The following is a 517,442-nucleotide window of genomic DNA, read 5'->3' on the forward strand; positions in this document are numbered from 1 at the left end:
GGTGACAACCCTATACGTGTGCGTGAAGCCTTCCCTGTCCTGTAATTTGCAGAGGAGGATGAAACCCTTTCCCCCTTTACAGTTGCTTCGTTGCCGCTTAACGAGGGGGCTGGATCCATCCCTTTTCCTTCATTTTGTGTGGGCAGTGTCTTCGTATTACTTAACAGGAGGTCTCGCTCTTTTCCGCCCCCCCCCGCTGCCCCCGAAACAAGGGTGGGAATTAAACTTCGTAGTTTGGGGTGTGGTGGGAAGCGGACTTATTCTCTCCTCATTCTGGTTTCCCTTCAATATTCTCCCCTTTTAACGCTTACCCTTTCCGTTGTGTTTCAGAGAGCCTTTGGATCAGAGTGAGAAATTACTCCTCTGCCAGGGCGAAGGAAGAAGCCAGGAAAAGATGGGTGTGTGAACAAGTAGAGTTGTTGGAAGGTAAGCGTAATATAATGCGGGTGGCTCTGTGGTTTAACCCACAGCGCCTTGCCAATCATAAGGTCGGCGGTTCGAATCTCCGCAATGACGGGGTGAGCTCCCGTTGCTCTGTCCCTGCTCCTGCCAACCTAGCAGTTCGAAAGCACATCAAAGTGCAAGTAGATAAATAGGTACCGCTCTGGCGGGAAGGAAAACGGCGTTTCCGTGCGCTGCTCTGGTTCGCCAGAAGCAGCTTCGTCATGCTGGCCACATGACCCGGAAGCTGTACGCCGGCTCCCTCGGCTGATAAAGCGAGATGAGCGCCGCAACCCCAGAGTCGGTCACGACTGGACCTAATGGTCAGGGGTCCCTTTACCTTTATCTAAGCATAATATTATTGTTATTTTTTAAACCCTTCCTATTTAACCAGTTCTATTGAGAAATGTTAAATTATTATTATTATTAATTTATTCATACCCCACCTTTCCCCCCAGAGAAGGTCTCAAAGCAGCTTACAGAGAACAACTAAAGAAAACCCTTTACATTTGTGTGGCTCAGCAAACACTCTTAGGAGATGCACCTCTGATCTCTCTCTCTCTCTCTCTCTCTCTCTCTCTCTCTCTCTCTCGTGAAAGCATTGGGTTCTTTTGCTTAGCAAATGAGCAACACCCTATGCACTAAATTCTCTAAAACAAAAATTGGCTCTCAAGAGTTTCCCGATCCTAACTGGAACGTTGGAAGCGGCAATATCCCAATTGCTTATTTGGAAAAGGGCTGGCATTCTTTTATAATCCAGAGGTACCACTGTATCTGTCTGGAAACTCTAGAAACGGCTCCCTTTCCTTTCCCAAGGAAGCTTCAGAATTGTGGGCTGAACCCCATAAAAACAGGATTATTTCCCTTTGCAAAGTAAGCTCAACAACTGTGAGCTGATCCTCCAAAAACCGGGGCTTTCCACCTTTCCTCCTCTAAAAACTTTCGTTAGTCATTTAGTCGTGTCCGCCTCTTCGTGACCCCCTGGACCAGAGCACGCCAGGCCCTCCTGTCTTCCACTGCCTCCTGCAGTTTGGTCAAACTCATGCTGGTAGCTTCGAGAACACTGTCCCACCATCTCGTCCTCTGTCGTCCCCTTCTCCTTGTGCCCTCCATCTTTCCCAACATCAGGGTCTTTTCCAGGGAGTCTTCTCTTCTCATGAGGTGGCCAAAGTCTTGGAGCCTCAGCTTCAGGATCTGTCCTTCCAGTGAGCACTCAGGGCTGATTTCCTTCAGAATGGAGAGGTTTGATCTTCTTGCAGTCCATGGGACTCTCAAGAGTCTCCTCCAGCACCATAATTCAAAAGCATCCATTCTTCGGCGATCAGCCTTCTTTATGGTCCAGCTCTCACTTCCATACATCACTACTGGGAAAACCCTCTAAAATCTAGGTGCGTCTTATTTACGGATGCCTTCTTTAACTCAGCCCGCCGCATTCCCCAGCGATTCGATTCTTCCTTTCCTTTCCTCCCCTGCAGTGCTGGAGGCAAGAGTGCAGCAGCTGAAGGCTGAAAATGTATCGGAGGTGGCGGTCGGCGAGGTCCAACGCTCCCGCCTGCGCAAGTTCGTCTCCCTCCCGCCCGCCCCGCGGAAAACGGCCGCTGCCAGCCCGGCTCGGACCGAGAGCGCCCCGAAACGCGAGGAAAAGCCCCAGCCTAGCCGCTGGACCGAGAAGCTGAAGAAGGAGAAGTCGATGAAGAACAAACGCCTTCTGAAACTGGAGGCCAAGCTCTTGGCCGCCGTCCCGGGCGACGTGGCTGAGCCCGCCCTGGAGTGGATTGGGCCCGGCGCGAAGGACGAAGATTTCTCCCTGCGCTCTCCCGCTAAAGAGACCCGGGCAAAGCTCAAGGCGCGAGCGTCTAAGTCGCAGAAGTCCAGCAAAGCCGGCGATGGCCAGCCAAACAAGACTGCCAAAGTCTCGATCGGGACGCAGTCTCGGGATCCTTCCGGGAGCTGCGAGGAACCGGGGGAGCCCATTCGGGTCTGGGACGCCGCCGAGGGGACGCTCCCCCTGGACGAGGAAGATGGGAACCGCCACATGAACGTCAAGCTGAACATTTTGTCCTATCTGGACGCCTGCCTTTTTCTCGGTCAGCCCGAAAGAGCCCAGCAGTGCTTAATGTTTTATCATCGCTCTCATGCCCGCAGGAAGCGCCTTGACGTCCGAATGTACAATCTCGTTATGCAAGGGTACGCCAAGAAGGTAAGGAGATTTGCATCCCTTCTTGCAGTGGTAGTGCCAGGGTGGATAAAAATCAAATCTTTTTTTTAAAATAAAAAAATCTGATCTTTTTGATTTACAGTGGTGCCTCGCAAGACGAAAAGAATCCGTTCTGTGATTCTCTTCGTCTAGCGGTTTTTTCGTCTTGCGAAGCAAGCCCATTGACGGATTACCGCTATTAGCGCTATTAGCGGCTTATCGGCTTATCGGATCAGCTGATAAGCGGCTTAGCGGGTTAGAAAAGGGGGGGGGGAGGAAAAAAACCAGCAGGAACTCGCAAGACATTGTCGTCTTGCGAAGCAAGCCCATAGGAGATTCGTTTTGCGAAGCACCTCCAAAACGGAAAACTCTTTCGTCTAGTGAGTTTTCCGTCTTGCGGGGCACCACTGTAAATCAGACTTTTTCTTTTAAATCGGATTATTTTTTTTAAATCAGATTTTTAAAATAAAATGCTTTTGGAGGAAAAATCCTTCTAAAGGTTTTCTATTTAAGTTTCATTACAGTCCAATCCCACCAAGGGACGTGGGTGGTGCTGTGGGTTAAACCACAGAGCCTAGGACTTGCCAATCAGCGGTGAAGCATTTGCCTCAAATGCAGATAAGCAACAAGTCCTGGTTTGAGTCTCCTGTCCTTTCTTTCTCCCCCCAGGGCCTCCTGACACAGGTTGGCAGACTCTTCCACCTCCTCGAGGAAGCTGGCTTGAGGCCCAACCCGGACTCTTACGCCGCTGCGCTCGCTTGCATGGGGCAGTGTGGGGCATCTCGCAACATCATCTTCAGGTGCTACTCTTGACATTGGTCCCTTACTCAGCGACAGCGGTGGTGCAGTGGTTAGAGCATTGGGGCTGTGTCCTGGGTTCGAATCCCCACTCTGCCATGAAGCTCAGTGGGTGACCTTCGGCCAGTCGACACTCTCAGCCTAACCCACCTCCCGGATTGAGGACTAGGACTCGGGAGACCAGGGTTTGACTCCCCCACAAATGGGCATGAAGCTTTCAGGGATGGGAGGGGGGCATTGGGGGCCAGTCACCGCCTCTCCACCTAATCTACCTGACAGGTGTGTGGTTGACTGAGGAGGGCCACGTACACCATATTGAGCTCCTTTGGAGAAAACGTGATATACAGTGGTGCCTCGCAAGACGAAATTAATTCGTTCCGCAAGTTTTTCCTTCTTGCGAGTTTTTCGTCTTGCGAAGCACGGTTTCCCATAGGAATGCATTGAAAATCAATCAATGCGTTCCTATGGAGACCGTCCAGGGACAGAGGGGAAGCGCCGCGCGCCTTCCCCTCTGTCCCCTCTTTTGAAGCAAGGGGCGGAGGGGAGAAGATCGCTTCTCCCTGTTGCCACCTCTTGGTTCAAAAGGGGTCCGGGGAGAGAGGGGAAGGCGCACGTGCCTTCCCCTCTGTCCCTGGAGATTGCGGGGCTGGCAACGGGGAGAAGCGATCTTCTCCCCGCCGCCCCTTGCTTCAAAAGAGGTCCGGGGATAGCAGGGAAGACACGCTGCGCTTCCCCGCTATCCCCGGAGCTTGCGGGGCAAGCTTCGTTTTACGAAGCAAGCCCATAGGGAAATTCGTCTTGCGAAGCAACTCGAAAACGAAAAAACCTTTCGTCTTGCGAGTTTTTCGTCTCGCGAGGCGTTCGTCTTGCGGGGCACCACTGTACAGATATCTTTCTATATAAATAGAAAAACAGAGTATCGTCACGCTGTGCATTCCAATGGGAGCAGCAAGCTTCTCTGTCCTCCCTCCTCCTGTAGAAGGTGGGGAGGTTAGTGCTTGTGCCAGGAGATATGTGGGGAACTTGAATAATAACATTCACTTCTCCATTTCCCATAAACCAACTCCCCCCCCCCCCCCGATATCACAAGTTCATTTTCCTTACTGTGCATAATGTCCAGAAGGGTTTTCCAATCATTCATAAATCGCCAGCGGTGATTATAAGCACGTCGAATTTGCCGTCTCAGCCAAAGCCATTCATTTCGACAGGCGTTTTTTGATAGGCGGTAATGACGATTCTCCGCGAGAGGAATGGGAGGGGGCCGCTTTTTCGGACACTGCTGACCCAAGCCTCTTTATCTGCCGTTCCTTCCTATCCGCACCACCCCCACCCCCACCCCCACAGATGCCTCCAGCAGCTCAAAGAAGATGGCTTTCAAGTGAAGGACCTCTTCCGGGACTCTGGGTTCGAGGAAGACTGGAGGAAGATGGTGCTGAAAGCCGTCCGGAGGGTTGTGGAAGACTTCCAGCCCCCGCCTCCTCGCCCTGCCGAAATCTGCACGGTTCCCCTACTCCAGGACTTCTACGCAAAGGTTATTATTATTATTATTATTATTATTATTATTATTATTAATTAATTTATACCCTGCCCATCTGGCTGGGTTTCCCCAGACACTCTGGGCGGCTACCAACAGGATATTAAAAACACGATTCAACATCCAACATTAAAAACTTCCCTAAACAGGGCTGCCTTCAGATGTCTTCTAAAAGTCAGTTGTTTATTTCCTTGACATTTGATGGGAGGGAGTTCCACAGGGCGGGTGCCACCACCGAGAAGGCCCTCTGCCTGGTTCCCTGTATCTTTGCTGCTCGCAGGGAGGGAACCACCAGAAGGCCCTCGGAGCTGGACCTCAGTTTCCGGGCTGGATGATGGGGGTGGAGACGCTCCTTCAGGGATACTGGACTGAGGCTATTTAGGGCTTTCAAGGTCAGCCCCAACACTTTGAATTGTGCTCGGAAATGTCCTGGGAGCCAATGCAGATCTCTCAGGACCGGTGTTATGTGGTCTCAGCGGCCGCTCCCAGTCACCAGTCCAGCTGCCGCATTCTGGATTAGTTGTAGTTTCAGGGTCACCTTCAAAGGTAGCCCCACGGAGAGCGCATTGCAGTAGTCCAAGTGGGAGATAACCAGAGCTTGCACCACTTTGGCGAGACAGTCCGCAGGCAGGGAGGGTCTCATCCTGCGTACCAGGTGGAGTTGATACACAGCTGCCCTGGACACAGAATTGACCTGCGCCTCCATGGACAGCTGTGAGTCCAAAATGACCCCCAGGCTATGCACCTGGTCCTTCGGGGGCACAGTCACCCCATTCAGGACCAGGGAGTCCCCCATACCTGCCCGCCCCCTGTCCCCCTAAAACAGTGGACCCTCCAGGCCCAAGAAGAGTCTAGCTGAGGTTAGTAAATGCTGGGGATAAGGAACACAGGAGAGGTCTCTACCGCCTTAATGCCCTTTGCCTGCTGAGTGGCACTAGGTAAAGGGACCCCTGACCATTAGATCCATTCGTGACCGACTCTGGGGTTGCGGTGCGCATCTCTCTTTATTGGCCGAGGGAGCCGGCGTACAGCTTCCAGGTCATGTGGCCAGCAGGACTAAGCCGCTTCTGGCGAACCAGAGCAGCGCACGGAAATGCCGTTTACCTTCCCACCGGAGCGGTACCTATTTATCTACTTGCGCTGGCCTGCTTTCGAACTGCTAGGTTGGCAGGAGCAGGGACTGTGCAACGGGAGCTCACCCCGTCATTGCGGGGATTCGAACCGCCGACCTTCTGATCGGCAAGCCCTGGGCTCTGTGGTTTAACCCCATGGTGCCCTTCCCACCCCCGCCCACTTTTCTTTCTCGCCCCAGGGGAAGCCCGTCTCCTACCCCAAGCTCGATTTCACGGCGCAAGAACTGCGGGACCAGTTCCGGAAGCAGCTGGCGATGGAGGCATCAGACACAGTCACCATCGACTCCGTGGAGGCGGCCAAGCCCTTGACGGAGGAAGCCAGCAGAGCGGTAAAAGGATGAGAGAGAGAAAAGAATTTGAACCGTTAAAACGGAAAGGGGTCCAACAATTTTGGGAGTTTGGATAGTTGCCATGGAATCCGGGTGGATTTGATTTAAATCAAATCGATTTAAATCGCGGTTTAGATCACTAGTCAGTAAGACTTGATTTAAAATCCCTAGTCACTAAGACTTGATTTAAAATCACTATTCAGTAAGACTTTATTTAAAATCACTAGACAGTAAGACTTGATTTAAATCACTTTTTTTACAGAAAGACTCATTCTTGCTGGTATAATCCTAATACTTACAACCATATGAAGGTTTCGTTTTTGGAATAATAACTTTCCAGAGTAGTTTTTACAATTTATATCAAAAATTACTCATTTGGTTATCCTATTAGAAATACATTGATAATTATGAAATTATTGCAAGGTTTAATAATTTAACTGTTTATATTTGGACATCTTTTCTGCTGTACTTTACTGGAAGGAGAAAAGTAATCATTTCCTTAATAACCATTTAAACAATTTATTTAACAATGACATTATAGCACATGCATCAGTGTTTGTTAACTGATGTGGTTAAACTTAAAAAAAAAAAACTAAGAGTGAGTTTTAGCACACATGAAAAACTTAAATCGTATTTAAATTGATTTGATTTACATCAGATCCACCCTGGCATGATGCCAGCTACCGGTGGAGATTAGCCGGGAGGGGAAAAACCATGAGATTTAGCACCTTGTTGTGCCAAAGCCCATTCCTTCCTGCTCTCCGTCTTTAAACATTTGTCTTGGGCAGGGATTGGTGTGAGTTGTAGTTTCTGCATAGCTGTCAACTTACAGATTTGAAAATAAGGGACCAGCAACCTCGAAAATAAGGGATCAGCAGCCAGAATAAGGGATTTTAGTCAACCAGCTGAAATACGAAGTTAAAAGGGACCAGATAATTTGGGAGAGCAGCGCCGGTTTTTAGCCCTTCGTTTCCAGAGGTTGCTGCTCCAGACACCAGCCGATGAAACACTGCAATTAAATAACTACAAGCAGCAACCACTTTTCGCGCAAAACTAAGTCCGAGCTACGAAGATGCTGCTGCAGTTCTGTATCTTTTCTCTCGTGCTCCATCTGCAGCTCTCAGTTCCATCAGGCGGGGCGGGAGGAAGATGGGGGGGGGAATAGCGCCCGAAGTAAACCCGCAGATCAGACCATCTATGCTAGTCTACCACTACAAATCTATGGGAGAAGCGCTTGCGGTCCTTCCTCCGCTTTCCCCCTCTATGGTTAGCCCTTGGAACACCTGCCCGCGCCTCCACCTCCTCCTCTCTCTGAACTGCTTTCTCTATGGTTGCCCTCGCTCTCCTCTCAAGGCTCCTCAGTCCCGGCGGGGAGGGGCTCCGGGGGGCCGAGGCTGGTGAGAGGAGGCCGTGGGGGGGGGCGGGCGGGGCAGCCAAGCAACACAGTTGGAGCCTCCCTCTTCCCTGGCCAGCAGGGAGGGAGGGAGAGGAGCTGCTTCCTTTGAAACCCGGGAAATTTAAGGGACATTATCAATAAGGGACAGCAGCAGGACACGGCGCTGGGATAAGGGACTGTCCTGCCAAATAAGGGACGCTTGACAGCTATGAGTTTGCGGCTGGCTTGCTGCTGCGGTGCCCTGAAGCGGCAGTCCGCCTATCCTCCTCTCTCTGCAGACCTGGGAATACGCTGCGGCCACTTACCGTATTTTTCGCTCCGTAAGACGCACTTTTTTCCTCCTAAAAAGTAAGGGGAAATGTCTGTGCGTCTTATGGAGCAAATGCGTGGTCCCTGGAGCCAAATTGCCCAGGGGTGAAAAGCAGATCGTGCTTCCCCCCCCCCTTTTTTACAAAGAGGAAAGGGGGTGTTGAAACGAAGCCGCTAAGCAGCTGATCGTCAAGCGGTCGGGAGGGAGATAAGGGACGCTAGCGATAAAGGAGGCTGCCTGGGAGGGGGGAGGGAAAAGCACATGGATCCTCAGGATTTTTGTATTGGGTCACCCCAAATTCACCATCAGATCACTTAGCATGTCCATGGCTATAGCCTGCACCAAAAAAAAATCACATATCCCCTGTTTTGTGGTTACAAAGCATGGATCCACATGGATTCTCAGGATTTTTGCATTGGGCTACCCCAAACTTACTGTCAAATCACATATCGTGTCTGTGGCCACAGCATGAACCACAACAATCATACATTCACTGTTTCGTTCAGAATTTTTTTTTCTAGTTTTCCTCCTCTAAAAACTAGGTGCGTCTTATGCTCAGGTGCGTCTTATGGAGCGAAAAATACGGTAATGCCCCATTGTGATGATGATGATGATGTAACTTTCTTTACGGTTTTGCTCATGTGCAGCGGAGCCTACTGTCCGTTCTCCGCAGCCGCTGGCGCACATCTCTCTTGCAAAGCCTGCAAGAATTCAAGCTGCGCATGGCGCAACGGAATTCGGGTCAGCTAAACCTCTACCCTTTCCTCTGCGTTCTGAAAGACGAAGAATACGTTGACGTCCTCATGCGGGTAAGAGGGTTTCTCCCCCCCCCCCTTTATAATTTTTTTAAAAATTTCCGCCTTACGTGTTAGAATATTCATTTAAACAACCTTAAAATATCAATTCATCATGCGAAAGGCTGGGCTGGATGAATCCCTAGCCAGAATTAAGATTGCCAGAAGAAATATCAACAACCTCAGATATGCAGATGACACAACCTTGATGGCAGAAAGTGAGGAGGAATTAAAGAACCTTTTGATGAGAGTGAAAGAGGAGAGCGCAAAATACGGTCTGAAGCTCAACATCAAAAAAACGAAGATCGTGGCCACTGGTCCCATCACCACCTGGCAAATAGAAGGGGAAGAAATGGAGGCAGTGAGAGATTTTACTTTCTTGGGCTCCATGATCACTGCAGATGGTGACAGCAGCCACGAAATTAAAAGACGCCTGCTTCTTGGGAGAAAAGCAATGACAGCATCTTAAAAAGCAGAGACATCACCTTGCCAACAAAGGTCCGTATAGTCAAAGCTCTGGTTTTCCCAGTAGTGATGTATGGAAGTGAGAGCTGGACCATCAAGAAGGCTGATCGCCAAAGAATGGATGCTTTTGAATTCTGGTGCTGGAGGAGACTCTTGAGAGTCCCATGGACTGCAAGAAGATCAAACCTCTCCATTCGGAAGGAAATCAGCCCTGAGTGCTCCCTGGAAGGACAGATCCAGAAGCTGAGGCTCCAAGACTTTGGCCACCTCATGAGAAGAGAAGACTCCCTGGAAAAGACCCTGATGTTCCTTTTTAACCAGGCCTTTGGTTGATCTGATTTACATCCTATGCCCTTTTAAAATGTGTTGGTTTTTGTGTGTGGGGTGGGGTATTGGATTGTCGTTTTTATTTTTATAATGCATTTTGTGGTTTTATATCTTGGGTTTTATTCTGTGAACTGCCCTGAGACCCCCGGGTATAGGGCGGTATGTAAATTCAGTAACTATATTAATAACCTCCTTTCTCCCCCAGAGCCTCAACAACCTGTCGCCGCAAGGGGAGTCTCTCCTCGTCCTGGCGAGGGAACTGGGCTCCAAAGTCTACAGCAAGTTCATGCTGCAGAAGAAATCCAGGAGCCGCTTGGTGGAGAAGATCCAGCGGCTGTACGACAAATACGTGCAGCTGCTCGCAAAGGACACTCAGGTAATGGTCCAAGGCCTGGAAACGATGCCTTATGAGGAACGGCTAAGGGAGCTGGGCATGTTTAGCCTGGAGAAGAGGAGGTTAAGGGGTGATATGATAGCCATGTTCAAATATATAAAAGGATGTCACATAGAGGAGGGAGAAAGGTTGTTTTCTGCTGCTCCAGAGAAGCGGACACGGAGCAATGGATCCAAACTACAAGAAAGAAGATTCCACCTAAACATTAGGAAGAACTTCCTGACAGTAAGAGCTGTTTGACAGTGGAATTTGCTGCCAAGGAGTGTGGTGGAGTCTCCTCCTTTGGAGGTCTTTAAGCAGAGGCTTGACAACCATATGTCAGGAGTGCTCTGGTGGTGTTTCCTGCTTGGCAGGGGGTTGGACTCGATGGCCCTTGTGGTCTATTCCAACTCTAGGATTCTATGATTCTATGATTCTAAGCGCCGTCGCCTTCACGCCGCCGGTCTTGCTCAGCCAAGTCTCCCGAATTCCTTTCTTCCTTTCCGTGACATTTGTATCTTGCCTTCCCTCCCGAGACGCATGGTTCTCCCCTTCCCCTTTTCGCCCTCGCGACAACCCTGGAAGGTAGGTTGAGCTGACAGCGAGCGACTGGCCAAAGGTCCCCCGGCGAAGGGGGAATTCGAACCCAAGTCTCTCCCAGTTTTAATCCAGCCTTCTATCACATCCAGCCCTAGTAAAATTGGCTCTCAGTGTTCATCTTACCGTTCTATTTTGCAGTGTTACGGGTTACGTTTAATGGAATGTTTTCGACTGCTGGAATAATTTCCAATACAGTGGTACCTCGCGTTACATACACTTCAGGTTACATACGCTTCAGGTTACACACTCCGCTAACCCAGAAATAGTACCTCGGGTTAAGAACTTTGCTTCAGGATGAGAACAGAAATCGCGCGGCGGCAGCAGGAGGCCCCATTAGCTAAAGTGGCACTTCAGGTTAAGAACAGTTTCAGGTTAAGGACGGACCTCCGGAACAAATAAAGTACTTAACCCAAGGTACCACTGTAATAATAATAATAATTTATTATTTATACCCTGCCCATCTGGCCAGGCCTCCCCAGCCACTCTGGGCGGCTCCCAACAGAATATTAAAAACACGATAAAACATCAAACATGAAAAACTTCCCCAGAAGGGCTGCCTTCTGATGTCTTCTAAAAGTCGGATAGTTGTTTATTTCCTTGACATCTGATGGGAGGATGTTCCACAGGGCGGACGCCACCACCGAGAAGGCCCTCTGCCTGGTTCCCTGTAGCTTTGCTTCTCCCAGTGAGAGAACCACCAGAAGGCCCTTGGCGCTGGACCTCAGTGTCCGGGCTGGATGATGGGGTGGATACTCTCCATCAGGGATACTGGGCCATTTAGGGCTTTAATGGTCAGCACAAATACTTTGAATTGTGCTCGGTAACATACTGGGACCCTATGTAGCTCTTTCAGGAACAGTGCTATATGGTCTCGGCGGCCTCTCCCAGTCACCAGTCCAGCTGCTGCATTCTGGATTAGTTGTGGTTTCCAGGTCACCTTCAAAGGCAGCCCCACAGAGAGTGCATGGCAGTAGTCCAAGCGGGAGATAACCAGAGCATGCACCACTAAGGAGAGGCAGTCCGCAGGCAGATAGGGTCTCAGCCTGCATGGAGCTGGTAAACAGCTGCCCTGGACACAGATTTGACCTGCACCTCCATGGACAGCTGTGAGTCCAAAATGACTCCCAGGCTGCGCACCTGGTCCTTCAGGGGCACAGTTGCCCCATTCAGGACCAGGGAATCCTCCACACCTGCCCGCCTCCTGTCCCCCCCAAACAGTCCTTCTGTCTTGTCAGGATTCAACCTCAATCTGTTAGCCGCCATCCATCCTCACACAGGACCTTCACCGCCTTCACTGGTTCTGATTTGAAAGAGAGGTAGAGCTGGGTATCATCCGCTTACTGATGGACACCCAGCCCAAACCTCCTGATGATCTCTCCCAGCGGCTGCATGCAGATGTTGAAAAGCATGGGGGAGAGGACAGAACCACAAGAACCGGGGACAGCAGTCGCCTCTAATTTTGAACCCTTCCTTTCCCCGCAGCCGGACAGCTACCTTCCTCGCGAATACTGGGAGAAGCTGGCGGACGAGGACGGCTGCAGCCCCTCGCTGGTTTGCAAGGAGCATCCCTGGCCCCACGCGCTTCTCGTTCAGCTGGGCTTGCACCTGGTAGAGCTGCTGGTGCAAGTGCTCAAGATGGAGAGCAACCTCTTGAACCCGGGACTGGAGCAGAAGCTCATCCCCGTCCTCTACCACGTCTACTCCTTCCGCAGCGGCCGCCAGGTAGGGGGACGGGGCAAGGACCCGCTGGTTGCAAATTAGTAACGGCTGGGAGGAAAGCTTTGCTTACAATGGACAGGAAACTGGGGCGGGGCCTATGTGGTCGTGGTGGGCGGGGCCAGGGCAAAAGTGGGCGGGGCAACGGAGGTGTGCAGGGGGCTGCATTGCGAACTTTATTTTTTTTTAATAAAAGTTTTATTGGTTTTTCACAGTTTTTATAAACACAAACAATACAAAATACAAACAAACACACAAACGAACATATATAATTTCATATCCCTTGTTCTTAAACCTTACTTCACCGACTTCCCCATACCTCCCCTTTCTACATCCCAATTTCCAAAATTATTTCAGCAAATCCTAAAACTTGGTTTTATAAAATTTTCCCCTTATTCTTTTCTTTTACTTAATCTTTTACAGCTGTAAACCCCTTTTTCCCCTGAAATCTCGACATTTTAGCCCTCATCAATTTTACAATATTTCTTAAGATAAGCTTTGAATTTCTTCCAATCTTCATCCGCCGTCTCTTTCCCCTGGTCACGGATTCTGCCGGTCATTTCAGCCAGTCCCATATAGTCTATCACCTTCATCTGCCATTCTTCCAGAGTGGGTAGATCTTGAGTCTTCCAATGCTTTGCGATAAGTACTCTTGCTGCTGTGGTGGCATACATAAAAAAGATTCTATCTTTCTTTGACACCAATTGGCCGACAATGCCCAAGAGAAAGGACTCTGGTTTCTTAAGGAAGGTACACTTAAGTACCTTTTTCATTTCATTATATATCATTTCCCAGAAATGCATTGCGAACTTTAAAGCCCTATACGGCCTAGGACCCTCGTACCTACGGGACCGCCTCTCCTGGTATGTCCCACAGAGGAACATATGATCGTCAAACAAAAACATCTTGGCGGTCCCGGGCCACAGGGAGGTTAGGCTGGCCTCGGCCAGAGCCAGGGCCTTTTCGGCTGTGGCCCCGATCTGGTGGAACGCTCTGTCACAAGAGACTAGGGCCCCGTGGGACTTGGCATCTTTCTGCAGGGCCTGCAAGACAGAGCTGTTCCACCAGGCCTTTGGCCAGGGCACAGCCTGACTCCCTCCTTTGGCAATCCTCACAGAACTTCTAGCCCAATGGTTGCCATTAATTTGACTGGAATTAATTTTATAATGAAATGATTTTAGTATGTTGTATTATTTTATTGTTGTTAGCCGCCCTGAGCCCGGCTTTGGCTGGGGAGGGTGGGATATAAATAAATAAAATTATTATTATTATTATTTATTACAGGGCTTGGGTACCGCTCATTCACCCTTGGACCCCCTCCCTCTCTCGTCGCCCCCTCTTTCCCATCCCCCGTCTCTCTGTCAGCCTCCTTAACCCCTTCTCTCTCTGCCTACTACTTTTTATTATTGTTACTATCAAAATAAATTTAATAGTTTTCAATTTAAAAAATCCAATATATGCCACATGGTATCAATACCAGATTCCCCCACACATTTCTCGTTAACATTAACAAATAATCAACAAGAAGACATTTTTACCACCCCACCCCCCAAATCCCCGAACCACCGACCTTCTGATCGGCAAGCCCTAGGCTCTGTGGTTTAGACCACAGCGCCACCCACGTCCCATTTAGGAACAGTTAAAAGGTAAAGGGACCCCTGACCATTAGGTCCAGTTGCGGAGGACTCTGGGGTTGCGGCGCTCACCTTGCTTTATTGGCCGAGGGAGCCGGCGTACAGCTTCCGGGTCATGTGGCCAGCAGGACTAAGCCGCTTCTGGCGAACCAGAGCAGCGCACGGAAACGCCGTTTACCTTTCCGCCAGAGTGGTACCTATTTATCTACTTGCACAGGCGTGCTTTCGAACTGCTAGGTTGGCAGGAGCAGGGACCGAGCAACGGGAGCTCACCCCGTCCATCACGGGGATTCGAACCGCTGATCTTCGGATCGGCAAGCCCCAGGCTCTGTGGTTTAACCCTAGGGATCACCTTAAACACAGGGGAAATAATGCCAGTGGTAAGTTCTCCCTCCTTTTCCCCCTGCAGGTGGGCTTCATCAGGCCGCACCCCCTGTTCGCCCGCCTTCTCATGGAGGCCGCTGAGACCACCCTGACCTTCGACTCCTTCGTCATCCCCATGCTCTGTCCGCCCATCCCCTGGGTGTCCACGCAGTTCGGCGCCTACGTCTTCGCCCCCACCAAGCTCATGCGCTACGTGGAAGGGGCCGTTCAGCACCAGCTGTTGCTGGACCGCGCCCCGCGCAGCAGCCTCTACCCCGTCATGGATGCCCTCAACCAACTGGGCAACTGCCCCTGGAAGGTCAACCAAACCATCTTGGACGTGGTCATCTCCGTCTTCAACGACAAGGGCAACGAGAAACTGGACGTCCCCCCGCCGCCCTCGGAAGCCCCCCAGCCCGCTGCACACTTCCCCGACGGGGCTGCCCCAAGCAAGGTGGCGCTCCGGCGGGAGGCGGCGCGGTGCCGCAAGAAGGCCACGGAAATGTACAGCCTTCGGATGGACGCGCTCTACAAGCTATCCATCGCCAAGCACATGAGTGGAAGAGTCTTCTGGTTCCCGCACAACGTGGACTTCCGGGGGAGGACCTATCCTTGCCCTCCGCACTTCAACCACCTGGGCAGCGACCTCACGAGAGCCATCTTGCTCTTCGCGGAGGGGCGGCCCCTGGGCCCCCACGGCCTGGACTGGCTGAAGGTCCACCTCGTCAACCTCACGGGGCTGAAGAAGAAGGAGAGCTTGCGGAGCAGACTGGCCTACGCCAACGAAATCATGGAGGACATCTTGGATTCGGCGGATCGCCCCCTGACGGTGGGTCAGTGGGGAGGGGGGCAAGTGCCAGCTCTTGTGTTTTCCATTTTTTGGCTAGTAAAATCCGTGCAGCAGTTGTAGCATACAAAAATACTTTTACATCTTTTTGGGGCAATTCAGAACCTGTTATTCCAAGGAGAAAGGCCTCTGGTTTCTTCATAAATGGAATTTTCTTAAGTTTCTAGTCCTGGGTACGTCTCCCAGTCGGTTTAAGCCTTTCCTCGCCTTACCCTTGGCAGGGCCGGAAGTGGTGGATGAACACGGACGAGCCGTGGCAGGCTTTGGCCTGTTGCATGGAGATCGCCAAGGCCTCCAGAGCCCCGAACCCCGCTGAGTACGTCTCCCATTTCCCTGTCCATCAGGTATGTATTTGGGGAGGGGGGCCGCCTCTCCCCTCAAACGTGCTCTTTACCCCTTTCTGTTCATGGGTTGGAAGTTCACGGACTGTCTCACCAGAGTGGTGCATGCTCTGGCTATCTCCTGCTTGGACTACTGCAATGCGCTCTATGTGAGGCTACCTTTGAAGGTGACCCAGAAACTGCAATTAATCCAGAATGTGGCAGCTAGACTGGGGACTGAGGGCGGCTGCCGAGACCGCATAACCCCGGTCCTGAAAGACCTACATTGGCTCCCAGTACGTTTCCGAGCACAATTCAAAGTGCTGGTGCTGACCTTTAAAGCCCTAAACGGCCCAGTATACCTGAAGGAGCGTCTCCACCCCCATCGTTCTACCCGGACACTGAGGTCCAGCGCTGAGGGCCTTCTGGCGGTTCCCTCCCTGCAAGAAGCCAAGTTACAGGGAACCAGGCAGAGGGCCTTCTCGGTGGTGGCACCCGCCCTGTGGAACGCCCTCCCACCAGATGTCAAAGAGAACAACAACTACCAGACTTTTAGAAGACATCTGTAGGCAGGCCTGTTTAGGGAAGCTTTTAATGTTTGATGCATTACAGTATTTTAATATTTTTTTGGAAGCCGCCCAGAGTGGCTGGGAAAGCCCAGCCAGATGGGCGGGGTATAAAAAATTATTATTATTATTACTATTATAAGTACAGGCGTACCTTGGGATCCCGAACGCCTTGCGAGTCAAGCGTTTCGGCTCCCGAACGACGCAAATCCGGAAGTGAGCGTTCCGGTTTGCGAACGTTCTTTAGAACCCGAACGTCCGACGCGGCTTCCGATTGGAGCTTCCTGCAGCCAATCGGAAGCCGCGCCTTGGTTTCCGAACGTTTTGGAAGCCGAGCGGGCTTTCGGAACGGATTCCGTTCGACTTCCGAGGTGTGACTGTAAAGGGGAGTTGCAGTGGCGACACTTTCATTACACAGCTTTTGGCAAATGTCGGCACTGCAGCTCTTTACCTTGCCGTCACGCCTGGATTAAGACCTTTAGTAGCCCTAAGCACTTAAAAGGACTAGATATATGTCCAATTCAAAACATAAACAACAATTAAATTGTAGATGAAAGAAAACCTACAGTGAGATGGAAAATAACGTTTGTTTTTTTTGCATTCTTCCACTTTATATTTGAAAGGTTTCTTTTTATTTCTAATTGCAAAGCCTTTGATCAGATCCTGAAAGCTAACACATATGCATCTGTACTTATCAGATTTTTGAGAAAGGGGTGTCGCCGAAGCACGTTCATCAATTTAGTTTTTAATTGGATTTGGAATAAATGCGCCATTGATTGTCACACTTCCCGATTTCGTTGCCTTGGTGGGTTGTGCAAACCGTTGTTCTGAATAACGCCTGCAGGGTAGGGATCCGTATCAAACAATGGGGTAATACAGAGAGTAGAACGTCACCCAAGCACAACTCTGTCTGCAAAATAAGAGCATATTGTGAACGTTCTTTGGAACCCGAACATCCCACGCGGCTTATGCAGCTTCCGATTGGCTGCAAGAGCTCCCTGCAGCCAATCGGAAGCCGTGCCTTGGTTTCCGAACGTTTTGGAAGTTGAGCGGACTTGCGGAACGGATTCCGTCCGACTTACGAGGTACGACTGTATCTCAGTGTGACGCCCAAATAACGCAAGCCCAAAGAATATTCATGCCGTCTCAAATCAGTCTTGGAGAGAGAGATATCTAGCAGGGCCCCTCTTGTTGACGTATGTTTTACGTTAGAAAAATAGAACCTCCAGAGCCAGGGGCAGTCTACCTGCGATTCCTAAACGCTGAGGAGCAGGAGCATGCAAAAGCTGTTGCCTGAAGCCTGAGCTTCCCACACATGAATGAGTTTGATCCAGCTGGGTTCCTATCCATCCATTTTATTTTAATCACCACCACCACCATCTGATTTCCTTTGCGCCTTTTCCCTCCTCCGCAGGACGGTTCCTGCAACGGGCTTCAGCACTACGCGGCCCTCGGGCGGGACATCGTGGGCGCCACCTCGGTGAACCTTTCCCCTTGCGACTTGCCACAAGATGTCTACAGTGGGGTGGCTCAGCAGGTAATAGCTTGGCTCCGGGGCGCCCCCACTGTGGAAAAGCCTTCCGAGTTGTCCCTTCCTCCCCGAATGCGTGTCCTTCCAGTGAGAACTCAGGGCTGATTTCCTTCAGAATGGAGAGGTTTGATCTTCTTGCAGTCCATGGGACTCCCAAGAGTCTCCTCCAGCACCAGAATTCAAAAGCATCCATTCTTCGGCGATCAGCCTTCTTTATCGTCCAGCTCTCACTTCCATACATCACTACTGGGAAAACCAGAGCTTTAACTATACAGACCTTTGTTGGCAAGGTGAGGTCTCTGCTTCGGTAGCCGGCCATTTCTTAGGAAATGAATGGAGTGTTCATTCCTTTATTGTAAATGGAACCTTGCACCTTGGAAGTGAGAGCTGGACCATCAAGAAGGCTGATCGCCGGAGAATGGATGCTTTTGAATTCTGGTGCTGGAGGAGACTCTTGAGAGCCCCATGGACTGCAAGAAGATAATCGCAATATTGAGCTAAATATTCTTTCAATTTTTTCCAATCCTCTTGTATCTCCTCTTCTTTCTGGTCGTGGATTCTTCCAGTCAGGTCGTTGTTGTTTAGTCGCTTAGTCGTGTCCGCCTCTTCGTGACCCCCTGGACCAGAGCACGTCAGGCACTCCTGTCTTCCACTGCCTCCCGCAGTTTGGTCAAACTCATGCTGGTAGCTTCGAGAACACTGTCCCACCATCTCGTCCTCTGTCGGCCCCTTCTCCTTGTGCCCTCCATCTTTCCCAACATCAGGGTCTTTTCCAGGGAGTCTTCTCTTCTCATGAGGTGGCCAAAGTCTTGGAGCCTCAGCTTCAGGATCTGTCCTTCCAGTGAGCACTCAGGGCTGATTTCCTTCAGAATGGATAGGTTGGATCTTCTTGCAGTCCATGGGACTCTCAAGAGTCTCCTTCAGCACCAGAATTCAAAAGCATCCATTCTTCGGCGATCAGCCTTCTTTATGGTCCAGCTCTCACAATGCCTTTGTCTTTTACCCCTTCCCCTCCTCGCTTGCAGGTGGAAGTGTACCGGAAGCGGGACGCTGAGCAGGGCATCAAAATTGCCCAAGTCCTGGACGGGTTCATCGGCCGCAAGGTGGTGAAACAGACGGTGATGACGGTCGTGTACGGAGTCACCCGCTACGGAGGGCGCCTCCAAATCGAGAAGCGCCTCAAGGAGATCGACGAGTTCCCGCAGGTCCTCTCTCTCTTTCTTTCTTTCTTTCATTCGTTCTCTCTCTCTCTCTCTCCTTCTGTCTAGCCCAGTGATTCCCAAAGGCTGCGTCAGGAGAGGATGGCAAATGCATTGGGAAGACTTGAGGACAATCAATGTGATATTATAGTATTACTCTACAAGGTGTGACTGGAAAGTTTGGCGAATGGTCACAGAAACCGGACAGTGAGAAATATTTGAACATGCATGCCTTAAAGGTAAGGTAAAGGGACCCCTGACCATTAGGTCCTGTTGTGGCCGACTCTGGGGTTGCAGCGCTCATCTCGCTTTACTGGCCGAGGGAGCCACCTTCCATTTCCAGGTCATGTGGTCAGCAGGACTAAGCCGCTTCTGGCAAACCAGAGCAGCGCACGGAAACGCCGTTTTCCTTCCCGCCTGCAGTACCTATTTATCTACTTGCACCTTTGACGTGCTTTCGAACTGCTAGGTTGGCAGGAGCAGGGACCGAGCAACGGGAGCTCACCCCGTCACGGGGATTCGAACCACCGACCTTCCGATCGGCAAGTCCTAGGCTCTGTGGCAGGTCCTAGGCTCCACCCACATCCCTGTGCATGCCTTACTGTCCTTCAAAGTAGGCCCCCTCTGATACAACGCACCGTTGACAACGTTCGTAGAACTATTGGAAACTCCTAGAGAAGTCCTCTTTCCGTACTGCTTCCAGTTCCCTCGTCGCAGCGGCTTGGGCGTGTGAAATGTTGGAAAAATCTGTTCCATTTCAGTTTTGGAATAAGGAAGAAATCCGGTGACGCCAGATCGGGAGAATATGGAGGGTGGGACAACTTAGTAACCTCAGGAACGATTTTGCACAGAATATGCAATTCTTCCGCCATCATTTGGATGGACAAACGCCGATCACGCATCAATAACTCTGTCAACATTTGCTGCCGTTCTGCTCGCTGCCGGTCTGCCAGACAGAGGGTCATCTTCGACGGTTTGCCGCCCTTCACGGAAATGCTTAAACCACTCATGTACACTGTTTTTCGAGTTGCAATTGTGCACAAATTTGTACATTTTGCATTTTGTGGGTCTCCGACACCGATTGTATGTTCTGATATTTCTCATTGTCCGATTTCTGTGACCACGCACCGAACGTCCCGGTCACACCTTGTATTATATCAACATTTATATTTTGGGATTGATTAATGTTCTTACAAAGGACGCAGGTGGCGCTGTGGGTTAAACCACAGAGCCTAGGGTTTGCTGATCAGAAGGTTGGCGGTTCAAATCCCCGCAACAGGGTTAGCTCCCGTTGCTTGGTCCCTGCTCCTGCCAACCTAGCAGTTCGAAAGCACGTCAAAGTGCAAGTAGATAAATAGGTACCGCTCTGGCGGGAAGGTAAACAGCGTTTCCGTGTGCTGCTCTGGTTCACCAGAAGCGGCTTAGTCCTGCTGGCCACATGACCCAGAAGCTGTACGCCGGCTCCCTTGGCCAGTAAAGCGTGATGTGCGCTGCAACCCCAGAGTCGGCCACGACTGGACCTAATGGTCAGGGGTCCCTTTACCTTTACCGTTAATGTTCTCACACGGCTGCATCATTTCATGCTTTCTGCATGTTCCCATGGACTTGTGACAAAGCCCCTGCATTCTGTATTACAAACCAAGCACTGCTGGGAGTTGATTCTTTCTGTTCTCCAATCTTTCTATTTAAAAAATCAGAGGCATTTTTTTTTCTCGTTCCAAAAGTGCGGTGCAGAGAAGGAAGTTTGTGAACCGGGCGTCCGCACTGTCCTTGCAAAAGGGGCGAGGGGAGAAAGCGTTGTGAGGTTCCCCCATTTCTGCCTCTTAACTTTACCCATTTTGCGTTCCCTCCGCCCAGGAATATGTTTGGGAAGCATCTCATTACCTCGTGCAACAGGTCTTCAACAGCCTCAAGGAGATGTTCTCAGGAACTCGAGAAATCCAGGTAACGGTTCAGGGAGTGTGTTTAATGTTCTTTTGGGAGCCGCCCAGAGTGGCTGGGGATACCCAGCCAGATGGGCAGGGTAGAAATATTATTATTAGTCCAGGGCAGCTGTTTATCAGCTCCATCTGGTACACAGGCTGAGACCCTACCTGTCCACAGACTGTCTCGCCAGAGTGGTGCATGCTCTGGTTATCTCCCGCTTGGACTACTGCAATGCACTCTACGTGGGGCTGCCTTTGAAGGTGACCCGGAAACTGCAACTAATCCAGAATGCGGCAGCTATAACACCGGTCTTGAAAGACCTACACTGGCTCCCAGTACGTTTCCGAGCACAATTCAAAGTGTTGGTGCTGACCTTTAAAGCCCTAAACGGCCTTGGGTCCTGTATATCTGAAGGAGCTTCTCCACCCCCATCGTTCTTCCCGGACATTGAGGTCCAGCACCAAGGGCCTTCGGGCGGTTCCCTCACTGCGAGAAGCCAAGTTACAGGGAACCAGGCAGAGGGCCTTCTCGGTGGTGGCGCCCGCCCTGTGGAACGCCCTCCCGTCAGATGTCAAAGAGAAAAATAACTACCAAACATTTAGAAGACAGCCAAAGGCAGACCTGTTTAGGGAAGCTTTCAATGTTTAATAGGTTATTGTACTTTAGTGTCTATTGGAAGCCGCCCAGAGTGGCTGGGGAAACCCAGCCAGATGGGTGGGGTATAAATAATAAATTATTATTATTATTATTATTTATTTCTGTACACAATGTGTTGAGTCGATTGCGCATATGTGCGGGGATCCTGTATGTCTTAGGGCAGGGGTCAGCCACCTAAGGCCCACGGGCCACAAGCAGCCCATGGGGGGTCATTTAACCGGCCCACAAGCCACCCCCGAACCGAGCCACCCACTCAGTGAGTCCCTGCGCACTGCGCTAAACCAGCGCGGCACAGTGTGGGAACTCCCTTCTGCGGTGCTGAAAATTGCGTCTGTTCATGCTCAGACCATAGCTGTCAACTGTCCCTTATTTGGCGGGAAACTCCCTTATCCCAGCACCGTGTCCCGCTGCTGTCCCTTATTGATGATGTCCCTTAAATTTCCCGGGTTTATAAATCATTCGTCCACCCGTAGTTCAAATTTTTACTACATGTTTTCTGTCAATCCTACCAATGTATGTAACTCTTTACAATAGCTTTTCAACTAAATGATAAACTTTCCCCATTCTTTATGAAAGAGGTCCTCTTCCTGGTTTCTAATTCTGCCTGTAAGCTTTGCCATCTCGGTGTCGTTCATCAGTTTTGTCTGCCACTTTTCTTTGGTGGGAGTTGTAGACCCTTAGGATCATCTAGTCCAAACCCCTGCAAAACACAGTCAGTGGCAGCAAAAGCAGCATGGCTCCGGGAGCGGCGGATTTCTGTATAAGCTAAGCAAGTTCCCTTATTTGGGCTGCTGATCCCTTATTTTCAAGGCTGCTGGTCCCTTATTTTCAAATCTGTAATTTGACAGCCCCCTTCATGGATCACTGCCTTGCCGTGGCAAAGGGGCTTGAATAACCCAGAGAAGCTATGAGCTATGCCATGCAGGGCCACCCAAGATGGACCGGTCATAGTGGAGAGTTTTGACCAAACGTGATCCACCTGCAGCAGGAACCGGCAAGCCACTCCAGTATCCCTGCCAAGAAAACTCCATGGACAAAGGCAACAGGCATATTTTTGACCAAACTGCGGGAGGCAGTGGAAGACAGGAGTGCCTGGCGTGCTCTGGTCCAGGGAGTCACGAAGAGCTGGACATGACTAAACGACTAAACAACAACAACAAGTTGACAGCTATGGCTCAGACGCTGAAAATCGTGTCTGCGCAGACACAGGCACTAGAAATCTTCTCTGCACAGACACCAACACTGGAAATCATGTGCTTGCACAACCTGGCCCACAAAGGGATCTCCGCAGGAGTGAACCAGCCCAGGCGAGGTTAGCCTTGCTGACCCCTGCCTTAGGGCTACACAGCAATGGGTGCAAGGAGGTTTCAGGAGGAAGAGAAGGGTGGGGAAATGTGGGGATGGACAGCGAGGTAAACAGAGCACAGAGATGCTCCCAGGCAGGGTTGTGGCGGGCGGGAACCAGTGGCCTTCCAGCTTGCCTGTACCTTTCTGGAACTGGGGTGCCCACCCCATGGGAACCGCATTGCTCACTGCCTTTCTCCCCCCGCAGGGCTGGCTGACCGAAAGCGCCCGGTGCATTGCCAAGTCGGGCCGGACGGTAGAGTGGATGACTCCGCTGGGGCTACCCATCGTCCAGCCCTACCATCGCTCGAAGACCACGCTGGTAAGCCAAGCCGTAAACAGCCGGGCGCACGGGACGCGGGTGGCGCTGTGGTCTAAACCACTGAGCCTCTTGTTATTCCAAACTGAGCCTCTCACCTATTCCAAAGGCATGGGTGGCGCTGTGGTCTAAAGCACTGAGCCTCTTGGGCTTGCCGATCAGGAGGTCAGCGGTTTGAATCCCCGTGACGGGGTGAGCTCCCGTTGCTCGGTCCCAGCTCTTGCCAACCTAGCAGTCCGAAAGCATGCCAGGGCAAGTAGATAAATAGGTACCACTGCGGCAGGAAGCTAAACGGCATTTTCGTGCGCTCTGGTTTCCGTCACGGTGTCCTGTTGCACCAGAAGCGGTTTAGTCCCGCTTGCCACATGACCCAGAAAGCTGTCTGCGGACAAACGCCGGCTCCCTCGGCTTGAAAGCGAGATGAGCGCCGCAACCCTGTAGTCGCCGTTGGCTGGACTTAACCGTTCAGGGGTCCTTTGCCTTCTTACCTTTTTACCCAGTGCTTTTTTTCTGGGGGGGACACAGGGATACGCATACCCCTAAACATTTTGAGAATCTAACAGTTTCTCTCGCTGTGTGTTAGAGAGCGTTTGTGTCTACAGTGGTATACCTCGGGCTACATACACTTCAGGTTACAGACTCTTCAGGTTACAGGCTCCGCTAACCCAGAAATAGTGCTTCAGGTTAAGAACTTTGCTTCAGGATGAGAACAGAAATCGTGCTCTGGCGGCGCGGCAGCAGCAGGAGGCCCCATTAGCTAAAGTGGTGCTTTAGGTTAAGAACAGTTTCAGGTTAAGAACAGACCTCCGGAACGAATTAAGTACTTAACCCGAGGTACCACTGTACTTGGGTGTGTTTGAGGGAGCTTTTCCTGCCAAACGGACGCACGAGCGCTCTCGCACACAGATAAGTGAGTGTGTGCCTTTGTGTGTGAGGCAGAGAGGGTGCATTCACACGCAAATAGACACATACACAAGAGACACACACAAATAGTGCGTGTGTGCCTGTTTGTCTGCGTGTGAGCATGTGTACTTGCGTGTTTGAGCGAAAAAGGCAAGTTGGCTCCCACTTCCAAAGAGACCCTCTTTCCTATGCGCAAGCACATGCCCTCTCTCACACACACATGGGCAAGCGCTGCCTGCCTCGCACAAGCACGTCGCACTGTTTTTCTCTCACAAATGCAAATGAACACGCACTAAAACACGTCCTCCCTCCCAGAACAGGGAAGTGTGTTTGTGTGTGTTGTTAAAGCTTGTGTGGCAGGATTTGAATTGTGCGATTGGAGAGTGGGGAGCAGAAGAGAGATGCTGCTGGGGGCGATGGAGCCCTGCCCATGCGCAGAAGCAGAAGAATTATTATTATTTATAAATTTATTGGATTTATACACCGCCTTACGCCCGGAGGTCTCAGGGCAGTGCGCAGAATAAAATCAGAATATAAAACCACTGAGTCTGGAATAACCTTGTGAAGTGAAAGGATATGAAAGAAGGATTTATATCGAGATGTTAGGATAGAGAGGATAAAGAAAACAGGAAGACACAATGAGAGATAAAGGAGGTGCTGTGGGAATGGTGGAAGTCAATGTCTTGTTGTTGTTTTAGTGTTTGTAATATTAACTTATAAGATATGGATTCGTTGGGTTTTTTTGTTTTGTTTTTGTTGGTTTTTTTAGTTTTTGAATGTTGATTTTTGTGTGTTGTGTGTTGTTATTTTTTGATACCTTTTGTGGTGTTATTGTTGTGTGGAAAATACCAATAAAATTCATTTATTTTATATGTGTGTGTGTGTGTGTGTGTGTGTATATATGTATGTGTGTATATATATATATATATATGTATATATGTATATATGTATATATATATATGTATATGTATATATGTATATAAAACCACCAAAACATATAATCCGAATAAAAACAACAAGCCGATAACATACACACACACGTGGGGGGAAAAAACCCCCACATTTTAAAAGGGCTGCTCTGCGAATCAAAGTCACCTGAGGACAGGCAGGGCAGTGACTCAGCTTTTTGCAGTGGCAAAGCATGACTCAGCAGGCAGAGGGGTGTGAGTCAGCCGAAAGGGGGTGTGCATGGAAGATTCAAGGTGACATTTGCCAGGAATAACCAGCCGATCGCCGCCCTCACCGATGGGTCTGCCTGGGGAAGGCAGAGCGCGCCGAACCCCCCTTTTTCCTCTCCCCCCCCCGAAAAAGTATAACTAAATAAATGTGGTTTTAATCATCCCTCCTCCAAGGGATAAAATATCTGCTGCTAATTTTAAGAGGCCCTCTAAGAAGCCGCCTCGTTGAAATGCGTGTCGTGTCTGAGCAGCTTCGGTGGTTCTACTCTTGAGTAGGACATGACACCGGACACAGAAGCTTTTCATTTTAAATAATAATACAGTAATAATGAGCAAGAAAGCTTCATTCATTAGTTGCAGCCCTGACTGACGGACCTCAGGGTTGTGGGAGCCATGGATCTCTGCGACACATGTTATCTGGATGACGTCCCTGCAGGGTAGGCTAGCCTGAGGGAAAATATAATATATATAATATAATATAATATAATATAATATAATATAATATAATATAATATAATATAATATAGTGGTGCCCCGCAAGACGAATGTCTCGCAAGACGGAAAACTCGCTAGACGAAAGAGTTTTCCATTTTGGAGGTGCTTCGCAAAACGAATTTCCTATGGGCTTGCTTCGCAAGACGACAATGTCTTGCGAGTTCCTGCTGGTTCCCCCCCCCCTTTTCTAAGCCGCTAAGCCGCTTATCAGCTGATCCAATCAGCAGATAAGCCGCTAATAGCGCTAATCCGCTAATCCGTCAATGGGCTTGCTTCGCAAGACGAAAAAACCGCTAGACGAAGAGAATCACAGAACGGATTATTCTCGTCTTGCGAGGCACCACTGTATAATATAATATTTATACTCCCCCATCTGTCTAATAATAATAATAATAATAATAATAATAATTTATTACTTACACCCTGTTCATCTGACCAGGACACCCCAGCCACTCTGGGCAGCTCCCAACAGAATATTAAAAACAGAATAAAACACCAAACATTAAAAACTTCCCTAAACAGGGCTGCCTTCAGATGTCTTCTAAATGTCAGATTTATTTCCTTGACATCTGACAGGAGGGCATTCCACAGGCCCTCTGCCTGGTACCCTGGTTCCCTGTAACCTCACTTCTCGCAGGGAGGGAACCGCGAGAAGGCCCTCGGAGCTGGACCTCAGTGTCTGGGCTGAACGATGGGGGTGGAGACACTCCTTTAGGTCTAGTGGGCCGTTTAAGGCTTTCAAGGTCAGCACCAACACCCAAATTGTGCCTGGAAACGTCCTGGGAGCCAATGTAGGTCTTTCAGGACCGGTGTTATGTGGTCTCAGCAACCGCTCCCCGTCACCAGTCCGGCTGCCGCATTCTGGATTAGCAGAGACAGTGGCGGCCCCAGATTTGCCCAGTGGACTTTGCGGTAAGGTTACCAGATTTTTTTTCAATGAATCCGGGGACACTTTTCACTTTTGTCAGGGGTAAAATATAAAGGTAAAGGGACCCCTGACCATTAGGTCCAGTCGTGGCCGACTCTGGGGTTGCAGCGCTCATCTCGCTTTATTGGCTGAGGGAGCCGGCGTACAGCTTCCGGGTCATGTGGCCAGCAGGACTAAGCCGCTTCTGGCGAACCAGAGCAGCGCACGGAAACGCTGTTTACCTTCCCGCCGGAGTGGTACCTATTTATCTACTTGCACTTTGACGTGCTTTCGAAGTGCTAGGTTGGCAGGAGCTGGGACCGAGCAACAGGAGCTCACCCCGTCATTGCGGGGATTTGAACCGCTGACTGATTTGTAAATCTGGGGACCGTCTCTGGGAAATGGGGACGTCTGGTAACCTTCCTTCACAGGGTTTTGAACCACTCTGAACCCCTGCTGTCCCTCTAAATGTGTAAGGAGACCGAAGGCTGCTTAGTTTCCTTCCTCTCCTTGCGAAGCCGATGCGTCAACCTGTACTTATTTCTCCATTCCCCGCCCTCCTTTCCCCAAGGTGAACAGCACCATTCAGTCGGTCCATCTCAAGTCGCGACACGACGTCACCCAGTGAGTATCTCATCATTGTGGTTTGGGAGAGGGGCTCCAACTTTTACCTGCCTGGCTCAAAAAGAACTTTGCTGATATTTTTATATATTCTTATTAATTTTAACATACACATTATAAAACGTACCACACAAAATATTACAAATACACTTTTTTTTTGGACTTCCATCAGCACCTCCGATGATCTTCCGTCTTATCCTCTTTTTATGCATTACTTAATTTTATATTGTCTTTACCCTCTTAACTTATCCTCCCACCTTTTACATTTTTTCAATATTTCCCACAATACCCCTCACAGAACTTCTTGCAGACCTACAAACGTCGTCTGACCATCACAAATACTTTTCATATACCGTATTTGTTGCTCTATAAGACACACCAGACCACAAGACGCACCTAGTTTTTGGAGGAGGAAAACAAGAAAAGAAATATTCTGAATCTCGGAAGCCAGAACAGCAAGAGGGATCTCTGCGCAGTGAAAGCAGCAATCCCTCTTGCTGTTCTGGCTTCTGGGATAGCTGTGCAGCCTGCATTCGCTCCATAAGACGCACACACATTTCTCCTTACTTTTTAGGAGGGAAAAGGTGAGTCTTATCGAGCAAAAAATACGGTAGTTCGTAAATTTACTCCAGTCTTCGGTAAATTTCTGGTCCCGCCGGTTTCGGATCCTTCCTGTTAATTTGTCCAATTCTGCGTAGAGCTTTGCTGATCTGATGAAACAGGTGCAAACCGATTGACAGCAGGGCTAAAATGTTGCCGGTGGCCAGAGCAGAAATTTTGAAGGGGAAAGCGCATGCTTTCTCCCTTCTTCGGGTGCTGCCTTCGTGCAAGTAGCGCCCCTTATGGGTGTGAGAGCGAGCGGAGAATGCCCGTTCCGGGATGGCTCCTCCCGGTGTTGCGGGATGTGATATGCGTGTGTCCGAGCAAGTAACATCTCGGAAGAGGGTCCCTCGACTCGGGAGGGGAACCCAGAAGTCATTCAGCCCAACCCCTCTGCAGTGCAGGAATCTCAGGAGCTGGGAGCAGAATACTTCTAGAGAGATTGCTTGCTAGGATGCACACATGAATAATAACAATAATCACCATCATCATCCGTCCTTTTTTATGGGGGGACGACGCAGGGGTATGCATACCCCCTAATTTTTGGCGAATCTAAGTTTGGCCTCATAGAGGGGCAGTATTTCAATATGGGTAGGAAAATGGAAGTACCCCTAGACATTTTTTAAGAAAAAAAGAGCACTGATAATAATAATAATAATAATAGTTACTATTTATTTATACTCTGCCCATCTTTCAGTTGTAGAAACTTTTTTGGATCCAGCGCAGGTGGGATAAAAATCCTCCCTCAAAAGGCATGTTGTTATAATTAGAATTATTTATAGCCCGCCCATCTGGCTGGGTTTCCCCAGCCACTCTGGGCGGCTCCCACCAGAATATTAATAATAATAATATTTAAAAGCGACAAAACATCAAAAACTTCTCTAAACAGGGCTGCATTCTAAACGTCAGATAGTTGTTTATTTCCTTGACATCTGAAGGGAGGGTGCCACCACTGAGAAGGCCCTCTGCCTGGTTCCCTGTAACCTCACATCTCGCAGGGAAGGAACTGCCAAAAGCCCTTGGAGCTGGACCTCAGTGTCCAGGCAGAACGATGGGGGTGGAGACGCTCTTTCAGGTATACTGGGCTGTTTAGGGCTTTCAAGGTCAGCACCAACACTTTGAATTGTGCTTGGAAACATCCTGGGAGCCAACGTAGGTCTTTCAGGACCAGTGTTATATGGTCTCGGCGGCCGCTCCCAGTCACCAGTCTAGCTGCCACATTCTGGATTAATTGTAGTTTCTGGGTCACCTTCAAAGGTAGCCCCACATAGAGCGCATGGCAGTAGTCCAAGTGGGAGATAACCAGAGCATGCACCACTCTGGCCAGACAGTCCGTGGGCAGGGAGGGTCTCATCCTGCGTACCAGATGGAGCTGGGAGACAGCTGACCACCGTGCAGTGCCGGAAATCGCCCAGGGCGTCCGCAAGTGGGAACTGAGCACGATAGCGACTCTGCCCTCTTCCTAAAACATCCTCTCTTGCCTCGACTTCCCCGCAGGAAGCCCGACACAGTGAAACAGAAGAACGCTTTCCCTCCGAACTTCATCCATTCCTTGGACTCCACACACATGATGCTAACAGCTTTGCACTGTCACAGGTAAGGGGTTCCTTTTTGTGTTCAGAGACGCTTTTGGGGCGCCCCTTCCCCCAGGCGGCTAAAAACGGGGCGCAGGGCTCCCTTTCCCCAAACGGCGTTAACGGGGAAATCAGCCAACAGAGTGACAGCAACTTTCCGCAACGCCAAAGTTGTGTTAGTTATTCTGACGAATTCATTGTCGTAGTTTGCTTAACATGCTACAGGCACCTCCCAATTTATTACTTATTTAGTCATTTCTACCGTATTTTTTGCTCTATAAGACGCACCAGACCACAAGACACACCTAGTTTTTGGAGGAGGAAAACAAGAAAAATAATATTCTGAATCTCAGAAGCCAGAACAGCAAGAGGGATCTCTGCGCAGTGAAAGCAGCAATCCCTCTTGCTGTTCTGGCTTCTGGGATAGCTGCGCAGCCTGCATTCGCTCCATAAGACGCCCACACATTTCCCCTTCCTTTTTAGGAGGGAAAAAGTGAGTCTTCTAGAGCAAAAAGTACGGTATTTGATTTTAGAAAATATAAAGTTATAACCAAGTCAATTAAAAATCGAAATCAAGAGATTACTTTGAATCTCAAGACTTCCCCCCTCTATGGGTCCTAATGTCACTATTATATCAGTCCGTTATCCACATTTTTTATCCATCGAAGCTGTCCATAGTTTTTGTTGCAAGTGTGGTTAAAATCCTGCTCATGTTTTCATCTGCTTACGATGGTCTCCTAAATAAAAGTTTCCCGTTTTTTAAAAAAAGTTCTTGTCCTCTTGGTTCCTTGAGCTTCCCAGTTACCGTAATTTTGCGATTTCAGCATTAAGGTTGGAAGGGACCCAAGCGTTATCTATCCCAACCCCGTGCGATACAGGAATCTTTTGCCAAACGTAGGATTCGAACTCACAACCCAGATGTTGAGTGTCTCATTCTGTTCCCGATGGAGCTGTCCCTTGTTTCCTGCTGCTTTGGAGGGCAGGACCCGAGCTGCTGGATTCGAAGCACGAGAAAGGCGCTTGGCCCTGATGCAGCCCAGGGGCTTGTGGCCGTATTGGGGCGTCCCGTGGGCTGTAAATAATCCAACTTGCAAAGCCATACAGTGGTGCCTCGCAAGACGAACCGCCTCGCAAAACGAAAAACTCGCAAGACGAAAGAGTTTTCCGTTTTTGAGTCGTTCCGCAAGACGAATTTCCCTATGGGCTTGCTGCGCAAGAAGAAAGCCCATAGGGAAATCTCCGGGGACCTCTTTTAAAATGCTGGCGGTTGGGAGCAAAGACTTTCGCCCACCGCCGGCCTTCAGAAGAGGTTCTGGACCTCTTCTGAAGGCCGGCGGGGGGCAAAAGTCTTTGCTCCCCCCCCCCCCGCCTGCCTTCCTGGGGCAGCGGAGGATTCTCTGCTGTCCCGGGAGATCTTAAAATGCTGGCGGTCGGCAGCAAAGCCCTCCTGTCCCCGGAGCTTGCTGGGCGGGAGGTGGGGAGAAGGGCTTTTCTTCCCACCGCCAGCCTTCAGAACAGCCTTCTGAAGGCTGGCGGTGGGAAGAAAAGCCCTTGTCCCCCCCCCCCAGCCTTCAGAAGAGGTCGGGGGACAGACTGTCCCCGGACCTGGTCTGAAGGCGGTTTCCATAGGAACGCATTGATTGATTTTCCCATGCATTCCTATGGGAAACCGTGCTTCGCAAGACGAAAAACTCGCAAGAAGAAAAAACTTGCGGAACGAATTAATTTCGTCTTGCGAGGCACCACTGTACATACGTCGGCATACACTGGGCATGGCCTTTAGGGAAGTAGCTAGCTCAGAGCCGCTCCTTTTCTTGCTCTTTGCTCTAACGCCACTGGGTGGTGCTCCCAGCCCGGGGATTTTAGATCAGAAGGGATCCCTTGACCACAGGGAGGGGTCGGCCCTCCTTTACTCTCCTCCTGATCCGTTTTTATTTTGGAGAACAGTTTTTCCTTTTACGAGGCTGACTGCAGCCCCTGGTCACAATCGAGGGACGTCAGAAGCTGCCTTATGCAGTGTTAAGCCACTTAGACGAAGGGATGCGGGTGGCGCTGTGGGTTAAACCACAGAGCCTAGGACTTGCCGATCAAAAAAGGTCAGCGGTTCGAATCCCCGCGACGGGGTGAGCTCCCGTTACTCGGTCCCTGCTCCTGCCAACCTAGCAGTTTGAAAGCACGTCAAAACACAAGTAGATAAATAGGTACCGCTCCGGCGGGAAGGTAGACGGTGTTTCCGTGCGCTGCTCTTCTGGTTCGCCAGAAGCGGCTTAGTCCTGCTGGCCACATGACCCAGAAGCTGTATGCCGGCTCCCTCGGCCAATAAAGCGAGATGAGCGCCGCAACCCCAGAGTCGGCCACGACTGGACCTAATGGTCAGGGGTCCCTTTACCCTTTTACCCATTTAGACCACCACTGCCTGCACTGGTTGGCAGCATCTCTGCAGGCACGGACTCTCTCCAAACCTAGAGATTCTGGAGGTCCAGGTTCTGGGAGACTGTGGCTCAGGAGACGGTCAGGGAGCAGACGGGTTTTCACTTGCCTGACTGCCTCTTCCTCTTTATCTGTCTTTCTTAAAAAATTATTTATATTTAAATACAGTGGCAGCTCTGGTTACAGACGCTTCAGGTTACAGACTCCGCTAACCCAGAAATAGTACCATGGGTTAAGAACTTTGCTTCAGGGTGAGAACAGAAATCGTGCTCTGGCGGCGCGGTGGCAGCAGGAGACCCGATTAGCTAAAGTGGTGCTTCAGGTTAAGAACAGTTTCGGGTTAAGAACGGACCTCCAGAACGAATTAATTACTTAACCCGAGGTACCACTGTAATTACCGTATTTTTCACTCTATAAGACGCACCAGACCACAAGACGCACCTAGTTTTTGGAGGAGGAAAACAAGAAAAAAAATATTCTGAATCTCAGAAGCCAGAACATCAAGAGGGATCGCTGCGCAGTGAAAGCAGCGATCCCTCTTGCTGTTCTGGCTTCTGGGATAGCTGCGCAGCCTGCATTCGCTCCATAAGACGCACACACATTTCCCCTTACTTTTTAGGAGGGAAAAAGTGAGTCTTATAGAGCAAAAAATACGGTAAATAATCCTGGAGGCGGCCGGATTTTCCCTTCCCAAGCTTAACGACTTAACATTCATTGCTCCGCCTATTTTGACCTCTGGCCCCACCCCACCGGTATTATGTGGCCCCTTGGAACTTGCCCCAAAGTGAATGCGGCCCTCGGGCAGGGGAAGGCTCCCTGCCCCCCCGAGACTTTATTTGCCAGAGTGGCGCACGCTCTGGTTATCTCCCGCTTGGACTACTGCCATGCGCTCTCCACGGGGCTACCTTTGAAGGTGACCCGGAAACAGTATACAAAAACATACCCGTATTTTTCGCTCTATAAAACGCACCAGACCACAAGACGCACCTAGTTTTTGGAGGAGGAAAACAAGGGAAAAAATATTCTGAATCTCAGAAGCCAGAACAGCAAGAGGGATCGCGGCGCAGCGAAAGCAGCAATCCCTCTTGCTGTTCCGGCTTCTGGGATAGCTGCGCAGCCTGCATTCGCTCTATAAGACGCGCACACATTTCCCCTTACTTTTTAGGAGGGAAAAAGTGAGTCTTATAAAGCAAAAAATACGGTATATATTTCACATTGGTCTATCTCAGCACCTGGGTGGGCAATATCTGAACAGGAAAGCCTTGACCTCAGCCGTTGTGCATCTTGACTTTTTTCTGTCTCCTAGGGAGGGGCTGACCTTTGTTTCCGTGCACGACTGCTACTGGACTCACGCGCTCACAGTCGACGTCATGAATCGGGTAAGCTGGTCTCCCCCACCTCCAAAACGGAAAACTCGTTTCGTCTAGCGAGTTTTCCGTCTTGCGAGGCATTCATCTTGCGGGGCACCACTGTACCGTTCTTCGGTCAAGAGTTTACTAGTCAATTGAGCTGTCTTCACACTCTTGCGTTTCAGGTCTGCCGCGAACAATTTGTGCAGCTCCACAAGCACCCCATCCTGGAGGAACTCTCCGAGTTCATGCTGCAGAAATATTGTTCCCACGTCCCGTAAGTGTGTGCCGCTTTCTTCACCCGCCCCTCTTCAAATATTCTATTTCAATCAGTCAACCTTTATTACGGTCCAGAGACCCAACAAATCGTTACAAAGCAATACAGTGGTGCCTCGCAAGACGAAATTAATCCGTTCCGCGAGCCTCTTCATCTAACGGTTTTTTCGTCTTGCGAAGCAACCCTATTAGCGGATTAGCGCTATTAGCGGTTTAGCGGCTATTAAAGGCTTAGCGGCTATTAAAGGTTTAGCGGATTGGCGGCTAAAAGGCTATTAGCGGTTATTAAAGGCTTAGCGGATTAGCGGCTAAAAGGCTATTAGCTGCTATTAAAGGCTTAGCGGATTAGCGGCTAAAAGGCTATTAGCGGCTATTAAAGGCTTAGCGGATTAGCGGCTATTAAAGGCTTAGCGGATTAGCGGCTAAAAGGCTATTAGCGGCTTAGCAGCTTAGAAAAAGGGGGGAAGCGGAAAAAAATTGGAACACTTGCAAGACGTTTTCGTCTTGCAAAGCAAGCCCATAGGGAAAATCGTCTTGCGAAGCAGCTCAACAACGGAAAACCCTTTCGCCTAGCGGGTTTTCCGTCTTGCGAGGCATTTGTCTTGCGGGGCACCACTGTACACAGTTCAGACAGCCTACCTCCAGGCCAAACAAGCATTTCGTTCAGAATACAGGGATCATTGGTTCTTGCGACCACCGATAAAAACTTTGCCACTGCTAATGTTCTAGCGTTTGTCCGGTCTTTCCAATAGGAACCTGACATAGCGAGCCTCTGATTTTCCTGGGAAAGGTACCAGCAAGGGTAGTATCAGTTCAGCCCTGGCTTGCTCATATTTTGCACAGTGCAACAAAATACGTTTTATGGAATCGATGTCTTGAGCACACGAGCCAAGTCTGTCCTGGTAGGGAACTCCTCTCAACACTGCAGAAGGAAAGACGTTTAGTCTGGCTTTGGTGAAAAGCCTTCGATAGTTTGGTATTGTCAGGTTTTTAATATAAGATGTTAACTTAAAGACATGCCCATATTGTACTCCTGCTGCCAGCGGACTACAGACTGCGTGTGATCGAGAGCACAAGTCACTGTGTGCATTATCCAATATTCTATTTAAACATCGGATCGGGTTCTGTTTGTTGAACTGCTTTGTGAAAGATCCGCTGCAGCCATTTGAGAGTTAAAAATAAAATAAAACAGAGATAAGAGCAGCGGAATTATTTTGTATGCAGTTGCAACAAACCAACCCCCCTCCCCACAAAAAAATTAGCGCTTTCAGTTGTAGAAACGTATTTCAGATCCAATGCAAGCTAGGATAATGATCTTCCCTTTAAAGGCACAATAATAATTAATAATAATAATAATAATAATAATAATAATAATAATAATAATTACATACATACATACCCCACTTTTGGTGTTCATCTTACAGTACATCTTACAGTTTTGTTTTGTAGTGTTACGGGTTGCATTTAATGGAATATTTTCGTCTGCTGGAATAATTTCCAGTAATAATAATAATAGTAATTTATTATGTATACCCCGCCCATCTGGCTGGGTTTCCCCAGCCGCTCTGTGCAGCCCCCAACAGACTATTAAAAACACGATAAAACATCAAACATTAAAAACTTCCCTAAACAGGGCTGCCTTCAGGTGTCTTCTAAAAGTCAGGTAGCTGTTTATTTCTTTGACATCTGATGGGAGGGCGTTCCACAGTGCGGGTGCCACCACCGAGAAGGCCCTCTGCCTGGTTCCCTGTAACCTCGCTTCTCGCAGGGAGGGAACTGCCAGAAGGCCCTCAGAGCTGGACCTCAGTGTCGGGGCTGGATGATGGGGGTGGACACGCTCCTTCAGGGATACTGGTCCAAGGCCATTGAGGGCTTTCAAGGTCAGCACCAACACTTTGAATTGTGCTCGGACACGTACTGGGAGCCAATGTAGGTCTTTCAGGACCGGGGTTATGTGGTCTCAGTGGCCGCTCTCAGTCACCAGTCTAGCTGCTGCATTCTGGATTAGTTATAGTTTCCGGGTCACCTTCAAAGGCAGCCCCACGGAGAGCGCATTGCAGTAGTCCAAGCAAGAGATAACCAGAGCGTGCACCACTCTGGCGAGACAGTCTGTGGGCAGGGAGAGTCTTATCCTGCGTACCAGATGGAGCTGGGAGACAGCTGCCCTGGACACAGAATTGACCTGTGCCTCCACGAGGCCAGAGGATGCCGAAAAGAAAATACGGATAGCGCCTGCCTGATTTGCAGTGGCAGGTAGTTCCCAGGGTGCATACACTATTGGAGACAGCCTCCTGGAGTCTTGTAGGATTGTGTTCATAAGCCTTAAGTCAGGGATGGCTCCTGGGGAAAGCAAAGGAGATTTCCATGTTGTTGTTGTTTTTTCCTGCAAAGGTGTTTAATTATTATTTGGGTGACGCCTTTATTACAGAAAATAATATTTTCCTTCTCCAGGGTTGAGTGGAAGGATAAGAAGGCGAATGAGTACCAGAGGCTGTTTCAGCTTCTGTCTAGCATCCCTAAAAAAGGTACGAGAACATAGCATCTTTATTTTGGGGGCCGGGGGGCTGGGAGTGCTTACCGTCAGCAGACAATCTACGCCAGGGCCAATCCCATCGTATATTCCTTAGATTTCTTCCCTGGACGTGCCTCCGAAGGAACCCAGACCGTACAAATACCTATAAATACTAATACCACTGAAATTTCTTAACTTTAAAACAACTCGGTCATTTAGCGTGGCAGAGCCTTTGGAACTCCTTGCCGGTTGAGATAAAGAGAGGCGCCTGGTTGTTGTTGTTATTTAGTCATTTAGTCGTGTCTGACTCTTCGTGACCCCCTGGACCAGAGCACGCCAGGCACTCCTGTCTTCCACTGCCTCCCGCAGTTTGGTCAGACTCATGCTGGTAGCTTCGAGAACACTGTCCCACCATCTCATCCTCTGTCGTCCCCTTCTCCTTGTGCCCTCCATCTTTCCCAACATCAGGGTCTTTTCCAGGGAGTCTTCTCTTCTCATGAGGTGGCCAAAGTCTTGGAGCCTCAGCTTCAGGATCTGTCCTTCCAGTGAGCACTCAGGGCTGATTTCCTTCAGAATGGAGAGGTTGGATCTTCTTGCAGTCCATGGGACTCTCCAGAGTCTCCTCCAGCACCAGAATTCAAAAGCATCCATTCTTCGGCCATCAGCCTTCTTGATGGTCCAGCTCTCACTTCCATACATCACTACTGGGAAAACCATAGTTTAACTAAACGGACCTTTGTTGGCAAGGTGATGTCTCTACTTTTTAAGATGCTGTCTAGATTTGTCATTGCTTTTCTCCCAAGAAGCAGGTTTGGTGTTGAAGTGGCTGTAAGAAGAGGAGTTTTCAGGGGGAGCAAAAATGTCAAGTGCAGCATTTTCGTAGCACCCGGTTCCTGGCTGATGTGAATCGTGGGCCCTGGGGCATACGGGTATCTGAAAAGCATCCCATTTCTGCGGATGCAGCAATTGGGCAGGGGAAAAACATTTCCAGGGAAATAATAATAATAATAATAATAATAATAATAATAATAATAATAATAATTTATTTATACCCCACCCATCTGGCTGGGTTTCCCCAGCCACTCTGGACAGCCTCCAACCAAACATCAAAATACAGTAATACATCAAACGATAAAAGCTTCCCTAAACAAGGCTGCCTTCAGATGTCTTCTAAAAGTCTGGTAGTTGTTGTTCTCTTTGACATCTGACGGGAGGGCGTTCCACAGGGCGGGCGCCACCACCGAGAAGGCCCTCTGCCTGGTTCCCTGTAACCTCACTTCTCGCAGGGAGGGAACCGCCAGAAGGCCCTCGGAGCTGGACCTCAATGTCCAGGTAGAACGATGGAGGTGGAGACGCTCCTTCAGGTCTACTGGGCTGAGGCCATTTAGGGCTTTCAAGGTCAGCACCAACACTTTGAATTGTGCTTAGAAACGTACTGGGAGCCAATGCAGGTCTTTCAAGACCGGTGTTATGTGGTCTCAGCGGCCGCTCCCAGTCAACACTGCCCCATGCGTTGCCTAATTCTTCACCCCCATCCTTCATCGCCTCACTTCCCAGCCATGCTGAACTCTTCATAATCTTATCTTTTAAGCCTCTTCATTTCGGCTCCCGACTCTCTGTTTGGCTCATCTGTTTGTTGGTAACAAGAGAGAATCCAGGCAAAGCCCGATTAGCGTAAAAAAAACGCAGTTGGCATTCTGCTGCGTGTGCCAATCTCAATAATAATAATAATAATAATAATAATAATAATAATAATAATAATAATATATTTATACCCCGCCCATCTGGCTGAGTTTCCCCAGCCACTCTGGGCGGCTTCCAATCAAGTGTTAAAAACAAGACAGCGTTAAATATTAAAAACGTCCCTAAACAGGGCTGCCTTCAGGTGTCTTCTAAAGAGAAGATAGCTGCTTATTTCCTTCACATCTGATGGGAGGGCGTTCCACAGCGCGGGCGCCACTACCGAGAAGGCCCTCTGCCTGGTACCCTGTAACCTCACTTCTCGCAATGAGGGAACCGCCAGAGGGCCCTTGGCGCTATATCTCAGTGTCCAGGTTGGACGATGGGGGTGGAGACGCTCCTTCAGGGATACTGGGCCATTTAGGGCTTTCAAGGTCAGCACCAACACTTTGAATTGTGCTCGGAAACGTACTGGGAGCCAATGCGGATCTCTCAGGACCGGTGTTATGTGGTCCTGGCGGCCGCATTCTGGATTAATTGCAGTATTTGGGTCCTCTTCAAAGGTAGCCCCACGTAGAGCGCATTGCAGTAGTCCAAATGGTAGCCATCCTTGGCGTTTTATGGGACGGTTTCGTCAGCTCCACATCCCAGCCAATATCGCAATTCCTGATTTCTCTGATTTCGCAGCTCGGGCCGAGATTCGAACGGGGGGCGCCTGGCCTTTCTCACCCCCTATGTGGGCTCCCTCGTGGAATTGGCCTTTTAGCTCCAAACTGCAGGGGACCAGTGACTGGCTTCAAATGAAGCCAGGTTCCTAGTCCTCACCGTGGGTTGCGTGTCTCCCTGTCGGACCCAACGAGGAGAGGTTGCTGTTTGGGAACTTTCATGTTTAGACAAAAGGCAAGCGAGGGAGTTTGTAGAAAGTTACATGTGCCACCCTGACACTGGATCCGAACCTGGAGATTGGAAGATCCAGGACAGGCCCGTTTAGCTGCGGAACTCCCTGCCACCCGGTCGGCCACTGTGAGAACAGGTAAGGTAAAGGTAAAGGGACCCCTGACCATTAGGTCCAGTCGTGGCCGACTCTGGGGTTGCGGCGCTCATCTCGCTTTACTGGCCGAGGGAGCCAGTGTGCAGCTTCTGGGTCATGTGGCCAGCAGGACTAAGCCGCTTCTGGCGAACCAGAGCAGCGCACGGAAACGCCGTTGACCTTCCCGCCGGAGCGGTACCCATTTATCTACTTGCACTTTGACATGCTTTCAAACTGTTAGGTGGGCAGGAGCAGGGACCGAGCAACGGGAGCTCACTCCGTCATTGCAGGGATTCGAACCGCCGACCTTCTGATCGGCAAGTCCTAGGCTCTGTGGTTTAACCCACAGCGCCACCCGCGGACGTGGGACTAAATGGGCCCGATCCCGCATGGCGTCTTCCGGGACCTTCCTTCCTTCAAAGTGTAAAATCCACAGGTTTGCTCCCAATGCAGCCCTGGTTTAGACCAACCGTTCTGGTCCCGCCTTCTTCTTGTTTTTTTGCAGAAGGGGCGCAAGTATCTGCGCCCCCCCTGCCCAAAGAAACCTCACCTGAATCTTAGCCAAAGACTCCCATCACCATCTGCTGTTCTGGAGGCGGGAAGCCGCTGTGTAAAGCTTTCTTTCAAAGGCATTTTCCACCTCCTTCCAGCCTCCTCCCTGGTGTGTTCTGTTGCTGCTCTCAGTTCATCTCTGTAGTCGTACACAAACCCTCTTCAGGGGATTTGTGGCTGGCTGCCCAGTTTCTACAGAGTCTTGTCTCTTCTCTTCTCTTCTCTTCTCTTCTCTTCTCTTCTCTTCTCTTCTCTTCTCTTCTCTTCTCTCTGCTCCCATCCTCAAATTTCCTTTCTTTATAAATAATTTTTTCATTAGTTTTTTTAACATATCATTTCCAACAATAATTAAACATACTTTTGCATCTTATTCAAATTTTTGACTTCCATCAATCCTGTCTGAAAATTTTCCACTCTAATCTCTTAGTATGCATTTTTTATCTTCCCTATTACATTTCAAACTCATAACCAATATCTCTATCTTTTTCTACTTTGCGACACTTCGTATATTTCTCCTTACAAAACTTATTGTACTACTACGAGCGTAATTTGTTGATGACAGTTGCTCTTCAAATAATTCATATACTTCTTCCAATCTTCTGTAAATCTCTGGTCCCGCAGGTTTCGAATCCTTCCTGTAATTTTGTCCAATTCTGCATAGTCCATTAATTTCGTCCTCAAATTTCCAATTTGCTTTTGAAGCTGAGAAGATACTTCCCTGCTTCCAGGCCTAAATAACAACAACATCAATTATTATTATTTCTAATGAAATTTATTACAGTCAGAGACCAGCTTGTAAAACACAAATGGAACTACAATCCCAATAGAACTATTATTCTTATCATTTATTGCTTATACCCTGCCCATCTGGCTGGGTTTCCCCAGCCACTCTGGGCGTCTCCCAACAGAATATTAAAAGCACAATAAAACATTAAAAACTTCCCAAAACAGTTCTGCCTTCAGATGTCTTCTAAAAGTCAGGTAGTTGTTTATTCCTTTGACACCTGATGGGAGGGCATTCCACAGGGAGGGCGCCACCACCGAGAAGGCCCTCTGCCTGGTTCCCTGTAACCTCACTTCTCACAGGGAGGGAACCTCTCGTGCTCAGGTCAGTTTTCCACGGGCAGCTGATTGTCCGCAATGGGAGGGCAGGATCAGGGCAGGATTTTGGTTTGATGAGACCCTAAGCTACTGAAGGTAACGGGACCCTTTATATGTCCAGCTGTCCTTTGTCAACAACAGATTGCTGCTGGTTTTGTGTTGAACATATGCTACATGGTAATTGATGGACCTAATAGGTAACTTAAGCCATTTGCACATATTGCCATGCAAGCAGTCCATGCAGAATGTAAGATAAAGGTAAAGGGACCCCTGACCATTAGGTCCAGTCGTGGCCGACTCTGGGGCTGCGGCGCTCATCTCATTTTATTGGCCAAGGGAGCCGGCGTACAGCTTCCGGGTCATGTGGCCAGCATGACTAAACCGCTTCTGGCGAACCAGAGCAGCGCACGGAAACGCCGTCTACCTTCCCGCCAGAGCGGTACCTATTTATCTACTTGCACTTTGATGTGCTTTCGAACTGCTAGGTGGGCAGGAGCAGGGACCGAGCAACGGGAACTAGGCACCCTATATATAGAAAGGAGCAAAGCAGGGATCTTTTAGGGAGCAGGTAAGCAGGCGGGGCCCATGACTTACATCCTAGGAGCCTACCCAACACAAAACACTGTTGCTGTATGTCGGTTTTATTTTATTTGTCTTTTATCTTATATTTTGGAAATGTACATCCAGGTGTGTTTTTTCCTTTAATTTTTTTAGTGGACCCCAAGAGAGTGGGGCCCTAATCTATAGCTTGTTTAGCTTATACGTAAATCCGGGCTCTCCTTGCATTCTGAACATTACACACTTTCTTTCCCTTCCAGGTGACTTCGACCTGGAGAAGGTGAAAGAGTCCACCTACTTTTTCAGCTGACCCCGGAAGGCATGTCGGAAGCTGTTCCAGAGACCCTGCCCTGCTTCGCCCCGTAATCCGGCTCAGAACGGGCTCTGCTACCTCCAGAGTGAAAAAACGGTGGGGAGGAATTTCTCGCACCGTGCAAAACGTCTTCGGTCTCTCTGCCCCGAGCCTCCATCAGGTTTCCTTTTCCTCCTTTCCATCCCAGAACTCTGATCAGCCCCAGCTGCCTCTATGCAACCACTGTTTTCGTTTGTTTTTCAAATGCCCAAACGGTGAAGAATCGACGGAAGAAAGCCGTCCTCCCGGCTTGGTGCTGCTTAGCTCATTTGGTGCCATCCCAAAGGGCACTTGGCTTGCCACCCCGAACCTCTGCCAGCCCTCTGGAGGAAGGGCACCTTTGCCCTTAACCAGGAGAGTTTTGTGGCGGCAGGAGATGGTAGCGTTGACCCACAGGCTTCCTTCCCCTCCCTTCACAGGACGGCACAAGTTGGCGCCGACTCTGAAGGCTGGTATCGCCGCCGTGTTGGGCTCCAGCTCCCGTCAAGCCCCCGAACCTTTGGGGGCTGGTTGGAGCAGGACTCCGCAGCTTCTGGGGGATTCGTTCTTGCAACGGCAGAGCATAGGAACCACATGGGAAGAGAAATACGGGTGAAATTCCCTTGCCTGGCGCTGTCTGCTTTGGTTCTGCCCGCATCGTCCCACTTGCCACTTTTTGGGTACCACGGCATGGGGCTCCCCCTCAAACTGCCTGTGGGGTACAGAATCGAGTCCCGAGCTTCCCCCACAGGGGATGTTATCCCATAGCTGTCAACTTTCCCCCTTTCTTGCCAGGAATCCTATTCGGGATAAGGGAAGTTCCTTTAAAAAAAGGGGAAAGTTGACAGCTGTGTGTTATCCTCTCCGTCAGGGAACGGTTAAGTTTGTTCCGGCAGAGTGGCCTGGGGAGGGCTGTTTTGATGTACCAGGAGAGATGTGTTTCTCGCCCCCCCTTGGCCAATGCCTGTGAATTAAAAGCCTACAAGAAATCTCTGCCTCGCCTCTGGAATTTCTGATCCGTCGACTCCGGGGAACGAATTCGGCCAATGCTCTTGCCTTGAGAAGCGAGGAGGCAGCCCGCAGTGTCTCTGCACTGAGTCTCTGTCCGTGGGCTTCTTTCAAGCTCCGCTGGCGGTCAGGGGATAAGGAGAGAGTTCAACAACACTGAGAAGATTACCTGTTTGCAGTTCTGGTCGCCTCAGCTCAGAACGGATATGGCAGAGTTGGGAAAGGTTCAGAAAAGGGAAAGGCCAAACGGTTAAGGGGGGTGGGGCAACTCCCCATTGGGGAAAGCTCGCAGCATTCTTGTTCTTTTTTCGTTTAGAGAAAAGGTGAATAGGAGCAGACATGATGGGAATTGTATAAGGTAAGGGGCGCGGGTGGCGCTGTGGGTTAAGTCACAGAGCCTAGGACTTGCCGATCAGAAGGTCGGCGGTTCGAATCCCCGCAATGACGGGGTGAGCTCCCATTGCTCGGTCCCTGCTCCTGCCAACCTAGCTGTTCGAAAGCACACCAGTGCAAGTAGATAAATAGGTACCGCTCCAGCGGGAAGGCAAAGGGCATTTCCGTGCGCTGCTCTGGTTCGCCAGAAGCGGCTTAGTCCTGCTGGCCACATGACCCGGAAGCTGTACGCCGGCTCCCTCGGCCAGTAAAGCGAGATGAGCGCCGCAACCCCAGAGTCGGCCACGACTGGACCTAATGGTCAGGGGTCCCTTTACCTTTACGTTTATGGAGAAAGTAGCTGGAGAGCAGAAAACGTTATCCCTTCTAATACTCGAACGCTTGAGGAAACTCAATGAAGCTGAGCGTTGAAAGATTTGAGGCAGGCAAAAGGGACCGCACGACCTGCGGAACTCCTTGCCACCGGAGGCAGGCTGCCGACGTTGTTAATACGGCGCCCTGAGCACAAAATGTTCAGCTGGAGAACACCCCCGTCCCGGGACCCCCCCCCCCCAATATGGAAGAAGGCTCGGAGCCTGGGGATTTGTGGTGGGGGCAACGATGGGTGGTCAGAAGAAGACTGGGAAGAGGTAGCAGAAGAGACAACAGGGTTTAGTGAGCAGGAAGAGGCCGTGGCAGAGAGCAGTGCAGAATCGGGAGACGGGAGAGGAAGGGGAAACAGGAGATGATATGAGGCACGAGTGTCTCCCCCTCCTGCCGCAACAGACTCCAGGGAGTCTCCTCCTCTTGGTGCGACCAGTTCCCCTCTGCCCCCTGGTTTCCCAGAACCAGCAGAGATATGAAGAGGGCGGAGTAAAGAGAGACGATGGAGCCGTAGGCTGCTGGAGAAGGTACCTGTGGAGGAGCCTTAGAGAGTGGTGGGAAGGCAGGGACTCTCGGTCCTCGCAGCCGTTCCTTTGGGGCAAGACCTACTGGGAAAGGGCTTCTGCAACCACTAGGCCTGTGCCTGTTTTTTGTTTCTTTGAATAAAGAGTCATCTTCACCGACATTGGTACTTTCTTGACTCCTGCTCCTGAACAGCTAGCTCTAAAGGGGGGATTGGAGCAACTATTCATTATAATTATTTTTGTTAGTTTTACATAAAGTTATGCACCATAAACACAACATCTTTGCACATTAAAAAAAAAAAGTTATTTCAAACCTTGAGACCTCCTTCCTTTCCTCCGTGGTTTCCAGTTCTAAATTTTATCCCTGCATCTTTTACGGTGATCCGTATCTGTTATACAATCACAGTATCCAAAATCCCTGTTACATCCCTGTCATTGTTCTTCCTGTCAATGGTTTCAACTGTTTACACAACATACGTTTGGAGCAGTTTTATACATCTTTGCTAATTTTGTGGGTGCTAATGTAGGTACCTAGACAGCATCTTAAAAAGCAGAGACATCACCTTGCCCACAAAGGTCCGTATAGTTCAAGCTCTGGTTTTCCCAGTAGTGATGTATGGAAGTGAGAGCTGGACCATCAAGAAGGCTGATCGCCAAAGAATGGATGCTTTTGAATTCTGGTGCTGGAGGAGACTCTTGAGAGTCCCATGGACTGCAAGAAGATCAAACCTCTCCATCCTGAAGGAAATCAGCGCTGAGTGCTCACTGGAAGGACAGATCCTGAAGCTGAGGCTCCAAGACTTTGGCCACCTCAGGAGTAGAGAAGACTCCCTGGAAAAGACCCTGATGTTGGGAAAGGGGAAGGGGAGAAGGGGACGACGGAGGACGAGATGGTGGGACAGTGTTCTCGAAGCGACCAGCATGAGTTTGACCAAACTTTGGGAGGCAGTGGAAGACAGGAGTGCCTGGCGTGCTCTGGTCCAGAGGGTCACGAAGAGTCGGACACAACTAAACAACAAATGTAGGTATTCTGTGCTGGTTTTCAAGGTGGAGAGAACCAGCTTGTAGGATTCGCATGGGGGCAGCCGGCTGGCCACTGTGAGGACACGATGATGGGCTAGATTCGAAGCCAAGGCCCCCTCCTGCCTCCTTGAGTCATTCCCACGACACAAGACGTTTCCCCTACCTGTTCCGAGATAAGGATGCTTCACTCGCAAGAGGCTGTGGCGTCTTAACGCTTCACTTGCGGCTAAAATTAGAATCACAGCCTGCCTATTAGTTATCTGGAATGTTACCAAGGGAGTGTGTTGTTTGCGCTATAATTAGTAGGTTTTTAATACAATTTTGTGCCTTGTTTCTTATTGCGGCTGCAGACTTCCGAATCTCTCTCATTCTTGACAAGGGCCTTAAAGCCCGTGGGCAAGTTTTCAGCTGAATGTTGCGATGCGATTTGGCTCCCTAATATCTACATTATATGCCCGAGTCCCTTGCTTAAATTTGGTCGCAGGGCAACGTGAGCAAGTAGCAGAAAACTGGGCAGGTTTATTATTATTATTATTATTATTGTTATTATTATTACCCATTTATGCATTTAAATGTTTAGATTTCTTGCCCAAAAAGGAAAACCCTTGAAGGAAGCTGGCAAACAACGTAATAACTACCGTATTTTTTGCTCTATGACTCACTTTTTCCCTCCTAAAAAGTAAGGGGAAATGTGCGTGCGTCTTATGGCATGAATGCAGGCTGCGCAGCTATCCCAGAAACCAGAACAGCAAGAGGGATTGCTGCTTTCGCAGCGCAGCGATCCCTCTTGCTGTTCTGGCTTCTGGGATTCAGAATATTTTTTTTCTTGTTTTCCTCCAAAAAACTAGGTGCGTCTTGTGGTCTGGTGCGTCTTATAGAGCGAAAAATACAGTAATAAGCTGCCCACTGAGGTCCAGCTCCAAGGGCCTTCTGGCGGTTCCCTCCCTGTGAGAAGTGAGGTTGCAGGGAACCAGGCAGAGGGCCTTCTCGGTGGTGGCCCTGTGGAACTCCCTCCCACCAGATGTCAGGGAGATAAACAACTATCTGACTTTTAGAAGACATCTGAAGGCAGCCCTGTTTAGGGAAGTTTTTAACGTTTGATGTTTTATCGCTTTTTTATTAGTGTTCTTAATATTCTGTTGGGAGCCTCCCAGAGTGGCTGGGGAAAGCCAAACAGATGGGCAGGGTTTAAATAATCTATTATTACAGTGGGAGCTCGGGTTAAGTACTTAATTCGTTCCGGAGGCCCGTTCTTAACCTGAAACTGTTCTTAACCTGAAGCACCGCTTTAGCTAATGGGGCCTCCTGCTGCTGCTGCGCCACCGGAGCACGATTTCTGTTCTCATCCTGAAGCAAAGTTCTTAACCTGAGGTAATATTTCTGGGTTAGCGGAGTCTGTAACTTGAAGCGTATGTAACCTGAAGCATATGTAACCTGAGGTACCACTGTATTATTATTATTATTATTATTATTATTATTATTATTATTATTGAATTCGGTGCTGCTGGGGTAGCTCAGTTGATAAGAGCATAGTGCTCTTAATTTCAGGGTCGTGAGCTGGAGCCCCATGTTGAGAAAAGACCCTGCAACTCGGGGCTGGTCTAGATGACACTCAGGGTCCCTTCCAAACTCTGCCATTCTGTGAAAAGCCTAAGGAGCACTGGGAATGCAGAAAGGTGATTAATACTGAATCAGACCATTGGCCTATGATTCAGCTCTTCCTCTCTTTTCCCCTAAAGGCAAAGTAAGGTGCTAGTCCACATGGCTCTGAATTTTTAAAAAATGGAATTAAGTAGGAAAGACGGAAGCTGCCTTATACTGAGCTACAGCATTGGCCCACCCAGCTCAGTGACCCAGCAGCAGCTCTCCGCGATTTCAGGCGGGACTCCGTGAGCAGCCCTGCCTGGAGATCAATCCCATAGGCCAGTTTTTCCCAAACGGTGCATCGCATTCTAAATCCGGCCCGCAGACAGTCCGGGAATCAGCGTGTTTTTACATGAGTAGAATGTGTCCTTTGTCCATGGAGTTTTCTTGGCCAGGATACTGGAGTGGCTTGCCGGTTCCTGCTCCAATCACTGCAGATGGTGACAGCAGTCACGAAATTAAAAGGCGCCTGCTTCTTGGGAGAAAAGCAATGACAAACCTGGACAGCATCCTAAAAAGCAGAGACATCACCTTGCCAACCAAGGTCCGCATAGTTAAAGCTATGGTTTTCCCAGTAGTGATGTATGGAATAGTGAGAGTTGGACCGTCAAGAAGGCTGATCGCCGGAGAATGGATGCTTTTGAATTCTGGTGCTGGAGGAGACTCTTGAGAGTCCCATGGACTGCAAGAAGATCCAACCTCTCCATTCGGAAGGAAATCAGCCCTGAGTGCTCACTGGAAGGACAGATCCTGAAGCTGAGGTTCCAAGACTTTGACCACCTCATGAGAAGAGAAGACTCCCTGGAAAAGACCCTGATGTTGGGGAAGATGGAGGGCGCAAGGAGAAGGGGGTGGCAGAGGACGAGATGGTGGGACAGTGTTCTCGAAGCGGCCAACATGAGTTTGACCAAACTGCGGGAGGCAGTGGAAGACAGGAGTGCCTGGCGTGCTCTGGTCCAGGGGGTCACGAAGAGGCGGACACGACTATACGATTAAACAACAAGAACAAGAATGTGTGCTTTTGTTTCAAATGCGTATCTGGGTTATTTGTGGGGCATAGGAATTCATTCATCCCCCCAAAAAAGAAATATAGTCTGGCCCCCCACAAGGTCTGAGGGACAGTGGACCGGCCCCCTGCTGAAAAGGTTTGCTGACCCCTGGTCTTGAGAATTTGCCAAAAGTTGTACATTGAAGGCACCAGACTCACCTCTGTGAAGATAGCACCACTGCTTAGGGCCTGCCCCACAGAACTCCTTCCCCAACCCATGCTGCCAACCCCTGAGCGTTTGAGGGCAGAGGAACTACCAAGAGGGCCTAACCTCCTGCCGATCTCGGTGCCCGATGCCTGTTGACGCGAGCAAGCCTTAGAAATTGCGTTGGCACCATCGCTCCCGAACTGCTAGTGCGGCGAGGTACGCTGCTCTTGCAAATGGAGGTTTTGCTGCGCAAACTTTGCTGAGCGCCGCAGAGATGAAATCGGGAGCGAGAGTTAGGACATGGGATGCATTTGGGTTAAAGAGACGAACAGACAAACCCAAAAGGATGCATCTCTTACATTTTAAAATGACAATTTTGCTGCTCTCCCTGTGGCTGGAATCGGAACGGTTTAGTGTCGGGTCCCCTGGCCGAGCGGTTGGCTTTTTCAGAACCGGAAGGGGGAATGTTTTTTTCAACAGAGGCTCCTGTGGCCTCTCCTATCAGCTTCCTCGACTCTTTCCCTCTGCGTTTGAGGATTATCGCAAGGAGTGCAGCCCGCAACCAAATTCTGCAGCATGGATAGCGAGCCGTGAACAGCCTAGATAGCAAGTCTTCCTGCAGGATACTGTTAATTTTGGGGTTTCTTAAATATTTATATTTTATTAAAAGCTTCACAGTGAATTAAAACGAAGGGGGAAGAAAAGAAATACAGAGAAACGAAAAACAAAACAGGAAAACAAGAACATTGAAATGACAGTAAAATGTAAACGACGTCGTATATATGTAAGCTTCTTATTTCCCTCAAGTGTAAATAAGTTCATGAATCACTTACAGGATACTGCTAAGTTGTGAGGAGACCCCTTGTTTCCCAGTCTTATTTTTGAAGTGATGGACATATATATTATTATATCATTATCATTACTTTATTATTCTTTCTTACCCTTGGAAAAGGATGTGGTGATTACTAAGACCCAGCATGGGTTTCTCAAAAATAAGTCATGGCAGACTAATCTCCTTTTCTTTTCTTTTCTTTTTTTTAAATGGAATTACAAACTTGGTTAGGGACGCGGGTGGTGCTGTGGGTTAAACCGCAGAGCCTAGGACTTGCCGATCAGAAGGTCGGCGGTTCGAATCCCCGCAATGACGGGGTGAGCTCCCGTTGCTCGGTCCCTGCTCCTGCCATCCTAGCAGTTCGAAAGCAGGTCAAAGTGCAAGTAAATTTCAACAGGGACAAATGTCAGGTTCTGGGAGAACCAGATGCACAAATATAGGATGGGAGGGAACACCTGGCTTAATAGCAGGACATGTGGAAAGGATCTAGGGGTCTTGGCGGACCGCAAGCTGAACACGAGCCCACCGTGTGATGCAGCATCAAAAAGGCTAATGCTATTCTAGGCTTCATCAAACAGAAGTCTAGTGTCCAGATCAAGGGAAGTAATAGGACAGCTCTATTCTGCCTGGGTCAGACAGACCACACCTGGAAAACTGTGTCCAATTCTGGGCACTACAATTTAAGACAGACATGAACAAGGTGGGAGGTGGGCAAAGATGGGCGACTGAGATGATCCAGTGTCTGGAAACCAACCTTACGAGGAGCGATTGGAGGAGCTAGGTAGGTTTAGCTTGGAAAAGGCGGTTCCAATTCCATCTTCGATTATCTCAAGGGCTGTCAAATGGAAGAGGGAACAAGCTTGTTTTCTCCTGCTCTGGAGGTCAGGACTCGAACCCATGGCTTCAAGTTACAAGGAAGGAGATTCCAACTCAGGATTCTGACAGTAGGAGCAGTTCAGCAGTGGAAGAGACTCCCACCCGAGGTTATGGGCTCTCCTTCCTTGGAGGTTTTTAAGCAGAGGTTGGATCATAGCTGTCAGCTTACAGATTTGGAAATAAGGGACCAGCAGCCTCGGAAATAAGGGATCAGCAGCCAGAATAAAGGATTTTCCAGGCACAGGTATGTTCAGCTTCTGAGCCCCTCCGAGCCAAAGGCAGAAAGCCCAGCCAGCAGCCCAACGAAGCCTCAAGCGGTGGTTCCCACAGTGCAGCAACCCGGCAAAGGAGACGCAGCAAGGGAAACCACCGTCACCTCTCCGCTGGGAAGCGCTGAGCAAAGGCGAGTCCCCAGGCAACGCGGCCGATTTGATTGGCACAAGGCATGCAAGCTCCACCCCCCAGTCGTCCTTAAGACTCCTTATTGGGTGAGCAACGCAGCCAAGCAACACAGCTGGAGCCTCCCTCCTCCCTGGCCGGCAGGGAGGGAGGGAGAGGAGCTGCTTCCTTTGAAACCCAGGAAATTTAAGGGACATCATCAATAAGGGACAGCAGCAGGACATGGCGCTGGGATCAGGGACTTTCCCGCCAAATAAGGGATGGTTGACAGCTATGGGTTGGACTAGATGACCGTTGGGTCCCTTCCAACTGGTTTTGGGGGTTCAGTTCCCCCAAACGACGAACCGTGGCCCTTACCAAATCTTAATATTTGTTTACTGCCCGCTCGTCACAATGGCGCTGCTTCAGGTTTGGTTGTAAACGCCTCTGGCTAGGAATCGCAGGTGGGAAAGGCCGCGTTGAACCCGCGTCCAGCTAGCGAGCTTCCCTGTGGCCCAATCCGGCACTGTTTTCTTCCAGCTCAGCAGCAGAGTGCCGGCAAAAGAGATGAGCGTTTCGTGGTTGAGGGTGGCGGCGTCAGAGTATTCTTAAGTGAGTCCCTGGTGCATCTTCTCGTGAGTTTCTCACACCTTGCTGCTAAGCAAGATCTCCAAGAGAACCGGTTCCTTTATTAAACAAGTAATAAACAAGGCTGCCCTCTGAGGCCACGGAAAATATGAGCATCAGTCCAACTCCTAATTCACAGAAGGAGCAATAGGGGGCTGGCAATCTCCTTTAAGGGACGTGGGTGGCGCTGTGGGTTAAACCACAGAGCCTAGGACTTGCCGATCAGAAGGTCGGCGGTTCGAATCCCCGCGACGGGGTGAGCTCCCGTTGCTCGGTCCCTGCTCCTGCCAACCTAGCAGTTCGAAAGCACATCAAAGTGCAAGTAGATAAATAGGTACCACTCCAGTGGAAAGGTAAACGGCGTTTCCGTGCGCTGCTCTGGTTCGCCAGAAGCGGCTTAGTCATGCTGGCCACATGACCCGGAAGTTGTCTGCGGACAAACACTGGCTCCCTCGGCCAATAAAGCGAGATGAGCACTGCAACCCCGGAGTCGGTCACGAATGGACCTAATGGTCAGGGGTCCCTTTACCTTTACCTAAAGCATTAAAAAAGAGAGCTAAAAAACAACAACAAAAACCACTTAATTTTTTTAAAAAAACCAATGAGGACTGGAATCTTACTTGATCTTCAGCAGAAGGCCCTCAGCTCAAGGGCAGAACATCTGCTTTGCATGCCAAAGCCCTTTATTCAATCCTTGATGTGTTTTTCTGAGTAGGGCCAGGACAGACTCATCCTCCATGAATTGGTCTAATCCTTTTTTAAAGCCATCCAGTCACTCGCTGTATCTTGTGACACTCTTACTGAGTCAACACTTGTTCTCTCTCTCTCTCTCTCTTTCCTAGTCGGAAGGCATGCAAAAACTCCTGTGTTTAGGCATGGAAGCAGTTTTTATGCATGGGCACAAAAAAACAGCTCCTCTTCCGGCATCAAGAGTGGGAGGAGATAACTCTGTCTGTCTGTCTGCCGGTCGCTCTCTCAGACACACACACATAAACACACCTTCCAAAATGTCATCACTGCCTTGCCTATGCCTCTCGGCTCATTGCCATACAGGACTCAGCCAAACAGCCGCTCCCAGGGGCCAGACAGCCCCAGAAAAAGGCAGACAGAAGGACGTGAGAGGAAAGGCCAAACAGGTGCAGCTCTCGAACGCTTTGCAGAATGGTGCATCGTGTTTTGAAAGGATCCCACCCGGCAGAAAAGTGAGGAGAGAGAGGGAATGGCGAAAGTCGTTCTGAGGTTCTGAACAGCATCGTAAGGACAGAAGACGAGCCCTGATGGATCAGCGCCCCATCTGGCCCAACATACTGTTCTTAAAGTGGCTGGTTTCCACCAAGATTTAAGCACCCAAGGGCACATTCCCCTGCTGTGGTTTCTGGAAGCGCCGCTGCTGTGGACACGGGGCAAAGCCATCGTGGCTTAGCCATCAACAGCCCTTGAATTTGTATGTTGGTATCTATCAGGGTGGCGCTGTGGGTTAAACCACAGAGCCTAGGGCTTGCAGATCTGAAGGTCGGCGGTTCGAATCCCCGCAATAACGGAGTGAGCTCCCGTTGCTCGGTCCCTGCTCCTGCCAACCTAGCAGTTCAAAAGCTTGTCAAAGTGAAAGTAGATACGTACCGCTCCGGAGGGAAGGTAAACAGTGTTTCCGTGCGCTGCTTTGGTTGGCCAGAAGCAGCTTAGTCCTGCTGGCCACATGACCCGGAAGCTGTACGCCGGCTCCCTCGGCCAATAAAGCGAGATGAGCGCCGCAACCCCAGAGTCAGCCACGACTGGACCAAACGGTCAGGGGTCCCTTTACCTTTATCTATCTGCCTTGAGAGGCAATGGGGTTCACCTCCAGGGGTGAAGTCAAACCGCTGTGCTAGCAGCACCCAAGCGACCTCCCCTGGGCAGCGCGTCTGGAGGTCCTGCGCTGCCCAGACGACAGGACCACCCCCCCTCAGCCTCAAAGATGGGGGTCCGAAGGAAAGCAGAGTGAAACGTTTGGCACCGGCTTGGCTGCAGCAGTTGCCAGAAGGAGGCGTACAAGGCGACAACCAACCACTCCAGATTTGTGTAGGGTTTACAACTGTTAACGGAGAAATCTGAGGGCTCCCTTGGACAAAAAAAACAAGGACACCAGCCAGGAATACCAGAGCAAAACAGCAGCCAGTAGGCTTGGTCTTTATTGAAGACTGTCGTGACAGGACTCCTACCTGCCACCAGGTGGAACAAGATGGAAGCCCCAAACAAAAGAGAACCCCAACTTTTATTAGCTGCTAATCCCCATGTTACACCCCCCCCAAACTACATCACTCATACATCACGGTTACATCATGAAAGGGGAGGTCTGGTGGCAGTAATCTGGCTTGGATCTTTTGCTAAAGCTTCTGGCAGCCTCACAGTTTAGGGGAGTTAGAACAATAAAACAATGAGATAAAACAATACCCTGGTACCTCGGGTTACAGACGCTTCAGGTTAAAGACGCCGCTAACCCAGAAATAGTGCTTCAGGTTAAGAACTTTGCTTCAGGATGAGAATAGAAATTGTTCTCCGGCGGCAGCAGGAGGCCCCATTAGCTAAAGTGGTGCTACAGGTTAAGAACAGTTTCAGGTTAAGAACGGACATCCGGAAAGAATTAAGTACTTAACGCGAGGTGCCACTGTAAATTAAAACAACAAAACAAAGCACTAAAAGGCGTTAAGAAATAAAATGGGAAAGAGGATATAAACAAATGATAAGGGTTGGTTATAGAGCAGAAACTTGCCTGAGAGCTCAGAACCCTGCTTCAAACATTCCTCTAGCTTGGTAGCTGTGGTCTAAACCACAGAGCCTAGGTCTTGCCGATCGGAAGGTCGGCGGTTCGAATCCCCGCTACGGGGTGAGCTCCCGTTGCTCAGTCCCTGCTCCTGCCAACCTAGCAGTTCGAAAGCACACCAGCGCAAGTAGATAAATAGGTACCGCTCCGGCGGGAAGGTAAACGGCGTTTCCGTGCGCTGCTCTGGTTCGCCAGAAGCGGCTTAGTCATGCTGGCCACATGACCCGGAAAAACTGTCTGCGGACAAACTCCGGCTCCCTCAGCCAGTAAAGCGAGATGAGCGCCGCCACCCCAGAGTCATTCGCAGCTGGACTTAACTGTCAGGGGTCCTTTACCTTCTTTTTTTTTAAGCTTGGTAGCTGTCCCTGCAGGAGTGAGTTCCGTAGTTTATGCACCGCATGAAGATCTACATTATTTTTTGTATCCCTTCCGAACACTTAAAGGAGATCTGCATGGTTGTGTCCACCCCGTCGCATCATTTAAGTGCCACAATAACCCTGCAAAGTAGAAATAAAAAAATTCCTTCCAGTCGCACCTAAAGACCAACTAAGTTAGTTCTTGGTATGAGCTTTCGTGTGCATGCACACTTCTTCAGATACACATGTATCTGAAGAAGTGTGCATGCACACGAAAGCTCATACCAAGAACTAACTTAGTTGGTCTTAGGTGCTACTGGAAGGAATTTTTTTATTTTGACTATGGCAGACCAACACGGTTACCTATCTGTAACCTGCAAAGTAGGTCAGGCTGAGAGGATGTGAGCAGCTAGCCTAGTTCTTTACTCCAGATGTTTTCAGACAGCAGCTGCCACCACCCACAGCTTGAACTCAAAACATCTGGACATTGTTCAGTCAGGGAAGGTGGATTTAACCACTACACCTCCCCGATTTCAGAACACGAACTCCCGTTCTGTGAAAGATGTAAACTGGAGAGCAAGGTCAACATTGCTCCTCCGGCACAAGCCACTTCCCCTCAGTTTTGCTGTCTGGAAAATGGGTACCCAAGCCCGAGAATAGCCTGCCCCATGGGGCTGCTTTAAGGGCCAATGCAAGGCTGAAATGCTCTCTGCATCTAAAGCAAAATATACACAACCAATTCCCTGCTTCCCATCCAGCCACCATTTCCACTTAATTTTTTATTTTTAAAAAACGAACGCCTTCATGCATTTGCATATGAAATTAGGCTGCTCTGCATCCCGGGACCTGAGTATTATGGGCTGTGACACTAATACTATTTCGCCCTCTTTCTTGAGGATGGGCAGCCTAAATTAGAAGCCTCTCCGGCGGCAGAATGTGGCCCTGGGGAGGCGGGTGGCTCAGTATGGAAATTCTGGGTCGCATCAGGCCGCAATCTTATCCCACCAAGACAGACCAAGCATTTGGGCAGAAATCTCCTCCATAATCTATCCGAAGAGGCCTGCAGCTCGATGAGGCTGAATGTCCATCTTAGTCCAGCCCTCTGTTCTCATAGTGGCCAAACAGTTGCCCCAGCCAGCGTTGCAGATAATCTAATCACCAAATGGCACCTTAAACCTGGGGTAAAGGTAAAGGGACCCCTGACCATTAGGTCCAGTCGTGACCGACTCTGGGGTTGCGGCGCTTCCGGGTGAGGTGGCCAGCAGGACTAAGCCGCTTCTAGCAAACCAGAGCAGCGCATGGAAACGCCATTTACCTTCCCGCCAGAGTGGTACCTATTTTTCTACTTGCACTTTGAGGTGCTTTCGAACTGCTAGGTTGGCAGGAGCAGGGACCGAGCAACGGGAGCTCACCCCGTCATTGCGGGGATTCGAACCACCGACCTTCTGATTGGCAAGTCCTAGGCTCTGTGGTTTAACCCACAGCGCCACGCAAACTTGGGTTACGGTCACCATAATGGAAAGTCGGGGCGCCATTTCTTCCATCCCCCTGCACTTTGGGCCTTCATTCCCACCTTCTCTGGCATTCTGCTTTCTTCCCATTTATTCTTCCTTTCTCTCCTTCCTTCTGCTAAACCTTCTTCCGTCCCTCTCTCCTTCCTCTCCCTCTCCCTTGACCTTCTCCCCCAGTTCTTTTCCTTCTCCCCCTTAGCCAAAGCACTCCCTCTTTGACCTTCCTTCCTCTCTTGACCTTCTTCCCCATCTCCCTTTTCCCCTTCTCTCTGACCTCCCACCCTTTCCTCCTCCCTCCTCCTCTCTCTTGACCTTCGTCCCCATCATTCCTACCATTGCACTCCCCTCGGTCCCCCCCTCTCTGTCTGACCTCCCTCCCCTCCCTCTCCCTTTACCTCTCCCCTCCTTCCCTCTCTTTTGACCTACCCTCCTCTCCATCTTTTGCCCTTGTCCCCCTCTGTTTGACCTCCCTCTCCCCTCTCTTGACCCTACCCCTCCTTCTCCCCCCATCCTTTGCCCTTGTCCCCCCCTCTCTGCTTGACCTTCCTCTTCCCCATCCCTTGACCTTCCCCTCCCTCCTCTTCTCCCCCCTCTATCCTTTGCCCTTCTCTCCCTGCTTGACCTTCCCCTTCTCTCCATCCTTTTGCCCTTGTCTCCCGTCCCGGTTGACTTTTCTCTTCCTCCCCCCTTGACCTCCCCCTCCCTCCCCCCTTCTCTCCCCTCCGCCCTGTTTGAGCTTCCTCCCCTCCCCCTCTCTCTTGACCTCCCCCTCCCTCCCTCTCCATCCTTTGCCCTTGTCCCCAATCTCTCTCTTTGACCTTCTCTTTCTTGAACTCCCCTCCCTGCCCTTCTCTCCCCTCCCTCCCCTGTTTGACCTTCCCTCCCCCTCTCTCTTGACCTCCCCCTCCCTTCTCTCCCCTCCCTCTCCATCCTTTGCCCATCTCTCCCCCTCTCTCTGCTTGACCTTCCTCTCCCTCCCCGCCCCCTCTCTGACCTTCCTCCCCTCCCCCTCCCCTTCTCTCCCCTCCCCCTCTGTTTGACCTTCCTCCCCCCTTCTCTCCCCTCCCCCTTTTGACCTTCCTCCCCTCCCCCTCTCTTGATCTCTCCTCCTTCCTCTCCCTCCCCCTCTGTTTGACCTTCCTCCCCTCCCCCTCTCTCTTGACCTCCCCCTCCCTTCTCTCCCCTCCCTCTCCATCCTTTGCCCTTGTCCCCCCTCTCTTTGACCTTCCCCTTCCTTCCTCCCTCCCTCCCTCTCTCTTGACCTTCCCCTCCCTCTCCTTCTCTCCCCTCCCCCTCTCTCTTGACCTTCCCCTCCCTCTCCTTCTCTCCCCCTCCCCCTCTCTCTTGACCTTCCCCTCCCTCTCCTTCTCTCCCCCTCCCTTCTCTCCCCCTCCCTTCTCTCCCCTCCCTCTCCATCCTTTGCCCTTGTCCCCCCCTCTCTCTTTGACCTTCCCCTTCCTCTTCCTCCCTCCCTCCCTCCCCCCTCCCCTGCCAGCCAGCCCCTCCCCGGGGCTCCTCGACGCTCCTCCCCCTCCCCTCCCCGTCTCTGCCTCTCCTCCCCGGTCTCCTCCGCCGTCGCCGCCGCCGCTGCAGCAGCAGCAGCAGCCGCCGAGGGGCTGGTGGTTCTGGCTTGCGCGGCGGCGAGTCCATCATGCGGACGGGCGGCGGCGGCGGCGGCGCGGCCACTGCAGCATCCGCAGCATCCTCGGGGCGCGCCTCTCCGGCCGCGTCTCCCCCGGCGGCGGCGGCGTCTCCGGCCTCGAAGGGGCGGCTGCTGTCCCTGCGCGGAGGCGGCATGGGCAGCCGCGCCGGCAAGGGGGGCTCCCCCAACGGGGAGTGCCGCCGAGGGGGCGGCGAGGAGGGAGTCGGCGGCGGCGGCCCCGATCCGGCGCCCTCTTCCCAGCCCAAGGTCTCCTTCTCCTGCAGCGCCGACGGCTCCCCCAAGGCGGCCGAGGAAGGGGCATCCTCGGGGGCGGCGGGCGCCCCGTCGGAGGGCGAGCCGGGGGGCAGCCAGGCCAGCTTCATGCAGCGCCAGTTCAGCGCCATGCTCCAGCCGGGCGTCAACAAGTTCTCGCTGCGGATGTTCGGCTCGCAGAAGGCCGTCGAGCGGGAGCAGGAGCGGGTCAAGTCCGCCGGAGCCTGGATCATCCATCCTTACAGCGATTTCAGGCGAGTGGGCCTTTTCCCCTTGACCCCTAGCCGGCGAGTGGACTCACCTGTGTGGGTGGGAGTGGACTCACCTGGGGTGACTCACCTGCGATTTGGGGAAACGGAAGGGGGGTCTTGCCATGGGGGTTCATGTCTGCAGTGATTTCAGGCGAGTGGGCCTTTTCCCCTTGACCCCTAGCCGGCGAGTGGACTCACCTGTGTGGGTGGACTCACCTGGGGTGACTCACCTGCGATTTGGGGAAACGGAAGGGGGGTCTTGCCATGGGGGTTCATGTCTGCAGTGATTTCAGGCGAGTGGGCCTTTCCCCCTTGACCCCTAGCCGGCGAGTGGACTCACCTGTGTGGGTGGGAAGTGGACTCACCTGGGGTGACTCACCTGCGATTTGGGGAAACAGGGAAGCGGGGGTCTGGGTTAGATACATGTCTGCAGTGATTTCAGGCGAGTGGGCCTTTTCCCCTTGACCCCTAGCCGGGGAGTGGACTCACCTGTGTGGGTGGACTCACCTGGGGTGACTCACCTGCGATTTGGGGAAACAGGGAAGGGGGGGTCATGCCATGGGGTGCATGTCTGCAGTGATTTCAGGCGAGTGGGCCTTTCCCCCTTGACCCCTAGCCGGGGAGTGGACTCACCTGTGTGGGTGGACTCACCTGGGGTGACTCACCTGCGATTTGGGGAAACAGGGAAGGGGGGGGTCTGGGTTAGATACATACCTGCAGTGATTTCAGGCCATTGGGCCTTTTCCCCTTGACCCCTGGCCCTCACCTGTGTGGGGAACTCACCTGGGGGGTGGGTACTACCTGCAGAGAGGCGGAGCAGCTGAGGGGAACTGTCCTTGCCAGGAGGGGTTAGAAACCGACAGGGATTTTAGGCAAGTGACTCACCTGCGATTTGGAGAAACAGGGAAGGGGGGGGGAATCGGAGGTAACTCACTCCTGGGGTAACTTGCCTCTGGGATGACTCACCTGTGATTTGGAGGAACAGGAACAGTGGTCTGGGTTACCTTGCCTTGGGGATAACTATCTGCAGTGATTTCAGGCAAGTGGGGTAGATTGGGGGTAACTCACTCCTGGGGTAACTCACCCCTGGGGTAACTCACCTGGGGGATGCTACCTTCAGCGATTTGGGGGAATGGGGTGGTGGTCTGGGGTAACTAGCCCTAGTGTTAACTACCTGCAATTATTTCAGGCAAGTGGGGGAGATCAGGGGTAACTCACCCCGGGGGAACTCCTCTCACGGGGGAACTACCTGCAGAGATATCGGGGGTAACTCACCCTGGGGTAACTCCTCTCACGGGGGAACTACCTGCAGAGATTTGGGGGTGGTGGCGGAGTTGGGGCACAGACTCTGGGGGGAATCTCCTTGGGAGGGGGGTAAGCAACTGCAGCGAATTTCAGGCAATTTGGCTAACTCACCTTGGGGGTAACTACCTTGCGGTTTGGGGGAAGAGGCGGTTTTTGTAGTAACACATATTGGGGGGGTAGGGCATTAACTATCTGCCACTTTCATGGGGTATGGAGCAGAGGGAGACCTGGGGTATCTAAACTTGGGGGGAACATACTTAGGGGGGGGGTAACTGCTACAGGGTAGTTACCTCTGGTTTGTACTGACAGGGAGCCCTAAGGCAATTTTAGGCAAGGTCAAGGATTCTCTGCCCCCCCCCCCTCCAGCAAGGGAGGAAAGAATTCAGGGGTCACTACTTTGTCTAGGGACAGAAAACCCTATATGTACTTGAATATATCTGTCACACAGCAAATTCAGGCCTAGCAAGGGGTTTTCCCCACTCCTTGCCCCCCCCCGAATTGAGGGAGGAGCAACTGGGGTAACTAACCCAAGGTAACTACCTCAGTTAGGGACGGAGGGGGATATTCAGCGTGGCCGAGGCGTCGTGGAGAAATCTGGGCTGGATCCCACCGCCGCAAGGTCTCTCGGGGGTGGGAGAGAGGTAGAAATCCTTTGGGGGGGGGGGTTAGTGACAGAGGATCACTTTTCCTGCTGGAAGGTCCTGTTGTGATTTGGGGAAAATCAAAAAACCCATGGAAAACCTGGCAACCCCTGGGTAACTACCTCGGGGTTCGAGATGGTCCAGGGCTGAGTGCCAATCGAACGGCGCAAGGAGATTTCCGGCGAATCAAAATTTAGGCGGTTAAATTGGGTGGAGGATCTGGTGGGGGGCAGCAAAAAAGGAAGGGTGGTTATTTGAGGGCAACTACCTTGGTGGCAGTAACCTGGGGTAACTACCTCTGGAGGTGGGTTGAGCGGTGGAAAAGATGGAATTTTGACTCCCTAAGGGGTGGAGAATGTTTTGTACCGCCAGTCACCCCTGTGGGTGATTTAAGGCAGGGAACGGGGGGGGGGGGGCAGAGCTGGCCGGGTGAGGTTAACTACCCTGGAGGGGTAGTATCGAGGGGTAAGGCTCATAAGGATCGATGCCATAAGCCGGCCATGATGGGGATTTATTCGGCCGTTTCATTTCTTATTACGGTTCCTCCGGGGATCTACTCTGGGGACTCTTTAGGGTGGGGGGCTCAAAGGCAGTTCCCATCAGGGTAAGGGGGGGGCTTTTTCTAGGGAGCAGAGAAAGGCCAATATGGAGGCAACAGGGCAACGGAGACAGAATCGAACATTCACATCTCTCTTTAGTGATTTAAAGCTTCTGTTTTATTCAGGGGTGGGGTGTGGAGACAGAGTTGGCAGTTCAAGGCAGTGATTTTTTTGGGGGGTGTGTGATCCAATGCGCGTTGACTTGAAAGCAACCCCCTCTCCCCTACCCTTGCGTAGGCGAGTCTGTTTGAGGATCGCTCCCCTCCAAAGTTAATAATCAGCCAGTATAATCTGGCCGCTGCTTGTGGTCTGTAAGGCAGGGGTGTGTGTGTGTGTGAGAGAGAGAGAGCCTATGGCCCACTGGGTGCCACTGAACTAAAACTCCCATCAGCGCCCAGCGGCGATGGGAGTTGTAGTTCAGAACATCTTTGGGAGGGGGGAGGGCAGATGTTCCCCAGAGCCTAGACTAGATGAGTCTTGGAGTTCCCTCCCAACTTAATGGTTCTAGGTTCTTCAACCGTCTAGTGGTTTGAGGGTAGGGGGACGTTGTTTAGGGTTCTAGGGAAGTGCAAGGTGCCTTTCTATGGGGTGGGGTGGTCAGGATCCTCACTGCTCAGTGACTTCGGATAACGTTGGAGGGTCGCTGTCATTCCCCCCCACACACAGTTCAAAGGTGGTGAGTGTGGAAATATTCGTGAGATGTTAAAGGTTGAAACCCCTTAACCTGATTGAGTTCAGCTCCACAGAACAACCTTCTGTGCAGAACGTGGGATTTGCACTGAAAATGACTTTGCAAAAATCTTGATTTAACTCCAAGATGCTCTGCTGGGGGGGGGGGCGGCGTTGGCAGGTGTGGGGTCACCTGTTAAGTAAGCCTCTCTGTGGGAGGTGGGCCTCTAGAGAAGTAAGGTAGGGGTCCTCTGGGGTATGGAGCCGCCAATCACCTTTCCAGAGGCAGAAAACTCATCCTGGGGTAAGCCTGGGGTAACAGAGCCCAGGAGCCATGTCTGGTTACCCCCACCCCACCCCAAGGTAGCTGGTTCACTCTCTTAAACCATTAAAAGAGGAAAATCGACTTTTGCCCACCAACCCGGTGTCCGATTCCACCTCTGGGATTTGTGGAGGGTCAGTTTGAAGCTCTCTGGAGTTGGGCAACTATTTAAAGGTAAAGGGACCGCTGATCATTAGGTCCAGTCGTGGCCGATTCTGGGGTTGCGGCGCTCATCTCGCTTTAGTGGCCGAGGGAGCCGGCATACAGCTTCCAGGTCATGTGGCCAGCAGGACTAAGCCGCTTCTGGTGAACCAGAGCAGTGCCCGGAAACGCCGTTTACCTTCCCGCTGGAGCGGTACCTATTTATCTACTTGCACTGGTGTGCTTTCGAACTGCTAGGTTGGCAGGAGCAGGGACTGAGCAACGGGAGCTCACCCCATCGTTGTGGGGATTCGAACCGCCAACCTTCTGATCGGCAAGCCCTAGGCTCTGTGGTTTAACCCACAGCGCCACCTGGGCAACTATTTAGGGAGACCCAGAAATGTCAGGTTGGGGAGAGGGGAGGGGAAGCAGCTAGCCACGAGGTTTGGGGGGAGACGGCGACTTGGTGGTCTTAACCGCACCTTCGATGTCCTTCTAAATGGGTGGGGTGCAATCGGTTGTAACGCTGGAAGGGGACCCCAAAAAGTGTTGTTTGCCAGCAGAGATTTGCCAAGAGCACACCGGCTGAAATTAGGGGCCCCCTAATTAGAACCGGTCTGCTCTGAGCAGGGCCTGATGTCGGAGACAGCTCCAGGAATCCGTCCCCGATTTAATTTATTTATTCTATATCCACCTCCTCCGCGCCCCCCGCTAAAGATCTTTTAATCTCCACAACAACCTTGTGAGGTAGACTAGGCCGAGAGAAACGGCGAGTGCCCCCCCCCCAGGTCACACACAGAGAGGTTCATGGCCGGGTGAAGGGGGGACGGATTCGAACCCCGGTTTCCCAAGTCATTTCCAGTTACCCCCATATATATTTTTATTTGGGGGGGGTCTGTAAAGCAGCGATTTTGGGGTGCTGACCCAACCCAAACCATCAACTTCAGATATCTGGTCCTTGCAAGTGTATGTGTGGCGGGAAAAGATCTCTCACCCCTTTCTTCATAGTTTTGAAGTTTTAGGACGTGGTGGGGGGCAATATCTAGGTTTTTGTGTGTCGGTTTTGCTTGCGATCTCCCCCCTTTTTCACAGCAGCTCCAAGTGGAGGAATGCTCCTGTATCAATAACCTGTGCGTGTTCATCCCTGCCAGAGAGGTGGCTTATTATTAATGTTATTATTATTATTTATTATCGTTATTTTGTTGGGTTGGGGGGGGCATGATATGTTAGGGCAAGGGAAAAGCGACTTTCCTGAGCTCCTTCTGTTGTTATGGGAAGTTGGGGTGCCCACCGGGCAATGACTTTGGGGGCAGACCCCCCCCGGGGCGCCCTCGTGGGGAGGGGGGGCGCCTTCCCAAATGTGCCCCCCCTCCCAAGGACCAGCTGGCTGGGGATGAGGATAGATGGAGAGCTTTGAAATCAAGCTCTGCATTCCATAACCGGCAAGGAGAGTAGAGTATGGAGAAATTGGGGGGGGGGCTGTTTGAGGAAGAAGCTGGATTGACCCTTGAGTAACACCAAAGGAAGGAAATGACTTGGTGTGTGAATTATTATTTTTTTTTGGGGGGGACGCTTTACCGGGTCTGGGAAGGGGGCCACCCACCGCGAGTCGAATTAGCCAGCAGGGGAAAAAAATGTGCATTTCATTTTTTGTATTTTTAAAGGCTTGAACTAGGAGAAAAGGTTATCTCTCTTTCTCTCCCCCCACCCCATCTCCCCAGGACCTATGCGTCTTCCTTCTCCCACCCCCCTTGGTTTTTGGTACCCTTCTGCGCCCCCACCCCTCCCCCAAATTTGGAGAGACTGGGATGCTTGAAAGGGCACCTTGAGACGTTCAGAGAGAAGATGCTGTCTGAGATCATGGATTTGGGGGTGGCAGAATCGAGCTGCTGTTTCTCTCCCCCCCCTTCCTGTATCTGCACCACTGTAGATATGTGTCTGATAACTAATCTCACCCCCCCCCCCAATTTTTCTAGATCTCTGGCAATCCTCACAATTTGGGAAACGCAACAGCCCCTTTATAGAATAAGCAGTTGCCCGGGGGACTGGGGGGCGGGAGAGAATCCATTTTGAACAAGGATGTTCATTGCCCCCCCCCCTTGTATTTTTTTTCTGTGCGTGAGGTTGTATGTTGTTGTGGGGGGGGGGGCAGGCGCAGGATCATAATATAACTCATCCTTTTGCAAAAAAAAAAACCATGGTCAGGCGACGGATAGATTTGGGTGGTTGTGCTGTGTGTGTGTGTGTGTGTGTGTGGTTTTTTTGGGAGGGGGGGTTGCATCTAGAGGCATTGCAGGAATGCTGACATTCCCCCTCTCATCTCAAAACCGCCCCCCTCCCGCATTGCATGCTCTTAAACCGCTAATCCCTGCCAAACTACATGTGTCCTTTTTTTTTTTTGGACAGGATTGCAAAAAAGATTTATGACGCCGATTTCCTCCTAATTTCTGTGCAAAATGCCTGGGCGCTGAACTCTCAATTTGCCGGCTTTTTCTGCGGTGCGTCGCCCCCCCTTCCCTCTCTGCTCCCAGCCCCCTCCCTCCCTCCCTCCCTTCTCAGGTGTGTTTATAAACTGGATCTGGCGTGCCTTGAATTTTGGGAGGGAGACGGTGGAGCGTCACTGCTGCGTTTTGCAGCCGATGGCGATTCTGTCCGCCTCTTCTGAATGCTCGGGAATGTATCTGGAAATTCAGCTTGGGAGGGGGCTTTTCCGAGACACGGGGCAGCGCCGTGCAGTGGTTAGAGCAGGTTTCAGCTGGAGATTTTGGACTGGACTTCTGGAGGCTAGAGGATGTGCTACAGACAAGGGAGAGAGAGAGGCAGGGCCACACTCCTCCTCGATCGCATGACTCGCTAGGCGACTTTGGCCTGGCCTACCTTGCAGAGCTGTTGTGAGGATAAAAAGTACCCTGTTTCCCATGGAATTGTTTTCTTTCAAGGTAGGCAGGGAACCGTTAGTGATTCTTTTGAAAGGTCCCCATTGCTGCATCTGATTCCTGGAACCAGAGGCTCGTTCTCGAAAAACTGGGTGCAAAGGCACTCTGCGCATGCACAAGGAACTTAGTGGCCAAAGTTTAGATCAATTTCATCATCATCATCATCATCATAATTTATTATTTATACCCTGCCCATCTGACTGGGTTTCCCCAGCCACTCTGGGCGGCTTCCAACAGAACACTAAGATACAATAACCTATTAAACATTAAAAGCTTCCCTAAACAGGGCTGCCTTCAGATGTCTTCTAAAAGTTTGGTAGTTGTTGTTCTCTTTGACATCTGGTGGGAGGGCGTTCCACAGGGAGGGCGCCACCACCGAGAAGGCCCTCTGCCTGGTTCCCTGTAACTTGGCTTCTCGCAGGGAGGGAACCGTTTGAAATTGGAGCTCAATGGAGGTGACCGGTCTCCCACCACCCAGACCTCACCCTGTTTATCTTCCAAAAAGTGGGGGCACCCCCCTGAAGAAGACCATGCCTCTGGGAGCACATTTATACCAGCAAGAGATTGTTGGTACTGACCTTTAAAGCCCTAAATGGCCTCAGTCCAGTATACCTGAAGGAGCATCTCCACCCCCATCGTTCTACCCGGATACTGAGGTCCCGCACCGAGGGCCTTCTGACAGTTCCCTCATTGCGAGAAGCCAAGTTACAGGGAACCAGGCAGAGGGCCTTCTTGGTGGTGGCGCCCTCCCTGTGGAACGCCCTCCCACCAGATGTCAAAGAGAACAACAACTACCAAACTTTTAGAAGACATCTGAAGGCAGCCCTGTTTAGGGAAGCTTTTAATGTTTAATAGGTTATTGTATTTTAGTGTTTTGTTGGAAGCTGCACAGAGTGGCTGGGGAAACCCAGCCAGATGGGCAGGGTATAAATAATAACAACAACTTCTTCTTCTTCTTCTTCTTCTTCTTCTTCTTCTTCTTCTTCTTCTTCTTCTTCTTCTTCTTCTTCTTCTTCTTGAAACAGTGTGGCAGGTGCTGTATTGATGTCAGAAAGTGACTTTGCCCAGGCAGAGAGCTTCCAGGTTTAAGCCTTAGTTTAGGGGCAGGGAAACCTCAGGCCTGCGAGCTGAATGCGGCCCTCCACACTTCACCACCCGGCCCTCGAGAACTCTCTCAAAGTCACACCCCTCCCGGGTGCTGTTGCTTCACATCCACGTGTCTGGATGGGATGTGTACTCAACCTCTGCCTCTCGCTTGCCTTGGCCTTTCCCTCGAGGGCCACCTCCCTTTCTGGGCAGCGTCCCGGGGGCCGCACGGCAGTGATGGGTGGGGCCAGGTGAAGCCACAGGTGCCAAAACTACCTTTACCCAGGAAACATCTGAGTTCAAGGGCAACACCCCAGGCTGGCGGAAAGACTCATGGAGGGTGTGAGGAAGGCGTGGCCTAGGGGAGGGGCCTAGGGGAGAGGCGCAAGGGCCGGGTGAAGGTACAGAGGGCCGCATTCGAAACCACCCCGGATTTCGCGACTCCCTGTTTCTGAAATCCATGTCTGTCAAAAGTTAGAATCTGATCTGATCAGAGGCTGAAATAAATGTTAGGGGGATTTTTTGGTGAAGATTTTCTGTTTTGATTTTATAACGGCTATAAAACAGGGAGAACAGCTATGCAGGCTTCAGTGTTGATTGTTCGATAAAGTTCTATTTTCGGAGGGAGGGAGGGAGGGAGGGAGGGAGGAAGGGAAGGAAGGAAGGAAGGAAGGAAGGAAGGAAGGAAGGAAGGAAATAAGGAAGGAAGGAAGGAAAGGAAGGAAAGGAAGGAAGGAAGGAAGGAAGGAAGGAAGGGAAGGAAGGAAGGAAGGGAAGGAAGGAAGGAAGGGAAGGAAGGAAAAAGAAAGAAAGAAAGAAAACAGGAACCCGCGCTCCTGTGTTCGAATTCTGCTGGCAGGTTCCCCACAAAAACCTGCTTGGCCACTTGCAACTCATTACCAAACTTAAAACCATGGAGAGACCTGGTCTGAACAGAGACACTGGATTCTTATCCCATTATACATGACTAAGCCATTTCTCACCTTCTCACCCCTTGCCTTTTCCTGTAAGACCTATTGCAGTCGTTAAGAGTCGTCAACAGGCTCATCTCAGCTATCTGCCAATCTCCCATTCCCACCACCCTTCTGAGTAATACCCCTCCCCACCTTCCCACTATATAGAAGGGTCTGGCAACTTCTGTTTCAGTGTATCTGAAGAAGTGTGCATGCACACGAAAGCTCATACCAAGAACTAACTTAGTTGGTCTTTAAGGTGCTACTGGAAGGAATTTTTTTATTTTGACTATGGCAGACCAACACGGCTACCTATCTGTAACTGCTTGGCCACTGTGAAAGAAGGATGCTAGATTGGCCAGGAGGTTCTTATTGCGTTGTTCCCTCTTTGCAGCCTCAAATTCCCTTAACTCCGCAAAGAATTCCTGCTTTTGTCTGCCACGGATTTCTCCTTGGGCGGCCCAGGGTTCCACAGCCTTACGAGAGAGGGAGAGAAGTGTTACTTTGCCTTCCGTCTCCAAAGTGTGCATTGTTTTGTCCACAGTTATCATGTCTTCCTCTTCTATATTCTCTACTTAAAAAAGCCCTAGATCAGGCTTCAACAACCTCGGCCCTCCAGATGTTTTGAGACTACAATCCCTATCATCCTTGACCGCTGGTCCTGCTAGCTAGGGATGATGGGAGTTGTAGGCCAAAAACATCTGGAGGGCCAAGGTTGTGGAAGCCTGAGCTATAGCAACAGATGAAAATTAAAGGAATAATAATAATAATAATAATAATAATAATAATAATAATAATAATAAATTTATTATTTGTACCCTGCCCATCTGGCTGGGTTTCCCCAGCCACTCTGGGCGGCTTCCACAAAGACAAAAAATACACTAAGATGTCACACATTAAAAACTTCCCTGAACAGGGCTGCCTCAAGATTTCTTCTGAATGTCAGGTAGTTGTTTATCGCTTTGACATCTGACGGGAGGGCGTTCCACAGGACTGGCACCACCACTGAGAAGGCCCTCTGCCTGGTTCCCTGTAGCTTTGCTTCTCGCAATGAGGGAACCGCCAGAAGGCCCTCGGAGCTGGACCTCAGTGTCCAGGCTGGACGATGGGGGTGGAGATGCTCCTTCAGGTATACTGGACCGAGGCCTTTTAGGGCTTTAAAGGTCAACACCAACACTTTGAATTGTGCTCGAAAACATACTGGGAGCCAGTGCAGATCTCTCAGGACCAGTGTTATGTGGTCTCGGCGGCCTCTCCCAGTCACCAGTCTAGCTGCCGCATTCTGGATTAGTTGTAGTTTCCGGGTCACCTTCAAAGGTAGCCCCACGTAGAGCGCATGGCAGTAGTCCAAGCGAGAGATAACCAGAGCATGCACCACTCTGACGAGACAGTCCGCGGGCAGATAGGGTCTCATCCTGCGTACCAGGTGGAGTTGGTAGACAGCTGCCCTGGATACAGAATTGGCCTGCGCCTCCATGGACAGCTGTGAGTCCAAAATGACTCCCAGGCTGCACACCTGGTCCTTCAGGGGCACAGTGACCCCATTCAGGACGAGAAAGTCCTCCACACCAGCCCGCCCCCTGTCCCCCCAAAACAGTACTTCTGTCCTGTCAGGATTCAACCTCAGTTAGAAACAGTGATGGCTTTGGGTCTTGTAATGGGCAACCTCCCATGTTATGGATTCACACGTGTGTGTGTGTGTGTGTGTGTGTGTGTGTGTGTGTGTGTTACTTTATTAATCTTCCCCCAGCGCTCTGTTTTGGCAGGTGTTCTTGCAAACCACAGCTGGACATTTCATGAGAAACATTTTCCTTTTTTTTTGTTAGATCATTAATTTTCATTAATTTTCCAATAAAAGACATCCAATTAACATATCAAATCATAATCATGATCACCATTTCCAAGAGGTCCTGCCGTTCCCCCTTGGGGGGGTGGTGATTCTCCCAGTTTTGTAGCCCTACAGTGGTACCTCGGGTTAAGAACTTAATTCGTTCCAGAGGTCTGTTCTTAACCTGAAACTGTTCTTAACCTGAAGCACCACTTTAGCTAATGGGGCCTACCGCTGCTGCCGCACGATTTCTGTTCTTATCCTGAAGCAAAGTTCTTAACCCGAAGTACTATTTCTGGGTTAGCGGAGACTGTAACCTGAAGCGTATGCAACCTGAAGCGGATGTAACCTGAGGTACCACTGTACTTTACAGGACTGTTGCGAGGCTCTTCAAAATCGTGTCTGGGAAAGTTCTGTACAGTTGCAAAGAATTACGAGTATTACCCTGCGGACATGAAGCATTGATATCTAGCTCCCTGCCCAACGCTTTTTAAAATCTGATCAACGTAATAGAATCTGCTCTTAAGATGGCTTAATTTTTTTTTATTTTTTTGAAACACATCTGTCTCTCTGCAAAGTGAAACGGACCAATGGACTGGCATCTTTCTTGCGCCGTCATTATTCACAGTTCAACAGCAGGGAGGAGGGAAGCGAATGCCAGCCTCTGGCATCCGATAAAACGTTAAATATTATTTAAAAGTACTGTCTGATTAGGAAGCAGCTCGGATAAGCGGTTGTAGCTTCTTAGAAGCCGCAAATCCAATTGAAAGCGGTGGGTGTTTTGTGTCTTATTGCAGATTGCTGCGTCGATTTTAAGGCAAGACCTGAACAGGAAAGTCTGGGGTGTGCATTTGATTTAAAACGGTGGCAATATAGGTAAAGATGGACGTAATTTCTTCAGAGCCTTAGAAGCTCTGAATACGCCCCCTTAGAACTTTCTGATGTGACCCTTCAGTCTCTCCCCCCACACCAAACCCTCTTCTGAGCCGCGCCTCTCACCAGTCCTAATTTGCAGCCTTCCCTGTGAGCAAAAGCCGCAGGGTTTTTCAATCGATCGATCGATCGATCGATCAATCAATCAATCAATGTTTATTACGGCACACAGCCAGCATACTCAAGTCAGAATTTCTGCATTTTTGGACTTTTTTTTAGTTTAGAGAAAAGGGGATTAAACGGGAGGCATGTGCTGTGGGTTAAACCACAGAGCCTAGGACTTGCCGATCAGAAGGTCGGCAGTTCGAATCCCTGTGACGGGGTGAGCTCCCGTTGCTCGGTCCCTGCTCCTGCCAACCTAGCAGTTCGAAAGCACGTCAAAGTGCAAGTAGATAAATAGGTACCGCTCTGGCAGGAAGGTAAACGGCATTTCCGTGCGCTGCTCTGGTTCGCCAGAAGCGGCTTAGTCATGCTGTACACCGGCTCCCTCGGCCAGTAAAGCGAGAGGAGCGGAGCAACCAACCCTGGAGTCGGCCGCGACTGGACCTAATGGTCAGGGGTCCCTTTACCTTTACCTATGATAGTTTATAAAAATGATACATGGCCCACAGAAAGAGGATAGAGAAAAGTTTCTCTCTTTCATGACACTAAAACTCTGGGACCTCCAATGAAGCTGAAAGTTGTGAGACCCAGGACGAATAAAAGAAAGCACTTATTCACTCTGTGAACTATGGAACTCACTGCTGCAGGGGGCGGCTTTGAAAAAGGATTAGGCAATTTCATAAGGTTATTGATGGTTATATTCTGCCTCCACAAGTTGGTTGGGGGTTTCTCTTTGGGGTCCCTGGTTGGCCACTGTGGGAGCAGGCTGCTGGGTGGTCCCGATCCGGTTGGGCGGTCTTTATTATAAGAAAGAAAATTCCTGTTATTTGATTGTCAAGTATAGTTCAGGATTTTCCAGGCTTGTCTTGAAAACGACGTTTCTATTGCTTATGTATAATAAAGGAGTGCTAAATCATATAAAAATTGCATGGAGGTTCTGGTCCTCTCCAAAATCTCAAATTATATGTAATTTTCTCTGTTTTAGCTATATTAGGCAAGCGTCCAGATTTTGAGCTGTTTCCCAATTTGATGCAATTGCTTCTTTCGCTGCCAATATAATATAGAAGGCCAAATCTTTTGAATTGTACGATCGTAAGTCGTACCTTGGAAGTCGAACAGAATCCATTTCCTGGAGCTCTGAAAAATCCATCATCTTCACCTGCCATTCTTCTATCGTTGGTAATTCTTGGAATTTCCACTTTTTAGCTAACAAAATACGAGCCGCAGCTTAATTAAACTGCAGCTTCATATTGTTTCTCAACTCAATTTCTCTCCGTCGTCAATCGAATGCTAGCATAGATAGCGAACCTTTACTATATTTTTGAACATAAATCTTATATCTATCCCATTTTCCCATAATTTTTTTGTTTTGAATGGCCTCTCAGCCTATTTGTCAACTGCACTGCTTGAGTTTCCTGGCTGACTCTTGTTGTTGTTTAGTCATTTAGTCATGTCCGCCTCTTCATGACTCCCTGGACCAGAGCACGCCAGGCACTCCTGTCCTCCACTGCCTCCCGCAGTTTGGTCAAACTCATGTTCGCAGCTTCCAGAACACTGTCCAACCATCTCGTCCTCTGTCGTCCCCTTCTCCTTGTGCCCTCCATCTTTCCCAACACCAGGGTCTTTTCCAGGGAGTCTTCTCTTCTCATGAGGTGGCCAAAGTCTTGGAGCCTCAGCTTCAGGATCTGTCCTTCCAGTGAGCACTCAGGGCTGATTTCCTTCAGAATGGAGAGGTCTGATCTTCTTGCAGTCCATGGGACTCTCAAGAGTCTCCTCCAGCACCAGAATTCAAAAGCATCCATTCTTCGGCCATCAGCCTTCTTGATGGTCCAGCTCTCACTTCCATGCATCACTGCTGGGAAAACCAGAGCTTTAACTATACGGACCTTTGTTGGCAAGGTGATGTCTCTGCTTTTTAAGATGCTGTCAAGTTTGTCATTGTCATTGCTTTTCTGCTTTTCTGACTCTAGTCTCCCTCAAAGCCACTGGGATGGAGGAGGCAGTGAGTCAGGCAGGAACTCTGAAGACGATGATGCAGCGCTTAGTTAGTTGCATGCAAAGCTTTCTGGAGAAAATGCGTGCAGGGTAGAAAGTGCAGGGAAACACCTGTGCAGCGCTGCGCCAACAGCTTCCACAGGCGCTATCAGTCCTTGTTGCTCCAGTGCTGAAGCAACAGCTCTCTCATAGCTCCAAACTCTGTCTCGTGTGCAGGCTGAGACCCTGCCTGTCTGCGAACTGCCTCGCCAGAGTGGTGCATGCTCTGGTTATCTCCCGCTTGGACTACTGCAATGCGCTCTACGTGGGGCTACCTTTGAAGGTGACCTGGAAACTGCAACCAATCCAGAATACGGCAGCTAGACTGGGAGCAGCCGCCGGGACCAGATAACACCGGTCCTGAAAGACCTACGTTGGCTCCCAGGACGTTTCCGAGTGTTGGTGCTGAACTTTCAAGCCTTAAGTGGACAGGGGGCGGGCAGGTGTGGAAGACTCCCTGGTCCTGAATAGGGTCACTGCGCCCCTGAAGGACCAAGTGTTCAGCCTGGGGGTCATTTTGGACTCCCAGATGTCCATGGAGGCGCAGGCCAATTCTGGGTCTAGGGCAGCTGCCTACCAGCTCCATCTGGTACGCAGGATGAGACCCTACCTGCCTGCGGACTGTCTTGCCAGAGTGGTGCATGCTCTAGTTATCTCCTGCTTGGACTACTGCCATGCGCTCTCCGTGGGGCTGCCTTTGAAGGTGACCCGGAAACTACAACTAATCCAGAATGCGGCAGCTAGACTGGGGACTGGGAGCGGCCACCAAGACCACATAACACCGGTTCTGAGAGATCTGCATTGGCTCCCAGTACGTTTCCGAGCACAATTCAAAGTGCTGGTGTTGACCTTTAAAGCCCTAAATGGCCTCGGCCCAGTATACCTGAAGGAGCATCTCCACCTCCATCATTCTACCCGGACTCTGAGGTCCAGCTCCGAGGGCCTTCTGGTGGTTCCCTCACTGCGGGAAGTGAAGCTACAGGGAACCAGACAGAGGGCCTTCTCGGTGGTGGTGCCCTCCCTGTGGAACGCCCTCCCATCAGATGTCAAAGAGATAAACAACTACCTGACATTCAGAAGACATCTTAAGGCAGCCCTGTTCAGGGAAGTTTTTAATATGTAACGCCGTACTGTTTTTAACACTTGATTGGGAGCCGTCCAGAGTGGCTGGGGAAACTCAGCCAGATGGGTGGGGAATAAATTATTATTATTATTATTAATCATTTCATGCTGCAGCCGTAGCTTCTATCCACCACCCAACCCCCGTGCAATATGATCCGCTTCCCTGTTGTTGAAACATTAGGAGGATTTATCGATTTTATGTTTTTTATGAATTTTGCATGGTTTATTAGTTGAGGCCGTGTTGCAGTTGTCCTGCCGCCGTTCTTCCTTAGGTGTTGAGCTGAGATACTCCTGGAGCATCTCTCTGAGTAGCCAGGGATTCGCTTAAAGGAAAGTGCACCATTAATTCAGACTTGCGAAAGTTAATGGGCATCTTTGGGTCCATTAATTTCAATGGGTAGAGCTCAGTTGGGCCCAACCCTGCCACTGGGTACATTGTCATGCTGCATTAGCTTATGGGAACATAAGAGAACACATTGTCAGCTGCATCAGTGCTTGTCCACTCTGAGAAGCTTGCAGGAAAAGCATCTCTCCCTACTTTCCTATTCCGAGATATGCCTTCTCCGCGCAGAAAAGCTACAAAATAATTATTGTGGCACATAGCCATGGTGTCTTGAGAAAGCTGGCAGTAAATTGCCCGATGTAAATGGAGTTCCCGTATTTTTCGCTCTATGGGATGCACTTCCCCCCTCCAGAAATTAAGGGGAAATGTGTGTGTGTCCTATGGAGCGAATGCAGGCTCCTTGGCTTCAGCGATAGCAACGCGAAGCCTTCGAAGCGCAGAGGGAGCTCACCGACCCCTCTCGCTCTCCAGGCTTGAGGGATAGCCGCCTGAAGCCTTTGGAGCACAGCGGGAACTCAAAGGCTTCGGGTTCCTTTTGCTGAAGCCGGGAGAGCAAGACTCTCCCGGCTTCAGAAGAGAGGGAGAGCTGCGCAGCGCCTCTTCAATAAAGCGAGATGAGCGCCGCAACCCCAGAGTCGGTCATGACTGGACCTAATGGTCAGGGGTCCCTTTACCTTTACCTTTACCTTTTAATCGATGAAAGTAACAGCAAACCACAATGCATAAAATGCCACAAAACATACAAAACCACGTAAAAGGGTCAAATTGCGAAACGAAGAAGCAGAACTTATAAAACTATTTTTTATAAATATATATCCCTGAACTGTTTTCCCTGCTGCTGCTGTTCTCAAAGTCAGAGGTGGAAATGCCATTGCCTCGTGAAAAACAGAAAATCTCTCTCTTCCCCTCTTGTGATTACTTGCTTTCTGGAGTTTTGTTAATAAGCCTGCACCTTTTTTGAACGGGGAATAATCTCTTGCCCTCTTATCTAACGGTCGGGTTTTCAACAGCGACAAAAAAATGTGGCACGAGATCATCTTGCCTCCTCCGCTCTTAATAGCGCCGCGATAACCTGATAAGGAGGTTCCCGGCATTACCCTTGTCAGAAACCGATAGGGGATTAAGTTTTGAAGCAGCCAGGGATATGACGGATGGGTACAGCAGGGGAAAAATCATTCACCCTAGTGAAGAAATTATATTAAGATCAGGCCGGATTTCGGTTTGATGAGGCCCTCAGCTACTGAAGGTAACGGGGCACTACGTGGGGCTACCTTTGAAAGTGACCCGGAAACTACAACTAATCCAGAATGCGGCAGCTAGACTGGTGACTGGGAGCGGCCGCAGAGACCACATAACACCGGTCTTGAAAGACCTACATTGGCTCCCAGGACGTTTCCGAGCACAATTCAAAGTGTTGGTGCTGACCTTTAAAGCCCTAAACGGCCTTGGTCCAGTATATCTGAAGGAGTGACTCCATCCCCATCGTTCTGCCTGGACACTGAGGTCCAGCACCGAGGGCCTTCTGGCGGTTCCCTCACTGCGAGAAGCCAAGTTACAGGGAACCAGGCAAAGGGCCTTCTCGGTGGTGGCGCCTTCCCTGTAGAACACCCTCCCACCAGATGTCAAAGAGAACAACAACTACCAGGCTTTTAGAAGACATCTGAAGGCAGCCCTGTTTCGGGAAGCTTTTAATGTTTGATGTATTATAGTATTTTAATATTCTTTTGGAAGCCGCCCAGAGTGGCGGGGGAAGCCCAGCCAGATGGGCGGGGTATAAATAATAAATTATTATTATTATATTATTATTTATATGTCCAGCTGTCCTTTGCCAACAACAAATTGTCACTTTTTTGTGTTGAATATGTGCTGTATGGTAATTGATGGACCTAATAGGAATCTCTAGCCATTTGCACATCACAAAATGTGAATTTTATCAAAGCCATTGTTGAACTGAAATACAGTGGTACCTCAGGTTAAGTACTTAATTCGTTCTGCAGGTCTGTTCTTAACCTGAAACCGTTCTTAACCTGAAGCACCACTTTAGCTAATGGGGGCTCCTGCTGCTGTCGCGCTGCCGGAGCCCGATTTCTGTTCTCATCCTGAAGCAAAGTTCTTAACCTGAAGCACTATTTCTGGGTTAGCGGAGTCTGTAACCTGAAGCGTATGTAACCCGAGGTACCACTGTACCCTGACTGCCATGGGGTTTAACTTCCTGAGAACCTTGGTTTAATTTTTTTATTATTATTAAATCTTGTTTCTAGTCCTCATGATTGCAGCAGTGATCGCTGACATCTTGAACACCAGCGTTAGAGGGGGTGGACTTTTCACTTTTGTTCAGGAAGTGTAAACCTACAGTCTGTTGCCCTGTAAGAAGGATGACTTTATGCCCCTTTTACAGAGGGGGATACTGAGGCTGAGAGAGTAATTGTGGGAGCCCAGATATAATGAGTTCCTGCTGGAAAGACTGAAACTGGGGTTTTCAAATCCCAAGTGAAACATCCAGGGGTTTAAAAACTTCCATCCCTGGACTTGGGTAGGCAGGCTGCGCTGATGGTAAGGAACTCTGCGCGTGCTCAGAGGCGGATTTGTATGTTGCTGAGTTACAGCAGGGAAAACACCTTCCATCCAGTCTGGGTTTGTTGGTTTATTTTGTTTTAGGACTAGAGTTTTTAATTCCAATCTAAAGCACTTAAATGTTGCTAAGGGCTGTGCAGAAATAGCCTCTGGTTTTTTTAATATCAGGCTAACATAAAGGACAATAAAATGAGGGGAAGTGCATTGTATGCTGTCCATTCATTATGGCTGCGATTTGAAATACACTTGTTGTTTAGTCGTGTCCGCCTCTTTGTGACCCCCAGGACCAGAGCACGCCCGGCCCTCCTGTCTTCCACTGCCTCCCGCAGTTTGGTCAGACTCATGTTAGTAGCTTCGAGAACACTGTCCCACCATCTCGTCCTCTGTCATCCCCTTCTTCTTGTGCCCTCCATCTTTCCCAACATCAGGGTCTTTTCCAGGGAGTCTTCTCTTCTCATGAGGTGGCCAAAGTCTTGGAGCCTCAGCTTCAGGATCTGTCCTTCCAGTGAGCACTCAGGGCTGATTTCCTTCAGAATGGAGAGGTTTGATCTTCTTGCAGTCCATGGGACTCTCAAGAGTCTCCTCCAGCACCAGAATTCAAAAGCATCAATACGCTTACAAGTGTGTATGTCCCATTGAGTTTAGTGGGACTTGACATCTGAGTAAACCGGATTGCGCTATGCTTGCAATCGATCGCCAAATGGTGAAAAGCACCCTGGATTTTTTTGTGGGGGCATGGACTGTCCCCCCCCCCAAAATGGTGGAAAACAAGGGAGCTAGTTTGGGACATTGCAAGGGAGCAGTTATCAGCCATCAGAAATCCTTATTCTCAGGCTGCTCTCCGTGGTGCTGAAAATGAACTTCAGCTACAGTGGTGCCTCGCAAGACGAAAAGAATCCGTTCTGTGATTCTCTTCGTCTAGCGGTTTTTTGTCTTGCGAAGCAAGCCCATTGAAGGATTAGCGGATTAGCGCTATTAGCGGCTTTTAGCGGCTTATCGGCTTATCGGATCAGCTGATAAGCGGCTTAGCGGCTTAGAAAAAGGGGGGGGAAGGGAAAAAAACCCGCAGGAACTCGCAAAACATTTTCGTCTTGCGAAGCAAGCCCATAGGAGATTCGTTTTGCGAAGCACCTCCAAAACGGAAAACTCTTTCGTCTAGCGAGTTTTCCGTCTTGCGAGGCATTCGTCTTGCGGGGCACCACTGTACCTGGTTCTCAAACTCATTGGTACTCAAAACAACTTGGAACCCAAACACTGCAGACCCAGAAGGAAGTGTTCCACTTTGCAAACTTTTTTCGGAAGCTGAACACGCTCCATTTTGAGTGCCACGCTTCCGTTTTGAGTGTTACGCTGAGGTCTGTCTGTTTTCGCTATTTATTTTGCGTTTTTGCTGCTCTTTTTTGTTTTGTTTTTGTGGCTGTGTGGGAACTCAGTCCAGCTACTGATGGATTGATTGTGTGGCTACAGTCCCTTGTTTATTGCTTTCATTTTATGGACCAATGGTCTCGTTAGATAGCAAAATTCATGTTACACTGCTGTTTTAGGGGTTGTTTTTAAAAGTCTGGAACGGATTGATCCGTTCCGCATTGCTTTCTATGGGAAAGCACGCCTTGGTTTTGGAACGCTTTGGTTTTGGAACGGACTTCCGGAACGGATTAAGTTTGAGAACCAAGGGACCACTGTACATATATTTTTATTCGGTATCAGACTCCTATTTATTTGTTATTTCGTTTACAAGGCTGCTCACTGAGCCCCAGGGCTGAGTGGGAGGATTCGAATCCGGCGCTACACAGCCGTAGTCCAACCGGTATGTAGGGGAAGAAGACCCCTCTTTAGCGGAGATGTTCCCATTTCCTGCGCATTGTGCACCAGCCCCTCCCACCTTTTTCCCTTGTGTGATTTGCAAATGAATGGAGTGTTCTCTCTCTGTCTCACACACCCCATTTGGGCTGTCCCTCCCATTTGAACAGATTACAAACGACTTTGGAGAGAGAAGTGTTCAGCTCTGAATCATTTATAAAGTGTGGAGCATTAAGACCATTTCAGGATCACTTTCTGGATCGTACCACGGTAACTCCTAAGCAGAGACCTTGGACGTAAATCGGCACGGCGGGGGGAATTTTACTCATGACCCTGGACCCTGTAGTACTTTTAAATGGATATCAATGTTGTTGGACCACAGATCCCAACATCCCAGAGTCCATTTGGCAGAGTCTGATGAGAACTGATGTCAAACAACTTTTGGAGGGCAGTGTGATAAGCTAAAAACATAGGTAAAGGGTAAAGGGACCCCTGACCATTAGGTCCAGTCGTGACCGACTCTGGGGTTGCGGCGCTCATCTCGCTTTACTGGCCGAGGGAGCCGGCGTACAGCTTCCGGGTCATGTGGCCAGAAGGACTAAGCAGCTTCTGGCGAACCAGAGCAGCACACGGAAATGCCGTTTACCTTCCCACCAGAGTGGTACCTATTGATCTACTTGCACTTTGACGTGCTTTCGAAATGCTAGGTTGGCAGGAGCAGGGACCGAGCAACGGGAGCTCACCCCGTCATGGGGATTTGAACCGCCCACCTTCTGATCGGCAAGTCCTAGGCTCTGTGGTTTAACCCACAGCGCCGCCCGTGTCCCTTCCAATACATATATAAAAACGCAATAAAATATTTTTTAAAAAGGGAAAATACAGGGTTGCCTTTGGATGGCTCACATCTCTGTCTTTTTAACAAAAAAAGTTATCTTGAACATCTTCTTCAGTTCATTATAAATCATTTCCCAATGATTTCTGATTACTTTACAACTCCGCCACAAAACAGGAATATTCTTGTTCTTATTCCTTCCCGTTCTTAAATATCAGCTGCTATAGCTCTCTCTCGCATCCCTTCCCCTGTCTCAAAGCACACAGGTCATCAATTTCCCTTCCAGGAAGCTTTCACCACTATTGCTATTTTTAAGTCGTTAAGCCTCATTTACTAAGCGGCATTCTCAGTTTTTCTTTTTACACTGTCTGCGGTTATCACCGTGTGGGATATGGAATTGTTTTAACGATGTGGGTGACAGGACAATAGCCGTCCGTGGTATTCACCTTAGATGCACTGCAAAAAGTCCCTGGTCAAAACGTCAGCTGCGCTGTGAAATTCCCGCGAGGCTTCCAAGGGTTGCCCCAGGAGCAGTGCGCTGGGGTAGCCCAGCTTCAATTATTTGCACAGGTTTTCTGCGATCCATAAAACGAAGCCCTGTACCGCCGACATTTTTCTTCTTACAACATCGCTCGCGTCCCTCTGTTTTGTGGCGCTGTGCACCACTCGGAACCCTTTGAAAACATTAGCATCTTTAGAAAATACTTTTAAATGGATATCAATGTTGTTGGACCACAAATCCCATCATCCCAGAGTCCATTTGGCGGAGTCTGATGGGAACTGATGTCAAATAATTTCTGGAGGGCAGTGTGATAAGCTAAAAACATAGGTAAAGGTAAAGGGACCCCTGACCATTAGGTCCAGTCGTGACCGACTCTGGGGTTGCAGCGCTCATCTTGCTTTATTGGCCGAGGGAGCCGGTGTACAGCATGACTAAGCCGCTTCTGGCGAACCAGAGCAGCACACGGAAACGGCGTTTCCCTTCCCGCCAGAGCGGTACCTATTTATCTACTTGCACTTTGACCTGCTTTCGAACTGCTAGGTTGGCAGGAACAGGGACCGAGCAACGGGAGCTCACCCCGTTGTGGGGATTCGAACCACTGACCTTCTGATTGGCAAGCCCTAGGCTCTGTGGTTTAACCCACAGCGCCACATGGGGAAAATCCGGTAGTTCTCCTTCAAGGAATGATAAGATGCTTTTAATGGGCTCCCCCCACCAGCCTCTCAAACCAGCCTGCTGCTGAAACTCTCCGCTGGCAAATCTCTCTCTTCCTCTCTCTGTGCATGTTCCTGTCCTATCCTCCATCCATCTCCGGCCCTCCTTTTTCTCTGCCCCCCCCCTCCAATCTCTGCAGCTCTGCATCGAAATAGCCACAAGGAAATTTTGCAGCAGATGAGAATCAGGGTCAGTTTACAAACTGGGGAGGTGGGGGAGAGGGAGGAAAGCTGGCCGGCTGGCCGGCTGCAGCCAGCTAGCCAAGGACAAAACATAGCAATTACGGGTCACCCCCTGAAAGATGCCGCCTGCTATTTTTTGCCTCGCGCTGGTGCAGTGGGACGCTGTCTTAAATAACAAAACGTCCCTGTGGATTGGCCAGCCTGTCTTTTGTTGAGAGAGAGAGAGAGAGAGAGAGGTACCGATGTCTGTGGGCATAAGAAATTAAAATAGGGGTGTTTGGAGAACCGAAAGAGGCCACAATCTCCATGGACGTCTGGTTCTGGGCGTAACCTCTCAGTGCTGGCGCTGCCTCGGTTTTCCCCATCTGTTAAATGGGCTTTCAAGCCTGTGGCCAGAAATCTGCTTGTAGTTAATGCAGGAAGCAGGGCTGGGACGCTTCTTAAAAATTCCATTTATCCTTTGGCCCTGAATTTGGGGGCAAGTCTGGGGTCTCCAGTGCTCAACTTTGGGGCTGTTTGGATTTGTTGTAGGAGCATGTTAGGTTTTTGGTTTTTGGTTTTTTTAATGCTTTGGTCTTCCGTTGCCAATTGCTTTTGCTTACGAATCAATGAATGAATAGAGGAAATCAATTCTCACGGTTTCCTAACAACTCACAGCACCCTGAAAAAACTACATTTCCCATGGCTTTTCCTCACCAGGGAAACTGCTGCTGTTAATCTTTGGCTTTTCCTAGCCTTGAAACTTTTCCATTCCAGCTGGTTATTGGGAGAAATCTTAACACCTAAGAACCAGGGTCTTGAGTTTGCTTTTTTCCTCCTCCCTCCTCCCGCCTCTTTCCTTCTGTGTCGTGTGTTTTAGGCCCTTACGTTACTCTGTGATGCTTAAAAAACAAAATACATAAATGCCCTTCAGTTTGCTTCATAACACGGCTAGCCAGCTCCCCTCTGTTCTCTCTCTCTCTCTCTTGTGATTTTTTTGGTTCTGGCTTTGCTGCAGTCGCTAGGGAGAGTTGAAGGGTACCCAGGAGTCAGCACGGCATCCCTGAAGTCAAAATTGCGCGGCCGTGACATCACAGGCAGTTGCCGTGGCAACCCTCGGCTCCCAAACGCTGTCATTGGATTAAGGTCAGGAGTCAAACATGGCTCCCTCTCTCCTTTCCCCCCCAGTTTACTGTCTCCAAGTTGATGGGTCGGCAAACCCTGGAGAGAACTGTCTCCCCAATCGCTGTTTCTTAAGATTCTGCCCCGGCTTTCAAAAATAACTTGGGTTTCATCCCGCTGACGCCCTGTCTGCACTGTGCATTTAAAGCAGTATTGCACCATTTTAAGCGATCGTGGTTTTCCCTACTCCCCAAAATCCTGGAAACTGTAGTTTGACGTGGGCGCTGTTCAGAGAACCCCTAATTCCCCTCCTAAGAGCTACGATTTTCTTCCATATATATAATTTTTATTAGTTTTTTTACCTATCATTTTCAACAGTAATTAAACATACTTTTACATTTTACTCAATTTTTTTGACTTCCATCAGTCCTGTCTGAAAATTTTCCAATCTAGTATGCATTTCTTATTTTCCCTATTACATTTCAAACTCATAACCAATCTATCTTTTTCTACTTTGCAACACTTCGTCTATTTCTCCTTCCAAAACTTCTTGTAGTCCTACTAGCGTCATTTGTTGATTGCAGTTGCTCTTCAAATACAGTGGTACCTCGGGTTAAGTACTTAATTCGTTCCGGAGGTCTGTTCTTAACCAGAAACTGTTCTTAACCTGAAGCACCACTTTAGCTAATGGGGCCTCCTGCTGCCGCCACGCCACCAGAGCACGATTTCTGTTCTCATCCTGAAGCAAAGTTCTTAACCTGAAGCACTATTTCTGGGTTACCGGAGTCTGTAACCTGAAGCGTATGTAACCTGAATCATATGTAACCCGAGGTACCACTGTAGAGAGGTACGATTCTCAAATAACCCCTCTTCGTGGGGAACTTTGGGAAACATAGCTCGGTGAGGGAGATGGATTGGGGGGGTGTTCTAACAATCCGTGGCGCCCTTAGAAAACTACAGTTCCCGGAAGCCCTTGCTGTTTAAAAGTGGTGCGATAAGAGCTTTATCCTGGAAGGGGGAGCCTAAGCGTGGAGTACAGAGTTAAATTCACTTAGCAGCATAACTCGGGGGAAATGTTGTTATGCAAGAGACTTGGCTGGGAGGTTGGTTCTGCAACAAGTTTCCCTGCAGTTGCTGCGTTGCGTTTTCAATAATGATGATGATGATGATGATGATGATGATGATGATGATTTATACCCTGCCCATCTGGATGGGCTTCCCCAGCCACTCTGGGCAGCTTCCAAAAGAATATTAAAATACTGTAATACATCAAACATTAAAAGCTTCCCTAAACAGGGCTACCTTCAGATGTCCTCTAAAAGTCTGGTAGTTGTTGTTCTCTTTGACATCTGATGGGAGGGCGTTCCACAGAGAAGGCCCTCTGCCTGGTTCCCTGTAACTTGGCTTCTCGCAGTGAGGGAACCGCCAGAAGGCCCTCAGAGCTGGACCTCAGTGTCCGGGTAGAACGATGGGGGTGGAGACGCTCCTTCAGGTATACTGGACCCAATGTAGGTCTTTCAAGACCGGTGCTATGTGGTCTTGGTAGGTGGAGGGAAGCTTTAATACCATCCAAGAAATAAATTTTAAGTTTGGGGTTCACCCAAGCATGCTGATCTCTCCCGTTTCTGCCCATCTTGCCAGCACCGAGCCATCGTGTTCGCTGCTGGAGGGACAGCTGACAATATATTGCCATCGATGTGTGAGGTTTCTGGGGCACAAGAGGTCCATTCTCAAGGCGCTTTCAGCCTAAAGCAGGACTTGGGGGAAACTGGAGAGAAGGCAGTTTCCAGGCGTACATGCATATCTCCCTGTATGCCCCACGGAGGACCTTAAGGTCCATAAATAGCAACACCCTAGAGGTCCCGGGCCCTAAGGAAGTCAGATTAGCCTCAACCAGAGCCAGGGCCTTTTCAGCACTGGCCCCAACTTGGTGGAACGCTCTGTCTCATGAGACCAGGGCCCGGCAGGATCTGATTTCTTTCTGCAGGGCCTGTAAGAGTTGGGTCTTTGGCTTGGAATCAACTTGATCCCCTCCCCCTCTTTCTTTTTTCCTTTCTCCTCCTGTGTTGGAACTCCTATTTGGGGACTTCCCTGGCTTTTTTCTGGCCCACGTAGGACCAGTCTGGATAGTTAGCCTTGGTGAAGACTTGACGTTTTCATCCCCCAAAAAAGTTTTTGATTAGAGTTTCCACTAAAATGAGGCTGCATTTTAATGTTGCATTTTAATGTCTTGGCTGGGGAGGGCGGGCTATAAATAAATTTATTATTATTATTATTTTAATGCTGTATTTTAACCTTGTTTTTCAAGCTGTATTTCAATCAATTGTTTTTATATTTGGTGTTCGCTGCCCTGAGCCCAGTCTTGGCTGGGGAGGGTGGGGTATAAATAAAATTTATTATTATTATTATTATTATTATTATTATTATTATTAGTTGTTTAGTCGTTTAATCGTGTCCGACTCTTCGTGACCCCCTGGACCAGAGCACGCCAGGCCCTCCTGTCTTCCACTGCCTCCCGCAGTTTGGTCAAACTCATGCTGGTAGCTTCGAGAACACTGTCCCACCATCTCGTCCTCTGTCGTCCCCTTCTCCTTGTGCCCTCCATCTTTCCCAACATCAGGGTCTTTTCCAGGGAGTCTTCTCTTCTCCTGAGGTGGCCAAAGTCTTGGAGCCTCAGCTTCAGGATCTGTCCTTCCAGTGAGCACTCAGGGCTGATTTCCTTCAGAATGGAGAGGTTTGATCTTCTTGCAGTCCATGGGACTCTCAAGAGTCTCCTCCAGCACCAGAATTCAAAAGCATCCATTCTTCGGTGATCAGCCTTCTTGATGGTCCAGCTCTCACTTCCATGCATCACTGCTGGGAAAACCAGAGCTTTAACTATACGGACCTTTGTTGGCAAGGTGATGTCTCTACTTTTTAAGATTATTATTATTATTATTGCTTTTGGCACTCTTGGCAGCTGGGTTAGGATGCAGACTTCCCCATCATTCTTGTCCCTGCCCCCCGATAGACACTCTTGTGAGAACCCCTCCCTGTATTCGAGTGTGTTTGTGGAAAGGGGTTGCAGCGTTTAATCTTGACTGACAATGCACAGCGATCTCCAAATTGCTGCATGCTGCCTCGTTCGACCTTGCAGGCTCTCCAAGAAGGTCGTTGACAGTTCGAGTTGCATGGCTTGTGGGGATCAGGGAGGAAGGGTGCGTGGACGAGCTTTGGGGGGCAGGAGCCAACTCCCTTCTCCACCCCCTGAAAGATGTGCCTTATTTTTTACCCTGCAGATCTTTTTACATATCTCCAGGGTTACATCATTGTCATCAGGAGTGCCCAGTGACGTGGGTGCCACGCAGAGTGCAAAGCCCTGGCACCGAAATTTGTGGGTGCCTGGCCTCTTCATGGGGAATTTTGTGGGTGCTCCCAGGTTCCCAGGGAGTTGGCACCTAAGATGACGATCAGGGTGTTCAAAGTTCGGATCTGTCTTCTTTCCAGAACTGAATGGGTAGCGCTTTAATTGCTGCAGTTTGCAAACTGTAAGAGTTTGTTGTTGTTGTTGTTTAGTTGTGTCTGCCTCTTCGTGACCCCCTGGACCAGAGCACGCCAGGCACTCCTGTCTTCCACTGCCTCCCGCAGTTTGGTCAAACTCATGTTAGCAGCTTCGAGAACACTGTCCCACCATCTCGTCCTCTGTCGTCCCCTTCTCCTTGTGCCCTCCATCTTTCCCAGCATCAGAGTCTTTTCCAGGGAATCTTCTCTTCTCATGAGGTGGCCAAAGTATTGGAGCCTCAGCTTCAGGATCTGTCCTTCCAGTGAGCACTCAGGGCTGATTTCCTTCAGAATGGAGAGGTTGGATCTTCTTGCAGTCCATGGGACTCTCAAGAGTCTCCTCCAGCACCAGAATTCAAAAGCATCCATTCTCCGGCGATCAGCTTTCTTTATGATCCAGCTCTCACTCTCACTGTAAGTGTAGGGCGTGTCATTTTAAGGAAGTGGAACTTCCTTAGGGAGGTGGCTTAAAAACAGGGGGTGGGTGGGTGTGAGGGGTTCAAATTTGGTATTATTTTTGTGTAACTGGACAATGTTTAGCTTGGCAAGTACAGTGGTACCTCTAGTTATGAACTTAATTCGTTCTGGAGGTCCGCTGCTGCTGTGCCGCCAATTTCTGTTCTCATCCTGAAGCAAAGTTCTTAACCTGAAGCACTATTTCTGAGTTAGCGGAGTCTGTAACCTGAAGCGTATGTAACCAGAGGTACCACTGTACACACATTTTACTTAAAAAACGAGAACACCCATCCCCTGGCTCTGAACCTTCTTCCGCTGAGGATTCCCCAGTTGGTTTCTGCCATTGCATCCAATCTGTTTATGACACTCGCTGTTTGGTTGGTTCCTGTGTTCCTAAGACGTCTTTTCTCCTTCCCTCTCTAGGTTCTACTGGGACTTCACCATGCTTCTGTTCATGGTGGGGAACCTCATCATCATCCCCGTTGGTATCACCTTCTTCAAGGATGAGACCACGGCCCCCTGGATCGTATTCAACGTCGTGTCGGACACCTTCTTCCTCATGGACCTGGTGATGAACTTCCGGACGGGGATCGTCATTGAGGACAACACAGAGATCATCTTGGACCCTGAGCGCATCAAGAAGAAGTATCTAAAGACGTGGTTCGTGGTGGACTTGGTCTCCTCCATCCCTGTGGATTATATTTTCCTCATCGTGGAGAAGGGCATCGACTCGGAGGTCTACAAGACTGCCCGGGCTCTGCGCATTGTCCGCTTCACTAAGATCCTCAGCCTTTTGCGGCTGCTTCGCCTTTCGAGACTTATCCGTTACATTCACCAATGGGAGGAGGTAGGATTGTTTATTCATTTGCAGCCTTCCTTAACCCACTGGTTTCCCCCAGATTTTGCTGGACTACAGCTCCCTTCAGCAGCAGCCGGCGAGGCCAGTGGTCAAGGATGATAGGAGTTGTGGTCCTGTAGTCTTTCAGCACCATGGAGAGCTCTGAGCTTGGGGTAGTTGTTTCCCTGAAGCGCAGAGAGCTTCCAATAGGTGGGGAGCTCAGGCAAGTCATGCAGTACCACGGAGAGCTCTGAAGTGGCTGTTCAGTGTTATAAAGGAATTTGAGATTGTGTTTCAATACCATGGAGAGCTCCAATAGCTCATTCAGTGCAATGAAATTTCAGGTGGTCTTTCAGTACCATGGAGAGCACCAAGTGGTCGTTCAGGACCATGGAGAGCTCCGCAATTGTCTTTCCGTGCTGTTGCTCCCCATTTGTGGAATCCTTTCCCCAGGAAGGCTCGCCCGGCGCCTTCATTAACATATCATTAACATTAGGCTCCAGGCATAAATGTTTCTCTATAACCAGGCCTTTGAAATGTGTTTGTGGTAGGGGGTTGTTGGTCTGGTGTTTTTTTGTTCTGGGACCCAAAATTTGGATTGAGCCCAGAACAAACCAGGGGCTGGCTTTTGGGCTGAGGTTTTCCCCAGAGTTACAAATCCAGATGGGATTAAACTGGCCCCCGGCAACCTCTGCCTGTTCCCTCTTCCATGACCTAAGCTACCTTGAAGGGTGGGAGGCTATGACGATGGGGGAGAACCTTGAGATCCTTGGAGGAAAATGGAATTGTACATGAAAAACACAGGAAACATACATTTTTAATAGATAGTGGTTAAAGACATATGGTTGAATAAATGGAGACAGCCTGGCCTTCCCACTTTTCAGGAAGAAATGTCAGATGTGGAGGATTGACGGTCCTCAGAAGGATATTGCAGAGCTGGAGAGGGTTCAGAAATGGGCGATCCAAATTATCAGGAAATAACCCACACGCCTCCCTCTGATGAGGAAGGGGTACAACATCTGGGACTTTTTAGTATAGGGGGGAAATCAGCAAGGGGGAATGTGATGGAGGTGTGGAAAATAAATGCATGCCATGCAGAAAGGATAGGGACATGGGTGGTGCTGTGGGTTAAACCACAGAGCCTAGGACTTGCTGGTCAGAAGGTCGGCGGTTCGAATCCCCGTGACAACGGGGTGACCTCCCGTTGCTCGATCCCTGCTCCTGCCAACCTAGCAGTTCCAAAGCACACCAGGGCAAGTAGATAAATAGGTACCGCTCCGGCGGAAATGTAAACAGCGCTTCCGTGCGCTGCTCTGGTTTGCCAGAAGCGGCTTAGTCCTGCTGGCCACATGACCCGGAAGCTGTACGCCGGCTCCCTCGGCCAATAAAGCGAGATGAGCGCCGCAACCCCAAAGTCGGTCACAACTGGACCTAACAGTCAGGGGTCCCTTTACCTTTACCTTTACCTATGCAGAAAGGAAAGCGGGAGAGTTTTTTCTCCTCTCGCAGTTTAGGGAAGTTTTAAATGTTTGATGTTTTGTTGTGTTTTTAATACTCTGTTGGGGGGCGCCCAGAGTGGCTTGGGGAAACCTGGCCAGATGGGCAGGGTAATTGTGTGTGTGTGTGTGTGTGTGTGTGTGTGTGTGTATAAATAAATAAAATCATCATCATCACCACAACAACACTAGAACTTGGAGCCATACAAGTAGTGTTAGAAACTCAGATAATATAAGCTAGGAGCCAAATGGCTTCTTAGTCCAAGCTTGCAGCCACAAAAACAGAATGCCTTGTTGCCATTTTGGGGCAAGACAGCTCTAAAGCCCTTTTTATTGATTGATTGATTGATTGATTGATTGATGGGCTGTGGTTGATTCTCAGTGAAATATCTGGCTAGTCCAGGTGACAACCTTGAGCCCACTTAAGAGCTTTGAGAACTTAAAGAAGAAAAGTCCCTTGATCCAGGGACAAGTCCACATAATTATTAACCTGTCCCTACCTCATTTTCTTAATGGTGACACGGATCATTCATAACTTAAAAATATTCTACACCACCATCTTCCATTGTCTTCCGTGTACAATGGATGTTGTGTGGGAATATGTTGTTGTTGTTGTTGTTTAGTCGTTTAGTCGTGTCCGCCTCTTCATGACTCCCTGGACCAGAGCATGTCAGTCCCTCCTGTCTTCCACTGCCTCCCGCAGTTTGGTCAAACTCACGCTGGTAGCTTCGAGAACACTGTCCCACCATCTCGTCCTCTGTCGTCCCCTTCTCCTTGTCCATCTTTACCAACATCAGGGTCTTTTCCAGGGAGTCTTCTCTTTGCATGAGGTGGCCAAAGTCTTGGAGCCTCAGCTTCAGGATCTGTCCTTCCAGTGAGCTCTCAGGGCTGATTTCTTTCAGAATGGAGAGGTTTGAACTTCTTGCAGTCCATGGGACTCTCAAGAGTCTCCTCCAGCACCAGAATTCAAAAGCATCAATTCTTCGGCGATCAGCCTTCTTTATGGTCCAGCTCTTACTTCCATACATCACTACTGGGAAAACCATAGCTTGAACTATACGGACCTTTGTTGGCAAGGTGATGTCTCTGCTTTTTAAGATGCTGTCTAGATTTGTCATCGCTTTTCTCCCAAGAAGCAGGCGCCTTTTAATTTCATGGCTGCTGTCACCATCTGCAGTGATCATGGAGCCCAAGAAAGTAAAATCTCTCACTGCCTCCATTTCTGTGTGGGAATATACTTGCCATGAAAGGCTTTTGTGATTTGTGGGACGGGAAGGGGAAAAAACCCCAATCTCTCTCTGACCTGGAGGCAAATTTAGTTCTCTGTCCATGGTGCTGAAGCCACACTCCTAAGTGGTTTCTGCAAGTCTACGATTTTCTCCCTCGATTTGACACTTCGTCGCTCATTAACAGGGAGAAATCCTCAGTTTTGCCACATTAAACGACAACGAGCGACAAGGAGGAACAAGACATGGGCAGCTAAGTTCCTAACTGTGTCCCCTGAGCAAATTCTGCAGTAGGAAGCCGAGACCGGTATAAACAAGGAGAAAAAGAAAGGGCTTCAGTTTGGCATATGCAGCTACTTACTTGAAAGTAAATAATGCTGAACAGAGTGTGATGTACTTGGAATCTTATAATTTTAGGGTTTGAAGGAATCTTGAGGGACACCTCCGCCCCTGCAAGGCAGGAATATCGACTAAACTTCTTAGACAACATGTTATTAGCAGCGTGAGTGTGGATAGCAGCCCAGGATACAGTCATACCTCGCGTTACAGACGCTTCAGGTTGTGTTTTTTTCGGGTTACAGACTGCTGAAAGCTGGAAGTACCGGAATGGGTTACTTCCGGGTTTCGGCGGTCGCGCATGCGCAGAAGCCGCCCGGGACGTTCAGCTTCCGAAAATACCATGCTTTTCAGTGTATAAGACTATTCTTTTTTACTCTAAAATAAACAACGGAGCCTCTTGGGCTTGCCGACCAAAAGGTCGGCGGTTCAAATCCCCATGACAGGGTGGACTCCCGTTGCTCGGTCCCTGCTCCTGCCAATCTAGCAGTTCGAAAGCATGTCAAAGTGCAAGTAGATAAATAGGTACCACTCTGGCGGGAAGGTAAATGGCGTTTCCATGCGCTGCTCTGGTTTGCCAGAAGCGGCTTAGTCCTGCTGGCCACATGACCTGGAAAAACTGCGGACAAACGCCGGCTCCCTCGGCCAGTAAAGCGAGATGAGCACCACAACCCCAGAGTCGTCCGCGACTGGACCTTTACCTTTTTAATGTTCAAAATCTGGGCTCGTCTTATACATGCATAGTAAAGTGGTACCTCAGGTTACAGACGCTTCAGGTTACAGACTCCGCTAACCCAGAAATAGTACCTCGGGTTAAGAACTTTGCTTCAGGATGAGAACAGAAATCGCGCAGTAGCAGCAGTGGGAGGCCCCATTAGCTAAAGCGGTACCTCAGGTTAAGAACAGTTTCAGGTTAAGAACGGACCTCTGGAATGAATTAAGTTCTTAATCCGAGGTACCACTGTATCTCTCCCCCCCCCCATTTTCTTAAATCGGAGTCCTCCAAAATAGAAGGCGTCTTATGCATGGGGGCGTCTTATAGACGGAAGGTACGGTAGTTTGCGAACAAAGGTCCGTCTAGTTCAAGCTATGGTTTCCCCAGTAGTGATGTATGGAAGTCAGAGCTGGACCATCAAGAAGGCTGATCACCGAAGAGTGGATGCTTTTGAATTCTGGTGCTGGAGGAGACTCTTGAGAGTCCCATGGATTGCAAGAAGATCAAACCTCTCCATTCGGAAGGAAATCAGCCCTGAGTGCTCACTGGAAGGACAGATCCTGAAGCCGAGGCTCCAAGACTTTGGCCACCTCATGAGAAGAGAAGACTCCCTGGAAAAGACCCTGATGTTGGGAAAGATGGAGGGCGCAAGGAGAAGGGGATGACGGAGGACGAGATGGTGGGACAGTGTTCTCGAAGCTACCAGCATGAGTTTGACCAAACTGCGGGAGGCAGTGGAAGACAGGAGTGCCTGGCGTGCTCTGGTCCAGGGGGTCACGAAGAGGCGGACACGACTAAACGACTAAACAACAACAACACGGTAGTTTGCAAACTGGAACAGTCACTTCCGGGTTTCGATCGTTCGGGAGCGGATTTGTTCGGGAGCCAAGGCATTTGAGATCCAAGATAGATGCTTATGTAGGGTAGGGGGCACGGCGGATGAGTTTATGGAGCTGGGGGGTGAGTTATGGAGCCAGTGGCCTGGAGCGGGACAAGGCAGGACCCCAAAGGCGGACGCTGCCTTGTGTCAACGCTTTTGCCCTGTCCTTCTGTGTCTCCCGGAGAAATTGCAGCCTGCTCTCCATTCCCGTGTCGTAATTTCTGCCGGGAGGGGAGCATCTGTGCATCGGCTGCGAGCTTCCACATGCCGGCTCCCCCCCCCCGACGCAGGCCATGCGCCACCGCAGAGAGGCCCTTGTGTCTCCCCTGACCCCAGCTGTAATTACCCACTAGATTGAATGTTGGAACAATTAATACGTCCTCGTCAAACGATGAGCCTTTTGTGATTGTGTTTCCTCCGCGCAGAGAGAGAGAGAGCGCTATTTCCACGCTGCCTCGAGCCTGCGATCAAAACGGTAGCGTTGGTGGTCCGCAGGGCAGGTGGGGGAGAGCCCCATCCCCCCCGCTGCAAATGATTGCGGTCGCAGGTTCGAATCCTGCCTTAACTACTTCCGGGAAGCGGGAGCTGTTTTACTAGGCCGCACCTGTGACGTCTGCAAAACCCTGGGTTCAATTTCTGGCACGTCTACAGTGGTACCTCTGGTTACGTACTTAACTCGTTCCGGAGGTCCGTTCTTAACCTGAAACTGTTCTTAACCGGAAGCACCACTTTAGCTAATGGGGCCTCCTGCTGCTGTCGCACCACCGGAACACGATTTCTGTTCTCATCCTGAAGCAAAGTTCTTAACCCAAGGTACTATTTCTGGGTTAGCGGAGTCTGTAACCTGAAGCGTATGTAACCCGAAGCGTATGTAACCCGAGGTACCACTGTAAGAGTTGGAATACCAGAGGGCCTCCTCTCTCGATCAACCTTCCTGCTCAGTCGCTTAGCGATATTTCCAACCTGTCTTTAAACACCAACTGTTTAGCGCTTCCATTACTTCCGGGTTTCAGCGGGTCTGTACATCTTCCAAATATTTGAAGACAGCAATCCGGTCCCCTCTCAGCCTTTTATATGTACAGTGGTACCTCGGGTTACAGACGCTTCAGGTTACAGACTCCGCTAACCCAGAAATATTACCTCGAGTTAAGAACTTTGCTCCAGGTTGATAACAGAAATCGTGCTCCGGCGGCAGCGGGAGGCCCCATTAGCTAAAGTGGTGCTTCAGGTTAAGAACAGTTTCAGGTTAAGAACGGACCTCTGGAACGAATTAAGCACTTAACCTGAGGTACCACTGTATTTAGCTTTCTGTGGTTTTTTGGTGTTGTTTTAATTTGCGTAAGCTGCTTCAAGCCCCAGTCTGGGGGGGCAGGATATATATATATAATGATAACTTGAATAATTGTTCCTTTTGCTCTTGGGAGTGCGGCATCGAGAGGAGTCTGCAGACCCCTTTTCTGTTTTAAATGTAAAGTAAAATAAAGAAGGAAACGGAAAATCAATGGCCTGGCCAGCTTGTTCTATTTTATAGATGCAGGAGAGTCTTTGTAGTGGCTCTTAAGACCATTTTTGTCTGGTGAGCTTTTCAAAGAAACAGAACAAAGCTTTAACAGCAATGGCACCCCCCTGTTTTCAATCTATATCTCTCACCCAGTTTAGTGTTATTTCTCTAGAATTCGCCTTTAATCTGTCTCGATTGAGATTTTTGTCTTCCAAACTGGCTTATCACAGAAATGTGGGGTGTAGATCATAGAATCGTAGAATCTTAGAGTTGGAAGGGACCCAGCGGTCATCTAGTCCAACCCCCTGCGATACAGGAATCTCGGCTAAAGCATCCCTGACAGATGGTCACCCAACCTCCGCTTAAAATCCTCCATGGAAGGAGAGTTCGCCACATCTTGTGGGAGTCTGTTCCACTGCTGAACAGCTCTTACTGTCAGAAAGTTTTTCCCATTGTTTAGCTGGAATCTCCTTTCTTGTCACTCGAAGCCACGGGTTCAAGTCCTACCCTCCAGAGCAGGAGAAAACAAGCGTGCTCCCTCTTCCATGTGGCAGCCTTTCAGATATTTGAGGATGGCTCTCATATCTCCTCTTTTCCAAGATAAACATACCCAGCTCCTTCGACCATTCCTCATCAGGCTCGGTATCCAGACCCTTAATCATCTTGGTTGCCCTCCTCTGCACACCTTCCAGCTTGTCAACATCCTTCTTAAATTGTGGCGCCCAGAACTGGACACAGGTGTGGTCTGAGCTGGGCAGAATAGAGCGGGACTATGGACTATGACTTCCCTTTTAGGGACACAGGTGGCGCTGTGGGTTAAACCACAGAGCCTAGGACTTGCAGTTCAGAAGGTCGGTGGTTCGAATCCCCACAACAGGGTGAGCTCCCGTTGCTCGGTCCCTGCTCCTGCCAACCTAGCAGTTCAAAATCACGTCAAAGTGCAAGTAGATAAATAGGTACTGCTCCGGCAGGAAGGTAAACGGCGTTTCCGTGCGCTGCTCTGCTTTGCCAGAAGCGGCTTTGTCATGCTGGCCACATGACCCGGAAGCTGTACGCCGGCTCCCTCGGCCAATAAAGCGAGATGAGCGCCGCAACCCCAGAGTCGGCCACGACTGGACCTAATGGTCAGGGGTCCCTTTACCTTTACTTTATGACTTCCCTTGATCTGGACACTAGATTCCTGTTTGATGCAGCCTGCAATAGCATTAGCCTTTTTTGCTGCTGCATCACACGGTGGGCTCATGTTCAGCTTCTGGTCCACCAAGACCCCTAGATCCTTTTCACACGTACCGCTAGCAAGCCAGGTGACCCCATCCTGGGTCTTCCTGCCTAAGTGCAGAACCTTACGTTTGTCCCTGTTGAAATTCATTTTCCGAGCCTGGGCCCAGTTCTCCGGTCCGTTACAGTCCTGAAATAATATATGCGTTTCCCTTTCAGATCTTCCACATGACCTACGACCTGGCCAGCGCCGTCATGAGGATCATCAACCTCATTGGAATGATGCTTCTTCTGTGTCACTGGGATGGCTGCCTCCAGTTCCTGGTTCCCATGCTCCAAGATTTCCCCAGCGACTGCTGGGTCTCCATCAACGGGATGGTGGTGAGTCCGGTTGCCTCGACATCTCCCCCCCTCTTGGCTCTTGCTACCGGGAGCCGGCCTCCATAATAATGATAATGATGATGATAATGATAATGATAATGATAGTGATAATGATGATAATGATAGTGATAATGATAATGATAATGATAATGATAATGATAATGATAATGATAATGATAATGATAATAATTTATTTATACCCCGCCCATCTGGCTGAGTTTCCCCAGCCACTCTGGGCAGCTTCCAATCAAGTGTTAAAAACAATACAGCGTTAAATATTAAAAACTTCCCTAAACAGGGCTGCCTTCAGATGTCTTTTAAAGAGAAGATAGCTGCTTATTTCCTTGACATCTGAAGGGAGGGTGCCACCACCGAGAAGGCCCTCTGCCTGGTTCCCTGTAACCTCATTTCTTGCAGGGAGGGAACCGCCAGAAGGCCCTTGGAGCTGGACCTCAGTGTCTGGGCTGAACGATGGGGGTGGAGACACTCTTTCAGGTATACTGGGCCATTTAGGGCTTTCCAGGTCAGCACCAACACTTTGAATCATGCTCGGAAACGTCCAGGGAGCCAATGCAGATCTCTCAGGACCGGTGTTATGTGGTCCTTGTCCGTTACTTCCGGGTTGCCACGGAGCGCAACTCAAACATGCTCATCCTGAAGCACATTCAACCCGAGATATGACTGTACATAAATTTGGCACTGGTTGAGTTAGTACAGTGGACATGCTCAGGTTGCGAACGTGATCCGTGTGGGATGCACATTTGCCACCCGCATCCGTGCACGCGCGAGTTGCGATTCGACGCTTCTGTGCAAAGCCCGATTTAGCGCTTCTGCGCATGTGCGACTGCTGAAACCCGGAAGTAACCCGTTCCGGTACTTCCAGGTTTCGGCAGTGCGCAACCCGAAAAACCGCATACCTGTAACCCGAGGTATGACTGTAATAGCGAAAACACAGAGCTGTCAGACAAGAGGACTGGCTTTTGTTGTTCCCACGCTGCCTGCTTCCTCCTGTGTCTCAGTCTCAGTCAGTTTTATTGCTCATAGCCAAAGGCTGCCGCAATGTACACAGAATTATTTGGCAATTAAAGGAAAATATACTGAATTGATAAAAAAGACTTAAAACATTTATATTATCAAAACATTACGTACTCTAAACAGAGCTATGAAAGTACCCCAATGTACAAATCAAGACATTAAACAATAAAATTCGTAAGCTAAAATCATCACATGGCCACTAATGTTAAAAGCAATGTCAATTAATACAGTGTGCAATTTATACTCAGAGTTTGGTGACAAAGATAGAGCATAGCCTGAGGTAGATAGATAGGATCAAATAAATTCATCTCCTTTTCAGTTAATGGCTACCTTGGCTGTATAATTTGCTCTAATTTTCCTAGCAGCACTTGCAAAAAGTGCTACACGCCAGGTCACATACTTATCTGTGTCTTCGAGGAGATATAAAATCGTGTCCGAGGGGTTCTGGCCAGGGGACCTTGTCATTATAGGTACTAAAAATATTTTTCTTGCATCATTATATAAGGGACAGTGCAAGATATAATGCGTAAGGTCCTCTACTTCAGGACATCCCCTGATGCGAACACGTTCGTTTTTTGGTCTGCCTCTGTGTCTCCCATCTCTATAAGCAGAGCTTATTGTATTTAGTCGTAGCTCTGTAAAAGCTTTCTGAAGTTGTGCAAAAGTCAGTTCATTAAAATAAGTGTACATTCAGGATCCCGTTGGGCCAGAGCTTCTCCGAGATTTTGGTGTTCAATATTAAGGACTATCAAAAAAACCGGCAGAGAGGAATTGAGAGAGAATTAAGAGCCTCAGATGTTAGATCTCCAGGCTGATAGTAGATTAAGACTGATAGACATTTATTGGGGACTGAAACCAGGAAAGGGGTGGGTGGAGTTTGGGAATCTAAAGGGTACATAATTATAATTTGTTTTGTTTTTATTTTGTTTCGTTATTTGTATGAAAATTGGGAAATTCGTGGAAGGGAATTTGGATCGACTTTAGAAAAAAATGTTTTAAGAATGAGTATTGATGTATAAGTATTGATGTTTAAGTTTGGATAAGGTAATATTGGTTTTTTTAAAATGAACTAAATTAAATGAAAATAAGGTTAGCAAAAATAAATTGAGGAAATGGATGAAAGAGAAAAAGTAAAATAATAATATGTTAAATTAAATTATTAAGTTAAAGTTGAGAAATAAGTAATGAGGATTTGCTGAGCTAATGATTTGAATTGGAATACAAGAAGGGGAAGGTGTGAGGAGGTCTGAGAAATAAGTTAAAAGAAATAAGCAATTGAAACTTTATGTGTTTTTAATTGTTTTTAAGTTTTACATTTTTGTATGTTTGTTATATATATTTTTTGTGGTTGTTTATTTTTGTTTCATTATAGAAAATGCTAATGAATATATATTAAATAAAAATAATAAGTGTACATTCTCGGACTTTTGGCTAAGATCAAGTGTAGCTTCCTCCTGTGACCTGCCCCTCTCTCTCTGTTCCAGAACGATTCCTGGAGCGAACTGTACTCTTTTGCTCTCTTCAAGTCAATGAGCCACATGCTGTGCATTGGGTACGGCCGCCAAGCGCCGGAGAGCATGACCGACATCTGGCTGACAATGCTGAGCATGATCGTGGGAGCCACATGTTACGCCATGTTCATTGGCCACGCCACAGCCCTCATTCAGTCTCTCGATTCCTCCCGGCGCCAGTATCAAGAGAAGGTATTTGTCGGACAGGGAAGGCGAGGTTGCGCAAAAACGCCTGGTCCGTTGGGTGGCGTTTCCGCGGCTGAGACAGGGCAACCAGCGGCTCGGATCCCATTTAATAATAATAATTTATTATTTATACCCTGCCCATCTGGCTGGGTTTCCCCAGCCACTCTGGGCGGCTTCCAACAAACCACTAAAATACAATAACCTATTAAACACTAAAAGCTTCCCTAAACAGGGCTGCCTTCAGATGTCTTCTAAAAGTTTGGTAGTTCTCTTTCTCTTTGACATCTGGCGGGAGGGCGTTTCACAGGGTGGGTGCCACCACCGAGAAGGCCCTCTGCCTGGTTCCCTGTAACTTGGCTTCTCGCAGGGAGGGAACCGCCAGAAGGCCCTCTGCGCTGGACCTCAGTGTCCAGGCAGAACGATGGAGGTGGAGACGCTCCTTCAGCGTCTTGTCCCAGCGTTTCCTTGTCCCAGGGAGAGCACGAGTGTGACAAACCTCATACGTTCCTGCTCTTTTGCATTTATTCCTACGGCGGTAGATTGCTCCTGAATGTGGAAGCTCCATCTAGCTGGGAAAAAGGAAAGCTGAAACAGAGCTCTGCGGTCATTTCCATTACAACCTCTCCTTTCTCCCACTGCCCTGAGACACAGTAGATACGATTTTATTTAATCTATCAATATGTATGTCAATATATAGGGAGCAATAAGGTCTCCTATTTACCGTATTTTTCGCTCTATAAGACACACCAGACCACAAGACGCACCTAGTTTTTGGAGGAGGAAAACAAGAAAAAAGATATTCTGAATCTCAGAAGCCAGAACAGCAAGAGGGATCTCTGTGCAGTGAAAGCAGCAATCCCTCTTGCTGTTCTGGCTTCTGGGATAGCTGCGCAGCCTGCATTCGCCCCATAAGACGCACACACACATTTCCCCTTACTTTTTAGGAGGGAAAAAGTGAGTCTTATAGAGCAAAAAGTACGGTAATTTTTCCTTCAGAACTAAGAGTCTTTTAAGATCTCAATCTTCTTTTCTTTTGATCAGATTTTTTTTGTTGAGATTTTCCCATAATAACAGTAAAATTGCAGCTGTGGGGGGGGGAGGAAAGAAGGAAAGAAAGGAACAATAGAAATAAAGAGAAGAAAGAGAGAGAAATGGAAAAATAAATGCAGCAATAAATGAAAAAATATTTCCACCTGGTGTTTACGTGAAAGAACACAGGATTGCAGTATTAAAAACCTCCGACCCATGCAAACATCCGTCTTCTCTGCTTTCTGTTAAAGAATATTTATTTTAAATTGGGGAATCATTCCTTTCCCCGTGAAAATCTTTAAGGGATAGACGACAGCTTGGTTTTAGAGCCGGCGGCTGGAGGCTGTTTTGACCAGCCCTCTTCCTGTCTCCTGAAGCAAAAGGCTCTTTTTTTTGACAACCTCGTTGGGTCCTCAGAGGCACCCCCACCACCAAAAAAACCCCACTTCGACTGAGCGATCTCCGGATGTGAATGCCACTCGTCTTCTGACAGCTGCGGCCTCATGGGGCTGGCGATTGGCGCAAGATGCAGAAAGGAAAGAGAGTTCTCTGTCGCCAACGCCTTGGCATTCCTGCCAGGCAAATCTGTAGGGCAAATCTCACCTCCCTAGGCTTTTTAGGTCAAGTGGTTTTTCAGGCCGTGGTGAAGATCTCTGGCTTTCTATCTTTCACAAGAGGAGGCGGCTTATTAAGGAGGTTGCCGTCTCAAAGAAAGGACTGTTTTGCCTGTTTTCTTTCCATCTATATGGGCTTTCCTGGCGTCCAATGATGCTTTGCGGTCGACTAAATGTTCTGAAAATAGAAGGGAAGAAATGGAGGCGGTGAGAGATTTTACTTTCTTGGGCTCCATGATCACTGCAGATGGTGACAGAAGCCACGAAATTAAAAGACGCCTGCTTCTTGGGAGAAAAGCAATGACAAACCTAGACAGCATCTTGAGTCGTTTAGTGGTGTCCGCCTCTTCGTGACCCCCTGGACCAGAGCACGCCAGGCACTCCTGTCTTCCACTGCCTCCCGCAGTTTGGTCAAACTCATGCTGGTAGTTTCGAGAACACTGTCCCACCATCTCGTCCTCCGTCGTCCCCTTCTCCTTGTGCCCTCCATCTTTCCCAACATCAGGGTCTTTTCCAGGGAGTCTTCTCTTCTCATGAGGTGGCCAAAGTCTTGGAGCCTCAGCTTCAGGATCTGTCCTTTCAGTGAGCACTCAGGGCTGATTTCCTTCAGAATGGAGAAGTTTGATCTTCTTGCAGTCCATGGGACTCTCAAGAGTCTCCTCCAGCACCAGAATTCAAAAGCATCCATTCTTTGGCGATCAGCCTTCCTTATGGTCCAGCTCTCACTTCCGTACATCACTATTGGGGAAACCATAGCTTTAACTATACGATATATCTGCTTAGCTTAGCTTTGTGAAATCAGTCTACACATATCAATAAATGAAGGGTTCGAAATGCCTCCGCGCTCACTGCAGTTTCTCTCTCTTCTCCCCGCAGTACAAGCAAGTGGAGCAGTATATGTCTTTCCACAAGCTTCCTGCCGACTTCCGACAGAAAATCCACGATTACTACGAGCACCGATACCAAGGCAAGATGTTCGATGAGGACAGTATCCTTGAAGAACTGAACGAACCTCTGAGAGAGGTAAGAGTTGTCCTTGGACCCCGGGGAAAAAGAGGCCAGCTTGTGAAATGGGTTACGGTTTAAAGGGTGGCTTTTAAAACTGGGGTGGTGCTGTGGGTTAAACCACAGAGCCTAGGAATAGCTGATCAAAAGGTCGGCGGTTCGAATCGCCGCAATGACGGGGTGAGCTCCCGTTGTTCGGTCCCTGCTCCTGCCCACCTAGCAGTTCGAAAGCACAAAATGCAAGTAGATAAATAGGTACCACTGCAGCAGTGGTAAACGGTGTTTCCGTGCGCTGCTCTGGTTCGCCAGAAGCGGCTTAGTCCTGCTAGCCACATGACCCGGAAGCTATACACCGGCTCCCTCGGCCAATAAAGCGAGATGAGCACCGCAACCCCAGAGTCGGTCACGACTGGACCTAACGGTCAGGGGTCCCTTTACCTTTACTAATAATTATAAATAGCAGAATGTAGGCATCCTATATATAGAAAGGAGCAAACCAGGGATATTTTAGGGAGCAGGCTAGCAGGCGGGCCCCATGACTTACATCACAGGAGCCTCCACAAAGCAATGTTGCTGGATGTAGGATTTATTTATTTATTTATTTATCTTATATCTTGGAAATGTACATCTTGTTTTTTCCTTTAATTTTTTTGGGGGCCCCCAAGAGAGTGGGGCCCAAAGCTATAGCTTGTTTAGCTTATAAATAGCAGAATGTAGGCAACCTATGAAAAGGGACGCGGGTGGCGCTGTGGGTTAAACCACAGAGCATAGGGCTTGCTGAACAGAAGGACGGTGGTTCGAATCCCCGCGACGGGGTGAGCTCCCGTTGCTCAGACCCTGCTCACCACCCCCTGTTCCTTTTCCTGCCCTTCTCTCCAGGAGATTGTCAACTTCAACTGCCGCAAACTGGTGGCCTCCATGCCTCTCTTCGCCAACGCTGACCCCAACTTCGTCACCGCCATGTTGACGAAGCTCAAGTTTGAGGTCTTCCAGCCGGGCGACTACATCATCCGGGAGGGCACCATTGGCAAGAAGATGTATTTTATCCAGCACGGCGTGGTCAGTGTCCTCACCAAGGGCAACAAGGAAATGAAACTTTCAGATGGCTCCTATTTCGGAGGTGAGGCTCAGGGTCTAAAATATATGGCGGGGGGGTTGTCATTTCCCTTTCCTAAATGTTGTTTAGTCGTTTAGTCGTGTCCGACTCTTCGTGACTCCTTGGACCAGAGCACGCCAGGCACTCCTGTCTTCCACTGCCTCCCGCAGTTTGGTCAAACTTGCATGCCTTGTGCCAATCAAATCGGCCGCGTTGCCTGGGGACTCGCCTTTGCTCAGCGCTTCCCAGCGGAGAGCTGACGGTGGTTTTCCTTGCTGCATCCCCTTTGCCGGGTTGCTGCGCTGTGGGAACCACCGCTTGAGGCTTCGTTTGGCTGCTGGCTGGGCTTTCTGCCTTTGGCTCGGAGGGGCTCAGAAGTCGAACATACCTGTGCCCTGAAAATCCCTTATTTTGGCTGCTGATCCCTTATTTTCAAGGCTGCTGATCCCTTATTTTCAAGGCTGCTGGTCCCTTATTTTCAAATCTGTAAGTTGACAGCTATGTACGGTGTGGTGGGGTTTTATTCCCTTGGCGGGGGTTGCGACCGAAATCCGTGTTGCCTCTGTGTGTGTTTGTGTGCTGGAAAAAAAAAAGCTTTTTCCCTGTCTTGCCTTGCAGAAATCTGCTTGCTGACCAGAGGCCGGCGTACCGCCAGCGTCCGAGCAGACACGTACTGCCGCCTCTACTCCCTCTCGGTGGACAACTTCAACGAAGTCTTGGAGGAATATCCCATGATGAGACGAGCTTTCGAAACAGTCGCCATCGACCGCCTGGACCGCATAGGTATTTTGTGGGGTCCCCCACCCCATGGGGGAAATTCTGCCCCATTCCTCGACTTCAGAAGGGGTAGAAGAGCCTTGGCAGACTACTAATAATTATAAATAGCAGAATGTAGGCACCCTGTATATAGAAAGGAACAAACCGGTGATATTTTAGGGAGCAGGCGGGACCCATGACTTACATCCTAGGAGCCTGCACAACCATAGCTGTTAACTTTTCCCTTTTCTTGCGAGGAATCCTATTCGGAATAAGGGAATTTCCCTTTTAAAAAGGGAAACGTTGACAGCTATGTACACAACACAAAACACTGTTGCTGGATGTAGGTTTTATTTTATTTGTTTTTTATCTTATATTTTGGAAATGTACCGTATTTTTTGCTCTGTAAGACTCACTTTATCCCTCCTAAAAAGTAAGGGGAAATGTGTGTGCGTCTTATGGAGCGAATGCAGGCTGCACAGCTATCCCAGAAGCCAGAACAGCAAGATGGATTGCTGCTTTCACTGCGCAGCGATCCCTCTTGCTCTTCTGGCTTCTGAGATTCAGAATATCTTTTTTCTTGTTTTCCTCCTCCAAAAACTAGGTGTGTCTTGTGGTCTGGTGCGCCTTATAGAGCGAAAAATACGGTACATCCAGAGTTTTTTCCAAAGGGGCACCTCTATTCTAGCATCTTGCCCTTGATCAGAATCAGAATTGTAGAGCCGGAAGGAACCCCGTGAGGCATCTAGTCTAGCCCCCTGCAATGCAGGAATCTTTCACCCAACCTGGGGCTCGAACCCACAACCTTGAGATTAAGGGTCGTGCTCTGCCAACTGAGCTCTCCCAGATTCACAGAGACTGAGCTGAGGGAACATCGGAAGAGCCTTGGTGGGTCAGTCCAGTGGCCGGCCACCCTTGTCCAGCAGCCTGACCAACCAGATCAGGGAAAGTCTCCACGGGATTCGAACACAAGACTCTCCCCGCTTGCGGTCTCCGGCAGTACCACTGAGAGTGATGATGATGATCATCATCATCTTCATCTTCTTTGGTGATCACTGGTAGCCGAGTAAGATTGTCTTCCCTGAACACGGTCTTAACAGTGAGTCCGTAAGCGACTGGGGAGGCCAGTCAGTTTGGCAAGCTCCCTATAGTCCATCATTTTCATCTGCCATTCTTTGATAGTTGGTAAATCTTGTTTCTTCCAATTCTTCACTGGTAATATTCTCGCAGCTGTTGTGTCATACAGAAAAAAAAGTAACATCCTTTTTGGGGATTTCATCCCCCACTATACCAAGTAAAAAGGCTTGTGGTTTCTTAATAAATGTGTTTTTCAACACTTTTTTCATTTCATTATAAATCCTTTCCCAGAAGTCTTTTATCTCGGGGCACATCCGCCACATGTGGTATAAGGTTCCTTCCTTTTCCTTACATTTCCAGCATTTATTATCATGAGTAAGGTAAAGGTAAAGGGACTCCTGACCGTTAGGTCCACTTGTGACCAACTCTGGGGTTGCTGCGCTCATCTCGCTTTATTGGCCAAGGGAGCTGGCATACAGCTTCCGGGTCGTGTGGCCAGCAGGACTAAGCCGCTTCTGGCGAACCAGAGCAGCGCACGGAAACGCCGTTTACCTTCCCGCCGGAGCGGTACCTGTTTATCTACATGCACTTTGATGTGCTTTTGAACTGCTAGGTTGGCAGGAGCAGGGACCGAGCAACGGGAGCTCACCCCGTCGCGGGGATTCAAACCACCGACCTTCTGATTGGCAAGTCCTAGGCTCTGTGGTTTAACCCACAGCGCCACCCGCGTCCCTATTATCATGAGTATGATGCTACAATGTTGACCCTCTCTCCTTTTTCCCCTCTCCCTGCCAGGCAAGAAGAACTCCATCCTGCTGCACAAAGTCCAGCACGACCTCAACTCGGGCGTCTTCAACAACCAGGAGAACGAGATCATACAGGAGATCGTCCGCTACGACCGCGAGATGGTCCAACAGGCAGAACTCCATCATCACGCGGCCATGTTTGCCCCTGCGCCTCAGCCCCAGGTGACGTCGGCTATCGCCACGCTCCAGCAGGCCGTGGCCATGAGCTTCTGCCCGCAGATGGCCAGCCCGTTGGTGGGGCCCCTGGGACTGGGGTCCCCGCGCATGGTGCGCCGGCTGCAGTACCAAGGCGCCGTCCCGGGGCCCTTTGCCATCTCGCCGGCGCTGCTGCAACAACACCAGCAGCTCAACCTGCAACAACAACAACAACAACAGCAACAACAGCAGCAGCAGCAACAACAACACGGCGCGCCGCAGCCGCCGCAGCGCCCACCGCCGCAGCAGCCTCCTGCCCCCTTCTCCGCCGTGGCGCCCAGGCCTCCTGTCCAAACCCCCCTGGCCAGCCGGACGTTCCCCTACGGCGGCGCCAAAGGCCAGTCGGGCTCCCAGCTCTCGCTGACTCAGCAGAAGGCGCCCGGCTCGCCGCAGCGGCTAGCAGCGCACAAAAGCACGCAGGCGCTCCCCACCAGCAGCCTGAGCCAGGAGACGCGCCCACTGTCGGCCTCGCAGCCGTCGTTGCCGCACGGCGTCTCTCAGACCATGGGCCAAAGCCCGCCGCCGTCCGCTGGCGAGTCCTCTTCCTCCATCGCTGCGGGGCAAGGCCAAGGGGCGTCCCCGGCCTCCTCTTCCCCCTCGCCAGCCCCCTCCGCCCAGAGCCCCGGAGGTACGCCCCGGGGGGCTGCGCCTCCGCCCCGCGGGGGCCCGCCCCACCCGGTGCCCGTGGGCTCCCCTACGCCGCCGCCGCCGGACTCGGGCGGCGCCCGCAAGGACCCTGCCATTAGCACGCCCGACACGGACCCAGCGAAATCCAGGCTTCCTTCCAACTTGTGACCTTTGACCTGAGCGGCTGGCGGCACCGTGGTGGCCGTGGAGTGAGGGCGGCACCACCAACCCGGCTGGTGGCAGAGCGGCACCGCAATGCCCATCGCGGCGGCGCCTTTTCTCTCTTGCGGACCGTTCCTTTTGCTGCACAAAACTGACGGCGGGGAGGGAAAGGGGGGCAGGCCAGATCTTCGGGGGGGGGGCAGGTGTCGTGCCCCGGTGCCCGCCGCAACGCCCGGTGCCCGCTGGGCAGTTTACGAGGCCTGCTTGCGGGGAAAGCGGGGCAGGAACCCCCATGGCTCGTACAGAAGCTGGGGAAAGTTTAGGGGGGAGCCCTGTTAGAGGGGTGTTGGTATTTGAGTGTGTGTTGAGAGAGAGAGAGATTGAGAGAGCCAGCTGCCCCCCCCCCGTCACCCGTCGCTCCTGACCAAAGTTTGGCTCCCGGTGACCCAATATCCTCTCCATCCCACCTCGCCCTGCTGTGACTGCACCACCGAAAGCCATATCTAGACTTACCGCGCAACTTTAACCCAATATGTGTAAGATATATACATGCATAAATACATATATATCTCAAAACAGTTAATATCAATTATAGATATCTATACGATAACAGACCACATGCGCAGAGCCTTATGCAACCTGCTCCACGGAGAACCCCAGAAGGAAGGGGATTGGGGGGGGGCACTTAGGAAAAAGTGGTGTCGTTGGAAAGAGGGATTTGCGGCGGCGGCCCCACACTTTGCCAGCAGTCAAACCCTCCGCCTCCTGTGAAAACCTGGTTTTCCTGTCTTTGCATGGCTGCTAAAGGCTTTATTTTTTTGCAGGGGGGTCGTATTAAATACCGGGTGCGACATTTGGGGAAATGGCGGGCCGGTTCTCTGGACGTCCCCAATCCGTGGAGAAGGATTTGCGTGTTTTTGCCTGTCTGCTATTCCGCCCCCCACCCAAACTTTCAGCTCTAGTGCCTTCCTGTTGAAAGCCTGTCGTTAGCAGCTTATGGAACTCACTGCCACAAGGTTTCGGGCAGTTCTAGCGACAACCTTTCCCCCCCTGTTTGTTTCCTCGCGTGTGCGTTGGCAGGATTTGCGGGTTTCGCGGCCCTTTGGAGCGTCGCAAAAAAAATCATCGCTGAAGGCAGTATATCACTGGCTGCTTCCTACTGGTGTTGGGAGTCGGGATACTGGTCTTGATGGTCTGGTGATCTGTTTCCAGCTGGGCTAATTTAGCTTCTTAGCGTTCCTTCCATGTGGCTTATTTTACTTTGCTTTCTTAACTGCAAAAGTTAAAACAGAGCGTCCACATTCAGAGGCAGTTTACCTGACGGTGGTGATCGGTGGAAACGCAATTGCATGGGGTGTTTGTGTGTGGAGGGGGGGAATTTGGAGGCCCTCTGTGTGTGCCCCTTCAGAGACCCCAATTCCCGTCAGCCCCCCCACCCAAACAGCCAGCATAACCAATGGTTTAAAACAAATGCGTTTCACAGAATATATACAGTGGGACTTTGGTTCTCAAACTTAATCCGTTCCGGAAGTCCGTTCCAAAACCAAAGCGTTCCAAAACCAAGGCGCGCTTTCCCATAGAAATGAATGCGAAACGGATTAATCCGTTCCAGACTCTTAAAAACAACCCCTAGAACGGCAGTGTAACATGGATTTTACTATCGAACGAGACCATGGATCCATAAAACGAAAGCAATAAGCAATGTACGGCTGTCACATAATCAAAAAATCCATAGCTGAACTGGGTTCCACGCAGTCACAAAAAAGAGCCGCAAAAAATAAATAGCAAAAGCAGACAGACCGCAGCGTAACACTCAAATCGGAAGCGTAACACTCAAAACGGAGCATGTTCGGCTTCCGAAAAAAAGTTCACAAACTGGAACACTTCCTTCCGGGTTTGCGGTGTTTGAGTTCCAAGATGTTTGAGTACCAAGGCGTTTGAGAACCAAGGTACCGCTGTACGCCTTTAGGTGCCAGGCGAAAAGGTTCCTCTTCAACCGGGCCTTGGGGCGATTGACGTCCTATGCCCTTTAAAATCTGTTGTGGAAGAAGGGGTTGTTGCTTTCCTTCTTGTTGTTTTCGTCATCTATTTTGCATTTTTCATATTGCAATTTTACGTTGTCGGCTGCCTTGAGATCTATGGCTATCGGGCAGTATGCAGATTTTAATAGTAATAATAATAATAATAGTCCCCGCCAGTCTCCTCCAAGATACCGCAATGTACCAAATATTTGTCCTCCTTGAAGCATTGAAATAAATGTGACTCACAGGCATTCATATCTCTCTCTCTATATATATATATTAATTACCGTATTTTTCGCTCTATAAGACGCACCAGACCACAAGACGCACCTAGTTTTTGGAGGAGGAAAACAAGAAAAAATATATTCTGAATCCCAGAAGCCAGAACAGCAAGAGGGATCGCTGCGCAGTGAAAGCAGCAATCCCTCTTGCTGTTCTGGCTTCTGGGATAGCTGCGCAGCCTGCATTCGCTCCATAAGACGCACACACATTTCCCCTTACTTTTTAGGAGGGGAAAAGTGAGTCTTATAGAGCAAAAAATACGATATTCAGGGCCTCCTTCGCTGCTGGTGACTGGCTGCTCTGTGGGTGGTGAAATGAATTCTCCAGCGGAAATAAGTTGGCATCTTCAAGAGAGCGAGGTTTGGAGTCTCTATTCCCATCCCCACTCTGTTCCTCTTTTGAAAAAAAAAGCAAAAATCAAGCTGTAAAGTCTTTTCCATCCTTTCTCTGAATGCAATATGGTCCTTTCACATTCACCCACAAACATATGTGCTTCCGCCTTTAAAAAATGGCAATAAATCTATCCAGCGAAACGGGCCACAGATGGAAATGAGAAAATCCTTGGGAGGGACCGGTAGGGAAGCGGCTGTGTTTCACTCCCTAGGAATCTCTTCGGCAAACTTCCGGGGGATGTCACCAGTCCTTATTCTGCATAGATGGAGAGCAAGAGGATTTGTGGAAAGATTTGCTGATCAGAAGGTCGGCGGTTCGAATCCCTGTGACGGGGTGAGCTCCCGTTGCTCGGTCCCTGCTCCTGCCAACCTAGCAGTTCGAAAGCACAACAGCACAAGTAGATAAATAGGTACCACTCTGGCGGGAAGGTAAACGGTGTTTCCGTGCGCTGCTCTGGTTCGCCAGAAGCGGCTTAGTCCTGCTGGCCACATGACCCGGAAGCTGTACGCCGGCTCCCTCGGCCAGTAAAGCGAGATGAGCATCGCAACCCCAGAGTCGTCTGCGACTGGACCTAATGGTCAGGGGTCCCTTTACCTTTACCTTAATGGCTGGCAGTACCTGCTCAGCACCTCTGGATCAGGGGCTGTTGAGCAGTAATAATAATATTAATAATAATTTATTATTTGCACCCCGCCCATCTGGCCGGGTTTCCCAAGCCACTCTGGGCGGCTCCCAACAGAACATTAAAAACACGATAAAAGAGCAAAGATTAAAAACTTCCCTAAACAGAGCTCCCTTCATATGTCTTCTAAAAGTCAGATAGTGGTTTATTTCCTTGACATCTGATGGGAGGGCACCACCACCAAGAAGGCCCTCTGCCTGGTTCCCTGTAACCTTACTTCTTCCAGGGAGGGAACTGCCAGAAGGCCCTCAGAGCTGGACCTCAGCGTCCGGGCAGAACGATGGGAGTGGAGACGCTCCTTCAGGTATACTGGGCCGTTTAGGGCTTTCAAGGTCAGCGCCGACACTTTGAATTGTGCTCGGAAATGCAATGGGAGCCAAGGTAGGTCTTTCAGGACCGGTGTTATACAGTCTCGGCAGCCACTCCCAGTCACCAGTCTAGCTGCCGCATTCTGGATTAGTATATTAGTATATTACACTTTGAATTGTGCTTGGAAACGTCCTGGGAGCCAATGTAGGTCATTCAGGACCGTTGTTATATGATTGATGGCCGGTGTCTGGATGATTGGCAGCAGACTGGCAGGGGTTTTGGCCGAGTGCCAATTTGCTTAATGGTTCCCCTTCCGATAATAAAAATAAAAATAACATTAGCACCCTTCGTCAGTAGTAGCTTTGCACTTTTAAAGGGGTCCCTCCCCCCCCCTGTTTACTATAATAGACTGCTTGCTATTAAACAGAAATAAAAGGGTTTGCAATTTTAAAAAATCTCAAAACTCTGAAACATCTGTTAAAACAAGATTGACCCAAAGAATAATGGGAACTGTAGTTTTTTTCTATGGAAGCTGAAAGCCTAGTTTAGAGATTCCCATATTCGTCTCGCAGAGAGCTACAATTCACCGAGTTCCCTGGGAAGAGAAATTTATGGTGAAACCACTCTACAGATTGTAGCTCTATGAAGGGAATAGTAAGAACTCTCGGCATCCTTAAGAAACTACAGCTCCCAGAATCCTTTGGGGGAAGCCATGGCTGTTTTAAAGTGGTGTGATACCGCTTTAAAATGTGCAGTGCAGACAGGTGTGCCCAAATTACAAGGAAGTTGGTGAACAAGGCTGGTGGGATCTGTTGCTCTTGAAATGCTGAGACTCCGGCAAGTGAAAACGCTACCTGGATTAAGGTAAATTCAGCAGTGTAACACACAATAGAGAAATATAATTGAGTGGAGAGGGGAAACTAAATTCAATGATTTTTGTTTGTTTGTTTGTTTTGCTCTTAGAACATGCAGAAATTATGGGGAAATTTAAAGAACCGCGGAAGGGGAAGGAGGGAAGTCAATGAATGTACGACTGCAAGGGTGGATATTTAATGATGGAAATGTAAATTTGATTTTTTAAAATCAAAATCAGTTTTATATAAGCAATGGTCAGGGATAAATGGAGTCCAGCAGCAGGCTGATTATATATATATATATCAATCACCTGAAGGAACTTTACAGCATGGCTCTTGAGGTTGCTACAAGAAGCAAGAGTTCCCCTGCTCCTTAATAATATTGGCCTCTGCACCTGTAGCCTCTTAAATTCAGGATTCGCACCGGGGTGCTCTGTTGGGGAAGGAACAGGTCAGTGAGAAGTTTTTTGGCAATTAAATCTTAATAGCTCCTTTGCCAGCTTGTGAAATGGGTTACGGTTTAAAGGCTGGCTTTTTAAACTCTTCTAATGCCGGCAAATGAAACCAGCCAGCCCTTTTTCGAGAGACAATGGACTCATGAGTAGGCCCATTGCAACCGGTGGGTTGCACTGCAGCTGAATTGTAACGGAAGCAATGCATTAGTTGTGCGCGCGCGTGCCTTTGTTTCGACGGGTCTTCTCGTGAGTAAGGCTAATGTCGGCTTGCAGCCCGGTGAGTAGGATTTAGCCAGATAGGATATCCCGATTTGTGGAAGGCTCAGTCAATAATAGAATCCTTGATGGGTTTTTCGGTAATGTGAAAAGTCAATTTATGGAGCCGTGAAACACATTTTTATTCTCCCCCGCCCCCCGGATTGTGATAGAAATTTGATTTATTCTTGTTGGGATTTGATCCCCCCCCTCCCTCAGTTGCTTTGTTTTCGTTACATCAGGGCCAGATTTCGGTTTGATGAGGCCCTCAGCTCCTGAAGGTATTGGGGCCCTTTATATGTCCAGCTGCCCTTTGTCAACAACAAACTGCTGCTGTTTTTTGTGTTGAATATATGCTATAGGGTCATTTATGGACCTCATAGGTATCTCAAGCCATTTGCACATGTTTCCCTGCAACCAGTCCATGCAGAATGTCGGCACCCTCTATACAGAAAGGAGCAAAGCAGTGATATTTTAGGGTGCAGGCTAGCAGGACTAGTAAGTCCCAGGACTTTACACCCTAGGAGCCTACACAACACAAAACACTGTTGCTGTATGTAAAGGTAAAGGTAAAGGGACCCCTGAACATTAGGTATAGTTGCGGACGATTCTGGGGTTGTGGCGCTCATCTCGCTTTATTGGCCGAGGGAGCCGGCGTTTGTTCGCAGACAGTTTTTGGGTCATGTGGCCAGCAGGACTAAGCCGCTTCTGGCGAACCAAAGCAGTGCACGGAAACGCCGTTCACCTTCCCGCCGGAGCGGTACCTATTTATCTACAGTGGTGCCCCGCAAGACGAAATTAATTCGTTCTGCAATTTTTGCCGTCTAGCGAATTTTTCGTCTTGCGAAGCACGGTTTAAACGGTTTAACAAAGTCGCAAGACGTTTTCGTCTTGCGAAGCAAGCCCATAGGGGAATTCGTCTTGCGAGGCAAATCGCGAACGAAAAAACCTTTCGTCTATCGAGTTTTTTGTCTTGCGAGGCATTCGTCTTGCGGGGCACCACTGTACATGCACTTTGACGTGCTTTCGAACTGCTAGGCTGGCAGGAGCAGGGACTGAGCAATGGGAGCTCACCCCGTCATTGCGGGGATTCGAACCGCCAACCTTATGATCGGCAAGCCCTAGGCTCTGTGGTTTAAGCCACAGCGCCACCTGCACCCCTATGCAGAATGTAGGCACCCTATATAGAGAATGGAGCAAAGCAGTGATATTTTAGGGAGCAGGCTAGCAGGTGGAGCCCACGACTTACATCCTAGGAGCCTACACAACACAAAACACTGTTGCTGGATGTAGGTTTTATTTTATTTGTTTTGTATCCTACATTTTGGTAATGTACATCCTGGTTGTTGTTTTTTTGTCCTTTAATTTTTTTGGAGGCCCCCAAGAGAGCGGGGCCCTAAGCTGTGGCTTGTTTAGCTTATACGTAAATCTGGCACCGCATTACATTATAGACATTCTTATGATGCCTGGGGTCGGTAGAGTGGGCTACACAAGAGCTAAATCAATCAATCAATCAATCAATCAATCAATCAATCAATCAGAGGGTTGCAAAAAGATTCGGTGCATGTATGCATTGGGAATCTGGGCATGAATTGAGGATTGTTTGAGCACTGCGTCAGATTTTGCATGGGGTTAGGAGGTCCAACGGCACCTTCTCCCATCCCTCCTTCCTGCCTGAAGTATGTGGGGAGGATAACAGATCTCCAAAACAGACTCACAAGGCTGCCTGCCACCTTCCACGGCTAGCCGGGCCCCCTTCCTTGCTCTCGTGTCGTAACAAACCTCAGGTTTTGCGCCTCTCCCTCTGCCAGCCTCTTGTGAGAGGTGCTGTGGTGCGCATGTCTGTACGTCAACCTGTCGTTTCGTCCCTTGTCTTCGGAATTGTGTGTTTGCGCCTGCGCATGTTTGAATTCCTGCTGGAGCCACAGCCGCGAGGAGGCAGCGTCGCTTAGTGCTTAGAGCAGGCATGTCCAGAGTCTGTTTCGGGGGCCTAATCCGGCCCGGCGGTCGATTTAATCCGGGGGCGACGTGGCAGCATGTGTCCTGGGGCGAAATCCTAAAATCCCCCCCAAAAAAACATAAAGAAAGCTCAACTTCAATCCTAAAAAAAGGTAAATAACTTTGGCCGGCCCTCACGCATGTTCACTTCATCAAATCTGGCCCCCTTGGAAAAAGTTTGGGCACCCCTGGCTTAGAACTTCTGCATTTCATACAAAATGTCCCACATTCGATCCACAGCTGTGCTTTTTAAACATCTGGAGGGCACTAGGTTGGGGAAGTCTCATCCCATCATCCTCATTTGACCTCCATCTAACAAGATGGCAGCTCAGCCCTATAGATTCTGAAATCAATTGGTCAGTTAAGTATTTTTATTTATTTATATGATTTTTTGGGGGGGAACAGCCCCCGGCTACGCCCATGGGTAATCTGTGTTTCCCGGGAATCTGCTGGCTTGACTGGGGGGGGGTGAGGGGGAGTGCGGCCCAGTGGTCAGAGCAGAAAGTCCCTGGTTTTGTTCCCTGACACTTCCAGATTAAAATGATCAGGTGGGGAGACCTTCAGAGCTGCTGCGAGCCAGAGCAGGCTATCCTGGCTCCAAGGGGTATATTATTAAGCCTTCAGCAGTCTCTGCGCCCCGGGTTCGGGTTCTGTGCGAGCCGTGAGACATAATTGCCAATGAAGGAAATAAAAGTTAACGTGCACAGCAATTTCCGGCCAGAATGACACCGTGCCCCTTGTAAACATACGTAGGAATGCTTTTTCCAGAAGGCTGCAATTGCCGATGCATTGAGTCTTGGGTGGGAACGATGTGTTAATGTGGATCTACCTCCGGAAACTGCCCTGAGTGAAAAGCAGGATAAAAGTAAAGGTAAAGGGACCCTTGACCATTAGGTTCAGTCGTGGCCGACTCTGGGGTTGCGGCGCTCATCTCACTTTACTGGCCGAGGGAGCCGGCGTACAGCTTCCGGGTCATGTGGCCAGCAGGACTAAGCCGCTTCTGGCGAACCAGAGCAGCGCACGGAAATGCCGTTTACCTTCTCGCCAGAGCGGTACCTATTTATCTACTTGCACTTTGAGGTGCTTTCGAACTGCTAGGTGGGCAGGAGCTGGGACTGAGCAACGGGAACTCACCCCGTCGTTGCGGGGATTCAAACCGCCGACCTTCTGATTGGCAAACCCTAGGCTCTGTGGTTTAACCCACAGCGCCACCCGTGTCCCGAAAAGCAGGATAGGACAGAGAAAATATGGGATGGCGAAGAGGGTTAAGTCTAAGGCGGCGGACAGGGTCAAGCTCCGCCTCTCCCTTGCAGCTTCTCTGCTTAAAACTGTCGCTTTGAAATTAGAGCCGTATCGTAAATGTTGGCAGATAGTACGCGCTTTCAGCTTGCCATCCTTGATTTTCAGAGACCTGGAAGGGGGAGAGCTGGGGGGAAAAAATCTAAAAGTCACCCTCAATATCGTCTCCAAAAGGCAGCGTGGCTTTGGAAAATACGGGGAACCTGGAGCCCATGGTTTTAGTAAGATTTTGTGAATCTATAGAATCAGCAAGACTTACAGCAGTGGTAAGAGGCCAAAAACCGAAAACTGGTTTTAGGAGACTTTATCTACACTGTTGTAGACGGCACCTTACTTACTTACGCAGGAAACCTGGACGGGTCTCTATCCTCAAGGAGCTTGCAATCGGAGGACAGTGTGCAAACGTTGTCCCGCAAGTCAGTTACTGTTGAGAACGAGCTCCCCCCCCTTTTTCTAAAGGGGTGTGGATATAAGTTTCTTAAAATGCAATCGGAGCATGTGTGTGTGTGTGTTTGCAAGGTCCTAAGTCCCCTCGGAAAGGTGGAAGGCCGCTTGAAACATCTGCGGCTATTCCTTGCGAGTAATCCAAGTTTAGGATTGGATTTCTCCAAGGACTAGCCTTGGAACCTCACGGGGGGGAGATCGCTTTCCGCTCTCCCCTCCCCGCGAACCTCAGTTTCCGACCCTTGAAATCTTCGCTTTCCCACAAATACCTTTCCCATCCCGTCCACGGTCTCGGCGTCCGGCTTTTTCGACCCGTGGAGAAGTCAGCCACCTTGACCATCTCCTCTGTGGGGCCGCTTCTGAATCGCGAGGCGGTCCGGCTCACCTACCGTTCCGCGGCGAGCAAACCGGCCGCTCGTCTTCCGGCATCCTTTTTCGCAAGGGGAGAGTCTGTGCCTCTCCGCAACAGCGTCTCTCACCAAAAACCACGCGCCTTTTGATGTTGAATGTACAACTGGTTTCAAACTGATCATGGCTTTGCTGACCAAATGTCCGATTGACGGAGGCAAGTGGGGTTTCTCTCGTTATTTTGCTGATTCAGAAGTGGCTGCTTTCTGTCCCGTGGACAAAACAAAAAAGTCTTACCTGTTCATCCGAACCCATCCTGTGTAATAAAAAATGGCAGAACCAAAGTGCTCCTTTGCCGTCCACCGGCGTTGTTCTTCTGTCCTTCACCTCTTCCAAATTCACTTTTATTGAATTTATTGAAGTGTATATGATGGTGGGGAGACGGGAGCGGGGTCTTCCTCTGGTGGAGAGGGGTCCGTGTGTCGAATTTCGGGACTGGGCCAATCCAGATTTTGAGGAGAATTGGCTGCCTATACGTTTCGGATTTGCACCACTTTGCTTCTCCGGCGAAACAACAGTTTTATTCGATCACTGTATTTTTTTGCTCTATAAGACGCACCAGACCATAAGACGCACCTAGTTTTCGGAGGAGGAAAACAAGAAAAACAATATTCTGAATCTCAGAAGCCAGAACAGCAAGGGGGATCGCTGCGCGGCGAAAGCAGCGATCCCTCTTGCTGTTCTGGCTTCTGGGATAGCAGCGCAGCCTGCATTCGCTCCATAAGACGCACACACATTTTACTTTTTAGGAGGGGAAAAGTGAGTCTTATAGAGCAAAAAATACAGTACTTCTGGAATTTCAACGCCGCCTGTTCCCCCGAGGTGGGGGCTCTTTGACGCTGCATTTTGTCCTCACAACGAACCTGTGAAGGTGGGTCAGGGCTGAGAGAGATGGTGACAGCACCCCCCCCCCAACAAGCCCCCCCAAATCCCTTTCAGTGACTGAGTGGGGATTTGAACCCCGATCTCCCAGGCGCTGGTCCAGCACACTAGCCATTATACCACACGGGCTCTCATTTCATGGGGAAATCTGGGTGGTATATAAAAGACCCCTGCCCGGCCCCCCTATGACCACTGAGAAGCTTACACAGCTTCTGAGAAAAAGGGTATAGTTGTAAACAGAAATCTGCCCTTTTCCCTTATGGGGTACCCAAGAGCCCATATAGAGTCCTTACGTAGGTTCCCTATTGGTAGGAGAAAATAACAGAGGCCAACCAGAGAATATTGAGAAGCAAAGCAGCTAGTAAGCCTGATCTTTATTGATCTGTTGCAACGGGGTCCTCACTCACCACACAAAGGAGGGAGGAGGAATCCAGAACAAAAGTGTGCCTGCCCGTATACTGACATTTTAAATTCCCTCCCCGGAGTTCAAGACCACCCCCAGGTTCATCATACCTACATTACAGAAAGGGCGGTCTACAGCAGAAATCTGAGTGCTTTGTTTACCTCTTGTCTGCCAGGTTACCTGTTTAATGCTAACTTGATTGGATTTCCTGGGGAGCCTGGCCCAGTCTTTTGTAATGATAAATACTTAGTTCCTGAGCCAGGTCACAAGCTCACACCCTATTCATATCTTAAATGTGCCCTTAAGACAGGATTTGTGAAGGAAAAGACGATGGGGAGGCTTTTCCATTTTCCTTTGACCTTGCATGGAAAACATTAGGTCAGTTTGGGAATCAAAAAGGGTCTTAGATCGGTCTTCCTGTGCTGATCTATGTACGTGCTTGGTTGGTACACATACGAACATTTAACATATATCTAAGACCTCAAAATTCCTATCACGATATTCTGTCTACACCTTTTCCACCATAAGGCCTAGAAATTGGGTGGTGATCTTTTAAACGACAGGGTTCTCAGGAATTCTGCATCTGGGATGCTAGCATAAAGGGAGCCTGCAGGATCAGGCCAGTGGCCCATCTGACAGTCGCCAACCAGATGGCTGTGAACTGCAGGATTTGAACACAAGACCGCTCTGCTCCTGCGGTTCTCAGCAGCTGGTATTCGGAAGTGTTGCTGTGAAGGTAGAGTACAGCCATTCTGGCTAGTAGGCACCAATAGCCCTCACCTCCTTGAATTTGCCCTGTCCTTTTTTAAAGCCGTCCCAGCAGTCGCTGACTCCTGTGGCGGGTAGTTCCACAGTTTAAACTCCGCCCCGTGCGAAGAATTCCTTTTATCTACTCCGAATCACCCAAACTTTGGCTCGCTTGGGCGCCCACGAATTCTAGCCGTACGAGAGAGCCCTCGGTCCGAAAGGTAAGCCGCCTGGAATCTTAAGTCAAATTGAGTTGAGTGTTCTAATTATTTCTTCTAGGGGGAAGAGAAGGATTAATAATAATAATAATAATAATAATAATAATAATAATAATAATAATAATAATTTATTATTTATTCCCCAGCCACTCTGGGCGGCTTCCAAAAAAATATTAAAATACTGTAATACATCAAACATTAAAAGCTTCCCTAAACAGGGCTGCCTTCAGATGTCTTCTAAAAGTCTGGTAGTTGTTGTTCTCTTTGACATCTGGTGGGAGGGCGTTCCACAGGGCGGGTGCCACCACCAAGAAGGCCCTCTGCCTGGTTCCCTGTAACTTGGCTTCTCGCAGTGAGGGAACCGCCAAAAGGCCCTCGGAGCTGGACCTCAGTGTCTGGGTAGAATGATGGGGGTGGAGACGCTCCTTAAGGTATCCTGGACTGAGGCCGTTTAGGGCTTTCAAGGTCAGCACCAAGACTTTGAATTGTGCTCGGAAACATACTGGGAGCCAGTGTAGGTCTTTCAAGACCGGTGTTATGTGGTCTCGGTGGCCGCCCCCAGTCACCAATCTAGCTGCCGCATTCTGGATTAATTGTAGTTTCCGGGTCACCTTCAAAGGTAGTCCCACGTAGAGCACATTGCAGTAGTCCAAGCGGGAGATAACCAAAGCATGCACCACTCTGGCGAGGCAGTCTGTGGGCAGGTAGGGTCTCATCCTGTGTACCAGATGGAGTTGCCCTGGACACAGAGTTAACCTGCGCCTCCATGGACAGCTGTGAGTCCAAAATGACTCCCAGGCTGCGCACCTGGTCCTTCAGGGGCACAGTGACCCCATTCAGGACCAGGGAGTCTTCCACACCTGCCCGCCCTCTGTCCCCCCAAAACAGTCCTTCTGTCTTGTCAGGATTCAACCTCAATCTGTTAGCCACCATCCATCCTCCAACCGCCTCCAGACACTCACACAGGACCTTCACCGCCTTCACTGGTTCTGATTTAAAAGAGAGGATGATGATGATGATTTTTTTTTTAAGGCAAGAGGAAAATTACGGGATGGGAAGGTGAGGAAGACAGCAGCTCCTCAGTGTAGATCATTATCACAGGAACTGATTCTTAACAGATTTCCAGGCTAATTAATCATAGCAACCCCGGCCAAACTCCCCTTCTTTCCCTCCTTGGTTTGTAAGCTGCTCTGTCTAGAGAGCATCACTCTCTGATCTGAGGAATTCATTAACTTGCCAATCATTTTGTTGTAAACCAAAACTGCTCCCTTTCCCTTATGGCGTACACAAGAGCCCTTATAGCATGGGCAGGCAAACTAAGGCCTGGGGGCTGGATCCGGCCCAATCGCCTTCTCAATCCAGCCTGCGGATGGCCCGGGAATCAGCGTGTTTTTACATGAGTAGAATGTGTCCTTTTATTTAAAATGCATCTCTGGGTTATTTGTGGGGCATAGGAATTCGCCCATTTTTTTCTTCTTCAAAATATAGTCCGGCCCCTCACAAGGTCTGAGGGACAGTGGACCGGCCCCCTGCTGAAAAAGTTTGCTGACCCCTGCCTTAAAGGTAAAGGTAAAGGGACCCCTGACCATTAGGTCCAGTTGTGGCCGACTGTGGGGTTGCGGCGCTCATCTCGCTTTATTGGCCGAGGGAGCCGGCGTACAGCGTCCGGGTCATGTGGCCAGCAGGACTAAGCCGCTTGTGGCGAACCAGAGCAGCGCACGGAAACGCTGTTTACCTTCCCGCCAGAGTGGTACCTATTTATCTACTTGCACTTTGACGTGCTTTCGAACAGCTAGGTTGGCAGGAGCAGGGACCGAGCAACGGGAGCTCACCCCGTCATTGCAGGGATTCGAACCGCCAACCTCCTAATTGGCAAGCCCTAGGCTCTGTGGTTTAACCCACAGCACCACCCGCGTCCCCACGTACTTGATTGGATTTCCTGGGGAGCCTGGCCCAGTCTTTTGTAATGATAAATGCTTAGTTCCTGGGCCAGATCACAGGCTCACACCCTATTCATATCTTAAATGTGCCCTTAAGACAGGATTTGCGAGGAAAGAGACAATGGGGAGGTTTCCCACATTGGCCTTGCAGAGAAAACATTTGCTCAGTTTAGGAATCAAAATGGTTACAGGTCGGTCTTCCTGTGCTGATCTATGTACGTGCTTGGTTGGTACGCTTATGAACATTACCATATGTCTAAGACCATAAAATTCCTATCACAATTCTGAGAGCTGAGTCCGGGAGCTAAGATTTGATTTTCTGTTTGGCGCCCTCCTCTCGAGGAAGCTAGAATTGAGAGCTTGCCTGGTGGTGGTGATGGGGTAGCAGAGAGAAGAAAAAAATAGGTGGGGGAAGGATATTGCCTATAAATAGACGAGGCCTGTTGTTTCTTTGGGGATCGTTAGAAGTCGTGTATGGCCAGAAGCTCGCTAATTGCTGCTAACGAGCTGAGTCTCCTCCCTGCCTGGGGTCTGACACACAGGCAGGCAGCCATTAAATTAAATAAACCGGGTTTCTTTGCTTTTTTTCAGGGCCAAGGGGGTAGGGCGCAGGGCTATCAAGAAGTGCTTTCTCTGGTTAATTGAGAAACACAGACGCTGTTTTAATTATCAGCCGGGTTTTGACAGATGCAGAGCTGGAAGATGGCGGGGGACGCCGAAGTCAGCGTCACCTGCACGGGCTGGCAGCAGCTTTATTGAGGACGGTTCTCTGTTTCAGAGTTTGAGAACCGTTTTGGGGGCAAAAAGGCTGCATTCCTTTCTGGGCAACTTTCCAGGAGGCGAAAGTGGGAGGGGCAATGGACACAAATTTCCCAAAAATCCCTTAAGACAGGATTTGCGAGGAAAGAGACAATGGGGAGGTTCCCCACTTTGGCCTTGCAGAGAAAACATTTGCTCAGTTTAGGAGTCAAAATGGTTCCAGGTCGGTCTTCCTGTGCTCATCTATGTATGTGCTTTGTTGGTACGCTTATGAACATTACCATAGACCTAAGACCTCAGAATTCCTATCACAATGCGCAGCCATGCGCTTCGGCGCCCACTCACCCCAGGAATGAGTCAACAGCTGCTCATGTAGGCTGTGTCTTGCTCTGAGTCATGGCTGAGTGATGTCTCTGGCAGAGAGGCAGCAGCAAAGGCAAGCAGCTGGCAAGGCCTCTGGGTCCTCAGATTTGGGGGTCTCCTCTGGCCGGTTTGACGACGCCAGCCCTCCTTTCAATGGGGCACCCCTCCCCATTTGCTTGGCTGGTCAGCTCCCACGACCTGGCCCAGATCAGGGTTCGAATCCAGCCTCACCCATCCCTTCCAGTTGCCCATGAATCTCTCTTTGCTGGCTTCTCTCATCCCAACCAACCTCAGAAGGTTGTTTTGGGAATTACTGTATTTTCCGCTCTATAAGACGCACCAGACCACAAGATGCACCTAGGTTTTTGGAGGAGGAAAACAAGAAAAAAAAATATTCTGAATCTCAGAAGCCAGAACAGCAAGAGGGATCGCTGCGCAGCGAAAGCAGCAATCCCTCTTGCTGTTCTGGCTTCTGGGATAGCTGCGCAGCCTGCATTCGTTCCATAAGACGCACACACATTTTCCCTTACTTTTTAGGAGGGAAAAAGTGAGTCTTAGAGAGCAAAAAACACGGTATTTTTTTTGGGGGGTGCGCGCCCTGTGCCCACTGCCTTGTGCTCCCGTTGAGAAAAAGAGGCGATGAAACGGAACCCTCGGACCAAAGAAAGCGACTGGCAAAGGGAGTTTTCGCAGTGAAAAATTGCAAAATGTCAGGGTGGGGGGTCTCAGGCCAAATGTGGCCCTCTAATTCTCCCTACCTGGCCCTCAGAATCCTCCCCCAGGCTGTTCCTCCCTCTTTGAGTGATTTTTTTACTTTTACTAGCTATCTTAATGCTTCTGGTTTCCCTGATGGGGGAGAATTTAAAACTGTTTCCCTGTCCACCCTCTGGCATGCGGCTCCCAGAAGGTTGCGCTGAAGAGAATGTGGCCCTCCAGCTGAAAATGGTTCCTTCCTCCGCCACTGTGCTTCCTTTTATGAAGACCCAATAAAACAGTAAGTTTCAAAAAGACACATGCATGAAGAAAAGGGCTGCAAGGGGTTAAAATGCAAGTTAGGAACAGGCTGCGGCAGGGAAAGGGCGCCCTCGTGTGGCATTTCTCGGTAGAAACTGGTTATTTTGACAAAATCTGCACCTTGGTTGATAAATAACGCCACCTCTTATTTTCTGCGCCCCTTCAACCAGGTTAAGCAAGGGCACATCACAGCCAGACTTGATGGGCATTAGGGGGTGTGGCCTGAGGGGTTTCGGGGGCCTGGCAGAGAGGACTGGAGGGCCACTCTGTGAGCTGCAAGCCAGAGGATTCCCCATTCCAGGGCTAGAGTATTTGGGCTGTTTTCAGAAAATGGAAACATGAAAATGGAAAATGGAAAGGGATGCGGGTGGCGCTGTGGGTTAAACCACAGAGCCTAGGACTTGCCGATCAGAAGGTTGGTGGTTCGAATCCCTGCGACGGGGTTGCTCGGTCCCTGTTCTTGCCAACCTAGCAGTTCGAAAGCACTTCAAATGCAAGTAGATAAATAGGTACCACTCTGGCAGGAAGGTAAACGGCATTTCTGTGCGCTGCTCTGGTTCGCCAGAAGCGGCTTAGTCCTGCTGGCCACATGACCTGTACCAACCTGGTACATTTGCAAATTGTCTCTTTTTTTAAGCTACCCACCCCTTTTAATAGGGCAGCCACTATTTCAAATTTTTGAATCTCCCCAAGTCCATTGGCAGGATACAGCTTGTTCATACTGGAGCAACCAAGACGCACTGTCGTTTTACAGACCCAAACAGGGCAGCAAATGTGTATTGTCACAAGCTTATATTTAAAATCTACCAGTTGGAAAGCACACCAGTGCAAGTAGATCAGGGGTAGGCAACCTTAGGCCCCCGGGGGCTGGATACGGCGCAATCGCCTTCTCAATCTGGCCCGCAGACGGTCCAGGAATCAGCGTATTTTTCCATGAGTAGAATGTGCCCTTTTATTTAAAATGCAATTCTGGGTTATTTGTGGGGCCTGGCTGGTGTTTTTATGAGAGTAGAATGTGTGCTTTGATTTAAAATGCATCTCTGGGTTATTTGTGGGGCATAGGAATTCAGTTTTTTTTTTCTTTTCCAAAATATCGTCCGGCCCACCACATGGTCTGAAGGACAGTGGGGCCAGCCCATGGCTGAAAAAGGTTGTTGACCCCTTCAGTAGATAAATGGGTACCGCTGCAGCGGGAAGGTAAACGGCGTTTCTGTGCGCTCTGGTTTCTGTCACGGTGTCCTGTTGCGCCAGAAGCGGTTTAGTCCTGCTGGCCACATGACCTGGAAAGCTGTCTGCGGACAAACGCCGGCTCCCTCGGCCTCAAAGTGAGATGAGCACCGCAACCCCATACAGTGGTACCTCGGGTTAAGAACTTAATTGATTCTGGGGGTCCGTTCTTAACCTGATACTGTTCTTAACCTGAAGCACCACTTTAGCTAATGGGGCCTCCCACTGCAACGGCACGATCTCTGTTCTTGTCCTGAAGCAAAGTTCTTAACCCTAGGTACTATTTCTGGGTTAGCAGAGTCTGTAACCTGAAGCGTCTGTAACCCGAGGTACCACTGGAGTCGCCTTTGACTGGACTTATCTTTCCAGGGGTCTTTTACCTTTATATTTAAAACAAAAGTGGTAATGGGGAAACTGAAAGCACGCTATGCCTGTTTTAGGATTCCAAATCCTATGTGTGTTTTTTTTAAGGAAGCCAAGTTTCTAGTTTTCATTTCTGCTTAGTGCAAGGAGCAGGGAAATCTCTGTTATGCAAGACGTCTAGCCTGGAGTCTTGTATTTGCTTCTTCCCTAGCAGGGCATGAAACTACTGGGGACAGGGAAGCAAGTTTCACAGATCTACTTAAGAATTTTCTCCTTCAGGTGCCTCCTTTTCTCACAGATGAAATTAGGCTAAGGCCCCAGGCTCCCTTCCCTCCAACCCTCAGTGACTGCACCTTAAAAAAGGGAAATCTCAGGTTTGCACTGCCCCTTACTTTGATGTTTCTGTGCACCGGAAGAAAGGGATAGGTTATTGCCAATGCACATTTGCACGTGCCTTTCTACAGAAGGGAATGCACCCCTGCACAGGATATATGCTCCCCACAACCTGCCTTCACATATGGGCTGGAGCTGTCCCGATTCTAAATTAACAGGTGGCGTCAAAGCTTTCTACAAAAGCCATGCTTTTATATACACAGAGAGCATGCAGAGTTCATCGGGGACAGAGCTGGACGCTGTCCTATCTGGGGAACGAGAGCTCGTAAACATGCAGCTTGCATCATGCGCCTCGGGAGGGACGATGGGAACGGGAGATAAGGTTATTGTCAAAATCTTGTGCCAGAGGGAAGGCTTGAAAGGTCATGCGGCCGATGGGTTGCTGTGCTCCCGCAGGCAGTCCCAACTCTCTCTTGCTGTGCATTTTAAACGCAAATACCACCTCTGGTTTTGTGATCAGGGTAATGGGTCCTGGAGATGTTCCTGGTGATTGTTCTGAAGCTTCCTTTTGGGGGGAGCTCCCCCCCAAAAACCCAGGGCTAAAATCCTTTGAATGGCCCACTTGCAGTCTGCCTCTGAACGGCAGCCAAATATCTTATTTCTCAGCACTCGAAATCTCCACCTGTTTTGTCTGCTGCGTTTGTGAGATAGTAAACAGTTCCTCCTACGACTGGCTACCTTCCTCTCCTCTACTTTCCTCTTGCACCCTGCTCCTCTTTTGCGGGTTTTTCCTTTTGAACGATTTAAGCCTCGCGTCCGATTCCAGGGTTCTAGTTCTCATTTTAACAGCTCCGCCTTCCTCAAGCTCCTTTAGCGTCAGTCTCCCCTGCTGCTACCCCAAGGTGTGCTGATTTCTCATAGGTACAGTGGACGCTAGGGTTGTGAACGTGATCCGTGCGGGATGCACGTTCGCAACCTGTGTCTGCGCATGATTGGGTTGTGATTCGACGCTTTTGCTCATGCACGGCCGCCAAAACCCGGAAGTAACCTGTTCCGGTACTTCAGGGTTTCGGCGGTCTGCAACCTGAAAAAATACAACCTGAAGCGTCTGCAACCTGAGGTATGACTGTACTTTCCTCTGCCCTAGCTAGGCACCTTCTGTTCCTCTCTACGCCATTGCCCCACCCTGTCTGCCCCCATCTTCACCATCCACTCAGGATAAAGCCTCACCTGGTGTGCCCTTTGGCGACAAATTCCATTCTAAGGTCAGGGAGGCAAGCTCCACGCTGCTTTTACCCCTTTCATCTGCCTTGCACTCAGGCACAGTTCCTGGGATTTCACCGCCCCCGGAAAGGCTGCGAGAGAGGACACCCCCCCCCCAAATCAGAACAGGCAACAGAGCTAGACAAGCCAATGGGCTGCCTCAGCCTAGGGTAAGGTTAACAAGTTTTTTTCAATGAGTCCGGGGACACTTTTCAACTTCAGTGGATTTTGTATGGGGACTGATTTGTAAATCCGGGGACTGTCCCTGGGAAACGGGGGCGCCTGGTAACCTCAGCCTAGGGCAGCTTCCAATTTAAATCGGCTCCTTTCCCCCAGCACCACGAGGACTAGGCTCTTACCGTGTTTTTATGGGGAGGTGAGCCGGAGAAATGCGCAAATCCACAGAGGGGCGGCAGGGGGTGAAGAGACCAAAAGGGGGGGGCGTGGGCGGAAAAAGGAAATCTGCTTTATTTGGACGAAAATCAGCTTGTTCTTAAAAGAGGTGAGCTGTTTCCAGCAAGTGGAAGAGGATGGGTGACAGGACAGTGTGACTCTCTTTTCAGACGCTGCAGGGTTGCAGACTTAGGTTGTGGCTGGGTGGGGCTGCAGACCTTGCAAATAGCCCTCTTAGCCCCCCAAGCAACAGCTTAAGAGGACAGAAAGGGAGAAACTTCCAAGCAGTGACATGCCCTCAGCCCCAAGGTTTGACAGAACATGAGATTGGTTCACCCCCATGCACTCTCCCCCCCTTTAAAAAAGCAGTCATGGAACACAATATTTGTTTCTGGTTTTTTTTTTTTTTTTGTAGTGTTGAAACGGGTCACTGCAGAGAAAGCTACAAGGGTCCAAAAAAGGGGGCCAAAAGAAAAAGGATGTGGTGTTTAGAGAAGCCACGGTGCTGGGAAAAGGAAGGATCGTTGTGGCAGTGGTACCCATTGCTGGTGGCCGTGTGGGGCAGAGGGTAGAGAAGCTATAGGAGACCACGCGTGGTTTCAGCAGTTGCACGTTTCTTGCGAGGCTTCCCTATGGGTCTTAGAAAAGGCAGTGAGGGCTCAAGCTGGCTATTTTCTGACCTAACAGAAGCCGCTGAGGTGGAAAAGGAGGCGAAACCTTTTGCCTTTTTGCATTCTCCGGCCAAACCAGCAGCTGGTCGTCTGGTGTCCTCCCCAAAGCTGAGGGTCATTTTAGGAAGGGGGAGAAGGGAGAGATGCCCTGCTCTACTGTATCGTGAAGCGTGGCTTTGATCGGCTTCCCGTGTGGTTTGCTGCCAGGAAAATAAGTCTCCAACTTGGGGCTGGGGGGGGAGGCAGGCAGATCTCTGCTCACCCATCAAATTCTTCCCTTCCCAAAAAACGCCTCCTGTCTTGTCCCCCGCAATGCCCGAGGCTCAAATTTTGAGAACTACATTGAAGGAATAAAAATTAAAAAGGGATGTGCTAATGTATAGGTAAAAAAAAAAAAGGCTGGGGTTTTTTCCTTAAAAAAAAAAAGAAAAGAAGAGGAAGATTTTACTCTACGATTTTGTTTCTCTTAAAAGGTGTAGTGAATTGATCTTTGCGAGGGGGCGCTATGATATTCTTGGTGCTATGGCATGGGACGATTGGAAGGAACACCCTAAGCACTCAGCTCAGCTGACATGTCACCTGAAAGAGAGAAAGACGACGTAGAATTAGGGTAAGTTCATCACTGTGTATGACTCTTCAGCATGCTACAGGCATAGCTTAATACTGTTTTAAGGGAATTTTCATTTACTGTATTTTTCGCTCCATAACAGGCACCTAGTTTTTAGAAGGGGAAAGCAAGAGGGGGAAAAAATTCTGCGCAGAGCATGTAAGCGGCTCTCGCTTTTTCTTGCTTTAAAGCAAGCAAAGCGAGAGCAACTTACATGGCTTCTTGCCCGCTTTTGCGCAGCTCTCACTTTGCTTGACCATCCCTCGCTGTAAAAGAGGAGGAGACACCGGGACAGGTGCTTTGCAGCGAGGTGGGAGCAGGGATGGGCAAGCAAAATGAGAGCTGTGCAAAGCAGGAGAGAAGGCATGTAAGCGGCTCTCGCTTTGCTTGCTCCCGTCCGTCCCTCATCCCGATTCGCTGAAATGCCAGCAGAGAGTGATAGCTACGCAGTGGCTCTTGCTCTGCTGGCTTCACAGCGAGCGAAGGACGGGAGCCATGGCTCCGGCTGCGGAGGCATCCCTCAGCTTGCGACTGCAGCAGTAGCCGAGGGATCCCTCTGCCGCCCAGTGCATTCGCTCCACAAGACGCACAGACATTACCCCTTACTTTTTAGGAGGGAAAAAGTGCGTCTTCTGGAGCGAAAAAATGGTATTTCGTGAAATTTGTACGCCGCTTGATTGTAAAAGCAAACTCATAATTTTATTCTTTTTCTAAACTGCTTTGAGTTTCACCACAAACCTGGTGGTGGCGGCAGTGGCGGAGGAAGAACAAGTAGCCAGAAAGGGCTATTTTCGGGCTGCTCGTTCCTCCTTCGCCGCCGCTGACGGGCGGAGGTGGCAGGACGAGGGGCCCTTTCTCACTGCTGGTCCCTCCGCCACCACCCGCCTCTCTCAACTGTGGCTCCTGTGCCTGCCCTTGGGAGCAGCAGAGGCAGCGGTGGAGGGACGAGCGGCCCAAAAGGGCTCCTTTCTCGCTGCTTGTCCCTCCACCTCTTGCAAGAGCAGGCACAGGAGCCGCGATTGGGAGAGGCGGGTGGTGGCGGAGGGACCAGCGGTGAGAAAGGGCTCCTTTCGGGCCGCTCGTCCCGCCGCTGCCACCTCACTTGAGTATAAGCCGACGGGGGCTTTTTCAGCATAAAAAATGTGCTGAAAGCTGGCTTATACTCAAGTACCGTATTTTTCGCTCTATAGGACGCACTTTTCCCCCTCCAAAAATGAAGGGGAAATGTGTGTGCATTCTATGGAGCGAATGCGGGGGGGGAGGCAGGGAGGAAAAGCCCCCAAAAGCCGCACACAAGCTCAGTGCAGCTCTTGTGGGCTTTTCCTCAGGAGGGAGAAGGGACTGACGCGGCCAGTCAGTCCCTTCTTGCTCCTCGTAGAAAAGCCCACAGGAGCCGCGCGCTCCTTAAAGGGTGCGCACAGCTCCTGTGGGCTTTTGCAGGCGGTGGTGGTGGTGGGGGGGGTTGTTGCCATAGCCGCGCGCAGCCTCTCCCTGTTGGAGAGATTGTGCAGGGCTATGGCAGAAGCCAAGACAGCGAGCGGGATGCGTCCTGCTCGCTGTTTTGGCTTCTTTGCTCTTTGGGTCTGGGGGGAGACTTCCCCCCACCAGCCCCAAAGGAACCCGAAGCCTCCGGAGCACAGGGGGAACTCCCACAGCGCTCCAGAGGCTTCGGGTGGTCTTCACTGAATCCTGGAGAGCGAGAGGGGTCGGTGCACACCGACCCCTCTCACTCTCCAGGCTTCCAAGGTACCGTATTTTTCGCTCCATGGGGCGCACCTAGTTTTCAGAGGGGGAAATCAAGGAAAAAAATATGACACCCCCCCCAAAGCTCTGGGAATTCACCCATCTCCCACAAAAGCCCACAGGAGCCGCGCACGGCTACTGCGGGCTTTTCGACCAGGAGGGAGAAGGGACTGACACGGCCAGTCAGTCCCTTCTCCCTCCTTGGGGAAAGCCTCAAAGAGGTCGGGGAGAAGCGCAAAGGTGGCGAGCCGCCTTCCCACTGCCCCCCGAGCTTGTGGGGCTGGTGGTGGGGGAAAGCGCACGAGTTCCCGCTGCACTCCAAAGGCTTGAGGCTTCCGAGACAGGCGTTGTAGCCCCCGGAGGGCAGCGGGGTGCCTTCACCCCGCGGCTTTGCGCAGCCATCCCCAAGCTAGAACAGCGAGATGGAGCGCTCTGCCTCCCTGTTCTGGCTTTGGGATTAGCCGTGCAGCCTGCATTCGCTCTATAGGACGCACACACATTTCCCCTTAATTTTTGGAGGGGAAAAAGTACGTCCTATAGAGCGAAACATACGGTAGCTGCTTGAAGGCGACTGAACGCACCTTGTTTTAGAGGGGGAGAACAAGGGGGGGAAATTCTCCCCCTCTCTGCGCAGCGCCTCCTGCCGCTTCACTGAAGGGGCGCTGGGCAGAGAGGGGGAGAATTTCTTCTTCTTCTTCTCCCCCTCTAAACAAGGTGCATCCTGTGGTTGGGTGCGTCCTATAGAGCGAAAAATACAGTATATACAGTAACTAAGAATGTTATTACAGTTATACCTTGGATCTCAAACACCTTCATACTCGGATTTTTTGGAACCTGAACGTCCGACGGGTGTTCCGATTGGCTGCCGGAGCTTCCTGCCGCCAATCGGAAGCCACGCTTCAGTTTCCGAATGTTTTGGAAATCAAACGCATTTCTGGAACAGATTCTGTTCGACTTCCAAGGTATGGCTGTATAATACTTCCCCACCCTGCCAATAGAGCTCAACACACAAGTTCCCCATCTGTGAATTGGGAATGACAGACAGGCTTGAGGGGGGCCCACGATACCACCGACAATATATGAAGTGTTAGATCACCTTCCCTCTTGCCCTAAGCAATTATTAATCCATGTAACTGATCAACCGCCTTTCTACCTCGGCCCTTCTCAGGGTGATGTATGGGGGCAGTAATCTTGCTCTGCCCCTTGCAACACCCCTGACCTGGTGTGCCAGGCCCCAAAACACCCTATGAGGTATGTGTGCATGTGATGTCCAAGTGAAGATTCAAACCCAGTCCCCCCCCCACAGCACCACCACAAAGGCCCCTGCTTAGGCAATTTGCAAGAGCCATTTCCTAAGCCAGAACCAGAGAGAGCAAGCAAGCAGAGCTTTTATCTCTGGGAAAGGCTAGGTACCTTTTTGGAAGTTCTTGCCCCCAGCCCTGCCACCCAGATTGCACCCCTACCTTGCCGCCTGCTTAATTTGCGTTCCTCTGGCGCACATTCTTGTCCTTATAATTTGTGGCATTGCTCTTCCTGGAGGGGAGAGGAACGGAGAAGAAACAGGACATGTGAGACCCAGAGGGAATCTCTGAACGTGGTGACGGGCCACAAAAAGGCATCAAGGCAGGAAAATCCAAGTGCCCCCTCCTACCCAACTTAATATAAGGCGCCCACATTCTTTCCTGCAGGAACCCTCCCCCAATACTAGAACTTGGGGCTAGCTTGGTTGGACGATTCAGACAAGGGGAGTGCAACCGCTGCAGAAGTGCAGAGTTGGAAAGGGTCCTAAGGATCATCTTGTCCCATCCCCTGCAATGCGGGAATATGCGGCTGTCCCATATGGGGATCAAAGCTGCAATCTTGGCACCATGCTCTAAGCCGGGGGACAGCAAACTTTTTCAGCAGGGGGCCGGTCCACTGTCCCTTAGACCTTGTGGAGGGCCGGACTATATTTTGAAGGGGGGAAAATATGAAGGAATTCCTACGCCCCACAAATAACCCAGAGATGCATTTTAAATCAAAGGACACAGTCTACTCATGTAAAAACACATAGATTCCTGGACTGTCTGCAGGCCAGATTTAGAAGGCGACTGGGCCAGATCCGGACCCTAGTTTGCCTACCCATGCTCTAAGCAACTGAGGTAGGCAGAGGTTCCCATGGAAAGTGCAGGGAACAAATACTGTATGTGGGCTGGTGGGTCTGACTCCTATTTAGAGATCGCTGATTAAACCTGGCAGCAGCCCATGAAGGGATTGGCTCTTCTCTCCCCAAAATCTGCCCTAGACTGGCCATCCCAGCTATCAGCTTTCACGCCAAGCATACAGTTGACACTTCCGGCCTTGCTAGATGATCTTTGGAGAGATAAAGCTCTTTGTATCTCTGTTTAGTACAGCTCCTCTCTCCACCCCCCTGCTTTTCCCAACCCCACTAAGCAGTTTAGAAATAAAAATGGAGAGAGAGAGAAGAACCAACCAATAGAACTGTGTGCTTTGCCAGGAACTATGCAGCCCCTCCAAGAGGGTTAAAGAGGTTCAGCCCCTTTCAATACCCTTTCCCACCAATGAGAGAGAGAGGGTGGGTTTGGGCAGGAGGAAGGGGCACGTGTCTGTGCCTTGATACTCACAGTGGTGCAGACCCTCCATCGTCATCTTCAGGGAGATGGAAGCAAGACGGGGGGAAAGAGGGAAAAACAAGATTAGAAAGCTGGTTCTGGATGATTGGCGTACGCATTCCCAACTCACCACCCCCTGCCTGCCTAAAGACACCTACAGTCTGAAATTTGCCATGCGCAATTTGCACCTGGTTATCGGCCACTTGCGACCAAGGGAAGATACCGGAGTACCAGGATGGCACCTGACATCTCTACCGTATGGGGATCTGGGCATATTTTCGCACACTAATAAACAATCAGAATGGATTTCTGGAACCTAATGTCTTTTTTGTGCAGCCTGAGCAGTAGTAGTACTACAAGCAGTAATTTATTTATACCTCATCCATCTGGCTTGGTTTCCCCAGCCACTCTGGGTGGCTCCCAACAGAATATTAAAAACACAATAAAACATCTAACATTAAAAACTTTCCTAAACAGGACTGGCTTCAGATAGTTGTTTATTTCCTTGACATCTGATGGGAGGGTGTTCCACAGGGCGGGCGCCACTACCAAAATGAGAATAGGCCAAATATGTATGTGGACTGTTCCTGGATCAAGGGACTTTTCTTCTAAGTTCTCAAAGCTCTTGACCTAGCTCAAGATTGTCACCTGGACTAGCCAGATGTTTAACTGAGAATCAAAGCCTTTAGAGCCGCCTTGTCCCCAAATGGCAACTAGGCATTTGGTTTTGCAACTGCAACCTTGGTGTAAGGAGCCCATAGCTTATATATATCTGAGTTTCTAACACTGCTTGCACACTAACGTTCACCAAGCTGGTGCCCTCCTGTTTTGAACTACAACTCCCACCCACCCCCTGGCAGCGGGGTGTACCCCACAACGCGACTGCCTGGCCTGTGTGCTTCTGCGCATGTGATGAAGGGTTCCCTGAAACCGTCCACATGCTCTCAAGAGTGACACAGGATTCCACTGATCTGACATCCCCCACACATATCATCTCTGCTGGAGAGGGCCTCAACACTGCAGTTCCCCTTTAACTAGCCTGTAACGTTAAAACCGTACGAAACTCTGTGGGTATCTCCCTCCGTCCCCTTAGGACAAAAACCCCTCTCTCAAGTTCACCTCCATTTTACTGCTGATATAACAAGGGCTGGCCATTCTGGGCTTTGTAAGGTTTAGAGAGAAAGGGAGACCTGGGAAATCTTGAGTTCCCAGGCTCCCCAACTCAGCTGGTGTGGCAGACTGCAGACTCCACACCAGGGAAGCACATTCAAGCGAGCGAGCAAGCAAAGAGGCTGTTTGAAGGCTGAAGCACAACAAAAAGGGTCTCCACATTTCTGGACCGAACCACCACAAGAGCACAACAAAACAGCACTACGAGCTAGAGGAAAATGGCTGCTGGCGGCGTTGCGGGAGCACACACAGACCCTTTCAGGTGGACACCATGCTGCCATCTGCCGCCATCTGATGGGCAGAGAAGCCCCACATGCCTATCAGCCAAGACGTCTCCCTATTTTTCACAACAGGGGCAGGGACGCTGTCACCCTCCCAATATCACTAGACTCTCAAGTTAAGGGATGATCATGCGAGTTAAGAGTTGTGGAGTTCAGGAACATCTGGGAGGGACACAGCTTCTGCCACTGCTCCTGGTTTTAAATCCTGCCACCGGAAATTAGCACAGGGCTGCTAGATGTCTCGCTCTCTTTCACACACACAGAGCAGGTAAGACCATCACCAACACATGGGGAAGAGGGCGATGCTTGGAGCTGGCTCTTCCACTTACCACAAGCAGATAACATGCAGCCGAAGAAGAGGAAGGAAGAGTGCAAAGATAATGCCAGGAAGGACACACCACACCAGAGATAAGGTTTTGGTAAACCTCCTTTACCCCACTGGGGGTTTGTACTGTCTTGCCCGCTCCATGATCAGACAATTGGCCCAATGTCACCTGGTGAACTTTTGTGGCTGAATGTAGCCCTAAGAAGCTTTTTGCTTTGTGTTCTCAACAAAGGATTTTAGGAGCAAGAGATTCATTACATAAATCCGTACTGTAAAGTGTGGACGGCGAGCTTGTGGCCCCCAGGTGCTGGCACTATACTACAACTCCCATTACCCTTTGCTACCGGCCATACTGGGACTGGTGAGAGATGGAGTCCAGTGGGCCTCCTCTGCGTGGCAGGTATTTCAAAGCAGAGCTTTCAGGAGCCGAAACCCCTGAAGATGGCGACTGCATATTGGGGGGGGGGGGGCAGATGCAAAACACAGAGGTAAGTTTAGAAAAACAGCCAAGTGTATTCTTAGCCCTACACTACAGAGGAAGGGGGTGCTGGCATGCAGCTGAAAAGGGCATATCTGCATCGGAGAAAAAAGGCATAGCAGATCTGCAGAAACAGACACCCAATAATAGGATGCACAGAGCTGTTTTATAGGGACTACAGATACTTCCATAGCAGTGACAAAAAATAAAAATTAAAGGCTCCAGTCTGTTGTATTGCACGGCTCTGTGCCTGTTTCAGGAGACCTCGGAGAAAGGGGAATTGGTGAAACCTCAAGTAGCAATATTTCTGGTGGCTGTTAACGCTTCCTGTCCCCCATCCAGGACTCTTTTTCCTCCCTCACAGAACCACCCCTTCTCTAGGCAGCTCTTTCTGAATGGGGCGGGGGGAGTAAGATTGTGGCCCACTTTGGTCTGTTCTCCATCCCCCTGCGTCTTCTCCAACCTGCACACTCACAACAAAGCCTGCCAATGCCCCCCCTACTGTTTTCGGACAGCGTAAGAGCAACAGCACTCACAGCCTGGACACTGGAATCGGAAGGGGTGGTTTGGTAGGCCACAGGGAATCTGTTCCGCAAAAGCGGGACCGCTCCATGCCCATCTGCCATGCTGCTCAAGAAAAACTATCTTTTGGGCATTTCCTTTCACGATGGTCATTCTGAAGGAAGGCTAACTGAAACAAGGGTGCATGAATGTGGAAAAGGGGCAAGAATGTTGGGCCTTTAAGGGCTTATCCTGAGGGCGGGGAGCTTTCACGTTGCCAGACTATAGTGTTTTTATTGAACCCAGGGACAGGTGGTATAAAGCTTGGATTTTGGGGTTGTTGTTGTTGTTTTATATAAAAAGGTCCTCTCTGGAAAAAGGCAGCGATCCTCTCTGGATCTTTCATTTGAAAAAATCCACCTAACCATTCAGGGTAGAGCCAGACCATAACGTTAAAGGAAGCCCTTATGCCTGCCCTAACCCAGTTCTTAAAAGTAAAGAAGCCCACTGAAGAGGAAGCCATGTGTTTCCTGTGCCCCAAAGCAGGCTCACTGACCCCTCCCCAGGCAACTTACCGTCAGGGACCTGGTTGGGCTGCCTCCTCTTCTCGTAGATGAAGATGATCGTGACGAGGACCAGCACTTCAGCCACGATCCCCAGGAACGGCCACAGAGCTGCCAGGCGGCTGCGCACCCGCAAGCTAATCACAGCGTTCCCATCGCCCTTCTCGTTGGTGCCGTTGCACATGTAGTCGCCCGGGTCCTTCTCGAGCTGCAGGGAGAGGATCCGCAGCTCTGTCTTGTTACCATCAGACTTGATGAAGAAGCGGTCCTCAGAGCCGTTGACGATAGGCTGGGGGAGGAGGAGGAAAGGAAAAGGGTTCGGTGTCGTCTGCTAGGGCAGTGCTTTGAATCGAGGGGCCGGCAATGCAAGTTTCTTCAAAATCCACAATCCAGGGTGAATTCAGAGTTGCACTGGGTCTCATGGTGGCCATAAGAAACAATAACCCAAAAGTTATGGAAGTGCAAGAGTTACATATGTCGGCTAACAGGCCCCTTACACCATAGTAAACAGTCCTGACTGGGTCTGTCTCTAACAGATGTTTGCTGCAGCTGAAATGTCTAGCAATACCCAAGTCCAGAAGGGCAGATTTGTTGCCAGACTTCAACATTTTACCTTTGAAGATCAAGAGAGGGCAGGTTTGCCAAAGTTCCCCTTCAAGGATTAAGTTCTACCTTCGCAACCACTTAAGCATGCAAAATGTGCATTGTTTGACTGTAGATTTTATCAAGGGGCTGGTTAGAGGATAAATACCTGATCCCCTTAAGCAGCGGTTTCCCAAATCTTTAAGCATCTTTGAATACCTTCCTTGAGGGGTCTTAAATAAAGCTATTGTGGAACAAGGCAGCATTATAATCGAAGGTTGTAGTGTCTCTTAGACCTGCTGTCATGGTTAGTTCCTTGTTTATCACCTCATTTATTTTTTTAAAAAACAACCACACTGTGGCTTATAAGGTTTTCCACATTACTATAATCGTACGGTCTTGAGTCCCGTTCCCCCAGGTCCCCTCTCTCTGATCATACGCCCTCATACGCCCTTTAAAAAAATTACCTACAATATTTTCATCTCTGACATTTGGTTGTTTAACAGAATTTTCTCAAGGGGTGCTAGCTGCAAATTCCTGTGCTTGGGGTGGTCTGGCTTTGGAATGTCGAAGGGTTGTTTATTGGATGCTTACAGCCTGCTGCCCAACTCCACAGAGGGACTAGGTTATCCCGTTCCATCCATGCCCATTAACAGATTTCCTAGCCTCCTCCCTGTTGCCGGTATCTAACTTTTGCAATCAGGTATGTTTTTTGCTACATTTGGGAGGTTAAAGCCACCCTTGGTCACTGGGAGCTGGAGTTTAGCACATGCCAGCCCCCCAGAAAAACAAAATCAAAATAGCTGGCCGATTTGCAAGAAAGTAGTTTTGCGTGATGGTGAGTGGGAGATCCCTAAGGACACACGGGCACAACATTCACTTAATTATGCTTATTTAATTACATTTATAGTCAGTTCTGCCCAAGTCCATATTTATTTTTGCAAGTGATTCTTCCACATTTTCATGCCTTGGTCAATTTGCCTAGCTATGGGGAAACCTAAGGATGGAAAGTTATCAATCTTTAAGGGCCAGTCTGTGTGGCGGCTGCCTACTAGTCCCTGCTGTTTGGTCATTGCTTCTATTGGTCAATTTTATACCAGGTGGCTCAAATTGCCTAATGGACAATCATAATTTAGGGCTGGAGTACTGTGGGTCTGTTTAAAAAGAGCAGGGTGGCATCTGCTAATAGAGCCACCTTGTATTCCCGTTCGGCCACTGCAACACCCTTAATTTTAGTGGGCTGGTTAATGAAGCATGCTAGTGACTAGGTCAAAAGGCATGGCTGATATGGTGGCAGCTCCTGCCTCACTCCTGGCATCAGCTGTATTAGTTCCGAGTACAGGCCACAATTTATTGCTTGGGTACACTTGAGGAAATGGGGTGGGGAAGATGGTTTGTGCGTGGTGGGGGTCACAGAAAGCCCCACTGCACACGATCAAAGGCTTCCTCGGCATCAAAAGAAACCTGTGCAGACAGAGGCTGCCTTGAATTTGCCGCCATGTTAATTAGAAGGCGGGGGTGGTCTGCTCCCCGTCGCTGCACAGAACCACTGAACTACTTAGCAGAGGGGAGGAAAACAGAAGCCGTGGAGCATGGGGAATGGGGAAATGTTTGCTTTGGCCAAGAGACTCACCTGGGACACATCTCCAACCACCCTGAACCAACTCCACTGGGTAACAGGAGGGTACGAGGAGCTCTTGCAGACCAGAATGCCTGTGTCCCCCTCGTTCCCATGCTCTGTCTTCTTGTAGGCATACACGTGTGGCTTCACTGCAAATGAAGAAAGGGGTGCAAGCAAGATGAGGGACAGCTGGCAATGAGGTACCCGAGGAGAACAGGTGAGCAGCAAGGGCCAAGGATAGCTGGCTGCTTATGAAAGCGAGTTAAAAATTGGCATGAGCGATGAGGGAGGGGATTTTCAGCAAACTGGTCCTTCTCTCTCCCTGCCCCATGACAAGCTATTGAGGTCACGAGTGACGTGTATTGGTGAAAACGTAGGCAGATGGGCTAGTAAAACCGATGCAAGCTAACTTTCACAGGTGCATTTGTAAGACTGCAGGAGCATCTGAAGCTGCCTCATCATACAGTCTGACTGCTGGTTTTTCTGATTTAGTGCTGCTTACATGGGCTGGCCAGTGGCTTTGCCGTGGATTCAGATGGGGGGTGGTTGGGCTCCCCAGGCCACACGTAGTATAATAATAATAATTTATTATTTATAACCTAACACATCTGGCTGGGTTTACCCAGCCACTCTAGGCGGCTTGCAACAAAAGATTAAAAATACATTGAAACACCAGTCATTAAATGCCATGGACTGAACCTGGGATCTTCTGTGTGCAAAGTAGGCAATCTACCATTTCCCCCACTTTCCTCCTTCCACCCACTCTTTCCTTCCATGTCTGCTTCCAGATAGCCCAGTCGACAGAGCATGACGCTGTTAATCTCAGGGTTGTGGGTTCGAGCCCGTCGGGTGAAAGATTCCTGCATTGCAGGGGGCTGGACCAGGTGACCCTTGTCGTCCCTTCCAACTCTACAATTCACCAAGCGATGATCTTTAAGTAGTGATGTACGGAAGTGAGAGCTGGACCATCAAGAAGGCTGATGGCCGAAGAATGGATGCTTTTGAATTGTGGTGCTGGAGGAGACTCTTGAGAGTCCCATGGACTGCAAGAAGATCCAACCTCTCCATTCGGAAGGAAACCAGCCCTGAGTGCTGACTGGAAGGACAGATCCTGAAGCTGAGGCTCCAAGACTTTGGCCACCTCATGAGAAGAGAAGACTCCCTGGAAAAGACCCTGGTGTTGGGAAAGATGGAGGGCACAAGGAGAAGGGGACGACAGAGAACGAGATGGTGGGACAGTGTTCTGGAAGCTACCAGCATGAGTTTGACCAAACTGTGGGAGGCAGGAGGGCCTGGCGTGCTCTGGTCCAGGGGGTCACGAAGAGGCGGACACCACTAAATGACTCAACAACAACATGATTTTAAGACTGCAATCCTGAGGGCAAGAACCGCCTTTACTACCACTGACCTTTGCAAGTTGCTCTGGGAGCGAGCGGGGTAGAACAGCTTCAGGCAAAAAGGGATTGCGTCCAACAAGCTCATGTTCAGAGCAGACCCACTGAAATGAAAGGGCCTGAGGAAGCTGCTTTATAGTGAATCACCCCACCGGTCTACCTAGTTCAGTAATGTCTACACTGATCGGCAGTGGTCCCTCCAGGGTTTCAGGCAGAGATTCTCTCCCAGCCCTACTTGAAAATGCCCTTGGGGACTGAACATGGTGCCTTTGGCATGCAAACCACTGAGCTAGTGTCCTTTCCTTAAGAGTAAAGGTAAAGGGACCCCTGACCGTTAGGTCCAGTCGCGGATGACTCTGGGGTTGCGGCGCTCATCTCGCTTTACTGGCTGAGGGAGCCGGCGTGCAGCTTCCGGGTCATGTGGCCAGCAGGACTAAGCCGCTTCTGGCGAACCAGAGCAGCGCACAGAAACGCCGTTTACCTTCCCGCCGCAGTGGTACCTATTTATCTACTTGCACTTGACATGCTTTCGAACTGCTAGGTTGGCAGGAGCTGGGACCGAGCAATGGGAGATCACCCCATGGCGGGGATTCGAACCGCTGACCTTCTGATCGGCAAGTCCTAGGCTCTGTGGTTTAACCCACAGCGCCACCCGCGTCCCTTCCCTAAGAGTAGCCGTGCCCATGAATCCCAGTGGGTCTACTCTGAGCAGAGGGAATGTTGGACACAACCCTCGGGCACCTCTATCAGTGCCCAAAGAACAAGGGCAAGCAGGTATGCTTCTTGACATGGACAGAAAGCTGAGAGGAGCAGGAGCAGGTCAACCACCAGCAAAAGTGCCCATGTAAAAGAAAAAAATCCTTTGGCCCACGTTTAGCAATGATACAACAGCAGCTGGAGAAGGCAGAAGCAGGACGAGTGTTCGGGTTCCCCCGCAGAGCTCACCTTTCACGTACACAGTTGCTTTGGAAAGGGGAACGGTTTCGAAGATGCAGTGGTACTCCCCTGAGGTGTCGTGGTCCACTTTTGGGATTCTGGAACGAATGAAACAAAGCAGGTCAGCAGCAAGACGAGCAGAGCACACCCCAGTTATCGCTGCATGAGAACACAACCACAAACTTGACATGAGCCAACAGTGTGACGCAGCAGCTAAAAAAGCCAATGCAATTCTGGGCTGCATCAATAGGAGTATAGCATCTAGACCAAGGGAAGTAATAGTGCCACTGTATTCTGCTCTGGTCAGACCTCACCTGGAGTACTGTGTCCAGTTCTGGGCACCACAGTTCAAGAAGGACACTGACAAACTGGAACGTGTCCAGAGGAGGGCAACCAAAATGGTCAAAGGCCTGGAAACGATGCCTTATGAGGAACGGCTAAGGGAGCTGGGCATGTTTAGCCTGGAGAAGAGGAGGTTAAGGGGTGATATGATAGCCATGTTCAAATGTATAAAAGGATGTCACATAGAGGAGGGAGAAAGGTTGTTTTCTGCTGCTCCAGAGAAGCGGACACGGAGCAATGGATCCAAACTACAAGAAAGAAGATTCCACTTAAACATTAGGAAGAACTTCCTGACAGTAAGAGCTGTTGGACAGTGGAATTTGCTGCCAAGGAGTGTGGTGGAGTCTCCTCCTTTGGAGGTCTTCAAGCAGAGGCTTGACAACCATATGTCAGGAGTGCTCTGATGGTGTTTCCTGCTTGGCAGGGGGTTGGACTCGATGGCCCTTGTGGTCTCTTCCAACTCTAGGATTCTATGATTCAACCACCCTTATTTTTTCTGGGCCAAGACTGGGGTGGGATGTGGGGCTCGTCTGTGACCCTCAAGCCATCTTCTGCTGTTTATGGGGTTTGCTACCACAAGATGTGGTCATGGCAGTTAGCTGAGATGTCTAGAAAGAATAAATAAAATGCCTACTAGCTGCTACTGGCTATAGCAGCTGAAAGGAACCTCCAGGTTTATTTGATTTATTAATTAGATTTATATACTGCCCTCCATCAAAAGATCTCAGGGCAATTCACAACATAAAAGCACATATAGTTAAAACAGAAACAGCAAAACAGTACCTCCACCACCACATGCAAAAGACTGCATAATATCAATCAGCCAAAGGCCTGTTTGAAGAGGAATGTTTTTGCCGGCGCCTAAAGATATATAAGGTAGTGCCAGGCAGAGGTTATGGGGCAGTTTACCTCGGAATGCCAAGCTGCCCGAAGCAGCAGAAGGCTACTGACTTTTTATGCCCCAATGGGGGGCTTCTCAAAGGCACCCAGCAGTCCACGGTGGGAGAACAGGATGGTGAATTAGGACGGGGCTGTTTTGCCCGATCCAGCAGGGCTCCTTTTGGGGTGGTTAAAAGCATCTTGCATCTTCAGAGGCAGTCTACCCCTGAGTAGCAGATGCTGGGGCCAGTCGACAGGTGAGGGCAACAGGTGAGTGCCCTACTTCTGATCTCCCAAAGACATCTGGTTGGACACCACAAGGAAGAGGAGGCTGAAGTTGTCTTCTGTGAGCAGCAGACACAGCTGAAGGAGAACTGTGTGTGGGAAACTCCACCCTCAGATGCGGGCGGGCAGTGGCTGCAGATGCAGCCTGGCAAAGGGTGCTCTCCGTGCCTGCCCCTAACCTGCACCTGGAACCTTCATTATATAACTTCTGGAGAATGCTGAAGATGCATCTCTTCACTTTGGCTTTTGTCACTTGGGGGGCTTATTTTCTTGGACCCACTTTGATTTTGCAGTTTTAAGTTGTTTTAAACTGTTTTTAATTAATTTTGTGTTTTGATGTTGCAACCAGCCTGGGACAATACGGTGGAGGGCAGGCAATAGACGACAACGACAACAACAGTGGTGTTTGCCCTGCATATAAAAATATTCCTTCCAGTGCCCTGCATATATATATATATACACACACACACACATACAAAATAAAAATATTCCTTCCAGTAGCACCTTAAAGACCAACTAAGTTAGTTCTTGGTATGAGCTTTCGTGTGCATGCACACTTCTTCAGATACACGTATGTATCGTGTGTATCTGAAGAAGTGTGCATGCACACGAAAGCTCATACCAAGAACTAACTTAGTTGGTCTTTAAGGTGCTACTGGAAGGAATATTTTTATTTTGACTATGGCAGACCAACACGGCTACCTATCTATAACTATATATATATAGAGAGAGAGAGAGAGTATGGGCAAGTCACAACTGTAGATTTATATCCCACATTTTTCTCAGGGTGATGTACATGGGTTCTTTCCCCCCTCCTCATTTAATTCTCACAACTAAGGTAGGTAGGCAGGCAGTGAGACTTGCCACCAAGGTCAGCCAGTGAGCTTTATGGCTGGGGGGTGCGATTTGAACTCTGGTCTCCCAGGTCTTAGTCTGACACTCTAAACACTATAACACAATGTAAATCCATTTAGCAGCAGGCTGTAGGTAGCAAACAGCAACCCTGTCATCTTGCCCAAGTACAACCCTGTGTCTGTGATCACCTCCCCAAGTGAAAAGGCAGGTCAAAGAGGGGGAAAGGCCTAATATATTTACTCCTGAGTAATCTCCCAGAAGAGGCTACAAGAGGAGCTGAGTGCAATGTGAGGAGGGCAGGAGGCGAATTCCATTCAGAATCCACCCCCTCCGCCACCAAGAGATTGAGATTCCCACACACAAAAAAGGAGCTTTAAAAAAATCAGCGACACAGGAAGGGAAATCACTTGGCGAAGTGGGAAGAAAATATTTATCCACCTTGAGCCCAGAAAGGCAATGGCATCCCAGTTAGGAAGCTTGTTCAGACCGGATTTCATGGATTAGCCAGACCTCACAAACACACATACACCATATCAATTATTTTGGAGAGGGTTGCTGTGCTGTACAAAAGGGAGGCAGAACATTCTGGGGGCGAGGTGGGGGAGAGATGACGACAACACAGGGGGAAGGCCCCATTTTGTTAAGATCTCCAGCAGGTCAGGAGCTCTTTCCTCTTCCCCCTGATTTCAACACATGCAGACAGAGAGCCCAGTCAGAGAATTGAGGGCACGAGAGAGGGTTGCTGGGGGCGGGGGAAAGATAAATACTTTTAATCCTCACTCAGCTCCCTGTTGCTATGGGGAGAGAGGCACGTCTGCTCGGCTGCTGCGTGGAAAAGGACGTGACTCCTCTCCCGCCAGATGGACTTCTGCCAGCGGGATGGGTGGGCAAGAGGGAGACTGAGGGGGGTGGACAGTCCACTCTGCCATTGCAGCCAGGGCTGGCATTTCAGTTCACAGGAACCCAGACGTCCAGGGCAATGAAGCTGTCATGGGGATGCTTCGAAGGCGGGAGGAAATGTGACATTGGACCTACAAGTGAAGGTTCATTTTCCGCGGGGATCCTCTCCCCGAGATTCAGAATGCAAGGTGTACAATCTCTCACACACTCTTGCACGGCAAATCAGTCCGCACAAAGAGCATTCGGCACTCTGCCCTTCAGCGTGAGAGGAAAAACGTAGGAAGTGGTGTGTCGAAATGTAAGCACAGAATTTGACCGAGTCAAGCTGTTCACAGAATTGGAAGGAACCACAAACGGTTGTCTTAAAGACCCCAGAGGAAGGAGAGTCCACAACCTCCTGAGGGAGTCCATCCCACTGTCTCACAGCCCTTACTGTCAGATAGTTCTTCCTGCTCTTTAGTCTGAATCTCATTTCTTGTAAAGGGGGAGGCCGATAGAAGGGAATGCTACCTGCCGTGGGTCTCACAAAGAAGCTGAATAACTGAGGTCACTTTCTCCCGGCCTCTGTGTCTTGTTTACCAGGAAAAGGCATTGTGTTGGGGTTGTGTTTTTTTTTTTAAGTTGGCGCGGTGCACAAAGGCTCCACAGGGGGCCCAGCAGCAGCAAGCATTCCTACACTCTCCCCAATGGGTTTATTCCTTTGTTTCAAGGAGGCTGCCTGACGGAACCTTTCATTGTCCAGCCAGTTATCAAACACCAGCAACGCACAACCAGAATGCAGAGTTGTACACGCAGGTTAGGAGCAGGACTTGCGAGGAACAGCATGTGCCGCCTTCTCCTCTAGAGGAAGAGTTTATGATCTTCTCAAATATGGGGTCTCGCCCTACTCTCCCTTCCCCAGCAGTCCTGGCAAAATACTGCTAAACCCCGTTACACTGCAATTAGAATTACCGTATTTTTCGCTCTATAACACTCACCCGACCATAACACGCACGTAGTTTTTAGAGGAGGAAAATCCGTAGGCATGCCACCCGTAGGCATTCCCTCCATAACACGCACAGACATTTCCCCTTACTTTTTAGGAGGAAAAAAGTGAGTGTTATGGTGCAAAAAATACGGTAGATAGAAGCCTTTTAAGGCTCAGGAAAAGGGGGCTGAATCTCCCTAGAGAATCTCCCAAGCTACACCCATCACCCAGCCTGATTCATAACCTCTTCCAGTGTTTCTGACTGGCCGGAAAAGTGTCCTTAACTCTGAGTACAGTGGTACCTCAGGTTAAGTACTTAATTCGTTCCGGAGGTCCGTACTTAACCTGAAACTGTTCTTAACCTGAAGCACCACTTTAGCTAATGGGGCCTCCTGCTGCCGCCGTGCCGCAAGAGCCCGATTTCTGTTCTTATCCTGAAGCAAAGTTCTTAACCTGAAGCACTATTTCTAGGTTAGCGGACTGTGTAACCTGAAGCGTATGTAACCTGAGGTACCACTGTACGACTTTCCCTTGCCTGGATGGAGGACACAGAAAGGTGGTGCGCATAGAAACTAGTGTACTGTACACAGGTGTGCTACTCTGCCCACTTTTGACTCTCCCGCACAGCACCACTGGCTCGTGGCTGACAAAAAGGTTCCCTGCCCCTCCTTTAGGGGACCTAAGGGGACCCAAATGATCTTCAGGACAAGTGCAATAATAAAGCAAGGCAAACAGGGAACCCGCAGTTCTACTTGTTGACATTGCCACAGGGTGTGTTTTACTGCTCTCAGGCAGAAAAGAACAACACCCAGCCTCTCTCACACGCTTTGCATTGAGCTTCAGAAGGGAAATAATACCTTCTATCCCCACCAGCTCAAGCAGATAGGGAGAGGCTGGGACTGGGGGGACATCCCAAGAGGCTCCATTGGACGGCACCAAAACAAGAAGCTGTTCCCTTCCAGAGCTCCAATGGTTTGGCATTGATGAGGACAGCAGGGACTCCCCATGGCAAAGTCAAGGTCAAGCTGCAATCCTGTGCACTCACCGGAGAATATGCAATACTGAAAACAATGGGGCTTGCCTTCCAATGAAATTTATGGGCTGTGGCTCAAAAGCAGAGCACAGAAGGTGCTGGGTTCAAATCCTGACAGCATACCCAGGTGGGGCTGAGAGACAGACTGATCCTGGAGAGTTTCTGGCTGTCAGTGCAGACAATAGGGAGCTAGGTGCACCAATGACCTGATTTGGCAGGTCCCTATGAGCATGAGGGGACGTGGGTGGCGCTGTGGGTTAAACCACAGAGCCTAGGGCTTGCAGATCAGGTCAGCGGTTCGAATCCCCATGACAGGGTGAGCTCCCGTTGCTCGGTCCCTGCTCCTGCCAACCTAGCAGTTCGAAAGCACGTCAAAGTGCAAGTAGATAAATAGGTACCACTCTGGCAGGAAGGTAAACGGCGTTTCTGTGCGCTGCTCTGGTTCACCAGAAGCAGCTTAGTTCTGCTGGCCACATGACCCGGAAGCTGTACGCCGGCTCCCTCGGCCAATAAAGCAAGATGAGCGCCGCAACCCCAGAGTCGGCCACGACTGGACCTAATGGTCAGGGGTCCCTTTACCTTTTATGAGCATGAGATGGCGTTGGGGGGAAAGAAAAACAAGGAGGTGACCCTGAATTTTTGGTTTGCCTCAAGGAGCATTACTCAGAGCCAGCTCTCCATTTCTGTGTGTTCAAGACATGCATATCACCGCAAACCTGGAAGTGGCACTTAAAGGAGCAAAAATGCCCCCCCCCACCCAAGAGTGTGAAAATGGCAAACTGGTGCAAAAACAGCGTCTAGCAATCCTACAAGCCTTTGCAAGTGCAATCCGAGGAGCGCTGCTGGTTTTTTCAAGGGTTTCCAGAGGGTCTCTGCAGGCTTTGTTAAAGGTGTTCCCAAAATATGCAATTTAATTTAAACGTGCAGTGACTTGGAATGTAACCTCCACATAAACGGGGAGTTGCCTGTATTGATTCAAGGGTTGGACTGACCTGAAAGACCCAGTTTCGAATCCCCACTCAGTTATGAAGCTCACTGGCTGACTTTGGACCAGTCAGCCTCTCAGCGGATTCCTTCTGGCAGCACCAATACATTCAAGCCCTTTCTTGTTTTTTAAAAAAAGTTTGACGTTGCCCTTGGGTCCTGCCTGCAGGCTTCCCATAATAGACATCTGGTTGGCTCCTGTGAGAACAGGAAGCTGGACTAGATGGGTCATTGGCCTGATTCAGCCAGGCTTTGCTTACGTTCATAATAAACTTATCTGCTCTGTTCTGAATTTAGAAAGAATTGTTCACCCGGAGAGCTTGTTGGCATGGAAGAGAACATGCTAAACAGCGCCCCCCCCCCGGCAAAAATATATATATTAAAAGATACCTACAGGTATGAGGTAAATTCTGGTGAAGTCTCATTCGTATCAAGCCTCGTTCCCCCCTTCTCCCAGTAGTGGCCTTTGACGGCGGTTGGCGGTTCGGTGATGTTGCAGGAAATGATCACGTTCGAGCCGGCAGTCACCTCGGGAGTGGCTGAGATTTTGGCCCCTGCGTTGTCGATATTTTGGGGGAAAGAAGGAAGGCAAGAGAGGAAGTTAGGAAGACTTAGCCAAGGCGGTCTGCTTTCAGAAGAGAAAGGGGTGGTGGGAGAGGACACCGTTGCAGCGTGGAGTTCAGTCACCTGTAAGCAAAGTGGCCTAGTTGTCACATAATGGCCTGTTTCTAGGCCTGCCCTTCCCCAAACTGCCTTCCAGAGGCATTGGACTACGACTCCCAGTGTGCTGGCTGGAGCTTACATGGGAGTTGTAGTCCAAAACATCTTGAGGGCAATGGCATGGGAAAGGACCTGGCCTAGGCTTTGCAAAGCACCTTAAAGCCTCACGTATGTGCTTGTTGGTCATATGACTGTGAAAACGTGAGGTGAGCCCCAAATGGGTTCCAGAACAAGCCTCCAGAGAGCTTAGGAGGCAGAGGCAGTTTCCCGTGCTCACGGCTATTCCAGTCCAGTCCGATGCCAATGATTGCTACCAAGATTGAGAAGTCAAGCAGCTTTACATGCACATCTGGCCAGTTTGCATCATTTCTTCTGGGTACCAAGTTTGTGGGTTTATGGGGGGGGTGTTAAAGAGGAATTAGGCATTTGGTACACACACTCCACCCACATCCAAACATCTTGGATTCTATCAAGCAACTCTCATGAAGTGAAATTGCCCCACCACGTGCTCTGCATGTGTAAAATAGTTTACAAAATGGCCAGGTAGCAACGACAGCAGCAGTCTGCTGAGATTCTTGAAGCTGGAGGTATGGCGAGGAGGCCGGCAACTATGGTAGTAGCAGAACTGCCAGCTGCCATGCTCTGGGTCCCAGAGCAAATTCCTACTCAGTACCTTTTGAAGTGCAGTGAAATGCTGGCAAGGAGGGCAACTTACAGCAACTGGTCTGCGCCCAAGGACCACTTGTTCTCAATGCCTGCTGGGTCTCATGTGACAGTTTTTACATTTGCTCTTTTCATGGGGGAATTTGCTGCAGCCAGCGAGTAAACGGTCATGCCCTATACTGACCTGAGGAGTCATTTCATATGAAACCACCTGGACACAGGGACCGAAACCTTTGAAGAGGTAACAGTTAAAACAGGCAGCTTTGCCCCCACCTAAAACGAATCTCTGGAGCACCCAGATAAGCATATCCAGGCCAGTTATTGTGGCCAAAAAGAGTTTCAGTTTCAAGGCAAATGTTGCAGACATACCCCCACCCTCAATAACCAAACAGATACTTGACAAATCCCCCACCCAGCCCTTTCTCCTCAGAGACAGGGGACTCTACAGGGCTGAAAGACACTCTTGAGATTTGCCTCCGAAAAGGATATTTCCATTTACCAAGAAACATTATTATTATTTATTTTTCCAGCCATCAATAAAGCAGTGGTTTTCAAAGTTTGACATTTAGAAAGTTGTTTCTTGCACTGAGCTCCAGACACCTGGCAGGGAACTGGTGGGTGAGAAAGATAAATATGGAGCTACCGATAAAACCTCTGTGGGACTTGCAGTAAATCGGCAAAGCGATTCCTGACTCCCAGTTGCAAACTGAATTCTTCCCTGCCCTAAACCATGCTACTGATAGGAAGGAAACTCAGGGTAAAGACTGCTGCGTGGAAGGACTCTGAGCTCAGTTTGGTTCTGAATTTCAGATCCCTGGACTCCAAAATTCTTACATTTAAATGCTGTATCCAACTCTGTCATACTCGGAGTGAACCCACTGAAATTAATGGCCCTAAGTCGGGTATGTCCCTTAACTGGAGTTGGATGCAACCCTAAACATATGGCCCCATGTTCTCTTGGTTGGTGAATCTTGGGAGTGCCAATAAAAATTAAAAGCAGATCCCACAAGCCTGATGCCTGCGTACAGTTCATAAGTGGCCCTTGGCCAGCTCTGCTGGGTGACACCGTCATCCCATAAGAGTTGAGTGTGCATTTTAAACCCATTCCTGAGCATCACAGGGAAAGAAAGCTTTAATATCTGTCTTTATGGATCTTCTCATTAAGGAACCCCCAATAAGCTTCCAAGGAACACAGGAAGCTTCTTTCTACTGAGTCAGGTTCTCCATGGTTTCAGGCAGGGGGGACATTCCCTACCTGGAGATGTTGCCACTGGGGAATGAACCTGGGATTTTTCCCTGCATGCAAAGCAGATGTACTCCCAAATGGAATTTGAAAACCACTGACAAGAGGGCAACGAGCAAGGGAGGACGCTTCCTTTTGTAAAAGAATCCAAACTGAGGCACGTCCAATTCAATTTGCTTGCTCAGCGTTTCGGCCACAAAAGACAAGCCGTTTCTCTTGTCGCTGGACAATCTGGACTTTCAGCTCAGCACAGGGTGGGGGGAAGGGGGAGGAGAGAAAGGGGGAGGAGGCAAATAAGCTAAAACTGGTTGTTCCACAGCACAAACAACTAGACGCGTCCCCCCACCCCACCCAGTGCTGCGCAGAGACAGTGCTACGGCCATTTCAAAAACGGTTGCAATTACACCACAAGCAAAACAAGACCGTTTCAATCCAGCTCGCGACAACCAGTAACCTCTAGCAAGGTTGGAAAGCATATCAAAAGCAGGGGTGGGGGGAAAGCAAGACGGTGTGTGTGTATAGAAAGAGAGATACACAGGAAAACGAGATGGAAAGAGGTTGGTTGGCTGGCGGCCGCCAAAAGCAGAGCCATTTTCAATTTTGCATTTCGGAAAAGGAACACCAAGGAGGACAACGTTGGCATTCAGGGTCCAGAAGCCAGAGGGATCGGTCAGGACGGTGTGGTTCTGATGGGGAAGTTACAACCCTTTTTGAGTAGGGCCACTCGCCAGGAGTGAAGGGGAGGATGCGGGTGGGGAGGTCTCTTGGATTTCTACACAGTTAGGTCGGGAAGGTGCAGCAGGGTTCTCGGGAAGCCATGGGTGAAAGGGGTGGCGGGGGCGTGGCAAAGCTAAGAGACACGGCTGTGTCCAAGCAAATGCCACCGCCAAGGGGGATTGGGGCAACGGCCACTCACGCTCAATGACAATCACGTTCGCCTGGGAACGGATCCACTTGACTTTGGGGCTCTTCGACAAGTGGTTGCGGTCGGGGTCGTTGCTGGCCCGGCACTCGTAGGTGCCCGAGTCGTTGAGCGTGAGGTTGGTGACGTAGATGGCGCTGGTGGAGTGCTGCTTGTAGGTGGCGTTGATTTTGACCCGGTCCTGCCAGGCCCCGTCCCACAGCTGGACGGCTGTCTCGTTGGGCTCGGCCCCCTCGAACCACCACTGGATCTCGGGGATGGGGCTACCGACAGCCTCGCAGTGCAGCTCCACACTGTCCTCCGTCAGCTTCTTTTGAGACAGCGGCGACTTTATGAAGCCAGCTGCGAGGCGGGGTGGGGGGAGAGGCGTTAGTGCAAAGTATTATTAGTGCGAGAGAGAAAGACAGCGAAGAGAAAGAGATCAGCAGCCTTTAAAAAATATATTAAAGAAGAACCAGCATGGTAACTCACATCGGCACACTCACTCCACAAACGGCCACTTCTATTACATGTAGCTGGAAATACTGAGTAAGAAGAATCTTTGTCCTCCCCTCAAAAGACAGGGGTGGGCGAGTGGCTCTTGCACTCTCCGTTAGTAAGTCCCATTCTTCTTTTTCAAGCTTTGCCTGCAAAAGAACTTGGGGCATACAAGGAACTGGTGGAAAACTAGACAGGAAGCACCACAACACTGGTTTTACACTCCTTGCTGTTTAACTTGCATCCCACCGAGACTACTGCAGCAAGTCCTGGGTACATTGGGTCACTGTGTCCTTATCAGAAGGCTTGACAAGCTTCAGAGGCAATTACAGGGCCTTCAACAGAAAGGCCACATGCAGCACTTTGGACGTGCTCAGAAGAAGGTGAACAAGGCAACAGCATCGCGGCTCCAGATGCTTTACTTATGCAGCAACACAGCAATCAGAGGCTCTCAATCCATACCCATCCCAAACAAAAAATGCTGGAAAATGGACTGTATTGTTATATATTTGCTCTTCATATCCCACCTTTCCTCCAAGGAGCTCAACGTACATGGCTTTCCCCCTCTCCATATTATTGTTGCAACACCCTGTAGGTTAGGCTGAAGGGCAGTGACTGGCCCCAGGTCACCCGGCAAGCTTCATGGCTGAGTGTAGATTTGAACGCCAACAGTATTAGAAACTGAGATATGAAAGCTAGGAGCTAAATTGCACTTTAAACCTAGGTTGTGGGCGCAACAACGGAATGTCTAGGGACTTTTTTATAAGAAGAACACAAAGCTGAAAATGAACGAACAGCAGCTAAAATATCGTCTTCATTTTTTCACACAGTCTAGTCCTTCCCCTGCCCACCCCCCTAATATTCTTAAGAGGGTCTCTTCTCCGGTCTTCAGAGAGTAGCTAGAAGTGGGGAGGCAGAAAAAGGTTCTCCTTTCCTTCCACTCTGCAGTTTTAATCTGAAATCTTAGGCGCAGTAATGCACCCAGAGTTCAGAAACTGCTTTCGCAAAATGCACCTAGGAGTTTCAAACGCTGAATGCCAGTCCCTCATCTCCAAGTCCACCACCTTTAACCACTGCACCACATTAGCTATATAATGAAAGCACAGACAGCTTTATCTCAACCAAGACATTCTTGTCTTTCTCGTGTGATAGATGAAGGAGGGGAGTAATTCCTCTTCAGAACTAGCATGAAAGTTGGCACACTATTGTGCAAATCATGGGCCCTAGGCAAGACTGCTGAGAATGGGAAAAGGTGATATACTGCACCCACAATGTACTGTGGAAGTCACAGGGCACAGGTTAGGGTCTTGGTAGATTCTTTGATAACCCCAACCCTGGGCTCTATCATCAGAAGATAAACTAAAAAGTACAGGGTTAAGTACGGAGATTTCCACAGGGCACCTAAACATGCAGATCACAAGTTTGTGAGCCTTTACTATGAACAGTAGCCAAAACTTGCCCAAGTTTTGCATTTAGCCAAGAAAGCTAGCATGTCGCACACTCATGGTGCTTAGTTGTCTTTGCAGATTTTATTTTTGGACTGATTTTCACGGAACAAGGCAACTTACAGCAAAAGGGTTTACAGAGAAGCCCTTAGCTTAGACATCCTCACTCCAGTCCTATGCTCAACTAAACTCAGAATCACGCAAAGCACCCATGTAAGCAATGGCTCCCCAATTTTCTTCCATTTTGGGGGCAGTGGGATGAGCAGTTTAAGTGGGGATGCTCAGGCAGGTGTATTTTCTTAATAATAGTAATAATAATATTAATAGGCAGTTTGCTTAAGCCCTCACTTGCGAAAGACTTCCCACTTGCTTTCCAGTTCTGGCCACTGGTCTTCATTCCCTTCTGCAGAGAAGAGGGAAACAGGGGGACAAGTCATTAAGAAGGAAGCTATTGGCGGGGGACATTTGAGGCACCGTGCACGTCAACTGCCACACAGTTTAGCAATTGTCGCAGGAGTGTTTGCCCTTGCAGCAAACCCAGATGGTTCCTTCCAGGCATGCCAAGGGACAAAGACAAGCCCTGCTACGCAATTATCAGAAAGCGGAGCACCCCTCCGACAGGGAGCACGTCCTCACATGCCCCACGCTGAGGTGAACAAGCATGCCTTTGCCTCCTCCGCCAACGGTCAGTTGACCCAAATTGGGTAACTCTTGGCCCGCAGCCTGGCCATAGTGACTGGGTGCCATTGTGTGGGGTTCCGATTCCCTCTGCAGCAAGCCAGCTCCCTCTGCGCTACTAGCCAACCTGCCGTGCTGCGTCAGACCACAGTGTGCTCGCTCACTCGGCTGCGCAATCGGATACAATATGCCCTCGCAAAATCTTAGCGTAAGCCAAAAATTAAAAAAACCGAGCAAAAAATCAAAGTTCAGAGAATCTTTTCTTTAACCAAGGCTGGATAAAGCTTGCCCAAAGCAAATAGCATTAAGAGCCAGAACAATGCCGAGGTTACCCAGGGGAAAGACAGAGTGAACAGAACATTGAAGCATCAAGAGGGGCTAGATTTAGAATGCATGTAGGGACCATAGCTGTCAACTTACAGATTTGAAAATAAGGGACCAGCAGCCAAAGTAAGGGATCAACAATTACTTTGATAAAATACATATTTTGTTGCGTGCAAATGGCTTTAGATACCTATTAGGTCCTATAAATTACCATATAGCATATATTCAACACAAAAAAGCAACAATTTGTTGTTGACAAAGCACAGCTGGACAAAGATAGGGCCCCATTACCTTCAGTAGCTTATTTAAGGGACATCATCAATAAGGGACAGCAGCGGGACATGGCCCTGGGATAAGGGACTGTCCCGCCAAATAAGGGACGCTTGACAGCTATGGTAGGGACATGAGAAGCTGCCTTATACAGTGTCAGACCTTTGGCGTACCCAGTTCAACATTGTATCAAATCAGCAGAACTGACGCTGCAGGGGTTCAGGCGGGGACAATACTTCCTGTAGATGCTATCAGGGATTGAACATGGGACCTTCTGCCTAAGAATGTAAAAAGAGGCAATGCCCATTTAGTTCAGCATCCTGCTCTCACAGTGGCCTACCAGATGCCTGTGGGAACACCACAAGCAGGATCCGACCATAAAAGCACTCTCCCCTCCTGCAGTTTCCAGCAAGTCTAGTATAAACTCTATAGTTACTTGTCAAGACAATATGCCTTTTAATTGTTTTAGCAACCAGACAGAGTGGGCAAGCCTGTTCAGGGAAACTGTTGCAAAACGGGAAACCTTATTCATGGCTAGGGTTTTAAAGGTCTGCTTTCTTCTGAAACAAGACACTTTCAGGGCCAGAAGCCCTGCTTGCACATCCATAGCATGCCTCTTTAGAGAAGGCAGGGAAACCTCAAGACAGGGGTCAAATGTGGGCCTCCAGGCGCCTCTGTTTGGCCCTGGGAACTTTTCCTAGGTCTCACTGGTCCTCCTTGACACACTCCTTAACTGTTTTTGCTTAGCTCGAATATGTCCTTGAACTTGTGTGTCTGTATGGAGGACAGAGTGTGTGTGTGTGTGTATTGAAAACAGCCTACTGTACCAAAGGTTCACCGTATTTTTCGCTCTATAACACGCACCCAACCATAACACGCACGTAGTTTTTAGAGGAGGAAAATCCGTAGGCATGCCACCCGTAGGCATTTCCTCCATAACACGCACAGACATTTCCCCTTACTTTCTAGGAGGAAAAAAGTGAGTGTTATGGTGCAAAAAATACGGTAAATCTGCACACCTCTGGCTTAACGTACCATGGGCATGTCCTATGTGACCTCAACCAAAGAATCTAAGGTTAAACTCTTCCCAGTACATCATATGCAAGAAAACTGAGTCATCACATCCAAGAGAACTTTAACTGGCTTTAGTCACGGGAACAACTGGTGGTTTGCATCACATCCTGTACAGTCAGGTCTGGCTATGTTGCCTGGTTTGCTACCCAGAAAAACCCATGTGAGGGGCGAGGAACCTGTTGCCCTTGAGACATCGCTCGACTCCAAGCCCCATCACCCCCAGCCACAATGGTCAGGAACAATGGGAGTTCAGCAAGATTCGGTTGGTCACTGGCTCCCTACCCCATGTCCTGCCCTGCAAGCTTCCCAGAGATGTAGGCAGAGAAGCTCCTTCAGACAACAGGAATGGGGAAGTCCAGGTCTGAGGAGGAGAAATTGGTCCTCCAGGCCTCTCCTCGTTTATTTGTTGAATCTGTCTGCAACCTATGGAATTCTTTCTTACCTGCCTGAATGGAGGATAGAGATGTACGTCTATCCCTGTATCTCTCAGGCTTTTTCCCCACCCAGCTTGGATGGGGAGACAAATGTGGCCACCAGCCTGGAAATGCCCCCCCTACACAGAGCTTAAAAAACGCAGCGGTAAACAAATTAGTGGGAAATTATACACACAAGAATCCACACATTTTTAAAAAATGTCCTCCAAACTGGAACAAGCAAATGAAGCGCTGCAGGCAACCCTGCAGGGCTGAACTCAGTTCATTGGGCTTTGAGTCTTGTTCACCCATCAAAACACTTTAAAAAGGGAAAAGGAAAAAAGGGCACTAACTGCTGGCTGAGGCACTCGGGAAGGAGTTTGTGCCAACAGCCAAGGAACTGCCATGCTCTGGGGGCAGAAGAGGAGAGAGATGGTCATGACAGGATTTTTTCTGTTCCTTGCATAATACGATAACTCACGAAGTTGTGTGGTGGTAAATTCAGGGCAGGAACAATAAGAACCTACTTTACACAATACACAATTTATGGCTTTTACTGGTTTTGGTTCTGTGCTTTTCAGAGAAGCAACTGCAAAGTGTATATATATGTTAAAATAAAGTGGGGTAGAAATCAAGGAAACAAATAGATGACTTAAAAAGGTAAAGGGACCCCTGACCATTAGGTCCAGTCGTGACTGACTCTGGGGTTGCGGCGCTCATCTCGCTTTATTGGCCGAGGGAGCCGGCATACAGCTTCCAGGTCATGTGGCCAGCATGACTAAGCCGCTTCTGGCGAACCAGAGCAGTGCACGGAAACGCCATTTACCTTCCTGCTGGAGCGGTACCTATTTATCTACTTGCACTCTGACGTGCTTTCGAACTGCTAGGACTTAGGACAGCAAATATTTCCTTCAGTCAAAGGTATATATTCAAGAAAATTTATTGGGGGGGGGGTATTTTGTGAAGTACATTGGGCTGTATCCAACATTAGGCATGCTCTGAGTAGACCCACTGAAATTTAGAGGACAAAGCTTGAATTCGATATACGCTAGCCATGCCATGCACTTTATTTTCAATGAGTCTACTCTGAACAGAATTTTGCTAGATCCACCCCATTACAAACAATTCCAGCTAGGTTTTAAGCCTTAACTGGTGTTCAGCTTTCAAAACCGAAGAGCCTTTGGTCACAGTAAAATCAAAGCACTATGTCACTCCAGGTTTACGAAGCTTATTGAGTTGGCTTTATTCTTATAAACCACACCGGCAACAGCTCTGTGGCTGAAGGGCAGCGGAGAAGTGTGTTTGATAAATAAAAGCAGTTAAAAGGTTAGAAGGGCCAGCCCTCTTGCAAAGGTCGGGCTGGCTAGACAACCCAGCTGGTGTCTACTCCCAGTAAACCCCAGAATTCACATGGGAGGTGGGTTCTAAAATAGCGCACGCTGCTCTGGGCTACAAAACATATTAAAAACAAGGTACGGCAAAATGGATCGCTAGCCAACAAGGAAAGGTGCAGAGAGATTAGGCATGTGGGCTGGTTAGCTGATGATGGACAGACTAGCACAGCCCAATAAGGACTAGCTTGCTTTGCCTTATGCAATTGGAACAAGTCACTTTTCCAGTGAGAAGGAGGGTAAGAGGGAGAATGACGGCCAGTCTCAACCACAATGAGTCTCACTCTGGGACCTTCTGCATGCAAACAGGTGTTCTACTGCTGATCTGCCACACTTTGAGCTATGACCCTTTTTAACCTTAGTGGGAGCATTCGCAGGCACCCTATCCCACGGGAGCTGAACCACACAATTTTCCTCACCAATAAAAAATGTGGCATCCTGCTCCTGGCTCCTACACAGGATTTACTGCTTGTCGGAGCAAGCTTGTTTGACTGTGGAGGTGCACAGCTTGCAGGCCAAGGGAATAGGGAAAACTTGCCAGGTTCTCAGGGAAGCAAGTCCTCGATGAGGGTGGAGGAAACAGGCTGGCTCAAGAGAGGGGCAGAACGATGTCCCAAGAGAGAGAAGGATACCGCCTAGCCTCCTGTCCCGCTCAGCTGTTTATGCCCAGCTCTTATATACCCTGCCCCAAGGAAAAACACATGATCTGCTCATTCGCTTCAAAGTAAAGTCACCTTCAACTAAAAACAGACACTCCCCACTCTGAGCTGAGGGGAGGAGCTGGAGAACCGCAGGGGATCTCTGGCACAAATGTAGCCATCCAGCCACTGGCTATGGCCAAGTGCCAGGTCCTTTCACAGATATAAAGCATGGGTTTTGACCCCTTTTCCCGGACCCCCCCCCCCAGTTACAGCTACTAGGCTTCTTTGGACAAAGCAGAGCACATCCTAAGCCTCCATGCAATTTTCTGCACGCCTGGGACTGGATGCTCATCTCATCTTTTAGGGTAGTGGTTGGGGAACTGTTTCCAGCATTAGGGGCCGCATTCTCTTCTGGGCAATCTTTCAAGGGCCACATGTCAGTAGTGGGCAGTGCAAAAAGTGTGGAGCAGTGATTGGCAATTTTCTCATTTGGACCATAGGCTTGTTTCCACACACACACACACACACACACACTTTCTTGCTTTCCCAATTCTGAAGAGCAAGAGCCAGTTTCAGAGTTCAAGGACACATTCCAGTCAGGCAAATGCAGTCAAGGAGTGTGGGAAACAGGGCTGGTGAAGTTTGCAACCTAGGGAGAGTTCTCAGGGCCAGACAAGATTGCTTGGAGGGCTGCACTTGGCCCCCAGGCTCCCCATCTCTAATTTTAGGCCATGATGCATCCGGACTAAACTACACTCTTTGGCACTCTTAGAACTGAGACAACATCAAAAACAGATTAAGTTGAAGAAACCTGGCAGGTGACTTTTTAACCTCATTTCTAAATACGCCCAACCTCATACAAAGAGATGGTTTGGGGAAGAATTCATTTTTTCAACAGGGCGGAGGCTTCATGTTGCAACTAACCCAAGGCTGCAAATCTAAAACGGCAGCTCTCCAACAAATGTAAGCAGCAATTTTTTTAACAAGCTGTTGTTTTGCCATTCAAAACCTGCCCTCTGAACCAGCTGCTTGCCCCACAAGGAGACCATGCTAAGACAGCATGAAGATTCAGGGGCAAAAGGTACAGATCTGTCCAGAGATGGGGATAATTGTGAAACAAGTGAAAAACTTGCGCTTTCTGCAAGCAGTGCACAATGGCATTTGGAAGTATAAACTGTCTGAAAGGGACCTGAGAGATCGTGAGTGGACAAATCCAAGGCATAGTATCCCATAGCTGCACTTTGAAAGTGCCTAGATAGCAAGCAGTAGGACAGCTGGACCAGCTCAGATAAGCTCTTACCCGGATAAAACCCACACAAACCTACCCCAAGATATGCATTTAAGAAACTAACCATAAACATCAACTCCCCCCTCCCTCCGATGTGCCCACACAATTGAACTCTGGAAGTCACTCCCACAAGTAGTGACGGTTACCAACTTGAAAAAGAGGATTACACAGATTCATGCAGTATAAGGCTATTAACAGCTACCGGCCACAATGGCTACATTCTCCCCTCCACTGTCTGCGGAAAGCCAGTTGCAGGAAATTGCAAGTGGGAAAAGCACTACTGCACTCAGGTCGTTTGCAGGCTTGGCAAGGTTGGCCACTGTGAGGGCAGGATTCTGGAACGGGTGTGCTTTGGCCTGATCCAGCAACCAGGCTCCTCTGATGTTCTTAGATGTATCTGGCCGATACCTCTGCAAAGCAAATCTAGACAGGAGAAGAGAGGGCACTCCCTTGTTTCCCAGCCTGCTTTCACCTCCCACGGAGAATTCCTTGAGCTTCAAAGGGTGTTTCTAAGTTAAGATAGGACACAACAGGCTCTCAAACGTATCTAATAACAAAAACTCTCTTGCGTACTTCGCAGCTTAAAGCAGGATAAGGAACCCCAGAAGTTGTTGTGACTCCCAGCTCCCATTATTCCTGACTGGTTAGGGTGGCAGGAGTGGGCTCTCACCAACTTGGACAGCTTTCAAAAAGGATTAGACAAATCCACGGAGGAGAAGGCTACAGTATCTGTCATGTTCTTCCACCATCAAAGGCAGTAAGTGCCTCTGAATACCAGTTACTGGGGATCAGGCTAGCCATCCCTGGGTGAGGGTCTGCTTCCAGATGCATTCGATGGTACTGGGGTGGATGAAACGATATAGCCCAACAGTTGCGGCATCTCTGAAGCATTTACAAGCAAAGAGTACCGGGAATTACACAGATGAAGAGAGCCGCTAAAGGGTTCGGTGTTTCACAAGGCGGTTGCTCTCAGCCTCCCATTTTGTAGCTCAAGCCTGCTAGAGGTTTTTTCCCCCACTAAAAGCCGGAAGGGTAACTATAAAGCTGCACCACATGATCGCTCTCAGAGCTGCTAAGCTAATGATCTGCTCAAAGATTGGTCTGATCAAACAATAATCTGTGGGCTTTTACACAAAGGTCAGCAACTGCAGCAAGAGTTATCCCACTAAATGATTATAGTCTCAATGTTTTTCAGCCGCCTTCACCAAACTGGTGCCCCCAAGATGTCTTAGCCTGCAGTGTTGGCTGAGGCTGATTTAGAAGGCACCAGGGTTTGGTGAAGGCTCCTGTAGAATAAGATAGCAGTGCAATTCAAGGAACCCGCTTGTCTGGGCCTTGAATGTGGGTAGACAAAATCATGCCTGGCTGAGGGAGGAAATCCAGCTTCAACTGCCCATTTGCAAAATGGAAGAACAATTACCTCCCTTACAGAGTTGTTGCATGAATGATGTCCAAGTGCTCTTTAACTAAGCAGGGCTGCGGTTTCCACTGCTCTGAAAAATAAGCAAGGAATCCAGTCACCTATGCCCTAAGTTTGCAAGGTCTTCTGCAACCTCACCCCACTAAGACCATACATTTGAGCCTATTTCATGCTATGGGTTGTGTGAGTGCACACCGTGTCTGGAATCCTGTTTCCCATAGAAACCACGTAGATACCTCTGGGGAGCCTGTTCTCATGGCAAAAAAGGAAAGACTGCCTCCAAATCCAGAGGATTCCTATAGCCACTGTGGCAAAGAGCCACTCATACAACCATGAATATGTCAAAGACTTTTCAGAAGCTACTGAAACCAGAGGTCACCATCCATCCCATCACCCCTAATGTACAGTGTTCTAAGCCCTTCCAAGCCTATGGAACAGGGCAGCAAAGATATTTAAATCCACACAAATGGCTGATCTGTTTACCACCCTGTTGTTGAAAGATGACTAGGTGAACTCCAGAGCCCAGAATGTCTTCACGGGCTTAGAAATGCCAGCCAGACTCACAGGGATATTCTGGGAAACTACTTGCAACAAAAGCAGCATTACTAAGGGGGCCAGGAGAAGGAGACGTAACAAGGCCGGCTTGCCAGCGTGAGGCAGGTTCTAAGCCTCTCACGGGAAAGGTCTTTAAGCGGAGAGCTAATTAAATACCAGGCTACATTTGCAAACACTTAATCTTGAGGAGCTTCATTGGGTATTAATGCTAAGCTTTGATAGGCCCTAATAAAAATTAACAAGCAACGGAATTAAGACCATACAAACAAAACCCTGTGGGGTGGTGGTCTGAATGCCAGCTGAAGAACCCAAATCTGTTTTTTTTAAAAAAGAAGTTTCAAGGATGGTACAGCCTGAGGACAGGATGGAGACACAGATCTAGACCACCACCCTTTCCCCACTCCTGCAGAGCCTTGAAGTACAATGCCTTCTGTCCCCACCTGCTGCTTTCAGGCCAAAAGAATCAACAACATTGCAGGAGGCTGCGGCGTATTTGTACTGCAGGAGCCCCCGCCCCCCACCGCCAACTGTTTCAAAGGAAGATGAAAACAAATAAAGATGCCATGAAATACGAGAACACGTTTTGTTCAGGGTAAAAAACAAGTGGCAGTTTCCAATTCAAAACCATGCCAGTTTAGATTTGATGTAGCAGCATTAGGTCAAAGTCAGGAGCAGGGAACGTCAGGCCAGGGGCTGATCATGGCCCTCCAGACCTGTCTTCCTGGCCCTTGGAACTCTCCTAGGTCACACACACCCCATGGCTCTGCTTTGCAGCTGGCTGGATCCTTGAACTCTCATGCCTTTCACCTGCCCAGATGGAAGATAGAGGTGTGTGTGTGTAGAAACTAACCTAACCTTAACCCACTTCTGCCTCTGGTCCTGCCTGCTGCTGTGTTAACCACAAAGGTTGTCCAGAAGAAAAAGTGGCCCTGGGCTGAAAAAGGTTTCTTGCTCCTGGACTAGGTGTTTAGATGAAATGGTGGATGCATTTACAGTTCCAGAGAGAAAAACCAGATGCAAACATTCTTTCACTCGAACATGTGGCCCTCCAGATATTCTTGAACTATATTCCCATAATTCCTGGTCACTGGCCATGTAGTCCAATGACTGAGCCAACCCTCCACTAGAAGATAAAACAATTTTACGTCTTGTTTTAAAGACTGAGGGTCAGTTTCCCCTTTACAACTGGTCAAGATGATGAAAACCTTCCTGTCTAGCACGTACGCTGTTAGCAATTTGTTTTATTTTACTATTTGGAAATAAGAAGAGGGGAAAATCCTGAACAAGCTGGGAGGAGGAAGAAAGAGGAACAGGCTCAACTGCGCGTTTGCATTAAAAATAGAAAACCTTAATTATAGAGCTTTAAAAGGGGTGTTTCCATCAATGAACAATCTCACAGCCCCAGAAAAGAAGGGCAGGGGTGAGAAACCAGTTAATCTGCAAAGCAGCAAAGAGTTTCACTAAAGAAAATGATACTGCTCTCAAACCTTCCTCCAGATTTGTATTTTGGGAGGGTGGGGAAACAAAAAAATAATTGTCAATGAACAAAGGGCATGATCCTAGGAATGTTCCTTTTCTCAATCTCAGTAGGATTAAGACACCCACACATAGCTATGCTTGGGCATAACTCGACCAAACCTTAGAAGTGATAAGGGTTTTTAAGTCAATGTACCATATAGCCTCTTTCCTACCCTGCCCCAGCTTTTTCATCCCCCTCACAGCTGAAGCACAATAAAACCACAATAAAATCCAATCTCCGTCTTCAGGGCAATGAGGAGCAGTAGGCCAAGGATCCCATTTGCCATCTCCATCCTCCTTAATATGGGAACCATTTCCTCTCACCCCTCCTTGTGAAGAGAAACTCAGTCGTCCCACAACCCAGCAGGCATGTCCTGGTAACCCCCCACTGTAGAAAGGACACCGAATACATGCTTGGCAGGGGGTTGGACTCGATGGCCCTTGTGGTCTTTTCCAACTCTATGATTCTACATGCAAGCTATTGAAAGAAAATGGGCCCTCACAAAAAGAGTGCCTTACTCCCAGTGATGTGGGAGGAAGTATTTCATTCTAGCCATAAAGAATTCTCCTTTGTAATGGATTCCAACTGCAAATACAAAGGTGTTTCTTTTTAAACTTTGTTTACTGAATAGGAATCAAATGAACACAATGAATTAGATTGCTCTCTAGGGCCGGGGCTGCCATTGTGGCACCTGTGGGACAGGCAGGCTTCCCTACCCCTTTTGCTTTATTTTTACACTGCTGCCCCCACCCTGGGACCTTCTGGTGAGCATTAAAACTAGTAATAGTAATATGGCTAGCAGCCCCTGCTTTGGGGCGCCAGAAAATTTCCCAATAAGTTACTTGCTTCTACCTGTTCCCACGCTTACAAGCAGCGAAGTAGGATGGGCAGACCAAAAAGTCACCTTATATGGGCATCTTACTGCACTGCATGAAGACTGAGTTGGGGGAACATTTGGCAATTCCATACACACATACTCTGTACTCCTTCCAACAGAGAAGCCCACTCCCATCTCTCTTCTGCAAGGGGAAGGTCAGCCCCAATTAAGAAATGAATTGTATATTGTTCAGCCATTGCTCATTACAGGGATGATAATGGAAGCTTCTCCAAGAATGCCTGGTTCTCTTGCAGATGTCCCTGTGTTTTCCCCCTCTCTGGGCATAGGCTCCCAGAGTTAGCCATACTCAGGGCAGACCCACTGAAATTAATGGACCTACCTAACTTAGTGATACATAAGGAACAGGGAATAAGAGTAGAGGTCTGAGATGGCTTTTCCTGCTAACAACGGACTGATAGCTTTGGCTTTCTTTAAAAGATTTATCCTCTCCAAAGGCACCTGTAACAAGGGTTTAGAATTATACACATTTTCTTCTTAGTTTGGTTAAAGACAGGAGATCCAATTGCAAATGCTGAAGCCAGTTCACAACTTTACCATAACTGAGTCATTGGAGAGAGAGAGAGAGAGAGAGAGAGATAAAAGAGAGGCATCTGAACATTAATGGCATAGTTTAAAAACAACATGTACATCCCTTCAGGCATACCTAGAATACAACTTTGTGCCACACTTAGAGGGAACCTCAGGTTCAGCTGCTGAATGTGGCTTCAGGTGTCTCTTATCTGCTCGTTTGGGATTCTCCACAGAACATGCCTCTAGGCCATCAATTGCCCTGCTCAATGCCTCCTTTTCATAGGAAGGAGCATTTCATCCCTGTTGCTTTTAGTAATAAACTGCATTTTTTTATTACTGTAAAATCAATTCGAGCCTGCAGCATGAAAGGGCAGCCTTCCCCAACCTTGCATCTCTCAACAACTCTCATGAGCCCTGACCACTGGGCATGCTGGCAGAAGATGACTGGGGGTGGGGGAAAGAGCAGAGCATTTGTAGCAATCACCTAAGATTCGGACAGGCCAATCTAGACGTGGGTTTCACCATTTCGGTGAGATCTAGGCCTGTGATGCAGCTGTTAAATTGCACTCTCAACAACTAGTGGCTTCCAGAAGGAGAGAGCAAGCAAAGTTGAGGTCCCACCCCAACAGGACCCAAGGGCACCCATATATACTCTGTTTCAGGTAAGTGAACAGCTGCATTTGCTATCATGGAAAAAGTAGTGTGGGGGCACAGAAGACAGAGCAACATCAGCTTTGCCACCTGTGCACCCCGTCTTCAGGTTGGGCTGCATCTCCTTCACCGAACAAGGATTACACCCCTGTACACAAATACTGTACACTACCACTCCAATATAAAAGGCTACCCTCCACACATGATAGTAACATGCCGTCAACTCGTTAAGAATATTGGCTCGTCGCCAATGAATCCATCCTGCCTGTGCAAAGACATAGTGTAACATAACCCAGATGTAGATTGTAGACAGCTCAGGGCAGAGAGCTGAACTGCTTTCAGAGGTGAGACAGGTGGTGGGGAGAACAGGAACAGGACTTTTTCATAAAATTCATACTTTGTTCGGACCACTTTCTGCCTCTGGCCCTGCCTACCCCTGGCGTGTGGCCCTTGGAAGGAATGCAGCCCTTGGGCTGAAACAGTTGCCCCAATTTACTTGAAACACAGGCAAAATGCTTTTTTTTTCCAACTTCTGTAGATGTTTGCTGGTTTCCAGCATTAACATTTTCTTCTCATTTCTCCCCGCTGCAAATTTCTGCGTGGTTGGCAGCAGAAAGACACAAAAACGAGGATACAAAAATGCGCAACAAACCAGAAACAAACCAGTTTCCCTAGCCAATAATAATAATAATAATAATAATAATAATAATAGGTGCCCCCCCAACCCACCCAGAGAGATAGAGACTGGGGGGAGGGGGAGAAAGAGGTCACGCACCTGACTCCCAAATTGAAAGGGGGGGCTGCCCGAGCTTTTCTAATCCCCACCAGCTGAGTTGAATGGGAAAAGCACCAAGGGGGCTACTCTGAGGAGGGCCGGATTCGGATTACAGCCTCACACACACATGTATGTGTTTCCCACGTGTCCCCCATCGGGTTTGCACCCCCTTCCCCTCATAGAGGCCTAAGCGTTACTCGAGAGTAAGACCCCGTCGCCGTCGAGAGTGACTCTACTCTGAGGAGGGCTAGATTCGGATTACAGCTTCACACACACACACGTGTGTGCGTTTCCCACGTGACCCCCATCGGGTTTGCACCCCCCTCCCCTCATAGAGGCCTAAGCGTTACTCGAGAGTAAGACCCCGTCGCCGTCGAGAGTGGCGGCACCCGCCGCCAGCGGGTCTACTCTGAGGAGGGCTGGATTCGGATTACCGCTTCACACAGACACGTGTATGTGTTTCTCACGTGACCCCATCGGGTCTGCACCCCCCCGTCCCCCTCAGACAGGCCTACGCGTTACTCGAGAGTAAGACCCCCGTCGCCGTCGAGAGTGACTCTACTCTGAGGAGGGCTGGATTCGGATTACCGCTTCACACAGACACGTGTATGTGTTTCTCACGTGACCCCCATCGGGTGTGCACCCCCTCCCCCTCATAGAGGCCCTAAGCGTTACTCGAGAGTAAGGCCCCTCTGAGGAGAGACCCTTCCCCCGCTCCCCTCAGGCGACGCTCGACGCCTTTTCCCGGCCCCGCTTCCTCACCTGCCCCGAAGGCGCCCCCGACGGCACACAGCAGCGCGCCCGACACCAGCACCGCAGCAACCCAGGCGCCCATGGCCGCTTCTCCTCTCTTGGCGGCGCCGCTGCTTCCCGCCCCGCTTTATGCCCTCGGTCTCCTCCTCAGCTCGCCTGAGGGGAGCGAGAGGCCGGCGGGAGTGGGCGGGAGAGAGCGCCGGCCGCAGCCAACCACAGCAAGCGCGCGGGGTCTGCGAGGCCGCCGATTGGGCGGAGGGAAGCAGGGAGGCCCAATGAGAGCCGCCGGGGTGGAGCCCAGAGCGGCGGTTGGAAGGCTCGAGGGGGGGGGAGGTCGTCGTCGGTTGGCGTTGAAGGACGTGCGCGGCCAGCCAATGAGTGGGAAGGCGGGGCTCGGGGGAGAGGAATCGTTCGCCAAGAAGAACGGGGCGGTTCGATGGACTGGTGCGGCAGCCAATAGGAATAGCCTTGAGGTGAAAGGGGCCGGGCGACTCCTCTCGACTGAGGAGCGCCGGGGTTGTCACGTACGCAGAGCAAAGGGGAGCAACAGCTTCGACCAATCGGGGCCCCACTCTTACGGGGCGCCGTCCAATGAGAACGCGAAGTCTCCAAACGGACGCGTGTGCCGACCAATCACAGTCCAAGTTGGCCCGTTGTCTCCGCTCCAACGCCCGTACGTCTGACGTCACAGTCAACAACAACGGGTGCCGGGGAAGGACAATAGGCTGAAATAGGCGGTGCTCTTACAATTCGGGGCTGCTGCTTGGAAATTTGCTTTTTTTCACCGAAGGTTTTGAAACCCATTAAAAAAATAAAAGTGTGTCGCATTTCCAAATGCAAAATCCCGAGGGAATAAAGGGGTGTGTATGTGTTTCAATAAAAAATGACCAGAGATCAGCCTGAAAAGGGCTTTAAAATTAGTTTGCCCTTTTAATGGACTTGATGGTCCAATAAAACCTCCATGTCTAGGGGCAGTCTACCTCTGCACGCGAATGACAAAGGGACACTACCACCTCCTAAAGCAGATTCCCTCCCAATTGCCTGCCCATCCAGATGTTACTGGGATGTGGGTGGCGCTTTGGGTTAAACCACAGAGCTTAGGGCTTGCCGATCAGAAGGTTGGCGGTTCGAATCCCCGCAATGACGGGATGAGCTCCCGTTGCTCGGTCCGTATAGTTCAAAGTATGGTTTTCCCAGTAGTGATGTATGGAAGTGAGAGCTGGACCATAAAGGAGGCTGATCACCGAAGAATGGATGCTTTTGAATTCCGGTTCTGGAGGAGACTCTTGAGAGTCCCATGGACTGCAAGAAGATCAAACCTCTCCATTCTGAAGGAAATCAGCCCTGAGTGCTCACTGGAAGGACAGATCCTGAAGCTGAGGCTCCAAGACTTTGGCCACCTCAGGAGAAGAGAAGACTCCCTGGAAAAGACCCTGATGTTGGGAAAGATGGGGGGCACAAGGAGAAGGGGACGACAGAGGACGAGATGGTGGGACAGTGTTCTCGAAGCTACCAGCATGAGTTTGACCAAACTGCGGGAGGCAGTGGAAGACAGGAGGGCCTGGCGTGCTCTGGTCCAGGGGGTCACGAAGAGGCGGACACAACTAAACAACAACAACAAGAAGAGAGGACCAGGCAAATTCATGGAGGAACACTCAATGCAGGCAATCCAGAGCACGTGGCCTGTCCGGCTTCTGCCTGAGGAGCCCTCTAGGTCAGCGCTGGGGAACCAGTGCCCCTCAAGATAATATTGGACTACAACACTTATTGCTCCTGCAGGCACAGAACATACCTAAGATTTCCTCTGTTACCCGCATGCTGTTGGTAGGGGGCTTACCCACCTGTAATGGCCTTTTCGTTAGGGAACCCTGAAAGCTATAAATCAGGCCAAGTTCTCAGCAAACCAGAGGGAGGACAGGCATGGGCAAGCAGTGACAAGAGAATGAGACTAGGGCCGGGGAGACCCCAAAATCAAATCCCCTCTGCTATGCAGGCGATGAAGCTCGCCAGGTAACCTCAGACCAAGTCTCTTAATCTCAGGGTGGCGGGTTCAAGCCCCACGTTGGGTGAAAGGTTCCTGCATTCCAGGGGGTTGGACTACATGATCCCTACTGGTCCCTTCCAGCTCTACAAGACGACGATTCTAAGTCACTGTGTCTGGGTGCAATCCACTGTAGGAGTGCACATATCCAGAGTGTGGGGTCAGGTGGGATTACTATGAGGAATTATAAAAGATGCATCAAGCCGTTGTGTCCACGATTAATGCATTGTGTTGACTGGGTTTAATTCGTTGACAATAATTTCTGACCAAATCCCACAACCCTCTGTATCTCTGGCCATTTCCTCAACTGCACATTTCTCTTGCTTGACAAGTCATGTACACGGCCCAGTGGCTTCGCCAGGCATGGATCCTGGGCCATAAAGATAGTGGGCAAGTTTGATGTAGCTTTTCTGATATGTTAATCTTAGGACGTTCTGAAGAAGTGTGCATGCACACGAAAGCTCATACCAAGAACTAACTTAGTTGGTCTTTAAGGTGCTACTGGAAGGAATATTTTTATTTAGGATGTTAATGTTAGGGCCAGGAAACAGATCTCACCTGAAGGGTAATAATGATCACTGTCTTCCTGGCCACCCTACTTATCATGTATATTGCTTCTTTAATCACCTCTGGGGTTGCCAAATGCACTCCTTTGTAGTTCTGCTGTTTGTTTACCCCAGAAATATGTGTGCTTAATTAATTTTGGTAGCTTAACTTTGTCCCAGCGTGGGGTTTGTTGAATGCTCAGAAGAAATCGGATTGGTTCTTGCGAACACTCTGTAAAAGTTCTTTTGTGAATAAAACGACCTGGGCCGAGGGGTGGAGATACGCAGAGATGATTATATGCACCCTTCCCAGAGTCTTGCTGGTTCACACCTCTGTGTGTATTCTTATTAATCAGAGTTCAATCCTACCTTTACTTTGTGAACGCCGCAATCCACCCCTGCAGGGCTGTTGTTGAGGATCAAAAGGAGCCCCCCAGGTGAAAATGGGCAGACTAATAAATAACAAAAATAAACAGAGATAGACGAGTGGGTGATTGCTCCACCTACAATTGCGCCCCTTCTTTACACCAGAGTAAAAGACACAAAAGCCAGGCTGCGCTGTGGCCACGCTGCCGTCCAACACCACGCTTCCTTTCAAAGTCCATTTTATTAAATAGTTTCAAAAAACTAGGAGGAAAAACAAACTAAAAAAGAAATCGCCCACACCTTGATGCTTAAAAAAAGACGCCCCGCCCCGCTTTCCCTGATTCCACAAAACCGTCATTTTCAAAATTTCATTTTTGCTTTTTTTTGCAGAAGGACTGCTACCCCTTTCCAGAACGTCCCTCTGTAGGTTTTCGAAACTGCACAGCCAACAAGCAAACTCCTAGAGAGGCCGGGTTGGGGGGGGGGTGAGCACGCAGGTGGATGGGAAAACATCACCTAGTGGGGGGTGGTGGGAAAGGGGGTGTCAAATGCTACAGGAAGCAGACGGTGTACAAGCGCCACCCAGTGGCGCCAGGTGACACTGCAGGGCCAATCTAAGAGAGGAGACTTTTCGATCCGGACTTAACGCGGCCGATGAGATTGCAAAAATATTATCCTTGCCCCCCCACAACCCATGCAACTAGAGAGCCCTTACTAAGAATCCCCTCCCCACAAATTAACATGGCCTAATAAAATAAAAGAAACAGGCCCTTCCTCCAAACCCCCACCCACCCTCAATTCTCCGCAAAGGACTTGTCACAAGGTCCTCTCCCCCTCTTTTTTGTTGCAGTCTTTCTTAACCGGGAGCCGAAGACGCCGCTGGATTAGGCCAGGGCTCGGTGGGGAACGAACACACCATCCCCTCTCCTGTCCCTCCCAGCTTCTCCTTTTCTTAAAAAACAAACAAACCGACAACACGCACAAAAAAAAACCACACACAGCATTTTAAGCCAAATTGTAGATTTGCCAACCCTCCCTGCACACAGGCAACCCCCCCCCACCCCACCCCCAGTCCCAGCAGAAGCAGTGTCTCCCTTTTGAGGTAGAGTTTTTTCTTTCTTTCTTTCTGTTTCGCGTCTCAGGGCCAGAGAGGGGGGTTTTTTTTGCTTTGTTTCCGAGTCTCAGCCGGGTGGCGTCCTGGGTTCAAGTAAAAGTGTCACAGATAGTTTATTGCTACTAACGGGAGCAGCAGCAGCAGGAGGCAGCGGTGGAGGGAAGGGGGGCAGAGAGGGGGCGCGGAGAAAAAGAGGGGGCTGACGAGAGGGGCGGGGAGGGGGGAGGTGTCCCTCGTCAAGACTCCTCGTTGCCGGAATCGTCTTCGTCGCCGTAGCAGCTGTTGACCTCGTCGTCCATCTCGTCGTCCTCATAGTAGTCGTCGTAGAAGAGGTCCGAGCCCTCGTCCGGCGCGGGAGTCTTGGTCTTGACGCAATACTCTGCCAGCGTCGTCGGGACCTTGACTTGGTCGCGCTCCGCATCCACCTTGGTTCCGAGGACCTGCTTCCTAGTTGGGCGATAAAAGACATTCGTTTGCAACAGGGATTCAGACGGCAGAAGAGCGTTAAGGGGGGGATCAGCTGCTGGAGCTGTGGGATGTATTGTCACTGAAGCAGTCAAATGCAACGTTTCCTGTTGCCTAGAGTGGACGGGATGCGGGTGGCGCTGTGGATTAAACCACAGAGCCTAGGACTTGCCGATTGGGAGGTCGGCGGTTCAAATCCCTGCAATGGGGTGAGCTCCCGTTGCTTGGTTTTCCCAGTAGTGATGTATGGAAGTGAGAGCTGGACCATAAAGAAGGCTGATCGCCGAAGAATGGATGCTTTTGAATTCTGGTGCCGGAGGAGACTCTTGAGAGTCCCATGGACTGCAAGAAGATCAAACCTCTCCATTCTGAAGGAAATCAGCCCTGAGTGCTCACTGGAAGGACAGATCCTGAAGCTGAGGCTCCAAGACTTTGGCCACCTCATGAGAAGAGAAAACTCCCTGGAAAAGACCCTGATGTTGGGAAAGATGGAGGGCACAAAGAGAAGGGGACGACAGAGGGCGAGATGGTTGGACAGTGTTCTCGAAGCTACCAGCATGAGTTTGACCAAACTGTGGGAGGCAGTGGAAGACAGGAGTGCCTGGCGTGCTCTGGTCCAGGGGGTCACGAAGAGGCGGACACGAATAAACGACTAAACCGCAACAACCCGTTGCTTGGTCCCTGCTCCTGCCAACCTAGCAGTTTGAAAGCACGTCAAAGTGCAAGGGAAGGTAAACGGCGTTTCCGTGCGCTGCTCTGGTTCGCCAGAAGGGGCTTAGTCCTGCTGGCTACATGACCTGGAAGCTGTACGCCGGCTCCCTTGGCCAATAAAGCGAGATGAGCGCCGCAACCTCAGAGTCGGCCACGACTGGACCTAATGGTCAGGGGTCCCTTTATCTTTAGAGTGGACATACAGGGGAATGTTGCTCCAAAGAGGGAGGACTTCCTGCCATACCTGCTCTGGAGCCTCTTCCCCCTGCTGACCAGGCTGGAGCTTGGAGACCGGAATCATTCTGGGCGTTTTTCAGTAGGTTACTGAGAAAACTGGAGCCTGCCCTCACAAGGAGGGTGACCAGGATAATGAGGGGCCTAGGATGCAGGTGGGGGGCCTCACCCTGGCTCTTACAACATAGGAAGAACCATCTGGATGCGGCCATCTAGTTCAGCATCCTCCTTTCACAGTGGCTAACCAGATACCTGTGGCCAGTGTTAGAAAGTGAGATATGAAAGTGAGGAGCTCAACAGCACCTTAAACCTAGGTTGTGGGTGCAACAACGGAATTTCTAGGGGCTTTTCCCACCAACCTGATGATGTCCGTGTATTCCTGATCCTTGCCTTTGCTCTCCTTCCACTTCCTGTACATCACAGAAGCGTCAACGTTGGCCGGAGAGAATGTGTTGGGTTCGTTGAGCAGCGAGATCACACTGAGGAGAATCGTCCTGGGGGTAGGGGGAGGAAAAGCAAATGACAAGGTGAGGGAGGAAGAGGCGGCAGGAACTCACCGGTGTCGCTGCTGCTGAAAACGAGTTATAGGTAAGAAGGAGACCTCAGTGGTGGATTGCGCCCATCTGATCAGACGCTGTGAGAAGCAGGATGTGACTGCTTCACTTTGCCCGTGATGGGAGGGCTGGGAAATCTTACGATGACAGACTAGGGACAGCATAACTGCTGCTCAGGCCTCACCTCACGTTCTGCGTGGGATTCCATCTTTCCGAAGGCAGCTCTCCACTCTGCGGGTCATCCACCGGAGGGTGTAGAATGGAAATGCAGACGTCCCCGGTCTGAAAGATGGATATACCATTATTTTTTCCATGTACGAGAAGACCCCTATCTTCTTGAACGCCGAATTAAGAAATTGATATTGTTTGCAGAGGTTGTCCAAAGTTAAAAGGGTAAAGGGACCCCTGACCATTAGGTTTTCCAGATAGTTTGGGCTACACAACTCTCCCATCTGGCAAGTAGTAACATCTGGTAAACACCGTTAGGTGCACCGCGAACGACTCTGGGGTTGCGGCGCTCATCTGGCTTCATTGACCGACGGAGCCGGCGTACAGCTTCCGGGTCATGTGGCCAGCAGGACTAAGCCGCTTCTGGCGAACCAGAGCAGTGCATGGAAACGCCATTTACCTTCCCGCCTGAGCGGTACCTATTTATCTACTTGCACTTTGACGTGCTTTTGAACTGCTAGGTTGGCAGGAGCAGGGACCGAGCAATGGGAGCTCACCCCATCACAGGGATTCGAACCGCGACCTTCTGATCGGCAAGTTCTAGGCTCTGTGGTTTAACCCACAGTGCCACCCATGTCCCTTACGTTCAAAGTTAGGGCTGCCATATTTCAAGAGCCTGAGAACCAACCCCCGTTCATCACCATTCATATACAGTGGTGCTTCTAGCTGTGGAGTTCATGCCATTTGCACCCTGAATAGTCTGCAACTAGAGCGCCTCTTCCGCGCATGTGCGCAGCGCGATCAAGCACGTGTGCAAAAATCGCTTCTGTGCAGGCGGCGAACCCGGAAGTAAACACGTCTGGGCTTGCTGCGGTCATAACCCGAAAGTCCATAAGAGCGGAATGCAACATAATAATAGTAATAATAATTTATTATTTATACCCCGCCCATCTGGCTGGGTCTCCCCAGCCACTCTGGGAGGCTTCCAACTGAATATTAAAAACAGTACAGCATCAAACATTAAAAACTTCCCTAAAGAGGGCTGCCTTCAGTTGTCTTTTAAAAGTAAAATAGTTGTTTATTGCTTTGACATCTGCTGGGAGGGCGTTCCACAGGGCGGGTGCCACTACCGAGAAGGCCCTCTGCCTGGTTCCCTGTAACCTTACTTCTCGCAATGAGGTATGACTGCATAAGATGACCCCCATAAGATGAAAAAAATAAATAAATCGTATTATATGTGGAAAAATAAGTGTGTCCGTTGGGGGTGGGCAGACGGAGTCTGTTGCCCACATTCCAGGGCATCCCAGCAAGTCACCCCAGCTCGACGCCCATGTCCCAGTGTGCCACCATACCTCGTATATGTTTGGATGCCACATTTTGGTCAGGAAACGGAAGGTGGGTGGTGAATAAGGGTAGTCGATAGGGAATCGGAGACGAGCCTGCGGAGAACAGAGAACCGGAGAGGTGTCAGGGGTTGGGGAAGCAGCAATGAACAAGTAGGTTAGAATTGCAAGTGGCCTGCCCTGCGCCCAACTGCACTGGTTGCCAATGGGTTTCTGAGCCCAATTCAAAGCGCTGGCACACATTCTACTCATGTAAAAACACCAGGCAGGCCCCACAAATAACCCAGAGATGCATTTTATATACTGTATTTTTTGCTCCATAAGACTCACTTTCCCCCTCCTAAGAAGTAAGGGGGAATGTGTGTGCGTCTTTTGGAGCGAATGCAGGCTGCGCAGCTATCCCAGAAGCCAGAACAGCAAGAGGGATGGCTGCTTTCACTGCGCAGCGATCCCTCTTGCTGTTCTAGTTTCTGAGATTCAGAATATTTTTTTTCTTGTTTTCCTCCTCCAAAAACTAGGTGCGTCTTGTGGTCTGGTGCGTCTTATAGAGCGAAAAATACATTAAAAGGACACTCTGATTAAAAGACGCTGATTCCCGGGTCGTCCGCACGCTGGATTTAGAAGGCGATTTGGCCGGATCCGGCCCCTGGGCCTTAGTTTGTCTACCCATGCTCTACGCCGTCACAACTGGATCTGCCCCAGTAGCAAAACTAGCCTGGCGAATTTTTAGACGCCGCAACCAAGTGCAAACAAATGTGAAATTCAGCACATAATCGTGTCAAAGCTTTCCAGGTTCTTGCCTGAGAGTCTCCAGGAACAACCCAGTTTCCCCAGATGAGTAACGTTCCGTGACATCACAGCAACTCAGCCAATGGCTGGGGAAGGCTCCTGGACATGTGGCACCTCCCAGACCCAAGACCCGTCCCTCCCTCTCATAGGCAGTCCCGTTTGTGTTGTGCGCACAGCTGAGTCACGCACGGCAACCATCGGCACGGGCACTCCCTGCCTCGACTTCCTCCGAAGCCGCCCCGGCATTTGGAGGTTTTGAGCCTTGCCCAGGTTTGCCTCGGCCGGGACAGAGCATGCAACCTGCCCGGGCTCGTCGGGAACTCTTTCCCTGCGCCAAACGAGAGCCGCCTCTGGGCAACCAATCTTTTGCTGATTTGCAGAAAGAGACAAGAGAAAGCTCATGCTGGGGGTTCCCCCACTCATGCCATAAAAGCGCTGAGCTGCAGAATGTTGCCAGACACAAATAGGAGAAGTCAGAGGGCCCGGGAGGCCCTGGTTCAAATCTCCACTCGGCCACAAAGCTCTTGGGCCAATCGTGGCCTCCCAGCTCAGCCAACCTCACAGGGTTGTTGTGAGGCTAAAAATTGAGGCGAGCCATGTATAGCTCCTTGGAACATGGGAAGGCAAACTAAGGCCCGGGGGCCGGATCTGGCCCAATTGGCTTCTAAATCTGGCCGCGGATGGACCGGGAATCTGCGTATTTTTACATGAGTAGAATGTGTCCTTTTATTTAAAAGGCACCTCTGGGTTATTTAATAATATTAATATTAATAATATTTATACCCTGCCCATCTGGCTGGGCTTCCCCAGCCACTCTGGGCGGCTTCCAACAAAATATTAAAATACAATAGTCCATCAAATATTTAAAGCTTCTCTAAACAGGGCTGCTTTCAGATGTCTCCTAAAAGTCTGGTAGTTGTTTTTCTCTTTTACATCTAACAGGAGGGCATTCCACAGGGCAGGTGCCACCACCGAGAAGGCCTTAATTCGACTGTACATGAAAAAATATGTTAAGTCCTTCCTTTGATCTGTCCTAGATTCCCCAGCATTCAGCATTCATAACACTTTCTAGTGTTATGGCGAGGGATAACTTTCTCTTCCAGCTTTCCCCAATGTCATGCATCGCTTTAGAAACGTCTTTCTCGCTTTTCAAAAGTCCCAATTGCTGCAACTTTTCCCATAGAGAAGGCATGTTTCGTCATCAGACCTGGAGCATTCCCTCTGCGGGAAGGGAGGCCAATAGAACAGCCTCCATCTGAAAAACCGGTGCGAGAACAAAAGGTGTTATTCCGCTAACCTTCTCCTCTGTTTGATTTTTGTCTGTGCGGCTTTCCCCCGCATTGTTCTGGGCAGGGGGTCATGCGACATAGCAAGCGACCAATGGGCTTCCACCTGAACTACAAAGCTGAGCATCTTTTATTTATCTCATTCCAGCAATGGTGGAACTGCCTTCAAAGTACAGATGGGTGAACCTGCCCATTTTTGCTTAAGTCAGCAATGTCTAGGCAACACGATGATCATAAGGGTAAAGGTAAAGGGGACCCCTGACCATTAGGTCCAGTCGTGGCCGACTCTGGGGTTGCGGCGCTCATCCCGCTTTATTGGCCGAGGGAGCCGGCGTACAGCTTCCAGGTCATGTGGCCAGCAGGACTAAGCTGCTTCTGGCGAACCAGAGCAGCGCACGGAAACGCCGTTTACCTTCCCACCGGAGTGGTACCTATTTATCTACTTGCGCTTCAACGTGCTTTCGAACTGCTAGGTTGGCAGGAGCAGGGACCGAGCAACGGGAGCTCACCCCGTCACGGGGATTCGAGCCACCGACCTTCTGATCAGCAAGTCCTAGGCTCTGTGGTTTAACCCACACCGCCACCCGCGTCCCTATGTCGTAAGGTAGCTAGCCAATATCATGTAAATAACTTTGCTAGGAACTCTTAAACAATGGCATGCGTGGATTCCTGGAAGGAAGCCATGCAAAACTCCAACAGGCTTGCTTCTGAGCTGGCAGGCATAGGACTGAAACTCATGTTATAGCTAGTGTTGCTTGATATTATCATCTACGCGACGAAACAAGAGACGTCATCCCCATCTGCTGGTGTGGCGAGCCCTAGGGCTTGGGTTTTAGGAGATCTGCCAAGATACAACAAACTCCAACCACCTGATCTCAGCCAACTCCCGATCTGACTCAGGCAGGTTTGTCGGGGAAGAGGCAAGAAAGGGCAGATGGGCAGGAACCTCAAAGTTGCAAAACAGGCTCATAAACCGACCCGAAGTAGCTTCCCGGGCCAAAACTGGCTCAGGGGAAGCAGCTCGTTTGTTTATTTCCTGTGGATCCCGATGACCTACTAAACGTACACCCAGGAAGAAGAAAAAACAAGCCTCTGCCCAGATTTCGGCAAGGGGTGAATTAAAGGTAAAGGGACCCCTGACCATTAGGTCCAGTCATGGCCGACTCTGGAGTTGCGGTGCTCATCTCGCTTTATTGGCCGAGGGAGCCGGCGTACAGCTTCCGGGTCATGTGGCCAGCAGGACTAAGCCGCTTCTGGCGAACCAGAGCAGCGCACGGAAACGCCGTTTACCTTCCTTGGTAGGAGTTTCCTAGTAAGTTTTTATGCGAAAGACGTTGATGAGGGAATGGAGAAAATCAGGGTTTTATATGTGGCTTTGCAGATCGTTTCTAAAACGAGTTCTAAGCAGTGTTTATTAATTCTTGTCTTCTCTTTTTTTTCCTGTAGAAAAGGCCCCTGAGTAAGGCCTTTAGGGGGTGAATCATGCTGGGACACTAATAAAAAGCAATGACTCTTCAGGAACCGTGAAACGGATCTCCATTTTTGGCATTGCCATGGGGTGCTTCCTGTTATATACCTATTATTTAGGTCACTTTGGAAGGCGAGAAAACCAGGCTTCGCAACACATCCTTGAGTACCCAAGGGACTGCTTATTATTAGAATTTGAAATACTTAGAACAGGAATTCACAGAAACATACTTGGCAGGGATCCATGCCCTGGATTGGAAGCCCCAAAGTTTGTTTACCTCTATACTGGCACACTTTATAGTTCCTACACTAAATATATTTTTCCCATCTGGATATTCACTTCACAGCGCGTGGCCATTTACAACACTGTTCATATTTAGACATGTCTATATTTACCTTTACTTTTTTATATTTACCTTTCCCGCCCTGACCTGGCCACAGTGATCCATGCGACGGTCACCTCCAGGCTTGACTACTGTAATTTGCTCTACGCGGGGCTGCCCTTGAAGCTGTCCCAGAAACTCCAGCGGGTGCAGAATGCTGCAGCGAGGCTCCTCATGGGGTCTCTGCCATGGGAGCATATTCACCCAGTGCTTTACCAGTGGTACTGGCTCCCGGTGGAACACAGGGTCAGATTTAAGGTGCTGGTTTTGACTTTTAAAGCCCTTCACGGCTTAGGACCCTCGTACCTACGGGACCACCTCTCCCAGTATGCCCCACGGAGGACCTTAAGGTCCATATATAGCAACACCCTAGAGGTCCCGGGCCCTAAGGAAGTTAGATTAGCCTCAACCAGAGCCAGGGCCTTCTCAACAGTGGCTCTGGCCTGGTGGAACGCTCTGTCTCATGAGACCAGGGCCCTGAGGGATCTGATCTCTTTCCGCAGGGCCTGTAAGACAGAGTTGTTCCGCCTGGCCTTTGGCTCGGAATCAGTTTGATTCCCTCCCCCTCTTTCTTTTTCCTTTCTCCTCCTATGAAGAGATTGTTCCCTAATTATTTAATGCTGTATCTTAAATCTTTTAAATTGTATTTTAATCAACTTGTTTTTATTATTGGTTGTTAGCCGCCCTGAGCCCGGTCTTGGCTGGGGAGGGCGGGGGAAAAATAAATTATTATTATTATTATTATTATTATTATTATTATTATTACTACTACTACTACTACTACTGTTTACCATTCTACTTACATATTTCAATGGGCCTTCAATACTGGTTAAGCAACTAGGAAAGCAGGCAGAAGACTGCAAGCTTAGCACTTAAGATGTTTTAAAATTAACCTCTGTCAACATTGGAACACTGGGTTTTCTCAAGTTCAAGATTTTGCTACTAACTCATCAGGCCCTATGGGACACGGGAGGCGCTGTGGGTTAGACCACAGAGCCTAGGGCTTGCCGATCAGAAGGTCGGCGGTTCGAATCCCCGCAATGACGGGGTGAGCTCCCGTTGCTCGGTCCCTGCTCCTGCCAGAAGCGGCTTAGTCATGCTGGCCACATGACCCGGAAGCTGTACGCCGGCTCCCTCGGCCAGTGAAGCGAGATGAGCGCCGCAACCCCAGAGTCGTCTGCAACTGGACCTAATGGTCAGGGGTAGGCCCTGTGCAGCTCACGACCAGGTTACTTGAGAAACCACACTATTATGTGAAAACAGCAGCCCTACTGAGATATGAGAAGAGCCCATTATCTGAGTTCTGTCTCGCAAGAAGTGGCGCATGCTCTGGTTATCTCCCGCTTTGACCACTGCAATGAGCTCTACGTGGAGCTACCTTTGAAGGTGACCCGGAAACTGCAACTAATCCAGAATGTGGCTGCTGGACCAGTGGCTGTGAGCGACCGCCAGGACCATATAACACCAGCCCTAAAAGATCTACCGTATTTTTCGCTCTATAACACGCACCCAACCATAACACGCACGTAGTTTTTAGAGGAGGAAAATCCGTAGGCATGCCACCCGTAGGCATTCCCTCCATAACACGCACAGACATTTCCCCTTACTTTCTAGGAGGAAAAAAGTGAGTGTTATGGTGCAAAAAATACGGTACGTTGGTTCCCAGTCTGTTTCTGAGTGCAATTCAAAGTGCTGGGGCAAACCTTTAAGGTCCTAAATGGCCTCGATCCTGTAGTCTCCACCCCAACAATAAAATATTTGCAGGGGACGGGCCCCCACAAAATTGATGGTTTCCCATTCAAATAGTTTGTGTGCGCACCGTGTCATGTGATTGATTATGCAGGGCGGAGATTACCTGGGGCCCCACAATTTTTTATTCAAGTTAGCACCCCTGACTCCCATTGTTCTGCTTGGATCCAGGGTTTGAAAGTAACATGGGGCCAGGCGCATTTTGCACCTAAATATCCTCCGTTTGTGAGCACCTCCAAAAATCTGGGCGCCATTTTTTTTTTGCCTGGCTAATGCTCAAGGATTGCTGAAATGTATGTGCTTTGAAGCCTTGAAGTATATGTTAAGAAGCTAGAATTTTGCTGGTCAAAAATTGGAAATTACAAGAAGTACCGACAGTGGAAGAATGGCAGATGAAGATGATGGACTTTTTGGAGATAGCCAACCGGAAGAGTCCGCGACCAGGAGGAGGAGGAGTATCAAGAAGAATGGAAGAAATTTAAAGACTATTGAATTAAATAGCTTAAGATAACTTAAATAGAAATACTTTTGAGTAACAGATTGGCCTAAGAATTAAATATGTGAAATTGTAGAATACCATGGATAGAGGTCAAAATGAAAAGAAAGAAGTTAATTGAACAAGTAAATTTTATATGAAAATAGTGCTGGAAAACTGCTACAATGAGTTATAGGGAAACTCAGCCAGGGGGATTTGAGGAAGTTACCCAACAATGATCATAAATATTGGATTATAATAGTTGAGATAAATGTTTTTCTGTTTTTTATATATATTGTAATGTTTTTTTTTCTTTTTTCTTTGTCTGTTGTTACATTTGTTATAATATTGGAAAATCAATTAAAAAAATGGGGGGGGGGGGTTGCTGACCTCCCCACCCCTGCCCCAAATGGTGACTAGATATTCTGTTTTGGTGTCCAAAATCCAGGTCCTAGGAGCCATTTGGCTCCTAGCTTTTCTAACACTGCTTGGACACTGAGGACCACCCCTCCAGGGTCTTCTGGTGGTTTCCACACTGCGAGATTGCAAAGGAACCAGGCGCAGGGCCTTCTCAGTGGTGGCGCCAGCCCTATGGAATGCCCTTCCATCAGATGTCAAACAGATAAGCAACTATATAACATTTAGAAGATACAGTGGTGCCTCGCAAGACGAAAAGAATCCGTTCTGTGATTCTCTTCATCTAGCGGTTTTTTCGTCTTGCGAAGCAAACCCATTGAAGGATTAGCGGATTAGCGCTATTAGCGGCTTATCTGCTGATCGGATCAGCTGATAAGCGGCTTAGAAAAGGGGGGGGGGAGGAAAAAAACCAGCAGGAACTCCCAAGACATTTTCGTCTTGCGAAGCAAGCCCATAGGAGATTCGTTTTGCGAAGCACCTCCAAAACGGAAAACTCTTTCGTCTAGCGAGTTTTCCGTCTTGCGAGGCATTTGTCTTGCGGGGCACCACTGTATCTGAAAGCAGCCCTGGATAGGGAAGTTTTTAACGTTTGCTGTTTTATTATGTTTTTAAATTGTGTTGAAGCTGCCCAGAATGGCTGGGGCCACCCAGGCAGATGAATCAAGGCGGGTGGGTAAGTAATTATTACTACCTGCACTTTCCGGAAACAATTAAATACCTTTTTGTTTTGGCAGGCTTTTCCAGCTGGGTGAAAAGGCCTCTGACTTAGGTGCCCTTTTGTGTAGTTTTCACACAAACTGTGGCTACTGGCTGTTGTTGTTTTTTGTTTACTGTTTTTAAAGCTATTTTTAGTTGTCTTTATGGCATGCCTGCGAACCGCCTTGACGCGCATGTGAAAGCAAATTTATAAATAACAGCAATAAAATACACTTGCAGTGCAATGTCATGCATACCTACTCGGAAATAAGACTTATCAAGCATTTCCGTTTAGTGTACACACATCGGAATGATTTGCATATATTTATAAGGTTGTAGCTGGAGGCGTGGGAATCATATGCAGAGTCGACCCAGTAAAATGATGCTAACCCTGAATTAAGTTCATCATGACTTACACCTGATTTCAGTGAGTATCCACCAAGGTGGATTCAGCCAGATACAGGCTCAATGAAATTAATCGACCTAAATTAGCCTTGTTCGTTAATTTCAATAGCTTTGACTAATGTTGGATACCACCCACAGTTAGTGTTATATGGAGAGTCACGCTCTCGAGTAAGTTCATCACAGCTAACTGGAGACCATTCGTTTCAGCAGGTCTACTCTTGAGAATGACCTGGCCCTATTCATTAAGTTTAATGGTTCTACTCAACAGTATGACTGTACCCTTAAAATTGCTGTCCTATTAAGTCCTACCCCAAGCGGACCCAATTAACTTCGGCCAATTATTTTCAAATGGTCTCCTCCAAGTGTAGTCTCGTTGAACAAAACCCTAAGTTTAGAATTTATTCAGAGCTTCAATTGTAAATTTTAATAAGGAAAGGTTACAACATCCGATTTATTTACTTTTCAAGTTTAGAAAGAAGGTCAGCAAGATGAGAGATGACTCAAGATTGCAAAAAAATTTGCATGGAATGGAGGAAGTAGACAGATATTTTTTCCCCTCCTCCTAATGCTAGAACTCCAACGAAACTGAACAGTTGGAAGATTCAGGACAGACAAAAAGTAATAATAATAATAATAATAATAATTTATTTGTACCCCGCCCATCTGGCTGGGCCTCCCCAACCACTCTGGGCGGCTTCCAACAAAGATTAAAAATACATTAAAATGTCGCATATTAAAAACTTCCCTGAACAGGGCAACAGATATAGTTGCCCACATTTTGGCTTCATTTAAAAAGTAAGGATCAAAAGGATAGTATAAAATTATTAACAGCAGCAATGGAAAGCTCATCAGTCATGAATACAGTCATGTTCAGATCTTATCTGCAATATACGGATCTTCAGAAATCTGTACACTTACATCAAGCCAAACCTTTATTATGAAAACGTAAACTCAGGAGGGTATAAATTTTATCTTTCTTGTATAAGTCCATCCTAGGTTTTTGGCAGTAGGCAAGGAGGGGAAAAAACATTTTAGAACTCCTACTTACTTATAAAGGTAAAGGGACCCCTGACCATTAGGTCCAGTCGTGTCCGACTCTGGGGTTGCAGCGCTCATCTCGCTTTACTGGCCGAGGGAACTGGCGTACAGCTTCCGGGTCATGTGGCCAGCATGACTAAGCCGCTTCTGGCGAACCAGAGCAGCGCACGGAAACGCCGTTTACCTTCCCGCCAGAGCGGTACCTATTTATCTACTTGTGCTTTGATGTGCTTTCGAACTGCGAGGTTAGCAGGAGCTGGGATCGAACAATGGGAGCTCACCCCGTCGCGGGGATTCGAACAGCCGACCTTCTGATCAGCAAGTCCTAGGCTCTGTGGTTTAACCCACAGCGCCACCCGTGCCCCCTCCTACTTACTTATAAGTAGGACTTATTCACCCACCAGAGAGTAAACCCATGGAACTCGCTCCTGCGGAAGACAGTGGTGGCCGCAGACTTGGAGGGTTTTAAAAGAGGACTGGACAAATTCATAGAGGAATTACAATGCCCTATGGCTATGCTCTACTTCTGCAGTTGAGGCAGTACGGTTCTGAACGCCGGGTGTTGGGAACTGCAAGTGTCGCTGTTGTGTTTGTGGTTTTCCCAAAACGGGCACTCATTGTAAAAACAGGATGCTTAAATTAGATGGGACATTAGCTCTGCTAACTCACGCCATTCTTCTGTTGCTCATAATTTTGATTTCCATGGCACTCCGCTCTGAACATGACTAACCCTGGATACAACTCTTAGGTTAGAGATAATTTTAAGACCATCGCTTTCAAAGGGCTTAGTATAATGTAGGTTGGATACCGCCTTAAGCGATTTACTACCTTCGTTTTAAACGGAGGAGGGGAGAGAAAGGAAAAGAAGTTTATTCTCTTGTTACAAGGATGGAAATGATTCCCTCTTGCCCCTGTTTCAAGGCAAAGAGTCGTATCACTCCGGGTCCTACTTCAGAGTAGAGGCAAATCACAGTCACGGGGAATGGGGGTGGATCCTGAAAACACACACCTCAGCGTAAAGAGGGGTGTCATGTGTCCAGAAACTTGTCTAAACTCCAGCAACGTCCATTAACCACAATGGCTCCACTCTGGGTACATATTCTCTTACTCCAAAGCAGGCCCACTGAAGTCAGTGGACCCAATTCACCCTTGTTGCTTAATTTCAAGGGGTCTTGAGTAGAACTAACACTGGGTAGGACTTCTCCATCACAGCAGACTAGCTGAAGTCCATGGGCCCCAAGGCAACCACATCCTTTTACCTTCAATGGGTCTCCTCTGGTGTAGGACTAACACTGGCTAAAACCCGCTTTAGGGCAGACTCAGTTAAGGATAGTGGTCCCAATTTAGCCACAACTGCAATGGGAACATGAAGGCAAAACCTAATACTCCAGAGTAGCCCAAGTCATGCCCATTTATTACTTTGGAGTAGGGTTACAAATCATCCTGCTCCAGAGTGGAACCACTGAAGTCAAGGCACACATGCCAGCCATATCCTTTTCCTTTCAGTGGGTCTCCTCTGGAGTAACACTCACCCTGCTTTGGAGCAGAAACTCTTGGAAGCCAAAGGACCCAAATCAGCCATGTCCTTTTAGTTTAAAGTGGGTTTCCTCTAGAGCAGGATTAACACTCGCCCTGCTTTAGAGTAGACCCACTTCGAAGCCAAAGGACCTGAATCAGTCACATCCTTCTACTTTAAAGTGGCTTTCTTCTAGAGTAGGACTAACACCCTGCTTCAAAGTAGACACACTTCGAAGCCAAAGGATCCAAATCAGCCATATCTTTTTCCTTTCAGTGGGTCTCCTCTGGAGTAAAACTCGCCCTGCTTCAGCGTAGACCCTCTTGGAGGCCAAAGGACCCAAACCAGCCACTTCCTTCTACTTTAAGTGGGTCTCCTCTGGAGTAAAACTCTCCCTGCTTTAGAGCAGAAACTCTTGGAAGCCAAAGGACCCAAATCAGCCATGTCCTTTTAGTTTAAAGTGGGTTTCCTCTAGAGCAGGATTAACACTCGCCCTGCTTTAGAGTAGACCCACTTTGAAGCCAAAGGACCCAAATCCGCCATAGCTTTTTCCTTTCAGTGGGTCTCCTCTGGAGTAAAACTCGCCCTGCCTTAAAGTAGACCCTCTTGGAGGCCAAAGGACCCAAACAGCCACTTCCTTCTACTTTCAGTGGGTCTCCTCTGGAGTAAAACTCACCCTGCTTCACAGTAGACCCTCTTGGAGGCCAAAGGACCCAAACCAGCCACTTCCTTCTACTTTCAGTGGGTCTCCTCTGGAGTAAAACTCGCCCTGCTTCACAGTAGACCCTCTTGGCGGCCAAAGGACCCAACCCAGCCACTTCCTTCTACTTTCAGTGGGTCTCCTCTGGAGTAAAACTGGCCCTGCCTCAAAGTAGACCCTCTTGGAGGCCAAAGGACCCAAACCAGCCACTTCCTTCTACTTTCAGTGGGTCTCCTCTGGAGTAAAACTCGCCCTGCCTCAAAGCAGACCCTCTTGGCGGCCAAAGGACCCAAACCAGCCACTTCCTTCTACTTTCAGTGGGTCTCCTCTGGAGTAAAACTCGCCCTGCTTCACAGTAGACCCTCTTGGCGGCCAAAGGACCCAAACCAGCCACTTCCTTCTACTTTCAGTGGGTCTCCTCTGGAGTAAAACTCGCCCTGCCTCAAAGCAGACCCTCTTGGCGGCCAAAGGACCCAAATCCGCCACTTCCTTCTACTTTCAGTGGGTCTCCTCTGGAGTAAAACTCGCTCTGCCTCAAAGCAGACCCTCTTGGCGGCCAAAGGACCCAAATCCGCCACTTCATTGTACTTTCAGTGGGTCTCCTCTGGAGTAAAACTCGCCCTGCTTCAGCGTAGACCCTCTTGGAGGCCAAAGGACCCAAACCAGCCACTTCCTTCTACTTTCAGTGGGTCTCCTCTGGAGTAAAACTCGCCCTGCCTCAAAGCAGACCCTCTTGGAGGCCAAAGGACCCAACCCAGCCACTTCCTTCTACTTTCAGTGGGTCTCCTCTGGAGTAAAACTCGCCCTGCCTCAAAGTAGACCCTCTTGGCGGCCAAAGGACCCAAACCAGCCACTTCCTTCTACTTTAAGTGGGTCTCCTCTGGAGTAAAACTCGCCCTGCCTCAAAGCAGACCCTCTTGGCGGCCAAAGGACCCAACCCAGCCACTTCCTTCTACTTTCAGTGGGTCTCCTCTGGAGTAAAACTCGCCCTGCCTCAAAGCAGACCCTCTTGGAGGCCAAAGGACCCAAACCAGCCACTTCCTTCTACTTTCAGTGGGTCTCCTCTGGAGTAAAACTCGCCCTGCTTCACAGTAGACCCTCTTGGAAGCCAAAGGACCCAAACCAGCCACTTCCTTCTACTTTAAAGCGGGTCTCCTCTGGAGTAGGGCCCAACCCGACCCCCAGCCACCCCCCCCCGCCGTCTCACCTTGAAGTAGCCCCCCTCGTAGTGGGTGTTGGGGGGCCCGAAGATGGCCACCTCCCAGTTGTAGAGGTCCCCCTCGTCCACCAGGCTGACGCGGAAACCCTCCACGGGCTCCTCCTGGAGCCCCTTCAGCTCCAGCAGCAGCGCCTTCTGCGAGCTGGGCACGGACGGCCGCGCCATGGTTCGGAGGGAACGGGTAGGCCTCGGGTGAAGCCGGGGGCTCGCGTGAGCGGCGAGGCCGGGGGAGAGGAGGAGCGTGGCGGGGAGGGGAGGGGGGGAGAGGGCGGCGGGCGGAGGGAAGGCGCGCGCGCGGAGGGGAGAAGGCCGCTGCGGACCCGAAAGAGCGCCGCGGAGGGGCTCGAGCCACTGGAACGGCGTCGGCGACGACAACAACAGAGAGCGCGCGCGCGGGGCCGCTTGGGAGGCGTAGTTCCTCCCCTGGAGGCGGCGGCGGCGACACGCCCTCGTCTCCGCCCATCACGCGCGGCGACCAATGAGCGGCGTCTCTGGAGGCGGGGAGAGGGCGGGACCGGAGGGGTGAGGACTGCATTTCCCAGGAGGCTTTGCGAGGAGCGCCTTCCGCATGTATTGAACACACAAACAAATAAGCAGGGAAGCGTCTTGTGAATTTCTCTCTTATCTGTGTATTTAATTACCTACATATTTTCAATGGCTGTTTTAAATCTGTTTTGTTTTTACTGGCGATTTCTATGCTTTTTGAAAACTGCTCTTGAGGGGTTTTTTTTGCCTTTTTGGAATCAAGAGGTATATAAATTGCATGAAATGGAATTATTATTATTATTATTATTATATCATCATCATTATTTCTTTTTCTAATCCGCCTTTTCCCCGGACTAGGCATCAAAGGCAGCTTACAAAAATTATGAAAGCCCAGATAAACTACAGTCTTTTTTGCAATCAAGTAGTATATCAATAGTATGAAATGAATTATTATTATTTCGTCTAATCCACCTCTTCCCCAGACTGGGGCTCAAAGGCGTCTTACAAAAATAAGAAAGTCCAGCTAACTACAGAAAGCTTATATATATATATATATATATATATATATATATATACACACACACACATATATATATATATGTATATGTATATATAAAAGATACAACTACAGAAAGCTTGTGTGTGTGCTTTTTAGTATTATCTTTTTATTCTCATTTTAACGATTTCTATGGTGTTTTAACACTGTTATTGTTTAATTAAAAAGTAATTATATATATATATATATTCAACAATTTTAATTACTATTTAATTAAACCCCTTCATGGATCACTGCCTTGTCGTGGCGAAGGGGCTCGAATAGCTCAGAGAAGCTATGAGCTATGCCGTGCAGGGCCACCTAAGACGGACAGGTCATAGCTAAGAGTTCAGACTAAATGTGTGATCCGCCTGGAGAAGGAACTGGCAAACCACTCCAGTATTTTGCCAAGAAAACTCCATGGACATAAAAAAGGAGACGCTTTGAGTAGAAAGTGAGAGTTTCCAAGGCATGCTCTGGTTCATGGGGTCACAGAGAGTAGAACACGACTAAGATGACTAAACAACAACATTTAATTAAACAGTAACAGTACTAAAACACCATGGAAATCTGTTAAAATGAAGATAATAAAAAGAGCACAGGCTTGGGGCTCACTGCAGTGAATGCACAGCTTCTAGGAGTTTATGGGTTGCGCAGCTGAGCACAAGGTTGTGGGGAATGAGTTGCAGATAATTTCTCCAAAGATTTCAGTGATCTTACCAGGATAAAAGGCATCTGGCTAACCTTAAAGGTATTTTTTGTCTATACCAGAGCTTTCCAAACCGTGTGTCGCGACATGTTAGTGTGTCGGCTGCAGTGTGTAGTAGGTGTGTCACACGAACGCTCCTCCCGGGGCTGGAAAGGCGTAAGTTTAACCTCTGGAAGTTCCTGCGGCCAATGGGAAGCAGCGCACGCCTCCTCCGCGCCAAAAGGAGCGCCGGAAATAGAGTTTGCGCATGCGTGCCTGTGCACTCCGACCCACCGCGGCGTCTGCAGGACCGTGAACCGGCCGACCCCTGCGCTACAATTACCTTTGCTTATCCCAGCTATGCAAAAATCAAGAGGTTTCTGCAGAGGCACAAAGACATTCCCTCATCAGGCAAGCGAGTGACATTCTCTCAGTTCAAAGATACAGTGGTACCTCGGGTTACATACGCTTCAGGTTACATATGCTTCAGGTTACAGACTCCGCTAACCCAGAAATAGTGCTTCAGGTTAAGAACTTTGCTTCAGGATAAGAACAGAAATCGTGCTCTGGCGGCGTGGCAGCAGCAGGAGGCCCCATTAGCTAAAGTGGTGCTTCAGGTTAAGAACAGTTTTAGGTTAAGAACGGACCTCCGGAACGAATTACTGTATTTTTCGCCCCATAGGGCGCACCTAGTTTTTTTTGGGGGGGGATAAAGAAAAAATCCCCCCCAGGCGTGGGGCTGGGGAAGCCCGAGCTTCCCCTGACCCCAGAACAGGCAGCTCCCCGCAAGCTGTGGGAGCCCGGCTCCCGAGGGTTGCGGAGAGCTGCCCAAAGCCTGGGGCGCTCTCCGCTGTGCTCCCCAGGTTTCGGGCTGCAGGCTGCTGTCCGCAAGCCTTGGGAGCCCGGCGGGAACTCCCGCGGGCTCCCAAGGCTTGCGGATAGCTTCCTGAAGCCAGGAGAGCAAGAGGGGTCGGTGTGCACCGATCACTCTCGCTCTCCAGGCTTCAGCGAAAGCCTGCATTCGCCCCATAGGACGCACACAACATTTCCCCTTCATTTTTGAAGGGGAAAAAGTGCGTCCTATAGGGCGAAAAATACGGTAAGTACTTAACCCGAGGTATCACTGTACATCCGAGTCAGGCAAAGAGTGTGTGGAGATGTACCCTGGAAACAGGCCTGAGCACCAGGCAGGTGCCGAAAAGAGTGCAGTGAAGGTACCTACGTGACATCAGTAGCCAGGGAGTTCCAAAGTGCATTTGTAAAAAAAGCATGACAGCACCTACACTTTGAAATACCCTGCCTGTTGATCGCAGGCACCTTCACTGCACTATTTCCGGTGTTGGCTAAAAACACTTTTGTTAAGACAATCCCGTCCATATATCTAGAATGCTGAAATGTGTTCTAACCTGCTTTTAGTTTATTCCCGATTTTAATTTTTTGAATGTTTTAAATTCTAAGCTGTTTATTTTTTCCTTTTTGTTGAAAATTGTATTGTTTTAATTCCTTTCAAAAACCACTTTTGAGTTTTTTGTGGTTTATTTTAAACAAGCGATATAGTCATACCTCGTTACATTTGCTTCAGGTTAAATATTTTCAGGTTGCGTCCCGTGGAAACCTGGAAGTAGTGGAAAGGGTTGCTTCTGGGTTTCGCTGCTCGCACATGTGCAGACGCTCAAAATGACGTCACACGCATGTGCAGAAGCGGAGAATCATGACCCACGCAAGCGCAGATTGCATTCTGTACCACTGTATTATATTCTGAAATAATAAATCTAAAAAGTCTAAGCGCGGGACACAGCTGACCTTACAACACAGTTCAGCATTGAGAGCAAAAAAAGCACAGTAAAAGAATTTCCAAAATCTGACTGGGGAAGGTGGGCAGCCGGGACCACATTCTGGGCACACCCAGAAAATGTGTGGACTGGTGCAATGACTTGTGTGGTGTAATGAAAGAAGAGGAAAGAAAGAAATCTGAGACAATTTGCAATATAAATAACCCAATTTAAATATCTCCATCATCCTTCAAACCTATCCAGTGTTTGACATGAGATTTACTCAACAAAGAGCAGCAGTTTTGGACATCAGTCATGCAGCTCTACTGAACCCCAGAAAGCGAAGCCGGTCCACCGTTGCTCCGTTTCGATCTCTCTCCATCGCCGGCCCAAAACAAGACGTAGGCATTGTCTCTCCATCCTAGATGAACAGCCAGGTTGGTGATCAGATGAAGCACACACACACAGAAACCCACCTACCCCTCTTAAAAGCTCATTCGACGGGTTTCACTCTCGCCACGAAGATGGACGAGGCTCTCTGGAGGAACTCCTCTTTCTTCATGGCCATGCTGGGCTTCCGCTCGGCCAGCGCTTTGTCCATGGCCAAAGCCAAGCAATCCGGCCCAAGCTTGGACCCGGCCTCCAGGAAGCGGATGGGGGCCGCGACCTCGGCGGGGCAAAGGGCATCTTCCAGGGTCCCAAGGACCGCCGCACAGACTCGTTTGTCCGCCGCCCCCGAGCCACCGCCGAGTGCGTTGAAAAGCAAGTCTGCCTTGGCCAGGAATTCGAGGAGGACCAGGCAGGTGAGGACGCCGTAGCGGAAGATGTCAAAGGGCACCGCCTCGTGGTCTCGGCAGGAGACCTTGCTCAGCAGGGGCAGAGCGATGTCTTCTGGCGTGCCCTTGTCTTGGCACATCAGGCTCAGCAGCTCGCTGTAGAGCTTCCCGCTGACTCCTGGCTTCTTGCGCCTGCCGGCAGCGGACAGGGAATCATAGGCCACACTGACGTTGTTGTTAAAGGCCATCCTACAGGAAGGAACATAAAACAATTTAACTAGACAGAGCCCTAAGTGATATCGAGCGAGAGAATAATTTGGCTACGGTAAGGAAATTTTGTCCTTGGTATGATTAATTCCCACCTAGTCATTTTGACTAAAAAGCAGAGACATCACCTTGCCAGCAAAGGTCCGTATAGTTCAAGCTATGGTTTTCCCAGTAGTGATGTATGGAAGTGAGAGCTGGACCATCAAGAAGGATGATCGCCGAAGAATTGATGCTTTTGAATTCTGGTGCTGGAGGAGACTCTTGAGAGTCCCATGGACTGCAAGAAGATCAAACCTCTCCATTCGGAAGGAAATCAGCCCTGAGTGCTCACTGGGAGGACAGATCCTGAAGCTGAGGCTCCAATACTTTGGCCACCTCATGAGAAGAGAAGACTCCCTGGAAAAGACCCTGATGTTGGGAAAGATGGAGGGCGCAAGGAGAAGGGGACGACAGAGGACGAGATGGTGGGACAGTGTTCTCGAAGCTATCAACATGAGTTTGACCAAACTGCGGGAGGCAGTGGAAGACAGGAGGGCCTGGCATGCTCTGGTCCAGGGGGTCATGAAGATTTGGACACGACTAAACGACAACAACAACATGATTATTTCCCACCTAGTCATTTTGACACTCAGGCACCCCGTTTGCTGAATTTAGCAATTCCAAAATACAGACGCACTTTCACGAGATTGAATATCCTACCTTCGGCTGTACTTGAGGGTCAATTTCAAAAAATCCCACTCGAAAAACGGTTATGTCCCTGTGGAGAGAGCTGTATCGAGTCAGTAGCTTATGTGCTTCAAGGTAGGTAAGGCTGAGAGACAGCGGCTGACCCAAGGCAAGGGATTTTATTAACCTCCGTTTCCCTGAGTATCGCGCTAACCACTAGGCAGTGCTGTTTCGAAGCGAAAGGGTGAAGCAGCCCAGTTTCCGTCATATGACCATGGAAAGCCATGCAGCAGCTAAGAGCGACCCGGGTGCCATCCTGGGTTCGAATCCCGCCACAAAGCTCACCGGGCCGCCTGACCTCTCGCTGTCCTACCTGGCATGGTTGTTGCGACGGTAAAATACAGAGGGCGAGCAGCCGCAAAACACGTGGTTCATGGAGGAAGTAACAGAATTATTATTTTTTAGAAAAATAAATGCAATGAAAAGGAAATATCAACAAATAAACAAACGAATGCACCCCCTCAACTGAACCCAATATATAAAAAGCGCTGCATGGAACGAGGGGAATTGTACAGCAGCCTGTAAAAGAACTTGTTTCTTTAAAAAATAATTCATTTTAAAAGCATTCTTTCTTCCTAATTCGCTTCTCCTCTGAAAAACGGTGGTGGTGGTGGGGGTCGTAGAAGAATGGCAGATGAAGATGGTGGATTTTTCAGAGCTAGCCGACCTAACCAGAAGAGTCCGCGACCAGGAGGAGGAGGAGTATCAGGAAGAGTGGATTAAATTTAATGATTACTTAGTTAAATAGGTTAAGTTAAATTAGCTGAAAACAGCTTGCAGACACTTAATTGGCGTAGGTTTTTATTTATGTTAAGGGATGAATTAATATGCTTAATTTCATAATGTGAAGATCTAAGGATGTTAATGTTTACGTTAAATTTTACAAGAACTGTGATTTGGAAAACCGTTAAAAGGACGTGCAATGAAATTCAACCAAGGGGAAGCGAGGAAGTTACCTAACAATGTTAATAAGTGTAATTTTCAAGAAGGCTATGAATTATGTTTGTTTTATGTGTTTGTTTGTTTATAATGTTGCGAAAACCAATTTGAAAAAATTGAAAAAATTAAAGCGTTCACTCTAAATAATAATAATAAATAATAATAATAATAATAATACTTAATAATAAATAATAATAATACTTAATAATAAATAATAATTAATAATAATAATAATTAATAATAATAATAATTCTTAATAATAATAATTCTTAATAATAATAATAATTTTTTATTTATATCCCGGAAGCCGGGCTCAGGGCAGCTAACAATTATTCACTTCTCCTCTGAAAAAACGGTAAGGGGGAAAGACTTCATGTCCCAGGAGGCCCCGCGCGCTAAAGCACAGCGAAAGAGCCCCGAATCTTGCCGCGGTGCATTCTGGGCGCTGTAGTTTTCCCCGCCCCGGCCTTCCTTCCCACCTGCCGCACCTGTGGGAGTGGTGAGCCAGGCCCAGGTACCACAAGGCCCGCCCGAGGCGCCCCCGCAGCAGCCCCCGGGGCTCCCCGCCGCCGTCGGCCGCCGACAAGGCCTCTCCCGCCTCCGCCTCCTCAGGGCCGCCCTGCGCCAGCCTCTCGAAGTAGCCGGCCAGGAAGCCGACGGGCTCCTCAGGCCGCGCCTCCAGCACCTTCAGCAGGGCCTCGCGGACCATGTCGCTCACGCCGGCCTGCAGGAGGAACTCCGCCTCGCTCTCCGACGGGGCGCCGTTCGAGGGAAGGGACGGCCGGGCCGGGTCGCTCCCGCCGGCCGCCGCCGCCGCCGAGCGCCGCTTCTCGCTGGCCGCCATTTTGTCTGAGGGCGCCGCTTAGCGACGGCCGCCATCTTGAGTGAGGGCCGCGCGCCGGCCATTTTGGGTGAGGGCCGCGCCTCGCGCTCTTGCGACGGGCAGCCAATCAAAAGAGAAGACGCCGAGGCGGCCGCCATTCTTGCTTTTAACCCAGCTTCCACCATGAAGAGGGAAATGGCTAGAGCGTCGCCCTCCATCATTACCGGAAGTATAGGCCGCGCTCTACCATGAAGTTGCTAAGGCATAAGGCAGCGCTGCTTTGCGTCAACATATCTATGATAGATATCCAGTATTATTATATTTTTAAAAATCATAGTTATTCGAGTGTGTGTGTGTGTGTGTGTGTCCCATGCCCAGTCTATCCCTTCCTGCTCTATGGCAGTCCATTTCCGTCGAAACTGCAGGATAGAGGAAGTGTCGCGAGAGTTGGAGCAGCAGCCAATCAGAGCTCTGCGCCAACTCGCGGGGCGAACAAGGCGTGCTGTTTGGGCGGGTGTGAGGCGCAGGCAGCCATCTTTAGTATGGGCAACGTGACTTTACCCTTAATATGCCAGAAAGGGCTGGTTTTGTTTCCCGTCTCTTCTAGTGTACCGGCTGAGCTGCGACTTGGGGGAGTTTTATCTGCTTCCGTTGGCAATTTGATCCCCAGCCTCCTCTTGCTGGAGCTCAGTAAGTGGCCGGGTTTGCATAAAGTGAGATTGCATGGGTTTTTTTTTTTTGGTGGGGGGTTAATAGCATTGCAAAGCTATTGAGGGCTTTAATAATAATATTAATAATAATAATAAATTTTTATTTATACCCCGCCCTCCCCAGCCAATTCCAGGCTCAGGGCGGCTAACAACCAATAATAAAAACAAGTTGATTAAAATACAATTTAAAGCTATTAAGGGCTTTGCAGTGCTCAGGAGTGACTGCATGGTATTTGTTTATTTATCAATAAGGGCGCGGGTTGCTAATCAGTCTGTGTGGTGGTGTTTTTTACCCCCCCCCCCGAATTTATTTAAAATTTCAGCCTGGTTGCAAAACCAGCATGCAGGAGGATGTGGGGGCAGAGAAACCGCAAGCATCTCTGTCTCTTGGGTGCACGTGCCTGTGTTTATTTATATGTTTGCTTCTGTTTCCTTCCCTCCATCCACAATCGAAAGGGAGAGAGAAATAAAGAGTCAAAACTGCAAAGTTTGGGTTGGGAGGATTAAATCAAGAAGTGGCACTAAAAGTAGAACGCCTGGGGTACACACAGACACAAACAACACACTCCATTCGGAAGCCTGTACCAAACACAAAAGCTTATACAGTGGTGCCTCGCAAGACGAAATTAATTCGTTCCGCAAGTTTTTTTCTTCTTGCGAGTTTTTCGTCTTGCGAAGCATGGTTTCCCATAGGAATGCATTGAAAATCAATCAATGCGTTCCTATGGAGACCGTCCGGGGACAGAGGGGAAGCGCCGCTCTGTCCCCTCTTTTGAAGCAAGGGGCTGCGGGGAGAAGATCGCTTCTCCCCGCCGCCCCTTGCTTCAAAAGAGGTCCGGGGACAGCGGGGAAGACGCGCTGCGCTTCCCGCTGTCCCCGGAGCTTGCGGGGCAAGCTTCGTTTTGCGAAGCAAGCCCATAGGGAAATTCGTCTTGCGAGGCAACTCGAAAACGAAAAAACCATTCGTTTTGCCAGTTTTTCGTCTCGCGAGGCGTTCGTCTTCGACTCAGTACCTAAAACGACTCAGTTGGTCTCTAAGGTTCTACATTATAATTTTTAAATTCTTTTGGAAGGATTCTTTTAAATACTTTGTTATTACTTTTTGAAGACTTGATTCTTTTAAGGGAGTTTTTAGGTCTTTTTAACTATCTTTTTAAAGAATTGTTTTAATTTATTTTGACTGCCAGGGGTCAGCAAACGTTTTCAGCAGGGGGCCGGTCCCCTGTCCCTCAGACCTTGCGGGGGGGGGGGAGACTATATTTTTTTGGGGGAAATGAACAAATTCCTATGCCCCACAAATAACCCAGAGATGCATTTGAATCAAAAGGACACATTCTACTCATGTAAAAACATGCTGATTCCCAGACCGCTCCGGGGCCGGATTTAGAAGGCAATTGGGCCAGATCCGGCCCCCGGGTCTTAGTTTGCTTACCCATGACAGCAGACCAGCACAGCTACCTACTTGAATCTAGTATCATTTCCCAGTAATCTTTCTTTTCCTTTTCCAATAAATCAGTGTATGCCTTTTATGAAATGAATAAATCAATCTACTATTAAGTACTTCATTCGTTCTGGAGGTCCGTTCTTAACCTGAAACTGTTCTTAACCTGAAGAACCACTTTAGCTAATGGGGCCTCCAGCAGCTGCCGCGCTGCCGGAGCACAGTCTCTGTTCTCATCCTGAAGCAAAGTTCTTAATCCGAGGTACTATTTCTGGGTTAGCGGAGTCCGTAACCTGAAGCGTCTGTAACTCGCGGTACCACTGTAGTATCATTTCCCAGTAATCTTTCTTTTCCTTTTCCAATAAATCAGTGTATGCATTTTATGAAATGAATACAGTGGTGCCCCGCAAGACGAATGCCTCGCAAGACAAAAAACGGGCAAGACGAAAGAGTTTTCCGTTTTTTGAGTCGTTCCGCAAGATGAATTTCCCTATGGGCTTGCTTCGCAAGATGAAATGTCTTGCAAGTTCTTGCCAGTTTGTTTCCTTTTTCTTAAAGCCGCTAATAGCCGCTAAGCCGCTAATAGCCGTGCTTCGCAAGACGAAAAAACCGCAAGACGAAGAGACTCGCGGAACGGATTAATTTCGTCTTGCAAGGCACCACTGTAAATAAATCTACCCCAACACCCCTATAGATCCTGTGCTCCATCTTCACCAGGTGCCTGGAAGTCATGGATGCCGGGCGCACCCCTCCAAAAACCCGCCCCCGGAAGAAGAGGAAGAAGGTGGCGGTCCGGCCGGGCAAGCCGAGGCGCCCCCTGGCCCCCTCCCCTCCCGCCGACGTGGACGTCTTCCGCTGCGCCGTCTGCGAGAAGGACATCAAGTACCTAACGAACTTCCGCGAGCATCAGCGCATCCACACGGGCGAACGCCCCTACCAATGCAAGCGCTGCGCCAAGACCTTCACCCGCTGTGCTGACCTCATCAAACACCGCCTAGTGCACTCGGCCAAGCGGCCTTTCCGCTGCCGGACCTGCGGGAAGCGCTTCAAGCTGCGGGCCGACCTGGAGAAGCACGGCAAGGTGCACTCGGACGAGGCTCCCTTCCCCTGCCACCTGTGCGCCAAGCGCTTCAAGCGCACCTCCTGCCTGGTGAAGCACCTGCGCATCCACACGCAGGAGAAGCCGTTCGCCTGCGCCCACTGCGCCCGGCGCTTCAAGTGGGAGGCCTCGGTCAAGGAGCACGAGCGGGTGCACACGGGCGAGCGGCCGCACCGCTGCGGCGAGTGCGCCAAGGCCTTCACCCACCGCTCCACCTTCCTGCAGCACCGGCGCACCCACCAGGCCCAGCCGGCCTTCGGCTGCGAGCAGTGCTCCAAGGCCTTCAACCACAAGTCCAACCTTTTGAAGCACATGCGGAACGTGCACACTGTTAACGGAGAAATCTGAGGGCTCCCTTGGACAAAAAGGAAGGACGCCAGCCAGGAATACCAGAGCAAAACGGCAGCTAGACTGGGGACTGGGAGCGGCTGCCGGGACCACATAACACCGGTCCTGAGAGACCTGCATTGGCTCCCAGTACGTTTCCGAGCACAATTCAAAGTGTTGGTGCTGACCTTGAAAGCCCTAAACAGCCTCGGTCCTGTATACCTGAAGGAGCGTCTCCACCCCCATCATTCAGCCCGGACACTGAGGTCCAGCTCCGAGGGCCTTCTGGCAGTTCCCTCCCTGCGAGAAGTGAGGTTACAGGGAACCAGACAGAGGGCCTTCTCGGTGGTGGCGCCCTCCCTGTGGAACGCCCTCCCACCAGATGTGAAGGAAATAAGCAGTTATCTTCTCTTTAAAAGACATCTGAAGGCAGCCCTGTTTAGGAAAGTTTTTAATATTTAATGCTGTATTGTTTTTAACACTTGATTGGAAGCCGCCCAGAGTGGCTGGGGAGACTCAGCCAGATGGGCGGGGTATAAATAATAAATTATTATTATTATCATAAAACAGCAGCCAGTAGGCTTGGTCTTTATTGAAGACTGTCGCGACAGGACTCCCACCTGCCACAAGGTGGAACAAGATGGAACCCCCCAAACAAAAGAGAACCCAAACTTTATTAGCTGCTAATCCCCATGTTAAATTAAAGATAAAGGGACCCCTGACCGTTAGGTCCAGTCGTGGCTGACTCGGGTTGCGGCGCTCATCTTGCTTTATTGGCCGAGGGAGCCGGCGTACAGCTTCTGGGTCATGTGGCCAGCATGACTAAGCCGCTTCTGGTGAACCAGAGCAGCGCACCGAAACGCCATTTACCTTCCCGCCGGAGTGGTACCTATTTATCTACTTGCACTTGGACGTGCTTTCGAACTGCTAGGTTGGCAGGAGCTGGGACCAAGCAACGGGAGCTCACCCCGTCACAGGGATTCGAACCGCCGACCTTCTGATCGGCAAGTCCTAGGCTCTGTGGTTTAGCCAGCACTGATTGGCAGTGCCTGGTCTTTCAGATCCATCACCTGCCCCTTCTATCTCCTCCCTGATCCTATTAACTGGAGGGACCAAGGATTGGAGCTGGACCCTTCTGGATGCAAAGCAGGGGTTCTGTCACTGAGTGCAGCCCCCCTCCTCTAAAAAATAGATTTACAGGGGTCAGCAAACTTTTTCAGCAGGGGGCCTTTCCACTGTCCCTCACACCTTGTGGGGGGCCGGACTATATTTTGGAAAGTGTTTTATTTAAACAGAGATGCAGTTTAAATAAAAGCACACATTCTACTCATGTATAAACACCAAACAGGCCCCACAAATAACCCAGAGATGCATTTTAAATAAAAGGACACATTCTACTCATGTGAAAACACGCTGATTCCCGGACCGTCTGCGGGCCAGATTGAGAAGTCGATTGAGCCGGATCCAGCCCCCGGGCCTTAGTTTGCCTACCCATGAAATAGAACAGCCTTTCTCAAGCTGTGGGTCCCCAGATGTTGTTGAACTACAACTCCCATCACCCCTAGCTAGCAAGGCCAGAGCTCAGGGATGATGGGAGTTGTAGTCCAACAACATCTGGGGACCCACAGGTTGAGAAAGGCTGAAATAGAAGAAGCTGTCCTCTAAGCAGTCTTCCCACGATAAATGGGGCTGCTTTAGGTTTAAGGTTCGTTAAGATCACACAAAGCAGACATGATGTGGAAAAGAACCCCGTTTAATTACAGCAGTGGTAATCTGTACAGAAAACAACAATTGTATGTACAATAGATAGGGCTTATATACAAAGCGATCTATTTAGGGATTTGGCTGCCGTTGACAAAGGCATTACTGGATGAACTCCTTGATGGGAGCAATGATTTGCCTGGCACCTTCCCTGTCCACAGGCGATGCCCCCTTCCTCTGCTGTTTTAAGCCCAGAGAGACTTCCCCTGACTGTGGAGGTTCCATCACTAGCAAATTGACACATCTGCCCTCCATAAAAAAGACCAGAAGAGCCTTGGGGGATAACTCAGTCAGTAGAGAAGGAAACTCTTAATCACGGGGTTGTGGATTCGAGTCCCGCATTGAGCAAAAGATTCCCGTGTCACAGGTGTCCCAATTCTACGATTCTGTGATGCTTGGCTGCCTAAGGCTGTAGTCATCGCCACAATTAAAAAAAGGTAAAGGGACCCCTGACCGTTAGGTCCACTCTTGTCCGACTCTGGGGTTGTGGCGCTCATCTCGCTTTATTGGCCGAGGGAGCCGGCATACAGCTTCCAGGTCATGTGGCCAGCAGGACTAAGCCGCTTCTGGCGAACCAGAGCAGCGCACGGAAACACCGTTTCCCTTCCTGCCGGAGCGGTACCTATTTATCTACTTGCACTTTGACGTGCTTTCAAACTGCTAGGTGGGCAGGAGCAGGGACCGAGCAACGGGAGCTCACCCCGTCATTGCGGGGATTCGAACCGCCGACCTTCTGATCGGCAAGTCCTAGGCTCTGTGGTTTAACCCACAGCGCCACCTGCGTCCCTGAGAATTTAAAGTCCACGAAGAAATACCTGGTTTGATTTGTGCTTGGGGGTCTGTTGGCCAGCCAGCAAACCCAGCTATTGAAGTCTCGAGTCCAAGAATTGTGAAAGAGGGAGAAATGGAGGAGATGTTGGGCCCACACCTCTAGGGATAGTTTCTATCCAGTCTCGCTTCGTGTTCAAAACTTTGGGGCATCTGTTTGCCTCCTGCCCGCTACCCTGACCAACTCAAAACTCACTGAATTTCAAGTGCGGTCAGAAGCAACCTGTGCTTAGGGTCTTGGCCTCAAAAAATGTCAAGGAGGGACCAGCGTTTGACCGGACAGCTAGGCTCGGATGACCTAAACCCCTTAGGATTCCGGCGTATGGTTTCAGTCTTGGCAGAAGTTGTTCCTGTCGATTGGTGCATAGCTGTCAACTGTCCCTTATTTTGCGGGAAAGTCCCTTATCCCAGCGCCATGTCCCGCTGCTGTCCCTTACTGATGATGTCCCTTAAATTTCCCAGGTTTCAAAGGAAGCAGCTCCTCTCCCTCCCTCCCTACCGGCCAGGGAGGAGGGAGGCTCCAGCTGTGTTGCTTGGCTGTGTTGCTCACCCAATAAGGAGTCTAAGAACGACGGGGGGGTGGAGCTTGCATGCCTTTTCCGATCAAATCGGCCGCGTTGCCTGGGGACTCGCCTTTGCTCAGCGCTTCCCAGCGGAGAGGTGACGGTGGTTTTCCTTGCTGCGTCCCCCTTGCCGGGTTGCTGTGCTGTGGGAACCACCGCTTGAGGCTTCATTTGGCTGCTGGCTGGGCTTTCTGCCTTTGGCTCGGAGGGGCTCAGAAGTTGAACATACCTGTGCTTTCAAAATCCCTTATTTTGGCTGCTGATCCCTTATTTTTGAGGCTGCTGGTCCCGTATTTTCAAATCTGTAAGTTGACAGCTATGGATTGGTGGGTGGGGAGAGTCGACCGCCCTCCGCTGGGGTAGTAGGGGGCCTCTGCTGGACTTGCCTCTTCTCTGTGACCCCAGGAAGCGTGGAAAGAAACCTCTCGAGTCGTCCTGCGGGTTCCCTCTAGTAGCAGCAGCTGGCGGGAGAGGCGCCCCAGAAAAATTCAGGGGGAAAACACGGTAAGTGCTGCAGAGAGAACAGCACTGGAACTGGTGGGTGTCGGTAGAGCCGCCGGATCCTAGCTGCGCTGCCGCCACAAGCGACGGGCCACGTAACCAGTGATGACAACCCCTAGGAGCGAGCCGGTGCTTCCGATGGCGACGGCGGTTTCTGTGCTGAACATCGCTGGAGAGAGACACACAGAAAGGGGGACAGCGTGAGCGGTACAATTCCGCGGTTCCCATAACCGCAAGAAGCCTGGCGCAATCTATGGGGAACCTGGTGCTGAGGCAATAACTCCCCCCAACACCCCCCTCCACTTTAGAAATTCAGTGGTACCTCGGGTTAAGTACTTAATTCGTTCCGGAGGTCCGTTCTTAACCTGAAACTGTTCTTAACCTGAAGCACCACTTTAGCTAATGGGGCCTCCTGCTGCTGCCGGAGAACGATTTCTATTCTCATCCTGAAGCAAAGTTCTTAACTTGAAGCACTATTTCTGGGTTAGTGGAGTCTGTAACCTGAAGCGTATGTAACCTGAAGTGTATGTAACCCGAGGTACCACTGTAGCAATCTATGCCAGAAAGTCTGCCACGCATCTCCCACGAGGGATGGTCTAACTCAGGGGTAGGCAAACTAAGGTCCGTGGGCCAGATCTGGCCCAATCGCCTTCTCAATCCGGCCCGCGGACGGTCCAGGAATCAGCATGTTTTTACATGAATAGAATGTGTCCTTTTATTTAAAATGCATCTCTGGGTTATTTGTGGGGCATAGGAATTTGCTCATCCCCCCCCCAAAAAAAATAGTCCGCCCCCCCACAAGGAAGGACAGATCCTGAAGCTGAGGTTCCAAGACTTTGGCCACCTCATGAGAAGAGAAGACTCCCTGGAAAAGACCCTGATGTTGGGAAAGATGGAGGGCACAAGGAGAAGGGGACGATGGAGGACGAGATGGTGGGACAGTGTTCTCGAAGGTGCCAGCTTGAGTTTGACCAAACTGCGGCAGGCAGTGGAAGACAGGAGTGCCTGGCGTGCTCTGGTCCAGGGGTTCACCAAGAGGCGAACATGACTAAACGACTAAACAACAACAACACAGAGACCCTAGGGATTCAAAAGGCCAAGAGGGGGAGGACCCCCTAGGTGACGATGGGCGGTTGTCCTGCGACGGACAGCAGGGCTTTTGCAGAGGCCAGAATGAAACGACCTAGAAAACCTGAGGAGGCCTGCCTCCAGATTTGAGGCACTGCTGAAGAAGGGAAAAGGAGCCCCTGTCTACTCACCGTTAGGCACGATGGAGATGGTCAAACTGGCTATCCGGGGCTGGCTGGCTATCACGACACACCGGTAGACCCCTTGATGCTCCAGGGAGACACTCTCCACAACCAGGGTGGACCGGCCCTCGCCTTCTTCCTGGCGGTACCGGGACTTAGCCACGGGCGTCTCCACCCACCGGACCGGGACGTCTTCTCCGCAGTTGGCTGCGTGGCATGTGATCCGCAGGGTGCCCCCCGTGCTGCCTTGGGTGGGGACAGGGGTGATGACGGGGCGGCAGTGGTCTCTAGAGGGGTCCGTGGTGGTGGAGGTGCTGTGTGGCTTTTCAGCCGCAAGCGTGGCGAGGCTGCTGGACGTGGCAGGGACGGACGTAGTGGTAGGTGGTTCATCTGTCAAGCGAGGGGGTTGCGAAGTCGCTGGCATCTCCGTCAACGTCAAGACAGGGACCGGCACAGTGTTGGCCCCGGTCCCAGAATTCTGAGAGCTCGTCTGCACCGCCGCAACAGGATTCCTCGTTGGGGAAGGGCTACTTGTTTCCGGAAGGGGTTCTGGGGTGGGAGAAGCGGTCGACGTTGTGGTCGGGGGCCCGGTGGAGAGAAGGGGAAGGCCCTGGGTGGTCGCTGGCGGCTCGGTGACGGCCGACTCCTGAGTAGCCACGCGGCTCGTTCTTTCCGTCACGAGAGCAAAGGTGGCCTCCTCTGTAGCGCTGGGCACCTGTGTGGCTGCGAACCAAAAGTTTTTGCATCTTTTTTAAAAAAAGGCATTCACAAGATTTTCACTGGCAGATTAATCAACTAGAGTTTAGCTTCCCTAAACAGGGCTGCCTTCAGATGTCTTCTAAAAGTCAGATAGTTGTTTCTTTCCTTGACATCTGATGGAAGTGCGTTCCACGGGGCGGGTGCCACCAGTGTCCGTGCTGGATGATGGGGGTGGAGACGCTCCTTCAGGGATACTGGGCCTTTGAGGCCGTTTAGGGTTTTCAAGGTCAGCCCCAACACTTTGAGTTGTGCCCGGAAACATACTGGGAGCAAATGGAGGTCTTTCAGGACCAGTGTTATGTGGTCCCGGCGGCCACTCCCAGTCCCCAGTCTAGCTGCCGCGTTCTGGATTAGTTGCAGTTTCCGGGTCACCTTCAAAGGTAGCCCCACATAGAGCACATGACAGCAATCCAAGCGGAAGATAACCAGAGCATGCATCACTCTGGCGAGACAGTCTGCGGGCAGGGAGGGTCTCATCCTGCGTACCAGATGGAGCTGGTAGACAGCTGCCCTGGACACAGAATTGACCTGCGCCTCCATGGACAGCTGTGAGTCCAAAATGACCCCCAGGCTGCGCACCTGGTCCTTCAGGGGCACAGTGACCCCATTCAGGACCAGGGAGTCCTCCACACCTGCCTGCCCCCTGTCCCCCCAAAACAGTACTTCTGTCTTGTCAGGATTTAACCTCAATCTGATGGGACAAATTCAGGGAGGATAAAGAAATCAGGGACGCAGGTGGCGCTGTGGGTTAAACCACAGAGCCTAGGACTTGCCGATCAGAAGGTCGGCAGTTCGAATCCCCGCGATGGACCGAGCTCCTGTCGCTCTGTCCCAGCTCCTGCCAACCTAGCAGTTCGAAAGCACGGCAGCGCAAGTAGATAAATAGGTACCACTCTGGCGGGAAGGTAAACAGCGTTTCCGTGCGCTGCTCTGGTTCGCCAGAAGCGGCTTAGTGCTGCTGGCCACATGACCCGGAAGCTGTATGCCGGCTCCCTTGGCCAATAAAGTGAGATGAGCGCCGCAACCCCAGAGTCGGTCACGACTGGACCTAATGGTCAGGGGTCCCTTTACCTTTACCTTAAAGCAATCAGGGGCTTAATAGGCGTGAAGGCAGGGAGGGGAGCATTGCTCTTAGGCTTGGGTCTCCTCCATGTGGGTTTCACACGCGGTCAAAACTTACTTTGGGGGTTCACGACGGCCACCCTGGATTGGCGGAAGGTGTCCGTCTCGACCTCCAGAGTAGCTTCGCACTTGTAGGTTGCTCCCTCTGCGGCCGCCGGGACCTCAAGGACGGAGCTATAAAACATCAGCTGCTGCTCAAAATCCACCATGTCGTCTTCCACCTTCGTAGCCTCCAGCCTCTCCTCTCCCCGGAACCAGGTCAGCGTCAGGGAGCCCGGAGGGTACACCTTGCTCAAGGAGCAGACGAGACGAGTGGGCTGCCCAGTCCTCATAATCTTTGGCTCAGAGTCCAGTTGCAAGGCATCGGAGAAAGCTGGAAAACAGCCCGTGGGGCATTAATAATAATAATAATAATAATAATAATAATAATAATAATAATCTAAATTTAATGATTACTTAGTTAAATATGTCAAGCTAAATCAATTGGAAACAGTTTACTTAATTGGCTTAGGATTTTATATAAGTTAAGTGATGAATTAATATGCTTAATTTCAAAATGGAAAGATCTAAGGATGTTAACGTTCCAAGTTAAATTTTGTGAGAACCGTTAAAAGGATTTGCATTGACATTCAACCAAGGGGAAGCGAGGAAGTCACTTAACAATGTTAATTGGTGTAATTGTTAATAAGGTTATGATTTATGTTTGTTTCATGTGTTTGTTTACAGGCAGGCTTACAGGCAGAATTGGAAACCAGGAAGAGGACCTCTTTAATAAAGAATGGGGAAAGTTTATAATTTAGTTGAAAAGCTATTGTAAAGAGTTACCGTATTTTTTGCACCACAACACTCACTTTTTTCCCCCTAGAAAGTAAGGGGAAATGTCTGTGCGTGTTATGGAGCAAATGCCTGCGGGTGGCGGGGGGGGGGGGATCTGCTGCAGTCGTGAGCAGAGGATCCATGGTTCCCCTTCCTTCCCTCCTCCGTGGTTACAAAGCATGGATCCACATGGATCCTCAGGATTTTTGCATTGGGCTACTCCAAACTGTCAGATCACATGTCTGTGGCTACAGCATGAACCACAAAAATCATATATCCACTATTTCTTTTAGAATATTTTTTTCTTGTTTTCCTCCTCTAAAAACTACGTGCGTGTTATGGTCTGGTGCGTGTTATAGAGCAAAAAATACGGTACATACATTGGTAGGATTGACAGAAAACTTGTAGTAAAAATTTGAACTACGGATGGACAAATGATTTATAAAAATATAGTTATGAAAGGGGTGTAGAGGGGGGAATCACTACATTAAGATCTGCACTGGTTGGAGGGGATGCTAAGCAGCACGTTGGGGCTGCCGTCCTCCTGGCGCGAGGAGTTCCATCGGCCCTTCCTTGCCCGAGAGAGAGGGAGGGAGGGAGGGAGAGAGAGAGAGACTGACTCTTGCCCATGCCGCACGCGAGCCCAGCATGAGGCGGTTGCGGCACCGCGGCAGCCGCTGAAGGGGCGCCCTTCTGCGTCCCTCCCCATCCCCATCCCCTTCTCTTCCTCCTCCCTCAGGCCACCTCCTCAGCCACCGCCGCCGCCTCCGGCTTCCCCTGGCAGCGCGGTGGAAGTCTCGCAAGAGAGGGGCTGCCTGCCTGCCCGCCGCCACCCGTCTCCTCACGACGCGCCCCGAGGCGGAAAAGGGAGAGACGGAGACACGGCAGCTCGTGCGCATGCTCTCTCTCGCGGCGGAGGACCCCGAGCCGCTGCTTCCCTCCCGAGCCGGGTGAGCATGAAACCCGGGAAATTCAAGGGACATCATCAATAAGGGACAGCAGCGGGACACGGCGCTGGGATAAGGGAGTGTCCCGCCAAATAAGGGACGGTTGACAGCTATGGTTGGCAGATTCTGATTGACACCTATCAGCCTAATGCCAAAGGACGGGGCGGAGAGGTCCAGATTCCTAGACCAGCTGCCTTAAACCCTTCTGAGTGAGCCCAGTTTGCACCTCGATTTGCAACACCTTCTGCATGAAAGCAGGCGTCCTTGACACCACATGAGGCCCCTTTTGCAGGCAGCTGCGACCTCAGGGGCGGAGCGGGCGCTTGGCATGTAGAAGGTTCCCCCGGCCGCCCCCTTCGCCTCCACCTCTGCACTTACAGTACACCTGCAGATCCACCTTCTTCTGTCCGGAATTCCCCCTGCACTGCCCTGTACAGAACTTGGCGCCTTCCATGCTGACAGTGGCTTTGGCGATGGTCAGGACGCTGTGAGTCTTGTTGGAGAAGACTTCGCCCTGCTCGATGTCCAGGCCTTCCCACTGGACCTTGCCGCCGGGGCAGTCCGTGGAGCAGGTCAGCCGGACGGAGCCTCCCAGTTCCACCAGTGCCTTCCGAGGGTGGACGGTCAGGACGGAACTGGGAAGACCTGGCATGGCACAGAGGGGGAAGAGAGGTCAGTGTTGAGGGTGGCATGGATGGGGTCAATATGAAACTTTTTAAAAAACATTTATATTTTAAAAAGCCAGCTTTTTTAATTAGAAGTGCCTTAGATTTAAAAGGCGTTGCAAGGGCAATTTCGAAGCCATTTCTGAAGGGGTGACATGTTAACATCTTGTGGTCTCAACTAGGGCCAGGGCCTTTTCAGTACTGGCCCCGACTTGGTGGAATGCTTTATCACAAGAGACTAGGGCCCTGCGGGACTTGACAGCTTTCCGCAGGGTCTGCAAGACAGAGCTGTTCCGCCTGGCCTTTGGTTTGGGCTCAGTCTGACCCTTATGTTTCCCTCCCCTTACGGTTTTGATCTATGGGCTACTTTTAAAATGAGGCTGCATTTGAAATTACATTTGAAACTGTATTTTAAATTGGTCCCCTCCCCACCCACCTATTATGTTTTTACTGTAATTTTACTGGTGTTAGCTGCCCTGAGCCCGGCTCTGGCCGGGGAGGGCGGGGTATAATAATAATAATAATAATAATAATAATAATAATAATAATAATAATTACAGTGGTGCCTCGCAAGACGAAAATAATCCGTTCTGTGATTCTCTTCGTCTAGCGGTTTTTTCGTCTTGCGAAGCAAGCCCATTGACGGATTAGCGGATTAGCGCTATTAGCGGCTTTTAGCGGCTTATCGGCTTATCGGATCAGCTGATAAGCGGCTTAGCGGCTTAGAAAAAGGGGGGGAAGGGGAAAAAAACCCCGCAGGAACTCGCAAGACATTGTCGTCTTGCGAAGCAAGCCCATAGGAGATTCGTTTTGCGAAGCACCTCCAAAACGGAAAACCCTTTCGTCTAGCGGGTTTTCCGTCTTGCGAGGCATTCGTCTTGCAGGGCACCACTGTATTATTATTATTATGGCCCACACATCTAGTGGCAGTCGGTTCTGTAAGACGCCCCAAGATTTTTGTATTCCTTCCCCCCGCCCAAAGCGAATTTCGCATCCTTTCAGCGATTTTTCGCCTTTTCGCCTTGTCCTTTCACTGCCACTACAACACCCCTGGGCAGCCTCGTTCCATTAAAAGGCCCCGGAGCCGACTTCCTTGGGTGAGATGTGGAGGAAAGCAGCCAACGAAATCTGTTTAGTAGTGCAAGAAATCTTCTTTTTAAAAAAATAATAATGGGGGGAAACAAAACAAACAATGCACATTTTCCTTTTGCAAATGGCATTTTGTCGAGATGGAAAACATTGCAATTTTTTTCTGGTTGGGACGGTCTTGGGAAAATTTCCTTTTTATTATTGTAATAATAAATTACAATAACGCCAGATGCGTGGGGTATTATTAGGGGAAGGACGTGGAAGGCAGAGGGAATAGCATTTATTTATTTTTCTCTCTTTTTAAAAAATTACATTTCCCCCCCTTCAAATAATATTTATTATTTTCAGTAGATAAACAGTAAAAAAAAAAAGATTAACAGTAATAAAAACAAAGAAAAAGAGAAAAAAGAAAAAAGATACACCCAGCATATTATCACTTAATTAATTAAAATTAATCCATCTTCATAAACATAGTATTTGACTTCCTCGAATCTCTTCCATCTGAATTTCTTAGTAATTACCGTATTTTTTGCTCTATAAGACTCCCTTTTCCCCTCCTAAAAAGTAAGGGGAAATGTGTGTGCGTCTTATGGAGCGAATGCAGGCTGCGCAGCTATCCCAGAAGCCAGAACAGCAAGAGGGATTGCTGCTTTCACTGCGCAGCAATCCCTCTTGCTGTTCTGGCTTCTGAGACTCAGAATATTTTTTTTCTTGTTTTCCTCCTCCAAAAACTAGGTGCGTCTTGTGGTCTGGTGCGTCTTACAGAGCGGAAAATACGGTATATGTAGCAGTTTCCAATATCAGTGTTTCAAAAGACCATGTCACGGTCCGAATCATATGACATAACTTTCCTTATCGTACATTTTCTTATTTGTAAATTCAATTCCAGTTTAATCCTGGGTAAAAATCCGACTTACCCCAGCCAAGCCTAACGAATACGAACAGCAGTCCCAAGTTGAAGGTTGCCATGTTCTTTGCAATTGAGTTATAGCTCTACCTACAGCTACACGGACTTAGTCCAGCAGCAGCAGCCTGTCTCGTTCCAAATTAATTAAAGTAGTTCCTTCCTTCCTTCCTCACGGCACTCTCGCCCTGGTGCAGTTTCCAAGTCTGCCTGAAATTCAATGACACCAGCACCTCTTAAATCCAAGGTGGGTGTCTCCGCCCACCCCTGTGTCGAGGGGGGGCGTCAAAAAACAATATCCACCCACCCCTCACAGCCTGCCTCTTCCCATAATCCGAGTGATGTTAGAATCCTGGATTTAGCCTTTTTTTCCAGAAATACTTTCCCTCCCCCTTTTAATCAAAGAATGAAGAGGAGCAATTAACTCTTCAACTTTGCTTATCAGCGGACGAATCCCGTTCTGTTTATTGGAGGTGTTCCAATAAACTGCGAAAAAAGCCGTTTCCCACATCAAAGCCGTTCAGGGGAATCCCACTGCGACCCTGAACGAAGGAGCCTTCCTGCTGGATCTCTGCATGATATGTGGTCACCGAGAAACCAGCCTGACTAATGGCGCTGCGTCGCTCAGATTCAGAAGTTTGGAACACTAATTTTCTCCCAAGCCGAATGCACAGCAGGATTACCATCCCTTAAAATAAAATAAAGAGTTTGTTTGTCGTGTTTCTGTCAGAGTCCATGATCTGGGCTAGCTCCAGAGCAGCGATTTGTGCAGGGCAGCCCCCTCTGTTGTTATTGTTGATGTTATTTAATTGTTTAGTCATGTCCGCCTCTTGGTGACCCCCTGGACCAGAGCACGCCAGGCACTCCTGTCTTCCACTGCCTCCCACAGTTTGGTCAAACTCATGCTGGTAGCTTTGAGAACACTGTCCCACCATCTCGTCCTCCGTCGTCCCCTTCTCCTTGTGCCCTCCATCTTTCCCAACATCAGGGTCTTTTCCAGGGAGTCTTCTCTTCTCATGAGGTGTCCAAAGTCTTGGAGCCTCAGCTTCAGGATCTGTCCTTCCATTGAGCACTCAGGGCTGATTTCCTTCCGAATGGAGAGGTTTGATCTCCTTGCAGTCCATGGGACTCTCAAGAGTCTCCTCCAGCACCAGAATTCAAAAGCATCCATTCTTTGGCGATCAGCCTTCTTTATGGTCCAGCTCTCACTTCCATACATCACTACTGGGAAAACCAGAGCTTTAACTATACGCACGTTTGTTGGCAAGGTGATGTCTCTATTTTTTAAGGTGCTGTCTAGGTTTGTCATTGCTGTTGGATTGCTTGCTGGACCTCAAAGGCTGAAGTAGGCAAACTTAATAAGGTAGTATTGTCCTTTGATAATATGGGCAGTTGTTAATTTTTACGGAGAGCTATACAATGTAGAGGGATGCGGGTGGCGCTGTGGGTTAAATCACGGAGCCTAGGGCTTGCCGATCAGAAGGTCGGCGGTTCAAACCCCCACGACGGGGTGAGCTCCCGTTGCTCGGTCCCTGCTCCTGCCCACCTAGCAGTTTGAAAGCACGTCAAAGTGCAAGTAGATAAATAGGTACCGCTCTGGCGGGAAGGCAAACGGCGTTTCCATGCGCTGCTCTGGTTCGCCAGAAGCGGCTTAGTCCTGCTGGCCACATGACCCGGAAGCTGTACGCCGGCTCCCTCTGCCAATAAAGTGAGATGAGCGCCTCAACCCCAGAGTTGGCCACGACTGGACCTAATGGTCAGGGGTCCCTTTACCTTTTATTATACAAAGAAGACTGAAAAAATATATAGAATACCTGGAGAAAAAATAAACTGCCTTAAGGGAGTTTCCTAAGTGGCTTTCCCCTGTTCTGTGCCAAACAAAGTTCGTACCACCTTGTTCCAGAATGCGCAAGAATTCAGCTCTCAGAGCTTTCCAAAGTATAGCAAAAACAACCAGCAAAAAAAGTAAAGCACTAAAATTCTACGCGCTCTGAAAAGCAGGCAGAGGGATCTGCAATGAGCGTGGAGCCAAGCAAAGGTTTGCAGGTGAGAAGTCTTCCCAGACCTCACACTTCCCCACTTCTGACATGCTTTTCTAGCTAGCGCACAAGATACCGCAATTTTCGCTCTATATGACGCACCAGACCATAAGATGCACCTAGTTTTTGGAGGAGGAAAACAAGAAAAAAAATATTCTGAATCCCAGAAGCCAGAAGAGCAAGAGGGATCGCTGCGCAGTGAAAGCAGCAATCCCTCTTGCTGTTCTGGCTTCTGGGATAGCTGCGTGGCCTGCATTCGCTCCATAAGACGCACACGCATTTCCCCTTGCTTTTTAGGAAGGAAAAAGTGAGTCTTATAGAGCAAAAAATACGGTACCTGCCCCCCACAGCCAACCCCAGATACTGGTCCTGGAAGCTGCCCAGAGTGGCTGGGGCAAGTCAATAAGATGTATAAAGAGCAAAATTGTCGTTATGGATGGAATGGGACGTCCCTATTTTCATCAGAAAAATGTTGGAGGGCACAAATATCAGAAATAAACAAAACGACGACAATGCCGCCATGGGTCTGGCGGTAATCGTTTTGAGCGTGGAAGACTCCTTTTTTCCCTTTTGCAATATTTGCACCCCTGCTAGTCCTGTTCCTCATTTCACCCCCAACACAACACTTGTTTAGTCGTTTAGTTGTGTCCGACTCTTCGTGACCCCCTGGACCAGAGCACGCCAGGCACTCCTGTCTTCCACTGCCTCCCGCAGCTTGGTCAAACTCATGTTCGTAGCTTCAAGAACACTGTCCCACCATCTCGTCCTCTGTCGTCCCCTTCTCCTTGTGCCCCCCATCTTTCCCAACTTCAGGGTCTTTTCCAGGGAGTCTTCTCTTCTCATGAGGTGGCCAAAGTCTTGGAGCCTCAGCTTCAGGATCTATCCTTCCAGTGAGCACTCAGGGCTGATTTCCTTCAGAATGGAGAGGTTTGTTCTTCTTGCAGTCCATGGGACTCTCAAGAGTCTCCTCCAGCACCAGAATTCAAAAGCATCCATTCTTTGGCGATCAGCCTTCTTTATGGTCCAGCTCTCACTTCCATACATCACTACTGGGAAAACCATGGCTTTAACTATACGGACCTTTGTCGGCAAGGTAATGTATCTGGTGTACCTTAACAGGAGTGGGGGGGGGGGAGAGGTGTCCGATGAAATTGGCATGGGGAATTGGGAAAGTTTCACAGATGCAGAAATCCTTTGGCCTTACGCTACCCTCTGGCCTTTGGTGGAACGGACACTTGCGTGGTAGGAAAACCCGCCTCAGTGTCACATATTGAAATCGCGTTTCCAACGAAATTCGTAAGCTTCCTTCTCGTTTCCCCTGAAAAACCGTGGAATCAGAGGAGGCCTTGCCAGTTTCTAATCTCTGTGTTTTCACTCCAAAAGACTTGTCAAAATAATGAAAAGGTCAGCTCGTAGACAAACAGAAATCCGTCCAGCTATGTTTGATACTGGCCTCACCCTTTTCCTTCCAAGGTTTGCTGTTTCAAAGGAGTCCAAGGCTGCGGGGACTGTGAAGGAAACTGGGACAGCCCCATGGAGGAGCAGCTTTGCTGCCTCTGCAGACCAATGTCCAAAAAATTACACCCATGGAAACAACAACAATTTATTACCATATTTTTCGACGCACCTGACCATAAGACGCACCTAGTTTTTAGAGAAGGAAAACAAGAAAACAAATATTCTGAACGAAACAGCGGATGTATGATTTTTGTGGTTCATGCTGTGGCCATAGACGTGGTTTGACGGTGAGTTTGGGGTAGCCCAATGCAAAAATCCTGAGGATCCATGTGGATCCGTGCTTTGTAACCGCGTTTTTGTGCCATTGCGGCCCCATGCAACAGTGGGTGCGTGGGTTTTTTGGTGCAGACTGTAGCCATGGACATGCTATGTGATCTGATGGTGAATTTGGGGTGACCCAATGCAAAATTCTTGAGGATCCATGGGCTTTTACCTCCCCCCTCCCAGGCAGCCTCCTTTATCGCTAGCCTCCCTTATCTCCCTCCTGATCGCTTGCTGATCAGCTGCTTCCTTTCAACACTCCCTTCCTTCTTGTTTGCCTTAGTGTCTTTTCCTTAGCTGTAGCAGTTTTTTGCTCCTCCTTTTCTTCTAATTTCTCTCCTCATTGCTTTAGTCTTCCTGTCTCCTCTCCTTGCAAGTTCGCTGTCTTTACCTCCCCACTCCCAGGCAGCCTCCTTTATCGCGTCCCTTATGTCCCTCCCGATTGCTTACCAATCAGCAGCTTTGTTTCAAACCCTCTTCCCTTTTTCAAAAAAACAAAAAAAACCACATGATCTGCTTTTTGCCCCTGGGCAATTCGGCTCCAGGGACCACGTATTCGCTCCATAAGACGCACAGACATTTCCCCTTACTTTTCAGGAGGGAGGAAAAAAGTGCGCCTTATGGATCGAAAAATACGGTATTTATACCCCGCCCATCTGGCTGGGTTTCCCCAGCCACTCTGGGCGGCTTCCAACAAAAGATTAAAAATTCTATTGGTCGTTTCATTCTTCTAAACCACTTTGAGGTTTTCCTTCTTGCCATCAAGCAGTGTGCATATTACAAAAATAAGTAAATAGATAATAAAGCATGCAATGTTAGTCCTGCTCAGAGTTCGTTGTTGGCACCTGTCTGTCTCGAGAGGGCCTTCTCGGTGGTGGCTCCTCCCAGGCGACAATAAACAACTTTCTAGAAGACATCTGAAGGCAGCCCTGTTTAAGGAAGTTTGTAATGTTTGATGTTTTACTGTGTTTTTAATGTTCTGTTGGGAGCAGCACAGAGTGGTTGGGGAGACCCGGCCAAATGTCTGGGATATAGGTCATAAAATATTATTATTATTATTATTATTATTATTATTATTATTATTATTATTATTATTATTACTATTATTATTACTATTAAAATAATGTGTAAAATTGCTTCATATCGGTGGAGTAAGTTGCTGCAGTAATAATAATAATAATAATAATAATAATAATAATAATAATAATCAGGACAATGTAAAATTGGGTGCAAAAGCAAGGCAGGAACAGGCAGACTGGCTTTTGCACAACATTTCCTTTTTAAAAAAAGTTGCCAATGGGTGTGGAGCGAACTAGGAAACAGGACATAAAAAACTGCCCCCGCAATCTTCTGCATGCAAAAGAGATGCTCTAGCAGTGAAGAAAGCCTAAAGTTCGCGAAAGACGAGAAATTGGGAAATGGCATAAGAAGATCGGAGGAGGTAAGGTCGACGGCGCTCATTAATGCAGTTTTATTTCCGCAAGATACCTCGCCTTGGCTGCAGGAATACTGCCTCTTGTTTATGGGAAAGTTGGTCTTCCTGGGAAAGGAGTTCCTTCCCGCCATTGGCTTGGCCGCGGCCAGCCTTGGAACGACTTCTAAGTAGAACTGTCCTCCCAAAAGAAATAAAATAAAATAAAACTTCTGCCAAGGACAAGGGAAGCTGTGGCTCTGTAGAGGCCGCACCCCAACTCTCCACAGTTCCCCCAGTATGGTCAATGTTTTAGGCAAGGATGGCCAGCAATTTCTGAAGGGCCTAAAGATCAGCATCTTTGGGGGAAAAAACTCCCTGGTCCTGAATGGGGTCACTGTGCCCCTGAAGGACCAGGTGCGCAGCCTGGGAGTCATTTTGGACTCACAGCTGTCCATGGAGGCGCAGGTCAATTCTGTGTCCAGGGCAGTTCCATCTGGTACGCAGGATGAGACCCTCCCTGCCTGCGGACTGTCTTGCCAGAGTGGTGCATGCTCTAGTTATCTCCCGCTTGGACTACTGCAATGCGCTCTACGTGGGGCTGCCTTCAAAGGTGACCCAGAAACTACAACTAATCCAGAATGCGGCAGCTAGACTGGGGACTGGGAGTGACCGCCGAGACCACATAACACCGGTCCTGAGAGATCTGCATTGGCTCCCAGGACGTTTCTGAGCACAATTCAAAGTATTGGTGCTGACCATGAAAGCCCTAAACGGCCTCGGTCCTGTATCCCTGAAGGAGCGTCTCCACCCCCATCGTTCAGCCCAGACACTGAGGTCCAGCTCCAAGGGCCTTCTGGCGGTTCCCTACCTGCGAGAAGCCAAGTTACAGGGAACCAGGCAGAGGGCCTTCTTGGTAGTGGCACCCGCCATGTGGAACGCCCTCCCTTCAGATGTGAAGGAAATAAGTAGTTATCTTCTCTTTAAAAGACATCTGAAGGCAGCCCTGTTTAGGGAAGTTTTTAATATTTAATGTTGTACTGTTTTTAACACTTGATTGGGAGCCGCCCAGAGTGGCTGGGGAAACTCAGCCAGATGGGCGGGGTATAAATACCGTAAGTCAGTTCTATAAAACACACTTTAGGGTCTTGAATCAACAGGCGAATAGTGGACCTTATTCTGATTGTCCCAGCGAAACACCTTGCCACCTTTGCTGTCACCTGTTCATCTTGATCTGTCAAGAGAAAGGACACTGGGGCAGTGGCTGGGTGACCCGGAATGGACAATAAAAGAGGGGTGATGATCTCATTCCTCATCTTTATAAAGAGGGCAAACCAGAAGGGCATGTGCCACCGATTCGGGACTGCCATCTCCACAGGGACATTTTTCGTGTGGGATCTGTTGGAACCGTCCCTCAAGTACAGCCGAGGACAAGACATTCAATCTTGAATATTGATATTGTATAAAAATGTGTTGTATTAACTACAGGTTATAACACTTAATTTAAATTTAACACTTAACTTAAAGGGACGTGGGTGGCGCTGTGGGTTAAACCACAGAGCCTAGGACTTGCCGATCAGAAGGTCGGCGGTTCGAATCCCTGCGACGGGGTGAGCTCCCGTTGCTCAGTCCCTGCTCCTGCCAACCTAGCAGTTCAAAAGCACGTCAAAGTGCAAGTAGATAAATAGGTACCACTCCGGCGGGAAGGTAAACGGCGTTTCCGTGCACTGCTCTGGTTCGCCAGAAGCGGATTAGTCCTGCTGGCCACATGACCCGGAAGCTGTACGCCGGTTCCCTCGGCCAGTAAAGCGAGATGAGCGCCGCAACCCCAGAGTCGGTCACGACTTGACCTAATGGTCAGGGGTCCCTTTACCTTTACTTATAACACTTAATTTCATATTACCGGTAACTTCATATTAATAAAGTTATTTATAATTATTAGTAGTTTACATCATATATTTACACCTCTTCTTATTTCATGTTACAACAAGTTTCTAGAGACTAGAGTATCAGTCTTTGTCAATTGTGTTTCTAAAGGAACTTTTGTTATTGCCAAATGCCAATGTGCTTGCGTTATTAAGTTTGTTATGAATAAAAAAAATCATTCTATGTTATTTCCCTATTAATAACCTTCTTCTTAATTGCACTTCACTATTAATATCCTTCTTCTTAATTGCATTTCAGTTCAACAATTACTTTGATAAAGTGGATGTTTTGTTATGTGCAAATGGCTTTAGATACCCATTGTTGTTGTTGTTTAGTCGTTTAGTCATGTCCGCCTCTTCGTGACCCCCTGGACCAGAGCACGCCAGGCACTCCTGTCTTCCACTGCCTCCCGCAGTTTGGTCAAACTCATAGCTTCGAGAACACTGTCCCACCATCTCGTCCTCTGTCGTCCCCTTCTCCTTGCGCCCTCCATCTTTCCCAGCATCAGGGTCTTTTCCAGGGAGTCTTCTCTTCTCATGAGGTGGCCAAAGTACTGGAGCCTCAGCTTCAGGATCTGCCCTTCCAGTGAGCACTCAGGGCTGATTTCCTTCAGAATGGAGAGGTTTGATCTTCTTGCAGTCCATGGGACTCTCCAGAGTCTCCTCCAGCACCAGAATTCAAAAGCATCCATTCTTCGACGATCAGCCTTCTTCACGGTCCATAAATTACCACGTAGCATATATTCAACACACAAAATAGCCAGCGACAATTTGTTGTTGACAAAGGACAGCTGGACATATAAAGGGCCCCATTCCCTTCAGTAGCTGAGGGCCGCATCAAAACCTAAATCCAGCCCTGGCAATGACCAATGAGATCCACATGGAGGCGCATGGATTTAGGCAAGTTTGGAGCACAACGGGAACACTCAAGGCTTTCTGGTATTCCCCGGTTTCTCCATTCTTGGAAGCTGCACTTCTGACCCCTTGATTCGAGTGCGCTTTCCTCTCACCTTTGACTCTGGGAGAGAAATTAATCTCCGCTTCCAGGGCAGAGAGAATCCAAGCCACAGAACGACAACAATGAAAATCCGTTCTGCGGCGCTTCGGAAACGCACTAGCAAGCACTCCACAAAAATCCCCAGCATTGTCTAAGCTTCTAGCGGACATATTTTCGGGTGGGGTGACCCCACTCTGGAGCAAAGAGCGTCCCCCCCCTCTCTCTCCTTCGGACGGCCGCCCATCGCCAGCAAACCACCCAAACCTTTGGCCTTGATTTTCTGCACAAAGGCAGGTCCGAAAATTTGCCGATTCCGGAAAGCCCTCTTGGGTGTTTAGCTAAGGCTGCTTGTTTTCCTGTCGTCTTATCCGTCGGGTCATCAGCTAATCAGTTTTTAACTGGTTTAGGAAGCGGGTTTTTAAACAGGGGTGTTTGTTTTCTTTTTTTAGAGGCTCGCCATCATGGAAAGAGGAGCTTAGGAACTGACAAAGAGGTTTTCAAGAAGACACAAGCCCTTGAGTCTCACTGAGACCAAGATTCTAGATCTCATGGTTCTCCACAAAGGGCGGGTTTAACTAGGAACTCCATTGCACTCAATGAATTTAGGTCAGCTGCAGACTAGGGAGGGACGCGGCTGGCGCTGTGGGTTGAACCACAGAGCCTAGCGCTTGCCGATCAGAAGGTCGGCGGTTCGAATCCCCGTGACGGGGTGAGCTCCCATTGCCCGGTCCCTGCTCCTGCCAACCTAGCAGTTCGAAAGCATGTCAAAGTGCAAGTAGATAAATAGGTAGCGCTCTGGCGGGAAGGTAAACGGCATTTCCGTGCGCTGCTCTGGTTCTCCAGAAGCAGCTTAGTCCTGCTGGCCACATGACCCGGAAGCTGTACGCCGGCTCCCTCGGCCAATAAAGTGAGATGAGCGCCGCAACCCCAAAGTCGGCCATGACTGGACCTAATGGTCAGGGGTCCCTTTACCCTTTACCTTACGACGTAAAGATCAGCGCTTCTCTGAGGTGGTCAAGAGGTCATCTTCTCAACCCCCTTTCCACAACCTGTCCTTCAGCGCTAAAGGGATGTTTACATCGAAGGATGTGAGGTGCTGCTGATTCTTTTAAAAAATGCATGCTTTGCTGCGCCACGCACTTCAAAACTCCAAGTTTGACAACCATAGGAATGCGCCGGCATACATTTCCTGCTGCCGAGTCTCCACAAATCCTGCCGCTGGGTCCCCTCCACAGTCCTCCTGGCCTTGGCATATCTGCAGATTTTCCAGCCTTGGAATGCTTTGCCCTTCACCCTGTCCTCCAAACCCATTGTTTCCCTCAAGTGGGATGGCAGTCTCCTCCTTGGGAAATGGATGCCTTCCTTTCCGGCCCAGCCAGGCTCTTATTTCTGGACACTTCGGCGCTTTGGGAGAAAAGCGCTGAGGCCACCAGTTCCCTTTCTTCTCAACCTCAAGGGTGACAGATGTCAGTCTGGAACGTCAAGTGTCCTTTATCCGCCGCCACCAACCCTGCTTGGCTTTTTCTCTCTTTCCTGAGGTCCACAGTTGGCAAGGGGGAATTTTTTTTTTTAATAACATAGTTATTGAAATTTCCAATAGTAATACAATAAAAAATCAAAAAGAAAAAAATAACAAAAATACAAAAATACAAATAATTAAAAACACATAAAATTTCCATTACTTATTTTCCCTTAACTTATTTTCCCAGACCTCCTCATACCTCCCTTTTTTGTATTCCAGTTCAAATTGTTTATTCAACAAATCCTTACCAATAAATTTTAAGCCTTAGGGAAATGTTTTAATTAAGGATTTTGTTGATAAGATCTTTGAAAAAGGAATTAATGTGGTTTTGGTTAAAAGATATTAAAGGGTTAACTAGAAATGAATCGATGAAAGAGAGAATGTAAAGAAACTGGCAAGGGGGAATTTGGAGGGCAAGACCAAAGGCCAGGGCAGCATTCTGTTTTTGCAGTGGCCGACTGGGCAGTCAATGCTCAGCAGTTGACGTGAGGAGGGTACAGGAGGGGGTGCGGGTGGCACTGTGGTCTGAAACACTGAGCCTCTTGTTGTGTCGGAATCTTCTTCCTTGCAACTTGAAGCCATTGGTTTGAGTCCTGCCCTCCAGAGCAGGAGAAAGCAAGAGTGCTCCCTCTTCCATGTGATAGCCCTTAAGATATCTGAAGATGCCTCTCACATCTCCTCTCATTCTCTGCTTTTCAAGTCTAAACACACCCAGCTCCTTCAAATACTCAAATACTCCTCACTTTGTTTCCAGACCCTTGATCATCTTGGTTGCGCTGCTCTGCACATCTCCCAGCTTGTCAACATCCTTCTTAAATTCTGCTGCCCAGAACTGGACACAGTACAGTGGTAAAGGTAAAAGGCAAAGGGACCCCTGACCATTAGGTCCAGTCGTGGCCGACTCTGGGGTTGTGGCACTCATCTCGCTTTACTGGCCGAGGGATCTGGCATACAGCTTCTGGGTCATGTGGCCAGCAGGACTAAGCCGCTTCTGGCGGACCAGAGCAGCGCACGGAAATGCCGTTTACCTTCCCGCCACAGTGGTACCTATTTAATTTCCAGGGGCCCAGGGGGTCACGAAGAGGCGGACACGACTAAACGACTAAACAACAACAAATATATAGGGTGCCTACATTCTGCATGGACTGGTTGCACGGCAACATGTGCCAATGGTTTGAGATACCTATTAGGTCCATAAATGACCCTATAGATATATTTAACACAAAGAAACAGCAACAATTTGGTGTTGACGAAGGACAGCTGGACATAGAAAGGGCTCCATTACCTTCAGTAGCTGAGGGCCTCATCAAACCTAAACCCAGCCTTGCACACAGCTAACTTTTCCCTGAACTTCTCTCTAAACTTGTCCGTTTGGCCGATGCAAATTCTCCCATGAAAGGCCATCCCCGCTAATGACCAGGAAGGATTAAAAAATAAATTCAATAGGAGGACATCATCATCAGGTTGCACACATTGCATTTTCGGTTAAAGGGGATTCTCTTGGCTGCTCAAATAAAAGGAAAAACCCCTGTAATTCCTGCTTGGTTGTCACCCACTGGTGAGGAGCCTTCTGAGAGACTGCCAGGAAACAAGGGAGAAAAGTTTATTACCCCTGCCGCCAGAGAAATCAGATACTACAAAATCCCCACAGATGGGAGAGGAAGCCTTGTTGATACAGACAGCGCATGCTATGTGCGGGGAGACGAGGTTTCGAGAAGCAGGAATGGCACAGGGCCACATGGAATGCATTCCTGGATAACGAAACTTGCTTTCTCGGGCTTCTTGTCCAAGAGCAGAACTTTCGTTTCATCCAGTTATCATTAAGGTCGACGGCGCTCGTTAATGTGGTTTGATTTCCTTACCCCGGCTGCAGGAAAAGCTTCTTTTGTTGATGGGGAATATGGTTTTCCTGGGGAATGGAACTGTTCCCAGCATTGGCTTCGCCACAGCCAACTTTGGAACTACGACTTCTTCTTTTTTCATAAATATGTTTATTTGGTTTTTCAAATCAAGATTTCACAGCTGTGGGTTAAACCACAGAGCCTAGGACTTGCCGATCAGAAGGTCGGCGGTTCGAATCCCTGCGACGATGGGGTGAGCTCCCGTTGCTCGGTCCCTGCTCCTGCCAACCTAGCAGTTCGAAAGCACGTCAAAGTGCAAGTAGATCAATAGGTGCCGCTCTGGCGGGAAGGTAAACGGCGTTTCGGTGCGCTGCTCTGGTTCGCCAGAAGCGGCTTAGTCCTGCTGGCCACATGACCCGGAAGCTGTACGCCGGCTCCCTTTGCCAGTAAAGCGAGATGAGCGCCGCAACCCCAGAGTCGGCCACGACTGGACCTAATGGTCAGGGGTCCCTTTACCTTTTTTACCACACAACTGTAACCACTTTCTGTAACTATCCAATCACTGAACGTCACTTTCAATCCCTTATTTGCATATGTGGGCCAGAGTGAAAACTATCTACAGTATCCCCCTGCTGGCTCAGGGTGAGAACTTCAGTACATAACAGTAGGTCTTTCAGGACCAGCGTTATGTGGTCTTGGCAGCTGCTCCCAGTTATCAGGGATAATTGGGAAAGGAAGCATATACATACATACATACATAACCTCACCGGTATTGCAATCCCTTCCTACAATTTCTGAGGTGTATGTGATGTTGCTTCTACTCAGAGTAGGCCTGTTGAAATTAATGGGCTCAAGTTAGCTATCTCTGTTCTTTTCAGTAAGTCTACTCTGGGTAGGGCTAAGAGTGGAGACAATCCATTGTGTGAAGTTCTGGTAACCATATCTGAAAGAAGGAAGGAAGGAAGGAAGGAAGGAAGGAAGGAAGGAAGGACGTTTACTAATCACAAAGTCTATCATGCCATCTAAAGTTTTTCACAAGAGTTTCCCTGCGTGTGTCTCTCTCTTTCTTCCTCTCACTATGGTTCATTAAAATCCAGCTTTCAGCCAACTAACATTTTCAACTGATTCATCAAATCTATATTTATCAGGGCTGCGGTGATTAAAAAAAGGTTATTGCCTTTCAAAAGGTTCTGAGCGGCTATGCCCAAACTGTCCTCTGGGGGGCACTGGTGCACAAATTCAAAAAAAAAAAGAGTGCTAAAAAGTTGTAACACGACTTGGGAATATATTTTTTTAAATAAACCCACAAAAACCATTTTGGTTGCATTAATATAATTTGCTTTTGCTTGCCAAATTAAATTTGTGTAATACTGCAAAATAGAAATCATTAAAAATGATGGTTTTTTTTGTTGTTGTTAAGCCACAATGGAATTTTTTTTTGCTGCAACATTTATTACTCTTTTTGTTATTGTTGTTGCTGCTGCTATTATTCATTACATTTCTATACCCCTTTATATTTTAAAGAAAAAACAATATCAAGGCGGTTTACAACACAGGAAAATCTCAAATAAAACAATCTGGAACAAAACAAAGCTTCAAGGAAAATATAAGAGTGACCTTTTGCTTTAAATGCCTACTTCATTTATATATGAAAAAGGTAAAGGACCCCTGGACGGTTAAGTCCAGTCAAAGGCAACTATGGGGTTGCAGTGCTCATCTCGCTTTCAGGCCGAGGGAGTCGGCGTTTGTCCACAGACAGCTTTCTGGGTCATGTGACCAGCAGGACTAAACCGCTTCTGACACAACGGGACACCGTGACGGAAACCAGAGCACACAGAAACGCCGTTTACCTTCCTGCCGCAGTGGTACCTATTTATCTACTTGCGCTGGCGTGCTTTCAAACTGCTAGGTTGGCAGGAGCTGGGATGGAGCAACAGGAGCTCACTCCATCACAGGGATTCGAACCGCCGACCTTCTGATCGGCAAGCCCAAGAGGCTCAGTGGTTTAGACCACAGCGCCACTGTCAGGAGTGCATGCAGGAGCTAGGCCCTGTGACCAGTAGGGCTTCGCAGGACTGGGGCCTTCCTAAGTTTGTTTTGGAGAGGCAAGGTGCGGCTGCACAGGTGAGGCCGACTGGTAACTCACTGCACCTGGTGGCAAGAGCCGGGAAGGGATATAAGGTCAGCATTTCCCTTCAGCTCTTTGCCACAGCAACACGTTCCCTGCCTTGCTGCGTTTGACTCCTTGCTCCTCGACCCTTGACTTCGTGACTCCTTGCTCCTCAACCCTTGGACCCCTGACTTCGTGACTCCTTGCTCCTCAACCCTTGGACCCCTGACTTCGTGACTCCTTGCTCCTCAACCCTTGGACCCCTGACTTCGTGACTCCTTGCTTCTCAACCTTCGGACCCTTGACTTTGTGACTCCTTGCTTCTCGACCCTCGGACCCCTGACTTCGTGACTCCTTGCTTCTCGACCCTCGGACCCCTGACTTCGTGACTCCTTGCTTCTCGACCCTCGGACCCCTGACTTCGTGACTCCTTGCTTCTTGACCCTTGGACCCTTGACTTCGTGACTCCTTGCTTCTCAACCTTCGGACCCCTGACTTCGTGACTCCTTGCTCCTCAACCCTTGGACCCCTGACTTCGTGACTCCTTGCTTCTCGACCCTCGGACCCTTGACTTTGTGACTCCTTGCTTCTTGACCCTTGGACCCTTGACTTCGTGACTCCTTGCTTCTCAACCTTCGGACCCCTGACTTCGTGACTCCTTGCTCCTCAACCCTTGGACCCCTGACTTCGTGACTCCTTGCTTCTCGACCCTCGGACCCTTGACTTTGTGACTCCTTGCTTCTTGACCCTTGGACCCTTGACTTCGTGACTCCTTGCTTCTCAACCTTCGGACCCCTGACTTCGTGACTCCTTGCTCCTCAACCCTTGGACCCCTGACTTCGTGACTCCTTGCTCCTCAACCCTTGGACCCCTGACTTCGTGACTCCTTGCTTCTCAACCTTCGGACCCTTGACTTTGTGACTCCTTGCTTCTCGACCCTCGGACCCCTGACTTCGTGACTCCTTGCTTCTCGACCCTCGGACCCCTGACTTCGTGACTCCTTGCTTCTCGACCCTCGGACCCCTGACTTCGTGACTCCTTGCTTCTCGACCCTCGGACCCCTGACTTCGTGACTCCTTGCTCCTCAACCCTCGGACCCCTGACTTCGTGACTCCTTGCTTCTCGACCCTCGGACCCTTGACTTTGTGACTCCTTGATCCTTGCTCCTCGGACCCCTGACTTCCTGACTCCCTGCTTCTCAACCTTCGGACCCCTGACTTTGTGACTCCTTGCTTCTTGACCCTCGGACCCTTAAGTGGGTGACTCCTTGCTTCTCGACCCTCGACCCTCGACTTCGTGACTCCCTGCTTCCTGACCCTCGGACCCCTGGCTTCTGGACTCTCGTTCCTGCTCCCACCCCGCCATCTTGCCCCCGGTCCCGACATCCTCAACCGGGACTTCGATCGCCCGTAGACCGGACTGTGACAGCCACCCTGAGTCCCTAACTTCATTTATAGAGCTGGACTCCAGGAAGGCAGGGTGGTGTAGTGGTTAGAGTGTCGGACTAGGACCTGGGAGATCAGGGTTCGAATCCCCACTCCATCACGAAGCTCTCGGGGCTGACCTTGGAGTCAGTCGCAGCCTCTTCGCCTTCCTTGCTGGGTCGTTGTACGGATTCACTGAGGAGGGGGTTGAACTATGTTGTCTTTGGAGGGTGACGGTGTTACTGAGAGGTTTCGTGGGCAGCAGGGAGATCCCTGAAGACAGCTGCCATTCCACCTGCTATGCCAGCCTCTGCGATGAGTCTAACCTCAAAATTAACGCCCAACTGCAGCTTGATAGCGAGGGAAGATCTGCTGCCTATATTCCCCTTTAATAAGTAAACAAGGCGAGAAAAACACACACACACAGAGTGGCTTCAAGTTGACTTCAGTAGAAGCAGTGGCAATGGGAGTTGGCTGCCGAATCTGCCACGTTGGGCCCGCAGGACAAAGAATGCCAGAGGAGAAGGAACGTCGCCCGCCTGTCAAGCCTCAAGCCTTCCAATTAGCTAAATTGGCAGCAGCGCCAGAGCCCAAGTCGAGAGAAGAAAGGAGGGGAGCACACCACTGGAGAAAGGTGTTTTAAAACTTTTAATGAATGCCCCCGGGGGTGAAGCTTCCGAGGGCTCAGCGCGAGGTTTTCTTTCAGTAGATTGGCGTCAATGCTGACGAAGCTGCTAATTGGAAGATGCTCGGTAGGTTTGACTTATTCTCCCTGCCTAGGCTTTAAGATCTTCAGGGAAGACATCGTTCTGAGTCCCACCAGCCGTACAAGCGCGTTGGGTGGGGACACGAGAGAGGGCCTTTTTGGTGTTGGCTCCTCCCAGATGTTAAAAGAACCTTTTAATGAGGGTGAAAGAGGAGAGCGCAAAATATGGTCTGAAGCTCAACATCAAAAGAACTAAGATCATGGCCACTGGTCCCATCACCTCCTGGCAAATAGAAGGGGAAGAAATGGAGGCAGTGAGAGATTTTACTTTCTTGGGCTCCATGATCACTGCAGATGGTGACAGCAGCCACAAAATTAAAAGACTCCTGCTTCTTGGGAGAAAAGCAATGACAAACCTAGACAGCATCTTAAAAAGCAGAGACATTACCTTGCCAACAAAGGTCCCTATAGTTAAAGCTATGGTTTTCCCAGTAGTGATGTATGGAAGTGAGAGCTGGACCCTAAAGAAGGCTGATCGCCAAAGAATGGATGCTTTTGAATTCTGGTGCTGGAGGAGACTCTTGAGAGTCCCATGGACTGCAAGAAGATTAAATCTCTCCATTCTGAAGGAATCAGCCCTGAGTGCTCACTGGAAGGACAGATCCTGAAGCTGAGGCTCCAAGACTTTGGCCACCTCAGGAGAAGAGAAGACTCCCTGGAAAAGACCCTGATGTTGGGAAAGATGGAGGGCACAAGGAGAAGGGGACGACAGAGGACGAGATGGTGGGACAGTGTTCTGGAAGCTACCAGCATGAGTTTGACCAAACTGTGGGAGGCAGTGGAAGACAGATGTGCCTGGCGTGCTCTGGTCCAGGGGGTCACCAAGAGTCGGACACGACTAAACGACTACACAACAACAAGGTCTGGGCCAAATGAGATCCTAAAACAGGCAGACCTCAAGCCCATTTGCAAGAGAAACAGTCACCTTATAAGGCTGGCGTAATGCGCTTCCTAACGGAATGCATGTGAAGCACTTAAAAAAGTTCTATATCTGTGCCAAGTATTAGTGGTCCTAATTAGCATTAATAGCAGTAATTAGAATTAAATTAGAGCTGGGGCGGCATCATGCCGGCAGTTGGTGAGCTGAAACAGGAGCAGATCTCTTCAGAAGGAAATTAAGCATAACAAGGGAGGCGTAAATGTCAAAATAAATAAATGAAGTAATGGCGTAAGAGATCACGCCGCAGATCGGTTGGCATCCGATTTGATAAAGAGGACGATCTCTCCCTCTACCCCAGTATCAATAATATTAGGGCGCTAAAGGTAAAGGGACCCCTGGCCATTAGGGTCCAGTCATGGCCGACTCTGGGGTTGCGGAGCTCATCTCGCTTTATTGGCCGAGGGAGCCGGCGTACAGCTTCCGGGTCATGTGGCCAGCAGGACTAAGCCGCTTCTGGTGAACCAGAGCAGCGCACGGAAACGGAGTGGTACCTATTTATCTACTTGCACTTTGATGTGCTTTCAAACTGCTAGGTTGGCAGGAGCAGGGACCGAGCAACGGGAGCTCACCCCGTCACGGGGATTCAAACCACCGACCTTCTGATCGACAAGTCCTAGGCTCTGTGGTTTAACCCACAGCGCCACCCGCGTCCCATTAGGGCGCTAGGTGGCTGCCAATATAAGAATGTACAAAAACCTGAAAACAAGCCCCTCTAGGTCCATCATATTCCCATGGCAGCCATCCAGTAACACTCCCCTACTGCAGTTTGTCGCAACTTGAACTCAGAACCATATTGCTTGGTTTCACAGACCTGGGGTAGGTGTTTGGAGTCTTAGCTAGCGAGGTAAGGAGTCATCCATGCTGAATCCGCCCCCCACTGAAATCTCCCCTCCTCTCTAGGGTTGTCATACGTCCAAAATTTCCCAGACATGGCTCAGAAAAAGCTCAAAAGCTTCAACAACTTTGGTCAAACAGTACAAAAGCCACACCCATTGGCCCGCCTCCTTTGGCCTCTGGCTCCGCCCACCAGGGCATGTGGCCCTCAGAAGGTTCCATACAAGGCAATATGGCCCCTGCATGAAAAAAAGTTTTCCCACCCCTGCTCCAACCACTATGCAGCACTGCCTCTCTTGGATTACATTGATTCTTTGTTAATATTCCCCACCCTCCAACTCCCAATTTTCTTCGGGTTTCCCTCATGAAGTCAGAGCAGGGTATAAGCCAGAAATTATGTGTTTTTGCCCGACGCTGCGAGGCTTCCATGGAGACTTATATACAATCAATAATGATTGATTACGACGCAAGATCTACCCACCTTGGAAGAGTGGCAGACACAAGTGATAGACTATATGGAACTGGCAGAGATGACCGGCAGAATCCGAGATCAAGGAGAGGAGCAGATGGAAGAGGACTGGAAGAAGTTTAAAGTCTATCTACAAAAATATTGTAAAATTTATGAATGTTGAAGGCTCTGAAAATGAAATGAAGGGGTTCTAGCGGCTAAGATAAATAAGATTGAAAAGGGAGGGATAAAGGTTTAAAACGAATAATGAACGATCTTGCTGATCAAACTTTTTAAAGTAGAATACAAGAAGGGAAGGCGGGTGGAAGTAAAGAGAATAAGGTTTTGAAAGTTATTAATATAAAAAAGTGTTCTTTTTATGCTCTTTTATCTTTGTATTTTTTTTGTTTGTTGTTGTTGTTGTCGTTGTTGTTGTTCTTATTGCTTATTTGTTTGGATTTCTGTTTATTTTTGTTGATGTTAAATTTTTGAAAAATTCTAATAAAATATTATTACAATCAATAATGATGATGGTAATAAACAACCTTTTGTCTCCCCCGAACCTTTGCATCCCTCCATTAGTGCAACAAGACTGGACATGTGATATAATCCTCTTTTTTTAAAGAAAAGGTGGACATCAATTACAAAAATGGATTTCTCCCGTTTAGCGCAATAGCCGCGATGTGAATTTGATTGGTAGCTGCCTTGGAACTTTGTCGAAAGACAAGATGCGAATCTAGGCTGGGGGCGTGCCAATTATCAATGAAACCAATCAATTTCTCTCACAGGTTTATTGCTCAAAGAGAACGAGGTCTCCTCTGAACACCACCAATCCGTTTTGTGTCCATTTCTGTCAAATGAAGAGCGGGCATTTCTGCTACAAAGCAGGGATGGGTCAAGTTGGTTCGCCTCTTCCTGCTATGACCAGCTCTCCCCCCTTCCATGTGTCCCAGAACCAGAAGAGGCGTGAAGAGGGCAGAGCGAAGACAGGCAAGACGAAGGAGCCTCAGATTTCTCGGAAAGGAACTGGGGGAGGAAGGGACTTAGGTAAAAAAGGTAAAGGACCCCTGGACGGTTAAGTCCAGTCAAAAGCGACTATGGGGTTGCGGCGCTCATCTCGCTTTCAGGCCGAGGGAGCCAGCGTTTGTCCACAGACAGCTTTCCGGGTCATGTGGCCAGCAGGACTAAACCGCTTCTGGCGCAACTGGACACCGTGACGGAAACCAGAGCGCACGGAAACACCGTTTACCTTCCCGCCGGAGCGGTACCTATTTATCTACTTGCGCTGGTGTGCTTTCGAACTGCTAGGTTGGCAGGAGCTGAGACAGAGCAACGGGATTCGAACCGCCGACCTTCCGATCGGCAAGCCCAAGAGGCTCAGCGGTTTAGACCACAGCGCCACCCACATCCCAAGGGACGTAGAGAGCGGTGGAAAGTTGGAGACCTCCAGCCTTCGCAACGGCCTCGTTGGGGAAGAGTCACTGTGCTCACATGCCCTGAGTTGTTTTGTTTCTTTGAATAGTTAACTTCGCCGACATCTTGCGAGTTATTGCGGACTTGCTCCCGACGCCTCTGTTCTGCCTCCGCAGTTGGGGGCGCCAAGTCTTCCGAATCCCAGTTGCCGGAAACCACAGGAGGCGAGAGCTGCGTTCGAATCTTGCTGTGGGTTTCCCCCCAGGCACCGTGAGAAGAGAATGCCGCACTTGGTGGCCCGCCGACTTGATCCAGCAGGGAGCTCTTTTGACGTTCTCTTTGTTTACCTGCCGCTCACCCGGCAGAAGCATTTCACGAGCGCAACGTCTAGAAACATGGAGCAGCACAGCTCCCCGAGGGCATTTCAGCTGTCTGCGCCAACGTTCCTTTTGTGCCACCCTATCGCTCTCTTCGGAAAGATCGGGAAGATACATTTACAGAGACAATCTCGCTCTGGCCACCTGCTGCGTATCCCGTTTCAGAGCATCCTTTTATCGGCAGATCGCCGGCAACCCGAATGACATCTCGCCGTCCCTGACAGCGAGACGTGAGCAGGTGCAAACTCTCTTCTGTTCTTCCTCGCCGCGGGCCGGTCCACCTGGAGAGAGAGAGAGAGAGAAACTATTCCCTATGTGTGCAAACCCTCCCTCGTCAAAACATTTGTGTCTTACTGGCAAGAAGGGTGTGAGTGTGTGTGTTTTTCCTGGGTTGGGAGGACAGACACAAGAAAGCATTATTGATCCCCGACGAACACCATATTTGCGGATCCAAGATGGAAGACTCCGGACTGAAAAAGACGCCAGCGATTGCTGCTCGCGAGACGGGTATGGTGGACCGTTGCTTACTTTGTTTATACTGAACATAAAGGTAAAGGGACCCCTGACCACTAGGTCCAGTTGTGTCCGACTCTGGGGTTGCGGCGCTCATCTCGCTTTATTGGCCGAGGGAGCCGGCGTACAGCTTCCGGGTCATGTGGCCAGCAGGACTAAGCCGCTTCTGGTGAACCAGAACAGCACACGGAAACGCCGTTTACCTTCCCGCCGGAGTGGTACCTATTTATCTACTTGCACTTTGACGTGCTTTCGAACTGCTAGGTTGGCAGGAGCAGGGACCGAGCAACGGGAGCTCACCCCGTCATTGCGGGGATCGGCAAGTCCTAGGCTCTGTGGTTTAACCCACAGTGCCACCCGCATCCCTTATACTGAACATGGCAACGTACTAAACTGCTAAGCAGAGCCTTCTTTTCCATTGGTGTTAGTTGTGTGTCGCGCCAGGAAGTGAGAGCTGGACCATAAAGAAGGCTGATCGCCGAAGAATGGATGCTTTTGAATTCTGGTGCTGGAGGAGACTCTTGAGAGTCCCATGGACTGCAAGAAGATCAAACCTCTCCATTCGGAAGGAAATCAGCCCTGAGTGCTCACTGAAAGGACAGATCCTGAAGCTGAGGCTCCAAGACTTTGGCCACCTCATGAGAAGAGAAGACTCCCTGGAAAAGACCCTGATGTTGGGAAAGATGGAGGGCACAAGGAGAAGGGGACGACAGAGGAGGAGATGGTGGGACAGTGTTCTCGAAGCTACCAGCATGAGTTTGACCCAACTGCGGGAGGCAGTGGAAGACAGGAGTGCCTGGCATGCTCTGGTCCAGGGGGTCATGAAGAGGCGGACACGACTAAACGACTAAACAACAACAGCAACATTCCAAAGACACAGTTGGCGCTGTGGTCTAAGCCACTGAGCCTCTTGGGCTTGCTGATCGGAAGGTCAGCGGTTCGAATCCCTGCGATGGGGTGAGCTCCCGTTGCTCCGTCCCAGCTCCTGCCAACCTAGTAATTCAAAAGCACACCGGTGCAAGTAGATAAATAGGTACCACTGCAGCGGGAAGGTAAACGGTGTCTCCGTGTGTTCTGGTTTCCGTCACAGTGTCCCGTTGCGCCAGAAGCGGTTTAGTCCTGCTGGGCATATTCTTAGTCACTGAAACCTGTTTCTAAAATGTCCCCCCCCCTCTTCATATACCATGCCAGGCCCCGGACCGGGATGCTACACCTTGCCCCCCACAGTTGGGTTTGTCAACCACGACTACACTCGATTCACCAGTCCAGCTTACTCCTTCCACCAGAGGTTGAAAAACAGACGTGAGTAGTTGAACCGCCAAGTGGTTACCTGTAAGGTAAAAGAGCAATGCTTGAGGAGGAGGTTGTGGCTTCTATATGGGCTGTTGTTGCCTGAGTGGGTGGGTGGCAGTTGTTTGCAGTGATTAACAGCCATTTGTGAGGTGCTTTCACATACACGTGTTTGCACGCACACACACTTTTCCAGGTGATCTGGGTAATGAAGTTTGATCCAGCAGAATTCATCTAAAAGCCCTAAATAGCCTCGGGTCCAGTATCCCTGAAGGAGCGTCTCCACCCCCGTCGTTCTGCCCGGACACTGAGGTCCAGCTCCGAGGGTCTTCTGGCGGTTCCCTCCCTGCGAGAAGCCAAGTTACAGGGAACCAGGCAGAGGGCCTTCTCGGTGGTGGCACCCGCCCTGTGGAACACCCTCCCATCAGATGTCAAAGAGAAAAAGAACTACCAGACTTTTAGAAGACATCTGAAGGCAGTCCTGTTTAGGGAAGCTGTTAATGTTTAATAGGTTATTGTATTTTAGTGTTTTGTTGGAAGCTGCCCAGAGTGGCTGGGGAAACCCAGCCAGATGGGCGGGGTATAAATAAATAATAATAATTATTATTATTACAGTGTCAAGGAGGAGGGGCATGCTTAGAGAGGGCCGCCTCTAAATACACACACACAAATTTTCAGATGCAGCAGTGCTACCAGCCATGCAACAGGCTGGGAAACGTCCAAAATGCTTCTGAATATTTCTTCCAGGAAGTTCAAATGGGGTGTCCAGATGTGGACAGATGTGCTGGAATGTGTGGAAGGTGTGTGCATTGCCTCCAAAGTCAGAACAGAAGAGCACTTAAGGGGTGATATGATAGCCATCTTCAACTATATAAAAGGATGTCACATAGAGGAGGGAGAAAGGTGGTTTTCTGCTGCTCCAGAGAAGCGGACACGGAGCAATGGATCCAAACTACAAGAAAGAAGATTCCACCTAAACATTAGGAAGAACTTCCCGACAGTAAGAGCTGTTTGACAGTGGAATTTGCTGCCAAGGAGTGTGGTGGAGTCTCCTCCTTTGGAGGTCTTTAAGCAGAGGCTTGACAACCATATGTCAGGAGTGCTCTGATGGTGTTTCCTGCTTGGCAGGGGGTTGGACTCGATGGCCCTTGTGGTCTCTTCCAACTCTATGATTCTATGATTCTATGCAGAGCAGCGGGATGAAGCGACGAAGCACAGGCAAAACTTTCCTAAATCCGCAGAAGGCACGGTTAAAATTAGCACATGAAGAGGAATAAAGGGATGTACATGTTCTCAAAGTTAACGGAGCTTTGCTTATAAAACAAATGAACATGACTGCAATGGAGACGAGATGAACATTTGGCAGGTGGCATGAATCGCTGTCAGGATTCAAGTCTCCATGACAATTTTCAGAGATGGGGCCCACAAACGTCTCTCTGCACTTGGCAGCCTTTGCCACAAACAGTACCCAATTTTAGCACTGCTCAGAGTAGTCCCATTGAGATTAAAGGACCTGTGTGCATTTTTGTCAGTGAGTCATCTCTGACCAGGGCCGGATTTTGGTTTGACGAGGCCCTCAGCTACTGAAGGTAATGGGGCCCCTTCTATGTCCAGCTGTCCTTTGACAACAACAAACGGCCGCTGTTTTTTGTGTTGACTATAGGCTATATGGCAGAGGTCAGCAACCTAAGGCCCGTGGGCTGGAAGAAGAGGAGGAGTTTGGATTTGATATCGTGCCTTTCACTCCCTTTAAGGAGTCTCAAAGCGGCTAACATTCTCCTTTCCCTTCCTGCCCCACAACAAACACTCTGAGGTGAGTGGGGCTGAGAGACTTCAGAGAAGTGTGACTGGCCCAAGGTCACCCAGCAGCTGCAGGTGGAGGAATCATAGAATCCTAGAGTTGGAAGAGACCACAAGGGCCATCGAGTCCAACCCCCTGCCAAGCAGGAAACACCATCAGAGCACTCCTGACATATGGTTGTCAAGCCTCTGCTGAAAGACCTCCAAAGGAGGAGACTCCACCACACTCCTTGGCAGCAAATTCCACTGTCAAACAGCTCTTGCTGTCAGGAAGTTCTTCCTAATGTTTAGGTGGAATCTTCTTTCTTGTAGTTTGGATCCATTGCTCCGTGTCCTCTTCTCTGGAGCAGCAGAAAACAACCTTTCTCCCTCCTCTATGTGACATCCTTTTATATATTTGAACATGGCTATCATATCACCCCTTAACCTCCTCTTCTCCAGGCTAAACATGCCCAGCTCCCTTAGGAGCGGGGAATCGAACCCAGTTCCCCAGATTACGAGACTACTGCTCTTAACCACTACACCACACTGGCTCTGGTGTAGCCAGAAAAGGTCGTTTGACCAGCCCACGAGCCACCCCCGAACTGAGCTGCCCGCTCACACACTGCTCAAAAATCACGTCTGCGTCTGCGCCTGTGCAGGTGCTGAAAATCGCAGGTGCACACACGATCTAGCCCTTGAAGGGATCTCTGCGGGACCGATCCAGCCCAGGCAAGATAAACTTTGCTGACCCCTGCTATACGGTAATGAAAGCAGACCATGCAGAATGTAGGCACCCTATATATAGAAAGGAGCAAACCAGGGATATTTTAGGGAGCAGGCTAGCAGGTGAGGCCCATGACTTACATCACAGGAGCCTACACAACACAAAACACTGTTGCTGTATGTAGGTCTTATTTTATTTGTTTTTTTATCTTATATTTTGGAAAGGTACATCCAGTATTCCCCCCTTTAAATTTTTGTGGGGCCCTGAGGCTCCAAGACTTTGGCCACCTCATGAGAAGAGAAGACTCCCTGGAAAAGTCCCTGATGTTGGGAAAGATGGAGGGCGCAAGGAGAAGGGGACGACAGAGGACGAGATGGTGGGACAGTGTTCTCGAAGCTACAAGCATGAGTTTGACCAAACTGTGGGAGGCAGTGGAAGACAGGAGGGCCTGGCGTGCTCTGGTCCAGGGGGTCACAAAGAGTCGGACACAACTAAACAACAACAAAGCTATAGCTTGTTTAGTTTATACAGTGGTACCTCGGGTTACATACACTTCAGGTTACAGACTCCGCTTACCCAGAAATAGTACCTCGGGTTAAGAACTTTGCTTCAGGATGAGAACAGAAATCGTACTCGGGTTAAGAACTTTGCTTCAGGATCTGTCCTTCCAGTGAGCACTCAGGGCTAATTTCCTTCAGAATGGAGAGGTTTGATCTTCTTGCAGTCCATGGGACTCTCAAGAGTCTCCTCCAGCACCAGAATTCAAAAGCATCCATTCTTTGGCGATCAGCCTTCTTGATGGTCCAGCTCTCACTTCCATACATCCCTACTGGGAAAAACATAGCTTTAACTATACGGACCTTTGTTGTTTCTAGTATATCCACTGTTGTTGTTTTTCCTCCTCTCCAGTAGACCTGAAGGATTCAAGTCCTGGGCCGTGTTACTTCGTGCACCCTGAACTCACGCGCTTCGGCCGGGCGAAGGGACCTTCCTACTCCATGCTGGCACGAGCGAGACCCCCAGGTAAGGGGGCAAGCGGGCTTTTGAAACACCCATGAAACAGAGAGCATGCAATATAGGGGAGGTTGGGTACCAACTAGATTGCTGCGAGATGGTCAGGCTGGGGCTGCCCTTGGAGACGGCATAAAAGTTGCAGCGGGTACAAAACGCAGCGGCTGGACTATGAGCTTTACCCGGCTGCCGGTTTGTTTCTGGGCCCAATTCTGGTGCTCGTCTGGGCCCAATTCTGGTGATCAGCAGAGGGGGCCCTCTGGGGAGATTCTCCACCCTCAGAGGCTTGAGGCGGTGCTGGCCTTGCAGGAGAGGGTCTCTAATAAATAATAATAATTTTTTATTTATACCCCGCCCTCCCCAGCCAAGACCAGGCTCAGGGCGGCTAACAACCAATCATAAAAACAAGTTGATTAAAATACAATTTAAAAGATTAAGATACAACATTCAAACATTAGGATGCAGCCTCTTCACAGGAGGAGAAAGGAAAAAGAAAGAGGGGGAGGGAATCAAACTGATTCTAAGCCAAAGGCCAGGTGGAACAAACTCTGTCTGACAGGCCCTGTGGATAGAAATCAGATGCCGCAGGGCCCTGGTCTCATGAGACAGAGCGTTCCCCCAGGCGGGAGCCACTGTTGAGAAGGCCCTGGCTCTGGTTGAGGCTAATCTAACTACCTTAGGGCCCGGGACCACTAGGGTGTTGCTATTTATGGACCTTAAGGTCCTCCGTGGGGCATACCAGGAGAGGCGGTCCCAAAGGTACGAGGGTCCTAGGCCGGAGATCTCCCCATAAAAGTGCTTCTGGTATCTTCACCGTACTGCTTTCAGCAAACTAACAGCAGACCTCTTTACCCTGGCATTTGACACTTGAGATGGATATTTGGTGACGGGGAGGGGCCGCCGAGACCACATAACACCGGTCCTGAAAGACCTCCATTGGCTCCCAGGACGTTTCCGAGCACAATTCAAAGTGTTGGTGCTGACCTTGAAAGCCCTAAACGGCCTCAGCACAGTACACCTGAAGGAGTGTCTCCACCCCCATCGTTCAGCCCGGACACTGAGGTCCAGCGCGAGGGCCTTCTGGCAGTTCCCTCCCTGCGAGAAGCCAAGTTACAGGGAACCAGGCAGAGGGCCTTCTCGGTGGTGGCGCCCGCCCTGTGGAATGCCCTCCCATCAGATGTCAAGGAAATAAACAACTATCTGATTTTTAGAACCCCATAGTCACCTTTGACTTAACCGTCCAGGGGTCATTTGCCTTTTTTTTTTTACTTAGTAATAATTCGACTCCTGGGACGCGGGTGGCGCTGTGGGTTAAACCACAGAGCCTAGGACTTGCGGATCAGAAGGTCGGCGGTTCAAATCCCCACAATGGGGTGAGCTCCCGTTGCTTGGTCCCTGCTCCTGCCAACCTAGCAGTTCGAAAGCACGTCAAAGTGCAAGTAGATAAATAGGTACCGCTCCAGCGGGAAGGTAAACGGCGTTTCCGTGCGCTGCTCTGGTTCGCCAGAAGCGGCTTAGTCATGCTGGCCACATGACCCGGAAGCTGTACGCTGGCTCCCTCGGCCAATAAAGCAAGATGAGCGCCGCAACCCCAGAGTTGGCCACGACAGGACCTAATGGTCAGGGGTCCCTTTACCTTAATTCGAGCCCCACATTGGGCATAAGATTCTTGCATTGCTGGGGGTTGGGCTGTACGACCCACGCAACCCCTTCCAACTCCTCAATTCAGCTCTGTGCTAAGCTATTTCCTGTTCTTTGACCACTACACCACACTGCCTCTGTGCCCAAGCTGTGTTCAATGGTGTGTATTTTCCCTCCAGGTCTGCCCCAGACCCCTGGGCCGGGGGCGTACAGCCCTGAGAGGGCCCCTCCTCCGTCGCAGCAGAGACCGCCTTCCTTTTCCATCGGGGCCCGCACCAAAAGCCGCCTGGTGGACCCCGTCCCGGCCCCCAACAGCTACACCCTCCCCTCGCTTCTTGGCCCACGGGTGCCCAGCAAGCCCTCGAGTCCATCCTTCACCATCCGTGGCTGGAACGCCAAGGGGAGCTACGCCGAAGACCTCTCCCAGACCCCCGGCCCGGGGCGTTACAACACCACGGACCCCAGTGTCTATCTCTGTCGGCCCCCGTCTTTCTCCATGTTGGGGAGGTTGAAGAAGCCCACACAGGTGTCCCACACCCCAGGCCCCGGGGCCCACAGCCCAGAGAAGGTGAAGGTTCATAGGGCGAGAGCCCCTTCCTACTCCCTCGGGGTCCGCCACTCGGAATTCCTCATGCCCCTCATCACAGATGTTCCAGAGTGGTAGAATCAGGGGCCACAGCCTCACCCGTCGCAAATCTAGGACATGCGTATGATACCCAGCTCTACTTCTCTTTCAAATCAGAACCAGTGAAGGCGGTGAAGGTCCTGTGTGAGTGTCTGGAGGCGGTGGGAGGATGGATGGCGGCTAACAGATTGAGGTTGAATCCTGACAAAACAGAAGGACTGTTTTGGGGGGACAGGAGGTGGGCAGGTGTGGGGGACTCCCTGGTCCTGAATGGGGTAACTGTGCCCCTGAAGGACCAGGTGCGCAGCCTGCGAGTCATTTTGGACTCACAGCTGCCCATGGAGGCGCAGGTCAGTTCTGCGTCCAGGGCAGCTCCATCTGGTACGCAGGATGAGACCCTACCTGCCTGCGGACTGCCTCTCCTTAGTGGTGCATGCTCTGGTTATCTCCCGCTTGGACTACTGCGATGCGCTCTACGTGGGGCTACCTTTGAAGGTGACCCGGAAACTGCAATTAATCTAAAATGCGGCAGCCAGAGTGGTGACTGGGAGCGGCCGCCAAGACCACATAACACCAGTCCTGAAAGACCTCCATTGGCTCCCAGTATGTTTCCGAGCACAATTCAAAGCACTGGTGCTGACCTTTAAAGCCCTAAATGACCTTGGTCCAGTATATCCGAAGAAGTGTCTCCACCCCCATTGTCCAGCCCGGACACTGAGATCCAGCTCCAAGGGCCTTCTGGCGGTTCCCTCCCTGCGAGAAGTGAGGTTACAGGGAACCAGGCAGAGGGCCTTCTCGGTAGTGGCACCTTCCCTGTGGAACGCCCTCCCACCAGATGTCAAAGAGAACAACAACTACCAGACTTTTAGAAGACATCTGAAGGCAGCCCTGTTTAGGGAAGCTTTTAATGTTTGATGTATTACAGTATTTTAATATTTTTTTGGAAGCCGCCCAGAGTGGCTGGGGAAGCCCAGCCAGATGGGCGGGGTTATAAATAATAAATTATTATTATGAGAGACACAGACTGATTCAAAGCTGCAATGATACACTGGGCAAAGGATTAGGGAATGAGTAAATGAACAAATCTTTATTTGCGTCAGCCATCGGCCATTGCAATAAAACAACAATGTGATATGCAAAGAATGGAAATGAAAAGTCAATTGTATAAAATACATTTTAGGGTTTTGAGTCAATAGTCAAATAGTGGATCTTGTTCTGATTGCCCCTGCTAAAGACCTTGCAACCTTTGCTGTCACCTGCTCATCTTGACCTGCCAAGAGAAAGACCCTGGGGCAGTGGCTGGGTGACCCGGAATGGACAATAAAAGAGGGGTGATAATCTTATTCCTGTTGTCTTTGTCCATGGAGTTTTCTTGGCAGGGATACTGGCGTGGCTTGCCGGTTCCTGCTCCAGGTGGATCATGTTTGGTCAAAACTCTCCACTATGACCTGTCCATCTTGGGTGGCCCTGCATGGCATAGTTCATAGCTTCTCTGAGTTATTCAAGCCCCTTTGCCACGGCAAGGCAGTGATCCATGAAGGGGATGAAAGATGGAGGGCGCAAGGAGAAGGGGACGACAGAGGACGAGATGGTGGGACAGTGTTCTCGAAGCTACCAGCATGAGTTTGACCCAACTGCGGGAGGCAGTGGAAGACAGGAGTGCCTGGCGTGGTCTGGTCCAGGGGGTCACCAAGAGTCAGACATGACTAAACAACAACACAATCTTATTCCTCGTTTTTATAAAGGGGGCAAGCCAAAAGGGCATGTGCAACCAAATCCTAGTTGCTGTTGTGGCATACATAAATAGATTTTTCTGAGACCTAGCTACTTCCCCCTGTGCCATTCTCAAAAGAAGTGTCTCTGGTTGTTGGGGTGTGTGTGTGTGTCTTTTAAACATGTTTTTCACCTTGTTATATATCATTTCCCAATTCTCTAACTATTTTGCATGTCCACCACATGTGGAAAAAGTTCCTTCTGTTTCCAACACACTGACACAGTCCCTACCAGAGAAGAATAGCAGATTAAACTGATGAACTATGCAGAGATGGCAAAACTGACCGCAAGAATCAGGAATCAGGAAGACCAACATTTCAATAAGCAAATGCGGGAAAATATATAATTTACCTATACATATAAACAAATAATTGTAAGCAATTAAAATTAGTAGTATTGGAATGATGCTTGCAGTTAAACGTTGGGCTGTGGTTTTATTGGCGATTTGTTAGAATTGGATTAACGAAGGAGATGCAGAAGGAAAAGTTAACATAAGGGTTAAAAAAAGGTAAAGGTAAAGGACCCCTGGACTGTTAAGTCCAGTCAAAGGCGACTATGAGGTTGCGGCGCTCATCTTGCTTTCAGGTCAAGGGAGCCGGTATTTGTCTGCAGACAGCTTTCCGGGTCATGTGGCCAGCAGGACTGAACAGCTTCTGGTGCAACGGGACACCGTGACGGAAACCAGAGCGCACGGAAACGCCGTTTACCTTCCCGCCGCAGCGGTACCTATTTATTTACTTGCACCGGTGTGCTTTCGAACTGCTAGGTTGGCAGGAGCTGGGACGGAGCAACGGGAGCTCACCCTGTCGTGGGGATTCGAACCGCCGACCTTCCGATCGGCAAGCCCAAGAGGCTCAGTGGTTTAGACCACAGTGCCACCCACGTCCCTTAACGTAAGGACCCACAAATTGGAGGAGGGAAGTCCAAGGGAACTTATGGGATGTGTTTTATTTGTTTGTTCGGTTTATGTTTGTAAATCTGAAAATTTAAACAATTTGGTGTTGCTTTTTAAGAGCAAAACGGCACAAAACCTCTGGCAGAGGAGTAATTAATTCATCACTTGCTTTTTCCATCCCTCCCTGTTGCCTGGTCCCTCGACCTGCCGAGGAGAACAGCTTTCACCTGTTTTTCTTGGCCTGTGACTGTGCTGCAAACTCAGAATCGTATAGCATCTCTCTCTCACCGCCAGAAGATAATCGGAGCCTCTGAGACGACAGGCCAGCTTTCTTCAAGCACCAGAGCATGTCCAACTTCTGACTGTGATTCTCTTTAATGAACTGTCCTTGAGCTACTCTGAAGATAGCAGGGATTTAGAGAGCCAAAGATTTCGCTGCTTTCAGAATCACGACGCCCATCCTGCTGGCGAAGGAAGGAGCAAACAGGCCTGGTCTCCAAAACCAGAGGCTTACGGCGGATTCGCAGCGGCCTTCTTTGCTGGGGAGGGACGCGGGTGGCGCTGTGGGTTAAACCACAGAGCCTAGGACTTGCCGATCAGAAGATCGGCGGTTCGAATCCCCGCGACGGGGTGAGCTCCCATTGCTCGGTCCCTGCTCCTGCCAACCTAGCAGTTTGAAAGCACGTCAAAGTGCAAGTAGATAAATAGATACCACTCCGGTGGGAAGGTAAACGGCGTTTCCGTGCGCTGCTCTGGTTCGCCAGAAGCAGCTTAAGTCATGCTGGCCACATGAACGGGAAGCTGTACGCCGGCTCCCTTGGCCAATGAAGCGAGATGAGCGCCGCAACCCCAGAGTCAGTCACGACTGGACCTAACGGTCAGGGGTCCCTTTACCTTTTTACAAAGGAACCACCATTTTTCAAGGCAACTCCCATCACAAGCCTGACAAATCAGCAACTCAACAATCAAATAATGGGAATATCTTTATCTGACGGCAACGTTTATTCTCTCGTTTTTCCTCTTTCATGGCAGTTGTGGTCCACAACACTGAGACGGCACCAGGTCATTGCAGCGGCAAACTCTATGAAAGGGCTTTCTTAAAGGCACCAAGTTGGGCTACATAATCTTGGGAGGGGGGCAGAGGTGAATCCTGGTGGCAGCTCTCCCGGGGGCCGGGAAGAGTTAGTCCGCTTTGCCCCCAAATGCCAACAGGATAACCTGCCACCTGGCCTCCTCGTGGTTAAAAAGAGGCAGTGCCGTGCAGTGGTTAGAGCGTCAGACATCAGGGTTTGAAGTCACGGCGCTCGCTAGGTCTCAATCATTTTCCCGAATACAGCTGTACCTTGCTTCTCAAATACCTTGTGACCCGGACGTTTTGGCTCCCAAAACGCCACAAACCCGGAAGCGAGCGTTCTGGTTCACGAACTTTTTTTTGGAAGCCGAACATCCGACGCGGCTGCCAATTGGCCGCAGGAAGCTCCTGCAGCCAATCGGAAGCCGTGATTTGGTTTCCGAACGTTTTCAGAAGCCGAACAGACTTCCAGAAGGGATTTTGTTTGAGAACCAAGGTATGGCTGTAACATCTTTTAGATAACCAAGCAGAAATATGGTTACAGTGGTACCTTGGGTTACATACGCTTCAGGTTACATATGCTTCAGGTTACAGACTCCCCTAACCCAGAAATAGTACCTCGGGTTAAGAACTTTGCTTCAGGATGAGAACAGAAATCATGCTCTGGCGGCGCGGCGGCAGTGGGAGGCCCCATTAGCTAAAGTGGTGCTTCAGGTTAAGAACAGTTTCAGGTTAAGAACGGACCTCTGGAACGAATTAAGTACTTAACCCGAGGTACCACTGTATATGAAACCCCGAAGGTAAACAAAAAACCCAACACACCTGAATCTTTTAAGTTTCCATAATGAAAAATAATAATAATAATAATATAAATTTTATTTATATCCTGCCCTCCCCAGCCGAAGCCGGGCTCAGGGCGGCTAACAACAATAAAATTCTAAAATCTAAAATTCTAAAAAGGTGGGGAACGACCCCTTCTTTTCTTGGGGATGGGGAACGGCCGCAGGAACAGCGAGTTTATTTTTCTGCCAATTTGTCTGGGCAGCTGGGGAGAGCAGCAGCCTCCGATTCTGCAGCGGTTGTGTGTGGAAAGAAATAAATAAAAGGTAGCCAGAGAGAATTACGTCATGGTGTGTTCTCTGATCTTCCCAAGGGTTGGGTAGGAGAGGGATGTCTGCTGGAGGCCTGTGTTGGCGGAGGGGGGGCATGCGGCAGGGGCGGCGTTCGCCCGGCCGCGCTGCACAGAGCGACCGGGAGCACTCTAAAACCACTTAGCCAGACGAGCCGGGGATGCTAGCAGTGCCGAAGTATGACCGTTTTTGGAACGACGCCCTGACTCCGTCGGAGAAACCAGCCATGAGCGGCAAGGTCGCCTCGGCCGCCGGCCCTTTGCCGCCCCCCTCGGCCACCCCCGTGGACCCCCCCTGCCCCCCGCCGCTGGGCGAGGAGCAAGAGGCCGTCACCACCTTCTGCATGCTAATCCCCAAAATGCCCCAGTGGAAATTTTCCAGCCCTTCGGGGTTTCTCAGCCGGAGCCCCTCGGGCAGCAGCAAGGAGATTTCGGCCGCGGGGAGAGAAGTCCGGGGCACCCCGCAGCCCCCCTCGTCGGGCCTGGCCGCCGTCCTCAGCGCCTGCGAGCCCGTCTGTGCCACGCCCTGCAGCTTGCAGGTGATGAGCCGGCTGAGGGGGGGTCCCGCCGGTGGCGGGAGGAAGGCCCCGAGGGCCGAGGGGAGCCGGCCGGCCGGGGAAGAGTGGAGTCGTAAAGGGAGCTTTATCAGCAAACCAGTCCAAGGATGGCTGCACCCGGACGAGAGAATCCTGGGCCCGGGGGTCTCCTACATTGTTCGGGTGAGTGGCCATCGGGCCCCTGCTTCCTTCACAAGGGGGGGTCGTTTTGGGGGACAACGTCTGGGGGGCAGTTTTTTGGGGGGACTTTTTACAGGTTGTCATTTTGGGAGGGGAGCAGAGGCGAATCCAGGTGGCAGCCTTCCCCAGGGGCCAGGAAGAGTTAGTCTGCTTTGCCCCCAAATGCCAACAGGATAACCTGCCATTTGGCCTCCTCGTTGTTAAAAAGAGGCAGTGCCTTGCAGTGGTTAGTGTCAGAGATCAGGGTTTGAACGTCACGGCGCTCGCTGGGTCTCAATCATTCCCCCAAATACAGCCGTACCTTGCTTCTCAAACGCCTTGTGACCCGGCCTTTTTGGCTCCCAAACGCCGCAAACCCGGAAGCGAGCGTTCTGGTTTGCAAACTTTTCCCGGAAGCCAAACATCCTACATCATTCGGGTGAGTGGCCTCTGGGCCCCTGCTTCCTTTGCAAGGGGGGGGGTCGTTTTGGAGAACAACGTCTGGGGGCAGTTTTTTTTTGGGGGGGGACTTTTTTGCAAGAGGCACCAAACCCCGGGAGCCCATCTACGGCCCGAAATCTGGAAGCGCCGGGAGTACTAATTTGTGCAATTTGGCGCAGTGGGGGATGTCGACCAGAAGGTTGAATCGAGCCCACCCAGGGGGCATTTCAGGGGGTTGGGCTAGATGACCGTTGGGGTTCCCCACAGCTCTGCAACTCTATGATTCTAGGGGCATGGTGAAAAAAGTAGCGGACCTCAGGGGACGCCCTGCCGATCAGATACCCGGTGTGATATACTGGTTGCAGTTGCTCTGTGGAGTGAAGAGTTCACTCTGCACGTGCTCCGAGTCCACCCCCGATAGTAGTTTCCTGCCCCGATGGGTCTTTTGTGTGCTGTGGAGCATTTTGAGAACGACCTAGCATATTTTCAGTCAGGGTAGGGCTTTCAGAACGAATCGAGTCTGAGCCCCAGGATCTCTTGCTCATAAGCTAGCGGACGGCGATCACTAGTTTGACTTTATTTGGGCCCAGCAGCAAATGTACCCATTGCACAGACCGGAATGACGTACCAGGGAATGGGTACAGACGAACTCTCTCACTCTTAGTCGCCGTTTTGAATTAATCGGATGGGGGTTGAGGTTTGTGTGTTGGTGGAGGGGAGACAAGAAGACAGAGTAGGTTTTGTGGTTTATACAGTGGTGCCTCGCAAGACGAAAAGAATCCGTTCTGTGATTCTCTTCGTCTAGCGGTTTTTTCGTCTTGCGTAGCAAGCCCATTGATGGATTAGCGGATTAGCGCTATTAGCGCTTTTAGCGGCTTATCTGCTGATCGGATCAGCTGATAAGCAGCTTAGCGGCTTAGAAAAAGGGGAGGGGGAAGGAAAAAAAACCAGCAGGAACTCGCAAGACATTTTCGTCTTGCGAAGCAAGCCCATAGGAGATTCGTTTTGCGAAGCACCTCCAAAACGGAAAACTCTTTTGTCTAGCGAGTTTTCCGTCTTGCGAGGCATTCGTCTTGCGGGGCACCACTGTATTTTGGTCCCCTCCACTCAGTGCAGGATCGAAGGGTGTAAAGAGGATCTGACGTCCAAGCGACTTACATGTAATAGCAACCTGAACTCACAGCGGCCTGTTTGTTGATGCCCTCAAAGTTCAAAAAAGGGTCGCCTCCCCATTTCGGCAGCACCAGTGATTTGGGGCTGTCCTTTAAATATATAAACATAGGAACAAGCATAGGCGTTAAATGATAATTAGGACTGGTGTGGCACCTTGCGAGATGCGAGTTCGAATCCCCGCTCAGCGATGGAGCTGACTGGGTCAGCTGCAACCTCGCAGCCTGACCTCCCTCACAGGGTTGTTGTGAGTGGATGGGAAAAACATTATTATTATTATTATTATTATTATTATTATTATTATTATTATTATTATTATTTTACATCGCCATGAACTGCATGGAGGGATAGATAAATGCTGTAGATAATTATCACAATGCTGATATTCAGGAAACAGGACGTAGAAACCTGGGACGTGGAGTTATACTTTGGAACAAATAATTCTTTCTTTCTAGAGAGGTAGAGAGCACTTTAAGTCAGTTAGAAGATGGGCACCACTTCCTTGAAGTGCTCTCTCTCTCTTTTTTTAACCCAGTGCTTCAGCCAGGAAAGAAACCCTACAAAAGCTACTTGCAGATATCAGGGAAGGGGCAATCTCTGCCCTCCAGCGTAAAGCTGGAAAGACACGTAGAATCATAGAATCATAGAGTTGGAAAAGACCACAAGGGCCATCGAGTCCAACCCCCTGCCAAGCAGCAAACACCATCAGAGCACTCCTGACATATGGTTGTCAAGCCTCTGCTTAAAGACCTCCAAAGAAGGAGACTCCACCACACTCCTTGGCAGCAAATTCCACTGTTGAACAGCTCTTACTGTCAGGAAGTTCTTCCTAATGTTTAGGGGAAATCTTCTTTCTTGTAGTTTGGATCCATTGCTCCGTGTCCGCTTCTCTGGAGCAGCAGAAAACAACCTTTCCCCCTCCTCTATGTGACATCCTTTTACATCACATCACAAAAGGAAAAGAGGGAGGAGGAGGGAGGAGGAGGAAACCTTTCATTAACCCCTTGTTCTTAATTCGTTTAAGGGGCCATTTATTTTGACAGGCAAATTGCAGCAGCAAAGCCTCTTTTTGTGGGGAGGGGAGGGAATCTTCCCTGCCTGGAAAATGATTATAAATCATTCCCTGTTAAGCTGGGTTTCTTGAGAAACATCTGTTGTTCTGAACCTCCGCCGGCTGAGAAGTCAGAAATGAACGGCATATGGAAATAAAAGAGGACAGAACAGTTTTGAGGGTCGCAGGCCGGCTGTTGGTGTACATGGGATGTCATCTGCAGTGTGTTCAGATGGCTTTACTCTCGAGTAAGGATGGAGGGACATGGGTGGCGCTGTGGGTTAAATCACAGAGCCTAGGACTTGCCGATCAGAAGGTCAGCGGTTCGAATCCCTGCAATGACGGGGTGAGCTCCCGTTGCTCAGTCCCTGATCCTGCCAACCTAGCAGTTTGAAAGCACGTCAAAGTGCAAGTAGATAAATAGGTACCACTCCGGCGGGAAGGTAAACGGTGTTTCCGTGCACTGCTCTGGTTTGCCAGAAGCGGCTTAGTCCTGCTGGCCACATGACCCGGAAGCTATATGCCAGCTCCCTCGGCCAATAAAGCAAGATGAGCACCGCAACCCCAGAGTCATCCATGACTGGACCTAATGGTCAGGGGTCCCTTTACCTTTAAGGATGGAGGAGAGAGTCAAATAGGCAAAACTGTATGAGACAGCTAGGTATGTTTAACCAGGAGAAGACTGAGAGGTGATTATGAAAGCCATCTTCAAATATCTGAAGGGCTATTCCAGGGGTCAGCAAACTTTTTCAGCAGGAGGCCGGTCCACTGTCCCTCAGAACTTGTGAGGGGGGGGGGGCGGATTATATTTTGAAAAAAGAAGAACGAATTTCTATGCCCCACAAATAACCCAGAGATGCATTTTAAATAAAAGGGCACATTCTACTCATGTAAAAACACGCTGATTCCCGGACCGTCCGCGGGCCGGATTGAGAAGGCGATTGGGCCGGATCCGGCCCCTGGGCCTTAGTTTGCCTACCCACGGGCTATTCCATGGAAGATGAAGCAAGCTTGTTTTCTCCTGCTCTGGAGGGTAGGACTCGAACCCATAGCTTATAAGAAAGGCGAGTCCAGCTAAACATTAGGAAGAACTTTCTGAGGACAAGAGCTGTTTGACAGTGGAGCAAGACTCCATTGGAAGGTGGTGGAAGTTTTTAAGCAGAGGTTCGATGGCCATCTGTCAGGGATTCTTCAGCTGTGATTTGGAGGTTGGATTAGATGATCGCTGGGGGTACCTTTCAACTCAACAATTCAATGATTCTTTTTTTTTTAAAAAAAAAATATTTATTGAATTTTCACAAATTATAAAAACACACACAATACACAATACAAACATACACACACAAAAACAAACATGTATAATTTCGAATCCTTTTTTTTTCTTAAAACTTACTTCACCGACTTCCCCATACCTCCCCTTTCTGCATTCCAATTCCCAAATTTATTTCAGCAAATCCTCCCCCTTAATTTTATCTAATTTTTTCCTTTTCTTTTCTTTTACTTAAACCTTTACAGCTATAATCCCTTACTTTCTATAACCACAACATTTTAACACTCATTAATTTTGCAATATTTCTTAAGATAAATTTTAAATTTCTTCCAATCTTCTTCCGCCGTCTCTTTCCCCTGGTCTCGGATTCTGCCAGTCATTTCAGCCAGTCCCATGTAGTCTATCACCTTCATCTGCCATTCTTCCAGAGTGGGTAGATCTTGTGTCTTCCAATACTTTCCGATAAGTATTCTAGCTGCTGAACAATTCAATGATTCTTTGCTCCCGCCAAACCCTCACTTTCCTGAACACCATACACAGCTATCCTTCAAAATTCGCACTTCCACGAATTTTGCGACGCAAGCCTCATTAACGAAAAAAAAATTGCATTTGTTTGGGAAAAGTGGGCAACTTTTCATACTCGCGAAAGCAACATCCTAAAATGCGTTATATAAAGGGTGGGGGAAAACTGATTTGCAAAAAGGCATGCGTACAATATAGAAATGTGTTCGCTGGAAAGAATTCGCACCGAAACGCTGTAGAATTTTCATGAGGGCCAGTCAAGAAATAAACTGCAAATTGCTGCAAAGTTTGAAGAGTCGAAAATAAGACTGCAAAAATGAGAAGCAGGGAAGGCCAAAAGGGACGGCTCCTTCCATTCCTATTCTCAAGTTATATTTCCTGGTTTCAGATTAGGGAGATGGTGGGTTGTTATTCTTCTAGGATAGTGTCCTAAGGCAAATAGACTTTTTTTGGGGGGGGGCTGGGGGAGGTCCCAAGGGGAGTAAATCAGAGGAGAGCAGAACGAGGTGTCTGTAGCTAAATTTTTCTCAGAGTAAACTCATTGGAATTGATGGGCCTGAGTTAGTCATGTCCGTTAAGGTCAACGGGTTTTGTCAGTAGCAGAATTTAGCTGCAGACAAGGAAGGATGGGGCAGTATTCTGATTCCACCTGTGGTTAGAGGTGAAGCTACCTCATGGATGCTTCCCAAAACAATGTGTGAAAAAAGCATGGCTATCCTCTGAAATTTGCAGATTTCCAAATTTTGCAGTGCCCTTCTTCAGTCAAGGAATGTGTGTGTGTGAGAGAGAGAGAGAGAGAGAGAGAGAGAGAAAGAGAGAGAGAGATTGAGAGGTATAGAAATCTGTACAATTTTGAAACCTTTCATTACTGCTTTACTAGCATCCCAAAAAGGACACGGGTGGTGCTGTGGGTTAAACCACAGAGCCCAGGACTTGCCAATCAGAAGGTCGGAGGTTCGAATCCCTGCAATGGGGTGAGCTCCTGTTGCTCGGTCCCAGCTCCTGCCCACCTAGCAGTTTGAAAGTACGTCAGAGTGCAAGTAGATAAATAGGTACCACTCCGGCGGGAAGGTAAAAAGCGTTTCTGTGTGCTGCTCTGGTTCGCCGGAAGCGGCTTAGTCCTGCTGGCCACATGACACGGAAGCTGGATGCCGGCTCCCTTGGCCAATAAAGCGAGATGAGCGCCACAACCCCAGAGTCGGTCACGATTGGACCTAAAGGTCAGAGGTCCCTTTACCTTTACCTTAGCATCCCAAACCGTCTTTCTTTCTATCTCTTGATTTAAATTTAATTCAAAACAATCCCACAGGACTTTCCCCCCTGCTTTTCGTAAAACATTTTGATTATCTAAAAGCCCTTCATTTAATCTCCGTCTAAACGGAGTGTGTTTTCCCCCCTCTCCTCTTAATTCAAGTATTACTGAATAACGATCTGAAAGTGGAAGATTCAGGATTGGTAAACGGAAGCCCTTCTTCACACAATGTGTAGTTCACCTGTGGAACTCCATCCCACAGGAGCCAGCAATGGCTGCCAGCCATGGATGACTTTAAAAGGGGATGGATACAGTTATAGTTATAGCTGAAGCAGCAGAGCTTCAGAATGGCACCTGCCAAAGCCACAGGGGCCGAGCACGTTGGTCTTGGATTCGAATCCTGATTTCTGGTTTCCCTGGTCGGCCACTGTGAGACCAGGGTACTGGGCAGGATAATAAAAAAATAATAATAATTTATTTATACCCCGCCCATCTGGCTGGGCTTCCCCAGCCACTCTGGGCGGCTTCCAAAAAACAAAAAATCAAAATACTCTAATACATCAAACATTAAAAGCTTCCCTAAACAGGGCTGCCTTCAGGTGTCTTCTAGAAGTCTGGTAGTTGTTGTTCTCTTTGACATCTGGTGGGAGGGTGTTCCACAGAGCAGGTGCCACCACCGAGAAGGCCCTCTGCCTGGTTCCCTGGAACTTGGCTTCTCTCAGTGAGGGAACTGCCAGAAGGCCCTCAGAGCTGGACCTCAGTGTCCGGGCAGAACGATGGAGGTGGAGACGCTCCTTCAGATGCTCCAAAAGGTCCTTCTCGTGCTCTTAAGGGACCCCAAGGGCCACTTAATGCAACCCCCTGCAGTGCGAGAGTTGCAGAAGTCAGAGTTGGACCGCTCCACCTTCGCTGATGTCCCTTCTCTGCTTTTTCAGTACATGGGATGCATCGAGATCCTGCGGTCGATGAGGTCCCTAGATTTCAACACCAGGACGCAAGTTACCAAGTAAGTGTCATCAAACCCCGATGAGATCAGGACAGGGTGGGCTGGGGGGCAGTTACAGACGACAGGGTATAGGGTGGTATATTGTTTAGTCGTTTAGTCGTGTCCGACTCTTCGTGACCCCCTGGACCAGAGCACGCCAGGCACTCCTGTCTTCCACTGCCTCCCGCAGTTTGGTCAGACTCATGTTGGTCTCTTTGAGAACACTGTCCCACCATCTCGTCCTCTGTCGTTCCCTTCTCCTTGTGCCCTCCATCTTTCCCAACATCAGGGTCTTTTCCAGGGAGTCTTCTCTTCTCATGAGGTGGCCAGAGTCTTGGAGCCTCAGGAATCGGGAGTGGGGACATGATGTATTCAATATGGCGTAGTGGTGCTGTGGTCTAAACCACTGAGCCTCTTGGGCTTACCGATCAGAAGGTCAGCGGTTTGAATCCCCACGACGGGGTGAGCTCCCGTTGCTCGGTCGCTGCTCCTGCCAACCTAGCAGTTTGAAAGCACGTCAAAGTGCAAGTAGATAAATAGGTACCACTCCGGCGGGAAGGTAAACAGCGTTTCCGTGCGCTGCTCTGGTTTTGCCAGAAGCAGTTTAGTCATGCTGGCCACATGACCTGGAAAAACTGTGGACAAACGCCGGCTCCCTCGAATAATAAAGCGAGTGCCGCAACCCCAGATTCGTCCGCAGCTAGACTTAACTGCCAGGGGTCCTTTACCTTTACCTTTTTAGTGGTGCTTTCAATATTTGGTGTGATTGTAGAGGGTTAAAGCGGGAAAAGGTAAAGGGACTCCTGACCATTAGGTCCAGTCACAGACAACTCTGGGATTGCGGCGCTCATCTCGCTTTACTGGCCGAGGGAGCCGGCGTCCAGCTTCCAGGTCATGTGGCCAGCAGGACTGAGCCGCTTCTGGCGAACCAGAGCAGCGCACGGAAACACCATTTACCTTGCCGCTGGAGTGGTACCTATTTATCTACTTGCACTTTGACGTGCCTTCGAACTGCTAGGTTGGCAGGAGCAGGGACCGAGCAATGGGAGCTCACCCCATCGCGGGGATTCGAACCGCCAACCTTCTGCTCAACAAGTCCTAGGCTCTGTGGTTTAACCCACAGCACCACCCGCGCCCCTAAAGTGGGATGGTTCTGCTTTAAACCTCCAGTGCAGACGGGAAGCCTGTGATGGGTCTTTGCCATAGCTGTCAACTTTTCCCTTTTCTTGCGAGGAATCCTATTTGGAATAAGGGAATTTCCCTTTAAAAAAGGGAAACGTTGACAGCTATGGTCTTTGCACGGATGCAGCAGCCAGGATCTTCTGAACGCGCTCATGTCTGAGATGAGGACCGTCCTGGGGAGAGCTTGACGCATCAGCCCTACAGGAAGGAGGAGGGAGGAGGAAGCACGGCGAGGGGGTAGCCCCCTTCTCTCGCCCGTGCAAAGTGTGGATCGATGGTGGGTAACCGGAGAAGGAAGGCGTCTCCGCAGTGGGGCAGGAGAGCCATGCATTATTGAAGAGACGCTGCCCCTTTCCCACCTTCCGACCCCAATGACTTTGGAATCTGAATGTGCAGACAGCAAGCTTGCTTGGAAATGGATCGCTCCGATAGGGATTCTGGCGCGTGTGGGGTAGGCTGGGAGATGCCCCACTGCCGGGAGGTCTTCCTCTGTAGCATTTTTTCTCTCCCTCCCCGAACCTCTGCTCCAACACACACACACACAAACAAACAAACACACACACACACACACGGTCTCTGCCTCTCTCGTTGCAAATTGTCTTCATTTTGTTGTTGTTCTTGTTTAGTCGTTTTGTCCTGTCTGACTCTTCGTGACCCCCTGGACCAGAGCACGCCAGGCACTCCTGTCTCCCACTGCCTCCCGCAGTTTGGTCAAATTCATGCTGGTATCTTCGAGAACAGAAGGGACGCAGGTGGCGCTGTGGGTTAAACCACAGAGCCTAGGACTTGCTGATCAGAAGGTTGGCAGTTCGAATCCCCTTGACGGGGTGAGCTCCCGTTGTTTGGTCCCTGCTCCTGCTGACGTGAAAGCACGTCAAAGTGCAAATAGATAAATAGGTACCGCTGCGGCGGGAAGGTAAACGGTGTTTCCATGTGCTGCTCTGGTTCGCCACAGGCGGCTTAGTCCTGCTGGCCACATGACCCGGAAGTTGCACGCTGTCTCCCTCGGCCTGTAAAGAGAGATGAGCGCCGCAACCCCAGAGTCGATCACGACTGGACCTAATGGTCAGGGGTCCCTTTACCTTTACCTTTACCTTCGAGAACACTGTCCCACCATCTCATCTTTTCCAGGGAGTCTTCTCTTCTCATGAGGTGGCCCAAGTCAAAAGCATCCATTCTTCGGCGATCAGCCTTCTTTATGGTCCAGCTCTCACTTCCACACATCACTACTGGGAAAACCATAGCTTTAACTATATGGGCCTTTGTTGGCAAGGTGATGCCTCTGCTTTTTAGGATGCCTTCATTTCGCCATCCCCAATTAACAGCCCCATAAAGAAGGCTGATCGCCGAAGAATTGATGCTTCTGAATTCTGGTGCTGGAGGAGACTCTTGAGAGTCCCATGGACTGCAAGAAGATCAAACCTCTCCATTCTGAAGGAAATCAGCCCTGAGTGCTCACTGGAAGGACAGATCGTGAAGCTGAGGCTCCAAGACTTTGGCCACCTCAGGAGAAGAGAAGACTCCCTGGAAAAGACCCTGATGTTGGGAAAGATGGAGGGCGCAAGGAGAAGGGGACGGCAGAGGATGAGATGGTGGGACAGTGTTCTCGAAGCTACCAGCATGAATTTGACCAAACTGCGGGAGGCAGTGGAAGACAGGAGTGCCTGGCATGCTCTGGTCCAGGGGGTCACGAAGAGGCGGACATGACTAAGCGACTAAACAACAACAAAATTAACAGCCAGCTTGGTGGGATCATGAATTTAATCACCCTCTTTCATAATCCTCTGCGCCAGGGAATTCCACAGTTTAGCTCTGCGCTGTGTAGAGAAGGACTTCCTTTATCCGGCATGCATCTTCCCTGCTGAAAATGTTCAATACAACATAAATATGTTGGAAAATCTTACCACATTGCGCTTCAATGGATGTCCAGAAGCTTGACTAGATAGAGAGGGGCCTAACACTGAGCCATTTATTATCTGTCACTGATATTCTGGATATTTTTTTTCCCTTTTCCAGGGAAGCCATCAACAGACTGTACGAAGCTGTCCCGGGAGTCAAAGGAACCTGGAAGAAGAAGGTGTGTTTGATACCCGCTCCACCCTCTGCAATGAGATTATTGCAGAAAACAGTAATTTTGGACTGGACCACAGCTCAGTGGCAGAACATATGCTTTGCATGTAGAAGGACCCAGGCTCAGTCCCCGATGGCATTTCTGGGTAGGACTGGGAAAGACTCCGGTGTGAAATCATAAGCATAATAATAGTAATAATATATTATTTCTACCCCGCACATCTGGCCAGGTTTGCCCAGCCACTCTGGGTGACTCCCAACAGAACATTAAAAACACGATAAAACATCAAACATTAAAAACTTCCCGAAACAGGGCTGCCTTCAGGTGTCTTCTAAAAGTCAGGTAGTTGTTTATTTCCTTGACATCTGATGGGAGGGTGTTCCATAGGGCGGGCGCCACCACCGAGAAGGCCCTCTGCCTAGTTCCCTGTAATCTCGCAGGGAGGGAACCACCAGAAGGCCCTCAGAGCTGGACCGCTCAGTCCAGGCTGGACGATGGAGGTGGAGACACTCCTTCAGGGATACTGGGCCGTTTAGGGCTTTCAAGGTCAGCACCGACACTTTGAATCGTGCTCGGAAATGTCCTGGGAGCCAATGTAGGTTTTTCAGGACCGGTGTTATGTGGTCTCGGCAGCCGCTCCCAGTCACCAGTCTAGCCGCCGCATTCTGGATTAATTGCAGCTTCCGGGTCACCTTCAAAGGTTGCCCCAGGGAGAGCGCATTGCAGTAGTCCAAGCGGGAGATAACCAGAGCATGTACCACTCTGACAAGACAGTCCACGGGCAGGGAGGGTCTCATCCTGCGTACCAGATGGAGCTGGTAGACAGCCGCCCTGGACACAGAATTGACCTGTGCCTCCATGGACAGCTGTGATGGAGAATCCATAAAGGATTGAGGGTTTTCACAAGATGTTTGGCATGACCCTCTCTCCCATTTCCTCTCTCCTCCCAGGCACCTAACAAAGCTCTCTTCTCAATTCTCGGCAAAAGCAACCTCCGTTTCGCTGGCATTAGTATAGCAGTCAACATCTCCATCGACGGGCTGAATCTCATGATCCCTACAACCCGACAGGTAAGCCCTGAATACCCCTCAATATTCCAATATTCCCAGTTGAGGGCCCTTGTCTCGGCTGGTGCTGAGAGGTGTCCACCACCCAGGCATGGATCCTTGCCAATCAGGGCTCACATAGTGATGTCACTGTGGGCAAATGAAGCCAAAAGTCCACTTCCTGGACCAGCCACAGGGTGTTCCTAGAAAATCGGGGATCTTGCAGTGATTGGGTGATGTCACTGAGGGTCAACGAAGCCAAGTTAGAGTGAGGGTAACACTTCCTGGGCTAGTCACATTTGTGGTCCTAGTCAATCAGGGATCACAAGTTGAACGGATGATGTCACAGAAGGTGATACTTCCTCAGGTGGCTACATGCTTGATCTAGTTCAGAGAGGGCCAGATTTGATGAAGTGAACGCGTGTGGCCATCACAAAGGGCCCCCGGACATTTGACGGTCTATTGACCCTGTGCCACCACTGCAATTGCTTTTTCCACTGCCACCACCCTGTATCTCACGGGGACACACAGAGTCCAGTCAGTTGTTAACATAAACAAAGAATCGAGTTTATTTTTAAATGCAGGAACAAGCTTATTATGGTTTCAGTTAATTTTTCTCTTGTTAGTTTCTTATTCTTAGTTCCTAACAACTCCAAACTGATTATTCCAACTACTGTATTTTTCGCTCTATAAGATGCACCAGACCACAAGACGCACCTAGTTTTTGGAGGAGGAAAACAAGAAAAAAAATATTCTGAATCTCAGAAGCCAGAACAGCAGGAGGGATCGCTGCGCAGCGAAAGCAGCAATCCCTCTTGCTGTTCTGGCTTCTGAGATAGCTGCGCAGCCTGCATTCGCTCCATAAAACGCACACACATTTCCCCTTACTTTTTAGGAGGGAAAAAGTGAGTCTTATAGAGCAAAAAATACGGTATCTATCTGACTCCACCTAACAATTCCTCTCACTCTCTCACAGTACAACTCTACCAACCCACACCTAAACCTCCCTCTTCCTTCTTCAACTCCCAAACCTCAACTCCCAAACCTCAACTTCAACTGACTTTCAAAACCTCCCCCTCTAACTTTTATTCCCCCCTGGCATTCTCACTGGCCAATCACATCACACCTATTTTAACCCTTTCCTTATGTCCCATCCTAGGAGGCAAACGCGCCACAATGTGTGAGGGCCAACCAAAGTTGTTGACCTTTTTTGAGGATTTGACCCCAATAAATAAGCTGCCACAAGTCCCCAAAATGGACTTTGGACATGCCTGGTCTAGTCAGGATCATGTGTTGAGGTAATGATGTCACCACAGGCTGATTGTGTGAAACACTTCCGTTTCATTGACCTTTTGACAAGGACTACTGTATTTTTCACTCTATAAGACGCACCAGATCACAAGACGTACCTAGTTTTTGGAGGAGGAAAACAAGTAAAAAAAATATTCTGAATCTCAGAAGTCAGAACAGCAAGAGGGATTGCTGCGCAGTGAAAGCAGCGATCCCTCTTGCTGTTCTGGCTTCTGGGATAGCTGCGCAGCCTGCATTCGCTCCATAAGACGCACACACATTTCCCCTTACTTTTAGGAGGGAAAATGTGAGTCTTATAGAGCAAAAAATACAGCAACTTGTTTGTGAAAATAAGGCCACCCCTGTTTTTTTGAACCCAAAATGAAGAAATCAACATTAAACCTTCCCCAGCAGAGTAGTTTCTTGACGCCCAGTCTGCGCCTCCCCTCTCGGCGCGATAGCCTACTGCGCAGGGAGGGCGTGGGTAACGGAAGACCTCTCTCCTGCCCGCTTTGCCCAGGCCAGGTGTCCTGGCACCGCCTCGCCTCCTCCGAGCCCTGAAGCTCCTCTCCACTGGAGGCGTGGTTCCTCTCCTCCGCTGAGGAGGTGCTGCTTCCCACGATCTTTGGGGGGCTCTCTGTAATCCAGCCGGCTTCTCCCCTCTCGCCCCTGAGCCCTTGGCAGTTCCCTGACAAAATGGAACATGCCAGCTTGTGACATCAGAGAGAGCAGGTTGTCTCTGTGGCGTTGGCCGCCGTTGCAGTGGCGCTCCCTCCGAAGACCTCGCCAGTCCTTTAGGGGGTATCACGCCGCCCCAAGGTTGTCCTGTCCCCCGTTCTGTGCCGAAAGAGGACTGGGCGACCCCAACGTTTGCGAGGAAGGCTTTGCCCCTGAGAGACTCGAGTACGGATTGATCTGCTCAGTCCCTCCATCTCTCTCTCTCTCTCTCTCCAATTGCTCTATCGACCCAGTCGCTGAGCGATGGCTAAGTCATCCCCATGACCTTCTTTGTCCTCCATGTCTGTCAAGCTCTTCTCAAACCCTCTCCCTCCCTCCCACCCACCTCTGCCTGTCTCTTTCCATCGCAGATCATCGCGAACCACCACATGCAATCCATCTCCTTCGCTTCGGGGGGTGATACGGTAAGGTGGGGGTTCGAAAGCTTTGCCGCGTGTGTGTTGTGTGTGTCAAACTGCGGGAGCAGTCAGGGAAGAGGCACAGGCCCTCACATCTGGGACGGACGAAACGCAGGACGATCATAGCCCCATCACCATAGCTGTCAACCGTCCCTTATTTGGCGGGACAGTCCCTTATCCCAGCGCCGTGTCCCGCTGCTGTCCCTTATTGATGATGTCCCTTAAATTTCCCGGTTTCAAAGGAAGCAGCTCCTCTCCCTCCCTCCCTGCCGGCCAGGGAGGAGGGAGGCTCCAACTGTGTTGCTTGGCTGCGTTGCTCACCCAATAAGGAGTCTAAGAACGACTGAGGGGTGGAGCTTGCATGCCTTGTGCCGATCAAATCGGCCGCGTTGCCTGGGGACTCGCCTTTGCTCAGCGCTTCCCAGCGGAGAGGTGACGGTGGTTTTCCTTGCTGCATCCCCTTTGCCGGGTTGCTGCGCTGTGGGAACCACCGCTTGAGGCTTCGTTTGGCTGCTGGCTGGGCTTTCTGCCTTTGGCTCGGAGGGGCTCAGAAGTTGAACATACCTTTGCTTGGAAAATCCCGTATTTTGGCTGCTGATCCCTTATTTCCGAGGCTGCTGGTCCCTTATTTTCAAATCTGTAAGTTGACAGCTATGCCCATCACGCTTTTCCAAAACAAAACCGTGCCGGAAAGACTGTAGGAATGGGCATGCATGCAAAACAAGCATTAAGCAACAGAGCCTGCGTTCGCCTGCGTTCGTTGTCAGGCTATAACTCCCGCCGGGCGCAGCCAGCACGGCCAATGGAGGATGAGAACCGTAGTCCAAGAACATCTGGAGGGCCAGAGGTTTCCTGCCTGCAAGGAAACCATCTGCACTGTGCATTTAAAGCAGTTTCGTATCACTGCAAACAGTCATGGCTTCCCCCCCAAAGAATTCTGGGAAGTTGAGAGGCCTCTCTTCCCCTCAGTACAATACCCAGAGTTCCTTGAGAAGAGGGATTGGCCGTCTGGGAATTGTAGCTCCGTGAGCGGTAGAGAGGCTTCTCCTAACAAGCCCCAGCGCCCTTCTGAACTACAGTTCCCAAGATTCCTTGCGAGAAACCATGATTGTTCAAAGTGGCACGATGCTGGTTTAAATGGATAATACAAATGGGACCTCAGACTGGGTTCAAAACTTCATTCAGCCTTGAGGCTCCCTGGACAATCTTGGGCCAGACACTGGGTCTCAGCCGGCCTACCTCTCAGGGTTGTTGTGAGGAGAGAGGAAATAATGCGGGACAGAGATGGGGAATAATAATAATGATAATAATAATAATTTATTATTTGTACCCCGCCCATCTGGCTGGGTTTCCCCAGCCACTCTGGGCGGCTTCCACAGAAACCAAAAATACACTAAAATATCACACATTAAAAGCTTCCCTAAACAGGGCTGCCTTCAGATGTCTTCTAAAAGTCTGGTAGTTGTTGTTCTCTTTGACATCTGGTGGGAGGGCGTTCCACAGGGAAGGTGCCACCACCAAGAAGGCCCTCTGCCTGGTTCCCTGTAGCTTTGCTTCACGCAATGAGGGAACTGCCAGAAGGCCCTCGGAGCTGGACCTCAGCGTCCGGGTAGAAGGATGGGGGTGGAGACGCTCCTTCAGGTCTCCTGGCCCGAGGCCGTTCAGGGCTTTCAAGGTCAGCATCAACACTTTGAATTGTGCTCAGAAATGTCCTGGGAGCCAATGTAGGTCTTTCAGGACTGGTGTTATATGGTCTCAGCGGTTGCTCCCAGTCACCAGTCTAGCTGCCACATTCTGGATTAGTTGCAGTTTCCGGGTCACCTTCAAAGGTAGCCCCACAGAGCGCATTGCAATAGTCCAAGCGGGGAACTATTCATGCTTGCAATTGTCAGCAACGACTGGTCTTTGGAGGCATTTATTACACCCTATAACCTAGCCGCCGTTGGTCACTTGCCAGCAAACAAATATTCAAATATGGGAACGTCCGTAGCTCAGTGATAATAGCATCTATTTTACACGCAGAAGGCCCCAGGTCTAAGTGCCGTATTTTTCGCTCTATAAGACGCACCAGACCACAAGACGCACCTAGTTTTTGGAGGAGGAAAACAAGAAAAAAAATATTCTGAATCTCAGAAGCCAGAAAAGCAAGAGGGATCGCGGCGCAGTGAAAGCAGCAATCCCTCTTGCTGTTCTGGCTTCTGGGATAGCTGCGCAGCCTGCATTCGCTCCATAAGACGCACACACATTTCCCCTTACTTTTTAGGAGGGGAAAAGTGAGTCTTATAGAGCAAAAAATATGGTACCTGAAGAGCCTGGCTGGGTCAAAGGAAGTATTTTGGTCCAGCATCCTGGGCTTACAGCGGCCAACCCCCTAGGAGAAGTCTGCAAACAAGGCCCTCCTGCGTTTTCCAGCAGCTGGTACCCAAAAACATCACTGCCTCTGGCGGCTGAGGTAAAACACACAAGTCATCAGACTTTCCAGAACTCCTGGGCTGACCTGAAGTCTCCATGTTGGCCTGGTCTCCTCCAGGTAGCAAGGAGGGGAGCATAAATCTCCAAGCGATCAAATAATAATAATAATAATAATAATAATAATAATAATAATAATAATAAATTTATTATTTATACCCCGCCCATCTGGCTGGGCTTCCCCAGCCACTCTGGGCGGCTTCCAAAAGAATATTAAAATACTATAATACATCAAACATTAAAAGCTTCCCGAAACAGGGCTGCCTTCAGATGTCTTCTAAAATCCTGGTAGTTGTTGTTCTCTTTGACATCTGATGGGAGGGCGTTCCACAGAGAGGGTGCCACCACCGAGAAGGCCCTCTGCCTGGTTCCCTGTACCTTGGCTTCTCGCAGGGAGGGAACTGCCAGAAGGCCCTCGGTGCTGGACCTCAGTGTCCGGGTAGAACGATGGGGGTGGAGACGCTCCTTCAGATATACTGGACCAGGGCCTTTTCAAAGGAAGGTTATCTGTGGAGCTTGCAAGCTTCTGTCCTGCAAGAGCTGGCTCCAAATGATTGCATAGACTCTTGAGCAGGCATAGGCAAACTCGGCCCTCTAGATGTTTTGGGACTACAACTCCCATCATCCCTGACCGCTGGTCCTGTTAGCTAGGGATAATGGGAGTTGTAGTCCCAAAACATTTGGAGGGCCGAGTTTGCCTATGCCGGGCATAGGCTCTCGAAAGTGAGGGTCTGTCCTGCTCCCCTCTCCCAATTAACTTCCGTCTCCAGGGCTAAAAGGAAGAAAAAGAACTGTCTCAAGATGAGGACAGGGGCATGAATGAAATCAACCCCTGGGTCTTAGGCCCGGCCCTGAAATCTCAGCGTCTGGGATGCTCCAGGCCTGGCAACCCTGATCAGGAACAATAGGCCCCCAAGGGGAGGCGTAACTGAAGGAGGAAAGGGAGATCCATCTCTGTCCAGGCAGAGGAAGGTCTTCGCTGGTGTAACGTACTGAGTTGAATATATACTCGGGGTCGAGAGTGGATTTCGTGCTCTTTATTCAGCTCATAGTGGTGAGGAGGAATGGAAGTTTCCCCAGGATGTCTGCTTTATATACATTATTTACGCAATGGGCCCCACATGATTGGCTAGTTCCAGGATTCACCTGTAGGCCAATCAGGTTGCGGATTCACTTCCACCTGGAGCTGGATTGGGTGGCTCCTGTGGACCAATCAGACTGCTGCATTCTGGATCCTATTGTTCTAGGACCAGACTGCTGCATTCTGGATCCTATTGTTCTAGGTCCAATCAGACTGCTGCATTCTGGATCCTATTGTTCTAGGGCCAATCAGACTGCTGCATTTTGGATCCTATTCAACTCAGTACATAACATCTGGCCTTCGGAAAAGATCAGGGTACAACAACGTTTGCTATTAGCCTCTTCATCCCCACTATTCAATGTGAACATTGCATTATTCATTCGTTAAAACAACATTCATTTCATTACCCGTTCATTCATATGAATGTTGTTTTCCACGTTTTCCGGAGGTTTCTCCTTTCCTCTTCTATTTCAATTCCTTTGGTGGCTACGGCTTGCGGCAGTAGCCCCGAAACCAGTTTTGGTGGCTTGCCACCCCTAGTGTTGGCCGCCATTTTGTTTTCCCAGAATCCCCTGGGTACTTTGACAACTTTGATGTGGGAGGGGAGAGAGGAATGGGAAAGGGAGTCGCCCCACCCTCTAACGGCAGGTCCTATCAGTGACCGGCATTTTTTCCTACTCCTGGGATGCCCCAGAAGGAAGGCAGTGGATTGGCCCTCCCCAACGTTAGTCTTCCTCCTAGTGAAAGGTAAAGGTAAAGGACCCCTGGACGGTTAAGTCCAGTCAAAGGCGACTATGGGGTTGTGGCGCTCATCTTGCTTCCAGGCCAAGCGTTTGTCTGCAGACAGCTTCCTGGGTCGTGTGGCCAGCAGGACTAAGCTGCTTCTGGCGCATGATGGAAACCAGAGTGCACGGAAATGCCGTTTACCTTCCCGCCGCAGTGGTACCTATTTATCTACTTGCACTGGCATGCTTTCGAACTGCTAGGTTGGCAGGAGCTGGGACAGAGCGATGGGAGCTCACCCCATCGTGGGGATTCGAACTGCTGACCTTCTGACTGGCAAGCCCAAGAGGCTCAGTGGTTTAGACCACAGCACCACCTTCCTCAGAGTATACCTGTTGAAACTGGTGGAAGTCTTCCACTGCCTAGAGATGCAATTGGGGGACTGGACTTGGGAAGTGCAATAGTAGTAGTAGTAGTAGTAGTAGCAGTAGTAGTAGTAGTAGTAGTAATCATCATCATCATCATCATAATTTATTTATACCCCACCCGTCTGGCTGGGTTTCCCCAGCTACTCTGGGCGGCTTTCAACAGAATATTAAAATACAATGGTACCTCGGGTTAAGTACTTAATTCGTTCCGGAGGTCCGTTCATAACCTGAAACTGTTCTTAACCTGAAGCACCACTTTAGCTAATGGGGCCTCCTGCTGCTGCCGCGCTGCCGGAGCACAATTTCTGTTCTCATCCTGAAGCAAAGTTCTTAACCTGAAGCACTATTTCTGGGTTAGCAGAGTCTTTAACCTGAAGCGTATGTAACCCGAGGTACCACTGTACAATAATCTATTAAACATTAAGAACTTCCCTAAACAGGGCTGTCTTCAGATGTCTTCTAAAAGTCTGGTAGTTGTTTTTCTCTTTGACATCCGATGGGAGGGCATTCCGCAGGGCGGGTGCCACCACCGAGAAGGCCCTCTGCCTGGTTCCCTGTAACCTCACTTCTCACAGTGAGGGAACCGCCAGAAGGCCCTCAGAGCTGGACCTCAGTGTCCAGGCAGAACGATGGGGGTGGAGACGCTCCTTCAGGTATACTGGACCGAGGCCACTGAGCGGCCGCACCTTTCTTGACAAACCCAACCTGGTGCTCTCTAGATGTCTTGGCGTATGACTCCCACCAGCCCACCAGCCCCCATTTATCATTAGGCCTCTCTGGTTGCCATGCTTAACGACCCTCCAGAGGCCCGATCACTTATTCTCGCGGGCGTTTGGCCAAACCCCATCTGTTCCAGGAGGCTTTTAGCTAATTGCTCTTTCGCCTTCCCTCCTCCGAGTGCTCCACCGTGATCGATGTTCTCGGATAGTTGACCTTTGCCCGTTTTATAGCTGGTGGGCGAGATCCGGGGTTTAAAATGTGCAGGCACCCCTTTGTTCAACAGGGCTTCTTTCCCGTCTCCAGCGCACTGTGAACCCCTCAAATCCGTCTCAGATGTCTGGAGCAGATTAGGGAGGTTGGACGCAGGAGCTGGAGCCCTCAAACCAGAAGTTCTGTTGCTGCTGGTGGAAGCGCCTAGTGAGAGGCAGTGTGGTGGAGCGGTTAGAGCAGGGGTCAGCAAACTTTTTCAGCAGAAGGGGATGGTCCACTGGCCCTCAGAACTTGTGGGGGGCCGGACTATATGTTTTTTTTTGGGGGAATGAACGAATTCCTATGCCCCACAAACAACCCAGAGATGCATTTTAAATCAAAGGGCACATTCTACTCATGTAAAAACACGCTGATTCCCGGACCATCTGTAGGTCGGATTGAGAAGGCGATTGGGCCAGATCTGGCCCCTGGGCCTTAGTTTGCCTACCCATGGTTAGAGCAATGGACTAGGACTGAAACAGAAGTTGCCAGATCCTTCCATATAGAGAGAAGGTGGGGAGGGGTATTATATACTTGCACAGGTACAGACTGATATCTTCTTTCTTACTAAATGCAAGAACCTGGACATTATACCCAAGGGTCTTAGAATTAAGAACCCTCTACAATCCACGTATCCCACTGAATATGCAAGAAAACTACAGGCTCATCTCAGCTATCTGCCAATCTCCCATTCCCACCACCCTTCTGAGTAATACCCCTCCCCACCTTCTCTCTATATAGAAGGGTCTGGCAACTTCTGTTTCAGTGTATCTGAAGAAGTGTGCATGCGCACGAAAGCTCATACGAAGAACTAACTTAGTTGGTCTTTAAGGTGCTACTGGAAGGAATTTTTTTATTCTGCCTCACAGGGTTGTTGTTGATGAAATTTATTACGGTCAGAGACCACCTTGTGAAGCACAAATGGATCTACAATCCCAATAGCAAAGCAAACATTTAAAAAAATATACAACAATGGATTTTAAGTTTAAAAATGCCATAGGCATATAGGTAAAGGTAAAGGGACCCCTGACCATTAGGTCCAGTCGTGGCCGACTCTGGGGTTGTGGCGCTCATCTCGCTTTATTGGCCGAGGGAGCCGGCGTACAGCTTCCGGGTCACTGGGGAAGTGTTGTATTTGTTATAATATCATTTTTTTCCATTTAAAAGAAACACTCCTTTTTTACCCCAGTATACAGAAATTGGTAAAAGATTCCACGATGATTGAATTCAATGGTTCAAATGTTTTCGATTAAGTTGTTTGTTAAATTATAGCGGGAGGGAAGTGAATAGACAACTAACTTGGTTTAAAAATAATAATTTCATAGCACTAAAAGATTATTAACTAAATATATATCGGGGTTTAATGATAGAAATGGAGTGGTGGTGGTTAAAAATCCAAGTTCTGAAAGCGAATTGGAATTGTTATTGTAGGATGGTGATTACTGCCAGTATATGGGAAGCTATTTTTGCAAATGAGCTTAAACTTCTCAATTTCTACCCCTTTGACGGAAAATTGTTCTGCAGGCTTACATAATTGGTATTTAACTCCTTTCAAATTAAGCCAAATGAATAGGTTAATGTCAGAGCTGTGCTGCATCTGATTTTCATATATGGCTATATAAAAAGCCCAAAGTTATTGGAAGGGAATTGTTCAGATTCTTCAGAGGGCTGATAAGGACATGCTGCTATCACCGCTGTTAAGGTCCACCCCACATCCCTCCCCACAATGCAATGCTAGTGCAAAATCCCTCGTACCTACGGGACCGCCTCTCCCGGTATGCCCCACGGAGAGCCTCAAGGTCCATAAATAGCAACACCCTAGTGGTCCCGGATCCTAAGGAAGTGAGATTAGCTTCAACCAGAGCCAGGGCCTTTTCAACACTGGCCCCGGCCTGGTGGAACGCTCTGCCTCATGAGGCCAGGGCCCTGCAGGATCTGATTTCTTTCTGCAGGGCCTGTAAGACAGAGTTGTTCCGCCTGGCCTTTGGCTTGGAGCCAATTTGATTCCCTCCCCCTCTTTCTTTTTACTTTTTCCTTTCTCCTCCTGCGATGAGGCTGCATTTTAATATTTTAACGTTTCAATATTTTAATGTTGTATTTTAATCTTGTTTTTAAGTTGTATTCATTCAACTTGTTTTGTATTATTGCTTGTTAGCTGCCCTGAGCCCGGCCTTGGCTGGGGAGGGCGGGGTATAAATTATTATTATTATTATTATTATTATTATTATTATTATTATTTGATGGGTAACTTTGGAAGCAAGTCAATTCTTCCTGCGAGGGTGCCTGAAGGTCTCCATCTGATGAGGTGGTGGAAGGTTGCCACAACTTTTGCTCTGCCATCAGCTCTGAAGGTGGAAGGGCTAGAAGCCAGCGGGAGGTGGATTTGCAGGAACTCTTAGAGCCCCTGGACCCCCAAACCACCCCCCTTGAACCCTGGACGCCTCCCTTGAAAGGGTGAAAAAGCACACCAGCCCTTTGAGCAGCACCCTTATTTGTGGCCATGATCCGTAGGGGGACACCATCGGGGAGGGTCGCTGGCACAAACAAGGGGAGCAGCGGTAAGGCTGCTTTGAGCAGGGCTCAGGCAAGGGGATGCAGGTGGCGCTGTGGTTTAAACCACAGAGCCTAGGGCTTGCCGATCAGAAGTTCGGCGGTTCGAATCCCCGCGATGGGGTGAGCTCCCATTGCTCGGTCCCTGCTCCTGCCAACCTAGCAGTTCGGAAGCACGTCAAAGTGCAAGTAGATAAATAGGTACCACTCCGGCGGGAAGGTAAACGGCGTTTCTGTGCGCTGCGCTGGTTCGCCAGAAGCGGCTTAGTCCTGCTGGTCACATGACCCGGAAGCTGTACGCCGGCTCCCTCGGCCAATAAAGCGAGAAGAGAGCGGCAACCCTAGAGTCGTCTGCGACTGGACCTAACAGTCAGGGGTACCTTTACCTTTATCTATCCAAACTTTCCATGTTGGCAACACACTTTTTGGACGTGTGACACAGACAAGATGATCCTTGGGGTCTCTTCCAATTCTACAATTATATGATTTCACGAAACCCCCTGTTCCTGTTTTTGTGGGCAGAGACTTTCGTAAAATCACAGAATCTTTAGAGCTGGAAGGGACCCGAGAGTAAACGGCGTTTCCGTGCACTGCTCTGGTTCGCCAGAAGCGGCTTAGTCCTGCTGGCCACATGACCCAGAAGCTGTATGCCGGCTCCCTTGGCCAATAAAGCGAGATGAGCACCGCAACCCCAGAGTCGGGCACGACTGGACCTAATGGTCAGGGGTCCCTTTACCTTTAAGGCAAGAAGAAAACCTTGGAGGGAGGTCAAGGTGGGAGTTCAGGACGACAGACAGCACTCCAGCAGCTGAGTCCAGGTTGCCTCAGCAAGGCCCTTGAGCGGCTGTGTCTGCTTTATAGCAAGGCAATGTAGTCACTGATAGGATGCCCCATCTGTCTGAGTGCAACCTGCTGGATCGTTAAAGGGCTGAGGTATTCTGTTGCACCTGCCAACTCCTTCAGCGTATTATTATTTATGTAAAAGAAGGGATTCTGGCAAGAGAAGTGATGCAAACAGACTTCATGAGCCAACAGTGTGATGCGGCAGCTAAAAAAGCCAATGCAATTCTGGGCTGCATCAATAGGAGTATAGCATCTAGATCAAGGGAAGTAATAGTGCCACTGTATTCTGCTCTGGTCAGACCTCACCTGGAGTACTGTGTCCAGTTCTGGGCACCACAATTCAAGAAGGACACTGACAAACTGGAACGTGTCCAGAGGAAGGCAACCAAAATGGTCCAAGGCCTGGAAACGATGCCTTATGAGGAACGGCTAAGGGAGCTGGGCATGTTTAGCCTGGAGAAGAGGAGGTTAAGGGGTGATATGATAGCCATGTTCAAATATATAAAAGGATGTCACATAGAGGAGGGAGAAAGGTTGTTTTCTGCTGCTCCAGAGAAGCGGACACGGAGCAATGGATCCAAACTACAAGAAAGAAGATTCCACCTAAACATTAGGAAGAACTTCCTGACAGTAAGAGCTGTTTGACAGTGGAATTTGCTGCCAAGGAGTGTGGTGGAGTCTCCTACTTTGGAGGTCTTTAAGCAGAGGCTTGACAATCATATGTCAGGAGTGCTCTGATGGTGTTTCCTGTTTGGCAGGGGGTTGGACTCGATGGCCCTTGTGGTCTCTTCCAACTCTATAATTCTATGATTCTATGATTCTTTATTATGTGTCTCATGGAACTAGTGTGAGGGCCACGAGTGGTGCTGCGGTCTAAACCACTGAGCCCCTTGGGCCTGTCGATCAAAAGGTTGGCGGTTTGAATCCCCGCGACGGAGTGAGTGAGCTCTGTCCCAGCTCCTGCCAACCTAGCAGTTCGAAAGCACGCCAGCACAAGTAGATAAATAGGTACCACTCCGGCGGGAAGGTAAACGGTGTTTCCATGCGCTCTGGTTTCCGTCACGGTGTCTCGTTGCACCAGAAGCGGTTTAGTCTCACTGGCCACATGACCCAGAAAGCTGTCTGTGGACCAACTCCCTCGGCCTGAAAGCGAGATGAGCACCGCAACCCCCTAGTTGCCTTTGACTGGACTTAACCGTCCAGGGGTCCTTTACCTTTACCTTGGTGTGGTGTATTGGTTAGAGTGCAAGATTACAATCTGGTACGGCAGGGTTTGCATCCTTACTCAGCCAGCTACATGCACTGGGTGATGTCTGGTGACCCTCATCTCAGGCTAAGACGACTTTGCAATGGGAAGGGAGAAAACCACACATGCCTCATTGGGCTCCTTGCAGGAAATAAATATAACCATAAATGTAAATAAGTGCAGGAGCACTTTTTTTTGTAGCTGGTGGTATGATTTACAACTTGCCATTTTGCAGGTATCTTCCATCATCCATAGGGACACGGGTGGCAATGTGGGTTAAACCACAGAGCCTAGGACTTGCTGATCAGAAGGTCGGCGGTTCGAATCCCCACGACGGGGTGAGCCCCCATTGCTCGGTCCCTGCTCCTGCCAACCTAGCAGTTCGAAAGCACCTCAAAGCGCAAGTAGTTAAATAGGTACCACTCCGGCGGGAAGGTAAACGGTGTTTCCATGCGCTGCTCTGGTTCGCCAGAAGCGGCTTAGTCCTGCTGGCCACATGACCCGGAAGCTGTATGCCGGCTCCCTCGGCCAGTAAAGCGAAATAAGCGCCGCAACCCCAGAGTCGGTCACAACTGGACCTAATGGTCAGGGGTCCCTTTACCTTTACCTTACCCATCATCCATTGCTGCTTCATTCTTGTGACCAAAGTCTACAGGATTGCTTGTGTTTTTCATCCCTGGGGAACTTGCGTTCCATAATCATTGTAACTGCGCCAAACAAAGCATTGTTGTTTGAATGTATTTATATCCTGCCTTTCTCTCAAATTGGGATTCAAGGCAGCTCCCAGCTTTTACAAACACACAGAATACTGAAAACAAACTAGTTGGAGGTAATTTGGATACAGCAGAACACATTTGAAACCGGGAATTAAAATTAAAAGCAACATCACCTTAGTTTCCAAAGGCCTGTCTGAATAAGGATGTCTTTGCCTACTAGTGAAAGTATAACAAGGAGGAAACCAATCTGGCCTCTTGGGAGGGGGATTCTGCAATATGGGGGCTGCCACAGAAAAGGTCCTGTCTCTCGTGCCACCACCAACCGTGTCTCTGATGTTGATGAGACCGAGAGGAGGTGCTCACCCGAGGACTTTAGCGCTTGGGCAGGTGCTTGTTGTGCTCAGATTTAAAACAGAAATCCTACATGAATACATAAATGTGTTTCTTCCTCCGCCTTTCTCCCTCTTCAGCTGTCGTTTCTGCTAATGAGAGTCAGCGGGGTAGAAGAGCTGGAAATAACGCAAATATATTTCACATTTGGCAACCGATGTATCCCTTTGGTTTCAGATAGTTTTTGTTGTTGTTTAGTCATTTAGTCGTGTCCGACTCTTTGTGACCCCCTGGACCAGAGCACGCCAGGCACTCCTGTCTTCCACTGGCTCCCGCAGTTTGGTCAAACTCATGCTGGTAGCTTCGAGAACACTGTCCCACCATCTCGTCCTCTGTCGTCCCCTTCTCCTTGTGCCCTCCATCTTCCCCAACATCAGGGTCTTTTCCAGGGAGTCTTCTCTTCTCCTGAGGTGGCCAAAGTATTGGAGCCTCAGCTTCAGGATCTGTCCTTCCAGTGAGCACTCAGGGCTGATTTCCTTCAGAATGGAGAGGTCTGATCTTCTTGCAGTCCATGGGACTCTCAAGAGTCTCCTCCAGCACCAGAATTCAAAAGCATCCATTCTTCGGCCACCAGCCTTCTTTATGGTCCAGCTCTCACTTCGATACATCACTATTGGGAAAACCATAGCTTTAACTATACGGACCTTTGTCGTTCAGATAGTAGATGAGTCTCAAAAACCCGTGATATGCGTCTTGCTCTCTAGGAGGGTTATTTTGGTCAGAATTGAGTATAAATTCCAGAGTTAACTTCCTGTAAATGAAAATTGGTGTCCTGGGCTTCTTATACTTGTCTACCCATGTACTGTCTGAAACCAAAGGGAGAGAATGGCTGCCAGATGTGATTTCCTTCCCAGCTCTCCTACTCCACTCTATCTTTCACCCCTTAACTCTCCTTTCTTCATTGGACTTTTGGACAGGACACAACTGACTACGTGGCTTACGTTGCAAAGGACCCCATCAATCAACGAGGTGAGAGAAACCCCACAATGAGGGGCTTAAGCAAAGGACTGGCACACCCCCCGGGTTGTTCTGAAAACTTGATCATGCAATACGAACGCTAAGTATTTCTTACAGCAATTTCCAAGGATCAAAATTTGTGCCCTGTGTGGTCGACCTGTCTCGTATCTCCTTCAGTCCCCCAACACAGCAAGGGTACCTTTCCAAAAATCCCTAAGAAAAGGCTTCTCAAAAGCCTCTTTGCTATCAAAGAAGAGCCACCTACACAGGTGTCTAAGTGAGAAGAGAAAGTAAGCTTTGCTATTTAGCAGTTATATCTAATTTAAGGGATGCGGGTGGCGCTGTGGGTTAAACCACAGAGCCTAGGACTTGCCGATCAGAAGGTCGGCGGTTCGAATCCCCGCGACGGGGTGAGCTCCTGTTGCTCGGTCCCTGCTCCTGCCAACCTAGCAGTTCGAAAGCACCTCAAAGTGCAAGTAGATAAATAGGTACCACTCTGGAGGGAAGGTGAACGCCGTTTCTGTGCGCTGCTCTAGTTCGCCAGAAGCGGCTTAGTCCTGCTGGCCACATGACCCGGAAGCTGCACGCAGGCTCCCCTCGGCCAATAAAGCGAGATGAGCGCCGCAACCCCAGAGTCGGTCACGACTGGGCCTAATGGTCAGGGGTCCCTTTACCTTTACCTATTGGTTTGGTTCCAGAGCTGTCTCTGTCGCCACAAGGGAATGGCAGCCCAAATGAGATGGTGGAAGCAGAATCCGGGTTGCTCATCATTGTGCTTGAGTGAGGTCAGGACCCTGGACTTGGGGTGATGGGCCAGGGTTTAAGAGCAAATGCTTCAGAACCACGGACAGCAACCCCGCAGCTATTTGAGAAAGGGGACAAGTTGCTTCAGCACCAGCTTCCTGCAATTGCCAGAGCTTTATAGTTTGGGTGTGGAGGACCCAGACGGAAGCCCTGCCTCCTGGCTGCTGAAGCCCACTAGTTTAAGGGCTGTTGTCCTTTGGAGCTAGGGCTGCTTCTTTCCAGGTGGCGGGGCTGCGGACTCTGATTCCGGATGTGAGGGCGATCTGGCTGCGACATCTCTCACCCCATTGATCGCCAGGGTTGATTCGGCTGATCTGGCTGGCTAGGCGGCTGTCCCCTTCCTCCCTCACCGCTCCATGTGCGTCCCTCCTGAAGCTGCGCGCTCGGTGGAAGAGGACGACCGTCCCAGACAGAAGGAGTGTACCGTTCTTCGGTCAAGGGTATACAATAGCTGCGCTCCCCTGCTAGAACCTCCAAACAAGCTCAAGGACTCTGATTCCTTGGATGTATCAGTAGCCCATTCCTCAGAATTGCTAGGGGAGATAGGTGGAGAATCTGGTCTGATGGCTCTCCCCAAAGGAGTGGGTCTCTGATGGCTGCATATATATATGTTTCCAGCTTGGCAGGGGGTTGGACTCGATGGCCCTTGTGGTCTCTTCCAACTCTATGATTCTATGATATGGATTTATATAATTCAGAAACAATATAAATGTTCAAATAATTATTTATGTAGACAAGGATTAAGTGTAAGGTATTGGTTGGGTTTAGAATAGATTTAGAAAACTTATTGATTAGAATATTTGTATGAGATTGTATGGGGAAAATACGGAATAACAGATACAAATTTGCTTAAAATGCAATATAGGAAGTGCAGTGTAAGCAGTGGAAGTCAAACAACAAAGTTTTATTGTTGAGATATTTGTGGAGTGAATTTGGAGGAAATTCTTCCAATTTTTCTTCTTTTTGCAATTTCTTTTTCTTTTCTTCCTTTTCTCTTTTATATTCTTTTATATATATGTGTGTGCTTATCTGAAAAAACACGTAGGTATGCATTTTGCTTGTATTTTGTAATAATTATGTTAAATAAAATTTAATATTTATATTTTTTAAAAAAGCACTTCAGGGTTGGGATAGCCCTGGCCAGAGTGGTTACCGTATTTTTTCCTCTAGAAGACTCACTTTTTCCCTCCTAAAAAGTAAGGGGAAATGTGTGTGCGTCTTATGGAGCGAATGCAGGCTGCGCAGCTATCCCAGAAGCCAGAACAGCAAGAGGGATCGCTGCTTTCACTGCGCAGCGATCCCTCTTGCTGTTCTGGCTTCTGAGATTCAGAATATTTTTTTTCTTGTTTTCCTCCTCCAAAAACTAGGTGCGTCTTGTGATCTGGTGCGTCTTATAGAGCGAAAAATACGGTATATTGTAACCTTCTGCTTCGAATGCAGTCTAAGTTTTACATTCAACCTTTGAGCAGCTGTGTCATTCTACTGGATCGTGTTGAGCTTGTCATCAAGCTGTGTGAGTGTTGAGTAACTCATCTCTCTCTCTCTCTCTCTCTCTCTCTCTCTCTCTCTCTCTCTCTCTCTCTCTGATTGGCAGCCTGCCACATCTTGGAATGTTGTGACGGGCTGGCACAGAGTGTCATCAATACCGTGGGGCAAGCTTTCGAACTCCGGTTTAAGCAATATCTCCACAGCCCCCCCAAGGCTATGGGGCTGCAGGATAGGTATGTATTTCAGACTCCAAACCTCTCCAGGGCAATTCTCCAGCAATGATAAAAAAGTGCATATTGACACCAGCTGCGCATGAAAAGGAAAATATGAATTAAAATAGCATGAAATATGCATTACGGTAAGGGGGTGGGGTGGGGACGCGGGTGGCGCTGTGGGTTAAACCACAGAGCCTAGGACTTGCCGATCAGAAGGTCGGCGGTTCGAATCCCCGCAACGACGGGGTGAGCTCCCGTTGCTCGGTCCCTGCTCCTGCCAACCTAGCAGTTCGAAAGCACAAAGTAGATAAATAGGCACCACTCCAGCGGGAAGGTAAACGCCATTTCCGTGCACTGCTCTGGTTCGCCAGAAGCAGCTTAGTCCTGCTGGCCGCATGACCCGGAAGCTGTACGCCGGCTCCCTCGGCCAGTAAAGCGAGATGAGCGCCGCAACCCCAGAGTCGGCCACGAATGGACCTAATGGTCAGGGGTCCCCTTTACCTTTACCCTTATGATCATCGTGTTGCCTAGACATTGCTGACTTAAACAAAAATGGGCAGGTTCACCCATCTGTACTTTGAAGGCAGTTCCACCGTTGCTGGAATAAGAAAAATAAAAGATGCTCAGCATTGTAGTTCAGGTGGAATCTCATTGGTCGCTTGTTGTGTCACATGACCCCTCCTCCCCTCCCAATTTATCTTCCCGGCCAGGGCAATGGGAACGGAAGACTCTGCATGGAGAGAGGATGAAGAAACTTCGGAACACGACTATTACAATAGCATCCCAGGAAAGGAGCCTCCGATTGGTGGATTGGTGGACTCCCGCCTTCAGCGTGGCCCCTCCCTCAGCCATGCCCATTCCCAGCTCTCCTGCGCCAGTCATTTAAGCCAGGTGACCACAAATTGCCCTTCGCAAGTATTATTCGTAAAAATGCAATCGCCTCCTTCCGAAAATGGACTTTCTGGGAACAGGTGTGTGAGTGCCACCTTTGAGCAATGGCCCCACGAGATCCGGAGCTTTGTAATCAATAATAATAATAATAATAATAATAATAATAATAATAATAATAATAATAATTTATTATTTATACCCCGCCCATCTGGCTGGGCTTCCCCAGCCGCTCTGGGCGGCTTCCAGAAAAATATTAAAACACTGTAATACATCAAACATTAAAAGCTTCCCTAAACAGGGCTGCCTTCAGATGTCTTCTCAAAGTCTGGTAGATGTTGTTCTCTTTGACATCTGGTGGGAGGGCGCCACCACCGAGAAGGCCCTCTGCCTGGTTCCCTGTAACTTGGCTTCTTGCAGTGAGGGAACCGCCAGAAGGCCCTCGGAGCTGGACCTCAGTGTCCGGGCAGAACGATGGGGGTGGAGACGCTCCTTCAGATATATTGGACCGATTGCCTAAGGAACCCACCTTTTTGGCCTTCCAGCCAGGCGTGACATCTGTTGTCTCCTCAATCTTCTGGTCTGTAGGTTGCATCTCCGGCCAGGAGAGATCACAGCATTCACTCCAACTTGAACTGGGACTCCGATGCTCACGGTAACTCATCACCACTTATTCCTCTTTCTGATTCAGTTCTCTAAGTGCTGCTCAGAGCTGGACCTCAGTGTCCGGGCTGGATGATGGGGGTGGAGATGCTCCTTCAGGTATACTGGGCCTTTGAGGCCGTTTAGGGCTTTCAAGGTCAGCACCAACACTTTGAATTGTGCTCGGAAACGTCCTGGGAGCCAATGTAGGTCTTTCAAGACTGGTGTTATGTGGTCTCAGCGGTCGCTCCCAGTCACCAGTCTAGCTGCCGCATTCTGGATTAGTTGTAGTTTCTGGGTCACCTTCAAAAGTAGCCCCACGTAGAGCGCATGGCAGTACAGTGGTACCTCGGGTTACATACGCTTCAGGTTACAGACTCCACTAACCCAGAAATAGTACCTCGGGTTAAGAACTTTGCTTCAGGATGAGAACAGTTGTGGTGGCGCGGCGGCAGCGGGAGGCCCCATTAGCTAAAGCGGTGCTTCAGGTTAAGAACAGTTTAAGGTTAAGAACGGACCTCTGGAACGAATTAAGTACTCAACCGAGGTACCACTGTAGTGCAAGCGGGAGATAACCAGAGCATGCACCACTCTGGTGAGACACTCTGCTGGCAGGGAGCGTCTCATCCTGCGTACCAGATGGAGCTGGTAGACAGCCGCCCTGGACACAGAATTGACCTGCGCCTCCATGGACAGCTGTGAGCCCAAAATGACTCCCAGGCTGCGCAACTGGTCCTTCGGGGGCACAGTGACCCCATTTAGGACCAGTGAGTCCTTATGGTGAGCTGCGAAAGCTAGACAACACGGTGTGGTTGTGTCTTCCAGGCCAGAGCTGTGATGGGTACGTCCAGGCAGATGGGAAACCTCTGGGCTCCCAAGACTATGAAGAGCACATGTATGTGAACACACAGAGCTTGGACAACTGGGAGGCGGATGCTGGCGTGCACCGAGTGGTTGACGAAAGCCCCACAAAGGACCTCTTTGATATGAGTAAGAAAGTGATATGAGTAAGAAAAGTTTCCTCGGCAGGACAGAACCTGACAGAAGTGCGCTACTCCCACCTGGCAGAACGGAACGATAATTTTTATTAATATCTCCTTCCCACACTGAATGGTACTTGGGGTGAGTTGCGTAAGGATGGCAAGAGAAAATAAACGCAACAGAAAGTGAGTCTGATGTGAGGAGCTTTGGTGAGAGGGGGGAAGGAGTTTGTGGCAAGGAAAGGTTCTGGCCAGTGTGGTGTAGTGGTTAAGAGCGGTGGACTCGTAATCTGGTGAACCGGGTTCGATTCCCCGCTCCTCCAGATGCAGCTGCTGGGTGACCTTGGGCCAGTCACACTTCTCTGAAGTCTCTCAGCCCCACTCACCTCACAGAGTGTTTGTTGTGGGGGAGGAAGGAAAAGGAGAATGTTAGCTGCTTTGAGACTCCTTCGGGTAGTGATAAAGCGGGATTTCAAATCCAAACTCCCCTTCTTCTTCTTCTTCTTCTTCTTCTTCTTCTTCTTCTTCTTCTTCTTCCTCTTCCTCTTCCTCTTCCTCTTCCTGCCTCCTGCTCCCTTCATTGTTATCCTCCTCTTTCTCCTCTCTCTCTTTTCTTTCCGATTCTATTTGTTCTAGATATTATTCTATTGTACAGTCGTACCTTGGATCCCAAACGCCTTGCGAGTCAAACGTTTTGGCTCCCGAACACCGCAAAGTGCGTGTTCCAGTTTGCGAACATTCTTTGGCAGCCAAACGTCCGACGCGGCTTCCGCAGCTTCCGATTGGCTGCAGGAGCTTCCTGAAGCCAAGCGGAATCCGCGCCTTGGTTTCCGAACGTTTTGGAAGTCGAACGGACTTCCGGAACGGACTGCGTTCAACTTCTGAGGTATGACTGTATTGTGAAAAATTTGAAGGGCTCCTGGCACCATTCCCTCCCCGACTTTCTGCGCTCAACATGGACAGGGCAGTTGTCGCATTTAGGCCAAGTGCCTGAATTCTGCACCGAGAAAAGCTTCATCCAAGCCAGTGCTTCTCAACCTGCGAATCCCCAGATGTTGTTGGACTACAACTCCCATCATCCCCGAGCTCTGGCCTTGCTAGCTAGGAGTGATGGGAGTTGTAGTCCAACAAGATCTGGGGACCTGCAGGTTGAGAACTGCTGATCTAAGCAAATAACAATGTAGTGGGTCAGGCATATTGACCACCCCTTGCACAGCCATTTCGGAAAATAGACCATGACTCAGTGCTGGAGCATCTGTGATTCATGCAGAAAGCCCGAGACTCAAACATGAACGGGATCTTCTTCTTTGGCGATCCCTCGTAGCCAAGTAAGATTGTCTTCCACAAACACGGTTTGAACATGGAGAGACCTGGTCTGAACAAAGACATTGGATTCTTATCTCATTATACATGACTAAGCCATTTCTCACCTTCTCACCCCTTGCCTTTTCCTGTAAGACCTATTGCAGTCGTTAAGAGTCGTCAACAGGCTCATCTCAGCTATCTGCCAATCTCCCATTCCCACCACCCTTCTGAGTAATACCCCTCCCCACCTTCTCACTATATAGAAGGGTCTGGCAACTTCTGTTTCAGTGTATCTGAAGAAGTGTGCATGCACACGAAAGCTCATACCAAGAACTAACTTAGTTGGTCTTTAAGGTGCTACTGGAAGGAATTTTTTTATATTGACGGTTTTAACAGTGAGTCCGTAAGTGACTGTAGAGGCCAATTCTGGATCCACACATCCTTCCACAGTGGGGTTGTAGGTTTCCAGATGGGAGTTGATCATGGTGTGGATTTGCCAAGCGTGCCTTCCTCTTAGCACATTTCTCCCTTGCGTCCTGAGTTCGAGTGTCTTCAAAGCCCACAACACCTTTGGTAAAGGTTCTCCATCTGGAGCGCTCGCAGGCCAGTGTTTCCCAGTTGTTGGTGTTTATACTACATTTTTAAAGATTTGCCTTGAGACAGTCTTTAAACCTCTTTTGTTGACCACCAGCATTACGCTTTCCATTTTTAAGTTCAGAATAGAGCAGTTGCTTTGGAAGACGACAATCAGGCATCCGCACAACATGACCAGTCCAACGAAGTTGGTGTTGAAGAATCATCGCTTTGACACTCAGGATCTTTGCTTCTTCCAGGGCACTGGCATTAGTTCGCCTGTCTTCTCAAGTGATGTGTCAAATACTTCGGAGACACCATTGATGGAATCAGAACTCAGGCAGTACCCAGATCAATGTGGCGATGGTCTGACTCAGTGTTAGGCGACTTTCTATGCTCCTAAGGACAATGACCATAAGCTCACTCCAGATTTGACAGCAACAGCAAAGAGTCGGAGATGGCAGGTGTGGCTTCAGGACCACGGACAGCTCTAAGGCAGAGATGTGGGCATTCTAGGACCAGGATGGGGTGTGGAAACCAGTCTGCTAGTTCATTGCTCCACCTACTTTCTCCTCTGCCCCCATCCACCGCTGAAAAGTGGCCCCCTGGAAGGGAATGTGGCCCTTGACTCCCTGTCCTTGATTGAGTTCTTCTGGTTCCCCCCAGGGCCGTTTGAGGATGCTCTGAAGCTTCACGAATCCATGTCAGCTTGCGGCGCGGGTGTCGGCGGCGGCAACCCGCCGATTGAGGACCAGTGGCCCAGCCCGCCCACCCGGAAGGCCCCCATCGCCCCCACGGAGGAGCAACTGAAGCAGGAACCCTGGTACCGCGGGAAGCTGAGCCGGAGGGACGCGGAGAAGCTACTGCAGGTGGATGGGGATTTCCTGGTCAGGGACAGCGTCACTAACCCGGGACAATACGTCCTGACCGGGATGCAAAGCGGGCAGCCCAAGCACTTGCTGCTGGTGGACCCGGAAGGCGTGGTAAGCAGCCGAACCTCAATGAGGCTGGGTTTGCAGTTATGTGTGGCTGGACACTGAGGGCCCCATTGGTCTCAGTGGGTCTCCTCTGAGTCTGTCGTGCCCTGTGCAGACGGGAGGGAAAAGGCACTTTGCACGCGCCTAGCAATACTTTTAAAAAATGTATTTTATTTAAGTTATTTGTATACCGCCCTTCATATATATATATATATATATATATATATATATATATCCCAGGGCAGTTCACAATAAGAACACAACCATGCTGTTTAGATAATACTGAACATATACACAACCCAAAATCGGTTTTCAAATTCACCTTGACACCAGTACCCACCCAGAAAGCAGAATTTTGTAACATGGTCAAATTTCGGTGCTTAAAATAGAGCTTCCTTTGCTCTCAGATTAAATAAAAAGAAGTACATTTTATTCAAAATACCTAATAACATGAAAAATGAGCCCCAAAGACAACTTACGTTCTGCATAGAAATTTTCTGTATTTTAAGGCAACTTTTGTTTGGATGAAGACTTTTAGTATTTCATATCTATATTGAATTTCCTAAGCATTCTGTATTTTATTGTCATAAATTGCTGCTTCTGCCTGTCCGGAGCGATCTATAAATATAGGGGTGCATGCAGCGTTGTTCTTACACAGAGTAGACCCATTGAAGCGAATGAACACAGCGAACCTAGATTCATTAATTTCCATGGTCTGCTCCGAGTAGGACTTACCTCATTTCTTTCTTAAAATCTATACACAAAGGTGGTTTACCAAAAAAGATTATTAACCTTTCAAACTTTAATAACATCTGCCAGGGGGGTGGGCAGAGATGATAAAACAATAAGATTACCAGGAAGAAAAATTAACAACAGGAATTTATAACTTATTTTAAAAGTCAAAATAAAAAGGTAAAGGGACCCCTGACCATTAGGTCCAGTCGTGACCGACTCTGGGGTTGCAGCGCTCATCTCGCTTTATTGGCCGAGGGAGCCGGCGTACAGCTTCCGGGTCATGTGGCCAGCAGGACTAAGCCGCTTCTGGCGAACCAGAGCAGCGCACAGAAATGCCGTTTACCTTCCTGCCGGAGCGGTACCTATTTATCTACTTGCGCTTTGAGGTGCTTTCAAACTGCTAGGTTGGCAGGAGCAGGGACCGAGCAACAGGAGCTCACCCCGTTACGGGGAGGGATTCGAACCGCCGACCTTCCGATCGGCAAGTCCTAGGCTCTGTGGTTTAACCCACAGCACCACCCACGTCCCAAAGTCAAAATAGCAATAGGCTAACAACAGATTCAAGCTCACATAAACTTTCGAAACATTTGGATGCATAATGGACTGGACCAAACTGGTGACCTGTTCCTTTAAGGAAGGGCGTGGCCACAGGTGGGAGGGGACTGTGCCGGGTGTTGGGTGTGGCTAAAGGAGCAGGGGGCGGAGCCTCAGGCCTGATTCTACCAATGCTTGCAAGATCTATGTTCTTGCGCTGTTTCTCCCATGGGCAAAGATTAAACCTCTTGCTCTCCTCACCTGTTTGCTTCAGGTGAGGACAAAGGATGCCTTGTTCGAGAACATCAGCCACCTGATAAACTACCACCTGCAGAACGAACAGCCCATAGTCGCCGCCGAAAGCGAGCTCCACCTGCGGCAGGCGGTAAGGTGGAAACAATGACGGGTAAGTACCCAATCTCTGCTCTGGTGGCATGATGTTGGTGCATCGTTGCGTCGGTGGCTTGTGGAACTGACTGCCACTAGATGGAGGGGATGCGCCATGAGCAGCGATGACTTCAAATAATGCTAAAATTAAACAAGGTTGCACAACTCCATAGAGAAGAGGCTTAGGTAAAGGTAAAAGGACCCCTGACCATTAGGTCCAGTCGTGGCCGACTCTGGGGTTGCGGCGCTCATCTCGCTTTATTGGCCGAGGGAGCCGGCGTACAGCTTCCGGGTCATGCAGCCAGCATGACTAAGCACTTCTGGAGAACCAGAGCAGCGCACGGAAACGCCCTTTACCTTCCCACCGGCGCGGTACCTATTTATTTATTGCACTTTGACGTGCTTTCAAGCTGCTAGGTTGGCAGGAGCAGGGACTGAGCAACGGGAGCTCACCCCATCGCGGGGATTCGAACCGCCGACCTTCTGATCGGCAAGTCCTAGGCTCTGTGATTTAACCCACAGCACCACCCGCGTCCCAGAGGAGGCTTACATATACCGTATTTTTCGCCCTATAGGACGCACTTTTTCCCCTCCAAAAATGAAGGGGAAATGTGTGTGTGTCCTATGGGGCGAATGCAAGCTTTGCGCACCGACCCCTCTCGCTCTCCAGGCTTCGCGGACCTCTCCTCAAGCAGCGGGAACGCTCCCGCTGCTTGGGGAGAGTTGCCTGCATGCCGAAGCCTGCGCGCGCTGAGATCAGCGCGTCCAGGCTTCGCGGACCTCTCCTCAAGCAGCGGGAGCCACCGCTGGGCTCCCACGGCTTGCAGAGAGCTGCCTGTTTGGGGGCTGGGGTTGGGGGAAGCTCGGGCCGCCCCAGCCCCGCGCCTGGGGGGGAAATAATTTTTTCCCCTTTATTTCCCCCCCAAAAAACTAGGTGCGCCTTATGGGACGGTGCGTCCTATAGGGCGAAAAATACGGTAATTGAAATTGAAATTGAAATGTTGAATTACTTTATTGTCACCTGTACAACTTGTATACAGTGAGATTACAGTGGTGCCCCGCAAGACGAATGCCTCGCAAGACGAAAAACTCGCTAGACGAAAGGGTTTTCCGTTTTTCAATGCGCCTCGCAGGACGAATTTCCCTATGGGCTTGCTTCGCAAGACGAAGATGTCTTGCGAGTGTTGAGATTTTTTTCGCTTTCCCCCCCCTTTTCTAAGCCACTAAGCCTTTAATAGCCTTTTAGCAGCTAAGCCGCTAAGCCGCTAAACCTTTAATAGCCGCTAATCCGCTAATAGCGCTAATCCGCTAAGCCACTAATAGGGTTGCTTCACAAGACGAAAAAACCGCTAGACGAAGATACTCGCGGAACGGATTAATTTCGTCTTGGGAGGCACCACTGTACACGAGCACCCCCCACTCAGCTCTCTTAGCCTTAATTCCCCTCGTTTACTGACGCACACCCACCAAACCTAAAATCAGTTGCCCTGTTGTTATCTTTTCATTCAGCAGCCTAACAGCCCACAAATATAACAACAACAACAACAACAACAACAACAACAACAACAATTAATTTATTTGTACCCCGCCCATCTGGCTGGGTTTCCCCAGCCACTCTGGGAAGGCAAACGGCGTTTCCGTGCGCTGCTCTGGTTCGCCAGAAGCGGCTTAGTCCTGCTGGCCACATGACCCGGAAGCTGTACGCCGGCTCCCTAAGCCAATAAAGCGAGATGAGCGCCGCAACCCCAGAGTTGGCCACGAGTGGACCTAATGGTCAGGGGTCCCTTTACCTTTAAGGAAAATATCTTATTTTAAAAAGGGGGAGGAAGGAAGAAACCAGAGATATGTGGAGCAGTGCAGAAACCACAAGGGGTCCTCCGTCGCTCCCCTTACTGAAATGTCTTTTCCATTAGGAATCTGGCCCTCTGCGCAGAAGCTGTCCCAGCCTTCCTACCAGCCAAATCTGGGACTGGAATCCTTGCTTTGCAGAAGCAGCAATCTATTGGCGGAGGAGAGACATCGAGAGATCTGGAGTCAGAAATCCAGGATTCTACCTGAATCGCCACCTTCCCGATTTGCTCTGCTCCAGCACCAGTCGCTCCCACTTTTTAAAATTATTTTTAAAGTCCAGCCATCTCCTTCTCCCACTCCAGATATGGGGTGGAACGCTTTAAATCAGTCCAGGTGGCCTACACTGCAAGGAGGCTTGTGCCCAGCTTTCTAGCAAATCAGCTCAGAGTTGCTGAGGTTTCTCAGTTTTATTAAAAATGGGTTAGGGTTGGGGCAGGGAGCTGGGAGGCAGGAGGGAAGCTAAGCTAAGTCTCACTTTCTAGATGAAAATGGAGATTCCCGATTGGAATGAGAGGCAGCCGAGATGTTCTAGGGGCTGTCTGCCTCCGCCTGGGTTTGGAATCAACAACAGGCTTTTAATATATATATATATAGGGCAATCCAGTTTCAAATCCACTGAAGGGATCTTCTTTCCAAACAGCCTGCGACAGAGGCAGTCGAGGAACAACTGCGTGGTTCTCTAACCTCCTTTTCTGCAAAGTGTCTTCCTTTCTCTGAATTCTGGGGGTTTCTGGAGTCTCTGGAAGGGAAGGGAGAAGGGAGCAAATGATCTGGAACTGACACTGCCTGGTTTCCTCCCCCCCCCCCACAGACATTGGTGCTCCTTTCAGTTAATGGGAGTTTGGAAGGCTCCAACACCACGTCTTTTATCTAAAAATTATCTCTTAGGACTGGCAGCTTTCGGGTCATGGTGGCTGAAAATTCCCCTCCTGTGCCACCAGGGGGTGCTGTGACGCTAGGGCGGCATTTCAAAGTTGCTTCTCTTTTTCCAATGCAAGCAAACAAACAAACCTGCCCTCTCTAGGCATGCCCCACTTGCTTCTCTCTGATCTATCACATTGCTGCCTGGATTTTTTATTTAAAAAAGAAACTCGTTTTGCCCATTCCCTCCTCAGGCGAATGTCTTCAGAACTCTTAGCACATATATGAATAAATACGGCCTATTCTATCGCACAGTTATCCACAGGAAATGTCCGGAAAGCACTGGCTGTTTTGAATATGTTTCTAATTAAACACGGAAATGCTTAACATTGCTCTTAAGTCTCTTTGTTTCCTCGTTTGTTTGATGGCTGTTGTTTTCCCTGCTCAAAAAAAATAAAAATAAAATGTTTTGATGTACGCATCATTTAGACATTAACGTTTGATCTTCTGAATGTGACGGGAAAAATCGAAAACTCCTTTCTCGAAAACTTCTTTCAAGTATAGTGGTGCCTTGGTTCTCAAACGCCTTGGTACTCAAACGCCTTGGTACTCAAACAACTTGGAACCCAAACACTGCAAACCCAGAAATAAGTGTTCCTGTTTGCGAACCTTTTTCGGAAGCCGAACATGCTCAGTTTTGAGTGTTACGCTTCCGATTTGAGTGCCACACTTCCATTTCGAATGTTACGCTGAGGTCTGTTCGTTTTTGCTATTTATTTTGCGTTTTTGTGGCTCTTTTGTTTTGTTTTTGTGGCTGTGTGGAACCCAGTCCAGCTACTGATGGACTGCTTGTGCGACTGCAGCACATTGTTTATTGCTTTCATTTTATGGGTCAACGGTCTCGTTTGACAGTAAAACCTATGTTAAATGGCTGTTTTAGGGGTTGTTTTTAAAAGTTTGGAACGGATTAATCCGTTTTGCATTACTTTCTATGGGAAAGCGCGCCTTGGTTTTGGAACGCTTTGGTTTTGGAACGGACTTCCAGAACGGATTAAGACTCCCTGGAAAAGACCCTGAGTTGGGAAAGATGGAGGGCACAAGGAGAAGGGGACGACGGAGGACGAGATGGTGGGACAGTGTTCTTGAAGCTACCAGCATGAGTTTGACCAAACTGCGGGAGGCAGTGGAAGACAGGAGTGCCTGGTGTGCTCTGGTCCAGGGGGTCACGAAGAGTCGGACACGACTAACAACTAAACAACAACAACAAGTCCCTAGTCTCGCAGGTCTTGATCTCACACTCGAACCATTGCACCATGCTGGCTGACATTTTTTATAAGGCATTCCAGCTAGATTCGGTACCGCACTGATCATCGACACCGGCGAATTCCTGGCCGCTTTGCCACAAAGGTGCGTTCGTAGCTTTCTGAGACGCCCACTTCTCTCTTTGATCGTTCTTTTGTGCTGTTTGGCTTCTGCCAAGATAATTGCATCGTCCTCTGGAGTGGACGCTTCTGAGACGGTCTCCTTGCTGGTCAGAGCCTTGGAATAACCTTCAGCCAATTACGGCGCTGGGCACTTGGCTGTTGCGGCCTCCTCCTGGCTCCCAGATCTGCTGCGGACACAGATCTTGGAGGGCTGTCTCTTTTTTGACTGCTACTCCCTTCCCACCCACCCCTCTGCCGCGCTTTGCAGGGTTTTAATTGCCTAAGGTTTTTTCCTTTTCTTCCGCCTTCTCAAGAGGTCTCTGCTGAAATAAAACAAAGATCAAATTGGTTTGGGAAAGAGGGAATCCAGCTATGAGCAGATGGCGGAGGGGAGAAGTTTATGTCTGCTTTTTCAAGATTGTTCCTCTCCTCGTCCGCCCCCCCCTCATTTTTCCACATCTTGCTTAGAAGTGTGTCAACACGAATCCTTCGAACTACCCAGAGATTTTCTTTTCAACGCCGGAGGCAATAATTCAGTATTGCAGTTTTCTCGGCTCTTCTCTGATTTGATTTGCCGCAATCTCGTTCCCTCTCTCTTCCCTCGCAACCTGCGGCCTTTTCTGGGGAGCTGATGGAATCCCACCCCCTCAATTTACATAAATTTGCTATTATTATTATTAAGCTTTTTCTCTTCTGTGTGGAGGAGAGAGCAGAGACTGTCAACAGGAGGGAAGGGGGAAGGATGGCCGGCAGTGGGGTACTGTTAATATTATTATTCATTCAACTTATGTTGTTGTTGTTTAGTCGTTTAGTCGTGTCCAACTCTTCGTGACCCCCTGGACCAGAGCACGCCAAGCACTCCTGTCTTCCACTGCCTCCCACAGTTTGGTCAAACTCATGCTGGTAGCTTCGAGAACACTGTCCCACCATCTTGTTCTCTGTCGCCCCCTTCTCCTTGTGCCCTCCATCTTTCCCAACATCAGGGTCTTTTCCAGGGAGTCTTCTCTTCTCATGAGGTGGCCAAAGTCTTGGAGCCTCGGCTTCAGGATCTGTCCTTCCAGTGAGCACTCAGGGCTGATTTCCTTCCGAATGGAGAGGTTGGATCTTCTTGCAGTCCATGGGACTCTCCAGAGTCTCCTCCAGCACCAGAATTCAAAAGCATCCATTCTTCGGCGATCAGCCTTCTTTATGGTCCAGCTCTCACTTCCATACATCACTACTGGGAAAACCATAGCTTTTACTATACGGACCTTATACACCTTATACATTCAACTTATACACCACCCTATACCTGGAGGTCTCAGGACAGTTCAAGACCACAACAGATAAAACCAAACCAAAAGCAATAATCCCCAAAACCCCCGCCAAAATAGCCACATTTTAAAAGGGATGTCAATAAGATCAACCAAAGGCCTGGTTAAAAAGGAACGTTTTTGCCTGGTGCCTAAAGGTGTATAATGAAGGCACCAGGCAAACTTCCCTGGGGAGAGCATTCCACCGACGGGGAGCCACTGCAGAGAAGGCCCCGTTCTCATGTTGCCACCCTCCAGACCTCTCAAGGAGAGGAGGAACACGAAGAAGGGTCTCAGAAGATGCAGAACATAGGTGTGACCCTGGCATCTGGTGTTATAAGAATTCAAGGTCTCAAATATACAAATTAAATGTTCATAACTTGACAAAGCAGACACATATGTAAGTATATAAACCACTTGTCTGCAAATAGTACAGTGGTACCTCGGGTTACAGACGCTTCAGGTTACAGACTCCGCTAACCCAGAAATAGTACCTCGGGTTAAGAACTTTGCTTCAGGATGAGAACAGAAATCGTGCAGCGGCAGCAGGAGGCCCCATTAGCTAAAGTGGTGCTTCAGGTTAAGAACAGTTTTAGTTTAAGAACGGACCTCTGGAACGAATGAAGTACTTAACCCGAGGTACCACTGTACAGGAGAGCAATCCTGAAACCATTTTGACTCTCCCCAGTTGACCTCAAATGTTTCTCTGCGAGGAGGAAGGAAATGGGAAAAGCCTCGTCATTGTCTTTTGCTTACCTGCCTTTAGGGCATCTCAGTGTATGAACAGGGGGAGCCTGTGACCTGGATTCAGGAATTAATATATTTACCATCACAAAAGATTGGCCCAGCTGCCTAAATAAAGCAATCACAGGCCATTGTCATTTCTGTTGTAGACCGATTCTTCTGTGATGTGTGTACGGTGTTTTGCAGGCTGGTCTTGAGCTACAGAGTGGGCAGTTTCAAAAGCCTATATAAGAGCTTGCACACCAATGCTCTGGGTTCATCCTCCCTCCTGCGTGTGGTGAGCGGGGACCGTGTTGCAACAGTTGAATAGAGATCAGGCTTACTAGCTGCTTTGCTTCTCAATCTCCTCCTTCTCCTTCTCCTTCTCCTTCTCCTTCTCCTTCTCCTTCATCTTCACCTTCATCATCTTCTTCTTCTTCTTCTTCTTCTTCTTCTTCTTCTTCTTCTTCTTCTCCTCCTCCTCCTCCTCCTCCTCCTCCTCTTCTTCTTCTTCTTCTTCTTCTTCTTCTTCTTCTTCTTCTTCTTCCTCTTCCTCCTCCTCCTCCTCCTCCTCTTCTTCTTCTTCTTCCTCCTCCTCCTCCTCCTCCTCCTCCTCCTCCTCCTCCTCACCCTCTTCTTCTTCTTCTTCTTCCTCCTCCTCCTCCTCCTCCTCCTCCTCCCCCTCTTCTTCTTCTTCTTCTTCTTCCTCCTCCTCCTCTTCTTCTTCTTCTTCCTCCTCCTCCTCTTCCTCCTCCTCTTCTTCCTTCTTCTTCTTCTTCCTCCTCCTCTTCTTCTTCCTCCTCCTCTTCTTCTTCTTCCTCCTCCTCCTCCTCCTCCTCCTCTTCTTCTTCCTCCTCCTTCTCTTCTTCTTCCTCCTCCTCCTCTTCTTCTTCCTTCTTCCTTCTTCTTCTTCTTCTTCTTCTTCTTCTTCTTCTTCTTCTTCTTCTTCTTCTTCTTCCTCCTCCTCCTTCTCTTCTTCTTCTTCCTCCTCCTCCTCTTCTTCTCCTTCTCTTCTTCCTCCTCCTCCTCCTCCTCCTCCTCCTCCTCCTCCTCCTCCTCCTCTTCTTCTTTGGCGATCCCTCGTAGCCGAGTAAGATTGTCTTCCATAAACACGGTTTTAACAATGAGTCCATAAGTGACGACAGAGGCCAATTCAAGTGACCATAGAGGCCAAATCCACACATCCTTCCACAGTGGGGACATTGGTTTCCAGGCAGGAGTTGATCACTGTGTGGATTTGTCAAGCGTGCCTTCCTCTTAGCACATTTCTCCCTTGCGTCCTGAGTTCGAGTGTCTTCAAAGCCCACGACATCTTTGGTAAAGGCTGTTCTCCAACTGGAGCGCTCGCAGGCCAGTGTTTCCTCTGGTTGCCCTCTGTTATTTTCTCCTACCAGTAGGGAACCCACTTAAAGACTCTACAGTGGTACCTCAGGTTACATACGCTTCAGGTTACAGACTCCGCTAACCCAGAAATAGTGCTTCAGGTTAAGAACTTTGCTTCAGGATGAGAACAGAAATCGCGTGGCAGCAGCAGGAGGCCCCATTAGCGAAAGTGGTGCTTCAGGTTAAGAACAGTTTCAGGTTAAGAACGGACCTCTGGAACGAATTAAGTACTTAACGCGAGGTACCACTGTATAAGGGCTCTGGAATGTCCCATAAGGGAAAAGGAACAGGGTTTTCCCTACATCATCTGGCTATATAGCAAGTTTCTCAGCCACGAGCAACAGGTGAGCCATAAGCTCTTTATTAGACGAATCCGGAGCAGCCGGGAAATAGTAGGAAAATAAAGCTATCTTAGGATCTGGCGAGGCAGATTGTTTGGTGACTTACCTGTTGAAAGACTTTGCCCCAGAAAGGGAGACAGCTTAAAAAAACAACGAACCCTCTCTCATAATCTGAGTACCCAACAGAGTCAAAGCTGAATGCTGGGAGACAGACAAAAGACACGATTTGCTCACACAGTGCATACTGAAAATTATGGGGTTCCCTTGCAAAAGAGGCGACAATGGTCTGGACAGCTTTGAAACAGGATCAGGCAAGCTTGCAGAGGGAAAGGCTATCCATAAGCTACCGTATTTTTCACTCTATAAGACACACCAGACCATAAGACGCACCTAGTTTTTGGAGAAGGAAAACAAGAAAAAAAATATTCTGAATCCCAGAAGCCAGAACAGCAAGAGGGATCGCTGCGCAGTGAAAGCAGCAATCCCTCTTGCTGTTCTGGCTTCTGGGATAGCTGCGCAGCCTGCATTCGCTCCATAAGACGCACACACACATTTCCCCTTACTTTTTAGGAGGGGAAAAGTGAGTCTTATAGAGCAAAAAATACGGTATGTTATAAGGATTCTAAGCTCTCAAATATAGAATAAATGTTCACAATAAATCATAGAATCATAGAATCATAGAATTATAGTGTTGGAAGAGACCACAAGGGCCATCGAGTCCAACCCCCTGCCAAGCAGGAAACACCATCAGAGCACTTCTGACATATGGTTGTCAAACCTCTGCTTAAAGACCTCCAAAGTCGGAGACTCCACCACACTCCTTGGCAGCAAATTCCACTGTCGAACAGCTCTTACTGTCAGGAAGTTCTTCCTAATGTTTAGGTGGAATCTTCTTTCTTGTAGTTTGGATCCATTGCTCCGTGTCCGCCTCTCTGGAGCAGCAGAAAACAACCTTTCTCCCTCCTCTATGTGACATCCTTTTATAGATTTGAACATGGCTGTCATATCACCCCTTAACCTCCTCTTCTCCAGGCTAAACATGCCCAGCTCCCTTAGCCGTTCCTCATAAGGCATCGTTTCCAGGCCTTGGACCATTTTGGTTGTGCAAGGCAAACAAAAATGTGCAAGGCAAACAAATACATAACTTATATAAAACCACGTGTCTGCAAATTGTACAGGAGAGCAATCCTGAAGCCATTTTGACTCTCCCAAATGGACCTCAAATATTTTTCTGCAAGGAGGAAGGGAATGGGGAAAGCATTTTTCGAGTTGTCTTTGGACTGTAGGGGCTTACGCCTCCCTTTGCAAACACAGCCTGGCAATTATCTGTTAAGCTGTGCAAAGTTATCAATACGCCTAAGAGATTCAGGAACTAATATTTACTATCTCCAGGGAATGGCCAGGCTTCCCAGAAAATGCAATCAATAAGGCATTATTATCACTGGAGAGACCTGTCAGGAGTAAGCATGGACCAATGGTACCAAATAGTATGGGAAACAGCCCTACTAGAAAAATTAACTAATAAACTGAAACTGACACAGGAACAAACAGAAGAAGACGCCTTCACCCCGGTATGGCTCCCCTTTATCACATACACAGCCCAACAAGACAAGGACAATAACCCACCAACAGCACACAAATCAATATGGCTAACCTGATCCAAAACACCCACCCACCTCACTCACACACGAAAACAAAGTTATAACAGCTAGCGATCGTGATGTCTGTGTTCTTCCTCTAAGATCAGATGCAGTGAGTGTCACCGAGTAAGGAAGAGTTGCCCTTCTGCTTGGATCCTGCCCATGGGCATCCCATTTGGGGCATGTGCTTAGCCACAACAAGAGCAGGAAGCTGGAACAGACAGGCCCCCTTTGAACTGGTCCAGCAGAGTTCTTCATATACCCTTAAAGGTAAAGGTAAAGGGACCCCTGACCATTAGGTCCAGTCGTGGCCGACTCTGGGGTTGCGGCGCTCATCTCGCTTTACTGGCCGAGGAAGCCGGTGTACAGCTTCCGGGTCATGTGGCCAGCAGGACTAAGCCGCTTCTGGCGAACCAGAGCAGCTCACGGAAACGCCATTTACCTTCCCGCCGGAGTGGTACCTATTTATCTACTTGCACTTTGACGTGCTTTGGAACTGCTAGGTTGGCAGGAGCAGGAACCGAGCAATGGGAGCTCACCCCGTCATTGCGGGGATTCGAACCGCCGACCTTCTGATCAGCAAGCCCTAGGCTCTGTGGTTTAACCCACAGCGCCACCATCCATCTGCTGGTGGGAAACCCAGCGATGGGAAATTTCTGTGGTCCTTCGCTAGATGCCTTCAGCACGTGCTTGTTTTGCACCCGATTGAAGCGCAGAGTGTTTGAGGACTGGGACATTCGCAGGGAAAGCAAAAAGTTTGTTTGCAAAGCTATCGCACCACCAACCTTACTGTATGCTTGTGAAACGTGGATCACTTATAAACGCCACCTCCAACTCCTCGAAAGATTCCATCAATGGTGATGGCGTGGCTACAGCAGCAGCAGCACCTAGGACCCATGAGCATATAGGAAGAAGCCACTATCACATCTAGCCCAGCTCCTTTTTTGCAAAGGGGTCACCCAGCTGCCCCTCAGGGAATAGGAGAAGAGCTTCCTGGATCAGACCAGGGACCCATGTCTCGACCCAGAGCTGCCCACTCACATACAGAACCGGAAAGCCGTCAACAAAGCAACCCCGCGGGTCCTGGGATCTCCGAGTCTTTCCCCCCCGTTTGGCGTCATGCCATTATTCATTACCAGGAAGCGATTTCCAGCGCAGCGGTTTAAGACCGGGCTGCTTTTCATCTCGCCTTTGTTCCTTGCACAATGGCAAAGCGAAGAGAGAGAGAGAAGTTGCCGGATAAATAGAAAATAGGAAGTATAAATCAAAGTCCGGGACCTGTTCTTTTTCGGCGCTCACCTTTACCTGGGGGCGGTGGGACGGTGTTGCAGGATATTAAAATGAGAACGATCAAAAGGCGCTGGAGTTCCCCCCCCCCCGCTCTCCAAGGAAATGCCTGCTGCTTTGCAATTGAATGGGGGAAAGAGGGGAGGGGAGAAGACTAAGGGGGATAAGAGACAAGATGGAATCGTAGAATTGCGGCGTTGAAAGGGAGTCGAAGTGTCATCTAGTCCAACCACCTGCGAGGACTGAGGTCTGCAAAAAGGATTTGACACCTAATAAAGCTTCTGAAATGCCCCATGGCCGAAATGCTTGTGGGTTTTCTGAAGTGCTGTCAGGAGAAAAGGTTCCCAGCTTGATAACACAGTAAGCGTAGATAATTAAAAAGGAGGATTTGTTGCAAAAACGGAGAGCTCCAGACGGCTCTAACAAAGCCTCTGGCATCACGACTCAAGATGACCCTTCTGAAGACTCCTTCCAGCGTTGACAGAAGATCTTGAACTTACGACCCTTACGTCTCTTGTTTTGCTTCCTGTCTAGCAGCCCTCCCATTCATCGACTCTTTGGACTTAGTGGATCCACTCCAACCTCTTCCTTTTCGGAGAGGTTTGTTCGCGCCTGTTTGTGCTTCCGGTGAGCTTTGGCTGTGTTCAAGCCTGCTCTCAGCGACTGCCTTATCAGCTTGCCCATCAAGGTAGGAAGAGCCGAAGTCTGCAGCTGCCTGCTCTCTCCTGCCTGACTAATGTCAAAACCTCTCTGTTCCTGGCTGCTTTCTGCAGCGAGCTGCAAACCTTCACTTGGAGCTGGCTCATTCCTGACGAGTGCTGAATTACAAGGTGCTGTTTCGAAAGTGGGAACTGACAGAGAGGCAGTGTGGTGCAGTGGTCAGAGTGCTGCAATGGGACCTGGGAGAAGCAACCGGGGTCCTCCATCCAGCCCCAATTGGCTAGGAAGCTCACTCAGTGTGGCCAGCCACTCAGTCTCAGCCTTACGTACCTTGCAAGGTTTTTGTGGGAATCAAACGGACCATGTATGCTAGCTTGAGCTGTCAGTGCAATAATAATAATAAAAGAATTAAAATGAAAATATGTAAATAAGCATTGCGTAAGGGACACGGATGGCACTGTGAGTTAAACCACAGAGCCTAGGACTTGCCGATCAGAAGGTCGGCGGTTCGAATCCCCGCAACGACGGGGTGAGCTCCCGTTGCTCGGTCCCTGCTCCTGCCAAGCTAGCAGTTCGAAAGCACATCAAAGTGCAAGTAGATAAATAGGTACCGCTCTGGTGGGAAGGTAAATGGCATTTCCGTGCGCTGCTCTGGTTTGCCAGAAGCGGCTCAGTCCTGCTGGCCACATGACCCAGAAGCTGTACGCCGGCTTCCTCGGTCAAGGAGCTTAAAGGAAGCCCCTGCTGAGATTCTCCAAGCCACTGGGCTGTAGTGGTTAGAGCATGGGTAGGCAAACTAAGGCCCGGGGGCCAGATCCGGCCCAATCACCTTCCAAATCTGGCCCCCGGACGGTCCAGGAATCAGTGTGTTTTTACATGAGTAGAATGTGTCCTTTTTTTAAAATGCATCTCTGAGTTATTTGTGGGGCATAGGAATTTGTTCATTATTTCTTTTCAAAATATAGTCTGGCCCCCCACAAGGTCTGAGGGACAGTGGACTGGCCCCCTGCTGAAAAAGTTTGCTGACCCCTGGGTTAAAGGTAAAGGTAAAGGGACCCCTGACCATTAGGTCCAGTCGTGGCCAACTCTGGAGTTGCGGCGCTCATCTCGCTTTATTGGCCAAGGGAGCCGGCATACAGCTTCCGGGTCATGTGGCCAGCAGGACTAAGCCACTTCTGGCGAACCAGAGCAGCGCACGGAAACGCCATTTACCTTCCCGCCGGAGCGGTACCTATTTATCTACTTGCACTTTGAGGTGCTTTCAAACTGCTAGGTTGGCAGGAGCAGGAACTGAGCAACGGGAGCTCACCGCGTCCATTGCGGGGATTCGAACCGCCGACCTTCTGACCGACAAGTCCTAGGCTCTGTGGTTTAACCCAAAGCACCAGAATATGAGCTGGGAGATTAGATTTTGAACCCCCACTTGGCCGTGAAACTCACGATGGATGGTGCTCTAACCCACCTCGCTGGGTTGTTGTAACGATAACAGGAGGAGGATGGGGTGAATTGTGTATGTTTATGCCGCATTCCTTAGAGGAACGAAATGGGAAAGCAATAAAATAAATGTGGGCGAACAGTACAGGCTTTCTTCCTCCTCCCGTGCCCTCTGCCAGCCCCTGCAGGGCATCGGTTGCTTGCCAGCTGTTGCAGTTGGGCAAGGCTGGACTTTTGCCCAGGCCTTGTGTTTATCCAAAAGGGAACCTGTTTGTTTTCCTCCTGCTCTTGGAGTCGATGCAAACACTCTTTCCTTTTGTTACCTGGCTGCTGCCCTCCCACCTCGCGGGCCCCAGTTACCGTACTGTCTGCAAAAGGGAGTCTTGCAAGACTCTGCCCAAAAAAGAAAGAAAGAAAAAAAGCCTGTTATGAAAGAGGTGAAATTGAAATCAAACTTTGCTGGGCACAGAAGGATCACCTGGAAAGAGAAGGGGACACAGAGGTCCTGGAAGAGATGAGATCTACGTGTTTTTTGCTCTATAAGACTCACTTTTTCCCTCCTAAAAAGTAAGGGGGAATGTGTGTGCGTCTTATGGAGCGAGTGTTAGAAAAAATGTTGGAAAGAAACTATTTGGCTTTAGTAGAAATGCTAAAAGGAATTATGTATAAATAAGTTTTAAGTTTTAAGCTTTAGGGCTTTTTATGGTAAGATAAGGTTAAAATAAATTAAGGTAATTTAATGACAGAATATAGTGAAAGACGGAAAGGATTTGCTGAGATAATTAATAACTAGAATACAAAAAAGGGAGGTGTGAGGAGGTCGATGAAACAAGTTAACGAAAGATAAAGATTTGGGAATATTGGATTTGTTTTTAAATTTTTTGTTTGTTTTTGTTTTTGGTTTGGATGTATTGTGTGTTTTCTTTTTTTCTTTTCTTTTTTTCTCCTTCCTTTTATTGACTTGGATTGTTTAATTCCTTTTATTGTCTATCTTTTTTCCTTTTTTCCCTCTGTAATTTTAAATTCTCAATATTTTTTTTTTTAAAAAGGCTTTAGACATTGCCCCAACCCCTTAGTCAAAGACCACCCAAAACACATCATATGTACATCACAGGAACAGGGGGTCTGCCACAGAATTCTGAGAGTGTGGCTTCTCTCCTGTCTGCCAAGATACCTGATAATGTTTTGCTGATTGCATTACCTGGGCAGTCTGGCTGTTCTTTTGAGATGGTAAATCTTGAATCCAGGTCACAGGACATCCCCTCTACATACACAATATATTTTCAGAAGACAGGATTTGTAAGTGAAAGAACTATTGGGAAAGCTGCCTGCAGGATATTTCCTTCTGTAGAGGAAATAAATTTAGAATAATCAGGAGAGCTATTTGGGATTGTTCTGTGGGCTATAATAACGTGCAGCTTTTTCAGGGAATATTTCCTAAATTTTGAAGGGCAAAGGATTGGGGTTTTCTGTGGAGCGTGTGTTTGCTGTGTGTGTGTGCCCTAAAATTTTGCTTATCTTGCTTATCCAGTCTCATCCAGTCCCTGATCCATACCAAACAAGCAGATTCATAATACAATTTAAGGTCTGGGAGGGCAAACCTGCCTCTATCTTTTACATCTGTAAGTATTTTATGTTTTATCCTTGGCCTTTTGCCCCCCTCCCCCCCGATAAATCTTGAAATCTCTTTCTGCCATTTTTTAAAGCATTCATCTTTCAGGATGACTGGTATTGATTGAAAAAGAAATAGCATTTTTGGCAACACATTCATTTTAATCGCCAATATTTTTCCTAACATTGAGAGGTTCATTCTGCTCCATATTTCTAAATTTCTTTTCACCTCAAGCCAAATTTTTTCATAGTTATTTTTAAACAGGTTTATATTTCTTGATGTTAACCAAATCCCTAAATATTTAACCTTTTTATAGACTTCAATCTCAATGTTTTGTTCTAATTCGGTTCTTTCTTCTGGCCATAATAATAATAATACTAATTTATTATTTATACTCCGCCCATCTGGCTGGGCTTCCCCAGCCACTCTGGGCAGCTTCCAAAAAAATATTAAAATACCATTGATGAGAAGACTCTTCTGATGTCCTTATAAATCCAGCCAGCTACTGTTATCCCTTTTCTTTCAGTCCGAATGCCCTTGCAGGGGCGTCGTGACGACTGAGGCAGAGGAATGATGATAATAATAATAATTTATTATTTATACCCTGCCCATCTGGCTGAGTTTCCCCAGCCACTCTGGGCGGCTCCCAATCAAGTGTTAAAAACAGTACAGTGTTAAACATTAAAAGCTTCCCTTAACAGGGCTGCCTTCAGATGTCTTCTAAAAGTCAGAAAGTTGTTTATTTCCTTGACATCAGATGGGGGGGGGGCATTCCACAGGGCGGGTGCCACCACCAAGAAGGCCCTCTGCCTGGTTCCCTGTAACCTCACTTCTCGCAGTGAGGGAACCGCCAGAAGGCCCTCGGCGCTGGACCTTAGTGTCCGGGTAGAATGATGGGGGTGGAGACGCTCCTTCAGGTATACAGGACCGAGGCCGTTTAGGGCTTTCAAGGTCAGCACCAGCACTTTGAATTGTGCTCAGAAATGTCCTGGGAGCTAATGTAGGTCTTTCAAGACCGGTGATATGTGGTCTCGGCGGCCGCTCCCAGTCACCAGTCTAGCTGCCGCATTCTGGATTAATTGCAGTTTCCGGGTCACCTTCAAAGGCAGCCCCACGTAGAGCGCGTTGCAGTAGTAGTAGGAAGGGAAGAACAGGTATATCAGAATGAAAGAGAAGGCTGCCTCTTTTTGCCCAGCAACAGTATGCAAAAATCTCTGCACACTTTTGCTGTGGAACAGATGGAAGGGGGGTAGAATAAGTGTAGAAACAGGGTGTCAGAGCTCACAAATTTTCAAGAAGCCTTAGAATAGCGTCCCAATTAAGCAAGCAGCAACCTCCCTCTGGCCACAGACCTCGTCGCAAAATCACACACAGACAGAGACCTTCTTTGGCATTCTTCCTTGGAAGCTGGTTGGGAAGATATTTTCCCCCTTATTTGTTTACGCAGATTCCCTTGCTTTCCTCCGTGTATGCGCATGGCTCCCCACCATAGCTGTCAACTGTCCCTTATTTGGCGGGAAAGTCCCTTATCCCAGGGCCATGTCCCGCTGCTGTCCCTTACTGATGATGTCCCTTAAATTTCCCGGGTTTCAAAGGAAGCAGCTCCTCTCCCTCCCTCCCTGCTGGCCAGGGAGGAGGGAGGCTCCAGCTGTGTTGCTTGGCTGCGTTGCTCACCCAATAAGGAGTCTAAGAACGACTGGGGGGTGGAGCTTGCATGCCTTGTGCCAATCAAATCGGCCGCGTTGCCTGGGGACTCGCCTTTGCTCAGCGCTTCCCAGCGGAGAGGTGGCGGTGGTTTTCCTTGCTGCATCCCCTTTGCCGGGTTGCTGCGCTGTGGGAACCACCGCTTGAGGCTTCGTTTGGCTGCTGGCTGGGCTTTCTGCCTTTGGCTCAGAGGGGCTCAGAAGTTGAACATACCTGTGCTTGGAAAATCCCTTATTTTGGCTGCTGATCCCTTATTTTTGAGGCTGCTGGTCCCTTATTTTCTAATCTGTAAGTTGACAGCTATGCTCCCCACCCCTTCCAACGACCCCACAAAGTAGGCGAGGCAGAGACAGACAGAGAGACTCATCACCCAGTGATGCTTCGTGGTTGAGTTGGAATTTGAACTCGGGTCTTGCAGCCCCTAGCACGGCTGGCCCTCTAACAGCTACATCACCATGGAGTTTGAGGTTTTGAAGGCACCCAATATCTTGGCTGCATCCATCTTTAGGGCACAGCTTCACAGGAGCAATTGGAAGCATAAAGGGAACTCTCAATTTTTTTCTCCTTTGCAAGCAGGACTTGCTGTCAGCGCCACTCAACTGATAGGTAGGGATGCGGGTGGCGCTGTGGGTTAAACCACAGAGCCTAGGACTTGCCAATCAGAAGGTCGGCGGTTCAAACCCCCGCAACGTGGTGAGCTCCCATTGTTTGGTCCCACCTAGCAGTTCGAAAGCACGTCAAAGTGCAAGTAGATAAATAGGTAACGCTCCGGTGGGAAGGTAAACGGCGTTTCCGTGCGCTGCTCTGGTTCGCCAGAAGCGGCTCAGTCATGCTGGCCACATGACCCAGAAGCTGTACGCCGGCTCCCTCGGCCAGTAAAGCGAGATGAGCGCCACAACCCCAGAGTCGTCCGCGACTGGACCTCATGGTCAGGGGTCCCTTTACCTGAGGTGATGGAGGACCCATTGCCTGCAGGTGCTCCACTCTCAGCCCCATCAGAGGAAGCGGAGGTTGCCTCTGGGTCCGGGAACCTTGCAGCCTCTCCTGAGCTGCGGAGGCTCAGGGCAGAGAGGCGGAGGGAACTAAGTTCCCGCAGGAGGAGTGCTCGCCTCCAGGCCAGGAGAGGCGAGTCACCAGAGGATCGGGGCCACCCTATGTCTCAAGGCAGATAAAAGCCGGCCAGCCCCAGTCCCAAGAGCAACATTGTTGGTTGCTAGTTCCTGCCTGAACTCCTGACCCGCCCTGGCTCCCTGCTTGCAAGCCTGTTCCTGACTTCACCTGACTCCCTGCCCTGCACCCAGCTTCAGCTACTACCAACTGCCTCCACGTTGCACCTCTGACCACGGACCGGACTTGGACCTTGTCTCTCGGGTAACCCACGGGACCAGCCCACAACGCCTTCTTCTATGTGGCGTGAAAAACCCACATTTCCCCCTCTTCTTTGTGAAATCTCAGTGGCGTCTGTCTTCCAAGCCTATTTTCGGTGTCAGATTATCCGGGGCTGATTCCCCCTCCTTTCCACCTCCTTGTCAGGGGGGGGGCATCTGCTTCGAGTGCCCGCCTGTAATTTATGAGGTGTCCTTGCCTGCTGCGCCAGCCTTAACGAGCCGCGGACCTTTAACGAGACGAACGCCGGTGGCATGAATCTTTTTAATTTCCTCTGGTGTGACGCGAAATGTAGCCTTTTGCAGCCCCCCCTTCCCTCCCTCTCGTGCGCTTGGCAGCTCAAAAGGTCTGGGAAGAGAGGAGAGTTACGGGTATGGATCAGGACCGGGGCCAGGCAGAGAAGAACCAGGGGCTGAGGCTCAGGTGGGTGGGTGGGTGAGAGGTGCTGGCGCGAGGGAGGAGCCACATGCCTTGGGGGAGGAGCTTATCAGGGCTGGGTGAGCCATTGAGCAAAATCTTCTTCTTCTTTGGCGATCCGACGTAGCCGAGTAAGATTGTCTTCCGTAAACACGGTTTTAACAGTGAGTCCGTAAGCGACTGGGGAGGCCAATTCTGTTTCTTTTTTTGAAATAATATTTATTAGTTTTCCAACAAATTAAACACAACACTACAAAAAACCAAAAAAAGAAAAAACATGCAACAATACAATACAGTACAAAAAACACTAACATACAACTAACAAAACAAAACAAAAACCATTTAAAAGACAGTCCAATTTCAATACCTTATCTTTCTTTCACTTATTTCCACGACCTCCTCACACCTCAATTTTTGTATTCCACTTCTATTAATTGTTTCAGCAATTCCTTTCCATCTTCCTCCGTTTTCTATCCTATAATTGTTTTAACAGATTCTAACCTTATTTTTCCCTTTAGTACTCTATTAATCTATTTATACTTAATTCCTTATGACATTTCTACTAAAGCCATATAACTTCATTCCAACATTTTTCTAACATTCATTAATTTTACAGTATTTCTGCAAATAGTCTTTAAACTTTTTCCAATCTTCTTCCACCGACTCTTCTCCCTGGTCTCGGATTCTGCCAGTCATTTCCGCCAATTGCATGTAGTCCATCAACTTCATCTGCCATTCTTCCCTGGTGGGTAAATCTTGTGTCTTCCAGTATTTCGCGATGAGTATTCTTGCTGCTGTTGTTGCATACATAAAAAAAGTTCTATCCTTCTTGTGGAGGCCAATTCTGGACCCACACGTCCTTCCACAGTGGGGACATTGGTTTCCAGGCAGGAGTTGATCCCGGTGTGGATTTGCCAAGCACACCTTCCTCTTAGCACGTTTCTCCCTTGCGTCCTGAGTTCGAACGTCTTCAAAATCCACAACACCTTTGGTCAAGGCTGTTCTCCAGCTGGAGCCTTCGCAGGCCAGTGTTTCCCAGTTGTCGGTGTTTATACTACATTTTTAAAGATTTGTCTTTAAGCCTCTTTTGTTGACCGCCAGCGTTACGCTTCCCATCTTAAATTTCAGAATAGAGGAGTTGCTTTGGAAGACGATCATCAGGCATCCGCAAAACATGACCAGTCCGACGAAGTTGATGTTGAAGAATCATCGCTTTGACATGGGTGATCATTGCTTCATTGATTTCTATCCACCCCGGTTAGCACCACTTAATTTGCAGCCGTTGAACAACAAGCCCCCAATTCCCTCTGCAAAGACATACAAAGCTCTGGGGCATCTTAATTTGGGTTAGAGCAAGAGGGCTCTGGCACCAGACTCTCCCCACACAGGGTGAACTTATCAGGATATTTCCGTTCCACCTTAAAAGGGAGCAGGCTTTGTGAGTCAGAGAGTCTGCGCATGTCCTGTTCACAGGTGTTTATGTTTCCTATTTCCACTTAAGGTGGAACGGAAATATCCTAACATCCTCCCCCTTTCCGTGTAACCTGTAGTACCTGTGGTTCAACCCAATTGCAACCTTTGTACGTAAACCTTAAGTTGTTCTCTGTTAACAACCTTAGACAACAGATCAGCAGGAATTTCATTTCCTGCCATGTAGGACACCTGAATGAGTCCTTTCTGAACACACTCTCTTGCACGATGTAGCTTAATCTGCAAGTATTTGGTTCTTTGCTTGCAACTCTCTGAGTTCAGCAAAGCCAAACACGATCTATTGTCTTGATACACTTGTACAGGACATTTCACAGAAACTCTGATGTCCTTAAACAGTTGCATCAACCATTCACAATCCATGAGTGAAAATGACAGAACTCTCATCTCTTGGCAGTGTTTCATCTAGCCAGAAGGTGCCGCCTCTTCGGCCACTTCCTTGGTGGTCAGCTGACAGGAAATAAGGCTACATCCAGCCTTATAAATCCTGCTGGCTGGGCTTTGCCTCGTCGCTGTTGGTGCTGACCTTGAAAGCCCTAAACGGCCTCAGCCCAGTAGACCTGAAGGAGCATCTCCACCCCCATTGTCCAGCCTAGACACGGAGGTCCAGCTCCGAGGGCCTTCTGGCTGTTCCCTCCCTGCGAGAAGTGAGGTTGCAGGGAACCAGGCAGAGGGCCTTCTCGGTGGTGGCACCCGCCCTGTGGAACGCCCTCCCATCAAATGTCAAGGAGAGAAAGAACTATCTGACTTTAAGAAGACATCTGAAAGCAGCCCTGTTGAGGGGAGTTTTTAATGTTTGATGTTTTATTGTGCTTTTAATATTCTGTTGGGAGCCGCCCAGAGTGGCTGGGGAAATCCAGCCAGATGGGCAGGGTATAAACAAACAAACAAACAAAAACAAACAAACAAACAAACAAAACTAACTAACTCTTGCCCTGCAGTTCTGTTGTGTGCAAGCTCCATCTGGGCAGGTGCATCTGTGAGGGGTAAAATTATTAATTATTATTATTATTATTACAGTGGTACCTCGGGTTAAGAACTTAATACGTTCTGGAGGTCCGTTCTTAACGTGAAGCTGTTCTTAACCTGAGGTACCACTTTAGCTAATGGGATCTCCCGCTGCCGCCATGCGATTTCTGTTCTCATCCAGAAGCAAAGTTCTTAACCCGAGGTACTATTTCTGGGTTAGCGGAGTCTGTAACCTGAAGCGTCTGTAACCTGAGGTAAAGGTAAAGGTAAAGGTAAAGGGACCCCTGACCGTTAGGTCGAGTCGTGGCCGACTCTGGGGTTGTAGCGCTCATCTCTCTTTATTGGCTGAGGAAGTTGGTGTATAGCTTCCGGGTCATGTGGCCAGCAGGACTAAGCCGCTTCTGGCGAACCAGAGCAGCGCACGGAAACGCCGTTTCCCTTCCCGCCGGACTGGTACCTATTTATCTACTTTCACTTTGACGTGCTTTTGAACTGCTAGGTTGGCAGGAGCAGGGACCGAGCAACGGGAGCTCACACTGTCACGGGGATTCAAACTGCCGACTTTCTGATCGGCAAGCCCTAGGCTCTGTGGTTTAACCCACCGCGCCACCCGCGTCCCTCTTGTAACCCGAGGTACCACTGTATTATTATTATTATCTGTTCACAGCAAAGGGACCCTGGAGGAAAAGCATCCTTGTGGGTGTGTTACGCACCCCACATCAGATCCCACTACATACAGACTCTTGGTTGCAGCGGGTTGGACTAAATGACCCATCGGGTCCCTTTCAAATGCCGGCGATAATTTTATTCTTCCTTTCTGTGCGCCAGCCCCGTCCTTCCTCGCTGCCTCCAGCTCTTATGACTCCTGCCAGACGGCATGTGCATCCTCCCTCTTGCCTTCCCCACCCATCTCCTCCCGCTTCCCCCCCTCTGTAATATTAAAGCACTTAATGCACTCAGTAGAGCCCTCCAGCGCTGCCGCCTCGCCCTCGGCTTTTGTCTGGCACGCTGATGGAGCGAGGTGCTCAGGTTGGCGAGGCATTACACCGCCATCTCAAGCACCCTTCAACGGGGCACCCAGTAAACGCTGAGAGCTCTTCATCTCCGGATCCACAGAGGGCGTGGGGATGGGGGTGGTCTCCACACGCCCACGCACATACATGCCACACGGAAAGACCCTATTCCATTATCCTTTCCCCATCAAGTCAAGTGGGGACTCAGAAGGGCTGCGCGGCGGAACCAGAAGTGGGAGCATCACCGTGCTGCCGCACAAACTGATCCCCGGTGTCGAAGCGATGACTCTTCAGGGTTGGACTGTTCATGTGGTTCGGATGCCTGACGACCGTCTTCCAAAGCAACTCCTCTATAGTGGTAACTCAGGTTAAGTACTTAATTCATTCCAAAGGTCTGTACTTAACCTGAAACTGTTCTTAACCTGAAGCACCACTTTAGCTAATGGGGCCTCCTGCTGCCACCGCGCCACCGGAGCACGATTTCTGTTCTCATCCTCATTCTCTGTGGGTTAAGCCACAGAGCCTAGGACTTGCCAATCAGAAGGTTGGCGGTTCGAATCCCCGCAATGACAGGGTGAGCTCCCGTTGCTCGGTCCCTGCTCCTGCCCACCTAGCAGTTTGAAAGCACGTCCAAGTGCAAGTAGATAAATAGGTACCACTCCGGCGGGAAGGTAAACGGCCTTTCTGTGTGCTGCTCTGGTTCGCCAGAAGCGGCTTAGTCCTGCTGGCCACATGACCCGGAAGCTGTACGCCGGCTCCCTCGGCCAATAAAACGAGATGAGCATTGCAACCCCAGAGTCGGCCACGACTGGACCTAATGGTCAGGGGTCCCTTTACCTTAAGCAGAGGTTGGATAGCCACCCATCAGGATTAGTTAGTTATGATTCCTGAGATGGACTAGATTAACATTAGGGGCCCCTTCCAATTTTCAATGCTATGATTTTATTTGTTTTGTTTTATTTATTGAATGTATATAGCGCCCTATACCTGGAGGTCTCAGGCAGTTCACATAAAAAGATCGCAACATATAAAATAACAATAAAAGGAATAAATCAATAACACCGCCCCCCCCCCCAAAGAGCCACATTTTAAAAGGGTTAGGATGTTGATCAGGTCAACCAAAGGCCTGGTTAAAAAGGAACGTTTTTGCCTGGCGCCCAAATGTGTATAATGAAGGCGCCAAGTGAACTTCCCTGGGGAGAGCGTTCCGCAGACGGGGAGCCACCACAGAAAAGGCCCCGTTCTCGTGTTGCCACCCTCCAGAGCTCTTGAGGAGAGGGCACGCGAAGGAGGGCCTCAGAAGATGATCTCGGGGTTCGGGTAGGTTCATATGGAAAGAGCCGGTCCTTGAGGTCTTGTGCTCCTGAGCCGTTTAAGGCTTTATAGGTCAAAAACCAGCCCTTTAAATTGGGCCCGGAAACTAATCGGTAGCTAATATGCCCAGACTGTCTTGCTCTGGTGAGCAACCTGGCCGCTGAATTTTGCACCAGCTGAAGTTTCCGAACCGTCTTCAGAGGCAGCCCTACGTATAATGATAACTCTTATACAGTGGTACCTCAGGTTAAGTACTTAATTCGTTCCGGAGGTCCGTTCTTAACCTGAAACTGTTCTTAACCTGAAGCACCACTTTAGCTAATGGGGCCTCCTGCTGCTGCCACGCTGCTGGAGCACGATTTCTGTTCTTATCCTTAAGCAAAGTTCTTAACCTGATGGAATTGGCAGAAATGACTGGCAGAATCCGAGACCAGGGAGAAGAGATGGTGAAAGAAGACTGGAAGAAATTTAAAGACTATTTACAGAAATATTGTAAAATTAATGAATGCTAGAAGGATGTTGGATAGAAACTAAGGGGTTTCCAGCTGTAATGCTTTAGGAGATACGGGGGGAAAAAAGGTTTACAAATGGGTAAAAGCTTAATGGTAAGGATTTGCTGAACTAACAAATTGAAGTGGAATACAAAGAAGGGAGGTATGAGGAGGTCTGGGGAAATAAGTGTAAGGAAGATATGTTATGGAAAACTATTTGTTTTTTAACTGTTTTTATGTTGTATTTTGTATATTGTTTCTTTTTATTTTTCATTTTCATTGTTATATTTAAAAAAAAAACCTTAATAAATATCTTTAAAAAAAACACACAAAGTTCTTAACCTGAAGCACTATTTCTGGGCTAGTGGAGTGTGTAACCTGAAGCGTATGTAACCCAAGGTACCACTGTAGTATGTTCAAAGACTGGAGGAGTTGGATAAATCTTTGTTCCTCTAGTAGTTGTTGGGGGTGCAGCGGCTCCCATCATCGTTCACCACTGGCGATGGGCTGGAGTCCAGCAGTATCCAGAGAGCCACACAGGTACAGAAAAATAGAATCCCTAGAGCCCAATGGGACCTCATGGGTCATCTAGTCCAACCCCTGCAATACGCCCCCATAGGGGGATCAGACCCGTGCCCTTCTCCTTATCAGTGCCATGCTCTAATCCATGGGTAGGCAACCTAAGGCCCAGGGGCCGGATCCGGCCCAATCGCCTTCTCAATCCGGCCCGCGGACGGTCCGGGATCAGCGTGTTTTTACATGAGTAGAATGTGCCCTTTTATTTAAAATGCATCTCTGGGTTATTTGTGGGGCATAGGAATTCGTTCATTTTTTAATTTGATTTTTTCAAAATATAGTCCGCCCCCCCCCAAGGTCAGAGGGACAGTGGACCGGCCCCCTGCTGAAAAAGTTTGCTGACCCCTGCTCTAACCAACTGCGCTGACCGGCAAGGCTGTATCGACAAACCCCACCCATCTGGTTCGGGCGCAGTGTTCACCGGAGAGCTTTGGGCGTGTGTGAAACGCAGTGGCGTAGCGTGGGTTGTCAGCACCCGGGGCCAGGCAAGTAATTTGCGCCCCCTAACCCGTGGATTTGCGCCCCCTAACCCTAACCCCCAGATGTTGCGCCCGGTGCGGCCGGCCCCCCCTGCACCCCCCACGCTACGCCACTGGTGAAACGCACTCTGCGTGCGCTCAGAAGCCAAAGCCGCTCTTTTCGGACCATCACCTTGCGATCCCTCCAGAGGTTTCTGGCTCTGAGCGCATATCCCGCCCCCCACCCGCCGCCCCCCAATTTCCCAGCCCCTGGTCAAAAGCAGCGAGGTCTGGGCTGGATAAATAAAGTCTCTCTTTGCGTATGTTGAAGGTTTGAACCTTGCAACCGGGCGCATGTTATTGGGACAATTGGGGGGTGAAATTGACGGGGGAGAGGGAAGGAATGGGGGGTGAAATTGGCGGGGGAGAGGGAAGGAATGGGAACAATTAAACACGTCCTCCGTACAACATTTGTTACGTTGCTCTCTGCGGAAAACGAGAAGAATAGAAATCAGAGGGAGAAGGCTGAGCTGGCGAGGGCAGCTGCGTTTTTTATAATATTAAAAAAGGTTTTAGGATGCTTCGGGATGCGTTACAAGTTGGCATGTCCCTATCCCCCCTCCCCAATTCATTGCAACAGGCTTCTGCGTGACAGCGGTGGCAGATGGGGGGGGGGTCTTGCGGAGAGGGGTGGGGGGTGTTGAGAGAGAGAGAGAAAGAATAAAAAAAAAAAAAACTGCCCGTCGCTGTCTTAGGAGGAATACGGCAGGGCTGCGCGCAGCTTGTAATTGGAAGCCTTCTCCCGTGATGAATGAACGGTGCTAACCGAGCCGGCTATAAAACTGAGCGCAGGTCTCTCGCCTACTTCATTTGCAGCCGGACTAGGTGCGGAGAGCATCTCACCCCCTCCAGAAACATCGCAGCCCCTGTCTCCGCCGGAGTTTTCAACTTACAGGTGAGTACAGTCAGTTTCTCTACTTTTTCTTATCAACACTCTGCGCAACAGCTTAAAAAAAGGAGGGGGGAATTGGTTTGCTGGGTTTTAATCCCCCCTTCCTTAGGTCCTTCCTCAGAATGTTTTCTGAGGCTACGGATTCCCCATATATAATTTCCTTTGTCGCATCCGGGGGTCCAGAGAAAGGTCAGGGGTCTCGGGGCCAGTTGGCTGGCAAAGTTCGACCCGGGGGTGATGTTTTGAGCCCGGTTGCAGCCTCAAAAGTCGCCCAGAAGGTCCCCCCCCCCCCCGGCAGGACCCAGTCGAGGTGTCCCCTGAGCATGTGCGGAGTGTGGCAGAAAGCCCCACAGGGAAGGAAGCGAGGTGGGGGAGCCAGAACAAAGCTGGCAAAGTTTCGTGCCGATTTGCAGAGCAGCATCAGCAAAGGGGACGTCACGAGGTCCGCAGGTGTGTTTGAGAGAGAGACCCAGTCCAAATATTTGACCACGGGTGGAACAGGCTGGCTGCTTCGGCCAGCCCAGGGGATACGAACGACGGTGCAACCTGCGCCAGTCTCAGCCTGGGAAAGAAACGGTTCTCTAAACCAGACGTAACCTCTAGACTTGTATCGCATCTGTCCAGATGTTAGCGGAGAACTTGTCTTTGTAGACCCCACTTCTTTGAAGCTGAGGTCAGGGGTCAGGAGGAGGGTGGGGTGGCTGGCTGAGCCCCTAACCTCTGGCACTGCCCCTCAAGGGGGTGAACCGTGCCTCAGTGCTAGAAAATCTCCAGGTGGAAGCGAGAGATTATCCCCGCCTGAAACTCTGGAGGGTGCTGCTGCCAGCCAGTGTGGGCAGCACGAATCTAGGTCCCTGGCCTGGTTAGATTCAGTTGGTGAGGTGGACCAAAGGTCCGACTCGGTGGAAGGAACCTCTGTAGGTCTCCCAGAGCACATGGCAGCTTTGCAAAAGGGCTCTTTGATGAACAGGTCGCCGATTTCACAGGATGCCCAGCTGAGGCTGCTTTGCTTCTGTTGGGCTGCTTCCTTGCCTCTGCCACCCACAATCTCTCCCTTGAGAGGCAGGGTCCACCTTTGTGGTTTTCAGGTGTGGACTACCTGGACTGAGGGATGTGGCTCCTTCAGGAGAGCACGGATGGACGGCGTGGTTTTTTGGGAGCAAAGAGAGAGCGTTTCCAACTTGCAGCTCAGCACATCGGCTGCGATTCCTGCATTTGAGCCCTGATCCCGGGGGTTGGTCTAGATGAGCTTTGGGAGTCCCTTTCCGTCCCGCAGTTCTGTGATTCAACAGCCGCTGCCGCAGAGTGCTGAAGTGGACCGTCTCTCAGAACCAGGGGCTACCGGGAGTTTGATGTGTGCTGCCTCCCCGTCGGAAACCAGGAATGCTTTTCCAGACCACCTCGGTCTAATATTGTTCTCCCAAGGCAAGAACTGGCAAATTGGAGCAGAACCGGAGAGATGTTGTAAAGTGTGAAGTCACACAAAGCTCTGTTGCACTGACTCTGACCGCTAGTCCAGCTGGCTCGAGGGTTTCGGAGAGCCAGTCGCTCTCCAGAATACCAGGGACCGAGTCTAGCGGACCCTTTAACACGTTGCTGTGACCCTTCAGAGATTGCTGAACTACAACTCCCATGAGCCCTAGCCTTTGGTGATGTTGGCAGGGGGCCATCGATTTCCCCAGACGCCCTTCCCCCCCCCCCCAAGCGGAAGATTGATAAAGGAGCAATCCGATTCAATTTGCACTGGAAAGCAAATCGATTTGGGTTTGCTCTTCCCGGAACGATCTGGGGAACTGAAACACAGCCGTCCTCTGAAACCCGCAATTTTGCAATGCGGTTCTGCAGGCAAACAAACAAAATGCGTGCAAAAAAATTGAATGAGCAGGGCTAAAGCACACATACAAAGGTGAGAACAACCCAGGAAAAGCCTTATTATTAGGGAGGGAATGCTTTGCAAAAAGAATGCATGGAACGTATCAGGCAAAATTTAATACAGATGTATGTATAGGAGGAGAAGTTTTCACTAAAGCGCTGTTGAATTTTCATGGGGACTCTTTTTTCAAAAATCATGAACCGATGTGGAGAACTGGAACTCAGAACAGGGTAAGCGAGGAACTGAGGGCAGACCCACGCAGTATGTTTAAAGCACACCTGATGCACATTTAGGGACGCGGGTGGCGCTGTGGGGTAAACCACAGAGCCTAGGACTTGCCGATCAGAAGGTCGGCGGTTTGAATCCTCGTGACAGGGTGAGCTCCCGTTGCTCGGTCCCTGCTCCTGCCCACCTAGCAGTTCGAAAGCACCTCAAAGTGCAAGTAGATAAATAGGCACCACTCCGGCGGGAAGGTAAACGGCTTTTCCATGCACTACTCTGGTTCGCCAGAAGCGGCTTAGTCCTGCTGGCCACATGACCCGGAAGCTGTACGCAGGCTCCCTCGGCCAGTAAAGCGAGATGAGCGCCGCAACCCCAGAGTCGGCCACGACTGGGCCTAATGGTCAGGGGTCCCTTTACCCTTTACCTAATGCACATTTAAAGCACATGCCCCCCCCCCGAAGAAATCCGGGAGCTGGCGCTTTCCCTTGCACAGGAAATATAAGAATTCACATTTAACGTAATTGAGAGCCACGACAGCTGTCTATGCTGCCCAGCGGCAGACTCTGAAGGTCTGCAGCCAAAACTTGCTGTCCAAATGGATTTCAGGTATATAGTCACCTGTGGCATCCTAATTATTATTAGTAGTAGTAGTAAGGTAAAGGCAAAGGACCCCTGGACAGTTAAGTCCAGTCAAAGGCGACTATGGGGTTGCGGCGCTCATCTCACTTTCAGGCCGAGGGAGCCGGCGTTTGTCCGCAGACAGCTTTCCGGGTCATGTGGCCAGCAGGACTAAACCACTTCTGGCGCAACGGGAGACTGTGATGGAAACCAGAGCAGCGCACGGAAACGCCGTTTACCTTCCCGCCGGAGCGGTACCTATTTATCTACTTGCACTGGCATGCTTTAGAACTGCTAGGTGGGCAGGAGCAGGGACCGAGCAACGGGAGCTCACCCCGTCGCAGGGATTCGAACTGACGACCTTCTGATCGGCAAGTCCTAGGCTCTGTGGTTTAACCCACAGCGCCACCCACGACCCCATGGGCTGCAGTTGTGGCATGCAATTTTCAAACCACCCAATTTGGTAGCCATTACTGATTCAGTTTTAACTCTGCTGTATGAAGAAGGACTTTCCCCCCCTCTTCTCCAAATCTTCAGCTCTGTTGGGTTTCAGAGGTACCCGAAAGAGCCTTTCGTATATAGTTTTATTAAGTTTTTTGCTTTACAACTGAAAATACTCATTTTACATCCTTAAGACATCGACGACTTCCCTTCTTCTCCTTCCCTTGTTCATTTCGCATATTGTAAATCCCCGCATATTTTGCAAAAACCAGACCGTTCATTATTCCATCAAAACTTGTTTACACTGCTGGATTTATCTTGACGCTACCCGCGTTTACAGCTCTATGCAACTCTTTCCCATAGAGCCAATAAACGTTTTCCAATCTTCTCTAAACCTATGTCCTTCTTGTTCTCTTATTCTATATGTTATGCCTGCGAGTTGTGCATATTCTGTCAACTCAAGTTGCCATTATTCTTTGGTTGGGACCTCGCTCGTTTTCCATTTGGGGGCTAACAAGGCACAGGCCGCAGTAAAGGTAAAGGGACCCCTGACCATTAGGTCCAGTCGTGGCCGACTCTGGGGTTGCGGCGCTCATCTCACTATTTTTGCAACAGAAAAATAAAAATCTTCTTTGCTTTCACTGAAAGCTGCCTCCATCCTTTCTCAGACCAGTCATAGACTTAAGGGGCTCAGAGTCCCTTGTGGCAGCAAAGATCAACCCTCCCCCCCCCCCAGTTTTCTACAACAGTGGCCATCTGTGTAAGGTAAAGGGACCCCTGACCATTAGGTCCAGTCGTGGCCGACTCTGGGGTTGCGACGCTCATCTCGCTTTACTGGCTGGGTCATGTGGGCAGCATGACTAAGCCGCTTCTGGCGAACCAGAGCAGCGCACGGAAACGCCGTTTACCTTCCCGCCAGAGCGGTACCTATTGATCTACTTGCACTTTGACGTGCCTTCGAACTGCTAGGTTGGCAGGAGCAGGGACCGAGCAACGGGAGCTCACCCCGTCATTGCAGGGATTCGAACTGACGACCTTCTGATCGGCAAGTCCTAGGCTCTGTGGTTTAACCCACAGCGCCACCCGCGTCCCCATGGGCTGCAGTAGTGGCATGCAATTTCTCACGCCTTTTGAGTCAGCTGCAGCAAAAGCTGCCCTCACTCTGAACGCAGACCTCTGTCCCCCCCTCCCCGTGAAGTTCATCCGTCTAGAGGCGCCCAGCATTTGTGTGGCAAATATCAGTGCAGTATTGATTCTCTTCCTCTCTGCAAAGGCAGAGAGAGATAAAGTGTGTGTGTGTGTGCTTTGAAGGAATGTTGCTTTTCAGCGCCATCGGAAAAGCATTTGTCACTGGCGAAGAAGTTGAGAGGCAAGCGAGTGTTTATAGCCTTCAGACGGTTTCCCCTGGGTCTCGGGCCGGTCATTTTGTAGCAGACGCTGGCATCTAGGCTTAATGTCTGTTGGTGTGAGGTGGAATATCTGGAGTCCGGTGGGAAATAGAGCCTTTTAAGCTCACAGGAGATGATTCTTCAGCGGGAAGTGCGAGAGCTAAAAGAGTCAGCTGTGGGGATGCCAGGAGCAAAATCAGATTTTCACGTTTTTCCTTCCTTGCACACCTGGAAATGATGAACAGAGAGAGAATTCTTTGTGTGCATGTCAGGTTTTTTATGTGGCAGCGAAGGGAGCAATGTACCCTAGTGAAATCTGCACCCAGAGAGTTGCAGGATGGAAGAAGAGAACGCCATTGTTCGCTCAACGCATAGTTAAACTGTGGAACTCTCTCCAGCAGAACTAAGGTAAAGGGACCCCTGACCATTAGGTCCAGTCGTGGCCGACTCTGGGGTTGTGGCGCTCATCTCGCTTTATTGGCTGAGGGAGCCAGCGTACAGCTTCCGGGTCATGTGGCCAGCAGGACTAAGCCGCTTCTGGCGAACCAGAGCAGCGCACGGAAACGCCGTTTACCTTCCCGCCAGAGTGGAACCTATTTATCTACTTGCACTTTGACGTGCTTTCGAACTGCTAGGTTGGCAGGAGCAGGGACCGAGCAACGGGAGCTCATCCCATCGCAGGGATTCGAACCGCCAACCTTCTGATCGGCAAGTCCTAGGCTCTGTGGTTTAACCCACAGCCCAACCCGCGTCCCTCCAGCAGAACTAGGATGGTTTTAAAAGAGGGTTGGACCAATTCACAGAGGAGGGAAAGGCTGCTGGCAGCTACTAGCCACAAGGACTATGGTCTGCCTTGGGTCAGATGCAGCAATTGCTGGAGATGGCCAAAGAGAGAGTGGTCTTGTGCTGGTTTCCTACGGAGATCTGGTTGGTGGACTAAACAGGCTAGGGACGCGGGTGGCGCTGTGGGTTAAACCACAGAGCCTAGGGCTTGCCAATCAGAAGGTCGGCGGTTCGAATCCCCACCATGGGATGAGCTCCCGTTGCTCGGTCCCTGCTCCTGCCAACCTAGCAGTTCGAAAGCACGTCAAAGTGCAAGTAGATAAATAGGTACCGCTCTGGTGGGAAGGTAAACGGCATTTCCGTGCGCTGCTCTGGTTCGCCAGAAGCAGCTTAATCCTGCTGGCCACATGACCCGGAAGCTGTACGCCGGCTCCCTCAGCCAGTAAAGCAAGATGAGCGCCGCAACCCCAGAGTCGGTCACGACTGGACCTAATGGTCAGGGGTCCCTTTACCTTTACCTATCCAAACTACACACTTTTTGGATGTGCATCATTTTGCGACGCAGACATGATCCTTGGGGTCTCTTCCAACTCTGCAATTATATGATTTTATGAACCCCCCCGCTCCTGTTTCTGTGGGCAGAGACTTTCATAAAATCACAGAATCTTTAGAGCTGGAAGGGACGCGAGGGTCATCTAGTCCAACCCCCTGAGAGGCAGGAGAGCCAGATGTCTATAAAGCTACAGGAGGGAGTTCTTGACTCAAGATGATAATAATAATAATAATTTATTATTTATACCCCGCCCATCTGGCTGGGCCTCCCCAGCCACTCTGGGCGGCTTCCATAGAACCCAAAAATACAGTAAAATATCACACGTTAAAAACTTCCCTGAACAGGGCTGCCTTAAGATGTCTTCTGAATGTCAGGTAGTTGTTTATCGCTTTGACATCTGCTGGAAGGGCGTTCCACAGGGCGGGCGCCACCACCAAGAAGGCCCTCTGCCTGGTTCCCTGTAGCTTTGCTTCTCGCAATGAGGGAACCGCCAGAAGGCCCTCGGCGCTGGACCTCAGCGTCCGGGCAGAATGATGGGGGTGGAGACGCTCCTTCAGGTATACTGGACCGAGGCCGTTTAGGGCTTTAAAGGTCAGCACCAACACTTTGAATTGTGCTCGGAAACGTACTGGGAGCCAATGTAGGTCTTTCAAGTCCGGTGTTATATGGTCTCGGCGGCCGCTCCCAGTCACCAGTCTAGTTGCCGCATTCTGGATTAGTTGTAGTTTCCGAGTCACCTTCAAAAGTAGCCCCACGTAGAGCGCATTACAGTAGTCCAAGCGGGAGATAACCAGAGCATGCACCACTCTGGCCAGACAGTCCGCAGGCAGGGAGGGGCAGGAGATACAGAGCTACAGATGTTTCGAAAGTCTGCATTTTCATCAATACGAGCTGCAACATCTCACTTTTTTCAAGGCGACCTGCTGGTTTTGTGAAGCACACCGGGCAAAAATACCCTAGTCATTCGTTTTATTCTTTTGCAAACAGACACCTTCTGTTGCTTTGCCACTCATCATTTCTTTCTCTCCCTATTTGTAAACTTCCACGCAAGAGAACCAAAGCAAGCTTTAGGTTGCCGCTGCTGTCGATATGCAAATAGATTTATATGCATTGGAAGTAGATTTGCAAATTTGCCCCTGTGAAATCAATTAGGGCGAGGCTGCAGCGCTCACCTTCCCCCGAAGACTGATTCCTTCTTCGTTTTTATTTTCCACCACCCTGTCCTCTTTTTTATTATTGATATTTTATTTTATTGATATTTCAATTATACAGTATAAAGTGATGCACAAAGAAAAAGGGGAAAGAAAGCAGGCAAAAAGACACACAACTGTGTAAAGGGGAAAAATATTATATGAATATATAGGAAAAAATTTAATGTATTTTTAATCTTTTGTTGGGAGCTGCCCAGAGTTGCTTTATTGGCCGAGGGAGCCGGCGTACAGCTTCCAGGTCATGTGGCCAGCATGACTAAGCCGCTTCTGGCGAACCAGAGCAGCGCACGGAAACGCCGTTTACCTTCCCGCTGGAGCGGTACCTATTTATCTACTTGTACTTTGACGTGCTTTCGAACTGCTAGGTTGGCAGGAGCAGGGACCGAGCAACGGGAGCTCACCCCGTCACGGGGATTCGAACCGCCGACCTTCTGATCGGCAAGTCCTCGGCTCTGTGGTTTAACCCACAGCGCCACCCGCGTCCCTTATTCCATTCTTAGACGAAGGTAAAGTTCACAAACCGGGACACTGCTTCCGGTTTTGCAGAGTTCGTAAACCGAATAGTTTGTAAACAGGGCTGTCCTTAAACCAAGGTACCACTGCACTGTCTTCCTGCTCCTGGGAAGATTCAGGATCCGTATCAGGAGCAAGAGAGAGGCTCCCACCATTCCTCATCAGTGCAGCCCTCCTCAGCACGGTCCCTGACAGACCATGCCTTCATTCTTCCCGTTCGTCAATATCAGTCTCTTAGCTACCATTAACCCTCTCTTCTTTCTGCCTATCAGGTGTCAGGACTTGCCAACTCCTCTCCTGGAAAGGGGAGCTGCAGAAGTGAGAAAATGTGGTTACTGGAGAAAATCCGCGGCTCGGTGGAGAACGGTGGCTCCCGGGGGAACGGCGACTCCGGCGATAAGCAGTCCAAAGGGCCTCTGTACAGCAACGTCCTGACGCCGGACAAGATCCCGGATTTCTTCATCCCGCCCAAGCTCCCGATGGTGCCCCCAGAAGCAGAGGGGGCAGAAGGGAAGGCAAAGCCCAATCTGGGCACGTCGGCCTCGGAGCAGAACCTCTCAGCCCGCAAGCCGCAGCGTAGCCCACGCTTGCCGGCCAAAGCTGCCTCGGAAAGTAAGAATCTCCTGAAGGCCGCCAGCCGCCACATCATCCAGATCGAGAGCGCCGACGAATGGGCATCGGAGGAGGACTTCAGCACCAACGCGGACCCCCAGTCGCAGACAGCCATGTCCCTGCCGTACGTGCCCAAGGCGCAGACGTCGTACGGCTTCGCCACGCTCATGGAGAGCCCGCACACTCGCCGCAAGGAGTCCCTCTTCCACAGCGAGCACACCAGCCTGTGCCCGTCGCAGTCGACCTCTCCCAGCTCCCAGCGGAGGTCTCCTTCGGGAGGGAGCAAGACCAACGGCGAGGGCGGCCACCTCAACCCTTCGGACATCAGCATGTCCCTCATGAACCCCTACCGCTACTTCAGTGGCGGCGAAAGCGACACGTGCTCCTCGGCTGAATCGTCCCCGTTCGGCTCCCCCTTGCTCTCGCGCTCGGTGTCGCTCCTCAAGATCTTCAGCCAGGAGAGCCAGTCCAAAGTCATCAAGCTGAAGCACTCGGTGGCGCGCAACAGCTCCCTCTCCACCGACGACAGCTCAGCCGACACCAGCCCCAGCTCGCAGCGGCGCCAGCGGTGCGCCACCCCACCCGCGGGGGCAGCCGGTGCGGCGCAACAGCCGGCGGTGCCGGCGGACCAACCGGAACGGCTTCACAAGGAGCACATCATTCCGCTGAGCAAAGGGGGCAGCATGCGGCTGGCGGCCGAGTACAACCCTTCGAGCGCCCGCCTTCGGGTGCGCGTCATCACGGCGGAAGACCTCTATGACAAGCACTGCGACGCGCGGAGCATCAACTGCTGCGTGGCCCTCTATCTGAACCCCGGGAAGTTGCAGAAGCAGCGCAGCACCATCATCAAGAACAGCCGCTACCCCGTCTTCAACGAAGATTTCTTCTTCGACGGACTGGGGGCCAGCAATGCCAAGAAACTGTCCCTCAAGGTCAAGGTGCTCAACAAGGGAGGCAGCCTCAAGAGAGATACCCTGATGGGGGAAAAGGAGCTCCCCTTAACGTCTTTGCTCCCATTTTTATAAAACGACCTTGGTCGCGTCTCCCGCTTGCATCCATCCTGTCCAGAACGGCTCGTTCCTCCACCCTGTAAATACAAGGAAGTTGGAGGGGGAGGCTGTCACAAGATGGTGATGGCTACTCAGTGTGTCCCCCACCCCCGAAAAAAATGCTTGCTGCATGTTTTAGGGCAGGGAGGGGGGGAGTAAGCATGTAATCTCGCCGGCTGCTGATGCGATCCCTTTCCTGGCGAGATCGAAAATATAATTGCCTGTCCGGGGTGGACGAGATTTTGCCCTGTGCACAGCGAAGCATTCTGAGTTTATCAAAGAGATGAGCTCATTGCGGGAAGATAAGGGGGGTGACTATAGGGCTGTTGTAAGTCTGGGAAGGGATCCTCAGAACGGATTTTTGCTGCGGCATGTTGATGCATGAGCGCAACGGTCTTTTTGCTCTGCTTCCTTCTCCCTGTTGTACCTGGACCCCGTTAAACTGCATGCAGTGTAGCAAACTGGCGATCCCCATCGGCCATCAGCTGTGCTTGACCGACGTCTGAGCAAAGGTGGTCAACAGACAGGAATTAATCCGGTGGAAGACAGCGTGAACCAGGGGCCACCAAATTTATGGGATCTGTGGGTGCGTTTAGAAACCCGGAGAAATGGTTGTGGACACACGACCTGTTCTGTTGGGTACGACGGAACGCTTATATCAGGAACTAATTTTGGGTGGCGGTTAGGGGAAGAGACTTTCCTGCGGGTTTCCTGTGTTGCCACAGTTGCTGTGTTGGTGACCCTCAGTGTAAATAACCCAGTTGCCTTATGGGAAAGGGGACAGGGGAAATGACCCTCATTATCCGAACATCCTTGCCTTAACGACCTTTTGCAAACGATGGATTTGCACCTGGGAGCTGGGGGTGGCCCGTTCTTTTGCAAGGAGGTACCCTAGCAAGGATGGGACGCGGGTGGCGCTGTGGGTTAAACCACAGAGCCTAGGACTTGCCGATCAGAAGGTCGGCAGTTTGAATCCCCGTGACGGGGTGAGCTCCCGTTGCTCGGTCCCTGCTCCTGCCAACCTAGCAGTTCGAAAGCACCTCAAAGTGCAAGTAGATAAATAGGTACCACTCCGGCGGGAAGGTAAACGGCGTTTCCGTGCGCTGCTCCGGTTCGCCAGAAGCGGCTTAGTCCTGCTGGCCACATGACCCGGAAGCTGTACGCCGGCTTCCTCGGCCAGTAAAGCGAGATGAGCGCCGCAACCCCAGAGTCGGCCACGACTGGACCTAATGGTCAGGGGTCCCTTTACCTTTACCCTAGCAAGGACCTATGGGCAGTGGGGAGACCCAGAAGCACCCCCCCCTTTCCAAAGCTGTAAAGCTGCTGTCATGAAGGCCAGCACCAGATGTTTTGTAGAATTGGGGGGGTGTTCATCTTTCTACCTTCTTTTCCCATTGGGAAAACCCAACAGGCAGAGCCGCTCCCGGTGTGATGAGTTTGTGGCTTTGCGGCCTCTGTTACGCTGCCCAAATAGGCACCGTATTTTTCGCTCTATAAGACGCACCAGACCACAAGACGCACCTAGTTTTTGGAGGAGGAAAAGAAGAAGAAAAATATTCTGAATCCCAGAAGCCAGAACAGCAAGAGGGATCGCTGCGCAGCGAAATCAGCAATCCCTCTTGCGGTTCTGGCTTCTGGGATAGCTGCGCAGCCTGCATTCGCTCCGTAAGACACACACACCTTTCCCCTTACTATAAGTGAGTCTTATAGAGCAAAAAATACGGTAACTCCCCCCCCTTCTCTGGAAGCAGGGAAGCCCCCTTAAATTGCCTTACACTGCTCTGGTCCATATCTGGTCCAGGGTTTTCGGTCGGAGCAGGGTCTTCCTCATCTCTCTTGATGTCTGTGTTCCTTCTAACTGGAGATAGGGATTGGAACTGGGACCTTCTACAGGCAAAAACATAGTGCTCTACTGCTAGAGCCAGTGTGGTGTAGTGGTTAAGAGCGGTGGACTCGTAATCTGGTGAACCGAGTTCGCTTCCCCGCTCCTCCACATGCAGCTGCTGGGTGACCTTGGGCCAGTCACACTTCTCTGAAGTCTCTCAGCCCCACTCACCTCACAGAGTGTTTGTTGTGGGGGAGGAAGGGAAAGGAGAATGTGAGCCGCTTTGAGACTCCTTCGGGTAGTGATAAAGCGGGATTTCAAATCCAAACTCCTCCTCCTCCTCCTCCTCTTCTTCTTCTTCTTCTTCTTCTTCTTCTTCTTCTTCTTCTTCTTCTTCTTCTGAGTTACGGTCCCCTTCCTTAGGAAGTGGAGATCTCAGCACTGATCCAGACCTCCCGCATGGCAGGCAAGGAGATAACCGGCGGGACCAGGATTCGAATCTGGGACTGCTTGCATGCAATGCATGTGCTCTGTGGCTGAGCTATGGTTGTTTTCACACTTGGGCTATCCGATACCTATCACCCACCGTCATCCGCTCTTTCCCTTCCTCCTACTTTTTGAGAATTCTTGCGTTGGCTTTGAAGTGCTCCGTCAGGGTTCCCTTCTCCCCCCACACTGCCCGTTTCTCGCTTCCTCAAAACCGACAAGCCACCCCCACTTTTGCACAAAAGAAAAGCACTTTTAAACGTCTCTATTTGGTGATGGCTAAGGAAGCTGGAGGGACGCGGGTGGCGCTGTGGGTTAAATCACAGAGCCTAGGGCTTGCCAATCAGAAGGTTGTCGGTTCGAATCCCTGCGATGGGATGAGCTCCCGTTGCTCGGTCCCTGCTCCTGCCAACCTAGCAGTTCGAAAGCACGTCAAAGTGCAAGTAGATAAATAGGTACCGCTCTGGCGGGAAGGTAAACGGCGTTTCCGTGCTCTGCTCTGGTTCGCCAGAAGCAGCTTAGTCATGCTGGCCACATGACCCGGAAGCTGTACGCCGGCTCCCTCGGCCAGTAAAGCGAGATGAGCGCCGCAACCCCAGAGTCGGTCACGACAGGACCTAATGGTCAGGGGTCCCTTTACCTTTACTTTAAGAAAGGTGGGCAGTTGTGCTGGAATCAGCAACACCCTTTGATGGACAGGTGCCAGGGGCAAAACATTGCCTGGGAGTTGCCTATCGAACATTGCTGCCTTTTAATCCTCATGGGCAGAGGCTCTGTGTAGATGCTTGTTGATGGATGACAAACACGCCAAAGACAGATTTAGGGGAGTGTGATTGGTTTGGTCACACAGGGCACGAAGCCTCCGGCGCTGCAGGGAACACTGCAACTATAATAATAATTATTATTAATTATACTCCTCCCATCTAGCTGGGTCTCCCCAGCCACTCTGGCAGCTTTCAACAGAATACTAAAAACACGATAAAATATCATACATTAAAAGCTTCCCTAAACAGGGCTGCCTTCAGATGTCTTCTAAAAGTCTGGTAGTTGTTGTTCTCTTTGATATCCGGTGGGAGGGCGTTCCACAGGGTGGGCGCCACCACCGAGAAGGCCCTCTGCCTGGTTCCTTGTAACCTCACTTCTCGCAGTGAGGGAACTGCCAGAAGGCCCTCGGAGCTGGACCTCAGTGTCCGGGCTGGACGATGGGGGTGGAGACACTCCTTCAGGGATACTGGGCCATTTAGGTCTTTCAAGGTCAGCACCAACACTTTGAATTGTGATCAGAAACATCCTGGGAGCCAATGTAGGTCTCACAGATGTCAAAGAGAACAACAACTACCAGACTTTTAGGAGACATCTGAAGGCAGCCCTGTTTAGGGAAGCTTTTAATGTTTGATGTGTTACGGTATTTTAATATTTTGCTGGAAGCCGCCCAGAGTGGCTGGGGAAGCCCAGCCAGATGGGCGGGGTATAAATAATAAATTATTATTATTATTCCGCAATGAGTTGTCCCATCCTCACCAGACAGGGTCACCCTTCCACTATTGCAGAGATGCACAGAGCCCTCTCAGTCTCCCACTCCCCACCCTACCCAACCCCCCCCCCCCCGTCGGGTGCCAAATGCTGTACACAGAACAAACAAGGCTTCCCTGGAGTGTTGCACAAAGCACAAACATCTGGGATTCTGATCAGAGCCAAGAAATCGTTCGAAGTCCTGGCCTCTCTAAGAGAGAAAACAAAGAGACGTGCTTTTCCCACTGCCCTTCGCCGGCTGGGGAAAACCTTCTGGCAAAACGCCTCCTGCATATTTTGGGATGGCGAGACACGGTTATTGAGCGGTGCCTTATGATCTCTCTGCGTTTCTGCTCCAAGGGTTTTCCTTTTTTGTTTTCTAGGTTTGTAAAGCCGAGTGTCGGAATTGAGCCGATGGTTTTCCGAACGCGATTAATTATACCTGCCGGGGGAACCTCCTCTCCCGTAAAATGGAGACGTCTTTCCACTCTTCCCAGAAACCCTTTTGGTCCCAGAGGCTTTGACAGTAACGAGGAGACCCCTGGTTTTCTGGTTTAACTTCCACCCCCCCAGCTCCTCTGCTGCACACACCCCCATCCCTCAATTCAACCCAATCTCTGCTTCTCTCAGCCGCTGATTAAAATAAACAGATCAGCCTTCGGCCTGAAACCCCAGAAGACAGTAAACAGACACACAGAAGCAAAATAATAAAGCTCATCTCTGGAAGCGGTGGTTGAGGCGATGGGAAAACAATAATCCAGACATCTCTTCATCTCTCTCGGGTTATTGTAGAGCTGGACCAAGTGCAGGACGTCAAGGGGCGCTGAAATTTGGGTTAATCCCCTCTTGCTTTCTCCCCCACCCAAATACCTTGTTAACAGAGTGCCAACTGATTTTTTTATATATATATTTATATATACAGATATAAAACCGTCTCTTCGTTTTACCGTTGCTTGCGAAAGCCTCAGGCTTCTGGAGTCTGTTTGCCTGCCAAACAAAGGAGATAATCTTGTTGGAGTGTGTGTGTGTGTGTGTGTGTGTGTGTGTGTGTGTGTGTGTGGATTTGGGGGAACGACAACCTTTGCTTGCTCTTATTCCTATTGCACCTGAATTAACCTACCTATTTAATCTCTCTATCGAATCTGTTTTATCGGGTGTCTTCTGCATGGTTGCTGCTGGGAGATGTTGCAAGCCACACCAGTCCGCCTTTCTGTTGCCTTCTTGGCAAACGATTTGCTTATTGATTGTTTATAATAATAACAATAACGAATGATGGTAATATTGGGGGGAGGGGAGGGCCGTGAACTTCTGTCAGCTGTATTTTTGACTTTGTGCAGTTTGGACAGTGGCAGGTGAATTTTGAGTGTAACCTCTGCAAGAAATGCTTTTTTTCCAATGATCCGATGATTCCTTGTTACTGTATCACCAGTTGGTTCCTATTTCATAATTATAACAATGATTGTTATTGTTTTTTAATATATCTATATCTATATATAAAAGACTTTTACACAGAGCATGGGATTGCTAAACCTTTCTCCAAGTTCTTGAATGTGCACGGAGTGATTTTTTTTCCTGGTCTCGATTTCTGGTTTCAACTCACGGAGCAGAATACAGCTGGAGGGGGGGGGTGACCCCTTCCTCAGCCTAAGAGCCACAGTCCCCTTTTCTTAAGAAAATCCTCACCACGACCCTGCAAGGGGGAGGCCAAGGCAGTGGCGTAGCGTGGGGGGTGCAGGGGGGCCGGCCGCACCGGGCGCAACATCTGGGGGTTAGGGTTAGGGGGCGCAAATCCACGGGTTAGGGGGCGCAAATCCACGGGTTAGGGGGCGCAAATTACTTGCCTTGCCCCGGGTGCTGACAACCCACGCTACGCCACTGGGCCAAGGTAAGGGGTGGCGGCAAGCTTGAGCAAACTTCATAGCCAAGTTGAGCCGATCAGAGAGCGGCTGGGTAAAGATTGCAACAACACCTCATTCCTAGTCTTGGTGCTGTAACCATTGAACCTCGCTGCCTCTCAACTGGTGTATGGCAGCTGGGACTCTGAGTGCCTTAAAGGTAAAGGGACCCCTGACCATTAGGTCCATTAGGCCAACTCTGGGGTTGCGGCGCTCATCTCGCTTTATTGGCCGAGGGAGCCGGCGTACAGCTTCCGGGTCATGTGGCCAGTATGACTAAACCACTTCTGGTGCACCAGAGCGGTGCATGGAAACGCCGTTTACCTTCCCGCCGGAGTGGTACCTATTTATCTACTTGCACAGGCGTGCTTTTGAACTGCTAGGTTTGCAGGAGCTGGGACCGAGCAACAGGAGCTCACCCGGTCGCGGGGATTCGAACCGCCAACCTTCTGATCGGCAAGCCCTAGGCTCTGTGGTTTAACCCACAGCGCCACCCGCGTCCCATCTGAGTGCCTTAGGAGCAATATGATGAAAGCCTATATTCCAGGAGTGGGCAGCATTTTTTAAGCCTAAATGCATCCTTCCCGAGGTCAGCGAGGGGAGTGGCTTGGACAGGGAGGGTGTGGCCTGGGGAAAGGGGCGTGGACTGAGGATGGCTCCAAGGGCCTGATAGAAAGGGACGCAGATGGCGCTGTGGTCTAAACCCCTGAGCCTCTTGGGCTTGCTGACCGGAAGGTCGGCGGTTCGAATCCCCGCGACGGGGTGAGCTCCCGTTGTTTATTAGGTAGTCGTTTATTTCCTTGACATCTGATGGGGGGGGCGTTCCACAGGGCGGGTGCCACCACCGAGAAGGCCCTGTGCCTGGTGCCCTGCAACCTCGCTTCTAGCAGGGAGGGAACCGCCAGAAGGCCCTCGGAGCTGGACCTCAGTGTCTGGGCTGGATGATGGGGGTGGAGACGCTCCTTCAGGTATACAGGGCCGTTTAGGGCTTTCAAGGTCAGCACCAACACTTTGAATTGTGCTTGGAAACGTACTTGGAGCCAATGTAGGTCTTTCAGGACCCGTGTTATATGGAGTAGCCAGTTGAATGTTCTGAGAACCGAGACATAGCCGTCCTTTGACATCCATGCTGAAGTGAGTGGAAAAGCTTGCAGCCCTTAGTGAAAAGAATAAGATACTGCCCTACTGTTTGGGACTACAACTCTCATCATCCCTAGCTAACAGAACCAGTGGTCAGGGATGATGGGAATTGTAGTCCAAAACATCTGGAGGGCCGGTGTTTGCCTATGTCTGTGACCTACATGATATTAGAGTCCGGTCTGTCAGGCTCGTCTCATGCCCTTAGGTTATCTGCGAGATCCCTGCTTACTCAAACAAACAAAGGATCGTTAATAGCTCTCATTAAGCATCCATAAAGTAAAAGAAGTAAGAATAAATATGAGGGGAAGCCAAAGAGGAAATGTTGTACAATCTCACTCTTAGAAAAAATAAATAAAATTATCGCTGCGCTTGGGTAATGCACATCAATAAAGGAAGCCGGTTAAATGAGCTAATTAGTGGGTGATTGTCTGGAATTAAGGCCACTTCAGAGGGAAAGTGGATGAGATTGAAGCGTGGAGGAGACCTCAGGGAGATTTCCCCGGCTGCAGAAAGTGGATCAGGGAGGGAGAAACATTGGGATAACCCAGGTTAAGTCCTTTCGCTAATCCTGTCACCAGGGATTGCCGTGGTTAAGACTTGGCATTGGGCAGCCATATTTTGAAGAGCAAAAAAGAGGACAATTCTCATTTTAATTGATAGGGTGGCGCTGTGGGTTAAACCACAGAGCCTAGGACTTGCCGATCAAAAGGTCGGCGGTTTGAATCCCCGTGACAGGGTGAGCTCCTGTTGCTCAGTCCCTGCTCCTGCCAACCTAGCAGTTCGAAAGCACGTCAAAGTGCAAGTAGATATGTAGGTACCGCTCTGGCGGGAAGGCAAACGGCGTTTCCGTGCGCTGCTCTGGTTCGCCAGAAGCGGCTTAGTCCTGCTGGCCACATGACCCGGAAGCTGTACGCCGGCTCCCTCGGCCAGTAAAGCGAGATGAGCTCCGCAACCCCAGAGTCGGCCACGACTGGACCTAATGGTCAGGGATACCTTTACCTTTACCTTTACTCCAGGCGTACGTCTGCAATCAAACAATAAACGACGTAATGTCAGCGAAGTTAACTCTTTACTGAAAGAATCGAAAGGTCTGGCCCCAAAGAGGAACTTGCGAAGACCGAAGGACCCCAGTCTACATTAAATAGAGAGATAATTTTCTTGCTCGCTGAGACGTTGGCTCTTCCCATCGTCGTAGGAAGCAGAGAGGCTGGTTTAAAGAGCGAAGGAGAAAGAAAGAGAGAGAGAGAGAGAGAGAGAGAGAGAGAGAGCACTTTCTTTCTTGGCAAGAGACGGCTGGAAGCTTTTTGCGAAATCTCCCATCCAACTGCTTCCACGGATGCTCCTGACAGAACAGGGAGATTGATGAATCCCGCAGACAAGACAAAGAATTGCACTCTGTTCTACTCTGCTTAAGGACAGCTGCGGAAAAGGCAGTAAAATGGACAGAGAGGGAAGACGGCAAGCTGTGTTACTGCCAGGAGCCCAAGGGCAAAAGAACCAGCTTTTGTTTTTAAAAATCCGCTGATGTTTTCCCCTTTTTTTTGCAGCGTCCGCAGAATGCTTTGCTCCTCCACTAGAAAGAGTGGCAGTGGATTTAACAGCCCCTTTCTTCTGAAATATTATCTGCAGGGTACAGAATCCAGATGTGAAATTAAAATGATTTGCAAAGGAGGGCAAAACTCTTTCTCCCCATCTCTAATATTTCCCAATCTTAAACTCAGTTGTCAGACTGTGTTTCTGAAGTCCTCGTGAAAATTCACCAGCAATTTTTTTGAGAGAGGGCGTCTCCTAAATATTTACATGCCCTGTACAATTTCCCCCCAAATAAACAATTTTTTTTGCAAAGCAAATTCCTCGTAAATCATGAATTCCCCCAGCTTATTTACATCAATCAAATACACACTTGGACCCGAATGTATGAATTTTGTACCCATTCGTTCCCTGGAGAACTGTGTTGCAAAATTCATAGAATTGTAGAATTGCAAAATTGTAGAGCAGAAACTACGGGTCATTTAGTCCAACCCTCTGCAGCAATAATAATAATAATAATAATAATAATAATAATAATAATAATAATAGCAGAGACATCACCTTGCCAACAAAGGTCCGTATAGTTCAAGCCATGGTTTTCCCAGTAGTGATGTATGGAAGTGAGAGCTGGACCATCAAGAAGGCTGATCGCCGAAGAATGGATGCTTTTGAATTCTGGTGCTGGAGGAGACTCTTGAGAGTCCCATGGACTGCAAGAAGATCAAACCTCTCCATTCTGAAGGAAATCAGCCCTGAGTGCTCACTGGAAGGACAGATCCTGAAGCTGAGGCTCCAAGACTTTGGCCACCTCAGGAGAAGAGAAGACTCCCTGGAAAAGACCCTGATGTTGGGAAAGATGGAGGGCATAAGGAGAAGGGGACGACAGAGGACGAGATGGTGGGACAGTGTTCTCGAAGCTACAAACACGAGTCTGAACAAACTGCAGGAGGCAGTGGAAGACAGGAGTGCCTGGCGTGCTCTGGTCCAGGGGGTCACAAAGAGGCGGACACGACTCAACGACTAAACAACAACATACAGTGGTGCCTCACAAGACGAAAAGAATCCGTTCTGCGATTCTCTTCGTCTAGCGGTTTTTTCGTCTTGCGAAGCAAGCCCATTGACGGATTAGCGGATTAGCGCTATTAGCGCTATTAGTGGCTTTTAGCGGCTTATCTGCTGATCGGATCAGCTGATAAGCGGCTTAGCGGCTTAGAAAAAGGGGGGGAGGGGAAAAACCCCGCAGGAACTCGCAAGGCATTGTCGTCTTGCGAAGCAAGCCCATAGGAGATTCATTTTGCGAAGCACCTCCAAAACGGAAAACTCTTTCGTCTAGCGAGTTTTCTGTCTTGCGAGGCATTCGTCTTGCGGGGCACCACTGTATTATTTATACCCCGCCCATCTGGCTGGGTTTCTCCAGCCACTCTGGGCAGCTTCCAACAGAATATTAAAATATAATAGCCTATTAAACATTAAAAGCTTCCCTGAACAGGGCTGCCTTCAGATGCCTTCTAAAAATCTTCTAAAATGCAGGAATCGCAGCCAAATAATCCCCGATAGAAGGACAAATTGTTAAAGGTGGCTGTGCTTTGGGTTCACAGACTAGCTAAGATTCCTGCATTCACTAAAGGACACTTCCAACTCTACAATTCTGCGATTCTTCTGGAAAGCACAAATTAGGTGGGTTTGTTTTGAAGGCAAACTGAATTGAATCCTCTCCCATCTCTAGCAGGATGGTGGGAAATCTATCTCCCTGTGCTTTTAGTCGGAGTTATTGACCTGGAGCTGAAAGCAACACGCTTGTTTAAAGACCACTTAGTTCACAGCAGGGGTGAGATTCGAAACAGGAACTCCCTTAGCTATTTTTATTTTTACTTATTGAATTTATATACGGCCCTATACCCGGAGGCCTCAGAGCAGTTCACAGGAAAGATCACAATATATAAAATCAAAACAATAACCCAATAACACCACCACCCCCAAAATAAAACCCCAGACACATTTTAAAAGGGTATTTTGTTGTTGTTTAGTCATTTAGTCATGTCTGCCTCTTCGTGACCCCCTGGACCAGAGCATGCCAGGCACTCCTGTCTTCCACTGCCTCCCGCAGTTTGGTCAAATTCATGCTGGTAGCTTCGAGAACACTGTCCCACCATCTCGTCCTCTGTCGTCCCCTTCTCCTTGCGCCCTCCATCTTTCCCAACATCAGGGTCTTTTCCAGGGAGTCTTCTCTTCTCCTGAGGTGGCCAAAGTCTTGGAGCCTCAGCTTCAGGATCTGTCCTTCCAGTGAGCACTCAGGGCTGATTTCCTTCAGAATGGAGAGGTTGGATCTTCTTGCAGTCCATGGGACTCTCAAGAGTCTCCTCCAGCACCAGAACTCAAAAGCATCAATTCTTCAGCGATCTGCCTTCTTTATGGTCCAGCTCTCACTTCCATACATCACTACTGGGAAAACCATAGCTTGAACTATATGGTCCTTTGTTGGCAAAAGAATATAGGAATGTCAATCAGATCAACCAAAGGCCTGATTGAAAAGGAACGCTTTTGCCTGGCACCTAAAGGTATATAATGAAGGCGCCAGGCAAACATCCCTGGGGAGAGCATTCTACTGACGGGGAGCCACCACAGAGAAGGCCCCGTTCTCGTGTTGCCACCCTCCGGACCTCTCGAGGAGGAGACACACGAAGGAGGGCCTCAGAAGATGGTCTCGGGGTCCGGGTAGGTTCATATGGAAAGAGGCAGTCCTTGAGGTATTATGGTCTTGAGCCGTTTAAGGCTTTATAGGTCAAAAACCAGCACTTTGAATTGGGCCATCACACTACCTTTCCAGCACCTTCTGTTTGGGGTATTCGTTGTTTTTAATATTCTGTTGGGAGCCGCCCAGAGTGGCTGGGGAAACCCCGCCGGAAGGGCGGGGTGTAAATAATAAATTATTATTATAATAATTATTGTTGTTGCATTCCGCCTTCAAAACTCAAGGTGGAGTATTCTGATAGCCACACCCCCTTCCCCATTTTATTCCCACAATGACCCTGTAAGGTACAGTGGTGCCTCCCGAAAAAATTCGTTCCGCGAGTTTTTTCGTCTAGCGAATTTTTCGTCTTGCGAATCACGGTGTCGGAAAAGTTTTGGAAAAGCTTCAAAAATCGCCAAAAACCTCAGAAAAGGCTACCACACCGTGTTCTATGAGTTGCTCCTCGAAGTCAAGTCGCAACTGTATTAACGGTGTTACGAAAAAGGAAAGAAACTTGCAAAAAACGCAAGACGTTTTCGTCTTGCGAAGCAAGCCCATAGGGAAATTCGTCTTGCGAAGCAGCTCAAAAACCGCAAAACCCTTTCGTCTAGCGAGTTTTTCGTCTTGCGAGGCATTCGTCTTGCGGGGCACCACTGTAAGTCAGGCTGAGAGAAAATTGAGAGATTGTAACCATGGTTTCCCAACAAGTCCTATCCCGTGGGTAGGCAAATTAAGGCCCGGGAGCCGGATCCGGCCCAATCGCCTTCTAAATCCGGCCTGCGGATGGTCCGGGAATCAGCGTGTTTTTACATGAGGAGAATGTGTTCTTTTATTTAAAATGCACCTCTGGGTTATTTGTGGGGCATAGGAATTCATTCATTCCCCCCCCCCCCAAAATATAGTCTGGCCCTCCACAAGGTCTGAGGGACAGTGGCCTGGCCCCCTGCTGAAAAAGTTTGCTGATGGCCTAGCCCAACGCTCCGACCACTATGCCGCACCACCCAACCAGATTTCCTGGCCACTGGACCAGATAATAGCTTGGCTGTTGATATTGCTTCAAACAAAATGGTGGTGGTGGGGGTCTCCCTTGATTCTGCATCTTCAGGCCACTTCAGCATGAAAAAAATAACTGGGTTGTTTTGCTTTAAAAAAAAAGGGTTGTTGGTTTTTAAAAATAAAGGTGATTTTACAAAGGCTATTTATTTATCAAGAGTGTTTTTAGGCTTCGCTGCCAGCCGCCGACAAGCAAGTGGCAGTGTCTGGAGACACGAGTTCGGCTTGCTGTCAAGCCTTCTATATTGGATTGCCAGGGATGTGATTGCTACTCCACAAAAACCAACGAGCTCTCCACAATTTGGGTGTAGGTGTGATTGCAGAGTGCTGTGTCCACTCAGAAGCGATAAGATGGAGGTCCGTGGCCATTTTTCTGCGCCAAAAAAAGTGTGATCTATTCAACAAATGTCTGTAGAGTTAAAATAAAAAAATTCCTTCCAGTAGCACCTTAAAGACCAACTAAGTTAGTTCTTGGTATGAGCTTTCGTGTGCATGCACACTTCTTCAGATGGAGGGCACAAGGAGAAGGGGACGACAGAGGACGAGATGATAGGACAGTGTTCTCGAAGCTGCCAGCATGAGTTTGACTAAACTGCGGGAGGCAGTGGAAGACAGGAAGGCCTGGCGTTCTCTGGTCCAGGGGGTCACGAAGAGGCGGACACGACTAAATGACTAAACAACAACAACAACAACAACAATATATCATCTTTATTGCCTTACAGGCCCACCTCATATGACAAAAGGTGCCCACATTTTTTTCCGGCCAACCACATGCTCGTTCCTGCCCCCTTTGTGTAAGCTATCCTGGGGGGGGGGAGAAATCAAATTAAATAATAATAATAATTGGGATGAATCAACCATTCCTGACAATCAAGGGCTTGTTCTCCTAAATACAGAACTCACAAAGTGTGTGTAGAGAGGAAATTAAGGTGAAAGCAAAATTAGAGCCGAAGAGGCTCATCTGTTTTTTTGTTTTTCCTCCCGCTCCCGGGGAACAAACCTGAGATGATGATCACTGCTAATTAGTAAATGGACAGCTGCCAGTTCCTCTCATCCTGACATCTCATCCCGCCACCTTGTCGCAAGTGACGTCATTCACCCATCCATCCCTTGGTGGCCTACAATGGGTTGCCTGCCAACCCTCCAGAGTGGGGGGAGTGTTAAGAAGACTCCCCCAGAGACAAAGCAGAGGGGGTCGCGCTCCTCTTTTCAAGCCAGCCGGAGGAGCTCACAGGGGGCAGCCGGCGGTGACTCACACAGCATTCACACAAACACATGAGCTCTTAAGGGCTGCCAGCCTCTGAAAGTTCATTAACCCTGGACACAGGTGCAGCGCTTGGAAAAGGGTGGCGGTTTGGATGTTCCTGATCTGCGTTCATTTCCCTTCCTGTTTTCTTCCAGTTATTATAATCATGTTGGCAGCTTTCTCTGGTCTGCTGGCTTTATTTAAGCCATTCTTAGGGACACGGGTGGCGCTGGGGGTTAAACCACAGAGCCTAGGTCTTGCCGATCAGAAGGTCGGCGGTTCAATCCCCGCAACAAGGTGAGCTCCCATTGCTCGGTCCCAGCTCCTGCCAACCTAGCAGTTCAAAAGCACATCAAAAGTGAAAATAGATAAATAGGTACCGCTCCAGCGGGAAGGTAAACAGCGTTTCTGTGCACTGCTCTGGTTCGCCAGAAGCGGCTCAGTCCTGCTGGCCACATGACCCGGAAGCTGTACGCTCCCTTGGCCAATAAAGTGAGATGAGCGCCGCAACCCCAGAGTCGGCCACGACTGGACCTAACTGTCAAGGGTCCCTTTACCTTTTTAACTCAGGGTTGAATGTTGTTGTTCTCCAACTCTTCATGACCCCCTGGACCAGAGGACACCAGGCACTCCTGTCTTCCACTGCCTCCTGCAGTTTGGTCAAACTCATGCTGGAAGCTTCGAGAACACTGTCCCACCATCTCGTCCTCTGTCGTCCCCTTCTCCTTGTGCCCTCCATCTTTCCCAACATCAGGGTCTTTTCCAGAGAGTCTTCTCTTCTGAGGTGACCAAAGTCTTGGAGCCTCAGCTTCAGGATCTGTCCTTGTAGTGAGCACTCAGGGCTGATTTCCTTAAGAATGGATCGGTTTGATCTTCTTGCAGTCCATGGGACTCTCAAGAGTCTCCTCCAGCACCAGAATTCAAAAGCATCCGTTCTTCGGCGATCAGCCTTCTTGATGGTCCAGCTCTCATTTCCATACATCACTACTGGGAAAACCAGAGCTTGAACTATATGGACCTTTGTTGGCAAGGTGATATCTCTGCTTTTGAAGATGCTGTCCAGGTTTGTCATTGCTTTTCTCCCAAGAAGCAGGCGCCTTTTAATTTCGTGGCTGCTGTTTCCATCTGCAGTGATCATGGAGCCCAAGAAAGTAAAATCTCTCATTGCCTCCATTTCTTCCCCTTCTATTTGCCAGGAGGTGATGGGCCCAGTGGCCATGATCTTCCTTTTTTTGATGTTGAGCTTCAGACCATATTTTGCACTCTCCTCTTTCACCCTCATTAAAAAACTCCATGGAAAAAACTCCATGGACAAAGACAACAAGTTCGGATAGGACAGCTAATTGCACCCCAAAAGCTTCCAGGAGAGGTTCTCCAGGACAGCACTGGCCCTCACTGGTTGAAGACCTATGTCCTATATTTTGGAGGTGCCAGCCTATCTAAGCTTCTCCTTCCAGCTGCAAAGGGATGGCGCTATGCTGAACTCACAAACGTGAGGAAGGATAATACCTAATAAATATATTTTATTATATATATGTTTATTTTCTAGAGAAATAGCCCTGGCTGGCACATGTATAAAACTCTTCAAGCTTCCTACCAGAAGAATCGCCGGCGCAGCGGGGAGTTGATCTGCTACCAAATGTCACCCTGAAGCTCCGTTCTGACAGGGGGGTGGAGAATCTGAGTGTCAGCTGTCAATCTGCTTATTGTTCAGACTTGGCCTGAGCTTTGACGCTCTTGCTCGTCTGGGAAACGAGTCGCTCCTGACTCGACCACGCCTCCTCCCCTGCAGCCACAACAGCACCTCGGTGCATAATAAAAGTGTGGCGGCGCGGCGCGGCAGGGAGCAATTAAAAATAGCATCCTGTTGAGACACCCCAGACATGAAGCAGACATCTTGACAACACAGGCAGCAGGGGGGTGGCAGGGCAGGTGGCAAAGAGAGGTATCAGTGAAGCTGCCGCGTTTCAAAACGCCTGCTTGTTTGTTTCTCTCTCCCCCCCCCTTCCCAAATTACGCAGCCATTTGCAGAGCTTTTAACAAACGGAACGGTCTGCGTGTTCATAAAAGGGCAGTTTAGCTCTGGGATCAAACTGTTCCCCCCACCACCTGCTGAAAGCAACAAATCGGTGCCCCGGGGCCTGCTAGCAGCACGTCCCACCGAAAACTGGGTTTGAGAAATGACCAAGCCATCAGCTCGGATGCTTGATGGGTGACAAAGAAGGTTCACAAGCATTCCAACCTCTGAGAGGGAAAGGTTTGGTACCGGCACGTTTTTGAGAAGGATAGAAAGAGAGGAATTGCCAGGGTGGGGAATAGCACTCAGATCACACCTGAAGGAGCGTCTCCACCCCCATCGTTCTGCCCGGACACTGAGGTCCAGCTCCGAAGGGCCTTCTGGCGGTTCCCTCCCTGCGAGAAGTGAGGTTACAGGGAACCAAGCAAATGTCTTCTAAAAGTCAGGTCTTTGTTTATTTCCTTGACATCTGATGGGAGGGCATTCCACAGGGCAGGTGCCACCACCGAGAAGGCCCTCTGCCTGGTTCCCTGTAACCTCGCTTCTTGGTCCCTGCTCCTGACAACCTAGCAGTTCGAAAGCACATCAAAGTGCTATATTTGCCTACGCCTGCTTCAAGTCTTCCTTCGTCTTCTCGGATGGTCACCAGATCTCTGTAGGTTCCTCGTTTATCTCCCTCTCTCTCCATCTTCCCCAGATTTTCATTTGCGAGTTTCTATTCTCGAAGAGTGGAGATGTTTTGTCATAAATAAATAAATTAAAAACACAACCCCCAGTGGATGTTGGCAGTGTGGGAGCAATTAATCATCCCGTTTTTCAATTACCGTGTGCTTTAAATAACGCCGGCGGCGATCGAGAGGCTTATATTTAAAAGCTTGCGTTGACTTTGGAGGCACCTCTGAGACTGCTCCTCTCCGCATGAAATCAACACCTAATTCCTGGCTCAGGGTGCCGCCTCGCTCTGTGGCGAAGGCGAACAGCAGTCCCTTCCAGCTTTGAAACCCAGAATAGCTCCACGCATGGCTGTGCATCTGCGAGTCTCCATATGGACTAGCACCATGCCCATCTGCCTGGCAACATGTTCCCTCGTTCGCTCTCCTCCCAGCCGGCTTTGGCTGGGCTTCCCCAGGGAGGGTGGGAGAGAAGAAGCGTCGCTTGCCCAGACTCTGGATTTGGCAACGAATAAATGTGGCCGTTCTTGGTTTGGGGGAGAGAATGAAGACCTCTCTCCAGCAGTGCAGTCATAAGTAAAGGTAAAGGGACCCCTGTCCATTAGGTCCAGTCGTGACCGACTCTGGGGTTGTGGCGCTCATCTCGATTTACTGGCCGAGGGAGCTGACGTACGGCTTCCGGGTCATGTGGCCAGCAGGACTAAGCCGCTTCTGGCGAACCAGAGCAGCGCACGGAAACGCCGTTTACCTTCCCGCCGGAGCGGTACCTATTTGTCTACTTGCGCTTTGAGGTGCTTTCGAACTGCTAGGTTGGCAGGAGCAGGGACCGAGCAACGGGAGCTCACCCCGTCATTGCGGGGATTCGAACCGCTGACCTTCTGATTGGCAAGTCCTAGGCTCTGTGGTTTAACCCACAGCGCCACCAGCATCCCATTTGAGACTCCTTAGGGTAGTGATAAAGCGGGATATCAAATCCAAACTCTTCTTCTTACATATCTTGAGGCACCAGGAAAAAACCTTTCGCTATAGCCTTGGGCTGTTTAACATTCTACGGCCTTTTAAATGTGTTTTGTGGGAAGGGGGGGGGCGATGCTGTTTCTTTCATTTGGTTCCATGTTTTGTGTTCCCGTTTTGTTTTTTTCATGCCATGACCCACCCTGCCACCTTCGGCTGGCGTGTAAATCTAATACAGTGGTACCTCTGGTTATGAACTTAATTCGTTCCGGAGGTCCGTTCTCAACTTGAAACCGTTCTTAACCTGAGGCTTGCATTCGCCAATGGGTCCACCTCTGGCGCGCAATTTCCACCCACATCCCGGAGCAAAGTTCACAACCAGGAGCACCTACGTCCGGGTTAGCGGAGCTTGTAACCCGAAGCGTTTGCAAGGAGGACGGTTCGTATTGCTGTAAGTAATCATCTGGTTAGGGACGCGGGTGGCGCTGTGGTCTAAACCACAGAGCCTAGGACTTGCCGATCAGAAGGTCGGCGGTTCAAATATCCGCAACAGGGTGAGCTCCCATTGCTCGGTCCCTGCTCCTGCCCACCTAGCAGTTCGAAAGCACACCAGTGCAAGTAGATAAATAGGTACCGCTCTGGTGGGAAGGTAAACGGCGTTTCCATGCGCCGCTCTGGTTTCGCCAGAAACGGCTTAGTCCTGCTGGCCGCATGACCCGGAAGCTGTCTGCGGACAAACGCTGGCTCCCTCGGCCTATAGAGCGAGATGAGCACAGAACCCCAGAGTCGTCTGCAACTGGACCTAACGGTCAGGGGTCCCTTACCTTTAATCATCTGGTTGGCCACTGTGAGAACAGGATTTTGGGCTGGACCGGCCCCCTTCTGACTTGATCCCACAGCCAAGCTTTTCCGACTTTGCCTGCCCCCTTCACTCTCCTTTGTGGCGGCACATTGTACAACTCCTCACCTTCAACTCGGGGGTGGGGGGTGGAATCAGATCAAATGATATTTTGATTATTATTTCGGTCAGGCCCAAAAAGAGAGGAGAAGGCAAAGTTGCATCCCGTTGCTTAGCAACACATCCCAGGCCCTAGAGGCTTTTCAGACCTCCCATTCGTTGCCTTTGATGTTTAGTTGGTGGGAAATATTGGAGGGGGGGGGGAGAGGAGGAGGTCGTGTGTGTGAGGGAAGGCAGAAAGGTCCATTGGGAGGTATGCATTTCTTGAGAGTTGGAGAGAAATTCCTGGCCTTGCTAAACAGCTTTCCTGAGCCCTTGTCTTCATCTTTCCCACCGCACTCCTCTCAAACTTTTATTGGGTTCAATTCTGTCCCCATTCCCAACGAGGTGTTAATAGGACCCGCCAATAAAAGGAAGGGGGCGGAGCTTTTGGGATATGCTCAAACTTCCTGACAACTCACCTTCATTTTTTTCTTTTCGTAGGATCATACAAGGCGTGACCGGGAAGTTCGGTGAAACCGGACAGCGAGAAATATCCGAACATATAATGGGCATCGGAAACCCACAAAATGCTCACAATTGTGCACAGAGGTGAAGCCGTAACTGAAAAGACAGCGTACGAGTGATTTAAGCATTTATGTGGAGGGCGGCAAACCATCAAAGACGACCCTCAGTCTGGCAGACCGTCGGCAAGCAGACCGTCGGCAAATGTCGACAGAGTCCGCTTGTTATTGATGTGGGATTGGCGTTTGTCCGTCCGAATGATGGCGGAAGAATTGCATATTCTGTGCGAAACCATTCCTGAGGTTCTTGACTTGTCCCACCCTCCATATTCTGATCTGACGTCACCGGATTTCTTTCTGTTTCCAGAGCTGAGATCTGGACTGAAGGGGCACAGATTTCCCCAACATTTCACACGTCCAAGCCGCTGCGACGAGGGAACTGGAAGCAGCACGGAAAGAGGACTTCTCCAGAAGTTTCCAACAGTTCTACGAACGTTGACAACGGTGCGTTGTATCAGAGGGGGCCTACTTTGAAGACCTGTCATGGTCTGGTCTACGGGTGATCAAAGTCCCGGCTGAGGATGTCGGAACCGGGGGCAAGATGGCAGGGTGGGAGCAGGAACGAGAGTCCAGAAGCCAGGGGTTTGAGGGTCGGGAAGCAGGGAGTCACGAAGACAAGGGTCCGAGGGTCAGGAAGCAAGAAGTCACAAAGTCAAGGGTCTGAGGAGCGAGGAGTCACAAAGTCAAGGGTCCGAGGGTTGAGAAGCAAGGAGTCACGAAGTCAAGGGTCTGAGGGTCGAGGAGCAAGGAGTCATGAAGTCAGGGGTCCGAGGGTCAAAGGAGCAAGGAGTCACAAAGTCAAGGGTCCGAGGGTCGAGAAGCAAGGAGTCACGAAGTCAAGGGTCCGAGGGTCGAGAAGCAAGGAGTCATGAAGTCAAGGGTTGAGGAGCAAGGAGTCACGAAGTCAAGGGTCCGAGGGTCGAGGAGCAGGAAGTCACGAAGTCAAAAGTGAGGAACCACCCCAGAAAAGGCCCTGTACTCGTGTCGCCATCCTCCAGACCTCTCACGGAGGAGGTACACGAAGAAGGGCTTCAGAGGATTTGGGAACAGTGCTGTGCGGCAGCTGAGAGGACAGGCTTTCATCGCTCGAGACCGATCCATTCCCGCCCCTAAGGGACCTCTGCCCCTTCAGTTTTTGTTTTGGGTAATCAGATCATCGACCGGTGCCGTTGTTCTGTTCCTGAATCAGGCTTCATGTTTGATATCACCGCCTTCCCTTTTTGTTAGCAACGGTTTCCCCTGCCTGCTTTGCCTTTCATTAAAATGGTATTTTCTGAATTTTCACCAACCTAGTAATTTATCTCTGCGCGGAGATACAGTGACCCAGGCGGGGTGGGGATAAAGTTGCCAGCTTTCCTCCGCGTTCAAAAAATAATCGCTCAAAGCATGAGTAGGCAAACTAAGGTCCGGGGGCCGGATCCGGCCCAATCGCCTTCTAAATCCGGCCTGCGGACAGTCCGGGAATCAGCGTGTTTTTACATGAGTAGAATGTGTGCTTTGATTTAAAATGCATCTCTGTGTTATTTGTGGGGCATAGGAATTCGTTCATTTTCTTTTCAAAGTATAGTCTGGCCCCCCACAAGGTCTGAGGGACAGTGGACTGGCCCCGTGCTAAACAAGTTTGCTGACCCCTGGCTCAAAGAGCGACAGGGAGAGAAATCGTGGCAGCCCGTGTGTTTGTAAAAGACGTTGCAAAGAGGCTGTACATCATTGTTGACCCCTGCTGTGAATCAGGAGGGCTGCGAGTAAACTGGAGTTGACTGGTCGCTTCATCATGGCTTCCGCCTTGGCAACCGCAGAAAAGGTTAGGCCAGTTAGAAAGGATCCAGAGAGGAATGACCGCAGAGACAAGACACACAGCACAACCGGACGCCTTCCTCTGCCCCTGCTGCAACAAAACATGTCTCTCCCGCATCGGTCTCTACAGCCACAGCAAATAACCCAGAGAAAGGATGCATTCTACTCATGTAAAAACACCCTGATTCCCGGACCGTCCGCGGTCCAGATTGAGAAGGTGATTGGGCCGGATCTGACCCCCGGGCCTTAGTTTGCATACCTATGTTCTAAGCCCAGGGGTCAGCAAACTTTTTCAGCAGGGGGCCGGTCCGCTGTCCCTCAGACCTTGTGGGGGGCGGACGGCGGACTATATTTTGGGAAAAAATAAAATGAACAAATTCCTGTGCCCCACAAATAACCCAGAGATGCATTTTAAATAAAAGCACACATTCTACTCATGTCAAAGCACGCTGCTTCGCGGACCGTCTGCAGTCCAGATTTATTATTTTTTATATAAAATATTTATTAAATTTTCACAAATTATATAAACAAACACAACAATTCAAACAAACACACATACAAAAAACAACAACAAAACACAAGCATAATTTCAAATCCTTATTTTCTTAAAACTTACTTCCCCGACCTCCTCATACCTTCCCTTTCTGCATTCCAATTTCAAATATTCAGTTCAGCAAATCCTCACCCTTACTTTTATATAATTATTAACCTTTCTTTTCTCTTAACTTAATCTTTACAGCTGTAATCCATTTAATTTCTAAAACCGCATCATTCTGGCACTCATTAATTTTACAATGTCTCTTAAGATAGTTCTTGGATTTCTTCCAATCTTCTTCCGCCGTCTCCTTTCCCTGGTCTCGGATTCTGCCCGTCATTTCTGCCAGTCCCATGTAGTCGATCACCTTCATCTGCCACGTCTGCAGTCCAGATTTAGAAGGCGATTGGGTCAGATCCGGCCCCCGGGCCTTAGTTTGCCTACTCATGTCCTAAGCGAAGGTTTCCCATGTCCTCTTCCTCTCCCCATCAGCTCCTTTCTTAAATCACGTCCTTATCACAGAGGAGAGGGCTTTCGATGGCTAGACTCTGCCCCCCGCAGTCACGACTGGCTGGAAGCCCCTTGAGCCATTCTCACCCAAAGGGAGCTGGGCATGTTTAGCCTGGAGAAGAGGAGGTTAAGGGGTGATATGATAGCCAGTTCAAATATAGAAAAGGATGTCACATAGAGGAGGGAGAAAGGTTGTTTTCTGCTGCTCCAGAGAAGCGGACACGGAGCAATGGATCCAAACTACAAGAAAGAAGATTCCACCTAAACATGAGGAAGAACTTCCTGACAGAAAGAGCTGTTCGACAGTGGAATTTGCTGCCAAGGAGTGTGGTGGAGTCTCCTCCTTTGGAGGTCTTTAAGCAGAGGCTTGACAACCATATGTCAGGAGTGCTCTGATGGTGTTTCCTGCTTGGCAGGGAGTTGGACTCAATGGCCCTTGTGGTCTCTTCCAACTCTATGATTCTATGATTCTATGATTCTATGATTCTAATTTCCCACAGGCATCTAGTTGGCCCTCGTGAGAGCATGCAAGCCCATCTTTGGCCAGATCCAGCACACTCTTCTTATCTTCTAGTGTAGCCAGAGCAATAATAAATAATAATAGTTTATTATTTATACCCCGCCCATCTGGCTGAGTTTCCCCAGCCACTCTGGGCGGCTCCCAATCAAGTATTAAAAACAATACAGCGTTAAATATTAAAAACTTCCCTGAACAGGGCTGCCTTCAGATGTCTTTTAAAGATAGGATAGCTGCTTATTTCCTTCACATCTGAAGGGAGGGTGTTCCACAGGGCGGGTGCCACCACCGAGAAGGCCCTCTGCCTGGTTTCCTGCAACCTCACTTCTCGCAATAAGGGAACCGCCAGAAGGCCCTCGGCGCTGGACCTCAGTGTCCGGGCTGAACGATGGGGGTGGAGACGCTCCTTCAGGTATACAGGACGGAGGCTGTTTAGGGCTTTAAAGGTCAGCACCAACACTTTGAATTGTGCTCGGAAACGTACTGGGAGCCAATGTAGGTCTTTCAAGACCGGTGTTATGTGGTCCTGGCGGCCACTCCCAGTCACCAATCTAGCTGCCGCATTCTGGATTAATTGCAGCTTCCGGGTCACCTTCAAAGGTAGCCCCAAGTGGAGTGTGTTGCAGTAGTCCAAGCAGGAGATAACCAGAGCATGCACCACTCTGGAGAGACCGTCTGCGGGCAGGGAGGGTCTCATCCTGCGTACCAGAGGGAGCTGCCCTGGACACAGAATTGACCTGCGCCTCCATGGACAGCTGTGAGTCCAAAATGACTCCCAGGCTGCGCACCTGGTCCTTCAGGGACACAGTTACCCCATTCAGGACCAGGGAGTCCCCCACCCCCGCCCACCCCCTGTCCCCCAGAAACAGTCCTTCTGTCTTGTCAGGATTCAACCTCAATCTGTTAACCACCATCCATCATCCAACTGCCTCCAGGCACTCAACAACGGCTCTCCTTGTTCCGTGGGCAAAAACACGGCAACATCAGCTCCCAGCTACGCTGGCGCTTCAGGTTTGGGGATTTCAATAACAAGATAAGGGGGATTTGTGGCTGAGCCGCCAGGATTTTCTTCCAGTGGCTTAAAATTACCTGTGGGGGAATAAAAAAAGCCTGTGGTCTGTTGTATCACACTGGCTGCTCATGGACTGAGCTCACCCCGTCAACTCGGACAGGCTGGTGTGTGTGTTTTCTTATTTTGCAGGGTCTAGAGAATACCACGGCAGTCTGAATTTCATCTAGGTTTTCCCTCTGCAAAACCTAGCCCTCTTCCCCCATCCGGTCTCTGTCACTGAGCTGATCTGAAGCCGTCTGAAGTTGGGGAGCAGGAAAGACTTGGAAGTATGTTTCCGAGCACAATTCAAAGTGTTGGTGCTGACCTTTAAAGCCCTAAACGGCCTCGGTCCAGTAGACCTGAAGGAGCGTCTCCACCCCCATCGTTCTGCCCGGACGCTGAGGTCCAGCGCCGAGGGCCTTCTGGCGGTTCCCTCATTGCGAGAAGCCAAGTCACAGGGAACCAGGCAGAGGGCCTTCTCGGTGGTGGCGCCCGCCCTGTGGAACGCCCTCCCGCCAGATGTCAAGGAAATAAACAGCTATCTGACTTTTAGAAGACATCTGAAGGCAGCCCTGTTTAGGGAAGCTTTTAATGTTTGATGGATTACTGTACAGTGGTACCTCGGGTTAAGAACTTAATTCGGTCTGGAGGTCCGTTCTTAACCTGAAACTGTTCTTAACCTGAGGTATCACTTTAGCTAATGGGGCCTTCCGCTGCTGCTGCCGTGCCGCCGCCGCACTATTTCTGTTCTCATCCTGAAGCAACTATTCAGGAACTATTTCTGGGTTAGCAGAGTCTGTAACCTGAAGCATCTGTAACCTGAAGTGTCTGTAACCCAGGGTACCACTGTATTTTAATATTCTTTTGGAAGCCGCACAGAGTGGCTGGGGAAGCCCAGCCAGATGGGCGGGGTAAAAATAATAAACAACAAAATATTAAAATACAGCAATCCATCAAACATTAAAAGCTTCCCTAAACAGGGCTGCCTTCAGATGTCTTCTAAAAGTCTGGTAGTTGTTCTTCTCTTTGACATCTCGATAGGGCGGGCGCCACCACCGAGAAGGCCCTCTGCCTGGTTCCCTGTAACTTGGCTTCTCGCAGCTAGGGAACCGCCAGAAGGCCCTCAGCGCCAAGGAGAGTCTCGAGGACCAGAGAGAGAGCTGCGTTTGGCCCCCAGGCCTGAAACCCCCCTCCAACTCTGACACACAGCCAGGTCTGGACCTGACACCCCCGTCTGACTCCATACCATCTAAGTGTCCCCGTTTTCCAGGGACAGTCCCGGAATCACATGAGCCGTCCCGGTTTCTGATTTCATCTCCCCTATGCCCCAAGCCATGTTCACATGCGCACCAGCAAACTGGGCCACTCGTAGACCCCTGCTGGCAAACTTCTCCCCCTATCCGTCTCCTGCCTTTTGAAACACACGCCTCCCCCCGTCGCTGCCGTCCGTCTTCTGCCTGTTTTTAGAGAACCGATTTGAGGCTCCTGCTGTGCTCTGGCGAGGAAAACAGAAGTTAATTGAATCTGCGCCGCCCCCCCCTGCAAGTCCTTGCCGTGCCGTCGAGACGTAAGGAAGCAGCTCCTCTTCACAGCGACCTGCTGGCTACGGGGGTCTCGGAGAACTCCCTTCGACACCCAAATTGCAGGAAGGTCGCCTCAGTCGAAATTGCTTCCCTGCTCTTTTTTCCAGGACGGGGGCCGCATTGAATTCTGGGCAGCTTTTTTGCAAACCTGTTTTGGTTTACAAACGGACCTCCGGAATGGATTATGGTTGTAAGCCAAGGCACCACTGTACCTTGAATCCCGGACGCCTTGCGAGTCAAATGTTTTGGCTCCCAAACCCAGAAGTGAGTGTTCTGGTTTGCAAATGTTCTTTGCAACCCGAATGTCCGACGCAGCTTCCGATTGGCTGCAGGAGCTTCTCGCAGCCAATCAGAAGCCGGGCTTTGGTTTCCGAAAGTTTTGGAAGTCAAACGGATTTCCGGAATGGATTCCGTTCGACTTCCGAGGTACCACTGTACTTTCCAAAATATGTAGTAGATTTGTGTCTGTGCGATCAGAAGGTCGGCGGTTCGAATCCCTGCGACGGGGTCCTGCTCCTGCCAACCTAGCAGTTCGAAAGCACACCAGCGCAAGTAGATAAATAGGTACCGCTCTGGCAGGAAGGTAAATGGCGTTTCCGTGCGCTGCTCTGGGTTCACCAGAAGCGTCTCAGTCCTGCTGGCCACATGACACAGAAAAACTGTCTGCAGACAAACGCCGGCCTGTAAAGTGAGATGAGCACCGCAACACCAGAGTCGTATGCGACAGGACTTAACTGTCAGGGGTCCTTTACCTTTACCTTTGTTTGTGTGTAATTAATATAAGCATTTTTGTGCATCCTTTGCCCTAATCAACACATTTTCCCTGCAGTGTTTGGGCTGCAAGATTACCCTGGAAAATACGTGCAAATCTTGAAGGATAGATGCGTTCTGATTTCTCTGCTGGAAGAGGGCATCAGGCAGGTTTGCATTTAAAAACACAAACTGAACAAATCTCTCCCTGCACCCCTATTCCTCCCCCAGCCACCCACTTCCTGGGTGTCCCCTGTTGTAGGACTTTATGTATAGGTTGGGGGGGGGTTGCCCCTCCAGCAGATATCACGCACATGCAGCTCACTACCAAATCCAACACAATCACTTTTGTGACTTTTGTGACTTGTCCCCACAAAACACTTCATCACAGTTTCTTCCTATCTATTCAAAGGGCCTTTGCTGCACGATACCAAATGTAAGAATTCACTGATCAATGTATCTATGTACCGGCTCACTGGGAAAACTTCAGAAATTCATATAGACATGTGAGCTCAGCTCCTCAGCAGCCCCTCTGCCTGAGTGATAATCCCTGGCCTCCTGATACCTGAGTGCCAGACAGGTAGCCATTCCAGAAATAACAAACCCAGGTGAAGAGAAAAGGATGTGATGAACTTGGCTGGGAACTTGGCTGTAACATGGGGATTAGCAGCTAATAAAAGTTGGGGTTCTCTTTTGTTTGGGGCTTCCATCTTGTTCCACCTGGTGGCAGGTGGGAGTCCTGTCGCGTCAGTCTTCAATAAAGACCAAGCCTACTGGCTGCTGTTTTGCTCCAATATTCCTGCAGGGTGTCTTTGCTTTTTGTCCAAGGGAGCCCTCAGATTTCTCCATTAACACCCCCAGGCCTCGATCCCGATTCCCACGGTGCCATCCTTCGACTCAGCATAACAACGAGTCCACTGGTCTACCTTCGCTCGGCTGTGTCAGGAATGTCTGAGACGTGAAACCAGCGAGAGGGAAGTTTAATGGGAGCCCGTCTTTCTCTCTTGCATCAAGTGGTGCTTCTGTGAATTGTTAGGCTCTTGACGCCGAGCCGCCCGGAAGGTCGATGCTCTCGGATGCTCGCTTGCACCGCGCATTCACTCTGTGGGGACGGAGACAAGAGATGCTCTCTTTGCCGGCGGCAGAAATTGAGGCTGCCTGGCTCGTGCAAAATCCTGGCTTCCAAGTATTATGGGTAATGTTGACGGCCCGTTTTCTGACCGAAGCATCCACGAGGAAATGGGAAAATGCGTCCTCATCCGGTCTTTGGGTTCTTTCGAAACAGACGCCGGCAGCCAAGCCAACGCCACGGGTGTGATGGGCACCCATCGTGCCCAAATCTCTCCACCCAGTAAAGACGAGTTTGTTACATTAGCATGCCTCTGCTCCCAGAGATCCAGTGTGGTGTAGTGGTTAAGAGTGGTGGACTCGTAGTCTGGTGAACCGGGTTCGCTTCCCCACTCCTCCACATGCAGCTGCTGGGTGACCTTGGGCTAGACACACTTCTCTGAAGTCTCTCAGCCCCACACACCTCACAGGGTGTTTGTTGTGGGGGAGGAAGGGAAAGGAGATTGTTAGCTGCTTTGAGACTCCTTAAAAAGGTAAAGGGACCCCTGACCATTAGGCCCTATTGTGGCCAACTCTGAGGTTGCGGCACTCATCTCGCTTTCAGGCCGAGGGAGCCAGCGTTTGTCCGCAGACAGCTTTCCGGGTCATGTGGCCAGCAGGATTAAACCGCTTCTGACGGAAACTAGAGCACGTGGAAATGCCATTTACCTTCCTGCTGGAGCAGTACCTCTTTATCTACTTGCGCTGGCATGCTTTCGAACTGCTAGGTTGGCAGGAGCAGGGACCGAGCAACAGGAGCTCACCCCGTCGCGGGGATTCGAACCGCCGACCTTCTGATCTGCAAGCCTGCTTTGGAGTCCCTTCAAACTCCCCCCACAGAAAACACCCACCAGCAGCCAACTGATAACCCCAGACGCTGCAGCGAAGCCAAATCGATGTCTCGCCTTGCAAACTCTATTTTTTAAAAAGCTGCCCCCAGGCACTCGGAAAGCTACTGGCTTCCCCCCGATGGTGGTTTTCTTCTCCTTCTTCTTTTGCCGCAGCACAGAGGGCGTTTGGCCCAGATTGCGAGATTTTTAGTTGGGGGAGCTTTCCCTAGGAGCAGGGGAAGTGGACAGTCTAATCAACGCTTGGGAGAAAAAGCCGCCAGGCCTTGAGAGGGTAATAGGTTCCCATAGCAACTTTTGACACAGATTTTTTGGGGGGGAGAGGAGGGGGGGCAATGGATGAGAGAGCGTGGGGGTGGGGGAGGGGATAAGTGGTCGGAAACAAAGAGGGATGAGAGAGTGGCCTGGAACACTGGACGGATGGACGAAGAGCTGTGCCGATTCTGACATTTCTTGCTAAGAGCAACCAGCCAGAAACCCCCAGAGAAAATGCACTTGTTGTTGTTGTTTAGTCATTTAGTCGTGTCCGCCTCTTCGTGGCCCCCTGGACCAGAGCACGCCAGGCACTCCTGTCTTCCACTGCCTCCCGCAGTTTGGTCAAACTCATGCTGGTAGCTTCAAGAACACTGTCCAACCATCTCGTCCTCCGTCATCCCCTTCTCCTTGCGCCCTCCATCTTTCCCAGCATCAAGGTCTTTCCCAGGGAGTCTTCTCTTCTTATGAGGTGGCCAAAATCTTGGAGCCTCAGCTTCAGGATCTGTCCTTCCAGTGAGCACTCAGGGCTGATTTCCTTCAGAATGGAGAGGTTTGATCTTCTTGCTGTCCATGGGACTCTCAAGAGTCTCCTCCAGCACCATAATCCAAAAGCATCCATTCTTTGGCGATCAGCCTTTTTTATGGTCCAGCTCTCACTTCCATACATCACTACTGGGAAAACCAGAGCTTTAACTATACGGACCTTTGTTGGCAAGGTGATGTCTCTGCTTTTTAAGATGCTGTCTAGGTAGGGACAACTCTGCTACTTAACCACCACCTTCCTCGCTCAGGACACCGAGCTCAGAGGGATAAGGCTGGGGAGATGTTGCGCCGTGGAACACACCTGCTGGAAGATCCATAGCATCTTAGACTTGGGAGGGACCCAAAGGTCATCTAGTCCAACCCCCTGCAGTGCAGGGATCTCAGCTAAAGCACCCAGGACAGATGGCCATCCAAGCTCTGCTTAAACACCACCCAGGAAGGGGAGTCCACCACGGTCAAACAGCTCTGACTGTCAGAAAGATGTTGAGTCGGAATCCTCTTCCTTGTAACTTGAAGCCACGGGTTCGAGTCCTGCCCTCCAGAGCAGGAGAAAACAAGCGTGCTCCCTCCTCCGTGTGGCAGCCCTTCAGATATTTTAAGGTTAGCTCTCATATCTCCTCTTTTCCAGGCTAGACATACCCAGCTCCTTCGACCGTTCCTCATCAGGCTTGGTTTCCAGACCCTTGATCATCTCGGTCGCCTTCCTCTGCCCACCTTCCGGCTTGTCAACATCCTTCTTAAATTCTGGTGCCCAGAACTGGACACGGTATTCCAGGTGTGGTCTGACCAAGGCAGAACAGAGCGGGACTATCAAAAAATTAGTTTCTTCTCTAGTACGGTGAATTGTTAGTTCCGTTGAATAGCACGGTGAATCATCAGTTCCACTGCTATCCCTAATATCCATTTACTGTATTTATTTTCCCCCAATTTGAACTATAAAATGGTGGTTTTTCTTGATTCAGAATGAGAGTACCCCTAAACATTTTACTAGAAAAAAACCCCACTGCTAATACCAATCATTCAAATACCAAATTATATAATTTAGGTCACCTCCCCCCATCCCCGCGTGTTCGAATTAATGGTTTGATGGTTTTCTTTATTTCTGCGTTCCAAAATCTTAATTTCAGCTACATTCTGGTTGAAATAATAATCACTTACACAACAACTGCAATATTCATAACTTCCATTCATGTCGACACATTAAGTGATTTATAAAAACTACAAGTGAGGCACTCAAACCATATCCTCGTTCTTCCTGTGTGTGGCAATTAATTCTGTCCGTGGTTGAGGAATGATGGAGAACAGGGAAAAGATAGATGTAACATTTTACAAGAAAAGGTCCTTCCCCTTAGCTGCACCTTCAACTTTTGTATATAAAGAGATGGCTAGAAATTTGAGTGGGTGGCATCTGGCTATGATATAAGAAACAGTGAGGCAGGGAGAGAAGGCAAAATTTTGTGGGCGATTCAAGCTCAAACATTGTCCTTTGATACCCGAAAGCACCAACAAGCCAGGAAAAAAATGACAGAAACGAATAAGCAAGGATAGTCGAGGTTTAGAGACATCACCTTGCCAACAAAGGTCCGTACAGTGGTGTCTCACAAGACGAAATTAATTCGTTCCGCGAGTTTTTTCGTCTAGCGAATTTTTCATCTTGCGAAGCACGGTGTCGGAAAAGTTTGGGAAAAGCTTCAAAAATCGCCAAAAACCTCAAAAAAGGCTACCACACCGCGCTCTATGAGTTGCTCCTCGAAGTCAAGTTGCAACTGTATTAACGGTGTTAAGAAAAAGGAAACAAACTTGCAAAAAACGCAAGACGTTTTCGTCTTGCGAAGCAAGCCCATAGCGAAATTCGTCTTGCGAAGCAGCTCAAAAACCGCAAAACCCTTTCGTCTAGCGAGTTTTTCGTCTTGCGAGGCATTCGTCTTGCGGGGCACCACTGTATAGTAAAAGCTATGGTTTTCCCAGTAGTGATGTATGGAAGTGAGAGCTGGACCATCAAGAAGGCTGATCGCCAAAGAATGGATGCTTTTGAATTCTGGTGCTAGAGGAGACTCTTGAGAGTCCCATGGACTGCAAGAAGATCAAACCTCTCCATTCTGAAGGAAATCAGCCCTGAGTGCTCACTGGAAGGACAGATCCTGAAGCTGAGGCTCCAAGACTTTGGCCGCATCATGAGAAGAGAAGACTCCCTGGAAAAGACCCTGATGTTGGGAAAGATGGAGGGCACAAGGAGAAGGGGAGACAGAGGATGAGATGGTGGGACAGTGTTCTCCAAGCTGCCAGCATGACTTTGACCAAACTGCGGGAGGCAGTGGAAAACAGGAGGGCCTGGCGTGCTCTGGTCCAGGGGGTCACTAAACGACAGCAACAACAAAACATTTTACAAGAACAAGGTCCTTCTCCTTAGCTGCACCTTCAACTTTCGTATATAAAGAGATGGCTAGAAGTTTGAGTGGGTGGCATCTGGCTATGATATAAGAAACAGTGAGGCAGGGAGAGAAGGCAAAATTTTGTGGGCGATTGAGATTCAAGATCAAACACTGCCCTTTGATACCTGACAGCACCAACAAGCCAAAAAAAATGACAGAAATAAATAAGCAAGGATAGTCCAGGTTTACTGCTGCCTGACCAAAACCTTTTGAAAACCCCTCATCAACTACATTTGGGGATATATTTTAAAAACAACAACCTGCCTTATACCATCTAGTTCAATATTGCCTACACTGGCTGGAAGCATCTCACAATCTCTTCATATGGATATGTATTTGGTTTCGTTATAAATTTATACAGTGGTACCTGCAGTTGTGGACGGGATCCATTCTGGAGGTGCGGTCGGATCCCGAGGTTTCCGCAACCTGAGGACCGCTTCTGCGCATGAGCACATGGCGAAACCAGGTAAAATACTTCTGGGTTTGCCGTGGTGAGCCAGAGCAGCGCACGGAAACGCCGTTTACCTTCCTGCCGGAGTGGTACCTATTTATCTACTTGCACTTTGATGTCCTTTTGAACTGCTAGGTTGGCAGGAGCAGGGACCGAGCAACGGGAGCTCACCTCGTCGTTGCGGGGATTCGAACCGCCGACCTTCTGATTGGCAAGCCCTAGGCTCTGTGGCTTAACCCACAGCGCCACCCATGTCCCCTAGTACAGTCATAAGGTAAAGGTAAAGGGACCCCTGACCATTAGGTCCAGTCGTGACCGACTCTGGGGTTGCGGCGCTCATCTTGCTTTATTGGCCGGGTCATGTGGCCAGCATGACTAAGCCGCTTCTGGCAAACCAGAGCAGTGCACGGAAACGCCGTTTACCTTCCTGCTGGAGCGGTACCTATCGATCTACTTGCGCTTTGATGTGCTTTTGAACTGCTAGGTTGGCAGGAGCAGGGACAGAGCAACGGGAGCTCACCCCGTCATTGCGGGGATTCAAACCACCGACCTTCTGATTGGCAAGCCCTAGGCTCTGTGGTTTAACCCACAGCGCCACACGCATCTTATTTAGCCTATATATAAATCTGGCCCTGGTCTCCTGAGATCCTCCTCCCGGTATCATTTCCACCTCCTTAGCACAATTGCGGAGAGAATGATAAGCAGGGCAGGACCCCAGATCAACGTCTTGGGCGGCTGTCAATCATGCTCATTTCTGCAGTATTCTGGGCTTGGGGAGAGCCGATTTCCATCTGTCTTTTCAAAAAACGGATTTCAAATGCGCTGCATATCTTGGGTTCTCTACCTTGTTGTTGTTTTCCCCCTAACATTCCTGGCTCAAGAAATAGGCTTGTTGGGATTCAGTATCTGCTTGGCTCCTAGTGGCGTCTCGGGGTGCGATTGTGTGCAGAAACGGGGAGAGAGAGAGAGAGAGACAGCCTTATGTTCCAGCCCCGAAAGAGATCTCAACAAAGGCTGGATGGAATTCATTCCTAATACTAACAGCAATAGCGAAGAAACAAAAAATTCTGGCATCGCCGTCAAATGCTTCCCTGCAGACCTCAGGGCTGAGATATTCCCTGGGTGGATGTCTGCAGGGAATGGGAATACTCTTGGCAGAATGGGTCCCTAAATGCAACAGACAGGCAGACAGCATTCTGAAGAAACTTTAGCATCAAAAGCCCTCTCTCCCCCCGCATAAAAATATTAACGCTGCAATCCCTCTGGAAGGGTGTTTTGGGGGCCACGATAACACCATTAACCCTGCAATCCTATGGCCCCAGACAGGATGCTGCAAGGGCCACAATAAAATCTGGGAGGGTATCCCAGGGGCCACAGTATGATCCTTGAGCCTAGAATCCTATGGCCCCTGGGAAGGGGTTCCGATGGCTGTAGAAAAACCTGGGAGTGTCCGGCGGGGGCCACGGTAAGATCGTTCATCTTGCAATCCTGTGGCCCCCAGGAGGGTATCTGAGGGAGCCATAGAAAACATCAGATTTCCCTCCCTGAGGACAAAGGGTGTGTGTGTGAGAGAGAGCACTCTAACCTGGGAGTTAGATGCCTTCTCACCACTGCAGATACCTCCAGACTCCGTATTGACGTTGGTTAAGGTCCCCTATGACACTCGCAAACTGGGGTGGGGTGGAAACTCTGCCAGCCCAGGAGGCAGCGTAGATTTGCCATATTTTTCGCTCTATAAGATGCACCAGACCACAAAATGCACCTAGTTTTTGGAGGAGGAAAACAAGAAAAAAATATATTCTGAATCTCAGAAGCCAGAACAGCAAGAGGGATCGCTGCGCAGTGAAAGCAGCAATCCCTCTTGCTGTTCTGGCTTCTGGGATAGCTGCGCAGCCTGCATTCGCTCCGTAAGACGCACACACATTTCCCCTTACTTTTTAGGAGGGAAAAAGTGAGTCTTATAGAGCAAAAAATACGGTATTTTCCTTTCTTGCTGACTGCTCCACTGAGGATGAGCAAGCAAGTATTTTGCCACTCTCTGTGCCTTCCCCGCCCCTCATCCGCCCACACACCTATCCGCCCACCTATGGACCCATCCAACAGTCCCCCCCCCTCCCCAGATTTCTGCTATGCTAGAGCAGATCTAAAAGAACTACTTATGTATGCATTTCATAGATTTTTGCTCTGGGTAAAACAAAACAAAACAAAACAAAAACCGTCCAGGAAGCGGATTGCAACATACTTTAAAATGCAAAGTAAATAATCAAGCCGGGAATTGTTAAAAATAACAAACAAGGTCAAGGCCTGGTTAAATGCTCTGCGCATGAAAATCAAGCCAATGCGGACTAGTCTGGGTAGCAGTGCCTTCCGAAATGCGCATGTCACGATGCCGCTGTGGTCTAAACCCCTGAGCCTCTTGGGCTTGCCGATTGGGAGGTCGGCGGTTTGAATCCCTGCGACGGAGCAAGATCCCATTGCTCCATCCTAGCTCCTGCCAACCTAGCAGTTCGAAAGCACACCAGTGCAAGTAGATAAATAGGTACCACTGCGACGGGAAGGTAAATGGTGTTTTGTGTTGTGTAGGGTCCTAAGATGTAAGTCATGGGCCCCGCCTGCTAGCCTGCTCCCTAAAATATCACTGGTTTACTCCTTTCTATATATAGGGTGCCGACATTCTGCATGGTACACAGGTGGCGCTATGGGTTAAACCACAGAGCCTAGGACTTGCCGATCAGAAGGTTGGCGGTTCGAATCCCCATGACGGAGTGAGCTCCCGTTGCTCGGTCCCTGCTCCTGCCAACATAGCAGTTCGAAAGCACATCAAAGTGCAAGTAGATAAATAGGTACCGCTCCGGTGGGAAGGTAAACGTTGTTTCTGTGCTTTGCTCTTGTTCGCCAGAGGCGGTTCAGTCATGCTGGCCACATGACACAGAAGCTGTACGCCGGCTCCCTCAGCCAATAAAGCGAGATGAGCGCCACAACCCCAGAGTCGGCCACGACCGGACCTAATGGTCAGGGGTCCCTTTACATTCTGCATGTACTGGTTACATGGCCACACGGGCAAATGGCTTGAGATACCTATTAGGTCCATAAATGACCATATATAGCATATATTCAACACAAAAAAACACAGCGGCAATTTGTTGTTGACAAAGGACAGCTGGACATAGAAAGGGCCCCATTACCTTCAATAGCTTAGGGCAGGCATAGGCAAACTCCAGCCCTCTAGATGTTTGGGACTACAATTCCCATCATCCCTAGCTAACAGGACCAATGATGGGCATTGTAGTCCCAAACATCTGGATGGCTGGAGTTCACTTATGCCTGGATTAGGGCTTCATGAAACCTAATCCAGCCCTGCTTGGCGGCAGCTGGTGGGGCACTGGGAAGATGCTGAGCTTTTTTTGCCCTGGTCCAGCAACCTCCTGTTGTGTTCTTTTGTGACTCCTGCAGGAGTTGCTAAGGGATCCATCCCAAATTTGTGCAAGCGGGAGTAATAGACTATATGGGACTGGCCGAAATGACTGGCAGAATTCGGGACCAGGGGAAAGAGACAGCGGAAGAAGATTGGAAGAAATTTAAAATTTACCTTAAGAAATATTGCAAAATTAATGACTGCTAAAATGTTATGGTTATAGAGAATAGGGGATTATAGAAGCAAAATATTACGTAAAAGAAAAGAATGAGGAAAAAGTAGATAAAATTAAGGGGGAAGAATTTGCTGGAATAATTTGTGAATTGGGATGCAGAAAGGGGAGGTATGGGGAAGTCGGAGAAGTAAATTTTAAGAAAAAAAGGTTTTGAAATTATGCATGTTTGTCTTTGTGTATTTGTGTATTGTGTATTGTGTGTGTCTTGTTTAAAATTTGTGAAAAGCCAATAAATATATATATAAAAAAACAAATTTGTGCAAGCGGGGGGTTGGGTGGGGAGCCAAGAATGCGTCCCGCTGCTTCGCCGTCTCCCCGCAAGCCCCCACTGTTTTGACAGCTCGTGGCACAAACGGTTCCACTTAGAGACTTCATGCCAACCCAAACTCATCCCGGCTTCCCCCTGGCGCTTTCTCGCCACCAGACTCTTGCGACTGCCTAATCACTCTTTTCGTTTGGGGCTCGCTTCTCCCTCTCCGCCCCCCCCCCCGAGTTCCTTAATTTGCCTTTAAGAAACGTTAATACGGATAAATAATGCAGGGGGGTTGCTCCTGGGAAGCGCGTCTGCTGTGTGTTTTCATCCTTCTCTTCTTGCATATGCATCCCAGGCATCGTGGCTGCCAGCTCCATCCCTCTGGATAGCAGCGAGCTGTAAGTCGAAGAGGAAAAGCGTCTTGCATTTTTGCTTTTCCTCGTTGCCACATCGCGGCTCGCTTTCGTTCCCCGTCAAATGCTTTACGGACTCCACAGGTTCCCTACCAAATCATGGCGGGGCAAATAGGATAAGCTTTGCAAGATATGAGGCGCGAGCAGGGTAAGCTTTGGAAGAGGTGAGATGCAAAGGAGATAAGCTTTGCAAGAGACGAGGTGCAAGTAAGATAAACTTTGCAAGAGGTGAGATGCAAAGGAGATAAGCTTTGCAAGAGGTGAGGTGCAAGTAAGATAAACTTTGCAAGAGGTGAGGGGCAAATAGGCTCCCCCTTGTAAGAGGTGACCTGCAAAGGAGGGTATTCTTAAATATCTTGAGATCAGGCACAAGAGGTATCTGGCCAAATTAGGCCAGTATGTTTCCGAGCACAATTCAAAGTGTTGCTGCTGATCTTTAAAGCCCTAAACGGCCTCGGCCCGGTATACCTGAAGGAGCATCTCCACCCCCATCGTTCAGCCTGGACACTGAGGTCCAACTCCGAGGGCCTTCTGGCGGTTCCCTCCCTGCGAGAAGCGAGGTTACGGGGAACTAGGCACAGGGCTTTCTTGGTGGTGGCGCCCACCCTGTGGAACACCCTCCCATCTGATGTCAAGGAAATAAACAACTATCTGACTTTTAGGAGACATCTGAAGGCAGCCCTGTTTAGGGAAGCTTTTAATGTTTGATGTTTTATTGTGTTTTTAATATTCTGTTGGGAGCCGTCCAGAGCGGCTGGGGAGGCCAACCCAGATGGGCGGGGTATAAGTCATAAACTATATCATTATCATTATCATTATCATTGTCATTGTCATTGTCATTGTCATTGTCATTGTCATTGTCATTATCCTATTATAAGGCAGCATGATTTATATTATTATAAAGCAGCCAGATGGGCAGGGTCTAGGGGTTTGTGCAGAGTCCCTCCCAGCCTTATCTGGAAAGGCCAGCAGGGGGGAATTGAAGCTGAGACATAATAATAATAATAATAATAATAATAATAATAATAATAATAAGCTTGGCAGTAGTCTTGATAGGACTTGCAAGGTAGTTTCCTACCAAGTACCCAAACACTCAACCCCTGACATCATATATGACATCAGGTTTGGGATAGGTAAACAATGGGCTGCAAAGGGACAGTCTTTTCCTAAGGTAAAGGGACCCCTGGCCGTTAGGTCCAGTCGTGGCTGACTCTGGGGTTGCGGCGCTCATCTTGCTTTATTGGCCGGGCCATGTGGCCAGCAGGACTAAGCCGCTTCTGGCGAACCAGAGCAGCGCACGAAAATGCCGTTTAATTTTAATTTTAAGTAATTTTGTTGTCCTCGAAGGAGGCAATGACAATAAAGATATTATTATTATTACCTTCCCACCGGAGCGGTACCTATTTATCTACTTGTGCTGGTGTGCTTTCGAACTGCTAGGTTGGAAGGAGCAGGGACCGAGCAACGGGAGCTCACCCCGTCGTCGCGGGGATTCGAACCGCCGACCTTCTGATCGGCAAGTCCTAGGCTCTGTGGTTTAACCCACAGTGCCACCCAATCTTTTCCTACCCAGGGTGAAATATTTGCCATTTTTGACAGCTGCAGGAGATGCATTTCCTGTGCTCTCACCTCTCGCTTGCCGGAGGCAGAGAGCGCGCAAGATTTACCACGCTGCAATTGGGCCGGCTCTCAGAAATGGCGGAAAGGGAAATTGGAAGCAAGATGCAAATAGAACTTAATTACAACCTACCAACGAGAAGGAAGATAAAAGCTTTTGCCGTTCTTTTAAATTTCCTTTTCCTTCTGCAAAATGATGGGTGGTTTGGCGTGAGCATTTAAGGGCTGAGGCGATCTTTTAGTCTCTCTGCCTAAGGCTGAACTGAAACAGTTCAAAATCAGATGCCGAAATCCCAAGGCAGCAGAAATGAAAACACCGTATTTTTTGCTCTCTAAGATTCACTTTTTCCCTCCTAAAAAGTAAGGGGAAATGTGTGTGCGTCTTATGGAGCGAATGCAGGCTGCGCAGCTATCCCAGAAGCCAGAACAGCAAGAGGGATTGCTGCTTTCACTGCGTAGCGATCCCTCTTGCTGTTCTGGCTTCTGAGATACAGAATATTTTTTTTCTTGTTTTCCTCCTCCAAAAACTAGGTGCGCCTTGTGGTCTGGTGCGTCTTATAGAGCGAAAAATACGGTATTTATGTACGCGACCATGACTGCGTGGATGTTATTGGCCCAGAGATGGAAAGAAGACAAAGTCCCTACAAGAAAATAATAGCAGATGAAGTTGATGGATTGTGCAGAAATGGCTAAAATGACTGGAAGAATCAGAAATCAGGAAGTCCAAAATTTTAATAAGGAATAGGAAAAATTTATAACTTAAAGACCATTGTAAACAGTTAAAATCACTTGTAGTTTAAGGAATATCGCTTGTAGTTTAAGGGTGAATTCTGGATACAATGGAGATGTAAAAGATTTGAACTGTCATAAAAGATGCGGGAGGAAATGCTTAATAACAGGACCCACAAATCTTGTTTTTATTATTTATGTTTGACATATCTCTGTAAAGAAGGAGCGTGCTTGTTTTCTCCTGCTCTGGAGGGCAGGACTCGAACCCAGGGCTTCAAGTTGCAAGAAAGGAGATTCCGACGAAACATTCGGAACAACTTTCCGACAATAAGAGCTGTTTGGCAGTGAAGGAGACCCCCATTAGAGTTGGTGGACTGTATCTACCTATTCCATAAAGAAGGCTGATCGCTGAAGAATGGATGCTTTTGAATTCTGGTGCTGGAGGAGACTCTTGAGAGTCCCATGGACTGCAAGAAGATCCAACCTCTCCATTCGTAAGGAAATCAGCCCTGAGTGCTCACTGGAAGGACAGATCCTGAAGCTGAGGCTCCAAGACTTTGGCCACCTCATGAGAAGAGAAGACTCCCTGGAAAAGACCCTGATGTTGGGAAAGATGGAGGGCACAAGGAGAAGGGGACGACAGAGGACGAGATGGTGGGACAGTGTTCTCAAAGCGACCAGCATGAGTTTGACCAAACTGCGGGAGGCAGTGGAAGACAGGAGTGCCTGGCGTGCTCTGGTCCAGGGGGTCACGAAGAGGCGGACACGACTAAACGACTAAACAACAACAAAGGTAAAGGACCTCTGGACTGTTAAACACTGTCCTAACAGTAAAATTTGTCAGACGCAGTCAGTGATTGGGGAGAGATTTTTTTAAAAAATTAGCACTTATTATCATTATCATTACTCATCAACATCTTCAGTTTCTTATCGTTTGCACAACCACCTTTATAAAATCTTCCTCTCCAAAAAAAGGGAGAAAACAGCCAATCCAATTAACACAAAATAGGCTTCCATGGTGGAATAGGTTAGCGTGTCAAGCTGTTCGTGGTTCTAGCCCATCCAGGGTTGGCTACAAGCAGGGTTCCTGCTTTGCAGAGGGTTGGGCTGGATGACCTTCGGGTGTCCCTTGCAACTCTATGATTCTCAAACCACACCAATAGACACTTGTGGCAAGAGCCATTTATCCAACTGGGAAAGCCTGTCGGAAAAGGGATGTCATAACTGAAGACGTCTCGCCACAATCTCACGAGGCATCCCATCCCATAGAGAGAAGACGGACGAACCATTTCCCAAAATATAGAGGAGAACTGGGATGATCGGATATGCGAGAGCGTCTGCATTTAGTTTTAGGGACAAATCCTTGAATCCTAGAATCATAGAATCCTAGAGTTGGAAGAGACCACAAGGGCCATCGAGTCCAACCCCCTGCCAAGCAGGAAACACCATCAGAGCACTCCTGACATATGGTTGTCAAGCCTCTGCTTAAAGACCTCCAAAGGAGGAGACTCCACCACACTCCTTGGCAGCAAATTCCACTGTCAAACAGCTCTTACTGTCAGGAAGTTCTTCCTCATGTTTAGGTGGAATCTTCTTTCTTGTAGTTTGGATCCATTGCTCCGTGTCCGCTTCTCTGGAGCAGCAGAAAACAACCTTTCTCCCTCCTCTATGTGACATCCTTTTATATATTGGAACATGGCTATCATATCACCCCTTAACCTCCTCTTCTCCAGGCTAAACATGCCCAGCTCCCTTAGCCGTTCCTCATAAGGCATCGTTTCCAGGCCTTTGACCATTTTGGTTGCCCTCCTCTGGGCACGTTCCAGTTTGTCAGTGTCCTTCTTGAACTGTGGTGCCCAGAACTGGACACAGTACTCCAGGTGAGGTCTGACCAGAGCAGAATACAGTGGCACTATTACTTCCCTTGATCTAGATGCTATACTCCTATTGATGCAGCCCAGAATTGCATTGGCTTTTTTAGCTGCCACGTCACACTGTTAGCTCATGTCAAGTTTGTGGTCAACCAAGACTCCTAGATCCTTTTCACATGTACTGCTCTCAAGCCAGGTGTCACCCATCTTGTATTTGTGCCTCTCATTTTTTTTGCCCAAGTGCAAAAATCCTCATCTTTAAAATTCCTCTTTATTTCCTTAAAAAAACCCAACACTGTTTTTTCTCCATTCTCCTCTGTGCTTGGGAGAACTTTAATGATTTAAGACACCTTTTCGTGCCTTTTTTATATTTAATTCCGACACGCTTTGCTTTTTCATGATCTGGGTAACTTGATTATCCCTAACGCTTTACCTTTGATGTCTGCATCAGCTAGCTATAATTATCGTTTTAAAAGGTACGCTTAATATTTTTTTCTTTTAAAAGAGATAACCTTTTGTTTAAAGCAACAAAACAGCCCACTCAAACACAGGCACAGGGTCGAAAAAACTGGTGCGTGGCTCCTAAAATTATGCTTTTCTAAAAAAGGCGGCGGGGGGGGGGGGGCGACGACGACTTGTGGCTGCATCTCCCCTGGATGGGGGTATCAGCAACCAGCCACCAGTTCTAGAATGGTCCGGGCTTGCTGCCATAGCAACCGGAAGCTGATGCTCTAGACCATATCCAGGGCCTGCAGGTTGTCATGGCAACCGGGTTCCACAACAACCGACGCTGTCCTCAGAGAGCTTTTCTTCCTTCCCCAGGGCTGACCCGACGAGTTTGGGTGGTTTGTTCTTTTTTTTTCCTTCCTCTTTTTTACTATTTGCAAATGAAAACTCATTATCCTACTAGCCTCTGCTCCTCTGCTCAAGTTGCGCTGTGTTTCATCGTCTTCCGAACCGCACAACAACAAAAAAGGCATTTGAACGATCAAGAACTCCGATTGCTTTTTGCTATTCGTTTTTCTTTTTCTTTTCAGAGTCTCCTTCATTCGACTCTCGCCGCAGAAGTCCTTTGAACAGAGAGACTTCTGAGAGGAATGCAATAAATCTGTGCCAGGCTGGGGGGTGAGGGAGCGAACAGACCCACATCCCATCAACACATTTGAGCACAGACTTTGGTATGGATCCCCTCTTTTTACGTATTCCGGTGCTCATTTAAACACCACGAGTACAGTGGTACCTCGGTTTACATACGCTTCAGGTTACAGACTCCGCTAACCCAGAAATAGTTCTTCAGGTTAAGCACTTTGCTTCAGGATGAGAACAGAAATCGTGCTCCGGTGGCGCGGTGGCAGCAGGAGGCCCCATTAGCTAAAGTGGTGCTTCAGGTTAAGAACAGTTTCAGGTTAAGTACGGACCTCCGGAACGAATTAAGTACAGTACCATACTTAACCCAAGTTACCACTGGAAAAGCATAGGGAACTTCCTTGTACAGTGGTACCTCGGGTTATATACGCTTCAGGTTACATACGCTTCAGGTTACAGACTCCGCTAACCCAGAAATAGTGCTTCAGGTTAAGCACTTTGCTTCAGGATGAGAACAGAAATCGTGCTCCGGCGGCACGGCGGCAGCAGGAGGCCCCATTAGCTAAAGTGGTGCTTCAGGTTAAGAACAGTTTCAGGTTAAAAACGGACCTCCAGAATGAATTAAGTACTTAACCCGAGGTACCACTGTACAGTAAAAGCATAGCCAGCTTCCTTGTATATTGATAAAATGTTTGTCCATAGAGTGATAGAGTTGGAAGGGACCACTAAAGTTATCTAGTCCAACCCCCGGCCACGCAGAAATCTGACAATGGGGCCCAAACTTGCAACCCGGAGTTTAAGAGTCTCACGCTCAACCGACTGAATTCTCCCAGGTCTATCTAGCTCAGGAAGGTTTACACCAGGGGTCAGCAAACTTTTTCAGCAGGGGGCCGGTCCACTGTCCCTCAGACCTTGTGGGGGGCCGGACTATATTTTTTTGGGGGGGGGGGAATGAATGAATTCCTATGGCCCACAAATAACCCAGAGATGCATTTTAAATCAAAACACACATTCTACTAAAAGAGAGACAGAGAGAGAAATCGTGGCAGCCCATATGTTTGTAAAAGACGTTGCAAAGAGGCCGGACATCATTGCTCACCCCTGCTGTGAATCAGGAGGGGACACTGGTCATTTCATCATGGCTTCCCCCTTGGCAACCGCAGAAAAGGTTAAGCCGGTTAGAAAGGATCACGAGAGGAATGACCGCAGAGACAAGAAACACGCAAGATGTCAAGTCACCACAGTTCAAGAAGGACACTGACCAACTGGAACGTGTCCAGAGGAGGGCAACCAAAATGGTCAAAGGCCTGGAAACGATGCCTTATGAGGAACGGCTAAGGGAGCTGGGCATGTTTAGCCTGGAGAAGAGGAGGTTAAGGGGTGATATGATAGCCATGTTCCAATATATAAAAGGATGTCACATAGAGGAGGGAGAAAGGTTGTTTTCTGCTGCTCCAGAGAAGCGGACACGGAGCAATGGATCCAAACTACAAGAAAGAAGATTCCACCTAAACATGAGGAAGAACTTCCTGACAGTAAGAGCTGTTTGACAGTGGAATTTGCTGCCAAGGAGTGTGGTGGAGTCTCCTACTTTGGAGGTCTTTAAGCAGAGGCTTGACAACCATATGTCAGGAGTGCTCTGATGGTGTTTCCTGCTTGGCAGGGGGTTGGACTCGATGGCCCTTGTGGTCTATTCCAACTCTATGATTCTATGATTCTATGATTCTAAGTCCCGCAGGGCCCTAGTCTCTTGTGACAGAGCGTTCCACCAAGTCGGGGCCAGCACTGAAAAGGCCCTGGCCCTAGTTGAGACCAATCTAACCACCTTGCGACGTGGGATCTCCAAAGTGTTGTTATTTGTGGACCTTAAGGTCCTCTGCGGGGCATACCAGGAGAGGCGGTCTCGTAGGTACGTGGGTCCTAGGCCGCATAGAGCTTTAAAGGTCAAAACCAGCACCTTAAACCTGACCCTGTACTCCACCGGGAGCCAGTTCAGTTGGTAGAGCACTGGATGAATGCGATCCCGTGGTGAGGACCCCGTAAGGAGCCTCGTCGCGGCATTCTGCACCCGCTGGAGTTTCTGGGTCTGCTAATAATAATAATAATAATAATAATAATAATAATAATAATAATAATATAATAATAATTTATTATTTACACCCTGCCCATCTGGCTGGGTTTCCCCAGCCACTCTCGGCGTCTTCCAACAAAACACTAAAATACAATAACCTATTAAACATTAAAAGCTTCCCTAAACAGGGCTGCCTTCAGATGTCTTCTAAAAGTTTGGTAGTTGTTTTTCTCTTTGACATCTGGTGGGAGGGCGTTCTACAGGGCAGGCGCCACCACCGAGAAGGCCCTCTGCCAGGTTCCCTGTAACTTGGCTTCTCGCAGGGAGGGAACCGCCAGAAGGCCCTCGGAGCTGGACCTCAGTGTCTGGGAAGAACGATGCGGGTGGAGACGCTGCTTCAGGTATACTGGACCGAGGCTTCTTGGCAACACACCATGAGAGGGCTAGGATTCCCTGATGCCTGACACCTGCGTACGATTTGAGAAACCCCAGTCAGCTCACCTCTTCCTTTCCTGTCCTCTATACCAAAAAGTTTGCTCTCTGCACATGCTCAGAGGCACACAATCTAAGACGGCTGAATAAATAAGCCTTCAGAATTCCTTGCAGAGAAGAGGCAAAGCAAGACCTCTTTTTACCCACACAGAACAGGCCACGTCGATCAGATGGAGGGATGATTTTTAAAAGTAAAAAAAAAAAAGTTTAAAAAGAGCGAAGGTGCATTGCAGAAACATCGAACCATATGGCTGGTACTCAGCCCCCCCCCATCCCTTCCAACCTGCACAAATTGTGGCAGGGGGAGGTGTACAGATAGAAGGTGGGAACTGGCAAGACATCTGTGGAATAATAACAGGTTTCTCATCTCTTCCCCCTACTCAGGTGCTTACAGGTATACCAGCAGGAAAAAAAACGCCCCCAATTACAGAGAGCTGAGTGGATGGCGGCTGGCATTCTGTCGCTGCGTACCAAACGAACAGATGGCTGCTTGGGCTCCTAGCCAAGAGGGGGAAAAAAAAAGATTTGCTTTCTGGTCTTGGTCTTGGGGAGTTATGGGGGCCCCATCGCTGCCAGGTTCGTCTTCAAACCAGTTGGCAGCAATGTCGTTACTTGGGGGGGGGGTTGGGGGGTGTCAATTTTGCCCTTCTACAGAGGTTGGGAGAGGAATTCAGTTCAGCTTTTTAATGCAAAACTCCCAGCTCGTCGCTCCCTGAAACAATCGGAGAATTGAGGCCCAGCCAGCCAGAATTTGCACTTTTTTCCCGAATTTTGCAACGAGGTTCATCAGACTAGCCTTGCGTGTATTGCGGGGGGGGGGGGGTTTGAGAGCACACAAAAATACCTAGATTGGCGAAAAGGACATACCGAAAAGAAAGAGAAAGCGTTAGATTGGTTGCAATAATGGGCTCCTTTTGGATAAATTCATTCTGAAATACTGGTGTGCTTTCCAGAGCGCTTTCTTTTTTCAAATTTTATTTTGCAAAGTTATGTAGAATTATGCAGGGCCGTTTCAGCATATCGCACCAATCCTGGCCCGGCTGCACTGGCTGCCAGTTAGTTTCCAGACCCAATTCAAAGTCCTGGTTTTGACTCATAAAGCCTTAAACGGCTCAGGACTGCAAAACCCCATATGAACCTACCCGGACCCTGAAATCATCCTCTGTGGCCCTTCTTCGTGTGCCGCCTCCTCGAGAGGTCCAGAGGGTGGCAATACGAGAACGGGGCCTTCTCTGCAGTGGCTCCCCATTTTGTGGAATGTTCTCCCCAGGAAAGTTCACCTGGCGCCATCATTATATATTTTTAAGCACCAGTTGAAAATGTTCCTCTTTAGCCAGGCCTTGGGCTGATGGACATCTGGTGCCCTTTTAAATGTGTCACGTTGATGTTATTTTTACTATTTATTTTCACAGAATCATAGAATTTAAAGGGATCCTATGGGTCATCTAGTCTCAGCCCTTGCAATGCAGGGGTATTGCAGCGGTCCCATACGGGTATCGAACCTGCAACCCGGTGTGTTATCGGCACCATGCTCTAACCAACGGAGCTATCTAGTGTTTTGTGGTTTTTATATTGCCGTTTTATGTTGTGAAGCGCCCTGATATCTGCAGATGAAGGGCAGCCATGCAAACTTAATGAACAAATAAATGGGAAAATGAACCCTAAGCTAGCGGAAATGAGAGACAGGCGAAATCCCTGGGATGAGGTTGAGGACTGTGGATCATCCCAATATAATAATAATAATAATAATAATAATAATAATAATAATAATAATAAATAATTTATTTACACCCTGCCCATCTGGCTGGGTTTCCCCAGCCACTCTGGGCGTCTCCCAACAGAGTATTAATAATAATTTTAAAAGCGATTAAACACTGAACATTAAAAACTTCCCTAAGCATGCTGCCTTCAGATGTCTTCTAAAAGTCAGATAGTTGTTTATTTCCTTGACATCTGATGGGAGGGCGTTCCACAGGGCGGCTGCCACCACCGAGAAGGCCCTCTGGTTGGGCTCGATGGGCTCATACTGGACTATTGAGAGGAGATAGGAGAGCCGCCTTCAAATATCTTAAGGGCTGTCCCATGGAAGAAGGAGCGTGCTTGTTTTCTCCTGCTCTGGAGGGCAGGACTCGAACCCAGGGCTTCAAGTTGCAATAAAGGAGATTCCGATGAAACATTCGGAACAACTTTCTGACAATAAGAGCTGTTCAGCGGTGAAGGAGAACCCCATTAGAGTTGGTGGACTGTATCTACCTATTCCATGAAGAAGGCTGATCACCAAAGAATGGATGCTTTTGAATTCTGGTGCTGGAGGAGACTCCTGAGAGTCCCATGGACTGCAAGAAGATCCAACCTCTCCATTCTGAAGGAAATCAGCCCTGAGTGCTCACTGGAAGGACAGATCCTGAAGCTGAGGCTCCAAGACTTTGGCCACCTCATGAGAAGAGAAGACTCCCTGGAAAAGACCCTGATGTTGGGAAAGATGGAGGGCGCAAGGAGAAGGGGACGACAGAGGACGAGATGGTTGGACAGTGTTCTTGAAGCTACCAGCATGAGTTCGACCAAACTGCGGGGGGCAGTGGAAGACAGGAGGGCCTGGCGTGCTCTGGTCCAGGGGGTCACCAAGAGTCAGACACAACTAAACGACTAAACAACAACAACATCTATCTATTACTTGGTCAAGCTTTGAAGTTCTTCTAATGCCACTGCCTCTCGTGATCTGCCCGTCAGAGGGCCAGAGGGAGAACAGGGTGGCGTTGGCCTCTCTTGATGAGTCGTTGGTCCAGACGTTGTCTTCATTCTCGCCTCCGTCTCTGGTCTCCACCCTGCTTCAAATTCTCTCTCTTTCGTTAGGCGGCCTCCATTAAGACCCAACAAAAGCGCAGCATCCGTCTGGCCGCGGGAGCTAATGATACGTTTAAAGCGGCGTCTGGGCCACGAAAACATCAGCAAGCCCTCATCAATGGAAATTAAAGTCCATTCACGAAGGAAGAAAAGCGGGGGAACTCTCCGCGGCGCGGTCACTCGCCTTTTGAGGCCCGGCACTGTGAGTTTTGCCAACCAAGGCTGGGATCTGAGCGGGGGACAAATTAGCCCGTAGGAAGAAGAGAATAAAGAACATTTGTGGGCAGCATCACAAAGAGGAACAAGTTAATATGTGTATTGCTGTCATTCTTGAGGATGAACATAATAGAAGACGCTGCTGGATGAGGCCCATTGAGTACAGAATCCTGTTCTACAGTGGTACCTCAGGTTAAGTACTTAATTCGTTCTGGAGGTCCGTTCTTAACCTGAAACTGTTCTTAACCTGAAGCACCACTTTAGCTAATGGGGCCTCCTGCTGCCGCCACACAATTTCTGCTCTCATCCTGAAGAAAAGTGCTTAACCTGAGGTACTATTTCTGGGTTAGCGGAGTCTCTAACCTGAAGCGTATGTAACCCGAGGTACCACTGTACTACTAGAAGGCATTTTTGCATATTACATTCACTCATCTGTATGCAATTTTAGTCATGGTTTTTTTCCCCTTTCAGTTTTGTGAGTGCATTTTTGGTGGGGAGAAGGGCATTTCAGAGCAAAGGGAGGAGTGGGATTTGAAAATGCAGCTTTGTTTGTTTGTTGTTGTTGTTGTTGTTGTTGTTGTTGTTGTTGTTGTTGTTGTTGTTGTAGTCGTTTAGTCGTGTCCGCCTCTTTGTGACCTCCTGGACCAGAACACGCCAGGCACTTCTGTCTTCTACTGCCTCCCGCAGTCTGGTCAAACTCATGTTTGTAGCTTCGAGAACACTGTCCCACCATCTCATCCTCCGTCGTCCCCTTCTCCTTGTGCCCTCCATCTTTCCCAACATCACGGTCTTTTCCAGGGAGTCTTCTCTTCTCATGAGGTGGCCAAAGTCTTGGAGCCTCAGCTTCAGGATCTGTCCTTCCAGGGAGCACTCAGGGCTGATTTCCTTCAGAATGGATCAGTTTGATCTTCTTGCAGTCCATGGGACTCTCAAGAGTCTCCTCCAGCACCAGAATTCAAAAGCATCCATTCTTTGGCAATCAGCCTTCTTGATGGTCCAGCTCTCACTTCCATACATCACTACTGGGAAAACCATAGCTTTTACTATACTGACCTTTGTTGGCAAAGGTCCAACAAAGTGTTTACCGTTCGTGTATTGTTTCTGGAAGTGCAAATTGGGTCAGTTCTTATGACCCTTGGCATGTAAGCCGCCTTTTGTGGGTGCCCATGAGAATCTGGTCAGGGAACGACGGCAGTAAAACGCCGTAAGTGTGAAACCGATGAGCTCCATGCACACACGAAATCAGTGCCTGCGCAGTTTGGCTTGTATCACACATTCCCAAATGCCACCCATTCTTTTTAGAAAAGATGACATGGGCCTGTGGCGCTGCAAACTCTGCAAATCAAGCCCCACATTAACCACCTACAGCATGGGTAGGCAAACTAAGGCCCGTGGGCCAGATCCGGCCCAATCGCCTTCTGAATCCGGCTTGTGGACGGTCCAGGAATCAGCATGTTTTTACATGAGTAGAATGTGTCCTATTATTTAAAATGCACCTCTGGGTTATTTGTGGGGCCTGCCTGGTGTTTTTACACGAGTAGAATGTGTGCTTTTATTTAAAATGCATCTCTGGGTTATTTGTGGGGCATAGAAATTCGTTCATTCCCCCCCCCCAAAAAAAATATAGTCCAGCCCCCCACAAGGTCTGAAGGACAGTGGACCGGCCCACGGCTGAAAAAGTTTGCTGACCCCTGACCTACAGCTTCCCCCTGAGTCCCGACTTCATGCAATTCTAGGGTTCTCTTGCAACACTACGAATCCTACGTGACGACAACCTTACGTTTTTATGTATAAAGCAAGAAAACTGGGAATGATGCTTCATCTGGAAGGGAACATCCTTGTCTATAGATGCCAATTCCCTCTTCCCTACAGATGTTTTTGCTGCAGATGTGAGTGGGGGTTTCTTCTCCTTACTCCATTGCTGATGCTCTGCAAGCACATAACGCCAGACCAGGGGTTTGAGCGAGACTTGCCTGCTCCTTCCCCCCTGTTTTTTTGGCTTCTCTCCAGCCTCAATCTATGCCACCTCCCACCAAACCCAGCTTTCCCCCCGGTGCTCTGTTTATATGTATATTTAATTACGGCTGCTCCACAGACCCAGAGACTGAGCAACAGTTCAGTCCAAAGCACAGGTGTTATGTGATCTGGTTTCCATGGCTCCAGCGTCGAGGTGGAGGATGGAGGAGGCAGCATTTGGTATTATTATAATTTTATTAGGGCTGCTTCGAAATTGTAATCGGGAGAGAGGAAGGCATGATTTGAACAAAAAAACGAAGAGCGTTGTCACTGGAGGAAGAGGAGCAGAAAGCTACCAGCGGCAAATCTGTCTTGATCCTTCGTTTTATTGGTACTGAGCCTTTTATAACAATAGGAATAGCAATAATAATAATAATAAAATTTATTTACACCCCACCCTCCCCAGCCAGAGCCGGGCTCAGGGTGGCTCACACCAATAAAATCACAGTAAAAAACATGATAGGGGGAAAAGAAAAAGAAAAACCCAATTTAAAATACAGGTTAAAATGCAATTTAAAATGCAGCCTCATTTAAAAGTAGCCCACGGATCAAAACCATAAGAGGAGGGAAACATAAGGGTCAGACTGAGTCCAAACCAAAGGCCAGGCGGAACAGCTCTGTCTTGCAGGCCCTGCGGAAAGATGTCAAGTCCCCGCAGAGCCCTAGTCTCTTGTGACAGAGCGCTCCATCAATTCGGGGCCAGTACTGAAAAGGCCCTGGCCCTAGTTGAGACCAATCTAACCACCTTGCGACTTGGGACCTCCAAAATGTTGTCATTCATGGACCTTAAGGTCCTCTGTGGGGCATACCAGGAGCAATAGCAATAGCAATATATTTATACCCCGCCCATCTGGCTGGGTTTCCCCAACCACTCTGGGCGGCTCCCAACAGAATATTAAAAACATGATAAAACATCAAACATTAAAAACCTCCCTAAACAGGGCTGCCTTCAGATGTCTTCTAAAAATCAGAAAGTTCTTTATCTCCTTGACATCTGATGGGAGGGTGTTCCACAGGGAGGGTGCCACCACCGAGAAGGCCCTCTGCCTGGTTCCCTGTAACTTTGCTTCTCGTAGGGAGTGAACTGCCAGAAGGCCCTCAGTGCTGGACCTCAGTGTCCAGGCTGGACGATGGAGGTGGAGATGCTCCTTCAGGGATACTGGACAGTGGCCATTTAGGGCTTGAAAGGTCAGCACCAGCCCTTTGAATTGTGCTCAGAAAATTACTGGGAGCCAATGTGGTCTTTCAGGACCGGTGTTATATGGTCTGAATGCTCCTTTCATTTGATCTCCATTCCCATCAATCAGCCCAGACACTGAGGTCCAGCTCCGAGGGTCTTCTGGTGGTTCCCTCCCTGTGAGAAGTGAGGTTACAGGGAACCAGGCAGAGGGCCTTCTCGGTGGTGACGCCTGCCCTGTGGAACGCCTTCCCATCAGATGTCAAGGAAATAAACAACTACAGTGGTACCTCGGGTTACATACGCTTCAGGTTACACACTCCGCTAACCCAGAAATAGTGCTTCAGGTTAAGAACTTTGCTTCAGGATGAGAACAGAAATCGTGCTCTGGCGGTGCGGCGGCAGCAGGAGGCGCCATTAGCTAAAGTGGTGCTTCAGGTTAAGAACAGTTTCAGGTTAAGAACGGACCTCCGGAACGAATTAAGTACTTAACCCGAGGTACCACTGTGCTGCGAAGGACAGAGGTGAGTTTCATTTTCCTGCTCCACAGAGGGCAGCGAATGGAGCGATTTCCGCAAGCAGGGAGCCTTGGCAGAGAACTCATGACCAGCTGTGCCCTTTGACCCTTGTGCCAACGCACAGGGATGGCACAGGGAGGCTGTTTTAAGTGGGTGCTGGGGCTTGTTTGTTTGTTTGTTTCTGTTCGTTTTAAAGACAAACACCTCTTGCGGAGCCTGGTATGAGCTTTCCAAGCTGAGGCTATTAACTAAAAATGACTCTAACCTTCCTGCTTCTTGCGTCCTCTCTTGTACTTCTTCTCTTTTTTAAAATCCAAATAATTTTTACTGGCTTTCATTTAAATACAAAGGCCAACATATGACTACAGTCACTTGTCCAGTCGTACATTCTTATTAAGTTTCATATGCGGTACACAGTACGCAAGCAATACGTTTATGTATGCGTTGTCAATTCAAGTATCCTCTCCACAGAGAGTCATGTGTTGTGGAATAAAAGCATCTTCTGTCTCATTTATAAAGGGGAAAAACCGGAACCCAAGTCCCACCGGAATTGCCTATCTTTCAAGTGCCTTAAAGCAATGACAAACATAGACAGCATCTTCAAAAGCAGAGACATCACCTTGCCGACAAAGGTCCGTATAGTTAAAGCTCTGGTTTTCCCAGTAGTGATGTATGGAAGTGAGAGCTGGACCATCAAGAAGGCTGATCGCCAAAGAATGGATGCTTTTGAATTTTGGTGCTGGAGGAGACTCTTGAGAGTCCCATGGACTGCAAGAAGATCAAACCGATCCAATCTGAAGGAAATCAGCCCTGAGAGCTCACTGGAAGGCCAGATCCTGAAGCTGAGGCTCCAAGACTTTGGCCGCATCATGAGAAGAGAAGACTCCCTGGAAAAGACCCTGATGTTGGGAAAGATGGAGGGCTCAAGGAGAAGGGGAGGACAGAGGACGAGATGGTGGGACAGTGTTCTCGAAGCTGCCAGCATGAGTTTGACCAAACTGCGGGAGGCAGTGGAAGACAGGAGTGCCTGGCGTGCTCTGGTCCAGGGGATCACGAAGAGTCGGACATGACTAAACGACTCAACAGCAACAACAACACGGTGAGTAAGGCATTCTGATAGAGTCACATTCCAAATATTATTTACCCAGATGTCATTGGGGATCTTCAGTTCTTTTTTCTTTCTTTTTGCGGAGGACATTTCTGAACTGTCACATTCCACACTGCGGAAGCTTTGTTTGTTAGCATAGCCAGAGGCAAAGACAGGTGGAGCAACAAGTGTGATTTACAAAAAACCCAAAAACAAATTAAAAGCTTAATCATTATGCATGGCGGGGACAGTGTGGACGCAGGGAAGTTTTTTCTCCCTCTCTCGTAATACTCGGAACTCGCGAAATGTTGGAAGATTCAGGACAGACAAAGCCAAGTCCTCCTTCGCGCAGCAGAGAGATAAACTGTGGAACTCACTGCCACAGGACACAACCTGGACAGTTTTTGGAAGAGGTTTGGGTGAAGGCTATGGATGGCGCAGTCGGCCACTCTGGGGGATAGGGTGACGGACAGGCCTGACCCTGCAGCCTCTTCCGGGGTTCTTAGCTCTTAATGGTTTCAAAAGCAGGAACTTTTGCAAAGTACCTTAGTTCTCAAACGCCTTGGTACTCCAACAACTTGGAACCCAAACACTGCAGACCCGGAAGTAAGTGTTCCAGTTTGCGAACTTTTTTCGGAAGCCAAAATTGCTCCGTTTTGAGTGTTACGTTTCCGATTTGAGGTCTGTCTGTTTTTGCTATTTATTTTGCATTTTCGTGGCTCTTTTTCGTTTCGCTTCTGTGACTGCGTGGAACCCAGTTCAGCTACTGATTGATTGTGTGACCGCAGTACGCCGTTTATTGATTTCGTTTTATGGATCGACGGTCTCGCTAGATAGCAAAATCCACGTCAAGCTGCTGTTTTAGGGGATGTTTTGAAAAATCTGGAACGGATTAATCCGTTTTGCATTGCTTTCTATGGGAAAGCGCGCCTCGGTTTTGGAACGCTTTGGTTTTGGAACGGACTTCCAGAACGGATTCAGTTTGAGAACTGAGGTACCCCTGTATTGCAGGACTGGAGGGAAGGGTATTGGAAGTGATATTCCTTTGAACTGGCAGCTCCGCTCGTCGTGCCAAAATAATGAGGACCCAGTCCTTGTAGCTGTCATTCCTATTAGCAGATCGGCGAGATCCGCCTCTAACTAGTGGGATCTTTCTTTAGCATATGGAGAGAGAGAGAGAGAGAGAGAGAGAGAGAGAGAGAGAGAGAGAGAGAGAGACTCGCTTATTTCTCTCTCCTCCATCGTGCTTCAAGCCAGCGCAAGGGAGACAGTGGTTTCCCAGGAGAACCAGCCAAAGACAATCTTCGCCAGCAGCCCCTAGTCGCCCGCTTGGCAGATGTCTCTTTGATACCCGCTCCGGTGTGCGCCGCTTCTGCCACACACACACACACACACACCCTGCCGCCACCCCCTTCCATGCTGCGACACGCTTCTTTGCCCACAAGCGAACCGAGGGGGCCCAGATCACAGAACAAGTGTCAACACCCACCTGGCAAGACTTACGGTTGACGTGGAAAGACAAAGGTCACCCAAGCGGGGACGTTCCTGCCAATGTGGCCTCTGGAATTACGTGTGCTTTGGTGTGTTCCTTCCGATGCTTGCTTTCAGAAATCGGTTCTGGCGCTGGTTGGTTGATTTCTGCTTTTTTGTTTTGGGTGGGAGGGCGTCGGAGCCAAGTGCTCAGAGACTTGAAGGCCTGGGGGGCGGGCGGAGAATGGAGTCTGGACAGTTGGGCAGAAAGGGGCTGCTCCAGATTCACGATCTGGAGTTTGGACAGGTCCGTCTAGAGCTGTGGTTCCCAATGGGGGGGGGATTGATTGGGGGGGGGGGCAATTCGAGAATGAGTTACAGTCATAAAGGTAACGTGGGTGGTGCTGTGGGTTAAACCACAGAGCCTAGGGCTTGCCGATCAGAAGGTCGGCGGTTCGAATCCCCGCAGCGACGGGGTGAGCTCCCGTTGTTCGGTCCCTGTTCCTGCCCACCTAGCAGTTCGAAAGCACGTCAAAGTGCAAGTAGATCAATAGGGTAAAGGGACCCCTGACCATTAGGTCCAGTCGTGGCCGACTCTGGGGTTGCGGCGCTCATCTCGCTTTATTGGCCGAGGGAGCCGGCGTACAGCTTCCGGGTCATGTGGCCAGCAGGACTAAGCCGCTTCTGGCGAACCAGAGCAGCGCACGCAAACGCCGTTTACCTTCCCGCTGGAGTGTTACCTATTTATCTACTTGCACTGGTGTGCTTTTGAACTGCTAGGTTGGCAGGAGCAGGGACCGAACAACGGAAGCTCACCCCGTCATTGCGGGGATTCGAACTGCCGAGCTGCTGTAGTTGCATATATGAATATATATATATATTTCCTGGTTCCTCCCTCTGCAGCATCTGAGCACAAGAAAGGTCTCCCGTCCTGTCAAACCCAGTGATTGGGATTCAAAAGCAGTGCTGCTTCTGACCATGGAAGCAGAGTCTAGCCATTGTGGCTGGTAGCCATCGAAAGCCCTCGCCCACCCAAATCCCGAATTTGTCCAATCTTCTTTTAAAGTTGGTTGGCATCCCTGCCTCCATAGTGATTCATGCGACGGTCACCTCCAGGCTTGACTATTGTAATTCGCTCTACATGGGGCTGCCCTTGAAGCTGTCCCAGAAACTCCAGCGGGTGCAGAATGCTGCAGCGAGGCTCCTCACGGGGTCTCTGCCATGGGAGCAGATTCACCCAGTGCTTTTCCAGCTGCACTGGCTCCCGGTGGAGTACAGAGCCAGATTTAAGGTGCTGGTTTTGACCTTTAAAGCCCTTCACGGCCTAGGACCCTCGTACCTATGGGATCACCTCTCCTGGTATATGCCACGGAGGACCTTAAGGTCCATAAATAGCAACACTCTAGAGGTCCCGGGCCCTAAGGAAGTTAGATTAGCTTCAACCAGAGCCAGGGCCTTCTCAGTGATGGCTCCGACCTGGTGGAACACTCTGTCTCATGAGGGCCCTGCAGGATCTGATTTCTTTCCGCAGGGCCTGTAAGACAGAGTTGTTCCGCCTGGCCTTTGGCTTGGAGCCAATTTCATTCCTTCCCTCTCTTTCTTTTTGCTTTTCCTTCTCCTCCTGCGATGAGGCATTTTAATATTTTAATGTACCAATTTTGTTTTAAGTTGTAATCATTCAACTTGTTTTTATTATTGCTTGTTAGCCGCCCTGAGCCCGGCCTTGGCTGGGGAGGGCCGGGTATAAATAAAAAATTATTATTATTATTATAGGCACTAGGAGTGCAGGACACCTGGGCGCCGGGCTCTCAGGGACGCCAGGACGAGAGTCCGCGGTCCGAGAGTTGAGTCCAGGGAAGAGCTCGTCTGTCAGAGTGCTACAGCGGGCTCTGTGCTCTGTGCCATGAGTTTGGGGGAGATACAAGTCCGGCTTGACTCTGCGGTGAAATCTCAATCCACCCCAGGACGCCTCCCTTGGTTGGAGTCGACGCAGCCGGCAAATTCTCCAAACTTTCCCGAATAAAACTGGGCACTTTAGCAGAAGCGGAGGTTGAAAAATGGGCTGTGTATGCGTGTGTGTGAGAGAGGAGCATTTGCCACAGCAGTGTACCAACAAGAGGTCAGGAGCGGCAGCGTCACTTAGCAAAGCTGTGAAATAGCAAGTCTTTGCAGGAGTCGCAATCTATTTCCAGAGTTAAAGAAAGGATCTGACAAGCAGGCGGCAAATGCTTTGCCCAGAAGTGGGCTTCGGAGCCACTTGAAAAGTGGAAATAGTTCCGCTGCTCACAGCTCACCAGGACACAATGCCTAACCGGGGAGGGCAAGGTACAAACAAAAAATTATTATTATTATTATTATTATTATTATTATTATTATTATTATTACTATTATCGCACCCCTGACTCTCGAACAGTGGTTCCCAACGACTAAACGACTCAACAACAACAATACCAATTATTTGAAAATGACAATAAAAATATTATTTTTAAAAAGACAGGTGACCCTTTTCAGTTCTGTGACTTCCTCCTTCGCAGCTGCCCCCTCTGTGCGATCCAAGTCATGGGAAAGAGAGGGCCGCTGCGCACACCGTTGTCCAAGCCCCCCTAACAGGTAAAAGGTGCTCAGAATGGCGTGGGAGAAACAGCCAAGGGTGGCTTTCGTCTGAACGCTTCCTATTTTAGTCTCTCAGCCAATTAGCCGAGCCTGGCAGGCTTGCTGCTTCCGAGTCGTTTAACACGGAGGTGCAAATGAGCCCTGTTGCTCACTCTGCCTGGATTTCCTTTCTCCGTCTCATTTATTTTATTAAGGGAGAAATCTGAGTGCCTCTCTCTTTCATTTAACTCAGATATATGCGCGCGGCTGTCCCTTTGCATAGCTGTCAACTTACAGATTTGAAAATAAGGGACCAGCAGCCTCGGAAATAAGGGACCAGCAGCCAAAATAAGGGATTTTCTGGACACAGGTATGTTCAACTTCTGAGCCCCTCCGAGCCAAAGGCAGAAAGCCCAGCCAGCAGCCAAACGAAGCCTCAAGCGGTGGTTCCCACAGCGCAGCAACCCGGCAAAGGGGATGCAGCAAGGAAAACCACCGTCACCTCTCGGCTGGGAAGCGCTGAGCAAAGGCGAGTCCCCAGGCAACGCGGCCGATTTAATCAGCACAAGGCTTGCAAGCTCCACCCCCCAGTCGTTCTTAGACTCCTTATTGGGTGAGCAACGCAGCCAAGCAACACAGTTGGAGCCTCCCTCCTCCCTGGCCGGCAGAGAGGGAGGGAGAGGAGCTGCTTCCTTTGAAACCCGGGAAATTTAAGGGACATCGTCAATAAGGGACAGCAGTGGGACACGGCGCTGGGATAAGGGACTTTCCCGCCAAATAAGGGACGGTTGACAGCTATGTCCCTTTGGAAGCTGGGAGTTTGCATGAGCCAAGGGGGGGTTCTCATCCATTCTTCGGCGATCATCCTTCTGCCCTGATGAGCGCACAGGTGCCCATACCCAAATCTTACAGGCAGTCCCCTTTTCTGGGCTCAGAACCCAGCACCCACAAAGCCTACAGATGGAAGGAATAAGCTTGTTTTCTCCTGGTCTGGAGAGCAAGACCTGTACTGATGGCTTCAATTTACAAGAAAGGATATTCTGATTAAACACAGAGAAGAACTTTCTGGCAGTAGGAGCTGTTCAACAGTGCAACAGACCCCTTCAAAAGGCAGTGCACTCTCCTTCCTTGCAGGTTTTTAAAGTGAATTTGGGTCAGATATTTTAGCTGTGATTCTTGGGATGGATGGCCTTTGGGTTCCCTTCCAAGTCTATGGTCCTCTTATTTTCCCAACGTAGACATTTCCGTATGCATTCCTGCTTAATATACAGGTTTCCCCCAAAGCCCGTTTCCTTACCATAACACATTCTTGCATTATTATTACCGTATTTTTTGCTCTATAAGACTCACTTTTTCTCTCCTAGAAAGTAAGGGGAAGTGTGTGTGCGTCTTATGGAGCGAATGCAGGCTGCGCAGCTATCCCAGAAGCCAGAACAGCAAGAGGGATTGCTGCTTTCACTGCGCAGCGATCCCTCTTGCTGTTCTGGCTTCTGAGATTCAGAATATATTTTTTCTTGTTTTCCTCCTCCAAAAACTAGGTGCGTCTTGTGGTCTGGTGCATCTTATAGAGCGAAAAATACAGTATTTTTTACTAATATCTGCATTTCACTGAAGCCTTCGCCATAGCTCTATGCAATTTTGCACTGGAGGACCTCGGGGAATGGTGAATTTCAAAGGACGGCTGCCGTTTTGATTCACACATTGCTTTGGAGAGCGCGAATTGCCTACGTCTGCCTTTCAGTCCAAACAGAATCACATTTCTTCTCCTTCCATCGCCATTGCCCTTGACTCTTAAAATAGAAAATGTGTGTGGGGGTGTTTGAAGCTGGACTGGGGGGGGGAGGGAGGCCATAATGGACTGAGAGGTTGGACACAGGAGAGAGCGCGGAGTTAGCACTTTCGAATTCAAGTCTCGGGGATTGTGCAAAGTGCTTTAATGACCCCTGAAGCATGAGTCACTGAGAAGTCTTGATTGTGTCCTTTCTATCAATCTCCAGGTTGCATCTACAGGGACAATTCAGGCCCATTTAAAAGCATGGCCGGAGCGGGCGGGTGCGAATTGCGACTTTTGCACGGCAGGCGGAAAGGAAAGGAAAATAAAAAGAGGACGCGGTGCACAGAAACGGTTAGAAGATTCGGGACCGAGAAAATAAAATGCTTTCACATGGTGCATCGTTGAACTGTGGAACTCCTTCCGGCAGGAGTCAGGGACTGTTACCAACTTGCAAGGCTTTGAAAGAGGACTGGGCACATTCAAAGAGGAGCTTTCAGCAGCTACCAGCCACAATGACTATCCTTTGCCTCCACAGTCCCATGTGCCAGGAAGTTCCATGGACTACTGCAATGCGCCCTATGTGGGGCTACCTTTGAAGGTGACCCAGAAACTACAACTAATCCAGAATGCGGCAGCTAGACTGGGGACTGGGAGCGGCCACCGAGACCATATAACACTGGTCTTGAAAGATCGGCTTGGTCTTTATTGAAGATGGTCGCGACAGGACTCCCACCTGCCACAGGGTGGAACAAGATGGAAGCCCAGAACAAAAGAAGACCCCAACTTTTATTAGTTACTAATCCCCCAAGCTACACCCCTAGAACTACATCACAACTACATCATGACTACACCATTGACACATCACAAAAAGGAGGGGTTGAGGAGGAGTTGTGGAGGTAACCTGAGTATCTTGTCACCTGGCTGGTTCCTCCTTTCCCCCTCCTCATGAGTCATTTCCCCCAGAGGGAAGATCTGATGATTGTCCTTTGTTCCAGTCCGTGTTGAATCCACTCCCATGTGCAAGTCCTTTGTGACCTTGATGGTCTTCTGTCTGGGACCATCAAGGTTGTCATGCCAACTGGGTAGGGCTCCTGAGTAGGTGTTGGTATGCTTAAGGGATGATGGCCGTCCTGTATCAAACTGTCCCCCTTTGATAGTCCTTCCTTCATGGAACAAAATAAAAGTGTTGTTGTTGTTGAGTCATTTAGTCGTGTCCGACTCTTTGTGACCCCATGGACCAGAGCATGCCAGGCACTCCTGTCTTCCACTGCCTCCTGCAGTTTGGTCAAACTCAAGCTGGTATCTTCGAGAACACTGTCCCACCATCTCATCCTCTGCCGTCCCCTTCTCCTTGTGCCCTCCATCTTTCCCAACATCAGGGTCTTTTCCAGGGAGTCTTCTCTTCTCATGAGGTGGCCAAAGTCTTGGAGCCTCAGCTTCAGGATCTGTCCTTCCAGTGAGCACTCAAGGCTGATTTCCTTCCAAATGGAAAGGTTTGATCTTCTTGCAGTCCATGGGACTCTCAAGAGTCTCCTCCAGCACCAGAATTCAAGAGCATCAATTCTTCAGCGATCAGCCTTCTTTATGGTCCAGCTCTCACTGGAACAGGCAAGCCACTCCAGTATCCCTGCCAAGAAAACTCCATGGACAAAGACAACGAAATAAAAGTGGACCGGTGTAAATCCGATGTACAGTTGATTTACTATGAATTGATAACAGAAACGTCGCCTATGTCGTGTGTGAGTGCGTGTCGTGTTTGTACAAACTGAATGATTGGGGGGGGGCATCCTGCAACAGTTATGATCCAGTAGAGCAGCCCTGAACCCTCGGAAGGTCTCTCCTCCCTCTCCTGCAAGGGCAGGAAGCAGTTACCAGCCCCACCATCAGGAGGCGCTGCTGGGCTAAACACTGGAGACGGAATTAACCCTCATCTCACTCTGTTCCCGGCCTTTGCAACAATTGCGCAGGGCGGAAGGAGATGCCCCCAGCTGCTGACCTTTGTAAAATTTCCATTAATTGCGCCCTCCTCTCCCTCTCGCAACCTCTGCCGACCCCCGACCCACACGCAGTCGCGCGGCGTCCGCTAATTATCCCGTCTCAGCCGATCACCAGCCAAATAGCATTGCAGTTAATTGGGTGCTGCAAAGGCGCTTTGCAGGGTAATTAAAACTGAACTGATGGGGGGAGGGTTTGATGAAAGCCTCTAGCAATTTGGGGGGAGCAAAAAATAAAATAAAAATCAAAGTTATCAAAAAAATAATAATAATGAGAAGGCCAAGAAGTTAAATTCAGAAGGTTGGAAGGTTATCCTCAATACAAATCTCCATACAGTGGTACCTCGGGTTAAGTACTTAATTCGTTCCGGAGGTCCGTACTTAACCTGAAACTGTTCTTAACCTGAAGCACCACTTTAGCTAATGGGGCCTCCTGCTGCTGCTGTGCTGCCGGAGCACGATTTCTGTTCTCATCCTGAAGGAAAGTTCTTAACCTGAAGCACTATTTCTGGGTTAGCGGAGTCTGTAACCTGAAGCGTATGTAACCCGAGGTACGACTGTATATGAAGGTTGGAGTGGGGGGGGGCCTGACCCTGCCCCCAGTCGGCCCTTTCCCTGTAACTGAATGACCACTAAACAACAGTGAATTCTGCCCCAGGAGACCCCAGATTCTAACAGGCTCTGCCCATTGTAGCCCTCCCATCTTTCAATGAGTCCAGGCAACAACAACAACAACAACAACAATAACAACAACAACAACAACAACAATAATAATAATAATAATAATAATAATAATAATTTATTACTTATACCCCACCCATCTGGCTGGGCCTCCCCAGCCACTCTGGGCAGCTCCCAACAGAATATTTAAAAAATAAAATAAAACATCAAACATTAAAAACTTCCCTAAACCGGGCTGCCTTCAGATGTCTTCTAAAAGTCAGACAGTTGATTATTTCCTTGACATCTTACGGGAGGGCATTCCATAGGGCGGGTGCCACCACTAAGAAGGCCTTCTGCCTGGTTCCCTGTAACCTCGCTTCTCACAGGGAGGGAATCGCCAGAAGGCCCTCGGAGCTGGACCTCAGTGTCCGGGTAGAACGATGGGGGTGGAGACGCTCCTTTAGGTATACTGGGCCTTTGAGGCCGTTTAGGGCTTTCAAGGTCAGCACCGACACTTTGAATTGTGCTCGGAAACGTACTGGGAGCCAATGTAGGTCTTTCAAGTCCGGTGTTATGTGGTCTTGGCGGCCGCTTCCAGTCACCAGTCTAGCTGCCGCATTCTGGATTAGTTGTAGTTTCCGGGTCACCTTCAAAGGCAGCCCCACGTAGAGCACATGGCAGTAGTCCAAGTGGGAGATAACTAGAGCATGCACCATGCTGGTGAGACAGTCTGCGGGCAGGGAGGGTCTCATCCTGCGTACCAGATGGAGCTGCCCTGGACACAGAACTGACCTGTGCCTCCATGGACAGCTGTGGGTCCAAAATGACTCCCAGGCTGCGCACCTGGTCTCAGTGGCCACTCCCGGTCACCTGTCTAGCTGCTGCATTCTGGATTTGCTGTAATTTCCGGGTCACCTTCAAAGGTAGCCCCAACTTCATCGTTGACCACCAGCTTAGCTGCAGGAGTTGCATAAAACGAGGCTTACAGAAGATGTCTTCCAATTGCCTTTGGGACTCCACTCCGGATTTGTATAGTCTTTACTCCTGAGCCAGTGTGGTGTAGTGGTTAAGAGCGTTAGTCTCATAATCTGGTGAACCCGGTTCGCTTCCCTGCTCCTCCACCTGCAGCTGCTGGGTGACCTTGGGCCAGTCACACTTCTCTGAAGTCTCTCAGCCCCACTCACCTCACAGAGTGTTTGTTGTGGGGGAGGAAGGGAAAGGAGAATGTGAGCCGCTTTGAGACTCCTTAGGGTAGTGATAAAGTGGGATATCAAATCCAAACTCTTCTTCTCTTCTTCTGAGGACATCCCGCAAGACAGTGGAGGTTTAGGATCTCTCCATATTCCATCAGGCTGCCTCTGCAGGAGAGACTGAGCCGCTAATGGGTCAGAGATACAATGGGAGCTTCAAATCCCCATTGGATCCAAGCCATTATCAGGAGAAACTGGCCACTCTCCAGGCACCCGGCTTGAATCACCAGTTGACCTCCCTTTCTGCATTCCCGGCAAGATCCAGGCAAGGTCGCGATCGGCAATCCTCCTCATGCGTGAGGAGAACACACCACTCTTTCCTGCCCCCAGGGGCAGGGGAAAGAGATAGACAGAAACGTATTTACATGCCTTTATTTCTGTCTTTGCAGCGTTACAGAGAAACACGTCTGCTCTCTTCAAACTCCAACAGCAGAGAGACAAACTCCTCCCATACTTCCTGTACAGCTCATATTACACTGTGAGCTGATTCTGGTGCTTCGCACTGTGAAAAGACTGTCCCTTTGTTCCCCACGGAACAGTACCCAACATTCCCATTATGTTTTGCTTCCAAGCTAGCAGCAGCTCGCGGCCGCATTTCTTCTTTTCCGTAACAATCTCCTCGTTTTTAATTTTCCCCTGGCCTCCAGCCATGGCCCAAACCTTTACGCCCTGCACAGAGGCCAACCAGAGACTATTGAGAAGCAAAGCAGCTAGTAAGCCTGATCTTTATTAAACCGTTGCAACAGGGTCCTCGCTCACCCCACGCAGGACGGAGGAGAGGAACCCAGAACACTGGTGCGCAAGCCCTTTTGAAATTGCCCGCCCTGTAGCCCAAGACCACCCCCTAAAACATCACACATACATCACAGAAGGAGGCGGTCTGCGGCAGAAATCCTGTCTGCCAGGATACCTGATAATGGTCACTGATTGCTTTACCTGGGCAGCCTGGGCATTCTTTTGTGATGGTAAATACTTTTAGTTCCTGAGTCCAGGTCACAGGCTCACCCTATTCATAAAAAATATGCCCTTAAGGCAGGATTTGTAAGCAAAAAGCAGTGGCGTAGCGTGGGGGGTGCCGGCCGCACCGGGCGCAACATCTGGGGGGGGCACGCTGGCACTCACAGCTCTCTGCCCCTACTAAAATCCACGGGTTAGGGGGCGCAAATTACTTGCCTTGCCCCGGGTGCTGACAACCCACGCTACGCCACTGGCAAAAAGACAATGGGAAAGCTTTCCCCATTTGCCTCCCTTAGTGCAGAGGAATATTTGAGGTCACTGGGAGAGTCAAATTGGCTCTCCCGTACTATTTCCGACACGTGGTTTATCTACTTACTGTTTGTATGTGTTTGACTTGTAAATTTGAGAACATTCCATTGATATATTTGAGACCTTAAAGTCTTATGACAGCGGTTTGCTGCCGAAATAGTGAGCTCCAATGCTCAATTGCAAAAATAGGTGACCCCCCTCCCTCTCCCTCCCCTCATTTTGCAGCGATGAAAAGATTCTCAGGTCTCGAGCTGCTACTCTGGGATTATTGCTATTATTCCTATAGCTCCTTTTCTTTCAGAGATGGGCTTCAGGAAATACCGAAGGCTTGCTAGGGGTTCTTTCGTTGGCACGGGTCTGAACAATCCTCCTTGCTTTCCCCAGCCCCCTAAAAAAACCCCCCGAAACGTACAAACAAACCGAGACGAGAGAGGAAACTTGGAGCTGAGCACCTGAAGTACCTGTTAACCTTTCTGTTTTGTCATCCACCTGCCTCTTTTTTTTGCCATTTGCCCGCCGGAATAGGAATACAAAGCAGAGACGCTAAGCCACACACGCAGAGAGAGAGATGATAAGAAAAGTTTCTTCCTGTTCCCAGTTCCCATGGAAACAAGTCATTTACTTCCACACTGAGAAGTTCAAACCGGCGTTTGAGGGTAAGGGTATCTTCTTCGCTTGCTGGCTTCAAAGGCCTCTTGCTCGAAATCGCCATTTGATAGCAGTGGCGGCTTCTTCGCACTTGCCTTAAAGTCATCCTGCAGCACGGGGCCCGCACTGGAATGAAAACAACCAGATCTAGATGTGCTTTGCTTCCGGCTGGCTAGTTTGCATTTATTTTTGCATTTTTATCTCACCAGCTTCCTCCAAGGAGCTGCTCCTCATTTAACAACAAAGCTGACGGATTTAATACGACAAAAATATAATCCAGAAACAATGGAAATGTTTAACGGTTATTTAAGTAGACAAAGATTAAGTGTAAGGTATTGGTTGTGTTTAAGGGACGCGGGTGGCGCTGTGGGTTAAACCACAGAGCCTAGGACTTGCCGATCAGAAGGTCGGCGGTTCGAATCCCTGCGACGGGGTGAGCTCCCGTTGCTCGGTCCCTGCTCCTGCCAACCTAGCAGTTTGAAAGCATGAAGTGCAAGTAGATAAAGAGGTACCGCTCCGGCGGGAAGGTAAACGGCGTTTCCATGCGCTGCTCTGGTTCGCCAGAAGCGGCTTAGTCCTGCTGGCCACATGACCTGGAAGCTGTACGCCGGCTCTCTCGGCCAATAAAGCGAGATGAGCGCCGCAACCCCAGAGTCGGCCACGACTGGACCTAATGGTCAGGGGTCCCTTTACCTTTACCTATTGGTTGTGTTTAGAATAGATTTATGAAAGATTTAGAAAACTTACTGATTAGAATATTTGTATGAGGCAGTCTGCAGGCAGGTAGGGTCTACTCCTGCGTACCAGATGGAGCTGATAAACATCTGCCCTGGACACAGAACTGACCTGTGCCTCCATGGACAGCTGTGAGTCCAGAATGACTCCCAGGCTGCACACCTGGTCCTTCAGGGGCACAGTGACCCCATTCAGGACCAGGGAGTCTTCCACACCTGCCCACCTCCTGTCCCCCAAAAACTGTACTTCTGTCTTGTCAGGATTCAACCTCAACCTGTTAGCCGCCATCCATCCTCCAACCGCCTCCAGACACTCACACAGGACCTTCACCTGAGAGAGATATGCATAAAAAAATACTTTGAGTTTCAAATTGTAAATATCGGTGGTGTTATAAAAAAACCCTGCTCCTTTTCCCTAATGGGGTACCCAAGAACCCGCATAGAGTCCTTAAGTCGGTTCCCTATCGGTAAGAGAAAATAACAGAGGCCAACCAGAGACTATTGAGAAGCAAAGCAGCTAGTAAGCCTGATCTTTATTAAACTGTTGCAACAGGGTCCTCACTCACCACACGCCGGAGGGAGGAGAGGAACCCAGAACAGTGATGTGCAAGCCCTTTTGAAATTGCCCACCCTGTAGCCCAAGACCACCCCCTAAAACATCACGCATACATCACAGAAGGAGGCGGTCTGCGGCAGAAAACCTGTCTGCCGGGATACCTGATAATGGTCACTGATTGCATTACCTGGGCAGCCTGGGCATTCTTTTGTGATGGTAAATACTTTTAGTTCCGGAGTCCAGGTCACAGGCTCACCCTAGTCATACACAAATACGCCTTTAATACTGGATTTGTAAGCCAAGAGACAATGGGAAGGCTTTCCCCATTTGCCTCCCTTAGTGCAGAGGAATATTTGACGTCACTGGGAGAGTCAAAACGGCTCTCCTGTACTATTTCAGACACGTGGTTTATATACTTACTGTATGTATGTGTCCGTATAGTTAAAGCTATGGTTTTCCCAGTAGTGATGTATGGAAGTGAGAGCTGGACCATAAAGAAGGCTGATCGCCGAAGAATGGATGCCTTTGAATTCTGGTGCTGGAAGAGACTCTTGAGAGTCCCATGGACTGCAAGAAGATCAAACCTCTCCATTCGGAAGGAAATCAGCCCTGAGTGTTCACGGGAAGGACAATCCTGAAGCTGAGGCTCCAATACTTTGGCCAACTCAGGAGAAGAGAAGACTCCCTGGAAAAGACCCTGATGTCGGGAAAGATGGAGGGCACAAGGAGAAGGGGACAGCGGAGGACGAGATGGTGGGACAGTGTTGTTGAAGCTGCCAGCATGAGTTTGACCAAGCTGCAGGAGGCAGTGGAAGACAGGGGTGCCTGGCGTGCTCTGGTCCAGGGGGTCACGAAGAGTTGGACACGACTAAACGACTCAACAACAACAAGTATGTATGTTACAGATAGGTAGCCGTGTTGGTCTGCCATAGTCAAAACAAAAAAATTCCTTCCAGTAGCACCTTAAAGACCAACTAAGTTAGTTCTTGGTATGAGCTTTCGTGTGCAAGAAGAAGTGTGCTTTCGTGTATCTGAAGAAGTGTGCTTGCACACGAAAGCTCATACCAAGAACTAACTTAGTTGGTCTTTAAGGTGCTACTGGAAGGAATTTTTTTGTTTTAAGTATGTATGTGTTTGACTTGTAAATTTGTGAACGTTTCATTTATATATTTGAGACCTTATTGTCTTATGACAGCGGTTTGCTGCTGAAATAGTGAGATCTAACGCTCAATTGCAAAAACAGGTGACCCCTGTCTCTCTCTCCCTCCCCCCTCGAGCCAAAGGAAATCAGGCCTGGCTCTAAAATCAAAATCTCTCTCCTTCAGGATGACAGTTAAGACTTCACAAAGAACCCATTAAGATCTCTATCAAGTGCCTTTCTCTTGCTGCTGATAGCAGTGACTCTGGGGCTTTGTGTGCTTGTGTGGTTATCAAATTTCCTCTGGGGTTGCTCCTGTCTGTGTGTGTGTGTGTAGGAGAACTAATTAGTTTTAATCCTGAAAGATGCACAGGAATGGAGCTGGCAGAAAGAGTGGACCTGTTTTTATTCCTCCTCACCTCTCGTTTAGTCGTCTCCGCCTCTTCATGACCCCCTGGACCAGAGCATGCCAGGCACTCCTGTCTTCCACTGCCTTCCGCAGTTTGATCAAACTCATGTTGGTCGCTTTGAGAACACTGTCCCACCATCTCGTCCTCTGTCCCCTTCTCCTTGTGCCCTCCATCTTTCCCAACATCAGGGTCTTTTCCAGGGAGTCTTCTCTTCTCATGAGATGGCCAAAGTACAGGAGCCTCAGCTTCAGGATCTGTCCTGGTAGTGAGCACTCAGGGCTGATTTCCTTCAGAATGGAGAGGTTGGATCTTCTTGCAGTCCATGGGACTCTCAAGAGTCTCCTCCAGCACCAGAATTCAAAAGCATCCATTCTTCAGCGATCAGCCTTCTTTAGGGTCCAGCTCTCACTTCCGTACATCACTACTGGGGAAACCAGAGCTTTTACTATACGGACCTTTGTTGGCAAGGTGATGTCTCTGCTTTTTAAGATGCTGTCTAGGTTTGTCTAGAGGAAACACGTAGGCAAGGGCAAAGGCCGCAAGACCGATCCGAGGCCCAATTCTTGCACTTGGCACAAACCATCAGGCAGCGGCTGTGCCAATATCTGCCCACCGGGTTCTCAGATCACAGGGGTTGGACTGGATGACCCTTGGGGTCCCTTCCAATTCTGTTATTCTAAACTCCCCCCACAAAAATGTATCCTTCTTCCTCCTCCTTTTACCTGCCTCTGTCAGGGATGGAGATGGATGGCAGCTATCTGATTGAGGTTGAATCCTGACAAGGCAGAAGAACTGTTTCTGGGGGACAGGAGGTGGGTGGGTGTGGAGGACTCCCTGGTCCTGAATGGGGTGACTGTGCCCCTGAAGGACCAGGTGCGCAGCCTGGGAGTCATTCTGGACTCACAGCTGTCCATGGAGGCGCAGGTCAGTTCTGTGTCCAGGGCGGCTGTCTACCAGTTCCATCTGGTACGCAGTATGAGTCCCTACCTGCCCGCAGACTGTCTGGCCAGAGTGGTGCATGCTCTGGTTATCTCCAGCTTGGACTACTGCTATGTGCTCTACGTGGGGCTGCCTTTGAAGGTGACCCGGAAACCACAACTAACCCAGAATGCGGCAACTAGACTGGGGACTGGGAGTGGCCGCTGAGACCACATAACACCGGTCCTGAAAGACCTACATTGGCTTCCAGTACACTTCCGAGCACAATTCAAAGTGTTGGTGCTGACCTTTAAACCCCTAAACGGCCTCGGTCCAGTATACCTGAAGGAGCGTCTCCATTCCCATTGCTCAGCCACTGGCGGACACTGAGGTCCAGCTCCGAGGGTCTTCTGGCGGTTCCCTCCCTGAGAGAAGCGAGGTTGCAGGGAACCAGGCAGAGGGCCTTCTTGGTGGTGGCACCCTCCCTGTGGAATGCCCTCCCATCAGATGCCAAGGAAATAAACAACTATCTGACTTTTAGAAGACGTCTGAAAGCAACCCTGTTTAGGGAAGTTTGATGTTTTATTGTGTGTTGGGAGCTGCCCAGTTTTCATGTTATTTTATTTTGTTAAAGCTACTAGAAAAAAAAAAATACTATGTTGGGAAGATCTCGCACAGGTGAAGGGAAGCCCTGGGGAGGAGGGGAGGGTTAGGTTGAATTTGGGAAATAAAATAATATATGGGAAAGCAAAGGATATAATAGATTCTTATAGAATCGTAATATATTGTAACCAGAATAGAAGTTCAAAAGGGGAAGTAAATTTTTAGTATTTTCATTATTGTAATATTATTATTTCTTATCGGTAGAAGGCAATGTTAACTTAGACTTCTTTGTTTTGCTGTCTGTATAATATTCTTAAGTCAATTTTTTTTTAAAAAAGACCAAAACTGTTTCCTCAATCAATAGTCATATCTACGAACCGAAGCCAGCAAGAAAACACACAGCGAACGGGTTTAATGTTGCGGTGCTAAATGCAAAGTTGAATACAGTGGTACCTCTGGTTACGTATTTAATTCGTTCCGGAGGTCTGTTCTTAAACTGAAACTGTTCTTAACCTGAAACTATTCTTAACCTGAAGCACCACTTTAGCTAATGGGGCCTCCTGCTGCTGCCACGCCGCCAGAGCACGATTTCTGTTCTCATCCTGAAGCAAAGTTCTTAACCCGAGGTACTATTTCTGGGTTAGCGGAGTCTGTAACCTGAAGCGTATGTAACCCGAGGTACCACTGTAGGGCCGTGCAGTTATGGCAGAGGGCGAGTCTAGCCGGCACTCCGATTTGCCACGCAGGCGAATCCACCGATTGGCTAGGAAAGATGATGTCAGAAGCTACGCAACCAGGTTGGCCATGACATCATGAACGTTCCGATGAAGCGAGCGCGAGAAGCAAGGCAAGCAAGCAAGCAAGCAGGCAAACGTCATCACAGGGAACACAGGGAAGGATAAGGAGGTTTTGGCAGTGCCCAAATTGTCTGTGGGGCAAACCGCCATTGGTTTCGTCTCGGGTCGCCCTTGTGACAGCGACATCGCTTGGAATTGCCATTTTTAGGGTGAAGTTGTGCTGCCCCCTGGCGGCCCAGCAAAGGACCTGCTATTGCACAGATCCTAGTCGGCTCTTCCAGAAGATGCGAAGACAAAAGGACTAGCTGCTTGGTTGAATAGAAGCCTCCTGGAGGAAGCAGCTCAGAGCTCAGCGGTAGAGAAAGGGTTTCTCTCTGTTTCTCATTCCGCCCCCCTTCTCCACATTTCCTCAGTAATCTGTGATTTATTTTTATATCATCTATTAAAAAAAACAACTCACTAAGATTTGTCAGTGAGAACTTCTCCTAATACACACATTTTTATATGAAATTCTCCTTAATATTAGGGATGCGGGTGGCGCTGTGGGTTAAACCACAGAGCCTAGGACTTGCCGATCAGAAGGTCGGCGGTTCGAATCCCCGCGACGGAGTGAGCTCCCATTGCTCGGTCCCAGTTCCTGCCACATCAAAGTGCAAGTAGATCAATAGGGAAGGCAAACGGTGTTTCCGTGCGCTGCTCTGGTTCGCCAGAAGCGGCTTGGTCCTGCTGGCCACATGACCCGGAAGCTGTACGCCGGCTCCCTCGGCCAGTAAAACGAGATGAGCACTGCAACCCCAGAGTCGGCCATGACTGGACCTAATGGTCAGGGGTCCCTTTACCTTTACCTCCTTAATATTTATGCATCTTATTGTCAGGGGCACTGATGAGTGTGGGGCTGGAGTCTGACTCGGGGAGAAAGGGGACTGTGGTTTGTGGGGACCAGGAGACAAGAGTCGGAGGCAGGGGGAGGTTCAGAAGACGAGGAAGAGGCAGGCCAGGCAGGTGAAGGGCCAGGGCTTTCCCAACATTTTCCTGCACCACTGCCTCCCAGAACCACGAAGGGTCTAAAAAGGGGTGAGCAAAGGCAGTTGCCATGCAGGCATAGTCTCCGGCTGCATGCGCAGAGTCTGTCGGGGAAAGGTAAGTAAACTGGTGGACCTGGAGCGTGGCCGTCTGTTGCTGCAACAGAGCGCACACCTGGAAATAGATCAAGGGGGGTAGATAAGATGACCCCTGAGGGAACCTTACAACTCCACGATTCTGCGAAAATGCACACCAGAAGTGCATCGGATGTCATATTCATGCCGCGTCATAAGCTGGTTGTGAGATGCTGCCTCCCCAGGCCATAATAATCAGCTGCAGCACAGAGCCTCCTTGGCCTAATGAATTCCCTATTGGAGATCTTTGCGCTGCCAAATCCATTATCTGAATATTCATCGTGAAGCAATGAATATTCAGAATGGCCACGGAAAGCTTTTTTTTTTTTTTTGCTCCGAAAGATAATAAGAGGGATCTCTCTCTCTCTCTTTTTGCTCCCACCCCTGATGCTAGACTTATTAGGCCTCCTCTAATGGAGACAGGATTCTACCCAAGCGCTGTTAACAACCTAAAGATTTGGCTGTGCTGCTTACATTAAAATTCAGGCACATCCAACTTCTGCTTAAAATCCTCCAAGGAAGGGGAGTCCAGCTTCTGAGGGAATCCATTACACTCTTGAGCAGCTCTCACTGTCAGGATGTTATTCCTGATTTTCAGTCGTAATTGCCTTCCTTGTAACTTGAATCCGAGCTCAGTAGCAGCACCCAGATCATTTGCAAGCATAGCTCTCTTTAAGCCGAAGTCCTAGACGTCCTAGATAGGACCTTTAGAAATGGGGAATAAAATGGCAAATGCAATTTGTTGTGAACAAGTGTAAGGTGAATTGGGTTTAAAGGTAAAGGTAAAGGGACCCCTGACCATTAGGTCCAGTCGTGACCGACTCTGGGGTTGCGGCGCTCATCTTGCTTTACTGGCTGAGGGAGCCGCGTACAGCTTCCGGGTCATGTGGCCAGCAGGACTAAGCCGCTTCTGGAGAACCAAAGCAGCGCACGGAAATGCCGTTTACCTTCCCGCCAGAGTGGTACCTATTTATCTACTAGCACTTTGAGGTGCTTTCGAACTGCTAGGTTGGCAGGAGCAGGGACCGAGCAACGGGAGCTCACCCCGTCGCGGGGATTCGAACCGCCGACCTTCTGATCAGCAAGTCCTAGGCTCTGTGGTTTAACCCACAGCACCACCCGTGTCCCTTATATTGGGTTTTAAATTGGGTTTAAAAAATAAATAAATCATGATTTCACATATATGCTCCTGGAGTGTGAACTGGCGGTGACTGAGCTGGGTTCATTGCTTGATGAAGATGTCGATTGGCTATGCAGCAAATTACATGCTGGGGATAGTTAGGGAAGGAATATTGAAAAGAAAACTGCCAATGTCATCGAGGCTGCTATAAAAATATAGGCTGTTGGCCACGTTGTGAATTCTGGGTACCATTCTGGGCACTTCAGCTCAACAGATCTGGGACAGATTTTTTAAAAAGGATTTTACTTTCATGCAACACATAGTTAAAGCTATGGAGCTTCTCCTACAAGAGGCTGCAAAGGCACCAACTTTGATGGCTCTGAAAGGAATTTAGACAAATTCATGGCATGAACGTTAATAAAGGTAAAGCGACCCCTGACTGTTAGGTCCAGTCGTGGCCGACTCTGGGGTTGCGGCGCTCATCTTGCTTTATTGGCTGAGGGAGCCGGCGTACAGCTTCCGGGTCATGTGGCCAGCAGGACTAAGCCGCTTCTGGCGAACCAGAGCAGCGCACGGAAACGCCGTTTACCTTCCCTCTGGAGTGGTACCTATTTATCTACTTGCCCTTTTATGTGATTTCGAACTGCTAGGTTGACAGGAGCAGGGACCGAGCAATGGGAGCTCACCCCGTCGCAGGGATTCAAACCACCGACTTTCTGACCGGCAAGCCCTAGGCTCTGTGGTTTAGACCACAGCGCCACCCGCATCCCTCTCACCACTGTAGTCCAAAGCTTAACCAAAGGGCAAATGAAATTATGGGCCCTGGCATCCCGGGACCCTCAAAGGAGAGTTCAAATCTCAGGAAGATCGGATGCTGGATTTCCTGTTTCCTCCGCTGCAACACCCTCCGTGCCACTTGCCATGCCAAAAGTGAATTTTCGTTCATTTCCTTCCATTGGAACAATGGGAGGGAGTTCTCATTCTTATTTGAAAGTAGGGCGAAAGGATATGAACCTCTTGGGCCGACTCTGCGGACCGCCAGTGTCCCGGTCAACCCTCGTGTTCGGAAACACCGTCTTCGAGAAAATAACGCAGACATAAAAATGTGTCATGTTATTAATTTTATTAAATGGATATCCTGCCTTTACACCCCCCACCCTGAAGGAGCCTAAGGGGGCAAGCGGCAAGCAATAAAATGATGCAGAAGTCTTTCAAACAATTCCAGTGCAGGTGAAGGGAGAGAGCTTCACTCGAATGGCTTGATGGAAGAGGAAGGTCTTTGGTAGGTGGCCAAGGAAACCAGGGCAGGTGCCACCACACGGAAGGCCCTGATTCCTACATTGTGCCCTGTAGATTATCTCCAGAGAAGGGAGTTGTCTTTCTTTGGTTTTGTTTGAGTATGCAACACAGCTGTAATATAGATAGATAGATAGATAGATAGATAGATAGATAGATAGATAGATAGATAGATAAAATAGAAATGGGGGGAGGAATGAGGGCTGTGATGTCAAAGGGCAGGGAATTCCCAAGTATGGGTACTGCCACACTCTTATTATATCATTTATAGACCTTTTTATTCCACAGATCTCAAGGCGGTGTACATGATTCCCCTCCTCACAACAACCTTGCGTGCAGGGGCCGGGCCCTGTGACCAGTAGGACTTCGCAGGACTGGGGCCTTCCTAAGTTTGTTCTGGAGAGGCAAGGTGCAGCCGCACAGGTGAGGCCGATTGGTAACACATTGCACTTGGTGGCAAGAGCCGGGAAGGGATATAAGGTCAGCATTTCCCTTCGGCTCTTTGCCACAGCAACATGTTTCCTGCCTTGCTGTGTTTGGCTTCTTGCTTCCTGATCCTCGGACCTCGGCTTCTTGACTCCTTGCTTCTTGACCCTCAGACCCTTGACTTTGTGACTCCCTGCTTTTTCACCCTCAGACCCTTGACTCCATGACTCCTTGCTTCCCAACCCTCAGACCCCTGACTTCGTGACTCCTTGCTTCTCAACCCTCGGGCCCTTGACTTTGTGACTCCTTGCTTTTCGAACCTCGGACCCTTGACTTTGTGACTCTTTGCTTCCCAAACCTCATACCCTTGACTTTGTGACTCCTTGCTTCTCAACCCTCGGACCCCTGACTTCGTGACTCCTTGCTTCTCAACCCTCGGACCCCTGACTTCGTGACTCCTTGCTTCTCAACCCTCGGACCCTTGACTTCGGGACTCCTTACTTCTCAACCCTCGGACCCTTGACTTCGTGACTCCTTGCTTCTCAAACCTCAGACCCTTGACTTCAGGACTCCTTGCTTCTCAACCCTCGGACCCTTGACTTTGTGACTCCTTGCTTCTCAACCCTCGGACCCTTGACTTCGTGACTCCATGCTTCTCAACCCTCGGACCCTTGACTTCGTGACTCTTTGCTTCTCAAACCTCAGACCCTTGACTTCGGGACTCCTTGCTTCTCAACCCTCGGACCCTTGACTTCGTGACTCCTTGCTCCTCAACCCTCGGACCCCTGACTTCGAGACTCCTTGCTTCTCAACCCTCGGACCCTTGACTTCGTGACTCTTTGCTTCTCAAACCTCAGACCCTTGACTTCGTGACTCCATGCTTCCCAACCCTCGGACCCCTGACTTCGAGACTCCTTGCTTCTCAACCCTCGGACCCTTGACTTCGTGACTCCATGCTTCCCAACCCTCGGACCCTTGACTTTGTGACTCCTTGCTTCTCAACCCTCGGACCCTTGACTTCGTGACTCCATGCTTCCCAACCCTCGGACCCCTGACTTCGAGACTCCTTGCTTCTCAACCCTCGGACCCTTGACTTTGTGACTCTCTGCTTCCCGACGCTCATACCCCTGGCTTCTGGACTCTCGTTCCTGCTCCCACCCCGCCATCTTGTCCCCGATCCTGACGTCTTCAGCCGGGACTTCGATTGCCCGTAGACTGGACCATGGCAGTTAGGCTAAGAGATGGTGACTGGCCCAAAGTCACCCAGTCAGCTTTCACGGCTCACTTCTGCCCTGGTCAGACCACACCTGGAGTCCTGTGTCTAATTCTGGACGCCACAATTTAAGGAGGACCTTGACAAGCTGGCAAGTATGCCGAGGAGGGTGACCCTGGGTCTGGTTAGGTTGTGCCGGGCAGGGAGTCCCAGTCCTAAACATCATGAGGGCACCAGGTTGGGAAAGGCTGGGCCGGACAGACCGTTTTGTCTGATCCAGCAAGGCATCCTTCTAATGTTCCCGTTGCCAGCTAGGTATTTGGTCCAAAGGGGTTTCCCTGGCAACGGAAGACGCTGTCACCATCTCCATGGCAACAGATGCTAGAATTGATGCACTCTGTTGAGCCATGGATAGACTCGGGACAGGCTAGTATCTTGAAGGGGGAAAGGGGGGGGATATGTGCCCCCCCAAGCTGCAATTCTCATAGTTCCCAAGTTTTTAACCACCCCCAAAACTCTCAGCATCCTTAGTGGTCTCGGTTTCCCCCAGTGGCTTCTCCTATCCATATCTAGAGTTGCCAGCATGGTTTAACAACCAACCCCTGGGGTTTGTATGAGAGGAACCAGGGTCTCTCAGCAACTCTCTGCACCCTTAACAAATGTTGCCCCCCCCCATGGCATCTTCAGGTGGGGCTGCAAATGTCCCCTTGCCTGAAGCCCTGGAGAGCTGCTGCCACACAGTGCAGACAGTACAGAGCTTGATGGGCCCAATGATCTCTGCCTTGGGGGGGGGAAAGGCTGATTGCTATGTCCCTGTGCAGAGTGAGGAAAGACGTGACTCTTTATTTCTCAGGGTAGGTGAATCTATTTCACATTAATCTGAAGACATCTTAAGACAGCCCTGTTCAGGGAAGTTTTTAATGTGTGACATCTTAGTGTATTTTTGGTCTTTGTGGAAGCCGCCCAGAATGGCTGGGGAAACCGAGCCAGATCGGCGGGCTACAAATAATAAATTATTATTATTATTATTATTATTATTATTATTATTATTATTATATTTAATCTGTGGAGCGGCACATGAAAATTCTATTTCTCTCTCAAAATGTATAAAATGAAAATTTGGTTTTAATCTTTTCTTCTCTCTCTCTCCCCTCTTTCTTTCTTTAGCTAAGGACTGTGTCGGATGACTATTTCAGAAGTGTGAGATCTGGTAGATAAGACATACCTTCTGATCAGCACATTTGCCCAGGAGGTAAGTATCAGGTCAGTTCACCTCCCGTTGCACAAATAATTCCTATCTATAGATTAGGCCTAATTCTCGCACTGTGGTCATGGCAGAACAGATTCACCTTTGCAAATAAAACACAGTGTGGATATTTTGGCCAGGGCTGCCCCCTAGTGGTGATGGTTGGTATCAATATTTTCAAATAATACACAGTACAGTATATAGTTTCAAATATAAATGATTAATATAAGGTTTATACCTATGACAGTTTCTAGGTAGACTTATAAAATGGCATTGGTGGGCTTGCTAGATTTGTGGTTCACCTCCCGCCTCCCCAGAATTGCTGAAGCTATAAAACACCCTGTAAAACCTGCAAAATTTGGGGGAATTTGCTCTAAAACGTCGGTGAATTTTTAGGAGTTTTTCTTATTAATTTGCAAATTGCTGCAGAAATGTCGAAGTGAGGTTTGGGGAAATGAGAAACCAAAATTGACGTATGCGCTCATTCTTACACATCAATGCCGCCACCCCCCCCCCACTCCCGTCCCTGATAACAAATGTAACACTTGGTCGCTAGCTTAAACCATTATAAATTGTTTCCTTTGGCCTTCCACATTGCTGTCTCTGACATCAAAAAGTAGTATTGGGACTAAACTCAGTCAAGATTTGCCCTGTAGGTTTTGTTTGCTACTATGTACTTTTTGGTTGTCAATCAATCAACTTACATATTTCAAAAAAATTATCTCTTGTTTTTGCTGGCACTCTAAACCACATGCTTAGTCTGCCTGTTGGGTGATCTGGAGGTCTCCAGAGCCGAGTGCCCTGTCAACTCATGCCTCCGGAATGGATTCAGAAGCAAGACCGCACCAGCATCCTTGCCCAGCCGAAAATTATCCACCAAACCGTCTTCTGCAGGTAAGAACCTGGTTGCTAGACCTCTCAGCCCCAGCAGGAGCAACCGCCGTTTGAGTTTTAGCATAGCATTTCCAGGATTGCATCCAGCTAAATTGCGCTGTGGCCTTATCTGCACTGTGCGTTTAGAGAACGTTAAGAGTCCTGCTGGATCGGCACCAACAAGAGCACTCTCACCTCCTGTAAGGTACAGGTAAAGGGACCCCTGACCATTAGGTCCAGTCGTGACCGACTCTGGGGTTGCGGCGCTCATCTCGCTTTATTGGCCGAGGGAGCCGGCGTACAGCTTCCGGGTCATGTGGCCAGCAGGACTAAGCCGCTTCTGGCGAACCAGAGCAGCGCATGGAAACGCCGTTTACCCTCCCGCCAGAGAGGTACCTATCTATCTACTTGCACTTTGACGTGCTTTCGAACTGCTATGTTGGCAGGAGCAGGGACCAAGCAATGGGAGCTCGCCCCTCATTGCGGGGATTCGAACCGCCGACCTTCTGATCGGCAAGTCCTAGGCTCTGTGGTTTAACCCACAGCGCCACCCGCGTCCCTCTCGCCTCCTGTAGCTTCTGGCAAATGGTGTTCTGAAGCATCAATGCCTCTGACTTGTGGAGGCAGAGCGGAGCCATTGTGATAGCCTTGTGCCCCCCTGACTTGGTCCAATCTTCTTTCAAAGCCACCCTGTTGGTAGCCATCCCTGCCATCTGTAGGAGTGAGGTCCATAGTTGAACTATGCGTTGCATGAAGGTCTTCCACTCTGGAGAACCATGCCTCCCTTTCAGCGAAACCTTGGAGCTGTATAGTTCTTACGAGTGCTGAAAGTTGTCAGGAGATCCAAATTCTCCTTGTACAGCTGCAATTCCCAGTGTTCCCTGGGAAGAGAGACTGAAGGTTAGACCACTCCGAGGATCAAGGGTTTGTCATGCAAACTTCCCTTCCCAAGGCAGAATCAGGGGCAGGGCCAGATTTAGGTTTGACGAGGCCCTAAGCTACTGGAGTACTGTGTCCAGTTCTGGGCACCACAGTTCAAGAAGGACACTGACAAACTGGAACGTGTCCAGAGGAGGGCAACCAAAATGGTCAAAGGCCTGGAAACGATGCCTTATGAGGAACGGCTAAGGGAGCTGGGCATGTTTAGCCTGGAGAAGAGGAGGTTAAGGGGTGATATGATAGCCATGTTCAAATATATAAAAGGATGTCACATAGAGGAGGGAGAAAGGTTGTTTTCTGCTGCTCCAGAGAAGCGGACACGGAGCAATGGATCCAAACTACAAGAAAGAAGATGCCACCTAAACATTAGGAAGAACTTCCTGACAGTAAGAGCTGTTTGACAGTGGAATTTGCTGCCAAGGAGTGTGGTGGAGTCTCCTCCTTTGGAGGTCTTTAAGCAGAGGCTTGACAACCATATGTCAGGAGTGCTCTGATGGTGTTTCCTGCTTGGCAGGGGGTTGGACTCGATGGCCCTTGTGGTCTCTTCCAACTCTATGATTCTAAGGTAATGGGGCCCTTTCTATGTCCAGCTGCCCTTTGTCAACCACAAATTGCCGCTGTTTTTTGTGTTGAATATATGCTATATGGTCATTTATGGACCTCATAGGTATCTCAAGCCACTTGCCCATGTTGCCCTGCAACCACTCCATGCAGAATGTAGGCACCCTCTATATAGAAATGAGCAAACCAGTGATATTTTAGGGAGCAGGCTAGCAGGCGGGGCCCATGACTTACATCATAGGAGCCTACACAACACAAAACACTGTTGCTGTATCTAGGTTTTATTTTATGTGTTTTGTATCTTTTATTTTGGAAATGTACATGCGGGGTTTTTTCCCCCTTTACATTTTTTTTGAGGGGGGGCGGGCCAAGTGGGACCCTCAGCTATAGCTTGTTTAGGTAAAGGTAAAGGGACCCCTGACCATTAGGCCCAGTCACAGACGACTCTGGGGTTGTGGCGCTCATCTCGCTTTATTGGCCGAGGGAGCCGGCATACAGCTTCCAGGTCATGTGGCCAGCAGGACTAAGCCGCTTCTGGCAAACCAGAGCAGCGCATGGAAACGCCGTTTACCTTCCCGCCAGAGCAGTGCATATTTATCTACTTTGACATGCTTTTGAACTGCTAGGTTGGCAGGGGCAGGGACCGAGCAACGGGAGCTCACCCCGTCATGGGGACTTGAACCACCAACCTACTGATCGGCAAGTCCTAGGCTCTGTGGTTTGACCCACAGCGCCACCCGCGTCCCTATAGCTTGTTTAGCTTATAGGTAAATCCAGCACTGATCAGGGGCACACCTTAAGGTTCCTGATCATTCATTGGCTGTTGAACCTCTAACTGCCCAGCACCTGACGTTGTGTATGATGGGAGGTGCCCACTGTTTTGATGAAATGGCATTGCCAGGCGAGATCTATGGGCTGGAGGGAGGAGGTCTGCCCATCCCTCCCTTACCAACACTTGCTTCATCAGAGCAGTTTACAACAATTGCACATTAGACAGCAAAAACCACGCAGAAATGTTAAAATCAGATGGAACGATGCGTTCTTCACTGTCTGCACAAGCCTGGCAGAACAGGAAAGTTTCCAGCAGGTGTTTATAAGGTTGAAAAGGAAGTTCCACAGGACTGGGTTGCTAGTTGCTGTTGAATGAGCTTTGCCAATTCAGGGAATGACCATTGATGCTACCGCAGGTGATCTCTGTAATCTCCCCACCGGACTCACCCTCCTCGCACAATTTGCAGGAGGAGGAGGAGCTTGAATATGTGAAAAGAAAAAGGATGCTCGTTTTTCTGGGGATGGGTGGCAACCCTACCCTGAGGTGCCCCCGGGCTTTGTAAATTAATATTAATACTAAAAAGGGGGGACACAGATAAACACCAGGACAGAGGCTGAGCGGAAGTGGACTGGCCTGTTCTTGACACAAAGGGAGCAGCAGGATAGGTGTCACAATTGCAGGAGAGGGAGATATTCTGCCAACTCATCTCTAACCATCTCTCCCTCCTTTCTCTTTCTGCAGGCCTTCTGTATACTGGGTAGATAAGATACCTAAGGCACAGCCTAGAATAACAGTTCCAGGCAAGTTAAGAAAATAAAAGAATTGAACTGTTTTCTTTAACATGTGGTCTTGCGCATGCTTTATCCTAGCACATTAATTTTTCTTTTCTTTTTTTCTTTCCAAAAATTCTATTGGTTTTCACAATGTTATAAACAAACACACAAGACAAACATAAAAAACATAAATCATAGCCTTATTGAAAATTACAGTTATTAACTTTGTTAAGTGACTTCCTCGCTTCCCCTTGGTTGAATTTCATTGCGTGTCCTTTTAACGGTTTTCCAAATCCCAATTTTTATGAAATTTAACTTAAACATTAAACCCTTAAATCTTCACCTTATATAACTAAACATATTAATTCAACACTTAACATAAATAAAATCCTAAGCCCATTAAGCATCTGCAAGCTATTTCCGGTTCTAGCACATGAATTTTTCTGTATGCTTTTCTTGGTTGGAGAACTGCATTGCAAAATTCGCAAAAGTGCAAATTTTGGAAGTAGGGCTGTGTTTGCGTGTTGTTTTGGAAAAGGGGTGAATTAGGTAGGCTTACCCCTAAATGAAAATGGAATCAAATTTCTCTCCCACCCCCCTAATGTCAAGCTAGGGGAGAATATGATGTTCTTGGCGCAGATGGGCTAATCTGATCACATTCTGGCAAGGCTATATCAATGTTCACATCTATTTACCTTTTTTCCTCCACCTGTTCTTTTGCAGTCTTAACTCCCCGGCAGGAAGTCCTGTCTCAATCCAAAAAGGTCAATTCAGACTACAGCGGGGACAGGTAGGGAGAGAATGTAACCAGACCAAAAAATCACCCCCCCCCAAAAAAAAAACACATACTGGGTGAGTGGGGTTTTTATTGGGGGGGGGGGGATAACAGCTGTAAACAGAAAATACATAGATGTATTTTGGCTGAAACTTTTTTTTTGGCCCATTCCATCTCATTTACCTCTGGGTGATTTACAGGCCCGTTAAAATTCATGCCAATGTTTTGGACAATGAAATCAATTATAATTAATAAAAAGGATAAACAGTAATAGAGTTAAGTAACCCTCAAACCCAGCATAGACACAGTAGCTAAAATGCATTTGTAGAGGTTGGTGGAAGAATCAAGGAGCAACTGAAAAATATTCCCACTGTAATTTTAAAAAGCCCGGGAGAAGGAAACATCTGCCTAAAAGATTATGGAGTGGGCATCAGGCAAGCCTTTATGGGAAGGTTATTGCATAATCAGGGGGCCACCACGAAGAAACACCTGCAGGTCACCAAGTTTTGGTTGTGACGACTTTGTTCTGTTCAGGGGACACATTTAAGCCTGGTTTCTATGTAACAGAATCAGAGTCGGGCAGTTAGGTTTTTCGCCTTAGTTCCCTCTGTAACAACAGCCACATTGAGGGGGCAAATCCTCTTCATAAAGTTAAGGTAAAGGGACCCCTGACCATTAGGTCCAGTCCTGGCCGACTCTGGGGTTGTGGCGCTCATCTCACTTTATTGGCCGAGGGAACCAGAGTACAACTTCTGGGTCATGTGGCCAGCAGGACTAAAGCGGCTTCTGGCAAACCAGAGCAGCACATGAAAACAGTTTACCTTCCCGCCGGAGCAGTACCTATTGATCTACTTGCACTTTGATGTGCTTTTGAAGTGCTAGGTTGGCAGGAGCAGGGACTGAGCAACGGGAGCTCACCCTGTCACGGGGATTCGAACCGCCGACTTTCTGATCGGCAAGTCCTAGGCTCTGTGGTTTAACCCACAACGCCACCCGCGTCCCGCTGAATACATAGGGCAAGGTAAACTAGTCCGTAGTTGGGGATTTGCCACAAAGTGCCACAAAGACTGCTTTCATTTGCCTTCTGCTTCTTGACTTTTGCAGGTGTGGGTGGGCTTTTCTTACTATATTGCTAAATTCCTAATATATTCTCCCCCTAATCCAGACCCACTGCTGCGTGGCCGGTAAAAGCTGCAGCCCTAAAGGTGAAGGCGTCGTCAAGGCTGATAGAACTGGCACAGCCCCGGCCTTACCGGTCTGCCTGGGAAATAAACCGTCCCCTATATCCGTTGGTATGTATACCCTTGCTACCTTAACTAAGATTCTAGCATTGCAGGGGAGTGGGTTGGACTAGATGCTCCTTTGGGTCCCTTTCCAACTCTACAATTCTATTATTCCTGGCCATGGGGCAGCTGCTTCTGGCATACTTGCCCATGGTTGGGAGGTCATATGCTTTGGCTCAGTGGTACCGAAGCTTTTATTTGGACAAACCACTTGAAAATTGGGGAGGCCTCTCAGGAGACCATTTATTAAAGCCCCTACCAACCTAGTCTTGGCGCTGTTGTATAATGAATTCTCCTTTCCTCCATATGGTATAAAAGTAAAGGTAAAGGGACCCCTGACCATTAGGTCCAGTCGTGACCAACTCTGGGGTTGCGGTGCTCATCTCGCTTTATTGGCTGAGGGAGCCGGCGTACAGCTTCTGGGTCATGTGGCCAGTATGACTGAGCCGCTTCTGGCGAACCAGAGCAGTGCACAGAAACGCCGTTTACCTTCTCGCCAGAGCGGTACCTATTTATCTACTTGCACTTTGACATGCTTTCGAACTGCTAGGTTGGCAGGAGCAGGGACCGAGCAACGGGAGCTCACCGCGTCATTGCGGGGATTCAAACCGCCGACCTTCTGATCGGCAAGCCCTAGGCTCTGTGGTTTAACCCACAGCGCCACCCGTGTCCCCCATATGGTATAACTTATGCTATAAATTGTCATCTGAAGACCTTCTTTGTGTGCCCTCACCATGGAAGGTGGCATAAAGAACAGTCCTTCCCAGGGGCAGCTCCCCACTTCATATATTTAAAAATAAACACCCCTCAAGAGTGGTTTACAAAAAGAATAAAACTTTTGGTAAATAATTCTTGGTATAGGGTGAATTCCCAAAATCTTTGTGTGATCTCAGGTGCCGTCAGGGGTTGCTACCTTCCTGCGGCTGCCATGAATAAGCTGCCAGAACCGTCAATCCACTTATCAACCAGAGCGGGGGTTGCTATATCAAAGCCGGGTCATGTGGCCAGCAGGACTAAGCCACTTCTGGCGAACCAGAGCAGCGCACGGAAACGGCGTTTACCTTCCTGCCAGAGCGGTACCTATTGATCTACTTGCACTTTGACGTGCTTTCGAACTGCTAGGTGGGCAGCAGCAGGGACTGAGCAACGGGAGCTCACCCCGTCGTGGGGATTTGAACCGCCAACCTTCTGATCAGCAAGCCCTAGGCTCTGTGGTTTAACCCACAGCGCCACCCGCATCCCCAAAAATATGGTAAAGTAAGGTAAAGGGGTCCCTGACCAGTAGGTCCAGTCATGGCCGACTCTGGGGTTGTGGTGCTCATCTCGCTTTATTGGCCGAGGGAGCCAGCGTACAGCTTCTGGGTCATGTGGCCAGCATGACGAATCCGCTTCTGGCAAACCAGAGCAGCGCACGGAAACGCCGTTTACCTTCCCGCCGGAACGGTACCTATTTATGGTACGTGGCTTTAAATGGGGATTTGGCAAGTTTACGGAGCTGAGTTGGCTCTGCCTCCACAGTTGGAATACCAGTTGCTAGAAACCGCAGGCTGGACACAGTGATAACGGGACGCTGGAATTGATGGGTCATTGGCCTGATCCAGTCAGCTCTTCCTCTGTCTCTCGTCTTCAGGTGAGCAAAGGAGCACTGGCCGCTGTTCCCACGCAAAGGACAATTGCTCTAGCCATACCACGGACCGTGCCCTCCATTCCAAAGAGTAAGAGATACGTTTCCACCTTCTTGCTAACGATGACGATAGCTTGCTCTCCAGACGAGTCTAGCTGTGGCTCCTCTGGGATACGTAAGCGGGTGGGGAGGCTGTGCCACCCTGCCGCTCACTTAAACAATAAACCTTCCCATTTTTAGAAGATGAGGAACATGGGAATAGTGCTGTACAAACACAGGTGCCTAAGTGAATTGGTGGCAGGGCTCCCACCGGCTTCCGAGATCCCCCTTCTGACAGCCGAGCGGTGCGGGAATGGCTACCTGCACCTCCCCTGCCCTGAGAGAAAAGCCGTCGGCAGTCGGATTGCAGATCCCAACTTGGAATACTTTTGTTTCTGCTTGAGGGGGGGCACCTCCCACCTAACTTTTCAAACTACTTGCCTTGCATCTCACCCTCAGCTGTAAGGCACACACCTGAGTATAGTGGTACCTCGGGTTAAGTACTTAATTCGTTCCGGAGGTCCGTTCTTAACATGAAACTGTTCTTAACCTGAAGCACCACTTTAGCTAGTGGGGCTTCCTGCTGCTGCTGTGTCGCCGGAGCACGATTTCTGTTCTCATCCTGAAGCAAAGTTCTTAACCTGAAGCACTATTTCTGGGTTAGCGGAGTCTGTAACCTGAAGCGCATGTAACCTGAGGTACCACTGTACTGCCTTCTGTTATTTTGCTGGGGGTTCAACTGCCTTCTTTGCCTCTGGGCCAGGAAGAAAAGCAGTCAACACCTGGCTGCTGAACAGATGTGTATCAGGCTGGGGGGAAAGACAAGTGATTTTAACAGACCCAAAGGTGGTCTGAGAACTTTTATGGTGCATATCTTTTATGCGGTCAAACACGTTTTTGACAAACATGGGGGGAAATCTGAAAAATTTGATTGCCCAATGATGGAAGTGTTTCCCCAACCACCCATGAACAAGGCGCCATTGCCTCCACACACTCATTCTGTCACCTAGCATTCACAAGTTTCTTCCTTTCCATATTGCATTTATATGCCCCCTTTATCTTCCAAGGATATCATTGATACGCCAACGATTTCTGAGGTAACCTGACATGAGACTTGTCGGCTAGTTTCGCCCTATAATGTGAATTCCCCAAGACAGAAGAATGCCCCCAAATTCAATGGTTGTGAGCGATTTTGCATCGCCTCTAGGTTTTAGACCTTCAAACCTTTTGGGGAAAGGGCTGCTTGTGTCGAATTTAGCCAATGTGGCTTCTCTTTTGGTTCACTCCTACAGAGCCACATAGAAAACTACTCCACCATCCTGCTGGAGCGGCAAAGTATGACGAGCTCTCCAAACCCAAAATCTACACGTTTGACAAACGCGATCCACTCCAGGTTTCCAAGGCGGCTCTCCAATACGTTCCTTCTCCTCGCATTCTCGAAATTAGCCGCCCGGTGAGGATAAGAGGCAAAGTGGCTTGAGTTATGTAAATGCTACTCTTCCTTGATTTCAAATTAAAGGATCCCAGACCTCTCGGAACTGAAAAGAAGCCATGATGTATTTTGTTTATTTGGTTGTGGGACTTTTCGTTTATTTGGTTGTGGCCTGCTGCGTCTCTGGCCTGCAGGGAACAGGTTTCATCAAAGGATGAGCTGTTGTGGCTCTGAATTAATGCATCTTGTGACAGGAGAGCTGCCCCACTTGCCTTCCAATACCAGCTGTGAGATTTTATAGTGGCATATCATTTTGCCTCGCTTGCCCCAGGTTTCCATACTCCTCTTGTCATTTGGCACGTCTGTTGGGACCAGGCAGTGGGATTCAGGACAAAGCCCTCCTCACCTGCACCTTGTGGTCAAGGTCATTGGGGAGCAAGAAGCAGTACAGCCCTTCTAGGCTCCACCACAGTTCCATCATTTAAGTACACTGAGCCTCTTGGGCTTGCTGATCAGGTCAGTGGTTTGAATCCCCGCGACGGGGTGAGCTCCCGTTGCTCTGTTCCAGCTCCTGCAGTTCGAAAGCACGCCAGTGCAAGTAGATAAATAGGTACTGCTACAGAGGGAAGCTAAATGGCATTTCCATGCACTCTGGTTTTCGTCACGGCGTCCTGTTATGCCAGAAGTGGTTTAGTCCTGCTGCCAACATGACCCAGAAAGCCGTCTGTGGGCAAACGCCAGCTCCCTTGGCCTGAAAGCGATGAGTGCCGCAACCCCATAGTTGCCTTTCACTGGATTTAACTGTCCAGGGTCCTTTACCTTTTCCTTATATAATGACCTCGTCAGATCAGATCCTGGCTTTGATCTGTGCATCTCCCTAGATTTGCCTCCATGTCATAAGAACATGGGCAAGTATACGTGGGCAACTGAGAAAAATCTGAAGTCTGGCCCAGAACCTGTTTCAAAAGTGGCCACTTTTCCTTGGAATCTAAATCCTTGCATGTTGCAAGGATTCTCGTCCTGCCCAAAGTGAATCAAGCAAACAGTTTCCACCCCATCCCCGTCCTATAAGATGTATTTTTCAGAATTTGGAAATCTGATTCACCCATTTCTCCTTGAGCCTCATTTTCTCTAGGCTAAATGTATCTGGTTCTCTAAGGAACTCCACTTGCTATGGTTTACTTCATGTTTTGCTGCTGTCCTCTCTCCTCTTGGGAGCCGCCTCTTGCTTGAGTCACAGCCAAATAGATTCTACTGCTAAGCACCGTGCTCGAGGAGTTGAGAAGTGATACACATCTATGTTTACTTATTATTTATTCTGTTTGCTTTGGGTTGCATCCAACTAAGTTATGCGCGGGGTAAACTCACTGAAAATAATGCCATCTTTTAGTGGGAGATAATACTAACTTGTGGGACGTGGGTGGCACTGTGGGTTAAACCACAGAGCCTAAGACTTGCCGATCAGAAGGTCGGCGGTTCGAATCCCCACGACAGGGTGAGCTCCCGTTGCTCCGTCCCTGCTCCTGCCAACCTAGCAGTTCGAATGCACATCAAAGTGCAAGTAGATAAATAGGTACTGCTCTGGCGGGAAGGTAAACGGCATTTCCGTGCACTGCTCTGGTTCGCCAGAAGCGGCTTAGTCCTGCTGGCCACATGACCCGGAAGCTGTACGCCGGCTCCCTTGGTCAATAAAGCGAGATGAGCGCCGCAACCCCAGAGTCAGCCACGACTAGACCTAATGGTCAGGGGTCCCTTTACCTTTTTATCTTTCCAAGCTGTCAATATGCTTCCTGAATGATGGGGCTCAATGCCAAACGCAAGGGTGTTTTGCAGACAAGGTACAGATATGAAGTGCTTCTGAGCATGTGTAAAGTACCATCTTCTCACTCACAAAAACGACCGTATCGGTTTCCAAATGACTTGGATTAGACGGAAGAGGTCTGAACTCCCGTCTTTTGTTTTAATGAAATGAGAACTGCCTATCACTGCCCCGGACACCTCTCTTATTTCTATTTCCACATTATTTGGCTTCGCCTCTCACCTTTTACGTTCCCCTCATCTCTTAGAACTCTAGCTCTCCTCATCATAATGGGTTCTATTCCAAGCTCTCCATCCATTTCAAAAGGTCTGCTCTGCATAGGACTAAAGTAAAGGTAAAGGGACCCCTGACCATTAGGTCCGGTCGTGACTGACTCTGGGGTTGCAGCGCTCATCTCGCTTTATTGCCTGAGGGAGCTGGCGTACAGCTTCCGGGTCATGGGGCCAGCAGGACTAAGCCGCTTCTGCCGAACCAGAGCAGCGCACGGAAATGCCGTTTACCTTCCCGCCAGAGCGGTACCTATTTATCTACTTGCACTTTGATGTGCTTTCGAACTGCTAAGTTGGCAGGAGCAGGGACCGAGCAACAGGAGCTCACCCCGTTGCGGGGATTCAAACTGCCGACCTTCTGATTGGCAAGTCCTAGGCTCTGTGGTTTAACCCACAGCGCCACCTGCATCCCTTGACTAGCATTTGATAAAACCCGATGTTCCAGGGTATAGACTGAAGGCACTGGAGGAAATTTTGCTAAAGCTAAACAGGACTGGAGTCTAGCAAGTCCACACAAGAGACCGATTACCTGCCCTCAGTTCCATGATGGAAGAATCTGTCATTCTTCTCTGGTAGGAACTTGATCTTTCTCTTCCATCTCTAGGCCAGTAACATCTGCGCAGCCGTGGTCGCATCCATAGTCTTTTCTGCTCCCTCGGGATTTCGGCACCTGAGTTCTGTATCATGTAAAGAAGTATTTTTTATCTCTTGACCCCTTCGAAAAGCCACGCCTGTGGTCCAAACCACTGATCAATCAATCAATCAATCAGTCTTTATTACGGTACAGAGACACAACAAATTGATACAAAGAAATTTACAATTCATCCAGCCTACCTCCAGGTTAAACAAGCATTTTGCTCAAAAGATAGGGATCAGTGGTTCTTGCAACCACTGATAAAAACTTTGCCACTGAAAGAGCCAGCTGTGTTTAAAAGGCCGTCATGGAATCATGTGGCAGAGAGTCCCACAGGCGTATCAGTAAGAGCTGCATCTGTCGGCTTCTCTCAGCTTAATGTGTTAATCAGCAAGAGCCCAAATTGGACAGATTAGTTGCCAGTTTGAAACCAGAAAGCTTAGTCCTGGTTAGGGTCTGTTCATTTTTTAGTCTGCTTTGGAGTGAGCAAGAGGCTGTCTCTGCCCTAGACATTTAAAGCAGCAACATTTCCCCTTTCGAGGTGATGGACTACATGGAATTGGCAGAGATGACCGGCAGAATCCGAGACCAGGGAGAAGAGTCGGTGGAAGAAGATTGGAAGAAATTTAAAGACTATCTACAGAAATACTGCAAAGTTAATGAATGTTAGAATGATGTTGGATTGAAGTTAAGTGGTTTTTAGCAGTAATGTTATAAAGATGTGCAAAAATGGATTGTTAACAGGTGATAATCTAAAGTTATAATATATTAAGATTAAAGATTAGGATAAAAACAAAGAGGGAAAGGATTTGCTGAATTAACTAATTGAACTGGAAAAGGGAGGTGTGAGGAGGTCTGGGGAACAAGCAAATGAAAGATAAGATACAGAAAGATTGAATTGTTTTTAACTGTTTTTACTTTGTATTTTTTCTTTTTGTAACATTTTGAAAACTTTAATAAATATCTTTAAAAAAACAAAACATTTCCCCTTTTGCCTTCCCTTGCATTTCACCTCAGCCTCCCCACTTTCCCCTCACATTCCCACTTTCTTCCCTCCCCCTGCCCCCATTTTACCTCAGTCTCCCCACTTTCCCCCTGCTCCCCCAAATTTTACCTCAGTTCTCCCCATATTCACCCCTTTCTCCCCATATTTACTCCCCCATTTCCCCTTTCACCCTCCCTCGCATTTTACCTTAGCTTCCCCACTTCCTTCCCACGTTTTACCTCGGTCCTCCCCACATCCACCCCTTCGCTTCCCCTTTCACCCCACCTCGCATTCTCCCTCAGTCTCCCCACTTTCCCCCCCGCTCCCCCCATTTTACCTCAGTTCTCCCCATATTTACCCCTTTGCTTCCCTTTTCACCCCACCTCGCATTTCACCTCAACCTCCCCACTTTCCCCCCGCTCCCCACATTTTACCTCAGTTCTCCCCATATTTACCCCTTCATTTCCCCTTTCACCCTCCCTCCCATTTTACCTCAGTTCTCCCCATATTTACCCCTTCATTTCCCCTTTCACCCACACTCCCATTTTACCTCAGTCTCCCCACTTTTCCCCTCCTACCCCATGTTTTACCTCAGTTCTCCCCACATCCACCCCTTCACTTCCCCTTTCACCCCACCTCGCGTTTCACCTCAGCCTCCCCACTTTTGCCCCGCTCCCTCCCATTTTACCTCAGTTCTCCCCATATTTACCCCTTCATTTCCCCTTTCACCCTCCCTCCCATTTTACCTCAGTTCTCCCCATATTTACCCCTTCATTTCCCCTTTCACCCTCCCTCCCATTTTACCTCAGTTCTCCCCATATTTACCCCTTCATTTCCCCTTTCACCCTCCCTCCCATTTTACCTCAGTTCTCCCCATATTTACCCCTTCCTTTCCCCTTTCACCCTCCCTCCCATTTTACCTCAGTTCTCCCCACATCCACCCCTTCCTTTCCCCTTTCACCCCACCTCGCATTTCACCTCAGCCTCCCCACTTTTGCCCCGCTCCCCCCAATTTTACCTCAGTCCCCCCACACCCACCCCTCCGCCTCCCCTTCCACCCCCCCCTCCTTCCCCCTCACCCGCTCCTCACCTGCCTCCTCCCTCACCTGCCTCGCACCTTCCCCTCCCGCCCCCCTCTCTCCCCCCCCACCCCAGAATCTACCCCCCTCCTCCCTCCCCTCTTGCCTCCTCCCCCTCCCCCTTCCATCTCCTGCGCGTAGCAGCCAATCAGCGGGCGGCTCCACATCCGGGGCTCTCCCCCCCCCCCCGCCCGGCCGTTCGCACTCTCGGCTATGGCGGAGGTGAGTGTGTGTTTGAGTGTCAAGCGCGGGGGGGGGGGAGAGAGAAAAGTCGGGTCTCTCCTCCACCCCCCTCCCCACCCCCAAAAGGGAGAGGGGGGCACCGAGGTGGGGGGTGGGGCATGCGTTTGTTTTGGGGGGGCTGCTTGAGGGAGAAGTGGTGGGGTGTGTGGTTTTTTTGGGGGGGGGCTTCCAGGTAGGCAGGTGAAGCCGTGCCTCTTATTTTTGGGGGGGTTGACTTTTTTGGGGGGGGTCAGCACAGGGCTTAATGGGGTGCAGGGGCGAGGATGGAGCAGTTGTGACTTTTCTGGGGCTGGCCAAGGATTTGGCAGCTGGAGTTTTTTTTGGGGGGGGTGGGGGGTCGGGTGGGGGTTCAACCCACACTTTTAGGGGGGCCCAACCTACACTTAGGGGGCCCAGGAGTGTCGGCGTGACAAGTTTGGGGCTCCCAGGGGGGTTCCTGGGGCGCTGCAACGATTTGGGGGAGCTATGAAGAATCAGGAATGTGGTTTTTTTGGGGGGAGCTCAGTAAAAACTTTGGGGTGCAGGAATGGGGGGGCTTTTCTTGGGGGGCAACAAAAACTTCGGGGTTCTGCTAGTTGTGAAGTGGCTGGACTTTTTTGTGGGGGTTCGGTTTTGGGCTGGGGGTATTTTATGGGGGGCAGCGATGGCTTAGGGGGCAGCTGATGGCCATGGAGACAATTCTGGGTCTCTCAAGAAGCCTAGCAAAGATTTAGGGGTTCAGAGAAGTGTGTTTTTATGAGTGGTGCCTGCGGAACTTTGCATTGGATTTTTTTTGGGGGGGTTAAGTAGTGGCTGTGGCAGCAGCTGGAATTTTGTGGGGTGCATGTAGCTTATGACTGTAAGGACTTGGTTTTGCAGAGGGTTTTTTGGGGGGCAGTGTGCTAGGCCACAGGGGAAGTTGCTGGTGGAGACGGTGCAATTTTGGGGGTTGCGTGGAGCAAGTTTTTGGGGTTGCGCAGGAGAGCAACGAAAACAGCTGGAGCTCTGGAGGGAAGAAATTTGGGGTCTTTCGGGGCCAGCTGAGACTTCGAGGGTCGCACTGCATCACTTGTGGGTTCAAGCTGGTGGAGCGAAGTTCTTGCGACTTGAGAGGAGTTTCAAGGGGTGTGGCTGGACCGAGGTTGAGAGTTCGAATTGCCATGCTTTTTTTTTGGGGGGGGGAATGAGGAACTAATGGGAACGACCCTGAAAAAAGCCATAAAGGGGAGGGGTGCAATTAAGTCTATCTTGCAGTGGATTCTGGAAGAGGCATGATTGACTTTTTATAGAAAAGGGCAAATTTGGGAGTGTTAGTGGTGGAGAATATTTTGCTGCTTTGGGGGCTGGAGGGTGGTGCAACAGAGGCTGGAATTTGGGGGTGCAGAAAGCGATTGGTGCGGGAAGTGGTAGAGGCATACCTGAGGCTAAGGAGGCAGCAGGCAACATCCCAAGAATGATTTAAAAGATAAAGGGACCCCTGACCATTAGGTCCAGTCGTGGCCGACTCTGGGGTTGCGGCGCTCATCTCGCTTTACTGTCCGAGGGAGCCGGCGTACAGCTTCCGGGTCATGTGGCCAGCAGGACTAAGCCGCTTCTGGCGAACCAGAGCAGCGCATGGAAACACCGTTTACCTTCCCGCCGGAGTGGTACCTATTGATCTACTTGCACTTTGACGTGCTTTCGAACTGCTAGGTTAGCAGGAGCAGGGACCGAGCAGCGGGAGCTCACCCCATTGCAGAGATTCGAACTGCCGACCTTCTGATCGGCAAGTCCTAGGCTCTGTGGTTTAACCCACAGCGCCACCCGCGTCCCTCAAGAGTGATTTAAGGCTCGTTAAATGTGCACTTCCCAGCCAACCCCCCCAAAAAAACACCCCAAAGTGACTTATTTAGCAAGGTGCAAGAAACAAATGTTGTGATGGTTGGTGACGCTTGGGGGCTGAACCCTAATGCAACTACGTCTGCGAAGAATTAAGGGTGGTGTTAAACTGCCGGTGCTTTCGAAGGGTCAAGCCAAATTTGTTTGGGACCCCTTGGTGGAGGCTGCTGCTGGTGGGTCATGTTTGGGGGACTGCCTTGAGGGTTGCAGGGGTTTGGGGGGGGGGGTACAGGTGGAGGCCGAGATCGTATGGGAATGACTGAGAAGCGATGATTAGAAAATGGTAGAGAAATTCCTTTTTTTTGTTTGGTAAGGGTCTCACCAGAAACAGAAAATTGGTGATAATGGAGGAAGTCAGATGGGCAGCATGTAAATATTATTATTATTATTATTATTATTATTATTATTATTATTATTATTATTATTATTTATTATTATTATTAAGTCGTACAATCACGTTGGATTGTGAGTGTCTGACTTAAAAGTTGCCTTCGTTGGCTTCCGTGCCCTATACGTTTGCTTTCTCTGATAAGTTTTTTTGGGGTGCGCAGAACGCAGACGTAAACAAAGGGGTCGTGTCGGTTCTTGAAAATGGGCTCTGTACATGCTTCCGATTTGGGTGCCGAATCGCACCACTGGTGCCATGGGCTTCCCCTGGGAAACACAGAAACACAAATGTTTGGTCCTCTGAGGCAGGGGCAGCCAATGCAATACTTTCCGGAAGTTGTGGGGACTACAGATCTCATCGTCCTCTGTTAGTGCAGCAGTGGACAGGGATGATGGGAGTTGTAGTCCCCCCCAAAAAATAAAAATTGGAAGGCACCACATTGACACCCCTGCTGTAAGGTCTCCTGAAGTGGGACAGTGATTTCCAGGGAGAGGGTGTTGTGGCTGAGGTTGGGCCAACTTTGTACGTTTTGGAGATCATCTCTGGTGGAACTTCGATGTCCATGAGAATGCTGACATCAAGGGCCCATCATTACCCTCTTTGTCCCTTGCTGGATGTAGCTGTGAAAATGCTTCAAGAGGTTCGCGGGAATCGGGATGGAACCATGGTGGAAATGATAAAACACGTTCTTTGAGCGAGAGCTGCTCCTTGCCCGCCCAAGAACAGATTGGAGCCTTAAGATCACACTCGACGCTCAGGGCTCGATCGCTTACTGGGATTTTGCTGGGATATAACTGGGTTCATTCTCTCCAGATGTTGCTGGACTGCAACTCCCATCTTCCCTGACTGTTAGCCATGCTGACCGGGGCTGATGGGAATCTGAGTCCCACAGCATCTGGAGGTTCCCTACCACATCAGTAGCGGAGGGGAAATCGCTTTGTTGTTTTCGAATGAAGACAGGCGCACAGGGGCTGCATTCAGGCGAGCCAATGGTTTGGAACATGGAAGCAATCAAACGCAAGAGTGAGGAGACAGTTTAATACGCCCCGCTTGCCTTGTGCTCTCATAAGAACATAAGAAGAGCCTACTGGATCAGGCCAGTGGTCCATTTGCTCCAGCATCCTTTCTCCTCTGGTCAGACCTCACCTGGAGTACTGTGTCCAGTTCTGGGCACCACAATTCAAGAAGGACACTGACAAACTGGAACGTGTCCAGAGGAGGGCAACCAAAATGGTCAAAGGCCTGGAAACGATGCCTTATGAGGAACGGCTAAGGGAGCTGGGCATGTTTAGCCTGGAGAAGAGGAGGTTAAGGGGTGATATGATAGCCATGTTCAAATATATAAAAGGATGTCACATAGAGGAGGGAGAAAGGTTGTTTTCTGCTGCTCCAGAGAAGCAGACACGGAGCAATGGATCCAAACTACAAGAAAGAAGATTCCACCTAAACATTAGGAAGAACTTCCTGACAGTAAGAGCTGTTCAACAGTGGAATTTGCTGCCAAGGAGTGTGGTGGAGTCTCCTACTTTGGAGGTCTTTAAGCAGAGGCTTGACAACCATATGTCAGGAGTGCTCTGATGGTGTTTCCTGCTTGGCAGGGGGTTGGACTCGATGGCCCTTGGGGTCTCTTCCAACTCTATGATTCTATGATTCCTCACAAGGGCCAAGCAGATGTCTACAGGACCCAAATTCAACTCTCCTCCCTTCTGTGGTTTTGCACTTGGCTATTGGCCACTTGCGACCAGGTGAAGATGCCCAGGTGCCAAGACGGCTGGCAGCCTGACATCTCCACCACCTGGAGGTGCGTGCCTGGGGGATCCTTGGATCTGGACCATTTCCACACAATCGTACCCCACCCTGTAGAATTTCTGTCCATTATATTTCACCCGCATGATCAGAATGAATTTCGGGAGCAAAATGGAAAAAGACAACTTTTGCCCAGCCCCACAAATGGCAACTAGGCATTCCGTTTTGTAACCCTGGTTTAAGGGACGCAGGTGGCGCTGTGGGTTAAACCACAGAGCCTAGGACTTGCCGATCAGAAGGCCGGCGGTTTGAATCCCTGCGACGGGGTGAGCTCACGTTGCTCGGTCCCTGCTCCTGCCCACCTAGCAGTTCGAAAGCATGTCAAAGTGCAAGTAGATAAATAGGTACCATTCCGGCGGGAAGGTAAACGGCGTTTCCGTGCGCTGCTCTGGTTCGCCAGAAGCGGCTTAGTCCTGCTGGCCACATGACCCGGAAGCTGTACGCCGGCTCCCTCGGCCAGTAAAGTGAGATGAGCGCTGCAACCCCAGAGTTGGTCACGACTGGACCTAATGGTCAGGGGTCCCTTTACCTTTAACTCTGGTTTAGGGAGCCATTTGGCGCCTAGCGTATATATGAGTTTCTAACACTGCCTTTCGTTTCCGTGCGCTGCGCTGGTGCTGGCTCGCCAGAGCAGCTTCGTCACGCTGGCCATGTGACCCGGAAATGTCTCCGGACAGCTCTGGCTCCCGGCCTCTTAAGCGAGATGAGCACGCAACCCCAGAGTCGGTCACGACTGGCCCGTACGGGCAGGGGTACCTTTACCTTTACCTTTAACACTGCCTTTAACCGTGAAGTTCGGCTCACTCGGGGAGGGAGCCTCCGCTCAGGGTATCTGACCCAAGACTCCTCTGAAATCTGCCACCACCGCTGACGAGCACTGAATGATCACCAAGCTAGAATTTGTCCCCAGAACCTTCTCATCGTTTTGGTTGTCTGAATCATGGTTCGTTATTTTTAATCACAGTTTAAAATCTTAAGTTCCCAGGGTGGGTTACAGCCATTTAAACACAATATTAGTATTGAAAGCGCAATATTAAGAACTGCTCCAGCAACTCGGAAGTTACAGAAATCAGATGTGTCCTAAAAAAAATGTGCGTGCAAAGTGTCCAAAGCCCAGGGTATTAATTATTAGTCGCTTTCCCTCCCTCATAAATTTACGAAGAAGGGAAGATGGGCTGTAAATGGTCGCATTTTGGTGGGATCTCCCCCCTAGGTAGTGATTCTGCAATGGAACCCCTGGAATCTCGACTTCTGTTGAAAAAAAGAAAGCAGGGATATATTAGTAACGGATCATTGGAAAATATCGCACGTTAGCTTTCAGATACTTAATGGGCTAAGGATTTTATTTATGTTAAGTGATGAATTACCGTATTTTTTGCTCTATAAGGCTCACTTTTTCCCTCCTAAAAAGTAAGGGGAAATGTTTGCGCGTCTTATGGAGCGAATGCAGGCTGCGCAGCTATCCCAGAAGCCAGAACAGCGAGAGGGATTGCTGCTTTCACTGCACAGCGATCCCTCTTGCTGTTTTGACTTCTGAAATTCAGAATATTTTTTTTCTTGTTTTCCTCCTCCAAAAACTAGGTGCGTCTTGTGGTCTGGTGCGTCTTATAGAGCAAAAAAATACGGCGATATGTTTAATTCCATAAGGTGAAGATCTAAGGATGTTAATGTTTAAGTTAAATTTCATAAAAATTGGGATTTGGAAAACTGTTAGAAGGACATGCAATGAAATTCAACCAAGGGGAAGCGAGGAAGTCACTTAACAAAGTTAATAACTGTAATTTTCAATAAGGCTATGATTTATGTTTGTCTGTTTTATGTGTTTGTTTGTTTATAATATTGCGAAAACTAATAACAAAAATTGGGGGGGGGAGGAAAATATTGCACGTTGGAGGAAACCTTTATGCAAGGAAGAGTTTTTACAGGAATTCCAGTATTCAGATTTGGTGTACGTCTAGTTTGGAGCCGCCACCAGCACTTTCGAAATAAAAGTGTGTGGGGGGGAATAACATCAATAAATACCTTCAAAGAAACCCCAGCCCCTTCTCTGAGAGGAGGAGGACAGCCTGCCGTGGAAACTCTCAGGTCGAAACTCTTGTTCCGACTCCCATTCCTGGCATCCATTGGATTCTTTCCGCAAGCAGACAGGGTGGTCTCTGGTGAGAATACACCGCCGGCCACTAATGAGGCACCAGGGACTAGCGCATTGCAGCACACGTTGAGTGCCTGCCTTTAAGTTGGGAGGCAGCCTCCTTTGCAAAGTTTTCCTGGTAGGCAGGGAGCTCTTATTCCCACGGTTGCCTTGTGAAATCCGGCGAACCGTCTCTGCAGAAGCGCTCTCTTATTTTTTATTTATTTTTATTTATTCAAGAAATTGTTTATTGTTAAAATAGTTCATCATTAATACACATATACAAGCATACAAACATACATTTCATACAGTCCTTAAAAGTGTTCAAACATACTTACACTCAATCCCACAAATAATTCTTTTTCCCATCACCACCCACCACCCCTCACCCCACCTTTGTGTTAGACTTCCAATCTACTCAATTGCAATTTCTTTTCGCTTCTATTACTTGCTTTCACACACCTTTAGCCTAATCTCACACTTCTTTTTCTTATTACACATTGTTATCCATCTTATTCAGTATTTCAGTGTTTGAAACGGAACTTGTTTATTCTAATAGGAGTTCTGATTTTTCGATATGGTTTTGCAAGTATCTTTTAAACACCTTCCAGTCCCTATCTATTTTTTCTTTTGAGATCCTTCCAATTTCTCCCATTGTTTTGGATTTATTGTAGTACTCCACTAACTTGGCAAGCCACTCTATTTTTGTCGGTACAATACCACTTTTCCAGTTTTTCGCAATCAATAGCCTTGCGGCTACTGTTGCGTATGCAGTGGTGCCCCGCAAGACGAATGCCTCGCAAGACGAAAAACTCGCTAGACGAAAGGGTTTTGCGGTTTTTGAGCTGCTTCGCAAGAAGAATTTCCCTATGGGCTTGCTTCGCAAGACGAAAACGTCTTGCGTTTTTTGCAAGTTTGTTTCCTTTTTCTTAACACCGTTAATACAGTTGCGACTTGACTTCGAGGAGCAACTCATAGAGCGCGGTGTGGTAGCCTTTTTTGAGGTCTTTGGTGATTTTTGAAGCTTTTACAAAACTTTTCCGACACCGTGCTTCGCAAGACGAAAAATTCGCTAGACGGAAAAACTCGCGGAACGAATTAATTTCGTCTTGCGAGGCACCACTGTAAATATAAGGTCTTGTCTTCTTCCTTTAGGCTTCCTTTAATCATAGAATCATAGAGTTGGAAGAGACCACAAGGGCCATCGAGTCCAACCCCCTGCCAAGCAGGAAACACCATCAGAGCACTCCTGACATATGGTTGTCAAGCCTCTGCTTAAAGACCTCCAAAGGAGGAGACTCCACCACACTCCTTGGCAGCAAATTCCACGGTTGAACAGCTCTTACTGTCAGGAAGTTCTTCCTCATGTTTAGGTGGAATCTTCTCTCTTGTAGTTTGGATCCATTGCTCCGTGTCCGCTTCTCTGGAGCAGCAGAAAACAACCTTTCTCCCTCCTCTATGTGACATCCTTTTATATATTTGAACATGGCTATCATATCACCCCTTAACCTCCTCTTCTCCAGGCTAAACATGCCCAGCTCCCTTAGCCGTTCCTCATAAGGCATCGTTTCCAGGCCTTTGACCATTTTGGTTGCCCTCCTCTGGACACGTTCCAGTTTGTCAGTGTCCTTCTTGAACTGTGGTGCCCAGAACTGGACACAGTACTCCAGGTGAGGTCTGACCAGAGCAGAATACAGTGGCACTATTACTTCCCTTGATCTAGATGCTATACTCCTATTGATGCAGCCCAGAATTGCATTGGCTTTTTTAGAAGCTCTCTCTTCTTAAGAGAGCAAGGTGCACCCTGCGACATGCTCACTCTGGGCTGGGCAGCTTTCATTGTCGATGCCCTTCTGCAGCAAGGTGACTGTTTCCTTTATGCGCTTCTTAAAACCGCTCGGGCCCATTGACTACAGTGGTACTTCGGGTTAAATACGCTTCAGGTTACAGACTCCGCTAGCCCAGAAATAGTACCTCGGGTTAAGAACTTTGCTTCAGGATGAGAACAGAAATTGTGCAGCGGCGGCAGCAGGAGGCCCCATTAGCTAAAGTGGTGCTTCAGGGTTAAGAACAGGTTCAGGTTAAGAACGGACCTCCGGAACGAATTAAGTACTTAACCCGAGGTACCACTGTATTGTGAAGGAACGGTGGAGAATTAAGACTGGGGCAGGGAAGGTGGCTGCCAACTGCAGCCAACCTAGCAGTTCGAAAGCACGTCAAAGTGCAAGTAGATAAATAGGTACTGCTCCGGCGGGAAGGTAAACAGCGTTTCCGTGCGCTGCTCTGGGTCGCCAGAAGCAGCTTAGTCCTGCTGGCCACATGACCCGGAAGCTGTCTGTGGACAAACGCCGGCTCCCTCGGCCTATAGAGCGAGATGAGTGCACAACTCCAGAGTCGGTCACAACTGGACCTAATGGTCAGGGGTCCCTTTACCTTTACTGTGGAAGGTGGCGGAGAACCGGATGGTTGGAGGGAGGGGGGCAAAAGGAAGGAGAAAATGAGGAAGGGTCACAACCCCGACGGCTGTTTTCTTATGGCACAGCCAGACGCAGCGAGCGCCTCTCAGTATCAGCCACTGAGAATTGAAAGTTGCCGTTCCACCTTTTTCCAGTGTGTTTTCCTGTTGCCTTCCTTACCACGAAAGGCTGATATTCTTTGGGCATGTGGTGTTAAAGTGGGTTTAATTTCATCCCGTCAATTTTTTTTATTTATATATGGCTTTTTCTCGCAGTACGGGACCCCGGGCAGTTCATGGCATAAATTGAAACAGCTGAAAACACAACAGTCGATAGGAGCATGAGGCACACACCCCCACAGAAAGTTTGCGAGGAGGGAACGTGGTCCTTGAACTTAGAATAGTTCTCAACTCCTGGTTTCATAGAAAAAGCAGGGTCTTGAATCCTAGAAGGTAAAGGTAAAAGGACCCCTGTCCATTAGGTCCAGTCGTGACCGACTCTGGGGTTGTGGCGCTCATCTCGCTTTATTGGCCGAGGGAGCCGGCGTACAGCTTCCGGGTCATGTGGCCAGCATGACTAAGCCGCTTCTGGCGAACCAGAGCAGCGCACGGAAACGCCATTTACCTTCCCGCCGGAGCGGTACCTATTTATCTACTTGCACTTTGACGTGCTTTCGAACTGCTAGGTTGGCAGGAGCAGGGACCGAGCAACGGGAGCTCACCCCGTTGCTGGGATTCGAACCGCCGACCTTCTGATCGGCAAGTCCTAGGCTCTGTGGTTTAACCCACAGCGCCACCTGCGTCCCTTTGAATCCTAGAAAGGCATAGATAAATACTAACCATGTGTCCTGCTTTTCTTTTTTAAAGGCCTCAGTTGGGAGGCAGAGTCCAAGGGTTGTGTCCTACCCTGCGCGGAACTTATGTCCTGGGAGACCCAGCCTTCATACCACGGCAGGTACGGAGATCTTGAATCTACCTAGTGCCAGGTATTGCAGGACTTCTGCCTTTCCCCCCTCTTCCGTCACCTGGCTCTCACCTCTGCGGGAAGGTGGGTCACTGAGCATCTGCCCTGTATTCATCCACCTTGTCCCTGGTTTCCATTGGCTCTGAACCAGGGTGAGGATCTTGTCGGGCTCCCGACTCCGTATCTGTTCAGAAAAGGCATTCCCCTTTCCTGAAATGGAGGAATGCAAGAGATGGAAGAATCTCTCTTATAATAATAATAATTTATTATTTATACCCCGCCCATCTGGCTGGGTTTCCCCAGCCACTCTGGGCGGCTTCCGACAAAACACTAAAATACAATAACCTATTAAACATTAAAAGCTTCCCTAAACAGGGCTGCCTTCAGATGTCTTCTAAAAGTTTGGTAGTTGTTTTTCTCTTTGACATCTGATGGGAGGGCGTTCCACAGGGCGGGCGCCACCACCTAGAAGGCCCTCTGCCTGGTTCCCTGTAACTTGGCTTCTCGCAGCGAGGGAACCACCAGAAGGCCCTCGGTGCTGGACCTCAGTGTCCGGGCTGGACAATGGGGGTGGAGACGCTCCATCAGGTATACTGGACCGAGGCCATTTAGGGCTTTCAAGGTCAGCACCGACACTTTGAATTGTGCTGGGAAATGTACTGGGAGCCAATGCAGGTCTTTCAGGACCGGTGTTATATGGTCTCGGCGGCCGCTCCCAGTCACCAGTCTAGCTGCCGCATTGGGGAGCCGATTTGTTCACGACCCAAGGCGTTTGAGATCCAGGGCACGACTGTATTTTGCTGCAAATTTCCCTTGCCATGGCGGCATACCCCGAAGGGCCGTTTTGCAAAAGCAACACCCCCCTTTTTAATCACTGAAACAGCCAGGCAGGAGATTTCCTCCCAGCCCTGGTGCTATGTCGCTGCTCGTGGGAGGAGCGTTCTTCGAAATGAACCTGCTTAATTGTTCCAAACGTCGTTCCATGCAGTGGTGTCTATGGGCTCAGGTGACCACCGCTTCAACCTGGCTGAAATCCTTTCTCAGAACTACGGAGTGCGGGAAGAGACCGAGGAAGATCAGCGGCAGGAACACACACAGGGGAAAGCGAAGCCTTTGGAGGAGCTAGAGAAGAGCTTCAATGCCTCCCAGGTAAGGCACTTTGTGGTTTTCTCTCTCCCTTTTGAATAGATTTTATTAAAGTTTGGAAAAAGAAACACAGTGGTACCTCTGGTTGTGAACAGGATAAAGCGAGATGAACGCCGCACCTCCAGAGTCGTTCACGGCTGGACCTAATGGTCAGGGGGTCAGGGGTCCCTTTACCTTTTATGATACAGTGGTGCCTCGCAAGACGAAAAGAATCCGTTCTGTGATTCTCTTCGTCTAGCGTTTTTTTCGTCTTGCGAAGCAAGCCCATTGACGGATTAGCGGATTAGAGCTATTAGCGGCTCTTATCGGCTTATCAGATCAGCTGATAAGCGGCTTAGCGGCTTAGAAAAAGGGGGGGGGGAGGAAAAAACCAGCAGGAACTCGCAAGACATTGTCGTCTTGCGAAGCAAGCCCATAGGAGATTCGTTTTGCGAAGCACCTCCAAAACGGAAAACTCTTTCGTCTAGTGAGTTTTCCGTCTTGCGAGGCATTCGTCTTGCGGGGCACCACTGTATGTAAAATGAACCATGGGAAGAGAAGAAGGGAAGTCATTGATATCTTAAGGATGTAAATTTAAGAAAAATTTTACAGTGGTACCTCGGGTTACATACGCTTCAGGTTACATTTTCCGAAAACCCAGAAATAGTGCTTTGGGTTAAGAACTTTGCTTCAGGATAAGTACAGAAATCGGGCGGGGCGGCGGCAGCGGGAGGCCCCATTAGCTAAAGTGGTGCTTCAGGTTAAGAACAGTTTCAGCTTAAGAACAGACCTCCGGAACGAATTACCGTATTTTTCGCTCTATAAGACGCACCAGACCACAAGGCGCACCTAGTTTTTGGAGGCGGAAAACAAGAAAAAAAACATTCTGAATCTCAGAAGCCAGAACAGCAAGAGGGATCGCTGCGCAGTGAAAGCAGCGATCCCTCTTGCTGTTCTGGCTTCTGGGATAGCTGCGCAGCCTGCATTCGCTCCATAAGACGCACACACATTTCCCCTTACTTTTTAGGAGGGGAAAAGTGAGTCTTATAGAGCAAAAAATACGGTAAGTACTTAACCCGAGGTACCACTGTATATGACACAGCTGGTGGCTCCAGCAGCCTGACTGCGTCAAGGCAGCTTCCTATCGCCCTATAGTTTACCATGACATGCAGGCTGTTTCAGCTGCCAAGTCTGCCCCCTTGATCCTCTGCCTGGCCGGCATAGCTCTGGGGGTGGGGTAGGGAGCCCCTTCCCTTCCTGACGAAGTTCTCCTGCTGTTCAGAACTCTGAAATGCCGTTTGAGGAATTGCTTGCGCTCTACGGCTACGAGGCCTCCGACCCCATCTCCGAGCAGGACAGCGAGAGCAACGATGCCTCGCCCAACCTTCCAGACATGACCCTGGATAAGGTAAGTCCCGTTTTCCCTGCCAGCCGCCTTTCCCCGCTCCTAGTCCTCATGAGGGTCACCTTTAAGGGGAGAAGCACAGCAACAGAAACCGAGATATGATAATGGCACCTTATACCTAGGTTGTGGGCGCAACAAGGTGCGCTTTTTTAATAACAAGAATTCTGATTTCTAAAGCCATTTAGGGGCTTGAAGGTGAATATTAAAGCAAGGCTTCCATCATATCATAATGGTGTGTTTGTGCATTAAAAAAAAACTGGGTTAAAGCTGACCGAAAGTCCAGAGGTAGCGTTCTTATCAATTTACGACGGGGTGGAAGGTTCGCAGGTTATGAAGGCCTTGCTCACAAATTTTCTTGACAGCTGCACAAATTATGATAGCTGGAAGAGGAAGGGGCAAGCGGAATATAAAATGGAGGAATGGTATGAAGAGGTGCGGGTTATAGCTCTTAATGATAAATTAACATGTGCCATTGGGACGTGGGTGGCGCTGTGGGTTAAACCACAGAGCCTAGGGCTTGCCGATCAGAAAGTCAGCGGTTCGAATCCCCACGACGGGGTGAGCTCCCGTTGCTCGGTCCCAGCTCCTGCCAACCTAGCAGTTCGAAAGCACATCAAAGTGCAAGTAGATAAATAGGTACCACTCTGGCAAGAAGGTAAACGGCATTTCCGTGCGCTGCTCTGGTTTGCCAGAAGCGGCTTAGTCCTGCTGGCCACATGACCCGGAAGCTGTACACCGGCTCCCTCGGCCAATAAAGCGAGATGAGCGCCGCAACCCCAGAGTTGGTCACGACTGGACCTAATGGTCAGGGGTCCCTTTACCTTAACATGGGCCATTAAGGTAAGGCGGGGAATACGCAGGAGAAATGATTTGGAGGAGATGTGGAAGGTGTATGTAGAATTTGTACTTTTAAAACGGAAAGGGGTCAAACCGCTGGAAGAGGTGTTGACATTTTGAGAGGTTGGATAGTTACAATGGAATGGTCTCGGAGATGGGGTGCACATTTTTATTCTTTTATGAATATTACTTTGTCAAAATAAAAGAATTTTTTTTTTTTAAACCACCCTTCCTTCCTTCCTTTCTGGTCAGGAGCAGATAGCAAAGGACCTGCTTTCCGGGGAAGAAGAAGAGGAGACTCAATCTTCGGCCGACGACCTGACCCCTTCCGTCACCTCCCACGACGCCTCGGACCTTTTCCCCAACCAGATGGGATGTAAGTTTTCTCTGAAGTGTGTAGATGCCTCGAGAGAAAGGGAGCAAAGGCCTAGTCGTATTTCACACACACACACACACACACACACACACACACACACACACACACACAAAGGAAAGGCCAGCCAGGACCCTTCCCCTGCTTTTGCTTCTCTCGGCTGGATGCTGAGGTCCAGCTCCGAGAGCCTTCTGGCGGTTCCCTCCCTGCAAGAAGTGAGGTTACAGGCAACCAGGCAGAGGGCCTTCTCGGTGGTGGCGCCCTCCCTGTGGAACGCCCTCCCATCAGATGTCAAGGAAATAAACAACTATTTCACTTTTTAAAGATAACTGTTTAAGGAAGTTTTAAATGTTTGATGCTCTATTGAACCTATCAGTTCGAAAGCACATGAAAGTGCAAGTAGATAAATAGGGACCACTCCGGCGGGAAGGTAAACGGCGTTTCCGTGCGCTGCTCTGGTTCGCCAGAAGCGGCTTAGTCCTGCTGGCCACATGACCCAGAAGCTGTACGCCGGCTCCCTTGGCCAATAAAGCGAGATGAGCGCCGCAACTCCAGAGTCGGTCACGACTGGACCTAATGGTCAGGGGTCCCTTTACCTTTACCTCTCCCAGGTACTCCTCTCTGTTTAATCCCCACAACGACTCTGCAAGGCAGACTAGGCTGAGAGAGCCAGTGGCTGCACACACACACACACACACCCGGGTCATCCAGTGAGCTTCATGTGTCTGAGTGCGGTGGATTTGAACCCTAGTCTCTCTCAGGCCCAGTTCACCTCGCCAGCTCTCCGGACGCCAGCTGTCTGTGGGCTTCTAGCAGTCCCCTATAGCAAAGAGGACAGTGGAATTGACGGGCCTTCTCCGGACACAGGGCCCCTCTCTCGCGCTCCTTACGCCTTCCAGGCATTGAGGTTGTCTCTTCACCTTCCTCCCTTTCCGGAAAAAAAGCAAACTTCCTAGCTGATGGAGGCAAAGGCCGCTGCTCTTCCCCGTGTGCTTCCTTCTCGGCCGAGGACTCGGAAGAAGACGCCATCCCCGCCAACGAATGCAAGAAGGTAGGCCTTTTCGTCCGGGGGCGGGTGCTCGCCGTCCACCACCGGGACAGGTGGGAAACAGGAAGGGGGCCCTGGCTAAGAGGAATTTGAGAGAAGCTTCTTTCACCTATTACAGTACAGTGGTGCCTCGCAAGACGAAAAGAATCCGTTCTGTGATTCTCTTCGTCTAGCAGTTTTTTTGTCTTGCGAAGCCCATTGAAGGATTAGCGGATTAGCGCTATTAGCGGCTTTTAGCGGCTTATCTGCTGATCGGATCAGCTGATAAGCGGCTTAGCGGCTTAGAAAGGGGGGGGGGAGGGGAAAAAACCAGCAGGAACTCGCAAGACATTGTCATCTTGCGAAGCAAGCCCATAGGAAATTCGTTTTGCGAAGCACCTCCAAAACGGAAAACTCTTTCGTCTAGCAAGTTTTCCGTCTTGCGAGGCATTCGTCTTGCGGGGCACCACTGGATTTGGCCAGTACTGAAACATTCAGGAGTGCTGTTAGCCAAATGACTATTAGGTTCTGTCTGTTTTTTGGGCAGACGTTTTTGCAGCTCGGTTAGGTTTTGCAGATCTGCTGAATCTTAATCGATATGGGGGCTGCCCCTTCTCCCATCTTCAGCCGACTTTTCCACCAGGCAGCTTGGAGGCCGAAAGGATCTAGTTGATCTCAGTAGGACTAGGTTTTTCAGGGCAGGTCTTTGATCCCTTGCTGGCTTACAATCGTACTTAAAACACTTCCCGGAAACCTTGCCCATCCTGGTTTCCCCAAGGTTTGTGGTGGGACCTCTCTTGTGGCATTCACCGTTTTCTTCCGTTCCTTCAGGAAGGGATAAATAAGCAGTCAGGAAAATGGTTGGGGGATCACCCCTGTTCCGAGCAAGGAACGGAAGAGTTTTCTCCCCTATTGTCCTCTACGTGGGTCTACCTTTGAAGGTGACTTGGAAACTGCAACTAATCCAGAATGCGGCAGCTAGACTGGTGACTGGGGGCGGCCACCGAGACCACATAACACCGGTCCCAAAAGACCTACATTGGCTCCCAGGTCATTTCCGAGCACAATTCAAAGTGTTGGTGCTGACCTTTAAAGCCCTCAATGGCCCAGTATCCCTGAAGGAGCATCTCCACCCCCATTGTTTTGCCCAGACACTTGAGGTCCAGCTCCGAGGGCCTTCTGGTGGTTCCCTCCCTGCGAGAAGTGAGGTTACAGGGAACCAGGCAGACGGCCTTCTTGGTAGTGGCGCCCTCCCATCAGATGTCAAGTAAATAAACAACTACCGTATCTGACTTTTAGAAGACAGCTGAAGACAGCCCCATTTAGGGGAGTTTTTAATGTTTGATATTTTATTGTGTTTTTAATATTCTGTTGGGAGACGCCCAGGGTGGCTGGGGAAATCCAGCCAGATGGGCAGGGTATAAATAATAAAATGTTGTTGTTGTTATCTATATCTAGATAGATAGATACAGGACGCAGGTGGCGCTATGGGTTAAACCACAGAGCCTAGGGCTTGCCGATCAGAAGGTCGGCGGTTCAAATTCCCGCGATGGGGTGAGCTCCCGTTCCTCGGTCCCTGCTCCTGCCAACCTAGCAGTTTGAAAGCACATCAAGTGCAAGTAGATAAATAGGTACCGCTCCGGCGGAAAGGTAAACAGCGTTTCCGTGCGCTGCTCTGGTTCGCCAGAAGCGGCTTAGTTCTGCTGGCCACATGACCCGGAAGCTGTGCGCCGGCTCCCTCGGCCAGTAAAGCGAGATGAGCGCCGCAACCCCAGAGTCGGCCACGACTGGACCTAATGGTCAGGGGTCCCTTTACCTTTACCTAGATAGATAGATAGATAGATAGATAGATAGATAGATAGATATGGAAGAGGTACTCCCCTCCCAGCTTACCTCCAATAAGCAGGAGAGGCGAGGAAAGATTGGTACACAACTACTGCCAATTGAATGATCCTGCTGATGTTATTTGTTATTATTTCGCTCACAGGAGATCATGGTTGGTCCTCAATACCAGGCGGCTGTTCCCCTCCTCCACCTGAACAGGCATGGCGAAAAAGGTAGGCAAACCTTGGGCACTGACATGCTCTGGACTTCATCCCAGCCAGAGTTTTGTGTGTGTGTGTGTGTGTGTGTGTGCGCATCTGCGTGTGTTCCAAGAGAACCAGGGGAGAATAGAATTTGGCTCCTTGGGAAAAGCCAGCATCCTCTTTCTAAGAGAAGGAGCTTTTATATTTAAAAAAGCATCCTTCGCATTTGATTCCTTGGCTGGTCGCCACAGGCGAGCGGGGATTCCATGCGGGCGAGCGGGCTCGGTGAAGGAGGCATGCGCCTTTCCGTTCCTCCTGTTACCACAACCCACTTGGTTCTGGGGAGGCTTCGGAGGGGAAGGTGTCCGCCCCACAGTCTGTGTCACTCAGCCGCCAGCCGGTTTAGGTAAAGGTAAAGGGACCCCTGACCATTAGGTCCAGTCGTGGCCGACTCTGGGGTTGCAGCGCTCATCTTGCTTTATTGTACAGCTTCCGGGTCATGTGGCCAGCAGGACTAAGCCGCTTCTGGCAAACCAGAGCAGCGCACGGAAACACCGTTGACCTTCCTGCCGGAGTGGTACCTATTTATCTACTTGCACTTTGACGTGCTTTCAAACTGCTAGGTGGGCAGGAGCAGGGACCGAGCAACGGGAGCTCACCCCGTCGCAGGGATTCGAACCGCCGACCTTCTGATTGCCAAGCCCTAGGCTCTGTGGTTTAACCCACAGCGCCACCCGCATCCCACACCAGCCGGTTTAGTGGGAGGCAAAGTATTTGCTTGGGGCCCTTAATCTCAGACCCGCCCTCCGATGTTTCTTCTCTCCCAGTCTACGAAAACGACGACCAGCTTCTCTGGGACCCAAACATCCTCCCCGAGAGGGAAGTGGAAGAGTTCCTTTACCGAGCCATAAAGAGAAGGTGGGACGAAGTCTCGAACGCCAGCCTTGCAGAGGGGGACACGGTGAAGGACAATGAGCAAGTGAGTTCAGGGTTCATTCCCAAACAAAATAAAAAAATTCCTTCCAGTAGCATCTTAAAGACCAACTAAGTTAGTTCTTGGTATGAGCTTTCGTGTGCATGCACACTTCTTCAGATACACTGAAACAGAAGTTGCCAGACCCTTCTATATAGTGAGAAGGTGGGGAGGGGTATTACTCAGAAGGGTGGTGGGAATGGGAGATTGGCAGATAGCTGAGATGAGCCTGTTGACGACTCTTAACGACTGTAATAGGTCTTATAGGAAAAGGCAAGGGGTGAGAAGGTGAGAAACAGCGCATGAGATGGCAGTGTGCCGTGAGATACAAATCCATCTTGAAAGCTCCTGTGAGCTCCAGCCCCTACCGTCGCAGAAGAGTCTACCTGCTGCCTCTCTTCCTGAGTCTACTCCATTCTTTCCTCTTCTTAGGCCCCATCTGCACTCTATATGTTTAAAGCCGTCTCATGCCACTTTAAACAGTCACGTCTTTCCCCAAAGTATCCTGTAAAGCAGCGTTTCTCGAACTTGGGCCCCCAGCTGTTGTTGGACAATTAATTAACAATCATAATGGTTTTATTATTTATAGCAATTAAAGGTAAAGGGACCCCTGACCATTAGGTCCAGTCGTGGCCGACTCTGGGGTTGCGGTGCGTATCTCTCTTTATTGGCTGAGGGAGCCGGCGTACAGCTTCCGGGTCATGTGGCCAGCAGGACTAAGCCGCTTCTGGCGAACCAGAGCAGCGCACGGAAATGCCGTTTACCTTCCCGCCGGAGTGGTACCTATTTATCTACTTGCACTTTGACGTGCTTTCGAACTGCTAGGTTGGCAGGAGCAGGGACTGAGCAACGGGAGCTCACCCCGTCATTGCGGGGATTCGAACCGCCGACCACCTGATTGGCAAGTCCTAGGCTCTGTGGTTTAACCCACAGCGCCACCCGTGTCCCTTTTATAGCAATTCTAGCAATACAAACACAAAACCATACCCTAAGACCATTAACAAGTTAGCAACAGGTTATCTATTAACTGTTTGGAAGGATGTAATCTTAATTGCCTGCATAGGCCTGGTGGAACAGAAACGTTTTCGGCAAGCGTTTAGAAATTGTCACAGAAGGTTCCTGCTGGAACTCTAGTGGCAGGGCGTTCCACAGGACCGGACTGACAACGCTGAAGTTCCCCACTTCTCTTAGACGTGCTTCCCTTTGCTCCATAGGCGCTGTACGAACTGGTAAAGTGCAACTTCAACGCCGAAGAGGCGCTGCGGAGACTCCGGTTCAACGTGAAGGTCATTCGAGGTGAGAGATTCCTGGGGGTAGGGAATAATTCCCCCCCCCAGCCCTGCTGGCTTTCCCAAGTGAGACAGTATCAACACATCCTTCTCTCCAAGGAGCTTGGTGGAGGTGGGGGCGGGGAGAACTCCATAGCTGTCAACTTACAGATTTGAAAATAAGGGACCAGCAGCCTCGAAAATAAGGGATCAGCAGCCAAAATAAGGGATTTTCCAGGCACAGGTATGTTCAACTTCTGAGCCCCCTGAGCCAAAGGCAGAAAGCCCAGCCAGCAGCCAAACGAAGCCTCAAGCGGTGGTTCCCACAGCGCAGCAACCCGGAAAGGGGACGCAGCAAGGGAAACCACCGTCACCTCTCCGCTGGGAAGCGCTGAGCAAAGGCGAGTCCCTAGGCAACACGGCCGATCTGATCGGCACAAGGCGTGCAAGCTCCACCCCCCAGTCGTTCTTAGACTCCTTATTGGGTGAGCAACGCAGCCAAGCAACACAGTTGGAGCCTCCCTCCTCCCTGGCCGGCAGGGAGGGAGGGAGGGAAAGGAGCTGCTTCCTTTGAAACCCGGGAAATTTAAGGGACATCATCAATAAGGGACAGCAGCGGGACACGGCGCTGGGATAAGGGACTTTCCCACCAAATAAGGGACGGTTGACAGCTATGGAGAACTCTTCAGTCACACAGAGAAACATCTATTGGAGAAGTTCTGCAAACTTTCAGCAGGCGTCTCTCACAAATAATTTCCCCCCGTTGCCTCCGCTACAGACGAGCTCTGTGCCTGGAGTGAAGAGGAATGCAGGAATTTCGAACACGGGTTCCGGGTCCACGGAAAGAACTTCCACCTCATCCAAGCAAACAAGGTAATTGGCCGTCGTGTGTATGTCGCCCGGGACAGCGAGTCTCCCTGCAATCATGAGTGAAGCCTGGGAAAAGAGGAATCACCCTTTTAAATGCCCATAGAGCTGTAGGAGGAGGTCTGGGAGACAGACACGGTTTGCAACTTCTGCTTCTAGCTCGATGTGCTTTTCAAGGCTCCGAGTAATTGCACTGGGTCTCGCACCCAGATCCCTTGGAAAATAAAGTGTGCATGTATGCATGTACAGTCGTACCTCAGAAGTCGAACGGAATCCGTTCCGGAAGTCCGTTTGACTTCCAAAGCGCTGTGGAAGACCCGTCGGACGTTTGGGTTCCAAAAAACGTTCGCAAACCGGAACACTCGTTCTGGGTTCAATCGTTCGGGAGCCAAAACATCCATCCGGGATCCAAGGTATTACTGTACAGTGGCACCTCGGGTTAAGTACTTAATTCGTTCCGGAGGTCCGTTCTTAACCTGAAACTGTTCTTAACCTGAAGCACCACTTTAGCTAATGGGGCCTCCCACTGCTGCCACGCCGCTGGAGCACGATTTCTGTTCTCATCCTGAAGCAAAGTTCTTAACCCAAGGTACTATTTCTGCGTTAGTGGAGTCTGTAACCTGAAGCATATCTAACCTGAAGCGTATGTAACCCAAGGTACCACTGTATGAGCTTTCTCTATTTCTGTCTCTCAGGGAGGAGAGGGGAGGGGGTGGGGTCTCAAGACCTCCAAGGCTGACCCGAAGTTTTCCTTCAGGTGGGCAGGAATTTCTTTATTCTTTTGCATTTTTGCTTAGTTAAGAAGGCCGCGTGCAGCTTGCAAGGTTCAGCCCAGCAGGAACTTGGGTCTCAAGTTTGGGCCCCGAAATCTCAGCGGGTGGGATGTTCCTGAACTGGCAACCCTATGGATGGCTTCCATGACACACACACCCCCCAAAGTCAGGTGGGCCCATGGCCCTAAAAATATTGGTAACCTGTGTGCTACAGAAATGTGAAGTAGTATTCTTTTGTGTTGGAGAGAACCCTTTGCACACTGTCTCTCAGGCATCCAGCCCCTTCCTTCCCCCCACCCCAGAAAAAAAGGTTATGTAAGCCTAGTGCTTCCCAGAGGATTCTGGGACGTGTGCTCTGTTCACACAAGCGTGGGGTTGCCTTATTTCAAAAAGTAAAAAAAAAAACAGGACACCCCCAAAGTTGGTGAGCTTTTTTTCCCCCCACCAAAAAAAATCTGCGATTTCTCGGTTTACTTGCCGAAGATCCAGGACAAACCGCCAAACCTTGCGGGAATTGCCCCTGGACGTCACTTCCGCCTTTGAAATCCCGGACGTATGGCAATCCCTACACAAGTGTCGCTCCTGAGAGGTGTTCCAGAAGCCGTGGCTTGTCCTAACCTTTTCCCTCTCCTCCCTTTTTCCCTGCAGGTCCGCACCCGGTCGGTAGGCGAATGTGTGGAGTACTATTACATGTGGAAGAAATCGGAGCGCTACGATTACTTCACCCAGCAGACGCGGTTTGGAAGGAAGAAGTATGTTCCCCTACCGCGACCCTGGAGCATCGTGGGAGCTGGGTGGAGCGCTGGGGCCTGTGTCCACAGCGCCGGGTGAATCGCAGGCCCAGGGGCTTGAGTTGGAGAAGGAGCTGGAAGAAAGAAGCAAGGAGGGAGCTGAAGGCCAGGAAACAGAAGAGAGGGGAAGACAGGGGGAGAGGAACACTAGGAAGTGGAAGGGAGGGAAAGGAAGTAGGAGGGAGAGGGAGATTTGGAAGGAGGAGAGGAAAACTGGCAGGTGCCCACATTTAATCTGGAAGCATTTAAGCTTTAGCAGGAGGAGCGACACACCCCCCCCCCCCGGACAACTGGGACGCAGGTGGTTCTGTGGTCTAAACCACTGAGCCTCTTGGGCTTGCCGATCAGAAGGTCGGCGGTTCGAATCCCTGCGACGGGGTGAGCTCCCGTTGCTCTGTCCCAGCTCCTGCCAACCTAGCAGTTCGAAAGTATGCCAGTGCAAGAAGATAAAGAGGTACCACTCCGGTGGGAAGGAGTTGATCCCAGTGAGGGTTTCCCAAGCGTGCCTTCCTCTTAGCACATTTCTCCCTTTCATCCTGAGCTCAAGCATCTTCAAAGCCCACGACACCTTTGGTAAAGGCTGTTCTCCAGTTGGAGCGCTCGCAGACCAGCGTTTCCCAGTTATCGGTGTTTATACTACATTTTTAAAGATTTGCCTTGAGAAAGTCTTAAAACCTCTTTTGTTGACGGCCAGCATTACGCTTTCCATTTTTGAGTTCGGAATAGAGTAGTTGCTTTGGAAGACGATAATCGGGCATCTGCACAACATGACCAGTCCAACGAAGTTGATGTTGAAGAATCATTGCCTCGACAAGGGGGGTCTTTGCTTCTTCCTGTGCCACACACACTACACAGTCGTGGGCTGCTCCCCACTCTGCAGGAGGGCACCCCCCGCCCAATATTCCCGTTCTTAAAAAAAAGAAAAGAGTGACTAGGATTTGTAGAACCTGATGTAGAATGCAAAACATGCAGGCACTATTCTCAGAGTGTGTTTATTTGTTTGTTACCGCTTGTAATTCAAAATGTGTAGGCCTGAAAATAGGGACGCTGGTGGCGCTGTGGGTTAAACCACAGAGCCTAGGACTTGCTGATCAGAAGGTCGGTGGTTCAAATCCCCGCAACGGGGTGAGCTCCTATTGCTCGGTCCCAGCTCCTGCCAACCTAGCAGTTCGAAAGCACAGCAAAGTACAAGTAGATAAATAGGTACCTCTCTGGCGGGAAGGTAAAAGGCATTTCCGTGCGCTGCTCTGGTTCGCCAGAAGCGGCTTAGTCCTGCTGGCCACATGACCCGGAAGCTGTACGCCAGCTCCCTCTGCCAATAAAGCAAGATGAGCGCCGCAACCCCAGAGTCAGCCACGACTGGACCTAATGGTCAGGGGTCCCTTTGCCTTTAGGCCTGAAAATGTGGGGCATGGATGCCCCTTGATAACCACTCCACCCCCCACCCACCTCCCCGTAATCGGTTAATGCAGAGGGGGACATCATAATCTACAAATGTGTTTTGTTTTGCTTGCCTCCAACCTGTAGGGATTACGTGGATAATTTTTTGGATGGTGGCGAAGTAGAAAGTGCCAGTCGTTCGCGAGGTTCCCCACCCATCCCATCGTCCACTGGATGCCTTGACTCTCGTTTCAACCCAGATCACCTGGCAATCGAAAGCACAGGTAGGCTGGTCAGAATTGCCCTTGTTCAGCTTTCAAAATTCTGAGTCCTGGAAAAGCATGTTTATTTGTCATTTGCTACAACTTAGGTTGCCGCTTAATTACAGTAGTCTAAGAGGGACGCGGGTGGCGCTGTGGGTTAAACCACAGAGCCTAGGACTTGCCGATCAGAAGGTCAGCGGTTCAAATCTCCACGACGGGGTGAGCTCCCGTTGCTCGGTCCCAGCTCCTGCCAACCTAGCAGTTCAGTTTTCTCCTGAAATAGCAACCTTGCTGGGGGGGGGGGAGGGCCTTCCCCAGCTGGGGCACCGCCACCGAAAAGGCCTTGTCTTGGTGACTCCCGTTTTTAGAGTGTGCAGTAGTTGAAATCAAGTACCTGTGATGTGTGAACCAGGCTTTTGTGTGTCTCCCTCCCCGCACAGAACCTTTGAGCATTGAGAGCGCAGCGTGCAGTTTGGGCAGCACGAGTGAGTCGGGCCACGGCTACGAATACAGCACCCCTTCGGAAACAAACTGTTCCTTTGACCCCGCCGAGGAAGCCGCCGCCGGCAGCCGGGCGCCCGCTTTCCTGCAGCGCCCGCCGAACCCCCCCGAAGCCGGCTTCTACCAGGTGGCCACAGCCGGCAAACAGGAGCCACTGCGATGCTCGGGGAACGCCCTCACCGTGGACTTCACCCTCCCCAGGAACGTCGCAGAGGGGCTGCCTTTAATTTCCGGCCACGTGGGACTGGACAGGGATCCAGAGACGTTGGTGGCCCCCTCTCAAGTGTCCTTATCGGTCCCAGATTTCAGCCTCCTTGGCATTGGAGATGTAAATAGCTTCCTGGCCACTCAGCAGGCCTGCCCAGCTCCCAGGGCCCACTCGGAGTCCTTGTCTCAGTGACTGCAGCCTCTGCGTAGGGGTCCGCTGACGGACGAAAGCTGACTCTGGCAGGACTGGACGGAATAGCCCTTTGGGGAGGGGGCACAGAGACGGGTCAGCCTATCGTCACCCTTCCTTCCCCTGCACACTCCCCCGGGGCCACGAGCGCCGGCCAAGAGCTGTCCGGTCCTCGCCTTTCCAAATCGCGGGGGGGCGGAAGGGGCGCCCGCTGCTCTTCCTGCCCCTGTGCTCGACATCCCTCTGGCGAAACCAAACGCCTCCGTCGTACTCTCTCGCACAGCTTTGCAAAAGAGAGAGAGAGAAAGCCGATGGAGGGGAACCTGTGACCCCCATGGGGCCGTTGTAGATGGGGGGCAAAGCCATGCAGGGGGCAGACGAAGTCTTCCTCCCCAACAACCCCGCCCTGTGCAAGCTGGATATCCAGCGTTGCCAGCCGAGAAAACCCCCCCGGCGCAATGTGGGAGGCCGCAGAGATAGAGAGGGTTGCCAGGAGCACTTTTAGAGAAGGAGATGTGTCGGTGGGGCGGAAAGCTGTCACGCACGGCGCGAGCGGACGTGGAACACAACTGGTTTCGAAGGTGCAAAGCAAGTTGAGTTGGGCACTTTCCTTCAGTTGTGGCGGCACCTCTGTTTAGTTTCGTTTTCAGTAGCGGCGGGGGACGTTCCTTTTTGCCAAACCTTGTGGCCGCATCCTGGTTTGCCATAGGGTGGGTGGAATCGCCACCCTGCTCCCGCTTTCGTCCCTACGCAAGCACACCGCCCCAGGCCTTTTTTTTAAGGCACCCTCTTATCAGGACCCACCTTCTGGGCAGAGGGAGAAACGTCATCCCCTCCAACAGCACCCTGCATTGCGAAGACGGTAGTCCGCACGTCGCAGCCTTCTGAAGATGCATCGGCTTCCGGGGATGGTGATGGGTTGGGGAGGACGTGGAGGGGCAGAACAAAAGAAGGCTCCCAGGCCCTGCTGCCAAAACTGCACAGCTCTCGGGCAGGGTGTGGGGCGGGGCGCTCCAGGGGTGGACGTCCACCGTGGCGGTCTGGAGGCCAGGCTTCCGAAAGCCAGCAAGAATCTTCACGTTTGCTTTTGCCGGAAGAGAGGCAGCCGGGTGGCGGCAGGAGCACAGGGCCGCCGGTTGGAGTGCCAAACAGACTCCGGGGAGGGAGGTATACGTGCGTTCTGTGCGTGAGAGAGAGCATGAAACGCAAGTGTCCCGTCCTGTCCCCCCAACCTTGCCCGGTTCGGCCAGCTGGCAAAATACTACGAGGACGGACTCTGTGCCATTCAAACCTCCTTGTCTCCCTCTTCTTCCATTTTTCTCAGCCTCAGCCAAGGGGAAGCTATTTTCCTTGTTGCTGGTAATACGGTATATCCCTTTCTCCCCCCCCCCCATCATTTTCATTTTGTGGAGCAGGGCGATGGTGGTTCGTGGCAGCATACATACCCTTAACCTAATTCCACCCTCCCCTCAAGCATCGGTCGTCCACCTGGCCATTCACTCCTTTCGTGGTCATGCAACTAGGGGCTTTTCTTCCAAACTGCGGGAGCTGATAAGGTGCGGAGACAACTTCCTGCACCTCTCTCCTGTGTCCGTCTCCCTGCATAAACCTTGGTACACCACCCTGCAGTTTCCAGGTGGCAGTTGGCAGCCGTGGATTGCAGCTTCTAATAATCGCTTCGTTGGCCTCCGTTGATGCTAGCGGCAGCAATCGTGGTTAGCGCACGAGCCTCCTGTTGCACGGTTCACGCCCGCCGTGCAAAAGGCAGGGGAGAGTCTTGCACAAGCGTCGTGCCGGCTCTGATCAGGGAGTCGGGCGGCAGATTACGAGAGCTAGAGAGAGGGCTCATTTAATGTGGGGCTTGTGGTCACGGACCCAGCAAAACGGAGCACGTTGCGTTGTGGCACCGGCTCAAGTGAGACTCAAATGTGCATCCGTGCCCACTTTGAAGATTCACAGCACTTGGCAAAGGCGCAGCTGCCAGAAAACTCCTATAAGTGAGTTGTGCAATGGGTGTCTAATACCACCCTTGCACTTGCAAGTCATCCCGGGTCGCCGCTATTCCATCGGCTGCCCCTGTGGCCATCTTGACTATGAGGCGTCAATGAGGACTGATGGCTTTTCAGTTTTCCTTTGGTGTAGCGTTTTGCAGCTGAAGTAGGGCCGCACATTCCGTCGGGCCTTAAGTCTTCTGCTGCTTCCTCCTCTCTCTCTGCCCACCTACCCCCACTTTTGCTTCCTTTAGTTCACGCCCGTCCAATATGGACCCTCCCCCAGACAAGCCCGTTCACAGCTCTCAGGGGTCCAGTTTTCTTTCTATCAGTGCTCTGGATACAAGCCAGAGGTGCTGCTGTAGGGTTGCATAATTTCCTTTGCGCTCAAATCTCCCCCACTCAAATCTCTTGGCATTCCCGTATAGACCGTAGAGGAGACCTTAGGAAAACAGTCACGTCTCCATCCCTGCGGTAAATAACGCAGCGGTACCCGGCCTGTTTCCTCAAATCACCCAGGTGTGAGCTGCGAATCCTTTCCCCGGCCAGCTGCCTCTAAAAGTCCCAGAACTTATGGCTTGTTCCATTGACTACACTGGTAGTCAGACGAAACAGCAACGGAGAGATCTCCGATTCCTGGAACTTTTCAAGAAAATCGGTTTGCGTGTGTCCACTGCGTTGCACCCAAATAACGCCTCTGGGTTTACACGGGGATATGTTTCCCTACCCCATCCGCCCGAGCAGCCTCTGTAAAAAAAGAGGGGGAAGTGAAATTCGACCCACATAGCTGCCCATGATGCACCCTCACCTGTTCATAATATCCCTTTTTTATTATTTATTTACGGGATCCTTTCTTGCAACATTTAGGAGACTTCCTCTCCACTGACTCTCTTGCCATCTTGTTACCTATCTCCTATTTCATTTCTCTCCCTTCTCTCTCTCCCCCCCCAATTTCATATTTTAATATGTCTAATTTATAAATGTATTCTTTCCCACCCACCCCTCTCCCCGCAGAAAAAAATGTTTGTTTACAGGTTGTGGGGAAGCGGGATATATATATATAGATATATATCTATATGCCACAGAAACTTATGTGTGTCTTGGGGTGACGACGGGGTGTTCCACGAAAGGGGGAGGCGGACCAACAGCTTTCCTCTCCTGTTTCCCTTCCTTCCGCCTCTCAGGGAGGGGAAGGGATGTTGTGAACGTGATTCCGATACACCGCACCCCGGGGCGACCCACTGACACGTTCTGGTGAGAAGCGCGAAGGGTCTCTCCACTGTGAAGTGAAAACTGCCTTGAATTACCCTTCATTTATTTATTTAATTATAAAGCCCTACGTTGGAGGAAACGACAACGTGGGGGGAAAAACAGACGAAAGAGTCGAGTTTTTATTTACTTTTTTTCTCCTCCCGCAGATCATGCCAGCTTTCTGCTGAGAGCCAGTGTGGTGTAGTGGTTAAGAGCGGTGGACTTGTAATCTGGTGAACTGGGTTCGCTTCCCTGCTCCTCCACCTGCAGCTGCTGGGTGACCTTGGGCCAGTCACACTTCTCTGAAGTCTCTCAGCCCCACTCACCTCACAGAGTGTTTGTTGTGGGGGAGGAAGGGAAAGGAGAATGTGAGCCGCTTTGAGACTCCTTCGGGTAGTGATAAAGCGGGATATCAAATCCAAACTCTTCTTCTTTCGCTCTGGAATTCTAACAGCAAAAAACCACTGCGGTTTTGAGAGGCTCGGTCAGCCCCTTCGATTCAAAAACGGCGGCCAAAACACAGGCAAGATCCTGCTCCATCCTACGAACTGTCATGCAAAGTTTGGCCAGGATAGCGGAAGGGACCATGGGGCAAAATTTCGTTAGGTTTGGTGCAGTGTTGAAACGCTCCCGTCTGCCATCTTGATTCAAAATGGTGCCTGGCAGTATCCAAACGTAGGTGGAAGCCTTTTGATCCTTCAGTATACCACCGTGGAAACTTGGGTTACGGTGTCTTAGTGGCTGAATGTGGCCCTCCAAAACTCTCTGGCCCTTGGTACTCTCCTGATGCCACTCCCCTTTTGTCAGGACACGCCCCTTTCCACAGGCCACACCCCTTGCCTGCTCTGCCCTGCCCCTTCCTCGAGTGTTTTTTGTGTCTCGCTGGAAATGTGACTCCAAACACTGATCATGCTTCCTCCTTGCCTGGGCAAGGTAAAGGTAAAGGGGACCCCTGACCATTAGGTCCAGTCGTGGCCAACTCTGGGGTTGCAGCGCTCATCTCGCTTTATTGGCCGAGGGAGCCGGCGTACAGCTTCCGGGTCATGTGGCCAGCAGGACGAAGCCGCTTCTGGAGAACCATAGCAGCGCACGGAAACGCCGTTTACCTTCCTGCCGGAGTGGTACCTATTTATCTACTTGCACTTTGACGTGCTTTCGAACCGCTAGGTGGGCAGGAGCAGGAACCGAGCAACGGGAGCTCACCCCGTCATTGCGGGGAATCGAACCGCCGACCTTCTGATCAGCAAGTCCTAGGCTCTGTGATTTAACCCACAGCGCCACCCGCAGAGGATGTTTTATTTGTAGAAGGTGGCCTTCTGTGCAAAGGTAAAATTTGCATCGCTCTGCTCTCCAATTGGCATTCGGCCCTTGGGAAGTTGCCCAGAAAGTGAATCCGGCCCTCAACTCCAGAAAAACTTCGCACCCGCTACATAAGATGGTGCTCTGTCCGTAAACTTATTGCTCCAAAGAGTAAGCGGCAATGGTCGCATCCCAACCTGCTGATACAGTGGTACCTCGGGTTACATACGCTTCAGGTTACAGACTCCGCTAACCCAGAAATAGTACCTCAGGTTAAGAACTTTCAGGCTGAGAACAGAAATTGTGCTCCGGTGGTGCGGTGGCAGCGGGAGGCCCTATTAGCTAAAGTGGTGCTTCAGGTTAAGAACCGTTTCAGGTTAAGAACGGACCTCCGGAACGAATTAAGTACTTAACCCGAGGTACCACTGTATCATAATTGTAGGAATGTGAAAAGATGCTAGGAAAGGAACTATTTATTAGGTATCGTCCTTCCTCACATTTGTGAGTTCAGCAGAGTGCCATTCCTTTGCAGCTTAAAAAGGGAAGCTTGGTTAAGCCTTTTGGTTTAAATAATCCAGGACCCTTTAAGGCAGACTGAATTCACCTGATATTTCCCCCTTTTTCTCCCTCTTTAACCAACAACAACAATTTATTATTTATACCCCGCCCATCTGGCTGGGTTTCCCCAGCCACTCCGGCTGGCTCCCAACAGAACACTAAAAACACAATAAAAGATCAAACATTAAAGACTTCCCTAAACAGGGCTGCTTTCAGATGTCTTCTAAAAGTCAAATAGTTGTTTATTTCCTTGATATTTCATGGGAGGGCGTTCCACAGGGTGGGCGCCACCACCAAGAAGGCCCTCTGCCTGATTCCCTGTAACCTCACTTCTCGCAAGGAGGGAACCGGCAGAAGGCCCTCAGAGCTGGACCTCTGTGTCCGGGCTGGACGATGGGGGTGGAGACGCTCTTTCAGGGATACTCGGCCGAGGCCGTTTAGGGCTTTAAAGTTCAGCACCAGCACTTTGAATTGTGCTCGGAAACGTCCTGGGAGCCAAGGTCTTTGAAGACGGGTGTTATGTGGTCTCAGTGGCTGCTCCCAGTCCCCAGTCTGGCTGCCACATTCTGGATTAGTTGTAGTTTCCGGGTCACCTTCAAAGGCAGCCCCACGGAGAGTGCATTGCAGTAGCCCAAGCGGGAGATAACCAGAGCATGCACAATGTCACCACACAAACCGTCTCATGAAAGGTGAAAATAACAAGTTACTCGGAGTACTTGTTGGAAGAGGAACACACAATAGGCAGTTTTGTTCAGGCAGGCTTAAAATGCTAATTTGGTTACAAAGTTGTGCTTAAAGGTAAAGGGACCCCTGACCATTAGGTCCAGTTGTGACCGACTCTGGGGTTGCGGCGCTCATCTCGCTTTACTGGCCGAGGGAGCCAGCGTACAGCTTCCGGGTCGTGTGGCCAGCAGGACGAAGCCGCTTCTGGCGAACCAGAGCAGCGCACGGAAACGCCGTTTGCCTTCCCGCCGGAGTGGTACCTATTTATCTACTTGCACTTTGAGGTGCTTTCAAGCTGCTAGGTGGGCAGGAGCAGGGACCGAGCAACGGGAGCTCACCCCATTGCGGGGATTTGAACCGCCGACCTTCTGATCGGCAAGCCCTAGGCTCGGTGGTTTAACCCACAGCGCCACCCACGTCCCTTCCTGGCGGTCGTAGAGTTTTGCAAATGCAAATAAGTTCTCATTTGCATCGAATTATGTTTTGCTGCTTCCCCAAACTCTCGAGGGGGACCTTCTGGGCATCCTTTTGGCACCCAATCTGAGCAGGCCTCTTTCTGGAGCCGTAAGGAGTTTCTCTGGAAGGAAAAATGAGGAGGGGAGCGAGGCATCATCATTTTCTGTGCGTATTTTGACACCGGCAAACCCCTCCAAGCTGTTCCTCTGTTGCATTATTTGAACGCTGCCGTCACCGGGAACAGGGAGATCTCTGAGTCTGTCACACGTACGAGTCTTCCCCCCTCTCTCCCCACCCCTAAATTACTTTCTACCCTAATCCCGCTAGGCTCGGGGGGGGGGGGCCTCCAACGCCCTCGGAAGCTCCTGCAGGAGAGCAGAAGGCTCCAAGACCACCTGAAAATAAAAAAGCCAAACCAAGCATCTTCCAGTAACGAAACAGGAGAAATTTCCCACTGGTACGTATTTAATAATAATAATACAGTGGTGCCCCGCAAGACGAATGCCTCGCAAGACAGAAAACTCGCTAGACGAAAGAGTTTTCCGTTTTGGAGGTGCTTCGCAAAACGAATCTCCTATGGGCTTGCTTCGCAAGACGACAATGTCTTGCGAGTTCCTGCTGGTTTTTTTTCCTCCCCCCCCCCTTTTTCTAAGCCACTAAGCGGCTTATCAGCTGATCCGATCAGCAGATAAGCCGCTAAAAGCCGCTAATCCGCTAATCCTTCAATGGGCTTGCTTCGCAAGACAAAAAAACCACTATACGAAGAGAATCACAGAACGGATTCTTTTCGTCTTGCGAGGCACCACTGTAATAATTTATTATTTATACCCCGCCCATCAAGCTGGGCTTCCCAAAAAAATATTAAAATACTGTAATACATCAAACATTAAAAGCTTCCCTAAACAGGGCTGCCTTCAGATGTCTTCTAAAAGTCTGGTAGTTGTTCTCTTTGACATCTGGTGGGAGGGCGTTCCACAGGGAGGGCGCCACCACCGAGAAGGCCCTCTGCCTGGTTCCCTGTAACTTGGCTTCTCGCAGCGAGGGAACCACCAGAAGGCCCTCGGTGCTGGACCTCAGTGTCCGGGTAGAATGATGTAGGCGGAGATGCTCCTTCAGGTATACTGGACCAAGCCCATTTGGGGCTTTAAAGGTCAGCACCAGAACTTTGAATTGTGCTCGGAAATGTACTGGGAGCCAGTGTAGGTCTTTCAAGACCGGTGTTATATGGTCTCAGCAGCCGCTCCCAGTCACCAGTCTGGCTGCTGCATTCTGGATTAGTTGTAGTTTCCGGGTCACCTTCAAATGTAGCCCCACGTAGAGTGCATTTCAGAAGGCCCCAAGACTACCTGAAAAAAAAAAAAAGCCAAACCAGGCATCTCCCAGTAACGAAACAGGAGAAATTTCCCACTGGTACGTATTTATTACAATTATATCCCGCCTTCCCTCTGAGGAGCTCAAAATGTGGTTGCTTTTTGTACAAACCCCTCTGCCTCATTTTCTGCTTCATCCAGAGATATAGCCTTCTGCCCAACCACCCCAGCCGCTTCTGGCGAACCAGAGCAGCGCACGGAAACTCCGTTTACCTTCCCGCCGGAGTGGTACCTATTTATCTACTTGCACTTTGACGTGCTTTCGAACTGCTAGGTTGGCAGGAGTAGGGACCGAGCAACGGGAGCTCACCCCGTCATTGTGGGGATTCGAACCGCCGACCTTCTGATCGGCAAGCCTTAGGCTCTGTGGTTTAGCCCACAGCACCACCCGCATCCCTAAACACTTTTTAAAACCACTCAGATCTAAGCTGTCTTTGTGCCTCTCAATGGAAGGTACGTAGGAGGGAGATCTCTGCCCGCACGGTGTTGGAGGGAGCTGCTAAGGTTAAGTACATTGTAGGATTCCACTTTGAGTCACTATAAGTCCATCCAGGTCTGCGTTGCCAGTGAATCATTTGCAGATATAATTAAGGCATGACGAACAAAAAAACATCTGCGCAGGAAGGGAAGAAAAACACCCTTCTCTCAGGTAAAGTTCTGGCTATTGTAAGTCAGCAGTAAGTGGAAAATACAGTGGTACCTCAGGTTACAGACGCTTCAGGTTACAGACTCTGCTAACCCAGAAATAGTACCTCGGGTTAAGAACTTTGCTTCAGGATGAGAACAGAAATCGCGCGGCGGCGGCGGGAGGCCCCATTAGCTAAAGTGGTACCTCAGGTTAAGAACAGTTTCAGGTTAAGAACGGACCTCCAGAACGAATTAAGTTCTTAACCCAAGGTACAACTGTATATCCTGCTTTCTTCGGTACCCTGAACAGATTCCTGAAAGGCCTGTCTGAGCTGTACATTTCAAGCCATATCAAGCCACTTTAAGGTAAAAAGATAAAGGACCCCTGGACGGTTAAGTCCAGTCAAAGGTGACTCTGGGGTTGCAGCGCTCATCTCGCTTTCAGGTTGAGGGAGCCGGCGTTTGTCCACAGATAGCTTTCCGGGTCATGTGTCCAGCAGGACTAAACCGCTTCTGACGCAACGAGACACCGTGACGAAATCCAGAGTGCAGGGAAACGCCGTTTACCTTCCCGCTACAGCAGTACCTACTTATCTACTTGCACCGGTGTGCTTTCGAACTGCTAGGTTGGCAGGAGCTGGGACAGAGCAATGGGAGTTCACCCCGTCGTGGGGATTCGAACCGCCGACCTTCCGATCGGCAAGTCAAAGAGGCTCAGTGGTTTAGAGCACCCAAGTCCTTAAGCCACTTTAAAGAGTCATGGCTTTCTCCCCAAAGGATCCTGTGAAGCATAGTTTGTCAAGGCTGCCAAAATTGATAGGAGACTCCCTATTCCCCTCAGAAAACTATAATCCTCAGAGTTCCTTGGGAAGAGGGATGGACTGTTAAGCCATCCTGGGAATTGTAGCTCGGCAAGGGGAATAGGGCTCTCCTGGCAATTCTGAGCAGCCTCACAAACTACACTTCCCAGTATTCTTTGAGGAAAACAACAACAACTTATTTATACCCCATCCATTTGGCTCCCAGCAGAACATTAAAAACACGATAAAACATCAAATATTAAAAACTTCCCTAAACAGATGTCTTCTAAAAGTCAGATAGTGGTTTATTTCCTTGACATCTGGTGGGAGAGCGTTCCACAGGGTGGGCGCCACCACCGAGAAGGCCTTCTGCCTGGCAGCATGATACTGCTTTAAATGAATAACTCTAATGGATCCTCAATGAATGAAATCCTTGGGAGAATGTCTCTTCCTTAAAATATGGGTTGGGTTTTGTGGCCGTTGCCCTATTTTGGCGACAGCTCTGCGAGGCAGGCTCCTGAAGCAACTTGGCTGAGGAAATGTGTTTGGCTTGCCCCTGCAAAATTTCCGGATTTATTTTTTTACATCTCTGTTGTTATTTATTAATTAATTTTATTTATTTCCCGCCCTTCGCCCTATGGTCCCAGGGTGGTTTATAGCATCAAGGTAAAGGTAAAGGGACCCTGACCATTAGGTCCAGTCGTGGCCGACTCTGGGGTTGCGGCGCTCATCTCGCTTTACAGGCCGAGGGAGCCGGCTTACAGCTTCCGGGCCATGTGGCCAGCAGGACTTAAGCCGCTTCTGGCGAACCAGAGCAGCGCACGGAAACGCCGTTTACTTTCCCGCCGGAGTGGTACCTATTTATCTACTTGCACTTTGACGCGCTTTCGAACTGCTAGGTTGGCAGGAGCAGGGACCGAGCAATCCTGTCACGAGGATTCGAACTGCTGACCTTCTGATCGACAAGTCCTAGGCTCTGTGGTTTAACCCACAGCGCCACCCGCGTCCCTTTATAGCATCAAAACGCACTGTTAAAAACAATTTAAAAGAACTTGCAGCAGCTTGCAGACTTAACTTATAGAATAAGAGAACAAAAAGAACATAACATTTAGAGAAGATTGGGAAACGTTTACTGAATACATGGGGGAAAATTGGGTACACTTGAAAACGTTGGCAGCGTTCAACAATGTGGATAAGTTTTGATAGATGTAATAATGGAATACTGGATGGTTTAGTTTTTGTAAAATATGCAGGGATTTATTATATGTAAAATGAACCCTGGAAAGAGAAGGGAGCCAGTGTGGTGTAGTGGTTAAGAGCAGTGGACTCGTAATCTGGTGAACTGGGTTCGCTTCCCCGCTCCTCCACCTGCAGCTGCTGGGTGACCTTGGGCCAGTCACACTTCTCTGAAGTCTCTCAGCCCCACTCACCTCACAGAGTGTTTGTTGTGGGGGAGGAAGGGAAAGGAGATTGTTAGCTGTTTTGAGACTCCTTCGGGTAGTGATAAAGCGGGATATCAAATCCAAGTCACGGATATTTTAAGGATGTTGGAAAATGGAATGCAATTCATATCACAAGGAGAGGTTGCGCCTCCCCCAAATTAAATCAGCAATGTGTATTTGTATAGAGAGGTAGGAAGATGGAGAGTCAGGCACGGTCTCTTCTGCTTTGTAACAACTGCTCCCCAAATAACTTTGCACGCAAATTGAAATCACCCTAATTATTTGGATCCAGTAGTAGATAGGTAGCCGTGTTGGTCTGCCATAGTCAAAATAAAAAATTCCTTCCAGTAGCACCTTAAAGACCAACTAAGTTAGTTCTTGGTATGAGCTTTCGTGTGCATGCACACTTCTTCAGATACCTTCCATTTCATGCGGCTCAATGTGGTGCCTTCCATGGTTCCAGTAGTAGATAGGTAGCCGTGTTGGTCTGCCATAGTCAAAATAAAAAATTCCTTCCAGTAGCACCTTAAAGACCAACTAAGTTAGTTCTTGGTATGAGCTTTCGTGTGCATGCACACTTCTTCAGATAGTATCTGAAGAAGTGTGCATGCACACGAAAGCTCATACCAAGAACTAATTATTTGGAGGCATCTATGATTCTATGCAGAGACATCACCTTGCCAACAAAGGTCCATATAGTAAAAGCTATGGTTTTCCCAGTAGTGATGTATGGAAGTGAGAGCTGGACCATAAAGAAGGCTAATCGCCGAAGAATGGATGCTTTTGAATTCTGGTGCTGGAGGAGACTCTTGAGAGTCCCATGGACTGCAAGAAGATCAAACCTCTCCATTCGGAAGGAAATCAGCCCTGAGTGCTCACTGGAAGGACAGATCCTGAAGCTGAGGCTCCAAGACTTTGGCCACCTCATGAGAAGAGAAAACTCCCTGGAAAAGACCCTGATGTTGGGAAAGATGGAGGGCACAAGGAGAAGGGGGCGACAGAGGACGAGATGGTGGGACAGTGTTCTCAAAGCTACCAGCATGACTTTGAACAAACTGCGGGAGGCAGCGGAAGACAGGAGGGCCTGGCGTGCTCTGGTCCAGGGGGTCACGAAGAGTCGGACACGACTAAACGACTAAACAACAACAAATGATTCTATGATTTTACATAGTAAGGAAGAGAGGAACTTTGTGGGGGGGGGCTCCTCCTCCCCTTCCCCTCTGATTGGCCCGGAGCCGCAGGCCACGCCCCTTCAGCACGCATCTTACAAAAGCACCTTTCTGAATGCGATCCATTCACCTGTCGCCTTCATCCCGGGATGCGATGCTGCGGGAGGCGGGCGAAAAGGAAAGAAAACCACCGACAAACCCTAAATGGGAGCAAAACCTTGTTTTTCTTGCTCAGTGAGAGAGAGGGAGCTGGGTTTCGTTTAACCCGGGACCACTTTTAGATGCTTAGAAAAGGAGTCACAGGTGCAGAATTTATCCCCACCGCCCCGGGGCCGCTGAATTCTTTGCAGAGAGACTCTCTTGCCGTAGCACCGAGGGTTTTTAGGGTCCTCCTTTGACCCGGGAAGTAAGCGCGATCTGTTCTTTCTTTTCGGGGGGAAGGGCGATCTCTCCTGCAGCAGAACTCACCGTTCACAGGTAACAGCTTCCCCCCCCCCCCGGAAAGTCTCGTCATTTGGAAGAAAAAGAGGAGCCAACAGCCCAACGCAAAAGGCTGGAAGTTGAAAACGGCGCAAGAGCGCATTGGCGGCTGTGCCAAAGAGCATACGAAGGGTGAGCTGTTCCGTGCGTAAAGTTGGTTTCTTAGCGATGCTTATCCGTCATTTTGCAAGGTGTGGCGATTATCTGGGGCGGGCGGCGGTTCTGAACCTGATTTCCAGCGCAGTTGTTAAGAGGAAGTCCCTCCACGCAGCGTGTGGTTAGCCTGCGGAACTCCCTGCCACAGGGACACCACATTGGATGGCATTAAAAGAGAATGGGGCCGATTTGTGGAGGCTTGGATCAAATCTATGCTTCCAGGTGCCATAAGAAAGCTGCAGAGATAGCGCAGGATAGTGCGCACCCCGGAAATTATCTCTTTCAGCTTCTGCCTTTTGGAAAGAAGGTCTGGGTTATAAAGACTAGGACTAGCCGCCTGAGAAACCTCATTTTGGTAGCCCAGTTCTGCACAAATTCCAGTTTGTCAATATCCTTCTTAAATTGGGGTGCCCAGAACTGGACACAGTATTCCAGGCATGGTCTGACCCAAAGTAGATTAGATCAGGACTGAAACTTCCCTTGGTTGGGACACTACTTCTATGGATGCAGCCTAGAATAGCATTAGCCTTTTTTGCTGCTGCATCACACTGTTGACTCGCGCCAAGCTTGCGGTCTTTTAAGACGCCTCAATCCTTTTCAGTGGTGGGAGCCGGGATGGATCGAACCACCCAAAAAGAGGCCGTGGCTGATTGGCTCCAATAATAAACCTCTCATAAATAAAGGTTGTTTATATATTCCACTACTGCGTTTGGTGGCGCTGTAGGTTGAACCACAGAGCCTCGGACTTGCCGATCAGAAGGTCGGCGGTTCGAATCCCCGAGATGGGGTGAGCTCCCGTTGCTTGGTCCCTGCTCCTGCCAACCTAGCAGTTCGAAAGCACTTCAAAGTGCAAGTAGATAAATAGGTACCACTCTGGCGGGAAGGTAAACGGCGTTTCCGTGCGCTGCTCTGGTTTGCCAGAAGCGGCTTAGTCCTGCTGGCCGCATGACCTGGAAGCTGTACGCCGGCTCCCTCGTCCAAGAAAGCGAGATGAGCGCCGCAACCCCAGAGTCGGCCACGACTGGACCTAATGGTCAGGGGTCCCTTTACCTTTATTGTGTTTGGTTAGCCCCCAAATGGGAAACGAGTGAGGTCCCAACCAAAGAAGAGTCGCGACTGAAGTTGACGGAATATATGCAGCTTGCAGACTTAACGTATAGAATAAGAGAACAAGAAGAACATTTATTTAGAGAAGATTGGAAAACATTTAATGAATATATGGGAAATGACTGTACAGCTGAAAACGCTGTTAAGATAAATTCAATACAGTGGTACCTCAGATTAAGTACTTAATTCGTTCCGGAGGTCCATTCTTAACCTGAAACTGTTCTTAACCTGAAGCACCACTTTAGCTAATGGGGCCTCCCGCTGCCGCCACGCTGCCGGACCCCGATTTCTGTTCTCATCCTGAAGCAAAGTTCTTAAACTGAAGCGCTATTTCTGGGTTAGTGGCGTGTGTAACCTGAAGTGTATGTAACCCGAGGTACCACTGTAGTGTAAATGAGCTTTGATGGATGCAATAATGGAATACTGAATGGTATAGTTTCTGTAAAATACGCAGGGATTTATGATATGCAAAAATGAACCATGGAAAACGGAGAAGGGAAGTCATTGGTATCTAAAGGATGTAGAAATGAGTACAGTGGACACTCGGGTTGAGAACGTGATCCATGAGGGCTGCACATTCGCAACCCGCAGCTGTGCACCTGCACACGCGCAGGTTTCAATTTGGCGTTTCTGCGCATGCACGGCCGCCAAAACCCGGAAGTAACCTGTTCCGGTACTTCCAGGTTTCGGCGGTCCGTAACCCGAAAAAACACACCCTGAAGCGTCTGTAACCGGAGGTATGACTGTACTTTAAATTGTGAAACAGAAAAATTTAATAAAAATTATACAGAGACGATAATAAACTTCTCCCATGCTTCCACTTTTCCATTTCGAAGCAACTTCAGCCTGCGCCAACAGGCAACAACAACAGAAGTGCAGCTGAGACCCATAGGTCCCTACATTTCAGGGGGTTGGGCTAAATGACCTTTGGGGGGCCCTTCCATCTCTCTATGATTCTACAAGATGCTCTTTTTGAAAAAGAGAAAAGGGAAACGTTCCTTGTTAACACCTCCATTGCCATCTCTCCCAAGCTGGTGTGAGATTCAGGATGCAGCCGATTCTGAGATGTGTACTGATTGTCCTCACCTCCGTCTCCTGCTCAGGTAAGAACAGCTGTCTTGTGGTTTTTAATTTAGAGCATTTATGAACCGGATGGTATTTAAAAAGGAAAACTGCCAGGAGCTGTGCATGGTGAAAACAAGGCAATGCCATGGAAATGAAAGCAGAATGGGAAGCTCTAGTCCAGGGGTCAGCAACCTTTTTCAGCACTGTCCCTCAGACCTTGTGGGGGGCAGGACTATATTTTTTTGGGGGGAATGAACAAATTGCTATGCCCCACAAATAACTCAGAGATGCTATGCCCCACAAATAATCCAGAGACCCTCCCTGCCCGTAGACTGTCTGGCCAGAGTGGTGCATGCTCTGGTTATCTCCCGCTTGGACTACTGCCATGCGCTCTACATGGGGCTGCCTTTGAAGGTGACCCGGAAACTACAACTAATCCAGAATGCGGCAGCCAGACTGGGGACTGGGAGCGGCCGCCGAGACCATATAACACCGGTCCTGAAAGACCTCCATTGGCTCCCATGATGTCTCCGAGCACAATTCAAAGTGTTGGTGCTGACCTTGAAAGCCCTAAACGGCCTCGGTCCAGTAGAACTGAAGGAGCGTCTCCACCTCCATCGTTCTGCCTGGACACTGAGGTCCAGTGCCTTCTGGCAGTTCCCTCATTGCAAGAAGCAAAGCTACAGGGAACCAGGCAGAGGGTTAAAGCACAGAGCCTAGGACTTGCCGATCAGAAGGTCGGTGGTTCGAATCCCCGCAATGACGGGGTGAGCTCCCGTTGCTCAGTCCCTGCTGCTGCCAACCTAGCAGTTCAAAAGCACGCCAGTGCAAGTAGATAAATAGGTACCGCTGAAGCGGGACATCACACTGCAGTATGTGCAGCTGCTGACAGGTGGCACTGTTTACCAGGCCAGGATGCAAATTAACATCATTTAAATAGAGGCTAAAAGTCAGCCTGTGCTTTTAACAGCTGCCCATTATTTCAAGCCGGCATTCTCGCTCTCGTTCAGCACAGCTGTTGCCAACCTGGTGCCCTCCGGTCGTTGTCGGACTATGGACTACGTTGTTGTAGTTCGACAACATTGTGATGTTGTGCCAGGTTGCCAAAGGTTGTTGTTTTTAGTCATTTAGTCGTGTCTGCCTCTTCGTGACCCCCTGGACCAGATCACGCCAGGCCCTCCTGTCTTCCACTGCCTCCCGCAGTTTGGTCAAACTCATGCTGGCAGCTTCCAGAACACTGTCCCACCATCTCGTCCTCTGTCGTCCCCTTCTCCTTGCGCCCTCCATCTTTCCCAACATCAGGGTCTTTTCCAGGGAGTCTTCTTTTCTCATGAGGTGGCCAAAGTCTTGGAGCCTCAGCTTCAGGATCTGTCCTTCCAGTGAGCACTCAGGGCTGATTTCCTTCCGAATGGAGAGGTTGGATCTTCTTGCAGTCCATGGGACTCTCAAGAGTCTCCTCCAGCACCAGAATTCAAAAGCATCAATTCTTCGGTGATCAGCCTTCTTGATGGTCCAGCTATCACTTCCAAAAGTGATCTGCATTGCAAATCTTCCTGCTCATTTTGCAAGCGAAACCGCAGGAGGAGGGGAAATTGAGCTTTGCTCTGATTGAATTTTCCCTGGGTGATTACAAAAAACCCCCCCACATGTGCCATCCATCTCCCCTCTGCTTCCTTTGGGACCATGTTCCCACCCCCACCCCCCAAAGCAGCCCCGATGGCTGAGAAAGCCAGTGTCCGTCCCCCCCAACTTTGTAGCACACAGAGCCTGGAGGGTGAAAATTGCTTTCAGCCGGAAGCCGCTGTCCCGCACCACAGGGGAGGCGCAAACAGGTCTCCAAGAAAAGAGCCTTCACAGTTGTGGCATCACCTCAGACCTCTCTCCTTCCCCCCCAGCCTTTGTTGACAGCTTTGGAAAGGTTATTTTTTGCTCCGGACGTGTAAAACGATACGCTTTTGCCCGCTCAGTAGGCACAGATGTGGGGCTGCTAGGGGGTGGGGAGGGCGGCCCCCACTGCCTCCGCTCTCCAGACCCCATCCCTGTCCAAGGCATGCTCCTTCCGTGTTGCGTACATCTCTGTTTTGCTTCCTGAAAGCCAGGGGAACATTGTGTCCATGGTTGCAAATTAATGGAGAGCAGCCAGCAATCTCTCCAGATCTTTGGGGAGAACGGGCCTCCGTCAGACCCCATCTCCAGAGAGGAAAGGGGCTGTCTGAGTGATTTTCCGGGAGCAAGCAGGTGTGTGTGTGTGTGTGTGTGTGTGTGTGTGGAGATTAATCCATGGCTAAATCTGCCGCAATGAGGTTGGAAAAGCCTGCAATTCAATGCCTAGTTAACAGATTGGATCAAAACTTTTGTTCAATCTGTGCAACGCTCCCCCCAGGCAGGTACAGGGGAGAATTTGGTTTGGTTTGCAGCTTTTAACATGAGCTGACCAAAATCGACCCTCCGGTTCCTGAACCGGAAACACAGCTCTCCTTTGAAATCTGCACTTCTCTGAAGTATACCGGTAATTATTATTGATAATTGTTGTTGAGTCGTTTAGTCGTGTCCGCCTCTTGGTGACCCCCTGGACCAGAGCACGCCAGGCACTCCTGTCTTCCACTGCCTCCCGCAGTTTGGTCAAACTCATGCTGGCAGCTTCCAGAACACTGTCCCACCATTTCGTCCTCTGTCGTCCCCTTCTCCTTGTGCCCTCCATTTTTTTCAGGGAGTCTTCTCTTCTCATGAGGTGGCCAAAGTCTTGGAGCCTCAGCTTCAGGATCTGTCCTTCCAGTGAGCACTCAGGGCTGATTTCCTTCCGAATGGAGAGGTTGGATCTTCTTGCAGTCCATGGGACTCTCAAGAGTCTCCTCCAGCACCAGAATTCAAAAGCATCCATTCTTTGGTGATCAGCCTTCTTTATGGTCCAGCTCTCACTTCCATACATCACTACTGGGAAAACCAGAGCTTTAACCATACGGACCTTTGTTGGCAAGGTGGTGTCTCTGCTTTTTGACACATTTGCTCCTTTAGAGGGAGTACAGCCCCTGAGAACGTTCCACAATATGGGACTGATGGTGCTAAATGCTGTTTCTTGCGGCAGTCAAATGAGCTTCGCCAACTTAGGCAACCTCATCTAGAACAGTGGTTCCCAATTGGTGGTCTGTGGACCCCAAGGGAGTTTGTGGCACCTTTCACATAACTAAAACTACCATAGATATATCATGGTTTTCTAAAGTAGGGAGTCCGTGGCTTCGCTTTTGAAACACAGGGAGGGGGTTGGACTGGATGTGGTCTTGCATATGCCCTTAGGGGATGCGGGTGGCGCTGTGGGTTAAACCACAGAGCCTGGGACTTGCTGATCAGAAGGTTGGCGGTTCGAATCCCCACAACTGGGTGAGCTCCCGTTGTTTGGTCCCTGCTCCTGCCAACCTAGCAGTTCGAAAGCACAGCAAAGTACAAGTAGATCAATAGGTCCCACTCTGGCGGGAAGGTACACGGCATTTCTATGTGTTGCTCTGGTTCGCCAGAAGCAGCTTAGTCATGCTGGCCACATGACCCGGAAGCTGTATGCGGACAAACACCGGCTCCCTCGGCCTATAGAACGAGATGAGCGCCGCAACCCCAGAGTCGGTCACGACTGGACCTAACGGTCAGGGGTCCCTTTACCTTTACCTATAAGCCTTTAGCAGAATCAGAGCTCCCCACACAAACACGCTTTAAAGTGCTTTGCGAAGGGCCTCACAGATCCAGCTTTTGCCCTGGCGACGGCTCGTTCTCCAGACGCACACACTTTCTGGCATGAAATTGTTTGGCAGCAAGCAGATCAGGTTTCCCAGCCTGTTGCTCACGCTCTTACCTCCGGAAGCAGCGGCCTTTGACGCTCCAACTTCCATCGCCCGATGCTCTTGAGTCCCACCCCCCCCCAGCCCCAGCGCCCCCTTGCTAATCCTCCCATCTGTTCCCTGTGCCGACACACCACACAGAATCACCTCCCACCCCTCTCCAGTTTATTATTAATCTCCGCTACGGCACCGTTTCCGGAAGAAAAACACTCCCAGGTTAATTTGCGGTCATTCTCCCATTAATCTGGATGGCTAGCTAGGGAGCGAGGCAATTGCGATGCCTAGGATCACAGAATTTGTCGAACCAAAGCCCAATCGCCTGCTTGTTTGTGGGCGGGGGAATTTATTTGCTTGTCCCGCAAAAGGAAACGGAGGCCAAAAGGAATGGCGTGCTCTGAATTATCCACAGTACTCTCCCTTCTTTGAAACTTAACCCACCCACCCTGCAATTTAGTACAGTGGTACAGTGGTGCCTCGCAAGACGAAATTAATCCGTTCCGCGAGTCTCTTCGTCTTGCGGTTTTTTCGTCTTGCAAAGCACGGCTATTAGCGGCTTAGCGGCTATTAACGGCTTAGCGGCTTTAAGAAAAAGGAAACAAACTTGCAAGAACTCGCAAGACGTTTCGTCTTGCGAAGCAAGCCCATAGGGAAATTCGTCTTGCGGAACGACTCAAAAAACGGAAAACTCTTTCGTCTAGCGAGTTTTTCGTCTTGCGAGGCATTCGTCTTGCAGGGCACCACTGTACGAACCTTTGTTGGCAAGGTGATGTCTCTGCTTTTTAAGATGCTGTCTAGGTTTGTCATTGCTTTCCTCCCAAGATGTCTTCTAAAAGTCTGGTAATTGTTGTTCTCTTTGATATCTGGTGGGAGGGTGTTCCACAGGATGGGTGCCACCACCGAGAAGGCCCTCTGCCTGGTTCCCTGTAACCTCACTTCTCGCAGGGAGGGAACCACCAGAAGGCCCTCGGAGCTGGACCTCAGTGTCCTGGCTGGACGATAGGGATGGAGACGCGCCATCAGGTATACTGGACCAAGGCCATTTAGGGCTTTAAAGGTCAGCACCAACACTTTGAATTGAATGATTTGGAGGGTACCAGGTGGGGGGGGGGGAGAGTATAAGTAAAAGTTTCTATGTTTCGTTTCTCTCCTTGTATTTCTCAGGCGTGGCTCCAAGGAGCCTGAAGCTTGAATACTGTGTCAGCTTCTGGGCTAGAAACATCACATGCTACTGGAACCCGTTGCTGGATATGGGCGCTGAAACTACATACAGGCTCCACATCACAGAGTAAGTCTCCTGCCTGTGTCTGGGATGGCAGAGATATAGGGCCACACAGTGTCGTACAACCAGCATGTTGGAATAGTATTCTTATCATTGCTTGACAATTTTGTCTACCTGGGTTCCACCATAACCAGCGATCGCTCCTTCAATGCTGAGCTAGACAAGCAAGTGGCACTGTGGTCTAAACCACTAAGCCTCCTGGGTTTGCCGATCAGAAGGTCGGCGGTTCGAATCCCCGCAACGGGCTGAGCTCCCATTGCTCTGTTCCAGCTCCTGCCAACCTAGCAATTCAAAAGCACACGTGAGTAGATAAATAGATACCACTGCAGTGGGAAGGTAAACGGCGTTTCCGTGCGCTCTGGTTTCCGTTATGCGCCAAAAGTGGTTTAGTCCTGCTGGCCACATCACCCAGAAAGCTGTCTGTGGATGAAGGCCAGCTCCCTTGGGCTGAAAGCAAGATGAGCGCCGTAACCCCATAGTCGCCTATGGCTGGACTAAACCGTCCAGGGGTCCTTTACCTTGACCTTGGCAAGGCAACTGCAGCAATGTTGGCATCCAAACACCTTGAGAGACAATGGCTTGCGCCTCTGAGCGTGAAGTCAGAACACTGCATGAGCAGCCCCAAAGTGACCTCCCTGCGGTGCAAACCAAGGCAGCGTGTCTGGAGTCTGAAGGTACATGCATCCACATGTGGTGGAACTGTCAAAAGATTAGACAATTTTGGGAAACGATTTACAATGAATTCAACAACATTTTCAAATGTTCCTTCCCTAAAAAACCCCGAAGCCTTCCTGCTAGGAATTATGGGTAATAAAATCACAAAAAGGTTTAGGGACATCTTCATGTACACTACAGTAGCCGCCAGAATTTTCATCAAAAGGTTGGAAGGGAGAAACCACCCCACCCAAAGCAGATTGAAAATAAAATTAAGTGCATATTTAAGGACTCGGAACACAATGGGAAGATTGGAGGTGATGTTAAATTGAATTTCAGAATGGTGTACAAAACAAGTTTCAACCAAGGAACGGATGAATGTTTATTTTTATTTTGATAACAACCTTTATAAATCCTTTCTGTTGTACCGTTTTCAAAACTAATAAAACAAAATGTTCTGGGGCCTCCGTTTTTCATCAGCTCCAACCAGCTTCGATAGGGGATGGCGTTCCTGTTTCTGTAGTCCAGCAAAACATCTGGCAAGCTGCAGGATTCCCCGTGCCGGGTGTAAGAGTTTTCTTACCCTAGACTCTACCTACTGAGCAGCTTGGAGCCGCCATTTTTAAATTTCCCACAATCCCCTGAAGCAACGCTGCGGATGGGGCATTCTGGGAAATTTCTAAAGGAGGGCTCGGAGGCTCACCGGTTCTCCACCCCTGCCCCTTGAACCCGCAGCTGTTAAGGAGTCCTCCCTTCTGTTTATTTTTTCCAGAGAAGCTGGACGCTGTCAAATGGATTTTGGCCACACGAGAAGCTGTGCCGCCACCCAGGGAGGCAGTGCCTGTGGCGTCCCGGTGGAGAACCTCTTTGCTTTCTACAAAATAAACCTAACTGCCGAGAGTCGAGGCGTCCAAGTGAGCGCTCCGGAAATGTGCATCCATGGAATGAGCATAGGTAAGCAAGGAAACTCGGGGAAGTCTCCTCGCCCTCTGCACAAGAACCCTGCCTTCTTAGAGGTTGATTCAGAGAAAGAGTTTATTCTGCTCTCCGGATAGCAGAAGGCACTTGCGTGGTCAGTTCACAGCAAGTCCAAAGAAATGAGTGATTCCATGTATAGTGGTGCCTCGCAAGACGAAAAGAATCCGTTCTGTGATTCTCTTCGTCTAGCGGTTTTTTCATCTTGCGAAGCAAGCCCATTGAAGGATTAGCAGATTAGCGCTATTAGCGCTATTAGCGGCTTTTAGCGACTTATCTGCTGATCGGATCAGCTGATAAGCGGCTTAGTGGCTTAGAAAAAGGGGGGGGAAAGGGGAAAAAACCAGCAGGAACTCGCAAGACATTTTCGTCTTGCGAAGCAAGCCCATAGGAAATTCGTTTTGCGAAGCACGTCCAAAACGGAAAACTCTTTCCGTCTTGCAAGGCATTCGTCTTGCGGGGCACCACTGTAGTATATATATCCTCCAGGCACCCTCTCCCCCCTTCCCCAGGAGTGCAGACACGTAAGCTCATACACGCAAGTTGACATCCATGACCATAAACAGATATTCCTGTTTCGGTACTCTTGACCATAAAAGGGTGTTCCTGTTCCTGTATTCCTTATCTTGGGGTAAGAAGGTCACCAACTGTAAGAGCACTCTTGGAGCCGTTCCCGGGTGGCTGACAAGGTCTGTGCGTCTTTGTGGTCAGGATATAAGATAAGACCCAGACGTGCCATCCCTGCTCCACTTTGGAACTGACAAGGCCATTCATTAGGCGTCACGGACTGATAAAGGAGAGAGCATTGTTTATACAGCTAGGTTCCTGTTATACATTTGCTCAAGAGCTCAAGTTAATGGTTTTTAGCTAATGCACCCTTGGAGAAGGGAGAATGGGATTTTGGGGCCCGTTTCAGACTGACTGCACAGTCAGATTTTAGATTTGGGAAACCCATTCCTTCACTGCGAGGTAGGCTAGGCTGAAAAAGAGAGAAAGGGTGTGTCCCCGGTGTCTTCCATCACCCACCGAGCTTCATGGTTGTGTAGGATATTCAAACCCGGATCTGCCCAGTCATTGCCTGACCGGTAGACCCTACTGCTTTGAGCAGAACAAGTTGGCTAGATGGCAAAGCAAGTGGATCCCTCTCCTTTGATCCACTGGCTGTTCAGGGTTGCAGGGCAGGGTGTGGAAGACCCCTTTGCTAATTCTGCAACCAGGTTCTAGCAGGGAGTCTGCCTCCATTGCCTGAGAGCCACCCAATCAGCATGAAAGGGGAGCTTTTCAGCCACTGAGAAGACTTGTCTTCTCGCCTTTCGTGCTGACAGGAGCCAATCGGAGTGGAAGGAGGTGGGTCAGTTTCTAAAGTTTATAGTCTTAAGTTCCAGGCCATTTGATTGATTTATTTTAAGTCCTCACAAACCCTCATCAGCACTGTAATAATAATAATAATAATAATTTTTATTTATACCCCGCCCTCCCCAGCCAAGGCTGGCCTCAGGGCAGCTAACAAGCAATAATAAAAACAAGTTGAATGAATACAACTTAAAAACAAGATTAAAATACAACAATTAAAATATTGAAACATTAAAATATTAAAATGCAGCCTCATCACAGGAGGAAAAAGAAAGAGGGGGAGGGAATCAAATTGGCTCCAAACCAAAGGCCAGGTGGAACAACTCTGTCTTACAGGCCCTGCGGAAAGAGATCAGATCCTGCAGGGCCCTGGTCTCATGAGGCAGAGTGTTCCACCGGGCCGGAGCCAGTGTTGAAAAGGCCCTGGCTCTGTTTGAGGCTAATCTAACTTCCTTAGGGCCCGGGACCACTAGGGTGTTGCTATTTATGGACCTTGAGGCTCTCCGTGGGGCATACCGGGAGAAGCAGTCCCGTAGGTTCAAGGGTCCTAGGCCGTGCTAATTTCTCCTGACAAATCTCTGGGAGCTATTTGCCCTAATATTCACATTTTGGCTATGCGATTTCACATAATATAATGCATTTTGCATGTCATTTTCACGAATGCATGCATTGATAGGGACACTTTACCTTATCAAGTGCTTTTTTTTGTCTGTACGCATTACTTTGTTGGAGGGCCGCATTGCAAAATTCAGACATGTACCAATTTCAAAAGATGGCTGTGATTTGGCAAATTAGGTAGATCAGCTTAGTTGAACAACTTGTAAACAGAACAACTTGTAAACAGAACACTTCAAACCTGCAAGTAGGTGTTCCGGTTTGTGAACTTTGCCTTGGAAGCAGAACATGTTCCGCTTCCTGTTGAGTGTGTTCCGTTTGTAAACTGAGTCCCCCGCTGCTAATCAGCTGTTGAGTCTGTCAGCTGTTGAGTCCTGAGCACCCACACAACACAGAGGTGATATTTGGAGCTTTTGTTTTCGCAATTTTTTTGTGTTTTTGTTTGTGTGGCTTTTCCGTTTTTTTGACTGTGACTTGTTCTTCATTTTATGGGACTTGTTTTTGTGACTGTGTGGAACCCAGTTCAGCTACTGATTGATTGATTGATTGTGTAACTGCAGAAATGGATAAAAGACCCCCATCCAAACAATGACTATCATCAGTGCATGTAAGAGAGAGAAAAATAATTTTAATTTTATCCTCTACAATACTGTCTTATTTATTTTATAGGACAGTACATTGTTCATTGCTTTCATTTTATGGATCAATGGTCTTGTTAGATAGCAAAAAATCATGTTCAATTGCTGTTTTGGGGGTTGCTTTTAAAAGACTGGAACGGATTATTCCGTTTTGCATTACTTTCTATGGGAAAGCATGCCTTGGTTTTAGAACGCTTTGGTTTTGGAACAGACTTCCGGAATGGATTAAGCTTGGGAAGCAAGGTACCACTGTATTATTATTATTATTGCACAACTATGAGATTACTGTAGGATCCAAGAAGGTTGTACAATCTTCGAAGGGGGCGTTGCTGCGAGTATCAGGATGGGACCCCTGCCCTTCTGGGTTTGACACTGCGCCGCTGGATACTTTCACTTCCCAACTTTCTCTTCCCACCCCACATCTAGTGAAACTGAGCGCACCTGAAGTTAGCATCGCCGAAGCAAACAAGTCGCGGTGCTTCTACCTGGAATGGAACATCCCCGGCGATGAGGTGCTGTCTGTGTTAGAGACTGAGTATGAAATCCAGTTCCGCGATGTGGCAGAGACGTCTTGGAAGCAGGTGAGTGAGTGGCGGAGATCTGTTGCTACGTATCTGTGTAGCACCCTGTGACTTGACATTTGATTGAAAGACAGGCCCCAGCCCCAAGGGGCTTGCAAATTGTACTGTGGAGAGTGTATTAACTTACGGTCCGTGTGTGTGGTTTGGGAGCTGCACAGTCAGGGGAAAAACAATGCTGTCCAGGGTTGTAAAGACTGCGGAGAGAATAATTGGGCGCACTCTTCCCACCTTGGATCAAATCTACGCTTCCAGGTGCCATAAGAAAGCTGCAGAGATAGTGCAGGATAGTGCGCACCCCGGAAATGATCTCTTTCAGCTTCTGCCTTCTGGAAGAAGGTACAGGGTTATAAAGACTAGGACTAGCTGCCTGAGAAACAGTTTCTATTCAAATGTGATTTTGGTTTTAAACGCAGGGTAAGGTAGTCTCTGGGACACGGGTGGCGCTGTGGTTTAAACCACAGAGCCTAGGACTTGCCGATCAGAAGGTCAGCAGTTCGAATCCCCGCAATGACGGAGTGAGCTCCCGCTGCTCGGTCCCTGCTCCTGCCAACCTAGCAGTTCGAAAGCACCCCAAAAAGTACAAGTAGATCAATAGGTATCGCTCCGGCGGGAAGGTAAACGGCGTTTCCGTGCGCTGCTCTGGTTCGCCAGAAGCGGCTTCGTCCTGCTGGTCACATGACCCGGAAGCTATACGCCGGCTCCCTCAGCCAATAAAGCGAGATGAGCACCCCAGTCGGCCACAACTGGACCTAATGGTCAGGGGTCTCTTTACCTTTTTAAGGTAGTCTCTATGGGAGTATATTGCATTTAATTATGGGGTACCAGAGTTTTTAGGGGGCTAACCAGGCTGGGATAGCTGGGATAGCAGGCTTGTTGGTTTCTGAATGTCTGACGTAGATTTTCAATTTCATTGTTCTGTATGGGACAATGACAATAAAGATTATCGTATCGTATCGTAAATATGACTGCGTCCCATGCACCGTCAAAGCACCTCTAAGACTCCTGAGAACTGCAGTTTATTGAGGATTCTGGGAATCGTAGCTCTATGAGAGGTAAACTATTGTTCCCAGGCTTCTTTAGGGCAGGGAATGTGCTTTAAATCAACGGTGTATACGCAGCCTGGGAAACATCAGAGGAAGATAGTAATAATAATAATTTATTATTTATATCCCGCTCATCCAGCTGGGCTTCCCCAGCCACACTGGGCGGCTCCCAACAAGATTAAAAACAGAATAAAACATGAAATACTAAAAACTTCCCTAAATTGGGCTGCCTTCAGAAGGGCAAGGAAATGAGTGTTAGGGTGCGTGCGCTAGTTATCTCCCGCTTGGACTACTGCAATGTGCTCTCCATGGGGCTACCTTTGAAGGTGACCCCGAAACTGCAACTAATCCAGAATGCGGCAGCTAGACTGGGGACTGGGAGCAGCCACTGAGACCATATAACACCGGTCCCGAGTCTTAAGTTCCAGTCTTTTTTCTTTTTTTAAAGTCCTCATTAAACCTCATCAGTATTGTAGTGCTAATTTCTCCTGACAAATCTTTGGAAGCCATTTGCCCTAATATTCACATTTTGGCTACGCAATTTCACATAATATAATGCATTTTGCATTCCATTTTCACGAATGCATGCATTTATGGGCACACTTTACCCTATCGAATGCTTTTTTTTGTACGCATTACTTTGTTGGAGGGCCTCGTTGCAAAATCCAGACATGTACCAATTTCAAAGGATGGCTGTGATTTGGCAAATTATGTAGATCTGCCTTTACTTACCAACTGAATAAGAGTACCGTATTTTTCGCTCTATAAGACGCACCAGACCACAAGACACACCTAGTTTTTGGAGGAGGAAAACAAGAAAAAAAATATTCTGAATCTCAGAAGCCAGAACAGCAAGAGGGATCGCTGCGCAGTGAAAGCAGCAATCCCTCTTGCTGTTCTGGCTTCTGGGACAGCTGCGCAGCCTGCATTCGCTCCATAAGACGCACACACATTTCCCCTTACTTTTTAGGAGGGGAAAAGTGAGTCCTATAGAGCAAAAAACACAGTAGATCCGCCTTTACTTACCAACCGAATAAGAGTATTTCACCCGCCTCAATTTGCAGTGGCAGCTCAGCTTTAAAAACACGCGAAGTGCTAAAGCGTGCGCCCCACTCCCCAATATTTCTCCTCCCACAAAGGTCAATCTTACATTGTCTGAAAATGCCCCCGGCTTCGCAAATATCTGCCACGTCGCCCCCTTCACCAACTACTCTGTCCGAGTGAGGGCAAAATACCTCCATGAAGTTTCCTTCGCCATCAGCGGCGGGCGCCCTCCCTGGAGTGAATGGAGCGGTGAGAGATTTGTGAGGACCCTGCCTGAAGGTAAGGTGATCTCTGCTATGCTTAGAGGCGACACTGGATCACAGGGGGTTGGTCTAGATGGCCCTGGGATACCCTCCCAGCCCTACTGTTAAGGTTCCAAGGGGTTGCTCAAGAGCAAGCAGGCAAATAATAATAATATAATAATAATAATAATTTATTATTTATACCCCGCCCATCTGGCTGAGTCTCCCCAGCCACTCTGGGCGGCTCCCAATCAAGTGTTAAAAACAGTACAGCGTTAAATATTAAAAACTTCCCTAAACAGGGCTGCCTTCAGACGTCTTTTAAAGATAGGATAGCTGCTTATTTCCTTCACATCTGAAGGGAGGGTGCCACCACCGAGAAGGCCCTCTGTAGTTTGTGCTGGGTGAATAAAGTGCTTTCTCTGATCTAATAAGAATAAATTTTTATTTCTATCCCGCCCTCCCCAGCCGAAGCTGGGCTCAGAGCGGCTAACAACAGTAAAATAATACCGCATTCTAAATTTCATTATAAAATCAGTTCAAATCAAATTAATGGCAACCATGGGCTAGAGTTCTGTGAGGATTACCAAAGGAGGGGGTCAGGCTGTGCCCTGGCCAAAGGCCTGGTGGAACAGCTCCGTCTTGCAGGCCCTGCGGAAAGATGCAAAGTCCCTCAGGGCCCTGGTGTCTTGTGACAGAGCGTTCCACCAGATCGGAGCCACAGCCGAAAAGGCCCTGGCTCTGGTCAAGGCCAGCCTAACCTCCCTGTGGCCCAGGACCCCCAAGATGCTTTTGTTTGAAGACCATAAGGTCCTCCGTGGGACATACCAGGAGAGCTGGTCCCGTAGGTACGAGCGTCCTAGGCCTGTACTGAACCTCGGCGTTTTGCTTCCGCTGCAGTTCCGTCGACAGGGCCAGCACTTTGGAGGAAATTAGGACACACCGATGGCTATGGAAACAGAGTGGTCGTCCTCATGTGGAAGGTAAGGACGGATATCCAATACACCAACACCGTGGAGTAAAAGGGTTCTGCAATGTGCCAAGAGTCGTAAGGCGGCATGGTGCCAACATCATTGTCTGAGCGCAAGCCTGTTGCTGGACGGGTGAAAGATTCGCCGCACAAAGATAGCGTCTTGAGGTCCCAAGGGGCCGCATTTGGTATATATGATGTAAAGTAAAGGTAAAGGGACCTCTGACCATTAGGTCCAGTCGTGGCCGACTCTGGGGTTGCGGCGCTCATCTCGCTTTACTGGCCGAGGGAGCCGGCGTACAGCTTCCGGGTCATGTGGCCAGCATGACTAAGCCGCTTCTGGAGAACCAGAGCAGCGCACGGAAACGCCGTTTCCCTTCCCGCAGGAGCGGTACCTATTTATCTACTTGCACTTTGATGTGCTTTCGAACTGCTAGGTTGGCAGGAGAAGGGACTGAGCAACGGGCGCTCACCCCGTCATGGGGATTCGAACCGCCGACCTTCTGATCGGCAAGCCCTAGGCTCTGTGGTTTAACACAGAGCACCACCCGCATCCCTGTATATGATGTAGGGACATGCATATGATGTTTGGTGTACAGTGGTACCCCCGGTTGTGGACAGGATCCGTTCCAGAGCACCGGTCAGATCCCGAGGTTTCTGCTGCCGGAGGGACTGCTTCTGCACATCTGTGCATGGCAACCCCCCGGAAATCTTACTGTATTTTTCCGTCTATAAGACGCCCCTAATGTATAATACACCCCCTATTTTAAAAGTCAGCACTAACACTTTGAATTGTGCTCGGAAACGTACTGGGAGCCAATGTAGGTCTTTCCTGGATACCACAAAAGGGGGAAAGGAGCAGTTTTTACTTATAACAGTTGCAAACTTTTCCTTTTGCTTCCTCCCTTCAGCCCCTGACGCCAAAGGAGGCAAACGGCGAGATTCTGGGATACAGCCTTCACTCACAAAAGAGAGGGGAGCCCGCCACACTGCAGTGCTTCACTCCAGACCTGCAGTGTAGCCTTCTCCTCCCGGCAGGAGAGGAATTTACGTTCCTTGCGGTGGCCACCAACATGGTGGGCATGTCTCCTCCGACCAAACTCGTGGTCCCGCCATCCGGCGGTCAAGAAGGTGAAGTAGGAGGGTGGGGAACAGCAAATGCCATTTTTTAGGTAAAGGGACCCCTGACCATTAGGTCCAATCGTGGCTGACTCTGGGGTTGCGGCGCTCATCTCGCTTTACTGGCCGAGGGAGCCGGCGTACAGTTTCCGGGTCATGTGGCCAGCAGGACCAAGCCGCTTCTGGCGAACCAGAGCAGCGCACGCAAACGCCGTTTACCTTCCCGCCGGAGTGGTACCTATTTATCTACTTGCACTTTGACGTGCTTTCGAACTGCTACGTTGGCAGGAAATGCCATTTTTATCTTTGTTCAATAGGCTGGATTCTACTCACATTCGCACAGCAAGAGCTTTGGTCAAGCAAGCAAGACTTCAAGGAAACATTCCTCAGGCCCAGGCCAGGGGTCTGCAACCTTTAAGACAAAAAGAGCCACTTGGACCCGTTTCCGAAGAAAAAACAACAACTGGGAGCCACAAAACCATTGCGACATTTAAAACAAATATATCTCTGGAGCCACGATCTGAGAGCGGGCGGGAAGGTGACATCGGGACGGTGCGTGACTAACGCACGCACTGCCCCCATGCGACGTCACAGCCAGTACAGCGCCCGCCACAGTGAGGAGTGTAGGGGCGCACAATGCGCCTCCTCCCCTCGCTAGTATCTGCCCCGGAGCCGCAGCAAAGATGTAAAAGAGCCACATGCGGCTCCAGAGCCGCAGGTTGCAGACCCCTGGCCCAGGCTATCAGAAGGACCGCATCCTCCCATACGGGAGCGGGTGGCGCTGTGGTCTAAACCACCCATCCTCCTGGGCTTGCTGTTCAGAAGGTTGGCAGTTCGAATCCCCGCAATGGAGTGACCTCCTCTCGCTCTCTCCCAGCTCCTGCCAACCTAGCAGTTCGAAAGCACGCCGGTGCAAGTAGATAAATAGGTACCGCTCCAGCGGGAAGCTGAACAGCGTTTCCGTGCACTCTGGTTTCCGTCACATGCCCCGTTGCACCAGAAGCAGTTTAGTCCTGCTGGCCACATGACCCGGAAAGCTGTGTGCAGACAAACACTGGCTTCCTCCGCCCGAAAGCGAGATGAGCGCCGCAACCCCATAGTTGCCTTTGACTGGACTTAACTATCTAGGGGTCCTTTGTCTTTTGCTTTACACTCATCTCAGACTCATCTGTCTGCTACAGGCTAGTGTAGACACTGTGGTCTAAGCCATTGAGCCTCTTGGGCTTGCTGATCAGAAGGTTCGTGGTTCAAATGCCCATGACGGGGTGAGCTCCCATTGCTCTCTCCCAGCTCCTGCCAAACTAGCAGTTCGAAAGCACACCGGTGCAAGTAGATTAATAGGTACCACTGTGGCGGGAAGCTAAATGGTGTTTCCGTGCACTCTGGTTTCCATCATGGTGTCCCGTTGCGCCATAAGCGGTTAAGTCCTGCCGACCACACGACCCGGAAAGCTGTCTGCGGACAAATGCTGGCTCCCTTGTCCTGAAAGCGAGATGAGCGCCGCAACCCCAGAGTTGCCTTTGACTGGACTTAACCGTCCAGGGGTCCTTTACCTTATCCTCTTGTATGAACCTGCCCTGAGACTTTTGGGGGAAGCCATGTTTTCTGGCACGCTTGGGGGTGGTGAATGAGGGAGAAGGCCTTCTCGGCTGTTGCTCCCAAACTTCAGATCTTCTGACCAAACTGGCGTTTTGGAGTGTTGGTGAGTATTCCGTGACGTTCTTTTTTTTGCTCCTAGCTCTGCTGTCCCCACTGCCCATCCTGGTTTCTCCTGCAGGGGACCACAGCCTCCTCTTACGCTGGCCCCTCCCAAGCAACCCAATGACAGTCTACATTTTCGAATGGGGTCAACTACCCACGAAAGAGGGCAGAGAAGTGTCCTGGCGTTATCAGCCAGCGAGCGTTGGCCATGCGCTCATCACAGGTGAGTCAACCGTGTGACGCAGCAGCAAAAGAAGCTAATACGATTCTTGGCTGCGTCAGCAGAATTCCGGTGATGGGGGGGGCAGGGAAACCCAAAAGTTTTGGGCTAATTTCCCTCTTGTGGAATCTTTTTATTCCTTTCCAGAAGCAATCAAGCCAGGAATGCTCTATGAACTGAAAGTTTTTGCCCTTGTAGATGGCAAAATCTGGGCTTCGGGTTCGACCAGTGCTTACTCCAAACAGATTGGTAGGTGGGACCAGAAAGTATTCCATTATTCCATCCATCGAAACTTATTTGTTGTTGCTGTTCATTCATGTCCGCCTCTTTGTGACCCCCTGGACCAGAGCACGCCAGGCCCTCCTGCCTCCCGCAGTTTGGTCAAACTCATGCTGGTAGCTTCAAGAACACTGTCCCACCATCTCGTCCTCTGTCGTCCCCTTCTCCTTGCGCCCTCCATCTTTCCCAACATCAGGGTCTTTTCCAGGGAGTCTTCTCTTCTCATGAGTTGGCCAAAGTATTGGAGCCTCAGCTTCACGATCTGTCCTTCCAGTGAGCACTCAGGGCTGATTTCCTTCCGAATGGAGAGGTTTGATCTTCTTGCAGTCCATGGGACTCTCAAGAGTCTCCTCCAGCAGCAGAATTCAAAAGCATCCATTCTTCGGTGATCAGCCTTCTTGATGGTCCAGCTCTCACTTCCATACATCACTACTGGGAAAACCATAGCTTGAACTATACATGAGGAGAGATACTCACCGCCAAATCACATATCACGTCTGTGGCCACAGCATGAACCACAAAAGTCATACATCCACTGTTTCATCCAGAATATTTTTTCCCCCTTGTTTTCCTCCTCTAAAAACTAGGTGTGTCTTATGGAGCGAAAAATACGGTAAATGCAGAGTTCGATTTGTGTGTCTATAAACAGATACTCATCTTTCTCCCTCTCCCCCCTTTCTTCACTCTTTCTCCAGCTCCACTCCGTGCTCCGACTCTATATCCCGTCCGAGTCTGGAAGTCCCGGGTCGAGCTGCAGTGGGAGATTCTCCCTTTGGAGGAACGCGGAGGCGTGATACGGAACTACACCGTCTTCTACAAAAAAGAGGGTGACGACGAGCATAGTAAGGATGTGCTTAGAATCATAGAATCATAGAATCATAGAGTTGGAAGAGACCACCAGGGCCATCGAGTCCAACCCCCTGCCAAGCAGGAAACACCATCAGAGCACTCCTGACATATGGTTGTCAAGCCTCTGCTTAAAGACCTCCAAAGCAGGAGACTCCACCACACTCCTTGGCAGCAAATTCCACTGTCAAACAGCTCTTACTGTCAGGAAGTTCTTCCTAATGTTTAGGTGGAATCTTCTTTCTTGTAGTGGAATCTTCTTTCTTTCTTGTAGCTTTGTTCTGTTCTGACAGGGAACACGCCCCCCCCATCACAAAAAATGTGGCTGTGGTTGCTTTAACATTTTTTAAAAAGACACACCAAGTTTCTAGACCTCATGGCAAGGGTAGGCAAACTAAGGCCCGGGGGCCGGATCTGGCCCAATTGCCTTCTCAATCTGGCCCGCGGACGGTCCAGGAATCAGCGTGTTCTTACATGAGCAGAATGTGTGCTTTTATTTAAAATGCATCTCTGGGTTATTTGTGGGGCATAGGAATTCGTTCATTTTTTTTTTTCAAAATATAGTCCAGCCCCCCACAAGGTCTGAGGGACAGTGGACCGGCCCCCTGCTGAAAAGGTTTGCTGACCCCTGCCTTAAGGAGGTGAAAGGCATGTTTCAATGGGTCCAAGTAACTCACACAAAGATCTCAGGTGCTAGATGAGGGCCTAAGTTGCACCTGCAGAAATCTCAGCTCCTTGAGAAACTTTTTTTTATATTTTTAACACTGCCCCCCCCGCACACAAGCAGAACAAAACCAAAGTGTTCCAAAACCAAGGCGCGCTTTCCCATAGAAAGCAATACAAAATGGATTAATCCGTTCCAGACTTTTAAAAACAACCCCTAAAACAGCGATTTAACATGAATTTAACTATCTAACGAGACTACCGATCCATAAAATGAAAGCAACAATCAATGTACAGTGTTACCTCGGGTTACATACGCTTCAGGTTACAGACGCTTCAGGTTACAGACTCCCCTAACCCAGAAATATTACCTCGGGTTAAGAACTTTGCTTCAGGATGAGAACAGAAATTGTGGCGCGGCAGCAGCAGGAGGCCCCATTAGCTAAAGTGGTGCTTCAGGTTAAGAACAGTTTCAGGTTAAGAACAGACTTCCGGAACGAATTAAGTACTTAACCCGAGGTACCACTGTACTGGACTATAAAATAAATAAGACAGTGTTGTCGATGACAAAAATTAAAATTAATTTTTTTCCTTACCTGCACTGACGATAGTCATTGTTTGCACGGGGGGCTTTTATCCATTTCCACAGACACACAATCAATCCATCAGTAGCTGAACTGGGTTCCACACAGTCACAAAAACCAATGAACCGACAAAGCCACAAAAACGCAAAATAAATAGCAAAAACAAAAGCGCCAAACTTAATCCGTTCCGGTTTGACTTCCGAAACGTTCGAAAACCAAGGCCCGGCTTTTGATTGGCGCAGGCGCCCCGGAAACAATAGCCGACAGCCGCGTCGGACGCTCGGCTTCCGGAAAACGTTTGTAAACCGGAACACTTACTTCCGGGTTTGCGGCGTTTGGGAACCAAGGCGTTTGGGAACCAAGGCGTTTGGGAACCAAGGCGTTTGGGAACCAATGCGTTTGGGAACCAAGGCGTTTGAGAACCAAGGCGTTTGGGAACCAAGGCGTTTTGGAACCAAGGCGTTTGAGAACCAAGGTACCACTGTACTCACGGTGGCGAACCCAATGTCCTAATAGGAAGCAGGATCCAGGCACAACGCCACTCTCCCCTCTTGCAACTGGTCTTCAAAAGCATCTCAACCTCCTCTGACTGTGGATGCAGAGCTGGTAGCCATTTTGTAGCCTTCTTCTCGCCTCAGGAACAGCCCCTCTGTCTTGTTTTCCAGCGGCGGTCGTCCTGGACAGCTCCGTACACGGCTACCTCATTGAAGGCCTGGCTCCTAGCTCCACCGTGACGGTCTTCATCGCCGTCGCCAACGATGGAGGGAGCACAGACGGACCCGTCCTGACCATCCACACCAAGGACTCCGGTGAGGGAACATGGTGGGGTTTCCTGGGGTTGCATTTTCCTCTGTGTCCGAAGCGTTCCCACCCTTCCCATTCAGCCCCATGATTGCAATGCGCTCTATGTGGGGCTACCTTTGAAGGTGACCCGGAAACTATAATTAATCTAAAATGCGGCAGCCAGACTGGGGACTGGGAGCGGCTGCTGAGACAACATAACACCGGTCTTGAAAGAACTGCATTGGCTCCCAGTATGTTTCCGAGCACAATTCAAAGTGTTGGTGCTGACCTTGAAAGCCCTAAACGGCCTCGGCCCAGAATCCCTGAAGGAGCGTCTCCACCCCCATCGTTCAGCCCGGACACTGAGGTCCAGCTCCGAGGGCCTTCTGGTGGTTCCCTCCCTGCGAGAAGCCAAGTTCCAGGGAACCAGGCAGAGGGCCTTCTCAGTGGTGGCACCCGCCCTGTGGAACGCCCTCCCACCAGATGTCAAAGAGAAAAATAACTACCAAACCTTTAGAAGACATCTGAAGGCAGCCCTGTTTAGGGAAGCTTTTAATGTTTAATAGGTTATTGTATTTTAGTGTTTTGTTGGAAGCCGCCCAGAGTGGCTGGGGGGACCCAGCCAGATGGGCGGGGTATAAATAATAAATTATTATTATTATTATTAGTAGTAGTAGTATTAAAAACACACCACAGTGTTTTGAATGCATTACAAACATGCAACACCAGATGGCGCAGTGGAGCAGAAAACTTTTATGTACGGTTTTACATAGCGGTTCCCAACCCCCTGTAATTCTGTGAAATAAGCAATGTTGTGGCTGTATTCCTGTGGATGGCAGGGGGGTGGCGGCGCCGGTTTCTCTTTGGTGAATGCCTTGGCCTCCGAGATCTGAAGCTCCCTCTTTCTCCCTCTGCTTTCTCGGCAGATTACGGCGAAACCGAAATTCTTTCCTCCGTCCTTTGCGTGGGGTTCCTCTTCGTCCTGCTTGCCGGATCCCTGGCCTGCCTATGGAAGCATCGGTTGTGCGTGTCCATAAAGCATCGCCTTCCCCATCCCACTAGGCCCAACCCATCGTTTGCTAGGGCTCCCAACTTTTTCTTCTCTCTCTCTTTTAAAAATAACATTCTCCAGAGAGGGCTGCAAGGAATCATTTTGCCGCTTGGGACTGCATGACTCAAGAAAACCCCCTGAACATAGCTGTCAAGCGTCCGTTATTTGGTGGGAAAGTCCCTTATCCCAACGCCATGTCCCGCTGCTGTCCCTTATTGATGATGTCCCTTAAATTTCCCGGGTTTCAAAGGAAGCAGCTCCTCTCCCTCCCTCCCTGCCGGCCAGGGAGGAGGGAGGCTCCAACTGTGTTGCTTGGCTGCCCAGTCCGCCCCCCTCCGGCCTCCTCTCACCAGCCTCGGCCCCCGGGAACCCCTCCCCGCTGGGACTGGCGGGAGCCTCGGGCCCTTCCGCCACCATCCTCCTCGCAGCCGCCAAACTGAGCATCTCTGCCTGGGGCCTCCCCTCTGCCTGTCACCGCTGCTCCCACTAGGCCATACTGCAGCTGTGCCAGCGAAGGACCCGGATGAGATGGGCAGCCTGGCATGGCCTATGAATTGCTGAGGAGCCCTGAGAGGAGAGCGAGGGCAACCATAGAGAAAGCAGTTCAGAGAGAGGAGGAAGAGGAGGAGGCGGAGGCGTGGGCAGGTGTTTCAAGGGCTACAAGGCAGTGGCGTAGCGTGGGTTGTCAGCACCCGGGGCAAGGCAAGTAATTTGCACCCCCTAACCCGTGGATTTGTGCCCCCTAAACCTAACTCCCAGATGTTGCGCCCCCCACGCTACGCCACTGCTACAAGGGAAGGACCGCAAGCGCTTCTCCCATAGATTTGTAGTGGTAGACTAGCATAGATGGTCTGATCTGTGGGTTTACTTCAGGTGCTATTTCCCCCCCCCTCTTCCTCCTGCCCCGCCTGATGGAACTGAGAGCTGCAGATGGAGCACGAGAGAAAAGATACAGAACTGCAGCAGCATCTTCGTAGCTTGGACTTCGTTTTGCGTGAAAAGTGGTTGCTGCTTGTAGTTATTTAATTGCAGCGTTTCATCGGCTGGTGTCTGGAGCAGCAACCTCTGGAAACGAAGGGCTAAAAACCGGCGTTGCTCTCCCAAATTATCCGGTCCCTTTTAACTTCGTATTTCAGATGGTTGACTAAAATCCCTTATTTTCAAGGCTGCTGGTCCCTTATTTTCAAATCTGTAAGTTGACAGCTATGACCCTGAGCCGCTTTCTACACCGGCCTGTGGGAAAGTCTCTCCCTTCTGGGCTACGGCTCCCATCGGCTCCAGTCGTTGTAGCCATCTCAAACTACAACTCCCGCCACCCTCTAGCCACCAGGGCCGTTTCAAACTACAACTCCCATCACCAGCGTGCCAACTTGGGCTGGTGGGCGCTGTCGTCCAAAAGTATCTAGAGAGAACCAGTTTGGCAGAGGCTGGCATGCCCCGTGCCAGGGCTCAGTGGGGCTTCCTCAGAAGCACATTTCGGAAGCCTGGGGCCACCACCGAGGCAGCCCTGTCCACACACACACCCCTCAGCTTGCTTGTTTAGGGAAGCTTTTAATGTTAGATGCATTAATGTATTTTAATATTTTGTTGGAAGCCGCCCAGAGTGGCTGGGGAAGCCAAGCCAGATGGGCGGGGTATAAAATTATTATTATTATTATTATTATTATTATTATTATTATTATTATTATTATACGAGTCTCATTCTGCGAAAGAGACACTTTGAAACTGAACCAAAATCTTCTGCCTCCTAGGCAGACCCTAGATTTTGCTTTTCTCTTTAATTTTCCGAACTCGTTTAGGTTGAAGTCCTTTTTTTTCTTTTCTGTCTCCCACCTTCACTCTTTTAACTAAAGTCTCTGGATTTTTCAGGCTTCGGAAGTACCTGTGGCCACCGATTCCCGACCCGGCAAAAAGCAAGCTTGCCACGTGGGCACCGCAAAAAATGTGTCTGGTGAGTAATAATAATAATAATAATAATAATAATAATAATAATAATAAACTTTTATTTATACCCCGCCCTCCCCGGCCAGAACCGGGCTCAGGGGGGCTAACACCAATAAAATGACAATAAAACGTAATAGAAGAAAGAAAAAAACAGTTAATTAAAATATGAGTTAAAATACGGGTTAAAATACAATTTAAAATGTAGCCTCGTTTTAGTAGTAGCCCATAAATCAAAGCCATAAGGGGAGAAAAACATAAAGGCCAGGTGGAACAGCTCTGTCTTACAAGCCCTGCGGAAAGATGTCAAATCCCGCAGGGCCCTGGTCTCTTGTGACAGAGCGTTCCACCAGTACTGAAAAGGCCCTGGCCCTAGCTGAGACCAATCTAACCTCCCTGCGGCTCGGGACCTCCAAAGTGTTGCTATTTGTGGGCATACCAGGATAGTGTTGTTTGGGTGGGTGGCTCGGATTGGCACAAAAGGGATTCCCCCCCCCCCCGCCCCAGGCAGTTAAAGGCGCCTTCAAACACAGCCTGTCTGTGACCTAAGAGCAGTTCAGCCAATCGCTGAGCAGGGGCATTAGAAAAGCATTGCAGCCCAATTAGAACATGGAACCGATGGCGTTAAGGACTCGGCCAATGGGATCATTGGCTAGCACGGTGCTTCTGTGACATAAGGGCAGTCCAACCAATCACTGAGCAGAGGCTGTAACCATCGCTGGACCCAGCAAAGTGCAATATGGGCATTACGCAAGTCCAATCAGAGAGTCAGAATTGTTAAAGGACGCCCCTTAAGCCCCTTCTTGTCCTGAAGGAGCGTCTCCACCCCCATCATTCTGCCCGGACGCTGAGGTCCAGCGCCGAGGGCCTTCTGGCGGTTCCCTCATTGCGAGAAGCAAAGCTACAGGGTACCAGGCAGAGGGCCTTCTCAGTGGTGGCGCCCGCCCTGTGGAACGCCCTCCCATCAGATGTCAAAGCGATAAACAACTACCTGACATTCAGAAGACATCTTAAGGCAGCCCTGTTCAGGGAAGTTTTTAATGTGTGACATCTTAGTCTTGGTCTTTGTTGGAAGGTGCCCAGAGTGGCTGGGGAAACCCAGCCAGATGGGCAGGGTACAAATAATAAATTATTATTCTTATTATTTAGGATTTCTCTCCTTGTCGCCCTGAGAAATGGAGTCAAGATTATCTCACCTTGACCATCAACGACCTCCTGAGAGTTCTCCCCTCCCAGTCGGAGGAGATGGGGAGGAAGGCGTTTTTGGGGAACCAGTGGCTGGTCGATGTTCCCGGGCCTTTGCAAAAGTCAGCCCCCATGACCAGAAACGGGAGCCCCTCCTGGGAAAGCAGGGGGCAGACCCAGAGGAACATGTCCGCCTGGAGCCGAGTCGACTACTCCAGAATCATCGTGGTCCAAAAGAACCATGGTATAAGTGATACTCAGAGAAGTCCTCACCATTCGCAGTCCTCCTCCAAGAGCCAGGATACTGAAAACTCTGCTCTCGGATCAAAGTCTGGCCAAGGGGTCTGGTTGCAGAATTTCACCTATGAGGGCCTGCTGGGTGTTGGGCCAGGCAGCAGGGCGTTCGGGTCCGTGGGTGAATTTCCACTCCTGGTGAGTCTGGTGGAGGGAATTCTCCACCCGGCTGAAAGCCCGCAAGGGACTCCGAGGAGGAAACCCTAGCTTATCTCGCAAGACCCCCGATACGAGCTTTCTCGCTGCTCAGCTTTATTATCGTAAAACTAACCTGCTGGGAAAGGCGTACGACAAGGCTGTATATTGTCTCCCTGCTTATTTAACTTATATGCAGAATTCATCATGCGAAAGGCTGGGCTGGATGAATAACTAGCCGGAATTAAGATTGCCGGAAGAAATATATCAACAACCTCAGATATGCAGATGACACAACCTTGATTGCAGAAAGTGAGGAGGAATTAAAGAACCTTTTATTGAGGGTGAAAGAGGAGAATGCAAAATATGGTCTGAAGCTCAACATCAAAAAAACGAAGATGATGGCCACTGGTCCCATCACCTCCTGGCAAATAGAAGGGGAAGAAATGGAGGCAGTGAGAGATTTTACTTTCTTGGGCTCCATGATCAGTGCAGATGGTGACAGCAGTCACGAAATTAAAAGACGCCTGCTTCTTGGGAGAAAAGCAATGATAGCATCTTAAAAAGCAGAGATATCACCTTGCCAGCAAAGGTCCGTATAGTAAAAGCTATGGTTTTCCCAGTAGTGATGTATGGAAGTGAGAGCTGGACCATAAAGAAGGCTGATCGCTGAAGAATTGATGCTTTTGAATTCTGGTGCTGGAGGAGACTCTTGAGAGTCCCATGGACTGCAAGAAGATCAAACCTCTCCATTCTGAAGGAAATCAGCCCTGAGTGCTCACTGGAAGGACAGATCCTGAAGCTGAGGCGCCAATACTTTGGCCACCTCATGAGAAGAGAAGACTCCCTGGAAAAGACCCTGATGTTGGGAAAGATGGAGGGCACAAGGAAAAGGGGACGACAGAGGACGAGATGGTGGGACAGTGTTCTTGAAGCTACCAGCATGAGTTTGACCAAACTGCGGGAGGCAGTGGAAGACAGGAGGGCCTGGCGTGCTCTGGTCCAGGGGGTCATGAAGAGTCGGACACGACTAAACAACTAAACAACAACAACAACATTATGGAAGAAACATCGTGAAATAGTAAGATTTGACCGTGGAACCAGTGACCTGGTGCGAGTGGCTGGGCTCTCCATCGATGCCATAGAGATCTCTGGATTTCCGATAGGACCCCTCCTGCTCTTCTGCGTTATTGAAAGGAGTGCAGTATTGCACAAAAGAGCCACAGCTTCCCCAAAAGAATTCTGGAAACCGTAGTTTGTTAGGGGTGCCCAGAGTTGACCCCTCACAGAGCTATATTTCCCAGAGTGGTTTATCAGTCAGTCCCTCTTCCCTGAGAACTCTGGGAATTGTAGTTCCGGGAGGGGAATAGCACCCAGAACAAAGTAGATTTTTCAGCACCCGGAACAAACTACCTTTCCGATTATTCTTTGACTGTTTAAAGACAGCTTGAAATGTATAGTGCAGCTTAGGACTTTATGGATTAAATCTTTGCTCCTTCTTGCGGACTTCCAAATCGTCTACCCAAATATTACATTCAAATGACAATAATACTAATAATAATAATAATAATAATAATAATAATAATAATAATACAACTAGTACAATTCTTTGCAATGCAAGAATCCCAGCTAAACAATCCTAGACAATCCGACTTCTTCTGAAAAATCTCCAGCGAAGGAGAGTCCGTTTGCCCGGCGACACACTTTGTACCGCCAGAAAGTTCTTCCTGGTGTCTAGAGAGGGAGAGAAGGAAGAACGGGGAGGAAAGTTTTGGGGAGGAAAGTTTTGCTCGGAAGTGAGGTTTCTTACGAGAGGCGCGAAGGCAGGCAGAAGAGCTTAAGGAGAACATCTGCAGACAAAAGGATGAGTCACGCTGCCAAAGGGGAAGAAAATAAAATACTTAACTCTTCCTGAGAGATGGGCAACTGCTTCTGCAATTGAAAAGGGCAAGGCCAATGGAACCGTAGGGGTTGGCTTGTGTGTAGGGGGTCAGATCCTGAAAGGTCTCGCTGCTTCATTATTTTGGAGACAATAAGGCTTAAGAGAGTAGGATTCTGAGTTGGAGAGAAGCAAGAAAAAAAGGGGTATTCAAATCCATTGTTCTGCCAAGGAGAGTCGTGGGAGATGCTATGGATCAGAGCCTTGGGGTGGCGGGGAGACTTACCGTATTTTTCGCTCTATAAGACGCACTTTTTCCCTTCTAAAAAGTAAGGGGAAATGTGTGTGCGTCTTATGGAGTGAATGCAGGCTGTGCAGCTATCCCAGAAGCCAGAACAGGGAGATGGAGCGCTGCGCAGTGCTCCGTCTCACTGTTCTAGCTTCGGGGTTAGTGGTGCAAAGCCTTCATCCCGCTGCCCTCCGGAGGCTTCGCGCAAAGTTAGACCAGCTATCCCAGTGGCTATCACAGAAGCCAGATCCCTCTTGCTGTTCTGGCTTCTGGGATTCAGAATTTATTTTTTCTTGTTTCCCCCCCCCCCCAAACTAGGTGCGTCCTATCGTCTGGTGCGTCCTACAGAGCAAAAAAGAGGAAGGGGCACAAAGGGAAGTTTGTTGTGGAGTGGGAGGTGGGAGATGAGAACTCAAGGAGAGTTTGGCTGCAAGATCAGGCACAAGGAATGGATCAGTGCAGGATCCTGCCCTCACCGGGGCAAGCTGCAGAATTTGTCCGTGCGAGGTTTTGCACTCTGGAATCCCGAAGGAGATCGGTTCGTTTGCTTGTCTGCTGTGCTTTGAAAATAAAGCTCAAAGATGAAAACACTCTGCCTGTGTTCTTTGAGAACATCCCCATCAAAGCCAGTAGGGCTTGCTTTTGAGTACAGTGGTACCTTGGTTCTCAAACTTAATCCGTTCCAAAACCAAAGCGTTCCAAAACCAAAGCGTTCCAAAACCAAGGCGTGCTTTCCCATAGAAAGTAATGCGAAATGGATTAATCCGTTCCAGACTTTTAAAAACAACCCCTAAAACAGCAACTGAACATGAGTTTTACTATCTAACAAGACCATCGATCCATAAAATGAAAGCACTAATCAATGTACTGTACTATAAAATAAATAAGACAGTATTGTAGATGATAAAAATTACTTTATTCTTTCTTACGTGCACTGATGATAGTCGCTGTTTGGATGGGGGGCTTTTATCCATTTCCGCAGTCACACAATCAATCAATCAATCAGTCGCTGAACTGGGCTCCACACAGTCACAAAAACCAATGAACTGGAAAAACCTCAAAAACAAAAACGCAAAATAAATAGCAAAAACAAAAGCGCCAAACTTAATCCGTTCCGGAAGTCCGTTTGACTTCTGAAATGTTCGAAAACCAAGGCGCGGTTTCTGATTAGTGCAGACGCCCCAGAAACAATAGCAGACAGCTGCATCGGACGTCCGGCTTCCGGAAAATGTTCAAAAACTGGAACACTTACTTCCAGGTTTTTGGTGTTGGGGAACTAAGGCATTTCCCAGTAGTGATGTATGGAAGTGGGAGCTGGACCATAAAGGAGGCTGATCGCCGAATAATTGATGCTTTTGAATTCTGGTGCTGGAGGAGACTCTTGAGAGTCCCATGGACGGCAAGAAGATCAAACCTCTCCATTCTGAGGGAAATCATTCCTGAGTGCTCACTGGAAGGACAGATCCTGAAGCTGAGACTCCAAGACTTTGGCCACCTCATGAGAAGAGAAGACTCCCCGGAAAAGACCCTGATGTTGGGAAAGATGGAGGGCACAAGGAGAAGGGGACAACAGAGGACGAGATGGTGGGACAGTGTTCTCGAAGCTACCAGCATGAGTTTGACCAAACTTTGGGAGGCAGTGGAAGACAGGAGTGCCTGGCGTGCTCTGGTCCAGGGGGTCACAAAGAGGCGGACACGACTAAACGACTCAACAACAACAACAATCAAGGCATTTGAAAACCAAGGTACCACTATAATCTCATCCAAGGTAGCTAGATTGGCTTTGGAAGCCGAGGGTTTTTAGACTGGACTGGTTAATCCGGTCTCAAGCTCTGCCCAACACTCAGCTTCATAGGACACGATCCACCGCTTCCTGTGTTATTATGAGAAACTAAGAAGTCTGCAAATGTTGCAACCTTTACACGCTGCGCTTTCCCCTTTGCTGTTGCAATTGTACTTTTTTTTACTCTAGGGGGCGCCCTTGCCCTGTTCCATCGCCCTTGTTCTTCCAGTTGCAGAAAACTGTTCCGTGTAGCTGGTCTGGAATTTTGGGGTTTTTTTAACAAAAATGTGGTTCAGGTCTCTCTCTCCACACACACACACACACACACACACACAAAATTTAAAACAATGTGTCCCTTTTATAAATAAAAAATAAATAAAACAGCATGTTAATTAATATAAACTTTCCAACTTATATCAATAGATAGATAGATAGATAGATAGATAGAGATAGATAGACAGATAGACAGACAAATAGATAGATAGATAGATAGATAGATAGAGATAGACAGACAGATAGATAGATAGATAGATAGATGATAGATAGATAGATAGATAGATGATAGATAGATAGATAGATAGATAGATAGATAGATAGATAGATGATAGATAGACAGATAGATAGATAGATAGATAGATAGATAGACAGACAGATAGATAGATAGATAGATAGACAGATAGATAGATAGATAGATAGATAGATAGATGATAGATAGATAGATAGATAGATAGACAGATAGATAGATAGATAGATAGATAGATAGATAGATAGATAATTTATTACGGTCAAAGACCAGCTCACAAACTTATATCAATTTTCTTCTCACTGCTGATAAAATTGCAGAGCTGCAAGGTCATTTATCTAGTAAGTGGCTTGCATGGGATGTTACTCCTACTCAGAGTAAACCTATTGGGAATTCTGGGCATGGTTCACCGGGATCTATTTGGGTTTTTTTAGCGGGTCTCTCCCACTGAGCAGAAGACCAATTTGGCTGCAGCTCACGAGGTTTGTGTTTTACATAGTGAGGTGAAACATTGAAAGGTCCTTAAGATTGAATCAGAATCTTAAGACTGAATCTGAATCGCTGCCTCTCAGCCTAACCTACCTCACAGACAGGGCTGGATTTAGGTTTGATGAGGCCCTCAGCTACTGAAGGTAATGGGGCCCTTTCTATGTCCAGCTGCCCTTTGTCCACAGCAAATTGCAGCTGTTTTTTGTGTTGAATATATGCTATATGGTAACTGATGGACCTCATAGGTATCTCAAGCCATTTGCACATGCGGCCATGTAACCAGTCCATGCAGAATGTAGGCACCCTATATATAGGTAAAGAGGACCCCTGACCATTAGGTCCAGTCATGGCCGACTCTGGGGTTGTGGCGCTCATCTCGCTTTATTGGCCGAGGGAGGCGGCGTACAGCTTCCGGGTATGTGGCCGGCATGACTAAGCCGCTTCTGGCGAACCAGAGCAGCGCACAGAAACGCCGTTTACCTTCCCGCCAGAGCGGTACCTTTTTATCTACTTGCGCCGGTGTGCTTTCGAACTGCTAGGTTGGCAGGAGCAGGGACTGAGCAACGGGAGCTCACCCCGTCGCGGGGATTCGAACCGCCGACCTTCTGATCGGCAAGTCCTAGGCTCTGCGGTTTAACCCACAGCGCCACCCGCGTCCCTACCCTATATATAGAAAGGAGCAAACCAGGATATTTTAGGGAGCAGGCTAGCATTGCTTACATCCTAGGAGCCTACACAACACAAAACACTGTTGCAGAAATGGCAAAACGTACCGGGAAAATAAGAAATCCAAGACAACAAACTTTCTATAAAAGAATGGAAATGGTTTATTGAATATTTACAAAATAAACTGTAAACAGATAAGAACATTGGTAGGATTACTGTAATAAGCTGCAGTTTCATAAGTGTATATATTTAAAGCAGAAGAACAAATGAGTAAATTAAGTTAATTTGGAATATGCAGAAGATATAAAAAATAAATTTAAGGAGGTATAAAAAATAAATTTAATCCCCACAACAGAGTGAGCTCCCGTTGCTCGGTCCCTGCTCCTGCCCACCTAGCAGTTCGAAAGCACGTCACAGTGCAAGTAGATAAATAGGTACCGCTCTGGCGGGAAGGTAAACGGCGTTTCCGTGCGCTGCTCTGGTTTGCCAGAAGCGGCTTAGTCCTGCTGGCCACTTGACCCCGGAAGCTGTACGCCGGCTCCCTCGGCCAGTAAAGCGAGATGAGCGCCACAACCCCAGAGTCGGTCACGGCTGGACCTATTGGTCAGGAGTCCCTTTACCTTTATGATTCTATTCTCTTCAATTATGTTCTGAAAACTGGCCTACAAGCCAGGGGTTATCTGCCCTGGCCTGTAGTTCTGGCTAACTCACAGGATCCCTTGAGTTTTCCTGTTGTATTTTTAATGTTGTGAACCGCCCAAGCAGTGGCGTAGCGTGGGTTGTCAGCACCCGGGGCAAGGCAAGTAATTTGCGCCACCAAACCCGTGGATTTGCGCCCCTAACCCTAGCCCCCAGATGTTGCGCCCGGTGCGGCCGCCCCCCCCTGCACCCCCCACGCTACGCCACTGCGCCCAAGTGATCTTCAGAGGCACTCTGCCCATGCTCAAAGGCACACTGTCCGTTTCAGCGACTCTGCCTTGCTGGACTGGAAAGGCGCTTTGTACATGCCTCAAAGCACATTGCACCCGCATTGATGATCCGTTGGCTTTCCCCTGCCGGAATCATGGCGAGGCGCTCTGCACATGCCCCAAAGCACGTTGCGCTTACACTGATGACTCGTCAGCTTTCCCCTGCGGGAATCATGGCTAGGCACTCTGCACATGCCCCAAAGCATGTTGCGCTTACATTGATGATTCGACGGCTGCCCCTTGTTGGAAGCATGGAAAGGCACTCTGCACATGCTCGGAGCCACGACAACCGGGAGAGAGGCAAGGGAGGAGATCGGGCTCCGGGGGGAGGGCTGAGTCTCAGCAGCCCGGCCCCTCGCCTTCACGCCCGCCCCTGGGCAGACCCGGCTCCGCCTTCTGGCTTCCTCCCGACTCCTTAACTCCCAGGGTTGCGGCCAGCGGACGCGGATCTTCCGCGGGTCTTACTCCGGCGATGTGAGAGGCGTCGCTGCTGCCGCCGCCTGCGCCGGAGCGCATCCCCCGCGGCCGCGGAACGATGGAGCGCGCAACGAGGCTGTTCCTGGCGCTGGATGTCCTGTGCCTCGTGGTTGGTAAGGAAAACTCGCCCCCCCTCCAAAAAAAACACACACTACTAGCCCCCCCCCCCACTTCCCTGTCCCCTGTTCTGTCTGCGTTTTAACCCCCCTCCCCAAATTTATCCGTCCCTTTACGCGCCTGGAAATGGGGAAAGGGGGCATCTCCTTGGACCCCCCCCCCCACTCAAAGCTGCCCATCTAAGACTAAGCAGCCTGGCCCAAGTCGCCTCCATCTCCCCCCCCAAAAAAAAATAATAATCACCAACGAGGAAAGAGGGGTGCGCCCCATTTTCGCCCAGCTAAACTAACCAGGACCCCCGCAAAAATTGTGAATAACAGGCGTGGCTTTTGCAAATTCCTGCCCCCCCCCGCAAAAAACCCCCACACTTTATGGGGAGGTCCTAAGTCCGCTCTCCCCCAACTGCTTTTGCTGAACGCCCCCCCCAAAAAAAATCTGGGATATTTGCCTAACTTGAGACACTCTGGGTTTTAAAGGGGGAGGGGGGCTCTGAGCAACTTCCTTTTTCCCCGGGACCCCCACCCTGTAGAAACACACGTGTGCAGTCTGTTACTCTAGTTAAGCATGTCTGTGCCTTAAAAAAAATAATTAACCCCCCCTCGGTTCAGATCCCCAGCAAGGAATGATGAAATCTATTATACAGTCAACCTCTTGGCTTTGGGGGGGGGGCACACACCCCATATTTTCCTAATTTGGTCTCCTTTTGTTGCAAGTTCTAAGTCATCTTCTCATTTGCTACCGCAAAGGGGGGAAGGAATGGCCCTGAGGTTTTATTGATACCATCTGGGGGGGGGGTGGAGAAGGGGGGGTGAAGGACCACTCCCTGCTCCCCCCCCAAGTGCAAAGAAACGTTGGCTTGGTTCGCATGCCAGCTCATCTAAATTCCTCCTTTTGATTCCTCTGTGACGGATTGCCACCCCCCAAAAAAAAACCACGACAGAGGGAAGATTTGAACCCAGCGCTGCTGTAGAAATCAGCCTAGACTGAATGACTCCACAATTCTGCGATTCTGAGGTTTTGATCGTTCTCTTGTTTCAAGAAATGCTCTTCCCGCTGTCTGTCGACCTACGGTCTTAATACCGCAATTTGTAACGACAACCCTAAAAGGCGGGCCGAGGAACTGTTTTCTATTGCTGCTTTTTTTGTGGGGGTGGAAGCAGAGGGTGATGATGGAATGGGTGGCTGGAAGGCGATCTGGATTCAAATCGGTTTGACCCACGGCTGTTCTGTTCTTTGCTCGGAATTATAATATCCTTCCTGCCGATTGAATGGTCCTTGGGGCAGGTTATGATAAAGGTAAAGGGACCCCTGACCATTAGGTCCAGTTGTGGCCGACTCTGGGTTGCGGTGCTCATCTCGCTTTATTGGCCGAGGGAGCCGGCGTACAGCTTCCGGGTCATGTGGCCAGCATGACCAAGCCGCTTCTGGCGAACCAGAGCAGCGCACGGAAACGCCGTTTACCTTCCCGCCAGAGTGGTACCTATTTATCTACTTGCACTGGTGTGATTTCGAACTGCTAGGTTGGCAGGAGCAGGGATCGAGCAACGGGAGCTCACCCCGTCGCGGGGATTTGAACCCCCAACCTTCTGATCGGCAAGTCCTAGGCTCTGTGGTTTAAATCACAGCGCCACCCGTGTCCCTGTAACCCAAGGTATGTCTGTATAAACTCCGACAACTGGGGAACACTGGCCTGCGAGCGCTCCAGTTGGAGAACAGCCTTTACCAAACTTGTTGTGGGCGTTGAAGACACTCGAACTCAGGACGCAAGGGAGAAACGTGCTAAGAGGACGGCACGCTTGGCAAATCCACACCGTGATCAACTCCTGCCCGGAAACCAATGTCCCCACCGTGGAAGGACGTGTGGATCCAGAATCGGCCTCCACAGTCACTTACGGACTCACTGTTAAAACCATGTTTATGGAAGACGATCTTACTTGGCTACAAGTGATCGCCAAAGGGGAAGAAGAATGGTTTTTGAGTTGGACGGGACGCTGGGGGTCATACAGTCCAACGCCTAGCGATACAGGAATCTCGGCTAAAGCATCCATGATGCCTTTAGGAAACCCGCAATCAGGATTTGAACACAACTCTCCCTTCCCGGAATTTCCGGCGAGTGGCGTTCAGAAGCATTGCTGCCTCTGACCCTGGAGGCAGACCATAGTCACCCTGGCTAGTCGCCATCGATCGCCCTCTCCTACCCACTGTTTGTCCAATCCTGTTTTGAAGCCAAGCCATTGTCGTCTCCAGTGGCGGTGAGTTCCGTAGTTGAACTATGCGACGTCTCCCATTCCCAGCAAGGCTCATGAATTTGAACCCCAGGACTGAAGCCAATTGACTCTGATTGTTCGTCTGGGACTCCGGATTTTGCAGGTGAATCATTCTGAAGGAAATCAGCCCTGAGTGCTCACTGGAAGGACAGATCGTGAAGCTGAGGCTCCAAGACTTTGGCCAACTCAGGAGAAGAGAAGACTCCCTGGAAAAGACCCTGATGCTGGGAAAGATGGAGGGCGCAAGGAGAAGGGGATGACGGAGGACGAGATGGTGGGACAGTGTTCTCGAAGCTACCAGCATGAGTTTGACCAAACTGCGGGAGGCAGTGGAAGACAGGAGGGCCTGGCGTGCTCTGGTCCAGGGGGTCACGAAGAGGCGGACACGACTAAACACGAGGAGCGATTCTAGTGGCAGGGAGTTCCCCTGCCTCGCCTCCTCCTGCTATTCTGCAGACCTCTTTTTTTTTTCCTTTTCTTTTTGGTTACAACAAGGCCCCCTCCCTCTTCGCCCAAGCGTGCAGAAATTGCTCCCTTATTTTCCCCCAAAGGCCCTGTTTTGCTTTCCAAATGACAGGCCCTCAACCACTTCGGTTTGCCATGAGAAGGAAATGATAATAGGGACCGGCTGCAGCGGGAGAGACGACCTTCGGCCCTGTGGCAAGGCGACAATCAGCTCTTGAGTACTTTTGCCCTCGGGGGGAAAATCTGTGCTTGTTTATTGCCATTTTTAAAAAATAAAATGCAAACCGAAAGGCTGCTTCTCGAAAGGTGGCGGTTATCAAATGTCAACTTAAGATGGTTTGGCTGCAGAAATCACCCAAATATTGCTTATTCCCCCCCCCCAAAAAAAAATTGTGTGTCGTGGGAAAACTTGGCACACCGAGAAACCAAGTTATTCTATCCTTTCATCCAACCCACTGAGAGATTTGTGTTCCTTAACTTTTGGGGGAGTCAAGCCTGTATTTTATTAAAGAAATCTGGGAGGAAAAGGAAGGCAAAGCAGATTAGCTAAGCAGGAACCATGCAGTTAAATACATATCCCTACGAAATGTAACTGCCTACCAGGGAATGCTGAGAAGTGCCTGGTGACTGGATCAGGCCCAATGGTCTGTCTAGTCTTGCGGTCGACAACCAGTGGGATGCTGGCTTAGCAGGATCGGTGCCCCGCTAGGAAAGCTGTCATGGTCAGTAGCCTTCTCTTTCTCCTCGAATATGCCCAATCCTCTATCAAAAACCATCTAAATTCGCGGCTGCTTCCTGTGGCAGGCAGTTCCGTAGTTCAGCTACACCCTGCATGAAAAAGTCCTGTCTTTTTATCTTGCTGAATCTCTCAGCATTCCGCTTTGCTGGATTTCTGCAAGTCCTGAGTTCCTCTCTCTCTGTGCTGTTTATCATTTAATACACTTCTATCCTGTTGATCTTCACCTTTTCCTCTAAACTAAAAAGTCCTTGCAGGGGGAGCGGCATTTTTCCCTAGTTTAGGGAAGCTTTTAATGTTTGATGCATTACTGTATTTTAATATTTTGTTGGAAGCCACCCAGAGTGGCTGGGGAAGCCCAGCCAGATAGATGGGATATAAATAATTGTTGTTGAGTCGTTTAGTTTTGTCCGCCTCTTCGTGACCCCCTGGACCAGAGCACGTCAGGCCCTCCTGTCTTCCACTGCCTCCTGCAGTTTGGTCAAACTCATGCTGGTAGCTTCGAGAACACTGTCCCACCATCTCGTCCTCTGTCGTCCCCTTCTCCTTCTGCCCTCCATCTTTCCCAGCATCAGGGTCTTTTCCAGGGAGTCTTCTCTTCTCATGAGGTGGCCAAAGTCTTGGAGCCTCAGCTTCAGGATCTGTCCTTCCAGTGAGCACTCAGGGCTGATTTCCTTCAGAATGGAGAGGTTTGATCTTCTTGCAGTCCATGGGACTCTCAAGAGTCTCCTCCAGCACCAGAATTCAAAAGCATCCATTCTTCGGCCATCAGCCTTCTTTATGGTCCAGCTCTCACTTCCATACATCACTACTGGGGAAACCAGAGCTTGAACTAGACGGACCTTTGTTGGCAAGGTGATGTCTCTGCTTTTTAAGATGCTGTCATTGCTTTTCTCCCAAGAAGCAGGCGTCTTTTAATTCCGTGACTGCTGTCACCATTTGCAGTGATCATGGAGCCCAAGAAAGTGAAATCTCTCACTGCCTCCATTTCTCCCCCTCCTATTTGCCAGGAGGTGACCAGGGTTAGATTCCTCCATATAGTTTTTGCGTGGGTGGCTGTCTAAGGAAGCATACCTCTACCCCCATCATCTAGCCCAGACACTGAGGTCCAGCTCCGAGAGCCTTCTGGCAGTTCCCTCCCTGCGAGAAGTGAGGTTACAGGGAACCAGGCAGAGGGCCTTCTCGGTGGTGGCGCCCGCCTTGTAGAACGCCCTCCCATCAGATGTCGAAGAGACAAACAACTACCTGACATTTAGAAGACATCTGACGGCAGCCCTGTTTAGGGAAGTTTTAAATATTTGATGTTAAACATTTCCCACCAGAGTGGTACCTATTTATCTACTTGCACTTTGACGTGCTTTCGAACTGCTAGGTTGTCATGACGAAGATGCAAATGGGGAATCATCCTAAAAGCCTCTGCAACCAAAATCTTTGGGAAGATGGGAAGAGGCAAATGCCACGAACAGGGAACAGGAACGAGCCGATCACTTTAAGGAAGTATTTTTAATTGCCGGCTAAAAGATACTCCGGATTCTGCCGGCAAAGTGTTTGTTCGATTTTTTTTAAGTGTGAACACCCGTAAAGGTTGGAGACGCATGCTTATAATCTTTGAAGATGTCTGCCCCTTCTCCTAAGCCTCTGCAAAATATGCTGTAAATGTGAGGAAGGATAGACAGATAGATAAAAACGTTGCACATTTGATGATTTAACAAAATCTGTATGGTTCTCTAAGGCAGGGTACCCAAACCTTTTTCAAAGAGGGACAAATTTGAAGTGAACATGCGTGAAGGCCAACCAAAGACGTTGTTGAGCTTTTTTATGGATTTTTCCCCAGGACAAGTGGGGCGCGGGTGGCGCTGTGGGTTAAAGCACAGAGCCTAGGACTTGCCGATCGGATGGTCGACGGTTCGAATTCCCGCGACGGGGTGAGCTCCCGTTGCTCAGTCCCTGCTCCTGCCAACCTAGCAGTTCGAAAGCACGTCAAAGTGCAAGTAGATAAATAGGTACCGCTCCAGCGGGAAGGTAAACGGCGTTTCCGTGCGCTGCTCTGGTTCGCCAGAAGCGGCTTAGTCATGCTGGCCACATGACCTGGAAGCTGTACGCCAGTTCCCTCGGCCAATAAAGCGAGATGAGCGCCACAACCCCAGAGTCGGCCACGACTGGACCTAATGGTCAGGGGTCCCTTTACCTTTACCCCAGGACATATACTGCCACAGGGGCCAGATTAAATCGACCGGCGGGACGGATTAGGCCCCCGAAACGGACTTTGGACATGCCTGCTCTACGGTGAGGGAGCAACTATCCAAGGAGGAAAGGCTACTGAATTGGGGGCATAGCTGTCAACTGTTCCCTTTTTTTAAGGGAAATTCCCTTATTCTGAATAGGATTAAGAAAAGGGGAAAGTTGACAGCTATGATTGGGGGTGCTTTTTCGTTTAGAGAATAGTCGAGCGAGAGGCAACGTGATAGAAGGCTGCAAAATTACCGTATTTTTCCATCTATAAGACGCACCAGACCACAAGACGCACCTAGTTTTTGGAGGAGGAAAAGAAGGAAAAAAATATTTTGAATCTCAGAAGCCAGAACAGCATGAGGGATTGCTGCGCAGTGAAAGCAGCAATCTCTCTTGCTGTTCTGGCTTCTGGGATAGCTGCGCAGCCTGCATTCGCCCCATAAGACGCACACACATTCCCCTTACTTTTTAGGAGGGGAGAAGGGAGTCTTACAGAGCAAAAAATGCGGTATACGCAGCAACGGAGGAAGGGTTTCCCTGCATCTCGTGAGCACCCAGAGAAGCTGAATGTCGGGCGGTTCGGGACAGATAAACTTCTTTCTGACGCGGATAGTTTGAACAGTGGAACTCCCTGCTGCAGGAGGCCCGCCAACTTCAAAAGAGGATTAGACCAATTCGCTGTGCTCTGCCTCCACCGATGAAGACGTTTCTGAATACCGGTTGCGGGAAACTGCAGGGAGGGAGAGCAGTGGCGTAGCGCGGTTTGCTGTGTCCCGGGGCATGCAATGGCACTACATAAGCCCGGGCCTGGCTGCCGAAGCGCCCTCCCTCTCACTGTGAGCCCGGCTGGCCAATTCAGCCCTCGGATTATCTCTTGCAAAGCAGCTTGTGGCTGGCAGGAGCCAAATGTGCACACGGAAAATGTGCCCGGTGCCTGGCAACCCGCCCTCTACGCTATACCCCTAGGGGAGCGTGTGCTTTTTGCACTCAGAACCCGCTTTCAGGTTTCTCGCCCGCGTTGCGAGGACAGGAGTTTGGGCCAGCTGGGCCTGATCCTGCAGTTACTTCCTGAGTTAAGAGGCTGGCTCAGAGTCTCTGGAACGGATTAAAAGATCCGGATTCGAGAGAGAGAGAGAGCTCTGCCCGTCCACCGATCCTTGTTCTCTCTGCACCGGGGTGTGGTTTTCTGCCTGAGAGGGCTTGGCGTGGGCTGCCTTTGAAACTCGCTTGCGGCTTTGGCGAGAACTTTGGCTGGGCAGGTATGGAATGCAGACAATCCACCTGGATTGAGCAACTTTCTCTTCGGCTGTTTTATCTTGAGCCTAGCCCAAGCACTTTTGCTTTTTGCATTTACCGCACTCTTAAAGCCATGGGTGGGCAAACCAAGGTCTGGGGGGCCAGAGTTTCGTGGCTTACTCAGGATTTGAACCCGAGTTCTCCCAGTCTCGATCCCAACAGCGTTTCGACCAACCTTCATGAGCTCGGTTCCCTTGGAGGCTGTCTTTGCTGTGATTATATTTACCTGGTTTGGTTAATATATCTTAACAGAGGTCCACGCCCATTTTACAGGTGGGGAAAGTGAGGCCAATCTGCTGGCCTCTTTCAGATGGCTGCATCGCTGGGAGGAGGAAAGTTTCCCCGGGCTGGATTACTGCAATGCGCTCTTTGTGGGGCTGCCCTTGAAGACGACGCAGAAACTCAATTTGGGTACAAAATGCAGCGGCTGGTTCCATTCAGACCCCTTTGGGTGCTGAGATTGGCAGAGTGAGGCCCTCTTGGTAGTTCCTCCACCCTCAGATGCTCAGGGGGTGGCCGGGTGTGGGTGCACGAGGGTCTTATCGGTGGCAGCCCCTAATCTGTGGTTCTTCCTCCCCGCAGAGGTGTATCAAGTCACCTTCATTTTTGAGCTTTCGGGGAAAGATGGAGACTCACCTTTGACACTTTTTCAGACCCATTTTATATTTTTGGCTGTTAAGTTGCTTTACCAGTGGTGTCCAAACTTTTTTCAAAGAGGGCCAGATTTGATGAAGTGGAGGGCCGTGAAGGCCGACGAAAGCTGTTGAGGTTTTTTTAGGATTTTACCCCAGAAATAAACTGCCACAGGGCCGAATTAAACCGACCGGCAGGCCAGATTAGACCCCCGAAACGGACTTTGGATGTGCCTGCTTTCAACTGCTTTCAACGTGGTACTTTGATCGCCGTAACCTTCATTGGGGGCGAAGGGGCGATAATAAATAAATAAACAAACAAGCCTCCTTGTACAGGAGTAGTGTATCTCCAAACGTCAGGTGCTGTCATCTAAGAAGACCTCCTTCATGCAATAGGAGTATAGCATCAATAGGAGTATAGCATCTAGATCAAGGGAAGTAATAGTGCCACTGTATTCTGCTCTGGTCAGACCTCACCTGGAGTACTGTGTCCAGTTCTGGGCACCCCAGTTCAAGAAGGACACTGTCCAGAGGAGGGCAACCAAAATGGTCAAAGGCCTGGAAACGATGCCTTATGAGGAACGGCTAAGGGAGCTGGGCATGTTTAGCCTGGAGAAGAGGAGGTTAAGGGGTGATATGATAGCCATGTTCAAATATATAAAAGGATGTCATATAGAGGAGGGAGAAAGGTTGTTTTCTGCTGCTCCAGAGAAGCGGAAACGGAGCAATGGATCCAAACTACAAGATAGAAGATTCCACCTAAACATTAGGAAGAACTTCCTGACAGTAAGAGCTGTTCGACAGTGGAATTTGCTGCCAAGGAGTGTGGTGGAGTCTCCTCCTTTGGAGGTCTTTAAGCAGAGGCTTGACAACCATATGTCAGGAGTGCTCTGATGGTGTTTCCTGCTTGGCAGGGGGTTGGACTCGATGGCCCTTGTGGTCTCTTCCAACTCTATGATTCTATGATCAGCTGGCAAACTTGACTAGAGAATGGTGGAGAATGGCACATTGCGCTGCTATCCAACTCCTCGAAAGATTCCATCAACGGCGTCTCCGGAAATTTTTACACATCACTTGGGAAGACAGGCGAACTAATGCCAGTGTACTGGAAGAAGCAAAGATCACCAGTGTGGAAGCGACGATTCTTCAACATCAACTTTGTTGGACCGGTTATGTTGTGCGGATGCCTGATGATCGTCTTCCAAAGCAACTCCTCTATTCCGAACTTGAAAACGGAAAGCGTAATGCTGGTGGTCAACAAAAGAGGTTTAAAGACTGTCTCAAGGCAAATTTTTTAAAGATGTAGTATAAACACCGGCAACTGGAAAACACTGGCCTGCGAGCGCTCCAGTTGGAGAGCAGCCTTGACCAAAGGTGTCATGGACTTTGAAGATGCTCAAACTTAGGAAGAAAGGGGGAAACGTGCTAAGAGGAAGGCACGCTTGGCAAACCCTCACCGGGATCGACTCCCGCCCGGAAACCAATGTCCCCACTGTGGAAGGACGTGTGGATCCAGAACTGGCCTCCACAGCCACTTACGGACTCATTGTTAAAACCGTGTTTATGGAAGACAATCTTACTCGGCTACAAGGGATCGCCAAAGAAGAAGAGAGCTATCCAGACACACCCGGAAAAAGCCAGTTTTTATGCCGTTTCCTCCAAATTAAGAAGCTTTCACTTGCGAAATCAAGCTCCCTCTCTGCTTTTTAAGGAAGCAGAAACGACCTCCCTGCAATTTTAAATTACCACCCGTCCTGTATTTTAAACCTTCAGTCTCCTTCCCCCCCGTTTCCCATTTCCTCCTTCTCCCCCCTCCACCCCCGTTTAACCCATTTGCGTCCTATTTTTATATCATACCTCCCCCATCGCACCGTAAAGTCTTTCCCGTGCCGACGTGGTTTTATTTTAGGTGTGTTTGTTTTTAGCTCTCTCGAGACAATCGGATGACCCTCCTTGCTCCGGCGAGAGCAAAGAGGACTTCTCCCAAAATAGTTACCTACTGCCCCATAATCTTTTTTTTATATATATAAAGCGCCTCTTAAGAAAAGCACCAAAAGGTTTAATTTGGAGTTTCGGCAGCTCTTCTTAGCCCTAAATCTGGTTTAACCACAGGTGGGCATCGCTGGCGTCAGGGCCGAAGTGGCGATTCGGACTTATTCTTTCCCATTGCATTTTTCCTCTGGGAATAGAACAGTCTAAACGTGCCTCTAAAGTTAGGATTTCCTGTTGCACCTGCTTCCTCCAGCCATATATAGATATATGCTTCCTTAGGCAGCCACTCACTCAAAAACTATATAGGGGAATCTAACCCCAGTCACCTCCTGGCAAATAGAAGGGGAAGAAATGGAGGCAGTGAGAGATTTTACTTTCTTGGGCTCCATGATCACGGCAGATGGTGACAGCAGTCACGAAATTAAGAGACACCTGCTTCTTGGGAGAAAAGCAATGACAAACCTAGACAAGCATCATAAAAAGCAGAGACATCACCTTGCCAACAAAGGTCTGTATAGCTCAAGCCATGGTTTTCCCAGTAGTGATGTATGGAAGTGAGAGCTGGACCATAAAGAAGGCTGATCGCAGAAGAATGGATGCTTTTGAATTCTGGTGCTGGAGGAGACTCTTGAGAGTCCCATGGACTGCAAGAAGATCAAACCTCTCCATTCTGAAGGAAATCAGCCCTGAGTGCTCACTGGAAGGACAGATCCTGAAGCTGAGGCTCCAAGACTTTGGCCACCTCATGAGAAGAGAAGACTCCCTGGAAAAGACCCTGATGTTGGGAAAGATGGAGGGCACAAGGAGAAGGAGACGACAGAGGATGAGATGGTGGGACAGTGTTCTTGAAGCTACCAGCATGATTTTGACCAAACTGTGGGAGGCAGTGGAAGACAGGAGGGCCTGGCGTGCTCTGGTCCAGGGGGTCACGAAGAGGCGGACACGACTAAACGACTAAACAACAACAACAACAAAACCCCAGTCAGGTGATCTCTAAACATAAGCTTTTACTTATGTAAAAGTGAGTAAAAGCTTACATTTAGAGATCACCTGACTGGGGTTAAAGGTAAAGGTAAAGGGACCCCTGACCATTAGTTCCAGTCGCGGACAACTCTGGGGTTGCGGCGCTCATCTCGCTTTACTGGCCGAGGGAGCCGGCATACAGTTTCCGGGTCATGTGGCCAGCAGGACTAAGCCGCTTCTGACGAACCAGAGCAGCGCACGGAAATGCCGTTTACCTTCCTGCCGGAGCGGTACCTAGTTATCTACTTGCACTTTGACGTGCTTTCGAACTGCTAGGTTGGCAGGAGCAGGGACCGAGCAACGGGAGCTCACCCTGTCGCAGGGATTCGAACCACCGACCTTCTGATCAGCAAGTCCTAGGCTCTGTGGTCTAACCCACAGCGCCACCTGCGTCCCACGACTGGGGTTAGATTCCCCCATATAGTTTTTGCGTGAGCGAGGAAGGATATAAATATCATTTGTGGCCAGTTCTCCAGTGGTTTTGGGGTCAGGCAACATAGAATCATGGAACCGGAAAAGGACTTCCAGGGTCATCAAGTCCAACCCCCTGGAATTCAGGACTCGAACCCACAACCTTGACATTGAGAGCCTCATGAGCTACTGCATTTATGGCCCACCTGTTTCTCCAAGGGGGCTGCTCTAGGGGGCAGGTAAGTGGTTCTCCCGCTCCTCCCTGCACCCCCACGACAACCCTGAGAGGCTGGTGGCGCTCTGTGCATGCTCAGAGACCATGCGCAGCTCCCTTCTCCTCAAGGGGACGTGTGGGGCTCAATCCCACAGCCGTGAGATTCGGAGTCTAGCCCTGATCCGGCGAGGCAGTCCTGAATTTTTGGGGTTTGTTGGTTTGGGCTTTCTTCCTCTGCAGGTGGAAAGTGGAAAGCGAGAGCAGTTGGCGATCAAAGGCTGCTGCCTCCTCCTTCCACCCCCTTTCCCCTCATGCTTAGAACCGGTTAGGCAAGTCAGTGCGTCTAGGGAAGAGTTGGGCGAGCCCTAATAAAAGGGGGCGGGCGACAGGCTTGTTGACACTGGGAGTGTCCTGCCCCTCCGGGTTCTGTGGCCGAGCGCAAAACAGTGTCACACTTTTAATCCGGGAGCTCTGGGCTCAGGGGGGCCCTCTAGCGGCCTGGGCAAGGCCCTGTCTCGCTTCCCATCATCCAGGATTAAAACACTTAGCGGTTTTTCTTTTCTTTCTGCCACTCTTTCTCTCTCTCCTCTCTCTTTCTCTCTTTTTCTTTCTCTCTCTCTCTCTCTCTCTCTTTCTCTTTCTCTTTCTCTCTTTTTCTTTCTCTCTCTCTCTCTCTTTCTCTCTCTCTCTCTCTCTCTCTCTTTCTCTCTCTCTCTCTCTCTCTCTTTCTCTCTCTGTCTCTCTCTCTTTCTCTTTCTTTCTTTATTTCTCTCTCTCTTTCTTTCTTTCCCTTTCTTTCTTTCTTTCTTTCTCTCTCTTTCTCTCTCTCTCTCTCTTTCTATCTCTTTTTTCTTTTTTTCTTTCTCTTCTTCTCTCTCTCTCTCTCTGTGATGACAACCCGCTTCCTGAAAATCTCCCTACAGTGGTACCTCGGGTTACATACGCTTCAGGTTACACACTCCGCTAACCCAGAAATAGTACCTCGGGTTAAGAACTTTGCTTCAGGATGAGAACAGAAATCGTGCGGCAGCAGCAGGAGGCCCCATTAGCTAAAGTGGTGCTTCAGGTTAAGAACAGTTTCAGGTTAAGAATGGACCTCCAGAACGAATTAAGTACTTAACCCAAGGTACCACTGTACCATGGTACCACCGGATGTGAACGGGATCCATTCCGGAGCCCCGTTTGCATCCTGAACATAACGTGAGATGCGACATTTTGACCGTCTGCGCATGCGCGAGCGGCGAAAGCCGGAAATAACATGCTCCGTTACTTCCGGGTCACCGCGGAGTGCAAGCCGAATGCGCTCAACCTGAAGCGTATTTATCCCGAGGTGTGACTGTAAACCACAGAGCCTAGGACTTGCCGATCAGAAGGTCGGCGGTTCGAATCCCCACGACGGGGTGAGCTCCCGTTGCTCGGTCCCTGCTCCTGCCAACCTAGCAGTTCGAAAGCACAGCAAAGTGCAAGTAGATAAATAGGTACCGCTCCGGCGGGAAGGTAAACGGCGTTTCCGTGCGCTGCTCTGGTTCGCCAGAAGCGGCTTAGTCCTGCTGGCCACATGACCCAGAAGCTGTACACCGGCTCCCTCGGCCAATAAAGCGAGATGAGCGCCGCAACCCCAGAGTCGGCCACGACTGGACCTAATGGTCAGGGGTCCCTTATGACTGTACTAAACTTGCACGGTGTGATTTCTGCCGGCTCACTCCTCCTCACAGTCTTTTTCTTCTCCCCACTTCCAGCCTCCCTGCCGTTCATCATCCTGACGCTGGTGAACTCCCCCTACAAGAGGGGCTTCTATTGCGAAGACACCTCCATCCGCTACCCCTACAAGGCAGACACCATCACCCACGGAGCAATGGCCGGCGTGACGATTCCGTGCACCGTTCTCATCGTAAGGAAAGCGGTGGTTACGATAGCGGGGGGGGGGGCATCTCTCACACTCGGATCCTTACAACAGCCCTGCGAGGCTGAGGACCCCAAAGCTCCTTCTGCGAGCTTCTTCTTTAAAAGAAAATTAAAATATATTTATACCCCGCCCATCTGGCTGGGTTTCCCCAGCCACTCTGGGCGGCTTCCAACAGAGTATTAAAATACAATAACCTATTAGACATTAAAAGCTTCCCTAAACAGGGCTGCCTTCAGATGTCTTCTAAAAGTCTGGTAGTTGTTTTTCTCTTTGACATCTGATGGGAGGGCGTTCCACAGGGCGGGTGCCACCACCGAGAAGGCCCTCTGCCTGGTTCCCTGTAACCTCACTTCTCGCAATGAGGGAACTGCCAGAAGGCCCTCGGTGCTGGACCTCAGTGTCCGGGTAGAACGATGGGGGTGGAGACGCTCCTTCAGGTCTACTGGACCGAGGCTGTTTAGGGCTTTAAAGGTCAACACCAACACTTTGAATTGTGCTGGGAAATGTACTGGGAGCAAATGTAGGTCTTTCAAGACTGGTGTTATGTGGTCTCGGCGGCCGCTCCCAGTCACCAGTCTAGCTGCCGCATTCTGGATTAATTTCAGTTTCCGGGTCACCTTCAAAGGCAGCCCCACGTAGAGTGCATTGCAGTAGTCCAAGAGGGAGATAACCAGAGCATGCACCACTCTGGCGAGGCAGTCTGGTTTTCAAATCAAAGTTTTACAGTCACCCAACATACAACATAGAAACAAAATTCCACAGGATCCGCCCCCTCCTTGTGGGGTCCTGTTGTCAATCATTTCCTCCTGCACCTTTTATTATAATCCAAATCTTTTACATCTCCATTATGTCCAAAATTCACTATTAAACTACAAACGTTATTCCAATCCTGCTAACGATTTTAACTGATTATAATGGTTCTTAAGATAAGTTATAAACTTTCCCCATTCCTTATTAAAGTTTTGGTATTACAAGTTTTACATTAGTAAAAACAAAACAAAAAATGAAACAGCGTTTCGAATGCGTTATAAACATGCATCACCAGATGGCGCCTGAGAGCAAAAGAAAATTCTGTGCGATTTTCCATAGCGATTTTTTCCCTTCTGTTAAAACGATTTAATTTCTTACTTATTTATAGCGTTACCCCCCCCCCCCGTGTGTAGATCCACCCTAGGTCCATTAATCCCATTAAAATGAAGGCACATGACTAATTTAGGTCCATTAATCAATCTCTCTCTCAATAGCTCAGTTGGTAGAGCATGAGGCTTAATCTCGGGGCTGCGAGTTCGAATCCCATTTGGGGTAAAAAGATAACTGCACTGCAGGGGGTTGAACTAGATGACCCTCAGCGTCCCAGCGCTACACTTTTATGATTCCTATATATATATATCCGTTTGTAGATTTCTGCCGGTGAGGCATACCTCGTCTACACTGAGCGCCTGTACTCTCGCTCCAAGTTCAACAATTACCTGGCCGCCCTATACAAGGTGGTGGGGACCTTTCTGTTTGGCGGTGCCATCAGCCAATCGCTGACAGACCTGGCGAAGTACATGATTGGGCGCCTGAGGCCCAACTTCCTGGCGGTCTGCAATCCCGATTGGTCGAAAGTCAACTGTTCGGTTTATGTCCAGCTGGAAGACATCTGCCAGGGCAATGTCAAAGACATCACGGAGTCCAGGTAAGGCTGGAAGGGGTACGCTGGGCCGACGGACTCGATATCTTGGCAGCTGCTGAGTGGAGCGGTCAAGTTAACAGTTTCTTTTTTTAAAGAAATGCTTTTTATTGAGATTTCAGAACACCAACACCAACCAACCTAGACCGCATCTTAAAAAGCAGAGACATCACCTTGCCAACAAAGGTCCGTATAGTAAAAGCTATGGTTTTCCCAGTAGTGATGTATGGAAGTGAGAGCTGGACCATCAAGAAGGCTGATCGCTGAAGAACGGATGCTTTTGAATTCTGGTGCTGGAGGAGACTCTGGAGAGTCCCATGGACTGCAAGAAGATCAAACCTCTCCGTTCGGAAGGAAATCAGCCCTGAGTGCTCACTGGAAGGACAGATCCTGAAGCTGAGGCTCCAAGACTTTGGCCACCTCATGAGAAGAGAAGACTCCCTGGAAAAGACCCTGATGTTGGGAAAGATGGAGGGCACAAGGAGAAGGGGACGACAGAGGACGAGAGGGTGGGACAGTGTTCTCGAAGCTACCAGTTTCTCCTTGCGCCCTCCATCTTTCCCAGCATCAGGGTCTTTTCCAGCTCTCACTTCCATACATCACTACTGGGAAAACCAGAGCTTTAACTATACGGACCTTTGTTGGCAAGGTGATGTCTCTGCTTTTTAAGATGCTGTCTAGGTTTGTCATTGCTTTTCTCCCAAGAAGCAGGCGTCTTTTAATTTCGTGGCTGCTGTCACCATCTGCAGTGATCATGGAGCCCAAGAAAGTAAAATCTCTCACTGCCTCCATTTCTTCCCCTTCTATTTGCCAGGAGGTGATGGGCCCAGTGGCCATGATCTTCGCAATAGAAGTTAACAGTTTCTATTTATTTTGGATGCTTCCATCTCACACTTCCTAAAGAGCATTTCAACAACATAGTGTAGCCTGAGCCGCTTAATCTTAGGGTTGCGGGTTCGAAAGAACCCAGCGTTGCAGCGGGTCAGACTAAATGACCCTCGGGATCTGTTCCACCAGGCAGCGCCAGACCCCTTCACTCCAACGACTTCGCTACATTAGTCAAAAAACAGTGTTTTTAATGTGTTGCAAATGTGCACCACCAGATGGCGAAATAGAGCAGAAAACTTTTCTGTGCGATTTTACATAGTGATTTTCCCCCAACGTTTGTTATGATGATTTGATTTCTGACTTATTTATAGTGGGGGTTTTCCTGTGTGTAGATCCATCCCAAGAACAGTTGCCTGCCAAGTACTTTTTGAACCCGAAGATGTGTTTTTTTATTATTATTATTCATAATCTCTCTCTTTTTTTCCTCCTAGGTTATCTTTCTATTCTGGACACTCCTCGTTTGGAATGTACTGTATGATGTTCCTAGCAGTAAGTGTCCCGTTTGTTTCCCGACTTTTGGAAACTTTCCTCGGTGGCAGAAGGCTTGCTATGAACCCAGAAGGTTCTGGGTTCGATCCTTACCATCTCCAGATGAAACAGGGGAGTTTGGGTTAAGACATCATCCTCATAATTTATTATTTATACCCCGCCCATCTGGCTAGGTTTCCCCAGCCACCCTGGGCAGCTCCCAACAGAATAATAATAATAATAAAGAGATAGAATATCAACCATTAAAAACTTCCCTCAACAGGGCTGCCTTCAGATGTCTTCTAAAAGTCAGATAGCTGTTTATTTCCTTGACATCTGATGGGAGGGCGTTCCACAGGGAGGGCGCCACCACCAAGAAGGCCCTCTGCCTGGTTCCCTGTAGCTTTTTTTTCTCGCAACGAGGGAACCGCCAGAAGGCCTTGGAGCTGGACCTCTGTGTCCGGGCATAATGATATAATAATAATTCATTATTTATACCCCTCCCATCTGGCTGGGTTTCCCCAGCCACTCAGGGCGGCTTCCAACAAAACACTAAAACACAGTAACCTATTAAACATTAAAAGTTTCCCTAAACAGGGTGGCCTTCAGATATCTTCTAAAAGTTTGGCAGTTTTTTTTTCTTTGACATCTGGTGGGAGGGCGTTCCACAGGGCGGGTGCCACCACCGAGAAGGCCCTCTGCCTGGTTCCCTGTAACTTGGCTTCTCGCAATGACGGAACCGCCAGGAGGCCCTTGGGGCTGGACCTCAGCGTCCGGGCAGAACGATGGGGGTGGAGACGCTCCTTCAGGTATAATGGGCCGTTTAGGGCTTTAAAGGTCAACACCAACACTTTGAATTGCGCTCGGAAACGTACTGGGAGCCAATGGAGGTCTTTCAAGAAGAGAGGCAGGCGACCCTTTCTGCAGGTCAGAAATCTGCTCCGCAGCCAATCTCTCCTCTCTTTCTTTCCAGCTCTACGTCCAAGCACGCCTCGTTGGTCGGTGGGCACGCCTGGTTCGCCCTACCATCCAGTTCTTCCTCATCTCCTTTGCCATCTTCGTGGGTTACACCCGGGTCTCGGACTATAAACATCACTGGAGTGACGTATTGTTGGGGCTCCTTCAAGGAATGCTCATCGCTATCCTCATTGTAAGTCTCTGTCGGGGGGCGGGGCTGAGGTGGGAAGGGGGCATAGTCCATCGGGGGGGCCCCCCAGGGCCCTGCCAGGCAGGGGGTACATAGAACCGAGTTCGAATCCCGGCCAGGTGCCGTCCTGCCTTCGCCCACTCTCTCCCTAACACACAGCTCCTAAATTAGTCCCCTTGCGGTTCTGTTCCTGCTTCCGATTGGCTGGAATGCTTGTGAACATTCCGTGATGTCACTGTTCGTGGTCTTCATTTCATAAAATATATACAGTGGTACCTCAGGTTAAGTACTTAATTCATTCCGGAGGTCCGTACTTAACCTGAAACTGTTCTTAACCTGAAGCACCACTTTAGCTAATGGGTTCTCCCACTGCTGCTCCCGCGCCGCTGGAGCACGATTTCTGTTCTCATCCTGAAGCAAAGTTCTTAACCTGAAGCCCTATTTCTGGGTTAGCGGAGTCTGTAACCTGAAGCGTATGTAACCTGAAGCGTATGTAACCTGAAGCGTATATAACCCGAGGTACCACTGTATATTGTTGGATTGTAAAAACAAAACAAAACAGAACAGAACAAAACACACACACTCAGAAAACCTCAAAGTTGTTTAAAGAAAGGTAAAACGAGGAAACATGCAAAAATACTGAAATGGATTAAAATGGCCTCTGCTTTCTAAATATTGTCAGAATCAGGGGCAGTTTATATTAGCAGGCGCTGGAACAAGTCCAGCGAAGGCAACCAGCTGCTTGATGTCTATAGGCAGAGAGTTGCAAAGTCAAGTTCTTACAAACACGGAACAGGGGTTATGGCGGCACGCTTAAAGGTAAAGGGACCCCTGACCATTAGGTCCAGTCGTGGCCGACTCTGGGGTTGCAGAGCTCATCTCACTTTACTGGTCGTGGGAGCCAGCGTACAGCTTCCAATGTGGCCAGTATGACTAAGCCACTTCTGGGGAACCAGAGCAGCGCACGGAACCTGCCGGAGCGGTACCTATTTATCTACTTGCACTTTGAGGTGCTTTCGAACTGCTAGGTTGGCAGGAGCAGGGACCGAGCAACGGGAGCTCACCCCGTCATTGCGGGGATTCGAACCGCCGACCTTCTGATCGGCAAATCCTAGGCTCTGTGGTTTAACCCACAGTGCCACCCACATCCCACGGCAGCACGTTTAAGCAGGGCCAATTCCACCAAACAGAGCGATTTAAGTGGGTTCCTGCGGGGCAAGGCTATCTCGCAGGTAAACGGGTTCCAAGTTTTGTGTGTGTGTGTGTGTGTGTGTGTGTGTGTGTGTGTGTGTGTGTTTTATATAGTAACACCTTGAGCTCAGCTCGGTCACAGATCAGCAACCATTGCAGACCCCTGAGCACCGGGGTCCTATGCTGACAAGCAGCATTGTAATCTCCGAGGCAATATTCCCTGCGTCTGAATGCGCCCTCTGCCCGGGGCTGGTGGGACGGATTCGCCCAGGGGTTTCACTGCCTCCTTCCAGTCCCTTTTCGCTTTTGACCCCCTCAGTATTTGCCGCCCGAGGCAGCCGCCTAGCTCTGCCCCCTGGGAGGGCCGGTGCTGGGATTTATCCTCCAAACGCGGCGCTTAATTAAGGTTGAATCCTGACAAGACAGAAGCACTGTTTTTGGGGGACAGGGGTGGGCAGGTGTGGAGGACTCCCTGGTCCTGAATGGGGTAACTGTGCCCCCTGAAGGACCAGGTGCGCAGCCTGGGAGTCATTTTGGACTCACAGCTGTCCATGTAGGCGCAGGTCAAATCTGTATCCAGGGCAGCTGTTTATCAGCTCCATCTGGTATGCAGGATGAGACCCTCCCTGCCCACAGATTGTCTGGCCAGAGTGGTGCATGCTCTAGTTATCTCCCGCTTGGACTGCTGCAATGCGCTCTCCGTGGGGCTGCCTTTGAAAGTGACCCGGAAACTACAACTAATCCAGAATGCGGCAGCTAGACTGGTGACTGGGAGTGGCCGCCGAGACCACATAACACCAGTCTTGAAAGACCTACATTGGTTCCCAGGTCGTTTCCGAGCACAATTCAAAGTGTTGGTGCTGACCTTGAAAGCCCTAAACGGCCTCGGTCCAGTATACCTGAAGGAGCGTCTCCACCCCCATCATTCTGCCCGGACACTGAGGTCCAGCGCCGAGGGCCTTCTGGCAGTTCCCTCATTGCGAGAAGCAAAGCTACAGGGAACCAGGCAGAGGTCCTTCTCGGTAGTGGCACCCGCCCTGTGGAACACCCTCCCGTCAGATGTCAAAGAGATAAACAACTACCTGACATTCAGAAGGCATCTTAAGGGAAGTTCAGGGAAGTTTTTAATGTGTGACATTTTAGTGTATTTTTGGTCTCTGTGGAAGCCACCCAGAGTGGCTGGGGAAACCGAGCCAGATGGGCGGGGTACAAATAGTAAATTATTATTATTATTAATTTCCTGCCTCTCTAGGTCCGCTACGTCTCAGACTTCTTCAAGCACCGGCCCCCAGCCTTATGCCCTGAAGACCCCGCTCACAAGCCCAACCTGCCCCTCAGCGAGCCAGATCGGAACCATTACACCTACGAAGACGCGGCCTGAACGTTTGCCTGAAGTTGTGTCTTCTCTTTTTCTGGGGGGCAGAAAGACTCGCTTCCGCCGCTCGTCCGGAATCACCTTCCTCCTTTCCGAAAAGCCTTTTGCTTTTGAACTTGCGATGGAGATCATTGACTGGACATTTCCCCCTCGGTCCATTTTTATTTTTTATTTTTTATTTTTTATCGTTTGCTCGGAGGCAGCGATGCCCGTTATAACTGCACGATGTATTTTGCACCTCTAAGATTGCTGCGCGCCCCCCCCCCAAAAAAAAGAATCTGGGAGAGACAGGAAACGGACTCTTTAACTTCTTGCAGAAGTTGCCTTTTTGAGTTCTGTTATCACAGGAATCCTGGGATCGTTGTTGCATTGAGGTTGCCACCGTCCCCTCTACAAATTGTCCACGCTCTTCTGCCGTTAACAGGAGACTGGCCTACAGATCTTTAGCTGGGGGTGGGGTGGGGGTGGTTTCCCATGCTATGCAAAAGTTTGACAGCAGACCTGAGCAGTCGTTTAAAAAGCGCAGGCGCCAGAATTCTCTCCCTCCTGGTAAGTTGGCAACCCAAACATCCCGGGGGGTTGACTGGTTCCCCATGCTATGCAAAAGTTCGACAGCAGACCTGAGCAGCCGTTTAAAAAGCGCAGGCGCCAGAAGGGCGCTTAAATTCTCTCCCTCCTGGTTTCTGAGTAACCGGATTGGGCACCATTATCTGGGGGGGCAAAAGGTTGGTGGGCTGGCATGCAAGCAGGTTGAGAGGCACCCATGGGGTCTTCAGCGAACAAGTTGGCAGCAGGTAAAAGGGAAACAGGAATAGGTGGACCTCTTTGGCCCGTGACGGCTTGGCCAAACATCAAATTCCAAGCCCTGGTTTTGTGCCGATGAAATAAGAGGAGAATTCATTAAAGCAGAGAAAAATCTTGCAGAGATCCTGAGTTGTTCTTGTTTAGTTGTTTAGTCGTGTCTGCTTGGGTGGGCAGGAGCAGGGACCTAGCAATGGGAGCTCACCCCGTCACGGGGATTCGAACCGCCGACCTTCTGATCGGCAAGTCCTAGGCTCTGTGGTTTAACCCACAGCGCCACCCGCGTCCCTCGACAGGCTAGGAAACGGCCACGCAAAACAGCAATTCCAGCAAGCTCAGGAATAATTTTCTGCCTAGCTGAGTTTGTTCTTGGCTTCTTCCGCCCACCCTAGATCACAGAATTGTAGGCAAGGCAAAGGCAAAGGACCTCTGAATGGTTACGTCCAGTCAAAAGTGACTATCTACTTGCACTTTGACGTGCTTTTGAACTGCTAGGTTGGCAGGAGCTGGGACAGAGCAACGGGAGCTCACCCCGTCGCGGGGATTCGAACCGCTGACCTTCTGATCGGCAAGCCCTAGGCTCTGTGGTTTAACCCACAGCGCCACCCACGTTACTAACTTTAAAAAAAGCACACACACAAAAATCTCAATGGGGTGACTGGAAGGAATCAAGAATCTGAAACTGAAAATGTACAGATTTGGCTATCCTCATGTGTACATACACACACAAAAATACACATGTACAGTGGTACCTCGGGTTAAGCACTTAATTCGTTCCAGAGGTCCGTACTTAACCTGAAACTGTTCTTAACCTGAAGCACCACTTTAGCTAATGGGGCCTCCCGCTGCTGCCGTGCCGCCGGAGCCCGATTTCTGTTCTCATCCTGAAGCAAAGTTCTTAACCTGAAGCACTATTCCTGGGTTAGCTGAGTCTGTAACCTGAAGCGTATGTAACCCGAGGTACCACTGTATACAAACACAATCGGCAGCGAAAGGAACAGTCAAAACACTACCAAATGTGGAATATTTGTGAGCAGTCGACTCTGTCCCAGAGCCTCTCGTTTCTTCTTAAACATCTCTTTCCAAATTCTCCCATTTATTTTTTTTTAAAGATCCACGTCACCCTTAAGGAATGGCTGATTCCGGCTCTTTTGCCGGTGGCCTGGAGGGAAAACCTGAGCATTATTTTCCCTCGATGGCTTTATAACAACCGCTCCATTAACGGAGATGTTTTGGTCATGACTTGTTCCTAAAGAGTGGCGGATAATGGCACTGGGACGTGAATTCCTGTGGGTTTCAGGCAGCGGGGATTTTAAACCCCTGGCGTTGGTCAGAGACCGTCAGATAAGGGATCTGGCAAGTCTGGCTGAAACGAGCTTTTGAGTTGGATGGGGCTCGAAACCTCCCTGTAAGGCAAGTTCTCAGAATGTAAAGGGATCCCTGACCATTAGGTCCAGTCGTGACCGACTCTGGGGTTGCGGCGCTCATCTCGCTTTACTGGCCGAGGGAGCCGGCGTTCAGCTTCCGGGTCATGTGGCCAGCAGGACTAAGCCACTTCTGGCGAACCAGAGCAGCGCACATAAACGCCGTTTACCTTCCCGCCGGAGTGGTACCTATTTATCTACTTGCACTGGTGTGCTTTTGAAGTGCTAGGTTGGCAGGAGCAGAGACTGAGCAACGGGAGCTCACCCTGTTGCGGGGATTCGAACCGCTGACCTTCTGATCAGCAAGTCCTAGGCTCTGTGGTTTAACCCACAGCGCCACCCAAATTGGCCCAAAGTGTCACCAACTTTCTCCCAAAGCCAGGGGTGGCCAGTCTCAGCCCCGGATGCAGAGTGGCAGCTGCCTAAGCCTATCTGTGTGGCCCGTGGGACTTCCCCCAAGCCACACCCTCTCCCATAGGCCACGCCCTCTCCCACAGGCCACACCCACATTGTCTGATTGTCTGCCCTGGGTCCTTCCCCTCTCGCTTGCCTGGGTAAAAGGATGGAGCTGGCTGTGTCCCTGTGACTTTCCCATGGCTGGAATGTCACCTGATTGGCAGGGGTTAAAATTTGCATCTATTGCTCCGCCCACTTTTACCACAAGCCCCATCCACACACTGGGATTCGGCCCCCGGAAGGCTGTCTGGGAGGAAATATGGCCCTCGGACTGAAATATGCCTCGTACACTGTATATATAATGTTATATAGTATTGTGTTTCCAAACGTACGTTTTACTTTGAGGAGCTGGAGCACACAATTTTCTCCCCCCCACCCCAATTGATTGCCCACAACAACCCTGCGAGGTAAAAATAACAACAAAATATCCCTTTTGGGGGGGGGATGCGGGTGGCGCTGTGGGTTAAACCACAGAGCCTAGGACTTGCCGATCAGAAGGTCGGAGGTTCAAATCCCCGCGACACGGTGAGCTCCCGTTGCTCGGTCCCTGCTCCTGCCAACCTAGCAGTTCGAAAGCACGTCAAAGTGCAAGTAGGTAAATAGGTACCGCTCTGGCGGGAAGGTAGACGGCGTTTCCGTCCGCTGCTCTGGTTCGCCAGAAGCAGCTTAGTCCTGCTGGCCACATGACCCGGAAGCTGTACGCCGGCTCCCTCGGCCAATAAAGCGAGATGAGCGCCGCAACCCCAGAGTCGGCCACGACTGGACCTAACGGTCAGGGGTCCCTTTGCCTTTATCCCTTTTTAGAAGACCTATGGTGTGTTGAAAATGCCCAAATACAGTGGTACCTTGGTTCTCAAACGCCTTGGAACCCAAACACTGGAAACCCGGAAGTAAGCGTTCCAGTTTGCGAACTTTTTTCGGAAGCTGAACGTGCTCCGCTTTGAGGGTTACACTGAGGTCTTGTCCGTTTTTGCGATTTATTTTGCGTTTCTTTTTTGGCGGCCCTTTTTCGTTTTGTTTTTGTGGCTGTGTGGAACCCAGTTCAGCTACTGATTGATTGATTGAATGATTGTGCGACTGCAGTACAGCGTTTATTGCTTTCATTTTATGGATTGATGGTCTCGTTCGATAGTAAAATTCATGTTCGATTGCTGCTTTAGGGGTTGTTTTTAAAAGCTTGAAACGGATTAATCTGTTTTGCATTGCTTCCTATGGGAAAGCGCGCCTCGGTTTTGGAACGCTTTGGTTTTGGAACGGACTTCCGGAACAGGTTAAGTTTGAAAACCAAGGTACCACTGTACCTTGGGTTAAGAACTTAATTCTTTCCGGAGGCCCGTTCTTAACCTGAAACTGTTCTTAACCTGAAGCACCACTTTAGCTAATGGGGCCTCCTGCTGCTGCTGCGCCACCAGAGCACAATTTCTGTTCTCATCCTGAAGCAAAGTTCTTAACCTGAAGCAATATTTCTGGCTTAGCGGAGTCTGTAACCTGAAGCGTCTGTAACCCGAGGTACCACTGTATATGAACACAGCACAAGGAGCCACCTGCTATTCCCAACAAGGACAGTAGAGGGCAGTGTGACCACTGCTAAAATAGCTCCATAAGAGAAGACAGATGGGGGGAAAATTTTATCGACCTAGAGAAAATTCCTGCTGCCTTTTGCTCCTTAAGATTCAAATGAAGGATGCCTGCTCCTATTTAGATGGTCATCCCTGGAGCCCTGTCCCTTAACCAGGAACCTGTCAGATGGCAGGCAAGGTTGGGTCAAGGAAGTCCCGGGTCCCATCTGTCTCCAGAAATTGTCACAGGCAGCATCACATCCACAAAAATCAGCCTTGCCCAAATTTCTAATCAAAGAGGTGCCTTGCCAAGGCAGCCCTGTAGGCGTCTACTCGGGAGTAAGGCCCACCAGGTGCAATGGGACTTCCTGCCAGGATCTGGCCAGGTAAAACGGCAGCTTGTGTTTTACTTGGGACTCCCAATTTTCTATCTGCAGCCGGGCTGGGAAGCCAAAATCTCCCAGATTCCAGGGTCGCTGGGTTTTTTTGTTTTGCTTTTTTTTAAAAAAAAACTGTAAAATCAAAAGTGCAAACCGGAAAAAGCACCGTCCAAATTGCAAGAAACGTGGCAGCGAGACGGAGGTTGCGTTTTCCAAAATAAAAACAAAAAACACTACAACCCAGCAGACAAAATAAAATCAGCAAAATGCATGTGTTAATTAGATTTTTGCCGTTTGCTGGGGGAAATTTTGTGCATATCTGGAATTCACACGGAAAGAATGACATGCAGAAATATCCCAGGTCTTCCTTACCCTTAAAAGGTAAAGGGACCCCTGACCGTTAGGTCCAGTTGTGGCCGACTCTGGGGTTGCGGCGCTCATCTCACTTTACTGGCCGAGGGAGCCGGCGTACAGCTTCCGGGTCATGTGGCCAGCATGACTAAGCCACTTCTGGCGAACCAGAGCAGCGCATGGAAACGCCATTTACCTTCCCACCGGAGCGGTACCTATTTATCTACTTGCACTTTGACGTGCTTTGGAACTGCTAGGTTGGCAGGAGCAGGGACCGAGCAACAGGAGCTCACCCTGTGGCGGGGATTCGAACCGCCAACCTTCTGATCAGCAAGTCCTAGGCTCTGTGGTTTAACCCACAGCGCCACCCGCGTCCCTTACCCTTAGAAAGGAACAATTTCTGGGTTATTTTTTCTGACAACGGCCAGAGTTTTCTGAGGTTTAAGTCCTGTGGCATATTCCACATCTTAGCCAAAGATGTTCTCACTGCAAGCCAGCATTTATGGCAGATGTGCCTTAAATTGAAAATCCTCTGTTTGGTCGCTCTGCAAGTTCAAGAGGGCAACTTTCAGGGTTTTGTGCTTGTACAGTGGTGCCTCAGGTTAAGTACTTAATCCGTTCCGGAGGTCTGTTCTTAACCTGAAACTGTTCTTAACCTGAAGCACCACTTTAGCTCATGGGGCCTCCTGCTGCTGCCGCGCCGCCGGAGCACGATTTCTGTTCTCACCCTGAAGCAAAGTTCTTAACCTGAAGCACTATTTCTGGGTTAGCAGAGCCTGTAACCTGAAGCGTATGTAACCTGAAGCGTATGTAACCCGAGGTACCACTGTACTTGACAGAAGCAGGTGCTTGTCTTTCACTCCAGTGTGGCATAGTGGTTATATTGCTCGACCAAGATCTGGGTTCAAATCCCCTACTCAGGCATTTTCCCACCCCCAAACTCCAGATCTTCCCCTCCCCATCCCATGCCCACTTTGTTTTCTCTCTCCATTTATTTTCTTCATCCACGATTGCAATGCAACACTACGAATCCTCCAATGGAAGCTGCATGACGACAGCATTGTTTAGTCGTGCCTCTTTGTGACCCCCTGGACCAGAGCACGCCAGGCCCTCCTGTCGTTTATTTGAACGATATGCTTCAAATAAAACGATTATATAAAATAATACAGAACGGGGTGTGTCCTCATTGGTGGAGTCACTGATCCAAACATGGGCAAAATTATAGATTTTACCACACACTCAAAGCTGAAAGCCACCAGGCCTCATTTGAAACTAAAAGGGGACTGATGTATTTGGTGCTTCTCCTCGTTTTATCAAATGGTCTCTTATCTACCTATAGTCTAGCCCCTTGGAAGAAGCCAAAGACCACTGCAGCAGAAGCAGCCCTTGCAGCAACTTCCCAGTATATCACGCATTTTGAGGGGCGCCTTCATTTCTTACACATGTTGTTGTTGTTGTTGAGTCGTTTAGTCGTGTCCGACTCTTCGTGACCCCCTGGACCAGAACACGCCAGGCCCTCCTGTCTTCCACTGCCTTCCGCAGTTTGGTCAGACTCATGGTGGTAGCTTCGAGAACACTGTCCCACCATCTCGTCCTCTGTCGTCCCCTTCTCCTTGCACCCTCCATCTTTCCCAGCATCAGGGTCTTTTCCAGGGAGTCTTCTCTTCTCCTGAGGTGGCCAAAGTCTGGGAGCCTCAGCTTCAGGATCTGTCCTTCCAGTGAGCACTCAGGGCTGATTTCCTTCAGAATGCCTCCATGGACAGCTGTGAGTCTAGAATGACTCCCAGGCTGCGCACCTGGTCCTTCAGGGGCACAGTTACCCCATTCAGGACCAGGGAGTCCCCCACACCCACCCGCCCCCTGCCCCCCAAAAACAGTACTTCTGTCTTGTCAGGATTCAACCTCAATCTGTTAGCCGCCATCCATCCATTTATGCACATCAAACATGCTCATTTGGGGGGGGCAGGGAGTCCTTCGCCTCCCATCAAATTCCTTTTTTAAAAAATCCCAGTTTTCTACTTTTGCAAGCCTTGGTTTGCCCCCCTGCCAAAAAGAAAACCCTTCCAGTTCTGTAAGGAAGTCACCCAGCACTGGGATTTGCAAGACCAGAGAGATGGCTCTATCTTTTCCTTTCCAGGGTTTGCAAAAGCGGGAGATGGCAGAGAGAGTCGGTAATCAAATCCCTTCGATTTCTCGTCAAACCTTCTCGGTTGGCAGGTTTAAAACCCAGGCCAGATATGGAACTGCCTGGCCTCGCCCCCCCTCCCAGATTTCCCATTTAAATGACAAGACCTCCGTTTTAATTTTAATCCACACACACACACACACACACACACACACACACACACACACACAGACCCTTTTAAATCCGACTCACACCAGAACTCATCCATGCTCATGGAAACAGATTTGAAAAGATTGGTTCTGACACATGGCAGGGAAGGCGGCCGGGTGAGGGGGGGAGAGGCTAGACAGATTTTGCTTATCCCTGGGTGCTGGGGGGGGGGGTGCTGGCGTGCAGAGAGACTGTACGTTTCCCAGTGGGAGTCAAGTGCAGCAGAGGCCATAGCTGACTTCTAAAGAGGGTGGGAAGAGGGTTGGGAGTTTGGGGGGGCGGGCTGCTGTTTTGAGCAAATGCAAAAAAACCACAACAACACAAGAAGTGACCTACATCTGTTCTCACAGAGGTGGGGAGGAGGGATGCTGTCGGGCGGAGGGGGGGTATGATTGCAGGGGAGAAAACCCTGCAGGAATATATATCTGTTCTACATATATACTCTCTCTCTATATATATCTATTCACACACACATATACATACACATACACTCTCTCTCACACTCTCACTCTCTCGTAGCTCTTCTTCTTCCTCCTCCTCCTTCCTCTTCCTCTTCCTCTTCTTTCTCTTCTTCTTCTTCTTCTTCTTCTTCCTCTTCTTCCTCTTCCTCTTCTTCTTCCTCTTCTTCCTCTTCTTCTTTTTCTTCTTCTTCTTCTTCTTCTTCTTCTTCTTCTTCTTCTTCCTCTTCTTCAGCAATCCCTTGTAGCCGAGTAACATTGTCTTCCCCAAACACGGTTTTCGCAGTGAGTCCGTAAGTGACTATGGAGGCCAATTCTGGATCCACACATCCTTCCACAGTGGGGACATTGGTTTCCAGGCGGGAGTCGATCCCGGTGAGGGTTTGCCAAGCATGCCTTCCTCCTAGCACGTTTCTCCCTTGCGTCCTGAGTTCGAGTGTCTTCAAAGCCCATGACACCTTTGGTAAAAGCTGTTCTCCAACTGGAGCGCTCGCAGGCCAGTGTTTCCCAGTTGTCGGTGTTTATACTACATTTCTTTAGATTTGCCTTGAGAGAGTCTTTAAACCTCTTTTGTTGACCAACAGCTTTCCATTTTTAAGTTGGGAATATAGGAGTTGCTTTGGAAGACGATCATCAGGCATCCGCACAACATGACCAGTCCAACGAAGTTGATGTTGAAGAATCCTTGCTGGTGATCATTGCTTCTTCCAGTACACTGGCATTAGTTTACCTGTCTTTCCAGGTGATGTATAAACATTTTCCACCTCTGTCCACCTCCTTTTAGTTCCTTTATCACTTGAATGCTAGCACGGAGTCAAAACTATTAATATATTTTTGAACATATCTTCTATAACCATCCCACTGAACTTGGCAATTTATTATTATTATTATTATTATTATTATTATTATTATTATTATTAGTACACTGCCCTTTAGCCATGGATCACAGGGCAGTTCACAACATACAATTACAATGTAAAAAAACACCACACGATAAAAATAAGAACAAAACCAATAATCTCCCCTCCCATGGGGGGAACCCGAGGTTTGCAAAAGTAGAAAATTGGGATTTAAAAAGAAAAACATGGGAGGGGTCTAACAAAACAGCTACAAGGAGTTGAGCAGAACCTCCAGTTGCAGGAGCAGTCTACCTTGGAATACCAGCTTTTCAGAGGCAAATGGGGCTGCTGTCAAATTTCTGGGGTTTTTCAGAAGCATTCTGCTGACTGATGGATATAACCCAGGAGGGTGAAAGAGGAGAGCGCAAAATATGGTTTGAAGCTCAACATCAAAAAAACGAAGATCATGGCCACTGGTCCCATCACCTCCTGGCAAATAGAAGGGGACCTTCTGAATGGAGAGGTTTGATCTTCTTGCAGTCCATGGGACTCTCAAGAGTCTCCTCCAGCACCAGAATTCAAAAGCATCAGTTCTTCGGTGATCAGCCTTCTTTATGGTCCAGCTCTCACTTCCATACATCACTACTGGGAAAACCAGAGCTTTTACGGGGAGGGGAGAAGGTGCTCTCCCCTCGCTCTCCCTTCACTTCACATCGCTCCCCCCTTCTTCAGAGCTGTAATCCTTTTGAGGGTTAGCCTTCCCCCCCCCCTCCCAGTCCTTTAACGGTTAAGGTTAATCTCTCCTCTCCCGGCTCTCCAGACCTTTTAAGGATTATTCCCCCCCCCCATCCAGACCTTTGAAGGTTCAACCAATTTCCCACCCACCCCCCACTGATAACCCCCCCCTAGCACTGCAAGATTTTAAAGGACTAAGTCCATTACCATTCTGCCAGCGCTCCAGAGCTGTAAGGGTTAATCCACCCCCCAGTTCAGACTTTAATCCAAATTCCTTCTGAATTTTCTTAATGCGTGGTGGGTGGGTATTTTTTTTAACTAATTGTACCGCTCTTGTCCTGTCAAGGGTTAACCCAGTTTGCAAATGCATGAAAATCAACCCACCCCCTCCAGGCCTTCAAGGGTTAAACAACACCCTCTTCTCATCAGGCTCTAATAATAATAATAATAATAATAATAATAATAATAATAATAATAGTTGAACCCTTGAAGGGTTAAGCGACCCCTCTCCTGTCTTCTTTGGCCCTTTTAAGGGTTAAAACTCATGCTCCCTCACTGGCCCTTTCAGGGTTAAGCGACACCCTTCGGCCCTTTAAAGGGTTAAAACTCCTTCTCCCTCGCTAGCCCTTTAAGGGTTAAGCGACACCCTTTGGCCCTTGAAGGGTTAAAACTCATTCACCCTCTGGCCCTTTTAAGGGTTAAAACTCATTCTCCCTCACTGGCCCTTTAAGGGTTAAGTGACACCCTTTGGCCCTTTTAAGGGTTAAAACTCATTCTCCCTCACTGGCCCTTTAAGGGTTAAGCGACAGCCTTTGGCCCTTTAAAGGGTTAAAACTCATTCTCCCCTGTTACCCCTTAAGGAAAAAAATCTCCCTCTCCTCCTCCTCTGGCCCCTTGAAGGGTTAAACCCATTTCCACCTTTTCCTCCCTCCAGCCTTTTACGAGTTAATCCAATTTTCTCCTCTTGAAGGGTTAAAACTCATTCACCCTCTGGCCCTTTAAAGGGTTAAAACTCATTCTCCCCTGTTACCCCTTAAGGGGGAAAAATCTCCCTCTCCTCCTCCTCTGGCCCTTTGAAGGGTTAAAACTCATTCTCCCTCACTGGCCCTTTAAGGGTTAAGTGACACCCTTTGGCCCTTTAAAGGGTTAAAACTCATTCACCCTCGCTAGCCCTTTAAGGGTTAAGCGACACCCTTTGGCCCTTTAAAGGGTTAAAACTCATTCTCCCCTGTTACCCCTTAAGGGAAAAAAATCTTCCTCTCCTCCTCCTCTGGCCCTTTGAAGGGTTAAAACTCATTCTCCCTCACTGGCCCTTTAAGGGTTAAGCGACACCCTTTGGCCCTTTTAAGGGTTAAAACTCCTTCTCCCTCACTGGCCCTTTAAGGGTTAAGCGACACCCTCTGGCCCTTTAGAGGGTTAAAACTCATTCACCCTCTGGCCCTTTAAAGGGTTAAAACTCATTCTCCCCTGTTACCCCTTAAGGGGGAAAAATCTCCCTCTCCTCCTCCTCTGGCCCTTTGAAGGGTTAAAACTCATTCTCCCTCACTGGCCCTTTAAGGGTTAAGCGACACCCTCTGCCCCTTTAAAGGGTTAAAACTCATTCTCCCTCGCCAGCCCTTTAAGCACTGGCCCTTTTAAGGGTTAAAACTCATTCTCCCCTGTTACCCCTTAAGGGGAAAAAATCTCCCTCTCCTGCTCCTCTGGCCCTTTGAAGGGTTAAACCCATTTCCACCTTTTTTCCCCTCCAGCCTTTTACGGGTTAATCCAATTTTCTCCTCTCCCGGCGCTCCGAGTCCCCCGAAAGGGTTAACAAAAAAAAAAATCTCTTTCTCTCTCCTCACTCCCCCCTCCTCCCCCGCCTCTTGGCTACACCGCGTCCTTCCAGATTGACACATTTTCTACGGGCGGCCGCTTCGGACCAATCGCAAGCCCTTTCTCCCCACCCCACGTGGGGACCGAGCGCTTCCCCCCTTCCCGATTGGCTGCGGCGCGCCGGACTGTAGCGAAAGAGAAGCAGCCAGACCCCACGTGGAGCTTGGCGCTCGTTCATTGATCGCCCTCCCCCGCAAGGCTGCTGTGTGGGGGGTGGCGAGGGGGGGGGGAGGAAGAGAGAGAGAGGAAGAGAGAGGAAGGGGGGGGGGTTTCTCACACCCATTCAAGGCAACGGGCCTGCGTCCCACCCACCCACCCACCTTTCTAGGCTCCTGGGGGGCCCGATCCTGGCTTGCAGTGGTTTGGTGAGTGCTTTTATCGGGGGGGGGGGCGCGCTGAGGTTTGCTGGGGGGGGGGCGTTAGCCGAGAAGAAGAAAGCAGGAGGGGCCTTTTCCTGATGTCTGATTCCCCCTCCCTCTCTCTTCCTACCTGCTAGAAAAAGAAAGAGACCCTTTTGTTCGGCCTGGGAGATTATCAATGAGGGCGGGGGGGTGGTGGATTTTTTTTTTGGCCAGGGTGGGGGGCGCGGTGAGAGGGAGGACTGCAAGCCGCCAGAGGAGGAAATGGGATCTATTCTTCTTTCTCTTTTTTTGGGGGGGGGGTAATGAGAGTTTCTTGGGGAGTTAAAAAGAGAGAGACTCAAAACGGACATTTGGTGAGGTGGGGAGAACTTGATGGGGGGGTTACTTTAAGCAGAGCATTGGGGGGGCGTTTGTTGAGGGGGGAGAAGTTTTCTCCCTAGTTGTGGTCTAATTGTCCTTTCCTAGGGCTTTATGCTGGTTTCTGCCTCCCCCCCAAAAAAAATATACCCATTTGCGTCTATTTGATTTCCCCCTCTTCTCTGCCCCCACACCTGCCAACTTACCTGTATTTCCCTGAGGATGAGGACCACCTAGTTGTGGGGGGGGGGGCGCTCATTTCTTCTTGGGAGCCACCCCCCCCAAAAAAAACCAGCCACTGCCAACTGCTACCCAGGGTTTTAAACTTTTGCTTAACCTCCTTCCTTCCTTGCTGCCCCCTCCCAAGCCGAAGGAATTAAGAGGCTGCCCTTGAGCATGTGCAAAGTGTATTCCCATCCCCCACGCTGTTAGAGGGAAGCAAGTCTCAAAAAGGGCATTTTCCCTGCTTGGAGATCTGATCCTATTTTTGAGTGGGAAAAGCCCCCCCCCCCCCCCCGAGTCATTTAGCACGTGAACTGCAAGGAAAGACAGCTCAGTCGGTTAGAGCTTGATAAACGCCAAGGTTGTGGGTTCGATTCCCCGTAATGGACAGAATTCTGCATATTCCTGCCTCCATTCGGAAAAGACTTATTGGGAATAAAAAACACAGCAAACCTGCAAATCTGGGTGGCTATTGGGGGTGTATATATCTGGGCCGTGGGTGGCGCTGTGGGTTAAACCACACAGCGATCAGAAGGTTGGCAGTTCGAATCCCCACGACGGGGTGAGCTCAGTCCCTTCTCCTGCCACCTAGCAGTTCGAAAGCACACCAGTGCAAGTAGATAAATAGGTACCACTCCGGCGGGAAGGTAAACGGCGTTTCCGTGCGGTGCTCTGGTTCACCAGAAGCGGCTTAGTCCTGCTGGCCACATGACCCGGAAGCTGTACGCCGGCTCCCTCGGCCAATAAAGCGAGATGAGCGCCGCAACCCCAGAGTCGGTCACGACTGGACCTAATGGTCAGGAGTCCCTTTACCTTTTTTACTCTTGAGTAAGTCTTGATCAGGTGCGGCCCATCGGTTCCCGGTTCAAAATTTGCTTCTCTACAGGTGACCAGGCTTTGGTTCGTAGCAGGAAAACAGGATCGCGAGCGAAATTGCAGAAACAACATTCCTATGGTTTTGCTTGAAGGATGTTCCCTCAAAACCGGCCACCGGTGAGTTTATCCCCGATTTAAAGGTCCCGTGGAAAATGTCTGTTTCCCAATTCTTTGGAAAGAACCGTCCTAAACATAGTCCGTTTTGAACTGATTTTCGCCTTTCAAAATGCTATCCACCCACAAATTTCACATGCTGAAAACTTGGGCAGTTAACTGTTGTTGTTTTTTGTTTGTGTGTGGGGAGGAGAAGTTTTGTAAAGGCCTTTTTCTGGACAGTCCTCTCCCCTGCTTTTGATCAAACCAGGGATATTCAATTTTTTTTCCGGAAATAAAACAACAGAGCGAAAAGAGATCTATCTATATATTTCTGCCCCCCCCCCCCAGATAAAAAAGTGTCGGTCACTGCTTCTGTGTTTTATGATTTTTTAATTTTATTTTCTTGCACGCTGCTGTTTATATTGATATCAATATCCATATCGTTACATATATATATAAATATATAAAGGAGTTGTTGGTTTAGAAATACTCTGGTCTATAAACAAAACTGCTTGAAGCTGCAAACAGCATGTTTCCTTAATTGTTTGCAATAAAACCTCGGAATGGTTTATATTAATCAAGCGATCAGCCGTCTCCCTGTAAGTAAAGAGGGCCGTCTTCCAAGGGGAGTTAAATCTGGCGGGGGCCACATCCCAAAGTTTCTGCCCCCTCCCATTCTGTCATTCCCTGTAGAGCTAGTTCCCAGGTTGTTGTGGTTTTTAGCTGTAGGTCAGGGGTCAGCAAACTTTTTCAGCAGGGGGCCGGTCCGCTGTCCCTCAGACCTTGTGGGGGGCCGGACTATATTTTGAAGGGGGGGGAAGGAACGAATTCCTATGCCCCACAAATAACCCAGAGATGCATTTTAAATAAAAGCACACATTCTACTCATGTAAAAACGCACTGATTCCCGGACCATCCGCAGGCCGGATTAAGAAGGCGATTGGGCTGGATCCTGCCCCTGGGCCTTAGTTTGCCTACCCATGGGCTAGGTTATCACGCAACAAAACGTTACCTGGGACTACCGTACAGTCGTACCTTGGAACTCAAATGCCTTGGCTCCCGAACAAATCGGTTCCCAAACAATCGAAACCTGGAAGTGAGTGTTCCGGTTTTCGAACGATTTTCAGAAGCCAAATGTCCGGCGCGGGTTCCGATGGCTGCAGCCAATTGGAAGCCGTGCCTTGGTTTTTGAATGGTTCCAGGAGTCGAATGGATTCTGTTTGCGAACCAAGGTACAACTGTATTTACTTGAGTATGATAATAATAATAATAATAATAATAATAATAATAATAATAATAATTTATTTATACCCCGCCCATCTGGCTGGGCTTCCCCAGCCACTCTGGGCGGCTTCCAACAAAATATTAAAATACAGTAATGCATCAAATATTAAAAGCTTCTCTAATTTGCCATCGAGTCTAAAGCGCACCCCAACTTTCAGAACCTCGAAAAGAAAAAAAATGTTTGCTGGCGAATGTAAATGCGCCATTGAATCTATAACACGCACCTACATTTTCGCAACGTGATTTTGGCCCCCAAAGGTGAGCCTTTGCCTTTTAAAATACCGTATTTTTTGCTCTATAAGACTCACTTTTCCCCTCCTAAAAAGTAAGGGGAAATGTGTGTGCGTCTTATGGAGCGAATGCAGGCTGCGCAGCTATCGCAGAAGCCAGAACAGCAAGAGGGATTGCTGCTTTCACTGCGCAGCGATCCCCCTTGCTCTTCTGGCTTCTGAGATTCAGAATTTTTTTCTTGTTTTCCTGCTCCAAAAACTAGGTGCGTCTTGTGGTCTGGTGCGTCTTATAGAGCGAAAAATACGGTACTCATTTCACATCCTTAAAGATATCAATGACTTCCCTTCTTCTCTTGCCATGGTTCATTTTGCATACCATAAACCCCTGCATATTTTGCAAAAACTATACCATTCAAGTAAGGGACGCGGGTGGCGCTGTGGGTTAAACCACGAAGCCTAGGGCTTGCCGATCAGAAGGTCGGCGGTTCAAATCCCCGCAACGGGGTGAGCTCCCATGGCTTGGTCCCTGCTCCTGCCAACCTAGCAGTTCGAAAGCACGTCAAAGTGCAAGTAGATAAATAGGTACCACTCCGGTGGGAAGGTAAACGGCGTTTCTGTGCACTGCTCTGGTTCGCCAGAAGCGGCTTAGTCATGCTGGCCACATGACCCGGAAGCTGTACGCCGGCTCCCTCGGCCAGTAAAGCGAGATGAGCGCCACAACCCCAGAGTCGTCCGCGACTGGACCTAATGGTCAGGGGTCCCTTTACCTTTTTATACCATTCAAGTATTCCATCATTGCATCCATCAAAACCTATTTACACTGTTGAATTTATCTTAAGGCTGCCGGCATTTTCAGCTGTACACAATTATTCCCCCCCCCCATATATTAAATAAACGTTATCCTGTCTTCTCTAAACATATATTATTGTTCTCTTCTTCTATATGTTAAGTCTGCGAGTTGTGCATATTCCGTCAACTGATGTTGCCATTCTCCTTTCGCTCGTTTTACATTTTTTTGGCTAACGAAACACGGGGGCGCAGTAGCGGCATACATAAATCACCTTTTTTGTGGTTATAGAAAGCAAGGGATTATAGCTGTAAAAGTTTAAGTAAAAGAAAAGGAAAGGAAAAAATTAGATAAAATTAAGGGGGAGGATTTGCTGAAACAAATTTGGGAATTGGAATGCAGAAAGGGGAAGTCGGTGAAGTAAGTTTTAAGAAAAAAAGGATTCGAAATTATACATGTTTGTTTTTGTGTGTGTATGTTTGTATTGTGCATTGTGTGTGTTTTTATAATTTGTGAAAATTCAATAATTATTTTTTTTTTAAAAAATCACCTTTTTTGACAACCTGGGACTGTGAGCTCTCCGAAGACCCGGCGAGCTCCTGTTTCCATACGGTCTGAAGTTGGTGGTGATTGGCCTTTTCGCTACCTGTCTCCCAGGGTCACCTGCAGACGGCGCCCGTGGTCACTGCCGCCGCGACCAGCGTCGTCTCGACGGCCCCCCAGTCCCTGAAGCTGACTTACCCGGAGATTTTGGACCGGATCAAGGAGGAGTTCCAGTTCTTGCAAAACCAGTACCACAGGTAAAATGGCCAGGTTCTTTTTTGGGCTGGGTGGGGTTCATAATGACCTGTCTGTGTATTTCTAATAGTATAACCCAGGGGTCGGCAAGGGGGCGGATCCTTCGTGGGCCGGACCAGCGCAGAGTGACGTCTGCGCATGCCCAGACGCTGAAAATGGCACCTGCGCAGAAGTGATTTCCGGCACTGCGGACATGCGCAGACATAATTTCCAACATCTAGGCATGCGCAGACACTATTTCCATCATCTGGGCATGTGCAGAAGCGATTTCCAGTGTCTGGGCATGCGCAGAAGCGATTTCCGGCGTCTGGGCATGCGCAGGAGCGATTTCCGGCGTCTGGGCATGCGCAGAAGCGATTTCCGGCGTCTGGGCATGTGCAGAAGCTATTTCCGGCGTCTGGGCATGCGCAGAAGCGATTTCCAGCGTCTGGGCATGTGCAGAAGCTATTTCCGGTGTCTGGGCATGCGCAGGAGCGATTTCCGGTGTCTAGGCATGCGCTGAAGCGATTTCCGGCACCGCGGACATGCGCAGACCTGATTTCCGGCATCTGGGCATGTGCAGAAGCAATTTCCGGAACCGCGGACAGGCGCTGACGCTATTTCCGGCATCTGGGCACGTGCAGAAGCAATTTCCGCCACCGCGGACATGCGCAGACACAATTTCCGGCGTCTTGGCATGCGCAGGTGCAATTTCCGGTGCCGCGGATGAGAGTCCTCGCGCCGTGTTGCGCCAGTTTAGCACAGCGTGTGGGGACTCGCCGAGCAGGCGGCTCAGTTTGGGGGCGGTTCGTGGGCCAGTTAAACAGCCTCCGTGGCCGCTTCCAGCCCATGGGCCTTAGGCTGCCGACCCCTGGTATAACCAAATCAGTAATTTTTGATATAATTTTTGATCTTCCCATGTCCGTTCCCTTCTCTTTGCAGCTTGAAACTGGAATGTGAGAAACTCGCCACGGAAAAAACAGAAATCCAGAGGCATTATGTCATGGTAAGTGCCATACTGGGGCAAATGTGGGGGGGTTTTTGGGGGGCGAAGGGTTGGATGATGGTGTAAAGAGGGTCCCTAAGCCGTGACGCGGGTGGCACTGTGGGTTAAACCACAGAGCCTAGGACTTGCCGATCAGAAGGTCGGCGGTTCGAATCCCCGCGATGGATTGAGCTCCCGTTGCTCGGTCCCTACTCCTGCCAACCTAGCAGTTCGAAAGCACGTCAAAGTGCAAATAGATCAATAGGTACCGCTCTGGCGGGAAGGTAAACGATGTTTCCGTGCGCTGCTCTGGTTCTCCAGAGGCGGCTTAGTCCTGCTGGCCACATGACCCGGAAGCTGTACGCCGGCTCCCTCGGCCAGTAAAGCGAGATGAGCGCCGCAACCCCAGAGTCGGTCACGATTGAACCTAATGATCAGGGGTCCCTTTACCTTTACCTTTAAGCCGTGACTTACCACACTCTTATATGCACAGGATCTTTTCTCTTTCTTAAGAAAGATAAAATAAAAATCTTTGTTTTGCAGTACTACGAAATGTCCTATGGTTTGAACATTGAAATGCACAAACAGGTACGTTTATGTATAGATGTGTTTATTTATAGACGTGTTTGTCTATGTATGTGTTTGGCTCTGATCTGATAAGGCCCCTCCGTGTGTAGGGGGAAGCAAAATCATGCAGGGTCTCTGCCCCAAAGATCTTCCAATCTAGACGACAAGTGAGCCTTGCTGAGAATAGCAGTTTCTGACGTCTGCTTCCGAGCCCCACAACCTTGAGGACACTTGAAGTGGGATGTACAAATGTAACGAACGATGGTAATCGATAATAATCAATATCCAAGGAGGGGCTGTGGGGCCTACTAGGGCTGCCGTACGCCCGTGTTTCCCAGGAATCGGACAGTATAATGGCGCCCGGCCTTATTTTATTTCTCATTTTCCAAACAAATTTACGTATCCGGTTAAAGTTACCAAATAGGAACATCAAACCCCTTCCCCTTCGCCTATCTGCTTATGCCCAATATCGCCACATATCTGATTTAAATCTATTTATTATTTGTCCTTTTCCGCTCAGTTCAAATTATTATTTGGCTGCTCGTTTTAAATCCACCCCTGCTCGCGTTTTAAAGCTGTTTACAGTTTTCTTGGCCCTGCCAACCGTAGAAGCGTAGCGAGTGTTGTGCGAGAGAGCAGGGCCTTTTCTGTGGCTGCCCCCAGATTGCAGCATTGCTTCCTGAGAGAGGTTAAGACTGGCTACCTCTTTGTTGTGCTTTCTATGGCCTCGAACAGCTACAAAGCAAGCGTGGGCAAATTCTGGGAGGAGGAGGCTACAAACAATGGCTGCGTTCTCCCTCCACCGTTCAGAGGCAGCAATTGCATTTCAACGCTCCTCTTCCGACCTTTCCCAGAGGCATTAATGTGTTGCATTTGTGGCCCACCTACAAGGAGCCCCAGGTGATGTCCACACCTCTTCCCCCCCTTGCAGTTTCATCCAAAAAACAGCCCTGCCATGTAGAGTCAGCCTGAGAGAGAGTCAGCCATTGGCCCCGTAAGGCTACTCACAAGCATAGCTGTCAACTTACAGATTTGAAAATAAGGGACCAGCAGCCTTGAAAATAAGGGATCAGCAGCCAAAATAAGGGATTTTCAGAACACAGGTATGTTCAGCTTCTGAGCCCCTCCGAGCCAAAGGCAGAAAGCCCAGCCAGCAGCCAAACGAAGTCTCAAGCGGTGGTTCCCACAGCGCAGCAACCCAGCAAAGGGGATGCAGCAAGGAAAACCACCGTCACCTCTCCGCTGGGAAGCGCTGAGCAAAGGCGAGTCCCCAGGCAACGCGGCTGATTTGATCGGCACAAGACATGCAAGCTCCACCCCCCAGTCGTTCTCAGACTCCTTATTGGGTGAGCAACGCAGCCGAACAACACAGTTGGAGCCTCCCTCCTCCCTGGCCGGCAGGGAGGGAGGGAGAGGAGCTGCTTCCTTTGAAACCCGGGAAATTTAAGGAACATCATCAATAAGGGACAGCAGCGGGACACGGCGCTGGGATAAGGGACTTTCCCGCCAAATAAGGGACTGTTGACAGCTATGCTCACAAGGAACCGAGCCGTAGCTGTCAACTTTCCCCTTTTCTTGCAAGGAATCCTATTCGGAATAAGGGAATTTCCCTTTAAAAAAGGGAAACGTTGATGGCTATGGGGGACCGAGCAGGTTAGGATTCGAACCGTGCTCCCCGTCCCCCGATACTCTGAAACAGGGGTCAGCAAACTTTTTCAGCAGGGGGCCGGTCCACTGTCCCTCAGACCTTGTGGGGGGCCAGACTATATTTTGGAAAGGAAAGAAAATGAACGAATTCCTATGCCCCACAAATAACCCAGAGATTCATCTTAAATAAAAGCACATATTTTAATGTTTTCAATATTTTAATGTTGTATTTTAATTTTGTTTTTAAGTTGTATTCATTCAACTTGTTTTTATCGCTGCTTGTGAGCCCGGCCTTGGCTGGGGAGGGCGGGGTATAAATAAAAATTATTATTATTATTACTCATGTGAAAACACCAGGCAGGCCCCACAAATAACCCAGAGATGCATTTTAAATAAAAGGACACATTCTACTCATGTAAAAACACGATGATTCCCGGACCGTCCGGGGGCCGGATTGAGAAGGCGATTGGGCCGGATCCTGCCCCCGGGCCTTAGTTTGCCTACCCATGGGCTAGGTTATCACGCAACAAAACGTTAGCTGGGACTACCGTATAGTCGTACCTTGGAACTCAAATGCCTTGGCTCCCGAACAAATCGGTTCCCAAACAATCAAAACCTGGAAGTGAGTGTTCCGGTTTTCGAACGCTTTTCAGAAGCCAAATGTCCGGCGCGGCTTCCGGTGTCTGCCCAGAGGAGGGTGTGTGTGGGTGTGTGGGTGTGTAGGAAGACACCCCCCCCCCCCAGAACCTCCCATCTGGTCTTTTTTTCGACTTGTCCTCCTCCCCACAGCGCTTCGTCCTTTTAATTTCGCTCCCTCTTGGAATTCTCCTGCTGCCAGCGCTCTCCACACCCCACAACCGCTGCCGCCCCCCCTTGTTCATTTCCTCTGGCAAGATTTACAGCTGACTTCAGGTGCCGCCGGCCGGCTGCCAACAGCCTGTCTGCGCTCCTTGGGGGGGGTGTTTCCCCCCTCCTTCTCGCTCTCCCCCCAAACCCTCACCTTTTAACAAGGGCTCATAACTCTGGGCTCTTGACAGCCCCTGCGTGACAAATAGGAGCCGGGCTTTTGCGGGGACGGCCGCTTTTGGAGTTATCGCCTTGGCTGTGCCGGCGGATCCTTCTTGCTCAGCTCCAACCCACAAACTTCTTTTCCCCCCTCAAATTTTTAAAATTAATTTTCCAAAAAAATATTAAAACAAGCATACATACATCCTAAGGTAAAGGTAAAGGGACCCCTGACCATTAGGTCCGGTCGTGGCCGACTCTGGGGTTGTGGCGCTCATCTCGCTTTATTGGCCGAGGGAGCCGGCGTAAAGCTTCCGGGTCGTGTGCCCAGCATGACTAAGCCGATTCTGGCAAACCAGAGCAGCGCACGGAAACGCCGTTTACCTTCCCGCCGGAGTGGTACCTATTGATCTACTTGCACTTTGATGTGCTTTCGAACTGCTAGGTTGGCAGGAGCAGGGACAGAGCAATGGGAGATTTGAACCGCCAACCTTCTGATCGGCAAGCCCTGGGCTCTGTGGTTTAGACCACAGCACTACGCGCATCCCATTTAGGAGCAGTTAAAAGGTAAAGGGACCCCTGACCATTAGGTCCAGTCTTGGCCGACTCTGGGGTTGCGCCACTCATCTCGCTTTACTGGCCGAGGGAGCCGGCGTACAGCTTCCGGGTCATGTGGCCAGCATGACTAAGCCGCTTCTGGTGAACCAGAGCAGCGCACGGAAACGCCGTTTACCTTTCCGCCGGAGCGGTACCTGTTTATCTATTTGCACTTTGACGTGCTTTTGAACTGCTAGGTTGGCAGGAGCAGGGACCGAGCTTACTGCGCGCTTGTGAATCGTGGACAACTTATTCAAGTACTTTCAAGTACTTTATTACGGTCGTGGACAACTTATAAACACCATCTCCAACTTCTCGAAAGATTCCATCAGCGGTGTCTCTGAAAATTTTTACACATCCCTTGGGAAGACAGGCGAACTAATGCCAGTGTACTGGAAGAAGCAAAGATCACCAGTGTCGAAGCGATGATTCTTCAATATCGACTTCGTTGGACTGGTCATGTTGTACGGATGACTAAATATCGTCTTCCAAAGCAACTACTCTGTTCCCAACTTAAAAATGGAAAACGTAATGTCAGTGGTCAACAAAAGAAGTTTAAAGACTTTCTCAAGGCAAATCTAAAAAAATGTAGTATAAACGTCTTCAACTGGGAAACACTGGCCTGCGAGCGCCCCACTTGGGAGAACAGCCATTGCCAAAGGTGTCATGGGCTTCGAAGACACTCGAACTCAGGACAAGAGGGAGAAACGCGCTAAGAGGAAGGCATGCTTGGCAAACCCTCACCAGGATCAACTCCTGCCTGGAAACCTCTGTCCCTACTATGGAAGGACGTGTGGATCCAGAATTGGCCTCCACAGTCGCTTACGGACTCATTGTTAAAACCGTGTTTATGGAAGACCATCTTACTTGGCTACGATGGATTGCCGAAGAAGCAGCAGCACCACTGACTGGTAGCAGCTGTTTGGGGTTTTACACAGGGAGTCCCTCCCCTAGCCCGAGACTCGAACCCAGGATCTTCAGCATGCAATGCAGATGCTTCATCACTGAGCTACGGACCCGGAAACTGGATGAGGGTTCAACTCGGAGGGTTCGACGGGGTTTAGTGAGGCCTGTGTGAATAATTTCCTCCTTTCCCCACAGAGATTTGATTTTCTGTGCTTTCCTCGCAATTCCCACTCCTTGCAAAGCCAAGCAGGGTCCGGTGAGGTTCCAATTCTGCGTCCAGGACAGCTGTCTCCCAGCTCCATCTGGTACACAGGATGAGACCCTTCCTGCCCGCAGACTGTCTCGCCAGAGTGGTGCATGCTCTGGTTATCTCCCGCTTGGACTACTGCCAAGCGCTCTCCGTGGGGCTACCTTTGAAGGTGACCCGGAAACTACAACTAATCCAGAATGCGGCAGCTAGACTGGGGACTGGGAGCAACTGACAAGACCACATAACACCAGTCTTGAAAGACCTACATTGGCTCCCAGTACGTTTCCAAGCACAATTCAAAGTGTTGGGGCTGACCTTGAAAGCCCTAAACGGCCTCGGTCCAGAATACCTTACGGAGCGTCTCCACCCCCATCGTTCTGCCCAGACACCGAGGTCCAGCTGCGAGGGCCTTCTGGTGGATCCCTCCCTGCAAGAAGTTAGGTTACAGGGAAGCAGGCAGAGGGCCTTCTCAGTGGTGGTGCCTGCCCTGTGGAACGCCCTCCCACCAGATGTCAAGGAAACAAACAACTATCTGACTTTTAGAAGACATCTGAAGGCAGCCCTGTTTAGGGATGTTTTTAATGTTTGATGTTTGCCGTGTTTTTAATATTCTGTTGGGAGCCACCCAGGGTGGCTGAGGAAACCCAGCCAGATGGGCAGGGTATAAATAATAAATTGTTGTTGTTGTTACTTAGGAAATGTGAGGTTCTGGGTTCAAATTCCAAACAAGCCCCGCTCAGTGTGGCCAGATAGCTGTACCTTTAGAAATGCCATGGGGGATCACAACCTTGTTTTGTACACTGAAACTCCCGAGTTTGTGCCCAGACAACTCCAATAGTATTATCTTTTAATCCAGCGGAAGCAGGGGCTAAATTCAGACATGACTTTTACCCCAAAAGGCCGCCTTTTCCCCATCCTACTGTGGACATCAGTACTTGCCAATGCAACGCTCCACTGTGGCTTCACACAAACGCAGCCCAAACCCCAGTTTCTGGTCTGCTGATTAATTTTAAAGGTAAAGGTAAAGGGACCCCTGACCATTAGGTCCAGTCGTGGCCGACTCGGGTTGCGGCGCTCATCTCGCTTTATTGGCCGAAGGAGCCGGCGTACAGCTTCCGGGTCATGTGGCCAGCATGACTAAGCCGCTTCTGGTGAGCCAGAGCAGCGCATGGAAACGCCGTTTACCTTCCTGCCGGAGCGGTACCTATTTATATACTTTCCCTGGTGTGCTTTCGAACTGCTAGGTGGGCAGGAGCAGGGACCGAGCAACGGGAGCTCACCCCGTCATTGTGGGGATTCGAACCACTGACCTTCTGATCGGCAAGTCCGAGGCTCTGTGGTTTAACCCACAGCGCCACCTGCGTCCCTACAGATTAATTTTACCCGTAGCCTAAGTATTATTATTGTTGTTGTTGTTGTTGTTATATTTGAGGGGGGCGTGCAAAGAAACGCTTTGCTGTGGTTTTGCAAATAAGCCAAACTCTGCTTAATCGCTCCTGCCTTTCGGGCGAAGGCGGGAGAGCGATTTCTGCGTGCAGAAGCAGGCTGTCGATAAATATATATATATATTTCCCCCGCAGGAAAGGGGAGAGGTCTCTGGGAGAGGAAGCTGTGGGGGCTGCGGAGAAACAGGGGTGGGGCGGGGGGAAAGCCTGCCGAGTCGGGCCTGATCGTTTTTCATACCTCGAGCGTTAAAGTGCCACTAAATTGAACATTAACGAGCGCGAGTGAATTGGAGGCTGGCTCTTCCCCCAGGAGCCAACCCTGCCCATCGGTGCATTAAGGAGGGAGAATCCATTACTGCCAGCCCCGGGAGAGAATTAAATCTTTCCCAGAAAGTACCTGCTAGCGGTGCCTCGATTCCTCTATTTCTGCCTCGGTTTCCCCCTCCCTGTGTTTGGCGGATGTGCGATCAAGCATCTGGTCTCTCTGCCGTGAGGTTTTCGTTTCACGCGAAGCGGCGTAGAAACGGGAGACTTCTAAGCTTTTGGGTTTGGGGTTGCATTTATAGGAGGGTGCAGCCGGACCGCAGCAGAGACATCACCTTGCCGACAAAGGTCCGTATAGTTAAAGCTATGGTTTCCCCAGTAGTGATGTACGGAAGTGAGAGCTGGACCATCAAGAAGGCTGATCTACGGAGAATGGATGCTTTTGAATTCTGGTGCTGGAGGAGATTCTTGAGAGTCCCATGGACTTCAAGAAGATCAAACCTCTCCATTCTGAAGGAAATCAGCCCTGAGTGCTCACGGGAAGGACAGATCCTGAAGCTGAGGCTCCAAGACTTTGGCCACCTCATGAGAAGAGAAGACTCCCTGGAAAAGACCCTGATGTTGGGAAAGATGGAGGGCACAAGGAGAAGGGGACGACAGAGGACGAGATGGTGGGACAGTGTTCTCGAAGCTAAAAACATGAGTTTGACCAAACTGCGGGAGGCAGTGGAAGACAGGAGTGCCTGGCGTGCTCTGGTCCAGGGGGTCACAAAGAGGTGGACATGACTAAACAACAACAACAGCGCAGCTGGACTAGGGGGATCACGAGGGCCAGCTGAAAGCGTCAGGGGGCCGGCCACATGAGGCTCCTTGTCCCTACTCTGAATGAAGGTGCCATTGCCACAGGTGGGAAGGTAGTGGCGCCTAGTGGTTGCGCGAGGAAAACGGGGAGTATCAAGGCTGGTTGCTCTTTTATTTATCTAAGTGTATACTCCACAAAAGGGACGCGGGTGGCGCAGTGGGTTAAACCACAGAGCCTAGGACTTGCCGATCAGAAGGTCAGCGGTTCTAATCCCCGCGATGGGGTGAGCTCCCATTGCTCAGTCCCTGCTCCTGCCAACCTAGCAGTTTGAAAGCACGTCAAAGTGCAAGTAGATAAATAGGTACCACTCCGGCTGGAAGGTAAACGGCGTTTCCGTGCGCTGCTCTGGTTCGCCAGAAGCGGCTTAGTCCTGCTGGCCACATGACCCAGAAGCTGTCTGCGGACAAACACCAGCTCCCTCGTGCCTATAGAGCGAGATGAGCGCCGCAACCCCAGATTCGTCCGCAACTGGACTTAACAGTCAGGGGTCCCTTTACCTTTTATACTCCACAAAGAAAACACTCAAAAAATAAACAATGGAGAAAACAATAAAATTATCCACCAGGGAAAATTACCTGCAATAATTTAAGGGTTAAGAAAAGGTAACAGTTGAACAGATTAAAACTGAGCCTCTGGGGAGGCTTGTGTCAGGAAATAATGTTTTTAGCAGGGGCCACAAAAGAGAACGGTGCCCGCTTGTCGTCAAGTAGCAGGGAGTTCCATAGGCACTTGCAAATTCTTGCAAATTCAGAGCATGTGTTGTTAACCTGTCACGGATCGAAGTGGCCAAATGGGAATTTATAGGGGAGAAGGTTTCAACTGATCCCAAGCCGTTAAGGGGATTTATACGGCCCTCGATTTAACTGTTTTCCTCCAGCTGAGAGGCATCGATGCCCAGCTCTGTTTTCTGTCTAAGCCTGCCATCTTCCTTTTCCTCTCTTGTCTCTCCTCCTTGCCTTTGCAGACGGAGATTGCCAAGCGACTCAACGTCATCTGTGCCCAGCTCATCCCGTTTTTGTCCCAGGAGGTGAGTGTCTCGTCTTCACACATGCTCTTCTATAAATATGCCAGCCATGCCCTTTCACCATTGACTCCATTCCTTCTCCTTCCTGGTTTTCCATCCTCCTTCAACAGATGCAAGGGGACTGCTAGCCAGAGCATTTATTAGTGTAGCTGTTGCTACAAGCGAAGCCTTCAAACTGAACTTTGCCGCACGCTGTGCTCTTGGCTTGGGATGCCAGCCATGCCCTTTTGCAATCGACTCCATTCCCTCTTCCCAGTTTTCCTTCCCCTACGACAGATGCTCAGCGTCCTGTAGCTGTGAGGGCCTGATATTATTAGTGGCAGGATGTGTAGACGGTTGCAAGTGAGACACTCACCTGAAGTTTACAACAATGGGGTACTTTGGCTCTGGATGCCCGCCGGCCATGCCCTTCCAGAAGGCACTCCATTCCATCCCACTCAGCACCAACACTTTGAATTGTGCTCGGAAACGTCCTGGGAGCCAACGTAGGTCTTTCAGGACCAGTGTTATGTGGTCTTGGTGGCTGCTCCCAGTCCCCAGTCTAGCTGCCGCATTCTGGATTAATTGCAGTTTCCGGGTCACCTTCCAAGGTAGCCCCACGGAGAGTGCATGGCAGTAGTCCAAGCGGGAGATAACCAGAGCATGCACCACTCTGGTGAGACAGTCTGCGGGCAGGGAGGGTCTTCAGATGTCTTCTAAAAGTCAGGTAGTTGTTTACTTCTTTGGTATCTGGTGGAAGGGCGTTCCTCAGGGAGGGTGCCACCACCGAGAAGGCCCTCTGCCTGGTTCCCTGCAACCTCGCTTTTCGCAGGGAGGGAACCGCCAGAAGACCCTCGGGAGATGGACCCCGGTGTCCGGGCAGAAGGATGGGGGTGGAGACGCTCCTTCAGGTATACTGGACCGTTTAGGGCTTTCAAGGTCAGCACCAATACTTTGAATTGTGCTCAGAAACTTACTGGGAGCCAATGGAGGTCTTTCAGGACCAGTGTTATGTGGTCTCGGCAGCCGTTCCCACTCCCCAGTCTAGCTGCCGCATTCTGGATTAGTTGTAGCTTCTGGGTCACCTTCCAAGGCAGCCCCATGGAGAGCGCATGGCAGTAGTCCAAGCGGGAGATAACCAGAGCATGCACCACACTGGCCAGACAATCTGTGGGCAGGTAGGGTCTCATCCTGCGTACCAGATGGAGCTGCCCATGGACAGCTGTGAGTCCAAAATGACCCCCAGGCTGCACACCTGGTTCTTCAGGGGCACAGTTAACCCATTCAGAACCAGGGAGTCCCCCACACCTGCCCCCCAGCCTTGATGGACCCCCGACCTTTTTTATTTTCTGATTTGCTCGTTAAATTATCCTTCCTCTCCCTTTTCCCCTCCAGCATCAACAGCAAGTGGTGCAAGCGGTCGAACGAGCCAAGCAGGTGACTATGGAAGAAGTGAATGTTTCAATCGGGGTATGTGGACCCCCCCACTTCCCTCCCACGCTCTTGGGGGAGCCCAAAGCCGTCCTCTCCTTCCCACCCCACCCCAAACCCTTTAACTATGGAGTTGCGTGGCTTTGAGCTTCTGGGTGTCGCTGACACTATAACTCCCATCCTTATCCCTCACCTCGAAATGGGGAAAAAACGGTTCAGGAAAGGAACACTCCCTCTGCAGCGTTGGGGAGCTTTCTAGTTTATAATAATAATAATAATTTATTATTTGTACCCTGCCCATCTGGCTGGGTTTCCCCAGCCACTCTGGGCGGCTTCCACAAAGACCAAAAATACACTAAGATGTCACACATTAAAAACGTCCCTGAACAGGGCTGCCTTAAGATGTCTTCTGAATGTCAGGTAGTTGTTTATCTCTTTGACATCTGGTGGGAGGGCGTTCCACAGGGAGGGTGCCACCACCAAGAAGGCCCTCTGCCTGGTTCCCTATAGCTTTGCTTCTCGCAATGAGGGAACCGCCAGAAGGCCCTCAGTGGTGGACCTCAGTGTCCAGGTAGAACAATGGGGGTGGAGACGCTCCTTCAGGTATACTGGGCCGAGGCCGTTTAGGGCTTTAAAGGTCAGCACCAACAATTTGAATTGTGCTCCGAAACGTACTGGGAGCCAATGCAGGTCTTTCAGGACCGGTGTTATGTGGTCTCGGCGGCCACTCCCAGTCCCCAGTCTAGCTGCCGCATTTTGGATTAGTTGTAGTTTCCAGATGACTTTCAAAGGTAGCCCCACGGAGAGCGCATTGCAGTAGTTTATAAAAATTATGCATGGGGGATAGAGCAGAGGTTTTCAACCTCTTCAAGTCCACGGCTCCCTCTACCAACTACAGTGGTACCTCGGGTTACATACGCTTCAGGTTATATACGCTTCAGGTTACAGACTCTGCTAACCCAGAAATAGTGCTTCAGGTTAAGAACTTTGCTTCAGGATGAGAACAGAAATCGTGCTCCGGCGGCGCAGCGAGAGGCCCCATTAGCTAAAGTGGTGCTTCAGGTTAAGAACAGTTTCAGGTTAAGAACGGACCTCTGGAACGAATTAAGTGCTTAACCCGAGGTAGCACTGTATGTTATTTCCGCGGCACCCGTGAGAGGCTCAGGAGCCCAGTTATGACCGCAGAGATGGCAGCCCCTCACTCCTTTTCGAACACCCTCCCTTGTGGAGCGTTCCCCCAGCCTCCCCTCTTCTCCCCTCTCCTGGGGAGTCCTCTGGGCAGCCACTGCGCCCCCCTGGTCTCTGAGCTGCCCCGCTGCCCCAAAGAGAGGGGCCTCCTCAAACTGCCCCATAGGGGCCTGGGACTTGCCTGCCCGTTCCCAACAGCAAGGGCTGGCGGACTGGGCTCCCCGCCCGTTTGCTTGCTTACTCCGAGGCCATCTCAGTTCCTGGCGCCCAGCACCCCCTGGCCAGCCCCAGAGGCGCCATTCGCACGGGGAGCTTGCAGCCAGGGCTGCTGCAACAAACAGCTGTGCAAGCCTTTGGGAGACAGAGACGTCAGAGGGCGTCGGAGGAAGGAAAGAGGGACAGAGGCCAGTGTTTCCTGCATCACCCCTGACGGTCATTCCAGGCACCCCCACCGAAAACGACAGGCTAGAGAAAATCTAGGACCGAGGGAACTGACCGCTGGGCGATTCAGGGCAGAGAAAATAACGCCCCTTCTTCCTTTGGCTTGAAAGTTAGACCGTGGGAACTCGCTTCGCCACAAGGCAGCGAAGGCTGCCAACTTGGGATGGCTTCAAAAAAGGATTAGGCAAATTCGCCAAGCAGGGGGCTTTCGCAGTTGTAGCCGGGAAGGCTTCCAGAAACCATTTTCAGGAGGTGGGGAGCACGAAGTGGTCTTCCGTTTGGGTCTTGTGGAAAAGGACGCTGCGCCAGACGGTCTGATCCAAGACGCTGCGGCCCTGGAGTTTTTATGGTTCTTAAGAGGACTGGTGAGATTTGTAGCTCGGGGGGGGGGGCTCCTCCTGATTTAAGAAACCTGCCCCCCCTTTCTGCTCTCCAGGAGAATGAGTCACCTTGACGCTAGCCATACCAGCGTTCTCTTAACCTGGAAGCAGACGCACGGGGTATCACTGCTATAGAAAGTTTTGCGATGACGTTGACAGGCTCTCTCTATTTATGCACTGAAAGGTTTTCTCCCCAGCCGAAACCCCCCTTTTATCTTCTCCATCGCGCTGGGCAAATCGATGGCCAGCCTGAGACCCGTGGCCAAATATTTTTCAGGTTGGAATATTTAACACACAGACACCCACCCACACAAAACACCTCTGCTCGATGCAAGCGCAATATCCCTGGGAAACAGTTGTCCAACTTCTGCTTTCAGTACCTCCAGCATCGCCTCCTAAGGCGGCTGTCCAACAGGTCTTTATTATCATCTTTCTAACGGGTGGTGCTGTGGGTTAAACCACAGAGCCTAGGACTTGCCAATCAGAAGGTCAGCGGTTCGAATCCCCACAATGACGGGGTGAGCTCCCGTTGCTCGGTCCCTGCTCCTGCCAACCTAGCAGTTCTAAAGCACGTCAAAGTGCAAGTAGATAAATAGGTACCACTCTGGCGGGAAGGTAAACGGTGTCTCCGTGCGCTGCTCTGGTTCACCAGAAGCGGCTTAGTCCTGCTGGCTACATGACCCGGAAGCTGTACGCCGGCTCCCTCGGCCAATAAAGCGAGATGAGCGCCGCAACCCCAGAGTCGGCCACGACTGGACCTAATGGTCAGGGGTCCCTTTACCTTTACTTAACGGCCTTTCAGATATATTACGAATTATGTCAATACAATGGTACCTCGGCTGTCAAACGCAATCTGTGCCGGAAGACCGTTCGACTTCTGAAACGTTCGACAACCGAGGCGCAAAGGGCAAAGTCATTGGGGGAAATTGGAGAGAGAAAAAACACGCAACGAAAACCGTTCGACTTCTGAAAAGCGTTCGAAAACCAAAGCAATTACCGGTACTTCCGGGTTTCCGGCATTCGGAAACCAAAATGTTCGGCTTCCGAGACGCTCGGAAACCAAGGTTTTCCACTGTGTAAAGAAATATATAAACACACACACCACCGCTGAACACTTTTAGGTATCTAGTTCTGCTTTGTCTACAGTTTTCCAGAGCAAAATTTATTTGTTAACAAGCATATACTTCTGGATTGTAAAACGAAAACCCAACCGCAACTGCTAAAAAGCAGCCAAAAAACCTTCAGGAGTTTTCATAACGTGACGTTTGATTTGCACGTTAATTTCACATAGGTGTCAGTTACAGATAGGTAGCCGTGTTGGTCTGCCATAGTCAAAATAAAAAAATTCCTTCCAGTAGCACCTTAAAGACCAACTAAGTTAGTTCTTGGTATGAGCTTTCGTGTGCATGCACACTTCTTCAGATACACTGAAACAGAAGTTGCCAGATCCTTCTATATAGTGAGAAGGTGGGGAGGGGTATTACTCAGAAGGGTGGTGGGAATGGGAGAAACAGGCCAAACCTTACGCCAAAGAATAAACGGACATAAATCTGACATCAAGAATCACAAAACAGAGAAACCAGTAGGAGAACACTTCAATCTCCCAGGACATTCTATACAAGATCTCAAAGTAGCTGTTTTACTACAAAGGAATTTCAGAAATAGACTGGAAAGAGAAGCTGCTGAATTGCAACTCATTACCAAACTTAAAACCATGGAGAGACCTGGTCTGAACAAAGACATTGGATTCTTATCTCATTATACATGACTAAGCCATTTTTCACCTTCTCACCCCTTGCCTTTTCCTGTAAGACCTATTGCAGTCGTTAAGAGTCGTCAACAGGCTCATCTCAGCTATCTGCCAATCTCCCATTCCCACCACCCTTCTGAGTAATACCCCTCCCCACCTTCTCACTATATAGAAGGGTCTGGCAACTTCTGTTTCAGTGTATCTGAAGAAGTGTGCATGCACACGAAAGCTCATACCAAGAACTAACTTAGTTGGTCTTTAAGGTGCTACTGGAAGGAATTTTTTTATTTTCACATAGGTGTGCGTGTGTAAATGTGTTTTAACGCGCCCTCCTAAAGCGTGCTTCGTGTGTGTGTGTGTGTGTAGAAGATTTGGTTGCTCGAACAAGCAATGCAGAATTTGGGGATGGTGCAGATTTTGAGAGGTGGTTCTGCCCTATCGGTGTGCAATTTCCTAGGCTTCCTAGGCTCGCCTTTAAATGCAAATGGAATCTGATTTCTCCCGGGTCCTCTTGTGTTTCTCGCTCACGAAAGCTCAGCACGGACGCCATCCTGAATCTTACAGAGAGGGAGGGAGAGAGGGGAGCCCTTTTAAAGGTGTGTTGGCAGGGACGGCAGATTGCTCCATCGCCGCGGTTAATGAGCGGATTAGAAAAGGCTCTAACCGGAGGGACGCGGTAATGATAATGGCTGTGGGTAATTGGATTTAGCGCAAGAGGCTGGGGAGTCCTGAGTGGGACGTCTGGAACGGGGGGAGAAGGGCACGTGATAACGCACAGCGGTGGAAAGACTGGAACTGGAGCCGGCGAGCTCTAGGAAAGGATGGCAGGTTTGTGTCTGCCGAGAAGGACTTGGCAAGGGGAGGTTTTCGCGGGTTCTGAGTGCCAGCCAGCCATCCCTTTCCCCAAACACCATTTTCAGGGTTCCAGCCAGCCGTACCCTTTCCCCAAGTACCATTTCCAGGGTTCCAGCCAGCCATACCCTTTCCCCAAACATCATTTTCAGGGTGCCAGTCAGCTGTGCCCTTTCCAAAGCACTTCATTTTCAGGGTGCCAGCCAGCCGTGCCCTTTCCAAAGCACTCCATTTTCAGGGAGCCAGCCAGCCATGCGCTTTCCCCAAGCACCATTTTCAGGGTGCCAGCCAGCCATACCCTTTCCCCAAGCACCATTTTCAGGGTGCCAGCCAGCCATGCCCTTTTGAAAGCACTCCATTTCCAGGGTACCAGCCAGCCATACCCTTTCCCCAAGCACCATTTCCAGGGTGCCAGCCAGCCGTACCCTTTTGAAAGCACTCCATTTCCAGGGTGCCAGCCAGCCGTGCCCTTTCCAAAGCACTCCATTTTCAGGGAGCCAGCCAGCTGCACCCTTTCCCCAAACACCATTTTCAGGGTACCAGCCAGCCATGCCCTTTCCCATAGTACCATTTCCAGGGTGCCAGCCAGCCATACCCTTTCCAAAGCACTCCATTTCCCGGGTGCCAGCCAGCCATACCCTTTCCCCAAACACCATTTTCAGGGTGCCAGCCAGCCATGCCCTTTTGAAAGCACTCCATTTCCAGGGTGCCAGCCAGCCGTACCCTTTCCTCAAGTACCATTTCCAGGGTGCCAGCCAGCTGTGCCCTTTCCAAAGCACTCCATTTTCAGGGTTCCAGCCAGCCATGCCCTTTCCCCAGGCACTGTTTCCAGGCCTGGAAAAGGGCCAGCCAAGCCCTTTCCCAAGACACTCCATTCCAATCCCCTCCCCACAGATATAAGGCCTCTGATGACCCCTTTATGTGTCCCAGGGCAGTGGAAGTTGAGTTGACGCAAGACCGCATAGTCATGGTAGCGGAGTCTGTGGGCTGTTTTATCTTGAGGACTACACACTTGACTCCATTTTTCTTACTTCTCCTTCTTCTAAATGGAAACAGTTGATAAGGGCTGAGCTCGATTTTACGCTCTGTTATTTATTTGGATTGTTTGCTCCCCGCTCTCCGGCCAGGAAAATCTCCCAGAGCGGCTTTCACACAATCGGAACAAGACGGTATCTACCCGCAGACTTACTATTTCATAAAACAAACAACCCGTGCCTACGACATGCAAGGAAAAAGGAACAGGGAGGGTAGAGGAAAACACTGCTATCACACAGTGCGAAGGCAAAGCACACAGACTGGACAGCGTCCCTCTCTGCTTAATATTCAGAGTGTATCAGAGTTATTCTTAAAATAAAATCATGGAAAAGAGGTTTTTTTAAAAAAAGGGGGTTTCTGTTTGAGTGGCTGGGGCAACCCAGGCAGGGCACAAATAATAAAAACGTTATAATTTTTCTTTGGTGCATTGTAAGACAGTGAGAGAATGGAAACAGCTCTGAGTGGCGGCTGCAGAAATCCCGAGCGGGGAATTGGTTTGCGGTAACGTGGTTAACCTTTGAGGCAGCCGCTCCTATTGGTTCCTTTTTGTTTAAAAAAAGTGTTTTCCTTCCTTTATAGCAGAACGAACGGGCCATATTTAATTTAAAAGGCTCGAGGAAGCGAAGGCTGACCCAGTTTCTGGAGCACGCATGTTTTTTTCTGACAGGAAGGGAGTTAAGGAGCGAAGGAGATGAGCAATCTCTCCTCTCCACAGCCCCTCCTCCTGGGAGGCAGTGTGGCTTAGTGGTTAGAGCGCCGGATTTGACCTGGGAGACCCAGGGTTCGAATCCCCACTCAGCCATGAAGCTCGCGGCCTCGGCATGAGGCCAGGAAACTGTCTCTTGGCGAGCTGGTTGTCAGAAAAGAGATTCTGAAAAAACATCAGGAAGAACTTTCTGAAATTAAGAGTTGTTATGACGGCGGAACAGACTCCCACTAGAAGTGGTGAACTCTCCTTCCTTGGAGGCTTCTAAGCAGAGGTTGGACGGCCGTCTCTCATGGATGCTTTCGCTGAGATGCCTTCATTGCAGGGGGTTGGTCTAGATGACCGCTGGGGTCCCTTCCAGCCCCCCAGTCCTGTGCATAGCTGTCAAGCGTCCCTTATATGGCGGGACAGTCCCTTATCCCAGCGCCGTGTCCCGCTGCTGTCCCTTATTGATGATGTCCCTTAAATTTCCCGGGTTTCAAAGGAAGCAGCTCCTCTCCCTCCCTCCCTCCCTGCCGGCCAGGGAGGAGGGAGGCTCCAACTGGGTTGCTTGGCTGCGTTGCTCACCCAATAAGGAGTCTAAGAACGACTGGGGGGTGGAGCTTGCATGCCTTGTGCCAATCAAATCGGCTGCGTTGCCTGGGGACTCGCCTTTGCTCAGCGCTTCCCAGCGGAGAGGTGGCGGTGGTTTTCCTTGCTGCGTCCCCTTTGCCGGGTTGCTGCGCTGTGGGAACCACCGCTTGAGGCTTCGTTTGGCTGCTGGCTGGGCTTTCTGCCTTTGGCTCGGAGGGGCTCAGAAGTCGAACATACCTGTGCTGGGAAAATCCCTTATTTTGGCTGCTGATCCCTTATTTTCGAGGCTTTCAAATCTGTAAGTTGACAGCTATGGTCCTGTGATTCCACATTTGGTTCCCCCCCTTCTATAAACCCCCTTCTGTCTCCTCGCAGCATCAACTCCAAGCGCAGCACCTCTCGCACCATGCGCCTCCCATCCCACTGACACCTCACCCGTCCGGAATGCAGCCGGCCAGTCTGGCCACCCTGGGCAGTGCGTCCGGCCTGCTGGCATTGTCCGGAGTACTGGGTGCCCAAGCCCACCTCCTCGCCAAGGATGACCGAGGCCTTCTCGACACGGATCACAGAGGTACCAAAGTCTAACCTTTCCTCTTTTTTAAAAAATAATTTGTATTAAGTACAAATTAGAAAACATACCGGTGCATATTTACAACAAAGGAAAATACAACAGAAAAAGAAAATATATATAACCAAGCCACGACTGGACCTAATGGTCAGGGGTCCCTTTACCTTTTTATAAAGATTTAAAATTAAGTGCGTTTTCACTTTCTGTGTGTGTGTAACCTCCGATCAACTCTACAATTTATACAGTGCCAGATTTACGTATAAGCTAAACAAGCTATAGCTTAGGGCCCCACTCTCTTGGGGGCCCCCCAAAAATATACTTCTTAATAGTATTTCACTGTTAATATACTTCTTAATTGTACAGTGGTGCCCCGCAAGACGAATGCCTCGCAAGACGGAAAACTCGCTAGACGAAAGAGTTTTCCGTTTTGGAGGTGCTTCGCAAAACGAATCTCCTATGGGCTTGCTTTGCAAGACGAAAATGTCTTGCGAGTTCCTGCGGGGTTTTTTCCCTCCCCCCTTTTTTCTAAGCCGCTAAGCCGTTTATCAGCTGATCCGATAAGCCGCTAAAAGCCGCTAATAGCGCTAATCCGCTAATCCGTCAATGGGCTTGCTTCGCAAGACGAAAAAACCACTAGACGAAGAGAATCACAGAACGGATTATTTTCGTCTTGCGAGGCACCACTGTATATAAAAGGATGTCACATAGAGGAGGGAGAAAGGTTGTTTTCTGCTGCTCCAGAGAAGCGGACACGGAGCAATGGATCCAAACTACAAGAAAGAAGATTCCACCTAAACATTAGGAAGAACTTCCTGGCAGTAAGAGCTGTTCGACAGTGGAATTTGCTGCCAAGGAGTGTGGTGGAGTCTCCTACTT

The 517,442-nt window shown here is 49.7% G+C and overlaps 15 protein-coding genes and 5 long non-coding RNA genes across 29 annotated transcripts in view; 11 read left to right on the plus strand and 9 right to left on the minus strand.

Moving 5' to 3' along the window:
* The window catches only part of POLRMT (RNA polymerase mitochondrial), a 43,084-nt gene extending 879 nt beyond the window's left edge, over positions 1-42,205 (plus strand). The window contains exons 2-21 of the mRNA XM_083483627.1: positions 331-426; positions 1,917-2,641; positions 3,308-3,438; positions 4,781-4,967; positions 6,283-6,432; positions 8,786-8,947; positions 9,930-10,100; positions 12,180-12,419; positions 14,457-15,239; positions 15,479-15,601; positions 17,558-17,680; positions 18,700-18,879; positions 20,731-20,817; positions 23,009-23,122; positions 27,174-27,226; positions 29,321-29,419; positions 33,134-33,206; positions 33,362-33,453; positions 35,904-35,977; positions 41,146-42,205. Of these exons, the coding sequence (XP_083339753.1) occupies positions 331-426; positions 1,917-2,641; positions 3,308-3,438; positions 4,781-4,967; positions 6,283-6,432; positions 8,786-8,947; positions 9,930-10,100; positions 12,180-12,419; positions 14,457-15,239; positions 15,479-15,601; positions 17,558-17,680; positions 18,700-18,879; positions 20,731-20,817; positions 23,009-23,122; positions 27,174-27,226; positions 29,321-29,419; positions 33,134-33,206; positions 33,362-33,453; positions 35,904-35,977; positions 41,146-41,195 (3,713 nt within the window). The 3' untranslated portion in view covers positions 41,196-42,205. The remainder of the gene's footprint in view (positions 1-330; positions 427-1,916; positions 2,642-3,307; positions 3,439-4,780; positions 4,968-6,282; positions 6,433-8,785; positions 8,948-9,929; positions 10,101-12,179; positions 12,420-14,456; positions 15,240-15,478; positions 15,602-17,557; positions 17,681-18,699; positions 18,880-20,730; positions 20,818-23,008; positions 23,123-27,173; positions 27,227-29,320; positions 29,420-33,133; positions 33,207-33,361; positions 33,454-35,903; positions 35,978-41,145) is intronic.
* Positions 1-72,632, minus strand: part of LOC310697629 — a 305,101-nt gene extending 232,469 nt beyond the window's left edge. The window contains exon 1 of the long non-coding RNA XR_014521115.1: positions 72,579-72,632. This is a non-coding gene — a long non-coding RNA (uncharacterized lncRNA). The remainder of the gene's footprint in view (positions 1-72,578) is intronic.
* Positions 56,466-107,727, plus strand: HCN2 (hyperpolarization activated cyclic nucleotide gated potassium and sodium channel 2). Its single transcript, XM_083483707.1, has 9 exons — positions 56,466-56,916; positions 84,052-84,475; positions 92,058-92,219; positions 94,739-94,957; positions 97,471-97,617; positions 98,479-98,719; positions 99,314-99,478; positions 101,324-106,081; positions 106,214-107,727. Exons 1-8 carry the CDS (start codon positions 56,543-56,545, stop codon positions 102,322-102,324), a joined length of 2,733 nt encoding a protein of 910 aa, XP_083339833.1. The 5' UTR covers positions 56,466-56,542; the 3' UTR covers positions 102,325-106,081; positions 106,214-107,727.
* Positions 107,728-122,007: 14,280 nt separating this feature from the next.
* On the minus strand, positions 122,008-160,178 carry BSG (basigin (Ok blood group)). The gene is made up of 9 exons (XM_083484056.1): positions 159,992-160,178; positions 144,895-145,242; positions 141,747-141,906; positions 135,117-135,205; positions 132,790-132,926; positions 130,587-130,863; positions 127,269-127,293; positions 126,108-126,177; positions 122,008-122,873 (listed from the first exon to the last, which is right to left on the minus strand). Exons 1-8 carry the CDS (start codon positions 160,062-160,064, stop codon positions 126,120-126,122), a joined length of 1,167 nt encoding a protein of 388 aa, XP_083340182.1. The 5' UTR covers positions 160,065-160,178; the 3' UTR covers positions 122,008-122,873; positions 126,108-126,119.
* A 2,978-nt stretch (positions 160,179-163,156) lies between these two features.
* On the minus strand, positions 163,157-180,068 carry CDC34 (cell division cycle 34, ubiquitin conjugating enzyme). Its single transcript, XM_083484200.1, has 5 exons — positions 179,652-180,068; positions 167,533-167,619; positions 166,197-166,294; positions 165,818-165,952; positions 163,157-164,495 (listed from the first exon to the last, which is right to left on the minus strand). The coding sequence occupies exons 1-5, from the start codon at positions 179,826-179,828 to the stop codon at positions 164,285-164,287; spliced, it is 708 nt and encodes a 235-aa protein (XP_083340326.1). The 5' UTR covers positions 179,829-180,068; the 3' UTR covers positions 163,157-164,284.
* Positions 180,069-183,352: 3,284 nt separating this feature from the next.
* Positions 183,353-186,753, minus strand: TPGS1 (tubulin polyglutamylase complex subunit 1). Its single transcript, XM_083484140.1, has 2 exons — positions 186,341-186,753; positions 183,353-184,169 (listed from the first exon to the last, which is right to left on the minus strand). The coding sequence occupies exons 1-2, from the start codon at positions 186,694-186,696 to the stop codon at positions 183,638-183,640; spliced, it is 888 nt and encodes a 295-aa protein (XP_083340266.1). The 5' UTR covers positions 186,697-186,753; the 3' UTR covers positions 183,353-183,637.
* Positions 186,731-190,803, plus strand: LOC310697492 (uncharacterized protein). Of its 3 annotated transcripts, none has more exons than XM_083484197.1 (2): positions 186,731-186,763; positions 189,544-190,803. In XM_083484197.1, exon 2 carries the CDS (start codon positions 189,557-189,559, stop codon positions 190,271-190,273), a length of 717 nt encoding a protein of 238 aa, XP_083340323.1. In that variant the 5' UTR covers positions 186,731-186,763; positions 189,544-189,556; the 3' UTR covers positions 190,274-190,803. The 3 variants fall into 3 exon arrangements, with proteins under 3 accessions (XP_083340323.1, XP_083340322.1, XP_083340321.1); XM_083484196.1 differs by lacking the exon at positions 186,731-186,763 and adding an exon at positions 186,810-187,369 and having other exon boundaries at positions 189,555-190,803; XM_083484195.1 differs by lacking the exon at positions 186,731-186,763 and adding an exon at positions 186,811-187,365.
* Positions 190,804-191,987: 1,184 nt separating this feature from the next.
* Positions 191,988-202,168, minus strand: MADCAM1 (mucosal vascular addressin cell adhesion molecule 1). The gene is made up of 5 exons (XM_083483952.1): positions 201,471-202,168; positions 199,178-199,444; positions 197,095-197,409; positions 195,165-195,878; positions 191,988-194,074 (listed from the first exon to the last, which is right to left on the minus strand). Exons 1-5 carry the CDS (start codon positions 201,520-201,522, stop codon positions 193,968-193,970), a joined length of 1,455 nt encoding a protein of 484 aa, XP_083340078.1. The 5' UTR covers positions 201,523-202,168; the 3' UTR covers positions 191,988-193,967.
* Positions 191,988-464,036, minus strand: LOC310697648. The gene is made up of 2 exons (XR_014521135.1): positions 463,579-464,036; positions 191,988-192,743 (listed from the first exon to the last, which is right to left on the minus strand). It is a non-coding gene; the product is annotated as an uncharacterized lncRNA (long non-coding RNA).
* Positions 221,572-229,229, plus strand: CIMAP1D (CIMAP1 family member D). The gene is made up of 4 exons (XM_083484308.1): positions 221,572-221,790; positions 222,988-223,098; positions 226,502-226,615; positions 228,424-229,229. The coding sequence occupies exons 1-4, from the start codon at positions 221,739-221,741 to the stop codon at positions 228,906-228,908; spliced, it is 762 nt and encodes a 253-aa protein (XP_083340434.1). The 5' UTR covers positions 221,572-221,738; the 3' UTR covers positions 228,909-229,229.
* On the plus strand, positions 233,832-272,062 carry SHC2 (SHC adaptor protein 2). 4 transcript variants are annotated; one of them, XM_083483786.1, is made up of 13 exons: positions 233,832-234,457; positions 241,096-241,166; positions 244,344-244,404; positions 245,349-245,468; positions 247,823-247,876; positions 260,203-260,254; positions 262,641-262,767; positions 263,460-263,640; positions 264,226-264,292; positions 265,105-265,269; positions 267,804-268,120; positions 269,658-269,768; positions 271,684-272,062. In XM_083483786.1, exons 1-13 carry the CDS (start codon positions 233,900-233,902, stop codon positions 271,942-271,944), a joined length of 2,145 nt encoding a protein of 714 aa, XP_083339912.1. In that variant the 5' UTR covers positions 233,832-233,899; the 3' UTR covers positions 271,945-272,062. The 4 variants fall into 4 exon arrangements, with proteins under 4 accessions (XP_083339912.1, XP_083339914.1, XP_083339915.1 ...); XM_083483788.1 differs by having other exon boundaries at positions 271,760-272,062; XM_083483789.1 differs by having other exon boundaries at positions 269,658-269,789; positions 271,684-271,805.
* On the minus strand, positions 256,190-318,198 carry LOC310697634. The gene is made up of 3 exons (XR_014521120.1): positions 318,108-318,198; positions 300,963-301,036; positions 256,190-256,562 (listed from the first exon to the last, which is right to left on the minus strand). It is a non-coding gene; the product is annotated as an uncharacterized lncRNA (long non-coding RNA).
* C2CD4C (C2 calcium dependent domain containing 4C) lies at positions 294,891-305,838 on the plus strand. Its single transcript, XM_083483936.1, has 2 exons — positions 294,891-295,049; positions 302,921-305,838. Exons 1-2 carry the CDS (start codon positions 294,906-294,908, stop codon positions 304,283-304,285), a joined length of 1,509 nt encoding a protein of 502 aa, XP_083340062.1. The 5' UTR covers positions 294,891-294,905; the 3' UTR covers positions 304,286-305,838.
* Positions 375,508-377,666, minus strand: LOC310697637. The gene is made up of 2 exons (XR_014521124.1): positions 377,598-377,666; positions 375,508-375,809 (listed from the first exon to the last, which is right to left on the minus strand). It is a non-coding gene; the product is annotated as an uncharacterized lncRNA (long non-coding RNA).
* LOC310697649 lies at positions 379,671-383,275 on the minus strand. The gene is made up of 2 exons (XR_014521136.1): positions 383,194-383,275; positions 379,671-380,334 (listed from the first exon to the last, which is right to left on the minus strand). It is a non-coding gene; the product is annotated as an uncharacterized lncRNA (long non-coding RNA).
* Positions 382,960-387,764, plus strand: SPMAP2 (sperm microtubule associated protein 2). Its single transcript, XM_083484251.1, has 4 exons — positions 382,960-383,288; positions 384,439-384,565; positions 386,187-386,271; positions 387,512-387,764. The coding sequence occupies exons 1-4, from the start codon at positions 383,176-383,178 to the stop codon at positions 387,697-387,699; spliced, it is 513 nt and encodes a 170-aa protein (XP_083340377.1). The 5' UTR covers positions 382,960-383,175; the 3' UTR covers positions 387,700-387,764.
* On the plus strand, positions 392,586-419,652 carry MIER2 (MIER family member 2). Of its 2 annotated transcripts, none has more exons than XM_083483885.1 (13): positions 392,586-392,659; positions 402,185-402,272; positions 403,270-403,430; positions 404,689-404,814; positions 405,907-406,024; positions 406,966-407,072; positions 409,036-409,105; positions 409,903-410,054; positions 411,263-411,344; positions 412,095-412,189; positions 413,605-413,708; positions 415,275-415,411; positions 415,831-419,652. In XM_083483885.1, exons 1-13 carry the CDS (start codon positions 392,651-392,653, stop codon positions 416,289-416,291), a joined length of 1,710 nt encoding a protein of 569 aa, XP_083340011.1. In that variant the 5' UTR covers positions 392,586-392,650; the 3' UTR covers positions 416,292-419,652. The 2 variants fall into 2 exon arrangements, with proteins under 2 accessions (XP_083340011.1, XP_083340010.1); XM_083483884.1 differs by having other exon boundaries at positions 392,588-392,659; positions 405,901-406,024.
* LOC310697285 (interleukin-6 receptor subunit beta-like) lies at positions 430,754-458,183 on the plus strand. Of its 2 annotated transcripts, none has more exons than XM_083483755.1 (14): positions 430,754-430,820; positions 435,771-435,894; positions 437,315-437,496; positions 440,550-440,704; positions 442,887-443,070; positions 443,934-444,016; positions 444,915-445,134; positions 446,861-447,046; positions 447,191-447,292; positions 448,018-448,164; positions 450,081-450,224; positions 451,125-451,221; positions 453,119-453,200; positions 457,291-458,183. In XM_083483755.1, exons 1-14 carry the CDS (start codon positions 430,766-430,768, stop codon positions 457,378-457,380), a joined length of 1,851 nt encoding a protein of 616 aa, XP_083339881.1. In that variant the 5' UTR covers positions 430,754-430,765; the 3' UTR covers positions 457,381-458,183. The 2 variants fall into 2 exon arrangements, with proteins under 2 accessions (XP_083339881.1, XP_083339880.1); XM_083483754.1 differs by lacking the exon at positions 457,291-458,183 and adding an exon at positions 454,340-455,299.
* Positions 461,787-482,837, plus strand: PLPP2 (phospholipid phosphatase 2). Its single transcript, XM_083484146.1, has 6 exons — positions 461,787-461,991; positions 475,003-475,154; positions 476,570-476,847; positions 478,161-478,218; positions 479,171-479,347; positions 481,788-482,837. The coding sequence occupies exons 1-6, from the start codon at positions 461,937-461,939 to the stop codon at positions 481,914-481,916; spliced, it is 849 nt and encodes a 282-aa protein (XP_083340272.1). The 5' UTR covers positions 461,787-461,936; the 3' UTR covers positions 481,917-482,837.
* A 10,396-nt stretch (positions 482,838-493,233) lies between these two features.
* Positions 493,234-517,442, plus strand: part of LOC310697284 (transducin-like enhancer protein 1) — a 50,590-nt gene continuing 26,381 nt past the window's right edge. The window contains exons 1-8 of one of the 3 annotated variants that reach the window (XM_083483752.1): positions 493,234-493,485; positions 494,948-495,054; positions 497,992-498,134; positions 499,054-499,117; positions 499,640-499,684; positions 507,604-507,666; positions 509,038-509,079; positions 516,374-516,569. In XM_083483752.1, the coding sequence (XP_083339878.1) occupies positions 495,031-495,054; positions 497,992-498,134; positions 499,054-499,117; positions 499,640-499,684; positions 507,604-507,666; positions 509,038-509,079; positions 516,374-516,569 (577 nt within the window). In that variant the 5' untranslated portion in view covers positions 493,234-493,485; positions 494,948-495,030. Of the gene's footprint in view, positions 493,486-494,947; positions 495,055-497,991; positions 498,135-499,053; positions 499,118-499,639; positions 499,685-507,603; positions 507,667-509,037; positions 509,113-516,373; positions 516,570-517,442 lie in introns of all 3 variants that reach the window. The other 2 variants (XM_083483751.1, XM_083483753.1) reach the window with 2 other exon arrangements.

This window comes from Podarcis liolepis (genome assembly GCF_965112155.1).
Source record: "Podarcis liolepis genome assembly, chromosome: 18".
In the NCBI taxonomy this organism is placed as follows: domain Eukaryota; kingdom Metazoa; phylum Chordata; class Lepidosauria; order Squamata; family Lacertidae; genus Podarcis; species Podarcis liolepis.

Bases quoted from the DNA above. Each gene is read 5' to 3' on its own strand.
- MIER2 (XM_083483884.1), top strand. The intron at 411,345-412,094 runs GTGAGAGATTCC...CCTCCGCTACAG, and splicing joins CAACGTGAAGGTCATTCGAG to ACGAGCTCTGTGCCTGGAGT. The intron at 412,190-413,604 runs GTAATTGGCCGT...TTTTCCCTGCAG, and splicing joins ACCTCATCCAAGCAAACAAG to GTCCGCACCCGGTCGGTAGG.
- BSG (XM_083484056.1), bottom strand. From the start codon at position 160,064: ATGGGCGCCTGGGTTGCTGCGGTGCTGGTGTCGGGCGCGCTGCTGTGT. The intron at 141,907-144,894 runs GTGAGTGGCCGT...TCGACAACGCAG, and splicing joins GAACGTGATTGTCATTGAGC to GGGCCAAAATCTCAGCCACT. The intron at 130,864-132,789 runs GTGAGTCTCTTG...CTCCTCCCCCAG, and splicing joins TGGTTGGAGATGTGTCCCAG to CCTATCGTCAACGGCTCTGA.
- PLPP2 (XM_083484146.1), top strand. From the start codon at position 461,937: ATGGAGCGCGCAACGAGGCTGTTCCTGGCGCTGGATGTCCTGTGCCTC. The intron at 476,848-478,160 runs GTAAGGCTGGAA...TTTTCCTCCTAG, and splicing joins AAAGACATCACGGAGTCCAG to GTTATCTTTCTATTCTGGAC. The intron at 478,219-479,170 runs GTAAGTGTCCCG...CTTTCTTTCCAG, and splicing joins ACTGTATGATGTTCCTAGCA to CTCTACGTCCAAGCACGCCT.
- CDC34 (XM_083484200.1), bottom strand. From the start codon at position 179,828: ATGGCGCGGCCGTCCGTGCCCAGCTCGCAGAAGGCGCTGCTGCTGGAG. The intron at 166,295-167,532 runs GTATGGTGGCAC...TCCATCTTTCAG, and splicing joins GGCATCCAAACATATACGAG to ACCGGGGACGTCTGCATTTC. The intron at 165,953-166,196 runs GTGAGGCCTGAG...CCCTACCCCCAG, and splicing joins AATCCCACGCAGAACGTGAG to GACGATTCTCCTCAGTGTGA.
- TPGS1 (XM_083484140.1), bottom strand. From the start codon at position 186,696: ATGGCGGCCAGCGAGAAGCGGCGCTCGGCGGCGGCGGCGGCCGGCGGG. The intron at 184,170-186,340 runs GTGCGGCAGGTG...TCCTTCCTGTAG, and splicing joins CTGGCTCACCACTCCCACAG to GATGGCCTTTAACAACAACG.
- LOC310697285 (XM_083483754.1), top strand. From the start codon at position 430,766: ATGCAGCCGATTCTGAGATGTGTACTGATTGTCCTCACCTCCGTCTCC. The intron at 430,821-435,770 runs GTAAGAACAGCT...TGTATTTCTCAG, and splicing joins CACCTCCGTCTCCTGCTCAG to GCGTGGCTCCAAGGAGCCTG. The intron at 437,497-440,549 runs GTAAGCAAGGAA...CCCCACATCTAG, and splicing joins CATCCATGGAATGAGCATAG to TGAAACTGAGCGCACCTGAA.
- HCN2 (XM_083483707.1), top strand. From the start codon at position 56,543: ATGGGCAGCCGCGCCGGCAAGGGGGGCTCCCCCAACGGGGAGTGCCGC. The intron at 92,220-94,738 runs GTGAGTCCGGTT...TCTCTGTTCCAG, and splicing joins TCTCCATCAACGGGATGGTG to AACGATTCCTGGAGCGAACT. The intron at 94,958-97,470 runs GTATTTGTCGGA...TTCTCCCCGCAG, and splicing joins GGCGCCAGTATCAAGAGAAG to TACAAGCAAGTGGAGCAGTA.
- SPMAP2 (XM_083484251.1), top strand. From the start codon at position 383,176: ATGTTCACATCTATTTACCTTTTTTCCTCCACCTGTTCTTTTGCAGTC. The intron at 384,566-386,186 runs GTATGTATACCC...TCTCGTCTTCAG, and splicing joins ACCGTCCCCTATATCCGTTG to GTGAGCAAAGGAGCACTGGC. The intron at 386,272-387,511 runs GTAAGAGATACG...TCACTCCTACAG, and splicing joins CGTGCCCTCCATTCCAAAGA to AGCCACATAGAAAACTACTC.
- MADCAM1 (XM_083483952.1), bottom strand. From the start codon at position 201,522: ATGGCAACCTTCAACTTGGGACTGCTGTTCGTATTCGTTAGGCTTGGC. The intron at 199,445-201,470 runs GTAAGTCGGATT...GTGCCATGCCAG, and splicing joins ATTCGTTAGGCTTGGCTGGG to GTCTTCCCAGTTCCGTCCTG. The intron at 195,879-197,094 runs GTAAGTTTTGAC...TTTGGTTCGCAG, and splicing joins GGCCGTCGTGAACCCCCAAA to CCACACAGGTGCCCAGCGCT.
- SHC2 (XM_083483786.1), top strand. From the start codon at position 233,900: ATGCTAGCAGTGCCGAAGTATGACCGTTTTTGGAACGACGCCCTGACT. The intron at 247,877-260,202 runs GTAAGGTGGGGG...ACTTTTGGACAG, and splicing joins TCGCTTCGGGGGGTGATACG to GACACAACTGACTACGTGGC. The intron at 268,121-269,657 runs GTAAGCAGCCGA...TGTTTGCTTCAG, and splicing joins TGGTGGACCCGGAAGGCGTG to GTGAGGACAAAGGATGCCTT.
- LOC310697492 (XM_083484197.1), top strand. From the start codon at position 189,557: ATGGATGCCGGGCGCACCCCTCCAAAAACCCGCCCCCGGAAGAAGAGG.
- CIMAP1D (XM_083484308.1), top strand. From the start codon at position 221,739: ATGGAAGACTCCGGACTGAAAAAGACGCCAGCGATTGCTGCTCGCGAG. The intron at 223,099-226,501 runs GTGAGTAGTTGA...CCTCCTCTCCAG, and splicing joins CCAGAGGTTGAAAAACAGAC to TAGACCTGAAGGATTCAAGT. The intron at 226,616-228,423 runs GTAAGGGGGCAA...TTTTCCCTCCAG, and splicing joins GGCACGAGCGAGACCCCCAG to GTCTGCCCCAGACCCCTGGG.
- C2CD4C (XM_083483936.1), top strand. From the start codon at position 294,906: ATGAACGGTGCTAACCGAGCCGGCTATAAAACTGAGCGCAGGTCTCTC. The intron at 295,050-302,920 runs GTGAGTACAGTC...TCTGCCTATCAG, and splicing joins CCGGAGTTTTCAACTTACAG to GTGTCAGGACTTGCCAACTC.